General features: G+C 40.5%; 2 protein-coding genes and 1 non-coding gene across 3 annotated transcripts; 2 read left to right on the forward strand and 1 right to left on the reverse strand.

Annotated features, from left to right (window-relative positions):
- Positions 1-71,923: 71,923 nt before the first annotated feature.
- LOC126161816 (ubiquitin conjugation factor E4 B) lies at positions 71,924-360,899 on the forward strand. Its single transcript, XM_049917917.1, has 22 exons — positions 71,924-72,116; positions 72,332-72,491; positions 85,343-85,402; positions 99,263-99,450; positions 107,696-107,848; positions 122,287-122,583; positions 145,453-145,719; positions 154,463-154,624; positions 163,333-163,527; positions 176,117-176,305; positions 188,636-188,756; positions 189,687-189,832; positions 193,249-193,571; positions 208,938-209,173; positions 224,357-224,483; positions 224,588-224,672; positions 262,283-262,395; positions 280,557-280,702; positions 306,670-306,797; positions 335,340-335,514; positions 336,587-336,733; positions 354,425-360,899. Exons 1-22 carry the CDS (start codon positions 72,093-72,095, stop codon positions 354,481-354,483), a joined length of 3,501 nt encoding a protein of 1,166 aa, XP_049773874.1. The 5' UTR covers positions 71,924-72,092; the 3' UTR covers positions 354,484-360,899.
- Positions 147,548-147,619, reverse strand: Trnae-cuc (transfer RNA glutamic acid (anticodon CUC)). Its single transcript has one exon. It is a non-coding gene; the product is annotated as a tRNA-Glu (tRNA).
- A 142,606-nt stretch (positions 360,900-503,505) lies between the features above and the next one.
- Positions 503,506-567,904, forward strand: LOC126161818 (coiled-coil domain-containing protein 174). Its single transcript, XM_049917918.1, has 8 exons — positions 503,506-503,808; positions 510,888-511,081; positions 521,378-521,581; positions 537,988-538,247; positions 542,658-542,897; positions 549,796-549,915; positions 564,425-564,574; positions 565,976-567,904. Exons 1-8 carry the CDS (start codon positions 503,770-503,772, stop codon positions 566,413-566,415), a joined length of 1,647 nt encoding a protein of 548 aa, XP_049773875.1. The 5' UTR covers positions 503,506-503,769; the 3' UTR covers positions 566,416-567,904.
- The last annotated feature ends 8,812 nt before the right edge of the window (positions 567,905-576,716 follow it).

Below are 576,716 nucleotides of genomic sequence, written 5' to 3' on the forward strand. Positions count from 1 at the left end.
TCGCACTCGTTCGTAGAGCATACATCATTAGAACAATGATCAACGTATTTACTTTAAACCACATTCACGCATCATTCACACTGCTAAAAGCATATACAAAACTGTGCAAACATAAATAAACAAAAAAGCCTTCAAGACATAAATATAACAATTCACGAAAACATTCTCTTGACCTGTTTCTTGAATGTCTCTGTGCCCTACTGGACTCTAGTGGACGACAATTATAACTACGTACTCGACTGAATCCGCTTCAGACCATCTGTCACTGTGCGCGCATGAGTCATTCCTTCCATGCACAGGCTCTAGACAGTAGCGATACAAGATGCCACGCCTGAAGTTCACGAATCTCTTGTCGACCCCTGTTCATTGGCCTGGGTATTCTGACTTTGGTCTCTCAACATATTTTCATTGATGTCGCTTCTTGTTAACAATATCAGCTTATTCGCAAGAATTAGCAGCTTTCACTCAGTTAATACCAGGCAAAAATCCAGTCTGCATTTGGATCACACCTCCTTGAGTCTTGTGCACGTACTGTTGTCGCCTCAGTGTACGTGTGGATTTGACGTTCTTTACTAAATGTAAACACAGCGTTGCCCTGCAAACGGAGCATCAGTATGGATACACTCTACTACCGCCAGTGAGCGGTCTAGTTCTTTTTAGCAAGTCTATTTTGGTGCCTCCATTTTCTATAGTTATCTCAGGAATTCCAAAATCTTAGCAGTCATGCAAGCGATTGCAAATGTAAGCTGAAGAGTTACCTCATGAGTCACTCCTTCTATTCTGTCGAGGACTTCCTTTAAAAATTAAGCTGATTCTTGTGTTATATTGTTGGATACGTTCATATAAACCTACAGCTTGTTGTCCTTTTAGGATTCATAAACATTTTATTTATTATTACGTTTCTGTTGGAGTTTTATATACTGTCACTTCCATGACCATGGAGATTTACTCCTCAATTTGGTCTTATGGAAACAAAAATAAAATAAATGACGATGTCATGTCATCAGGCCACAATTGTCGCGATTGGTTTGGAGAACATTCTGGACTCTTAGAGTGAATGATTTGGCCACCAAGATCGCCCAACATGAATCACATGGAAAATTTGTAGGACATAATCGAGAGGTCAGTCCGTGCACTGCATCCTGCACCGGCAACACTTCCGCATTTACGGGCTACTATAGAGGCAGCAGGGCTCAATATTGGTGCAAGGGACTCCCATAGACTCGGTGAGTCCATGTCATATCGAGTTGCTAGACTACTCCGGCTAAAAGCAGGGCCGACACAATATTAGGAAGTATCCCGTAACTTTTGTCGCCTCAGTGTATGTGTGGATTTGAAATTCTTTACTAAATGTAAACACAGCGTTGCCCTGCAAATGGCGCATCAGTATGGAAACACTATACGTACTACCGCCAGTGAGCGGTCCAGTTATTTTTAGCAAGTCTATTCTCCAAATGTCTGTGCCCTTTCGTAAAGGGCGAGGAAATTGAAGCAGTGTTGGCGCCGCCTGCCTCACCGGGCACAAGGTTTATTGCAAAGCAGATCTGTGGGCCGCGCTTTGCATTACATGCACCACTAATTTTTCTCTTATTATTTCTAGATACACAGCGACGAAAAGAAAAGCAAGGAATTTCCTGTAACATTAAAAGTTCATCCCAGACCGGGACTCGAACCTGGGCAACCTTTCGTGGGCAACTATGACTCACCACACGCCGTCATAGCTTTCCTTCCGCCACTGTCTCATCTCCTACGTTGCAAGCGTCACGGGAGTTATCCCGCGTACCTTGCCGAGCTAGCGTTCCTGGAAGAAAGGATATTGCAGAAGAATTTGTGTGAAGTTTGGAAGGTAGGAGTTGAAGTAAAATCGGAAGTAGAGCGTGAGGGCGAGCTCTGAGCTGTTCTTGGATGTGTCAGTAGGTAGAGCACTCGTCCGAGAGAGGCAAAGATACCAGGTTCGAGTCCTGGTTCGGCACATAATTTCAACGTACCACGTAGATTCAAAACAGCGCCACTCCGCTGTAGAGTGAAAATCCATTTTGGGAAAGGAAGATTTACAGTTTACTGTGACATCGACAATGAGGTCTAAGAGCCTGTATTCACGATGACCGACGACGCCAGAACATCGTAGAACATGCATTCCGGAAAGCGAATAGGCATGTGTGAAGAATGTAGGACGCGTCTGTTGTATGCGACAGTCGACATTTTCCAACCACTTGTAATATCGTCTTTATAGCTTTTGAAATTAGTGGCTATGATTCCTTCTGCCGTCAACTCAAGTGGCAATGTTTTTTCATCGACATTACGTAGCAGTGATCGAAATTCATCGGCTCTGTCAAACGTATGAGTCAGACGACATAAGTACCCAAATACTATGTTGCTAGCGTACATAATTTTCCGATGTCAGCAAAATACCTGTGCCAACAACTACAGTTAGCGGCTTCCTCCCATCGACCCTTTGCTGTCTTTCAAGACAGTCGATACACTGAGGACAACCTTTGAGAGTTATAACACCAGCATTTATTCCACAGGATCGGGTCGGTTACATACCAGTGAAATGAGAAAGGATTTTTTTGCTCCAGGCAACTATCTCACCAACTTTAGAGTACTCAGCAGATTTCCTACTGTCGTAAGAACTGCGTACGTCAGTACAGAAATATCAGCTCTCCTATATGACGACATGGTCACATCTGCATGGCAAGTGGTTATCAGCTACGTGAAAATCAGACTGCTCCATAATTAGTACGCTAGTTAACAACTCAATACATTGCACTCTTTTAGCATATGTTCCACAAATAGCTTTAACAAGTGTTAAGTTTTAGTCGTCAAAGAAACACTTAACGGTCTTCAATGTAATCAATCAGTTGTCTTTCTGGATTTCGAAAGAAAAAAAATGCTAACAAGGCGGAGAGTTACCTTTTAATTTATAATTTACTTTCCGTACATAGACGTCGATGCCAAGAGACACAAGTTAGAAAACAAATAGATCTAAATGCGTTCTCTTTCGTGTTCACGTGGACATTTTTCTATGACTCGCTGTCGGAGTACAGACACAGTTCGGTTAAAAGGACAAACAGTGCATTTCGGAAGTAACTCCGGTGCAGTATATCAAGAGAAAATACATTTCGTACTCTATTGTACATCGTATCCTGGGAAGAACAATGATAGTGAATGCCAACATTCTAGTCTGAGGTTCGTTTCTTGTTTGCCTTGTTGTTGTGGTCTTCAGTCCAGAGTATGGTATGATGCAACTCTCGACGCTAGTCTACGCGAAGTCACTACATTTCTGTTCAGCTACTGAAGCCAAAATCATTTGAACCTGCCTCCTGCAGTCAAGCCTTTTTTCTAATTTTTACCTTCTTTTCCGGATAGATGATTCTTAATGCCTCAGGATGTGTCCTACAAACCGATGTGATGTCCAGTAAATTTATTTTCTCTCCATTTAGACTTAGTGCCTTCTCTTTTGTTACTCAAAAAACCCATCTACTATTTAGTATTCTCCTGTTGCATCACATTTAAAAAACTTAATGTTCTCTACTTGTTTATCGTCTGTAGTTCACTTCCGTACGACACTACACTCCAGAGAAACACTTTCAGAAAATACTACGTGACATTTTCATTTATATTCACGGTTAACAAATTCGTTGTTTTCAGAAATGCTTTTCTAAGCCCTTATATTACATCTCTACACTTCAGCTACCGTCACTTATTTAGCTACCCAAATAACAAAATTCATCTATTACTTTTAACGTCTAATTTGCTAATCTATTTACCTCAGCTTTTTTTCTTGAGTCATCAGTCTTCTGACTGGTTTGATGCGGCCCGTCACGAATTCCTCTCCTGTGCCAACCTCTTGATCTCAGATTAGTACTTGCACCTAAGTCCTCAATTATTTGCTGGATGTATTCCAATCTCTGTCTTCCTCTGCAGTTTTTACCCTCTACAGTTCCCTCTATGACCATGAAAATTACTCCCAGATCTCCTACCATCCTTCGCTTCTTCTTGTCAGTGTTTTCCATATACTCATTTCCTCGTTGACTCTGCGGATAACCTCTTCTTTGTATACCTTACCAGTCCACCTAATTTTCAACATTCTTCTGTAGCACAACTCAAATGCTTCGATTCTTTTCTGTTCCGGTTTTCCCACGGTTAATGTTTCACGACCATACAATGCTGTGCTCCAAACACAGATTCTCAAATATTTCTTCTTCAAATTAAGGCCTAGGTTTGATACTAGTGGACTTCTCTTGGTCAGGAATGACCTTTCTGTCAGTGCTAGTCGGCTTCCTATGTCCTCCTTGCTCCTTTCGTTATGGGTTATTTTGTTGCCTAGAGAGCAGAATTCCTTAACTTCATCTACTTCGTGATCACCAATCCTCATGTTAAGTTTCTCGCTGTTATCATTTCTGCTACTTCATATTGCTTTCGTCTTCTTCGATTTACTCTCAATCCATATTCTGTACTCACTGGACTGTTCATTCCGTTCAGTAAATCCTGTAATTCGTCTTCACCTTCACTGAGGACAGAAATGTCATTGGTGAATATTATCACTGATTAATTTTAATTTCACTCTTAAACCTTTCTTTTATTTCTGCCATTGCTTCTTCGATGTATATATTGAACAGTAGGAGCGAAAGACTACATCCCTGTCTTACACACTTTTTAATCCGAGCACTTCGTTCTTGGTTCCCCATCTTATTGTTCCCTCTCGACTCTTGTATATATTACGTATTAAACATTTTTCCCTACAGCTTATACCTATTTTTCGCAGAATGTCGAACATCTGTAAACGAAATTTAAAAAGACATTTTCAAAAATTGAAGCAGTGTAAACTTAACAGCGTTCTCTCATTCCATTTTACGAAATGCAGCTAATTATTACACATTCGTCTCATCTGTGCCATAAAATATGGTAACTGCAGATTCTGCAATGTATTTTTGTATATTTAACTGACAAAAATACTTATATGTGCACTTTTAAAATTTTTATTGATGAACTTTTCATTTAAACAAATCAGTAGCAAATTAATAGTCAGTAGCCACCCTGGGGATTAGCTTTTATCAATAAGAAGGCCCATCCCCGATTCTTTATTGAATTGAACTCCCATACATAGAACATATTTAAAAATCTAATTACTTTACAAACGAGTTGTTGTGTTAAATATTTGACTAAGCATTTAAAGCGAGAAAAAGCTTATAAAGATTTCAATTTATGTTCAAAATTTATTGTAAGTCGCTATTCCTCTCATTATCACACAATGAGTGAATGCAGTCTGCGTATGATAGAAAAGTCCGTGGGTGTACTGCCAGTCCATAGTGTCCAATGGACACAACATTTCGGCGATCAGACATGTCACCATCGTGAACACCTAACGATGGTGACATGTCTGCTAACCGAAATAGTTGGTCCATTGGACACTATGGACTGGCAGTACACCCACGGACTTTTTGATCAATAAATAAGCCGGCCGTTGTGGCCGAGCGGTTCTAGGCGCTTCAGTCCGTGAACCGCGCTGCTGCTACAGTCGCAGGTTCGAATCCTGCCTCGGGCATGGATGAGTGTGCTGTCCTTAGGTTAGTTAGGTTTAAGTAGTTCTAAGTCTAGGGGACTGATGACCTCAGATGTTAACTCCCATAGTGCTCAGAGCCATTTGATCAATAAATACACCAGGAGGAACTGAAGAATCAATAGTTTGCGGTAATATGTGCGCTCTAAATTACTGCTACTTATTACAGGTATGAAGAGACCAAACGTCTAAATGCAGACTCACCCCAACCCCCCTCCCCTCCCCAAGGACAGGATCAGTGTACCACATATGACTGCATCTAGAGTATATCTTATGTGAGAACGTTTTCTAGGAGTCCTGGAATTTGTATCTGAGGTGGGGTATGGGTACCAGCTTGGCATTTACCTAAAAAAACACTAAAAAACCACATCCAGGCTGGCCACCTCACCAGCTCCCATCGTTAGTCCACGTGAGGGATTCGTTCAGTGTCAAGCTCGCCTCCCCATATCAGAAGCGGCACTTAAACACAACAGCTGTATGGGCGTGTGCCGTGAGTCACACAGCTTGTAATTGTAATACTTGTCTTACTGTGTTAGATCCTTTAACTTAAGTTTATGTCTCTTAATGAACAGGTTCCAATGACCCACACAGACAACTTTGCATGTCAAAGCACTACTTCCGGAACGAATATGCCCAGTGGACTGTCACTGAGTGTCCGTGAGCCACCCAGTGTGTATGTGATTTTTACGCCGTTTCCCACATCCTACTACGTGAATACTGGGCTGGACCCAAGTCCCACCTCAGTTACACGATCTACAAACATTTAGAAAACTTTCACCCACTTTCACATGACCAACCTTACAGGTAGACAGTTGGAGTATATTCCATACTGGGAGGTAACAGGGTGACGACAGGAACACATCCGGCGACCTTTCAAATTAAACATGACGACCCTGCGCCAATTCTGGACAAATGAACAAGAAAAACAAGAGTGGGTAGATAATGACAGAATTTTAAAGTTTTAAATTCGGTTAGTAATTGTTTTAAATACTGAAAATCTAATTTTAGTTGCCACTGGAAGCTGTTACACAAGTAATCTGCAAATTGTACGATGCACAATGAACCAGATTAGTCATTTAGCAATACAGATGTATCGGATACTAATCACATTGACAATATGGTTTCCACAGTTCTGGGACTGAGCTACGGCATGTGCATTATGATATGACATCACTTTATTTTACTGTATTTTGATTATGGCCTAAATTTTATCTAGAGGACACATAACAATCTCACATCAAGATCACTTATAAGGACTTCTGATGTCAAGTTACACACCTGTGCCTGTTTTACTCAGGGTCATCCCTCACTCCCCTTGACCTGGAGAATCACCAGCATGTGTATATGGTCATTCAAAGTCACCCAGGGGATACCCTGCCCTAGCAATGCAACTTAGTCAATTGGATTAGTCATGTTCAAGGTCATGAAGTAGATTAATTTGAGACCAGTCATGTGTTCTCGTGTGATTGGCAGAAAAATCCCTGGACCAATGCGAGCACATTAAAACGGTGAAAACCTGGACCAATAAGATTTAAGCAGTCCCTTATCCCTCTTGATTTATAACTAGAAAACATAAGTGGATGGTTTTATTCTTGAACTGTGCACCATAGGGAGAGGATTAGGATGTGGCTATAAGTTAATAACAAATTACTTTTGTTCTAATTATGTTAAGTCAAATCACTCAAGATCTAGGATGTTGTTTTTGTTAATAACAAATCAAATTTAATGTTACACGATTTTTGTCATCCGAGGCACTAGCAGGGACCACACACAGGTGGATGTGTCGGCACTATTTTCCATTTTTTCATGTTTTTCTATACATTCCATATTTTTTTCAAATGTTTGTATTTTTCCGCAATGTAACCATTTTATACCTGTTTCTCCATTGTCTTTCTGTAAATATACAGAATAAATACACCCTTATTGCAACAAATTACATAACTACAAATGTGCTGTTGCAGAGACTTTAACTGTTAAACAAATAAACCCTTACTAAGTCACACCTACAGTACTAGTTTACGTGATGTCATAGTGTATGTGTTGAAATGAGCATATTGTTAGAAATAGTGACGTCACAGCATACTGCACAACATGTAGGCAAATTTGTGAGATCATGGAAAAATTCTGGGTTTACTGATTTCAAAGACATGTGCACATGTGCTGCTAAGTACTGCAGTAAGAACTGCTACTAGTCGAAAGCAATGCTTGAAACACAGGTAACCTGTTTTTGCCACTCATACAACCGAATAAACCCAAGCAAGCAGGTAATAAATACCTTTTTATTCAAATAAACAATATATGTACAATCCTCTTTATGCCAGGCGTGGCTGTCCTGGGCGTCAGCAGAGAAGATACTCGGATGAAAACATGCACTCAGGAATAGACATACAGACCACGATAATAAAGGCAAAGAAGTTATGACACACCAGTGGAAATATGTGGGTGACATAACAGATAAATGCCAAGAACTCTGATCCCATTCCCTCTTTCTCTCTGAACCAATCATAATCAAACTCCATCAACCATCCTGCTTTCAAAACTACCACTGATGTGGGGGCAGCTCCATTTTCAGCCAGACAGCACTCCAAAGTGGAATGAGGATACATAATAACAATTATGATATCTAAACAAATAAACCATGCAATATTATTAGTAAATGCGATGCTACTATAAGACCCATGTGTTAATTACAGGAAAAAAATCCGAGTATCCCCATCACCATTAACGTAATTTAAACCGATCCATAGAATTACAAAAACGCACGACAGCTAGAACAATGCAATAAAAAAACTATTGCTATAAAAGAATTATACATGCAGTAATAATAACTGACATCACATATCTATCCAAATTTTAGTAGTGGAAAGCCGATCCATTACTACAAACTTGCCACAAAACGATATTTATACGAATAAGTCTTGAAGCATTGTTAGTTTCTGATTGTACTACAAGACTCATAAATAACTATAGAAAAATATCGAGTAGGAGTATCTCAATACAGTGCTATTGTAGCGTCGCAAGTGTGTTTCGAGCGAACGTTTGTTTTAGGATAGCTAGCTGCATGTAACTTCGGGGGCTGATGTCTGCCGGCCTAATTGGGAGACACACGTGCATCTGTCACTACCTGCCGTGGGAAAGCTATCCAATGTCTCTTACTGGACGCGTACATTCACCAACTATAAGAATCTAAATAAATGATATTAAATATTATTCAATCATTTTCAAAATCGGTACACTACCTTTTGACATTCAGGAGAAGATTGTATCCAAATTTCAGCTTTATAACTATCATAGTTTCAGAGATGCAAAAAAGAATTGCTAAAAAAGTAAAAAAAAACTGACACTTAGGAAACTAAATCCAGTTAGGAAATATGATAGTTTATTCTTTGGTATTATCTAAAAACATAAACCGAACTCGCAGAATGCAGAATTAATTAATTGCGATTTTCATATTAAAACTTTAATTATTTTTCGTTTTCTTAATATAAAAATCAGACAAAATTATTATTGGTGTCTAAGATTGTTGTGGGAGTATATGTGAGTGAATGAGAGTTTGTACACGGGACATTCGCCAAATTTTAATGTCGCATTATATACCATCTTAAGTAACCTGCAAGAGTTACGCAAGCCTGTCACGGGAAATTGTTCATAGGGAATTTACCCACTTTGCTGATGATGTACGTCTAGGTGTGATTGCTATTGTAACAGAGCAGCCAGAAAGTCAGCTGGAGTATTATTCCAGATTTATTGCCTTTTCGTTTTCGTTTATTAAACATTACTTTAATATTTGTATGTCAGAATGACGTAAATGCGTCTGTATGTAAGGATTGGTGCATTCCACTTTTGGCGTCGGTATGATCATGAGCGAGCAGTCTGATTGGCAGCGAGTACGGTCAGCCAATCACAATTGAGACAGTCCCGGCTCATTATCTGCTAGTTATACTGGGAGTGAGTCCACAAGAAGGGAGTTTCTTTCCAGCTTTGGACGGGCACAGTCATGTTACTAGTGCGAGTCAGAATAATGTGTAAAATGAAGGAACATGAGTTCCTCGCGTTTGATACATGCCGAGATTGACGCTGATGTAGTTACGGACAGTTTTGTGAATTTTGGAAGTTTTAGAACTGTCTTGTTGGAATGATATTCACATGCGAAAATTTGGCCTTAGTAGTATTTGCATGGAATGTTTCAGTATTCAACCACTGAGCATTTTTGGAGAGCAATTTCGTTTTTTAAATCCATCAGAAGGACCGAATGTAATAACTCATGTTAGTGGTGGAATTAATGACTGTGGAAACGTTGCTTAACTCTGGTCGGATTTGGACAGATTTCTGGCTGCTGTGTGTGTGAAATGAATGTGTGAATTGTGAACTTGACAGAAGTAACCAATATTTTAAATGTGAAGTGAATAGTACCATTTATTTTGTTATAAGAACAAACAAACATTTTTGTGTGTAAATTTCGGACATTATTTTCTAGAAGCCAATCCATTATACTACCACCTGATAAATTTTTTATTGGCAGTTTTTCTACAGAACTTTATTTCATTACTAGAGTTGCACAGCCTCAGTAATGATAGATATTAGATTGTTTTTTTTTATCAACACTGCTCTTACATCATCTTGTAAGTGTCTGCATTGCCGAGTGAAGGGACATCGCGCAGACGCCGTTCTGAGGTAGGTGAATTATTAATTTACCGCCTGCACAGAGACACCGACAGATTTCTAACCCGCCACGCTGCACTATAAACAATTACCAAAGAACACCGTGAACTATTTCTGCAGTGCCTTATTTAACAGCAGATACCCACTTGTTAACTACTGAGGCTATATTATCCCTGCGTTATTAACAGGTGTCGACATAGTGTTAAAGAGCAGTGGCATTAGCAATCCAAACATTCTGTAATGGATTACACTAATCTACATACCAAGTGACACTGTTCACGTGACACCTGCTGCCATCCCGCAGTCAGTGCAAATGTCAATAGCACAGTGGCATGTGGAGGATGCCCAGGGAGGAAGTGCTAGTTCACGTTCAGAGACATTTCATCTCTCTAAGAAACGCAACACATCTGTACTTTGAAAACATAAAAGCCACGTAGCCAGGGAAGTAACACAAATGTGTACAACGCCCCTCTCATTGTATTCAGATACATGTGTGTCATTCACAGTTATGGTCGAATTCCTCATGTCACCTTGGAAGACATGCAAACATCAGAAATTAAGACACCACCCGATAGTACTGCCCACGCCTCAGATGGCAAGTCTTGCGATGGCCTCTGTGTGTGTGGACACCTGCCATGCTATAGTGTGATGTGATCATGATAGGAGCGATGTGCACAGTACACAATCTAAATATCTTTAGTTACATCTCGATCTAACTATCAAGACTAATAGCAGTAATAACATAATACTAATAGCAGCAGAGTTTTCCCATACAACAATAATTCTTAAGTCAATTGTACTAAGAAAAACGACTAACGTTCAGTAAATTGTGTCATGTTTACAGCCTGACCACTGTGGTGACCATTAAATGTACGTTTTGTTCAAACATGCAGTGGTAAACTACGTCACTGTATCACAATACAAGTCCATGCACTGCTTCCTACGAAGAATGAATACGAAAAACTAATAAAAAAGTTGTGGTCAACCCATGTGGTATATAAGGTTGCTGGCCGCACTTCATAGCAGTAAATCTTCCGTTACTTTCGGAAGTGGTGTAATCCACTCGTTACTAACTTAGTGAAAGACTTTCCCAAAACCAATAGCGTAACGCTAGACTTGTTACTGGTAGGTTCGATCAACAAGCGAATATTACGTGAACTCAAACTGGACAATGCTCCTTTCGTGAAAACATTATTGAGAACTGACATTCACAGCTGACTAAACATATTTAGCATAATATAAGAGAAAATAGGACTCATGCAGAGGCAAACAGGCAGTCGTTTTTATCCGTCGATCTATTCTTTGCTAGAATCACTAAGTGCCCTGACCAGAAATCATATGGTTGTTTGCAGAGTATATGTGTTCTAAAAATTTGGGGAGAGATGTTATGATCACATAATCAACTTACAAACAAACAGTGACCTAGAGATTGAAGCAGCATTAAATAACACAAATCGGCTAATATAACACTCAAGTTCAGTGATTAACGGTACTGAGACGGGAAGACTGTGCATAGGATCTTACTAAAGCTTTCTTTCGTTCTGTTCTAGGGTGGTAAATGTGACACTTAGTTTGGAAGATGTTCATAATCGTTGATTGTGATGATTTCCTCTTACAGCTCGTAGTCAACTAGGCTGGGATATTTTTTTTAGGAGAGATGCATTTAAGATAATGATATACTATACCTATGAAATGCAACCTGGTAAGAATGCACTCGAAAATTCAAGTCATTATCAAAACGTGATATGTAAATAATAAATATTACAGATTACACTGATAGTAACGGGCAATGATGGGTATTTTTATGACAACATATTGACATTAGCATAGCACCGTGGGGCTGTGACACTTCCACATTATGTGTTGTATCATCAGAGCAGAGCCTAATACACACATAAACCGAAAACATCACGAACCATACAATCGCATAATGCGAGTTTTGTCCATTGTGGCAATATATAATCAAGTTTTTTAAAGACTCATGATCACATGGCTAGCTTCTAACATACACACGGTGGTTTGTGAGGCTAGAGATATAGTTGTATGCATTAGTCTGTAATCTTGTAACTCAACCTCCGTCTTGTCCTTAAGCATCTTGAACTTTGCGCCCGCTTTCTCGACGAAGCATCTGAAAATCCGAATCAATTCCCGAAATATTGTATGCATATAATAAATAATATATATTAGATAGACCCAGATGAGTATATATCAGGCGTCATTTCCAGTTTGAAGTACATACTGTCAAGTGTATCTGATAGGTAACCTGAAACGGCAGATGCATATCCCTGCTCGTCTTCACAGTCTTTGGGCTTTAAACTCTACTGTAATAAAATGATCTTATATCATAAGGCAGCATGAATCAACCATTCTCTTTTGGAAGGAGATTCACTTATGACTGCAGGAACGTGTCAACACACTGGTAAAAAGTACTGGGCAAACAACGTCATCACAAAAAGACTTAGAATAGAAAATCCATTTCATGTAAAAAAAAACTGTGATGTGGAGGCATATATGTGTTATTACCCCAGCTATGCTGCACTGACGAGAGAGCTAATGAGAAAAACATTATGTCTCCCTCCGACTGACATACAGTAGATGTGGCACAGAACAGGATGAAACCACCAGTCACAAGACACACAAACCAATGCGGAGAATATGGACTTGGCCTAGATAAACAGTACCTCACCAGAATGCAGTCTGTATTAACTTTAATTAAATATTCCCACAAATAATGCCAGAAATTATTAAAATTCCAAATACTCGAAAATTTAAACAGGTAATAGTCTAAGTCTGTTCGACACATTGACTCCTTTAGGTGTCTACATATTTGCCAGCGAAACAGTCAGGTCTTTAGAGATGTATAGCTGTTCTTTGAATTCTAAGATTTCCTCTCATATTCTTAACAGCAGTAAAATACTTTTGGCAAGGAACTGTATCCTATACTGATTTTGAAATGTGATTTACTTACTATGAACAGACAGTCATGCACATGCACAACATCGAATACCACCGAGATATAGTCAACAATTGAACTATCAGCATTGCTGTTGTGTAATAATAGTGAAATAATTAAAAGTATAGACATACAGAGCACAGTTTTATAACCAATTATATAGGTCCTCATTATCTGTAATATGTATACTTTAATTATGTGGAAAATTGGAAATGTTGGTTTCGATCCCACGTCAATGCGTCTTAGTATTTGTACACGTGCAGGACAAACACTGGAATACGTTTTGGCATAGAAATATGATCAGAATGTCCACCAACAGCAAATATTTTAGCTGATGATCATTATTCATCCATTTACCATCAACCTTTGGGTAAAGACCATGATACCAACACTTCTACATGATTTCCTGATCATACGTTTTGAACTTGACTGGTTTTGCTATAGAATTACATTATTTTATTTGTACTGTGATGTGGATAGCCCAGGGTCAAGAGCCAGTGTGCTAATCCAGCAATGACAAGCAATGTGCATATGTAATGTTTGTATCCATAGTGTTACTCCAAATATCAAAACACAAATGTAGTTGTATGTTTTATTATAGCATCAGCCCCAATCCCTAAACGAAAATTCAAGATGCCATTCCAAAGTGAAAAACACAGACCAGATCGTCATATTGTATGGATGGCTTTGATATCGTTTTAAGTAAACCTAGGATCCATATGGCGAAGAGTTCTCGGGCTTCCAGCCGGGTGGCGGTGTCTTCAAAATGCGACGTTTCGACGAGTGACATACTCATCATCTTCTGGCGAAAATTGAGGTGAAAAAGGAATCAGCCTGTTCTGGGCTGCTGGAGAGAGGAAGGAGTTTTTGAACAATTTATTTAGCAACGGATTTCACCTAAGTTATTTATTACACTGATGCAAAACACTCTCCATGACGTGCTTGGAGTCACAATATACAGTTTACAGACCTGGAAACTTCTCGTAAATAATGCATTATGCTGATGTGCAGAGACCCAAACAACTCGTAAATTACAGAAATAATCCAGTACACACCATACAGACGTGCCAACTACTCATACACCATTAAAATAATGCATGCAAACACTTTCACAACGCTTAAACACCCGAAAATAGTACAGTGCACGAACACTCAATGCACATAAAAAACGCAACTTATCAGCGATATCATCCTAATTATATAATTAATCATAAAGATCGGTCCTAATTACACAACTATATGCATAGCGCTGCACAAGGATGGCTTAAAATCGCTATACTAACTATACCATACGACTCATGTTATCCTGCTGGGAAAAAGAATTTCGCAGTACCACTCCAAAATTACGCAAATATCCATCCTAATTACATACTTAATCACAAGGATCGGTCTTCGTTTCACAACTATATGCATATAGTAACAGGTCAGGTGTACCGGGACATCCTTTTGCACCAGTATGTCCGCCTTTTCAGGGGTGCAGTGGGTTCCACCTTCCTCCTTATGGATGATAACACACAGCCCCACCGAGCTGCCATCGTAAGGAGTACCTTGAAACAGAAGATATCAGGCGAATGGAGTGGCCTACCCGTTCTCCAGGCCTAACCCTCATCGAGGACGTCTGGGATGCTCTTGGTCGATGTATTGCTGCACATCTTTAAACCCCTAGGACACGTCAGGAGCTCCAACAGGCACTGGTGCAAGAATGGGAGGCTAAACCCCAGCAGCTGCTCGACCACCTGATCCAGAGTATGACAACCCGTCGTGCGGCCTGTGTACGCGTGCGTGGTGGTCATATGCCATATTGATGTCGGGGTTCATGCACAGGAAACAGTGGCGTATCGTAGCACATGTGTTTCGGGACGGTTTTCTCAACTTATCACCAATATCGTGGACTTACAAATCTGTGTCGTATCTGTTCCCTATGTGCCTATGCTATTAGCGCCAGTTTTGTGTAGTGTCACGTTGTGTGGCACCACATTCTGCAATTATCCTTAATTTATGAGCGTGAGTGTAGATGCCTATGGCTTTTAAGAACGCCAATAGCGACCTCCGGTGGAACTATGATACGGTGGGAAATTCAAACTGAAATTTGTCCGGATTTAAGTACGGCATCCTGCACACTCATCCGGGCCACTTTCATGTGCCCTATAGGGTACAAACTATAACACTTCATGCCGTGAGAACCTACCATAATGCCATTTACACGTCTGTCAGAGGTTGCAAAGCAAATATTTGGACATACAGCTTCTGTGCCTACGGAACAGGCAGATCCTGAGAAATTCACAGAAGAGTGTGCTCCGCAGACTCACAGTGGCTTTTGACAGCAAGCCAACCAATGCTTCAAAGGTGCCCTGCATAATCCACCCCGTAGACATTACAGAAGAATGTCTTGCGTCCTGCTACTGGTTATATAAAGGAGATGACAAAATTCCGACAAACCTTAGACCAAAGGGTAATAACTGAGGTTCAACTCCTGAACTGCAAAGTGGGGACGTGATAGAACGACTAGGACAACAGTCAAATGGGCCAAAGAGTCCATCAACTTTTCCCGTTCACTCGAGAATGTCTAGCTCTTGGTCACGTAAACCCTCCTCAGGGCATGGCAATTATCTAAATTGACACAGCCGTACCCATTTTACCTGTACAGGTTCGACAGAAAAGACAACGACATCTGTCAGTGTGGTCGTACAGAAACAACCGAACACATTATCACTAGCTGTGACGCCTGTAGAAGAATTTGGGAACCAAAAGAGACAAACCAGCCGATATACGAACTTTTAAGCAATTGCGAATGGTGGACAATAATATGACAGGGTACGACTGCTACAAAATCCCTATCATCACGCACAGCATCGCCACAGAAGCGTTAGTGTGAGAAACGAAGTTCCAGCGATTGCATCTAGTGTTGTGGAAAATGAGAATGCAGTGTTGCATTACAGAATGTATGTAACCAGGATCACAGAGCCACAAGAGGCAGAAACCACAGAACCACATCAGCCCTCCGTCGGAACAGAAACCAGTTGCACCTCGGCGACAGTGACGAAGATATAACCAACAGAAAGGAGGTGCATTAACACATGAAGTATAACACAGTACCGTAAACAGTCTCGACGCCTTATAAATCCGTTTCAAACACAGTTAACAGCAAAAAAAAGTGATTGTTATGGCAGAGACAAAACGGTTGTGTGTAATGATTTCATTACAGAGACTGTACTGATTTATACATAAATCCACTCGAATTTTTATAAGTGAACAGTATTCATTAAACTATTTCGCTCTGCACGTAGTCCTTTTATTTAGAATCTAAGGTAAAATGGCTCTTACAATAAAATATCATTTACCCAGCATTTTTCTTCCAAACTTTCATTTTTTCTGTTTTCAGCCAATACATTTGAATGTAGTCTCTCAACTAACATTGTTACTGATACATAACCGATTTAAGCGGCGCCTAGACGATCTATTATACTGACAGCATTTCCCAGTTGCACAATAATATTAACCTTATAGGAGGGAGATTTAGATGTTGCGTTTAATATTGAGAACATCACTAGCGATGGAAATATATTGTACTGTCTGGAGATATTGTACCGCCTGCAGTCAGTATTGGCAATACCCTTGACCGTTGTTGCGTCCTACCTTGCAGGGACGCTAAGTGAGGTTAGGTTTGTTGTTCCTGTGTGAAAAATAAGTTCAAAACAAGACGAAAGAATGCTATTATTATAGTGCATCGAAATGTCTAAATCACTGCCAGAACTGTGGGATGTTAGGGCAGATGAGTACAAAAACAGAAGTGATGAGAATGATGAATCGTATTATATGTTCCTCAGAAAATATACGGAACGGCCATGAACAAGGATATTTTTGAATAATTTAATTAATACTAAGTTATGAATAAAATATGTATAGATATTGAAAGGTCTCTGTTGGATTCCTTTCATGTTTAATTTCTTAAATCTGTTGCCATTTATGGAATAAATTCCTCTTCTAAATGTACTGTGGCGTTTCTGACTATCTGGGAGGAGACTGAGCAGTGGAACGTGTTACTTTTACACATAAACAAGAACGATCTGTAACACTACTACACTTTAAAGCACAGTTTATATGTAATTCTTATATGTAATTCATGTCACACAGCCTCATACGGAACCTACATCCGCTTTCTTTTATATACTGTATATGATAAGATACTGTCATCCCCCTTCCCTTTTGTGTGAGAGGATGAATGAGTATAAGTATTTCTAGTTGCATGCTTGAGGGTAGCAGACAAGGCTGTCTGCTAGAGAACAGTAGGACCAACGTCGGAACAGGTAGCTACGCTTCCTAAAAGCAAAGAGGTTTCTATCCTTAGTATGGTCCTGTCCGTCCGTTGTCATGTTGGTATAGGAAGCTGCCCCTCTGGCCACTTCCGTTGGTCTTGGAGAGCCGCTCTCAGGAAGCACGCTCGGCAGTAGGCAGTTGCTGTGTGGCCGTGGCGAGCGTCTGAAGTGGTAAGATCTCCGGCTAAGCGCGTGTCTGTTAAGTCCGTAGGACAATGGATTTCTTAAGTTCAGCCTAACTGAAAATTTATTCACCTTTATTTCAGGTTTAGCTCTAAAATATCTAATGCTATCTTAAAGTGCAGCGGAGTGTAATTCTCGTGTTAAATTCAGATTATTTTGCGGTAGTTGCTTTGTTACTACTTTGTGAGTAAAGTGGAACCACGTGTTGATCAGTAACTCTAACTAAGTTCATCAATCTTAAATCCGAATGTGCGTGAGATTATAACGTCTCGTCTTGAGAATATTTTTTTTAATATAGCAACTTTTCTTTATGCTTTTCTTTATGTTCAACCCACGTGGGGTGTACTTTGCGAGACCAGTACCACGTGCTTATATAACTGTTTGACCCATCAGGTTAATAGTAAGACGTTAGTAACCAGTTCAAGGTTTTTCTTTTGTCAATTGCTTTTCGATCTAATGTATTTTAATTATCAAAATTATTGTGGAGTTGTACGCTTTGTGTAAACCAAGTTGACCACGTGGAGCATGTGGTGTAATCATCAAAGTAGCCCTCAGCTATTCTTTTTGCGAAGACTTCACAAAGAGTTAATATGAATTTAGTATACCAGTGTGTGGTAATTACATGACGGACAGGATTGTGGTATGAACGTAATTTCTTTGGGTAAAAAAAAAAACTGAATCAGTTGGTTGTGGTTAATTTCTTCTTGCTTATGTTTCAATGTTCTTCGTGTGTTATTTTATGAATGGAGTGTTGTATGCAGTTTTCCAAATCTTGGCTCCATATTTTATGTGTTCCGTAAGATTACAATCTCACATTCTTTTCAATCGTAAATAAGGCACCAGCTCAGTTATAACTCACGTATAATATGCTGAAATTTCAATGAACAATCTTAAAATAAATTTCCAAATATAAACTGATTTCTTTTTTTTTATTTAAATTCTCCTTTTTATATATATATTTTACCGGTTTTGTATGACTATTAAAAGATTATCATTAAGGTTAGTCTGCTAAATATCTGATGAAACAATTGCCCAGTAATCCACGGTTAACGTCCCCAGACAGATCACGGCTTTTAACCAGCTTTTATTGTCTATTAGCACCGATCTCAGCATACCAAATTAGAGTTACAACATTACACTTCAGCATACAAAATTAAAGTTACAACGTTACAATATTTGTCTGTGTGTGTACATTACTTACCTGAATATAGTCCTTTAGTGCACGTATTATTGCATTTTGCATTGAACGCTACCATAACTGAGGGGCGGGGGGGAGGGGGCCGACAACTGCGAAGTGCCTATGTATGGGGACGCCACTGTATGGGAATATCCATTTCCAGCAATGTGTCAAATGTTGGACTTTCAACTTGCAAAAACTTATAGTAATCTTTTTTTTTTTTTGTTCAGCCTTAATTCTTTCAACAAGTTTTCAAGAATCATTTTTACGCCCTTTGAAACACTTTTTCATGACCTTTTTTTTCTGCTTGCAAAAGGTTGAGTAATCATCCAACAATCTTAATCACGATTTATTTCTCAATGTTATTGACAATAAAATTGACAGTATTATTGAGCAGTCAAGGGGGAGCGTCAGTAACATTGCACAATATTATTATTGACCGTCTGGGGACCACTTTACGAATATGCATACATTTATTTTCTTTTACCATAACTTAATTGTTGATACTGTTATTATTACACTACTGGCCATTAAAATTGCTACACCACGAAGATGACGTGCTACAGACGCGAAATTTAACCGACAGGAAGAAGATGCTGTGATATGCAAATGATTAGTTTTTCAGAGTATTCACACAAGGTTGGCGCCGGTGGTGACACCTACAACGTGCTGACATGAGGAAAGTTTCCAACCGATTTCTCATACACAAACAGCAGTTGACAGGTGTTGCCTGGTGAAACATTGTTGTGATTCCTCGTGTAAGGAGGAGAAATGCGTACCATCACGTTTCCGACTTTGATAAACGTCGGATTGTAGCCTATCGCGTTGCGGTTTATCGTATCGCGACATTGCTGCTCGCGTTGGTCGAGATCGGTGGATTCAGGAGTGTAATACGGAACGCCGTGCTGGATCCCAACGGCCTTGTATCACTAGCAGTCGAGACGACAGGCATCTTATCCGCATGGCTGGAACGGATCGTGCAGCCACGTCTCGATCTCTGAGTAAACAGATGGGGACGTTTGCAAGACAACAACCATCTGCACGAACAGCTCAACGACGTTTGCAGCTAATTTGTTGCCTCGGAGTCAATACGGCTTCAGAAAAGGCAAAGGGACCATGGATAACCTGTTTTTGCTTAATATGAATATCACGTCAGCCTTTCAAACGAAAGAGACAGTAGTGGCAGCTTTTCTTGACGTTAAGGGTGCATATGATCACGTACAAATACCGATACTCTTGGACAAGCTGGCAGGATTCGGAATTCCTTCACGGATGATCTACGGTATCAGTACCCTGATTACTCAAAGAACGATCTAAGTCCGTTTCAAAGGTACCATGATCGGACCTTTTTATGTCTCCCAGGGCTTGCCGCAAGGTGCAATTTTAAGTCCTCTCCTGTATACTCTATATACGCACGACCTAGAACGCATACTTACTCCCCCCACAAAAATCCTACAGTATGCTGATGATATATGTGTTTATTCTACTACTGCTTCATATCTTCAGGCCAAAACGGCATTAACCACAACCATCGCACACAACGAAGAGTGGCTCTCTATCAATGGGCTGGAGATCTCGGCTGAGAAATCAGCAATCGTTCCCTTCTCCAAGTCGACGTCAGCTCGCACTGAAGATCACATTACCTGTGGCAAGTACACCTTCCAAATAAAATCTCACGTTCGATTTCTGGGGATGATTTTTGACTCTCGGTTAAGCTGGGCGCCCCACATCCGATCCACCGTTACCAAGTGTGAAGAAGGTTTAAATGTAATCAGATCACTCACTCGTGTCTGGTGGGGAGCACACCAGAGTGTTTTACTCACCATGTACCGATGGATAATTCGATCTCGATTAGACTATGGCTGTCAATTCTACCACACTGCGTCGAAGACTCATCTCTCCAAATTAGATACTCTTCAATATAGAGCCATTCGTACCTGTCTTGGAGCCATGCGATCGACGCCCACCAACGCCCTTTTAATAGAAGCAGGGGAGATGCCCTTGAGCATTAGGCGCCAAATGTTATCGGACAAATTCTACATTCAAGGCATGGCCATTATGGACAGTTCCGTCTATCAAAGTAGAGACTGCATTTATCGACTGTGGATTGCATCCCACAGAAGGAATAAAGTGCCAGCCGTTTGTGCCAGCTTTGACACTTGGTCACCTGTCATACATTCTATACGGCGTTCAGCACATCTACCTGTTTTTGAATATGATCTTCAAACGCTCTGCTCTCAGATCCCAGTCCATTATTTAAGTACGACCTGGCTGGACAGTACTAATGTCAACGTTGGCTTCAATCGTCTCGTCCAAGCACAATGGCCGGGTTTTCTCTGTGTATATACTGATGGCTCCAAAATTCCGCAAGAAGACTGTACAGGATGCGCTTTTTTCTGCCCTCAGATCCACATCCGCAAAACCTTCAAACTGCCTACGAGCACTTCTATTTTTACGGCGGAGACAGTGGCAGTTTTGGAAGCACTTAAGTTTGTCTCTAGCAGTTCCTTCCCCAAGATATTGATAGTAACTGACTCGCAAAGCGTTCTTAAAAACATTCAGTACAGTCGATGGAACAAAACGACCAACAGTTATATCTTGGATGTGATATCTGAATATATTCGCAGCACACGCACGGGCCGGACGATCCATTTGTTGTGGGTACCTTCCCACTCTGGTATCGTCTATAATGATGAATTCGATGCATTAGCCAAACAAGCGGCAGCGTCAGGCACCGTCCTGGATCTGAAGCTTCCTTATACAGACTACTTACGTGCAGTCAAGGATCACGCAAGACAACAATGGCAGGAAATGTGGAACGTTTCTCAACAGACAAAAGGCGGTTATTACGCAGTGCTACAACCTCGGATTCCTTCACAGCCGTGGTTCATGAGGACACATCTGGACCGATCCACGGTTTCTACCATCATAAGACTCCGCTTCAATCATGCCTCTTTCCCACAGCATCTACATCGGATCAACGTTTACAGTTCACCAGCATGTGAGTGTGATCCTGAGTCGGAAGCTGATGTCAACCACATCTTATTTATGTGTCCCAAATTTGACCGTGAACGGTTGGTCTTTTTGAAGATATTGCTGAGTATGGGCTACCATCTTCCTCAATCAGCTTCTTCTCTTTTGTGTACTAAAGACGTTCGTCTATATAAAGTGATCGTTAACTTCATCAAGAGTACTGGTCACAATCTGTAGGTTTTAATGGTGTACGTCAATTATAAATATGTCTTGCTGATGAAGATATTTCAGAATTGGTATGAATTGTACGCCAAGACACTTTTAATTATTTTTCAATTCAATTCAATTTTTAAAACATTAAGTACAAAACTGTAACAGTTAAGCTTTTTATTCTTGTAAATATGCATTTCTGTATTTGTTTATTCAATTATGTGTACATTGTCATTGTGTTGCCGAAGGCTAAATTGAGTACACACTCAAAGGCGAAAAAAAAAAAAAAGACGTTTGCAGCAGCGTGGACTATCAGCTCGGAGACCATGGCTGCCGTTACCCTTGAAGATGCATCACAGACAAGAGCGCCTGCGAAGGTGTACTCAACGACGAACCTGGGTGCACGAAAGGCAAAACGTCATTTTTTCGGATGAATCCAGGTTCTGTTTACAGCATCATGATGATCGCATCCATGTTGGCGACATCGCGGTGAACGCACATTGGAAGCGTGTATTCGTCATCGCCATACTGGCGTATCACCTGGCGTGATGGAAGAGGTGTCATTGGTTACACGTCTCTGTCACCTCTTGTTCGCGTTGACGGCACTTTGAACAGTGGACGTTACATTTAAGATGTGTTACGACCTGTGGCTCTACCCTTCATCCGATCCCTTAGAAACCCTACATTTCAGCAGGATAATGCACGACCGCATGTTTCAGGTCCTGTACGGGCCTTTCTGGATACAGAAAATGTTCGACTTATGCCCCGGCCATTACATACTCCAGATCTCTCACCATTTGAAAACGTCTGGTCAATGGTGGCCGAGCAACTGGCTCTTCACAATACGCCAGTCACTACTCTTGATGAACTGTGGTATCGGGTTGAAGCTGCATGGGCAGCTGTACCTGTACACGCCATCCAAGCTCTGTTTGGCTCAATGCCCAGGCGTATCAAAGGCCGTTATTACGGCCAGAGATGGTTGTTCTTGGTACTGATTTGTCTGGATCTATGCACCCAAATTGCGGGAAAATGTAATATCATGTCAGTTCTAGTATAATTTATTTGTCCAATGAATACCTGTTTATCATCTGAATTTCTTCTTGGTGTAGCAATTTTAATGGCCAGTAGTGTATAATTACTATCACTATGGTGAGACATAATTTTACAATGAATCAAAACATGTTGCAAATTTAAAAAATTTAAAGACACCACCTATAATACAAACAGTTTTTCTGAAGGAAAAGTCCGCAGCTCGTGGTCGTGCGGTAGCGTTCTCGCTTTCCGCGCCCGGGTTCCCGGGTTCGATTCCCGGCGGGGTCATGGATTTTCTCTGCCTCGTGATGACTGGGTGTTGTGTGATGTCCTTAGGTTAGTTAGGTTGTAGTAGTTCTAAGTTCTAGGGGACTGATGACCATAGATGTTAAGTCCCATAGTGCTCAGAGCCATTTAAACAATTTTTTTCTAAAGGAAGCAATGAAGTAATCCGTTATTTGGGCAGGTTAGCCCATCATTAACAGAATTTTGCAGTGTGTGTGCCTCATGCAAGTAGTGTAGCGCCAGCAGTAGTGAGCTAGGACACCTGTTCTTTTTGCCTCCATGTCCAAAGCATACAAAATTATTAACGACTGCTTAATAGTTACGAACATCGCTATACTCAGCAGCTTCCTTCTCGCCCACTCAACCATTCTTTGGTAGACAAGCAGAATCACCTCTTCCGGATCTATCAGCGCTGTGTAATGAATAAAAAATACACTGAAGCGCCAATGAAACTGTAATAGACAGGCCTATTCAAATACAGATATATGTAAACAGGGAGAATAAGGCGCTGCGGTCGGCAACGCCTATGTATGACAACAAGTGTCTGGCGCTGTTGTTAGATCGGTTACTGTTTATCAAGATTTAAGTCAGTTTGAAAGTAGTTTTATAGTCGCCGCACGAGTGATGGGACACAGCATCTCCGAGGTGGCGATCAAGTGAGGATATTCCTGTACGACGATTTCACGAGTGTATTGTGAATATCAGGAATCCGTGAAACATCAAATCTCCGAGATGGCTACAGCCCGAAAAAGATCTTGCAAGACCGGGACCAACGACGACTGAAGAAAATCGTTCAACGTGACAGGAGTTCAACCCTTCCGCAAATTGCTGCAGATTTGAATACTGGACCATCAACAAGTGTCAGTGTGCGAACCATTCAATGAAACAGCATCGATATGGGCTTTCGGAGCCGAAGGCCCACTCGTGTATCCTTGATGACTTCATGACACAAAGCTTTATGCTTCGCCTGGGCCCGTTAACACCGCCATTGGACTGTTAATGACTAGAAACATGTTGCCTGGTCGGACGAGTCTCGTTTCAAATTTTATAGAGCGGATGCACTTGTAAAGGGTATGGAGAGAACCTCAGAAATCCATGGACCCTGCATGTCAGCAGGGGATTGTTCAAGTTAGTGGAGTCTCTGTAATACTGTGGGGCGTGTGCAGTTGGAGTAATATGGGACCCCTGTTACTTTTAGATATGACTCTGACAGTTAGCACGTACGTAAGCATCCTGCCTGATCACCTTCATCCATTCATGTCCATTGTACATTCCAACCGACTTGGGTAATTCCAGCAGGACAATGCGACACCCCACACGATTAAACACTTCGTCTGCCCACCAAATTCCCCAGACATGAACATTAATGAGTATATCTGGGATGCCTTGCAACGTGCAGTTCAGTAGAGATCTCCACCCCACCGTACTCTTACGGATTTATGGACAGCCCTGCAGGATGCATGGTGTCAAGTCCCTCCAGCACTAGTTCAGACATTAGTCGAATCCGTGCCACATCGTGTTGCGGCACTTCTGCGTGCTCGCTGGGGGCCTACACGATATTAGGCAGGTGTAGCTGTTTCTTTGGCTCTTCACTGTGATTATACTGTTTCAGCCAACGGCCTTGCCGCAGAGGTAACACCGGTTCCCGCCTGATCACCGAAGTTAAGCGCTGTCGGGCTTGGCTGCACTTGAATGGGTGACAGTCCGAGTCTGCCGGGCGCTGCACTCAGCCTTTGTGAGGCCAAGTGTGGGGCTACTGTATTAGATTCAGAGGTAGCGGTTCGGTCACGAAAACTGACAACGGCCCGCGAGACCGGTGTGCTGATCACACGGCACTCCATATCCGCATTCAGTGACGCCTGTCGGGCTGAGGATGATACAGCCGTTTGTCGGTAATGTTGGGCCTTCCGAGGCCTGTTCGAACGGCGTATATTGTTTTACCCCACGTAGTACACACCTCTGAAATCGCCACACAATGGTCACAGTAACAGTCAATTATTTCTTGAGAAATTGACTGAATATAGAAAAGATTATAATGCAGTTTGACAATTTGACTCCATATACTAAACGCGTTTTATTTCACTTCTGTTATGTACTGGTACTTTTTCAATCAATATCTACATCTACATCTACATTTATACTCCGCAAGCCACCCAACGGTGTGTGGCGGAGGGCACTTTACGTGCCACTGTCATTACCTCCCTTTCCTGTTCCAGTCGCGTATGGTTCGCTGGTTCGCGGGAAGGACGACTGTCTGAAAGCCTCTGTGCGCGCTCTAATCTCTCTAATTTTACATTCGTGATCTCCTCGGGAGGTATAAGTAGGGGGAAGCAATATATTCGATACCTCATCCAGAAACGCACCCTCTCGAAACCTGGCGAGCAAGCTACACCGCGATGCAGAGCGCCTCTCTTGCAGAGTCCGCCACTTGAGTTTGTTAAACATCTCCGTAACGCTATCACGGTTACCAAATAACCCTGTGACGAAACGCGCCGCTCTTCTTTGAATCTTCTCTATCTCCTCCGTCAACCCGATCTGGTACGGATCCCACACTGATGAGCAATACTCAAGTATAGGTCGAACGAGTGTTTTGTAAGCCACCTCCTTTGTTGATGGACTACCTTTTCTACGGACTCTCCCAATGAATCTCAGCCTGGTACCCGCCTTACCAACAATTAATTTTATATGATCATTCCACTTCAAATCGTTCCGCACGCATACTCCCAGATATTTTACAGAAGTAACTGCTACCAGTGTTTGTTCCGCTATCATATAATCATACAATAAAGGATCCTTCTTTCTATGTATTCTCAGTACATTACATTTGTCTATGTTAAGGGTCAGTTGCCATTCCCTGCACCAAATGCCTATCCGCTGCAGATCTTCATGCATTTCGCTACAATTTTCTAATGCTGCAACTTCTCTGTATACTACAGCATCATCCGCGAAAAGCCGCATGGAACTTCCGACACTATCTACTAGGTCATTTATATATATTGTGAAAAGCAATGGTCCCATAACACTCCCCTGTGGCACACCAGAGGTCACTTTAACGTCTGTAGACGTCTCTCCGTTGATAACAACATGCTGTGTTCTGTTTGCTAAAAACTCTTCAATCCAGCCACACAGCTGGTCTGATATTCCGTAGGCTCTTACTTTGTTTATCAGGCGACAGTGCGGAACTGTATCGAACGCCTTCCGGAAGTCAAGAAAAATAGCATCTACCTGGAAGCCTGTATCTAATATTTTCTGGGTCTCATGAACAAATAAAGCGAGTTGGGTCTCACACGATCGCTGTTTCCGGAATCCATGTTGATTCCTACATAGTAGATTCTGAGTTTCCAAAAATGACATGATACTCGAGCAAAAAACATGTTCTAAAATTCTACAACAGATCGACGTCAGAGATATAGGTCTATAGTTTTGCGCATCTGCTCGACGACCCTTCTTGAAGACTGGGACTACCTGTGCTCTTTTCCAATCATTTGGAACCTTCCGTTCCTCTAGAGACTTGCGGTACACGGCTGTTAGAAGGGGGGCAAGTTCTTTCGCGTACTTTGTGTAGAATCGAATTGGTATCCCGTCAGGTCCAGTGGACTTTCCTCTGTTGAGTGATTGCAGTTGCTTTTCTATTCCTTGGACACTTATTTCGATGTCAGCCATTTTTTCGTTTGTGCGAGGATTTAGAGAAGGAACTGCAGTGCGGTCTTCCTCTGTGAAACAGCTTTGGAAAAAGGTGTTTAGTATTTCAGCTTTACGCTTGTCATCCTCTGTTTCAATGCCATCATCATCCCGGAGTGTCTATATCAGTACTATATTCGTACTATATCAGTACTAATGCATCAAAAATTCTAGACTAAGTAAAAACTTTTGATGGAAGCTTTTCAATGATGAAAACTGAAAATGATCCGGATCTAACAACTTCATTTGCAGTTTAATTAGATGAAGATGCTATTCCTATAATGAAATGCAAGTATTACACAAATATTTTGAGGTGTTTTCAATTATTCATAAGGCCTTTCATTCAGTATTTCCATACTCTAGGAACATGGACTGCAACGATACCATGAACTGGCCAGCTTCCTCTGTTAGGGAGAGTTATTTTGCGACAGTGACAATTCTTACCGTGGGTGACTGTCTTTTTTTCATCGCTGTCTGAAGGTTCAACAGACTGATCAGTTTCGCCATTGTCCACAACTGCTCAGGATCATCAGCTTCACAATCACTTTGATCATCAAGTCACTCACAGAACTTCCACGATTGAGTTCCTCTAACAATCCTTCCCGTATAGCACCTTTCATTAGTAAAATGTCATTTCTACGTGCCACTCTCAAATAAATGTACTTCACACTCAGAGAAAGAACAGTTACACAATGTGTACTCAAGAGTCAATGGGACCTTTCATAAAATATTTCTCTCAGATTAATTAAACAACTATGTTTCACAACTTCGATCGTCCGTATCTGTTGTACATTTCTGTGATTAAGGCATCCCACAACGAAACAGAAATAAACGATAGATAAAAGTTTTTCAATGACCTTTTGTACACACAGAATTAAAGTTTGAGTATATGGTCCTTTCTGGATACATGTTAGTGACGACCGGCTCAAAAATAGTGAATTTCGGTTTTACCTCTATAATTTCGTAGTACTTCAGTTCCTTTGAGCTGACGGTGGTCCGCGCAACACATGTTGTATTTGTTTCCGTGTAGACTGGATTTAGCGATGGGAGGTGATCTTGCGCCATCCGCTATGGCCGAGAGGTTCTAGGCGCTTCAGTCCGGAATCGCGCTGCTGCTACGGTCGCAGGTTCGAAACCGGCCTCCGGCATGGATGTGTGTGATGTCTTTAGGTTAGTTAGGTTTAAGTCTAGCGGACTGATGGCCTCAAACGTTAAGTCCCATAGTGCTTAGAGCCATTTGAACCATTTTCCTGATCTTGCGTTCCGCCATGGTGCGATTCTTATACACCAACAATTCTTTCTTCATAGTTTCACAGAGGAATAAGTAAAAACCTTTTGCTTTGAACAACGTTGGCAATTATATTTTTCACATAAGCATTTTTATTACAAAGTACTTTCGTTTTTTCTCGGAACAACCAGCTCTCTCAACCTCTCATCACACACAGAAAAAGCTAATTAAAAAAATTGAATGTAGTTTACCTGTCAATTAGCATTTATTGTTTCTCAGATATCGTGTCCTTTGTCCTATTTTCTCTGCACAATTTACCCAATAAATATGTAGTAAAAATAAAAGGAAAAATATGAGTTTCTTCTTTCGTTACGTTGAGATACCTGCCCTCACTGGATACTGGCATCGATGACAATATGCAGGATGGAGAAAAACGTGTCACGAAATTTTAACCCTGGATAGCTGATACCAGTAGGAACCAAAATTACTAATGTTGTGTTGGTCGACAACTCACCATTTTTTAACTACGGAAACTTGGCGCCACGTGCTCTGTTTGACCGTGGGATTGCCCTGTCGCCGTTCGTCGGTTGACGAGCAGCGCTACGGTTGTCGGTTAATACATACAAACGTCCCTCACCCCGTCACAACCCCAACGTGATACGCACACTTATCGAATAGGTCTTGCTGTTTGTCTCCACCTCACGTCAGAGGCATTCAGACGTAAGCTTCGCTTCGGAGCACACACATGTCACCTGCGTCACAGTATTCGTTTGAAGAAGAACGAGATATGGTTTTGGTTTATGGACTAGCCGACGGTAAAGCGCATGAAGCTCGATGGTTGTATGAGGAACAGTACCCAGCAAGACGCCACCCACACCCGCAAACGTTTACAGCAATTCACCGGCGACTTGGCGAAACACGCTAGTTAGCGGGATATCATGGTGATGCTGGAAGACCTCGGACACGACGGGGCGCTGCATTTGAAGAGACTGTTCTCAAGCGCTTCGAGGAAGCATCTACGACGAGTACTCGAGTGGTTGGAAAAGACATGGGAGTCACTCATAGGTTAGTCTGGCAGGTTTTAAGGGATGACGGCCAGCATCCATTTAGTTTCCACCCTGTCCAAGACCTAAATCCTGTGGCAGACTATGAACACAGGCTAGGGTTTTGCAGATGGTTTCTGCGACATGTTGCACAAGATCCCAACTTCCCCACCATTTTGTTGTTTACCGACGAGTGCACCTTTCATCGGGATGGCCTTTACAACACTCAAAACGTTCATTACTGGGCAAGGAGAAATCCTCACGTCACGTACGTCCACGCTCACCAGGAACGATTTTCGCTCAACATTTGGGCAGGCATTGTGGGTGACCATCTGACTGGGACCTTCACTTTTGCAAGAAACTCTACTCGGCCTGCAGGACATACGGCTAGGCATGTGGTTGTAGCATGATGCGGCGCCCGCACATAACACTCGAGCTGTGCGCCGATATTTAAACGAACCCTTCGACGGCCGTGTAATTGGCAGAGGTGTTCGCAGGTCATGGCTCCCGTGATTACCAGACCTCACGCCACCGGACTGTTTCCTGTGGGATTCTTCAAGGTTCTAGTTCACCCACCCGGGCGTGAACCATATAGAAACGAAGAGGGACCGCATCAACATGCCGCTAATCGGATCAGGCAATGCCAAGAATCTTAGAAAGAGTTCGGCAAAACACCATTCGACGTTCCCAAGCTTGTGTCGCGTCAGAGGGCCGCCAGTTAGAGCACCTGATTTAAACAAACAATGTCCTAGCTACAAGAAAGGCCCTTTCAAGGACCTACACAACTTGTAAAAGACTTTCCGAACGCAAACTAACAGCTGTTGACATGTTTGTCCCCGGTACGTCTTACCATGAAACTACAATAGATGTGTGGGACCTCGGCGGTTCGCCCCCAGGACCCCGGAGTGGAAGGCTGGTGTACTACCACATAGCGTGTGGGGCGCCTTGTATACATCGCTATCTCCGGCGGGCAAAGCATTCGCGGTCATGCGTTGTCCAGAGCATCCGGCAAAAAGGCAATCCTGCGGCCAATCAAGTGCGTGGCGTCAAGTTCCGTAGTTTAAAAATTGTGCATTGTCGACCTACACAACATTACTAATTTTGGTTCCTACTGGCATTTTTCGCCACCCTGTATATTATGACATTTTAGGTATGTAAGTCACATGCAGTCCAACAATACGAAATCTCACTGCGCATGTAATATGATTCGAAAGTACAATCCTTTATTGCTAGACCAGAGGATGAGGTTGGTTGTTAGGGTTTTAACTTCTATAATATTTTTTGCTGGATGCGGGTTAGCCCTTATTGGCAATTAAAATTTAAATCTTAGTTACTTTACAATTTAATATTTCTACTGCTTCTAGTGATATATGATAATCTTGTGTTCGGTATCACATTTACAAATGAGTAATTCTGTAAATATGTAAACTGTCTTCCTTTTTTCTACTCTGTCTCTGTTATACGTAATTTAATGTCCATCCTTCATTAGTGAAAGTGTTAATGACTTTTCGTCCGTAGTAGGGGTGCACTGTTTGTTGACAGTGGAGTCGTATTGTTCGACTTTCCGTTCTGTATAGCCGTATTGTTTCGGTCAAACCGCCAAGACTACAGTTTTTCAGTGCGTCGGCTAACAGGAGTAAGCTCACACCTTGCATTGCTAGTCCGTCCGACTATACAGGGTGTTACAGAAAGGTACGGCCAAACTTTCAGGAAACATTCCTCACACACAAATAAAGAAAAGATGTTATGTGGACATGTATCCGGAAACGCTTAATTTCCATGTTAGAGCTCATTTTAGTTTCGTCCACCTACGCTCAATGGAGCACGTTATCATGATTTCATACGGGATACTCTACCTGTGCTGCTAGAAAATGTGCCTTTACAAGTGCGACACAACATGTGGTTCATGCACGATGGAGCTCCTGCACATTTCAGTCGAAATGTTCGTACGCTTCTCAACAACAGATTCGGTGACCGATGGATTGTTAGAGGCGGACCAATTCCATGACCTCCACGCTCTCCTGACCTCAACCCTCTTGACTTTCATTTATGGGGGCATTTGAAAGCTCTTGTCTACGCAACCCCGGTACCAAATGCAGAGACTCTTCGTGCTCGTATTGTGGACGGCTGTGATACAATACGCCATTCTACAGGGCTGCATCAGCGCATAAGGGATTCCATGCGACGGAGGGTGGATGCATGTATCCTCGCTAACGGAGGACATTTTGAACATTTCCTGTAACCAAGTGTTTGAAGTCACGCTGGTACGTTCTGTTGCTGTGTGTTTCCATTCCATGATCAATGTGATTTGAAGAGAAGTAATAAAATGAGTTCTAACATGGAAAGTAAGCGTTTCCGGACACATGTCCACATAACATATTTTCTTTCTTTGTGTGTGAGGAATGTTTCCTGAAAGTTTGGCCGTACCTTTTTGTAACACCCTGTATACCAGCAGTTGTCTGGTGTCCAATAAGCATTTCTTCCAATTGATACAAAGGGTCATCTGTGGTTGAAAGGCCCGAATAAGACACCGGAACTGCTCCACATAGCCAAAACCTGCATACGGTAGGTCCGCCACACGATTACCAGCAGTTTCCTGAAGTGTTAGTTCGCCCCTTCCTACCGGTTGTAGTCCCACTACCATCCAGAGCACACTTCATTGTACACACCTTGCAGGTCGAGTCACTGAGGTCTATGCTCCGTAATTTGATCCATTTAACACATTTTTAATACGAACACAGTAAATACACCTTACGAGTCATGTCACAAGTTAAATTTATTGTTCCAGCTTGCTCTGGAAGCATAATTAACGTTCCACATTTTCCGTACACCTTCACAGCATTTGCACATACGAATCCATTAAAATACAATTTTCGATGTGTGACGACTAATACACACTACTATGTGCACTTTGTATTACAAACATATTGAAACCAACATTTTTAAGGAAGGAGAGGTCTCCCAAGCGCCAGTCTTTATATTGCATAGTTTTAAGCGTGAAAGAAATTTGAATATTTAAAGTAATTCGAGGTTCTTTCCTATTTCAGGCAAATGGACACATCTCTCTCGGCCAGTTCTCCACTGCACATCACGATCTTCATCAGAATTATATCACATCTACACCTGTAACTATATTCAACAGCATCTAGGGCACCTACTTAGAAGCTGGGGTAGAACTGCATGTGTTAGAGTGCATATTTCAATAAATAATGTGATTATACTATTAAGAACAAATATTTTGTAAAAAGACTATGGAAAAAATAATACTGTGTCATTTAATCTTAAATTACTCTACGGTGTATTATGTACATTATGGACAAGCTTGATAATGAATCGTCACTGTGTCTTCCTTCTGCTTTGTCAAAGTGTCGTTGTTTCTATTTACAATGCCTCAATTTTGCTCTTCCTATATGTGCGCAGATGTTTATCCTTATTTGTTTATGCTGATGCAAGTGAATATTTGTGCTGAGTCAGTTTCAGCCTAATTATTCTTATTACTACAGATATTTATAGAGTTACACCATTGCTTATTTGGCAAATTGTCATAAAGCAAATTTGTAATTCATTTTCTACGGAATGTGTTTGACTATCCTACTACGTTGATATATTTATATACCAACAGCGTATAACATTTGAACTCACGTAATGTAACAGACAGTGCAAAACAAGAATATTTCTTATGTAATCCCTTTGATGTTCATAGATTATTATTCTACCACGGTGCTTTATATAAATATACAAATGATCGCATCTGTGTGAGGGAAACAGGATTGTGTGCTACAGTTTATTTTCTGTTCTAACATGTGAAACGAACGTTACCAAGCGATTTGTAACTTAATGCTATCGTGACCGATTGCGTCTATCATTCTTTTTTCGCTTCCTCATTACAATTTATTGTTACTATAGCGTACACAGTAACGAGTATTTACATATACTTCACTATTCCTCTTTCCATTCCTTCTCACACACATTCGCACGTCCACGCACAACTATTTCGAGTCAGTGGGGTTCTCTCAGTACCTACCGCCATACTTTCACCTATTTTCCTATAATTATCGGGACGTGCATCATTCCCTTAAACCCATTATTCTTAAATAAAATGAATAAATGCTTAGCTACTCGTAGGTTGATCAGCGTAACATGGATACTTCAAATATTTTTTAGCAGAGTAGCTTGCATCTACAGGTGGATCTATACTCCACAAGCCACCGTGAGGTGCATGACAGAGTGTACGCGCGTTTGTGCCAGTTCTTAGGGTTTCTTCCTGTTCCATTCGGGATGAAGCGTGGGAAGAATGATCGTTTGAATGCTTCTGTGCGTGAAGTAATTTTCTGATCTTATTGTCACGAACCCTATGTGAGCGATAAGTAGGGGATAGTAGTATATTGCTAAAGTAATCATTTAAAGCCGATTCTTGAAACTTTGTTTATAGACTTACCCGGGATAGATTACGTCTATCTGCAAGAGTCTTCGAGTTCAGCTCCTTCAGTATCTCTGCGACACTCTCTCACGGATTAAATAAACCTGTGACCATTCGTGCTGACCTTCTCTATATACGTTCAGTATCCCCTGGTGTTAGTCCTAAGTAGTACATGAGCAATTTTCTAGAAACAGTGGCACAAGTGATTTGTAGGTTGATAGCACTTCCCCAGTATTCTGTCAATAAGCCGAACTCTACCACCTGCTTTAGCCACGACTGAGCCTATATGATTGTTCCATTTCATATCCCTACAAATTGTTACACAAGCTATTTGTATGAGGTGGACGATTCCAGCAGTGACTCATTGATATTATAGACTTTGCATACTACATTTTTTCGCTTTGTGAAGTGCAAAATTTCACTTTTCTGAACACTTATAGGGAGCCGCCAGTCTTTGCACCACTTTGAAATCTTATCAACATCTGACAGAATATTTATGCAGCTTCTTTCAGATAATACTTCATTACAGATAACTGCATCATCTGCAAAAAGCCTAAGGTTGCTATTAATATTGCCTGCAAGGTCATCAGTATACAATATGAGCAGCAGTGGTCCCAACACACTTCCCTGGAGCGCACCCGAAGTTACTTATAGATCTGACGATGACTCTCTATCCGAGATAACACGTTGCGTCCTCCCTACCAAAAGTTCTCTATCCAGTCACAAATTTCACTTGATTTCCCATATGACCGTACTTCTGACAATAAGCTTGAGCGTGGTAGTGAGTCAAATCCTGTTCGGAAATCAAGAAATACAGCACGTACTTGGTTTCCTTGATCCAAAGCTTTCTGTCATGTGAAAAAAGTGCATTGCGTTTCATATGACCGATGTTTTCGAAATCCTTATTGGTTCCATTGAGGTGGTCATTCTGTTCTATATACCTCATTATGTCTGAGCTCTATCTATAGTCCTACGCTTTATTTTATATCTATTATGCAGTAATCTCGGTTTCTGTAGAAGTTTCTTTACATTGACTGTATACCATGGAGGTTCCCACTTATTATGAAGTGTTCTACTGGGTACATATCTTTCCAGTGCATAGTCAGCTATTCTTTTAAAGTTGAGCCAGAGTTCCTCTGCATGCTTCTGCCCTGTGCTGGAAGTTTCAAGTCCCTCACTGAGATACGGCACTACTGATTTTTTATGTAATTTATTGAACATATATATCTTTCTTTTTGTTTTAGTTGTCCTTTGTACTTTGGTCGTCATTGTTATCACAACGGCGCGATGGTCACTGATACCAGTTTCGATATGGACATCCTCAAAGAGGTCAGGTCTATTTGTTGCCATTAAATCCAATACATTTCCGTAATGAGTGGGGTTCCAAACTATCCGTTCTAGGTAGCTTTCAGAGAAGACATTAAATAATGTTTCACAGGCTGTCTTATCACACCCATCAAAAACAAAACTGTAACGTTCCCAGTTGATTGAAGGATGATTAACGTCTCCATCGATGGTTACAGTGTGATTGGGGAACTTACGTACAAGTGATATGAGGTCTTCTCTAAAGTTATTCGTTACATCAGGAGAAAAGTCCGGTGTACGATAGAAGGATCCAATAATCATTTTATGCCCACCCCTGATAGTGAGTCTTGCCCAAACCATCTCACATGCAGCTTCAGTTTCCATCTCAGTGGATCTGAGTTTCCTGTCTACTGTGACAAGTATACCACCTCCATTTTCCATTTGCCTATCCTTTCAATACACGCTTAAATTTACCCCAAAAATCTCGCTGTTATCAATTTCAAGTTTTACGAGCTTTCTGTACCTAGTATTACGTGAGCTTCACTGCTCTTCATGAGGGCTTCAAACTCTAACACTTTGTTGGGAATACTTCGGCAGTTTACATTAGGATTTTAATAGACTCACCTGTGGAAGTTATTTATTTCGATGTTACACTGATACTTCTGAGTTTTCTACACATATCGTTATGTGGATTTAATGGAGAGTCGCCTAATCGAAAAAACCCTTGCATGCACCCCACGCACAGTCATATACCTGAGCAGCAGCCTCAGATGTGTAGTGCACATCTCACCTACTTAAAAGGACCTTACATTTCGTCACCCTAAGGCACATGTCCAAGAAGCCGCAGCCTAGCTTGTCACAGATCTTTTGAAGTCTCTGGTTCAGCATTTGCGTTCGACTCAGAAGCAAAGGGCCACGATCAGTTCTGGGGTAAATGCTGCAAATTGTGACCTTCGTTGAAACCCCATGCGCAAAGATGATCTTCTCAACTTCTCTGCCAGTCGCTGGAATGACTCAAGAAAGACCTCGGAGCCCAGACGGCAGTCATCATTTGTTTCAAAGTGCGCCACAATCTGCAGTTGGTTGCACTTAGTTCCCCCAATGGCTCCTGGAACAGCCTCTTCAACATCTTGAATGAGGCCTCCAAGAATACACATTCAGTGTCCTTTCCTGTCCCTCGCTTCCATTTCCTTAAGGGGTACCATCATTCCCCGTCCATTTGAACTTTCCTTAACAAAACGTGTGACGTGAGTCCCATCAGCTCAGTTTCAGTTTCAGTGAAAGACAGCACCTTAAACTTATTGGTTATGCGGATCGGTACAGTACGCTGAGTCCTTCCTGATTCGTGACCGCCCTGTACAGGATGTCTGGATCTACCATTGACATGCCTCTCGCAGTCAAGTAGACGAGTAATGACAGATCCTGTACTTTCTACAGGGGAGACGGTATCCACAGGCGAGACTGTAGTTGAGGCACCTTTAGTACAGGTATCACTGGTACACAACTCTCAGCAGCTCTTGCAGCACACTAATTCGCTGCAACTGACAATTGTTTAACAGTAGTCAGGGCGATTTCTAGCTACTTACGAATGTCAACAATGTTTGAGAACAGCATTCCCAGTTGGGCTGCTCTTTGGCTGGTGCAGTGTACTGTAAGGCAGTGAACAAATACCTTTAAATTAAGCATCCTGATTATCTTTTGATCTGTTGAGCTAAAAAGGTGCTAGCGCCCTATAAAAATTGGAGCAAATGCACAAAACGAGATTTCTATTAGCACAGCACAAAAACCTTTGGCAAAAACCTCTAGCTTCCTAAAGCGTTTTGAGGTTGGTTACAGTTGTTAGGAAACTTCGAAAACGGAGTTAGTTTATAGTAATATACTTACTCCATTAAAACTTTGTTAATGAGTTCACACCTTGATCTTCATTTTGTAAGCTCCTACTACTCAGCATATAATATTCTTCGTGATTAGACCTACCCTTATTCATTAAATTAAACCACTTGTCTTACGTGATATTATACGTGTTCATAGTGGTCAGCAACCCCCTTCTTTATGCTAGTCACATCTCGCCATGGTACTTCTTGTTGTTACATTTTTTTACTATAAGGTGTTTTTACATATTTGTATAGAGTGTAGATTTAATTTGCTTGTAACACATCATATTTCGTGTAGAGCAGTTCTTTTGTAGTCAGTCACACCTTGTACTTAGTAAATTTAGTTAGTTCTTTAAGTATCTACATATTAAACTTCCTGGCAGATTAAAACTGTGTGCGCGCCAGGAAGTTTCATATCAGCGCACACTCCGCTGCAGAGTGAAAATCTCATTCTGGAAATATCTACATATTATTTATATACTTTTCCTTTTCTTCTCTCCCTATCTTTTCTTACTCCTAAGCTTAAATCTAATATTTACATCGGTTTTTTATAGTAGCATATAAATCTTTTCAAGTCGTTGTGTGGGTACTAGCCACGTGTTTTCCCAGTCTTAGGACATACCAAGAAGTAACATCCAGGGTGTGGAATGTTGATTATGACACACGGTTCGGCCATTTACGATTTAGTTTCTTATACTTGGTTGATTTAGGGTGTGCGCGTAAGATTACTTCCTGGCCTACCTGGAAGGTACGCTCGCACACACACACGCACACACACACACACACACACACACGCGCGTCCTAACCTTCTCTGGCCTACCTGGAAGGTACGCTCGCACACACACACACACACACACACACACGTCCTAACCTTCTCTTCCCAGCCGCGGCTTTTTCACTGAGAGTTAACAATGCTTGTTTGATCTTTTGTTCTAATGATAACTCATTGCGAGGAATACGTGGCAAATGATTCACCCACTCAGCCGTTTCAGATTTGTGGAACATTTGTTTTGTTCTTGTAAAATCAGTGGAAGTGTGTGGTAAATTACTAATAATTCCTTCGAAGTATTCCAAATATTCCATCCATTTAGTTTGCTTATTTGGGTTGTTTGCCCTGATAAAACTATTGAATTCTTTAAATACACATTCCACCCAGCTGGATTCAATCGTGAAACTAAGATATGTTTAATTTTCTGTTCCTTTACAAAATTTCCCCCTTGTTACTCGTAAAATTTGACGCATTACCTGTCATAATTGCTGCCGTTTTACCGATTCTGGGTAAATAATTACTCATAATGCATCTAATAATAGGGGCTGAAGTCACTGTTTTACTGTATACGTACGTAGGTACTTAGAAAAAACATCATACAGTGCAGGTACAAATTATACCCCACCCCTGGGCTTTGGAAATGGACCGGTTGAGTCCAGTGATACTGATTTTAGGTGTTTTGTAGGGGTGATTGAATGTAACTTTTTTTAGACAGGATCAGTTTGAATTTTTTGGTTTCTAGCATATGACGCAACATTTGGAAAATAGCAGTATAACATAATTTTGTTAGTACACCTTGAGACTCCATAATGATCCCAGCTACTGTGGGTATACATAATGAAGTTATCTACGTACACCTCTAGTAAACATAAGCATCACCTGGATGATTCTGGCATGTGATGATGAAAGAGTACACCTTGTTGTAATTTGTAATACTTACTTACATCTTCTTTATCATTTTCTCGACGTCTCTGAGACTAAGTTCTTGCAGGAAAACCTACCACCTTTCTATTCGTTTGCAAAATAGTCTGCATTTCAAGATAAATAACAGGGGCTGGTGGTCACAAAATGTTTCGTATGTTTCCTCCATAGGTAGTACTGGACTTTTCTGAATGCGAAAACCACTGCCAATGCTTCGAATTCGATCATTGAATGCGATCTCGCACATTCTGTAAGGATTTGACTCACAAAACCAATGAAAAGTATCACTAGTTTCTCTTTGACTTCTCTGATCTGAAAATGCGGAGGCGAAAACGCATTTTCTATTATATTGGGCGTGTTCTCCTCTATGTTTCCGACGTTAAATATTTCGTTCGAACTAACTTTGCTAGGGCCAGTTCTGAACGATTTTGCAGTACAGTAGCTTTGATGTCCGCCTCTACCTTACTAGGTAATGATTTTATTTCCTTTTTGTCCGTCAATTTTTCGATGTCGGTTACATAGGTTCGATGCTGCAGTATAAACTTTTCAGCGAGCATGGTGTCACTATCGAACACATCCGTGCGACTTTCAACTTCTCTGCGCCTTTGTAAATGCATTTTTGTTCTAGTTTTATGAATCCTACGTTGGGAAGTTCATTACACAGTATTTCTGGAACGTCTGAATAGCGTTTGCTGTCTGCGCGAAGTAGTCGTGTGCTGTTTTCAGACTGTTTTGCTTTTCGGTGAGCTTGTCTAATCTACACGTAGTTTTCTTTTGTTCATCAAGTAATCATGAAAACTTTTTGCCGAAATCTTTCGATATATCTTTAAAGTTTTGATTAAACTTGCTCGACGTAGTTGTAAAATTTTGATTGAGAGCGTTCTGTTTTAAAATTTGTACCATCTCATTCATGCCGCTTGGCTCGGGTGAAGTATTCTACCAGGATATTTAAGGTGTCCTTTTACCCGTAAACGTTTTATGTTCAGCCGACACCGGACTGTTGCAAATTTCAGTGTCAACTACACTGCCTCTTCCAAAACTAATAGGTAAAAAAGCTCTCCTTGTTGACAATTGTGCCAGCAGGTCATCTGTTCTCTGCATTGAAGTTGCTTCACTGCGTCAGTCGTTTCATTTTGTTCATTCATGTTAATTATTTCGTGTTCTTGGTTACTGAAAATATTTCCATTCGTTTCATGACTTTCTTTTGCTTCCATATTGTTGAATATACATTCTACGTACATCTTTAATTACGTTTATTATATTTTAAATTACTCTAAATTCAGTTTTCGTCGAAAGTTCTAGTGTGCTTATTACGCACAAGACGGCTTCTGTTAATTGAGCAGAAAGTAAATGGCGCATTCCTCATTTGCCTGTTAATTTTCGCATAAATGGTGCTACTAAAAATGTTTAAAAAATTGAAACTTCCAGAAGGAAGGAAGGCAAGGGTCTGTTGCTGCTAAATCTACTAGCTACAGAGCGCTAATGATTACCATAATACTTGGTCCCACCTTGGTCCCACCTTGTCTTCCACTGATGTTCTCATTTGCGTATTTATGTAAACCTTTTAAATTTTGGTTTTGTATTTCCTTTTACTGTTGCTTTGCAAATTTCGTTCTCGGCTTTTGTTGTTAATTTCTTGACGATCACGTATCATGCAACAAAGAAAATGTACATCATTATTATGTGAACCATGAAATCCCTTACAATAATATGAACAATAGTACTTGCAACATCCTGTACGCAGCGTCCCAGTGAGGTCGCCAGTCTAATAAATGAACAAATATACAGGGTGTATCAAAAAGAATCATCCGCTCTGGCACTCTATTTCTGAAACTAATAAAGATATTCAATGAATTTTGTTTTTTGATTCAAGGGAAACTCAAAAATTTTGTTTTCATACCTTTTCAAAGGTGTTCAATATGCCCCCCTTGAGATGCACAGCATCTGTCAATGTGGTATTTAAATTGTTCCCACACTGCAGCGAGCGTGTCGTGAGTTATAGTTTCCCCAGCTACTGTTACGTGATGTCTCAGTTCATTCACTGTTTAACATTTTAAAGAACATAGTTCTTATATAAGGAAAACAGCGATCTGTAACTATTATGAATACATTGGAAGCAGTCTTGATCGCTATCCATGACGTAATGCCGGAAACGGTGGGCGGGACTTCATGTATTTAATTAGCGGCTGGTGTTCTTCACAAACAAGAGGATTGCCATGCACCACCGCCTCCAGCAGACATTCATGGTATATCAGTGCTATTTACTGCTTTATGAATATATGATTTCGTCCTTTATATGTTCATATCAATTCCTGTTTATTGTAGGTCCGAAGATGATCTGATAAAAAGATCGAAACTGGCAAAAAAAAACAAAAAAAACCGTAAGGCTGAATCATTTGGTCCACTGCGACGGATCCATCTTTCAGTAATCCTTTGATTTACCAATACCCGCACTTCCAGGTGCCAGTGTGCCGGTGCCCCATACTGTTGGTAAATGAAGTCGAATCGCTCTCCAACTGTGAGAAAAGAAAGTTCTCAAGCATATTGAGATATGTGCTTCCTGTAACAGTATCCTCGGCAAAGAAAAATGGACAATACACGTTTTCCCGTGAAACTACACAAAACACACAAAATTTTGGAGAGTCCCTCTCACGTCGTACAATTTCATGTGGTTGTTCCGTATCCCATATTCTCACCTTATGACGGTTCACCTTTCCATTTAAACGGAATGTTGCCTCATCACTAAACGCTAAGCGTGGAAGAAAACTATCATCCTCCAAGAACAAAATTACAGAACTCTACAAGTTGTTGTTTGTCACCTTCACGAAGAGTTTGCAGTAGCTGAATTTTGTATGGTTTCAGGCGTAAATGTCGACGCAACACACGCCAGACGGACATCGGGGGCATGTTGAGCTGTCGAGCTGCACGGCGAACGGATTTCTGGGAACTCCTTGTGAAACGATGGTGAATGCGTTCGACGTCTGTGTCAGACACTCGCGGACGGCCCGGCGGTTGCATTTACACAAACATGTTTCTCGGAATTATTCATGCCATCGTCTAATGCTCTGTGCTGTAGGAAGATCCAGCCATACCTAGTACGGAAGTCACTCTGACCCGCACTGCGGAAAACGTAGAACACGAAACGCTTTCTGCTGTCCCGACACCAATTTTCCTAGAACTGCAGTGGGCGCACACTGGTGCTACCTAAAGCGAACCAAGTAAATCTCGAGAGTTTGCTCCTTCCAACAGTAACTTGTTCGCGCACATATCTCAAATAATATAATAGTTATGAATTTTTAAAAATTGGATGATTCTTTTTGATACACCCTGAATGATGTGTGATTATATTGTTTTAAGTTATCCCTCACAGAACCTGAAAAAAAAATTTGGATAAAAGTTTTACAGTGATCTTTTGTACACACGATGTTAACGTGTATGTATATCGCCGACGGGTTTGAAGACGATGAAGATCGGCTTTTGTGCCTGCATTTCGTAGTATTTCCTGAGAGCTAATTGTGGTCCGTCCAACACATCTTCTACATCTACATGGATATTCTGCAAATCACATGTTAAGTGCCTGGCAGAGGGTTCATCGAACCACCTTCATAATTTTCTATTATTCGGATCTCGTATAGCGCGCGGAAGAAATGAACACCTATATCGTTGCGTAAGAGCTCTGATTTCCCTTATTTTATCGCTCTGATCGTTCCTCCCTATGTAGGTCGGTGTCAACAAAATATATTCGCATTCGAAGGAGAAAGGTGGTGATTGGAATTTCGTGAGAAGATTCCGAAGCAATGAAAAACTCCTTTCTTTTAATGGTTTCCAGCCCAAATCCTGTATCATTTCTGTGACACTCTCTCCCATATTTCGCGATAATACAAAACGTACTGCCTTTCTTTGAACTTTTTCAATGTACTCCGTCAGTCCTATCTGGTAAGGATCCCACACCCCGCAGCATTATTCTAAAAGAGGACGGACAAGCGTAGTTTAGGCAGTCTCCTTAGTAGGTCTGTTACATTTTCTAAGTGTCCTGCCAATAAAACGCAGTCTTTGGTTTGCCTTCCCCACAAAGTTTTCTATGTGTTTCTTCCAATTTAAGTTGTTCGTAATTGTAATACCTAGGTATTTAGTTGAATTTACGCCTTTTAGATTAGACTGATTTATCGTGTAACCGAAATTCAACGGATTCCTTGTATTGTTTCTGTGTAGCCTAGATTCAATTACAGGACGTGACTTTGCATTCCGTCGTGTGGCGATTTTTGTACACCAATAATCTCCCTTCGTAGTTCCACAGAGAAATAAGTAAAATACTTTTGCTTTTATTTAACACATCAGCGTTTTTATTACAGACTGTTGTGTCCGCTCGGTTCAACCAGCTCTCTCAGCCTCTCATCATAGACAGAAGAAAGCAATTTAAAAAATTTGAGTGTAATCTACTTGTCAACTTTCATCTGCTATTTCGCAGATATTATGTCTTTGGTTCTCATTACTCCGTACAATTCATCACAGTCAGTACGTCGTAAAAATAAAACGAAAAAGCACTACTGTTTCTTCTTGCGTTATGTTGAGATATCACAGCTGGACCATTCATTAGAGCACATCTGACCCTGTGGGGATGTGCTCTGTTCCAGAACTGTGCTAGAAACTCTTTGCTCAGTTGTACGAAATCCTGGCAATACGTGCTGATTATCAGCCACCTTATGCTCATTTCAGACGTTACATCCAGACAGAACATGTTGATTTATTGACCGGGATTGCCTCAAACCAAGCACTAAAATTGTGGAGAAAATCTACTGGGAGGGTCCTGGAACTGATTCCGCTGAACTTCTCACAAGAGGGTGAAGGAATGTTTATAGGAGGTTTACTATGTGGAAGTGCAACATCTCCTCCGATCAAGAAGTTGTTGCTTTGAGGTTCCTGGAGCCACCGTCATTCTTTCTGTGGAAGTAAACGATCTCTCTTGGGAACTACTCCCAATCTCTGTGGCTGTACTGGAGTGGGGGGGGGGGGGCTACATTAGCTGCTTTCTCTTAAGTCGCTGGCCATAAACGTTCTAGGTAACAGACCGGTTCCAGCAGAGTGATAGCTTACTATGCCGCGATGGGCGCTCTCACCTTCCCCTGTATTGCCAACGTCATCGGCCTCACCTTCATTGGAAACGGATGTGAAAACTACCACCATAGGCGGAGCTGCAATAAGTTCAGCGACTCGCACTTAATTCATCAGTTATTTTCTCAGCACGCTATAATGGGCATCGATCTTTTAACTTACCCCTTTTCTTAAATCTTCCAGTTGTCCCTTTGTTCAGTCAATTCTATTTTCAGTAGAATGTACAGCTCTGTATGTCCTGACGTGGTCGTGCTTGCTTCCTCCAACTGATCACTCAGTAACTCTTAGTAGTGTTGTGCACATCTGCCTTTTCAGCAGTCAGGATTACCTGCTCGTCTACACCCATGAATCACTGCTCGACAATACTCAACCTTGTGTGAGTAATAGTTAAGCGTCTTTGTTATCTAGCAGCACCTTATCTGTGAGCTCTTTTTGTGTGTTCATCCACTGAGCCTGAACATCTAGATTGTTAGAGAATTCAACACTATGAGCGTGAAGGACTCTGGCGAATGAAGCTTTTATTGCTTGTAAGGCTTGCATTTGCAGGTCTAATTTTGCCTATAATATTGCACCTAACTCTATATCTAATCTGGTATCCAGAGGGCCTGACTTAGTATCCCCTGCATATAATTTTGCATTTAGCGCTGAGCCTCTGATTTGTTGCCTTGTGCATGCGTAGCAGCCATCAGCTAAGCAGACATGTTTACTTCACGTCTGTGGAACAACTAATTATCTTATTGTGGCTTGCAGCGACACCTGGCATTGTCGAGGACTGTGTGTAAATTCTAATGTCGTCACTGTGCTGCATCGTGCTGGCCACGATGTTGTCGACTGTAAAATCGTTGGTGGATACAGGCCTTGAACAAACGGCTGGCCGTTGTCGCCGAGCGGTTCTAGGCTCTTCAGTACGGAACCGCGATGCTGCTACTGTCGTAAGTTCGAATCCTGCCTCCGGCATGGATGTTTGTGATGTCCTTAGGTTAGTTAGGTTTAAGTAGTTCTAAGTCTAGGGGACTGATAACCTCAGATGCTAAGTCCCTTAGTGCTCAGAGCTATTTGAACCATTTTTTAACATTGAACAAACTACGCAGCACACTCTCCAAGTCGGTGGTGGGAGTTGCTGGGGTACCTTGATAAGCCAATGCTTAGAAAGATGAGGTGGTGTCGTGACTTGGGTCGTTATCCCACTGGTGGCGAGGGCAGCATTATCAGCTGTGTCGCTGGCCCAGTGGAATATGATGGTCCTGGAAGCGGAAGGATGGATGGTGTCTATCGTTTTGTGCTCCTTTTCGGACTCGACGACCACTTTCTTCTGTAATCTCTGTCATCTCCCGTGATGCAGCTGCAAATTTCGTAAGTTTGTGCATCCAAAATCTCTCTTGCTGTTATGTATCTATAGGAGTAGTCTATGAAGGGCAGACACGTTAGAGATAACCGGAACAAATGATACTATACTACACTCCTGGAAATGGAAAAAAGAACACATTGACACCGGTGTGTCAGACCCACCATACTTGCTCCGGACACTGCGAGAGGGCTGTACAAGCAATGATCACACGCACGGCACAGCGGACACACCAGGAACCGCGGTGTTGGCCGTCGAATGGCGCTAGCTGCGCAGCATTTGTGCACCGCCGCCGTCAGTGTCAGCCAGTTTGCCGTGGCATACGGAGCTCCATCGCAGTCTTTAACACTGGTAGCATGCCGCAACAGCGTGGACGTGAACCGTATGTGCAGTTGACGGACTTTGAGCGAGGGCGTATAGTGGGCATGTGGGAGGCCGGGTGGACGTACCGCCGAATTGCTCAACACGTGGGGCGTGAGGTCTCCACAGTACATCGATGTTGTCGCCAGTGGTCGGCGGAAGGTGCACGTGCCCGTCGACCTGGGACCGGACCGCAGCGACGCACGGATGCACGCCAAGACCGTAGGATCCTACTCAGTGCCGTAGGGGACCGCACCGCCACTTCCCAGCAAATTAGGGACACTGTTGCTCCTGGGGTATCGGCGAGGACCATTCGCAACCGTCTCCATGAAGCTGGGCTACGGTCCCGCACACCGTTAGGCCGTCTTCCGCTCACGCCCCAACATCGTGCAGCCCGCCTCCAGTGGTGCCGCGACAGGCGTGAATGGAGGGACGAATGGAGACGTGTCGTCTTCAGCGATGAGAGTCGCTTCTGCCTTGGTGCCAATGATGGTCGTATGCGTGTTTGGCGCCGTGCAGGTGAGCGCCACAATCAGGACTGCATACGACCGAGGCACACAGGGCCAACACCCGGCATCATGGTGTGGGGAGCGATCTCCTACACTGGCCGTACACCACTGGTGATCGTCGAGGGGACACTGAATAGTGCACGGTACATCCAAACCGTCATCGAACCCATCGTTCTACCATTCCTAGACCGGCAAGGGAACTTGCTGTTCCAACAGGACAATGCACGTCCGCATGTATCCCGTGCCACCCAACGTGCTCTAGAAGGTGTAAGTCAACTACCCTGGCCAGCAAGATCTCCGGATCTGTCCCCCATTGAGCATGTTTGGGACTGGATGAAGTGTCGTCTCACGCGGTCTGCATGTCCAGCACGAACGCTGGTCCAACTGAGGCACCAGGTGGAAATGGCATGGCAAGCCGTTCCACAGGACTACATCCAGCATCTCTACGATCGTCTCCATGGGAGAATAGCAGCCTGCATTGCTGCGAAAGGTGGATATACGCTGTACTAGTGCCGACATTGTGCATGCTCTGTTGCCTGTGTCTATGTGCCTGTGGTTCTGTCAGTGTGATCATGTGATGTATCTGACCCCAGGAATGTGTCAATAAAGTTTCCCCTTCCTGGGACAATGAATTCACGGTGTTCTTATTTCAATTTCCAGGAGTGTATTTATGGTGACTATCAGACCTGCTGCCTAAATGCAACTTCTTCCCCTGTCTCAAGATAAGTGATAGCTCACCTGTCTTTGTTTTCTATAGACGGATGTGATAAACTACTTTGCAGAAGTTACGTGATACCATAATAATCCAAATTAATTAAAAGGATATTATGGTTTACAAAGTCAGCCACTTTAGATAGTACCAGTAGCCTGTAATTTATTATCTGACATCAAAGAATTCAATGAATACCTCTCATAAGACATGTTGTTGTTGTGGTCTTCAGTCTAGAGACTGCTTTGATGCAGCTCTCCATGCTACTCTATCCTGTGTAAGCTTCTTCACCTCCCAGTACCTACTGCAACCTGCATCCTTCTGAATCTGCTTAGTATATTCATCTCTTGGTCTCCCTCAACGATTTTTACCCTCCACACTGCCCTCCAATACTAAATTGGTGATCCCTTGCTGCCTCAGAACATATCCTACCAACCGATCCCTTCTTCTATTCAAGTTGTGCCACAAATTTATCTTCTCCCCAATTATATTCAGTACCTCCTCATTAGCTATGTAGTCTACGCATCTAATCTTCAGAATTCTTCTGAAGCACTACATTTCGAAAGCTTCTATTCTCTTCTTGTCTAAACTATTTATTGTCCATGTTTCGCTTCCATACACATACTTTCAGAAACGACTTCCTGACACTTAAATCTATACTCAATGTTAACAAATTTCTCTTCCCCAGAAACGCTTTCCTTGCCATTGCCAGTCTACGTTTTATATCCTCTCTACTTCGACTATCGTCAGTTATTTTGCTCCCGAAATAGCAAAACTCATCTACTACTTTAAGTGTCTCACTTCCTAATCTAATTCCTTCAGCATCACCCGAATTAATTCAACTATATTCCATTATCCTCGTTTTGCTTTTTTTGATGTTCATCTTATATCCTCCTTTCAAGACACTATCCATTCCATTCAACTGCTCTTCCAAGTCCTTTGCGGTCTCTGGCAGAATTACAATGTCATCGGTGAACATTGAAGTTTTTATTTCTTCTCCATGTATTTTAATTCCTAGGCCGAATTTTTCTTTTGTTTCCTTCAATGTTTGCTCAATATACAGATTGAATAACATCAGGGATAGGCTATAACCCTGTCTCACTCCCTTCTCAACCACTGCTTCCCTTTCATGGCCCCTGACTCTTATAACTGCCATCTGATTTCTGTACAAATTGTAAATAGCCTTTCACTCCCTGTATTTTACCCCTGCCACCTTCAGAATTTGAAAGAGAGTATTCCAGTCAAAACTGTCAAAAGCTTTCTCTATGTCTACAAATGCTAGAAATGTAGGTTTGCCTTTCCTTAATCTTTCTTCTAAGATAAGTTGTAGATTCAATATTGCCTCACGTGTTCCAATATTTCTACGGAATCCAAAATGATCTTCGCCGAGGTCGTCTTCTACCAGTTTTTCCATTCGTCTGTAGAGAATTCTCATTAGTATTTTGCAGCTGTGACTTATTAAACTGAAGGTTCGGTAATTTTCACATCTGTCAACATGTGCTTCCTTTGTGATTGGAATTATTATATTCTTCTTGAAGTCTGAGGGTATTTCGTCTGTCTCATACATCTTGCTCACCAGATGGTAGAGTTTTGTCAGGGCTAGCTCTCCCAAGGCTGTCAGTAGCTCTAATGGAATGTTGTCTACTCCCGAGGCCTTGTTTTGACTTAGGTCATAAGAGATACAGCCTGTTTAATCCATACACATCTTGCAAACAGTAGCTGCAGATGAACAGGTGGATTCTGTCTTCCTCAATCTCCAAATGCTATTCAGCATTGCACCACATCATTGACTACTGAACACCATATTGAGCATCTTCGTGCATATTTTATTGGTTCAGTGAATGTTCGACTAAAAGAACTGAGTGGGTTATACTGTGTGGTGAATATTCTACAAAAACGAAACATCAGTAGTGCCCCCAGGTAGCGTATTATGATCTCTAATGTTCTCAATCTACATAAAAAATTTATCAGATAGCATCAGCAGCGCTTTAAGACTGGCCACTAACGGTGCTGTTGCCTACAGGAGCATTGATGGATAATCGTAAGGAAATGTAGAATAACTTGGACAAAGTTTTCACATGGAGCTCTTGTAATGAATGGCAACTCCCTTTAAATGTGGATAAATTCGAGATAGTGCTTACTACAAAGAGAAAGAACCCAACAGTATCTGATTACAAAATTAGTGGTGAACATCTTTAGCTTGGTACAATATAATACAAGTGTTTGAAGGTAGCATTAAAAGGCAAAATAAGATGGAACATCCATGCCAATTCTTTGTTACAGACTCAGATTTGTTGGAACTTTTCTGCAAAAATGTATACAATATGCTTGTGCGACTAGTTGTACAGTATTGTTCAGTGTTTAGAGTCCTTATCAAGTAGGCATGGCAATAGACATGGAACCAATTCAAAGATGTTCTTTTAAGTTCAAAACTAGTCGTTATAACCCATATTAAACTGCAACAGACATTTTTAGGGAACATAAAGGGAAGAAAGTTAATATAGTTCTGTGAAACCCTGTCGGTTAAATTTGGAAAACCTGTGTTTGAAGAAGACTGCGTGGCCATTCTGCTGCCACTATCTTGCATGGAGATAATGATAATAGGGTAAGAGAGATTGCGGAGTATACAGAGGTATATAGATAGCCATTTTTTTCTCTCTCCATACATAGATCAAATTGAACAAAATATCGATCATATTGGTATGAAGTACCTTCAACCATTTACTCTACAGTTACTTGCAAATTAAATATGTAGATTTAGAGTTTTCTCCTTATGAAAGTAGTGTTTTCGAAAGTTGTCTTATCAGGATGTGTTAGATAAAATGGCCCCAATAGAATGTGTCACAAATAATTGATCGTTTCAATATTCTGGTAGTTTGTATATTTGTCATAGCAAATTTTGCAAAAGTTTGCTTTTAAGAACCGTAATATCGACATTTATTTCCATGCAAAATCTCAAAAGTATTCTGTTTGAATGCATTAATATTTGTCATTCCCTTGTGCCACATTGGCGGCTCCATAGAAATATTAAACTATCATTCTTCGCTATTTTTCAGAATAATTTGTATGTGTGTTCATCACCAAAAAAAATAGACAAAATTTCGACTGCAAGATATTTGAGTCCTGCATCGTTACCATTTCCACTTTTTTGTTGTATTCTAGAGCGATCAGTTTCCACATTAATTTACTATAATAACAGTCTAACATAATGTATCCTTTTCGAATTGTTCACCCTTATTTTCTATTTCTTTTTTGGTTTTTGCATTTTACATTATATGATTATGACTTGCAGGTTAGGGCACTAAACGGCAAGGTTGTCAGCACCGTTGCTTGAGTTAAATACAGTCAACTGTGGTAAAAATCTAATAAAAAAATAATGGTAAATTGTAAACTCAAGTCACATTCACACACAAGAACTGCCAAGATAACCCTGCTATGGTGAGCATCTTAAAAGACCAGAATAACTAGATAAATTCAAGGACAAAATATGAGTAAAGGCTATGGTTGGGTGACTACTTAGAAATAAAGTTTGGCTGAGCAACTCTGTGACACATTACAATGTCACACCAAGTATTTTGAGAATAAGTCCAGACGTCATACAAAATCCAAAACACCAATCACACTCGCCTCAGTAGCAGATAAAATAGAGGGCAAACGCTGTCAAAGATTCAAATCTGTCCACAGGTCATTATACAAAATACTCTCAGTTGAAATGTTTCGAATCGACAGCTGTGTGCCACATCTGTGACTCACTGGGGGCTCATTGCGACATAAGAGGAAGCCATGTGTCAGTGCGCAATGTCCCACTCTAAGCAGTGAAAGAGCTTCTCCTTCAGCTCGTAGTGGTCAGAAGGAGGAAATTGGTGTTATACTGAATGCTTCACTGAGCACAGTTATTATTCCTCACTTCCAGCCACTGGGCCTCTCACAAAAACATATTCATCTTGGTCATATACATGATAACAGCCTGCAAGGGGACTGGACACTGAGCAGCCGCATCAGCGAGTTTGCATGAGAAGGTGAGCATCCTGCTTCTTGCAGATCTGCTGGATACATCTAACCAATATCAAGAATGGCTCTTTTGGAATACGAGCGTGTGAGGAATTTATTGACAGGTAGACATCTCATCAGTGCCAATGTCCTCAGCAGAGCAAACTATTCCACATAATAAACTGAAAACTGCTCTGGGAGCCCTATCCTGGGGACAATGACACGGGACACTATGGAGCAGCTGATAAAACCCCTCTGCTTGGACCCACCTGTGTAAACACTGATAAAATCGTGATAACCTCATTGCATTCAGTTTTAAAAATGTAGTCTGGGGCTCAGTTCTTCTGGTATGCACGTAATTCGAAAAGTAAAGTGGGCCTCTGTACTAGCCTGGGAGACCCCATAGTCCCCTTTTGCTAGATTAAAAGCAACACACACAGTTTTATCCAAAGAGCATTTAAAATTTATGCCAGCTGATCATCAAATTCAGTTGCTGAGTAGCCATTGCGAGATTCAAAGGGACACATGAAATGGAGAAATGGTCCAAAAACAAGGAACACTGTAATGGGATGACATACTGTGGACATAATACTGTTGATGTTAAAGAAGAATGACATTACACTTAAAACTCTCCCTCAATGGACAACGTGTCTACTAGTAAAATATAAAGCTTAAAAACTAGTAAATAAAACATAATAGAAATTTGAGAAAATCTAGGCTTCTAAAAAGTTAAAAAAATATGTATTGCTCCTTTAAGTTTAATATAAGAAGTAATGTTCTGACCCAAGCATTGTCTCATTGGGGGAATGCTATGTAAATAAAATTAAAGCAGAATACATCTAACAATGATAAAGTATGAAATTTAGGTACAAGTAAGCTACCTAGACAATGTAACTAAATGTCAAAACAACAACATCAAATTGTTGAGTCTAAGTCTTAATTAATTTACTCTGAAAAATTCACAGTATTGACACAACCATCAACGACACCTGGCTTCAGCTGACTGCCCATTTGGGTAACCACACTTCGTTCACAACCTGCCCCGTTGCACACTATGTGAGTTAGCATGCTATCATCAAACAACTGCAGGGCATAGACCTCATAAGATACAGTATGTTAATACATGAAACTAAGCTCATACACAATTATGTGAAAACATGAGATCAGATAAATAGGTAACTATTATTTACAATGTTAGGTTAATTAAAGATCAGTTGGTTTTCATATTTTACATAATAATTAATTATAACTTCACTAGGTGTTCTGAGGTGCGGATGTGGGATGTGCAGGACTGTAGAAGATGACGCCAAACAGAAGAGGCTTATACCCAACAATAATGAAAGTATGCTTCTCTAGAAAGGACAGCTGTTGTTAACTTCTTTTTTTAAAAAAAATTCTTAGCATCCCCCAAAGTGATGATGCTTGGATCTCTTAAATTTTGTAAGTCAGGTTTTACATTATAAGCATTGTTAAAAGACTATTAAATTTACGCTGCTGTAAGAAGCTTCTTTCACTGAAATTTCCTTTAGGGCCAGCTGAACAATCTCAGGTTAAAACCAAGAATAACTAACTCAGGAAAAGGCTATCGTCAGGTTAACTTGGAGCATGTGTTGTATGACACTATTTTTTTCTCCAGTTAGTTATTCACAGAATAGTGTTCCCATCCAGTTAAGTTGGCAACAGCTTAAGAGTTCACTGGGTATTTTCGTGTATGTTATTTCACAATTCTTTAGTTATCGTTTGCAGAGATAGCATGTCTGATGTGAGTGATAAACCTTTGAGATCGCAAAACTGTTTGGTTGAGGATATTCTCAGGTTGGTGGGTACTGTAGAGGAGTTCAAGAGTGCAGTAAAAAACGCGAAAACTTCTGCAGTGTCATTCAATGAAAACAGTTTTGCAAAACATTTAACTAAGTTTTAGGGTACTTGCATGTATAATAGTATAGCAATCTAACGTAAAATTAGTTAAAGGATTAGGTGTTTGTTGTTTGACGAGTAAGAGATCTTTCTAGATTCCCGACTAAAGTATGGGAAAAATATGCAGTAGTTTCCATCTGTAAACAATTTCACAGAGACCAACAGAACAGCTACAATGGGCATACTATGTTTTTTCTCCCCAAGAAATAAACACGTAAGTATTACGCTTAGAAAAGGTAACAGTGGCGCTCCATACTTGGAATGTAAGTTCCAAGTTGTGCACAATGAAATTCAGGATTTGATTAAATTTTCAAGGGAAGAACGCCACTGTCAAAGTAGGGACGCAATATAAAAGCAACTGTGAAATGCTGTCTGCTTTGTGAAACTGTTCGTTTCAGAGTCTCCAACTGTGACAACACAGACTTCATTGCGTTTAATTTGATTCACAATCCTGAGAGGTGATACTGGCTAACTTGCTGTTTTATTTATTTCGTAGAATGATTAATTCATTTCAGTAGCACAGGGTTTCTACAGAAAGTATTTTTGCTGAATTACTGAACATTGTGCATCAAATTTTGCAGGTGCTGGGAATATATAAATCTTGTTTCTATGACGTGATTATTAATAATTATATTGAGAATTTATATCAAGAATAAGTCGCCAATATTTACAATAAACAACCATAATCTACAATAAACAACTACAATAATAGAAATGTACCTATGGCATGCATCCAAATTCGAAGCTGTTATCGTACCTGACCCTAAATGTTTCAGGAACAGTAACTATTTCACACATACGTTTGGTTTTTACAATCATCTGTAGCAGCAATATGTAATCTGGGAGGGAAGGGGAAGTAACTTGGGGCATGACACCTTCACTGTGTTCTTTTTTTCTACAGTCAGTGTTGTATTCTGAATAAAAATACCTGCTCTCAAATGTGAAAGAAATAGCAGAGTTGTAGATGGTGCCGTTTCAAAAGTAGCAGACAAGAACCAGAGAATGGAAGAAGAACTGTATTGGTTATAAAAGAGCATAAAGTTCAAAATTAAGATTAGAAAATATAAATTAAACAAATGATTTCAAAATAAAAGTATATTATTCCACATACATGTGTATTTTATTTCCACTTAATTAACCTAGCCTGAGTAAGCACAAATAATTTATATGTTTATAGGAATAATTGTAAGTGGTGTACCATTTTTTTTTTTTTGCTCTGAAGCAGTCACTAAAAGACGGAAAGCTGTCGCAATATGAGATAAGAGCAAACAATATTTTCTGCTATAGATGTGGCTGAGTGAACTCTGGACACTAGCATACTATCAAACATTAAACAGTCATAATAAACCATCAATTTCAAAAAAACTGTACTTCACAGAAGTACAATATAAGATCTATCAATTTAAGTTACCTTCAGCTAGTTATAATCTGAAATAAAGGAGGACACTGAAAATAAATTGATATTCAAGGACAGATATAAATATAGCATTTTAGGTACTCTTTCCACATGCTACAACTACCTAGATTCAGTAACTAGCTTCCTATCCTACTCCTATAACATACATACATAGGTATTATTTTATGATATGTATGGATAGGCTTATGTGGATAAAACTGATAACTGAGAAACACAACAGCTATGTCCTGTAGCTGGGGAAGCATCACCATTAAAAAAAAAAACTAACTGTGGTGTCACCGCCAGACACCACACTTGCTAGGTGGTAGCTTTAAATTGGCCGCGGTCCATTAGTACATGTCGGACCCGTGTGTCGCCACTGTCAGTAATTGCAGACCGAGCGCCACCACACGGCAGGTCTAGAGAGACGTACTAGCACTCGTCCCCAGTTGTACGACGACTTTGCTAGCGACTACACTGATGAAGCCTTTCTCACATTTGCCGAGAGATAGTTAGAATAGCCTTCAGCTAAGTCAATGGCTACGACCTAGCAAGGCGCCATTAACCATTTCTATAGAGAGTCTCACTTGTATTATCAAGAATGCTGTATACAAATGATGGATTAAAGTTAAGTATAACCGCAGCTACGTACTTTTCTTTATAGCATTCATAACGTATCCTGTTTCAGACCTCACGCCCGTTTGCGTTAGATTATAGCGTGCATTTCAGCCTCCTCTATCTACAAGGTGTTGGCACATTTGCCAACACATCACTAACTTTCCTGTCAATCTTACTGTGTTAAACTTAGCTTGAGTAAGTGTAGATAGTTCACAGGCTTCAGCGAATAATGGTACGTGGGAGACAATGTTGTTGTTCTGAAGCATTTTGTTTTTTGGATAAAGCTGTCAGAAGTGATACTGGGTGGTAGCTGTTAGCATCAGACCTATACTCTTTTTTGTGGAATGATTTAACAATAGTATATTTCAGTCTAACTCGAAAAATGCCCTGCTTCATTGAGCTACTACATATGTGACTGCCACTCCTACTTACCTGTTGGGAACAAGCTTTTACTACTCTGTTGGTAATGCTATCAATTCCATCCATCAACTTCAGGAAACTACTTCTATGAGCTGACAAAACTTCCAGAAGTTGACTTGATGCGAATGTTTCCACATCAAAGAATTTGCAGAAGTAGGTTTTGCAGGCGATTTGCGAAAGTTTGCTTGCCAGTGGACACAGTGTGACTTGCTGCAAGTACTTGCCATATTTGTTAGTTGCTGGGAGTTTTTGTTGAACTTGCAGAAGTTTTGTTTCTGGTTCAGATACTAAAATGCCAGTGCCAGTATCGAAATGTGTGTGAGACTGCTAGAAAATGCAGTTGTTGATACAGAAGGTAGAGTACTTCTCTGTTTTGTGGGACACAATAAAGAAACAGAAGACATCCGAAAACGTTGCAGCAGACTTTGCTAAGCAAAATGAGATGTGTACTAAAACAAATGGAACTGATTCATTGGGATTTATGTTTCGCTCCCGCATGCCCAACAAAAAAGAGGACAATTTGGTAAGTGAAACAAATTTTACGTTTCACAAATAGCGTTTATTACTTTTATTACACACTTAATAAATGTGGGTGCTACGTGTAAAACTCAGGGAAAATTTAAAGATGTTAGTAGTCCCAATCTGCTTCCCTTCTGATGAAACAAAGCAACCTTTAAATTCATTTTGCATGTGCTTGGCTAATTTTGATCAGTTATGTATGTCTAAGGGTTCCAGTAGTACGTTTGTTTATGCCAAACTGTCTTTGCACCATTCTCCTTAAGTTTGTGAATCTAGAGCATCAAATGTGTAAAATTGGAATTGCTATTCTTCTCTGTCATTAAAAGTTGTGGAAAGTACAATTCGCTTTGACAATTTTCCTTTTTTTTTTTTTTTCTTTATTGAAGAACTGGAGTTCATAATATTCAAAAGCATATGCAGATAACTACAAAAAAGGTTTCAGAAACATTTCTTGCTTTAGAGAACCCATAATTAAACATTTGATTTTTCATTAGCTGACCTCTAAAAGGGTAAGGCTTGGCAAACACAGGCATCATCACCAACAATGACATGGTGTCTGAGGTGTTCTACTCAATAAACTTTGAGGAACTCGTAAATCTGAAGTATTATGCTCAAGACATTCTGACAGTTTATAATATCACTAAAAACTTCATCATCACATATGCCATCATTACTATCTACATCAAAGTATGGAACACTATAGTCACATCAAATTAGTGCTAATAGCACAATACTCTATGTGCTTTTATAATTAAAGTATATACTGGCTTTTTTCTCAGAAGCTTGTATTACTACAAGTTTTCCATCCAATGCAATTTAGAAAAGCCCATCTATTCTCAAAATCAATATCAATTTGTAACCACTCTTCCTCTGCCGAAGGTACATAAAATTTTACAAAACAACAATTATATCTGTAATTTACCCATATGAATAGTAAGATACCTACTACATTATAATATTTATTTCAGGTATGGGTATAAATGAAAGAAAACAAAAAACTGAATTTGACACAAGCAGGCCTACTATTTTGGATAGAAATTGTGTAAAAACAGAACCCACAAGGGCTACTTCCAAAAGAAAGAATGTTACACAGGAAAATTATGGTGTTATGTTGAAGGATCGTTAGACATTATGCAGAAGCCTGCAGAGGAATTTCAAGTGTTGGTTGAGTATTCTGTTCCCAAGGTCATACCATTGTCACAAGTAACTTGTAAAAAGAAACTACAACACATAATTTAACAAGCAATTTTGGAAGTTTTGGCAGTAGATGATGCTTGCAATAATGCTTGAAAATCTGACAACAAGAATTTCATTTCTACAATGTATATCACATCAGATGTAGTCGTCATTTTATCAGATCCCATTGAAGTGGATCATTTAGGAGGTAACTGTTTTGCAGCTGTTCTGTTCAAGTAAGTTATTTGAGTGAGCTTATGAAATATCAGAATACTGACTTTTAAATAATCTTTTTCCAAACCAATCTCACAGCAGTCAAGAACGAAGCGAGAATTCGTACACACAGGGACCCAAAAATATACATGAGTGAATTGAAAGAATCTCCTGACGATAAGTTAAATAAGTGTATATGTAGTTACTGAAAATAAATATTTCGTTTGTTTTGTATTTAAGCGTTTTATTCTCTCACCTGCTGCTAAAAATCGAAGGGTAATTAAAAAGCAATCTCTTGGTGAAACAGATTACTGCATTTTTGTAACCAGTTTTCTTATATTAGACTTATTCTACAATAGACAAGGGTTGTCCAGAGTCTGCTTATGATATTCTCAGAACGTTTTGTAAGCTGAACAGACTCATGATTTTGGTTCATTCAGTAATGTTTCTTGAAAACTTATAAAGTACTCCACTTCCTTTTTTCTTAAACTTTTGTCTGTCACATTTTTTCTTCAATAACAATAACGCAGCTGTTGTAAACTTCCACTTGCCTGTACCTCACATTTTCGTGGGTTCGTGAAATTAACTTGTCTATGCGACTTGCACAAGGAAACTTGTGTAAAAACCTCAGCAAGAGCCTGCAGAAGTTACTTGCAGAAGTTACCTGGTAGAGGAATGCACATTTGTGTAAGAATACTCAACAGAAAGTATATACAAATCTTCAGGGACTATTTGCAATTTGCTATGAAAACAAAGAAAAATAATAACGTTAAGACTAAGAAAATGCAACAGCACAAAGTCTACTAATATAACTTGTGAAAATCAGTGAACATGGCGAAAATTGATTTACTTCCTACGTAAGCAGACGGCGACACATTTCCCCTTCTTCCACGTCAACTTCAGTACCTTCCTACCGAGAAAACTTGACAGTGATGTCCCATTCCATGCCGTTTACGGTCTGTATTAAAGCTGCCCAACGACTTGTTGATGCTATCATTTGAAATGTATTGGGAATTATGTAAATTGAAGGTGGGGTGGGGAGAAAGGAAAGGAAAGGTAAGGAACTAATGATATCAGCTACATCGGGACTCTATGCGAAATCAGCGGCTACATGTGAAAATGTGTGCCAGACTGGGACTCCTGCTCACAGGCAGTTGGGCTAGCAAATGTTCCACCTGGACACAGTGCTTGACGTAAATGTGCGGACTACCTCGGCAAGTTCCCAGGCCAACTCACACTCCCAGTTAGCCCCACCTACCTGCAGTCTCAGTTGATGTTCTCCTTGCTCATTAATTTTATATTCCACCTGGAGGTCGAATGTAAATGTGCATCCACACTGAAGGATGTAGATTCATTGGCCATCAAGGTGAATCAGTTATATGATTGCATGGTGTCTGTTCTTTCGGAATTTCGGCGGCCAATGAATCCACAATCTTCAGTGTGGTTGCACATTTATGTTCGATCTCCAGCGGGAACCTAAAATTAATGAGTGTGCAGGACACGGACGGGGTCTGCGAACAGGTGGCGGTAGGTGGGATTATGGGTCGGTTGGGGAGCGTACCAAGATAGTCAGCACATTTGCGATAAAGACTGTCTCTGGATAGCGCAGTGGTTAACATGCCCAGTAAGCAGCAGATCTGGGTCCAAGCCCCAGTCTGGCTACGTTTTCAGTGGTTGCTGCTGATTCCACATAATCTTATGATACACCTGACATCATTAGTTCCTTCCCTTTCCTTTCCTTTCCACCCCTCCACCTTCAATTTATATAATATGTATCACAGCTCCGATTTTCACGTGGTGTCTGTTCTTTCAGACTTGTCTGAAAGAACTGCTCTGAAAACAATTTTTGTCTGACGATTGGTAAGGCACTAGCACCCCAAGCGACGAGAAAGTATCTATAAGATTAAAGTTTGTTTTCAATTATTTTTCTATTTAATTAACGAATATTATATTTTTATGTTCTAAGCCTTAGTAAATTATTGAAATACGTGAATGATCGTGAAATGCATGTAAAAACAGCCGAATCCTTCCGATTCAGTGACACAACTTACAACTTATTGATGAGGAAATAATTTCTAGTATGTGTATAGTTGCAATTTATTCTGCTGAAAACAAGAGAATATAATACATGTTCTCAAGCATGAAATATGTGTTTACATATTTCATGCTAGACAAGCATGTATTTCTTTTGTTGTCCATTCTTATTATGGCAGGGATTTTCCTTGACATTTAGAAATTTTGTGTTGAATTTAATAATTCACACATTCTTACACTTCACTCGACTTTATAATACATGAATATTTTTGTAAATGTAATTACTTTTTCTTTAAAAGAGACGGTATTTAAGATTCTTGCCATTTGCAGCTGTGATTTAGCAGCAATTGTTGGAATTGGTTCCTTTTGCGTTGGGAAACACTCTTATACTTTTGTTGTTTTATTATCGCATCTGTATAGTTTTTCCTTCAGCTGTAGTTGTATGGCTTATTTGATACATTTAAACAATTTAGGTATTGCAGTTTCCTATGTCCCACAATCACTGATTCCAATGGAAGTGTAGTGAAGAAAACTTCACGTTGTGAAGTAGATCACTATGTCTTTCAGTAAAAAGTCAGGTCATTGATCTTAATAAGAACATGACTTTCTTCTGCAAATATCTGTAGGTACAAGAAAATTCTAAATAAACTGTTCTGTAACGAGCAGTTCGCACCTCTCCAAGATCTTCAGGAAACCTAAAAAAGGACCAATGTGATGTCTTATTTTTGTTGTTGCTGCAATCTATCGCGCTACAGACGCTTCCGGTTTTAAAAACCATTCTACAGACATTTATAAACAATTACGATTCGTTTTCGCTTTCAAGGACCACACTGAACTCAACATTACAACAGCATAGCTTCCTTATCGCTGGGCAATCTCAGTGGACAACAAAAACGAGATGGAGTGTTGTGTTTGTTATGTTATTTATTTATCTTTTATTTATTTACACATCTAGTTCCGTAGGACCAAATTGAGGAGGCAGTACATGAAATTACAACATAAATGTCATGACAGACAAAACAAAATGTTTATGAACCCAAAAGAAGTCAAGCCATATGTTAAGGTAAATGCAATCAAAAATATAACTTAAAAATCACCTTAATTTTTGAAGGAACTCCTCAACAGAGTAGAAGGAGTGACCCATGAGGAAACTCTTCAGTTTCGATTTGAAAGCGTGTCGATTACTGCTTCTTGTGGTAGCTTATTGTAAACGGATGCAGCAGTATACTGCACACATTCCTGCACAAGAGTTAAGGAAGTGCGATCCAAATGCAGACTGGATTTCTGCCGAGTATTAACGAAGTGAAAGCTGCTAATTCTTGGGAAAAAGCTGACATTGTTAAAAAGAAGCAACAGTTCATAATATATGAGGGTTGGAACTTTAATAGTGGCAACTATTTATTTACAGCTCGTACAAAATAGATAAGTGTTTCAAAGTTTTACTGACCTTCAAAGTAGTCACCAGCATTGTGTATAACCAGTTGCCAGCGATGTGGAAGTCGTTGGATACTCTTAGCAGTGTCAGTTGTGTTGATAGTTCGAGCGGCGCGGTCTATTGCCCGACGAATTTGTAGCAGTTCTGATGTGAATGCCGCGAAGTGTTTCCTTTAGTTTAGAAGTCGAGTTGAACTTACGAGGGCTTAAGTCAGGGGAGTGCAGCAGGTAATATAGCACTTAGCAGCCCCATCAGCCAAACAAATCAGTGACAGGTTGCCCTGTAAGTGCTAGAGCATTTTCCTGCAAAATAATGGTCAGGTCTTGCAAAAAGTGCTATCACTTCTGTCTCTAAGCTGGTCGTAGGTTGTGTTCCAAAAATGAACAGCATAGAGACAGAAGTGATGACACTTTCTGCAGGACCTGACCATCATTTTGCAAGACAATGCTCAAGCACATACAGTGCAAGCTGTTACTGATTTGTTTGACTGATGGGGTTGCTAAGTGCTATACCACTTACTACACTCCACTGACTTAAGCCCTCGTAAGTTCAACTCGATTTCTAAACTGAAGGAAACACTTCACGCCATTAGCTTCAGAACTGTTACAAATTCGTTGGGTAATAAATAGACCGCACCGCTCTAATTGTTAACACAACTGGCACTGCTAAGAGTATCCTACGACTTCCACATCGCTGGCAACGGGTTATACACAATGCTAGTGAGTACTTTGAAGGTCAGTAAAAATTTGAAACACGTATCTATTCTGTACGATTTGTAATTAAATAGTTCCCAACCCTCATATAATATATTGAGAGGCCAGTGTCAAAATACCCAGACCATTGAACAGGGGTCGACAAGAGGTTCGCGAACTTACACCACTTACTGCCCGAACAACCCGTATCTGAGCCAAAAATATCCTTTTAGGATGGGAAGAGTTATCCCGAAATACACTCCTGGAAATTGAAATAAGAACACCGTGAATTCATTGTCCCAGGAAGGGGAAACTTTATTGACACATTCCTGGGGTCAGATTCATCACATGATCACACTGACAGAACCACAGGCACATATACACAGGCAACAGAGCATGCACAATGTCGGCACTAGTACAGTGTATATCCACCTTTCGCAGCAATGCAGGCTGCTATTCTCCCATGGAGACGATCGTAGAGATGCTGGATGTAGTCCTGTGGAACGGCTTGCCATGCCATTTCCACCTGGCGCCTCAGTTGGACCAGCGTTCGTGCTGGACGTGCAGACCGCGTGAGACGATGCTTCATCCAGTCCCAAACATGCTCAATGGGGGACAGATCCGGAGATCTTGCTGGCCAGGGTAGTTGACTTACACTTTCTAGAGCACGTTGGGTGGCACGGGATACATGCGGACGTGCATTGTCCTGTTGGAACAGCAAGTTCCCTTGCCGGTCTAGGAATGGTAGAACGATGGGTTCGATGACGGTTTGGATGTACCGTGCACTATTCAGTGTCCCCTCGACGATCACCAGTGGTGTACGGCCAGTGTAGGAGATCGCTCCCCACACCATGATGCCGGGTGTTGGCCCTGTGTGCCTCGGTCGTATGCAGTCCTGATTGTGGCGCTCACCTGCACGGCGCCAAACACGCATACGACCATCATTGGCACCAAGGCAGAAGCGACTCTCATCGCTGAAGACGACACGTCTCCATTCGTCCCTCCATTCACGCCTGTCACGACACCACTGGAGGCGGGCTGCACGATGTTGGGGCGTGAGCGGAAGACGGCGTAACGGTGTGCGGGACCGTAGCCCAGGTTCATGGAGACGGTTGCGAATGGTCCTCGCCGATACCCCAGGAGCAACAGTGTCCCTAATTTGCTGGGAAGTGGCGGTGCGGTCCCCTACGGCACTGCGTAGGATCCTATGGTCTTGGCGTGCATCCGTGCGTCGCTGCGGTCCGGTCCCAGGTCGACGGGCACGTGCGCATTCCGCCAACCACTGGCGACAACATCAATGTACTGTGGAGACCTCACGCCCCACGTGTTGAGCAATTCGGCGGTACGTCCACCCGGCCTCCCGCATGCCCACTATACGCCCTCGCTCAAAGTCCGTCAACTGCACATACGGTTCACGTCCACGCTGTCGCGGCATGCTACCAGTGTTAAAGACTGCGATGGAGCTCCGTATGCCACGGCAAACTGGCTAACACTGACGGCGGCGGTGCACAAATGCTGCGCAGCTAGCGCCATTCGACGGCCAACACCGCGGTTCCTGGTGTGTCCGCTGTGCCGTGCGAGTGATCATTGCTTGTACAGCCCTCTCGCAGTGTCCGGAGCAAGTATGGTGGGTCTGACACACCAGTGTCAATGTGTTCTTTTTTCCATTTCCAGGAGTGTATAATACCATATGGCATAAGCGAATGAAAATAAACAAAGTAGACTAATTTTCAAGTCGAGCGATCACTGACTTCAGATACCGGTCGAATAGTAAAAATGACAGCAGTAAGTCTATGAAGAAAATTGTTAGTCCGGTGATCTCTATACTATATAAAGAATGTATGAAGATCACTGTGTTAAGCCCGGTCCACAAGCAACGATCTGTCTGCACAGACATCGGCGCAGATGTCTGTACATGCAAAAGATCGCTGCAAATGTGGTGTGTACACACGACACAAACCCCAATCTACTACTCGCCCACCATCTGTCGGTGCAGAAAAGAAATATCAGTGGCAAATTTAATTAAGTTATTTTGAAATATAGAAATGGAGGAAGTTCTGTTGTGGTCAGTGTTCGCAACTTGTGTTGCAAAAAACATTCAGACCAACTGCAGGAAACAGAGAAAGCGGTCAAAATGGTGTAGACAGTGGCTGCTAAAGCGAAAGCAGTTTTCTCACGTAAATTTACTGCGAGATTGCGAAAGCCAAGCACATCAAAATACCATAACGTTGGCTGGTATGCTTGATCTACTCCTACATCAGATCTTCTAGATTTCTGAACTTTGGATAACTCTTTTCGGTAAACAGTTCGCAACGATTTTTTTTTTAATTCTGTTTGCCGAGGCGTCAACTGCTCGCAATTTTTCAATTAGAGCTGTCTTTTTGTCTCGGTCACTATATTCTTTACCTTTAATCTTCCACAAACATGGGTGGTTTCTATATATTTCAATGAATTCACTAACAAACTCTCGAGAACACTGACGAGTATGAGCCATTTTAATGCACACAAATACAAAACATTAGACTGAGCAAACAGCTGTTTCGCGCCAGATTTGCGGCGATCTCCTGTCCACACGCTCCAACTTGTCTGCGCAGATGTGGTTTGAACCCACAGATTTGAGAGGTTTCGCTCAAACCTCCAACTCCAACTTCCAGGTTTGCACACACCTCAGGTTGGTGCAAATCTTCTGTCCACACGCAACGATCTGTCTGTGCAGATGTGATGTGCGCAGACATTTACGCAGACAGATCGTTGTGTGTGGACAGGCCTTAAAGGCTTCGTGAGGGCGGTGCTAGCTGAGCTGATTGTGGTGGTGAAGACAATGAAGAGGCCTTTGTGTCAAGTACCGCCAATCTTGCTAGTCGCCTCTTCCGAATCTGTCACACAGAACCATGTCAAAGACCTCACTTGTATATTTACAAGCATATGTTGATAAAAAATTAAAACCAAACAAACAACTTTTATCAACGGACGAAAAATGCATTTGTAAATACTCAGATACAAAAGACAATGTCACACACTACTGAGCGTATCGTCTGTAAAACATAGAAGTATTAAGCGCATAACAACACAATGAATTGCGCGTTCGTACCTCTTCCTGGCTCAGCTCGCTCGGAAATACAGAAGCGTCCGATCTTACCCATCGGCTTTGACCCATGACGTCACAAATACCGCGGAAACGACTATAAACAATTCCAATATGGCGGATATAAAAACATCGCATACGTATTGTAAACACTGAAATACACAAGTTTCACAAAAAGCCTAATGACTGTAACGGGACAAGCGTGGGAAATTAGGGGTTTTTGGGTGCGGAGAAACTAAATATACAGAAATGTAGCCACCGACCGCCATTCAAAACCACGCAAAACAACGAAATAAATCAACATCACAAAACTGACCAAATACCAAAAAACACATTCCTATCCATAATCGGACACTTCCCTTAACCTATATAGCTCAACAGAACCTACCGATCACATCCCCCAATAGAAAACTAAGAAACGAAAGCTTCCCTTACACCTACATACATCGGCACTTATGCAGTTTAGCAGGTACGGAAAAAATTTTTCATTTTTTTTCAAAATTTGATCATCATGTGTCGTTATGCGGTGGGGGGAGTCTGCAGTGCCCCCCCATCCCCCCACAGGCTTCATTAGTGTCAAATCAATATTTTCGAATCATAGGCGGCCGCTGCCGCGGCCGCATTCCAAAAAAAAACTCCCAACCTAACCTCAAGTGGGCTACGCTACAGATCAATATGTTCATCAAATTGCTTCATATTACGTATACATGTTCATTAGTGTCAAATCAATATTTTCGAATCATAGGCGGCCGCTGCCGCGGCCGCATTCCAAAAAAAAACTCCCAACCTAACCTCGTATTCAGGGCTACGCTACAGATCAATGTGTAGGTCCCTTACGTCACGGGTCAAAGCCGACGCGTGAGATCGGATGTTTCCAACCTATACCCAATACACAAAACATACATAAATAACCAAAAAAAAAAACGGAACTTACCTCAAAAAAGTTCCAGCTCCACAAACTAGATTGGCCACCACAATCACACACAAATGCACACACGCACGCACGCACACACACACGCACACACACACATACAAAAACACACACACACACACACCAACGAAAAAATACTGAACTAAAATAAAAACCCAACCCACCCAAACGTCAACCCCCTCCCCCACAACTCCAAAATACAACACACAAACACTATACAACAAAATAAACCACCCACCCACCTACCCAGCCCACCCTAACTAACCACTTTCGGTCTATACATTTTACCCACAGCCCTTAAAAAAACCCGAAGAATGCAATAGCCCTCTGGGACACTCTTCCGCCAACAGTACTCATCTAAATGAGACTGAAGGTTGGAAGAGCGCCTCTTCCCCCTCCCAAGAACTGACTTAACCGCTCCCCACATCCCCTCAATTGTGTTAGTGCAAGCCCCAGTATCATAATTCTTAAACTCTAGACTGTGGTTCACTACTAAATGATTAAATCCCCTCTCACCCAACCCCCTATATGAAGAAAACGCATCTGAAACTACTGTGGACCCCGGCTCTACATACTCCTCAATTAACCCCACTAATTCAGGCTTCGACCTCCCCTCCACAACCCTAAAAACACATTCAGTACCCCCACCCCCCTGAACAACAGCCCCCCACACCCAAAGACCAGCCACAGACTTCTCCCTCCCATACTTCCTTTTACCAAACTGCGACTCATCCACCTCCACAACCACCCCATGCCCACCCAACTTACCCCTGTACTTAATAAATTCGGAACACACCTCACGACAAAAGGAATACCAGTCTAAAACAGTCCTCTCACTCACACCAGTCTCAAACGCGCAAAAACTCTGCCCGCAACTATAACAAAAATAATACGTAATAAGCACAATCTCACGCATGGCCAATCTAGACTTCTCGAACCAGGTACCACGCCTTACAGAACGCCATACGCCATCTTTCCGGCAACACCACATGTATCCGTCCCTGGTCCGAGAGTCCGGAACTTTAACCAATTTCATAGGTTCACGGCACACACCGCACTTCACGACCTCGGCAATTAAGCCAAATAGCTGAAGAAATTTAATCAGCTCTAAAGCTGTCTCCCCCATCATCGCCCTCAACCGAACACTGTTAAGGCGGTCTTTCATATCCATTCCTGAACAAAAAACCACAACCAAATACACTCAATAACAAACTCACCCGACGTACAGCAATGAGCATTAAATTAACCATTAACTCACTAATAGAAATTCCGCTTCAAATCCAACACCTGAGCAACAGAAAACTGACCCCACCACACGAAACAAACGAAACAAACGAAAACCATGAACACACCACCAGAGAGCACGACAAACAAAAACAAGACATCTACAAACACGCCACAATCGCAAATCAAACTCCGCGCCGTAATGACGTCACACACCACAACACGCTTACGTCACGGGTCAAAGCCGACGGGTAAGATCGGACGCTTCTGTTGACCCGCTCGCTCATTGTGTTGGATGTATAACGGTCAACTGTTTACGTTTACGACAAAACTGTAATACGAAAATAACGCTCCAGGTATAAAGATAAAAAACACCCGATTTTGTGAAAACAATGCATTCATCAAATCACTCTACCGTTTGAAGACCAAAGATACTTTGATGCGCTCACACACGTCATGACGTCACATACACAGCTGTTTGGTAGTCAGCGATTGTCTTACCTGGGTGCGTGAACTTGCAAAGGCAGCCATGACTAGCAGTATTCGAAGTGTTGCAACATCTCTGGATCCGTGGTGATACTAAAGCCCGGTCCACACGCAACGATCTGTCTGCGCAGACATCGGCGCAGATGTCTGTACATGCAAAAGATCGCTGCAAATGTGGTGTGTTCACACGACACAAACCCCAATCTACTACTCGCCCGCCATCTGTCGGTGTAGAAAAGAAATATCAGTGGCAAGCGACTGCGCTCCCCGTAAACGTCAAAAATTTAATTCAGTTATTTTGAAATGTAGAAATGGAGGAAGTTCTGTTGTGGTTGTGTTCGCAACTTGTGTTGCAAAAAACATTCAGACCAACCGCAGGAAACAGAGAAAGCGGTCAAAATGGTGTAGACAGTGGCTGCTAAAGCGAAAGCAGTTTTCTCACGTAAATTTACTGCGAGATTGCGAAAGCCAAGCACATCAAAATACCATAACGTTGGCTGGTATGCTTGATCTACTCCTACATCAGATCTTCTAGATTTCTGAACTTTGGATAACTCTTTTCGGTAAACAGTTCGCAACGATTTTTTTTTTAATTCTGTTTGCCGAGGCGTCAACTGCTCGCAATTTTTCAATTAGAGCTGTCTTTTTGTCTCGGTCACTATATTCTTTACCTTTAATCTTCCACAAACATGGGTGGTTTCTATATATTTCAATGAATTCACTAACAAACTCTCGAGAACACTGACGAGTATGAGCCATTTTAATGCACACAAATACAAAACATTAGACTGAGCAAACAGCTGTTTCGCGCCAGATTTGCGGCGATCTCCTGTCCACACGCTCCAACTTGTCTACGCAGATGTGGTTTGAACCCACAGATTTGAGAGGTTTCGCTCAAACCTCCAACTCCAACTTCCAGGTTTGCACACACCTCAGGTTGGTGCAAATCTTCTGTCCACACGCAACGATCTGTCTGTGCAGATGTGATGTGCGCAGACATTTACGCAGACAGATCGTTGTGTGTGGACAGGCCTTAAAGGCTTCGTGAGGGCGGTGCTAGCTGAGCTGATTGTGGTGGTGAAGACAATGAAGAGGCCTTTGTGTCAAGTACCGCCAATCTTGCTAGTCGCCTCTTCCGAATCTGTCACACAGAACCATGTCAAAGACCTCACTTGTATATTTACAAGCATATGTTGATAAAAAATTAAAACCAAACAAACAACTTTTATCAACGGACGAAAAATGCATTTGTAAATACTCAGATACAAAAGACAATGTCACACACTACTGAGCGTATCGTCTGTAAAACATAGAAGTATTAAGCGCATAACAACACAATGAATTGCGCGTTCGTACCTCTTCCTGGCTCAGCTCGCTCGGAAATACAGAAGCGTCCGATCTTACCCGTCGGCTTTGACCCATGACGTCACAAATACCGCGGAAACGACTATAAACAATTCCAATATGGCGGATATAAAAACATCGCATACGTATTGTAAACACTGAAATACACAAGTTTCACAAAAAGCCTAATGACTGTAACGGGACAAGCGTGGGAAATTAGGGGTTTTTGGGTGCGGAGAAACTAAATATACAGAAATGTAGCCACCGACCGCCATTCAAAACCACGCAAAACAACGAAATAAATCAACATCACAAAACTGACCAAATACCAAAAAACACATTCCTATCCATAATCGGACACTTCCCTTAACCTATATAGCTCAACAGAACCTACCGATCACATCCCCCAATAGAAAACTAAGAAACGAAAGCTTCCCTTACACCTACATACATCGGCACTTATGCAGTTTAGCAGGTACGGAAAAAATTTTTCATTTTTTTTCAAAATTTGATCATCATGTGTCGTTATGCGGTGGGGGGAGTCTGCAGTGCCCCCCCATCCCCCCACAGGCTTCATTAGTGTCAAATCAATATTTTCGAATCATAGGCGGCCGCTGCCGCGGCCGCATTCCAAAAAAAAACTCCCAACCTAACCTCAAGTGGGCTACGCTACAGATCAATATGTTCATCAAATTGCTTCATATTACGTATACATGTTCATTAGTGTCAAATCAATATTTTCGAATCATAGGCGGCCGCTGCCGCGGCCGCATTCCAAAAAAAAACTCCCAACCTAACCTCGTATTCAGGGCTACGCTACAGATCAATGTGTAGGTCCCTTACGTCACGGGTCAAAGCCGACGCGTGAGATCGGATGTTTCCAACCTATACCCAATACACAAAACATACATAAATAACCAAAAAAAAAAAAACGGAACTTACCTCAAAAAAGTTCCAGCTCCACAAACTAGATTGGCCACCACAATCACACACAAATGCACACACGCACGCACGCACACACACACGCACACACACACATACAAAAACACACACACACACACACCAACGAAAAAATACTGAACTAAAATAAAAACCCAACCCACCCAAACGTCAACCCCCTCCCCCACAACTCCAAAATACAACACACAAACACTATACAACAAAATAAACCACCCACCCACCTACCCAGCCCACCCTAACTAACCACTTTCGGTCTATACATTTTACCCACAGCCCTTAAAAAAACCCGAAGAATGCAATAGCCCTCTGGGACACTCTTCCGCCAACAGTACTCATCTAAATGAGACTGAAGGTTGGAAGAGCGCCTCTTCCCCCTCCCAAGAACTGACTTAACCGCTCCCCACATCCCCTCAATTGTGTTAGTGCAAGCCCCAGTATCATAATTCTTAAACTCTAGACTGTGGTTCACTACTAAATGATTAAATCCCCTCTCACCCAACCCCCTATATGAAGAAAACGCATCTGAAACTACTGTGGACCCCGGCTCTACATACTCCTCAATTAACCCCACTAATTCAGGCTTCGACCTCCCCTCCACAACCCTAAAAACACATTCAGTACCCCCACCCCCCTGAACAACAGCCCCCCACACCCAAAGACCAGCCACAGACTTCTCCCTCCCATACTTCCTTTTACCAAACTGCGACTCATCCACCTCCACAACCACCCCATGCCCACCCAACTTACCCCTGTACTTAATAAATTCGGAACACACCTCACGACAAAAGGAATACCAGTCTAAAACAGTCCTCTCACTCACACCAGTCTCAAACGCGCAAAAACTCTGCCCGCAACTATAACAAAAATAATACGTAATAAGCACAATCTCACGCATGGCCAATCTAGACTTCTCGAACCAGGTACCACGCCTTACAGAACGCCATACGCCATCTTTCCGGCAACACCACATGTATCCGTCCCTGGTCCGAGAGTCCGGAACTTTAACCAATTTCATAGGTTCACGGCACACACCGCACTTCACGACCTCGGCAATTAAGCCAAATAGCTGAAGAAATTTAATCAGCTCTAAAGCTGTCTCCCCCATCATCGCCCTCAACCGAACACTGTTAAGGCGGTCTTTCATATCCATTCCTGAACAAAAAACCACAACCAAATACACTCAATAACAAACTCACCCGACGTACAGCAATGAGCATTAAATTAACCATTAACTCACTAATAGAAATTCCGCTTCAAATCCAACACCTGAGCAACAGAAAACTGACCCCACCACACGAAACAAACGAAACAAACGAAAACCATGAACACACCACCAGAGAGCACGACAAACAAAAACAAGACATCTACAAACACGCCACAATCGCAAATCAAACTCCGCGCCGTAATGACGTCACACACCACAACACGCTTACGTCACGGGTCAAAGCCGACGGGTAAGATCGGACGCTTCTGTTGACCCGCTCGCTCATTGTGTTGGATGTATAACGGTCAACTGTTTACGTTTACGACAAAACTGTAATACGAAAATAACGCTCCAGGTATAAAGATAAAAAACACCCGATTTTGTGAAAACAATGCATTCATCAAATCACTCTACCGTTTGAAGACCAAAGATACTTTGATGCGCTCACACACGTCATGACGTCACATACACAGCTGTTTGGTAGTCAGCGATTGTCTTACCTGGGTGCGTGAACTTGCAAAGGCAGCCATGACTAACAGTATTCGAAGTGTTGCAACATCTCTGGATCCGTGGTGATACTAAAGCCCGGTCCACACGCAACGATCTGTCTGCGCAGACATCGGCGCAGATGTCTGTACATGCAAAAGATCGCTGCAAATGTGGTGTGTTCACACGACACAAACCCCAATCTACTACCTCTCAAATCTGTGGGTTCAAACCGCATCTGCGCAGACAAGTTGGAGCGTGTGGACAGGAGATCGCCGCAAACCTGGCCCGAAACAGCTGTTTGCTCAGTCTAGTGTTTGTATTTGTGCCCACAGGGCATTAAAATGGCTGTTACTCGTCAGTGTTCTCGAGAGTTTGTCAGTGAATTCATTGAAATATATAGAAACCACCCATGTTTGTGGAAGATTAAAAGTAAAGAATATAGTGACAGAGACAAAAAGACAGCACCATACAATGCTCTAATTGAAAAATTGCGAGCAGTTGACGCCTCGGCAAACAGAATTAAAAAAAAAAAAATGTTTGCGAACTGTTTACCGAAAAGAGTTATCCAAAGTTCAGAAATCTAGAAGATCTGAAGTAGGAGGAGATCAAGTACACCAGCCAACGTTATGGTATTTTGATCTGCTTGGCTTTCTTAAGGTTCGCCCTTCAAATCTCGCAGTAAATTTACGTGAGAAAACTGCTTTCGCTTTAGCAGCCACTGTCTACACCATTTTGACCGCTTTCTCTGTTTCCTGCGGTTGGTCTGAATGTTTTTTGCAACACAAGTTGCGAACACAACCACAACAGAACTTCCTCCATTTCTACATTTCAAAATAACTGAATTAAATTTTTGACGTTTACGGGGAGCGCAGTCGCTTGCCACTGATATTTCTTTTCTACACCGACAGATGGCGGGCGAGTAGTAGATTGGGGTTTGTGTCGTGTGAACACACCACATTTGCAGCGATCTTTTGCATGTACAGACATCTGCGCCGATGTCTGCGCAGACAGATCGTTGCGTGTGGACCGGGCTTTAGTATCACCACGGATCCAGAGATGTTGCAACACTTCGAATACTGCTAGTCATGGCTGCCTTTGCAAGTTCACGCACCCAGGTAAGACAATCGCTGACTACCAAACAGCTGTGTATGTGACGTCATGACGTGTGTGAGCGCATCAAAGTATCTTTGGTCTTCAAACGGTAGAGTGATTTGATGAATGCATTGTTTTCACAAAATCGGGTGTTTTTTATCTTTATACCTGGAGCGTTATTTTCGTATTACAGTTTTGTCGTAAACGTAAACAGTTGACCGTTATACATCCAACACAATGAGCGAGCTGAGCCAGGAAGAGGTACGAACGCGCAATTCATTGTGTTGTTATGCGCTTAATACTTCTATGTTTTACAGACGATACGCTCAGTAGTGTGTGACATTGTCTTTTGTATCTGAGTATTTACAAATGCATTTTTCGTCCGTTGATAAAAGTTGTTTGTTTGGTTTTAATTTTTTATCAACATATGCTTGTAAACATACAAGTGAGGTCTTTGACATGGTTCTGTGTGACAGATTCGGAAGAGGCGACTAGCAAGATTGGCGGTACTTGACACGAAGGCCTCTTCATCGTCTTCACCACCACAATCAGCTCAGCTAGCACCGCCCTCACCAAGCAAAGCAGTGCCGTCCACCCCTCCAACACCAGGCCCATCACAGAGTACAAGTGAACAAGGTTCTTATTACTATAATTACGTTTGGTTTCAGAATTTGTTGTTTACTCAACCGTTATGAAATATTTATACACTAGAGCATGTACAATAACAAATTACTAGCTATATTTATAATAGTCCTTGGCACACACTCAGTGACCCTCACCCAAGATATTTAGAACATGGTATTCACACACACATACTTGTGAGTCCTGTTATTTATTAGAGACAGACAGCATCATTTAAATGAACTTCTCTAAAGAAAACCAAATGACAGTGATAGTGTTTTCAAAGCATGAAAAAAAATGTAAAATTTTTTACAGCCCTGATTTCATAAAACAGTGTTGATTTTTACTTGTTTTAGTACATCTGACTATTATAGAGCATCTTTATGATTGGCTTAATGATCTGTTGATCTACAGTGTTAGTGCCACAACATTTTTTTACTTTCTGTCTTGTCATAGTAGTCAATTATTATATAGGCCCAGCTACCAATCAGTAACCTAGTGATAACAGGAAGTATAGGATTCATAGAGATGCACTTTAACAAATTCTTTGTATAAAACATAGTCACCAAATCGTCTGTTCCGTAAGAAATATAAAATTTAGCCCCTGTTGTATGCACTGAGTGGACAAAAGTGGGTAGACTCAATTCTTATGAGGGGCAAGTTTATTCAGTTTTATTTCAGTTTTCATGGTGTACATTGTTGTTGTTCCTTTTATTAATTTGGTAAAGCTTGTTTTCGTTACCTACCCTCAAAACCTCTCTTTGTTCCTTTATCTTCTTGTCAACAATTGTTGTAGGAACACTGGCACTTTGTCGTAATAAAAGTGGTAAAATGAAAGACATAAGGGAAGAACATACATTTTTGGCATGCAGATATTCTATTTTAAGTGATATTTGCCAGCAAAAGTCTAATAGAGAGAGGCTTTGCACAATGCCTATTAAACTTCAAAATTTTTAGTTTGTTAGTGTTGTATTCTAATGGTATTCCTGCATTCATAAAAAGTCACAATTATTAGCATTTCATTGCAAGATGTTGATGTTGCACTGTTAGCACGGCTCTTGTAGCAAGATGTCAAAAAAAAGATGAACACTTTGATGTACATCAAACATCTGATATAGTCACAACAATTAAATATATGCAGCCTAGTTTTCATTATAGATGTTCTTAAAGGCACATTTAGTCTGGTTCGACAGAAGCGTCCGATCTCACACGTCGGCTTTGACCCGTGGCGTAAGGGTGTTGTGGTGTGTGACATCATGACGGCGCGGAGTTTGGTTTGTGAGTGTGGCGTGTTTGTAGATGTCGTTGTATTGTGGTTTGTTGTGCCCTCTGGTGGTATGTTCAGGGTTTTCGTTTGTTTGGTGTATTGGGCTCAGTTTGCTGTTGCTCGGTGTCGAGTATTGTTCGTGTGTTTTTGAAGTGGAATTCGTTTCAGTGAGTTAACGATTTCGTGGTTGTGTTTTTGAAGTGGAATTTGTTTCAGTGAGTTAATGATTTTGTGGTTTTGTGTGAAGGTTAATGTAGTGATGATCGTTGTATGTCGTGTGGTATTGTTATTAAATTTAACCGGTTGTTGTTTTTTGTTCAGGAATGGATATGGCAGATAAGATTAATAGTTCCCGTTTGAGGGCTATGAAGGGGGACACCCCTTTAGTGCTGATTAAGTTTCTGCAGCTTTTTGGCGTAATTGCCGAGGTGGTCAAGTGCAGTATTTGTCATGCAGAAATGAAGTTGGCTAAATTTCTGGCCACTCGGACCAGGGACAGTTATATGGGGTGCTGTCAGAAAGACGACATATGCCGTTCCATATGGCATGGTAACTGGTTCGAGAAGTCTAGGGTGGGCATGTGCAAAATTGTACTTATTATTTTTGTTATAGATCCCCACAGAGTTTTTGCGTGCATGAGACTGGTGTGAGTGAGAGGAGTGTGCTTGATTGCTATTCTTTTTGTCGTGAAGTGTGTTCAGAATTATTAAGTACAGGGTAAGCTGGGGGGGGGGGGGGGGGCATGGGGTTGTTGTGGAGGTGGACGAGTCACAGTTTGGAAAAAGGAAGTATGGGAGGGGGAAGTCTGTGGCTGCTCTCTGGGTGGCGGAGGGGGGTTCCAAATGTGTTTTTAGGGTTGTGGAAGGGAGGTCCAAAGCTGAATTAATGTGGGTGGGTTGGGTTTTTCTTTTGGTTGAGTATTTTTTCGTTGGCTTGTGTGTGCGTGCACGCGTGCTTGTGGTGGCCAATATAGTTTGAGGGGCTGGAACTTTTTTGTGGTAAGTTTTTATTTTTCTTGTTTTTGGTGTATGTGTCTTGTGTTGGGGTCTAGGGAAGTGTTTCATTGAAATTTGTGGCTGTGAAGGTTGGTATTGGTATTGGGAGATGTTTTTGAGTTACATTCGTAAAGGGAAGTGTTCGATCCTAACTTATGGGATTGGGAGCTGCTGTTGAGCTATATAGGTCGAGGGAAGTGTTCGATCCCACTGTTTGGCGGAGTATGTTGGTTTTTGTAATGGGATATGGGATCGGGAGTTGCTGTTGTGCTAATATAGGTCAAGGGAAGTGTAAGATCCCAATTTATGGGATTGGGAGCTGCTGTAGATCTGTGTAGGTCAAGGGAAGTGTCGGTTCCTAATGTTTGGTGGTGTATGTTGGTATTTGTATTGGGAGATGGGATCGGGAGCTGCTGTTGAGCTATACAGGTGAAGGGAAGTGTTCGATCCCAATTTATGGGATCGGGAGCTGCTGTAGATCTATATAGGTCAAGGGAAGTGTCTGATTCCAGATGATATTGTGTTTTGGGGTATTTGGGGAGTTTTGTGATGTCGGTTTTTTGCGTGGTTTTGTATGTGGGTGGGTGTCTAAATTTGTATATATTTAGTTTGTCCCCACCCAAAAACCCCCAATTTCTCGTGCTTGTCCCGTTAGGGTCATTAGGCTTTTTGTGACATGTGTGTGTGTTTGTTTTTCGATGTATTTTCATCTTTATAATGTGTACGTAACGGCTTTATATGCACTGTATTGGAATTGCCATTTATGGTCGTTTCCGCCATATTTGTGACGTCATGGGTCAAAGCAGATGGGTAGGATCAGACGCTTCTGTATTACCAGTAAACAACATGATACCATACCAGTAGACACGTGATGTCATTAATGTGATATAAATACAGGGCTCAATACGTGACCAATGTATAATATCACTATCAGCATGAAAACTTTAGCAAAATAAAGAAACTTTAACAAAATAAAGACTGATACGCTATCAGGATCTCCATAGGAATGAGAGATTTTGAATAAGGGTTTTCGTGAAGAATGACTGTTATCACTTGCTGCATTGAGGGGCGGGGGAGAGGAGGAGAGAGAGAGAGAGAGAGACGGAAGGGAGGGAGGGAGGGGAGAATTTCAAATGTCAAAGCAATATGGCAATGTTGATACTTAACTACACTTACTGTCTCCACAAAGTGCTATATAGGTCTAGTATACAGCATTATGTAAACCACTATTCCCATGAATGGTTGCCTGTATAGTTCCAGTAAGTGACACAGTTTGTAAGGTCTTGCCCAAAAGAACTAAATGATATATGGTATATTGTAAACAAAATCCACGTATGTCATCTTAACAGGGACACAAAAACACCTCAGATGCCATCTTCTTAACATATGATATCACACTTCAAAGAATATATCTGTAGTTCCCTAGACATAACAGACATTGCTGTTAATAATCTGACAGTTTAGGTTACTTAACTTGAATGATCTGTTTGTGTTATTCAAAAGAACAAGCCAAGTCCATAATCAGCAGTAACAACACCACACTACACACACAGTTTATTTATCACAATGTTCTGATAAAAGTTAGATCTTGGGCTAGACTATAGATTAGTGTGCCGTCACAACCAAAATTCCAAAGAGGTCCAATATCAGGAGTGGTGATGTCAGCATTAACTGTTAGGTGTGGTAGGAATGCAAGAGGCATTGGCAGCTGATTTGAGTTAGCAGCAAGGGAATACATGTCACACATTTTGTTCCATAGTAATCCTAACCTATGTTGTACATTCAGCACCTCTTAATTTTGGCACTAAAACATGTCTCTTGTTTTCTCACCCTTCCCATTGGCTGGGTGAAGCTGACAGATTACCAAGTTCCAGACAGTACTGGGAAGTACTTATCAGCGACTTCATTATTACGTAATGTAACATTTCTAAATTTCATTGAAGTTTTAAGGACAGTACTGGGAAGAACTTATCAGTGACTTCATTATTACGTAATGTAACATTTCTAAATTTCATTGAAGTTTTAAGGCTGAAAATATTGAGTTTTTGGACAAAGTGCTTCTTCTGATTTAAGAAAAAACACTAATACACAGTGGATGCTTACATTGTCCTGCCGCTGCAGCATGACTACAGTGAGGGGCTGAGTCAAGTGACATGGGTGAGAGGATAAAGGAAACGAGGATAGGTGGGGTGCATGGAAAGAAAGGAGGGACTGGCAACAAATGAGTATGATAGAGTTGTGGCAGCAGTGAGCCTGCCCTATTGTAGACAGAGGGGTAGAACAACGAGAGAAAGTGTGGAGAGAAAAGTGTGAGAGATGAATGTGGGACAATGGCTGTGGAGATTGAAGCCAGGAGAACCATTAGACCAAAGGATGTGGGATCCTTGGCATCTATATTATTCAGAGAACCTGATATTGGCAGGGAGGGAAAACATGTGCTTAACCACACATTCTGCCACTGGGGTAGAGGGGGGTGGGGGTAGTAAACATTCCTCTTGGCTGTTCATTCACCTGGACAATGTTTTGGTGGGCATAACCAAATAACAGAATATGCCTACGTTAAAGAAGAGTTGATGCATAATATGACTGTTATCGTATATGACCTTCTCAGGTATACCCCTGCATGACTGGAATATAAGGTTTTGAGGGTTTTTAGGACTGGTCTTGTATATGGGTGTATCACAGAGATACCACCTACGTTGCAAGGAATTGGAAGTTGATGTAGCATTAAACATGGACCTGATTATTTTGTAGATTGGTCGTGTGTGTCATAACTACTGTGGAAAAGATTTTAAGAAGAATGTTCCTCATTCCAGTGCATGATGAAAGATAGCCTAAATTAAGTTGTTCCAGTCTAGGGTGATATTGTGTTCTACACTCGCCTTTCTTCCGCACACCAAATGGCAAATCATGCTGCTGAGTACAACATGCTCATTTCAGTGGCTGCTTCACAACCTGCACTGTGTGTGTCCCTCTCTGCACTAATACCAACTTCTCTGAATTACGCATAGGCAGATTTCGTTGCAACACATCTTTTTGTTCAGTGATAATCCTCATTGCAATCTCCCCTGATCCCAGGCCTGCATCAATCTCTACCCCATCCCTGTGCCTTCCAGTAAACTGCAATGACACTTTTCTTTCCTCATGCCTCCCTGTTTTCCTAAGTTATATGCTCCCCCTCCCTCCCCCCCTCCCCACTTTCCTTTCCCAAACAACCATAGATTTAGGTTTTCATATCACCTAAAGCAAATGGTGGGATGGGTCTTTTGGAGAGCATGCAGTGAATGTCCTTTCCCAGTGCCGGTATCCACTCCACCCAAGCTCACCTCTAACCCAGTCAGGTTGCAGTGATGGGACATTTGTGTGTGTGCTAGATCAGACACAAAGAATGACTTTGTTCAGAAGTTCAGTGCCATTTTCGGTCTCTCTTATGTGCCTCGCAGTTATTCAATGGCTTTACTGTATAATGAGTGGTTATTTGTAATTCAATCAGCAATATGCAAAGTTCTTGCAATTTTTAGTGTCATGTGAGTATATCAGGATGGGAGCTTGTGAAGTGGCTTGTCCAGCTCATAGACCTGGTTCCTGAGAATACAAGATGGGAATATTTTCAGATAACTGAATGGGAAATGGATGAGGAACTCTGATAAATTACTGAGAGTCAACGAGTATGTTGGTTAGGAAACTACTGTTGGGTCCCATGGGGCACTAAAATGCTGACTATGTTGTGCAATCCTGTGTGTACCCTATGCAGCTAACCGCCACGAGAAATCGTGTCCTGTTCCAGGGCAGAGTAACGCAGGTCCAGCATCCGAGGCAGACTAAATATCTCCAGCAGCATCAGCAGCACCACTTACAAAGTCTCACATGTCACATCTCCCACGCGGGCACACTCTGCCCTCGTGACTTCTGTTCCTTCCAGAAGCTTGTCGACAGACAGTCACATAGTCTCCTGCTTCCTAGCACCCCTGCTGATTTAGGTTACCTTTCTACCTGAATACATAGTGCAACATTACAACTCTGGCTACTGATTCTTTAGTATCTTACCCGACTCATTCGTGACAAATTTTACTAATTTATAAAGAGAATGGTGTTAACCCCTTAATCAACCACTTTTCTGAAGGAAAAATGTTCAAAAATTTTCAATTTTCTTTTTGGCAGTGTTATGTACACCTTTCTGAAATATATTTTGATGCATTTTGAAATTGTGGCTTATTTGTTGTACTTTTTGAAATATGTGACAAATGAGTTTGGGTGTAATATTAGCTACGTAGAGTATCTTGTGCTGTGAGAAACACTGCAGTTATTACTGCGCAAGTGTCCATCTATTTTATTTGCGTTATTTTTATTTATTGTTAATGGATTTTATACTGTGTGTTATTTCCTGAAGCAAGATGTAAAATAATAATAATAATAATAATATCAAAGACTTCACAAAAATAGTGTTTCATTCAGAACATGTTTCCCATCAGGAAGCAGACTTTACACTCCATGGCTGGATTTGAAATATTCTCAGTTGGTGGAATGGTTTACAGGAAATGTCATGCTGTGAGCCAAAATTGTTATGGCATTTGAGAGGGTGTTGACATTTTTCATTACAAATTTTTCCGTAAGGTTTATTGAGAACTTCATATGGGTCATGCTCCTCCTGATTGTAATCAGATTCCATACTGTCCCGGCCAGAACTTACTCTGCTATCCAAGTCAAAGCTGCACATTGTCGAACAGTAACTACTACAATTGTACCCAGTGCTTGCGGCAAACAACAGCCCAATAATGTTTCTATGATAATCACACATTTACATCGCTACTTTGACAAAGAAAGTTGTAGTACAGTTACCTCAGGTCCCTTAAGTTGATGCAGAACGATAACTCACTAAATTGCACAAAAATTAATGCAAATGACATACACACACCACATGTGGAAGAGAAGGAACTGCAGACAGAAAAACTGCAAGAAATTAAAGGAAGACGTGCGTACAGGTTAACACAGGATGTTGCTTTGCAGCAAAGCAGCCTGCCCGAGATAGTCGGTCAAGGGGTTAAATATGGTGAAAATGTTGCACTGGCAATGCTAAACCAATTTCATTACACAATGTGGACTGTATCCCATATTGTTATTGTGGCCATCCATAATGGGTATGGATTCACTTAATCTGACATTCAGCAGACTATAAACAGCAAGTGACTTAACTGTGGTATTATTTACATTATTTGTTTTACAAAACTTATTATTATTTGTTTGAATTTTTGCAGGCAGATACTATTTTTGGGCATTACAGTTTCGACATAAATAGTAGTAGTATAATACATCATCGTCATAATAACACTCATTATTCCAAGTATAAACTGTAATACAAGATTTTCTTTATATTTCTGAACTAACTTTCAGTTATCCACATGAGACAAATAAACTGAGCCTCCTTGATGCCTTCTAATTTCCCTACTCATGAATATGTGATGCAGACTAAAATGGTATCTAGATTAAAATTTAAAATCTTGTGTTTCCACAAAGATACGTTTAATGTGCAGAGTTCAGTGATGTACAGGATGGTATAGAAATGAGACATATCACAAGTACAAACTGATAGTCTTCAGCTCCCATCCCTTTTTTTAGTGTGAAGCCATAAACACTAAATGAAGGCATGCATAGTGGTTTGGTGGATTGTTTTCTAATAGTTAAATGGGTTTTCTTGTAGTTAATAGTATCAGCAAAAACAGTTTGCAGTATTTGTTCATAAAGTGGTATGTGACAGGGTCAGTTATGAATGCACAGTCAACATTGATCCCTTCCTACACCTGCTGTGATCACAGAAATTCAGCCTTGGTATTATGCAATGCCAATGCTGTCAGTTGCAACAGTTGCACAGGTCTTGGAGTGCTACAAAATGATAATAAGAATAGAAGGCAAAACATGTTAATTAGTTTACAAGACTAATTCAAACAATTTTGAATGGCTTATTGGATTTGCTGTTGTAGTTCTGTTGGGATGAAGACAGATTCCATTAGTCTAAAGACTACCAGATATTGGTCAGTAGTTAACACCTCCATGGTTAATGAGAATCAAGTCCACAAGGGCGTAACTGGTGTTGAGGTGAGTTGTATCTGCAATTCTTACTGTTGGTTCCATAATTTTGTAGTCAACTGTGAACACTGGTGTGTATATGGGAGTATCAGAGAAATTTGAACACAGTTGTGATTCTATGGCTGCCCATTCACTAACTTTCAACATTACATATGAGTAAATCACACACACACACACACACAAAAGGGAACTACAGTACGTAAATGTGGCAGGTCACATGGAGCCGATATGGACTGAAGACTTAACAGTGGTGGTGGTGGTGGTGTGTTATTGGAGCTGAATATTTGGTAACACTTTTCTGTACCATAGCTCAGATTCTAAGTTAGGCTGCAAAGTAATAACATCAATTGTAATATCAGAAGCAGATTAACTAGAATTACCGAATAGTTAAAGTAGTTACTCAGAAGACAGTCAGTATTCAGAAGTTATGTACACATCATAGGTAACAGTTGTATTGTCAGTTCCACTGGTCAAAGTACAATGCTTGTATAGTCATATTATTTTTATTGCTGTGTGATTAGAAATAAGCATAGGACAAGTCATGTCTTGGTAGAAAATGGTTGCAGTTACCATGATCACCACAGGTATTTTCTTGACATTTATATCTTTGAGGCAGACTGACATTACAAGCTTTGAAATACAGTATTCAGAATGAAATGTTGAAATTGACCCTACAAAGTTGTGCTAAGAAGTAACCCGTTTGTTTTTTGGGTGCTGTAAATCAGTTACAGACAGGCTCGTTTGAGTTCATGGGGTTATCAGTTTTTGAGGAGACTGTAGGTTAAGGTTGGGAAAAAAATTGTAGCTTTATTCTGCAGCAACAAAGACGTAAACCTCACTCCATTCATAAAGGTGCTGCACTGTTTCTGAGTAAAAATAAGATGATTTGACATTCAGGTTAATTCCAAGATTGCAATAGAAACAAATGAAGTGTGCTCCAGACATGTTCCTCATTGAAATGATTCATGTTCATTACAATTTTAAACATGCTTTTTTCCTAGCTCACAGACAGCCCCCATCAAGCCCAGTTATTTTTAACTTGGTGTGGTCTGATAATTCAAATTCATCCTGCTCCTGCCTTAGTTGTTCTGCAACGACTATGCAGCTTAAGCTTCAGCATTGTATAAGATGTTGTTTATGATATGACATTCACTTTTAGCAATTACTGTTTTATTCACTATTGCAGTTGCAGCATTTGTGGCATTTTGAAGCAGTAACAAAGCATAGTACAATGTGCTGAGGAAAATATTTTCTAATATGTGTTTCTCACCATGTTATATTCTGCTTAAAAGCATTAACAGCTGAAAGAGAATATGAAAACATTTAAAAAATTATAGCTATGGATACACACTACCGAAATTAATTCTGTAAGGTTTCTGGAGACTACTGGAAAATGTTATTAATTGTCTCTTCTAAGGAGATGGTAGATCATACATTAACATTAATCTTGTATATTACATATTGTTTCTGACATTTAATAGTATTGTTCTACGCAAGGCAATATTTATCCATCTCTGTGTCTCTCTTTACTTGGGTGTGAAAGTAATTAAGACATTGTACTGACATTCAGAAGGCAGGCTAAAACTCCCATCCAGACATCATGTATTAGGTGTTCTATGGTTTTTCCCTTAATTGCGCACATTTTGAAAGTGACAAGGCCAACACCCTTCCTGCCCTAGTCCAGGCTTGTTCTCTGTCTGTCTCTACTAAATGAGTCAGTAAGGTTTTAAATCCTAATTATATCTTTCCCCCCATCCGTGTGCTAAGTATCCTCTACCATCTGGTATACATTATTGTTCTTGTCTTCGCAGTTTTCTGCACTCTACTGCATCTTCCAACGTGAAGTTATATGTTGCTGGATTCTGTAACAGATGTCTTACTTATACGGGGGGAAGCATTATTACCACAAATCTCAAAATGTTCTTGATCAGTTTACTTGCCATTTTTACGTGATACTCTAATAAACATTTGGACGGATATAGACTGTACATTTTTGTACAATATAATTATGTATCTAATACATGAAGAGGAAATGTTGCAAAATATCTGGAAAAGATATTGGTGCATTCACTTCACATTTTGACACGATACTCTGTTGAACATTCAGATGGAAATGGACATAGAGAGGGGGGAGGAGGTTATGCATAGTGCAATAGGAGAAATAGCAGATGTACAGAAAGAAAGAGAGAGAGAGAGAGAGCGAGAAGAGGGGAGAATTTGGGATAGAGTGGAGGGGGCAAGGGCTTTAGGAAGTATGTGCAATTGCCATACATATTTAGCAACTTACTAACTTATCGGGATTAGTATTGCTCTAGCTCTTAATTTGTGTGCTCCTGATATCTGTAACTTCAGTATAAATGGTTTAATACGCTGGTTCTATACAAGCAACTACTGAAATGCAACAATAAAAGAAAATTGGAGTACATAAACAGTGAATAATGACACAACAGAGTAAGACTGGCAGTGAAGTATGCTATATATAGTAAACAATGAAAATAACCAATTTTTGATAATATTTCTGGAATCTCTAAATGCCTTTTTCCAATTAAATTTCACATGGTCCTGTTATGAATCCCATGCCACTTTCCTTGTTATTGATCTCATCCTTACCAAAGGCCAGCTACACACTTCTGTCCACATTAAACCTACTAAACAACAACAGTACATACATTTTGACAGTTGCCATCCTTTCCATGTCAAACATTCCCTCCCATACAGCCTCGGCATTTGGGGCAAACGTATTTTTTCGTGTGCAGACTGTTTACTGCAGTACACCACCATTCTCACCTCAGCCTTCACTGGATGTAATTACCCACCAGCCTAGTTCAAAAGCAGAGTTTCTGGGCCATCACATCCAATTCTAGTATTTCTGATCCATCCAAAAAACAGCTTAGGAGCTCACCACTTGTCACTGAATATTATCCTGGTCTTGAATGTATTAATCAGCTGCTTCAACAAGCCCATGACTTCCTAAAGCATACCCTGAAATTATCCATTCTGTCTGAAATTTTCCCCACCTTACCTTCAAAAGCTTTTCATCACCCTCCTAGGTCCGCATATCCTTGTCAGACCCTATGGTACTTCTGCACTCATCTCCCTACACTTTGGCTCCTACCCTTGTAACTCTATCCACTGCAGGACTTGCCCAATGCAACCTCCTACTGCCACTTGCACCAGGCCTGTAACTAGGAAGACACACATTATCAAAAGGAGAGCCACCTGTGGAACGATATGTTACGTAAATACTGTTTGGCCATTTACATTGGCCTGACTACCACCCAGTTATCCATTAGGATGAATAGGCATAGGCAGAGGGTGAATACTGGCAAACAGTATCTTGTCGCAGAGCATGCTCTACAGCATGCCTGTTGTGACTTTGGTGCCTGTTCCACCACACCTACAATGTGGAATCTTCCCCCAGATACCAGTTTCTCAGAACTCTGCAGGTGGGAACTAGCGCTACAACATGTCCTTGGTTCTCGCCACTTGGCCGTAATTTACGTTAATTCCTTCCGTCTCACCATTTCTCCACAGTAACTACTCCTTTCCTCACTCCATTTTAGTTTTCTATATCTTTCATTTTCTGACCTGTCTATTTTTTGCTGTCTTCCTTCCCACCTCTTTTACATACATTGCACTTAGCTTTTCACTCTTATCATCTCATGCACAATGTTTTAGCAGCAATTGCTGCCCTCCATATTACCTTGCCTTCCACCTTTAGGCTCTCAGGTTCCCAAATCTCATCTGGAGCAGTCCCCAACAATCAGTCTTTCCTTCTCATCCTGCCCGATAAGTCTCACCTGACCCAGTGTTCCGGGTGACTTTTCTGAACTCTACCCCTTTTCCTAAGCCTCTCCAATCCTTTTCCTGTATCTCTCTTCCTCCCTCTTCAGCTCTTCTGCTGGAAGAAGGGCCCATTGCCTCCGAAAGCTTGCATAAGTTAAACCTGTGTGTGTGTGTGTGTGTGTGTGTGTGTGTGTGTGTGTGTGTGTGTGTGTGTGTGTGTGTGTGTGTGTGTGTGTGTTTTCTCCTGCTACCAGTGAACAGCTATTTGTTAGCAGTATATAGTAAGGCGTAGGTTTTTATGCGACCAACAGCACAGACCAAAAGCAGCTGTGGGGCAGAAGTAAACAATGGGAAGGAGTGCTTCTTGTCTCACTCGTCAGAGGCATTCTTATAAACTGAATTTTCACATTCTGGAAACAGTCCCGTAGGCTGTGGCTAAGCCATGTCTCTGCAGTAGCCTTGCTTCCAGGAGTGCTAGCCCTGTAAGGTGTACAGGAGATCTGTGAAATGTGGAAAGTTAGAGATGAGATATTGGCAGAAGTAAAGCTGTGAGGGTGGGTCATAGGTTGTGGTTGGATAGATCAATCAGTAGAGGACATGCCCACAAAAGGCAAAGGTCCCAAGTTAAAGTTCCAGTCTGGCACAAAGTTTCAGTCTGTTGGGAAGTTTCAATAATTTTATATTTTGGATTTGTTGTTTGACATTTCTCATCTAATAAGTATTTTTGTAACTAGTTGCAGGTGTGAACCAAGGAGCTTCATGTTCATCACCATCAAAATCTGGTAGTGCAGAACGTAAGTAGCATAGACATTATCCGTTATGTTTTCATGTACTAACATGAACATCTAACAGTAGAAACATTCTTGTTCAGTTGGCACATGTAGTATTAGTTAGAAATGCAAATTCGCTGGGAAAGCATTGTTTTCAGCTATTTTATTTATTTATTTGTTTATTTATGTATTATGAAATATGTGTATGGGAATTACATCATCTGTCATGAATTACTCAAGGACTGAAACTACTTCTGTCTGTAAAAAAATATCTGGGTATTGCAGTATACTTATGGCCACCAATGTTTCTTGAAGGCTGCTTGGTCTCATTGATGAAAATGAATCTTTTGCAAAAATATGGATAACTCTTTAAGAGAGAATATGATCTCAATTATCTCTGTAAGTAATGATGCTAGGAAGTATGGATGAGAGCTGTCCTGTACTCCCAATACTGACAGACATAGTTTCCAGGAAGAACAGTTTATTTCAGTGCCCACCAAATAGTTGCTTGGTATTTGAGGTTGAATGAAAATATTAGTAGAGAATAAGACAGTGCAAAGGGTGACTACTACGGACCGGTTGGGGGAGCCCTTTTATTATATCCTAGTGAGGCTTAAGGGAACCAACCAGGGAGATACCAGTGCCAAGTCCTGGTGTTCGCACCATGTGGCTGTTAATATCCATGAGGCAACCACCAGGAAAAAAGATAATCTTCACTATCCACAACTTAATCTTAGTCTTGCACAGAAAGGAGCAAAGTATGCAGCCATATAAATATTTCACCACCTCCCTCGAGTGGTAAGTACTCTGGCAGATAATGAAAATTATGAAAACAAACTCCTTAGATAAATTTCTGAATAGTTTTTTTTAGTTATGGAGTTACATTTGTCAACTTTTTTTTTAATTTTATCCTAAGAACTTAGCTCTCAGTAAATCAGTTTATGGTGAGCAAATAATCATGAGCCCCTCACCAACCTGCATTGCAGCCTACAAACCTCTGCGCTAGGCTCGGATTTATAATGTGTTGTACAAATACTCACTGGTTGTAAATGATAACATAGACTTCAGACTTTTGGACTCTGTCCACATACAGGGTGTTACAAAAAGGTACAGCCAAACTTTCAGGAAACATTCCTCACACACAAATAAAGAAAAGATGTTATGTGGACATGTGTCCGGAAATGCTTAATTTCCACGTTAGAGCTCATTTTAGTTTCTTCCACCTACGCTCAATGGAGCACATTATCATGATTTCATATGGGATACTCTACCTGTGCTGCTAGAACATGTGCCTTTACAAGTACGACACAACATGTGGTTCATGCACGATGGAGCTCCTGCACATTTCAGTCGAAGTGTTCGCACACTTTTCAACAACAGATTCGGTGACCGATGGATTGGTAGAGGCGGACCAATTCCATGGCCTCCACGCTCTCCTGACCTCAACTGTCTTGACTTTCATTTATGGGGGCATTTGAAATCTCTTGTCTACACAACCCCGGTACCAAATGTAGAGACTCTTTGTGCTCGTATTGTGGACGGCTGTGATACAATACGCCATTCTCCAGGGCTGCGTCAGCGCATCAGGTATTCCATGCGACGGAGGGTGGATGCATGTATCCTCGCTAACGGAGGACATTTTGAACATTTCCTGTAACAAAGTGTTTTGAAGTCACGCTGGTATGTTCTGTTGCTGTGTGTTTCCATTCCATGATTAATGTGATTTGAAGAGAAGTAATAAAATGAGCTCTAACATGGAAAGTAAGCATTTCCGGACACATATCCACATAACATATTTTCTTTCTTTGTGTGTGAGGAATGTTTCCTGAAAGTTTGGCCGTACCTTTTTGTAACACCCTGTGTAACCAGCATGTGAGCTGATTATGTTGATCCTAGGCTCTCAGATCTAGCTTGAAACTGGTGTGAACGTAGCTATGTTGTCTGCCAATAATCATTTTTGTAGCCAAACTTTTTGGCTCTGGCAGGCTAGCATGTTGTGGGTAGGTTTTTTGGAGGCCCTACTGCAACCTGTGACATCCTGGGACATCAGAATTTGAGCCCGAGCTGAAGAATTAGGAGTAATTGACAGTTGGAACACAGTCAATGCCTATGCTGTGAGTCGTATCATATCCATCTACTTCTGCATCAGCACTGTACTACACAAAGTTTGGCTCTATCAATAACATCGATCTTAGGAATCCAGTTGCATCCACTACGTCTGATTTTGAACCAGTAGATTATAGAACATTGAGTTCTCCAAGTAAGTTAGAAAAGTTGAAAGTTAGGTTAATGAGAAGGATATTGTAGGCTTTATTGAAGAAAAGAAAATACATTAACAGAGGGAATATTTGATAGAATGAAAATATTTGTTTTAAAAATAAATAAAAATTATTCTGTGGAAATCATTAAAATTTACACCCCAGCATGTTTACACTCTAAAGTAGAGGTAGGAGACATCGATGGATAGTTTTGCATATTAAGAATCCCAGTATGAGATATTGCTGTAGATTTTAATACAAGTGTAGCACAAAAACTAAAGAACAGTTCTTCAATGGTAAACTTTTGTGTGAAACCAGAAATTATAGTCACATGTTAGTAGAATTTACTGAAAAGTAGAAAATATGTTTTCCTGGAGGGGGAAAATGACTTTGAAAGGACTGAAAGAAATTAAAAAACATTATTGACTAAATTTCACCAAACAAAAAGATATGATACAAGGTGTGATAATCTTAAACCACTTTCAGCTTTTAATAGACAGTTAACTCATAAAAATGTTGATTAAGAGAATTTATTTAAAAACTGCTAGGTGTACAACATCCAGTTAACGTACAGGGGACAATAAAGTAACAAATGTCAAAAGAAGTTGGACATCTGAAGAAGGAAACTAATAATAATAATAATAATAATAATAATAATAATAATAATAATAATAATTACAACTGGATACAAATCACAAGTATACACAACATTTATTACCAGATATCCAGAATTAAAATTTTTAACAGAACGACGACTAGCTGATCAGATCCGTGTAATAATCAAAAATAACAGGATACCCCAGTGAGAATTAGAAAACATCAAACAACAAGTACAACAAATACTGGAACAAAATAATGTGCAATCAGAAGAAGAAGAAAATACAGTAATGGACTCAAACATCCCAGAGCAAACAAACAAAGAACAACACACATCAATTAAACAATCAGAGGAAAATGAAATCTTAAGACAGCCACCAGAACAAGCACAAATAGAACACGAAGTGACACACATGTTAGATATAGAAGAAAAATTTCACCTGACATATATAGAATACAAAGACACAAATACAGACATTAGAACATTCTTGCATAGACCACCAAATAACCCACAAGTTGAAACAACAACAACTATCAGCACATTCATACACAACAAAATAAATGAAAATACAACTGTGGCAGAGTTACAACTACTGATTTATATAGGAGCACTCACTACACTAAATATACACACTAGGCAGAGATCAGAACCAACCAACACACAGAAGAAACCCACAAAACCAGCATGGCAACACAGGCTACAGATCAGAATAGAAAAAGACATCGGACAGCTAACACAATTTATAAGAAATGAAATATCAGACAAAAAACGAAAAAGGTTAGGTAAAATCTCACAACAAGAAGCAATAGAGCAATTAGATGAAAAGTAACAGAAACTACAAGCATTGGCCAAACGTCTTAGAAGATACAAAAAAAGTGAAAATAGAAGGAAACAAAACCAAACATTCAACACAAACCAAAAGAAATTTTACCAGACAATAGATAACACACACATTAAAATAGACAATCCATCAAACATAACAGACATGGAACACTTCTGGAGCAACATATGGTCAAACCCGGTACAACATAACGGACATGCACGGTGGATACAAGCAGAAACAGACACATACAAGATGATGCCACAAATGCCTGAAGTGATAATTTTGCAACATGAAGTCACCCGAGCAATTAATTCTACTCACAATTGGAAAGCCCCTGTAAAAGATAAAATGCAAATTTCTGGCTAAAGAAGTTCACCTCAACACATTCACATCTAACTAAATTATTTAACATATATTTAAAAACAAAGATGATGTGACTTACCAAATGAAAGTGCTGGCAGGTCGACAGACACACAAACAAACACAAACATACACACAAAATCCAAGCTTTCGCAACCAACGGTTGCCTCGTCAGGAAAGAGGGAAGGAGAAGGAAAGACAAAAGGATATGGGTTTTAAGGGAGAGGGTAAGGAGTCATTCCAATCCCGGGAGCGGAAAGACTTACCTTAGGGGGAAAAAAGGACAGGTATACACTCGCACACACACACATATCCATCCACACCTACACAGACACAAGCAGACATTTGTAAAGGCAAAGAGTTTGGCCCAAACTCTTTGCCTTTACAAATGTCTGCTTGTGTCTGTGTAGGTGTGGATGGATATGTGTGTGTGTGCGAGTGTATACCTGTCCTTTTTTCCCCCTAAGGTAAGTCTTTCCGCTCCCGGGATTGGAATGACTCCTTACCCTCTCCCTTAAAACCCATATCCTTTTGTCTTTCCTTCTCCTTCCCTCTTTCCTGACGAGGCAACCGTTGGTTGCGAAAGCTTGGATTTTGTGTGTATGTTTGTGTTTGTTTGTGTGTCTGTCGACCTGCCAGCACTTTCATTTGGTAAGTCACATCATCTTTGTTTTTAAATATATTTTTCCTTCGTGGAATGTTTCCTTCTATTATAACCATATCATAAATTATTTAACAGTTACATTGCAGACCCATACACAGCCCCTGATACACGTACACAAGGAATAACTTGTCTGAAACCTAAAGATCAAGCAGACACAGCAAACCCAGCAAAATATCGCCCCATTACATGCCTACCAACAATATACAAAATATTAACTTCAGTCATTACACAGAAATTAATGACACATACATTTAGTAGGACACACTGGCTGCAGGGCAATGGAATGAGGAGTAGCAAAAAATTTCTGTTGTTTAACGCACGGAAATGACGTCAATTGTTAAGCAAAGAATTGCATACCATGTGTGCAATGGGGGGGAGCCCAGTCACCAAAAGATTATGTTACATACACTCCTGGAAATGGAAAAAAGAACACATTGACACCGGTGTGTCAGACCCACCATACTTGCTCCGGACACTGCGAGAGGGCTGTACAAGCAATGATCACACGCACGGCACAGCGGACACACCAGGAACCGCGGTGTTGGCCGTCGAATGGCGCTAGCTGCGCAGCATTTGTGCACCGCCGCCGTCAGTGTCAGCCAGTTTGCCGTGGCATACGGAGCTCCATCGCAGTCTTTAACACTGGTAGCATGCCGCGACAGCGTGGACGTGAACCGTATGTGCAGTTGACGGACTTTGAGCGAGGGCGTATAGTGGGCATGCGGGAGGCCGGGTGGACGTACCGCCGAATTGCTCAACACGTGGGGCGTGAGGTCTCCACAGTACATCGATGTTGTCGCCAGTGGTCGGCGGAAGGTGCACGTGCCCGTCGACCTGGGACCGGACCGCAGCGACGCACGGATGCACGCCAAGACCGTAGGATCCTACGCAGTGCCGTAGGGGACCGCACCGCCACTTCCCAGCAAATTAGGGACACTGTTGCTCCTGGGGTATCGGCGAGGACCATTCGCAACCGTCTCCATGAAGCTGGGCTACGGTCCCGCACACCGTTAGGCCGTCTTCCGCTCACGCCCCAACGTCGTGCAGCCCGCCTCCAGTGGTGTCGCGACAGGCGTGAATAGAGGGACGAATGGAGACGTGTCGTCTTCAGCGATGAGAGTCGCTTCTGCCTTGGTGCCAATGATGGTCGTATGCGTGTTTGGCGCCGTGCAGGTGAGCGCCACAATCAGGACTGCATACGACCGAGGCACACAGGGCCAACACCCGGCATCATGGTGTGGGGAGCGATCTCCTACACTGGCCGTACACTACTGGTGATCGTCGAGGGGACACTGAATAGTGCACGGTACATCCAAACCGTCATCGAACCCATCGTTCTACCATTCCTAGACCGGCAAGGGAACTTGCTGTTCCAACAGGACAATGCACGTCCGCATGTATCCCGTGCCACCCAACGTGCTCTAGAAGGTGTAAGTCAACTACCCTGGCCAGCAAGATCTCCGGATCTGTCCCCCATTGAGCATGTTTGGGACTGGATGAAGCGTCGTCTCACGCGGTCTGCACGTCCAGCACGAACGCTGGTCCAACTGAGGCGCCAGGTGGAAATGGCATGGCAAGCCGTTCCACAGGACTACATCCAGCATCTCTACGATCGTCTCCATGGGAGAATAGCAGCCTGCATTGCTGCGAAAGGTGGATATACACTGTACTAGTGCCGACATTGTGCATGCTCTGTTGCCTGCGTCTATGTGCCTGTGGTTCTGTCAGTGTGATCATGTGATGTATCTGACCCCAGGAATGTGTCAATAAAGTTTCCCCTTCCTGGGACAATGAATTCACGGTGTTCTTATTTCAATTTCCAGGAGTGTATATTACTGGAGGCAGATAAGCCATTTCACGTACTTTGGGGTAGATATTCTTGGACCTTTTGCACAAACACCAACAGGAAACAAGTATGTTTTGACAATAATCACATTTTGTTTCTGTGATAGCGATACAAAAGCAGGAGGCCAAAACAGTAGCACTTTCAATGCTAAACCAGTGAATACTTAAGTTCAGAATGCCTGAGACAATAATAACTGACCAAGGGACAAACTTTGTGTCCAATTTAATGAAGCAGTGTCGCACATTAAGAAACTTCTGACTAGTGTGTTACACCCACAGGCAAATGGTTGATGTTAGGCTACTATGTTAACTAACAGCATAATAATGGGGGCGGTCTATTTGCATACATTATGGCTGCACACAATTCAAAAAAATCATAAGAGCACAGATTTGTCTCCGTAGAAGGTTGTTTCTGGACAGAAGGTGCCTTCTCCTTTTTGTAAGCCTCCCCCAAGAAGTGATATTTCAGCTGTGAAAAATTTCTCTAAATGGTTAAAAAGTATTTGGTGACAGGTGAAGAAGATGAGCACCAAAGCTTTGGAACGACAAAACAGGATACTTAATAAGAAACCAGTGTTATCTGAGCATTAATTAGGTCAGTGGGTTATGACGACAATCCCGTATGTGTACCAAAAGGAAAAATTACGAAGTTTGTGACATGTTATCAGGGCCCCTTTCAGGCTACAGAAATGATGTGTGTTAACATTAAGCTACAATTCCAAATGAGCCCCATGATAGTCCATACCAGTTGGATTTGTCCTTTTAAGGGAACCATAGAGATGTTGCCCATAACATTGGCAGCGTCTTCCAGGGAGGGGTGGGGAGAATCTGGGGAAAAGGGTAAAAAGAGAAGACTAGTTAGGAGAAGCGAGACAATTCTTTAGTTATCTTGACACTTCACTATGCACTTGGGCCATGGGTGGGAATAATAAAGTATCAAGACAATGGCAAGATAACCATGGACTTTTGTATTTTGTTTTCTTACTACTTATTCTCTTCATGTATGTATATTTTGTGGTTATATTTATATTTTAGGAAAGGTGGAAGTGTAGAGGATGTTATTTTTTTGAAGGAGTCTCACAAGTGCACACTCGGAAAGATTTGGTGCAAGTTCTATGTTGAAGGAATTTTGGGTGAAACTGTACTCACAACCTCAGTGCTGGGATTGACAGGAAAAATGCCAATATAAGTATTACAATAAATTAATTATTTTTTAAAAAGAGTACATGTTTAATTGATGAGAAAGTAGTTGTCCATTCTGATCAGGCTTGAACAGCAGGTAGATTGTAGAGTGTGTATTTCTGTACATGTTAGTTACAGATCATTAGCTTCACAGGGAAAGATTTTGCAAACTCAGTTTACTTATGTACGATAAATTGTGAAATCAGACAGCTCCAGCCCTAGGAACTCGCGATGGAATATCTGAAACAAGTCTGGTCAGAAAAAAAGTGTGTTTTTTCAAAGAATGGGTTTACACTGGATGTATTCTGTAGCATTTCAAACAGTCTTTATCGTTACTTGGTACCAGCAAGGTCGACAGAGTGGCACACTGCTTGTAGAACTACATGGTCGGGGGATGTTAATCAATGGGGCCAATGTGTTATATTTGGACCAGTCTTCTGATTACCTGCCACCATGACAGGAACCACTGCCCTGAATATAACCCACGCGTTGATCCATGTACCCCCTTGAGATTTTACTACCGGAAATCTAGTCTTCCACAATGACACATTAGACCTTACCCTGCTCACCTCCCTAGATCGAATGTTGGCTACACAGCATGACCACATGTCAATGGACACCTGTTTGAGCATGTAAAAAAGTATCACAGTGAACAGCACCAGTGGCTATCCCATCACTACCAACCTTCAACCTACTGGTTCAATTAAGTCACAGCAGTACCAATTAGAAGCACTATGACTAGGGGCAATGTGCACCATGAACAAAGACTTCTGTGTAGAGATAAGTGCTATTGAAGTTGGACAAATGTGATACCATGAGTGGAGGAACAAATACAAAGTGTAAGTAAACTAGTCTTTTTATTCCAGTAAAATTCAAGGGCAAATTTTTTTCATGACAGGGAGGGGTGTAAAGGGATAAAGCTATAAAATGAGACTTGGAAACAGAACAAGAGCATTGTGAGGAAACCAGGGCACTGCCACATTGGTTGCAGCCAGCGAGGGGCGGACTGCATGGTCAGTGACTTTGCAATGCTTTTGTCACAACAGACGGCACTTGTCACTGACGCATGAAGCAGCCTGCAAGAGTATTGCAACCCAGTTGCGAGAGCTGGCAGTCACTGACACATTGCAGATAGTTTGGTGCAAAACACTAACTGATGTGGACAGCAGAAGTCAACATGGAGAAGCCGGATTTAAGGACTCACAAATCAGGCAGTCAGTATCGAACAAGAGGCCACTATTGTGACATAAAGTCTGTGCAGCCTCATCCAGGTCATGAACTTCTGTCTGCCACCTAACCTCTGGAAGCTAGGAGCAGGTCCACACTTGGCTGCCATCCCAGGAGAACGATGGAAGGTTCCAGCCATCTCTGCCCTTGCCAGGGTGCCAACAGAAGATCACTAAGCCCTGAGCTCAGAAGTGTGACACAGTCCAAAGTTCCTGTAGCCGCCGCTTCCAGCCACACTCACAATGGACAGGAAGCATTGGAACCTTGCGATGCAGCAGCAACAGCACAGCAGTGAAGTGTGCAGTCAGCAGCCTGAGCCCATCACCTCTGGGAAGAACACAGTCATGTTCTCCACAGTGCCCTCTGATGATTGTAATCAAGCCTTAATAAAGAAATCATTGTAACGATCAGTGGTCTTCCTTCAGCTGCACAACATCCTTCATCAGCAAGGAATCAAGGCTTACTCTAAAATATCAGAGCTGTCCTGTTATATTCCCATTGTACCATTTATCAGCACTTCTACCTGTTCCATTTACATATGGAGTGTAGGAGGAATTGTTGTTTAAATGCCTCTGTGTGTGTCATAAGTACTCTAATGTTGTCTTTGCAATCCCTACAAAAGCGACATGAAGGAGGTTGTAGTATGTCGGTAGGTTACTCAGTTGTAGCTGGTTACTGAAGCTTGGGAAGTAGGCTTTCACAGGGTTGTTGCATCGATATTCAAGCAACTGCCACTGTGATGTTCTCCCATGGGTCAAACAAACTTTTATCATTCATGCTGCCCTTTGTTGTATAGGTTCAATATTCCATGTTAGTCCATTTGGTATAGGTCCCACAAACTTTTGTTTTAGGTTGGGTCGCACCATTGTTTTGTAAGCAGTTTCCTTTGTAGCCTAATTGCATTTTCTTACTGTTCTACCAATGAACTGAAGTCTGCCTCCTGCTTTACCTGTGACTGAGCTTAGGATATTGTTCCATTTCATACTTCTGCAGATTGTTACACCCATATATTCATTTATATGAGTTGATTAATTCCAGTTGGCTCTGATAATGTAGTCGTGGGATATTACTTTTTTTTTTTTCATTTAGTGAACTGTACAATTTTATGTTTCTGAACATTTCAAGCAAGTTGACAATCTTTGCACCACTTTAAGTATACAGGGTACTTTTCCAGCTCAATATTGTGTAAAAATCAACACCCTTTTCTTTTAGGCACTGTTTATAATGTGTGTGTTTTACAGATTTTTTGTTGATATCAGGTAATGCAATACACTTTCTAAACAAATTAAAAGTATTTTGAATATTTTTGAATGTGCTTAGGGTTATTAAAAAATTACAAAGAAATTGATGCATTTTTTTTTCCAAATGCTTCCTCTCAATTGGGTACCATTTAATCGAATGTTACACATTTGAAGGAGACCTAATTTTTACCACATATGCATGACATGAGGGCTGAGATACTAATTCCACCTATTATGTATATTACAAGGATAAAAAAATATGACATCTTACATTTTAATTTTTATAATTTTTTCCTAATAAAATGTTATTTTTTTCTATAATTTAGTTGATTCTGCAATGAAGCTTAGGTCTACTACATAAATATGGACTATTGCAAGTTACAGGAAAAAAATTAGAGTAATGCTTTGTAAACTTTAGGAAATATTTGTACCTGAATTCTGAAAAATACAACTTGTGGTAAATTGTGAATGAAGGTATGAGTCCAATTAAACTGTGCCTCAGAACATTCCTAAAGTATAGTCTTCATCCTGCAGCATTTCTTCATCTTTAAGGTTCCTCTTGCCATTCCTTTTAGCACTTCTTGCTTCTTTGGCGGCTTGAAGAGCAAATCTTTCGGCTTCATACACCTGTTGTCTGTCACACCCAAGCAATTGATCTTACATATTAGAGCCACATTTCATACCTAAATTTCTCAGGACTTCCAACCTTCCTATCACTCCATCATTGAAACATATCACTGCATCTAGTACACCAACTTTTAATGTATTTAGTATTACAAAAACATTCTTGGGTAATTTTTCCCATATGCAATGGCTGAAACTTTCATTTGTTTTCTGAGTACCCCAATGAAGACATTTACTAAGCAAAACAGGGTCACTCAGGTGTCTAAAAATTGGTTTTATTTAATTCATAATAGCATCAAGAATATATTGCTTATGATGGTATATTTGACCACTTTCTTTTGCTTTTTGGTAACCACATCTAGAATCTGTTCCTTTAGGGAAAAGTCTGTGAACAGGGTGGTCATCTGTGGACAATGTATGAAAGTAGGTGGCCCTTACAGCTTTTCTCATTGCTGTAACATCATTCAGAGGTGCAATTTGTCTAATGGCAAGTCCGTAATAACTCTGAAGAAGGTCTATTTCAGTTTCTGTCAATCTGCTTCGGCCAGACGGAGATTTTCCATCAGATTGCAACTTTCCTTTCATTTCTCTTCGTAGCTTCCTCAATCTAGCACCCATCCTCTTTTGCACATGTCCACAACACTCCAGTTTTGTTACCAAGGTATCACCATAAACATTGAACTCATTAATTTTATTGAAAGCTTCAGTGTCCCCCATCGCATAGGTACTTCTTATATCTTATGTTATAAATGGGCACTGACCTCTGAAATATTTATATTAAAAATTAAGAAATTCTTCTAGCTGTATTTAAGGTGTCGATTTTATTTTGGCAGCCTTAAATACAGCTGGAGGAATTTATTCATTTTTAATATAAATTTATACCAGCTTACGTCCCACTGTCCTCCATTTCAAGTATGGATGTACGAAGATCTGAAATATTTTGAGCTCCGTCACACTCCATACCTCCACTGTAACCATCATAATTCGTAGAACACTGATGTTCAATATATCCTTCAGTGTTACCATGGCAGGTGTGGCAGTACACTCAATGTCAACAATTTTTTCATTCTCCAGAGAAGTAGCACTTACACCACCATTCAAGGAACGATATCCTCGACATTGCCATGTCCCATCAAGTGCAACAGCAATGTCCCTGGTTCCATTAATATTTACAGTTTCCTCTACTGCATGTTTTATAGATGCTTTAGACACAACCACCAAGGCACCTAAAATTATTTTTATGTACTTTCTGAACCTACTGGAAGGAGGAGGAAGGTCCATCAAACCACAAAATGTTTGAGCAGCATTTTTTCCTTCTCCTATTGCATGCATTGCATAAACCAACTTCAATTTCACATCATATGAATTATGCACATGATTGAAGTCATTTTCGAGGTAGATTTAGTGCAGAATCTACACACAACAACTAATTTTGACACTAAACCCTCTCTGCTACTTTGTTGTTCAGTTATTTCCAGACAGCCTACACCATCACATTGTTTACATTTCACCACTGCCGTTATCAAAGAAGATAAGATGCCCACATCAACAACAACAAATCCACTACAATCAGCCTCATTGTTAACACAAAAATTTGAATCACCAGAAGGCATACCATGTGGGAGTTTCTTCTATGAAGAACTGATACATAGGTTACCTTCAACAGTGTGGCTTGCTTTGTTTGTGAACTGGTTACCACGTAATTTCCTTTTATTGAATTTCTTGATGGGTGGCATAGTTTGTATTTATTGCACACTAAAGGATATGTACGTCCACAAATATGTGTAGCACTTGGGCTACAAACATTCAGCAACACGTGAACAAACTGCTTCAGTGAAACAAAAGTAAATACTAGCAAAGATAATCATTTACAGACACTAGAAACCTGTACTGTTTCCAACATATACAATGTATCGTATGTATAATTGCTAAAAACAGAAAGTTCACAGTTCTTTTTTAAATAAAACTGGTTTCTGTAACAGAAATAAAGGGGTCGTAGTGCCATACATGACCATAACTCGAAAATTTGGTATGTATAGGTCATTTTTCATTTGAAACCCTATGATGTATATATAAATGTAATCAGGAAAGACTATAGAATTTAATAAAGTCATAAAAAAGTTCAATTTTTCCACCATTTATAAGAACCCTGTATCCTTAAAATCTTATCAGTTGATGCTTGCCAACTGTAACCATGTACATTCGTTGCCTGGTTTCTGTAAGTGTAACATGTGTCACTAATTTTGTGCATGATGCTTGCATGAGAGCATTATGGTAGACATATGCATTTACATGTGATTTGCACTTGATAATGACACTTCTACCAAAACTGCCCTATTTGTGGAAAATGCAATTTTTAACAGTCATGTGAAATGTGTCTCTTCAGTGGATAAAATTACTCAGGAATGTCAGTGAGATGGTATTAGATGGCTCAAAGGGAATTTTATAATAGAAAAAATTGTAAACAATAAATAGAAACTTATGATGTGAAGATATGCCATTTTTCAGTTAAGATAGCAATACCACAAAACTAAAAACTGAGAGAAACCTGCACAAACTTTTCAAGAGTTCTTCAAATATATCTGTACTCTCTAAAGTTCACTGAGAAACACACATAGTTATTAATGAAAAACATGGCATTGTGGAGGTAAAGTCAGACGAAGCACCCAAAGTCACTCAATGTATGATGAAAGTAACAGTGCCTAGAGATGACTCAGTGGTTAAATTGGACAAAAATTAATACAAAAGAAACGTGAAAAACTTTTTACAGAATGTGTGCCAAGCAGTAACTCTATTGTACCTTTTGTTTCTCAGGTTTTTCATTTATTGTTATTGATTCTAATAATTACATATGTACTATCATAAAACAAAACTTCTGTGAAGAGTTTCCCATTGCTGGAAATATTCAAAAGGGATTGTTCTTGACACACACACACACAATTTATGTAACAAAGATAGACTGCTGATCGCAAGAGTGATTTGCTTGTGTTTAAATATGTTGGTAAAATATTTTATTTGAGATCTTCAATTGTACGTAATAATGCCTCTACTTTTCTTTACAGCAAAGACACCACCAGTTCTAACTACACAGAAAAGTGATTCTCAGAGCACTGACACATCTTCCCAGATGGAGGTTGACGAAATGCTACCATGTGAAAAAAGTGCTTCTACTTCACAGATGGATGTAGACTCTGGCATTGAGAACATGGAGGTAGAAGATTCACGTGAAGGCACAGGCCTGAGGCACCGGGTAAGATAACAGATACTTGAAGTTGTTTATTGCATTCATCTTACAATGTCAGAAAATTCCAGCACTTTATCCACAAAGTTTTTTTGTCCTAACCATTTACTTACTGTGCATGGACTCCTCTGAAATACTCTCCTCCACCATTGATACACCGCTTCCACTTCTGGAATCAAAAGCAGTCTCTGGCTGGATCGCGCGAAGCGCCCTCTGTGAATTTTCTTCTCTCTCATCCAGCGTTGCAAATCTTCATCCTTTCAAAGGAGTTTTCAACTTTGGATATAAAAAAAAGGTCTGCAGGGGTCATGTCTACATCTACATCTGTATGTACATGTACACCTATACTTTGCAAACCACCATGAGGTGCATGGCAGAGGGCACACCCCTTTGTACCAGTTATTGGGGTTTCTTCCTGTTCCGTTCATGTATGGCAAGCAGGAAGAATGATTATGTGAGTGCCTCTGTGCCTGTAGTAATTATTATATTCACAATCCCTATGTGAGCGATACATAGGGGATTGTAGTATATCCCTAGAGTAATTATTTAAAGCCAGTTCTTGAAACTTTGATAATAGACTTTCTTAGGATAGTTTAAGTCTGTCTTCAAGACCTTGCCACTTCAGTTCCTTCAGTATCTCTGTGACACTCTTCCACAGATTAAACAAATCTGTGACCTACATGCTGCCCTTCTCTGTATACCTTCATATCTCCTGTTAGTCCTATCTGGTATGGCACCCACACACTTGTGCAATATTCTAGGATGGGTTGCACTTGTGATTTGTTAGCAGTCCCTTTTCTAGACTGATTGCACTTCCCTGATTGGGGAACAACAAACCGAAGCCTCCCATCTGCTTTTCCCATGGGGTCTGGAGAGTACGGAGGGTGAGACCACAAACTGATTTGGATTTTAGTTCATTAGTCACGCACTAACAGGGATGAATGTGTGGGCATGTTATCGTGATGCAAGAGCCATGAATTGTCTCGCCACATTTCAGGCAATATCCTTCTCACATTTTCTCGCAGGCATCACAACGCATCCTGATAGTACCACCGATTAACAGCTTGTCCCTGTGGCACAAATTCGTGAGGAACTAATCCTTCAACGTCGGAGAAACCCATCAGAGTGGCTTTGACATTTGACCTGACCTGACAAGATGTTTTTGGTGTTGGAGAACATTTCCCGACCCATTGTAAATATTGAACCTTGGTCTCAACATCATAACTGTAGACCCATGTCTCATCACCAGTTATGATTGTCTAAAGGAACATTTCATTCTTATTTGTGTGATCCAAAACTCTTCACAGATTGTGAGGCGAATGTCTTTCTGGCCTTGATTCGTGAGCCATGGGATGACCTTGTGGCAACATGATTCATTCTGAGATGCTGTGTCAGGATTAAATGACATGATCCAACTGAAATGTTTCATTCTTCTGCAATCTTTCAGAGAGTCAATCTTGGATTGGCATGCACAGTTTCATTGATGTTGCTGACATTGGCGTCGTCAGTAGACATTGAAGGGTTTTCTGAATGATGGTCATCCTTAACTTCCATCCGGCCATTTTTCAACCGTGTGAACCATTTTTAACACCGAGTACAGCTTAAGCACTGATCTTTGTAGGCTTCCTGCATAATTAGGTATGTCTCTGTAAAGGTTTCCTTGAGTTTCATGAAAATTTAATACTGATGCATTGCTCCTCCACCTCTGTCGTCTCGAAATTTGCAAAATGTGCAACACAACATTCTACTCAATATAGCACTTACAGCACTGAACAATAAATAACAGACATACAACGGTGAAGCTTCCGCCAGTTACATATTAAACACAGGCATGTGCATGGATGCTAACCACATTTCGTTCCAACACACTATTGGTGTAAAATTATGAATGTTCTGGAATTTTTTGAACAGACGTCGGAGAACAGTATCTTATGACTGTGTTAAATCTAATTAACTAGATGTGCTAAGTAGTGGAAAAACTTAAGATTACCACTTGATCTGCACAGAATGTCTTAAATACTTTTACAAATTGTGGCAAAGATCTCTCATGCCGAAATATGGAAACAATCCAGTATAAATGTTAAAAAAAATAACAAATTGTCAGTTTCAAATATTAATGAACAAACCATTTTACAAAATTTCTGTTCAGAAACTCATTTTAATTGTGCGTGTCCTCGTAATATTTGTGGATATATGAAAATTTTGCCATGGTATACCAGGGATTGGTAACATCATAGTGGTAGGTTTGAAACTGCAGTCTACAATTATCCCTTCGTCCTGTAATACACCTTCCACTAACAGAAGAATTCACAGTCTAATGCTTGAAATATGTGCATCGTACCAAGTAGGATGTGAAGTATCTGTGTTTCTGCGTTAGGGCAAGTTCAAAATGTGGCTGCCAGTGATTCAGATTTCACACAGTCTGAACCAAGTATCGAGAAGGAAGTCAGTACCCATAAATCAGAAAAGATGAGAAAATAAATTTTTTCTTCCAACTTCAGTGAACCTACCCTGAAATGTTTTGCACAGAACATGGACTTTTTAATGAGTGATCTGAAGCCTTCTGAAAGACAGTCGTATGATTGAGGTAAAAATAAACCATTCAACTTTATCCAAAGACATAATGGAGTGGGACTGTGTAAGTCCAGACACCAGACATGTGCTAAACTTTTCTCCTGTGGATGTTGCTTTCTTTCAGCATGCAGGTTTTTCCAAAATTAGTACTATTAGCATTTGATATGTAGGATGCACAAAACCAGAGTTCTTATTCTTCAAATTTGTGACAAAGGCGTCTAACATTTCTTTCTAAAATAGTTTTCTCAATATAAATTTTTTATTCAGTTTGAGATGAAAATAGACATGAATGCAGACCCATTACACTTCATTAGAGAGGAACTGCATATGCCACCTGAAGATATCAATATTGCCAAATCATCTCTTACACAAATCATAAAAATCACCAGGTCACCGAAAAGAAGTAAATGTTGTGGAAGTGATCATGTTACAACCTAAGCACTAAAGTTTTGCACTGATTTAGAAGTGCCTCACCTGCACGCCCCACCCTCTTGATGCTTGACATCCGAATTGATCACGCACTGGGATGTAGATAAATTAACAAAAAGTCTCAGTTCTGCTTACTGCACCCTTTCATTCTGTTGACCTGCAGAGTGCATTGCTAGCATGCCTTGGCACAATACTGTTGTATGGCATAATCTTCTGGTGCAAGGCAGCTAATGTCACATAAGTATTTATTCTAAAGAAGAGTTCCCATACATATCCTCCCTAGTGGTATTTGTGATTATCAGCAAGGGCCAGTTCAGGATGAACCATGCAGTTCATAACTTCAATACTGGATGATGATGATGATGATGATGATGATGATGAGGTTCCATACTCTGAGGAGCGTAGGGAACGATGTGGGAGACCCGCACCACCGACTAGGCAAGGTCGTAGCGTAGGTGGTTGGCCATTGCCTTCCTCCAACTGTAATGGGGATGAATGATGATAATGATGACAGCACAACAACACCCAATCATCTCGAGGCAGGGAAAATCCCTGACCCCGCCGGGAATCGAACCTGGGACCCCGTGCACAGGAAGCGAGAACGCTACCGCAAGACGACGAGCTGCAGACACAATACTGGAAGTGAAAGGAATTTCCACACAGTGTGCATCCCTATCCAGGATTCAGAATAGATATCTACACTGTTGACTCAAAACATTATGACTACTGCCCACTGTGAGATGTAATGCCACTTGGTGGTAGTGCAGGCACGTGACACAGTAAGGAAAGAACGTAAGCAGAGAAGAAACGTGAGGAATCATTCATTATTATTGTTGTGGTGTCCACTCCAGAAACTGGTTTGATGCAGCTCTCCATGCTACTCTATCCTGTGCAAGCCTCTTCATCTCCGAATAACTACTGCAACCTACATCCTTCTGCATCTGCTCAGTGTATTCATCTCTTGGTCTCCCTCTATTATTTTCACCCTCCAATACTAAATTGGTGATCCCTTGATGCCTCAGAACATGTCCTACCAACTGATCCCATCCTGTAGGCAAGTTGTGCCACAAATTCCTCTTCTCGCCAATTCTATTCAGTACATCCCCATTAGCTATGTGATCTACCCATCTAATCTTCAGCATTCGTCTCTAGCACCAAAGAAGCTGCTATTCTCTTCTTGTCTAAAATATTTATCGTCCATGTTTCACTTCCATACATGGCTACACTCCATACAAATACTTTCAGAAAAGACTTGCTGACACTTGAATCTATACTCTGTGTTAACAAATTTCTCTTCTTCAGAAGCGTTTTCCTTGCCATAGCCAGTTTCCATCTTATATCCTCTCTACTTCAACCATCATCAGTTATTTTGCTCCCCAAGTAGCAAAACTCGTCTAATCTAGTTCCCTCAGCATCAGCTGATTTAATTTGACTGCATTCCATTATCCTCGTTTTGCTTTTGTTGATGTTCATCTTATACGAGGCGTGTTTTTTAAGTAAGTACCGTTTTGAAATTAAAAAAAGATGTGCTAAGATATATCAATAATTTTATTTTTACATGAAAGTGTGTACCTTAATCTACAGACTGACGCCATTAAAGTCTGATTCTTCCTTGTTTACGTTGTGTACTGAGTGTTTAAAATGCCTCAGATAATCGTGAGTCCTGCCGACTTTGAAGTACTCGCTGGTATAAGATTTCTTAGTGCTAAAGGCCTAAAAGCGATCGATATTCATTATGAGATCTGTGCAGTTTATGGAGAAAACATTATAAGTGATGTAATTGGTTCACTCTGAGACACCTGGACACTTCCTGTGTTGAGAGCCCTTTCTGGTACAAAGTAACAATGGGGACGCAATTGAACTATGGTATTGACAGTCTAGGCATGGTTTAACTACAGACAACACGAACCGTGTACCTCCTTCCTGGCGGAATGACTGGAAGTAATCAGCTGTTGGACCTCCTCCATATAACAGGTGCTGCTCATGCATGGTTGTTTACATCTTCGGGCAGATTTAGTGACACCTCTAAACTGTCAAAGGGACTGTGCCTGCGATATAATATCCACAATCAATGTCTATCTTCAGGAGTTGTGGGAACCGGGGTGAGGCAAAACTTTTTTTGATGTGTTTATAATCTACCTGAAACCTTTAAGTGTCTCCAGGCCTCTTCCACATATGCAACCTTCTTTCATGATTCAAACCAAATGGTAGCTGTGATTAAGTTATGCTCTGTGCACAACTCTACCACACAACTTCCTCTTTCATTCCTTACCTCCAGACCATATTCACGTACTACTTTTCTCCAGTTGAGTTCCAGTCCCCCATGACTATTAAATTTGTGGTAGGTGTGGGCCTCATGTCTATCTTGGCTATAATAATGCATTCACAATGCTGTTTATGGCAGCTTATCTGCATTCCTATGTTTCTATTCATTATTAAACCTACTCCTGCATTACCCCTATTTGATTTTGTGTTTATAACCCTGTACACCTTACCAGAAGTTCTGTTCCTTTTGCCACCGGACTTACTGATTCCCGCTATATGTAGCTTTAACCTATCCATTTCCCGTTTTAAATTTTCTAACCTACCTACCCAATTAAGGGATCTGACATTCCATGCTCCCATCTGTAGAACACCAGTTTTCTTTCTCCTGATAATGACGTCCTCTGGTGTAGTTCCCGCCTGGAGATCTGAATGGGGCACTGTTTTACCTCCGGAATATTTTACTCAAGAGGACACCATTATCATTTAACCTTACAGTGAAGCTGCATGCCCTCGGGAAAAATTACAGCTTTAGTTTTTACTTGCTTTCAGCCGTTTGCAGTACCAGCACAACAAAGCTGTTTTGTTTAATGTTACAAGGTCAGATCAGTCAATTATCCAGACTGTTGCCCCTGCAACTACTGAAAAGGCTGCTGCCCCTCTTCAGGTTTGTCTGGCCTCTCAACAGATACCCCTCTATTGCTCTATGGTACAGCTATCCATATTTCTGAGGCACGCAAGCCTCTCCACTAACAGCGAGATCCATGGTTCATGAGAGAAGGCTTTACAAAATCCAAAGTGCTATGGTGAAGCTAGTGAGCTATAAGTGTGCTACTCTCATGAGCATTTCTGCAGAGCGCTTGAAGGACAGTGAAATCACCAGTAGGCAGTCAGATGTTCGACATCCTTGCCTGATCACAGAGCCCACTCTGTAAAGCAGGATGGGCAACAGGCTGTGGCAGATCTGACTACAGAATACAACGCTGGTGCAGGCACAAGTCGTGTGGAGCACTTCACTCGGCACAAATTGTTGAATATGGGTGTCTGCAAAAGACAAGCCTCCATTTGTTCCCAAGTTGACCTTAAGACATCATCAATTATGGTTGCATTTGGTACAGGATCATTGAGGTTATACTGTGAATCAGTGGAAAAGTGACACCTGATCAAGTGATTCACATTTCTTGTTACACGGTATTGATGTCACAGGACAGATACGCCATCATGCAGTTGAACGGCTGCTCAGAATGTGCAGCATGCAACAAGCCATGGATGGAGGACAATGGGGACAGTATTATGCAGTGGGGGACATTCTCATAGGCTTCCATAAGACATATGATAGTAGTCTAAGGCACCATGACAGGTGTGGACGAAGTGAATATTAATTGCAGACCTATTTCTATCCCTTTACGTTTGATGTGTTCCCTGAAGGTGATGGCATTTTCCATCAGGATAAGTTAAGATAAGTGTCCATGTTGCAAAACTATAATTGTGGTATCGTGTTTGGGAAACATGGCAGTCGACTCACAGTGGTGCCTTGGCCACCTGATTCGCCTGATGTGTGCCTGATGAAACATACTGTTACATCATCTGGCCCAGCAACCCACCAGCCCGTAATTTACAAAATTGCATGACCTGTGCTTATTTTCTGTCTGGTACCATGCACCTCTGGAAACTTATTAAGATGTTGTTGAATCCATGCAATTGATTATCTGGTGTATTGCATTCAAAGGTGGCCCAACACACTATCAAGCAAGTGGTCATAATGTTTTGGCTCATCAGTTATGTGCTGGGGCAAAAGTCTATTACAGGATACCAGCAGACAAAAGACATGAAATTGAAAATCTTCAGGCATACAAAAACAAAGTAAAAGAATACCCTCATTATCCATTCCTTCTACAATTTGTCAGAATATTTGGACTCAGTGATTTAAATTCTACCTAATTCTAATGTTTATGTTAAATGTGTTTTGACAATGCCCTTACATAACCAGCAGAGCGTTATGAGTAAAGTTACATAAATGATTTATTGGCAGTATTTGATAAAAACAACATCAGAGTACTGTAGGATGGAGTTCAGTGGATGTTTTTAATGTAACTGTTCCTCTCCTGGTGTAGTTGGTTCTGCCTGTCAGTGTCTTGTATAAATTTAATGCCGTCTTAACAAAAACTACAAAAACACACACACACACGCGCACACACACACACACACACACACACACACACACACACACACACACAGTTTTATTGTAATCAGTTGCCAGTATCCATTTAGAGTAACCGCATTTTGCAGCACGCATAGCAGCTGTATGAATTGAAACTGTGTCAGTTTGGTGTGATAGGGCTGAGGAAATATTTAGAGCCATGTTAAGAGCAGTGCTTTATGCATCTTGTTGGGAATGCATGGTGGGAAATTTTCACAGTAAATGATACGACTGAATCCACAGATATTATGAGGTGTTAAGATATGGATAATTTGGAGCCAAGGAAAATACTGTCTTTCTATTCTCTTCCAGCATTTGCAAACATTTATAATCTTATGGTAAGACACATTGTCTTTCTACTAAATCACACCCTCTACAAGGACAGTCACCTTTAAGCACAAGTGACACATGGACTCTGAGGATGAATTCGCACTGGTTAAGAGTGGCCGGCCGGAGTGGCCGAGCGGTTCTAGGCGCTACATTCTGGAACCGCGCGACCGCTACGGTCACAGATTAGAATCCTGCCTTGGGCATGGATGTGTGTGATGTCCTTAGGTCAGTTAGGTTTAAGTAGTTCTAAGTTCTAGGGGACTGATGACCTCAGAGGTTAAGTCCCATAGTGCTCAGAGCCATTTGTTTTGGTTGAGAGTGTAAATGTCAAATGTCCTAATTTGAACTGTGGTCTGGCATGTAGTTACAAACTGTCAGGAAATTTGTATCACATTGTGTTTGTATAATTCTGAGATCTACATGTTATTCAGTTTTCTTTTCTTTTGGTTTATATTCCAGACATCTAGCTCCTGTAATGACATAACAGATGATCAAGTTCATGCTACTGTGTCAAGAGTATTGTGTGTATCATGGAAGGAGAAGACTGACAAGGCCATTTATCTTCCTGAAACAGCAGCTGCCATTGAAGAGGTTGACAATATCAATGTCCAGGTTAGCTGAATTGCAGTTGTCAATGCTTCTCAGTAATTGTGTTACTTTTAATTGGGGACAGTTATGTTGTGCTGTAATAAATTGGCACTTATTCAGTTTTTATTTGTTTATTTCCAATTGTTGATATTTGCTACCTAGCAAGATTGTATCTCCTTTCAACTGTACCATAACTGTTAATCATTAACACCAAGTGACGTCACAGTGAAGGAACGTCACAGTGAAGGAAGTTTCAAGCAATCTTGTGTGTTATGATGTGCTTTGAGGGCTAACAGTTTTGTACTTCAAGGAAATTTCTAGAGTGATTGGAGAAGACTGTCCACATGACATTACTTAAGCAGCTCTTCTGTAGGGTTCTGAAGGAGTAACAAGTCTGAGTCATAGTCTTCATTCAGGTCAATCTTCTTCATTGCTCACAAGAAAGAATATGGAACACTCAATGGAAGACAGGTGGGTTGTGTAATGTAAGATTAAAGAAAGCCTCCTTTCTCTCAACAGTTGCAGTTAACAATTTTCTATAATTGATAGAAACAATACAGCTGGAAGCCAGTAGGTCAGCAGTTCCACTTTTGTGTATAAAACTGAAATTGGTCCTGCCGATATTTCAGAACTGTTTAAGTGTTGTTTGATGACCACATACTTCGAGCGGAATGAACAGTTTTATGAGCAAACAGATGGCATGGCTATGGGAAGCCCCCCTAAGTCACGTAATTTCAAACATCTTTATGGAGAAATTCAAAGAACAGGCCTTAGGTACTGCCAGCAAAAAACCAAATGTATGGTTCCGATATGTGGATGACACGTTTGTGCTGCGGAGACATGGCAGGGAGGAACTATGCCGGTTCCATGAACATCTGAATAGTATAAACTCGAGAATTCAGTTTACAATGGAGGAGGAGGTAGATGGTGGCAAATTACATTTCCTCGATGTGCTTGTTTTTAGAAACGAAAATGGTAGTTTCGGCCACTCAGTATACCGCAAATCCACGCACACGGACCGTTATTTGCACCGGGATTTGAACTACCACCCACAACAGAAGCGGTCTGTTATCGAGACGTTAGCGGACAGAGCTAGAAATATTTGTGAACCTGAGTTGCTTGACACTGAGATGGAACATATCCGCAATGCACTAATGAAGAACTGATATTCATCCGCCGAAATAAAACGTGCATTGAGGCAGCCATGCAGAAATCATAGTGACGTACAGGCTACTGCAAAATCTAAGGCTTTCCTGCCGTTTGTTAAAAATGTAATGGAAAGAATAGGGAGGATCTTGACGAAGCGGAATATTACTGTAATTTACAAGCCCACCAGGAAGATACAGGAATACCTTAAGCCTGCCAAGGACGCTCGCAAACCGTTGGAAAAAGCTGGAGTGTATAGGATCCGATGCAGCTGTGGAGATGTTTATGTGGGTACCACTAAAAGAACTGTTTCTAAACGTTTGGAAGAGCACAAGGGCAATTGTAGAAGAGGAGAAATGGAACGATCAGCTGTTGCGGAGCATGCTTTCCAGCCAGGGAACCACAATATTCGTTTCGAGGAGACGCAAGTACTAGCGGCCACAAGCGGATATTACGAAAGGCTCTACAGGGAGGCAATCTAAATCGCTAAACACCCTAATAATTTCAATCAAAAGGAGGAGGGCGTGAAATTAAACGGTATATGGATGCCGGTGTTAAAGAAGATGTGTACCGCCCGTCCACTACTGGGTGATGGCAACGGCAATCAACGGCGACGGACAGCAGCCAATTGCACTGAACGTTTTCAAAACACGTGACATCACACCGCGGCACAGGAGCATGCAGACACGGAATTTAGCGGCAGTCAGTAGCGAGCCAGTGGGTGTGTTGGACCTTCCATTGAGCTACGGACCCCCTTGAAGATGTCTCCCGCAGTCGGAGTCGAAATGTTGAGAATTGACACAGAATTCATCAACCAACCACGACATAACAGCCCGGATAATTATAATGGACACTGAGAAAAAGCATTTTGTTCTTTCATTGAGACAACTCCTCAGTAAATTGCTCAGAAACTTTTACTGACCAGTTAACTGCAGTGAGCACCCTCTCCATTCTTCTGATCTCACCTCAGTTGAATTTGTCATGTTCCAACTAAAGTAGAATCACTTGAATGAATGGTTATTTTTCTGGAAATGTAGGGCTCCTGCAGTTATGCAAGATGATGTGCTCGGCTCTGAAAGTAAATAATTTGGAAGTAAATAATTTGATTTTTGATTTAAGCGAAAGGGAAGGGGTGTTAAGTACAAGACATTATTTCAGTAAATAGAACTGCATTGTGGAACTAACGTAGTTTCCTTTGCATTATTAAAATGTAACAAATACTCTTAACAAGAAAAAGAAAAAAAGAAACCACACATACACACTCCATGAAGGAGTTATGAAAACTGGTCACAAATTGATATTTATACAGGTATAAACTGAAAACTGTGAGCTTTTCCAGCCGATGGATGAATGTGTGATGCAGTAACACAGTTTCCCCGCACAGCTAGCAAGGGTAATGAACAAGGGACATGTTGATACTAAGGCATAAAGTCTTTGCGATTTTTCAATGTGTGCACTTAGCTGGACAGTAACTGTGCCTTGCAGAAAGGCCCGTGAACAATGTACGCGGATTTCAGCACATGAGGGAGGATGTGTCCAAGACAGGACATATAGCTGGGTTCAAAGAAGGCAGTTGGAGTAATTGGCAAACCACTTAACATTTGAATTAGAGTTATGCCACTATTTGATGATGCTGGCAGGAATGGGAGAACCCTGGCTGAACACAGCATCAAGAAGAAAACTGTCCAACTAGCAAGATGACAGAACGAGAGACACTCACAAGGAGAGGTCCCTAGAGGTGGTGTCAGCTTCTTGATATCACCTACCGTATTTACTCGAATCTAAGCCACACTTTTTTCCAGTTTTCGTAATCCAAAAAACCGTCTGCGGCTTAGAATCGAGTGCAAAGTAAGCGGAAGTTCTGAAAAATGTTGGTAGGTGCCGCCACTACTAACTTCTGCCACCGAATATATGTAGCGCTACACTGGCATGCTTTGCAGGCACACAGATAAATACTGGCGCCAAAACCTCTGCGTCAGTAAACAAATTTAAGAAAAGGTGGAAGACGAGCTTTTTTCTCCGCCCCGAGTTTCGACCACTGCTTTTTCATACATTATCCAACGAAGTAAATACAAATTGTGTGTTGTTCATCTTCGAACGTAGCAGCATTTCAATGTACTACAAAAATCCAACTGGCAAAACTGTTTGGGATGTTTGTCAATTTGGCCAACTCTACATTCTGAATTTTTTCCTACCTGTGAGAAGAGATGGTTGCTAATAGGAACTTTTATGAATTGTGAATCACATGTAGTATTCTCTTCACCATAAGAATTAATAAAGTACGAAACTAGAGTGAGACAACAGCAAACGCGGAAGAATATACATATCATGTCATGTTTATATTTGTATTATTCTTATGCCTAATAGTGATACAGTCAGAAATGAAGCATGGCACTTGACTAGATTTTTAAATCTAAGATGACTCTAATTTCTGTGCAGAATGTAATGTACTAAAGAGGCGTCCAAAGATTTTCAAACGGAGAAAAATTTTCGCTAAACTCTCGTTCAGAACATCTTCTATCATCCACAGTCTATTATTTGGTTCTTGTTGATCATTATCAAAGAAAGCAGCAGTTTAACAACAAATAGCAGTCTCTTGCCATTGTTTTGCTAATGAGACGATTTTTTTTTTTTTTTTTTTAGTAGTAAGCGGCGGTAGCGTGCACAAAAGCAAGCCATGCTGCGAGCGCCGACAGGCTGTAAACACCAGTTATCAGAATGCGACAAACAATGCATGACACAGTACAATAATGCATTTTCAGCTTAGAGTGACGTAAACACCTATAACAAAGAGAACGGCACTTACCAGATCAAAGAAAAATAAGCAATCAATTCAAACCAGACGAAGCACATGAAAAAGGAAGGGTACCCGTATAAATACGGATGGAGCGTCTGACGCATAGCAATGGCTACCTGGTAAAGCTCAACTGCTAAGCTTACGACTCGAAGCAAACTACTGTACCTGTATCGTCATTCATTCGACCTAAACTGTGTCTCATATTACAATGGACCAACTGTGTTTCGATTTGGAGGTGCGGCCTAAAACATTTTTCTCCCCTTGAATTTCGAGTCTCAAATTTCAGGTGCGGCTTAGATTCGGGAAAATTATTTTCTAGATTTCGAGTCCCATTTTTCAGGTGCGGCTTAGAATCAAGTGCGGCTTAGATTCGAGTAAATACGGTATATGGGACGTATGTTACGGTCCCAGGTGTCACACCCTGCTGCCATTCACCCTGGTGGCCCTCATATGCGAGCGGGACAAAAAAAGTCAGAATTTCATAAGGTGGTCTACAGATTTAAAAAAGAAACATTAAACAGATTGCTTGCATGGTGTAATGATCATAGTACAAGCCTCATACATAAGAGTTTGTGATTTCGATTCTCACCAAGTTCTTTGAACTGTTTTTATTTTTGAATTTTTATCAAAATGACTTTGATCATTTTTTTTCCAGTTAATTGGTTTTAGTGTGACTTTAAATTATTTTCCTTTGTGTCATTATTTTGATCACCATATTAACTTTTTCAGTTGCTCTCATTTTTTCTTCCTGTAATTCTTTTCCTCTTCGAATCTTTTTGTGTGTGCTTTTAATTCTTTCCATTTATCAACATTGATTTAATTTCTTCTCTTTTGTTGTCCTGTATTTTCGTCCATGTTATTGCATTTGTTATTTCTGTTCCTCATTGTGGTTGAGTTTTGGTTTTACTTATAATCCCTTCTTCCGTACTGAGCGAGGTGGCACAGTGGTTAGCCCACTGGACTTGCATTTGGGAGGACAACATAGATTTTCCGTAATTTCTATAAATTGCTTTAGGCAAATGCCGGCATGGTTCCTTTGAAAGTGTGTGGGGGAAGGAAATCACCCGTGCCCTTTAAGAGGAATCATCCCTTCCCTAATCCTATGGGACCAGTGTTTGGTCCCCCAAATCAACTAACCAACCTTCTTTTATATAAATCTTTATTTGCATTATTTTGTCTGTAGTGCAGTAAGTCTTTTATGTTTTAAATGTTTGTATGACAATTACCATTCAGGAAAAAGTACATCTTGTAATGAAAATTACATTTTTGACACCATTGCACTGTCAATATAAATAGACTATTTCATCTTGTTTGTTAATCGATAGATTGAGATGTTCAATTGATTAAATACACTCCTGGAAATGGAAAAAAGAACACATTGACACCGGTGTGTCAGACCCACCATACTTGCTCCGGACACTGCGAGAGGACTGTACAAGCAATGATCACACGCACGGCACAGCGGACACACCAGGAACCGCGGTGTTGGCCGTCGAATGGCGCTAGCTGCGCAGCATTTGTGCACCGCCGCCGTCAGTGTCAGCCAGTTTGCTGTGGCATACGGAGCTCCATCGCAGTCTTTAACACTGGTAGAATGCCACGACAGCGTGGACGTGAACCGTATGTGCAGTTGACGGACTTTGAGCGAGGGCGTATAGTGGGCAAGCGGGAGGCCGGGTTACCGCCGAATTGCTCAACACGTGGGGCGTGAGGTCTCCACAGTACATCGATGTTGTCGCCAGTGGTCGGCGGAAGGTGCACGTGCCCGTCGACCTGGGACCGGACCGCAGCGACGCACGGATGCACGCCAAGACCGTAGGATCCTACGCAGTGCCGTAGGGGACCGCACCGCCACTTCCCAGCAAATTAGGGACACTGTTGCTCCTGGGGTATCGGCGAGGACCATTCGCAACCGTCTCCATGAAGCTGGGCTACGGACCCGCACACCGTTAGGCCGTCTTCCGCTCACGCCCCAACATCGTGCAGCCCGCCTCCAGTGGTGTCGCGACAGACGTGAATGGAGGGACGAATGGAGACGTGTCGTCTTCAGCGATGAGAGTCGCTTCTGCCTTGGTGCCAATGATGGTCGTATGCGTGTTTGGCGCCGTGCAGGTGAGCGCCACAATCAGGACTGCATACGACCGAGGCACACAGGGCCAACACCCGGCATCATGGTGTGGGGAGCGATCTCCTACGCTGGCCGTACACCACTGGTGATCGTCGAGGGGACACTGAATAGTGCACGGTACATCCAAACCGTCATCGAACCCATCGTTCTACCATTCCTAGACCGGCAAGGGAACTTGCTGTTCCAACAGGACAATGCACGTCCGCATGTATCCCGTGCCACCCAACGTGCTCTAGAAGGTGTAAGTCAACTACCCTGGCCAGCTAGATCTCCGGATCTGTCCCCCATTGAGCATGTTTGGGACTGGATGAAGCGTCGTCTCACGCGGTCTGCACGTCCAGCACGAACGCTGGTCCAACTGAGGCGCCAGGTGGAAATGGCATGGCAAGCCGTTCCACAGGACTACATCCAGCATCTCTACGATCGTCTCCATGGGAGAATAGCAGCCTGCATTGCTGCGAAAGGTGGATATACACTGTACTAGTGCCGACATTGTGCATGCTCTGTTGCCTGTGTCTATGTGCCTGTTGTTCTGTCAGTGTGATCATGTGATGTATCTGACCCCAGGGATGTGTCAATAAAGTTTCCCCTTCCTGGGACAATGAATTCACGGTGTTCTTATTTTAATTTCCAGGTGTGTATTATAATAGATAAGTAAAAATAATTAAATTCCTGTGCACAAAGATTCCAATTAGGAAAAAGAATGGTGGGAAGAAAAATGAGACCAGTTGACAAAGTTAATACAGTGACTGAAATGATGTGACAAAGGAATATAAATTAAAATAATGATGAAAGTCACTTCGATAAAGATTTAAAAATATGACATTTCAGAGCACTTGATGAGAATCAGACCTACATCATCTTGCATATGAAGTTTGCACTACAAACATTGTGCTATGCAACCAGGCTGAATAACATTTCCTTTTTAAGCCTTTGAACTCGATACAGTTAGGGTGTTCAGTATTGATGCTCAACACTTTGATTTTCATGTACATCGACAGTTATCAGCTTTCAAGTGTCACTGCAGCGATGTATCGACAGTCAATAACTCTGCTAGTGTGCTTTTCATTTGTTGACAATATGCTTTGTAATACTTGTTTACATTTTGTTATTTCTTCGGGCACTGTTGTCTTTTTGCAGTATTGTTAATTAATATTGTTTCTATGCTATTTTTCTCTAAGTTAATGTTTTCTGTTTCTGTATTTCATTTTCTTACATGATTTATTTTGTCAAATGTGTCCAACAATGAAATTTGTGAGTGCTTTTTGAAATATGAGTGGTACAGAGTATTTCATTGAAAGCAGTTCAGAAAATGATAGTGATGTTCTTGCTGATATATTGACTGAAAGTGTAAACAGAATGGAAAATACGCACTACACTGAAGTGATTGCACCTGAAACACAACAACCACTACCGCATCCACTTCACAAGGTGCCTAGACCAAAGCGAATGCCACCAATGAGATCTTCTGCAATTGAATATTTCAGTTTATTTTTCACTGCAGCATTACTTCAATAATTATCACTGAAACTAATTGCTCAACTAAGCTATGTATATATAAACGTGCTGCTACTTTGTCCAGCCCATATAAAAAATGGAAGAATGTCACAATAGCTGAGGTAAGATGTTTTGTAGCAGTCATACTGAATATGAGACCCGCCAAACAGCTACATTGTTTCCATACTGGAGAACAAAACCAGCTAAGGAATTTTCATGGTTTGGAAAAATGTATTATGCTCCAAAACACGTTAGGTGATACACAACTGTGTGCATCAAGGAGACTGTAATTTACTATCTGATTATTACATTCATCATCTCTGTAAAAAATAATAAAAGTTTCATTGTTCTTTTGTCATTTTACTCAGAAATATGTATAGATTATAGGTTTTATGGACATTAGTTAGCATTCTTTAAATTAAGTGTAGTGTTAATTGTACAGAAGCAAAATCAAATTTATATAATTTTTAAAGTACTTTTTATTTTGCCCCCCCCCCCCACCGCCCTCCGCCCCCTCCCTCCTCCACCGCCCTACCCCCCTCCCTGTCGGACGTTGGAGTCATCCCTTGAGTATGGGTATGTGTGCTGTCCCTAGCGCAAGTTAGTTTAAGTTAGATTAAGTAGTGCATAAGCCTAGGGACCAATGACCTCAGCAGTTTGGTCCCATAGGAACTTACCACCATGGTACAACATAATAAACTACATACTTCCATGGGTAAACTGTATCTTTTATATTGTTAAATTGAATGCAGTATGATGTATGGCAATTTAAATAGAACACTGAATGACAATATAAAAACTTGACAGTTTTAGTGTCCACTGCTCGCGTGTTAACACTGTAGACCATCACATGAAACTCCATAAATTTTTCCTGGGTTGCTCATAATCGACAGTCCACCAGGATGAATGGTTTCAATGTGTGATACCTAGAATCTTAACGTTCATCACTGTATAGATAGTTTTCAAAAGCCGATTCCATTGCTGCGTACCTCTCCTTGTCAGAGCCCTGGATTCATCATTGTTATAGATCTTACATGCCACTATTGCTTCAGTGACCACTAATAGGCAGCTCACGGAAAGGGTGCTGAATTTGAGGCGCTCCTTGTGCCGACTACTGTTGACGTCTCCAGTGCTGTTGGCCACATTCGGCCTGGAATCACATTGATTGAAGCACAATTGTATTCAGTGGTGAGTTCCTCTTCAAACTGAGCCCCGATGACCAGTGAAGAAGTATCTGGAGACGTCCTGGACAACTGTGGGATACCAGTCTGGATGCTGCCCTCCAAAAGCCCGACTGTCAGGAGTAATAGTGTGGGGTGTCATTTCATTTCATAGCAGGACCTCTTCGGTCATCATCTGTCACACCCTTACAGCACAGTGACAAGTCAATGATATTCAATGTACAATTTTGTTGTCATCCATGGAAAGCTATTCTAGACTTACATTTCAGCAGGATAATGCTTGCCTGCTCACAGCGAGACTTTTTATTTCTTGTCTTTGGTTGCCAAACCATACCTTGGCCAGTAGTGTCACTGGGTCTCTCCCCATTTGAGAATGTTTGGAGCCTTATGGGCAGGGCCCTTGAACCAGCTCAGGATTTTGATGATCTAACGCGCCAGGTAGACAGAATTTGGCATTATGTCCCTCAGGACATCGAACAACTCTCATCAGTCAATGCCAAACTGAATAACTGCTTGCATTAATGGCCAAAGGTGGACTAATGCATTCACATTATTGACTTGTTTAATTTGTGATGGCCTTTCTCTGGAATAAATCATCCAGTTTTTCTGAAATTGTAGTGGTTTGTTTGTCTGTATATGTACATCACATCTACCATCCCATTTGGATAATGTCTGTGTTGTAGACCATTCTTCTTCTTCTTCTTCTTCTACTTCTTCATTGTCGTCTTCTTTTTAGTGTGTACAAAGGGTCAGAATTTGTTGTTCGCCCTTCCTGGTCCTTAATTCGGTTATAGTTGAATTTATGTGAGTGCTTTTGTTAATCAGTTCTGATGCCTTGTGAAACAACTTGTTGCATGGACATTGTGATAAATGTAGATTGTAGCATAGTAATGTAAGTGACTGGATTAGAAACATTAAATATTTGTTGTAGTTTAGCAATTACATTTACCTGAATATAAGATGACCTAAAGAAAAATTGCTTCATGAGAAAATTTATTTTTAAAATATTCTAACAGATCAACACCATTTATTGATTGTCTATATCTTGATGACAGAAGGAGGAATAAAATAACAAAAAGAAATGGTTTACATTAATGTTCATCTTCACTTTCTTTTTGCTTACTGTATAAGCAAGTCATCTATGTTATCTTTATCTTTAATAATAATAATAATAATAATAATAATAATAATAATCATCCTATAAGCACAGCTGTTTGGTTGTCACAAATATTTGGCTGTTTCCACAAATATGGTTAGATTTCCAAGGTTTTTGTTATAGTGGGACCTGAGGACACAGCTGGAATACATAGCGAATTTCACATCTATATTTGTCTCCTACTTACATACATATTGTCTGCTCATTGCTCTTTCATTGCATGGGTAGTAACAACAGCTGTCCTCTCCCCCCCCCCCCCCCCCCTTTTTCATTCCCATCATACTTCAAGGTGAGTGTTGGCAGCATTGCTGCATGAAACACTTAAGGATGCCAGTATCCCCTATTTAGACCTTCAACGTCTCCAGCATAAATTTATACTTTTGTGGAGTATGTTTGGCAGCACAATGAAATTACCTGCACACTCACGACTCCTCTCCCCATATTTGACCCATTTCTCAGCCAAGCTGGTGATGCTGTTTCCACTCCAACCCTTCCAAATTCTTCAAAATAAATCTGCTTGTAGCCTCAATTGCAAAAGTATTCCCTGTAAATTCAAGATGACCCCCATATTAATCTATTATGCAAAATAGAGATGTTGATCTCAGTAGCAATAGTTTAATCTGTGAATGTTCTATGACCTTGTATTTTTGTATCACACATTTTGAGAAGATAACCAGCTCTTATAATTGGATAAATACAGTATTTCATTTAAATTATTTAAGTACTTATAATGGTGATTAGAAAGGGATCTGTCGAAGAAAAGGTTTAGAGAAGTTCTGAAAATTTTAGTCTTTATAGTTTTTGGTGTGCTGATTATAAATGTCACTGTTACCATCTCAAGTGTTCACAAAAATGGAAAAAAAATGCATGAAAAGACACACAATGCAGCTTTTTTTTCCAACCTGAAAACACTGCTGCAGTTTTCAAGCTGCATTACTTGTCAGTATTAAATTGAGTAGGGCTAAATTAACTTACAGTTTTGATTCCATAATTTTCTTTGTCCATTTTACTTGTCCATTATGTCTTTTTGGAGCAAGTGCACACCTAATCAGCTTGTTTGCTGTTCTTTTTGCATTCTCATTCACTCCATTTGCTGTCATCCATTTATCTAATTGTTTCTCAGCCTGTGTATTCCTAGCATCACGCTAGTCCCATTTGTTTGACTCTCTCTCTCTTCCCCCATCATCGTCCTCTACTGGCCATACCTCATTTTCATGAGGCTTCATTTTTAATCTTGTTCTCACGCTGCATTTGAAGAGTGTTATTTGTTTCAATACACTGGAGCATGATAGACAGTAGTGCATTGGGTTCTGAAAGTGTAATGACAGAAGCAAAACAGGAAGACCTATAAACATATTGTAAAGCAAGATGGGGAAGGTGAACATCACAAGGGGAAAACATAGCTTACAGATAATATCAGAAAAAATGTATCAGTGAAAATTTTATTGCAGCCCATGTTAAGAGAGTTAACAAGGCAGCCGTCCACAGCTCGTGGTCTAGTGGCTAGCGTTGCTACCTCTGGATCATGGAGTCCCGGGTTCGATTCCTGGCTGGGATGGGGATTTTCTCTGCCTGGGAACTGGGTGTTTGTATTGTCATCGTCGTCATCATCATCATCATCATCATCATCATCATTATCATTCATGACAATTGCTGGATTGGATTTCGTAAAAAAATTGGGCTGTGTAAAAACTGGGACTTTGTATGGACGCTGATGACCGTGCAGTTGAGTGCCCCCCAAACCAGTCGTCGTCGTCGTCGTCATCGTCAACAACAACGACAACAACAACAACAACAAGGCAGTCACATCCAACAGTTATTTTCATCTGTACGTTTCTCTGCAATCAAAATAATATTTTTGTGTGGATTGTTATACTGCGGCAGTTCGTGAATGAATGATGAAAGGTGATTTCCCAAGGCTAAATAAAATTCTGTGTACAGTGTTAGGACTTTTAAGTTCTGGGAATGTACTAAAACCACAAATTATAAGTTAGACAAACCATAATGTGACATGTACAAGCTATTTTAGATTTAATATCAGCAGATAGGCAGTGTTATTTTTCCTGCATAAGGAAGCTTTATACTTCATCATATAGTGAAGAAAGGAAAGAACTGGCCCTTCCAGGAATGTATAAGGTACGTACACAGATATTTTTCTCTCTCAAAAACAAGAATGAGCAAGTGTGAATTTTCTGTGCACAAACTGCTGGATAAGATTAAAGGTGTCTTCCACGTAGAGGGGGGGGGGGGGGAAGGAAAGCTCTGCTCTTTATAATATAAGGAAGCAGCATACTAGTAATGACGTATCCAAATAAATTGCTATTTATTTTCTTCAACAGAACAAGCGTCAGTATCATATCAGATTCTCCATAACAACAGAAATTCTCTTCAGTTAAGTTTTCAATCTTTCATTAATACATAATACTGGTCATTACACTGTCATCTGAAAGGACACATTTTGCCCTTCCCTTGACATTGTTGTGTTGGAAAAAAACATGGGATCATTGACAAATGGGAGAAAAATTCGACCGCTGTTTTACACAGTAATATGAGTGACGTAATGTCAAATTAATTTCTTTCATAATTGCAGGAAGGTTTATAACTGTAAATTCACAAGAAGTATGAATCCTGAAAGTTAAGTCATGTATTGGGATTTTGCTCACTTTACAGGAAAGGTTTGTATTCTGAAACTTGTACTGTCATAAGTATACCTGTGACTGCTCATATGCAACACTTCTCTCAATTTGTTTTCAGGAAGCAGATTTTAATATTCAATTTCTTGTTGTTTGTATCACTCCAGAAAATGTAATTGTTCCATATCAAAATATTCATTGAGCAAAGACATACTGCCAGCACAATTCATGGGAACTTGCGGAACTGGTCAGCTAAAATGTTTTGAATGGAATTGCTTGCTGTGGAATGGGTCCACAGCCTTTATGCACTTAGTAAGAATAATTGTCACTGCTTGTGTCTCTCAAAAATTATTTTATTCTTTTATTTAGTATGATTGTAATTTTGAGTACTACTCATCTTCAGGCAGAAATCTCAAATGCAAATATACATTTAGGCACTGCCACTATTTAAAACTCCATCAAATTTGGTATTCAACTGTCAAGCAGGGCCATAAAAGTGTGGAAAATTATGTTACTGTTGTGGTTTTTGCCTGGTTTTATGTTTGTGTATAGTATGACCTGAACACCATTTGTACTCATTTGGAATGACTGCCATATTTATGCCTGTGTGTATATTTGCATGTGAGATTTCTGTCTTAAGGTGGGTGATACTCAGAATTGCAATCACATTAAATAAAAAAAATAAAATCGTGTTTTATGGCCATAAGTGGAAACAACTATGTTTGAATGAAATGAATAATGATGTAGGTATAGTTGCAATTAAGGTGTAAGATCTTTGTAATATTTAATTTCTTCGTAATCTATTAGTCATTCCATGTTTGACTTCTTTTGGCTCTATATTGAAAGTGAAAACCTAGTGAGTGTTCCATGGTGGAAGTAATTTTTTGGAGGAAGTCAGCCAAGATACTTCTTGTGAAGTAACCTTTGCAGGTTTAGTAACTACAACAAATACTTCATTTGCTTTTGTATGCTATGGAAAATACTGGAGGATTACGTCATGAGGCTAATGTGGTAATATTTGATCAGCCATTTTATCTGAAGACAGTATATACCCTAGCAAGTTGACACTGAAATCCTGATGGATACCATCTCATAATGTCTTTTCATGGTAGTAATGGGGTTCACAGTATAAGAACCTGGCGTGAAGAAATGGTTCAGCATCATCTATGCCTTTTGTAGGCGAGCATAGGGTGTTGAGAGAGAGGACTCTGTACTTCTCAGACTTTCCACAATAAAAACTACTTTCATTTAAGTATTTAACTACAACAATGTATTTAATCTTGTCTATAATATAATGTTGCAGGCACAATTTAGACAACATGTATATTTTATCCCTGCAAATCGTTCTAGTTCCTCATTATCTTTCAACACTTTTTAATATTTATTTTCATTAGTGGATAAAGAATTCAGTAAACCAATTATATGAACAGCCCACTAAGAAAGAAAGAAGACTATTTTATTGTGTAAATAACAGAACTGATAAAAATTTGAAATATTGGGCAAGTGATGGACCACCAGTTACTGTAATTTCCATAAACGCTTACTCCAAGATGCTGCAGTAGACAAGAAAATTCATTAGGTTCATAATTGTAGATAATTTAATTTTGTGTCATCCAGCATGGAATTATATTACTTGGGAAGAGCCCATTTTCAAGTTATGAACAAAAACTCTGATTTTTAAGGATATATTCTGTTATATTTATGGGGAATATCCGAGGAGACAAAGTTGAAATTCATAATCAGCACCCTTAAAAACACAGCGAAGCAAATTTTCAGAACTACTCCAAAATACTCTAGGTAAAAATCACCATTTGTTTAGTGTATGTTTTCATTGTATCAGCTGCAACAGATACAAGTCCCTCTCTGTTTGTGTGAGGAGCTGTTTGTTAATTTTTGTAAGACAAAAAAAATTGAATATTTACAGGACTTAGTAAACCAGTGCATAATGGAAGTGTTAGTGATAGTGTGCCAGCGTGGTGAGGATCCAGAAAGTGAAGTGTCAGGACTATCAACAACAGAAGGAGACCGTGATGGTGACTTGGCAAGTCCTGCTCCTCACACAGCATCCAGCAGTGACAGCCCATATCCTCCTTCCTCACCATTACAACAGCAGGAACGTTCATCACCAGCTCTTCCACTGACTGATCCCCAGGAACGTGCCCTACGTTATCTCACCAATTGCTACACAAGAGTAGCCACAGAGGAAAGGAATCATCCAAAGGTAAGTCTTTGAGCCTGAATCTGCATCTGTCATTCTCATTGTATACATAGTAATTTAATTGGTGCCTCAAATAGTGGATGTTCATTATTTTAAATATCTCATTAGATTGGTATTTATCTTTCATAACTTACTCCTAGTGGAGGTGTTCATGTAAGAGCCTTTCCCAAGTAAAAATTAATTTATTGGTGCATATTTTGATTTGTAATTACTTATAACACCTTGTTGAGATACAACATTCTTCTTCAACTTTGTAAATGGGCTAATGACTTCTCCTAAGTCTGATCCAGATTCATCTCCTACGGAACTTTTGTTCAAAAAAAAAAAAAAATAGTGTTGTTAGTGTTGTCTCCCCCCCCCCCCCCCCAAAAAAGTGAAGTGGTTTAGGTGTAACCTCTTTTTTTTTCAATAGCCTCCAACCGCTTTTCATCCACAGTGAGGAATACTGTGTTAAATACTCACTGTTCTTGTATGGTGTATAATCTTCACTCTTAATCCATACTTACTTCCATAATGTGTCACAAAACAGTTTTCAGAATCGGCAGAAAAGGCAGTCTTTGTTAGGTTTTCACTTTAAAGAAAGTTAAGTGTTGATTTTAAATGACACATTTTCAACCAGTCGGTGTTAGTTTCTTGAGGATAATAAGAAACGTGTCAGTACAAGTTCCAGTGAAATGTAATTTTGCCTATACTGAATGTGATTTCAGGCTGTATATTAGAGATGGGCAAACTCATTCTTCCTTGAGAACTAGTTCACTGCTGATTGTTCTTTTTTGGGAATCATTCACTTTTACTCGTTCACCGTTCGTTTGTGCTTGGTATACGGTTCTTATGAAAAACTGAAAACTAGTTGTGTAGGTGACTGACGGATGGAGGGCACCAAGAGGAGGCACTTGCCTCACCCACGGAGTACAGAGTTTTTATTCATTACAGAATTCTCACACACTTGTAGAAGTAATTTTCATGATCCTGCAGAACCACTCGTTTAGCCAACTGTAGCGTTATGTGGCCGATCGCAGGGAGATAATATATATGGTGGCGCATGGAAAACCGGCCCCGAGTACAGACTGCTCACCAATTACACAAGATTTGTTGCCCGTTACGAGCAGATACAACAAACAGATAATCATGTAATAATTAGGCAGAGAAGAAATAACAAATAAGCTAATGCAAGCAACAATGGCAAAACAATAGATGACGATTGTTGGGGGACAATGGGCAGTCTAGTACTCGGGGCCGATTTTTCGTGTGCCACCCTGTACCACTAAAATAATATTGTAGAAGTTATCACATTCTCTTTACAAAATATGAGAGCAGACACTCGATTATGGAGCGCAGGTTTCATTCGGTTGTAAGTCAGCCTGCTTTCCATACATGCTGTTTTACCTTGGATCAAAGAAAGATGGAAAATAGCTGCTTGTCTGTGCCGTACCGACTTCCTTCACTGCCTTCTTCGAAATATTGTTGTGGAGTTGCGTATGAGGCGTTTCACCGCTGTCGTGGAACCAAATTCCCCGTCACAGCTTTCTGAACGTAATCAACAATAGCTAAAGGTAGCGCTTCCTAGAGCTATGTTTTGTTTAACAGAATGCCATGTGCATTGCACTATGCCTTAAAAATTTTTTTCTACTTTATCACTTTCGAGAAAGATTAGTCAAAGGTTCTTTATGACTGGTTCATTTTTGTTTATAACCAATAGTATTCTCATTTCTGATAGTTTCATACTTCAGATTCTTCGTTTTCAGTATCAGTTTGACGTTACTTGATAAAAATGTGTTTTCTAAATAGTTTGCTGTTTTATTTCCCAACTTACTGGTCATTTTCTTGAATACATGTTAAATGCCATCGTAAAATGATATAATGTTAGATCGTCAACTTGAGAAATGTGTCATTTCCAGAATGAAAATAACAACACCGAAAGGTTTACTTCAAAGAAGGTAATCGTGAATCACGCCTGTCTTATAAGTATCAAAGTAGCCTACCCATAATAAATACGAATATTGAATCGATATCCATCATTTCGCGGAGAGTTCCGGTGGCATGACACATCTCAAAAGCGATCAGTTAATTTATATAAAAAAATGGCTATTTTAGAGCCTTGCCCCCCTCCTTGGAAAAATTTCTGCTGACACTCACAACTAGAAGTATTATACCTTTCCTTTTCGAGGGAAGATTGTAGCAAGTGCAACGTCTTTGTTTTCTGTTCAATTATGTAAAATAATTCACATTCACAAGGGAATTACTCACTTTAAATAACTAGCCAGTAATGAGTCGTCTATCAAACCAACATTAATAGTTTTCTTTTGCAATTTGCTGGTGTCTACATCACATTGTCTGCACATCAAACTGCCTCTCCATTTGAAAAGACATTTCTTTCTGAGCCAAAATGAACCCCAACCCACTTATCTTCCCCAAGCTTCAAAGTTAGTTTTTCATATTTATTTTAGTTTTTCCATACATTACAAATTAGACAATAGTGATGACAAAAAGTATAATTATCCTTAAAATAAGGTACGAGATTAGTTAATGACTAATTTCACGTGTAATTGGCTTTTCTGCGGTAAAGTCCATGTGCTCGACAGAACCTGCATTCATCCAGGTAACTCATGATATGTTCGGTACACAGTGGTGCTTGTCAGAAATATATAAGCTGTGCTCGTAGGATCCTGCCTAACCACACTCTCAGAAAAAAACAACAAAAATTTTTTTACAAACGATATTATATGTGAAGGCGTAGCTTCTTTATTGTTTTGTTTTTTGTAACTGTACTGTTTGTATATAAATTTAAGCCATTAATGTTTTGTATTTGTGTGATTGTGCTACTTAAAGTGATGTTGCTATTGGCTGACTACATCATTTGTCCTGTGATCGGAATATCTGCTATCATTGGTTGGCAAGATCACATGGCACGAGCTACAATTGGCTGACAAAAGTACATTGCAGTCTCGATTTCAGTGCTTCAGAAGCTACCATACTGTATTTGGAATCCATATTTATACATTCATAATACAAAAATATGCAATATACATGTTCCCAGGCATAGAAAGATCTTCCGAAAATGTGTTGTCTTTTGTTGGGTTTTGTTTCCTAAAGTGTGCCAGGAAGTTTTAGGCCAGTGTATAAAACCTCTGACATTCAGAGGATTGATCAGTTTTATAGCCACAAGGGAAAGTATGTTGTCTCTTAACATGGAAAAAAAATTGTTTTCTCACGGGGATACTGTATTTTCACCTGGGGAAAAGGTTTATTTTTAAATGGAAAATCTGGAGAAGCTTTTCTTTTTTAAGTTGTTATTTAGTTCGCCCACCCCTCCACCCTCTCTTGTCCGCGTGTACACCCTGGAAAAAGTGAAGCTGCAAAAAAAGTAAGAATGAGTCAGAAATAATTGCATCTTTTCAGCTTTTAACTAAGCTGAACAAAAATCATTTAGAGTTTGAAATATTATCCTTTGTGACTGAACTTTAGATATTACTTACGATGTAGATCCAAAAAAATTGCTTTGTTTTATTTGTTTCTAGGAATTGAATATAAACTGAGAAAATATCAGAAACAGAAGTAATTTGAACTGAAATGATTGAAATTATTGATGCATTTGCATATATTATGTGTGGAAGCCTTTCTCCTCAGTTGGAATTGTTCATTCATACCTACATCATTTGGTTCCCCTCAAGAATTTACTTAGCTTGAAGGTAACTGTTCTGTACACAAAATGGTGTACACTCATTGGAGTCTGTAAAAATGGCAGAGGAAACTTATGTTTTTATTGTGTCATCCACTTCTGTTGTTTTTTGTTTAATCAAATTACTGTTTTGTCTTGGTCCTGTCCTAAAAATTCAGAATCTTCATCAGAAATGTTCTGAGCTACCTCAGCAAAGTAGTACTGATACTTAAGATTCCATCTCTTCAATAGCTTCACCACTTGACAATCAATGAAAGCTATTTTATGGAAATTCAAGAAGCTGTACAACAGATGCAATGTCAAGGCATTCTCTTGAATACCAGGATATATCAGGAAGCAGTGAAATGTTTCTTCCAGGAAACAAGGACACTGCCTGACAATAAAGAAAAAAAAAGCACTCGGGAGGAGGAAGCAAAATAAATCTTCACAGGTTGAGGGAGTATGTGATGCTACTTCAGTGATTACAAAATTGAGCCAAATTTACAAAGGATTTTACAGTATGAGCCCACTTATTTAGTATGACTGCACCTTCTGTGGTCTGGATGCATGAACTGATTTTGTTGGGAAGGGTGTTACTAAGCCATTATATCCTTTCCTGAGGCGAGATGGCCCACAACTGTTGTATTTGGTGCAGGATGTCCTGGCTACAGGCACTGGGACAGAGCTGAGATCCCAGTCGGTCCCCCACATGTTCGAGGGCAGGTCTGGGTGGCCATAGGAGTACCTTACTATAACACAGACAGTTGATAGAGAGACTCATGCCATGTTTGGACAATCATTAGCCTGATGAAAAATGACATGACAATACTGTCGTGAGAGGTAACTCATAAGCATGCAGGATGTCTGTGACATACCATTTTGCTGTCACTATTCTCTCAATTGCTACCATTCGTGACCAGGAGTCATACATAATGGTTTACCAAATCATGTTGCAGTAACACAGAGTCTATGTCTATCCAAGATACTGAAAGAATGGAACCTCTCCTGAGGTTGCCACCATAACTGCCAATGATGGTCATCTAGTGTGACGCAGAACCGCAATTCATCACTGAACATAAAGTCAGGCCATTCATCAGCAGTCCCTGCTTTCTAGTCACGGTATCACTCCAAATACAGCTGTTAGTGGTGTGTTAATGTCAGGTTGTGCTTGGGATAGTAATTCCCTAGTCTGTCTGCTGCTAGCCTCCCAGCTATTGGTGTAGAATGACACATAAAGGTGCAGTGAGTCCATAACTTGTTCTTGGTTGGCAGACACAGAGGTGGAGGGCTCACAGTGTTCTTGGTGCACAACACATCGATCCTCTGTTGTGGTGGTCAGGCACAGCCGAACAGAATCTTGGTATGAGTATGCCTGCTCTCATGTCCCCATGCAGTTGAATATTGGCCCACTGCCACAGCAGACTGCCTCACAAATCTGGATATGGCGTGACTTAACCAGTTGGCCAATTGGAGACCTACAATGACATCTCCATCAAACTCTTGTTAGGTCTCACAGTGATCCCTCGACATCTGGCGATGTTCGTGCCCCTTACGGTATATGCGCTGTGTGGGTGTATCGAGTTACATTAACATTTGACCAAGTCTTATGAGTGCTTCACTTTTTGTGCCAGGAGACAAAGAACAGACATCGTGATGTGGTGTAGCATCATTTAGCATGCTGTTGTATTTCTGTCGGTGGTTGAAAGTTGCAAACAACAAGCTGTGGACAGTCACATTAACAATCTGAGCACGGTATACCTCTTGCCAATCACAATTATGCAAGAAAGTGAGAGTTATCAGGCTAAGAATAGGACATCGTCCATAAACACACGGCTTCCTTTTCCAGTGATATCAGTCAATATATGGAACTTTTGGAGTACCATTTTAAGCACAACATATTTTAACGAAGTGTATTTTATTTGCTGACAAGTAGACATCTCTCTTCTTATCTGGTGATCTAGCCTCTATTTTAAGTGACAGTGAGACTTACTTTAACATTTTGTGTAGTGTCAGGCTTCTCACTAAAAGGTTTGGAGGTAATTTTAATGAAGTCTTGGAGTGTCTGGCTGATTCCCTGGTTTTTCTAGTAATGAGGCAACTACACACATGTGAGGGGGAAAAATTTAGTACTTGGTAAGCATATACTAGTTTCATTGGGTATTGTTATACACAAGGACTATTTTAGTTTCCTTAAAAAGGACAAAACACACACACACACACACACAAAGTACTACTACTACTACTACTACTACTACTACTATTCTGCATTGTAATATATTGATGCCATTCTACATTCAATGTAGGCTTACTTCTTAAATATAAATTTTGTACAAGCTTGATTGACCTACCAGTATCTACATATCCAATGGAATCGCGTTAGTATGTCTCTCATTACCATGTTTTCCCATGTAATAGTAATACAGTTTTGGAAGTCTCAGTCCTAGCTGCTTTAAACACAGGTTAAAACGATTCATTTATACATTCTCCCTGCCCTATTAGTGTTTTCAAATTTGGTCATATCAGTAGTGTTTACCCACTGCAGCTTTTGTTGCTGGGAGTTCTGGTAGTGGTGGGAGTAGGTCATCTGCAGCTGTGGGATGAGAAAACATGCAGAAACAGTGCTTTTCAGTGCCAGCATCTTTGCACATCATACATATCATTTTCTATGGTAGAAATGAAGCTCAGAAATAGTTTTTATAGGTTGGCATTAACCCTGAAGACTTCAGACTTTTACCGACAAGCATCAGTTGGAGGCAGGGATGAAGTTGTAATCGCCAAACAATAAAGTGAATATTTATTAGTGTTTAACTCTGCAGCTGGTGTCCTTTGTTTTTGTTTGGCATTTGACTGACACAGTTTGTGGTGTTTTCTTTTCTTTTCTTTTTTTTCTTTCTCTCTCTTCTTTTTTTTCCCACCAAATAATGTACTGATACGTCAGGACAAAAAGATGGACAAAAAGACAGTGAGTAAGTTAACATACAAAGAAAAGTGGAACTTTATTCAGAAACTGGACAAAAATTCACACATGAAGTTTATTTATATTGCATGAAAACTTAAAATTAACTGTATGAACGTCAAGTAAGATGGTGAACAAACAAAAAATAATTGAAGCAGCATGTTTGGTTGGGAAAAGGAAATGGCAGTCATAAACTAGGGTGTGACTATCAGTCTCCAGATGTGGAAAACGTGCCATTGAAGTGGATGTAATAAGCTTGTGCTTTGAATATTGCAATTAATGATACTGTGGTTCAGGTTAAAACAATATATTTGGCACTAAAGAAGGGCTCACAGATTTCAAAATATCCAATGGTTAGATCAAAAGGTTCAAGAACTGAAAAAATTTTGTGTATAATTGTGTTAGAGGTGAAACTGAAAGTGTAAACATTGAAACTGTTACTCACAGAAAAATTTGCATCAATCATAAAAAGGGACAGTCCCAATGCTATTTTTAATACAGATGAAATAGGCTTATTTTTTTCACATTCCACATGATAAAATTTTCAAGTTCATAAGAGAAATGGCATGGAGGGAATTTAGTAGAGGCTAACTGTCCTTATTTTGTTGTAATGAAAATGGAACAGAAAAGTTGGTGCCACTAATAATGGGAAAGCAGAAGAATGTGTGAACATTTTCATGTAAATGTATTTCTTAAGTTGAAAGCATTGGTAACAACAATTATATTCAAATAGTTATTGCATGCCAGGGATGGAAGTTTGGGTGTTAGAAAAAGCAAAACCATCCTTTTTATTGAGCAGGCTGCAGTGCAACCCCTAGATACACCGTATCTACATAATATAAACATAGTGTTTTTTTCCTCCCAGTTGTACAAGCCACCTTCAGCCATTCGGCTATGGCATTATAAAATGTGTGAAACAGAAATACAAGAGATTCTTGTAAAGAAGAGGCTGGTCTATCTTCAAAATTGAATTGGAAAGGGGGTGAGCTTTGACACCAAGTATTTTGTAAGAAGTGCCTAGGATTCAATGAAAGAAAACACAATCTCAGACTGCTTCAAGAAGGCTGGCTTGCATTGGATATGTACAGAAGACATCACTATAAAAAATGAAGGAACTGGAGCTGAACAGTGGCAGCAAATTGGCAAATAAAGGGGCAAGTAGAAAACACCTGCTGCATTAGCTTTGATGTGTATTTTGAAGTTAATGAAGATGTTGCTGCCTCTCAGGCCATGACAGTTGATGAAGTCTTGCAGGAACAGATGACAGAAATAAGAAAGAGATGAAGATGGGATGAACCAAAACCTTAGTATTTTCACATGGATATCAGTTGGTTTTTGCCTTCCACTATCTGCCTACTACTTCAGATTTCATCTTATTTTCCCATACCTCATGCGTTTCAAACTTTTTGTGATTCCCCCCCCCCCCCCCCCAATCTGTGTTTGGATGTATTCTTGCATATTTTTTCAGACATATTTCTACATTTTTAAGCGTTTTTATCCTCCACCGTCAATCCTTGCAGAAAAATTGCCTTATCCCTAGCCAGAACCCAATCCCACATACTCTTCCTGTGTGTTGTGTGGCTCATGCAACCCCCCAAATGGCCTTACCATCAAATTACCCATCTCTGGCTGCAACCACTCTTTCTAAAATGACCTACATCTGTTCAGATTTTGCCATTCCTTAATGCTCACCAACGTAGTCCTACAAACCCATGTCAGTCAGGCTCAAAACTCCTTGCAGTATTTTCTCTCCATCCACAAAATTCAATTCTTCTCCTATGCAGTCCCAAAGTCCTGGATCCCATATTACACATTGAAACTCTTGCCCTCCAGGAACTAGAGCGACATGCACAATGCCATCTCAAAAAAACTCTTCTTCCTGTTCACTTCTTACTCCTGCCTTGGACTACCAACATCCACCACCTCTACAACAACTTCCAAACCTCCCCACTTCCCCTCATAGCTGACAAACCCTGCCTTCCATATGTACTACATTTACCCCACCTTCAAAAACTTCCTCCCACCACCATACAGAATCCAAAACATAAGTAGACCCAAAACACAGTCATGAACCTTTCCTCCAAAAGCCTTAGCCCCATAGAAGCACCAGCCCTATGAAAAGGCCTCACCTTTTGCCCCACTCCCAAATTCCACCAAGTGGGACTTCTTAAAGACTTTATCTCCTTCTCCTGGTCCCTACAGTTGAAACACTTTCTTGCTGCCAACCCTACCAATCAGACTCAATCAAAGACTAGTATTGAACCATGCCAGACACAGTACAGTCCTCCATCCAAACTGATCCACCCCCACTGCAATTTTAACTTTTCGGAATTTCTTAACATCAAACCTTGCATGACAGTCATTCCCCCAAATCCCTGAACATGCAAGGTAGACCGAGCGAGGTGGCGCAGTGGTTAGCACACTGGACTCGCACTCGGAAGGACGACAGTTCAAACCCCCATCTGGCCATCCTGATTTAGGTTTTCCGTGATTTCTCTGAATGACTCCAAGCAAATGCTGGGATGGTTCCTTTGAAAGGGTATGGTCAACTTCCTTCCCCACCCTTCACTAATCTGATGGGACCAATGACCATGCTGTTTGGTTCCCTCCCCCAAACCGACAAACCAACCATGCAAGGTAGCCTTATATCCGCTGAAAGAACCGCAATCTACCACCTAAAAACTGATTCTGATCTTATAGTCCTACCTGCTGACAAAGGCTCCACCACTGTGGTTTTGAACCACAAGGATTACCTGGCAGGAGGACTCCAGCAGCTGTCAGAGTCATCCACCTACAATCCCTGCCATGGTGACCCCATTCCAGTAATCCAGTAGCATCTCCTCACCCCTACCACTCCACACACTCCTACCTTCTACATGCTTCCTAATGTCCATAAGCGCAACCGCCTGTGACACCCCATTGTGGCCAGTTACTATGCTCCCACTGAGAGAATCTCAGGTCTCGTAGACCAACATCTCAGGCTATTATCTGCAACCTACACTTGTATATAAACTATACCAACAATTTCCTCCACCAAATCTCCACTGTTTCTGTTCCTTTACCACATGGTGCTCTGCTTGTCACTGTTGATGCCACTGCCATTTACAGTAACATCCCTAATGTGCATGGCCTTTCCGCTATTGAACACTATCTTTCCCAATGCTTGAAGGATATCAAACCTACAACATCCTTTCTTCCTGGTCACTATAACCAACTATATCCTCAAAACAATTATTTCTCCTTTGAAGGCATCTCATACAAACAAGTCCGGCGTATGGCTATAGACAACTGCGTGCGACCATCCCATGCCAACCTATTCATGGGACATCTAGAGGAATCTTTCCTAACCCCTCATCTGGTTCAGATTCGTTGATGATGTCTTGGTGATATGGATCAAGGATGAGGACATCCTATCCACATTTCTCAAGAACATCAGCACCTTCTCCCCCATTTGCCTCACTTGGACCTTTTCAACCCAACAAGCCCTGTTCCTCAATGTTGACCACCTCCTCAAAAATGGGTACATCAGTACCTCCATTCATATCAAACCTACCAATTACCAACAATACCTCCACTTTGACAGTTGTGACCCATTCCATACCAAGAAGTCCCTTCCATACTGCCTAGCCACTTTTGGCCATAATATCTATAGGGATGAGCAGACCCTCTGGAAATATACCAAAGGTCTTGCTGAGACCTTCACAAACTGTAATTACTGTCAAACCTTGTACCAAAACAAATCTCCTGTGCCATATCTCTCCACCCACCCACCACTCCCAGCCCATGGGGCTCTTTTGCAGGTTCATGCATGGCTACCACAAGGGCCTTTCCACTTCCGTGCCCCATGTCTATCCTTTTGCTAATCTTTTTCCCCTCCCTTGGGGAACAAGTCTGGAATGTTGTTGGAGATGTGTTCTGCATATTCAGTAGCCGATATCAGAACATTCTCTCCACTATCTATCGTTCCTTCTTTCATTTTCCGTTCCCCTTCTCCTACCCTTCCTCCACTTCAGCATTTGAGGTTCCCCTTTTTCTTCTTCCTCTCGGTGTGCTCCTGAAGGCCAGCCCACATGTCTGACATGTAACGGGTGATTGGGTAACATGTAATTTGCAGCCCCGGGTTGAGAGGAAGTGTTCACACATACCCTCTGGTAAAGGCCAGGCCCAGGGAGGAGTGATTGCCTGAGCTTCTACCTTTTTAAATTGCTGATCAGTCCCTCTGTCAAATGTTCGGGAGATGTGACCTGATTGTGTAAACAATCACCTAAGGTGGATGTGCCCGCTTCTGAAGGGTGGCCACCAGTTGGAAGGAGTGCGCCATCGGAGATGCTGGCAGTCATAGGGGATTTTCTTGCACTGAGTCGACGTCTGCTAAACGTAACGGAATGAGGCTAACTATTCAAAGACCCTCCCAGCTGCACCACGGTTCCTCATAGTTTCACATACTGAAGATGGTCAGTCATTTTCTACAGTAAATCTGTCCATTATTCAGAAAGGTGTTGATGCAATTACTGGCTCTGTGAAATTTTCCTCTCATTTATGAAATGGCACTTTGCTTCTGGAGACTACTTCTGATTCTTGAGCATAACAATTGCTTGCAGATTCACTCCTCCATGGCTATCCTGTTCATGTCGAGGCCCATCGAACTCTGAATTCTTCTCATGGTGTTATTTACACTAGGCTGCTAGATGGTCTGACTGAGGTAGAAATCCAAACATACCTCTCCGATCAGGGTGTGTTGCAGTCCATCCGGTGATGACAAAAATAGATGCATCCTTAGTGCCCCACGAACTCTTTTTCTCACTTTTGATAGAGTCACAGATAAAAGCAGGCTATGAAGTTATCACAGTATGACCATACATACTGAACTTGATGTGGTGCTACCAGTGTCAACGTTACAACCACACTCGAGAGTCCTGTCAACACCAGGCCAAATGTGTAACCTGTGGTAGGGATGCTGATGAGAGCAATTGTCCACCTCCTTCTCCGCAGTGCTTCAACTGCAGTGGTGACCATGCCGTCTCCTCCCACAATTGTCCTGTGTATCTCAATGAGTGGGCTTTCCAGGCGATCTGGGTGAAGGAAAAAGTGCCTCACTCAGTCACTCGCAAGTTGTTGGATAGTTGGAAATCCTGCATTCTACCAACTGGCACCCACAGTACTGTTCTTGTCACATCTTGCTCCACGAGGGACATGGCCACACAGACATGTAACCTCAAATTGAGCACCACGGTTGTGAAATAACCCAGCATCATGGTAACGTCCCCATCTCCCCTCCTCCAGCTGTGCAACCAGCCACAAACTTTCATCTCATGGGGTGAAGTCACCTGCTACACAGCTGGATTCCTGGAAAGGAGAGAAAGCATACTCCTGTGAAAACTTCCCACATCCCTCCAGCCAACAAACATCTGAGGCTTCCTTTGCCACCCAGAAAGGCTCCAAGAAGTCAAACAAAAAGAAACAGTCTTCTCCTTCACCAATTCAGAGATCCTCTTTGATGATGTTGACCACGTGATACCCTCGCCTGGCCGACCTTTGTTTCGCCAGTACACACCACCAACCGTTTTTCTGCCCTGGACTCTGCCGACTGACAGAGGGAGAATGTCGATGTCTCTGTAGACCTCATGAAGCAGGATCCTCCTGCCTCTGTGCCCTGAAGTAGCAAGTCTTCGAAGGTTGGCACTTGGCATCTGCCGATATGACATCCCTTCATTTTTTCCTTGTCATGACTCTCCTCCAGTGGAATGTTCGCAGCCTTTGGTTCAACAAAGCAGACTTACGGCTACTCTTAGAATCGCAGTTCCGCTTTTACTCTGCCTCCAGGAAGCAAAATTGCATCTTCCTGACCTCTTTGAGCTTTCGCATTTCTTCCCAGTCCGCTTCGTCCTTCCCCCAAGAACGGCATTCTATCTCATGGAGAAATCATGCTGCTTATCTGGGATGATGATCATAGTGAACCATCTCCCTGATGAACGGCTCCAAGTTGTTGCTGTCCACATTTTCCTTCCTCACTTGACCTTTTCCCTTTATACCGTTTACATCCCTCCATCATTCAGAATAACCAGGGCATATTTCCTCCAGCTTATTGGGCAACTCCCTCACACCTTTCTGCTGCTCAGTGGCTTTAATGCAAAGCATCCCCTTTGGGGCTCACCCAGAACCGGTCAGAGAGGTGCCCTTTTGGTTGACCTTCTCAATCACCTTAACCTCACCTGCCTTAACACGGGAGCACCCATGTTCCTTTCAGACTCCACTCACACCTATTGTCATTTGTACCTTTCCTTCTGCACTGCCCAGCTTGCCCATCATCTTGAGTGGTCCGTTCTCTCCGACACATACTCTGGAGACTGTTTCCTGTGTGCCGTCCAATTGTTGACTTCTATCCCAACTACGTGCGCACCAAAATGGCAGCTTTCTAAGGCTGACTGGAAGCTTTACCCCTCCCTGGTGACCTTCAATGAACAACACTTACAGTTGTTGTGACCATGTATAATATCTTACAAACATTATCCTTACCATCGCAAAAGTTCCGTTCCTTCTACTTTCACGTTACTGCACTGTATCCCAGTCCCTTGGTCAACTGAGCCATGCTGAGACACCGTTCACCCATGGAGACATGCTCTCCATGTTTTTAACTGTCATCGTAAGATGACAATTTGCATTCATTATAAACGGCTGCATGCACAGTGTCATTGCGTTCTTCAGAATAGCAAAAAAGCTAGCTGGATTTCATTTACTAGTTCTTTTAAGAGTTCCACTACCTGTTCTGTTTTGAGGGCCATTTTCTGATGGTTCTCTGGGACCAAGGTCCATTCTCCAATTTCCAGCCTGACAGTAGCAGATGATGTCATAGTGGACCCTATTGCTATCTCCAACACCTTGGTCTGCCATTTTGCAGAGATTTCATTCTCCTCCCACTTCCACCCTGCCTTCTTCCATCGGGAACAAGCGGAGGTGGCTTGGGCAATACCCTTCTCTTCTCAGAATAGTTAGTGCTAAAATGCCCCCTTTAATATGAGGGAGCTAGATCATGCTTCACTTCATGCCAATTCTCTGCCCCAGGGCCAGACAGTGTTCACATTCAGATGTTGCAGCACCTTACTCTTGCAGGCAAGCAATTTCTCCTTCAACTGTACAATGGCATCTGGGCAGAGGGCATGTTTCGCAGACACTGGTGTGAAGCCACTGTCATACCTACACCCAAGCCCAGTAAGGAATAAAACCTTCCTTCTAGTTATTGCCCTCTCTCACCAGCTGTGTTTGCAAGATGATGGAATGTGTGATTCATGCCCGGCTGGCATGGTGGCTTGAGTCTCACAATTTACTAACCACTGCACAGTGTGGATATCGAGCATGCTGTTCTACAATTGACCATCTCGTCACTTTTCCACCCGTGTCATGAATGGTTTCCTGCTGAAATACCAGACTGTAGTTGTGTTTGTCGATTTGGAGAAAGCCTTCAACACCAGTGGGAGGACTTGTATCGTCCATAGTCTTTGCACGTAGAGCTTCCTTAGCCGCATGTCCCATTTCATTCAGAAATTTTTACAAGGCCGAGTTTTCACAGTATATGTGAGTTCTGCCTTGTCAGACACCTTTATCCAGGAAAACGGTGTGTCTCAGAGTTCCGTCCTGAGTGTTGTCCTCTTTGCTATCACCATTAACCCTATAATGGCTTGCCTCCCGCCGGGCATCTTCGGCTCCCTTTTCATTGACAGTTTTGCCGTCTATTGCAGTTCTCTATGGACCTGCCTCATTGAGCGATGTCTTCAGCGATGTCTTTACTTGTTGAGCACTGACAATGGGTTTCATTTTTCCATTGGCAAAACCGTTTGTATGAATTTGTGGCAGCATGATTGGTTTCTTCCACCATCTTTAAATCTTGGGCCTGTTGCTCTTCCTTTTGTTGAAACTATGAAATTCCTGGGGCTCATGCTCAGTAGGAAACTTTGATGGTCCTCCCATATGTCTTACCTGGCGGCCCATTGTATGCGGTCCCTAAATGTCCTACTAGTCCTGAGTGGTGCTTACTGGGGAGCAGATCAAACCATCTTTCTCCATTTGTACCGGTCCCTTGTCCATTCGAAATTAGACTACAGGTGTTTCATTAATGCGTCTGTGTGTCCATCCCTCTTACGCCACCTCATGGCATCCGTTTGGCCACTGGCACCTTGTACTCTAGCCCGGTTGAGAGCCTATATGCAGAAACTGCCAAACTACCACTGCTGCCGTGACGTTCTCCTCAGCAGATACACGTGCCATTTGTCTGCCATGCATGGCCACCCATCCTATGCCTCCTTCTTTGATGACTCCTTTGACTGCTAGTATGGGGCACGTCCTTCTTCTCTGTTACCTCCTGGAGTTTGCTTTTGGCTCTTGCTCCAGCAGCTTAACTTCATGCTACCAGCCACTTTCCTGATGGATGTGAACCCTTCACCACCTTGGCTTCGTGCGGTGGCCCTTGTTCACCTTGGACTTCATTCCCTCTATCACCTTCAGTTTCAGTTTGGCAATAGTACCTTCGTGTAAACTGATGGCTTTTGAACTGACCGTGGTGTCAGGTGTGCCTTTGTCATTGGCACTGGTGTTTTTTGCTATCGGCCTGCAGAACGCTGACCAGTATTTACAGCAGAGCTCTTTGCCGTGTATCAGGCCATGCAATACATCCAGCGACACAGGCTTTTCAATTACGTCATCTGTCCCGACTCTGTCAGTGCCCTTCAAAGCTGTGTGTGCTGGAGCCAGTGTGATGTTTATGTGGGTGCCTGGTCTCATTGGTCTGACAGTAAACGAGGACACTGACATTGCTGCCAAGGCTGCAGTCCTTGTACCTCAGCCTACTAGTTCTTACATTTCCTTCGATGATCTCTGTGTTGCTGTCTGTCAGCAGGTGCTGTCACTTTGGCATCCCCACTGGTCCTCCCTTCATGGGAACAAGCTCCAGGTTATTAAGCCTCTCCCAGTGGCTTGGACGACCTCCTCTTAGCCCTCTCGCCATGAGGAGATCATTTTAGCTAGGTTGCATATTGGGAACTGTCTTTTTAGCCATCACCATTTGTTAAATGGTGCTTCCCCACCACTTTGTGATCATTGCCCTCAACCGTTGATGGTCTGCCATTTCTTTACAGAATGCCCTTTTTTTTAACCACTTACATTCTCATTTGTGTTTGCCATCTGAGTTACTGGCTGTTTTAGCGAACAGCTCATGGGTTGTTGACTGCGTTTCAGTTTTTATCCATCATAGCAATATGGTGAAGGACATCTAATCTTTAGTTCAGGACCTCTGTTTCTCTATAGCGTATTTTATAGACCTTCCTCCAAGTTTTTAGCTGTGTTCTCTTCCGTAGATTGGGATTAACATGTAGTCATTTTTAACTCCTATCTTTGTTTTTGTGTTCTACAGTTTTGACATGGGCACATATGACTAGTTGTTTTTGTGCCCCCCCCCCCCACCCCCCCACCCCCACCCTACCCCACTCCACCCCGAAATCCCACTGTTCAGCCACAAAAGAGCATTTCCTTCGTGACTCTTACCACTCAGGACTGGAGCAACTGAGTCACATTCTCTGCCAGGTTTTTGACAACCTCTAGTCGTGCCCTTAAATGATGAATAGCCTACCCACTATTCTCACCTCCTCCCATAGTGGTATTCGGCCACCCACCAAAACCGAATCTACAGAAAAGCCATGTCTATCCCTACACAAGCCCTACTCCCAACCCTTGCCTCATGGTTCATATTCCTGTAATTGACATAGATGCAAGACCTATTCCATACATCCTCCCACCACCACCACCACCACCACCACCTACTCCAGTCCAGTCACAAGCATCACCTATCCCATCAAAGTCAGGGCTACCTGTGGAACCAGTCATGTGATCTACAAGCTATGCTGCAACTACTGTGCTGCATTCTACAAGAGCTTGACGACCAGCAAACTGCCTGTCCACATGAATGGCCACCGACAAACAGTGGCCAAGAAACAGCAGGACCACCCAGTTGCTGCACAAGTTGTCCAACACAACATTCTTTATCATACCTAAGGAAGAAGGGCTGTCATTCTGTTGAATATTAGATAACACAGAAATCTGGGGAAATGGATTATCAGCTAAGGGGGGAAAAGCACAAAATGTGTGACCATTATGGCTGGAAATCAAGTGTTAATATAGGAATGATTCACTGGCAATGAGCAACTGCAATCAGTGAAAATCTTGGCATACCTGTGTTTGCCACTCCCAAAAGTGTGTTGCTTGTAGTATACCAGTTTCTCTTTATCAGTTTTAAAACAATTTATCGTACTTTATCTTAGGAGACACTAGTCGCTGCTGCTGCTGCTGCTGCTGCTGCTGTTGCTGTTGTTGTCTTCAGTCCAGAAACTGGTTTGATGCAGCTCTCCATGCTACTCTATCCTGCGCAAGCCTCTTCATCTCCAAGTAACTACTGCAATCTACACATCCTTCTGAATCTGCTTAATGTATTCATTCCTTGGTCTCCCTCTATGATTTTTACCATCCATGCTTCCCTCCAGTACTACACTGATGATCCCTTGATGTGTCAGATCATGTCCTACCAACCGATTCCTTCTGCTAGTCAGATTGTGCCACAAATTATTCTTCTCCCCAATTCTGTTCAGTACATCCTCATTAGTTACGTGATACCCATCTAATCTTCAGAATTCTTCTGTAACACCACATTTCAAAAGCTTCTATTCTCTTCTTGTGTACACTGTTTATCGTCCATGTTTCACTTACATGCATGGCTACACTCCATATAAATACTTTCAGAAAAGACTACCTGACACTTAAATCTATTCTCAGTGTTAACAAATTTCTCCTATTCAGAAACACTTTCCTTGCCATCATAGCCAGTTTACATTTTATATCCTCTCTACTTCAACAATCATCAGTTATTTTACTCCCCAATTAGCAAAACTCATCTATTACTTCAAGTGTCTCATTTCCTAATATAATTCCCTCATCATCGTCTGATTTAATTCGACTACATTTAATTAGCCTCATTTTGCTTTTGTTAATGTTCCTCTTATATCCACCTTTCAAGACACTGTCCATTCCGTTCAATTCTTCTTGTCTGACAGAATTACAATGTCATCGGCGAACCTAAATTTTTTTATTTCTTCTCCATGGATTTTAATTCCTACTCCAAATTTTCCTTTCTTTCCTGCACTACTTATTCGATATACAGATTGTATAACGTCAGGGATAGGCTACAGCCGTGTCCCACTCCCTTCTCAATCGCTACTTCCCTTTCTTGCCCTTCAACTCTTGTAACTGCCATCTGGTTTCTGTACAAATTGTAAACAGCCTTTCGCTTCCTGTATTTGACGCCTACCACCTTCAGAATTTGGAAGAGAGTATTCCAGTCAACATTGTCAAGAGCTTTCTGTAAGGCTGCAAATGCTAGAAACATAGGTTTGTCTTTCCTTAATCTATCTTCTAAGATAAGTCATAGGGTCAGTATTGCTTCACGTGTTTCAGCATTTATACAGAATCCAAACTGGTCTTCCCCGAGGCCAGCTTCTACCAGTTTTTGCAGTCATCTGTAAATAATTTGTGTTAGTATTTTGCATGCGTGGCTTATTAAACTGTTAGTTCTGTAATTTTCACACCTGTCAACACCTGATTTCTTTGGTTTGGGATTCTCATATTCTTCTTGAAGTCTGAGGGTATTTCACCTGTTTCATATACCTTGCTCACCAGGTGGTAAAGTTCTGTCAGGGCTGGCTCTCCCAATGCTATCAGTAGTTCTAATGGAATATTTTCTACTCCTGGGGCCTTGTTTCGACTTAGGTCTTTCTGTGCTCTGACGAACTCTTCACGCAGTATCATATCTCCCATTTCATCTTCATCTATGTCTGTTTCCATTTCCATAATATTGCCCTCAAGTACATTGCCCTTGTATATAGACCCTCCTTATACTCCTTCCTCCTTTCTGCTTTCCCTTCTTTGCTTAGAACTGGTTTTCCATCTGAGCTCTTGAAATTCATACAAGTGGCTCCCTTTTCTCCAAAGGTCTCTCTAATTTTCCTGTAGGGAGTATCGGTCTTACCCCTAGTGATACATGCCTCTACATCCTTACATTTGTCCTCTAGCCATTGCTGCTTAGCCATTTTGCACTTCATGTCCATCTCATTTTTGAGACATTTGTATTCCTTTTTGCCTGTTTCATTTACTGCATTTTTATATTTTCTCATTTCATCAATTAAATTCAATATCTCTTCCGTTACCCAAAGATTTCTACTAGCCCTTGTCTTTTTACCTACTTGATCCTCTGCTGCCTTAACTATTTCATCTCCCAAAGCTACCCATTCTTCTTCTACTGTATTTCTTTCCCCCTTTCTTGTCAATAGTTCCCTATTGCTCTCTCTGGAACTCTCTAGAACCTCTGGTTCTTTCAGTTCATCCAAGTCCCACATACTTAAATTCACATCTTTTTGCAGTTTCTTCCATTTTAATCTACAGTTCATAACCAATCAGTTGTAGTCAGTCCACATCTGCCCCTGGAAATGTCTTACAATTTAAAACCTTGTTCTTAAATATCTGTCTTTCCATTATATAATCTATCTGAAACATTCCAGTGTCTTTAGGCCTCTTCCACATATACAACCTTCTTTCATGATTCTTAAACCAAATGTTAGCTGTGATTAAGTTACGCTCTGTGCAAAATTCTACCAGATGCCTTCCTCTTTCATTCCTGACCCCCAGTCCATATTCATCTACTACTTTTCCTTTTCTTCCTTTTCCTACAGTTGAGTTCCAGTCCCCCATGAAAATTTTCATCTCCCTTCACTATCTGAATAATTTCTTTTATCGCATCTTACATTTCTTCAATGTGGTGCTAGTTGGCATATAAACTTGTACTACTGCGGTAGGTATGGGCCTCGTGTCTATCTTGGCTACAATAATGCATTCACTATGCTGTTCATAGCATCTTATCCATGTTCCTATGTTTTTATTCATTATTAAACCTACTCCTGCATTACCATTATTTGATTTTGTATTTATAAACCTGTATTCACCTGACCACAAGTTCTGTTCCTCCTGCCACCGAACTTCACTAATTCCCGCTATATGTAGCTTTAACTTATCCATTTCCCTTTTCAAATTTTCTAACCTATCTACCCAATTAAGGGATCTGACATTCCATGCTCCGATCCATAGAACGCCAGTTTTCTTTCTCCTGATAATGATGTCCTCCCGAGTAGTTGCCGCCTGGAGATCCGAATGGGGCACTATTTTACCTCCGGAATATTTTACTCAAGAGGACACCATCATCATTTAACCGTACAGTAAAGGTGCAGGCCTTCAGGAAAAATTACGGCTTTAGGCTTCTCCTTGCTTTCAGCTGTTCACAGTACCAGCACAAGAAGGCCGTTTGGGTTGATGTTACAAGGCCAGATCAGTCAATCATCCAGACATCCCTGCAATGAAAAGGCTGCTGCCCCTCTTCAGGTTTCTCTGGCCTCTCAACGGATACCCCTCTGTTGTGGTTGCACCTATGGTAGGGCTATCTGTATTGCTGAGGCATGCAAGCCTCCCCACCAACAGTGAGGTCCATGGTTCGTGGGGGGAGACACTAGCTATGAATTTTAGTTTAGCTGTCAGTTTCTTGAAACTGATACAAATTGAAGTGATGGGGAGAGGGAGAGGGGGGGGGGGGGGGGGGAGAGAGAGAGATTGCATTGTTCATGCATGATTTTTGTTGTATTGATTCTTTTTAAGGGAACAGATATTAAACTATTGTTTTTTGTGCTTGGCTTGTGAAGTCTTAAATACCCAAAATTCAGTTTCAGCTGAATTATAACTAGGCATTCATGTAGCATTACACCATAATGCATTCTATATTATAGTTATAAATATCATCATCAAGTAACCATTGCACTCTAGAATATTTTATCAGGAGAAGAAAATAGTTTTGTTTGTTAGTCAATCAAATACAGATTACAGATAATGTAATCCCTCTCGTATTCATGAAGTATATGCCGTATTGGTAACTTATGACAGGCTAAAACTGTGTGGTGGGGCATGAATATGGACATTTGCTGCATATGGCACAGGCTGGAGTATGGACAGGGGGGAGTTGTGGGTGCTTAAGAGGTGATGGAAAGAAATTAAACTAAACAAAAAAGTGTGGCCGGCCAGGGTGGCCGAGCAGTTCTAGGCACTACAGTCTGGAACTGTGCAACCACTACGGTCGCAGGTTCGAATCCTGTCTCGGGCATGGATGTGTGTGATGTCGTTAGGTTAGTTAAGTTTAAGTAGTTCTAAGTTCTAGGGGACTGATGACCTCAGAAGTTAAGTCCCATAGTGCTCAGAGCCATTTGAACAAAAAAGTGTGTGTTTATTGCAATGATACAATTAACATTCACACTCTTCAGGAAACATAGAATTATACCAAGAGCATCTAAAAGCAATGGGGTGGTTAGCAAGACAGTTATTTGAACTGGTTACAGACTAAAATCTTACGGAACAATGAAGGAAATGATAAAAAGCTTTAAACTTGTAGGGTCCTATTGCCCATGTTGAAACTGACAACCATGTTTGTATGCTGCTTCTCATGGGTAGTAATGTTACAATTTAGACACCCCCTCCTATACACTTTGTGGTACAATTCAGATCTTCATCGTGTCATTGACGCCTCTCTACTCCATCAAAATTTCACATAATATCTCTCACACCCAAAACCTTCAGATACTCAGATGTGCACCAAACATTGTGTGTTAATAGAGTATAAACCAAAACACTGATTTAGTTCGTGCTATGTGTTGTCATCCAGTAAAGATGTGTAAACGATAATTAAAAGTAACACCAGAACCACGAAGTGTAGGCAAACCGTATCTGTGAGGTCAAAATGTGAAGATCTCGGATAGATGAGTTGGTAGAGCGTCAGATCATTGTACTAAAGGTCACGAGTTCGAAACCTAATGATGGTGATTTTTTTTTTTTCTTTTTTTCTTCAGATTATGCCTGAAATTGTTAAATGGGATACCATTTTTCATTTTTCTGGCATGTGAAAGGATGTTTCAGAGTTTGTAACAATGTTCTTTTGGCAGTCTGCTTTCACTTCATTAGTTGAAAGTAGCAAACCTATACAGTACATTTGTATAGATAGGTGTGGTGTTACCTATGCAAATGTACGCTATAGGTTTGCTACTATCAACTAACAAGGATAAGGCAGACTGCCAAAAGAACATTGCTACAAACTTTGAAACATCCTTTTACACAACAGAAAAATGTTCTTCCATGTAACAATTTTACATGTAATCTGTTCAAAAAAATTCACCAGCAGTGGGCTTCAAGCTTAGGACCTTTAGGAAGACAATCTGACTTTGTACCAACTCACCTACCAGAGATCTGCACACTCAGAGCTCATAGATACGGTTTGGCTATACTCCGCAGTTCAGATGTTACTTTTAATAGCTGTTTACGCATCTTCTACTGGATGACAGCAAACAGCACAAACTAAATCAGTGTTTTGGTTGATACTTTATTGGCACACAACGTTTGGAACCGATCTGAGTGTTTGAATCTGGAGGTTTGGGTGTCAGCTCTAATTTCTTTCACAAACAATAAGCCTGAAGTTATGTTAAACATAGACTCTTCTTCTGATCTCCCTTCTTCACATGAGGCCTCACAGTCATAAAGTGCAGCACTACATCAGTTCCACCAAGGATATCAGTCACATAGCGTCATTAAGTTTGGAACGGAAGCAAGAGAAACAGTGACATAGCTGAAGCTTTGAATCGGTTCATGAGGCATTCTCAGATGGCTTATTCAGATGGAAATTGACAGTAAAATACAGTGTATGTGTTCCAGCCCCCGTCTGGCACACAGTTTTAACCAGCTACAGGTGTTTATTTACATTTAAGTATATTTTAATGACAGTAGAAATGACAGCTCGTGAGAGTATAGTGGTTTTGTACAGAGTATTCAGTTGAATTTGTGAAGCTTATCCAAGATCATTGGTGTTCTGATAAAAAATAAGACTGTGAAAGAAGCAAATTCTGTACAGTAGTTCATGATAAATACTAAAGATAATGCTGTGCCAGAACATCTCTCAGTTAAAAAATCATTGATTACAATATTAATTATTTGTCGAAGTCCTCATGAGGAGTTGCTTTTAAATATAGTCATTACATCAAGGCCCTGTTCCTGTTGGAAATTTTTAAAGGACATTGTACACTGTGTGTGATAGAATGTTGCTGAACTAATTTTGTTTTGTTTTTGTTTGACAATATTTCAGAGATGCAGTTCACCACCATTGAGTGAAGTTCTGTCAGATCTACGAGCACAACTTGTGCAGTTTGCTGCATTAGTCTTGCAGGGCTCTTTAGACAACTGGCCTGAGGAGAGGCCCACAAGTGCCACCTCTGGGTCAGTGGGAGGTCTGGGAGTGTCAGAATCCCTTCTTTTGTCACCTATACTCTCACAGACACTGCCTCGAGGATTCCTGCCTGAACTTGTATCCCGAACTTATACATCACCAGGCCCAGGAGATGCCTTCTCAAAGGTAGGCTGTGTCAGTATTGTACTACTTTGTGTTTACTTGCGCAGTAGTAAGTCCTTCAGTTAACTGTTCTTCTGTCTTACTGTGTAGGGACCATGACCTTTTCTCCCATTATTCCAAGTCACAAGGTAAATAGACACTTGAATAAGTGACATAATTTATTAACATTGTTGAAATAGTGATTCTTATATTATTTGTTGGTTAGTGATTTGTTGCATGAAATTAAAAGAAAAAAAAAACTATTACTTCTTCCTTTCCACTCTTCCAAGTTTGATAACTAAAAATGAGTGAGGTGAATGTAATAAGGCTGATAGTAAACATTAGTGTTGCAGAATACACTGATAGCTTTACTTAATCAGTTTATTATGTTCATAATCTTGTTAGATGTCAGAAATTGTGTTTGAATGTTGCATTTTATTAATGTTTCCTGCATTTGTAATACAATGTTAAACCATATATGCTTCATGTGTCAGGTTTTGAATATATGTCGTGACTTCAGAAAGTGCTGACAGCACTCAATAGGGTGAGTGGTCATGGTGACAAGCCAGTGGCAGGTCTGCAGCACTGTGGCACCATGTCCCACAAGGAGACTCAGTGCAGGCAGCAGCTGGCTCAACACAGTCTCAAACTCATGGCTGCATCTGGCAGTGCCCATTCGCTTCATCATCTGGCATAGAGCTGGTGTCTTGATGGTGCTGCTGGACATCAAATGAATCTGCTTCAAAATTTCATATCTGTTTCTACATCAAAGATGTGGCACCTTTGTTGCATTGCTATCCAGTTCTTGGTCAGGTAGCTCACATCCAGGGTGTTGTCATGCTCTCATGACATTTCCCTACCCGCATTGGTTCTTACTGCTAAGCGGTGCAAGTTCCCACTTAATATGGCTAGCTCATCCCATAAACCTTCTGCTTATGTGTTATTCTAATTCACAGGTTGCCACACTGCACTTATTGGTACATAGTTGCTACTGCAACATTTCATGGCTGCTTTCTTACAATATCTTACTGATGTCACTAAAAACTGAGTAGCGAGACTACACTGCCCATCTTCACAGGGAAGACCCGGCCCCTCAGGTCTTGATCAGGACTGGTTTTCCACCATGACTACTTCCACCTTTGAGCAATATAATAAGTGCACACCAATAGACTGGCAATTCTTAACACTATACACTTACTACACTAAACTTTAGGACTGTGTTCCATCTTCCTCAAACCGTACAAATTTATTCTCCATCTCTCTCTTGGGGGATCCAGTCCACTAGAACCTGGACTACCCATGGATCAGGTTCCTCAATGGCTCTTAATCTCAGGCAAATAAAATCCATGCAGAGCAAAATCAGAGTCACAATGACACTATGAATCGTGACACTCAAGGTCACGTTTAATCAATGTATACTAGCTCAGTACTGTTCCATGTACTGCATTAGTTGCTTTGCAGTGATCCACCCCTCATGGGCGGATATCGTCCGTCTTACTGAATGGAATAAACTTGGTTCCCAGGTTTTGTTTAGGAAGTTAATGTTTTGTTTAGGCAACATCTCTAAGGGCTTGTCCAGCCAATATAGCTTGGCTGTATTACATTTAAAAGAGTAACTCCCATTGTTGTAGCCAGGAAATGAAATGTTGGTGCTGTAATATCACACATGGTTCCGTTAACTAACAACCAACGGCCTCTTAAATCAAAGCACTTGCTCCCATGAGCTTACCTTTTTCTTAGCAACTTGCAACCACTATTATGTCGTACACTCCATACACCTGATGTAATATTGCTTTCTGGAAGTATGGCTAAGTCGGGCCAAGTCGCATAAGAGGAGCAACAAAATGCGCTTTTCCGGTACCGGGAATCGAACCCGGGCCTCCTGGGTGAGAGCCAGGTATCCTAGCCACTAGACCACACCGGACAATGGCACAAGGGCTCCTCCAGCGAACACAGCAAACTATACGCACGCTACTTAACGACAGCTGTAAAAATAGACGCTCCCACTTTGTATACTTCCATACTTTCTTTCAGCATGGCGCATGTGCTTTCACCCATGTGGATTTTGCAGGTAGGACATATGATGACCATCCCACTTTGGCATTGCTATAATTTCACAGGGTGTATACGACCTGGGACAACCGGGAGATCTGGGAAAAACCCGGGAATTTTTTCATCTGGGAAAAACCTGGGAATTTTTCATTGTTTTGGTTTTCAGTTAAATTTTTGTGATTTTGACTGGTAAGAACCAATACTCTAACAAAGGATATTACTGTATCCCACTACTGCAGAATAATGCTGCAGCAACAAAACATGAACGAGAGAAAAAAATGAAAATAAAACTTAAGTTGCAAAGGAAATGGGCCATATACAACAACAAAACAGTTCTCATACAAGCGTCTGCCAACAGCAATGTGTGTCAAAGGCTTTAGGAAGTCTATGCAATTCTTTATAACAAATTGCCTCCGATGAGTGTGACGTGACAGCTTTAAATTAGATTCGTTTGAGCTGTTGCGGGCGGGCTCTTGAACATGCGCAGTTGAGTCGCACATGAGTAATACGTTCTCTCGTGTCTGGTTACAGAAGTGTGGTTGGGCGCCACTACTTAATATTGCCCCAGTTCGGAAATACAGTAAATCTGGGGCTGACGCACAGAGCAGTCTGAGTTGAGGTGGGAAGTCTCCACGTGACCTGTGTTTACTTTCAGTGATTTTGTTGTTTCCTCTTTGTTTATTGCTCTCACGTTAAATGATAACAAAACTGATTTTTGTGGCCGGCAGCTATCAAATCAATTAAAATATGTTTGCATAATTACGGAAGGCTAAAATGTGTCATTAGTTTCAGATTTTATCTCCACCTTTCTGACAGTCAAGCATTAATCGCCTTACAGAACAATGAAGTTATTTTTGCCGGTTTGCTAAAGAGATTTGGCTGAAAATTAATCTTTTCTGCTGAGGCAGTCAATTTATTTCAAACGAAGTGTTTAATTTCACACTATTGGCTAGTTTCAACTGTTCGCTGCATTTCAAGTGCACGTATGGCATTATGCCATAATAAAAAACCAGGCATTAGATAATACAGTACTGGTGCTCCAAGAGACTATACATACGAATGTGCATTTTTAGCCGAATTATGCATTTTAGTATGGTTCACGAAATTCTGACGCCCTTGAAGTATCGTCTGAAGTCTTGTTTCTTTTATGACATATTTTCTTATTTGTGTGTTCGTGCTACTGAAGAGTGATCTTGCTATTGGCTTACTACATCACGTGTCCTATGCTACCATCAGCTGGCGAGATCACGTGACATGAGCTATGACTGTCTTACAAAAGCGCATCACAATCTCGATTTCAATGTTCTGGAAAGTAACATGCGGTGTTTAGTGGAATTAAAATTTATACCTTCGTAATACGAAAATATGCATTGTACATGTTGCTGCACATCAAAGGTCTTTCAAAAAAAAATTTTTCCCTCTCTGAGTTTCGTTTTCTAAAGTGCTGAGTTCTGTTTTCTAAAGTGCCGGGAAATTCTACTTCGGTATATAAAACCACAAACATTCAAAGGATTGATGGGTTTTACTGTGCCGAGGAAGAGTTATACTGTCATTTAATATGGAAAGAACTGTGTTTTCACCTGGGATAAAGTGTATTTTTAACCGGGAAATACGGGAAAAATCACCATTACCCTCGCTGACACGTGCAACCATACACTATCCATTTTTACATCCACAATTGTGCAATGGTAGTAGGAAGACAGGTTCTGGCTGATGGGCTCTGCTACTAGTTGTTGTTATGATGATAATTATCTCTGCACCTTTCTCAGCCCCTTCAGATATTGCTCAGGTGACAATAAGACCGGACTCAGTTGCCCATGGAGTGACTGATGAACAGCATACTGCAATTCAACAACTCCAGATACTATCTTACTGAAGCCCTTTATACTTTGCATCCCTATTTCAACTGTTTCTAAATCCCAGTTGAGAGTGCTAACTGATGTCTTGGCAAAATCCATTATCTTTCCTAGTGAGCTATCGAAGCATGCGTGTGTTGTTCAGCATGCTACTTTCCAAACCCCCAGTCCATGTGGAATGCCACTCAACAGCCGCTCTGTTCCCTTCTGCCAATTTTCTTGTGGCCTCTGACACCTTGATCAGCTCACTTAACTTTGCATCCACTGTCCCAAATGTCGTTTGCATCCACTGTCCCCAACATGATCTTGAGTATCCTGCCTCCAACATCTGTCAATTCCCTTTTTATCCTTCATGACTCATGCGGCACTACTTCTACTACTTCCTGCATCTGTTCCTTTAGTTGCACATATGCCACAAACATTTTCTTGGGTTCTTCAGATACTTCCCTCAATACGCCATTACTACTTGCTAATTGCTGCAAACCTAAAAAGACCTATTCCAGCCTCCTTATCTCATTCTGTTGTTCCTATACATTGAATACCAAACTTAATAACCGTTTGTGTCTAGATAATACCACATACTGCTGCCTGGAAAACAAAACTCCTCCATCCAGGTGATTATTTTGCTGCACTCCCACTCTGCTCCAGCTGAAGAGATAAACCACTGCCAAAAAGCATTCTTCTTCCCTTACCTTTTCTGAACTGCACTCTGAGGACAGCGACTGTTGTCACCTCGCCTCTCTCCAGAAGCCTGCTATCTCTATCTGGTTTGTAGAGTACTTTGCACTCGAATTAGCTGAGGTTTAATGCCAAACTCCTCAGTCTACTGGATGGGTCCTTCAAACTCAATAACCACTTCAAAGCAGCATGATCAGTCACTACTCTAACTTTCTTCCCATACAGGTAACACCAGAATTATGTTACTGTGTACACCAGGCTAAGCATCTCTCTCTTTGTGGTAGAATATTTCTTCTCAAGTTCATTCAATTATCTCGAAGCAAAAGCAATAGGATACTGCTCTCCATTGACCTCCTGGCTCAGAACGAACTCGAGTGCACAGTTTGACACGTCAGATGATAACACAAATTTCTTCTGAAGATCTGGAGACACTGACACTGAACTCAATGTAAGAAACACTTTAACTCGATAAATGATTTATGACACTCCTCAGATGACACAAATTTAATATCTTCCTTTACTATTTGTGCAAGCAGCCTTGGTCTATTTGCAAAACACCTCGCAAGCTTTCAATAATAATTTCCAAGACCCAGTAAAGACTGTAACTCTTTGTTCATTCCTGGTACTGGAAAAATCCTGCACTGCCTGTATCAATCTCGTATCATTCCTCACACCAACCTCACTAATTACATGACCTAAGTAATTTGTTTCTTCTAACATGAAGTGACTTTTTCAGTAATCATTGTTAGATGAGATACTTGCACCTGCTGAATGCTTTCCTCAGTCTTTGCCTATTGTGGTGTCACCGCCAGACACCACACTTGCTAGCTGGTAGCCTTTAAATCGGCCGCGGTCCATTAGTATATGTCGGACCCGCGTGTCGCCACTGTCAGTGATTGCAGACCGAGCGCCACCACACGGCAGGTCTAAAGAGACGTCCTAGCACTCGCCCCAGTTGTACAGCCGACTTTGCTAGTGAAGCTACTCTGACAAATACGCTCTCATTTGCCGAGACGATAGTTAGCATAGCCTTCAGCTACGTCATTTGCTACGACCTAGCAAGGCGCCATTACCAGTTTATATTGAGATTGTAATTATGTATCATCAAGAGTGATGTTCTCCAATTATGGATTAAAGTTAAGTATTCCAGAAGCTATGTACTATTTTTGGCTACTATAATTCCTTGTCATTTTCCAGACCTCACACCAGCCTGCGTGAACTTAAACGCGTGCCTTTTGGCTTCCTCCAAACTCCGTGAATTGGCTCCTGCCAATTCACAACACCTATGTTCCTGAAAATCTCTTGAAAAGACGATTATGTCATCTAGGTACACTAAACAGTGATGAATCTTCAGTATTTCAACACTCTATCCAACAAATGCTGGAATGTAGCTGGCACATTCTTTAAACCAAATGGCATAGATTTGTACTGTTAATTTCACCAAGTTACTGAAAATGCAATCTTTGCTCTATCCTGTGGATATTGCTGGTACCCACTCTTCAAGTCTATCATCAAGAGATACCGGCAAATGCTCCATATTATCAGTTGTTTTCATGATGTTTGGAATGTGGTAAGCATCTGTCGAATTCTTACTGTTCGAGTGGTGGTAGTCGCAGTAGAATCGATATTTCCTCAATCTGTCTGAAGACTTTTGCAGTATAATTACAATTCCTGCAATACTCTCTCCTTCTTCTATGACACTGGTCAACTGTTAATTGATAAACTCCTCCAAAATTGGCTGCAGAGACAATGGTATTCTGTACAGCCTCCAGTACACTGATGATTCATTCCCCATCAGAATCCTGTGTTGGGTTAAGGGTACTGCAGGCAAGAGCCCTTTTGGCAAGAACGAGACTTGAATCTCTAGCAACAGTTCTTCCACCTGTTTCCTCTCTGTTCCCCTTACAAGCCTCACTTTCTCACGCAATGTAATCTTAATGGAATCCTGTGCTCTTCTATAGCCCTCTGTGGAACAATATTTCTCTTCCACAGTTTCTAACATTGCCACTAATGTTTCCTTTAACAGCTTAAACCTCCTCGACACCAAAATTATCCACATTGCCTCCATCCCTTTCCTGTACGTGTACAATACTTCGTCTCACTAAACAACTTGCTGCTTCTAATACTTCACTATCCTCCAGCAGTTCCAGTATGCACAGCACATCAACTGGTAAGTAGGCATCACATTCTCTCACAGCAACATCCCAAGTACCACTCAACACACAATCAAGCATTAAGCCTTAATGTCATTGTTCACAGCTTAACTGGATTACCTTGTACAACAGATACTCCTCATGACAGATCAGCATTGATGACAGCTTCTCCAAGTCAGAATGTCCTCGCACTAAGTTCCACCTCAAATCATCAAAGATCAGTTATGACGTGATATTGATGCAGAAAGTCTAACCCTAGGATTGTCCTGGTTCCTCACTTACACGAGACACCACTTCCACACACAACATAAACTTGGTTGTCTCTAATTAAAAATACCCCGTTACCAGCCCCAGTGGCCATACATCATTATCCCTTATCCCATGCAAATTATAATGTGGTGGGTCAAATTGCTTCTTACCCACTAAATCTCTCGAGGCCACCGACACATGCGCCCTTGTGTCCTACAAAAATGTATACTTCTTATCATGTATGACACCGATTGTGGCACATTCTGCCCCCTGCATTTGTACTTACTGCTTTCTCTTCTACTGGAACACCTTTCAGCAGATCTGGGGCTCTTATATCTCACAGAGCATAAAGTCAGTAATTCAAAGGAATAGAAATGAAAAACGGCCTCACACCTGTGGCATCCTTTCTGTAGTGCTTTATCACTGTTGCAAGCATTAGCATGTTAACTGCAAGAATGCTTGATTACATTAATTACTGCTAGTCTTGAAGCACAATTTCTTCGACGGAACAACAGTCATATGGAAATTTAATCTACTTGCTCTTATGTTCGCAAACAAACTGGCCATCCAGTAAGGTTTTCTGACCAAACCATTCTATTCTGTCCTTATCCAAACTCTTGAGATCTCCTTCAGTTTCATAGCCACTTGATTGTTTCCAAGAATGAGTACTTCACCAAATTTCTCAATGACTGCAACTGCTATAAATACTGCGGCTAAGGGCCAATTTCTCCTTTCACAACGAGTTTCATCCATCATGAATGATTATAGTCATTTGATTGGTTACCTCGTGGCCATCATGTACCCTCCTCCTTCCAATCTGATTATTTTTGAGAGGTAGCTTATGAAAGCTCTCATAATAGTCTGGTGCTGGTGAAATCTAGTTCATTCTCTCTCCTATTTTGGGAAGCCATCCTGCTTCTCTTCTGTAAATTCCGTCAAAGTATCAGAAAAGTGTTTACTCTCAAGATATGCAAATGTGCTTCAGTCACAAAAAGGCTGTATTAATTTGTAGAACAGCCAACAATACTGTTTTGATGGCTGATAGAGCTGCACCTATCAGTACTCAAGTTATAAAAATCAAGTTGTGGGGGATTTCTCTGTCTCAAGCTCTTGATTTTAAAAGTTCCTCTGTGTTTGGGGTTAAGTTGTACTTGAAGCACATAGTTATCAGCCCAGTCATATAGTCCAAAGTCCTCTTTGGAACATCTTGTGTAATACCATCTGGTGTCTTGTGAATTTTAATCACTGCGGTGTATGACTGTTAGTTAAATCATTGGCAGTATTCATAGCAGCCAGAACTGGAAGGTTGATTGTAGATTTTGTTTCAGATTATTGTACTCATTTTACTTATTATAATGTCCTTTCAACTTCTTATATACAGTCATCATGCTCTCCATGAGTCCATTTCATAATAATATTGCCATTCCATATTCCTCTTACTCTTTAAATGCTTCTGTATCATAGCCAGGAATATGGAGCGTATATTTCAAAACCTTCAACAGAGAAAATAATGAGAGTCATTGTTTGTATGTCATCCACTTTATACATACAAAAAAGAAATTGCAAGAAACATTAAAATAAAATGCTAATAAATTACACCAAACTGCAACAGGTTTTTGAACAGAATTTTTCTTAAAAGAGAAACCTGTAGTTGGAAAATCATATCATGTAACTACATGTAGTTAGCCTTTCTAGCCTGTGTTTGTAATTACGTGTTCCAGACGGACATTTGGCAGTTTTTGTACTATGTGATAAAATATTGTCTCTTTCATGACACAGATATTTGGATCCATTCTTCAAGGGCTTTTCATAACAATGAAAGCCTCTTCAATAGTTGGAAATGGGCACAGGCAACCAATCCAGGCCTTGAGTGATTTATTGGAAATAAGATGTGGTCCATCTGGAAATGTGCGCCCAATATGCAGATTACTCACACAACAGGTGAGTATTTAAAATACTATAAAACAGAAGATTTATCAAATGATTCCTGGGAAAAAGTTTTCATTTAATATTGTCTGGGGTTATTTGTGCTTTTTTTATTTTATTTTTTTACTTGAATATGTTTTTTATGTTACATAATTAAATGCCAAACACACTAGCAGATCTAAATTATGAAAAGCAGGACTTGTTCAGTTAAAAAGAATTCTACTCACGATTGGCAGAAACTGTGACATGAAACATTACACATATTTTAACCAAGATAAGAGTATGTTGACATGTTACTTTTGCAAGTCTTTTCTTCTGTTGATTTGTTTCTCAGGTTTTGTGAGGAAAACGGTAGATCAGAAAACTGCATAGTCCTCTCACTATTTTATTCATAATAAGGATTCTGGCATGTTAGGAAATTTAATTTTTGAACAAAGTAATTCGAAGTGTCTATAATAATGATAGGTAATGTGTGGATTTTATGGCAGTTGGCCAGTATATGTACAAGAAATGCAGTGTAAGATCTTGATAAATCCAAAAGAACAAATTGTACATACCATAAAATTTGAAAATGACTGTCCATCAAATCAACCACTATGGGAGTCTGCACTTACCTTGTCTTCTACAGTATTATAATCAATATCTTGTTGTCAGTTGTACTGTATTGTATTGATCCTGTCATCTATAAAGCATATTATGCATAAGACAAGGAACAAGTCAGTTTATAAGTATTCATTTGTTACATATTTATATAGCACTTTTTACTTGAGTAAAAGCAGTGATGCTACACTGAAGTCCCAAAGAAACTGGTATATGTATGCATATTCAAATACAGAAATATATAAACAGGCAGAATACAGCACTGCGCTCGGCAACACCTACATAGGACAACAAGTGTCTGGTGCAGTTTTTAGATTGGTTACTGCTGATACAGTGGCATATTATCAAGATTTAAGTGAGTTTGAACATGTTGTTATACTCAGAACACGAGCAATGGGACACAGCATCTCTGAGGTAGTGATGAAGTGGGGATTTTTCTCTTACAACCATTTCACAAGTTTACTGTGAATATCAGGAATCAGGTAAAACATCAAATCTTCGACATCGCTGCAGCCAGAAAAAGGTCATGCAAGAATGGGACCAGTGATGACAGAAGAGAATCGTTCAATGTGACAGAAGTTCAGTCCTTCCTCAAATTGCTACAGATTTCAGTGCTGGACACATCAGCAAGTGTCAAGTGTGTGCACCATTCAATGAAACATCATTGAAATGGGCCTTTGGAGCCAAAGCCCCACTCATGTACCCTTGATGACTGCACAGCACAAAGCTTTACGCCTCGCCTCGGCCCCTTCAACACTGACATTGGACTGTTGATGACTGGAAACATGTTGTCTGGTCAGACATGTCTCACTTCAAATTGAATATAGTGGATGGATGTGTTTGGTTATGGAGACCACCTCATAATCCATGGAAACTGCATGTCAGCAGGGGACTGTTCAAGCTGGTGGAGGCTCTTTAATGGTGTGGAGCATGTGCAGTTGTAGTGTTAGGAGAGCCCTCATATATCTAAATATGACTGTGGCAGGTGACTTGTATGTAAGCATCCTGTCTGATCACCTGCATCCATTCATGTCCATTGTGCATTCTGACAGACTTGGGCAATTCCAGCAGGAAAATGCGACACACCACACATTCAGCATTGCTACATAGTAGCTCCAGGAAAACTCTTCTAAGTTTAAACAATTCCACTAGCCACCAAACTCCCCAGACATGAACATTATTGAGCATATGTGGGATGCCTTGCAACATTCTGTTCAGAAGAGATCTCCACTCCCTTGTACTTTTATGAATTTATGGACAGCCCTGCAGGATTCATGGTGCCAATTCCCTCCAGCACTACTTCAGACATTTGTTGAATCCATGCCATGTTGTGTTGCCAGCAGCACTTCTGCCAGCTCATGGGGGCTCTAGACGATATTAGGCAAGTGTTCATGTGTCTTTGGCTCTTCAGTGTATAAATATGACTTTAAACATTTTCCGAAGGATTTGACATCGGCAATTGTTTTTTATGTTTTCAGGAAGTCTATTAAAAGCTGGCAAAGAAATGCTTTAATTTGGGTAATATGTAAATTTTTGTTTTGTGTAGCACTGCGATCATGAGTGTCGCACTTCTTTTGCAGTCTGCAGTCCTTACCTATCACATTTATTTCAAAGAATATAAGGGTTTCCGTAATGTAGATACATGGCAAAGAAGGAATACCGGAGATGTTGAATAAAAGTTTACGAGTCTCTAGGTTTGCATCCAAACATTACTCTAATGTCCCTTTTTGCAGATTAAAAGTCCTGATACCTGCTTTAGAGTTTCCCCAGAAAGTGACTGCATATTTAAGGGGAGAATGGAAGTAGGCGTATTATGCATTTGTTACTGTTTTCTCACTACAGCAGGATTTTAGTGAGCAAAGGAGGTAACATGTCTTGCTAAATTTTACATTAAGACAGTCAATATTTTTATTCCATATTACATTGCTTTGCAGTCATAGTCCTACGTCCATCATGTTATCAACTGGTTCATTTGATGGAGACAAATGGGATAAACTTATGCTTTCTTGGAGCATTGTGGAATTCTATTGTAATAGATTTTTAACTTTTTTTTTACAAGGTGATTATTCTGTGCCCTGCACTGTTTTCTGATTGCTGTAATTCTTCCTTACTTTCCCCTGTTAGTAAAATTGTGGTATCATCTGAAAATATGACTGTTTTACGTGCATCCATGTTTAAGATTAGATCGTTTATGCACAGAAGAAACAGAAGAGGTCACATTACTGATTCTTGGATTACACCATGTTTCGGTGATTTATGGTCTGACAAATGTTCAGAGGTAGTTTTCGGGTTGACATTTCTGTACTTGATGCCCACTGCTTGCTTACAATTGCACAGAAGAAACTGAATGAGTTGCTGGATAGATTTCAAATATCATGTTTTTCAAGCTTTGACAGCGGAGTCTTATGATCCACAGAGTCAAATGCTTTCAGTAGGATTCCTGTTTCTTGTCCATGAGCCTTCATATGAAGTTGATTACACTCACAAATGGCAGTTGTTGATCTCTTATTTCTGAATATGTGTTCATTACGTAGGATACTGTTTTTATGTATAAATTCCATAAGTTCACCATACATAAATTTTTATGATATTTTTTAAATGCAAGAAGAAATTGTAGTCGGTCTGTAGTTGTTGACATTATCTCCCTCACCTTTTATGTACTGGAATATAGTGTAGGGACTGATGACTTCAGCAGCTTGGTCCCTTAGTAATTCACACATACACTGGAACAGCCTTAGATGTGTTCAGTATCTCATTTAAAGTGCTCGCCTGAAGTGAGCGGTCACATGAGTGTGGAAGTATTTCAGTTAGGTTTGGTTCGGTTCTCTCTTCTTTAAGATCATTGCAGGGATACCATCAATGCCTGCAGAGTTGGAAATTTTAAGTCCTTTTATTGCTTTTGCTACTTCATGTTGTGAGATGGAGCTGAGTACATTGACCGTCTATGTTCACTTATTTTAGATTAATTGTTTTGGGTGTTCTTATTTGAGGTTGATTTTATCATGTCAAAGTTGTTAAATATGATGGCTACTTTTAAGGGGTTTGTTACTTTTTGAGTTTCTTGTAATAGAGTGATATTTCTGCATGATGCTCTGTTGTCAACAGATTCTTTTTTTTTATAACACTCCACATAGCATTTGCTTTATTAGCTAAATTATAAATAAATTCATCATTGTGCATTATTTTTGCTGCAGTTATTACTTTTCTGTGTATTTTTATAATATACATGTAATTCAGGTGAAAAATTTTCCGTGTTAAATATTATTCAAAGTAGTCTCTTTTACAGTTTTTTGTGGAAGTGCAGTTTGAAAGAAATGGGTTAGTGTGTCAATGAAGGTGTTGAAATTCCATGATGGAATAATGAAAATATTATGAAAAGGATAGTTGCTACTCACCATATAGCTGAGATGCTGAGTCGCAGACAGGCACAACAAAATGACTGTCAGCAAGTAAGCTTTCGGTCAAAAAGGCTTTGAGTCAGAATAGACTACACACACACACACACACACACGCATGCACACATGCACACCATCACAGTCTCTGGCTGTGTGTGTGTGTATGTATGTGTGTGTGTGTGTGTGTGTGTGTGTGTGTGTGTGTGTGTGTGTGTATTTCCAGTGAGGGCGTTTCTGGCCGAAAGCTTATTTGTTGACAGGCTTTTTGTTGTACCTGTCTGTAACTCATTATCTCTGCTGTATTGTGGGCAACAACTATCTTTTTCATAATGTTAATTTTCATTTTATCATTAATTTTGTAAACTAGTGACCATTTTTCTTTGTTTAGCAAGCTGTTGAAATATTTCATGTTCTCCTGCCTATAGCTTCTATGTGTGATTGCTAAGGACGTTAACAATACTGCCTTTCATTTTCAAGCTTCATTTTTAATGAAGCACTGTGTAAACTCCCCTTGACTAGCAACTGATCTAAAGGTATTTCACAAGTGTCTGTTATACAGGCAGCTGCATTTCCTTCAGCCATTAAACTGTAAGTTGTAACAAGCTACTAAAGGGCCTCTCTGCTTCTACTGTTTTGAGGAAATCAATGTTTATGTCACCACAGATTATCAAATCACAATCCATTTTATTTAAACACTGGAAACTCCAGGTAGAAATATCAACGATGTAGGAAAAGATGGGTTACTACTTACCGTGAAGAAGACACGTTAAGTTGCAGACAGGTGCTATTAAGAGACTTACACAAAGCTGTCAGCCACACCCTTCATGAGCAAAAGCGAAACAGAGAAACGCACACCATTCTTACACCCGAAAAAGCACACGTCTCACTCACACATGACCACCAACTCCGGCAGTCCAGACCAGCTTACTTTGTTTAGCAATGACTCTAATTTATTTAAGAAAAGTTCAAAATTTCCAGCTTGTGATCAGTAAACAGTATGAATAACGAGGTTGACCTTAATAATTTTTATAGCTGCAATTTCATGATGCTTTTGATATTCTTTCCACTTATGGCAAGCAGGATCTATATTTTTTCTGTACATTGCTACTGCACTTTAGTAGGAGGACAAAGTGAATTCATTTATTTTTGTATGTTGAATTAATTCGGGGTTAAGCCAGTGCTAGGAAATGAATAATACTGAGGTATCCTTTAGTCCACCTGTAATCAATCTCATTAAGCAAGGATTGTACATTTTCATGAAAAATTTTTAGATTGAGTTTATTTATGATTGATAGTTCAAGATCCCATTTTTTTCAAGTGGAAGCAGTGATGTTAATGAACCCTCAGAAATTTAAATACTAATACTATCTTCAAATATGCATTGCTGAACAACTGAAGAAATCATTAAAAGAGAATGGCATTTATACAACAAATCACCAACAACAGTGCAAACTAGCAATAATGTTTCAGGGTAGTGTCATCAAATCGCTGGCATACTATCAGTATTTCCTAAATGTATCAGTAGAACATATGTACATTGAAACATCAAACTAAAGAGTCTTCTTCATTTTGGGAACACTACTTGTCATGTCGCTTAAATGTAAATGTGTATTGTGTTAATTCTTAATGTCAAAGTATCAGAATGGCCAGTTACTGCATAATTAGCTCTTAAACTCCTTGACAGATTAAAACGTATGTTCTAGACCATTACTTGAACTTGTCCTATAACCTTCATTGGACAGTACTTGTGACAAACTGAGTTTTCAGGGACTTTCCCATAACACTACTTGTAGCTTTCATGCTCTGGACCTCTGCCCTACATTTCAAGCTCTGCAGGTGTCATTTAGCCATTAGTGGGTAAGCCGGTCTCCATCATATTCTTGCTCAGGTCTGATATACCAACAAGGTATTTGAGATACTCTGTGGGGAATATAAATTAGAAGAGAATAACTGGCAGCTTGAATCATTTAGGTGCATGAATAGGCATACATGGAGAGCTCACTGGAACAGAGCACTGTCCACAAAAGAAAAGGGCAGGTTTAGCTTAGCCCCATTCTGACCAGGTGTTTTACTCTGTTGGGAAGTGTCATAAGTCTTCACTTCAGAGTGAAAGATTCATTCTGGAATTGTACACTTTGCACATACTGATTGCCCACTTCTACTTGGACCCCTGTGCATTGCATTTCACCTGACTACATGTTGATCCTGAATGTTTACCCTCATTGAAAACATTAGCTACATAACACTGTAACATTATTACACATGATAACAGTAAGTAACTATTGTGAATATAGCCTTGATCTGTGTGCAATGCTGTGCTTTGTTGTTGTTGTTGTTGTTGTTGTGGTCTTCAGTCCTGACACTGGTTTGATGCACCTCTCCATGCTACCCGATCCTGTGCAAGCTTCTTCATCTCCCAGTACTTACTGCAACCCACATCCTTCTGAATCTGCTTAGTGTATTCATCTCTTGGTCTCCCTCTACCATTTTTACCCTCCACGCTGCCCTCCAATGCTAAATTTGTGATCCCTTGATGCCTCAGAACATGTCCTACTAACCGGTCTCTTCTTTTGTTGTGCCACATACTCTTCTTCTCCCCAATTCTATTCAATACTTCATCATTAGTTATGTGATCTACCCATCTAATCTTCAGCATTTTTCTGTAGCACCACATTTCGAAAGCTTCTATTCTCTTCTTGTCCAAACTATTTATCGTCCATGTTTCACTTCCATACATGGCTACACTCCATACAAATACTTTCAGAAACAACTTCCTGACACTTAAATCTATACTCAATGTTAACAAATTTCTCTTCTTCAGAAACGCTTTCCTTGCCATTGCCAGTATACGTTTTATATCTTCTCTACTTCGACCATCATCAGTTATTTTGCTTGCCAAATAGCAAAACTCCTTTACTACTTTAAGCGTCTCATTTCCTAATCTAATTCCCTCAGCATCACCCGACTTAATTTGACTACATTCCATTATCCTCGTTTTGCTTTTGTTGATGTTCATCTTATATCCTCTTTTCAAGACACGGTCCATTCCGTTCAGCTGCTCTTCCAAGTCCTTTGCTGTCTCTGATAGAATTACAATGTCATCGGCGAACCTCGAAGTTTTTATTTCTTCTCCATGGATTTTAATACCTACTCCGAATTTTTCTTTTGTTTCCTTTACTGCTTGCTCAATATGCAGATTGAATAACATCGGGGAGAGGCTACAACCCTGTCTCACTCCCTTCCCAACCACTGCTTCCCTTTCATGCCCCTCGACTCTTATAACAGCCATCTGGTTTCTGTACAAATTGTAAATAGCCTTTCGCTCCCTGTATTTTACATCTGCCACCTTTAGAATTTGAAAGAGAGTATTCCAGTCAACATTATCAAAAGCTTTCTCTAAGTCTACAAATGCTATAAATGTAGGTTTGCCTTTCCTTAATATGTCTTCTAAGATAAGTTGTAAGGTCAGTATTGCTGTGCTTGGTGATTGATATTATTATTTACTGAAATGAGTGAAGAGGCTGTACCTGGTCCTTCTAGTGACTCGCCATGACCTTTTGTGTCACTTCCGCATTGCATTAATCCAACACATGTTTGTTTGTTTTATAAACTATACACTGGCTTCTCTAGGAGGAAAATGTGTGGCTTGTCTCAGCAGCCAATGTCCTATTGAGCCAAGTGGAAGCTTCCGCACCCAGCGTCCTCTGCTCAGGGGCCAAGTAAAAGTGTGTGTAATAATCTGTACTGTAATAATCTTGCCATAGAGTGACAAAAGTGGGATAAGAATCTTTAGTGTGCAACAAAGAAAAAAGTTCATCCAATTCCAGAATTTTAGTCCGAAAAAATAATTTAAATGGGTTGTAAGAATAACACATTGGCATCCTAATAAAAAAAAGGGAGTTTTTTAAGTATGTATATAGATCAGTTCAAGATATATTGTGCACTGACAGTTAGTGTTTGAATATTTTATCTGAATGTTATAGGAAAGATCGTGTAGAATTTGAATACTTTTGGATAAAAGGAGACCACTCACCAAAATGCAGGAGTGTTGAGATGTTGACGGGCACACACAAAAGAAAGAAAACTTGCTAGCTTTCACAGTTATCCTGTAACAATGACATTAAAAACTCTCTCTCTCTCTCTCTCTCTCTCTCTCTCTCTCTCTCTCTCTCTCTCTCACACACACACACACACACACACACACACACACACATACACACACACACACACTCTTATGCTGCCCTTATATGATACCAACTCGATTACCGGCATATCATACGATCAGTAGCGTGTGTGTGTGTGTGTGTGTGTGTTTGTGTGTGTGTGTGTGTGTGAGAGAGAGAGAGAGAGGAACATGAGACAAAATACAGACATTTAAATAGAGTGAGTTATCTGCTAATAGCTAAAGACTGTCAGTGCAGAGGGAGTCAAGACAACAAAAATCAAGTCTGTAATAAATACTGTTGTAGAGAGACAGTATCATAACCCATACAAATTTTCTGGTGGAATTGTTAGGGATAAGTACAATGTGTTGTTAAAATGCATGCTTGCTTACTATAGGTGAACTTATAGTGAATAAAGAGAACACATTACCCAAAATGAATTCTTGCTTCAGTTTTTGAATTCAGTCATTGTTATGCATCAAATTCTTTCATAAATAACATCAGTGTGACCCCACTCTTTTGACTTTGATGCTAAATAATTGCAATATGTCAATCTTCTTTTCAGGTTCAGTTCCTGCCTGACTTGGTTACTCCAGCTGTTGGAAGAGAATTGTCTCGAACATCTTATTTGGGACCGTTCCTGTCAGTGTCAGTCTTTGCAGAAGATGAACCAAAAGTTGCTGAAAAATTCTTTTCTGGAAACACAGCTGCTGACAAATCACTGAACCACACACTACAAATAGAATTGGAAAATACAAGAGTAAGAAAAAAGTTATTATAATTAAGAAACTTCCTGGCAGATTAAAACTGTGTGCCCGACCGAGACTCGAACTCGGGACCTTTGCCTTTCGCGGGCAAGTGCTCTACCGAAGCACGACTCACGCCCGGTACTCACAGCTTTACTTCTGCCAGTACCTCGTCTCCTACCTTCCAAACTTTACAGAAGCTCTCCTGCGAACCTTGCAGAACTAGCACTCCTGAAAGAAAGGATATTGCGGAGACATGGCTTAGCCACAGCCTGGGGGATGTTTCCAGAATGAGATTTTCACTCTGCAGCGGAGTGTGCGCTGATATGAAACTTCCTGGCAGATTAAAACTGTGTGCCCGACCGAGACTCGAACTCGGGACCTTTGCCTTTCGCGGGCAAGTGCTCTACCAACTGAGCTACCGAAGCACGACTCACGCCCGGTACTCACAGCTTTACTTCTGCCAGTACCTCGTCTCCTACCTTCCAAACTTTACAGAAGCTCTCCTGCGAACCTTGCAGAACTAGCACTCCTGAAAGAAAGGATATTGCGGAGACATGGCTTAGCCACAGCCTGGGGGATGTTTCCAGAATGAGATTTTCACTCTGCAGCGGAGTGTGCGCTGATATGAAACTTCCTGGCAGATTAAAACTGTGTGCCCGACCGAGACTCGAACTCGGGACCTTTGCCTTTCGCGGGCAAGTGCTCTACCAACTGAGCTACCGAAGCACGACTCACGCCCGGTACTCACAGCTTTACTTCTGCCAGTACCTCGTCTCCTACCTTCCAAACTTTACAGAAGCTCTCCTGCGAACCTTGCAGAACTAGCACTCCTGAAAGAAAGGATATTGCGGAGACATGGCTTAGCCACAGCCTGGGGGATGTTTCCAGAATGAGATTTTCACTCTGCAGCGGAGTGTGCGCTGATATGAAACTTCCTGGCAGATTAAAACTGTGTGCCCGACCGAGACTCGAACTCGGGACCTTTGCCTTTCGCGGGCAAGTGCTCTACCCGCGAAAGGCAAAGGTCCCGAGTTCGAGTCTCGGTCGGGCACACAGTTTTAATCTGCCAGGAAGTTTCATATCAGCGCACACTCCGCTGCAGAGTGAAAATCTCATTCTGGAAACATCTTATTATAATTACTTGTGACTGGCATAAATTTTTCAGATTTAACATTCATTGAAACTGTCCTTCTAAACAGTAGTTATGTTGTGACAGACATTACAAAGATATTCCTGAAAACTGATAAATTGGAATTTGTGTTCTTGTTGCCACATGCTGTCTTACGCAGATCAAAGTTAGTGTCCAGTCCCTAGCAAATGAGACAGAAACTGAAATTGAGAGTAGCAAAACAAAAGCTGAAATGCTTAACTCAATGATCCTTTAGAAAGGAAAACACAGGAGAATTACCCCAATTTAATCCTTATACCACTGAAAAGTTGAATGAAATCAGTATTAGTGTCAGTGTTGTAGAGAAACAGCTGAAATCATTAAATATGAACAAAGCTCCAGGACCCAATGGAAAACCTATCAGATTCTGTATTGAATTTACGGCTGAGTTAGTCCCTCTTCTGTCTAAAATCTGTCATAGATCTCTGGAACAAAAAACAGTGCCTACTTCGTGGGAAAAAGCTCAGGGCACACCCGTCTACAAGAACGGTAGTAGAAGGATCCTCAAAACCAATCCTTGACATCGATTTGTAGTAGAATCTTAAAACATATTCTGAGCTCAAACATAATGAACTATAGTAGAGTGTCTGTAGTTTGACACATATGGGAGTGGGATATGTCCACTGGGGGCCGAACTGCACAGTAAACCTGGGTTCGGTGTGCGGCGGCGGTTTGGTGAGTGGACTGCTGTAGCCTGTTGTGGGGGTTGTGAACCACTGAGGACTACGGTGGGGACGAAGCCTCTCTGTCATTTCTGTGTCCCCAGTTCGGTATAATGCAATAATTATGACACTGATTCACATTATTACTGTTATTAATAATATGCTATGTGCATTTGCTATCTATTTATTTACAGGATGGAAACTTCATCATCCACAGCAACGACAATAAGCTATCATGTAACTCTTAACATAGATAAAATAGCATGGCCCTTCGGCGATGGAGAATTTGTAAAAGAATGTTTTGTTGCTGCCACAACAATTTTGTGCCCAGCAAGTCTTCCTGTTTTTGAAACTGTTCCTCTTTCAAGGAGAACAGTTTGCAGGAGTACTGAAGAAATAGCACACGATGTGGAAGCTCAGTTGAGAAACAAGATCAAAGATTTGGTTTTCTTTTCATTAGCATTGGACTAAAGCACCGATGTATGTGATGTTGCTCAACTTGCAGTTTTTTTGCGAGGAGTAGATTCTCAGTTTAATGTGATTGAGAAACGCCTCAATTTAGTTCCAATTTATTACCCAACCCCAACAATGTCTGACGAGATACATTTGTGTGTATAACATATAATAGAGAAATACGAGCTATGTTGGGAAGAACTTTCATTGATTGCAACAGATGGGACTAATGCAATGATTCGTCATAAGTCTGGTGTTGTGCATACGAAAAAAATTGAAAGCCGCCGGCGTCCAGCAGTAATTACCAGCAATACATTGTATTCTTCACCGTGTTACTTTGCTAGCAAAATGTGCCAAACTAGTTGATGTCATGGACAGGGTTATAAAAACAATTACCATTCTCAGATTGCACGGTTTGGAACACAGACGATTCAAATTGTTCCTGGCAGATCTCAAGTGTGAATGCGGTGATGTTCCATATTTTCGTGAGGTATGCTGGTTGAGTCGAGCTATTGTTTTAGAAAGATTTTTTAATTTACGTAAAGATGTAGCATTATTCGTGGATGTGAAAGGAAATCTGGTAAAAGAATTGGACCACCCTCGGTGGATTTTAAACCTTGCATTTTTAGCTGACGTAACTAAGCATCTGAATAGCTTGAATGTAGCTTTGCAAGGTAGAAATAAGGTAACTAGTGAAGTGGTTGACACTATTTTGGCAAGAGAAAACTGCTTTTGTGGGCAAAGCAACTGTCAGAAATATTGTGCGTACATTTACTGTGCGTTGCACTAGTTGTTAATGAAAATAATTTGGAACAGGAGAGGCTCAAAGAACATTTTTATGGGTTTGTAATGGTGCTGCAGTCTCTCGTAGGCATTTTTGATACTAGATTTGAGGATTTAAATCAACTGTAATGCGATGTCAACCTTTTTGTGACTCCTTTTGCAGTTAACGTTGAAAACGTGCCTTATGAAATTCAGTTGGAACTCATTGACTTTCAATACAATCGTGTACTGAAGGAGAAGTTTTGCACTGCAGGAACCTTGGAAAGCTTCTACAAATATTTCCCATGTGAACAGTTCCCATTGTTATTTAAAATAGCTGCTCATGTGTGTAGTTCTTTTGGAACAACATACTTATGCGAAAGTGTTTTCTCCCTAATGAAACTGACAAAATCGAACCTTAGTAGTAGTCGTACTGATGTTCATCTGGCTGACCCCTTGCCGTGAAGCATGTTGGGACCAGTAATTTCACACCAAATATCAAGATGCTAGTTGAAAATCATTGTAAAAACATCCAGGATGATGTAATTTAATGCCTATGTCCTATTCATACGTAGTACCCTCCTCTGTACTATACACATCTGTGTAAATGTAACGTAATACTTACAATACAAATTTGTTTGTTTCTTAATCCTTTACATCTGTATCATATTTGTGAAAATAGAACATGTTATAATGATTCGAAACTGTGTTTCATCTAGGCACAGAGTTCATGGACGCCACATGCGCGTGAAACGACCTCAGATGTATGTGTGTTCCACCTCCACTACGTACATTAGCTTGCTCACACTCAGCTTTGTGCATGAAGCGCTCTCACAGCGACATGGTTGCCCCCCGTGAAGTGTGCATACCCAAGCGGCCAGCCATGTCACACAGCTCTGCTACCTGCACTACGTGCCCTCATAGCTGCTCAGCGTTGCCCTTGCGGGTCACGGTGCGCGCGGGCAGCTATCAGCCCACCCCTGCAGTAGATTCTTTTTTTTGGTAATGAACATTAACAGTCTGCATAATATTATGATCCATAGGTTGTAGCAAAGGAGCTACATTTGGAGGGAGAAACATCACTTTTATCAAACCATCTTTGGGTTTAAGTTCTTCTTCATTTGGACGTCCGGGGCAATTATCTAACACCAACAAAGCTTTCTGAGACAAATTTTGCTTCTTGAGGAACTTTTTGACCAATGGCACATGGCACGCACTCCTTGTGAAACCATTCACTGAACAATTCCCGGGTCATCCAACCTTTTTTTGGTGTTTATATTTGAGTTGCAGATGTCTTGCATTTTTGAATGCCCTAGGATTTTTTGATTTTCTTATGACAAGCAGCTCAAGTTGGTGTGTTCCCTCAGTTTATCATGATTTTTTAAATGTCAAAAATGGTAGCATGCCTAACACCATAAAATGAAGTTAAATCATTAATTTTTTTCTCTTTTGTTTAATTTTATAATAATTTTGGATTTTTCAACTAAAGTCAATGTCTTGTGTTTCCGTTTTTAACTACCTGCTTGAGACATATCGTAGGAAATACTCACTAACACCATCACAGTAAAGTTGAAGAAGGTACTAATGCGATTGCAACAGTTGGTGGCTGACTGTGTATTGTTTACTAAACTGTTCACTTGAAGTGGCTCGCCTATCCACATCACGTGATCTCGACTCATTGTGTTGGACCTCTATACGTGTCAGACTGGTGAATAGACTACCGTATCTCAAACGGAATGACCTCCTACATGCCAACCAGCAGGGATTCCGAAAACATCAGTCACGTGAAATCCAACTCGCACTTTTCTCACATGACATGCTGGAGGTTTTGGATCAAGGTAGGCAGGTAGAGACAGTACTTCTTGATTTCCGAAAAGCCTACACTTATTGTCAAAAGTGCTATCATATCGGGTATCAAGTGAAATTTGTGACTGAATTGAAAACTGTTTGTTTGGGAGGATGCAGCATGTTACCTTGGATGGAGAGTCATCATCTAGGAGTAACTTCGGGTATCCCCCAAGGAAGTGTGTTAAGACCCTTGCTGTTCATGTTGTGTCTGATCTTGCAGACTATATTAATAGTAACTTCAGACTTTTTTGCAGATGATGCAGTTATCTATGGTGATGTACCATCTGAAAGAAGCTGCATAAATTTTCAATCAGATCTTGATAAGATTTCAAAGTGGTGCAAAGATAGGCAACTTTCTTTAAATCTTTAGAAATTTAAAGTTGTGCATTTAACAAAATGAAAAAAAAATTTGCATCCTATTACTATTGTATCAGAGAGTCACATTTGGAGTTGGCCAACTTGTGCAAATACCTGGATGTAACACTTTGTAGGGATATGAAATGGAATGATCACATAGGCTTAGTTGTGGGTAAAGCAGGTGCTAGACTGTGGTTTATTGGTTGAATACCGGGCAAGTGCAATCAATCTACAAAGGAGATTGCTTACAAATCACTTCTATGAGACATTCTAGAACATTGCTCAAGTGTGTGTGTCCCATACCAGATAGGATTGACAGGGGATATTGGATGTATGCAGAGGAGGGTAGCACAAATTGTCACAGGTTTGTTTGATCCATGTGAGAGTGTCTCAAAGATATTCAAGAAACTGAACTGGTAAACTTGTAAAGATAGGCGTAAACTATCCCAAGAAATTCTAGTAACTAACTTTCAAGAATCGGCTTTAAATGATCACTCTAGGAATATACTACAATCCCCTTCATATTGCTCATGTAGGGATTACGAGGATAACATTAGAATAATTAAAGCACACACAGAAGCATTCAATCACTTTTCCCAGACTCCAAGTGTGGAGCAGCCCTATAACTGGTATAATGGGATGTATCCTCTGTCATGCCCTTAATGGTGGTTTGCAGAGTATAGCTGTAGATTTGTCACGTACTAGACTGAATAGAATTGTGAATAATCAGTGCTGTTTACTGATTGTGTCCATTCATGAGAGAGAGAGAGAGAGAGAGAGAGAGAGAGAATGTGAAACAATGGAAAACTGTTTATAAAATTTCATCATTTATTCCCATTTCATGGTGTTAGAGGAACCACCAAGTTGTTCCTTTTGCATGTCAACATTATTACATTATTATTGAATTTGCTCTCTCTTCTACACCTTTTATCCTTCACAGAGTAACTCGTTATCATTACATAATTTTTTCATGACTGAGCAACATATTGAATCACCAGAGTTTTAGTTTTTCATTTAGCGATTGCGAGATTCAAATACTTATCCGCCTTTCTCAGAGTGTGTGTAGATTTTTTATAATTATCTAAAGCCTTTCCCATTGCGTGTTTGGATTTTTTATAGAAATCTAAAGCCTTTCCTAGTGTGTGTGTGTGTAGATTTGTGATAGTTATCTAAAATACTTTAGGTATGCGGTCTGTTCAAAAAATCGCGGAATATTCGTAATTTTGCAGCAGAGTGTGTTGGAACAAAATGTGGTTGGTGTCCCTACACATGTCGGTGTTTAATGTGTAACCGCCGGAAGTTTCATTGTTGTGCATCTGTTAGTTATTGTTCAATGCTGTATGGGGTAGACTGTTGTATCGTACAGTTTGCAAATTTTGAGATGGCAGAGTTACAGCAACACGTCTGCATTAAATTTTGCATGAAACTCAAGAAAACCTTTACAGAGACACACCAAATGATGCAGGAAGCATATGGTGATGAGTGCTTGTACCAAATTCAGTACCACAAATGGTTCACATGATTTAAAAATGGCCAGACGAAAGTTAGAAATGACCCTTGTCCAGAACGACCTTCGTCGTCTACTGGTGATGCTCATGTCAGGGCAACGAAATTGTGCATGCCAATCAGATAGTGACTATCTGAGAGATTGCAGAAGAACGTAACATGTCAATTAGATCATGTCATCTAATCCTGACACAGCATCCTGGAATGCATCGTGTTGCCGCCAAGTTCATTCCATGGTTGGAGTCAAGGCCAGAAAGACATTCACCTTACAGTCTGTGAAGAGCTTTTTTATCATGTAAATGAGAATGAGATGTTACTAAAGAGAATCACAACTAGTGATGAGACGTGAGTCTACCCTTGTGATCTTGAGACCAAGATCCTGTCTTCACAATAGGATGGAAAAGGTTCTCAAAGACCAAAAAAAGCTTGTCAGTTCAAATGTCAGACATACTGATAGTTTCCTTTGACTTCGAAGGCTTAGTTCAGCATGAATTTGTGTCACAGGAAGAAACCATTAATCGATGGTACTATCAGCACATGTTGTGATGCCCGCAAGTAAATGTGAGACAGAAACGGCCTGGAATGTGGCGAGGCAATTCATGGCTCTTGAATCATGATAACGCACCCATACATTCATTCCTATTGGTGCATGACTATTGCACAAAAACCAAATTGGTGTGCTACCTCATCCTCTGTACTTTCCAGACCGGACCCCTGTGGACTTCTTTTTGTTTCCAAAGTTGAAAACTTTCTTGAATGGACAAAGATTTGCAAAAATAGACGAGATAGAAGAAAATTTGCAGACAGCGTATAATGTATTAGGGACATTACAAGCGCTTCGTGCGATCCAGCAAGATGGTTTCCATAAGTGGAAACTGCATTGGGGGGGTGTATCAATTGTGGAGGAGAATATTCAGAAGGAGTCCATGCGGAGCCAGTAGAAGGCAAGTGCTGAAAAATTGTTTGGACAAAGTTCCGGAATTGTTTGAACAATCTAGTAAATGAATGAGTGAATTATTGTTAGAACCCTCAACCACATTAATTTCTCTAGCCTGTTAGATCTTAGTGATCACACTGTCTGCAATGGCTTTCCTGCGTATCTCTTTATTCTTCATTCCAACATTGTTTCTATGTAAAACTTTTTGGCTAATGAATAGGCAAACCAATGTGCCAGATATGTATTTTCCTATTTACTTTGCTGCAACTCCAGTTTTTCAATTTGTTTGAGAGTTGACGACATTGACGGCATTCACTGCTTCAAATCTACTATCAGAATGTCTTCTTTCATTTAGATTTTTCATTTGTTTGGCTTTTACTATATCATTGGTGTAGCAGAATTTTTGTGCCTTCATTACTAACATGTCAAAGACGCAAGGTAAGTAGAAGAAGAACTAATACTGAGGATTGTGGTAGCCCTTTTTTATACAAAGATTAACTGAATGACTATGGTGAGTGTAGAGAGTTGATTTATTAAACAATGGGAAGTCCAGTTTGGGGTATCGCCAGTATTATGAAAAGGATAGATCGCTACTCACCATAAAGATGACACATTAATTTGCATACAGCCACAACGAAAGGACTATTACACACTTAGCTTTTGGCCAAAACCGTCTTCAGGAAAGAAAAGAAAACACACACACATTCAGACAAGCAGGCATGCCTCATGCACAACTTCCTGTGAGAATGTATGTGTGTTTTCCTTTCTTTTCCAAAAAAAGGCTTTAGCTGGAAGCTAAGTGTCTAATTGTTTTTTGGTTGAAACTGCCTGGAACTCACCATGTCATTGTTATGGTGAGTAGCCATCTATCCTTTTCATAATATCGATTTATTATCATGTTCTTCACGAGCCTGCTAAGCTTTGAAGAAGGAATCATTTTTGTTAGCTGCAGCATGGGTCCATATAGCCATACACTGTCATAAGCAGCAGTAGAGTCCATGAACACAACTCCTGATTTCAGACCTGTTTGGAATACTGATCCAACATTTGATGCCAAAGTTAGACTTGTTTGCAGTAACTGCGGTTAGTTCTAATGTCAACTTGTTCAAGAGGAATAACATTGTTCTCGAGCAGTATGGTGGTAAGTGTTGGATCTTTACTGGGTTTCCTTGGGTTTAGTAAGGTACTATTTTAAACTCACTGGGCATCATCCCATTCTTAGAATACCTTCATCGAAATGATCAAACAAGTCTCTATTGGGGTATCCCAGGTTTTATAAATTCAGGAAAAATTATCCAGTTTGGCTGCCATCCTCATTTTCAATTAAATTGCAGCCTGTTTCATTGTTCTTTAGTAAAGGCAGCAAACAAATTAGGGTTTTCAATAAGAGTGCCTATTCTCAGTTTTTCTTAGACAGTTTTTGTACATCCTTGATCAGCTGGGATTTATTTTGGGCATTGTTCTATCTGCTTTGCTACTTGCGATGGGGTTATTTATGGATGGCTGTTCAGGATAGAGGTTGCAGCTCCAAGGCTCTCATTGGGGACTATCCTTTTGTACTTGAACGGATGCAGTTTAGCTGCTCTAATGGTTTGCATGTTAGTTAACTATAGCAGTTGGTAGCCTTAGGGATGATTTCCCATTCTCTAATATTCGTGATAAAGATTCTCTGTCTCAGCACTTCAGCACAGGAACCCACAAAGTATGCTAGGATTTGCAACTACCCTCAAGAAACATCAGTAGTTTTCTATATAGGATTGAACCCAGCATAGGTGTGAGTCAACCTTTGTTTTTGTTTCAGAAGTTCAAGCATGCTTTCTGGACTGTTCTAGTTACTGGCAGCTGAAATCCAATATTTACAGTGGTTGAGCAGTGTTGGCTGTGTGGGTAGTTTGGTGGCACTTTCCCTAAATTTGGTGACACTTTTCCTAAACTAAACATTGCAATCTGATAATATTATTCACCATATAGTGGAGATGCTGCATTGCAGATAGGCACAACAAAAAGACTCTCACAATTAAAGCTTTCGACCATTAAGGCCTTCGTCAACGACACACACACACACACACACACACACACACACACTCTCTCTCTCTCTCTCTCTCTCTCTCTCTCTCTTTCTCTCAACCCCCACACAAGTCTGGAGTCAGGCAACTGAAAACCACACTCATTGTTGCCTGAGACTGCAGTTGTGTGTGTGAGTTGTGTTTGCATGAGTGTGTGTGCGTTTGTGTATGTGTATTGATTGTTGATGAAGGCTTTAATGGTCAAATCTCATAATATTGTTACATTCCATCCAGGATTTTCCATTGTTTGACATTGTAATCTGAGTTGTTTCTATGATAATTATGCATAGTTCAGGATCTGTATCACTTTTCTGGGGAACAGAGTGGGAAGTTTTTTCTCCTTGCATTGGACCCTAAATGAAGGCCCATATTTTCCATACATTTCATCATCATCAGAATATCCCCAGCTGACAGTGACTGTTAAAATCTCCTGGGCACACAGCAGGATTGTTAAAGGCTGGAATAGAAGGTGTAGGCCACATAAACTAGGTGATTAATAGATGGAAGTGTTGTATCTCAAAGACTTTTATTTAAACAGTGGAAAATCCAGGTTGCAATACCAACAATATGGAAAGGATAGATTGCTACCGACCATAAAGATGACGTGTTTACTTGCAGATGGGCACTTGTTGATCTTCATGGCCATTGGAGCTTTAGGTCCAATACAGTCTCTGTAGATTTTTTGATGGACTGCTCTTGCAGTCCATTGCGTGGTTAGGTTATCTGCCCTTGCCCCCCCCCCCCTCTTTATTATGATCTTTATTTGGTTTCCTGACTTTTTGTAAGTCACCTAATCTTAAATAAATAGTTATCAACCCACTATTTGTCCCTCCCACAATGCGCTACCGCCTTAAAATGACAGGAAGTATGAAAAACAAAATACTCTTAACGCTGTAGAGTTTACAGAATTTTCTGCAGTGTCTTTTTAAGAGTGTATCATTTTCTAACTGTCCACTGTTGATTTCAAATAATCTCCATCATTTACAAGAATGCATATGAACAATTTCCATGCACCTTTTATCACATTGCTTGTGCATGGTCTGGCAAATTTAGATACTGTAACCCATGCTGTATTACAGTGGGGCCTTTTGCTTTATGTGCTTCAGTCAACATAGGCAGTGGTGGTTTAGCATTATGAGCTCTGTAATAATTTGTAATTGAAATGGTGTTCCAGTTTGTGATATTACTGCTTTTCTCTAAATGTACCATTTCATTTTCTTCTTCTTCTTCTTCTTCTTCTGACAAAACTGAATTTGGCCTTAAGCGTGTTACATCCTCACCACCCATTTCATTATTATGTATATTATTTCAGATAATGTACACTCCTGGAAATTGAAATAAGAACACCGTGAATTCATTGTCCCAGGAAGGGGAAACTTTATTGACACATTCCTGGGGTCAGATACATCACATGATCACACTGACAGAACCACAGGCACATAGACACAGGCAACAGAGCATGCACAATGTCGGCACTAGTACAGTGTATATCCACCTTTCGCAGCAATGCAGGCTGCTATTCTCCCATGGAGACGATCGTAGAGATGCTGGATGTAGTCCTGTGGAACGGCTTGCCATGCCATTTCCACCTGGCGCCTCAGTTGGACCAGCGTTCGTGCTGGACGTGCAGACTGCGTGAGACGACGCTTCATCCAGTCCCAAACATGCTCAATGGGGGACAGATCCGGAGATCTTGCTGGCCAGGGTAGTTGACTTACACCTTCTAGAGCACGTTGGGTGGCACGGGATACATGCGGACGTGCATTGTCCTGTTGGAACAGCAAGTTCCCTTGCCGGTCTAGGAATGGTAGAACGATGGGTTCGATGACGGTTTGGATGTACCGTGCACTATTCAGTGTCCCCTCGACGATCACCAGTGGTGTACGGCCAGTATAGGAGATCGCTCCCCACACCATGATGCCGGGTGTTGGCCCTGTGTGCCTCGGTCGTATGCAGTCCTGATTGTGGCGCTCACCTGCACGGCGCCAAACACGCATACGACCGTCATTGGCACCAAGGCAGAAGCGACTCTCATCGCTGAAGACGACACGTCTCCATTCGTCCCTCCATTCACGCCTGTCGCGACACCACTGGAGGCGGGCTGCACGATGTTGGGGCGTGAGCGGAAGACGGCCTAACGGTGTGCGGGACCGTAGCCCAGCTTCATGGAGACGGTTGCGAATGGTCCTCGCCGATACCCCAGGAGCAACAGTGTCCCTAATTTGCTGGGAAGTGGCGGTGCGGTCCCCTACGGCACTGCGTAGGATCCTACGGTCTTGGCGTGCATCCGTGCGTCGCTGCGGTCCGGTCCCAGGTCGACGGGCACGTGCACCTTCCGCCGACTACTGGCGACAACATCGATGTACTGTGGAGACCTCACGCCCCACGTGTTGAGCAATTCGGCGGTACGTCCACCCGGCCTCCCGCATGCCCACTATACGCCCTCGCTCAAAGTCCGTCAACTGCACATACGGTTCACGTCCACGCTGTCGCGGGATGCTACCAGTGTTAAAGACTGCGATGGAGCTCCGTATGCCACGGCAAACTGGCTGACACTGACGGCGGCGGTGCACAAATGCTGCGCAGCTAGCGCCATTCGACGGCCAACACCGCGGTTCCTGGTGTGTCCGCTGTGCCGTGCGTGTGATCATTGCTTGTACAGCCCTCTCGCAGTGTCCGGAGCAAGTATGGTGGGTCTGACACACCGGTGTCAATGTGTTCTTTTTTCCATTTCCAGGAGTGTAATAGCAATCGTATCAAATGTTATGTCTGCCTTTCTTTTTGTAACATTATTTACCATTTTCAGTTTGAAAATATAACCATTATTTTTTTTGATTACAGGTCATATTGCATAAGGTATTCCATGATATACTTGTAAACAACAGTTCTCGTGAACCTACACTGTCATATATATCAACCTTGTTGCGGACCAATGAGAAAAGAGCTCAGATACACGCAGATGAACGCATGCTTGCTGGAGATGGTTTCATGCTCAACCTACTTTCTGTTTTGCAGATGCTTGCTCTAAAGGTGAGATTGACACCATAAAATTACCATATATTTCCCTCTCATTATTACGGTACCTCAAATAGCTAATGTTTGTATATCAACATATAATTAATAGTACTGTTGTCTCTATAATGTAACAGTGCAAACTGATTTTTTTTCTTCAGAGCAGTACTATAAAACATCATTACTCATTTGGCAGCTTTTTACAGTTGTAAGGAATTTCTGCTGAACATATATGAAGCAGAATATTTCACCAGTTGTATTACGGTAGCTGTACAGATTATTAGCAAAGCTGACTAAAATTATTAACATCATGCCACTTACTGTAAAGATGACATGTTAAGTTTGCGGACAGGCACAATTAAAAGACACTTACACATAAGGTTTCAGCCACAGCCTTTCTCAGCAAAAGGAGTAGAAACACACACCATGCATGCATTCACACAAGCAGGTACATCCTACGCACATGACAGCCAACTCTGGCAACTGAGACCAGAATGCTAGCCACCGCAGGCTGCTTACACCACATAGACCATATTAGCAATATGGCAATGTACACACATCATACTGGATTTTAAATTTTACTTCATTGGTTTCTATACAGTTGGTGTCTACTGGACCTTATAATATGTTCTACAGGATGTTATCTGTCCTGGCTCATTCAGCAGTCATGCTGTGCGCATTTCGACTAGCATCTTTTGGTGTACTCAATTTTATTATGGTTACCCACCATTGGGGTTTGACTCTTGATGTGGATGATTTCCTGAAACCAGGACTCTGTAATTGCCCATTTACATTACGGAAATATAATCATTATAAACCTGAAGATGCATCTAAACTGACATCAAACTGGTAGCTGCAAATAAAGCACCTTCATACAGCTATGCTGCTTTTGGAAACACTTTATTATTATTGACTTTTTAATTGTTATAATTAGGATATTTATTGAGTGGTGAGTAGTGTTATTGTTATTCAGAATACCTAATGAATGGTAAGGTGAAGGATAAACATGAATGCATGTTTTGATCAATGTTTATGAATTGATAAAATGAAATCATAATATCAACAACTTCGTTGATGGGAAACCTGTCAAATTGAGTGGACATTAGGTAGAGCATTAAACCAATACACTAGATGCGGCACATGCACACACAGAGCCACCAGCACTGTAGTCTTCCACCACTGTCACCTGATTGGTGTGAGCAGTGATCTTTGCTCAGGAGGATGATGTGGAAATGAAAAGGGTGTGGTGTACAGTGAGAGGGGGTAAAGAATGATCATACTGCAACTAGATGGTGTGGCTGACCTTATTCAACCAAAGGTTTCTTTGTCATCGTGCCCACATTTGCACAGCAACATGGCATGTTTCATGGTGGCTGCAGGGAGTGGTAGAATCAGTAGAAGTCAACTTAGATTCAGTCAGTGCTAAACTTAGTTAGTAAACAATATTGTTTGTGGTAGCATTTTATAGCAATGTTGTTCAATTTGTCACAATACAATTTCATTATTTACTGAAAAATATACGAAAATGATAATTACTTTCTTGTGTAACTTTGGCGTTCGTAGAAATTATGCGTTGTTGTTTCTTCCATATGCTGCTCATCCTTTGATACTAGTCTGTGTGCAAGGCAGGGATCGTGTGCCTCTATCCCCAAGCAGCCTTCATGTTACGTGCTATGTAAATCCACCGGGGGCCGAATTGCACAATGACCCTGAAAGAGTGGTTCGGTGTGGGGCGGCGGAGGGGTGCAGTGGAATGCCGTAGTCGGCGTGGGGTTGTGGACCACTGCGGCTGTGGCAGGGACGGAGCCTCTCGGTTATTTCTAGGCCCCTGGTTAACATACAATACAATACAAGTGTTTCTTGGAAAACGGGAAGAAGTGCAGTGCATACATGGCACCCCATCCAGGTTCAATGAGAGGAGGACCTTGTGTAATATTTTCTAAAAATTTTTCTGCAGTGCAGCTGTTGAAGGAGAAGTCTGCATCATTTTGGCCTCATCATAGTCTTCAGCTGTTTGAAACAATAAGGAAATAAGCTTTACAAATAACATGGGCCACAGAATTGGCAGAATTTTAATTACCTATATCTTCAAAACTTTCTAAATCGGTATTCAAGTCAGTATCATCCAACTCACTATTTGAGCCGGTATCATCAGGCAATTCATCTAGAATACTCAGAATTTCACTCTCTTCTAAATCCTCCATTATAAATGTAAAAAATGAATTAAATTCTATCAAACACACTCTCCCAACAAACACTACACCTCCATATTGGTTGAAATAAGCACAAACAGGTTGAAAGAAAGAAAGAAGGAATATTAAGGTTTAAGGTCATGTCAACACGAGGTTATTGGAGATGAAGAACAAGTTTGGGTTGTGGCAAGGATGGAGAAGGAAATTAGCCATACCCTTTCAACGGAAGCATCCCAGTAATTTCCCAGAATGGTTTAGGGAAATCACAGAAAACCTAAACTTAATGGCTGAACACAGACGTGAATCATTATCCTTTTAAAAATGGATCTAGTGTGCTGACCACTGTGCCCCCTTGCTTGATAAAACAGGTTGAAGTGTTACTGACCTGTTTGATGACTTATTAGTCTTGTGGAATTTTAACAATCCAATCCTCTTCAGATGATTATTAGGTGATTTACATTGTTAATCATGATGAAACACAAATTTCATTTTTCATTCATTCACATTTATTGTTATTAAACTCACGATGATCTGCTTCTTTTGTGTTGTATTAGTATAGATGCTCAGCACAGATCAATAAGCTACACAGATTATGAGTGGTTTCACAAAATTCACAAGTGGCAAAAAATGAGCAACATGATGATCATGTATTGAATGATGGGTGATGACTGACTGAAAATTGCATGATGTAAACTGAACATATTGTGTGAACCGGTTGAGTGCTTGCCCACAACTAACTTACATAAATGTTAACATATCGGATGCTTGCCCCTGATTGGCTGAGGCATTATGCATGACCCCTACATAAAGATGCACATAGTGCTGAAATGACGAAATATTAAAACACTAAGCTGTTACATTTTACATGTGAACACAAAAGGCTGAAGAAAGCAAAATATACATTAATAAAATAGCTAGTGAAGTTATCTTAATTAACTGTAAGTGGTATAATCAGAAAATGGCAAATTGATACGCGCTATTTTATGATGTGAAAGTTTTTCTGTATATTTGCTTTTTACAAGGTTGTCAAGAATTTTCCAGAAAGTTAATTTTTTGTAATTTGAATAGTTAATAAAATATGTTGTTCTAGGAAAGTATACAATTTTGGAAACAGCAAATTCGTTGCTAGTACACTGTAACACTGGGGTTGTGGAATAAACATGTGTTCAGATTCACACCTTCTGGAATATGAAACTTTTGACTACAAATAACTTTTGAAAAGTCTGGTTTTCCGAAAAAAGTAAAGAATTTGTTTAAAAGAGAAAAGTGCGGTGCTTCTAATAAGGTATGTCAATCTTGAAATAAACAATTCTAAGGGGGTTCGAATTATGAGGTACACTTGCTTTACCGGAATACTAAATTTAGAATATTTCTTTAAATATATCTGTATAAACTACACACACTATTGGCATCAACAGTCTGATAATTATCTGGTGAATAATAAAGTTTTGTCAAATATGGCATGACTATTAATTTAGCAATTTCAAGAACATATTGTATTGCATTACATGTGTAATAGGTAACAGAAAAAAATATGTAAAGAGTAGAATTGTAGCGAGTGAAACCATTCCACTTTGCTGTGTCTGAAGGTGAATGATATTTTTTTTAAGAGATTAGCCAAATAGTTCACTTACTTACCAGAAGAGGGCAGAACATTGCAATAAATGTCCCTGTGCCATTACTGCCTTAAATGCTGAGCTCTGTGAATTTATTTTATTTTATTCTATTTATTTTATTTTATTTTTTACTGCTTGAATTTTGACTTCACAATGGTACGTGTTCTAACTTGAAATTTGCTGGCAGATTAATTAAAATTGGAAACTGTCCCTTAAACTAAGCAGTATACATCCTTCCAGTAGGTATGCAGGAGAACTTCGATGAAGGTTGGAAGACAGGATGTGATATACTAGTGGAGGTAGAGCTGTGAGGGTCATGAGTTGTGTTTGGATAGCTCAGTCAGTAGTGCACTTCTCTGCAAAGTGCAAAGTTCCTGGGTTGAAATCCCCCATATGTACACACAGTTTTTTAATTTGCCAACAAATTTCCGAGCCGCACACACCACTGCATAGTACAAATTTATACTGGCATCTTGTATTACATTTTTATAATGTTTGCTATATCTTAATTTATTTTTATATTCTTGAATACAGTGAACAATATTATGAAAAAATAGATTGCTACTCACTGTAAAGATGACCCATTGAGTTGCAGACAGGCACAATGACAAGACTGTTACACATTATAAATTTTGACCAAGGCCTTCTTCAGAAAAGAAAACACACACACACGCGCACACACACACACACACACACACACGTATTCGCACAAACGTGAATGCCTCATGCACACGACCCAAACCACTGGCAGCTCGGACTGGAGTGTGCCACCTGAATAACAACAGGGAGTGGTGCAGAAAGGGGGCAGGGATAGCAAGGTCACACCCCACCTCCCGATACTGTGACTGGCAGTCTTGTAAAGAGTCTATATAGTCCCTGCATGCCCTGCCAGACAGCTCTCCTCTCTCCCCACCTGCCCTGCTATTCCTCCCCCTTCTCCACTCCAGATGGCTATTCATGTGATAGTCGCATTGTAGCCGGAGCTGCCAATGGTAGCAGTGATGTGTGCTTATTGTTGATATTCCAACTTGGAGTTTCCATTTTTTGAATACATCTAAGTTATTTATGTAGTTATTTTTTATTTTATTTACACGTCAAGTTCCGTAGGACCAAATTGAGAAGCAAATCTCCAATATTCATGGAACGTGTCAGTACATGAAATTACAACATAAAAGTAATAACAGCTAAAAATAAAATGATTATGAACCTGAAAAAGGCAAGCAATAAGTTTAAGTAAACACAATCAGTAATACAATAAGAATCAGCTTTATTTTTCAAGGAACTCATTGACAGAATAGAAGGAATGACCCATGAGGAATCTCTTCAGTTTCAATTTGAAAGCACGTGGATTACTGCTAAGATTTTCGAATTATTGTGGTAGCTTTTTGAAAATGGGTGCAGCAGTATACTGCACACCTTCCTGCACAAGAGTTAAAGAAGTCTGATCCAAATGCAGGTCTGATTTCTCCCAAGTATTAACTGAATGAAAGCTGCTTATTCTTGAGAATAAGCTAATATTGCTAACAAGAATTGACAGTAAAGAATAAATATATTTAGAGGCCAATGTCAGAATATCCAGACTAGTGAACAGTGGTCGGCAAGTGGTTCACGAACTTACACCACTTATTGCCCAAACCGACCGTTTCTGAGCCAAAAATATCCTTTTAGAATGCAAAGAGTTACCCCAAAATATAACACCATATGACATAAGCGAATGAAAATAAGCAAAGTAGGCTAATTTTCATGTCAAATGATCACTTACTTCTGATACCGTTCGAATAGTAAAAATGGCAGCATTAAGTCTTCGAACAAAATCCTGAACGAGGGCTTTCCACGACAGCTAACTCTTATCTGAACACCTAGAAATTTGAACTGTTCACTTTCATTAAGCATATGCCCATTCTGTGAAATTAAAATGTCAGGTTTTGTTGAATTGTGTGTTAGGAACTGTAAAAACTGAGTCTTACTGTGTTTTAGCATTAGTTTATTTTCTGCATGCCATGAACTTCTTTCATGAACTACACTATTTGAAAATGAGCAAGTGTTGTATACAACAGCCTTTACTACCAAGCTAGTGTCATCAGCAAACAGAAATATTTTAGAGTTAGCCGTAAAACTAGAGGGCATATCATTTATATAACTAAGGATTTTAGGAGTGGCCCCAACACTGATTCCTGGGGCACCTCCCCCCCCCCCCCCAAACCTCCCATTTGACCATACCCTCCTCAGACCCCACATCACAGCCATTCTCAATACTGTGGAGAATGACCTTTAGCTGTTTGCTCTTGAAGTAAGAGGTGAACCAGTTGTGAGCTACTTCCTGTATTCCGACTTCTAGCTTCTGGAGCAATATTTTGTGATCAACACTATCAAATGCCTTAGTTAAATAAAAAAAAAATGCCTAGCATTCAAAACCTTTTGTTTAACCCATCCAGTACCTCACAGAGAAAAGAGAATCTAGCATTTTCAGTTGTTAAAGCCAAACTGTACATTTGATAACAAATTGTGTGATATAAAATGATCAATTATCCTTACATACACAGCCTTTTCGATACCTTTAGCAAACACTGATGGCATAGAATTAGGTTTAAAATTGTCTACATTATCCCATCCTCTCTTTTTATAAAGCGGCTTTACTACTGAGTACTTTAATCATTCGGGGAAACTGACCATTCCTAAAGGAAAAATTACAAATATGGCTAAATACAGAGCTAACGTGTGCAGCACAGTACTTTAATATTCTGCTAGGCACTCCGTCGTATCCATGAGAGTCCTTAGTCTTCGGTGATTTAGTTATTGACTCAATCTCCCCCTTGTCTGTATCACAGAGGAGTATTTCAGACATCAATCTCAGAAAGGCATTCTCTGTAGAAACTAAATTTTTGTTTAATTCACTAGCAGTGTTGAGAAAATGATTGTTTAATACTGTACATATATCGGATTTATCAGTAACAGAAATATTTTTACTATGAACTGACTTTATATTGTTGACCTTGTGCTGCTGACCAGACACTTCCATCACAACTTGTCATGTGGTTTTAATTTTATCCTGTGAATTAGCTATTATATTTGCATACCACATACTCTTTGCCATCCTAATAACATTTTTAGGCACCTTGCAGTACTGTTGATTTCGACTACTTCTAACATTGTGAAATAATTCCCCTCTTTGTTCTACGTGATACCCTTATCCCACTAGTCAGCCACCCAGGCTGCCTTTTACTGCTGGTACCCCATTTAGAACATTATAATGGAAAGCAACTGTCAAAGAGCATGAGAAATGTGTTAAGGAAAGCATTATATTTGTTATCTATGTTATTGGCACTATAAACATCCGGCCACTCTTGTTCCTTGATGAGGTTTAAAAAACTCTCTATTGCTGTTGGATTAACTTGCCTACCTAGTTTGTAATTAGATGTGACATTTGTTTGAGTACAAAAGCCTTTTAGTATTAAAATTTATGCATCATGGTCTGAAAGGCCATTCACCCTTTTACCAACAAAATGCCCATCTAGTAATGAAGAATGAATGAAAATATATTGTCTATGGCTGTGCTACTCTTCCCCTGCACCCTAGTTGGAAAAAAACACAATCTGCAATAGATCATATGAATTTAGGAGATCTGCCAACATCATTTTTCTTGCACAATGATATACAGAATTAATATTGAAGTCACCAAATATAATTAATATATACTTATATGGATATCCATATAAGTATATAGTTCTGGCTTTACCGGCCATGACCTTCTTCTTCTGTGCGGATGCACACGTATTCCCCGTACTCTTACGGGACTTGGAAGAATGTCTTCCACGAGTAATGAGTGTGTTGGGGTGGGACACTATGAATGTGGTGTGTGGACATACAAGGTGAGAATGTGAGTATCGCGGGGCGAGATAGTCCCTGAAGTCGCACTATCATATGTGCCCTCGGTGGCTCAGATGGATAGAGCTTCTGCCATGTAAGCAGGAGATGACGGGTTCGAGTCCCGGTCAGGGCACACATTTTCACTTGTCCCCGTTGATCTATATCAACGTCCGTGCGCAGCTGACAGTATTAATATAATTTTAATAAAGATAATTAATTTCTGGTACTTCCTATAAAGTGAATCAAGAACCCTCTCTAGCTTGAGCAGAAATGCTCTGAAGTCAGAGTTAGGGGACCTATAAACAACAAAAATTAGAAGTTTAGTTTCCCTAAATTCAACTGCCCCTGCACAACATTCAAATATCTGTTCAGTGCAGTGCCATGATACGTCCGTGGACTTAAATGGAACATGGGTTTTTACGTACATGGTCACTCCCCCACTCCGCAAGGAACTCCTTGAAAAACAGCCAGCTAATGTGTATCCTGGTAAAGGAAGCCTCTGAATTGTCAAATTATTTAAGTGGTGCTCCGACATACCAATAATTTCAGAGTCAACATCTATAAGCAGTTCATTAACTTTATCTCTAATACCACTCATATTCTGATGAATTATGCTAATTCCTTCTCTACTTGGAAACGTGACTTCCTCTGAAGGTGAGTTCGTAGTTAGAGGGACTTCCTTTAAACAGGTATACCAAGGTGTATACACCCTGGGACAACCGGGAAATCTGGGAAAAACCCAGGAATTTTTTCATCCGAGAGAAAACCGGGAATTTCTTAGAATTCCGGGAATTTTTCATTGTTTCAGTTTTCAGTTCAATTTCTGTAATTTTGACTGGTAAGAAATGATACTCTGACAAAGAATTTTACTGTATCCCACCACTGCAGAACAATACTGCTGCCATAAAATGTAAACGAGATAAAAATATTAAAATAAAAGGAAATGCGCCATTTACAACAACAAAACACAGTGCACACACAAGAGTCTGCCAACAACGAAATGTGTCAAAGGCTATAGGATGAAGACTATGCAATTCTTCATAACAACAAACTGCTTCCAACGACCGTGACGTCACAGCTGTTCATATCAAGTTAGTTTGAAGAGTTGCTAGTGGGCTCTTGCGTGTGTGCTGTTGAGTCACGTGTGAGCAGTACCCTCTACCGCTTCTGCCTACCTGAAGTGTGACTGTTACGAGTGTTAGCTGTATCAGCAGTACCAACAAGCAGCCATATGCTGCCTGGAAAAATTTTTCTGGCGCGCCCAAGCTGCTAGATTCGCACATGCACAGAGCAGTTTGAGTTGTAGTGGGGAGGAGAAATAGTCTCCTTTTAGTGATTTTGCTATTTACTCTTTATTTACAGCTCTCATGTTAAATGAAAACAAAATATAATTCTATGACCGGGAGCTATCAAGTGAATTAAAATAATTCGCATAATTAAGGAAGTCGAAAGTATGTTATTAGTTTCCTGATTTTATTTTATTTCCACGTTTTTGGCAGTCAAGCATTAATCACATTGCAGAACAATGAAGTTATTTTTGTCGATCTGCTAAAGAAATTTGCCTTTTATTAGTTTTTTTCGTAGAGGCAGTAAATTTATTTGAAACAAAGTGTTTCATTCCACACCATTGGCTAGTTTAAACTTTTTGCTAATTTCAAATGCACATTTTCATCTTCCAGCACGTATGGTATTATGCCGTAATAAATAACCAAACATGAGACAATACAGTACTGGTACTCCAAGAAAATTGTCCGCAGCTCGTGGTCTCGCGGTCGCACTCTCTCTTCCTGAGCACGGGGTCCCGAGTTCGATTCTCGGCGGGTCAAGGATTTTCACCTGCTGCAAGATGACTGGGTGTTTGTGTTGTCCTCATCATTTCATCATCATTCATAAAAGTGGCGAGTTTGGACTGAGCAAAGGTTGGGAATTTGTACAGGTGCTGGTAACCGTGCTGTTGAGTGCCATAAACCAATCATCATCATCATCATCATCATCATCATCATCATCATCATAATCCAAGAAAATTTGCATCGCGGGAACTTTATATCAGGTTGGGGCTTACATCTTTGTAAATCTGGACACGCTTTAAGCCAAATTATGAATTTTAGTATTATTTACAAAATTCCAATGTTTTCGGAGTATCGTGTGATGTCCTGTTTCGCTTACGACGTAATTTACGATCTCTCAATGCTATGCAAGATCCGTAAATGCTATATACATGCGGGCTTCCTACGTCATCGTAGTTGCACATGGGCAACACCTGTTTTCTGGTGTTGTCTGATAATTGGTGAAACGAATTCTAACAGGTCGCGGGAAAATATTGCGAATGATGGTTTGAAAAGCATTTCTTTCAAAGTAAATTTAATTTTGTGCAAGGTGAATTATGTTACGTACGAGAATGTCCTTTGAATATCTTATATCGCAGAACACTTGACTCCCGTTTAAAGCTTAAACACTTTAAAGACCAGACGTTTACGTCATTGTTTAAAATTTTACTGGCACATTTGCGTGATGTATCTTAAAGCATAACACATGCAAAGAAGACAAATACTATACGTAAAAGCTTAGCTTTTCTTGTAGCTACACTATGTACATTAATTTAAACCATTAATTTTTCCTATTTGTGTGCTAACGCTTCATAACAGTGATGTTGCTATTGGCTGACTACATCACGTCCCCTGTCCTCTGAAGATCTGCTGTCATCAGCTGGTGAGATCACGTGATATGAGCTATGACTGGCTTACAAAAGCATCGCAATCTCGATTTCACTAAAGTGCTGTGATTGGTGGAACTTGAATTTATACTTTCGTAATACAAAAATAGGCAGCGTACGTGTTGCTGCATACAGAAGCTTGTCCAAAAATGCGCGTGTGTTTTTTGTGTGTGTGTGTGTGTGTGTGTGTGTGTGTGTGTGTGTGTGTGTGTTCGTTTTCTAAAGTGTCCGAAAGTTCTACACCAGTCTGTCAAACCTAAACCATTCAAAGATAGATAAGTTTTACAGTTCCGAGGGAAAGTTTACTGTCACTTAAACTGGGAAAATGTGTATTTTCACCCAGGAGAAAGTGTACTTTTAACCGGGAAAAATCCGGGATTTTTTTTCCTTGTCCCCATATACACCCTATATACCGATCAGCTGATGTCAGTCTAAAAATGGTGCATCTCTAACACCAATTATTACAGGAATTTTTCCATGAGTGATTCCACCTCCACCCACCGCACTGTCACCTATAAACTTTGCCAGCTTCCCCTTCCGACGCCTATTGAGGTGCAGGCCATGCCTAGTGAAACCTGATTTACTGATAGACTCAGCTGGCAAGACTGAAATGTGACCCAGACCCTCTGCCAGCAGTGCTTTCTCCAGCCCCACAGTAAAGCACCTAACAGCCGCATTAAGATGAGGCCGATCATGACGCTGAAACAGTTGCATGAAATGTACATTAGTGCCACCAGTTTGAGCAGCTATCTTTACCAGATCATCAGCTACATCATATTCCCCATCCCTATCAAGACTATTACTTGCTTCACCCACTATCTCTACCTGATCCTCCTTCGTAAAATTCATACATAACTCTCCTATGCTGTCAGTCACCTGAGCCAACCCTGCACTAGCATTCACGGTGCTGGTGACCTGGTACTCACTCCATAACACTTCCTGCAGCTGCTAACCCACACCTCTACTGTGCGAGCTATCTGGCAGCAGAACCTACTTCTTTCTGTTTGACTTTGTAACTGACCTAGGCCTCATAACTGCTGAGGACTTCTGCATGTTTCCTACACCTACAGCTACAGTTACAAGGGGCTCCTCTCCACTCAACCCTGACAGTTGCTGAAATCTATTGCATATACATAAAGTATAACTGTCTGAATACCTCCTCCTCCTAGCTGCCTTCTTGCCAACCATCAGTTTCCATTCTCCAGCACCCTTCATCCCCCTCAACCTATCTAGTTCTTCCTGTGCGTGTTGTAACTGCAGCTGAAGGGCACAGGTCTTATGCTCCTGCTCCTCTATCAACTTATTTCTATTAGAGATTCTGCATTCCAATGAGAGGATCTCACTAGGATATCCACTGGCTTCCCCATTGCATTCCCCCCCCCCCCCCCCCCAATGAAAATACTTTGAACAAATCTCATACCGTAACCGATTACTCACAAATCTACGACAGAGCCCACACTTCTCACTCATGGTAAAATTTTACAGTTACTGAAAGAAAACTATACACCTATGTTACCTAAGTTCAGTAACACCGGTGGAAGTATTTATAGAACTAGCAATAGCGTTCTCGAAATTCTCTCTCTACTAATAAAAGCAACTACTTTTATTAATACTACTAAACCACACCTAATACCAATACCAACAAAACTTCACAAAATTATTTTTTAAAACCAAAAATTCAAGTGGTCACTGGAACACTCAATGAAGTTAAAACAGGTTTTAGGGTCACCATCCTTTATGAAGAGGAAAATATTGTAAATTGATAAATGATGCTGTTCTGGTGCTACAGGTGTGATGGATGTTTTCTAACTCACCAGCAGAGAAAAACTTATTTAGTTATAAAAACTGTGTTGATAATAGGAGCTCATCTGTCACTCTGAGTGGATTTAGTTTGATAACACTCTTGTTTAATCATCGATCTTCAGCTTCATTATTTGTTGTTTTTTTTCTGTTGTTACAGATTAAAATGGACAAGGTAGATGTCTTCTACCCATTCCACCCATCAAGTCTAATTGATGTTAAAAATGAAACAAGGTTAAAATTTACATCTCAGGAGGCAACAAGTTGGCTGGATGATCTCAGTGGGTATAAATGTATTGTTTTCCATTTCCTTACTTTTGAAACAAAGAATTAACGAAGATAATCCAGATCTGTAAGTTTCTGTTGGCGCAATAGGCATATCATTCTTAATGAAGATACAACATAAACATTTTTCTTGCTACATCTTAAGGAACAAAGTTGTTATTTGTAACTTAATGGTTTTCTGGTTATATTTTATATGAAAATATGCAAACTATTTATCTTTGTCATTTATGTATTATATACGCACATTAACTTTATAGGAACCAAGTACAGCAAGTGGTAAACTTTGATTTATTGGTAGAATACTGGGGAAGTGCAGTCAATCTACTAAGGAGATTGTTCACAGATTGCTCATGCAACTGATTCTAGAATACTGCTGAAGTGTGTGGGACCTGTACCAAATAGAGCTAACAGGGGATATCAAATGTATACAGAGGAGGACAGCACGAATGTTCATAGGTTTGTTTAATCCTTGGGAGATCCTGAAGGAACTGAACTGGAAGACTCTTGAACATGGATGTAAACTATCCCAGGAAAGTTTGTTAACAAAGTTTCAAGAACCAGCTTTAAATGATTACTCTAGAAGTGCATTACAACCCTCTACATATTGCTTACGTAGGGATCATGAGGATACGATTAGAATAATTGCTTCACACACACAGAGGCAGTCAAACTGTGGTCTTCGCGTGCTCCATACATGAATAGAACAGGGAGTCACCCTAATAACTGGCACAATGGAACATACCCTCTGCCATGCACCTCACGGTGGTTTACAGAGTATAGATGAAGATGTAGAAACAGATATATTGTATTCTACCATTAAAATTTAATATGAAAGCAAAACACTTCAGAGCTTATTGTGTAAAATTAAGATTGATAAATGATCAAACAGTGAAAATTGTGTCTTTAAACTGCTTACACTTTTCCAGACCGATCACTGACTCATAAATGGCGAGAACCAAAGTTTCCAACACAGTGCTGGTTTCTGACCCTCCACTGTCATCACTTGGCCCTGCTTCCAACATGCCACAAGTATCAGCGCCGCATTAGAGCTCTTCGTGATCTGCAGAAACTGGTAACTGTATATTTCCTATTAAGGTTGTGAGATTCATCTCTTCTTATCACAGTCATAAAACCAACCATTGAAATTGAGTATGGCATGCAAAAGGCAGTTATCTTTCTTATAAAACAATTTTACAATTAGATGTGTGAATTCCGCGTGTTTCTTCTGTATAATTTTGTGCAGCAGCCATTTGTGTTTGTAGTAGAGTTATTAGTGAGTACATGTCCAGTGGCTCTCATTTTCAGGCTTGAATTGTGTTTTATCACTTGCAAAAGTGGAATTTCTATTATAAGGGATAAAAATAGCATAAAATGTGATGGCACACTTGACCTTGTTGGAATTTGAAGACTTAATCGTGGACTATGCCTGAACGTACTATCTCTGTCAATCATGCTAGAACACTTGTTAGTAAGAGGCAATATAATCCACTTAAATTCCTCCCACCCCTTCCCCAAGAAGGGTGCCACCTATAACGGTAGCAATGTTTGACTAGCTCATTACCATGGTATCTCTTGCCAGCAAGGAAAAACAACAAGTGCAGAAAATATGGCAATGAGTGTGAAACTGGAGCTGTGGGGGAGCAGGGAAAATGTTTCTCAACTAAAATATGAAATGAGTTGCTCCATTGCATCTGCTGTGTGTAGAAAGTTCATTGTTGATAAAAAAAAGGAACATGTTTCAAAGTGCCATGCCACTCTCAGGCATGCATCTGGATTGACTGATCGTTACACAACAAATTTTCAATGGCCAATGTGTCGTCATCTGGTAACCTGATGATTATGGCACGTTATGCAATCATTCATTCAACAATGATCAATCAATCCGGCTACATGCCTGAGAGACTCTCAAGCAGCATATTCACTGGGAAAACCTACAAACAAATTGAAATGATAATTACATCGACACCCTAGCTGCAAACAGGAGTTGATATACATAATTGGGGACATGTTGAAAATGTGTGCCCCGACCGGGACTCGAACCTGGGATCTCCTGCTTACATTGCGGATGCTCTATCCATCTGAGCCACCGAGGGCACAGAGGGTAGCGTACCTGCAGGGAGTTATCCCTTGCACGCTCCCCGTGAGACCCACATTCCCAACACGTCCACACCACTACTTTTGTAGTGCGCCTAATAAATCTTTGTCCATCAAACTCATTACTCGTGGAAGATTAATCTACTAAGTCCCGTACAAGTTGGGGCATAGCATTTGCTAGGTCAGTGTCCAGGTAGCCATATTTTAACTATATATGGAGGTGGTATCTGTTCCCAAAATAACAGATACCACACGCTACAAGAATCCGTTCGCTATCTTGTTTGAAGTAGCTTGCCTGTATTTCTGTTTTCTTATTCATTATTAGATCCGTTAGCTGAAGTTTTATCATGTGTTAAGTTTGATTCACAGATTTGAGTCAAAATTAAGGATCTGCTCTGAAGTACACGCAGCACTTCATGATACAGATAATCTCAATCTGATTGCTGCTGCAATATCAGGTGCAGTAACTGCAGCATCCCTAACAAAAATTATGAAACTCTTGAGATGGGTATTGCTGCAGTTAGCACTTTAAAAAAGAATGTGTCTGAATATGAGAAAAATACGTAAGTTTTGGCTACCTGCTTATATAGGCTGCACATGAGAAATTGGACATTGAAGTAATCAAGGTGGACATTGACAGGAGCCATCGTGGGGGATGAAGATTATCAGGTGTTACGAAACCTCGTCCAGTAATTTTCAAGTTGTCTCTTACCGTACTTTAGACACAAAAAAATTAACAAGGCCAGGGCTCACAATGAGAGAAGATCTTACACAGAAACATCTAAGGATTTTGAGTAGGGCCATATCGCATTTCGGCTTTCAGAATGTGTGGACTCAGGGTAACAGAGTAATTATCAAGACCACAGCCGGAAAGAAGGCAGTTACAAACATGACATAACTAACTAACATGAAGTGAAAGTACCTGAGCCAAAGTGAAAACTTAACATCTCTCTCTTTGGTTTGCTATTAATCTAGTGTAAAATCCCTTGTACTCAAAATACTATCTTGAAATTGTATAAACCCTGTAACTATCTTTGTACATGTGCCTTCACATGCTGTTCTTGTAATTGTAACTCTATAATTTCTCTCTGTACTAGATCCTCCACGTATATTCTTCTATTGCCCTTAACTGTGGTATTACTGAACTTTATTTACTGTTAACACTAAACATTTGCCTAGATTTCTCTAACTTGTATGTAATGGTAGCACTGTAATTATTATTATTTTCCTAGTTACTTTAGTAACTCAACTTCTTGGTTTAAACAGCTAGGAACAAAACTGCAAACCATGCTATTTTAGTAATTTCTTATTTGATAGATAGCTTTCTGCATTAATCTTGTAGTTATTACTACTGGTTTTCTCTGCTGGCAACATCAACCTTGTAAACCATTCACTTCTCTCCTCCTATCCTGAATTGTAGGTAAGACAATTTGTTTTGACCATAGTCTTAACAAGAAAAGAAATTTAAAACTCTTCTTGACCCTTATATTCATTTTATTTATAGTGAAGAGTTAAACGTATTCAGATTGGCGTTTTTGTAGCCGTTATCACCAGTGTCCACATTTTTCATTGTGACCCATTAGATCTTTTAGTCATGCTACCTCTCACAAGATGGCATGAGCATGCATACTACTGCATATTGCCTCAGAGGTGTGAAATGCAAGTGAATCGTTTCCATAATTTATACCTGAGTCTGCTTGTGACTGACTTGTAAAGCAAAATATAGCAAAAGATCATTGCTACATTACACACTCTGCCATAAAATGTCATGCATGTGGTCCAACACAAAAGAACTAAAATCGTTGCTACATTACACTGTCTGCCATAAAATATCATGCATGTGGGCTGACAAAAGAAATGGAACTGGGGCTGCATATACGTGTTCTTACCAAATATTCACACTCAATGATGGTTGCCTTCACTGTAGGATGCAGTTGAGTTCAGAAAATCTGCATTCATTTTTTTCATGAACTATGTAAAATTACAGCCTTTTGTTGACATAATAGCTCGTGACAAATAGTTCCTTAGCAATGCAGGTAGTCTCATTTCTTTTGTGCTGGAGAAATACATTGTCCCAGATAACCTTTAATGATTATTTATCGAGGTGCTGTACAGATGTTAGGCTGGCCGAAAATTAGGAAGTTTGATGTTGTACTTCTCTACAAATTTATACTTAAGCGATTTCTTTTGCAAAGCTGTTCTCATCTTTGCTCTCTAGCTCAAACATTAGTAGATTTTACATTGCTTGTGACGCAAAACCAGTGATTTCTCTTTAGAGGAGAAAAAAATTGTCTTTTGAAATGTACTGTAAAGGGAAGCAGTTGTTATGGTTTTACTGTTTGTTTCTCAGACATGTAACAGAATTTTTACGTATGGCTGTTCATGTTTGTCCAGGTGGATGAGATGCAAGCGACAGAGCCCCAGTGGCGTGATTTGGGAACAGCTGCACGCAACAAAGAATTGCTGCGTCGGTGGAAGCAGCAGGTGAAGAAGTTGACACGAAGCAAAGCATGTTCAGATACTGGACTACTGGACGAATCACTTGTGCGTCGCTCATTAGTATTCTACTCATCTGTGGCAGAGCTACTGTTGAGTGCATTGACTGACCCAGCTGCTCCACCAGGGCAGCTGCTGCCCAGTAGTGCACCAGCTGTTTTTTCTGCTCTGCCTGAGTGGTATGTCGAGGATGTTGCTGAGTACCTGCTGTTTGCACTCCAGTTAGTATGCATTTATCTGCTGCAACCTTTCTTATTTGTTTTCTTTATCATTATGCAGTTTGTTTTTGATTGTTATTTTGGTGTATGCCATGACATGAAAACTGCTGACCATCATACAATTTCTAATGTTTTATAGTTTGCAGATACTTTATTCTTAGGAGTCTTTAGGAAGCTGTATTCTACTATCAGTTGTTCTGTACCGTCACTAACTATAACTTCAGCCACTACTTTCCCTCTTTGTGTATGTAAAATGTAGTAAGGTGTTCCACAGTTTTCAATATGATGAAATAATCAGCAACCAGTTGCATAAAAGACATTTAATTTGTTAACCAGCTTAGGACACTTAGTGCCCTTTTTCAGAATATTGTATGCATCACAGTAACCTATTGAAACTGTTAAGAAATTAAATTTCTTTTATGCAACTGGTTGATGATTATTTTTTTGTATACAACTACAGTTGCTGAGAATGGATAAAATACTAAACAGTTTTGGGTCCACACTAAATTGTGGTTCCCTCTGTAATTGAGTCAATAAGTTAGTTCACAGTTTGGAGAAAAGAAAGAGCATACCACCTCCAATAGGATCATGTTCGTAATTGACACATGTAGAAATAAATTCAGGCATGCACCAGAGAAGTGTAGTGACTCTTGCTGTTCACTTTGTATATTAATAACATGCCAAACAAACCTCAGACTTCTTGCAGACGATACAGTTATTTCTAATGAGCTACTACCTGAAAAAGGCCACATAGGTATCCAGTCACTTCTTGATAAAACTTCAAAGAAGTCCAGAGACTGACAATTTGCTTTAGTTAGTAAGTTACTTGTTCCATGTATGTGTAGCTGCATAGTGGCCTTTTTTTTCCACTCAAGAATTCCTCTGTGGTATGAAGTTATTATGGAGAACTCCATGCCAAAGTTGTATTCATTAAAGGGTAATGCAGATCATTTTTCTTTTCAGTGTTGTACTGATGAATATATATGTTACTCTCAAATATAAAGCCCTTATAACTGGCACAATGGGAAGTACCACTGCTATTCATTTCATAGTGGTATCCATATTATGGATATGGATGTAGATGCCTTGTAAAATGCTGTGATGTTGAGACCTATATTTATATTGAGGACAGCTTTACTTTTTACCATTATAATGTCGTCTTAATTGTTACTAACCATGTAGTTAGTGAACTTCAAGTATCTATTACTTGTCAGAATTTTTGTCACAGAATCTTATAATATTTAAGGTCATGTTTGCAGTTTCAGTTTTCAGCAGGGCATGTACTTAACATTTAAGTTCATATTACTGTTGTGCAAATGCTCTTCTGCCAGTTTTACGCAGTGATCAGGTATCCGAGTGGGAGCCAGGTACTGTAGCTACATGTGACAAGTGGCAAGTGACAGGCTGGAAAATATGACCATGATATCGCAGCCATGATAATATAAGCTTGGATTAGTTTCCATTCTTGTTTATGCATGCACATGTGTAGGTGCCTAGCCAAATCATGCTCAGCATGATGTCTAATTACACTTCTGCATTGGAAAAAATTAATCAAACTTTCAGTCTCATGACAGAACTTTCATACAAGTGTTGGGGAGAATATGTTGGGTAGTATTCTTATAATCTGGTCATAAAATTAACTACAGAGCGAGCAGTGTACTGACCACGTGCTCCTCAATATCGGCCTCGAGTGATGCCTATTGGCTGAGTATGACATGGTGGTTGGTCAGTACTGTTGTTCTTCCAAGCCTGTTCAGACAGATTTTAGTTTATAGTGTCCTTGTAAGAACATTTAAGGGTTCACAGTATACATTTGCTAATTGAAAGCTTTGGTGCTCAAAGATTGTTTGGTTCAAAAGATCTACATTAGATGTACACCTTCCCTTCCCCAGCAGCCCAAGTTTCTTTTCCTATTATATGAACAATTACAGAGCTCATCTGGACCTAGTACTAATGTTAACAAGTAAAGAAAAGAATTCAGATATAGTCATCAATTACAAATACAGTTTTTATTTTTAATACCATCTTACTCGACAGATCATGAACTTTTTCTTTTGCAAGTAATGTGAGTAAGTATTAACTTTGGAAAATCCAGGATGGAATTACAACAATATTATGAAAAAGATAGAGGAGATGCTGAGTTTCAGATATGCACAACAAAAAGACTACTATACAATTAAGCTTTTTTGGCCAAAAGAGGCCCTCTTTTCTGAAGTTGAAAGCACACACATGTTGACACAAACTCAACTCGCACACACATTACCACCATCTCTGGCCGTTGAGGCTTTACTGCATACACCACCACCTCCAGCAGAGAGAATCAATCTGTGGGTGGTGGTGGTGGTAAGGAAGAGGCTGAGGCGGGGAGAAGGAGGGATAGCAGAATAGAAGTGGGGCAGGTGTATTGCTACTTGTGGGAGTGTACATGGATGTCGTGGGGATAAGATAGGGCTCCTAGATGCAGCTGCAAGCATTGGGGGGGGGGGGGGGGGGCAGAAAAAGAGGCAAGTGAGGGGGAGAAAATACTTGTGGGTATACTGTTGGAATAGAATGATGCAAAGTCCTGGATTGGGAGCAGGGAAGGAGATATAGGTAGATGAAGGCCAGGGACTAGTGAAGGTTGAGGACAGAGGATTACGTAGGATATATTACAAGGTGGGAATTTAAGGAAATGGGACCTGGATAAACTGACTAAACCAGAGGTTGTACAGAGTTTCAGGGGGAGCATAAGTGAACAATTGACAGGAATAGGGGAAAGAAATACAATAGAAGACAAATGGGTAGCTCTGAGGGATGAAGTAGTGAAGGCAACAGAGGATCAAGTTGGTAAAAAGACGAGGGCTGGTAGAAATCCTTGGGTAACAGAAGAAATATTGAATTTAATTGATGAAAGGAGAAAATATAAAAATGTAGTAAATGAAGCAGGCAAAAAGGAATACAAACGTCTCAAAAATGAGATCGACAGGAAGTCCAAAATGGCTAAGCAGGCATGGCTACAGGACAAATGTAAGGCTGTAGAGGCATATCTCACGAGGGGTAAGATAGATACTGCCTACAGGAAAATTAAAGAGACCTTTGGAGAAAAGAGAACAACTTGCATGAATATCAAGAGCTCAGACGGAAACCTAGTTCTAAGCAAAGAAGGGAAAGCAGAAAGGTGGAAGGAGTATATAGAGGCTCTATACAAGGGCGATGTTCTTGAGGACAATATTATGGAAATGGAAGAGGATGTAGATGAAGATGAAATGGGAAATACGATACTGCGTGAAGAGTTTGACAGAGCACTTTAGACCTGAGTCGAAACAAGGCCCCAGGAGTAGACAACATTCCATTAGAACTACTGACGGCCTTGGGAGAGCCAGTCCTGACAAAAATCTACCATCTGGTGAGCAAGATGTAAGAGACAGGCGAAATACCCTCAGACTTCAAGAAGAATATAATAATTCCAATCCCAAAGAAAGCAGCTGTTGACAGATATGAAAATTACCGAACTATCAGTTTAATAAGTCACAGCTGCAAAATTCTAACGCGAATTATTTACAGACGAATGGAAAAAGTGGTAGATGCTGACCTCGGGGAAGATCAGTTTGGATCCTGTAGAAATGTTGAAACACGTGAGGCAATACTGACCTTACGACTTATCTTAGGAGGAGGATTAAGGAAAGGCGAACCTACATTTCTAGCATTTGTAGACTTAGAGAAAGCTTTTGTAAATGTTGACTGGAATACTCTCCTTCAAATTCTAAAGGTGGCAGACGTAAAATACAGGGAGCGAAAGGCTATTTACAATTTGTACAGAAACCAGATGGCAGTTATTAGAGTCAAGGGGCATGAAAGGGAAGCAGTGGTTGGGAAGGGAGTGAGACAGGGTCGTAGCCTCTCCCCGATGTTATTCAATCTGTATATTGAGAAAGCAGTAAAGGAAACAAAAGAAAAATTTGGAGTAGGTATTAAAATCCAGAGAGAAGAAATAAAAACCTTGAGGTTCGCCGATGACATTGTAATTTTGTCAGAGACAGCAAAGAACTTGGAAGAGCAGTTGAACGGAATGGACAGTGTTTTGAAAGGAGGATATAAGATGAACATCAACAAAAGCAAAACGAGGATAATGGAATGTAGTCGAATTAAGTCGGGTGATGCTGAGGGAATTAGATTAGAAAATGAGACACTTAAAGTAGGAAAGGAGTTTTGCTATTTGGGGAGCAAAATAACTGGTGATGGTCGAAGCAGAGAAGATATAAAATGTAGACTGGCAATGGCAAGGAAAGCGTTTCTGAAGAAGAGAAATTTGTTAACATCGAGTATAGATTTAAGTGTCAGGAAATCGTTTCTGAAAGTATTTGTGTGGAGTGTAGCCATGTATGGAAGTGAAACATGGACAATAAATAGTTTGGACAAGAAGAGAATAGAAGCTTTTGAAATGTGGTGCTACAGTAGAATGTTGAAGAGTAGGTGGGTAGATCACGTAACTAATGAGGAGGTATTGAATAGGATTGGGGAGAAGAGAAGTTTGTGGCACAACTTGACTAGAAGAAGAGATCGGTTGGTAGGACATGTCCTGAGGCATCAAGGGATCGCAAATTTAGCGTTGGAGGGCAGTTTGGAGGGTAAAAATCGTAGGGGGAGATCAAGAGATGAATACACTAAGCAGATTCAGAAGGATGTAGGTTGCAGTAGGTACTGGGAGATGAAGGAGCTTGCACAGGATAGATTAGCATGGAGAGCTGCATCAAACCAGTCTCAGGACTGAAGACCACAACAACAACAACAACAACAACATATTACTAGGGCAGTTCCACCTGAGCAATTCAGAAAATCTGATGGTGCAAGAAAGATTGAAATGGAGCAGGCTGTAAAGCAGTCATTGAAGTGATCCATGTTGTGTTGGGCAGCATGATCAGCAATTGGGTGTTTCAGCTGTCTCCTGGCCAGTTTTTCAGTGGCCATTCATGTGGACAGGCAGCTTGTTAATTGCCATGTCCACACAGATAGCAGCACAGTGGTTGCAACTTAGTTCGTACATCACATGACTGCTTTCATAGGTAGCTGTGCTTTCGATGGGATTGGAGATGCCTGTGGCCTAACTGAAGTAGGTGGCAGTGGGAGGACATATGGGACAGGACTGGCTTCTAGGTCTGCTGCAGGCGTATGAGCCATGAGGCAAGGGGTGGAGTAGTGATGGATAAGGATATTGCATAGGTTTGATGGATGACAGGACAGCACTGTGGAAGGGATGGGGAGAATAGTAGGTGGGATATTCATCATTCTATGGCACAACAAGTGGTAGTTGAAACCTTGAAGGAGATTATGATCCGGTTGCCATATTCTTGGCTGGACTGAGTCTTGAGGGGAGTTCTCATTTGTGGCCAGACACTGTGTATGTGGGATGTGATACGTGACTGGAGAGACAAGGCGTAGGAGATCTATTTCTGTGCAAGATTGGGCAGGTAATTTTTATCTTTGGAGGTCTCAGTGATATCCTTGGTATATTTGGAGAGGGTCTGTTCATCACTGCAAATGCAATGGCCACAGATGGCTAGGCTGTATGGAAGGAATATCTTTGTATGGAATAGATGGCAGCTGTTGAAATGGAGTTATTGCTTTTAGTATGTAGATTTTATTTGGATAGAGACATCCTTGAGGTGGGGGATCAACATCAAGGAAGGTGAATTGTTGGACTGAGGGAGATCAACTGAAGCTTCGGGAGAAGGTGTTGAGGTTCTGGAGGTATATGTGTTGAGTGTCCTCACCCCCAGTCCAGATCATGAAATTGTCATCAATGAATCTGAATCCAATGTTAGGTTTGGGATTCTGGTTGGTTAGAAAGGAGGCCCCCTAGATGCTCCATGAATAGGTTGACATAGGATGGTGCCATGCAGGTGCCAATTTCATGTGTTCCTTCAAAGGAGAATTAATTTTGGATAAGGATATAGTTGGTCATGGTGACCAGGAAAGACGTTGTCAATTTGGAGACAGTCGGATATTGGGAATGAGAAGTAAAGGAACAGGAACTGTAGAGTATAGGTGGAGGAAATGGTTGATTTCTTTTATACAAGAGGGTAGGTTATGGGTAGTAGGCTGATGGTGTTGGTCCACAAGAGCAAAGATTCTCTCAGTGGGGACACGGTAACGGGCCACAATGGGACATTGTGGGTGGTTGAGTTAATTGACATGTAGAAGGTCAGGGTGCAGTAAGTGTTAGAGGTGAGGAGATAGATAGACTCATGGGTATGGTTCTAGGATGGGCCTATGGATTTGAGGAGAGACTGGAGATCCTGTTGGCTCTCTGGAATGAAGTCATTTTGGCAGGGTTTGTAGGTGGACAAATCTGATAGCTGGCACAGACCCTCCACTAATACCCTTCCCTGCTCCCACTCCAGCACTATACAGTCTTCAGTTCCATCAATGTTCCCACTAGCCTTTTTTCTCATACTCCTTTTCTGCTCCTCTCCCCCCTCTAACCTCTGGACTGCACACCTACAATCCTACCCTGTCTCACCTTGTCCTTGCACACTCCCACAAACAGCACTACACCTGCAACCATGCCTATTCTGTTATCCCTTCCCCTTCTCACCATAGCCTCCTCCTTACACCCACAACCCCCAGATTGCTTCTCCCGTTAGGGGCAGTTGCTGCACACGGTCCGGCCTCGGTTGCCAAAGAGGGTGGCCGTGTGTGTGTGTGTGTGTGTGCGCGCGCGTGCGTGCGTGCGTGCGTGCGTGCGTGCGTGTGGGCGCGCGCGCCCTTGCGCACGTGAGGCATTTTGGCCAAAAGCTTTAATGTACAGCAGTCTTTTTTTTATTGTGCCTGTCTACTACACAATGTCTTCTCTATATGGTGAGTAGCAATCTTTTCATTTCATAGTACTGAATGTTAATTTTGTTTGCTAATTATCAGATCATTAACTCAATCAGTTGCACAAAAGTAATTGCTTTAACAGCAGCTCTGTTGTTAATTTCATAATGCTTTATTGAAGATGATTTCATTTGAAATTCTCAATAATAAGACTCATATTTTGCAGTACGTACTACTCAAAAGGAAACTACAAATTGAGAATTCATGTAAAAAGCAAGTACAGTAAGATCCTTTTTTTTAACTTATCTTGGACCCAAATGTTATTTATATTGAGAGTCAGTAGCCAGTCCCTAGACTAAGCGTCAATAGTCTGCAGGTCTTCCTGCACCATAATACAGTTTTCTGGCATTGCAAATTTTCTGTTCATGACAGCAACATCTTCAAATTGCTTCATGGAGCTTCCAAAATTATCGACCTGATTATTTACTTATACTGTGAACTAGTCATGGTAAGAGCTGAATGAAAAACAATCGATTCATTCAGTTGTAAAAAAAAAAATGATTCATTTGCTTGTAGTTTTACATATTTATCGGATTATTACAAATTTATTTTTTTCAAGTGAAGGCAGTCTGTGGGAGTAACTGAATGAAAACATTTAACAACGTTATAGCTTTGCGTATTGACTGTATTATTTATGCTTTCCTTTCAAGTGGAAACAGACAGTAGTTTTTCTGTCAGTTGAACCATATATTAATTCTTTAAGCTGAAACCACTCTTTACTGTTTTAGTTGACTGAGCTATCTAATCATCATTCTGAGTAAAGCTGGCCTGCAGTACTTTCATCAGTTAAACTAAAGCATTGCCACATTATGCTAGCAGAGGATAGCCCTATCCCCAGTGATAAGTGAAGACGTACTTCACGGGGTATGCCAAAGTTAAAATAAGCATTATACATTTTCATTTAATTATTTATTGAAGTGACCAATTTTTTCTTTCCATCATTTAAAACTGATTCGTATATTGTTGTGGATTTAGTTGTTCCTGATGCCATTAAAGCATAACTAATTATGCTCATGTATCGCTGGGGTAAGCCTGCCTCACTTAAATTGCCGAGCCCAGACAAAAACTTTGAAAACCCTTGACGTCTGAGTCAAATCAGATTATTTTCCTGAACACACACAGTCTGTAGATGATAAGATGGCTGATGCCCATGGTGTTCTGCCAGAAGCAGGGTTTTGAGAGGGGGAATGTGTCCTCACTTGCATTTCAGTGCCGACAACACCAGCATGTGTGTGCCTCCTACTGATCAGCAGATATGAACTATATACAAGATAGTGACGAGGATTTGTGAAAGTGCATTATAGAGGTGTACATGTTTAGAAGTAGTATTCATTTGCAGTAATGAATATGAACATAAATTAAGTCATTTTTAACATAGCTCAATGAGTAGAAGGCCAATACAATGTAAAATGTTCAGTTATGTTGTGGGCAGTGCAGCATCACAGTGCATGTGATCCCTGATTGTTGGCTGCTTCTCATTGTCTCAATAAAGAAGTATGGAAAAATATAGGGTGTTCCAAAATTAACTTTACAACTTTGATCGCATACGTTTGAGAAATGGGAAGAGGCAGAAACGTGCATTTTGCGGCATGATGTTCATACACACCTAAGGTTGTAGTAGCTGCTTAACAGAGTTCAGTGTGTTAAGGTGATCATATTTTCGAGACCAAATTTGGGACATATTAAAAATGTCTGGTATTGCAAGTTTGTTATAAGAAGTACTTTAATATATATTTTATGAGTACTTTATAAGATAGAGTGTGAGAAGACATACAGTTTTTAATAGTGCTTTAAATTTTCTTCAGTTTGTCTGTATTCTTCAACAGTACTTGAAAATATTTAACTCAGATTTCTGTAGTCACTAACATTGCTTTTGAGTTTCTGCAACAAACTTTGTCTAGTCACTGCTCCATACATTACTTATATGTGAAAATGCTCTTATAATTAGCAGTAGACTGATACAGGTAAAATGAACATCTGATTTGGGATACATATTTCATAATTGTTAAATCTGGAGCAAATTGGTGTCCAAAATTACTTTTGAAAAAAATTCGAGACAGAACTAGAAAAATAATGATTGCCAGAAAAGGAGGGGTGGGAGGAGGGGGAGGGGGGTCAGATGGCCACCTTAAATATGTGCACCATCTATAGCATACAAGATACTAATCAGTATCCTAGTAACATGACTGGCCTAGTGTGTCCACATTAGCATGTGCTGTTGCCACTCTGAGCAGTTCTATAAAAGCAAAGTGACATTCATCACAGTTCCTGCAGGTCCCGAACAAATAAAATAAAAAAAAAGTAATGGAGTTCCACATATATAAAATCCGGTGTGTACCAACCATTCCACGCACTGTCAACTGCTGAGGGGTGGCCACTTAGATTAGATTAGATTTACTTTCATTCCAATTGATCCGTAGTGAGGAGGTCCTCCAGGATGTGGAACATGTCAGAAAAACAACAATACATGACAAATATTTACAACTAAAACAAATAAGCTAATGTACCATTCGACAGGTCCCAAGTGGAATGATCGTCATTTTTTAATGAACACTAAGAGTCATTTTACAAATACTAATGCACTGAATTTAAAATAAAGTTTTAAAATAAAAAAGTTAGTAACTAACATGGGAAAATAAAAAAAAAAAAAACAGCTTCACGTGTGTGTGAACAGTATGCCACAAACTGCACTTTTCTACCTTTTCTCTTTCTGAAATATATATGATCAGAGTTGTAAAGATCATTTTGGAACATTTTCTATATGCATAGGAAAGCATCTAGATGCACTTGCCTGTGGGTTTTTATTAGACTAAAACGAAGAAACTACCTACAGGTTGGTCCTCATTTAATGGATTTTAACTAAGCTTTTTTACAGTCTATTTATTTCCAATCAGTTGAATTTCCCCTGTCACAAACAAAGCTTCGGGTTTACCCTCAACAGTTGTATAAAAATCCCTCAGTATTCCTCTGGACTCCTCAGAACTTCTGAGACTTTTCATTAGATCTTTCAGTAACACTTTGCTTTCAGATTTATTGAAGACTTACTGCATCACTATTTTACTGTCATTTTCGCTACATTCAGATGTTGTTTGTCTACCGTGTTTTGACCTTCATTTAAATCTGTGATGAATGTCACTTTGCTTTTATAGAAATTTTCTAACACATAAATTGAACCACAGGGGATCTTTCCCATTCCTCATATCCTAGCTCGACACATGATTGCCTATTGAGATACTGTGTGAACTATTACCTGTCACACTTGCCAAGCAAAAATATTCTCTCACCTTTCTTAACATTCATTGTAGCCCCTATAGCCAATGATGCCATAACAGCCTTACTGTCAAGGATTCTCTCCTCTGTGGAAACTAAATCATAAATCATAAAATCCAGCTTGTTAGTTAGTAGGAGGTATGAGTGCAATTCATTTATTGGTTCTGTAACTAACTGCTCATGGTATTTTCGGAAAAGACATTTAGAATAAACTCACATGAACCTCCATTTCAGTACCTGCTATAGTCTGGTGGCTCACCCGTTCTGCGGATGAAATGTTGCAATTTCCTCCTATTACAATTGTATAATCAGGAAATTTACCCACAACATCCTATAGATTTTCTCTGAAGCATTGTGACACTGTAGCTCCATACTCAGGTACCTCATAAAAGTATCTGATCAATTTGTGTGACCTACATTTTAATGATTACTTGCACCCAGGTAACTTCTCATTCTGAATCTGTGATAATCAGTTAGGTAGTATCTAGTTGTTTATGCCAGTAAATACAAACCACCAGCAGTGTCCAACCTATCTTTATGTCATGTATTCCAGTGATAATCAAAAAAATTTCTGCTATTCACTCCTAGTTCCGGATGGTTTTCTGTTCCTACTGTATAGGAACCCAGTCAGCAGATGTCATTTGCACTGACATAAGTCATAATTTCTCATTGGTTGCACCTTGTGCATTCAGTAGCTGCCTGTGTAGCCACCTCTGCATCTTTGATGAGACCCCCACCCCCCAGCAAATGTACTCTGTGCACTCTTGGCTTCCTTCCCTGTGTGTTAGCTATTTGTCTGCAGGGCTCCTTTATCAGGCTAATGTTAGGGCTTTCAGTGGCCATTATAGCTAATATGTGTTCCTGGCTGGACTTTGCAGGAAAACCAGCCACAGAACCAACAGACAAAGCACAAGTGTTGCGTCTGCTGTGCTCTCAACAGTGGGCAGTGCGTCATATCTGTTGACAAGGTGTAAGGATAAGTCAAACTGGTCATATCATGTGGATTAGAAGCTGCAGTGTCCTCAGAGGCCTTTGGGGAGAAGAGAAGCAGCTGTATGAATATCAAGAGCTCAGATGGAGAACCAGACCCACGCAAAGAAGGGAAAGTTGGAAGGAGTACATAGAGGATCTGTACAAGGGAGATGAACTTGATGGTACTATTATAGAACGGGAAGTAGACATAGATGAAGATGAGATTGGAGATATGATACTGTGAGAAAAATTTGACAGAGCTCTGAAAGATCTATGTCGAAACAAGGCTGCGGGAGTAGATGATATTGTGTCAGAACTACTGACAGCCTTGGCAGAGCCATCCGTGACCAAACTCTTCTGTCTGGAGTGTGAGATGAGACAGGGAAAATACCCTCAGAGCTTAAGAAGATTGTAATAATTCCAACCTCAAAGAAGGTAGTTCCTGACAGGTGTGAAAATTACTGAAGTATCAGTTTGATAAGCCATAGTTGCAAAACACTGACATGAATTCTTAACAGAAGAATAGTTGAAGATAGGTTAAGGAAAGGCAAACCTACATTTATAGCATTTGTAGGCTTAGAGAAAGCTTTTGACAATCTTGACTGGAATACTCTCTTTCAAATGCTAAAGGTGGCAGCGGTAAAATACAAGGAGCGAAAGACTATTTACAAATTATACAGAAACCAGATAGCAGATATGAGAGTCGAGGGGCATGAAAGGGAAGCAGTGGTGGAGAAGGAAGCGAGACAGGGTTGTAGCCTATCCCCGGTGTTATTCAGTCTCCATATTGAACAAGCAGTAAAGGAAACCAAAGAAAAATTTGGTGTAGGCATTAAAGTTCAGGGCAAAGAAATAAAAACTTTGAGGTTTGCCAATGACATTGTAATTCTGTCAGAGACAGCAAAGGACTTTGAAGAGCAGTTGAATGGAAGAGACATTGTCTTGTAAGGAGGGTGTAGGCTGAACATCAACAAAAGCAAAACAAGGATAATGAAACATAATCAAATTAAATCCGGTGATGCTAAGGGGATTAGTTTAAGAAATGAGACACGTAAAGTAATAGCTGAGTTTTCCTATTTGGGCAGCAAAATAACTGATGATAGATGTAGTAGAGACTGGAAATGGCAAGAAAAAAAATTTCTGAAGATAAGAAATTTGTTCACATTGAGTAAACACTGAAGAGCAAAAAAAACTGGTACACCTGCCTCATATTGTTAGGGCCCCCACGAGCACGCAGAAGTGCCACAGCATGACATGGCACAGACTCGACTATTGTCTGAAGTAGCGCTTGAGGGTACTAACATCACGAATCCTGCAGAGCTTTCCATAAATCCGTAAGAATACGAGGGGGTGGAGATCTCTTCCGATCAGCAAGTTACAAGGCATCTCGGATATGCTCAATAACGTTCATGTCTGGTTCATGTTTGATGGTCAGTCGAAGTTTTTAAACTCAAGAGTGTTCCTGGAGCCACTCTGTAGTAATTCTGGATGTGGGGGGTGTCACATTGTCGTGCTGGAACTGCCGAAGTCCATCAGAATGCACAGTGGACATGACTGGACGCTGGTGATCAGACAGGATGCTGCCAGAGTCATGTCTGGACATATATCAGGACTCTCATATCACTCAATCTGCACATGTACCACACCATTACAGAGCCTACACCAACTTGAACAGTCCCCTGCTGACATACAGGATCCATGGATCCCCGTACACGTCTATCTGCTCAATACAATTTGAAACGAGACTCATCTGACCAGCAACATGTTTCCACTCATCAACAGTCCAATGTCGGTGTTGAAGGCCCAGGCGAGATGTAAAGCTTTGTGTCGTGCAATTTTCAAGGGTACACGAGTTAGCCTTCATCTCTGAAAGCTGATGTCGATGATAGTTCGTTGAATGGTTTGCACGCTGTCACTTGTTGATGGCCCAGCATTGAAATTTGCGGAAGGGTTGCACTTCTGTCAAATTTAACGATTCTCTTCAGTTGTCATTGGTCCCGTTCTTGCAGGATCTTTTCCTGGCCGCAGCGATGTCTGACATTTGATGTTTTACTGGAGTTCTGATATTCTGGTACATTCGTGAAATGGTCATACGGGAAAAATCTCTACTTCATCGCTATCTTGTAGATGCTGTGTCCTATTGCTCATGCGTCAACTATAACACCACATTCAGACTCACTTAAATTTAGATAACCTGTCATTTTAGGAGCAGTAACTGATCTAACAACTGTGCCAGACACTTGTTGCCTTATGTGGGCACTGCCAACCACAGCACCGTATTCTGTCTGTTTATGTATCTCTGAATTTGAATACACATGCCTATACCAGTGTCTTTGGTGCTTCAGTGTAGATTGAAGAGTCAGGAAGTCCTTTCTGAAAGTATTTGTCTGGATCATAGCCATGTATGGAAGTGAAACATGAACGATAAACTTTTTGGACAAAAAGAGAGTAGCAGCTTTCGAAATGTGATTCTACAGAATAATGTTAAAGATAGATGGGTAGACTATGTAACTAATGAGGAGGTACTGAATAGAATTGAGGAAACAAGAAAATTGTGGCACAACTTGACCTCTGAGACATCAAGGGATCACCAGTTTAGTATTGGAGTGTAGTGCGGGGAGTAAAAATCTTAGAGTGACCAAGAGATGAATACAGTAAGCAAATTCAGAAGGATGGAGGCTGCAGCTGTTATTCAGAGATGATGAAGCTCACACAGAATAGAGTAGCTTGCAGAGATGCATCAACAAGAAGTTAGGAGGGACTCCAGACACACTACCAGTACCATTGCTTTCACCAGTGGTGCCCTATGTATGCTGCAGCCTGTATGTGTTGATTGCACCAACTCAGCTTTTAGCTCCTTCCAAGCTGTGATCTGTTCCCACACACAGTAAGCCTTAATTCACATCCATTTTCAATTATGCAGAATTTTAATATAACCACATACAGAATCTCCTAAGTAATCAGTTTGAGAGTAACAGAAAAACTGTTAGAGGCTGAAACAACAGATCAGCTATGTAACAGTTTCACTTCAGTTGAAGGCTACACCACTGAAATTAAAATTATAGAAGAATAAAAAAAGGAAAAGAAAATGGACATAGGTGTCTTGTAGATGGTGATAATATTGTTACACAAACAAAATCAAAAATATAAGCTGCTGTATAAGCATTGACAATGACACTAACACAACTGCACTACACACAGGTAGGCAATAAAATACTTAATGACTGATAAATCCTTTGAATACTAGAAAATAAACAAGATGTGGAAGTTCCACCTTAGATGTATGACTTGGATAAAAAAGACAATTATTTACCTGTGTAAGTGTTTGTTGGGATATCATTTTTAGTTGTGCTAATTCTAAATGTTGATGTATAATAAATTTAATAAATATAATTAAATTCCATGTTAATATTTTCATATATTGGGACAGGTATTATTCTGTTCTCTGAATTTGTAGAAAGGAAAATAATTATAAATTACTTTCTAACAATTTGCCACCTAGCATTAGAACTGCTTAAAAAAACATCTTTGGAGTGTAGTTGAGTCTTTAAAAACTGTTTGCATACACAAACTAAATGCTTCTGCTCATAAGCCTCAAACTCCCTACTGTTAATTATACAATAGGTGCCATATATACATTACTAATTTCAAACCATGTGTTTGGAGTTTACCATTTGCTCTTCAACACTAGCTTGTGTTGGGAGTGATTCATGAAATCTTTACTCATGTTTAATATGACGTTACCCCAATAACACTGTTGAATTAGCATTCGAAATGTGTTAGTCAAAAGTTCAAAATTTATTGACGTAGCTAACAAGCTTTGATATCATCAGTTGTAATTTTTAAAATAATCATTCATCTCAACCATACCTCTTTAATTTATATTGTAATTGTTCAGTAATTAGTTGACAATTCAAGACTTTCTTCTGGGTTAGCTCAACATTTAACAGATACAAAATGCCATTAAAGATTGTTTTTAATAGTTTGGATTGGATTTGGTTCAGAAATGATCACGCACACACACACACACACACACACACACACACACACACACACACACACACCCTTTTACTTTTGGAAAACACTTGTGTTGCCTCATATTTTTTCCCTTCCATATCTCAGTATACTTTGTATGAGGATCATTTTGTAATGACTGGGAAATCAATTGCAAATATTTTCATCACAAAAGAAAACTACTTTTATGAATTAGAGCTAGAGCTTTGCATTTTTTCACTTTAATTGATACAAATGAAAATGATTTTATTATTCCAGATTTATGCCAGGTGTCGTTGCTGACTGCATGGAAAATAACCTAATCTCATGGTTGTTGGTAGCTGTGTGTTGCCCACAATTTATCAGGAATCCTTATCTAATAGCCAAAATTATTGAAGTTCTGTTCGTGATAAATCCTAATGTGCAGTCAAGAACTGAAACTCTGCATGATCGTGTCATGGCACATCCTATTTCACAAGTGCACCTGCCATCTTGTCTAATGAAATTTTACACAGGTAACAAAGCTAAATATTCTCTCTCTCTCTCTCTCTCTCTCTCTCTCTCTGATTGCTTCCCTGAAATTATAAATTTTTAAGTAGTGTTCTGATGCATAACTTGTGTGTTGTGATGTATGTACGACAGCTCGGACAACTTCACCATCAACTCATTATTATACCTGAGCCATACTTCCTTTTTTTCCATAGAATCAGTTGTAGTTTTCCTCAATAATGGCACACTGTTCCTGTCAATGTGAGTGCCAGATTGTCAGTTTCTCTGCACAGTTGTGTACTGTGATTGTGCAAGAGTGAGGCTTCATGTTGCTCACTTTTCAGTAATGACTAAACTAATTTTTTGTTCATTGTAGGAATGAAAATAGAGATAAATAGTATTGATCATATAATTCTTCAGGCTTTTCCAGTTTTATGTTGACATGTTGAATAATCATGTTTTCTGTCAGCTGTTTGCGTTGTTCTCGCAAAATATATCAGTGGCTTGACTCGCTGTCTTCTTCAGGTGCCCTCTAAGACTGACAGTGAGTCAAGCCATCAAAATATTGTACAAGAACAAAGCAAGCAACCAGCAGGAGACCCTATTATTCAACATGTCAGTACTGATAATATTTAACCCTACAATTTCAGAAAAAGCACATGGGATGTAGGGACTCATAAGATATTTGTTTTATGTATGGTGAAAATACCTTAGCAAAATAGGTATCCTAGAAGTGATTTGCTTAATTCTCATCGGGAGATTTTGAGACTTGGTCCTCTCTACATTTCTGTCTGGGATCATTTAAAATGTTATTGATGGTCTGATCAGTGTAATTAATGTGACAAAAATAGGAAGAAAACTTGCTAGCTTTTAGGGTGCATTCTACCCTATCCCATTTAGCTGTTATAAAATATTTTGTGCTTACAATGATGCATGCGTCAATGCATTGTTCAGATACAGGTAGAGCAAGTTGTTTTCAAATATATGTGAGAGGGGAAAGTAACTGCACTAGCAATATTTATGTTGCACTGGTGTCTGAATTTATTTTCTTATAAGGTGAACAGTTTGGGTGATTTGGACAAGTTAGAAAAATTGGTTTACCTGATATAGTGAATATAATCTCTGGGTATTCTGAATGACTTTGAGAATTTAACAGTTAATTGACTGAAGTAGATATATTAAACAACTTTGTTGGAAATTAAATAATTTAGGAATAAAGGAGACCACTCACCGACACACCTGTGTCCCTACATTGTGCTAGCTGGGCCCACAGTGCTGGGATTGCGTTTTGACAGTCTTGCCCCCCCCCCCTCCCCCCCTCTTCTCTATTCAAACCTCCGTGTCATCTTAATCATGTGCCACACTTCCTCAGCTTTGGTGCCCTTGTGTCATGTGTCTAGCCTAGGCATCTGCCACCCCTTCAACCCACTTTCCTAGCCAGCATACTTGTTGCCTGCCTCTCTCTATCTCTCTAACGTAACACAACCCCCACTGCACACTAGTTCACCTCCCAAAATGCAATCCTGGCATTGTGTATCCAGCCAGCATAACATAGTGGCACAGGTTGTGTGTGTGTGTGTGTGTGTGTGTGTGTGTGTGTGTGTGTGTGTGTGTGTGAGAGAGAGAGAGAGAGAGAGAGAGAGAGAGTGTTTCAGCTCATTAAAGGATTTATTCTAAAAACTAGAAAGTGTTCTTCTTCCTTTGTGTGTACCTGTTCACACTTCTGCTATTTGGTGAGTGGTGTTCTTCACTCCTAAATTATTTAATTTCTGCCAGAACTTTCCTTACATATTTGTTAGAAATTACACAGTGAGGTTCTGCTTTGGAGAACAATTAGTTTGGAGTCATCCCAAAAGGAAGGTGAAGCATGCCCATTTTGAAATGCTGGTCATCATTCATAACAAAATATATTAATATTATGTTACAATGATGGCAATTTGAAGCATTTTCCAACAGATTTTTGTCAAACACAGTGGAGCACAGCACAGCACAGCACAGTACAACACATTAACAGTGATACCAGTGTGGTTTCCAAGGGAGGCAGAAGAGGCAAGACCCTGTAAGTTACAAAATTGTAGCTTATGGGAAACTGCTGTCTGATCTCCATTGTGTTGGGGTCTTGGTTATGATAGCTGCAAAATCTACCACCAGTACACTTAGAAAATATAACTCCTATAGATTTTTTAACTTTGTGTTCCTAATATTTATTATTTCAACAGGCAGAATGTCATTTTGAGAAATATTTTGTGTGGAATGTCACGGTCATTGTTACAGCACAATTAGTGTGTAATCAAAAGCAATGCCAATCAGCCCATATACAGGGTGTTTGTTTTAACGTGAGCAACTAAGTAATGTACGAAAATAATGTTCTGTGTGAAAAGGTAATATTAATAAAGGGAACATATGTCGGCACTACGACTGACCACCTCCTAACCAACCCTCCTGCGTGTGCAAAGTCAACCTTGTATTTTAAAATGGGAACGCCCCTTATGTATTGCATGTTCAGATTCTACGCCAGAAAAATGCGTACAATTTACCCAAATCATTGTTTCCCATTTGTAGTAGTCAGCCCTGTAATTGACAGATATCAATTGTGCCTATTTTTGCAGTTGAGAACCAATGCATTTGCTTCTATGTTTAATTTACAATGTGAATGTAAACCTTTGTGCTCTAATGGCTGATATTGATGTTTAAACATTACTTGAGTATTGCAAATGTGATTGTGCACTACAAGTAATATGACTAGACATTAACATTTTTGCGAATAAGATACACGTATCATAATGTAGTTTTCTGTTGCATATGGGGTTGATTGTGGTGAGTCCTCAGACCATTGGAATGCTTGACTTCGATGACTGCCCTCAAACGCTACTATCAGTGTGTGTTTTTCCGTCCAACTGCCATAACTCTTGCTTTTGCCGCTATGCGGCTACTGGCAGAATACAAACCACAACCCTCATACTAAGATAAAATGTCCATGGAGGGATTGTGACAGGCACACCTGCCATTGATGCTCGCTGAAATCTAGCACCCCAATGGTGCGAGGGAAGGAAACTCACCAAAAACAAGCATCCCGATGGGAACGGACAACTATCACATCCATGTCATCGTTCCTGGATCACAGTTTCTAACCAAACATTGAAACAGTGGACCATATTGTACAATCAAATTTGCAACACTAAAATTGATGTTGAACATAAATATCAATTGTTACAACACAACGGTTTACATTTACATGTAAATGAATTGTAGAATCAGATGTGTTGACTTTTTATCGCAAAAACAGGCACACTTAATATTTTCAATTACAGTGTCATCTATCACTAATGTAAACAATGGTTTGAGTAAACCATACATATTTTTTTGTGTATAATCTGAATATACAGTAAAAATTAGTGGGGGGGGATCCATTTGAAAATATAAGGTTGACACTGCCCACCAAGAGGCGTGGGCAGGAGGGATGGACAGTTGTAGCATAGACCTATATCCCCTTTATTAATATTAACTTTTAACCTAGAACATTTTTTCTACATAACTCATTGTTTTCAAGGTACTTAGTTGTCTCAAGTTAAAAAAAACACACCCATATAAAGAAATTCATCAAGGAAGTAAAGGAAAAAGTTCAACTTAAGAATAAGAACAACATAGTAGGCTTAAAGCTGGCAGCGACCCATTGTTACCTGCCATACTTTTTTGTTACTGTTTTTGATATTTTCATTACTTGCATTTCTGTACATTACTCTAATGATTATTTTGAAAAATTTAATGGAATGATTTGCGAAGACACAAATTCCAAAGGGAAGTATTCGTCAACTGGGAACACTTCGACAAAAGAAGCCCATGTAGCGTTTTAACAAAACATGGAAATTTGTTCACAGTTTGAAAGTTCCATAACAAATAACTATCTTAAAAAAAGTTTGTTACAAATGTCTGCTTGTGTCTGTGTATATGCGGATGGATATGTGTGTGTGTGCGAGTGTATACCTGTCCTTTTTTCCCCCTAAGGTAAGGCTTTCCGCTCCCGGGATTGGAATGACTCCTTACCCTCTCCCTTAAAACCCAAGTCCTTTTGTCTTTCCCTCTCCTTCCCTCTTTCCTGATGAGGCAACCGTTGGTTGCGAAAGCTTGAATTTTGTGTGTATGTTTGTGTGTCTATCGACCTGCCAGTGCTTTTGTTTGGTAAGTCTCATCATCTTTCTTTTTAGATATATTTTTCCCACGTGGAATGTTTCCCTCTATTATATTCAAATCATCGATGTATATAGAAATCTATATTCAATTGTTCATTAGTCTTTTTACGATCAACACAGACACTAAAGAGCACAGAATTTTCTTGTTCTTCTCTGCCCGTACACGGAAACTCTGTGGACTGTACATCAGGTACTTGTCTGCTGCTGTTCGGTTGCTGGGTCCAGCTTTTTCTCGTAACTGTTTTTTGACCTGCACATACAAATAGGCGATGCACATTAGGGCATATTCCTTTCTCCCCCTCACCTCTAAAATATTTTGGTGGAAGGTAGAGTGGTTCTAGAATTTACTCCGAAATTCTCGAAGCACTGCAAGAGCTGATGGCACATCGAGAGTGATTCCCTGATTTGAGTGGTACTAATGTACTTGGCACACAGCCCAGTCCACTGGCTGTAATGGAACTGGCTCACTATGGGTAGTGTGTCTGCCTATATAGCCACAGATGGCAGGATACACAGCAACTATTTGCAGCACATGATCTGGTGGTAGGAAATAATTCTGCACTACTAGTGACCTTTTTTGGACACTACTAGTGCAATTTGCTGGTGTGGCACTGGTGCTGTGACCACCGCCTGTTGGCTTTGCAGTGAAAGGTGACCTTCCTGGCAGTAGAAGCAATCTTCCGCTGTCAAAGCTCCTGCTGGTAGAAGATGAGCCATAACTAATGCTGTGCAATGGTCTTGCTGGTAGCTGGCTGTGCTGACATTCCTTAGCATCACAGCACAAAAAAGATAGCAAAAATAAAGCCAGGGTTTTAAATTTCATATTTAATCAATTGTCCACGCAGGAGAATTTGTACAAACATGCCGTCGTTTGACCACCTTGCAGACTCCCCCATATGTAGGACATAGTAATAAGCATTGCTGATGTAGAAAAGCAGCTGAAACTGTTGAAAGCAAATAAACTGCCAGGTCTTGATGGCTCCCCAATTTGGTTTTCAAAGAGTACTTTACAGTATTGGCCTCTTAGAGCTTGCATTTATTGCGAATCTCTCACCCAACACAAAGTCCCAAGTGACTGGCAAAAAGTACTAGTGACTCTTGTACATAAGAAAGAAAGGATCTGCTAAACTATAGGCCAATATCTATAACATCAAATCCTTGAACATATTCTCAGTTCGAATATAATAAATTTCCATGCGAGGGAAAAAGTTCCACCCATAAATCAGCGTGTTTTTAGAAAGCTTTGCTTGTGCAGAACTCTGTTTGCTCTTTTCTCACACGAGATCAAAGCATTTGACGCAGTGTCACACTGCCAACTGTTAACAAAGGTACAAGCATACCAGAATAGGTTCCCAAGTATGTGAGTGGCTCGGAGACTTCTTAAGTAACAGAACCCAATATGTGCCCTCAGTGGCAAGTGTTCATCAGAGATGATGGTATTGTCAGGGGGACATGGTAAGCAGCAGTCTGTTGCGGCTTTTTGCTGTTGATGCTGTATGGAAAGGTGTCATTGTTGAGTGACTGTAGGAGGATACAAGATGACATAGACAAAATTTCTACTTGTGTGATGAATGGCAGCTAGCCCTAATTGTGGAAAAATGTGAGTTAATGCAATGAATAGGAAAAACAAACCTATAATATTCAAGTACAGCATTAGCATTGTGCTACTTAACACAGTAATGTTGATTAAATATCTCAGCATAATGTTGCAGAGCAATTAAAATAGAATGACCCTGTAAGGATTGTAGTAGGGGAGGTGAATGGATGACTTTGGTTTATTGGGAGAATTTTAGTAAAGTGTGATTCATCTGTAAAGGGGACCACATGGAGGACACTTGCGACTTATTGTTGAATACTGCTTGAATGTTTGGGATCTGCACCAGGTTAGATTAAAGGAAGATGACAAAGCAGTTAAGATGGGTGCTGCTAGATTTGTTACCAGTAGGTTCAAACAATACACAAGTATTACGGAGATCCTTTGGGAACTCAGATGGCAATCACTGGATGGAAGGCGATATTCTTTTTGAAGAGCATTATTGAGAAAATTCAGTGAACTGGCATTTGAGGCTAAGTGCAGAAGGATTCTACTGCTGCCATTTTGCATAAGGACCTTGAAGGTAAGATATGAGAGATTAGGGCTCATACAGAGGCATATAGGTAGTCACTTTTCTCTCTTTTTATTTGTGAATGGAACAGGAAAGGAAATTACTATTATTGGTACAGGGTATCCTCAGCCACACTCCATACGGTTGCTTGCGGAGCATGTATGTAGGTGGAGATGAAAGACTGTTCCGTAGGTAGTACTTCAAGATTTTCAAAACAATGGTAATTTTTTTTTTTTTTTAATTTGCTTGTGTCATTGCTTGCAAGGAAATGAAACTTATTTCTCCGCCTCGTGATGACTGGGTGTTGTGTGATGTCCGTAGGTTAGTTAGGTTTAAGTAGTTCTAAGTTCTAGGGGACTGATGACCATAGATGATAAGTCCCATAGTGCTCAGAGCCATTAGAACCAAATGAAACTTATTAAAAGTGTTTAAGACAGAAAACTTGTTTTAAATTCAGTAATAACATAAAATGTCCCATTGAAAATTCACCATGATAATATTTTTTCCAGTATCTCTTAATAATTCTGCAAAGGAATTGACTTTGTGAAGTACACGAGTGACTTCCATGAAGTTATGAAAAGTCCACGGATAACAGATATGTGGAGAACTTCAGTCCCTACAAAACCTATGTGGATGGAGGTGTGGGGCTACTTACATAAGTTGTACAGTAGTGTCAGTAGTGTGAGTGGAAGGAATGTGAATTGAATCAGCCTTTCCATAATTTTCTAGTTAAAGTAGTGAACTGAACTTTGCTATCTGACAAAATAAACTTTTAAACAATGGCTTTGGATGAGATTGATATTAAAAAAAAATATTTACTGAAGCCATATTTATTAGTACAGGAGGTGAAATAGCAAGTTCCAGAAAGGTAATCTCACTGTAAATGTGAAGAAAGCACTGTTGGTGAATTGTATTCAGGTTCAAAAGGGTAAATGAAAGGAACATCATTACCAACTTTAAAACTTCAAGCTTATGAACCGGAAAGTCCCAATCTTGAAGGTAATCCAATAGTTATAGTGCGTAATGGGGAATATGTTGGAGAAACTGAAAATATTTTTGAAAAAATCTCGTTCGTCATATTAACAGGGATCCAATTCAAAAAACTTGTTCCTGAACTCAAGATGATGATAGCACAAAGCACATTTTTCTCCAGACAAGAAGAGAAAAATCAACACTCCACCGTCGAATCACTCCGCCCTCAGGCATAAGCCCAGATAAAATTTTATAAAACAGATACGTTTATTTGTCCTATGAGTTTTATTAATGGAGCTCCAGTTTGCAACATTATCTCAAAAAGTTCAATAAGAAATTGAAAATCACTTATAATTTTCTGATAAAACATTAAAAAAAAGACAGCTATTGATTTGATCATGAAATCAAAGATTTTGAAGTACAAATAATTGTACTGACAATTGAAGAGCCCTAAAAAACACTCAGCATGCACTTGCAATTACTTGATACTGCTCAAGTTAAAAAGGCAAAAATTACCTCTAGACATGATGTGGCCAAGGAGCACTGTCTAACCGCGATTTTGGCTGAAATTGCAGTTGATGTGTAAGAAAAAATGGATTTACGTTAAAATCCAAAAATTATGTAAACTTTTTAGAATTATATGGTTTTTAAAAAATTGTAACAACTTCTTTCAGAACTTTAAGAGTTGCTGACCTTATCATGCAATGAAAAATGTAAAGAAGCATATTTTACTGGATGAATCTGAAAAAGAAATTCACAATACCGGAAAATATAGGATGGTATATGATACTTGTAGGAGAATAGATTAGTGATAAGTAAAACCATGATTCTGTTTTAACGTTGTGGGTCAAATATAACCAATAGAATTATGTAGTGTTTCCACAAATCAAATCTTATGATTGGCCTTCAGTTAAATAATGTGGTTAATATATCAATGAAAGTAATCAGGTTTTGAAAATACAATGTAGTAGTTCAATCCCGTCTCCGACCATCCTGATTTAGGTTTTCCGTGATTTCCCTAAATCGTTTCAGACAAATGCTGGGATGGTTCCTTTGAAAGGGTACGGCCGATTTCCTTCCCAATCCTTCCCTAACCCAAGCTTGCGCTCCGTCTCTAATGACCTCATTGTCGACGGGACGTTAAACACTACCCGCCACCACCTACAATGTAGTAGGACAGATAAAAAGTCTACTCACCAAGTGGAACCAAGAGAAAACACATCCGAGGTTTAATCAAAAAGTAAGCAGATTTTTTTGATTTCATGGGCTTTACATACCCAGTTCTCAAAAAATTTTTAGCTTCTTGCTGGTACATATGTTCCTAATGTATGTTTGCACTTTCAGCTGTTTTTATTATTTATTTTGTTGTTGACAGTTGAAAAAGTTACACACGATTTCAATGCTCGGTGAATTTTGCTGACAGAAAAGATGAAGTGAAGAATTTGCATTAAATTTTGCATGAAAACTGGAATGAAGTGCAGCACCACATTCGAAATGCTGACTGTGGCTTTTGGCGCATCTGCTGTAAGAAAAAGGGTTGAGAAGACGTTGAAGGTGATGACTGTGCTGGACATCGTAGCACATCGATTACTGATGACAGTTTGGAAGAAGTAAAGAAAATGGTTCTGGAAAATCACTGAATTAGAGAGGTTACTGGCGATGTCGGCGTATCCTGTGGCTCATACCAAGCAATTTTTTCTGGTGTTTTGGGCATGAAACATGTAACAGCAAAGTTCGTTTCGTAATTGTTGAATTTTGACCAAAAATGATGTTGCTTAGACATCAATCAGGAGTTGCTGGATGAAACTGACAGTGATCCAGAACTTCTAAAGAAGGTTATAACAGGTGCGTATTGGTATGAAGTTGAAATCAAGACCCAAATATCCCAATGGAAACTGCCTGAAGAGCCAACACTGAAACATATTTGACTAGTTCGATCACATTTGAAGGTTCTTCTCATTGTTTTCTTTTGCTACAGTGAGATAGTGTATAATGAGTTCCTGCCTTATGGTTGTAAGGTCAATAAGAAATACTACATGGAAGTTATGCACCATTTGCATGAAGCAATCTGAAGAAAACGACCAGAATTGTGGCAAAATCATTCATGGAATTTGCATCGCAATAATGCTCCTGCTCACACATCGATGTTTGTTCATTATTTTTGGCAGAAAACAAAACAGTTATGTTGACTCAGCCACCATATTCAACGGACATGGCACCCTGTGACTTCGTTCTGTTCCCGAGGCTGAAGAGAACTATGAAAGGACATGATTTTTCCACCATTGATGAGATAAAAACAGAATCACTAATGGAGCTGAGCACCATAACTAAAAGTGAGTTCCAGAAGTGCTTCCAGGTTTGGAAAAAGCGCTGGCACAAGTGTATATTATCTGAGGGGGACTACTTTGAAGGGTACTAAGTTGATATTGATGAATGAATAAAGATTCTTTAAGAAAAATAAAAATTCTCATTACTTTTGGATCACACCTCATATAAAGGTACTGAAATTTGCAAGCCTTTGGAACTGGTGGCTTCTTCTTCTGGCAGAAGGGTTGAAGAGGAAGATGGGTGAAGGAAGAGGACTGATGATGTTTAGGAAATAGGGAGAGTTCAGAAAAGTTGCCCAGATAAGAGGAGACTTACCAAACAGGATGAGAAGGAAAAGAAGGAAAGTATTTCCTTGCCCCTCCAGGGCCTGAGTGTGGCTTGGCTGCACATTGTCACATGCCCACCTAGTGTTTCTCTTTGTGGGTGCAAAACGAAATCTCAGTGGCCGATTTTGAAGCAGCTTTTTACTTTGCACAATATTTACTGACACAGCATTTCACCTCCAATCCTATATTAAATTAACTGATGGGTGTTCATCAGCAACGAGATGATTCCTTAAATCCCCTCTGTTGCTTCTAAACATTAAACCAGCTTATCGGTAAATGTGTGTGAGAAAACTCTCAATCTTGTGATACAGTTAAAAAAAGATAATTTTGTTAAAGATACTCCAACAAATTACCAAATTCTTGCAATCTGTATGATGATGAAATGGCATATATTTATAACTTTTTATTGACACGCATGGAAGTATTACATCTCATGGCAGAACAGTTCTCATATTGTCTTTTTCTCATCAGCTACACCTTTCCCATGGCAAAGTGTCTCTTCAGCTTTTGTCTTATTTGGCAGATATGTTCTTAAAAATCAAATGTTTAGATACTTCAGGGACGAATCACAAACTCTTGTACTTTGCAAGACTGTATCAAATTGTTTATTAAAAACCTCTTTAAATTCCAGTCAAATTGAGTACTTTGACACCGTTCATGATTTCCTAATATAAGTTCATATTACTTTGGGAGACAGTGTCAAGAACATAACGAAAATTTGAAGTATCTTGGAAGACCTTTCAAAGATTATTTCCTTGCTCTGCCTACACACCATGTTCTATAAATAAGATCTATTACCCCATTCTGGGTGCTCAAAATATTTAAGCAAAAATTTAAATTATATGTGTTTGTAAATGCTTCTCTTCATGTATGAGCATTTACCTCATTCTCCACTACATTCTCAGCATAGTGTCACTGTAACTTGTACACCCATGTCCCCAGTGCTTGTACACCCATGTCCCCAGCAACCTCAACATTGAACCATTGTCAACTTCATAACCTTGGTAGTCTCTTGAAATACTTTGAGAAACTGAATTAATTTGTCAGGTATCTGGTAATTTCAGTTCCCAAATAAGTGTATTAACGTCAGCAATTCATGCTACTGCAGCAACTATTCATTATCAAGGGTGTGACATGGGATAGTGCAAAGGTAATGGTTGTTGCGTGGAAGGCGACAATATTTTCCAAGTGTCTTTTGACAGTTATGCCCTAATCAGTAACAAACACAACCCTTTACTCGTGCATTGTAAATATCCCTGACTTGTTCACATTAGTTTCAGTTTGCTCTCGTATATCTGTATCACTTTTCTCCATATCAGTTGGGAACTCTGCAACAAACAGGACACAGTATTTCCACATCAGCTCTCACGAGACTGAATGCGTAGTCAAATAATCCGTTTTTTAGTGTATGCATTTGTTGACCTGTCAGTTGTACATACACAAGCACAATCTTCCATGTCATGCAACCCTTGAGGTACCATAGCCACATCGTATTCATCTGCCATTTTTTGTACCCTGCAAGAAATTGTTGATGCGTCAGGAAGCATGTCTCTTGCACTTGTAGTGGATTACTGCACTCTTATTACTAGCATTATGTATGCAACATCCTGAAAGCCTCAGTGTTGCTGAACAGCTTAGATCTTTTGTACACTGATCGAGGTAATGGATTTTGCTGTTATCGGAAAGTTGCTCCTATTGTTGATCTGACTATTAGGACAAGCTTTGAAGGTATTAAAGTTTTGCAACAGGGTACTGATACAGCCATCACAGAAGCCATATGAGGGTATACTGAAAAGTTATGCCTCAAAATTGTTTATGTAAAAACACAGATTTTTAAATAAAGCAAATGTTATTAACATTCTGCATTTTTATCTTTCATTTCTACATATTTATTTCTCAACATTCAGCCTGAGGACAAACACATTTCCTCAAATGGGAGACCAGTTTGACACCGTTGCTGTTGTTGTGGTCTTCAGTCCTGAGACTGAATGTGGAAAAATGTAAGTTAATGCAGATAAGTAGCAAGAACAAACCTGTAATGTTCAGATGTAGTATTACTAGTGTCCAGCTTGACACAGTCAAGTCATTTAAATATCTGGGGGTAATGTTGCAAACTGAGTGAGGTGGAACGAGCATATGAAAACTGTGGTAGGGTAGACAAATGGTTTACTTCGGTTTGTTGTGAGAATTTTAGGAAAGAGTGGTTCACCTGTAAAGGAGACCGCATATTGGACACTGAGTACTGCTCAAGTGTTTTGGAACTGTACCAGGAAGGAAGACATCTAAGCAACTCGGAGGAGGGCTGCTAGATTTGTTACTGCTAGGATCAACAAAATGGGAATCCCTGGAGGGAAGGCAGCGTTCTTTTCGGGGAACACTATCAAGAAAATTCAGCAAACCGGCATTTCAAGCTGACTGCCGAATGATTCTACTGCTTCTAACGTACATTGTGCATAAGGACCACGAAGATAAGATACAAGAAATTAGGGCTCATACGGAGGCAGACAGTCAGTTATTTTTCCCTCTCACTATTTGCTAATGGAACAGGAGGGGACATGATAAGTACTGGTACAGGATACCCTCCGCCACACACCTAATGGTCACTTGTAGAGCATCGATGTAGATGTAGATATTTGACGCAACCACAGTTTGAAACACCCACCACCTAAAACCGCCATGTTAAAAATTTCTGCCTTATACCAACTTTTGTACTTGAGCTAACAAGAAAACATGGGTGTTTCTTTGTTCTAAGATGCTAGGTCCCACAGCTGAGTACTACGTTGCATTACAGGATGTGTGTCTTGTACAGATCGGTCAACCACTCGCAGATGGCATGTCACCAGAGCATCGAGTGTACTGACACATCATTACATTTGTGCACTTTTTTTTTAAAAACATGTTCTTATACACATTACTTTCCAAACTAGGCTTAGTCAGGTGATGTGCAGTACAAGTAACTGAACATTTGTTATATTTTCAGTATTTATATGCAGAACATATTTTGAAATAGCTTTATTTCTGATAAAATATTTCATCTGGGCACAATTTACTATGAAACAGCGTCTATTGGGTAATTTCATGTTTTTGTTTTCTGAGGCAGAATTAGCATCTGTATTTGCATCTATCACAAAATCTGAATTTTTCAGTTCCCAGCGTATCGTCAGGGGGATTGCTTTTAAATATTCTGGAGGAAACTGTGGCAGTAAATGCAATACTGGTAATGTTTTGAATGTACAAAGAGGATTCAGTCAGAATACACCATTGCTGAAGAAGGTTTAGAAGGCCTCAAGATGCAATCTGGACAGTTTGCTGTCACTGTCACCCCATTCCTTCTTGGCAGCATACAGTGTTTATAGCAGCAAGCTACCAAGTACTGTACTTGTACAGTTATTCAAGATACACCCTGGTTTTAACTCTTATGTTTCACATAAGACATTTTTACTTTAGCCCCCCCCCCCCCCTCTCTCTCTCTCTCTCTCTCTCTCTCTCTCTCTCTCTCTCTCTGTAAACTCAGCATGTATCACCTCAGTGAGGAGTTGAAGCTGACAAAGAACATATTTCATCAGACAGAATTATTGATTCAACAATAATGCTACATTTTGCAACAACACCCAATAAATTTCTGTCTTTTTCAACTTAAGCTCTGATATTAACAATGATTGTCGTGTTAAAAACTTGCAGTGAGTAAAATGACCAAGACCAAGAATTATGCACAAATAATTGCTGAAAAATCTACTTTATCCTCTTCTCTTAGCTGAAGGTGTGTTTCACTTATTGTATGTACTCAGGTTATAACACACAGTGAACAAAGTATAACAACAAAAACAATCAATTATTGATAATATAATGTAAATGGGTAGATAAAAAATTTACTAACCAAGCAGTGGCACGGGAACACACACACAAAAGGATTTAACTTCTACAAGCTTTTGGAGCCAGTGGCTCCTCCTCCTGACAGAAGAGTTGAAGGAGGAGGAGGAGGGGTGAAGGAAAAGGACTGAAGAGATTTAGGGAAAGGGGTATAGTTCAGAAAACTCACCCGAATCCTGGGTCAGGGGAGAGTTATCAGACGGGATGAGAAGGAAAAACTCCTTTCTTTCTCATCCCATCCAAAAGCTTATAGAAGTTAAATCGTTTTGTATGTATGTGTTCCCCTGCCACCACATAGTGAGCAGATTTTTTGTATTACACAATAAACAAATGTTGACACACCTATGCACTTCAGGAATCACTCTCATCATTTCTCTAACATGAAATGTGTCAGTCATAAAATAAAATCATTTAGACAAAAGACCTCATCTTACTGTAAAATTTCCCATTTATTTCAATACTATCACACTACCACTTGACATCAGAGTGCCATCTTCTCAATCACCACTGCTTCCAACTGCAGCCACTTGTTGGTTTGTCCAGTGAACACTAAATACAGAAGAAGGGAAGGAAACTTGACCTATGTGAAGGACCTGAAATAGCATTTCATCAGGACAAACCTAATAACACGCTTAGTATATTAACAGGCGATAGGCACAATGAATTCCTTAACTTTTAAAAAGTCATTATAAACATGCCACATTTATGTGAAAATTCACAGAAAACTAATGTAAATATACATTTCACCATAAGCACATGTTGTTATTTTTGGAATTGTGAGGGACAATTGATAACTTATTGCATTCGTGTGACATTCCACACTTAGTGTTTACTTAACAAACTGTTGGGTTAGATATCATCATATGTGACAAGAAGTGAACATGGTCAGAGTCACCATGAAAGTTGTGCAGTGATGAGATGGAACTGAGGGACACAAGTTGGAAATTTTAATCTAAGAGAAGGACCTTTAATCCAAATAATTTTATTTTATGATGGCTACTTTGCATGTTGAAGAACTTATGATTAATTATTTAAACACAAAAATAAATATGTAGCTTTGTGTTAATTTTGCTTTATTGTTTCTTATGTGGTGAATAAATATAGTGGTTAATTTAACAATCACTACTTCAGATTCATAAAAATAATGTTATTGCTCGATCAATTTGAAGTTACCCTGTGAGTAAGCTGTAAGTAATGATTCCAGACTCATAGAATTATTCTGTGTGCCACTCGATGTAGGGGAATTTATTCATCTGTAGTCAGTTTGTGATGATAATTTTCATATGCTACATTGAAACTGTTTTCTGTTAATTTGTGTATTTGTGTATGTTATTCAACTTTTAGTTTTCCCATTGCAAAGGAAAATCATTTTTCCTGTGTGCTGGATATTTGTCCTGATTTATTTTTGTGTATTTCAGATGTTGAAACTACTGGTTCCAGTTCAGAATTTTATGACAAATTCACAATACGCTATCATATAAGTGTAATCTTAAAGGGAATGTGGGATAACCCTCTACATCGCCAAGCAATTATTAATGAGTCAAGGTTTGTGGCATTTTCATCTTTTGCTGTTGTCATTTACTGAATTCATATAATTATGTAACATAGTGCACTTAAATTTTTTTTAATAAAGAACATAACTGTTTCAGATCTGGAAAACAGTTTGTAAAATTTGTTAACATGTTGATGAATGACACAACATTTCTGTTGGATGAAAGCTTAGAATCGCTTAAGGTATGAGACTTCAATGTCAAGTATTTTGTTTGTATTCTAATTATATTCTAATTCCTCACTCATGTTATATTGTTGTTGCCACACTTTAAATAATCGTTTCCTAGTTTCATAATGTACAGAAAGTTCTGGTTGAGAATTACAAATTATTTAGGAATAAAGGAAACGACTCACTGAAAGGCAGAAGTGCTGCATCGTTAGTAGGTATACAAACAAAAGGTACAGAGTTTTGCGAGCTTTCAGAATGAACTTCCTTTTTCAAGTTTGTAGGAAAAAACATACGACACACACACACACACACACACACACACACACACACACACCTGTCTGCCTACATTGTGCTCAGTCAACTGCCAGCTCTTTACCACAGTGAGTGTACTGGGGTGATGTGGGGCTGTGCAGGGTAGGGTGGCCTGAGGGATGGAGAGAGGCAAGGAGGGAGTCGGGGGGGGGGGGGGGAGTCAAGTAGCTTATGGAAGAGGGGGGAGCCATCTGTGGGCTACCTAGGGATGCAGATAGATGACGCAGGTGGCAGATGCCTGGCACTCAATTTCACAGGCTAGGGCACAAGATAACAGCACAAAACTAACTGACACGATTTGGGTGGGGGTGCTGGGACGGAGGGTGGTGTAACATACACATTATATTGGGTGGGGGGACTTACGTTTAAGCCAGGGAGGCTATGGGAGAGAAGGATGTTCTGTAAGAATAGCTCTCATTTGTGCAGCTCAGAAAAGCTGGTGGTGATGGTGGTAGTGGTGGTGGGGAGGATCCAGATGTCAAGGATTGTGAAACAGACAGTGAAATCTCACATGTTGTGCTGTGCTGCATGTTGTGCCACTGGGTGGTCCACCTTGTTTTTGGCAACAGTTTGGTGATGGCCATTCGTTCTAGTTGACAGATGGTTGGTTGTCATACCAATGTAAAATGCTGTGCAGTGGTTGCAGCAGAGCTGGTATATAATATGGCTGCTTTCACAGGTGGCTGACCCATCCAGCGCCACCTACTCCAGTCCTGTCACAGGCGTTTCTTACCTATCAGGGGCTGGGCCACCAGTGAAAGCAGCAATGTTATTTATCATTGTTGCAGCAATCATTGCACAGCGTTTTATATTGGTATGTCAACATCCTGGCTGTCAGCTAGAATGAATGGCCACTGCCTAACTGTTGCCAAAAACAAGGTGGACCACCCAGTGGCACAACATCCAGCAGAGCATAACAAACTCCCTCCATGCCTCTCTACATCCCCGCCCCACCCCACCCTGCACCCCCACCCCAGTTCACTCACCATGGGAAGAAAAGAGTTGGCAGTTGACTGAACACAATATAGGGTGACAGGTGTGTGTGTGTATGTTTTTCCTACAAGCTTGAAAATGGAAGTTCATTCCGAAAGCTATCAAAGCTCTGAACCTTTTGTTTGTGTACCTATTCAACGATGTAGTGCTTCTGCCTTTCAGTGAGTCATCTCCTGTATTCCTAAATAACTGGTTTCCTAGTATCTGCTAAGAAGGAAAGCATGTAATTTTGCTGCAGTAGTGACTGGCTTTCTGTTCTGTGTTAACACAAACTGGTGTTGCTAATGGTCCAGTATTGTGCAATTTTATGTATGTACTGTGGTATTTCCGTAGAAGCAGCAGGAGTCGCATTCATTGATTTGCCACAAGCTGCAATTGCTTCGCCATGGGGGGTAGCCGCGTGGTCCAGAGTGCCTCGCCACGGGCCACGCGGCTCCCCCTGTCGGAGGTTTGAGTCCTCCCTCGGGCATGAGTGTATGTGTTGTCCGTAGAGTAAGTTAGATTAAGTAGTGCGTAAGCTTAGGGACCGATGACCTCAGCAGTTTGGTCCCATAAGACCTTACCACAAATTTCCAAATTTGCATTTGCTTCGTTAGAATTTGTAATGTTTCATGAGGTCATTAATAGTTTCAGTTTTGAACATGATTTGTCAGTAGCTGCACGAGTTTCTTCAACAGTGTATGTAAAGTGTGGTTGCCATGTAACAGCAGTGGTCTTTAGTATCCTCTCTAGCATGATACTCGCACCGTGGCTTAGTCTGACACTGATTTTGGGTCCATGCATTAGTAGCATTGTAGTACTGATGAAAATTGTGCATCTACTGAGCATCATACATAATGAAGATACAGATCTTATAGTTGTTTCTGTACTTAAAATATTAACAAAACGACAGGAAGCAGTGTAATCACATCATTGCGTCCTGCTCGGATTAATCTTGCAACTTTCAAACATTTGTCGCAGCGACTATAAACAGAATTCTTCTTGCATAAGTTTACATCAACATTATATACAGTATAGTTCAAGCTGGCCATACAGTTTGTGCTATGATCATAGGATAGATTGCTTCCTACTATGTGGTTAACTGTAGTATTGCATACCACTATGCCTATACTATTTATTGTGTTACATTTGATGCTATTACTGTTGTGGCTTTGCTAGGTTCAGTGTGTTGCATAGTTTTTGGTTTATTTGTGATCAGTTTTCGTTTGTCATAACTGATGTGATACATGATGGAGTTGACAACCCATGTCACAACTATGAATAAAAATTTCATTCCTCCTCTTAAATAATTGTAACAAGTGATTTCTCCTCACAGTCTTTCAGACACAAAAGGGATGTTTACTACAAATGCATCATATACTTCATTTTCCCAGACCAAACTGTGTAAAATTTTTGAGCACCAAAATAGGTTATCCTTATATATATTGACCTGCTGGACACAAATCTGGCCTTGGTTTTTACACAGCACCCGCAGTTTTTGTGTAAGTTGTATAGTTTTTATCTAACTGTATTTGGTTTTGTGTTGCTTAAGCAATATGATTTCATTTGTAGATGCTAATTTATCAACACAAAGAACATGAAATGTTAATAAAACAGGTTTTCATACATACCTAAATTATTTTTGAGCATTTTCTGCCCCTATTATGTGTGGTGCTACTATCGTACAGTAGTGTCCAAGAGTAGTCAGCTGTAATACTTCTTGCACATTGCTCCTGATGGCCTTGTTCCATTATAAATATGGTCTGATAAAATCTTTCTCCATGTTCATCAGAGACTTGTCCAAGAACACCAACAGGAAAAGAATCCATGTTTTAGTGAAGAATGCGCAGTTTTAGTGACATTTTATAACCGAGATTACGGTAAGACTCTAGTAGTTTGTTGGCTAACACATCACTGTTGTTTGCTCTCTTGTTTCCAAAGAAATTGGAACACAGTTTTTGAAAGTCCAGTTCAGGAGGGCTCACAACTATGACAAAATCAGGATCATGAATAAGCTGTCTAATTTGAGGGCAGCAAACACACCTGCTTTCACCTTGGCTTCACTCAGTGAAGGGAACTTCTGATGTAAGTATCCCAATTACTTTGAAGACAGCACAGATTTTTGCCACTTGTGACTGTTATATTGAATCTTACTTAACAAAAGTTCCATACTGCCATATGTTTCCTACAAAATAATGACATAAGCTGTGGGAACAGGATGATATATATTGATGTTGTGAAGGAGTACTGCTTTGAGGGTAGTTTTGGAGCCACCAACAAATAGTCACTATTCTGCTGATATATGTTTCATTTCCATAGCGTTAAACAGACCATTCATATCATTGCAGTTATGGAATGAGTCTTCCTTGTCAAAGAATGATGCTAAGGCAACCTGACGATATTGAAAGAAACACACCATAGCATCTTTGTATAGTAAATTCCACTGTTTCAAATGTGAACCCAAAAGTTAGATCCACAGCTCGTGGTCCTGTGGCTAGCATTACTACCTCTAGATCACAGGGTCCCAGGTACAACTCCTGGCTGGCTCGGGTATTTTATCTGTCTGGGGACTGGGTGTTTTTGTTGTCCTTATCATTCCATCATCATTCAAGAAAGTGGCTAGACTTGACGGTGTACAGATTGGGAATGTGACAGGCGCTGATGACCACGCCGTTGAGCGCCCCATAAACCAATCATCATCATCAAAAGTTAAACTTTGTGCCTTTGAAAGATTCAGCTTCCAAACAAGATCATTTTGTGTCAGGAGATGTGGCATCGTTTCTTCATAATCGAAATTAAATTTGACATTCTTCGCCTCTGTACTAGAATTGACGTAGGTTTCAACTTCCAATGATGTCCACAGCTCGTGGTCTAGTGACTAGAGTTGCTACCTCTGGATCACGGGAACCCAGATTCGATTCCCGGCCAGGTTGGGGATTATCTCTGCAAGGGAACTGGGTGCTTGTGTTGTCTTCAGAATTTCATCATCATTCGTGAAAAGTGGCATGACTGGACTGTGGAAAGATTGAAAATTTGTATGGGCACTTATAATCATGCAGTTGAGTGCTCCACAAACTAAATATTATCATCAAATTCCAATGAGTGTGTGTTGGGAGGAACAGGGACAGTTAAGGAAGAAGTGTATGGTACAGATTGGACAGTGAGTTGAATGGATACTTGATCATGTTTCTAGCCCTGCCCTTCATCCTTGCTGTTTTAACCATGTGGAAATAGAAATTATCTACGAGACTGGTTGGTTCTCACCATATCATTGGAATAGCAAAAGGCATTGCAACTTTACCTTTTATCTTCACTCAATCATAAAGACGAGATGAACAGTTCACACAGACAGTATGCGGTGCCCATTTTCGGTCCTGATCACCCGAAATAAAGATCATACAATTTCTTAACCACGGATGTCACATGTTGTTTGCTTGATTTAATAGTACACTCAACAAAGATGAAGCAAAAGTTATTTGGGTGATTTTAAGATACCCATGGCATTGTAAAGACACTGACACAAATGCACCACTAAAACAAAATGAAACACAGCACAGGGTATATTTAGCTTGCATTACTCACACTCATGAATGCACAGCCAAACAAAGAATGCATTTCCTCATGACTGATAACAATGTGGTGTTCAGGAGCGACAGACAGTAAGTCACACATTGTTGCCATGTTATAAAAGATTAATAATAGGAAAGCTTTCTGACAGTTACATCTTGAGGGTAGCCTTAATAGGTTGCATTTCTTAAGCAATCTACCGATTTTCTTTTTATAAACATATTTTTGAAACTGTGAATGCTACAACAAATAACATATTCGTGCTTTGGGGGTGAAAATACATAAGAAACAACCATTTCCATTCTTGAAAATTTGTTGTTGTTGACTACGAACCTAGTGTGTGGACATACAAGGTGAGAATGTGGGTCTCGCGGGAGGCGTGCGCGCGATAGTCCCTGCAGTCACGCTATCCTCTGTGCCCAGCATCTGCCATGTAAGCAGGAGATCCCGGGTTCGAGTCCCAGTCGGGGCACACATTTTCACCTGTCCCCGTTGGTATATATCAATGCCCGTTTGCAGTTGAAGGTATTAATATAATTCTAATTTTGGTGTAGTGTAACATCAATGAATATTCAATCATTAGGAATACCTCATGTCATCTGTTTAAAAGCCCTCTTTTCATTTTGTAACAGGGAAAATGCAAAATTCCATTCTATTTGTGTTACATGTTTATTAAAAGCTGTGTTGTTATTCTTGTAGTGTTATTCAGTTGCAAACAATCTCATACATTGTCGATCAGAACCCCATGTACAAACTTCCAGAGATTGTTCAGATACCTTTAGAGAATTTTGGTATAAGGGACTCACATTCTCTGGCAGCTCATTACAGAGCCACTGCATTTCATTTCATTTTGTTTCTTGCCCCCAGTATCATTGTGTCTGTACTGCACTGAAAATAGTGCACAACAATGTAAATGTCAACAGTATGCCCAGTGTGCATTGTTTTCTTTCACTCATGGTACCTGCTGTTGACGAAAGTAGTGCCACAGCCCGCCCCTGCCCCCAACCTTGTTGCCCTCAAATTTGCATTCAGCACTGCTTGTTTGTGTCCTAATTTTGGTTATTGACACTATTAGTTATGTGTTAATTGTGATACACTGCAGCACTATGGATAGGTTTACTGATGAAGAGTGCACCTTTTGTATGGGTTCACTGAATGCAGTGGAAGAGTGGCTTGATGATGCTATGCTGAGCTGTTTCCGCAGAGGCAGCAACGATGTCACAATATTTATCCATCTGTACATAGCCACCTGCGAGATAATGGATCCTTCCATGTTTAATGGAAGTTATTGGTGTGTGATATGCTAGAACCACCAATATCGAAGAGAATGTGTTAAACACCATTGATGACAGTCCTGTCTCTAGTAGTCGGTGTGTTGCGTGAGCTCTGATCACAAGCCAATCAACTGTTCTGAGAGTCTTACATGAACAACAATTGCACCCATGACCACCACAGCAGATGCAGTCATTGCAGCTGGTGGATTTCCTATTTTGGGTGAAATTTGTGAATTGGTTCCTACAGCAATGTACAGAAAACCCCAGTATGCATGCAGTATGCATGTAGTTTACAGGCATGGCCACATTTACAGAAGTTGACATTTCCAGCAGTAAGAATAGCCATGTAAGGAGCAACGAAGTTTGCTGGGAATGTATGGGCTGGTATTGTCAGTTATTTTCTGATTGTCCCTTACCCACTTCTATGTACACTGAACAGTCATGTACAAAACATTCATTCAACATCCTCTCTCACAGTTCTTAGAAGATCTGCCACTGAGAATTTGTCAGCTTATGTGGTTTTAAAATGACAGGTCACCAACACAGGGTTGTTGCATTACTCAGTGTTTTGTTTTTTGGTTATTGCATATTACTGGCTTAAGAAGGTATTTTCATAGAAGAAAGGACGATTGCAATAACAAATCGAACAAATCATAGTTACATTATTAGTCGGTAATAAGCAGCTGAAGACCATGGGTCCCTGTACCTAAATACTCAGAAGGTATCCTGTGAAACTTTGACAGTGGAGTTCTGGGTTACCCTGTATTTTGTCTGTGGGCTGAGAAATAGTAGCAGAATTCATGCTCAGTATTTGTGCTGCCAAAAGTGATCCAAATTATCGTTATTGTATTTTAACTCAGGTATAAGTTTACAATCAAACAAATGAACAAAAGGCTTAACTAAATACCAGATATCACATTTATTGAATGAAGTATAAGTTTAAGTATACCTGATGACACTATATATACAGGAAATAATTATCCCCTGGAATACAGACACTACAGGTAGTATGATATGAAAACAATTCTACTTTTTCCACCCTTGAAGCTTTTGTATTCTCTTCTGCTTTCAAAACCATTGAATTTCTTCACCTGTTACCCTGGCAAGAGATCCTCGCAGGGTGCTACCATCCGAAGCCAGGTGGACCCAGGTTTTTTTTTCAACAAGGTTATTACAATAGTGTTCCCAGAGAAGAGGTATAGGAAACTTTGGAGAGAAAGGGAGCTGGGAAGCAAGCCACTGGAATTGTTCAAGCAATATAAGACAGAAGCTTCAAGTGTGTCCAGACACTAGTGGGAATAACTGATTGGTTTAGGAATGCTATTGATTTGAGGCAAGGAATTGTGGTGTCACCATTATTTTTTATAATTGTGTTGGATGAAATTGTGAAAGAGGCAAAAGAAGCTTAGAGAGGAAGGGAGGTGAAGTTATTGCTATTTACCAATGAAATTCTGGTTTGGAGAACCGACAGTAAGGCTGTAAAAGAAGAAATAGACATTTTAAATGAAAAGAATTAAGAAATTTTGTGCTAACCAGAGGAGACAGAGAATGCAAGGGACAAATTAATATTAATGGACAGGATATGGAAATTGTGGATTAACTTTAAATATCTAGGGAGTGACATAGTGGAGGATGCAAGAATGGAGGTAAAAGTTAGCAAAGGGGTACAACAGAGTAATGCCTTTTACCAGTGTGTGAGGGTACAAGATGTACTTAACACTCATCCTGACATATGCATCAGAAACCTGGACAGTGACAAAAAGAGAGGGAAGTAGAATCCGAGGTAATGAAATGAAATTCCTAAGAAGTATGTTACAGAAAATGGGAAGAAACATAGTGTTAAATGAAGATGTTAGGGAAGAATTTGGAATAGAAAAACTGAGCGAGAGAGTTGAGGAAAACAGGCTAAAATGGTTGGAACATCTAAAGAGAATGGAAGATAGAAGACTAACAAAACAAATGATTGAGAACAAGAGTGAGGCCCAGAGCAGAGTCAGTTAACACTAGTTTAAGAAGAAGGAATCTGGACTGGAACGGGAAGTGTAGAAGTATCATAAATGTCCCAATCCAGCCTGATGCTGGATAAAGGGGAGCAGAAGAAGATGATGACGTCTCACACAGCCACACTGTTTCCTTCCTGTAAGTGGCAGGAACTCAGGAAAATACTATAGACAAACAAATTTCAGTGCTTTTTCTGGACATCTGGCTTTTAAAGATCATAAACTGTAATTAACAAAAGGAGAAAGTATAAAAATGCAGCAAATGAACCAGACAAAAGAGAACACAGACATCTGAAATACGCGATTGTGGAAACTGGCAAAGCTGGAATGGTTAGACAATAAATGCAAGGCTGTAGAAGCATGTATGCCTATTGGAAAGATAATGCGGAGTATAGGTAAATTAGAGAGAGGTTTGGAGAAGAGGGCAGCAGCTGAATGAATAGTAAGAGCTCAGATTGCAACCTTTACTAAGCAGAGAAGGGAAGGCTCATAGACAGAAGGAATACATAAAAGGGTATGCATAGAGAAACAAACTTAAAGACAGTGTTATGGGAAGAGAAGAGGGAATAAATGGGAGAGATGATATTGAGAGAAGAATTTGACAGAACTCTGAAAGACATAAATCAAAAAGATTTCCCTGGAGTAGATGACTTTCCCTAAAAATTACTGAGAACCTTGGGAGAGCCAACAATGACAAAACTATTCTGCCTTGTATGCAGCATATGTGAGACAGGTTCAATATCTCATTTCAAGAAGAATCTTATAAATCATATTCCAAAGAGGGCAGGTGCTGACAGATGTGAGTATTACTGAAACAATTTAGTAAGTCATGGTTGCAAAATACTGACAAATTATGTACAAAAGAATGATAAGATTAGAATAATTACTGCTTGCATAGTGGCATTCAAACAGTCATTTTTCCCATGTTCCATATGTGAATGGAACAGGAAGACACGCAATAACTGGTACAATGGGAATTACACTCTGCCATGCACCTCATGATGGTTTGCAGAGTATATATGTAGATGTAGATAAAATGCCCAATGCCAACATTGAGGAAGATCAGTTTGGTTTGCTGAGAAATGTAGGACCTCGCAAGAGCATACTAACCATATGACTTATCTTAAAAGATAGTTTGAAGAAATTCAAATTACATTTACAGTACTTATAGATATAGAGAGAGCTTTTGACATTATTAACTGAAATACACTCTTTGAAATTCTGAAGAAAGTTGGGATAAAATACAGTGAGTGCAAATATTATCTACAACTTGCATGGAACCCAGTGTGCAGTCATAAGTCAAAGGGTGTGAAAGGTAAGCAGTTATTGAGAAAAGATGAAGACAGTGGTGTAGCTTCTCCCCGATGTTGTTGAATGTGTGCATTGAACAAGAAATAAAAGAATCAAGAACAATTTTGGAAGGTGAATTAAAGTTTTGAGAGAAGAGATAAAAAATTTGCAGTTTTGCTGGTGACATTGTAATCCTCTCTGAGATGACAAGCATCATGTAAGAGCAGTAACAGAATGTAGTCAAATGAAGCAGATGAGGAAAAGAGCCACTATAAGTAATCAGTGAGTTTCACTGTTTGGCAACAAGATAACTGACAATAGCCAAAGTAGAGAGGATATAAAATGCAGACTGTCAATAGCAAGAAAAGCAGTCCAGAGAAAGAGAAGTTTGTTAACACTGAATATAAATTTAAGTGTTAGGAATTCACTTGTGATGGTGTTTGTATAGAGTACAGCCTTATGTGAAGAGTAATGTGAACTACAAAAGACAAGAAGGGAATATAACCTTTTAAAATGTGGTGCTATATAAGAATGTTGAAAATTAAATGTGTAGATTAAATAATTAATTGTGAGGTACTTAATTCAGGTGGTGAAAAAGAAATTTGTGGCCTAATTTGACTGGAAGAAGGGGTCGATTGGTAAGATATACAGTGGGGCATCAATGAAACATTTTGTAATGAAAGGGAATGTGGGGGTTAAAAATCGCAGATGGAGACTAACACATTTATGCAGCAAGCAGCATCAAATGGCTGTCGATTACAGTAGTTATGCGGAGATAAAGGTGCTTGCACAGGATAGACTAGAATATAGAGCTGGATCAAACCAGTGTTTGGACTGAAGACCACAATAACACTGCAAAATATCCTTGTACTTTGTGATGGTCGATGTTGTTAGTCTTTATATGTAATTTAAATATTTGCAATAGAGAATGTTTGAATACCACAATGCTGTTTCCAAAAGGTGAATAAAATATTTTCGTAATATTTCCTGTTGTGACAATAGTATGACATAGTAGTGAATAACTGCTTGTAGATATGTACTTCTCTTCTACTACTTGTGTCATTTCGCTGTTATATATTGAAGTGAGCAGTGTCTTATCTCACTAGAATGCCACAGCAGCATCTTCCTTATTCAAAGTCTTGTTCATTATTCCTCTTGGCATGGATTTCCTTATCAGTGTGACAGTGTTATAAAAGTCTGTTCTTTTAGCTGGCAAAAGTATAATGTGTTCCTTTCAAATCTCCCATATTTCAGAGGCCCAGGAAAAAAGTGCAGTAGATATGATAATGAAATTGCACCATGTACTAGAGCATGTCAGAGAATTTATTTAATAATTATCAGTTCATCTCTGCATGTGAACCATTCGTAGCACAAAGAGTATTGAGTCTATATTCAATTTCTTACCATGTTCTTCGTGACATGACTCTGTCATTGTTGCATTCGCATCAGTGATAGAACATCTTAATGTAGGAATACGTCCACTTTGGTCCTATACACGCCATCCTTTATGGATCCCCACAAGAAGAAATTGAGCGGTATAATGTCAGGGGGACATGGTGGTCAGACAATGAGTCTTCCTCATCCAGTCCAGAAATTGGGAAATTTCGAATTCAGGAACGTAAAACAGTTGTTAATCAGTGCAGTAGAGCTCCATGTTGTTGGGTTGCAAGTCTTGTATCTGACAGTGTACAAACTGCTCCAACATGCCCAGATACAGTGGCCCATTCACCGTCATTTCTCCAAAGAAGAATGGTCCATCTATCCTGTCACACATTGGCCCACATGAGATGTTCAGTTTAAGGCTATCACAGACATGCTCTGTAATAGCATACAGATTTTGTGAGGCCCAAATCCAAGCATTATTCTGATTAACCATGCTTGGTTCATGAAAGACTGCATCATCTGAGAATACACATTATTGCAGGAAGCTGGTGTTCATGATATTGCACTGTAGCATATCTGTAGCAAATTGTTGTCGGCATTGTTTGTCATTCAGCATCAGATGTAGCAGAATTTGCACTTTGTAAACAATGAAGACTCTGGTGTACTACATGATACAGTGTTCCTTGGAATACATTACATTGCCTAGATGCCTGCTGAATTGACTTACATGGGCTTCTGAGAAACACTTGTCTAACGTCCTCTACTGTCTCCTCTGAAACTCTACGACGTGCACTGCCAGATTGTCCAGTCACCAGAAACTTACAGTACCATTCCTTAATTGTTTTTGCATCAGATGAATTACATCTGTACAACCTATGATAATTTCTTTCCACTGTAACAGGCAATTTTATTGCTGCTAACCACACTACTGCTTGCGTGCTCTGCAGTGAAGTTGTCATTTTCACTTCATGCAATCGTGCTGCACTCTGGTGACAATTGTTGGCATATCTGGTGCAAAAATATAAATTCTTTGAGATGCTATGTATCATTTGGTGTAATTTCATTATCATATCTACTATAGATTTTTTTCCTTGGGTCGTTGAAATATGGGAAGTTTGAAAGAGACATCATGTATTTGTTGGCTATGAAGTTGTTTAAAAATGATCAGTTGTTAAGCAGTGTCTGTTGTTCAGAAAGTCTTGATCAGCATAATTACAATCTGTAAATACTTACAAACATCTTTACACTCTCAACTAAACTTTGTGCCTTTTTTGGCATATGTTATGGTAGGTATTGTATGTCTATTTCTGAATTCACAGAACATGAAAGATGTCATTCAAAATTCCAATCTTTTCAGTGTCATAAATTTCACCAACACAATTCTTCCTTACAGTCTATAAAGTAGCATCCATTTTTTTTCTGCGGCAAATGAAGTAAGGGCCTAATTTCATTTAATCTAGGGTGGGATAATTGTCTAGATCATTCATTTTACTGTTGTAGAAGAAGAATATCTCCAGCTGCCTGAATTGAAGTAAGGACATTGCCTTTGTGAAGAATGGAACAGAAATTATTTATTTGCATGACCAGTATAAGTGCAGATCAGATACCTTCATTGTGCTTTGCCAAACTGCAGGTGATATAACAATACATATGTTTTCACTTGTTTTTGGCAGGTACTGATCTGATTTGCAGCTGCAGTGATTTGCATATCTTCTAGTTTTTTCATCTAAGTGTGAAACTTGTAACAAATCTGTCGATCTCTTGAAGCCAGAGCTAAAAATCTCCTAAAGAGAAAAAGAACTATGAGAAGTCACTTCCTGACAGAGAAATCTGCTTACTTTGCCTTTTTTTTCCCCATCTCCAAATGTAGCTCTGTAACAGTCCATACTCTTCAAGTAGTTACAGTGGTAAAAAAATCATAAAAGTGAAGTAATGCACAAGAGAAATAGCTACTGGCATTTTTGTCAGTTACTGCAGTGTCTTCTGATAAAAGTAATGTCACTCATCAATACATAGAAAGACGAAGTGGTGGAATACCTACTCCCATCCAGCATTGTGTGAACTTATAGTTCAGGGTTAATTACTTTGTTTGATTATAAGCACAGTAAAAAACTGCACTGAAGATAATTGTGGTGTAATAATTTGCCATCACATGTACCAACACATGTTCTCTCAACATAAATCATATGTACAATTACTTTGAATTACGTTTCTTGTGGTTTATCCAAAATAATTTCAGGGTGTATACGGCCCAGGAATTCCGGGAAAAACCCGGGAATTTTTTCATCCGGGACAAATCCGGGAAAAACCCGGGAATTTTTTAGAATTCCGGGATTTTTTGTTGTTTTAGATTTCAGTTAAAGTTTTGTAGGTGTGACGTGTAAGATCTGATACGCTGACAAAGAACTTTAGTCCACTACTGCTGAATAATATTGCAGCAATGAAACACAAATCAGAGAATAACACCAAAATAAAAGTTTAGTTGCATAGAAAATGGGTAATTTACACAATGCACAGACCAGCTTGCTGACACCGTTAAGTGTCAAAGGCTTTAGGTTGAAGATTATGCAGTACGTCCGTAACAACTAACGTGCATTCGATGTGTTTGACGTCACAATTGTTTACATTTCTAACAGATCACCAGAAAATATTACGAATAGTGGCTTGAGATGCGTTACTTTCAAAGGAAATTTCCACGCAAGATGATTTATGTTACGTGTGAGAATGTGCAGTGAATTTCTTAAATCACAGGGCATTATAACTCTCATTCAAAACGTAACACTTTGAGGATCAGCCATTTGAAAAATGTCGGGCCGAGAAGATAAGTCATTTATGCCACTATTTAAAATTTTACCGGCACATTTGTATTTGATATGACTTAACGTGTAACACATGCTAAAAAAAGACCGAGCTTCAAGTTAGTTTTCATATTTAATGTTGTTTTTACATAGATAAAAAATTATGCGATCGGTGGCAAAAAGTGTAATTGACCTTCAAAAAAATGTGCATAATGTGTTACTGGGTAATGTCACAAGTCTCTTCATGCCAGAACACCTCGACTTTTCTACGCAACTGATAATCATTTTGGCACGATTTTAACTGCCAAATTAGAGCCTGTTAGTAGGCCTACAGACTTCCTATTATTGTAGGACTGATATCAGTGGATGCCAATAGACGATGCAATTCTCGTTCGTACATACACATCTGCTTACGAGTTAACCGCTGTAGAAACGCACTTTGCCGAGTTGAGCAAGCTCGGCCCACGTTCGTAACGCACGCGCCGCGGCCTGTCTTTCTCGTAGGCCTCGTGCTCTGAATAACTGCCGTCAATCGCTAGCGAGATCACGTGACATGAACTATGACTGGCTGACAAAAGTGCATCGCTCAACGCAATCTCTATTTTAGAGGTTCGGAAGCTACCGTGCTGTAATTTGTGGAATTTGTGTATATACTTTAGCAATACGAAAATAAACTCTATGCATATTGTCTCGCATCAAACAACTTACCAAACGCATTGTTTTTCCTGAATTTCATTTCCTAAAGTGCTGGGACGTCCTCCGCCGGTATAAGACCTTTACGATTCAAAGGACTGATAGGTTTTACAGCTCCGAGGGAAAGTATACTGTTGCTTAACACGGATGTATTTTCATCCGCTTTATACGTAATTTATTTCATCCGGGAGAAATTGTGTTTTTAACCGAGAAATCCACGTAGACACCCTGAATTTCACATGAATACAAGGTAGCCAAGATCACTTTCTTCTAGCACTTTCGTCAAAACAGAGCACCAAATTCTGATGGTTGTTGTACAGGTTTCTGTTGTATTATCTGTTGCCTTTTTTGATGGATTCGAAATACACTAACGTCTGGAGTGTTAATTGTTTTACTTGATCTTGCTGATGGGGACTGAAGGAGGTTACTTTGGACTTGTTTTGTAAGTGTAGTCATTCAGCTTCAGAAGTAAGTTTCTATAGTTCTAGAAATCAGCTTTAATAAGAATAGAAACATTTTGGGACTCAAATGATATGATGGGCTTTCATAAAGCTTTAATTATCACCTCAAAAAAATTAAGCTGCTACCGTGAAACTTTGTGATTGCATCAGTCTTCTCTGGATATTTTTCCTTCAAATGGCAGAGACCTCAGTTGTAGAAGGCAGCATTTTGGCTGTTGAGGAAATGTTACACCCTGAAAGCCACCTCGTCATCATTTGGAAAATCCTGTTTTATTAGTGCTGGATCCATGCTTTCACTGCTTGCTTTGCACATTTATATTGGGGTCATCTGCATTGGCCTCATGCACTTGAACATAGCCTCTTCCACCTCGGCTTGACAGGCCTCTTAGATGGGTGTGAGCAGTTATGGAACCCAGTGGGCAGTCTTTTTTGCATGTTCAAAAATGACCTGAAAGATGTATAAAACCGACCTCTGATTAATTTTCGCTTTTCTGGTGTCACAACAGTAGTGATGCCAGCACTGAGCACCAGTGTCTCTACTTCTCTTGTGATTTCTGGTTCTTTAGAGAAAGATGCTGTGCCACTTTGTCAGTTGTGTTTCAGATTAGTGTCACCACAATGTGTCATACAGTGGTGTGTTACACTTTCGCCATGTCAATAAGGATCCTAGCAGCATTGTTCACCTCCAAATGCAGAAAACAAATTACTGAACAATGCTCCACTTGCACGACAGTGAGCCGGATCGCAAGCTAATGGACACCCCCCACTTAAATGTACTTAACTTAGTATTGCATATCATCTTGCAGACTTAAGCGTTGGAGTCCTGTAGCAACATCTACCTGCCTTTCATTTACAAAAAGCATGAGCACTTTATATGCTCTTTCCATCATAAAAGCAAAGCAAGGAAAAAACTTGCTTTCTTTAGGGAAAGATTTTAATCAGTGGACCAATCAATATAGACTTATCTTTTGACAGAAAACACCACTTACTTTGAAGTATGGTTGCTTCCGAAGACAATACAAAGAACAAAGCACTTCCCCAATTACAACTCTGCCTGACATCAAAGCAGAGCTAGCCAAATCTTTGTTCTGCCGTGCAGATCTTACATATTATTCCTTGATTCACAAAATCTCACCAAATGTTTGAGCACTTTAAAATAGAACATTATTTATCACAGCTTAGAGGCCTCGGTGATTTTAGTACTACAGTCAGGAAGATACTAACACAAAGAGTGAATGTGTCAGAAAGTTACATGTAATGTTAGGTAAGTTGCAAAGCTGCACAACCAATTGTAACACTAAGGCATGGTGTTACATCATCTGCTGGAATGCTTTGCAGAATCTGAAATTGCCCTTTGTGTAATACAGCATGATGGAGAAGAGAAGTATCCGATAGCTTCTCCAGAGTTCTTGTAGCAATTAGCTCCGCAATGTTTATCTCAGCTGTGTTGTTTTTGTCAAGCACTCAAAGAGGCCTCCACTGAGTGCCCAGTCATAACATGCTCTCCGTGAAAACAAGAAGGCACCTCTGTTCAGTAAGGAGCAACTACTACACTGAAGCACCAACGAAACTGGTATAGGCATGCATATTCAAATACAGAGATATGTAAATAGGCAGAATACTTTGCTGCAGTCAGCAATGCCTATATAAGACAAGTGTGGTGCAGTTGTCAGATCGGTTACTGCTGCTACAATAACAGGTTATCAAGATTTAAGTGAGTTTGGACGTGGTGTTACAGTAGGCATACAAGTGATGGAACACAGCATCTCTGAGGTTGCGATGAAGTGGGGATTATCCCATATGACCATTTCACGAGTGTACCGTGGATATCAGGAATCTGGTAAAACTTCAAATCTCCGACATTGCTGCGACTGGAAAAAGGTCCTGCAAGAACGGGACCAACAACAACTGAAAAGAATCGTTTAACATGACAGAAGTCAACCCTTCCGCAAATTGCTGCAGATTTCAATTCAGTACAGGCTTTCGGAGCTGAAGGCCCAGTCATGTTCCCTTAACGACTGCGTGACACAAAGCTTTATGCCTCACCTGGGCCCATCAACACCGACATTGGACTGTTGATGACTGGAAACATGTTGCCTGGTCAGACCAGTCCCATTTCTAATTGTATCGAGTGGTTGGGTGTGTACAACTGTGGACACAACCTCATGAATCTATGGACCCTGCTTGTCAACAGCGGACTGTTAAAGCTGGTGTAGGCCCTGTAATTGTGTGGGACGTGTGCAGTTGGAGTGATCTGGTAACACTACTTCAGACATAATCAGGTCCATGCCATGTCATGTTGCGGCACTTCTGCATGCTCGCGAGGGCAGATAATAGGTACGTGTACCAGTTTCTTTGGCTCTTCAGCGAATTTTGGCTAGATCTTTTTCTCTAACTACCTAGGTAGCTTAATGAAGTTAATTCACACACCTTACCAGGCCTCCTCTTCTCCAACTCTAAGAAGAGCACATGACCATTTGTAAGATATAAAAGAGCTTCCATCTATTTTCTGTCCCCCGCCCCCTCATCCTTCACTCTAGTAAACAGAAGTTCCCATCATTGCAGGGAAGGATGTCCTTGTACAGAGAAACTGCATAGTACCGTATTTACTCAACTCTAAGCTGCACTCGAATCTAAGCCACACCTGGAAAATGAGATTCAAAATCAAGGGAAAAAAATTTTCCCGAATCTAAGCCGCACCTGAAATTTGAGACTCGAAATTCAAGGGGGGGAGAGAAGTTTTAGAACACACCTCCAAATTGAAACAAAGGTGGTCCATTGTAATATGAGACACAATTTAGGTAGAATGGATGAAGATACAGCTACAGTAGTTTGGTTCGAGTCTTAAGCTTAGCAGTTAAGCTTTACCAGGTAGCCATTGCTATGTGTCAGGCTCTCCATCCATATTTATACGGGTACCCTTCCTTTTTCACGTTCTTCGTCTGGTTTGAATCGATCGCTTATTTTGCTTTGATCTGATAAGTACCGTTATCTTTGTAATGTTGTATGTGTTTTACATCACTCTAAGCTGAAAATGCATTGTTGTACTGCGTCATGCATTGTTTGTCGAATTCTGATAATGAGTGTTTATGACCTGTTGCCGATCGCGGCATGGCTTGCTTTTGTGCGCACTACCGCCGCTTACAATGAGGAAAAAAAAAAAATATAGAGAGAGAGAAAGAGAGAGGAATTGTCTCATTAGCAAAAAGTGGCAAGAGACTGCTATTTGTTGTTACTTACACTGCTGCTTTCTTTAATAATGATCAACAAGAAGCAAATAATAGACTGCATATGATAGAAGATGTTCTGAATGAGAGTTTAGCAAAAATTTTTCTCCGTTTGAAAATCTTTGCATACGCCTCTTTAGTACATTACATTGTGCACAGAAATTAGTCATCTTAGATTTAAAAATCTAGTCAGTTGCCGTGTTTCATTTCTGACTGTATCACTATTCAGCATAAGAATAATACGAATGTAAATATGACATGATATTTATGTTCTTCCACGTTCTGTCTCTCTCTAGTTTCGTAGTTTATTAGGCAGACAGGATTTAAATGAGATAGCAGCAAACATGAAAGAATACATGGCATGATGTTTACATTCGTATTATTCTTATGGTGAAGAGAATACTACATGGGATTCATGATTCATAAAAGTTCCTATTAGCAACCATCTCTTGTCACAGGTAGGAAAAAATTCAGAACGTAGAGTTGGCCATATTGGCATACATCCCAAACTGTTTTGCCAGTCGGATTTTCATAGTAGATTTTTAGTGATGACTTCAAATGCAGTGTGTGTTGTTGTTGTTGTTGTTGTTGTTGTTGTTGTTGTTTTAAGTCCGTAGACTGGTTTGATGCAACTGTCCACACTTTTCTTTCCTGTGCAATGCAGAGTAGCAACACTTATTTTATAAGAATGAAAATAACTTAGAAATTAAATTCTGAAATTTAAAACAAAATTTTATTAGGTTTGTAATACCACTTATACAAAATGTTTAAAATATCAGTCATGATTTTGAATCACCATCACTCGATTCTTTGTTGCTAATTTCTTCGTACAGATCATTGTCCTCCGTACCATCTAGTGCATTGGATATCTAACATGTTTTAAATGCTTGTTACACAGTCTAATTTGGAACACACTTCCATGCATCATAAATCCATTGGCAAACTTGCTCGTTTTACGCGTCCTGTTGGTGTCAGTTGTCTGTCGCATTTCGAAAGCTACTCTTTGTACATGTGTTTAAGCTTGCCCTTAAATGGTTTATTTAAAAACAGACGTCAAGTGGTTGCAGAATTGACATCATCCTGCCTGGAATTATTGCCAAGTCTGTGTTGCTTTCGTCTAATTGTCAAATTTTTGCTCTCTAGCAATTCAATGTGCCTTAATTTTTAAAATTTCGGCATTCACAGGCAGGAATTTCTGACGCTGTTCATTAAAAAAATCATTTAAAACCACTTCTAGTGCATGACATCGCCCACACTTTATCCCACTAAATGCTTTCCTGCTACTTGAACATTCAAATAATTTGTCTCTCTGCAGTCGCCATCGCCTGACGTTGCTCTCATCAATCACATAACGCAGACCTGCAGCACGATTAGAACTTTGTTCCACAAAAGAGATAACTCCCCTCTTGAATTTGGCACTGTAGTTAAAGGGCTTCATTATGGTTCACTAATACCAACAAGCACTTCACAATATTCCACAAAGCAATAGGTGCCACTAAATGAAATCTTGATGTGCCCCAGTGTATCAACTCATGCAACAATCCTAAAACCTTGTGCATTGTTGGTATTTCTGTATAAAGAAATTTATTTTTGTTGCTATGTATATTTGAAAGGCTGCTACATTTGAAGATGAACAATATGGAATTTCTATTTACTTCATTGGATAATGTATGAAAATGCAGTGGTCTAAACTCGGGGCGGAGAAAAAAGCTTGTTTTCTACCATCTTTTACACACACACACACACACACACACACACACACACACACTGATGCAGAGGTTTTGGTGCCAGTATTTATCTTTGTGCCTGTAAAGCATGCCTGTGTAGCGCTACGCTCACTTTGCACTCGATTCTAAGCTGCAGGTTGTTTTTTGGATTACAAAAATCGGAAAATAAGTAAATACGGTAAGCTCAGAAATCAGCACCAGTATTATTCCAGTGTCGCATTGTAGCTTCCCCATGCTGAACCCGACCACCAGGGGCCTCATCAGATACTCCTATTCCAGCGAGACTGTGTCAGAAAGCCAGCCATTTTGGCTGTCACTGCTTTTGGGCATACTAAATCGTCAGCTTCATACTTTGAGCTCATGAAATCAATTACATACAAACATAGTATTCAGTAAAGATTTCTTACCACATCGTCTCTATATGTGGTGCAGATATTTCAATATGTACCAGGGCTGCAGATGTTCCTAAGAGAAAAAAAAGTAACTTTATTTTTCTAATGTAGAGAATCTGAAAACAGTATGCTGGTTGATATTTTATTTTGGTGTATAAACTTATTTTAGCTTTATTGCCTTCATCAGTACATATCCTGATGTCGTAGATGGACATATGTCAACTTCGAGTAAACCAATATTGCTGCCTGTAGTTGTTGGTTGTAATATTATTTTTTCAGCAATGTTTTAAAGCTGCTCAATAATTTGTTGTTGCATGTATATTACAATACTTATTTTTCTGAGGTAATAAGTATGAAACTTTGAATGCCCATCATAAACTTGATATGTTTGTTCATTATACCAAATGAACCTTTGCATCAAACTGAAACTGATAATTTCTTAACATTTACGCATAAAATAAATAAAGTATTAATTTTTGTGCTTACAATGCAGTTGGTCCAAAAGGTTCAGTTCCTAAATTATCTTAATCAAAACTGTTCTATTAAAACATTTCCAAAAGGAATGGCTCCCAGTAGGAATTTACCTATAAATGCTTATGAGTAAGAAGTACATAAAAACCTTAGTGTTGTGTATAGAAATATCAGTCTAAAATGTATAATGTTTCTCTGTGAAGACATGGAAAGTGACAGATCTATGTACCTTTATCCATTTATTGATTTTATCTTTAAGATTATCTATGCAGTTATCAGTATGTGGTGTTGCAGTTGTTTCTGTAGTGGGAAACAGTTTGGTATTTGTGGTAATATAGGTTTCCATAGCTTTTGCTCGTTTACTGGTATGTGGTCACCTCATCAGTTTGGTTGATAGACCAACATTGCAATCACTGTTGCAAGTGCCCTTCATCAGGAGAGAGAAAATATGAGTTGACCTTTTTATCATGTTGTTTATATATGCACCCTGATGAATGGCCTTTGCAACAGTGGTCAAAATGTAAAGACTGTTGCTTTATTCTTTAAGTTAAATGAACTTTCCTTTGAGTGGATGGTATATTGTGGAGCATGGTTCAGAGCTTGCTCAGTTGTGTAGATAATGTTTGGTGTGGGTAAAAATTTTGAAATAAGTTAGTAGGAATATTGCGATTAAACTCATCACCGACTGCAGGCTCTCTTTAGTACTGCACTGGCAGTAGTAATAATGCTACAAAAAATTTAATGCATAAACCAGTGTAGACATTTATTTGTATCTTCAGTTTCAGTCCATAAGTCTCAGTATAATGATTGAATAATCAAGTTGCAGTTTCCTTGCCCAAGTTTACACACACAACTAACTTCTACCATGGATCGATACAAAGTTCTCGATATTTCATTCCTTCATAAGATAATGATATGTAAAAGAATCTGGCAGCAAGGAGAACAATATGCATTGAGTACAAAAGATCACTACTGCACAGACATAGGAACTCTGTGAATGGAAAACTGGTATGATATACTCTATAGCTCTCCAATGGGAGGACAACCTTTTAGTTACAGAATGTTGCTGTGCTACCATTCATTATTCAAAATCCCTCAGCAGAAGGCAAAAAGAAACTATTATTCTATTCAATTTGTGTTTGATTATGCCTGAGATCATGTTGTAATCATGGGTTATTTGCATAAACATAATGTTTCTTACATACACATAATCAGACTTGTTTTTGTTCAGACACAGAGTTCAATGAATAAAGTTTCTGCGTGTTCAGTACTTTTAGTTGATGCCAAGAACTTCTTGTTAATATCTAGAAAATGCTGGCATTTATACTGATATTTGTTTCACATTTTACCATTGTCTTCGTGAAACAAAGCATGTCATATAGTTTGATGTTAAAAGATTATTTTTTGTTAAGATATATTTGTTGTTGTGAACAGCTCAATTAAACTCATTTTTGTTCCATGTTATATGCTTTTACATTTACTATATCCTCTCTCTACATCCAGTTACATTTCTCAAGGTTGGATGTCTTTACTCCCTGGAATCTTGCAACTTGCTTCCCCCATTTGGACACATCTTAAGGGAAAACCAAGGTAAAACCCCAAGTGAAACCTACAACCTGAGTTGCATAACTGCCACTATGATTTCCACTTAAATTTGGTTTCAAAATAGTAAACAGGAAAATAATTAAATATTGTCATGTGAAGTGCTGAACACATTATCAAAAACCATTGCAATTCATTTTGCTTGCATATCAACACACATTGCAAATGCATTGTGTTTCATGAACCTGAGAAACTTGATGATGACGTAAGTGTTGGTTTCCTGCATAATATGAGCATAAGCCGTATGCATATTGTTCGTTTTGGTTGGATATGAGTGGAGAATTAGGACAGTTTTAGTACATACTTTGTAGAAAAAATAACATCATTTGTATTATTCTCCTGCTCTTAAAGACAATAGTAGCCCTGGTGTGGCATTGGAATGGTGTCAGCAATATTAGTGGTGTGTTGCCAAAGAATGAGGCAGGTGAGTATCACTCAGTGGTGTGAGATGAGGTACTCGGCAAACACCCTCAGAACGTTGATATGCAACCAAACCTGTTCGGAATGTCGCCACCCAGCAGATGAAAACAGAGGACATGAAACATTTACATGCAATAATGAAAAAAAAATTAATTTACCGCTGCCTGTAAGGAAATAGATTAATACACAACATAGGTGATAATGAGCGTTACTGTTCAGTTGACTGTAACTGTTATCATTGTAAATTTTGGGTGAGCAGTCTGTTACAAGTGTACATTGCAACATTTAATACATGTTCAATCCTCATCAAATAAATTTTTAAATACAATCACATGTTTTGCAGTTCATTTTCAAAATCTGTAATTGAACAAGCCCATATAGCACAGTTGCCTCAACAACCCAGAAGCACATAATTACATTGTCGCAAGCAGTGCAGCCATATACAGCATCAGCTCTTTAGCTATTTGTAGGCTTCTCACTCGGTGCATTCTCAGACCATCTACATATTGTTCATGGGTCGCCTATAATCGCACATGTTGATACTGTGTGTTCACATCAACCCATACGTCATCTTGAATGTGTGGATCTCTTCAAAAAGGGATCATGGTTTATGGATCATTGTTCCAACCTGTCATCACAGCAGCAAATGTAACTGCATGTCCAATCAGTGAAGTCTGTCAGACCTATGACTTTAAAACAATACATTGTAGTTTGACTACCCCAGACCACACAAGTGTTCAGTTGGCCAATGAAACACAACTTTAATTGCTATTGTAAAGAATTAGTGTAATTATCTTTCTGCAACCTGTTGCTGGTTCACATCCTTGCCTCACTCCAGAAGTTACAAGCACAATACTTTGAATGAAATTACAAGGCAGAAAGCAGTAGAACATTTGTACTTGTCCCCATGACTCGCTCAATTCGTACAAAGGTCATGAGTTTTACAGAATAATACCACCCTTGTATGAAAATCATCCACAAAAAACACAACAAATAAAGAACAGATCAGCCTAACTTGAATAAAAATTTGCATAATAACCTATTCAAAATTCAGGTAGATCGTTCCTATTAAATGTTCCTCTGTCTATATGTTTATAAATCTACAAGGTGAGAGTAGGTCCCTAAATTTATTTTCTCCATCATTTCAACAACATTTACTTAATTCAGCTATTCTCAGAAAAAATCATACTTAATCATCTAGTAATATACTTATTATAATCCCAAAACAAACATTGGTTACATAAATCTACACACAGAGTACAAAATATACTACCCTATATTGCTTCACACAGAAGTCTCTTATTCTTTAATTACTTACACGTGAATATATACATGCAGATTAATACATCTGAAAAAGAAACCTTCATTAGATACAATTAAAGTGAGCTACTACTTGTTGCTGTTGTGGTCTTCAGTCCAGATACTGGTTTGATTCAGCTCTCCATGCTACTCTATCCTGTTCAAGTGTCTTCATCTCCCAGTACCTAATGCAACCTACATCCTTCTGAATCTGCTTAGCGTATTCATCTCTTGGTTTCCCTCTACAATTTTTACCCTCCCTGCTGCCCTATAGTATTAAATTGGTGATCCCTTGATGCCTCAGAACATGTCCTACCAACCGATCCCTTCTTCTAGTCGAATTTTGCCACAAATTCCTCTTCCCCCAATTCTATTCAGTACCTCCTCATTAGTAACATGATCTAGCCATCTAATCTTCAGCATTCTTCTGCAACACCACACTTTGAAAGCTTACATTTTCTTGTTGTCCATGGCTACACTCCAAGCAAATACTTTCAGAAAATACTTCCCGACACTTAAATCTATACTCGATGTTAACAGATTTCTCTTCTTCAGAAACGCATTCCATGCCATCGTCAGTCCACATTTTATATCCTATCTACTTCGACCATCATCAGTTATTTTGTTCCCCAAATAGCTAACCTCATTTACTACTTTTAAGTGTCTCATTTACTAATCTAATTCCCTCAGCATCACCTGATTTACATTCCATTATCCTCATTTTATTTTGTTGATGTTCATCTTATATCCTTCTTTCAAGACACTGTCCATTCCGTTCAGGTGTTCTTCCAGGTCATTGGCTGTCTCTGACAGAATTACAATGTCATTGGCAAACCTCAAAGTTTTTATTTTTTCTCCGTGAATTTTAATTCCTACTCCAAATTTTTCATTTGTTTCCTTTACTGCTTGCTCAGTATACTGATTAAATAACATCGGGGATAGGCTACAACCTTGTCTCACTCCCTTCTCAATCACTGCTTCCCTTTCTTGCCCTTCGACTCTTGTAACTGCCATCTGGTTTCTGTACAAATTGCAAACAGCCTTTTGCTTCCTGTATTTGACCTCTACCACCTTCAGAATTTGAAACAGAGTATTCCAGTCAATATTGTCAAAAGCTTTCTGTAAGTGTACAACTGCTAGAAACATTGATTTGTCTTTCCGTAATCTATCTTCTGAGATAAGTCATATGGTCATTATTGCTTCACGTGTTTCAACATTTCTACGTAATCCAAACAGGTCTTCCCTGAGGCTGAGTTCTACCTGTTTTTCCATTCATCTGTAAAGAATTTGTGTTAGTGTTTTGCAGGTGTGACTTATTAACTGATAGTTCTGTAATTTTCATACCTGTCAATACCTGCTTTCTTTGGAATTGGAATTATTATATTCATCTTGAAGTCTGAGGGTATTTCACCTGTGTCATACACCTTGCTCACTAGATGGTAAAGTTTTGTCAGGGTTGGCTCTCCCAATGCTACCAGTAGTTCTAATGGAATATTGTCTACTCGGGCGCCCTTGTTTTGACTTAGGTCTTTCAGTGCTCTGTCGAACTCTTCATGCAGTATCACATCTCCATTTCATCTTCATCTACGTCCGCTTCCATTTCCATAATATTGCCCTCAAGTACAGTGCCCTTTTGTAGACCCTCTATATACTCCTTCCACCTTTCTGCTTTCCCTTCTTTGCTTAGAACTGGTTTTCCATCTGAACTCTTGATATTCGTACAAGTGGTTCTTTTTTCTCCAGAGATCTCTAATTTTCCTGTAGGCAGTATCTGTCTTACCCCTAGTCATATGCTTCTATATCCCTACATATGTCATCTAGCCTTTGCTGCTTAGCCCCTTTGCACTTCATGTCGATCTCATTTTTGAGACGTTTGTACTCCTTTTTGCCTGCTTCATTTACTACATTTTTATGTTTTCTCCTTTCATCAATTAAATTCAATATCTCTTCTGTTAGCCAAGGATTTCTGCTAGCCCTTGTCTTTTCACATACTTCATCCTCTGCTACCTTCACTATTTCATCTGTCAAAGCTACCCATTCTTCTTCTATTGTATTTCTTTCCCCCTTTCTTGTCAATCATTCCCTATTGCTGTCTCTGAAACTCTCTACAACCTCTGGTTCTTTCAGTTTATCCAGGTCCCACCTCCTTAAATTCACACCCTTTTGCAGTTTCTTCAGTTTTAATCTACAGTTCATAACCAATAGATTGTGGTAAGAGTCCACATCTGCCCTGGAAATATCTTACAATTTAAAACCTGGTTCCTGAATCTCTGTCTTACCATCATATAATCTATCTGAAACCTTCCATTGTCTCCAGGCCTCTTCCACGTGTACAACCTTCCTTCATGATTCTTAAACAAAGTATTAGTTATGATTAAGTTATGCTCCGTACAAAATTCTACCAGGCAGCTTCCTCTTTCATTCCTTCTCGCATTCCATATTCACCTGCTACTTTTCCTTCTTTTCCTTTTCCTACTATTGAACTCCAGTTCTGCATGACTATTAAATTATCATCTCCCTTCACTATCTGAATAATTTCTTCTATCTCATAATACATTTCTTCAATATCTTCATCTGCAGAGCTACTTGGAATATAAACTTGTAGTACTGTGGTAGGCGTGAGCTTCGTGTCTGTCTTGGTGACAATAATGTGTTGACTATGCTGTTCATTGTAGCTTACTTGCACTTCTATCTTTTTATAAATTAAGCCTACCTGCACTCCTATGTTTTTATTAATTATTAAACCTACTTCTGCATTACCCTGATTTGATTTTGTATTTATAACTTTGTATTCACCTGACCAGAAGTCTTATTCCTCCTGCCACCGAACTTCACTAATTCCCACTATATCTAACCTTAACCTATCCATTTCCCTTTTTAAATTTTCTAACCTACCTGCCTGATTAAGGGATCTGACATTCCACACTCTGATCTGTAGAACGCCAGTCTTGTTTCTCCTGATAAAGACGTCCTCCTGAGTAGTACTGCATATTACAAAATTGCTACCTTCCTCACATATATTTAGAATGCAGTAATATTTCTGCTTGTTAAGGAATAGTTTTTAGGTCTAATCCTTTGACTGTTAGGATAGGCTAACAAATAATTTCCAAAATGTGGTATGCTTATTTATACAAACGGGCTTACGTATAACAGTTGCCACTTCTTGCTTCCTTTCTTTAACAGCGAAGATCAAGGATGACGGCTTAGTAACACTCTGCTCTGTAACTCTGGAATTTCAAACTTCTGAATCTTTTTAATCTTGCTGTCATAATACTACTTCTGTTCATCTTCCAGTGAAAGGTCTTCACTATCAAAGTGATTAATGCTTCTTTTATTTTTTTTTCTTGCCTTCTAATTTCCTGGCCGCCAGCTGATATTCTCGTCCACAGAAAGGAGTATGAATTGTGACAATAGGTTCTGGGTGGAGGGGGAGGGGGTGAGGCATGCAGCATTAAGATGGCATGAGTAACCTCTTATAACTTTGATCTCTCTCCAAAAACTTGTGCGTCCTGCTGTAATAGAGTAACCAATTCAAGTTCGCTCCTTAGCCGAGTGGTCAGTGCGGCAGAATGCCGTGCGAGGGACCTGGGTTCGACTCCCGGTGGGGTCAAAGATTTTCTATGCTTTGGGACTGAGTATTGTGTTGTCTTCATCATCTCATCCTCATGGACACCAAGTCTCCAATGTAGTATCAGCTGAAAATACTGGCAGCAGGTGACCAGTCTATCCAAAGGGAAGCCCTAGTGACACACACATTTCATTTCAGTTCATTAAGTAATTCGAGCCACTGGGATTTTGTCAAAGCATTTGATTCAGAGGTCTTAGACTTTATTTGTTCCTTTATTGATGGAATGCTTGTTGTTATAGTTGACTATCGTCTAAATGTATTGTTATCCATATTCATCCAATTGATAGTGAATCCTCGACGGTACTTGCCACGGACTCCCTCTTCGCTTAATAGATTCACTGAAACTTGGATACCTTCAACAGTAAGACGGCTCTTGTCTGAAGAAAAGTCGCCTATTTCATCCTTTTCTCTCAATAGGTCAAGTCCTACTATGCAATCCATAACAAGATTCTTTACAGCTACAAAGATGCTTGTAGTGGCTACGTTTCCTAGTTTCACATTAAGTTGTCTCTGCAGCTTTGCCTGCATTGACCTGTTCCCAACTGCTCCAGTGATTTGGCTGTTAGTTAAAAGAAAAATAGACACCTGCACTTCCTTCAGTATTCTTTCGAGTAAAGCAGTCGAAATTGCACGACAGTCGAGCCTGTGTCCAAGACCATTAAAATTTTCGTACCTTAATTTCTGCTCTATGGCAGACGGTGGCAAAGCCGAGTTACAGATCTGGCAAGAATTAACGTCTCGTGATAATTCTTCCCAGTATTATCTCCATCATCGTACCTCAGCATCTTGATTAATCCAACACAGCTCCTGTCTCTCTTTAAACTGTCATTTTGAGGCAGTGTGTGGCTACTTCTAGTCTTCTGGGTATTAGTGGGTAACACGATTATTGTCATCGACTACATCTGTGATTATTGGGGTTTTGCTCTGGCAATCAGTATTATCTTGTTGTGATGCTTGGTTACCTGGCCACTGATTGTCGCCGTCGGAAAACTGGCAGCCTGGATGGTACTGTTGCTCCTGCCGCATATTGCTGTATCTGTTACGGTTGACGGTGTTATTTCCGTAGTTATTATGTCCGTAGTTACTTCCACTGTGGTTATTTGGTAGGTTTTGTGACATATCATTTCTTGCTCCATTATAATATCCTGTTCCACTGATCCTTGATTATGTCATGCACCTGATGAAACCAACTGGCTAATGACCTGTGGTGTTCTTGATTTTTGCGTGATCATATAGTGCATCATTCGAATTTAGGACAGACGTAACTTGCAGATTCCATTTCGCTGTGTGTATCAATTTTTCATGTATTTATATTGGTAAATTCGCCTATAAAATTCACAATACATCCTGATGCGATATTGTTTCATCCCAGTATTGAGTATTGTTCATATACTTCTCAAAATATTTGTGCAGGCAACCTTGTCTGAAGCGGAAAGGTTTGGGATTGAATACTTCCTTCCTTAATATTTATTAAGTTTCACTGGACCACTATTATACTAAAAATGCGCATTCAAATTCTTTGTAGGTTGTGTGATTCAATGGCCTCTACAGCCCAGAGGACTTTTTCTCCATAAATGTATGATCTGACATAGTCTGTCTTTTCAATTTCACTCCAAGAATGTAGTTGTGCACCTCTAAAAGCTTGTATGAAAACGACTAGGTGTGTGCTTTCTTTGTCTGGTAGAAACACTTAAAACTGCCTATGCCAACTTTCCCTCCATCAATATAGTGTCTTAGTCAGTCATCGTCGCTCCCCCCCTCCGTACATAGCATACTGGAACTGAGAAGTTTGCTTCTAATTTTAACCTTTTATTTTGTGGATTCCCTGACAACAGAGTACGTACTTGCATCCACTCAGAATCATTCATTATAGATTGGTCTTCCTGCATTGCTTTCTTCGCTTCAGCAAGCTCCGTACTCATAGATTCAACATGCTTACTAATGTCAGCTCACCACTGCAAGAAATTGTCTCCCAATTGGACTTAAATCTCATGAATTCTGTGTGGGAAGTCTTAATCTACATTATCCTTTTTGAATGATGCCATCTCAGGTGATGCCTGAAACTCTTGTTCTATTCTTTTAACTATATGCACATCCTTCGCAGATATCCACATACCTATTTCAGCAGCAAATTGATCTCTTAGTAGAACAAACTGCTCACTAATCTTTTTCTCTTGTTCCAGATATGGGTTGGTAACACATTCTGACAACTTTTTTTATGGTTTCTGAAAGCGTTTCCTGATTTTGTTTTATGTCAGCTTCATTGTTAGTGAAACATCTGATCACTTTGGGTAAATGTTGATGAGCTTTTCTCAGTCAAATATGTCATTGATTAAAGTTGTATCTTGGTCAACTAAATCTTTTTTTGTTGACATTATTTCCTGCTTCTCTGTGAGTACCCTTCTAGGGTGCTCGCCACCCTTTGGTGGATTCACGCTTGGCTACGACGGGGCCCCAGCCGTTGCAACATTTTTTCCCATCCATGCTGCATGTCTATCCTCTTGCTATTCTTTTTCCTCTCCCTTGGGGGGACACGTTTAGAGTATTATTGGGAATGTTCTGCATTCTGTCGCTGACTTACGAACAGGTTCACCTTTGTTTTTCGCTCCCGTTTCCTTTCTTTGTTTCCCTTTTCCTCTCGTTCCTCTGCTTCGACATTTGAGGATCCTCTTTTTTTCTCTTTCCTCCCTGTGCATTCCTGAAGGCCGGTCCATGCATCTGACGCATATCAGGTGACTGGATACAGTGTAATTCCCAGCCCCGGCCGACAGGCAGGGTTAACACGTACCCCCTGATACAGGCCAGGCCTAGGGAGCGGTGATTGCATTAACTGTAACCTTACCAAATTGCCGACTGATCCCTATGTCGGGTGTTGGGGAGGTGTGAACAATCACCTAAGGTGGTTCTGCCTCCTTGTGAAGGGGGCCCCAGTTGGAAGGAGCATGCCATCAGAGACGCTGACAATTGTGGGGGATTACCTCATGATGAGTCAATCATCTTCCCACTCAACGTCTACAAAACGTAAACGTAATGAGGCTAATGATTCAAAGATACTTCCCTCTGCGCCATGGTTCCTTGTGGTTTCACGTACTGAAGACAGTCAGTCCTTCACCACGGTGTATCCGTTTATTATTCAGAAAGGTGATGATGCAATTGCTGGCCCTGTGAAATCCTGCTCTCGTTTACAGAATGGCACTTTGCTTTTGGAGACCACTTCTTATGCTCAAGCACAACTGGTGCTTGCTGCCTCGCTTCTCCACGGTTACCCTGTTTGTGTCAGGGCCCATAGGACCTTGAATTCTTCCTGTGGTGTAATTTACACCAGGCAGCTCGACAGTCTAACAGAGGCCGAAATCCAATCTTACCTCTCTAATCAGGGTGTCACTGCCATCCATCGTGTAATGAAAAAGGTTGATTCCTCCTTAGTGCCTACCCGCACTCTCTTTCTCACCTTTGATAGAGTGGTGCTTCTGTCCAAGCTCAAAGCAGGCTATGAAATTATCGGTCTGGCCGTACATTCCGAACCCGATGCGCTGCTACCAGTGTCATCATTTCAACCTCACTAGAACATCTCGTTGACACCCTGCCAAGTGTATCACCTGTGGTAGGGATGCGCATGAGGGCCATTGTCAACCTCCTCCTCCCTGCTGTATCAACTACAATGGCGGCCATGCCGCCTTCTCTCGGGATTGTCCTGTGTATCTTCATCAGCAGGCTGTTCAAGAGATCCAAGTAAAGGAAAAGGTGCCTTACCCAGTGGCTCGCAAGTTACTGTCTAATCACAAACCCTACATTCTCCTATCTGGTACCTATAGTTCTGTTCTTATTACCCCTCGCTCCGTGAAGGACGTGGCCACGCAGACATGCAACCTCACATTCAGATCTGAGGTTGTGAAATTGCCCAGTGTCAAGGTAACATCGCCATCCCCTCGTCCAGGTGTGCAACGAGCCGTAAACTCTCGCCTCAAGGGGCAAAGCTGCCAGCTACAGAACCGGTAGGCCGGAAAGGACAGGAGGAGTACTCCCGTGAAGACTTCCTCCATCCCTCCAGCCAACCAACACCCAAGTCTCCCTCTAACTGGAAGGGCTTGAAGAAGTGCACCAAAGGCAACCGGTCTTTTCCTTCGCCAACTCGAAGGTCCTCTTTGACGGTGTCACCTCTGTATCGCCGGTGCGCACCACCAACCATTTTTCAGTGTTGGACTCCAGAGACTGGCTGCACAAGCACACCAGTGGTTCTGTGGACCCCCATGGAGCACGATCCTCCTGCTTCTGTGCCCTGTAATAGCGACTCTATGTTTGGCTTTCATTCAGCAGCTGCCGAGTTGACACCCCTATATCCTCCTCATGACTGTCCTCCAATGGAACATTTGCAGCCTTCAGTCCCACAAAGAGGATTTATGGCTGCTTTTAGCTGCCTTCAGGAAATGAAATTGCGTCCTCACGATCGCTTTGAGCTTTCACATTACTTACTGATTTGTTTAGACCTTCCTCCTGAGGTCGGCATTCCATCTCACAGGGGCGTCATGCTGATCATACGGGATGACATCCATAGTCACACCATCTCCCTGACAACCCATCTTCAAGCTGTTGCAGTTCGCCTTTTCCTTCTCCGCCTGACTTTTTCCCTCTGTGCCAGTTACATCCTTCCGTCATTCAATGTCACCAGCACAGAATTCATTCAGCTTATTGTGCAGCTACCTCCCCCATTTTTGCTACTCTGTGATTTTAATGTGCATCCCTTTGGGGTTCTCCCAGGATCTGTCAGAAAGGTGCCCTCTTGGCTTATGTTCTTAACCCACTTAACCTCTTCTGCCTTAACACTGGAGCACCCACTTTCCTTTCCGACTCCTCGCACACTTATACCCATTTGGACCTATCCTTCTGCACTGCTCAGCTTTGCCATCGTCTTGAGAGGTCCATTCTTTCTGAAACCTACTCGAGTGACCATTTCCCGTGTGCTCTTCATTTGCTGACTCCTACCCCATCCGCATGCATGCCCAAATGGCAGCATACTAAGGCTGACTGGCAGCTTTACTCTTCCCTGGTGACCTTTGAAGAACAAGAGTTCCCCTGTTGTGATGACCAGGTGGACTATCTCACCAATGTTATCCTTGCTGCTGCAGAACATTCCATTCCTCGCACTTCTTCTTTACCATGTCGTGTCCTCACCACTTGGTGGACTGAGGAATGCCGTGATGCAATTTGCGCACAGAGACGTGCTCTTCACATTTTTAACCATTATCCTAAGGTGGCAAACTGCATTCCTTATAAACAGTTGCGTGCAAAGTGTTGTCACATTCTTTGGGTTAGAAAACACGCTAGCTGGATTTCATTCGCTAGTTCTCTTAACAGTTCCACCCCTTCCTCTGTCATGTGGGCCAACCTCCGACAGCTATCTGGGACCAAGATACATTCCCCATTTCCACCTCACAGTAGCTGCTGATGTTATCGTGGACCCTATTGCTATCTCCAACACCTTGGGCCACCATTATGTGGAAGTTTCGAGCTCTTCCCACTATCACCCTGCTTCCTCCATCAGAAACAAGTGGAGGCGGCTCAGGCGACACCCTTCTCTTCTCCGAATCGTGAGTGCAACAATGCTGCCTTTACTACGAGGAAGCTCTATCGTGCTCTCGGTTCATCCGGATCCTCCGCACCAGGTCTGAACGCCATCCACATTCATATGTTGCAGGATCTTTCTCTTGCGGGCAAGCACTTTCTGCTTAACACGTACAACAGCATCTCGGCAGAGGGCACATGTCCCAGACGTTGGTGTGAAGCCACCGTCATACCCATACCTAAGCCCAGTAAGGACAAAAACCTTCCTTCTAGCTACCATCCCATCTCTCTTACCAGCTGCATTTGCAAGGTGATGGAACGTATGATTCATTCCCAGCTGGTATAGTGGCTCGAGTCTCACAATTTACTGGCAAATGCACAGTGTGGATTTCGAGCACAGCGTTCTGCAGTTGACCATTTCGTTACTTTGTCCACCCATGTCATGAATGGTTTTCTGTGGAAATCCCAGACTGTAGCCGTGTTTTTCAATTTAGAGAAGGCCTATGACACCTGCTGGAGAACTGGTATCCTCCATACTCTTTACATGTGGAGCTTCCGTGGCCGCCTGCCCTGTTTACTTCAGGCGTTTTTAAAAGATTGAGTTTTCAGGATGCTTGTAGATTCTGCCTTGTCGGACATCTTTATCCAGGAAAATGGTATGCCTCAGGGTTCCATCCTGATATCGTCCTCTTTGCTATCCCCATTAACCCTATCATGGCCTGTTTCCCACCAGGCATTCCCGGTTCCCTTTTTGTTGATGATTTTGCCATTTATTGCAGTTCTCCATGGACCTCTCTCATTGAGCAGTGCCTTCAGCAATGTCTTGATCGTCTTTACTCCTGGAGCATCGACAATGGCTTTCGCTTTTCCACTGATGAAGCCATCTGTATGAATTTCTGGCGACATAAGTGGTTTCTCCCACCATCTTTACATCTTAGGCCTGTTGCCCTTCCGTTCATTGAAACTACAAAATTCCTGGGGCTCATGTTCGATAGGAAACTCTCATGGTCCTTCCATGTTTCTTACCTGGCAGCCTGATGTACGTCGTTCCTCAGTGTCCTACCTTCGAACCACACTCCTCCGTTTGTACCGGTCCCTTGTCCATTCGAAACTCGACTATGAGCGCTTGTTTATGGGTCTGCATGCCCATCGCTCCTACATATGTCAACACAATCCATCAACGTGGTATCCGTTTGGCCATGGGCGCATTTTACACTAGCCCGGTTGAGAGTCTGTTTGCTGAAGCTGCTGATCCTACCACTGTCCTACACCATGACTTTCTCCTCATCAGATATAAGTGCCGTTTGTCAGCCATGCATGCCCACCAATCCTATGCCTCCTTGTTTGATGATTCCTTTGATCATCAGTATGGGGCTCGTCCTTCTTCTCTGTTACCTCTTGGAGTCCACTCTTGGCACTTGCTACGGCAGCTTAACTTCACACTACCTGCACCTTTCCTGATGGGTGTGAACCCTTCACCACCTTTGCTTCGTGAAGCAGCCCATGTTAACCTTGGCCTTCATTCACTTCCTAAGGACACTACTCCCACCTCAGTCTATCTCCTTCAGTTTCACGACCTTCGCATGGAACTTCGCAATAGTACCTTTGTATACACTGATGGCTCTCAGACTGACCGTGGGGTTGGGTGTGCCTTTGTCATTGGCACCCGTGTCTTTCAATATCGGCTCCTGGTACACTCCTCAGTATTTACAGCTGAGCTCTTTGCCTTATCTCAGGCCACGGAGCACATATGGCGACATAGCCTTTTCAATTCTCTCTCCTGCTCAGACTCACTCAGTGCCCTTCAAAGTCTATGTGTGCTGTACACTGCCCATCCCTTAGTGCAGTGAGTCTAGGGAAACTGTCAACTGCTCACTCTTGGTGGAGCCAGCGTGATGTGTCTGTTGGTTCCTGGTCATGTTGATCTGCCAGAAAACAAGGCTGCTGCCAAAGCTGCAGTCCTAGTACCTCAGCCTGTGAGTACCTATGTTCCCTCTGATGATATCTGTGCTGCCGTCTGTCAGGAGGTGGTGTTCCTTTGGCATCGTCAATGGTCCTCCCTACATGGCCATAATCTCCAGCTTATTAAGCGTCTCCCAGTGGCTTGGACGACCTCCTCTCGGCCCAACCACCAGGAGGAGGTTATTTTAACTTGGCTGCGTATTGGGCACTGCCTTTTTAGCCATTGTCATTTGCTAAGTGGTGTTACCCCACCACTTTGTACACCTTGCGCCGAAGTTTTAACTGTCTGCCACTTCCTGAGGGAATGTCCATTTTTTAACCTTTTACGTTCCCGTTTGGGTTTGTCGTCTAAGTTATCAGCCATTTTAGCAAATGAAGTGCGGGCTGTTGACTGTGTTTTTCTTTTTAACTGCCAATGCATTATGGCAATGGCCATTTAATTTTTAGTTTTGGACCTCCATTTCTGTATGGTGTCTCTTTTAGCCCTTTTTCCATGTGCCTGTTTTCAGCTGTCGTCAATTCTGTCAATTGGGACTGACATATAGCCATTTTTTAACTCCTTTCTGTCTTTGTGTTCTATAGTTTTGACTTGGCCGCATATGACCCCAGTTGTTTTTGCGCCCTGAAGCCTAACAAAACCAATCTTTGAATACACCTAACTCATTGAAAACTGTGGCTAAAGTTCCACCCATTTTGTCGATCTTATGAAATAATTCTGTTAAGGGATCAGCATTTGCAGAATGAGATATTCACTCTGCAGTGGAGTGTGCACTGATGTGAAACTTCCTGGCAGACTGTGCCGGACTGAGACTCGAACTCGGGACCTTTGCCTTTCACGGGCAAGTGCTCTTCCGACTGAGCTACCCAAACATGACTCACGACCCGTCCTCACAGAGGTGCTGGCAGAATTGAATATCTGAGGATGGGTCGTGAGTCGTGCTTGGGTATCTCAGTCGTTAGAGCACTTGCCCACAAAAGGCAAAGGTCCCGAGTTCGAGTCTCGGTCCAGCACACAGTTTTAATCTGCCAGGAAGTTTTAGATCAGCATTTGGTTTGTCTTAAGTGGCAGGCTCAATATTTTTGACAATCTGCTGAACATTACTTTCGTCTGTATTCTCCATTCTTACTTGGTGTTTCATGTTTACCATAACCCACAAGGTTGTAGAAAAAAATCAAAACCTCCACCAATAACAATTAAAACAACAGTGGCAGTCTTCAAATACCACTTATTTTAGTTAAATGTTATAACAATTAAGATGCAATCTCGTAATTGAGGGAAAACAATGTAGTAGCGCTTATCTATATACCAAATTATCATTGCAGATCTTTGCTGAAAAAGTTTTAAACACCTCTAAACTACTAAAGTATGGAAACTGGTAATTCTACAAAAGAATTCTAAGTGTTTTAAGCATCCTTTGTACAAGCAGAGCGTGAAAGGGAACAAACAAAAATATACAACACTTGCCCATATTTAGCAGTATAGCCCTCGTTCATCAGTCCACACCTGGCTAATTACTTTCCTAGTCCTCTCGTCATTGCACACGCCATTAAACATAAAAACATATGAACATAAGATATTTATAATAGATTTTACATGAGAATACATAGAAAATTTTTACAATAACTATACTACTAACTAATACTTTAAAACATCCTGGAACTTAGTTGCCAGTAAAGAACATTACTTTTAAAAATTTTTAGAACATTATTCCAGGAAAACAGCGATCTGTTAACATTTTAAATTATTTAGTAAACACAGTTGTGGTTGCATATAAGTTGGTAATTGTTGTTTTTAAATGACCAGTTTCAATCTTGTAAAGAGATCAGATGTACATTCTCGGCCTCTCCATACTGGCGTGGAGAGCACTGCACACCAGCATGGATGTGCCTACTTCATGCCAGTGATTCCTGTTATCATCAAGGTTTCTAGATCTGATGATGATCTCTTGACAAGCTCGAAACTGGTCATCTAAGAATAAAAATTACCAACTTATACATGGCAACTGTGTTTACTAAATACTTTAGAATATTACTTTATTCTTTGAGTTAAAGGAACTCTCCTATGAATGGCTGGTGGCATGGATAAAAATTTCAAAGCAGTTAGTATGAATACTGTGATTAAACACATCACCAACTGTAGGCTCTATAATGCCATACCATTAACTGCAACAAAAATTTAATCCATAAACCAGTATTATAGTTCATAAATCTTGATATAATGTTCGAATAATTAAGATGGTAATCATCTTGCCCAAGTTTACACACACATCTAATTTCTACCGTAGATTGATACAGGATCCTTCATATTTCATTCCTTCATAATATAATGGATAACAAACAAAAAGCAGGCAGCAGAGAGAACGACACGTATTGAGTGCAAAAGTCACTACTGCACAGACAATAGGAAGTCTGGTGAACAGAAAACTCATTAAGTCACAACACAACACGATATGCTATGAATGTTGATCTGTAAAACAATATGACAAAGCAGTTACTTATTTGGAAATGTTTAATTGAAATTTGATCTTTCCTTGTAAAGTCATGTTGATATGAAAAACTATTCTGAGAGAGTGTGCTGTTTCAGCGCATTCATGAGGTGCAGGAGCTAATGAGCCAAGCAGAAGCATGGAGCCAGGTACCACATGACCAGCAACAGGCGAGACAGAGGCAGCTGTCAGCCGATGAAAGGCAGTGCAGGTATTGTATCCTCCTTGTGCTTCATTATCTACTGTTTTGCTTTCCACTGGAAATGCAAGTTAGTGGAGCTTGTCTGAACCACCTTGGTGTGATGCTGCTTTTGTACGGTTTGGCTCTGGACCAGATAAACTTCAACAAGAAGAACTTCACAGAGGAATTTTAAAAGTAGATCTGAATACGAGAATTTTGAAAGTAGACCTGATTACAATAAGACTGAAACAAAGTGTAACTGATACATCAGAAAGTAAATGTGAAAGAAGTCTTCCGTGGCACTGGTAAATATAGAACTTGGGTAGTCATTCAGGAGAGAGTTGCACTGACAGATGATTGTGATTGATGCAGCACCTCCCATTACACATGACATGGTTTGCATCTGATTGCTTCTGTTAATAGCCTGCTTGTATGGCTAGTCACCTGATGCATCCAGATTGTCATAGGAGTAATCAACCTGTCTCAGTGTTTTCCAGTGTATTCCCAATACGATTTTTTGAAATTAATTTATCTGAAAAACCATTGTTTGTATAATCTTCAATATTATGATTGGTGAAAATTAAAAAATAAATACTCTGTCATTACACAATATATTTTCAAAGTATAACATGATAATGGTAAATTGTAAGCTCTAGTTCTGTGATAGAAAATGTTAACCTGTATTGCAGGGAGAGGTGGGCTACAGAGTGGTGTGGCAACATTTTTTGTGGGAAAGCTGGACAGGAGCAGAAATGATCAACAAACAAGTTAACACAGTAAACAGAAGATTTAGTTAAAATGTATTTCTCCAAGTGTATGAAGACTCAGTACAAATAATGCAGCAAGAAATAGAGTTCAGCTCTAAAGCACGAATGATGGCGTGGGAGATGCGACTAGGAACATCTGTGTAGTGTCATACAATGAAGTGACTCCAAGTGTGAGTGGGGTGCCTGGCTGCCACCAACCACCCTATATTGTGGCAGCAGAGGGTGCTCGTTGTACAGAGAGCCACTGGAGGCATGGCTCAGTATGTGTGCCTCATTGGGTCTGCCAAATCCCATATGTTTTGCTTGTCTGCGTGGAGTGGACATCGCCTGCCATGGCAGGTGCAGCAACTGAAACCAGGTGTGATAGCACTGTCCATCTAACAACTCCACCAGTGATGGTCCATTGCATGGCTGGGAGTGGTAGGAAAATAAGAAGAGCAGCAGAGCTTGATCCCATGGGTAGGAGGCAAAAGGGTTTGTTCATCTGTTGCTCAAATGTTCATAGAAAGTGTTGAGCATCGCCATTGGGTTGTGGGTGAATGGTGCACTCAAGATGTGGTTGATGCCAGAGGCCATGAAAAACTGTTCAAACTCGGCATCAAGAAATTGAGGTCTTATCTCAGTCACAATCACTTCAGGCAATCCCATGAAGCAAAAGATTTGACAACAAGGCCTGGATTGTGGAATGAGATGGTAGAGTGCATAGGAACCGCAAAGAAAAATTTGCTGAAAGTATCACAAATAGCCAATGTATATTCCAGTAAGGGCCTGTGAAATCCAATAGCAAACATTTCCCAGGTGCTTGAAGTTTGAGCCATTCGAAGAACTGCTGAGGCAGGGCTGACTAATGTTCAACACAAGCTTGGCACTGAGAAGTCAGCTGTTTAATTTGTGCATCCAGACCATGCCAAGTGCAATGACGTCACACCAACTGCTTGATACAAATGACACACCAGTGACCTTGATGTAGCAAACAAAGCATAGGCTGTAGAACCTGCAGAACCACAAAATGTGACTGTTCATTATCAGAATGAAGCAAAAAGATGCCTTGGTGAAATGGCTCTGAGCACTATGGGACTTATCATCTATGGTCATCAGTCCCCTAGAACTTAGAACTACATAAACCTAACTAACCTAAGGACATCAAAAAACACCCAGTCATCACGAGGCAGAGAAAATCCCTGACCCCGCCGGGAATCGAACCCGGGTACCCGGGTGCCTTGGTGAACTGCAAGGGCATGTCAGCGGGCAGAACCTTTGCGAAACACAGAGGTACAAATCTGTCTGGCTGAATGCGACCATCCAGTGTGGGTGTAGTGCAACAAACTCTGCAAATCAGCATCTGCAGCTGTTGCTTGGGCAATTTTCTGGTGTTTAAGTGAAAGATTTGCAAACCATCTCTCTCTCTCATGCAACACTGTAACAACAAGAACCAGAGGACTCATCGAATGTTGAATATGGATCAACAGGGAAGCGAGAAAGAACCATCTGTGTTGGCATGCTTAGCAGTGGGCTGATACGCACTTTCACATTGGTAATATCACAAAAGAAGAGGCCAGCATTGCAGCTTCAGCACTGTGAGAGTTGGGACTGATTGAGAATGGCTAAACAAAGATTTTAGAGGCTTATGGTCAGTCACCAAATAAAATTTTCTCCCAAAACTATATTGGTAAAAATTAGTGACACCATAGAAAATGTCGAGAGCCTCCTTTTCAATGTGCAGATAATTACATTGAGCTTTCTTCAGCAACTTTGAAGCAAAGGCAACCAGTCGGTCAACAGCATCAAATTCATTCAGCAGAAGTGTATTGATGCTGTAAGAGGAAGCAGCTATAGCTGAGACCACGGGTTTGGTTGGATCAAAAGAAACAAGGCATCAGTCACTAAGCAAAGCAACTTCTGGAAGGCAGACCGATACTCTTGCAACCAAACTAAGGGAACGTTCTTCCTCCGAAAGCAATGCAAGGGACCCACAATTTGAGTGCCGTTATGAATACATCGGATGTAATAGATGAGTTTCCCTAACACAGACTGCAATTCCCACACATTGTGTGGGGGTGGAAGGTCTCAATACCAAGCAAATGTTATTGCAATGGGTGAACACCCTGGCTATTAATAACATATCTAAGTACTCAAGTTCAGACTGAAAAAACCCACACTTGTCTCTGATATACACACCTGGAAATTTAAATAAGAACACCGTGAATTCATTGTCCCAGGAAGGGGAAACTTTATTGACACATTCCTGGGGTCAGATACATCACATGATCACACTGACAGAACCACAGGCACATAGACACAGGCAACAGAGCATGCACAATGTCGGCACTAGTACAGTGTATATCCACCTTTCGCAGCAATGCAGGCTGCTATTCTCCCATGGAGACGATTGTAGAGATGCTGGATGTAGTCCTGTGGAACGGCTTGCCATGCCATTTCCACCTGGCGCCTCAGTTGGACCAGCGTTCGTGCTGGACGTGCAGACCGCGTGAGACGACGCTTCATCCAGTCCCAAACATGCTCAATGGGGGACAGATCCGGAGATCTTGCTGGCCAGGGTAGTTGACTTACTCCTTCTAGAGCACGTTGGATGGCACGGGATACATGCGGACGTGCATTGTCCTGTTGGAACAGCAAGTTCCCTTGCCGGTCTAGGAATGGTAGAACGATGGGTTCGATGACGGTTTGGATGTACCGTGCACTATTCAGTGTCCCCTCGACGATCACCAGTGGTGTACGGCCAGTGTAGGAGATCGCTCCCCACACCATGATGCCGGGTGTTGGCCCTGTGTGCCTCGGTCGTATGCAGTCCTGATTGTGGCGCTCTCCTGCACGGCGCCAAACACGCATACGACCATCATTGGCACCAAGGCAGAAGCGACTCTCATCGCTGAAGACGACACGTCTCCATTCGTCCCTCCATTCACGCCTGTCGCGACACCACTGGAGGCGGGCTGCACGATGTTGGGGCGTGAGCGGAAGACGGCCTAACGGTGTGCGGGACCGTAGCCCAGCTTCATGGAGACGGTTGCGAATGGTCCTCGCCGATACCCCAGGAGCAACAGTGTCCCTAATTTGCTGGGAAGTGGCGGTGGGGTCCCCTACGGCACTGCGTAGGATCCTACGGTCTTGGCGTGCATCCGTGCGTCGCTGCGGTCCGGTCCCAGGTCGAATGGCACGTGCACCTTCCGCCGACCACTGGCGACAACATCGATGTACTGTGGAGACCTCACGCCCCATGTGTTGAGCAATTCGGCGGTACGTCCACCCGGCCTCCCGCATGCCCACTATACGCCCTCGCTCAAAGTCCGTCAACTGCACATACGGTTCACGTCCACGCTGTCGCGGCATGCTACCAGTGTTAAAGACTGCGATGGAGCTCCGTATGCCACAGCAAACTGGCTGACACTGACGGCGGCGGTGCACAAATGCTGCGCAGCTAGCGCCATTCGACGGCCAACACCACGGGTCCTGGTGTGTCCGCTGTGCCGTGCGTGTGATCATTGCTTGTACAGCCCTCTCGCAGTGTCCGGAGCAAGTATGGTGGGTCTGACACACCGGTGTCATTGTGTTCTTTTTTCCATTTCCAGGAGTGTATTTGAGACCAGCTGCAGACAACACTTGAAACAGAGTGTGGAGATTGATTATATATTCTTCAGTAATGTGACGTGAGATGACAATGCTATCTAAATAATTTGAACGAAAAGGAACTTTTGCAGTCAGCTGCTCCATAAAGCACTGAAGTATGGCAGGTGCGGAAGCGCTGCCAAACGGCAATCTCAAAAATTTGAAGAGACCCACATGAGCATTAATGATGATGATCTCTTATGATGGCTCACGCAAAGAGATTTGCAAGTGAGCGTCTCGCAAATCAGTATTGTAAAAGTGATACTGACATCCAAATTATCCATCAGTTCTTCCAGGCATGGCAAGAGATAACAGTCAATGACTGTTTGAGGATTCACAGTTTCCTTAAAATCAGTGCCCAGCTGGAGTCTTCTGGACAGCTTCTTCAGTACAACAAGAGGGGACACCCACTGACGCAGTAATGGGTGCAATGACCCCATTGTCTTGCAAAGCAGTAAATCCTGAGCTACCTGTTCTTGAAGTGCCTGAGGGAAAGGACGACTAAAAATAAAAGTTGCTTCACATGAGGGGCAGACTGGCAGTCTATTACAGCGAGGACACAATTTCAAACTTTGTGCTGGATGCAATGTGTTTATGTGAGTGCTGTGGCTGTGGCCAGCTGGGCTGCTGTTTGCAAGCTGGTTGCAAGACCTTTGTGTTGTGGCTGCCTACAGAATAGACAGGTGCAACTTCAAAACTGTCTGCTGCACTTTCACAGGAATCCTGACAGTCTAGAATCTGCAGAATCTATTGCAAGGCAGGGCCCAGGTATTTAAGAACCTGTTCCTGAATCTCAGAGTCAGGTACATTGTGCATGATGGCATCATGAACCACTGCATGACTGTAATATTTGTCACAGCCACATTTGAATCTTCATTGTCCAAGGTCTTCCAGTTCAGTTACTCACTGACAATATGTCTGTTCTTGTTGCTTACACAACCTAAAGAATTTGTAAGGCACAGCTGACACTTGAAACCTGCCTTCATAGTACTTTGTAAGTGCCTGCAATAGGTCCTCATATTGTACTAGCTCAGAGTGAGATGTGGGAAACAACTTGGTGAATTTGTCGCACAGGCTATAAATAGCCACTCCCGCCGGGGCCAAGAAATGAGAATGTTTGTCAGTACCTTGTGTGTGATCTGCTGCAATGTGCATGTTGAACTGTGAGTTAAGCAATGCTCAAATACAAACAGTAAAAAGCAAAAATAGCAGAGAGGGGATGCAAAAGCAGCAACCGTGAAACCTAGAACATAAAGAGCAGAAGCAAGGTAAATACTGGATACACAAAAAATAAGCAACTGGGGAAAAAAGAAATATGACAGAACAGGATTAAGTCAATTTGAAGACTGCACCATGAAGGAACAACCGCTTGTTGCCAGTTGTGTTGTCTACAACTTTCTACACAACAGTAAGGAGAGGTGGGCTACAGAGTAGCGTGGCAACTGTCATCATAGAAAAGCTGAACAGGAGCAGAAATGGTTAGTGGTATTTCTCTAAGCATACTATGATTCTTTACAAATAATGTAACAAGAAATAAAGTCAAGCCCTCAGTGTCAACAAGGAAAAGACTGCCTAAACTAAAGCACAAACAATGGTGTCAGAGCCACAACTAGGGAGCATCTGCGCAGCATCACATAATGAAGTGACTCTAAGTGTGACTGGGGTGTGTGGCTGTCGCTGACATATATTGCGGTAGCAGAGGGTGCTTGTGGCATAGAGCCACTGGAGGTGTGACTCGCAGGTGTGCTCCATTGGGTCCACTGGATCTTAAATGACAACTCGGACACCCATGGTGTAGTATTGATACATGATACTGCGTAACCCTTTTCAGCTCCCTAAGCTCAATGCATCTTTCACTATGGGAGGATTGAGTTTTTCGAAGAGGCAAAAAAAAAAAAAAAATGCACGAAAAATATAATGGAGAGCCATAGGTATCAAGGTCTTGGGGTCAGCTAAAAGGCTGTGTATGCAGTGAGAGCAGTCAGTGGTGTGTTTGTAGTCAATCATGATAAGATGTGAATAAATAGAGTAACATTCGTTTTGGAATTAACTTGGGCTCTAAGTAATTACTCTCTTCCTTGTTTTTTACCTTTTAATTGTGTTTTATTACTGTATCAAATTGACATTAATAATGGTAAAGTTGTATGTGTAAGAATAAATAACTGATTAAATAATTTTCTATCAGATTGCACTGATTGAGAACAACTTAGTTGCTGATGTCCGGATATTAATTACACTATATGATTCAAATATCTTGACACCTATTAGTGGACATTGATTTGGGATGTGTTACCCTTCATCTGTATGACTGCTTGAACTCTTTCTGTAAGACATCTGAATGCTTCAGTCAGGTATCTGAACATCTATGGAGAGATGGCAGCTTATTCTTACCCTAGAGCCGATACCAGCAACCTTCTAACCCATCCCAAAGGAGTTCTATTTGTTTCAAGTCAGAATTATGGGCCTGTCCATTTCAGGAATCTGATTGTCCCCAAACCATTGCCTCATAAGTGCTGCTTTATGATAGGGTACATTGTCATGCTGATATAAGTAATTGCCGTCTCCAAGCTTTTTCTCTACTGTACATGGTACACAGTGCTGTAAAATGTCATCAAATCTTTCCCCATTTGGCATTATCTTAAGTGCAATAATGGACCCACACCTTAACCATTGAAAACAGACCTATGCATGATGGCAGGTAACATTCTCCAGGTATTTGTTGAACCCAAACCCTTCCATAAGATTGCCACAGGGTATGGCATGATTCATCACTCCAAATCACTAGTTTCTGGTCACCTACTGTCCAGTGGAGTTGCTCATTACACCTCAAGTGTGGCTTATGGGGAGCTGCTCAACCATTGTACCACATTTGTTTTAACTCCCTGTGCGTGGCCATTGTGCTAGCTGGACTGCTGGTACCACTTTGGAGCTCAGATGATTCATTCTGCGGATTTCATATGATTTTTTACAACCATCCCTCCACAATGCTAGACAGTTGCCGTCCATCAGTACATGAGTTCTGCCTGGCCATGGTTTGGCTGTGGTTGTTTCTTATCTTTTCCACACATCAACAATAGTCGACTTGGGCAACTTTAGAAGGATTGAAATGTCCCTGATACATTTGTTACTCGGATGATGTCCAGTGACTAGTCCATGTTCGTAGCCATTGAGCTCTCCTGGGCAGCCCATTCTGCTGGTACTGCTTTCTACCGACAACACACTACTTCCACTTCCTTTTATACTGATGTGTCAGCCTCTCGTACATCTAGTGACCAATTCCACAATACATACGGATGTCTGGATACTTTTGATCAGATAGTGCCCCTCCCACAGTAACTTCCCATCAAGGACTGAAAGATATATTGTAACAGTGATTGCTAATTTATTTTTAACCCCAATTAACTTCAATAATTTTGATTCAAAAGTTTGTCTAACCATGATAGTTAACTGCTAAGAACAAAAATGCTGACTAGTTTGTTTCAGATCATAGAAGAAAAGTATCACTTAGCGTTAAAAATAACTAGAACGTGGTGTTTCCTTCAGTCTGTTGTTAGAAAAACTGGACAAGTGTGAGTAAAATATGCACTCTGTAGGTTCCACACAAATTTAATTATATATACATACACACACACACACACACACACACACACACACACACACCAAACGAGAAAGCGCTGGTAGATAGACACAATAAAAAACACACAAACACACACAAATTTCAAGCTTTCGCAACCCAAGGTTGCTTCATCATTAAAGAGGGAAGGAGAGGGAAAGACGAAAGGATGTGGGTTTTAAGGGAGAGGGTAAGGAGTCATTCCAATCCCAGGAGCGGAAAGATTTACCTTTGGGGGTAAAAAGGACAGGTATACACACTCGCGTGCGCACGCACGCACACACACACACACACACACACACACACACACACACACACACACACACACACACACATTCTCTCTGTCTATATATGTGTGGATGGATATGTGCTGGTTAATGTTACAAGGCCAGATCTGTCAATTACCCAGACTGTTGCCCCCTCAACTACTGAAAAGACTGCTGCTCATCTTCAGGAACCTCACATTTTGTCTGGCCTCTCAACAGATACCCCTTCATTGTGGTTCTATCTATGGTACAGCTACCTGTATTGCATGCAGAGGCGTGCAAGCCCCCCCCCCCCCCCCCCAACCCTCATGTGCAACCATATTCAGTAATTAGTTCCTCAAAGTGGCAATAAATTTTACACCCATCAATAAACAACAAAGCCAGGTGCATTATATTTACTTTTGTAAATGTTGAATGCACCACCGTCAGACATTAGTTTCAAAAACATAAACCCTAAAGAGGTTACAAAATTCATCAGGTCGCAGAAGAGTAGTAATGCTGCTGGCTACACTGATGGTTTTTAGCAGTTAAAATTCCATGCTGAGTTGATAGGGCTATCTTTAAATTGCCTTCTTAATCACTCACTGGCATAGAACATATTCCCTGTCATACTCAGTCATTGGTAAAACCAGAGATACACAATGCATCTTTAGTTACAAACCCGTTTCATTCCTTCCAGTCATTTTTAATTTTTCAGAAAGTGGCTATTATGATAATTTCTTTTTTGTGTCTGTGATTTGAATTATTTTTTTTGTGGTGTGGATTATCATCCCACAGCCATAGCCATCTGGATGGGCAGCCACCTCATGGCCTGTGCACCTGCCAAAGTTTTACTTCAGGGCCTTATCCCATAGATAGCTTGTCTTCATCTCGATTATAGAACGCTGTCTACACCTCCACTTTAAAGCTAATGTGCACTACCATTGTGCTTGTTACCAAAGATCTTCCACTGTCACAATAGCGAACTATGCCTGCTACCACACAATCACAGGGCGGAAGAGGAACGAATAACTAGATAGGACTTTGTGAGATACTCTTTGTCTCGATCCTCTGTGGAGCCCTGCCTGGTATGGAAAGACTCTGCCAGCAGTTCCATTACCACTAGTATTAGCCCTCTACTTCATTGGAACACACAGACCCCTCTCGCCCACAAGGACAGTATTTCATAAGTCGGTGTCTCCTGAATGGATAGATAGAGTACTGATTCATTTTTCCAGACAAAACTTTTTATATGCCTCTCAGTTCGGCGTTTGTAAAAAGTTGTCTGCAATGGAAGTTATACAAGAATAATTGACGTATGGGTATACTCTGTGTGCTTTCCAAAGTCTTTGAATCAAAATTTTTTCTTGACAAAATAAAATGTGCTGGCATTAATGACATTAGCCTTCGATGGATTTAGTCTTACTTTCACAATAAAAAGCAGTGGGTCTCACTGTGCAACTGCATCACTGGACTGAAAGTAATTTCATAAGGTAGGAACTGAAAGAGTACTGCATCTGCTATGCTTGTACTCTTTGGTTACCGTGCACTAGCCAACCAGTCTGACATTTTGAGACCTTCAATACATTATGCGCCTTTTTTCAGTGGCGGGAGCATTGCTGAGTCACACTGGCATTGATCCAGTACATATGGAGCAGGCATACATGTAGGTAGGTGTCTGGAGTTAGAGGTGTTGGTTGGATTGTTAAGATGGGGCTCTGTGGCATTAAAAGTTGTTAACTGAATTGAAGGAGTCGAGCAATTATTAGTTAACAATCATGTATGTAAAGGTTAAGCAGAAGAAGCATGTGTTTCTTATGTAAGTGGAACTGAAGTTATTGATTGAAATTATACGAAGTAATGACCTACTGGAGACTGTAGTAAAAGTTGAAACAGTATTGATGAAAGAATCAAGCTCATGTAAATGATAACTTCTCGAATAACAGAGTCCAATCACTGGACAACTAAATAAACACTAATATGTGTTAAATTTCAAAATGGAGAGTTAATAGAACGTATTGGATAGGGGGGTTCCATTGAAGTTCAATACCTGGTCAGCAGTTGTAGGTAGATTACGTAAATTTCCTTTGATTGGCTTTAAAGGGCAGTTCAAAAACTATATGTTTGTTGATGATGCATGCATACTAATTGAGGGTCCCAAGGGGTTAACCTCACAGGGCACAGTTCAGCCAATCACCAAACAGATCTTCAACTAGCTCTTAGCTAGCATTTTAAGTCTTACTCTCACAAAGACACTTACTATGTAATTTCAAACAAGCAAAGATGATCTGCTTGAACCAGAAGTAGACTTTAATAGTAATAACACTAAATAAAATTTTGTATATAAAATTCTCTGGGACACAGCTGGATACCATGTTAACTTACATTAGCACGTAGATAAACGTATCAAGACGACAAATTCATCATGTTTTGCTTTTAGAAATGTCTCATTGTGTTTTCAAACAATGGAAACTCCAGGTGGGAATATCAGGAATGTAGGAAAAGACACATTAATACTTACCTTAAAGAAGACACATGAAGTTGCGAACAGGCACAATTAAAAGACACCTACATAAAGCTTTCAGCCATGACCTTCATCAGCAAAAGAGAAACACCCACTGTTCATACACACAAGCAAGCATACCTCGTGTACACATGACCGACAACTCCAGCACATCAGGCCGAAATGCTGGAGTAGGCGGTCATGTTTGCATGTGGTATGCTAGCTTGCATGTATTAATGGTGTGTGTTGCTCTTACGGTGATGAAGGCTGTGGCTGAAAGCTTTATGAAGTGTCTTTTAATTATGTCTGTCTGCAACGTAATGTGTCTTCTTTATGATAAGTAGCAGTTGTCTTTTCCTACATTGTTCATTATGATTTCATGTTGACTTTGCCTTCTCATTTAGGATGCAGAGTGGAGTTTTGTACTCTGATCCTAAAGAATTCAGGAAGCAGGAAATTGATAAAACATACCAGTTCACAAAGAAATTAGAAACCAGTGTCATTAGCTACTCTTACAAATCATCAGACTACATAAAATTCAAGGATTGGAAGTTATTGTTACCTACTTGGCAAGTAGCAGAGTTCATTGTAAAACAGGATTTTGCAGTTGCAAGTGCAGTGTTTAGGTTAGAGGTCTCGGGAAAACACAAGATGGGCTTCAGTCACAAAGGGTGCATGTCGAACTCAGGAAGAATGTAGTTACAGTAACCATCCGTATAACAATTGTAAATTGTTGTAGCTGTGTTGGGAAAGTACAAGAGCTCCAAGCGCGAATAGAAAGCACTGATACTCAAATTGTTATAGACACTAAAAGCTGGCTAAAGCCGGATATAAGCACAGCCAAAATTTTAGCGAAGAACCGAACGGTGTTCCGAAAGGATAGGCTAAACATGGTTGGTGGTGGCTTGTTTGTTGCTGTTAGGAGTAGTTTATCTTGTTGTGAAATTGAAGTGGATGCGCCCTGTGAGTTAGTATGGACAGAGGTCATTGTTGTCAACTGGAATAAAATAATAATTGGATTCTTTTACCAACCCTCCATTTCAGATCATACGTTTGCTGAAAGGTTCAAAGAAAACTTGAGTGATTTCAAACCCGTACCCGACCCCTATGATTATAGTTTGTGGTGACTTTAATTTGCCCTTGATATGTTGGTGAAAATACATGTTTAATTCCGAAGGTATGCATGAAACATCATCCGAAATTGTGCTAAACACATTCCTGAAAATTATTTCGAGCAGTTAGTTCATGAGACCATGCAAATAGTAAATGGTTGTGAAAACACACTTGACCTCTTAGCAACAAATAATAATGAGTTAATAATGAGCATCAAAACCGATACAGGGATGAATGAACACAGTGTTTTCATAGCGGGATTGAATGTTGTAACCCTCAAATCCTCAAAAAATAAACAAAAAATATACCTATTCAAAAAAGCAGATAAAAATTCACTTGACACCTTCCTGAGAGATAATCTCCACTTCTTCCAAATTAATAATATAAGTGTGGACCAGATGTGGCTTGGGTTCAAAGAAATAATATCGGCAGCAATTGAGAGATTTATACCAAATAAATTAACAAACAATGGAGCTGATCCTCCTTGGGACACAGAACAGGTCAGAACATTGTTCCAGAAACAACGAAACAAACATGCAAAATTTAAACAGATGCAAAATCCCCAAGATTGGCAATCTTTTACAGAAGCTCTAAATTTAGCACGGACGTCAATGTGAGATGCTTATAACAGTTTCCACAATGAAACTTTGTCTCAAAACCTGGTAGAAAATCCAAAGAGATTCTGGTCATATGTGAAGTATGTTAGCGGCAAGAAACAATCAATGCCTTCTTTGCGCGATAGCAATGGAGATACTATTGAAGACAGTGCTTTCAAAGCAGAGTTACTAAACACAGTCTTCTGAAATGCCTTCGCAAAAGAAGACAAAGTAAATATTCCAGAATTCGAATCAAGAACAGCTGCCAACATGAGTAACGTAAAAGCAAATACCCTCGGAGTAGTGAAGCAACTTAAATCACTTAGTAAAAGCAAGTCTTCTAGTCCATACTGTATACCAATTAGGTTCCTTTCAGAGTATGCCGATTCATTAGCTCCATACTTAACAATTATATACAACCGTTCACTCGACAAAAGATCCATACCCAAAGATTGGAAAGTCGCACAGTTCACACCAATATTCAAGAAAGATAGTAGGAGTAATCCACTTAATTACAGGCCCATATCGTTAATGTTGCTATGCAGCAGGATTTTGGAACATATATTGTGTTCGAACATTATGAATTACCTCGAAGAAAATGGTCTATTAACACACAGTCAACATGGGTTTAGAAAACATCTTTCTTGTGAAACACAACTAGCTCTTTATTCCCATGAAGTGTTGAGTGCTATTGACAAGGTATTTCAGATCGATTCCGTATTTCTGGATTTCCGGAAGGCTTTTGACACTGTACCACATAAGCAGCTTGTAGTGCAATTACGTGCTTATGGAATATCGTATCAGTTATGTGACTGGATTTGTGATTTCCTGTCAGAGAGGTCACAGTTCGTAGTAATTGAAGGAAAGTCATCGAGTAAAAAAGAAGTGATTTCTGGCGTTCCCCAACGTAGTGTTGTAGTCCCTTTGCTGTTCCTTATCTATATAAACGATTTGGGAGATAATCTGAGCAGCCATCTTAGGTTGTTTGCAGATGACGCTGTCATTTATCGACTAATAAAGCCATCAAAGGATCAAAAAAAATGGCAAAATGATTTAGAAAAGATATCTGAATGGTGCAAAAATTGGCAGTTGACCATAAATAGCGAAAAGTGTGAGGTCATCCACATGAGTGCTAAAAGCTTAAACTTCAGTTACACGATAAATCAGTCAAATCTAAAGCCCATACATTCAACTAAATACCTACGTATTACGATTACGAACAACTTAAATTGGAATAAACACATAGAAAATGTTAGGGGGGAGCTAATCAAAGACTGTTTTATTGGCAGGACACTTAGAAAATGTAGCAGATCTAGTAAGGAGACTGCATGCACTATGCTTGTCCGTCCTCTTTTAGAATACTGCTGTGCGGGGTGGGATCCTTACCAGATAGGACTGATGGAGTACATCAAAAAAGTTCAAAGTAGGGCAGCACATTTTGTATTATTGCGAAATATGGGAGATTGTGTCACTGAAATGATACAGGAATGATACAGGAAAGTTCAAAGTAGGGCAGCACATTTTGTATTGTTGCGAAATATGGGAGATTGTGTCACTGAAATGATATAGGATTTGGGCTGGACATCGTTAAAGGAAAGGCATTTTTCGTTGGGACGAAATCTTCTCACAAAACTCCAGTCACCAACTTTCTTCTCTGAATGTCAATATTTTGTTGACACCAACCAACATTGGGAGAAACGATCACCACGATAAAATAAGGGAATTGAGAGCTCGTACGGAATGATGTAGGTGTTTGTTCTTTCCATGTGCTATACGAGATTGGAATAATAGAGAATTGAGAAGGTGGTTCGATGAACCCTCTGCCAAGCACTTAAATGTGATTTTCAGAGTATCGATGTAGGTGTAAATATTATGGTACTAGTAGAGGATAAATAATAGCTATTTAATATAAATGAGGAAGCAGCAGCTTTCTCAGAGTAGTGGCTGTCCTTATAATGTACAGATGGTGCAAGCACAAGTAGTACTGAGTAGTGTAGTGTTAATTTATTGTTAATACAGTGTACAGATGAATGTTTCTGCAAGTTTGTAATTTTTTATGTATACCAGACTTGGTCCATATCCCTGAAGGATCTATGGAACACAATGAATTAATAAGGCAGTTGATGACAGTGAGTTAATTTAAAGGAAAAGAAATAATAGTAACAATGTCTTGTGATGCTTTTGGTAAACTAAACATGGTTTTCAAAACTTAAGTGCCCTGTATGTTTGAGAAGGAAAGTTTACAGTTAGTAAGCAGACTTGTGGCAGTGTGTCATGTAGTTCCATTATACCATCTAAATCTGAGGCTTGCTGGGTGAGTAACAGAGAGGCATTTTAGATATTACTAAGAGAGATGGGAAAACAACTAAATGGAGCTGAGAGTAAAATAGAATGGAAAATGTCATTATAACTAATTGAAAATGAAATGTGTGTTGTTAGGACATATCAGGTGAATTGATAGTCAGTGGATTAATGAAGTGCTATGTTGGATTCCAAAGGATAAGTAAAAACAACCTTATGGAAAGTGGGTAGATGACATGTGGGGAGAGACATTGATGTGAATAACTGAAGCTCATATAATGCATGGAGAAGTTTGGCAGGGCCATCAGGCAGCAGTGGATGTCAATTTATGACTGTTGATGATATACACATTTAATGTGGTACTAGTAAGTCCTGGATAAAGTAAAAATTATGTGAGTGTAAAGGTAACCTCTAGAACTATAACTGAGGCATTGAGCAGTTGATAGGCACATAAGGAAGACCAGAAATGTTCCTGAGAATGTTGCTGAGCTATCAGTGTCCTCCGTCAGAGCTAAGTAACTGAATAAAACATATGCGCACGCACACGTGCGCGCACACGCATGCACGCGCGCGCGCACACACACACACACACACACACACACACACACACACACACACACACACACCCTCACTGATAAATATGGGCTACCTCCTGCTTCCAACATTTATATTTACAGCCCTTCCTGGTAGGTTAAAACTGTGTAATGGACTGGATGTGAACTCTGAATTGAGCCAGTTGGGTGTAACTCTCTTACCAGCAGAGATAACTAGGCTCGACTTTTGGCATGGCCCTCAAGCTTCAAAAGTGCCAGTACTGCTCTGTACTCTCCAAACTTCAGTGAAGTTCTCCCACATACTATTTTGGACTAGCAGTCCTGGAAGGAAGGTTAACACAGAGATATGGCTTAGCTATAGCTGAGGTGTTGCCTTCACTATGAATCTTTCTCTCTACCATGGTTTGTTTAATCTGTCAGAAAGTTTCAGTACAGTGTGCGCTCCTCTGGAAGATTCACTCCAGAAAAAATCCCTAGGCTGTGGCTAAACCAGACCACCACAACATACTCTCTTCCAGGAGTAGTAGTTGAGGAAGATATGTAGGAGAGCTTCTGTGAAGTTCTCAAAGTAGAGGAGAGGCACTGCTACAACTGAAGCAGTGGTGGCAAAAGGTTGTAGGTCATGCCTAAAATCTCATTTGGTAAAAGCATTGGCCATGAAAGACAGTTTTCCACAAGGTTGAGACCCTAAAACAGTGTGCCCCCCCCCACACACACACACACACACACACACACACACACACACACACCCGCACTCACACACAAAAGCTGCTGCAGGGTGAAAGGTCCATTCTGGATTTAGATTTTTGAGAAGACTTGCTATGTAGCATGTAGAATAACAGTAAAATTTCTTATCTGCATAGAAAAATTGTCTGACTCTTAGTAAAACATTACATGTTAACACTAATATTTCTTCCTAAATATGAATAACTCTTCTGTATTCAGTTGTAAATGAATTGTATTTAAGTTCTTATCTGTAAAAGAACAGAAAGTTTAAATGCGAACATTTTTAGGTTTTTTAGGTTTTCTAAATTTTGGAAAAGCAACCTAAATTTTAATTCAGTTTTATTTGGAATATTTTTTGTGTTTGTTGTTCCACATTTTTCTAATGTACAGTTCTTTTAACAGTCATTTTTTGTTATTGGTTATTGTTGTTCCATGTTTAGTGTATGGTTTTCGGTACAGTGTTAACGTGCCACTTTAGCACAGCAAGCCATACTACAAATTACGTGTTCCGGAGAGATCTTCAGTCACCGAAAATGCATATTTTTGTAATACACAAGAATAAATACAAAAAATCACTGAGTATGCCGTGTTAGTTTCGCAAACGCTTACATCGACATGGCAGCTGCTTGGTTTGCTTCTGTCAGCCAGTCACTGCATGGAATATGTGAATCACAGGATGATTCAATACTTGTACAGATTGCAAGACTATTATGAATTATAATTAATCACAGCTCATTATTCTACAAGGTCCCATGCCTTCACTTCTGTGACACTGCGCTAAAGGAAATACGACTACAATTCTTCTCACATCATTGTACCAAATATTAAAAGCTAAATGTGTTGAACAAAGTAAACAGCATAAGTTTATTTTTTTCTGTTACTGCTACTTGGTTCAGAACTCGTACATGATGGTCAAAAAAATATCTGACTTCGTGCTATGTGGATTTCCACAAGTAATTCAGAGACAGACACACTTCTCTCAAATTTTGGCTTCTCTGAGCATATAGTGACTAAATGGCCTTCCTTCTCTGGTGAAGTATGTATTGAGTGGGTGATTATCAATTCACAACAGCTTGAGAGACAAGGAATCATTGTTGAAATAGACAAGGCAAAATTTGGGGAAAGGAAACGTGTCAGAGGTTGTAAAATCACTGGACAGTGGCTGTTCATTGGAATTCAGTGATGATCTGTGAAAGTCTTATTCCTGCCAGTGTAAGCATGGAATAAGGCCATCTTGATAAGAATATTGTCAACTACTGGAAATCATATGACACCGTAGTTATTGGAGGTTTTCAGCACTTAAGAGGCAGCCATTGAGCAAACTTCATGGATATGATAGATCGTGCTATTCACTCACAGAATTGGAAATAATATGATAAAAAATAACCGCACAATTTGGCAGAAGGACCAATGATTATGTGTGTTAATTAACTGAGCACATGTTCCACAGAGCTTTTTACACGAAAGAATTATTACATTAAGTTTTATGTTGAGGGAGATAAATTTTTCCTGCCTGGGGAAACTGTGATGGAATAGTTTCTTCTTACAGTGTTGAAGGCATGACTGGAAGCTACATTTCCATGCCTGTGTGTACCATTTTTGGTGCAAAAATGTTGGAGATCCCAGTGCCTTTACATCCCTAACCATGTTAAGGCATAGCTTTGCTTTGTGCTATAGATTGTATATTAATTTAAAACATTTATCATTCATATTTTACCCATGCTGGATGTTTTCTTTCTTTTTTCCTCTTTAAAAAAAAAATCTGAACTTTGATGAATTTTATGTGTGTTCAGTCCGCAGTATTTGTGTCTTCATGCGTGAAATAGTGCTGTTTCTCGTCCCATGTCCTGTGTTGTGATTGACAGAAGCAAACTGAAGAGCCCCCGTATTGATTTAAGTATTTGCGAAGCTAACATGCCATATTTGGTAGTCTTCATATTTGTACTTGCATTTTATGAATATATGCATTTTCAGTTATAAAGATCTCTCAAAATGCATCATTTTAGTACAGTTGTTGTGCACACATCTCAAAATGGGACATTGGCACATTAACTCAGTAACTGGTTTCCTTATGGTAATGAAAATTTCCATTTCTGTCAGCAGTAAACTTTGCCTGTAGTTTGCATATATATGTAATGTTTCACAGGTCTTACTTGACTTTGGCCAAAGAGACAGTGGATATGTTCCATTATTTGACAGTTGCCATCAAGGAGCCATTCTTAAGGCCAGAGCTGGTTGACCGCTTGGCAGCCATGTTAAATTTTAACCTGCAACAGTTGTGTGGTCCTAAGTGTAAGTATCTAATTTTTAAATAAACTGTTTCACATTCAGGAAAATAATACTATGTGTATGTCTTAGAAAAAGGTGATAAAAATTATTGATTGTAAGTAGAAAAGTGGCTATGGGAGTGCATTTGTCTCCTCTCTAAAAAGTTCTCACTGAAATGGTTGTATCACATCATTTGATTTTTTCTTTTTTTTCCATAGGGTGTTACAGTTATACATCTTGTGGCTGTTTGAATGTGAAAACTTTTTACTGCATTTCAAGTAGGATAATAGTAATTAACTCATTACATTATGGTGATATAATGAGTTATGACCAGAACAAATTTCCAGGTGGGGGGGCGGGGGGGGGGGGGGGACCTTCATGGGTGCCACTGTCTTCCAGAAACGGTGGGGTTAACATAAAGATAATAAATGTAAATGATTAATGGAAAATCTCATATAAAGATGTGAAACAAATACTAACAAAGAGATAGAGGGGTGGCCAGTACTTACCTCAGCTCAGTACAGCCGATAGATACACATAAAACAGAACCAAAAATTTACGTTCCTAGCTTTCGGAACAAATTTTCCTTCATCGGGGAGGAGAGAGGGGAAAGAAAGGGAAGAAGGGAAAGGAGATTCAGTTACTCACAACCCAGGTTATGAAGCAACAGGGAAAGGAAAATAGGGAGGGTAGCAAGGATGGAGGCATGGTTGTCAGAGGGAAGCCAAAGATATTCTACTATAAGTACTGTGCCAGCTTCAAACCAAAGAGGATGCATACAGAAGTAAAGAGGTATATAGTATAAACACAACTATGTAGAATGAAAAGATGCGTGAATGGCTAAAGAGGAAAGGGAAAGAGGAGAAGACTGAAGAGTGAATGAGGGTGAGGTTGTTTAACGTAGGTTCAGTCCAGGGGGATGGCAGGATGAAAGGATGTGTTGGAGTGCAAGTTCCCATCTCCGCAGTTCAGGGGGACTGGTGTTGGGTGGGAGAAGCCAAATGGCACATACGGTGTAGCAGGTTCCTAGGTCCCTAAAATTATGCTGGAGGGCATGCTCCGCTACTGGGTATTGGGCATCTCCTAGGCGGACAGTTCGTCTGTGTCCGTTCATGCGCTCAGCCAGTTTAGTTGTTGTCATGCCGATGTAAAAGGCTGTGCAGTGCAGGCATGTCAGTTGATAAATGACATGTGTAGTTTGACACGTGGCCCTGCCTTGAATTGTGTATGTTTTACCAGTAGCGGGGCTGGAGTAGGTGGTTGTGGGGGGGATGCATGGGGCAGGTTTTGCAGCGGAGTCGGTTACAGGGGTAGGAACCGCTGGGTAGAGAAGGTAGTCTGGGAATATTGTAGGGTTTAACAAGGATGATACGGAGGTTAGGGGGGCGACGAAAGGCAACTCTGGGTGGTGTGGGGAGAATTTTGTCAAGGGATGATCTCATTTCAGGGGTTGACTTGAGAAAGTCATATCCCTGGCGGAGTAATTTGTTGATGTTTTCGAGGCCAGGATAATATTGGGTGACAAGGGGGATGCTTCTGAGTGGTCTGGGGGTAGGAACATTGTTGTTGGACGGGGAGGAATGTATTGCTCGGGAAATCTGTTTGTGGACAAGGTCTGCAGGATAGTTGCGGGAGAGGAAAGCACTGGTCAGGTTATTGGTGTAATTGTGGAGGGATTCGTCACTGGAGCAGATACGTTTGCCACGAATACCTAGGCTGTAGGGAAGGGAGCGTTTGATGTGGAAAGGATGGCAGCTATCAAAGTGAAGGTACTGTTGTTTGTTTGTGGGTTTGATATGGACAGAAGTGTGGATGTGAGCTTCAACAAGATGAAGGTCAACATCCAGGAAGGTGGCTTGGGTTTTGGAGAAGGACCAGGTGAAATAAAGATTCGAAAAGGGGTTGAGGTTATGGAGGAAATTAAGGAGTGTTTCTTCACCATGAGTCCAGACCACAAAGATGTCATCTATAAACCTATACCAGGCCAGAGGAAGCAGCTGTTGGGTCTTCAGGAAAGCCTCCTCCATGCGACCCATGAAGAGGTTGGCATAGGACGGAGCCATCCTGGTTCCCATGGCCGTTCCCCTGATTTGTTTGTAGGTCTGGCCTTCAAAAGTGAAGTAATTATGGGTGAGGATGAAGTTGGTAAGTGTGATAAGGAACGAGGTTTTTGGAAGATCTTCGGGTGGGTGTTGGGAGAGGTAGTGCTCAAGGGCAGAGAGACCATGGGTATGTGGGATGTTTGTGTAAAAGGATGTAGCATCTATGGTGACAAGAAAGGTTTCAGGTGGGAGAGGAGTGGGAATGGATTTGAGGCGTTCTAGGAAGTCGTTTGTGTCTTTGATGTAGGATGGGAGTCTGCGGGTGATACGTTGGAGGTGCTGGTCTACCAGAGCTGAGATACGTTCGGTTGGGGCTTTGAAGCCTGCTACAATGGGATGGCCAGGATGGTTCTCTTTGTGGATTTTGGGTAATAGGTAGAAGGTAGGGGTACGTGGCTCAGGTGGAGTGAGTAAGTCTATGGAAACCGTTGTGAGGCCTTGTGAGGGACCTTGGATTTTTAGGATTTTTTGCAGCTCAGTCTGGATGGAGGAAATGGGATCCTGGGTAACAGGTTTGTAGGTTGAGGTGTCGGAGAGTTGACGCAGTCCTTCTGCCACATACTCCACACGGTCAAGTACGACAGTTGTGGAGCCTTTATCCGCCGGGAGGATGACAATAGAGCAAAGCCCCAACCAAACGTATCTCAACTTGGGTAGACCAGCACCTCCAACGTATCACCCGCAGACTCCCATCCTACATCAAAGACACAAACGACTTCATAGAACGCCTCAAATCCATTCCCACTCCTCTCCCACCTGAAACCTTTCTTGTCACCATAGATGCTACATCCCTTTACACAAACATCCCACATACCCATGGTCTCTCTGCCCTTGAGCACTACCTCTCCCAACGCCCACCCGAAGATCTTCCAAAAACCTCATTCCTTATCACACTTACCAACTTCATCCTCACCCATAATTACTTCACTTTTGAAGGCCAGACCTACAAACAAATCAGGGGAACGGCCATGGGAACCAGGATGGCTCCGTCCTATGCCAACCTCTTCATGGGTCGCATGGAGGAGGTTTTCCTGAAGACCCAACAGCTGCTTCCCCTGGCCTGGTATAGGTTTATAGATGACATCTTTGTGGTCTGGACTCATGGTGAAGAAACACTCCTTAATTTTCTCCATAACCTCAACCCCTCCTCGAATCTGAATTTCACCTGGTCCTTCTCCAAAACCCAAGCCACCTTCCTGGATGTTGACCTTCATCTTGTTGAAGCTCACATCCACACCTCTGTCCATATCAAACCCACAAACAAACAACAGTACCTTCACTTTGATAGCTGCCATCCTTTCCACATCAAACGCTCCCTTCCCTACAGCCTAGGTATTCGTGGCAAACGTATCTGCTCCAGTGACGAATCCCTCAACAATTACACCAATAACCTGACCAGTGCTTTCCTCTCCCGCAACTATCCTGCAGACCTTGTCCACAAACAGATTTCCCGAGCAATACATTCCTCCCCGTCCAACAACAATGTTCCTACCCCCAGACCACACAGAAGCATCCCCCTTGTCACCTAATATTATCCTGTCCTCGAAAACATCAACAAATTACTCCGCCAGGGATATGACTTTCTCAAGTCAACCCCTGAAATGAGATCATCCCTTGACAAAATTCTCCCCACACCACCCAGAGTTGCCTTTCGTCGCCCCCCTAACCTCCGTATCATCCTTGTTAAACCCTACAATATTCCCAGACTACCTTCTCTACCCAGCGGTTCCTATCCCTGTAACTGACCCCGCTGTAAAACCTGCCCCATGCATCCCCCCCACAACCACCTACTCCAGCCCCGCTACTGGTAAAACATACACAATTCAAGGCAGGGCCACGTGTCAAACTACGCATGTCATTTATCAACTGACATGCCTGCACTGCACAGCCTTTTACATCGGCATGACAACAACTAAACTGGTTGAGCGCATGAACGGACACAGACGAACTGTCCGCCTAGGAGATGCTCAATACCCAGTAGCGGAGCATGCCCTCCAGCATAATTCTAGGGACCTAGGAACCTGCTACACCGTATGTGCCGTTTGGCTTCTCCCACCCAACACCAGTCCCTCTGAACTGCGGAGATGGGAACTTGCACTCCAACACATCCTTTCATCCCGTCATCCCCCTGGACGGAACCTACGTTAAACAACCTCACTCCCATTTACTCTTCAGTCTTCTCCTCTTTCCCTTTCCTCTTTAGCCATTCACGCATCTTTCATCCTACATAGTTGTGTTTATCTTTATACTATATACCTCTTTACTTCTGTATGCATCCTCTTTGGTTTGAAGCTGGCACAGTACTTACAGTAGAATATCTTTGGCTTCCCTCTGACAACCATGCCTCCATCCTTGCTACCCTCCCTATTTTCCTTTCCCTGTTGCTTCATAACCTGGGTTGTGAGTAACTGAATCTCCTTTCCCTTCTTCCCTTTCTTTCCCCTCTCTCCTCCCTGATGAAGGAACATTTGTTCCGAAAGCTAGGAACGTAAATTTTCGGTTCTGTTTTATGTGTATCTATCGGCTGTACTGAGATGAGGTAAGTACTGGCCAGCCCCTCTATCTCTTTGTTAGTATTTGTTTCAGATAATAAATGTAGTATATTTCAGAACTTTTATGTAGCGTACACATATATTCTCGCAAGAATCGATAACCTAGACCAGGGTTTGCCACAGATACACTTTACAAAAATAACCCTTCATTAATTTTCACTAATGTATTCAAGTAGTACTAAAACTTTTAATATTGTTGTTATTGTTGCTGCTGCAGCAGCAGAATTAGTAGTAGTGGTGGTTGTTGTTGCTGTCATAGTTAAGTGAATGTTTTGACATTATATATCATCCCTATATATAAAAGGCAATGTCCTGACTGCTTGACCTACGCACTGACTCATCACCACCCAGCCCAAACAACTAAGGATAGAAACTTGAAATTTACGAAAGTGTTGATCTTTTACTGTAGGCATCATTTAAGAAGGAATTTTTCAGTACTCCATCCCTAAGTGGGCGAAACAGGGGACAAATGCAATTTTGAAGCTGCATCTATGAAAATTGTTATTTGGTTTCTTAGTCAGAAATAAAATTGTATGTGTTTCAGCATTTTTTGAAATTCAGCCACTAAGATCATAAAATAAGGGGTGAAATTTTTTTTTGAAAATAAATCATTATTAAAGAACTACGGAAAAATTTTTAAACCCACATCTATGAAAACAGAATTTGACTTCTCAGTTAGAAATTAAAAAATACATGTTTCAGTGTTTTTTTTAATGTCTAAGAGAATGAAATAGGGGATGAAAAGTTTTATGACATTATTTCATTGTGAAACCATTTTCAGCACTAAATACACTCCTGGAAATGGAAAAAAGAACACATTGACACCGGTGTGTCAGACCCACCATACTTGCTCCGGACACTGCGAGAGGGCTGTACAAGCAATGATCACACGCACGACACAGCGGACACACCAGGAACCGCGGTGTTGGCCGTCGGATGGCGCTAGCTGCGCAGCATTTGTGCACCGCCGCCGTCAGTGTCAGCCAGTTTGCCGTGGCATACGGAGCTCCATCGCAGTCTTTAACACTGGTAGCATGCCGCGACACGTGGACGTGAACCGTATGTGCTGTTGAAGGACTTTGAGCGAGGGCGTATAGTGGGCATGCGGGAGGCCGGGTGGACGTACTGCCGAATTGCTCAACACGTGGGGCGTGAGGTCTCCACAGTACATCGATGTTGTCACCAGTGGTCGGCGGAAGGTTCACGTGCCCGTCGACCTGGGACCGGACCGCAGCGACGCACGGATGCACGCCAAGACCTTAGGATCCTACGCAGTGCCGTAGGGGACCCCACCGCCACTTCCCAGCAAATTAGGCACACTGTTGCTCCTGGGGTATCGGCGAGGACCATTCCAACCGTCTCCATGAAGCTGGGCTACGGTCCCGCACACCGTTAGGCCGTCTTCCGCTCACGCCCCAACATCGTGCAGCCCGCCTCCAGTGGTGTCGCGACAGGCGTGAATGGAGGGACGAATGGAGACGTGTCGACTTCAGCGATGAGAGCCGCTTCTGCCTTGGTGCCAATGATGGTCGTATGCGTGTTTGGCGCCGTGCAGGTGAGCGCCACAATCAGGACTGCATACGACCGAGGCACACAGGGCCAACACCCGGCATCATGGTGTGGGGAGCGATCTCCTACACTGGCCGTACACCACTGGTGATCGTCGAGGGGACACTGAATAGTGCACGGTACATCCAAACCGTCATCGAACCCATTGTTCTACCATTCCTAGACCGGCAAGGGAACTTGCTGTTCCAACAGGACAATGCACGTCCGCATGTATCCCGTGCCACCCAACGTGCTCTAGAAGGTGTAAGTCAACTACCCTGGCCAGCAAGATCTCCGGATCTGTCCCCCATTGAGCATGTTTGGGACTGGATGAAGCGTCGTCTCACGCGGTCTGCACGTCCAGCACGAACGCTGGTCCAACTGAGGCGCCAGGTGGAAATGGCATGGCAAGCCGTTCCACAGGACTACATCCAGCATCTCTACGATAGTCTCCATGGGAGAAAAGCAGCCTGCATTGCTGCGAAAGGTGGATATACACTGTACTAGTGCCGACATTGTGCATGCTCTGTTGCCTGTGTCTATGTGCCTGTGGTTCTGTCAGTGTGATCATGTGATGTATCTGACCCCAGGAATGTGTCAATAAAGTTTCCCCTTCCTGGGACAATGAATTCACGGTGTTCTTATTTAAATTTCCAGGAGTGTATATGAAAATTTGTATTTGGATTCTCTGTTAGAAATTTAAAAAAAATACACATTTCACTATTTTTGGAAATGCAATCCCTAAGGGGGTGGGGGGAGGCCAAAAATTTTTAAGGAAATATTTTGTTATAGAAAAAATAGTTTTAAAAGCTAAATCTTCGAAATTTTGCGTTTCACTTCTCGGCTAGGTATAAGGAAATGTGTTATGGGATGGTAGTTTCTGTGGCAATATCACCACAAGAACACAAAAGATATGATTAACAAAAACTTTAGACTCCAGCTATCGGAAACACTTTTTGGTCAGAAGTACATTCAGGAAAGACCCTGCTTCTGCAGCCTCAATCAGTGTGAAAAGCTTAGGTCTTGCAGTTTGTGAACAACACAAAAATCCAAATAAAGGAAAACAAAAAAATCTATGCAGACCATACAGTCTATGTGAGCAAAGCAGCAGGCACTAAGCTAGTCTGACAATAACTATAGTTTAACACACATGCAAAAGCTACATCATGCTGTTTTTTTCTTTCATGACATGGCACCATCTGAAAGATTTGTGTTGAATCCGGAAACCATGCTCGTGACTAGTAGCCATTTTATCCATCTCATTGTTGTATTCTACCCTATTCATGGCTTGTTATTTCATCCATAATGTACATGTGTTTTTCCCCCCGAAGCTTAATAAGTCATACATGCAATTTGTGTTAGGTGAAGATCTTACTGTTTGTGTTTAGTGCCACTTTTTTCGTATTGAATCATACCTTCAGGAGATGGACTCAACTTCAGAACACTCTAAACAGTAAAAACATGGAATGGTAACTAGAAACCAAACAAAAATGCTGCTTGCTATTGCAGGTCAGTTTAATGTCCTCTTGGAGTTCTACCTGTTGGTGCAATATGTACACATGGTCAACTGCTGCCAAAGTGTTACTCTTCCCTTAGTAAATTACCCACTGTAAAGAACTTCCACCAGTGGGTCCATAACTAGTCATAGTGATTAACAAACAAACCATGGAGTCAAGATGTTTACATTTATGATAATGGTGATTATAAATATATTTGAACTATAGGTGTTTATTTTATTACAAGATCCTAACTTCTTTAAAATGTTGATTGCTATGATGATCTACGGTGGACTAACAAAGAACAACAATGACTACAAGTCTCTGCTATACTCGGCAAGATACTGGTAACATCAGCCACTATCATTAAGCTAATATTCATTTGAGTGTTGTATTCTTGAAGATGAATTAACAAATAGGACACTAAAAATTGATCATTTTTGTCCAGGAACTTTCAAATATCTGTGCCCGTTTTTCTGCACTGGCTGTGTATATATGCTTACAATGCATTTTAAAGCTGTCCAGTACAAGGTTTGATTACTAAAGTTCTTACTCCAAGAGACAAGCTTGTCTGTCATCTGAACCCAGCACCTGGCATAACAGGTGAATGACAAGTGTGGAAAATACTTACAGTTTGATTGTACTCTGCTCAAAAGTGAATTGACTAAGGCTCTTACCTTAAATCAGTATAGCACAGCCAAAAATACTTACTTCTTGCAGATACATAAGAAAATAATAATCTTCTGATGTCATCCATCATACAATATCTGGGCTTCTGTACCTGTTACAATCTGTGCTCAGTACTAGACCATGGAGACATTTAGTTACTGCAGTCATGATTAAATTTCATACTCACTATATATTTATAAAACTCGACTGATTTGACAGACTCCGTACTTATTTAAAAAATTCTTTCTCTTTTCTCTCCATTTTCTTATTCCTCTGCATGTGTCATTTATAAGGACAAATCAAATAGAAAAGACAGTTTTTTAAAAAAGAAACTTTTATTCAGAAAACAACATTGCAAGTGACATCATTTCTCTACAGATGTCCCTGTATCTCTATGCAGTTAGTCTATCTCATGAAAAATTTTGTAATTCCAACCTGGAAAAATCTTTATGGCATTGTGCAATGTCCCGCTTGCATTGCATCCTCTTCGTCTTCATCCAACAAAAATTGTGATTCACTAAGGTGCTCCTTCATTTGACAGAGTATGTGAAAACTGCTTGGAGTTAAGTCAGGACTGCACAGTAGGTGCTCCAGCAGCTCAGAACTGAAATATTGGTTGCACCGGATTGTTCCACCAGCCATGTAAGAGCAGGCATTATCATGAAGCAGGATCACACCCTTTGGAACCTTCCCTCTCCTCTTTGTTTTGATTTTGGAGTACAGATCTCACAGTAGCTGTTGCTGTTCACTGTTCGACCTTTAGGAATGTGATGAATCATCAGTGGATGTTTCAGATCACAAAATAGCATTATCAGCAATTTTCTTGCATAAGTCTGGACTTTGAGCTATTTTGCTATAGGCAAAATTAAACGTTTGCACACTACACTCCGCCACTTCTCATCAATTTTTACTGTGCAACTGAGAAATTCTAATTCCTCTTCAGAATGCCTTAAACATGATTTTTATATTTCCAAATGTTCCTGTTCTTGTTTGTGTCAGTCTGTTGGTTGACATGGTACCCAACAAGCATAAACTGTCCAATTGTGGAGGGGTTCATGGATAATTGCAGATGAGGAACTGTGGTGCAGTATTGTTATTTCTGGAACAAGTATCATCACAAGTCATTCCCTCAGCTGTCTAGATTTTCCTGTCAATTTTTGAAATGGATGGGCTACCCAAATGCTTTTTATTGCCGACAGATGTATGTCCACATTTAAGCCTTTGACTGCTATGGATGAGTTAACTTGTCATATTCTATCATGCCCCAGGTGCTGCGGACGGGTTTAAGCTATGCCTCTGGGATTTCCTGAAGTGCTATTGATATGTTTACACATCCTATTCTGCCGGCCCTCTCACTGCTGCAGACGAGTTTTAGTGTACATGCATGCTCTAGGCATATTGATATGTAGAGCTGCATTTCCGCATCGTTCTTTCAGAGCTTTTCAGAGTTTCAGCTCGAAAGTTCAAACATGTGTCTGTAGCTGCAGCTGTGGTTCTTCATTTCAGATTTTGTCTTCACTTTGCGTGTTTTGTCAGTATCGGATATGCATTTTTTCTTTTCTACAAGAGAAAATGTCACATTGTCACGGTTTCACAGATAGAGATCCTGGAGATACCCAGAGCACAGTGAGTGTGAATTCCCCGAGGTCAGTGGCAGTGATGAGTCTCCAATAGAATCTCAGATTAGTAATTCTCAAGAGACTAAAGAGAAACTTGATAAACATTAGGGTGACTTTGCACCTTCGATTAGGACAGTTTATAAGTGGTTTCAAAATTTTCGGAATGGCTGTATGGGCACAAGTGATGCTGAATATTCCGGATGCCCTGTGGAGGTTACGACTCCAGAAACCATTGATAAAATCCATGATATAGTGATGGATGACAGAAGAGTTAAGGTCTGTGAGATTGCTAGTGCTGTGGGCATCTCGAATGAACTGGTACATAATATTTTGCATGAACACTTGGACATGAGAAAGCTATCCGCAAGATGGGTTCCGCGATTGCTCACGCTTGACCAAAAACAGAATTGTGTGAAGTGTTGCAGGGATGGTTTGCAGCTGTTGAGGAAGAATCCGCTGGACTATAAGCGTCATTTTGTCACTGTGGATGCAACACGGATATATTACTATACTCCTGACACCAAAGAACAATTTAAACAATGGGTTACCAAGGGAGAATCTGCAGCAAAAAAGGTGAAGACTATTCCTTCGGCCGGAAAGTTTATGGCGACTGCCTTTTGGGATTCGCAAAGGATAATCCTCATCAACTATCTGGAAAAGGGTCAAACTATTACAGGTGCATATTATTCATCGTTATTGGACCGTTTGAAAACCGAGATGCAAGAAAAACGCCGGCGATTGGACTGCAAAAAAATACTTTTCCATCACGACAATGCACCAGCACACACCTCAGCAGTTGTGGTCAAAAAATTAATGGAAATATGATTCCAACTCGTTTCACATCCCCCTATTCTCGAGACTTGGCTCCCTCGGACTACTATTTGTTCCCCAATTTGAAGAAATGGCTGGCAATCATGCAGTTTGGCAAGACATGACTGACCCTGCTTTACAGTGTTATGAAATTATTCCAGTGCGATGGAAACAATTATATTCGAGTACACTGATGATTATTTTGCTGCTAAACTTGCCCAAGGATGTAAAAGAGGATTGAAAAGTTTCCTCACTTCTGAGCATCCTCAAAATGAAGTAGTGTGCTAACAAACAGATTTGTTGCTTCAGATGATTCTATATCTGTTTTGTACATGAGGTAATTACACAGCATACACTGCGCCAGTAAAACAAAAATTGTATTCATTTATCCGCCTACAATAGGCTAAAATTATTACCGTCTGATGTAGACAGTTACATTCGGGTATCATGATTTTGACCATCAAAGTTCTCTTGAGGCATATAAAAGGATTTAAAATACATACTGCATATTGTAAAAAGAATTCAATGCCTTAAAGGTTCCAAGTTTTTAAATGTCTCTTCAGATGAAGTAGTGTGCTGGCAATAGCTGGACATGATTTCTTCATTTGCAGCAACAAACGTTCCATACTTGCAGTAAATACAAAGTTATTAAAAAAAAATCTGTCAGTTAATAAAAACTTGTACAGATTCATCTCTTTACAGTGTTATAAAATTATTCAAATTTAAAGGATAGATTTTGTATTCAGAGACATTGATATTTGTCCTTGACTTTTGCCTTAAAACGATTAATTTTATTTAAGTATTCGAAACATATTCTGATACATCAAAAGTGTGTTTCATTAAGCATGTCCTTTCACTTGTGAATCATTTGTGAATGATTTATTGTGCTAGCATGTTCAAAGAGCACAGACAAATTGGAGGGAGTAAATATACAGGTTCTAAAGTGTTTGCCACACAAGCTATGTCCAAAACATTCATCACAGGGCTGGAGACTGGCGCAAGTAATTCAACAGGCAGGATGTGATCATGGATGAAAGAATCCCAGCACAGACAGATGGCTTAGACAGTAACGACACAGCACTCAGCATGCATTGCATCAAGCGTGTCAGTATTAGTGAAAGGATTAAAGCAATTTATCCATCCAGAACTCTTTTTGTTCACTAAGCCAATTATCATTGTACTGCAGTTGCCTTCTGTGAAGATTTCCTCTGATTTAGTCACTTGAGAGCACAGAAAAATTATCTGCCCCATATCTTCCTTGGTGATTACAGAAATGATTTGGACTAACACAGCTAATGCACAGTAACAACAGTGAGATTAAGGCCTGTCATTTTTGAGACAGTACTGTCAACCTGTAGACCAGAAAAAAAATCTTTACTTATTGATGTGCTCTCGTATATTTGTTTCTTTTAACAAGTTATCTTCACCCCTATCTCTATTTATTTCATGCAGGAGTGCTGATGACCTCACCATTTAGCACTTTAAAACCATAACCACATCACATCAAGTGAATGTCCCATTGAATTGAAAACAATTGTCTGGAGATTTTTAAAACTTTTGTTTTATCAAAATGAAAATCAATTTTACTGACTGAAAATCCACCACTATTCTATTTGTACAGAACCACTCATTTGTAATTCCTTTTCAAAAAATTTGCCTTAAACCAGGGCCTGGTAAAATTCTATAAGGTGTTCCCTACATCTGATGATGGCACACAAGGGGTCATGTTTGCTAGCCATCAGAGCCACACAGCTGGTCAAATGTGTCCTATGTCTCCCTGTGCACCATTTCGGCCAATGTCATTCAAACAATGAAACAAACATCATGAGTGCAACCGAGAAGTCTGTGAAAGAAGCAGTGGCAAAACTGAATTATTCCATCCCGCAATGAGTGTTTATTTATGATTTAATTTGTAAGTGCGCACAGAGTCTGCCTGTATTGTCTGGAGGAGATTGTTTGAACAGAAGTTTCCAGGCATTTAAATTCAAAGTCATGAGGCAGAATACTAATGAGTAATGAAATTTTGTGAAATGGCAAGTGTCCATGACAAGAAGCATTAATGATAACATACCGTGCTCACATAACCTCATCTTGATGTCATTGCATACCACCTGGAAATTTGCCTAAAAAGTCTCTTAGACATATTTCACTGCAAACACAATTTTCTTGCACGACTGCACAAAGAGGTGCTAAGTTACTTAGGCTGAGGCCATAAAAAATAACAGTAGTGCAAGAACTTAAACCTGTTGATCCTGCACACACGGTTAGGTTTTGCGAATGGGTTTTACAACAAGTGCATGGCAGTGAAATGGATCCTTACATCATTATGTTTTCACACAAAGCTTGGTTTCACTTACAAGAGTATGTTAATTACAAAAACTGTTGACTTTTAAGTACTGATGGACTATTCTGCGTCATGAGGAATCCCTTCATGATCACAGAATAGGAGTGGTGCACAGTGAGTGGTGACAGAATAATAGGTTCAATATATTTTTATGACACAGTTAACAGTGAAACAAATGTGCAAAACATTTTGCAACTTTTTTTTAATACATTGAGTGAAAAAGAACAAAGCTTCATATTTTTTTCAACAGGATTTGGCAAGAGCTCATACAGCCAAGGATTCTTCCCACACAAGTCATGATGTTTTCCATGACAGAGTTGTTAGCAACATTACGTGGCTCGTTTGAAGTCCTGATTTAACCCCTTGCAATTTCTATTTGTGAGGAGCAGTAAATGATAAAGGGTATGCAACAGATCTCTACACATTACAGGTACTCAAGGTTAATACCTGTGAGTCAGTTAATTCGATTTCTTAAAGAGAATTACATTGTTTGATGAATAACTTCTTGAGTAAATACCATAAATTCTTGGGAAACAATGGCATACAGTTCCAGCGTCTCCTTGCATGAGTGCAAAATGTACTTGCATATAGTTTAAATTTGGTAGCACAGTCATAGATGGATGACACCGCACCTGATTCACTGGGCAACGGAGCACTCGTTGCCCGCCATCTGCTGTGGCTTGTACGTGTGGTCATGAGGTAAATGGTATATCCTGTATTGCAGCAGTCATTGATGGGTTTACACTGCCCATTTGAAAGCTACATATATTTCATTAGCTTATCTCTTGTCTCCAGCTCTGTACTTCGTTTTACACTTATTATGCACAAGTCTCTGTTTTTACTGTGGCTGTTAGAGGATTTCACCATTCATGAATTGTGTACTAGGTACATATCTGCCCACTGCATGATCAACTATTCTTTTAAATGGAGCTGTAGTTCCTCTACAGTCTCCTGCCCAGAAGTAAAAGTTTTGAGCTCCTCTTTGAAATGCGACATGACTGCCTCTTTATGTAACTTGCTAAATATGTCTATCTTCTTACTTGTTTTAGCTACCCTTTCTACTTGCGTCAATGTTTTAGTAATCATTGTTGTTACTCTGCCACAACGTCACCGATACCAGTTTCAATACAGGCACCCAAAAAGATGTCAATCTATTTGTTGCCAGTAGATCTAATTTATTTTCATGAGTGGGCTCTTGAACTATTTTTATGATTTGGGAACGTACATACTAGCGAACTGGGGTTTTCTCTAAAGAGTTCAGTTACATCAGGGGGTGGGAGAAATAGAGCAGTCCAATTACAAATTTATGCCCACCCTTGACATTGGGGGTTGCCTGAACTACGTATGCAGCATCAATTTATCTTGGTGGATACTCTACCTCCACTTTGCAGTAGCATATCCCTTCAATATACCCTTTGATTTACCCAAAAAATATCACTACTGTCAATTTCAGTTTTTAGCCAGTGTTCTGTGCCTAGTGTTGTATGAGCTCTGTCACATTTAGGAGTACTTCAAACTGTGACATTTGGTTGTGAATGATTCAGCAGTTGACCACTAGAATTTTAATACTCTCGCCCATGGGAGGCATTTCTTTGGCACTACATTGATACTTTGGGGTCTCCTACAGCTATCATTTTCTGTAATGAATGGAAAGTTGCCTCCACACACAGACAGCTGTACCTGAGTAGCAGTGTCTGATGTGTAGTACACCCGATACATTTAGGGAGTGCTATAATTGAAGGGATAGGCAGAACAAAGCATTAACATACAAGACTGTATTTTGAGATATTGTATGTATTTGTTTTGTTAAATTCAAAGACAAGAGCATAAATAAAATAACAGAACAATCTATATAGAGACAAAAAATTCCAAGAAGTCACAGCCTAACTCATTACAGAACCTTTCAAGTCTCTGTTTCCAGCCCTCTACTTGGCTCATAACTAGAGGACCCCAATCAGTTCTAGAACCAGTGCTGTAGATTGTGAGCTTCATTGAAACTCTGTGAGCAAGGTTGGTCTACTCAAACCTTTCTGCCAATCTCTGACATGATTCAAGTAAGATCTTGGAATACAAACAACAGGCATCATTTGTTCCAATCTGTACGACAATCCGCATTTGGCTGCATCTCATTTGTACAGTGACTGCCAGAACAGCCTGTCCCACAAGGCTGAGGCCCCAAGCATACACACAGAGTGCGTAAGGTATTACTTCTCATTCCATGCTGACATTTTCCCCAAGGAGCATTGTTATACACTGTATACTTTGAACTGCTGACAGTGAACACATTCCTATATTTTTGTACCTACCTCCGCTGACATCAGGCACAGCCATTTTCCCAAGAGCTAAAATGTGTGTCACTAGGTTTCAGTTCCGGTGGAACACAATTTGTAGCACTAATGATTATAATAATGAATGAATCTTTCACTCTTCAGCGGAGAGTTCAAAAAGTAAAAGTGCGGCTATAAGTGTACGTTGGGAGTCATGCCCAGATAGCTCAGTCATTAAGAGCATTACCTGCAAAAGGCAAGGTTCTGTGTTTGAGACGTGGTCCAGTGCTTAGCTTTAATCTGCCAGGAAGTTTCAATTTTCATTTTTCCATAATTGAATTTTTAACAATCTGGCAGGAATCCCACTGAGCCCTGAAGCCTATTTTAATTTTATCAGTATTGATTGTTCTCGACTCCTCTCACACTGATATCTTTTTCGTTCTTCTTGTAGTGGTGCAAGAAATACACTGGGACAATACACAGATAACTTCCTTAGTAAAGGAACATTGGGCATTGAAGTTCACCATTTCTGTGTTTGCTTTGCTTTACTCGATTTCAGTTCATATGTGGTTCACAAGCGTCTGGACATGAACTTTGATGCTACTGGTAAGATTCTGTTAAGGTTGTCATTTGCAGCTGTGCTGTACACCCCATGAACAAAAATCCTATGACCAATAATTGAAAAAATTTTGTAGTTAGACATGACTGTCTTAAGGAGCGCGACTAAATGTAAGTTTTTTCAAATTTATTTGACTTCAGTACAGTAGTCAAGCCATAGTCCCAGTAAATTTCAGAATGTTTACATGACTAGTTTCGATGAAGCTCAGTCAACATTATAAAATGTTATAAGTTTGCTATTAATTATGAATACCTGAAATATAAGTAACATCTAACCAGACACCTTTTTCGTAGGAAAAGTCCCAAGGGCTTGCCGATCACAGCAGTCTTTTATGTGCGTGTTCTGCTGCCACTTAGTGGATGGGTTTTTTGTCTGTCCAATTACATAACAGAATCACATCTTGTGATACGCAAAGGTTGTGTGTCTTTCAGCATATGTGAGACTGTACAATGTCATTTACATTTACCTTGTATAATGATCCAATATGATCTAAGGTATTTACGGCTTATTGTTCTTCAGTGTATATTATCCCATTTATTGTCATCTGCATATTTTTTGCATAAATGATCTAATGTATAACCTAGACCTAGGGCTACATTTCCTAATCCAGACCTTCCACATCTGGTCACAAAACTTGTTGTTTTTTCTATGTTTGCTGTACCATATTTAGTCATCTATGAGTCCTTTGTATGAATGATATACTGTTGTGTTTGTTTTTATTCTCTGAATATTATACACCCTAAATATTTGTTTTCAAAATTTAGTTTGACTCAAATTCATGTAACTTACATTTACAATGTTCTTAGGTGGTTTATAAGCTACCATTATTATTGCTCTAATCATTGACAATATTGTTCATCTCTATCCTTGTTCCTAAATGTCACCCGTACCCAGCATCGGCAAAGAGGCAGCATCAATGTGTTTGTCAGTCATATGGTAACGACAGCTGTATATGTGTCATCCAAGCAAACAGTTGTTTCTTGGACACAGTGCTATTGAGTGCTGTGCTCAAGATTACAAGCATGCATTCTTATTTTTAAGACATTGAGGTGAGATTATAACAACATTTTTTGTTACTTTATTGACATTTTACAGTTAGATTAATAGTGATGTTCGTTGTATTTTGCAGATGTGGAGATTTTTGCTTGTCAGGATCGTTATGCAAGTAGTTGGACAATGCTGATTCTAATCCAACAAATATGACATTAAGATATTAATGTTCTTCACAGCAGACAATTGCAATGATGTTGCTTCTTTGGCATTACTTCATAATGAGATTTCATTTAATACAGTAAATTCACAATATCATTTCCTATGACAAAGGTGTTGTGGTTAGATGTTACTTTTCAGGTTCCCATAATTAACAGCAGACTTACTTCACACTAGTTACATTTGATGATGGTGACCGGCTTCACTGAAACTAGTCCTAGTATATATATGAATATAATAGAGGGAAACATTCCACATGGGAAAAATATATCTAAAAAGAAAGATGATGAGACTTACCAAACAAAAGCGCTGGCAGATCGATAGACACACAAACAAACACAAACATACACACAAAATTCTAGCTTTCGCAACCAACGGTTGCCTCGTCAGGAAAGAGGGAAGGAGAGGGAAAGACAAAAGGATTTGGGTTTTAAGGGAGAGAGTAAGGAGTCATTCCAACCCCGGGAGTGGAAAGACTTACCTTAGGGGGAAAAAAGGACAGGTATACACTCGCGCACACACACACATATCCATCCGCATATACACAGACACAAGCAGACATTTGTAAAGGCAAAGAGTTTGGGCAGAGATGTCAGTCGGGGCAGAAGTACAAAGGCAAAGATGATGTTGAAAGACAGGTGAGGTATGAGCGGCGGCAAATTGAAATTAGAAATTAGCGGAGATTGAGGCCTGGCGGATAGCGAGAAGAGAGGATATGCTGAAGGGCAAGTTCCCATCTCCGGAGTTCTGACAAGTTGGTGTTAGTGGGAAGTATCCAGATAACCCGGACGGTGTAACACTGTGCCAAGATGCGCTGGCCGTGCACCAAGGCATGTTTAGCCACAGGGTGATCCTCATTACCAACAAACACTGTCTGCCTGTGTCCACTCATGCGAATGGACAGTTTGTTGCTGGTCATTCCCACATAGAACGCTTCACAGTGTAGGCAGGTCAGTTGGTAAATCACGTGGGTGCTTTCACACGTGGCTCTGCCTTTGATCGTGTACACCTTCCGGGTTACAGGACTGGAATAGGTGGTGGTGGGAGGGTGCATGGGACAGGTTTTACACCGGGGGCGGTTACAGGGGTAGGAGCCAGAGGGTAGGGAAGGTGGTTTGGGGATTTCATAGGGATGAACTAAGAGGTTACGAAGGTTAGGTGGACGGCGGAAAGACACTCTTGGTGGAGTGGGGAGGATTTCATGAAGGATGGATCTCATTTCAGGGCAGGATTTGAGGAAGTCGTATCCCTGCTGGAGAGCCACATTCAGAATCTGATCCAGTCCCGGAAAGTATCCTGTCACAAGTGGGGCACTTTTGGGGTTCTTCTGTGGAAGGTTCCGGATTTGAGGAGATGAGGAAGTGGCTCTGGTTATTTGCTTCTGTACCAGGTCGGGAGGGTAGTTACGGGATGCAAAAGCTGTTTTCAGGTTGTTGGTGTAATGGTTCAAGGATTCCGGGCTGGAGCAGATTTGTTTGCCACGAAGACTTAGGCTGAAGGGAAGGGACCGTTTGATGTGGAATGGGTGGCAGCTGTCATAATGGAGGTATATATATATATATATATATATATATATATATATATATATATATATATATAAGAAAGATGATGAGACTTACCAAACAAAAGCGCTGGCAGGTTGATAGACACACAGAAAAACACAAAAATACACACAAAATTCAAGCTTTCGCAACAAACTGTTGCCTCATCAGGAAAGAGGGAAGGAGAGGGAAAGACGAAAGGATGTGGGTTTTAAGGGAGAGGGTAAGGAGTCATTCCAGTCCCGGGAGCGGAAAGACTTACCTTCAAAATATATATATATATATATATATATATATATATATATATATATTTAAAAAGAAAGATGATGAGACTTACCAAACAAAAGCGCTGGCAGGTCGATAGACACACAGACAAACACAAACATACACACAAAATCTAGCTTTCGCAACCAATGGTTGCCTCGTCAGGAAAGAGGGAAGGAGAGGGAAAGACAAAAGGATTTGGGTTTTAAGGGAGAGGGTAAGGAGTCATTCCAATCCCGGGAGCGGAAAGACTTACCTTAGGGGGAAAAAAGGAGGGAAAAAAGGACAGGTATACACTCGCACACACACACATATCCATCCTCATATACACAGACACAAGCAGACAAATGTCTGTGTATATGAGGATGGATATGTGTGTGTGTGCGAGTGTATACCTGTCCTGTGTGTGCGAGTGTATACCTGTCCTTTTTTCCCTCCTTTTTTCCCCCTAAGGTAAGTCTTTCCGCTCCCGGGATTGGAATGACTCCTTACCCTCTCCCTTAAAACCCAAATCCTTTTGTCTTTCCCTCTCCTTCCCTCTTTCCTGACGAGGCAACCATTGGTTGCGAAAGCTAGATTTTGTGTGTATGTTTGTGTTTGTCTGTGTGTCTATCGACCTGCCAGCGCTTTTGTTTGGTAAGTCTCATCATCTTTCTTTTTAAATATATTTTTCCCACGTGGAACGTTTCCCTCTATTATATTCATATCATTAATTTGAACCCAACAATCACGTTTGTTATTGTTATTGTCACTGTTACATTTCGTAGTCTTTTCTGTCATCTTATTTCCTCCTTCTGTTGAAAAATGTCTGCTTGTGTCTGTGTATATGAGGATGGATATGTGTGTGTGTGCGAGTGTATACCTGTCCTTTTTTCCCTCCTTTTTTCCCCCTAAGGTAAGTCTTTCCGCTCCCGGGATTGGAATGACTCCTTACCCTCTCCCTTAAAACCCAAATCCTTTTGTCTTTCCCTCTCCTTCCCTCTTTCCTGACGAGGCAACCATTGGTTGCGAAAGCTAGATTTTGTGTGTATGTTTGTGTTTGTCTGTGTGTCTATCGACCTGCCAGCGCTTTTGTTTGGTAAGTCTCATCATCTTTCTTTTTAAATATATTTTTCCCACGTGGAACGTTTCCCTCTATTATATTCATATCATTAATTTGAACCCAACAATCACGTTTGTTATTGTTATTGTCACTGTTACATTTCGTAGTCTTTTCTGTCATCTTATTTCCTCCTTCTGTTGAAAAATGTCTGCTTGTGTCTGTGTATATGAGGATGGATATGTGTGTGTGTGCGAGTGTATACCTGTCCTTTTTTCCCTCCTTTTTTCCCCCTAAGGTAAGTCTTTCCGCTCCCGGGATTGGAATGACTCCTTACCCTCTCCCTTAAAACCCAAATCCTTTTGTCTTTCCCTCTCCTTCCCTCTTTCCTGACGAGGCAACCATTGGTTGCGAAAGCTAGATTTTGTGTGTATGTTTGTGTTTGTCTGTGTGTCTATCGACCTGCCAGCGCTTTTGTTTGGTAAGTCTCATCATCTTTCTTTTTAAATATATTTTTCCCACGTGGAACGTTTCCCTCTATTATATATATATATATATATATATATATAATGTCTGCTTGTGTCTGTGTATGTGCGGATGGATATGTGTGTGTGTGTGCGTGAGTGAATACCTGTCCTTTTTTCCCCCTAAGGTAAGTCTTTCCGCTCCCGGGATTGGAATGACTCCTTACCCTCTCCCTTAAAACCCACATCCTTTCGTCTTTCCCTCTCCTTCCCTCTTTCCTGACGAAGCAACCGTAAAAAATATATATATATATATATATATATATATATATAATAGAAGGAAACATTCCACGTAGGAAAAATATACCTAAAAACAAAGATGATGTGACTTACCAAATGAAAGTGCTGGCAGGTCGACAGACACACAAACATACACACAAAATTCAAGCTTTCGCAACAAACTGTTGCCTCATCAGGAAAGAGGGAAGGAGAGGGAAAGACGAAGGGATGTGGGTTTTAAGGGAGAGGGTAAGGAGTCATTCCAGTCCCAGGAGCGGAAGACTTACCTTAGGGGGAAAAAAGGGACGGGTATACACTCGCGCACACACACACATATCCATCCACACATATACAGACACCAGTCTGTGTGTATATATATATATATATATATATATATATATATATATATATATATATATATATATATATATAAAGAAAGATGATGAGACTTACCAAACAAAAGCACTGGCAGGTTGATAGACACACAAACAAACACGAACATACACACAAAATTCTAGCTTTCGCAACAAACGGTTGCTTCGTCAGGAAACAGGGAAGGAGAGGGAAAGACGAAAGGATGTGGGTTTTAAGGGAGAGGGTAAGGAGTCTTTCCAATCCCGGGAGCTGAAAGACTTACCTTAGGGGGAAAAAAGGAAAAAAGGACAGGTATACACTCGCGCACACACACACACATATCTACCCGCATATACACAGACACAAGCCGACATTTGTAAAGGCAAAGAGTTTGGGCAGAGATGTCAGTTGAGGCAGAAGTACAGAGGCAAAGATGATGTTGAAAGACAGGTGAGGTATGAGCGGCGGCAAACTGAAATTAGAAATTAGCGGAGATTGAGGCCTGGCGGATAGCGAGAAGAGAGCATATGCTGAAGGGCAAGTTCCCATCTCCGGAGTTCTGACAAGTTGGTGTTAGTGGGAAGTATCCAGATAACCCGGACGGTGTAACACTGTGCCAAGATGTGCTGGCCGTGCACCAAGGCATGTTTAGCCACAGGGTGATCCTCATTACCAACAAACACTGTCTGAAACTTCCTGGCACATTAAAACTGTGTGACCGACCGAGACTCGAACTCGGGACCTTTGCCTTTCGCGGGCAAGTGCTCTTCCAACTGAGCTACCGAAGCACGGCTCACGCCCGGTACTCACAGCTTTACTTCTGCCAGTACCTCGTCTCCTACCTTCCAAACTTTACAGAAGCTCTCCTGCGAACCTTGCAGAACTAGCACTCCTGAAAGAAAGGATATTGCGGAGACATGGCTTAGCCACAGTCTGGGGGATGTTTCCAGAATGAGATTTTCACTCTGCAGCAGTGTGTGCACTGATATGAAACTTCCTGGCAGATTAAAACTGTGTGCCCGACCGAGACTCGAACTCGGGACCTTTGCCTTTCGCGGGCAACTGCTCTACCAACTGAGCTACAGAAGCACGACTCACGCCCAGTACTCACAGCTTTACTTCTGCCAGTACCTCGCGAGTTCGAGTCTCGGTCGGGCACACAGTTTTAATCTGCCAGGAAGTTTCATATAGGCGCACACTCCGCTGCAGAGTGAAAATCTCATTCTGGAAACATCCCCCAGGCTGTGGCTAAGCCATGTCTCCGCAATACCCTTTCTTTCAGGAGTGCTAGTTCTGCAAGGTTCGCAGGAGAGCTTCTGTAAAGTTTGGAAGGTAGGAGACGAGGTACTGGCAGAAGTAAAGCTGTGAGTACCGGACGTGAGTCGTGCTTCGGTAGCTCAGTTGGTAGAGCACTTGCCCGCGAAAGGCAAAGGTCTCGAGTCTCGGTCGGGCACACAGTTTTAATCTGCCAGGAAGTTTCAGACAGTGTTTGTTGGTAATGAGGATCACCCTGTGGCTAAACATGCCTTGGTGCACGGCCAGCACATCTTGGCACAGTGTTACACCGTCCGGGTTATCTGGATACTTCCCACTAACACCAACTTGTCAGAACTCCGGAGATGGGAACTTGCCCTTCAGCATATGCTCTCTTCTCGCTATCCGCCAGGCCTCAATCTCCGCTAATTTCTAATTTCAGTTTGCCGCCGCTCATACCTCACCTGTCTTTCAACATCATCTTTGCCTCTGTACTCCCGCCTCAACTGACATCTCTGCCCAAACTCTTTGCCTTTACAAATGTCTGCTTGTGTCTGTGTATATGCGGATGGATATGTGTGTGCGTGCGAGTGTATACCTGTGCTTTTTTCCTTTTTTCCCCCTAAGGTAAGTCTTTCAGCTCCCGGGATTGGAAAGACTCCTTACCCTCTCCCTTAAAACCCACATCCTTTCGTCTTTCCCTCTCCTTCCCTGTTTCCTGACGAAGCAACTGTTTGTTGCGAAAGCTAGAATTTTGTGTGTATATTCGTGTATGTTTGTGTGTGTATCGACCGGCCAGCGCTTTTGTTTGGTAAGTCTCATCATCTTTCTTTTTAGATATATTTTTCCCACGTGGAATGTTTCCCTCTATATATATATATATATATATATATATATATATATATATATATATATATATATATATATATATATATATATATATATGAGAGAGAGAGTCTGGAAAACTGCACAGCTTGCATACATCTAAACCTGAAGAGTAACAGAAATGACCCACAAAAATACTGTCCATTCTCTTTTATGTCCTTTTGTTGTAAAACCATAGGACATATCCTTAACTTTAACATAATGAGGTTTCTCAAAGGAATTATCTCATCCATGCCAACCAGCATAGATTCCGAAAACATTGGTCATGCTAAACCCAACTGTTCTTTTTCTCAGGTGACACACCAACATTTATTAACAAAACTGTGATTATGTTATTAAACTGCACCTGATTGTGTTGTGACTCTTGTGGTCATTGCAGACAATGTTAATGGAAGCCTCAGACTTTTTGCGGGGGTTGCAGTTATCTGTAATGAAGTACTGTCTTAAAAAGGTGCAGACATATTCAGTCAGAATATGAGAAGTAATGATATACTTCTTTTGTAGCCAACATGCTGGAAAAGTTCAAGAAGTTACACCGTTTGATCAGGCTATAGATTCACTCCTTAGGCAATCACCTTGATTTTTTCCCCCAGTTAATTTGGGTGATGTCAGTGAGGATAAAGTGAACATTTACTGAAAAATATCAAAGTGACACACAGACTGTATCAGGGCCACTGGAAATAAGCAATATTGTTAGAGATTGCTGTTGGTCACTTTACCCAAATGTACAGCAGGATATTGATTGGAGAAGAAGATACATTAGTTGCTTTAAGGAGAAGAGCAAAGTATAGTCCAATGGACACACACTTGCTATGTAATAAAGAGATGTTTTTTGTTTATACTGCAATAAAACCTTTGCTCATATTGAAAAATTTGTGCTAATTTTCTAGTTTGTTTCAAAGTCACATTGTAACATAATATTAAAATAACTATAATAGATAAGATCCCTGTAAATCAGACAAGGAAGTAGAAATAATGAATCTTACGGTAAAAATGTTATCTCATAAGAAAAACCATACCGGTATCAATATATCACACTGTTTGGAAAAATACTGACTATCCTGTAATAGACTGTTTCATAGCTTTTGATAATAAACATAATATTTCTTCGTAAAACTGATGACTGCTAAGGTATCAATATTAGGATGTACTTGATAAAAGCTCAAAAGGTGTTTGTAACTGTGATATGATTCATATCAAATGCTGAATTCACTTACTCAAGTTACAGTTTTTAACATTCAGCATCATTTTGCTTTACTATGGAATTGCCAGTTCTTAATGGAATTAAAACATATATAAAGACTGTACTCAACAACGTGCCCTAGAGACAAAGTGAAAACTGATAGAGAATTATTTTTGTAATTTGCCAGTCTTTCACACATCATTTCATGTTGTAATACAAGTGATTGGTCCTCTCATACATTGCTGCAACAATGCATTACCCTCATTGTGAAAAATACTATGAATATAGTAGTATGCTGTAGGAGTAAAAGACATGACTCACCAAATAGCAGAAGGTTCAGTCATCAGCAGGCACACACAAAGAAAATAGAAAGCTTAGACTAGCTTTCAGAATAAATTCTTTGTCAAGTTAGAACACACATGCGTGTTTTGTGCATGTACTCTACCTTGACAACAAAAGCTAGCAAGTTTTCTTTCTCCTCTGCATGTGCCTGTTGACAACTCAATGCTTCTGCTTTTCATTGAGTGGTCTTCTTTACTCCTAAGTTACTTACATTTTACCAGAACTTTCCTAGATATAAATATACTATGGAAAATTTTACTCTTTCATCATAAACCCAGCACTTTCCACTGGTAAGTCTTCCAGATAGTCATAGGGTTTGTGTGGTACCTCCCCCCCCCCCCCCCCCCCCCCCCCCCCCCTCTCCTGAGACGGCCACAGTTCAGAAATGTAACACATTGTTAAGTTCTTCATGGTCACTCTCTTCCTTTTGTTTACATAATGCTGTTGGATGACATTTTGTTTTGCTTCTGTTGTTGTTATAGTAAATTAATTATCTGCTGTTGTATAAAGATAAAGACCTTTCTGAGTGTGTATCACATGAATTGTTTGATTATTTAGTTATGGTAATGGAAAGCCATTGCAGAATGTAAATATTGAAATCTAAAATATTTAAATACTTAATATTTCAAATTGTGTTAGTTATATGAATATAATTCCATGAAGCTTGATTTGAGAAGAAGATACATTAGATACTTTGTTTAAAAACTGCAATTAAATTATAGCTTATGCCTAATATATGTCAGCAGAGAGGAAAGAAACAATATCGTCATAGTATGCCACAGCTCCAACCCCCTGTCCCCCCCCCCCCCCCCTCCGTCCCTCTGCACACCATTAATTTATCATGAGCTTGTTATGACAACGTCTTCCTCCCCATACCTATAATTCTCAGGGATTTTTTGCCCCAAGTTTGAGTAGCCACCTTGTTCTTCCGTTTCTCAAAAGGATTAGTCTGAAAGCTAGCAGAGTTTACAGTTTTGTTTGTAGATGATTCAATGCCTCTACTATTTGGACTGTTGTTAATTAGTTTGATTACTTGGTTGAGTTTTATTAATCACAGGAACTATGTTCTTAATAAAGTCATCAAAATATCATCTGCACAGTACTAGTGAAATAGGATTGTCATTTATTGTATGATGTTCTCTTCATTACAGGCAAGAATTTGAAAGTTCGCAACCCAGAGAAGTATGGCTGGGAGCCGCGTTGGCTTCTTAGTCAATTAATTGATATATATCTCCATCTCAATTGCGACAGTTTTGCTGCTGCTTTAGCTGGTGATGAGGTAAAGTGTCTTTTTTTTTGTTTTTTGACATAGCATTACATAAAAGGAGCACACTCATAATTAGTAATGTGGTACAGTATATAAGTGACAATTTTAATTCATAAAAGTTAACACATTTGAGACTGGCCAGTTTTTTCCTTTCTCTAAAATTGACTTAGTCTATTTATTCATGAAGATATTACTATAAAATGTTAGAAAAATCAGATATGCAACTTTCTTTGCTGAGTAATAAAGAAAACTTGCACGACACATTTGTACATAATTTTCCTCAGTGTGTTATGTTTTGAAACACTCAGTCACAGCCAGGACATTTCTTTGCAACACACTTTTTCTTTCTGGCTCTATCTTACATTGGCAGACACTCTGCACACAAGTGCCCAATTTTTTCTAATTGGTTGCATTTTTTTGGCAAAATGTCTTCCACTAGATCTGCTAAGGCCAAAACTTGGAGAAGAAACAATTTCTTTAGATTAGTTGACTTGTGCCACAAAACAATCCCCTAGTTGTACAAGAAACTTGGAGAGAGTACATTTTGTTGTTTCATCATTGTTTTGTGTCCCCTGATAAAGCATGAAGCATGGATGCAGCAGTGATCTCTATTGCAACCTAATGAATGAACAATTTCTTTCACCATTTGAATCATTGGGTTTTTTTTTTTTTTTTAATCATTAGTAAGTGATTATTTAGTCTGATTTATTCTTTCCTGCTTCGAATGCTATGCTCCAAAACAACATTGAGTTGACAAACTACTATTTGCGAAATAGTGTAGCATTTCAAGAACATCAGAACGTCTTTTATGTCCTACATTTGAGACAGAGCGGATGTTCCCTTCTTGCAAAAACCGCTTGTACATTTTGGATTCTTTGCTTGACAACCATGTATTTTAAATGATATTTTCTGTCAGTCGTGAAAGTGCCTACTACCTTCATATTGCAATCCTGTTCATAATAAAGTACAACAGATGACACTCAATAGCAATACTTGTACATTATAACAGTCACTTCCTACCCAGAATTAATGTTTCCCTGCTGTTATTAACTTTGTTCATTACTCTCTTCAAATTTTCTATGTTCATTATGTTGACACATTCCCACCATTTACACATCATGAAACAACACTCATAGAGGACGGGAAAAACCATTGTAGTTGACAAAATAAAATGGTGCTGTTTCTTGAGCCCTAGACCCCCTAGTCCTGAATCAGTAGAAGTGATTAAAAGTTGTAAAAACTAATTTTGCTGCTAGTGCTTTGTCTTCTGCCTCTGCTAACGAATTACTGTATTCTGTTGAGCGTTCTGAGGTTGAATTATTTGTGTTAAGTGAAAATAAATTGTTTTTTGCCACTGTTTTAATACGGAAAGGGACAAGAAAAAGTAAACCTCTTCAAAAAAGATGAGGTTCATTGGAAATTGTATAAGATTTGTACAGAGTTTAGGATACCTGTGTTCATGCTGAATATGGTTATTGAAAACAAAAACAGAATCTAGGAAAGTGCAAATAAAAGTGGCCCAAATTCCAAAGGAAAAAATATGCTAGTTACTCCAAATATGAGGAACCAGGAACATCTGCAAAGATCTGGTTCAAGAGATCACATGCACATGATATGCCACTGAAGGGCACAATGTTACGTGAAAATGGTCTAAAGGTGGCCATGTGCTTCATAATGAGAATTTCTCCACAAATAATGGCTGGACTGATGGATGTAAGAAGTGATGTAATGTGTTTTAAGAAACTGTATGTGGTTAAGGAAATAGATAATGTACAGAAACTGTTAGTGAATGCCTGAGTAGTAGATTAAAAGAACATACACAGCCTCAATAATGTAAGGACAACATCAATATTGATAAAATCAGTCTTTTTGTCAGTATCCTTCCAGATAAGATACTTGCCTTTAAGGGTGAAAACTGCCATGGAAGGAAACACAGTGTTCACCCCTACAGTAATGTAAGTTACCAGTGCTGAAAGACTTCAAGAGATTGAGGCCATTGTGATTGGTAAATCAAAGAAACCAAGGTTTTAAAAATGTGGAAGCATTACCCACCAACTTCAATGCCAATTACAAAGTACGGATGATTTCAGAGCTTTTAAAAAAATCATTTGTCCAGCCTTCATGCAAAAGTGGAAACTTATGACGTGAAGATTCTCCTCTTTGTAGGTTGTTGCCCCACAGTCCTAAAAATGTCAATTTACAAAATGTACAGTTGAGTTATTGCCAACAACCTGCACAAACAAATTGCAGCCCTTCAAATGGATCATGATTCATTCTATCAAGACATTTTAGAGAGAAATCATTGTACACATAGTATTAATTTAATAGAGACTGGAAAGAAATTGGACTTTTGTAAAGTATCGCTGCTTGACACACTGTGTTGTGTAACAGAGGCCACGACAGAGGTTATTTAGCTCATCTTCCACTACTTCCAAACAGATGAATGAAATACCTGGCTTCTTTGCCTCTTTCCCTGCAAGTACCTCCCTCCTACATAAATATCCCGCCTAAGCACCACAAGGTACAAACAGTTTTATGCCGTACTTACCTGTTTGATATTCATATACTAGCAAAAATGAATTTGTCCTTGAGAACCACACATATCTGCATCAACTGCAAATATCTTCAGTCAACAAGTGATGGAGAAGACTCAGAATTCAAATGATTGAACATTCTGGCGAATTTTGAAAAGTCGGTTGTGGTTATGCTGGATACACAGAATGTATTTGTTAGTGTTATTGAAGTGCAGTGTTAAAATTTCTTTGAACTTTTCGTTGTTCATAATGGTTGCAGGAACTATGAAAGATTTATCCTTTTGACCAGTAGTCAGTGATTTTTGGCATTTTCACAAGATACATATGAATAATTATGAAGAAGAATGAATAAATATTCTCAGCTTTTGTCATAGTGAACTTCCACAAATACTATTCGCTTTTCTGAATCCTTTGTCTTCTTTGTATGACTATTATTGGCCCTACAAAACAATTAGGCTCAGTTTCTATATAATTTTCAAAAATTATTTCCACTGGTGCTCATTATCAGAAACATTACATTGGTGCAGAATGAAGTATTGCCTTCACACAGCAATTTCCAGTAAAGGGTGTACAGGAGCAGGGTAATTAGCTTGATGCCATGCAAATCTCTAAACTGCTCTCTTGGGTCTCTTAAGCAGTAACACCAGTGAAGTTGATTGTTCAGGAGATTCTTCAGAGTCATTTTTCTCATCTACAATCAAATTATTATAAATTTTACAACTATAATTATCTTATATATGGTACTTCAGCCAATACATCCTTGCAAAACTTACACTACAATACTTCTAGGTGTATGAACCCCAGGACAACCAGCAAAAATGCTGGAATTTTTTTATCCAGAAGAAATTCAAGGAAACCTGGAAATCATTTAGAATTCTGGGAATTTTTCATTGTTGCAGTTTTCAGTTAAATTTTTGTTATTTTGACTGGTAAGAACTGATACTCTAGCAAAGAATTTTACATACGTCTGCTACTGCAGAATACTACTGCAGCAGTAAAATATAAACGGGAGAATAATGCCGAAATACAACTTCAGTTTCAAACAAAATGTGGCATTTACTACAGTAAGGCACAGTGCACACACAAATGTCTGCCGACAGCAAAATGCGTCAAAGACTATGTAATACTTCGTAACAACAAACTGTTTTCAATGTGTCCTTTTCGTGGGACTTGCTTCAGTGAGCATGATGTCGCAGTTGTTTGCATTTGTAGTAGGTCATGGGAAAACTTTGCAACTGTTGGTTACTTTCAAAGTAAATTTCCTTTTATGTGGGATGAATTATGTTACATGTGAGAATGTGGGATGAATTTCATAAATCATGGGGTGTTAGACTCTCATTCAAAGCCTAATTCTGAAGACGAGCCACTGTTAAAAATTTTGAGCTCAGAAGGCCCGCCATTTATGCCATTATTTAAAATTTTACAAGCACATTTTAAATAGTAACACACACTAAAAAAGACCAAGTTTCAAGGTTAGTTTTTCATATTTATTTTAGTTCTTTCATAGATTACAAACTGTGTAGTAAAGATGGCAAAAAGTATAATTCTTCTTTTTAAAAAAATGTGAAATGAGTTTTTGAGCACTTACACATATAATTGACTTTTCTATAGAAATGTCGGAAGTGTTCAATGGAACATGTATTCAGCCTGCCTACGAAACATTTGCACAGCAGTGAAATTTATTATCATGCTTGTTAGAAATATTCACCTGCTGCAATTTAAGCTGTGTCCTTAGGACCCTGCCTAACCATACCATTGGAAAGAACAGCAAAAAATTTTTGACAGCTGATATATGTGAAAGCTTAGCTTTTCTCGCAGCTGTGCTGTATGTATGTTAATTTAAACCACTAATTTTTTTCCTTTTTGTATGTTCATGCTGCTTAACAATGATATTGCTATTGGCTGATTACATCTGCTGTCCTATGCTCTGAATATCTGCTGTCATTGGCTGGCAAGATCACATTACATGATCTAAGATTGGCTGACAAAAGCGCATCACAATCTCAATTTCAGTGCTTCAGAAGCTACTGTGCTGTATTTGGTGGAATTCCTGATCATACTTTCATAATATGAAAATATGCAGTGTAAGTGCTGCTGCGTATGAAGACCTTTCCAAAATGCGTTGTTTTTTTCTGCATTTTGTTTCCTAAAGTGCTGGAAGTTCTATGCCAGTGTATAAAATCTTCACCATTGAAATGATTGATAACTTTTACGGCATCAAGGGAAAGTATAATGTCAGTTAACACGGGGTATAGTGTGTTTTCACCCAGGAAAAAGTTTATTTTAAACAGGGAAATCCGAGAAAAACGAGTGAATTTCTTTTTCTTGCCTGCATATACACCCTGTTCTTGCCACTGTTACTCAATCAAGCATTCAGCAGTATAGAAATTTGAATCCATACTAGAATCCTCCTCCTCTCCTTTTGAATCAGAATCATTGAGTACTTCTTCTTGGGCATTGAAAACATCACTATCATTGATATCCCCCCCCCCCCCCCCCCCCCACCTCCCCCCATGGGGCCCACAGTACCTATTGCCTATTGTGGGTTCATGTTTGGCATGCACGGGGCCCCCGAACTATTGCAGTCTCCTTCCTTTTTCCAGACTGCATTACTGTCCCTGTCCCTGTTCCTCTCCTTCCTTGTCCTTGCTCCTTTCTCCCTGCCCCCACCTTTCCCTCTTGGTGTACTTCTTTATATCGACCTGACTATCCTCCTAGCTTTGTTTTGGTATGTGCTATTGTTTAGTTTGCTTTTTCCATCTCCTTTTTGGCATTTTTGGTCCCCCTGGGGTTTGACCTCCATTTTCAGCGTTTTCCGTTCAATGTGAACCATTTGGGGATGAACTCCCAACCTAGTTTCCATGGTGCAGGTTCCTTTCCCCCTCCCCTCCCTTTTCCCCTTGCACTCTGGCCCCCTTCCTGCTGGGTCACCAGCATGGTAGCCAGTCCATGTGGTGAGACTGTTAAGTACCTACTTGGCTGAGCCCCCTGACAACACGTGGATCACACTGCTAGTACTTGAGCTGTTAACACCTCATGTATGCCAAGGAGTCGATGCTCATCACTTTGGGGCATCAGAACTTCCGACAATGGCCGTCGTGCCAAATGGCCCTTGCTGTGGCTGGTTGGCACCCACGGGGCGAGCCCCTGGTCGGAGTGGATGGTACTAGGGTGGACGCCTTGCACATGAAACAACAAAAGCTTCAACATCCTGGCCATTCTGTGGCCGTGTCTAAGAGTGATAGAAGACATGACACTCCTCTTTCTGATCCTTCAGCCTTTACCTCTTTGGCCCCCCCTGGGAAGAGGGTCAAGCTCGCCGGCTTGGGTTGAAATCTTTCCTTCGGTACCTGGTTTGTAGCAGGACAGATAGCAAAAGTTTTGCCATGACCAAGCCTTTGTTTTTCAGGGAGATGATTGAAGATAAGTATGGCGAAGAGGAATCCATGAGTAAAATGCGGTCTGGTTCTTTGCTCATAAAGGCACCTTCAGCTGCCTAGTCTGAAGCCCTGCGTGTTTGTGACCATCTCGGTAACATCCCAGTCTCCGCTGCACCACACCAATCTTTGAACTCGGTACAGGGCATCATTTTCTACCGGGATCTTCTTCTCCAAACTGACGAAGCGCTCCATGCAAACCTCGAGTGGTGAGGAGTCTAATTTATCCGCCTTGTACAGTAAGGCCCTAAAAACAATCGCACCGAGACAGGCACCTTTATCTTGGCCTTCGAGGTGGTACCCTCCCAGAGAAGGTAAAGATGATGGTGTATCAGTGTGATGTAAAACGTTACATTCCACCACCAGTGAGATACTTTAAATGCTTACGGTTTGGACACATCTTCCTGCTGCACCAATGAACCCCTCTGCGGTGACTGTGGGCACCCACTCCACGAATGGAGTGCCTGTGCTCCCCCACCAGTATGCGTAAATTGTAATGCACAGCATCCTCCACGTTCGCCAGCATGCCCAGTGTATGTGAAAGAACACGGACTCAAGAGTAAAAGACCTTAGCTTGACTTACCTACACCGAGGCTTGTCTAAAGTATGACTGGCTCATTCCATGCCTATAACTTCTACTTTTGCTTCAGTTACGTCCATTCCCCCTCCTACTCCCTCCTCTTCCCAGCCCTGCCCCATTCGCCCCACACCTTCTGCCTCACCCACTCTCTCCCAGACCCCCTCCCTCTCCCCCTCTCCACCACTGTCCATACCCACCCCTTCGGGTGCTGCTCCCCCTCCCTCACCGAAGAAGTGCTCCCCTTCTTCGGCAGCCACCAGTACTGGAGCTCCCTCCTGGGACTACTCTTCCCGGCACCCCCCTGAAAGGCGATCTGCAGCTTCACATCGACCGCACGATCCGCGGCCATTGGGCACCAAGATTGCCAGGTGTAATTCCATGCCCGACCTCACTGCAGTCTACCCATCTCTTCCTTCACAAGAGAAGAAGAAGAAACACAAGAACAAGGGCAAGGCCCGTCTGGTACCCCCTGAGGCGTCGCCTTTCCCTCCTCCAGCCAATGAACCAACAGAGTCTGACTCCATCTATATGGGCATTACCCAATCCTTATCGGTGACGGATGGCGACTCGGCGACGTGACTGGCTGTGGTCTGTTCGCTACCCATTTGGTCTCCAGCTTGAGAATCTTCCAGTGGATTTGTACTGGCTATTTGCATCACCTCCCGGAGTTGCAGCCTCTTCTTTCATCCTACTCAGCTGCTTTCATTGCTCTCCAGGAGACCCATTTTGTTGATTTTTTACTCACCCACCCTTCGTGGGTTCCACGCTTTCTGTTGAAACCGAACTGGCCCCTTGCGGGCTTCTGGTGGTGTTTGCACCTTGGTCTGCAAGGACATTGTTAGTAAATGGGTTCCTCTTCATACCACTCTCGAAGCAATTGCTGTCAGTGTTCATTTGGCCACTCCACTCACAATCTCTAATCTCTACCTCCCGTCTGACAGGCTGCCCACGTTCCTTGCCCTAACCACCCTTCTTCAACAACTCCCTTCCTGCTTCTAGGGAACTTTAATACCCACAACCCTCTTTGGGATAGTCACATGACTACTGCCCTGGGCAGGACAGTTGAAGCTGTTCTGGCAGTGCTTGACTTCTGTCTCCTAAACACCACCGCTCCCACACACGGCACCTTCTCTGCCACTGACCTCTCCATCTGCAGTCCCAGCCTTCTTCCCTCCATTCAGTGGGGTGTCCACGATGAATTGTGTGACAGCGATCATTACCCGATTGTTTTGACCTTCCTTCAGTATATCTCACTCCGTCACCCTCCCAGGTGGGCCTTCTCCAAAGCTGATTGGGGTGCCTTCTTCTCTGCCGCCATACCCCCTGTACTACCACACAGTAGTATTGATGAGTCTGCACAGATTTTGACTGCTGCCATTCTTTCCACAGCTGTTTCGGCCATCCCTTCTTCCTCAGGGTCCCCCTGTTGGAAGATGGTCCCTTGGTGTACTTCAGAAATTGCTGTGTCCATAAAAGACTGCCACCATGCTCTTCAATGCTTCAAGCGCCACTCTTCTACTGCTGTCCTTCTGGTCTTTAAACGATTCCATGCCTGGGCCCTTTACCTAATCAAATTTCAGAAACGAATTTGCTAGGAACGATATGTGGCTGCTATTGGACTGCACACGCTCTCTTCACAAGTCTGGGTGAAACTTAGGCGAAGTTTTGACCATCGTCCTTCCACTGGTGCTGCAGGAATTTCTGTGCATGGTGTTGTTCTTACTCATCCGGACTTTGTCACAGAGCATTTCACTCAACACTTTGCACAAGCCTCTGCATCGACTCAGTATCCACCCACGTTCCTCCTCCTGAAAGAGCACTCAGAACGACTGCCTTTGACTTTCGGTTCTCGCTGCTTGGAGCCTTATAATGCCCTATTTATTGAGTGGGAATTCACCAACGCCCTTGCCCTTTGTTCTGACATGGCTCCTGAACCGGATTGGATACATAACCAAATGCTCCGACACTTACCAGTGGCTGCAACCGTTGTATGCTGACCCTTTTCAACCATCTGTGGAGTGAGGGGGTATTTCCTACCCAGTGGCAGGAAAGCATTGTTATTCTGGTGTTGAAGCCTGGGAAGCCACCTCTTCAGTTGGATAGCTACCATCCCATTAGCCTTACCAACACCCTCTGCAAGCTCCTTGAATGCGTGGTGAGTTGGCGGCTGTTTTAGATCCGTGAATCCTGCGACCTTTTGTCATCGACTCCATGTGGTTTTCACTGTGGCCACTCTGTGGTGGATAACTTGATCCACCTGGAGTCTGCTATCCGGTCGGCTTTTGTCCATCGGCAACACCTCATTGCAGTCTTCTTTGACCTGCATAAAGCCTACGACACCACTTGGCTCTACCACATCCTCGCCACCCTTTTCGAATGGGGCCTTCGTGGTGCTCTGCCCGTTTTTATCCGTAACTTTCTTTCTTGTTGCTCTTTCCGGGTTCAAGTTGGTTCCTCCTACAGTACTTCCCATCGGCAATAAAATGTTGTTCCACAGTGTTCCGTGCTGAGCGTCCCTCTCTTTCTAATCGCCATTAATGGACTGGTGGCAGCTGCTGGACTGACAGTGTCCCCCTCTTTGTATGCTGATGATTTTTGTATGTACGTCACTTCCTCCTTCATGGGCACTGCAGAATGCCGTCTACAGGGGGCAATTTACCATGCGCAATCTTGGGCTCTCTCCCATGGCTTTCAGTTTTCGGTGGCCAAGTCATGTGTTTCTGCCATCACCGTACAGTTCATCCCCATCCAGACCTGTTCCTCGATGGACAATCCCTCAAGGTGGTGGACACCCATCACGTCTTGGGTCTGGTCTTCGATGCCTGGTTGCCATGGCTCCCTCATCTTCGCCAGCTGAAGAGGACATGCTGGTTACCTCTCAGTGTTCTTAGATGTCTGTGCAATACCACCTGGGGTGCAGACCACTCTATTCCCCTGAGATTGTACAAAGTGCTGGTCCAGTCTCGTTTAGACTACGGGAGTCCTGTCTATGGTTCTGAGTCACTTTCAACATTGCAGATACTAGACCCCATCCACCATTGTGCGGTACAACTGGTGACTGGTGCCTTCCGAACTAGCCCCGTGATTAGCCTTCTTGTAGAGGCGGGGATTCCACTGCTGCGAGTTTTGCGCCAGCAACAGTTGATATCTTACGCGCTTTACATTCGCTGCACCTCAAAGCACCCTAATTATGGTCTCCTTTATCCAGACACGGAGATCAATCTACCACGGCGATGGCCACGATGTGGGCTTACCATGGCTGCTCGCATTCAGTCGTTCTTTTCTGAGCTCCAGCACTTCCCTTTACCACCTTTTTTTCTCTGCTCACGCATGTACCCCTCTGTGGTGCATCTCTCGGCCACAGCTCTGTCTTAATCTCTCCATCAATTCAAAGGATTCTACCCCTCCAGAGGCCACCAATTCTGCTGTCTCCTCAGTTCATTCCAGGGTTCAGAAGTGATTTATACTGATGGCTCCGTGGTTGCTGATCACACTGGTTATGCGTACACCTATGCGAGCCACACGAAACTTAATTCCTTACCAGATGGCTGTAGTGTTTTTACTGCAGAATTAGTAGCCATCTTGCGCGCACTGGACCATGTCCGCTTCTGCTCAGGACTGTCCTTCACTATCTGTAGTGACCCCTTGAGCAGTTTTCAATGTGGATGCACAGTGGTTTTCAGCTGGACCCCAGGCCATGTTGGGATCACTGGCAGTGAACTTGCCGATTGACTGGCTAAATTGGCTACTAACGGGCCGCCGTCTCTTGCTATTGGCGTTTCGGAAATAGACCTTCGCTCGGCATTACGTCGTGAGGTTTTGGGACTTTGGAATCCAGAATGGCACACTCTTTCATCACCAAACTAGCTCAGGGCAATAAAGGCTTCTACAGCTATGTGGCAGTCCTCCTTACGGGTCTCTCGTAAAGCCTCTGTCGTCCTTTGCCAACTTCGTATCGGCCATACTTGGCTGACTCACAGTTATCTCCTCCATTGTGAGAACCCCCCTCTCTGTCATTGTGGATCAATGTTGACTGTGGTTCACCTTATAATGTATTAATGTAAGGAAAGAATAGATGCTGAATGATGAATGAATGCAGCTTGCCGCTAACTTTGTGAAATGTCTTGTCTGTACAGGCGTGTATCTGTTGCCTTTAAGATCCCTTCACTTTCACACATAAATCTATACAGTAAAGTAAGGGCCTCCCGTTTTGTCTTTAGGCTGATCCGTGATAATACAGGCGAAAAGTTAGACTAATGGAGGATTATTAGTATTTTCTCTAATTTCATTCGCTCTCTCTCTCTCTCTCTCTCTCTCTCTCTCTCTCTCTCTCCTTTATCTATGTACAGTTTTAAATATGATATTTCATTACGTAAAATCAGCCCAATAGAATCTCTGGTGGAGCCCTTCGTCTTGGTATTCAGCAGCTGGCTTGCTGTAAAAGATCTTTACATTTATTATTATTGTTAAGCGCTGCATTCAGTTGGGAAAATCAATTGTTTGAACAATTCGTTCCTTTTACGAAAGATTTCGAATTCCAGATGTGTACGAAGCCTTTTTGGACGATTTAACAAAGACTCGGTGATTGCAGGTTCTCTTCGACACAGCTGAAACTTCCCCACTAATTACAGGGCCAACGCGATCATCAATGATTCAGACAAAGAACTCATTTGTTCATTCACTCCAGAATAAAAGGGATCACAAACCTTATTTATGAAGGAAATTGTATATTCAATCCATCTCCATTACATGTCCAGATTTCTGTTGGTTCCAAATCTTAATTATTTTCATTACAGTTTCTTTCTCTTCAAATAACCCGCTAGTGGCACAAATGTTAATAGCTCGCTTTAGCGAGAAGAAAAGCAAATATTTATCTCTCGGAAAACACCTCAATCCTTTAACAGATACTTCCTAAGCTGTCCTAGTTACCAGTCTAACAACCATGGAGAATACATATATGTATCTCTGTTATTCCAAAGAATAAACGTACTAAAAAATACTTTGGCGTCGACGAACTGTTGGCGCATATATTACTAGAAATCAGATCAGATACTTTTCCAGAGTAAATAAATGTGGATGGTTTGATTGACAATGATTAATTGGTGCGTGGTAGAGGGTAATTTTCCGTGGGGAGATTACAATGCCCCTCGCAGCGAGCGAAGTTTGTGAGCTTAATTTTGATTTACCGAACACACTTCGCGAGCTATCTATTAGTGTGGATAACCCGGAAGTGATGATTGTCAGTCCTCCGACTGAAAAAAAAACTTTAAGACAGACGAAGAAAAGAAATATTGAAAACAGAAGAAATGAAGAGACAGGTACCGCGGCTGTATTGCTTTTACGTGCATCAAGGTGTTATGTCTGCTGTGCACAACCAAGGAAGATGATCTTTCATAAAACTGTTATCAGGGTCTACCCATTCGGGAACTTTCTTAAATAGGGAAACCTTGGAAAACCTCTTAAGCCTATACCCCCAGCCTACGGTACATAGAAGATAGGAAAGCCTACAGAAGAAAAAAAATAATTTTGAAATAGATCTCTAAAGGAAAGATAGGGATCGATTTATAATGATTTGGAGAAGAGTGATTTGTGCCTCTAGCAAAAAAACATTTTACAATAAATAACGTGAGTTTTCGTTTTACAATCTTGTTCCTAGGACAATATCTTGCAATGCTGAGACTCCCCCGGATCTTGCATGTCCCCGTTGCGGTGGTGAAACTCCCCCGGATCTTGCATGTCCCCGACGTCCACATTTGTAGTCGGTCTTCTACGCGGCCCACAATGGGAAGAGTAGAAGGGACAGGGATACTCGAATTCACATGCAACATTCATTCCAAAAGAATTAGCAATGACCGAAAGGGAAACTCTTCCTGTAAAAGAACTGGTTAGGTTGCACCGTCCAAGATTCTCCTTTTTGAAAACAAAATCCTTATGGCTTCATGCATCCTTTCTCTTACGATGTACTGCCAGGAATTTAGCCATTGACGTAAGTTTTCCATTTAGCCATTGACTAATGCTGTTGCCAAAAACATCATCATATTTACTTTAGTTTGAATATTCTTTTGGACTTTGCATCACCACTTGTGCTTATAAGTCCAAAAATTCTGACACATTTTCTGTTAATGATTTATTCTTCGTAATTTAAAGGATTCATGCAACTTACAGTAGATTTTGGATTCAAATCATCGAATAATGGAAAGTGTGGTTCATTTTATACAAAGACATAATCCATCATTTCCTTGAAAAGTCATATGATTTATCTATACTCAAAAAATTTTTATCCTAAATACATATATTTCTCCGCTTGATTACTGTAATGTAAAAGTTATTAGCATTGAGGAATGCGGATTCACTTCTTTCATTTATTCTCTGATTCATCCGGCGTTCATACATGCACATATATGGAAATGGATTTTTCAAACAAAATTCCAAAACGAACAAGACCCATTAAATAACTACTAATTCTATGAATATTACTTTCTTTTAACATTCAACAATAAATCAAGAACTCTTAACTTCTAATTATAACACTTTTTTTTTTTAAAGTTCAACATCAATCAGTTTACCCTCGCGTTTGATGCGAGTCTCTTACAAAGCATATCTGTGTTGTCTATATCGATTCTAACTCTCGCGCCGACGTCAACTGTTTTGCGCGGGAAATTATCTTTGCGGCGTTAACCGTCACTCATGATTCACTGCCTAAACGCATCCCTTCACACGTTTATACATCTAAGCGTGCACTTGAAATTATATATGAACATTCACTAGAAACCTCTTTTGATTATGCAGCGTCATTTGCGGGAAACATTTCTTTCTTCTTGAAGGTCATTCTGATCCTTTATAAATCTTGATGACATTAGCAATGCTAACGTTCCTTGTTCACCCAAACACAGGTGAAGCCTATCTCCACTATCTTCTTTGCAGCACTCGATAGTAATAGTTAGTCACTATTTCTATAATCTGTGTCACTGATTAATTATTTCAGTTTAAAGTTTTCTAACACTACACACACACAGTTTATTGTTATGTTTTTATGAGCGTTCATCTCTGTCACTCGCAACACCATTCCTCCCTATCTTCTAATCTTCATTAAATTTTTTCAAGTCGTTATGGGAAAATAACCCTTTAATTTTGTTCGATCCCGGGTATGCTAACAGATAAGCCCCAGGATCCGGAATTTGTAGAATAATGTATGGGCCAGTATATAATAACTTCCATTTCTTTATACTCTTCTTTATTAAGGATGATTTGGTATGTCTTTTGACTAGTACCTTCTCTCCGACATGGTATGTCTGTACCCTCTTGATTAATTTGTCATATTGTTGTTTTCTCTGATCAACCTTTTTCGTCATATTTATGATGGCTTGTCTTATTTTTTCTTCCCAAGGCATCTCAGTTTCCTGAGTTTTGGGCATATGTTCAGTCCAGAAGTTTTCCTCTTTTGCTTCGAACATCAATTCATGAGGTGTATATCCAGTGGAGGAGTGGGGCAAGTTGTTGTATATCTGCTCAAACTCTTCCACATAATTTGCCCACGCAGTCTGCTTATTATGGCAATACGTCCTCATAAATCGATTTAACTCTCTAAAAATTCTCTCAACCAAATTGCCTTGTGGGTGGTAAAATGATGTTAGTATGTGTTTCACACCGACTTGAGACAAAGCCTGTTTCCATCGGAGTCCCGTGAATATCTTAGCATTGTCTGTTATGATCGCTTTAGGTGTACCAACATGTGGAAGATAATCCCTTGTGAATCTTAATACAATTACTTTGGCTGTAGCCGCCTTTATCGGGTATAGCTTTACGTATTTTGTACACACATTGAGAAATGCCAACACATGTCTAACACCACCTCTTGAAGTAGGTAACGGTCCACACAGATCGCACGAAATTAATTCTTTTGGTTCTTGGACTAATATAGAGCATAATGGGTGCTTACTCCCTTTTGAATCCGGCTTTGTTTTTTGACAGATTATGCATTTCTTCAAGACCTCATGCACTCTGCACTTTATGTTGGGAAAATAACAGTACCCACTTATCTTGTCTGCACATTTTGTCGCACCGAAATGTCCCCAGGTTAAATGGGTGAACCATACGAGTTTCTCTATTTGCGCCTCAGGTATACAAACACACCAACGGACTTTGTTTGGCCTTCCACAGCGGAAAAATAATACGCCATTTACCAGCTTGTAATAATTTGCCATCTGATCCGAAGGTTGCTGTTGTAACCTTTGAATGACACTTCCCCATTGAGCATCTCTTTTCTGTAACTGTGCCATATGTGCACACAAATTGACGTAGTACGTCTTAAATGGATTTTCCTGCAGCAGCAATACAGGGAATTCTGAGTTATTATTTACTTCAATCTCTTTAGTCAAACCCTGTGGTGACCTTGATAGAGCGTCAGCAATAATGTTTTGCTGTCCTGAGACATGCACGATATTAAACTGGTATTGTTGCAGAGCGAGAGTCCATCTAGCCAGTCTGGGGTGTAACAGTTTACACGTTTGTAAAAACGTTAATGATTGATGATCACAATATACGATAGTCTTTGACCCATATAGATAATTATGAAATTTTTTAAATCCCCAGACGACCGCAAGAGCCTCTAATTCTGTCGTCGTGTAAGTTCGTTCACGGTTGGACAAAACACGACTAGCAAATGCAATAGGACAGAAGGTAAGTTGTCCATTTATCTTGCGTACTTGGAAAAGGCACGCTCCAATACCCACATTCGACGAATCTGTTGACAAGTAAATTTCTTCTTGCATGTCCGGATGGTACAAAAGCGGTGCATTTACTAATTGCTTCTTTATCTCTTCGAATGCTTCTTGACACTCTAATGTCCAGAGCCAGGGCACATCCTTCTTCAGCAGACTATTTAGAGCTGCTGCGTTCATGGCCTGATTTGTTATGAATCTTCGAAAAAATGAGGCAAGACCCATAAACCCTTTTAATTGCCTCCTATTTCTGGGTGTTGGAAACTTACTAATCGCAATTAGCTTCTCCTTGGTTGGTAAAATTCCCTTTGCGTCAATTATATGCCCAGGAACTTAATTCTGTTTACTGCAAAATGGGATTTCTGTAGGTTAGCAGTGATTCCCGTGGTTTTGAACACGTCCAACACTCGGTTCAGTAAGGTAATATGCTCCTCCCAAGTCTTCGATGCAATAAGCAAATCATCAACAAACACTGTTATCCTGCTTCTGAGTTCTGGGCCTAGTGCATAATCTAGAGCTGCTATAAAGATTCCCGCACTAATGTTGAGTCCGAAAGGAACTACAGTAAATTGGTAACTTCTTCCAGAATAAATGAAAGCCGTATATTTCCTTGATGACTCATCCAGCTTGACTTGCCAATAAGAGCTCCGCAAATCAATGCTCGTCAAATATTGGACATCCTGGAACCGTTGTATAAGTTCGTCTATGTTTTCCGGATGTGTTCTCACTGGAATTATGATTTTATTTATTTCTCTGGCGTCGAGTACCAGTCTAACAGTCCCATTTGCTTTTGGCACGAGTAACAATGGGGAGCAGTATGGGCTTGTAGAGGGTTCGATCAAACCCCATTTCAACATGCGATCTATTTCTTTTTGAACTTGAGCCTTTAACCTCCAGAGAACAGGATAGAAAGTTCTACAATACATTTCGTGCGGCTTAACGTAGAGATGGCATATGTATCCCTTAATAACTCCTGGCCTTTCATCAAACACGTTTTCATACGTTAATAATAATTCATTGAGCTGCTTCTTCTGATCTTCAATAATGCAGTCGGATTCATTTAACTTTTCAAACACTAATTGACCGAAATCTTCTTTGACTTGGAACTCATTAATTACGTGCTCTTTCGAATTTTGTGCCGTCCTGATTACTTGCACACTGATCCCACTATTATATTTTCTCGTAAGGCTTTCTTTTTTCAACAACTCCAACTCAATTTCTTGTTTATTAACATTCAACCAAATTTTTCCTGTTTTAAAATCTATTCTGCATCCGTATTGACGTAGGCTGTCGACTCTGATAATGCAATCTACCACCAAATTTTTCACAACAAGGAATGTGCTTAATATTGCTACATTTCAGACTTCTACACTAAGTAGTGACTGCACCTTTACATTAGCCGATCGAGCCCCAATGGCGCCTATTATTCTGCAGTTTTGAACTGGAAAAATTGGTACTCGTCTTATATTTCTGATCTTGTTGAATAGAGCCTCCGAAATAACATTTGTGGTTGCAGCTGTGTCTAAAACCGCCACTATAGGTACAGTCTCCAAAATGACTTGCACTTCGGCTACTGCCACCTGTTCCTTATCCTCATCTTGTGGTTCTAAGTCCTCGGTCAGTTCATCTGCCACTAATCGTCCATCATTATACGTTAGCATGGGTACACATATCCTGTTGCCCCTCAACCAATTGTTGACCGCTCCTCCGGGGCACGAGTGGTTCCTTACAAGTTTGTTGGATTTTGATTTGTCTGTTGGTTGACATCATCCGTCACTTCGGTAATTACCGGTTGATTCGCAGATGTCCGTCCCCACTGATGTTGGTTATTTGAATTCATTCCCCCCGGTTGATTCCACTTTCTATTATTGTTATTATTCCAGGCTTGGGGTCTGAAATTCCTTTCGTTCTCCCACACGGGATTGTATCTTTTCCCATTCCTGTTGTTCCTTGGATAGCCCCTCGCAAAACTATTGCTGGGATTACTATTGAGATTTTGAGGGGTTTCTCCATTATTTAACGATCTCTGTTCATTCCCTTGCCTACCGTTTGGTGGAGGTTCTATCTCCCTATATTGGAATCTGTTATTACGGGCTTTCTGGTTGTTCTCTTCGATAATATCTATATGGTCTAACATCGTGAAGAAAGGCTCCAAGTCTTTATCATTGCCGTAAATCAATTGATTCCGGATGCTAGTTGGTAGTCTTGCCTTAAGTATGTTTATTATGTCTGGCAAGGGCATAGGTCTGTCCCAGTATCTTGTTTTATTTATATATTTTTCGAAATACTTCCTAAGGCTTCCTTTTGAAACGGAGAAAGGCTCTGGGTAGAGCACCTCCTGCCTTAGGCGTTCCTGTACCCCTTCTGACCAGAACTTTGCTAAAAACGCCTTCTCAAAATCGTCATATGTCGAGCAAACAGAAGTCATGTCCGAGGCCCAGATCATCCCCGAACCTTGTATATATCCTGTCACAAAACTGATCTTCTGCCACTCCGACCAATTTCTGGGTAGCACTCCTCTGAAACTTCGAATAAAAACAATTGGATGGACCCCCCTTTTGTCCGGGTTAAAAATCTGGAATTGCCGATGCTTTATCATTTTTTCTTCGGCATGGCAAAGGCTTTCGTAATCTCCGTTAGATAAGAATTCACGCGAACAACTAGCTCGTGGCAATTTAATGTTTGAGTTACTTACACAAGTCGGTATCGTGTGCGAATGTGCAGTAACTAGCTCTATAGTCGCTGCCAACTTCTGCTGCTGGCCTGTATTCATTTGTTCTGAGCTTTGTTGTGAAGCGCGCATCGACTCTTCTATCGTTTGTTTCCAATGCTCCAAATCAACCCCTAACTGCTGTTGCACCTCCCCAAGTCCTTTCGCAAACAGATTCTCTTCCTGTCTGCCAGATAAACTCTAGAATGCTGCCTTAACATTTTGCTCAACGTTTTCACACATTAGCCTTTTGTTTTCTAATGTGATTTCGGATAATTTACCCGTTAATACGTTAATTTGGTGGTCTATAACGTCTTGACGCTCTGTCAGATGTTCAACACTTTCCTTTAGGTTAGTCTGCGTACGTGCCAATTTAGGAAGTTGCGCAATTGCACATGACATGGCGTCTTGCTTTTGTACTAATTGCGGAACCATTTCCACCTGTTCCCGTACAGTATCTATCTTAAGAGCCACATACTCCTTCATTTCTACACGTACGCGGTGAGTAGATACCTCACATTGAGCTTTCACCAATTCTATTTGTGCCATTAATTTTCGTTCCGTCTCTTCGGCCTGATCTTTGAGTTCCTTGGTCTTCGCCTCTATCCGCTGCTCTAATTCGGAAAAACTGTCTTGTAACTGCTGCTTAATCTCAGTTTTCAGATTTTCCTGCCCTTCCGTAACTGAGGCTAATTTCGCATTCAAATCATTTTGCCCTTCAGTAACTGAGGCTAATTTCGCGTTAATGTCGGTTTTCAAATTTTCCTGCCCTTCAGTAACTGAGGCTAATTTTGTATTCATATTATTCATGCTCTCGGTTATCATCTGCATCTGTCTCATGATAATTACCAATGGATCTAATCCATGTTGCGTACTTGCTGTTACATGTCCCTCCGTGTCTACAGGGCATTCTATTGTGCTATCTGTAGCAATCGGTTCTACAACACTTCTTACTACATCATTATTATCAGTGCTAACAGCTGAAGGCTGTTGCGTGCTGCTATGCTCTGCTTGACTCATCCTAAACATTGCCCTAGTTAAAACCATATAAATGTTCTACTGTCAATATATATATATATCTCCCTTCTACTATCACTATATGTACCTCCGTTCACACAAGAGTACTTCTGTGGCTACTTTCTTACTGTACTTATACAAATCAATGCAACTGGGGCAGGTCACTCAAACTACATTTAGCATGAACACAGTTAATCAATGTTCAAATATCCAATAATACTAAACAGAAAAGCGTATACTTCATCTATACTAGCAAGCTTTAATAATAAAATTATAGATCTGGCCTTTTCTCTGCGCCCAGCGTGCTGTTCTTATTTGTAGATCCACTTAAGTTGCCTGCGAGTATTTCCTCTCTTTTCCAAGCGTCAGTTAAGTTAGCTCGTCATAGTTCACATGAAACAGAGAACAAAATTATTTTAGCAACGTCCAAAAACGTGTCCTGTCACGGATTGGCCATTATAATGTATTAATGTAAGGAAAGAATAGATGCTGAATGATGAATGAATGCAGCTTGCCACTAACTTTGTGAAATGTCTTGTCTGTATAGACGTGTATCTGTTGCCTTTAAGATCCCTTCACTTTCACACATAAATCTATACAGTAAAGTAAGGGCCTCCCGTTTTGTCTTTAGGCTGATCCGTGATAATACAGGCGAAAAGTTAGACTAATGGAGGATTATTAGTATTTTCTCTAATTTCATTCGCTCTCTCTCTCTCTCTCTCTCTCTCTCTCTCTCTCTCTCTCTCTCTCTCTCTCTCTCTCCTTTATCTATGTACAGTTTTAAATATGATATTTCATTACGTAAAATCAACCCAATAGAATCTCTGGTGGAGCCCTTCGTCTTGGTATTCAGCGGCTGGCTTGCTGTAAAAGATCTTTACATTTATTATTATTGTTAAGCGCTGCATTCAGTTGGGAAAATCAATTGTTTGAACAATTCGTTCCTTTTACGAAAGATTTCGAATTCCAGATGTGTACGAAGCCTTTTTGGACGATTTAACAAAGACTCGGTGATTGCAGGTTCTCTTCGACACAGCTGAAACTTCCCCACTAATTACAGGGCCAACGCGATCATCAATGATTCAGACAAAGAACTCATTTGTTCATTCACTCCAGAATAAAAGGGGTCACAAACCTTATTTATGAAGGAAATTGTATATTCAATCCATCTCCATTACATGTCCAGATTTCTGTTGGTTCCAAATCTTAATTATTTTCCATTACAGTTTCTTTCTCTTCAAATAACCCGCTAGTGGCACAAATGTTAATAGCTCGCTTTAGCGAGAAGAAAAGCAAATATTTATCTCTCGGAAAACACCTCAATCCTTTAACAGATACTTCCTAAGCTGTCCTAGTTACCAGTCTAACAACCATGGAGAATACATATATGTATCTCTGTTATTCCAAAGAATAAACGTACTAAAAAATACTTTGGCGTCGACGAACTGTTGACGCATATATTACTAGAAATCAGATCAGATACTTTTCCAGAGTAAATAAATGTGGATGGTTTGATTGACAATGATTAATTGGTGCGTGGTAGAGGGTAATTTTCCGTGGGGAGATTACAACCTCTTACTGAACTGTCCTGACTTTTAGCTTTCCTGATTCGCTGCCCCTGATGTTAGCTGACAGCGCCTCAGCGGCTGATCTAGTTTTAAGATTTCTTCATGATGGGGATTTTTATTGCTTTAATTAAGGTTGGGACCTTCAACCTTATCGGTGGGTGGAAGGAATGGCAGGCCGTCTTGCTCCCCCCTTCGCTCCAATTCGACTGGCTTCAACTGGGCTTGGTGGTTCATCCCCGCCCTCTGCCTTTCCACTCCTTTCTTTATGGGGTCTGTTTTATCTTGAGTGTTTATCTTGTCTACCTGTGCTTCTTCCTTCATGCCCCTGTCATTAGTCACTTTCTTTCCCTCCTCTCTTCTTCCGCCTTCTTCCATCCTTCTCTGTCTATTATTTGTAATTTTATGTCTCTTGTAGTTCCCTCTTATAATGTGAGGTTTTATCAGTTTTAGTTATTCCAAGGTCGGAGGGATTGATGACCGCATAGTTTGGTCCATTTCTCCATTCCAACCAACCAACGATTGAATTTTTCCAGCTCAGACTTTCTGCAGGCCATGAAAAGTGAACCTGATAACGCACAAATAGCCAATAGCGTAGGACCTAGAGCAGGGTAGCAGTAAACGAAGCAGTCTTTGGTACAACAAATAGTTCAGAATCCAGTAACTAGGTAGCAACACAATACAGACATTGTGCCTTATGTGTTTGAGTTAATTCCCAACAGAGAGCATGAAATGGTGTGTCAGGTATAAATTTTTATGCTCATAGTGAAGCACTCTCAGTTGCTGTCTATTCTGATAAACTGCTGCCACCCATGTCCTGTCTGGGTGTTGTCCACAACATATTTGTTAATAACCAGTTTTGATAATTATCACCAACTTCACTTATAAACACTACTGTACACTTACTGCAGCAGTAATACACCAGAAATTCGTGCACAACCATGCAGGATCAAGTGATAGAGTTATGATTATGGCTTCATCTGTAGTAGTATCATATGTTAGAACAGTCTTCTATATTGGTAGAGAAAATAGGGCTTTATTTTCATTCATTCAGTTCATAGGTCCTCCATAACAGCCTTCTCCGTTACACCTTTCTCAGTGGGGCTTGGAAGATGGCATCTACACAAACTCAGGTTTATGGGAGGTATGTACAGAAGCATTAAAGCTTTTCCCATGATGTTGAGCATGCTGTGATTACATGACAGCATCAGAAACAAGAAATTTGTTTCTCTTCTTTTCTTGGACTTTTGTAATTTTTCACAGGGAATACTTTCCAAACTCACTCGTATGCAGAATGTAAGTCATCATCTAGAAGACAATACCTCTTTGTCAAAGTTAGTGGTTTAAAACATATTTCAAATCATATAGAAGGTGGAGTTAAAAAATAATTATGATCTTGAATTATGAGAAACTACCAGGTGCTTCCTGTATGGTCCAAAATCCTTTCTCCCATATCCCTTGCAGAGTAACATATCTTCCAGGACTTTCCATACGTTGTCTGGTTTATGTCAAAGACCAAGTAGTAAATAAAGTTTCCTTCACACAAGCAGATGGATGTTAATAGTGGATTCTCATGATAGATACCTGTACTACAGTGGTTCCCAACGAGGGAATAATAACCCCCTGAGGAATAAAATGTAATAATTCTTAGAAGTAAAATGTAATAATTCTGAAGGCTAAAATCAAAAGGATGCAGTTGTGTTTCAGTCCCAAAACAAAATTATTTTTAAAACCTTAGTATATTATCACTATTCCTTAAGATTGTACTGCTGATTACATAAGTTACCAATAATTACATTTTTCAAATACTAGCACCAACTCATGACAATGTTGTGGGGGTTATAACTTGATCTTCCTCATGTAGTCCACCAACTACACACCGATTTGGTACCATGCATCTATAACAGTAAAATTGAGCACATACATCAGAAAAGCTTAAATATATCATGAAATTGCATTCTCCGAATTGTAGTAGTTCCCACAACGGAACAGAAATTGCTTCATTATTTAATTCACTACAATAAACAAACTAATTCACAGCACAACAGTAACTGTGTAATGGCTACTACACTGCTGTAGGCCTGACACTGTATTATTATTATTATTATTATTATTATTATTATTATTATTATTATTATTATTATTAGTAAAGTAAGAAGCCCAGCAATGAAGTGATTTACAAATCATAGGCGTTAAGTACAGGATGTTTCAAAATGAGTATATGGATTTTAAGGCTTTGTATCATTTATTACATTCAACTTACGATTATAAATAATACATCAAATAAAAGAGCAAATCAAATAGTTTCCTTATAAGTGTTCAATCTGAGCACCATTTGTCACCCATCAAGTTGATAGGCGAGTTCTTCTGAAGCCTTGATCAGCGTGTCTTAAGTAACTGTGATGTGTCTAAAGTCAAGATGATCAGCTGGTAGCGGAGGACTGTCACTTGATCCTTTATGAACCCACAAACGTAAAAATCACATAATGTCAAATTGTGTATGAACATGGAGGGCACACAAAACAAGCTCTCTCATCCGACTTCTGGAACACGGTCCAGTATTCAAGCACAATCACTTACTGAGTTATGCCAGTGAGGCAGTGCACCATCTTGCTGCAAAACACAGTTCTGTGGTTCATCTTCTTCCCATTGAAGAAAGAGCCACAGTTCTAGCCCTTCAAGCTAAGAAACACCAGTTACAGTTGCTTCACTGAAAAATGAAGGCCAATAACTTCCATAGGAATATGGCACAAAGAAAAATTCAATTTGCCTTGCAACTGTGCCATCTCATAGGAATTCGCTTACCCTCCAGATGCACACATTATTTTCAGTCACATTTCCAGGTATGGGACATGTCGATTCATCACTGAAGACGACAGGACCATCCTCACGCAGCAACATTTCCTTTGCACAGTTGGCATATAAGCCGTAGTCTGTAGGCTTTAGAGCTTGGAATTGCTAATTCACGACTAGCCTTCCAAACTGGTTTATTGGTGCGACACATGAAACACAAAACAAATAAAACTTTTTGAGTTGCTCTTTCATTTGATCTATTATTTACAATTATAAGTTGAATGTTATAAATGCTACAAAGTTTTAAGACCCGTATATTCCTGTATATCCTGTATAGTGCACACATTTTAATTTGGTTGCTATGAATTATGGTTCAGGTGTGGGTGAACCAAGTGTTGCTAGGGTGCTGAGGAAGCATGTTTTGTAATGGGGTGCCTGCCCTCACTATTGACAGTTAGCTTTCTTTTCTGTGAACTAGTTTTAGGTAACACTTGCAATGGTCTGAGAATTGTTTCATCCTTCTACAAAAAAAAAAATAAATAAATAAATAAAATAAAATAAAAATAAACCTTACCAGTTGTCGCACTGAGTCATTAGATCACATTTTAAGAATACACCAACAAAAACTAAATATCATCTACCTTTCAATATTTTGAAAATGAAATTGTTCAAAAAAATTCTTTTTCTTTATAAAGTTTGATTAGGTGGGGATGATAGTAGAGGGAAGGTTCGGGGTACTAGTTAATATCTGACTGCCCTCAGGGATAATTGTCTCAGAAAGGCTGGGAGCCAGTCCTCTACCATATGCTGTCTTCAGTTGCAAGCCACTCATTAGACAATAATGCATGTTTATCTAAAAACATCAAGTTTGGTATTAAACGATAACAAGCCAAGAGATACAGTGTGATGGGTATGGCCCTGTAATCAAACAATAATTATGTAAATAGTAGATAAAACTGATACAACTTGTGATCAGTGTTATACCTTAGAGCTAATCATCATCGCAGAGCAGCACAATTTCAGTTGACAAAATATGACGTAGATTGTTCTGATGTTCGGTTTAACAACAATTGGAGGTGGTATAATCAGCGAGGAGTAGTAGCACGAGCATCTGGTTGCACTTTAGGACATCAGGGAAGAAAATAACTGCATGTGCAGAACTATATATAGCAGAATGCTCAACCTCAGTGTCACCAACTTGTAAGATCTGTTCAAGAGAGTGACGAAACTTTTTTTCCGCCCAAGGCATGCATCTGCTGTAGCATCATGGCTAAGGTGGTGGCACTGTATCTGCCTGGAACTCAGTCCGCCACACACCAGCAACTGTTGACATTGTTGATAGTTAATTTAATTTTCAAGCTTTTTATGTGGAAGATATGAGTTATGGCAATATCGTGATTTTTGGAAGCAAGGCTGTAACAAGAAATTTCACTTGAAATGGGGAAAATGTTTTCGGAAACCTTTAAACTTTTGATTAGGGAAATGATATTGTATTAACAGTGGTTCTCTTATTTCAGAAGTGCTCGGTAATCAGTTGAAGATGAGACTTGATGGTGCCATAAAATTTTAACCAAGAAACTTGAACAGACATTGAGTTGTAGTGTTGTTTGTTCATTGTTTGATATTGATTGAAGAGAGGAAGTAACATGAAGTGAAAATTTGCAAGGAACTGCTTGAATAAGCTGACAATGACAAAACTTCTGGGCAGTGGACCATAGGATCACCATGGTGCTGCTGCTTTTCTTTTCCCCTCTCCCGTATTTGCTTTTTAATGTGTTTGGAATGTAGCATTTCAAATTTTTCATGATTACAAGCCATATTACTCCAAAAACTTCAAAGTCATGTACTTTTAGAAATGCGTCATACTGCTTTAGGAAGTTGATGTCTGAACACAGACCTTCAAATCATATGAGTACGAAAAAAACCAAAGGAAACCAGTTTGTAAAATCCCATTATAAAATATGTCAGTACTGTGGCTGAATACATCGTGGGTATTCTGAGGGAAGCTTGAAATCACTTTTCATTCATTCATAACCATATCGTGTTGTGTAAATCACATGATGAAAGAGAGCCTTCAGGGACACGGAGTGTTGTGACCTTTCAGCACTTTTTCAGGGTCATATTAAAAATATCATTAAAAATCGATGCATGGCTCACCCACAATTTTCAGTTGTAATTACAAAATGATGTTCAGTTACACATAGCACATCTGTAGAAACACCTTTAGATGTTTCAATTGCCTTTGGTGGTACAAAAAGCTCACCTTTCTTATGTAACAAGCTTCTTATCGAAATTTCTCCGTGAAAAATTTCAGATGTGTTATGACTATGACTTTTTGAGCTGTACAGGTTGCCATTTATTGTTTCTGTATTGATTGTTGCAACTATTTCTGTATTTATTTGGCACTTCAGTCTTTCGGAAAAATCTATCCTAAATAAATATTGAAAATCACATGGCTTGGGCAGACAGTGCTTCTGGAAATCAGTTATGCAAGTAACTCTTTAACAAAAACATTCAAATGTAGACCACACCAGATTTGTAGTGAGCATGTTGGAGGCAGTTCATGTGTCGCAGTGTAACCTACCAATCTGGTTCATATGCCTCTTAAATCTTGTAGAATTTCTTCTTTACCTTTCTTCTTCTTCTTCTTCTTCTTCTACTTCTTCTCATTAATGATGATTAGGAATGTTGAACAGTTGCAAAATGATTGTACACAATCAATTTGAGATTAACTTTCATTTCATTCATGTTTCTTATTCATAAATACTTTAAATGACCAAATTACCAGTGTGTTAGTAATGAATACTTTAATTTAATGACACAGGTCAGTAAGCTGCCTATATAAGCTATTATTAGCCCAGTGAATATTAACGTGTGGCACCGTAATTAAACATTTATTTTGGATAAAATTGCATGTATGAGCATTGGAACTTTAATAGTGGCAACTATTTACATACAACTTATACAATATAGATGCATGTTCCAAAGTTTTCTGTCCTTCAAAGTAGTCACCGACAGTGTGTATAACCCATTGCGAGCTAAGTGAAAGTTGTAGAATGCCCTTAGCTGTGCCAATTGTGTTGATAGTTTGACTGGATTGGTCTGTTACCCAATGAATCTCTCTAACAATTCTGAAACAGATGCCGTGAAGTGCTTTCTTCAGTATAGAACTCAAGTTGAAGTGACAAGGGCTTAAGTCCAGGGATTTTGGTTGGTAGTACAGCACTTCTGACCCCATAGATTGAATAAATCAGTCACACCTTGCACCATATGTGCCCAAGCATTGTCTGCAAAGTGAAGGGTGGCTCCTGCAGAAAGAGTTGGCACTTCTTTCTCTAAGCTGTTCATTTTTGGAACACAGCCTGTGAAAAGCTTAAACAAAAAAAGCAATGATACTATCTGCAGCACCAACTTGTCATTTTGCAGGTCAGTGGTCAGTCACATGTAGTGCAGGTTGTCTCTGATTTGTATGAATGGTAAGGCTAGAAAGTGCTGTACCACCTGCCACACTACTGAAACTGAAGCCCTTGTTACTTCAACTTGATTCTGAAATTGAAGGAAACACTTCATGGCATTCATATCAAAACTGTTACAGAAATTTGTTGAGCAATAGACCACTCTACTCGAACTATCAACGTAACTGTCACTGTTAGGGGTACCCTACGACTTCCACATTGATGGCAGTGGGTTATACACATTGTTGGTGACTACTTCAAAGGACATTAAGACTTTGTGACACATATCTATACTGTACAAGTTCAAGATAAATAGTTGCCACTATTAAAGTACCAACTGTCGTATTTACTCTTGGACACAAAACTGACAGACACACAACATTACATCATAGTGTCTGACTTGCATAAAGTATTGTGTAATGATTACGTGAACGTAGATCATGCACTCGTTGATGATTAGTTACAGACTCTCTGAGGCTTTGTGCATGACACATATTTGTTCAAATGTGTATTAACCCTTTCAGACCTGATTTTTTTCTGGAGGTAGGTAAATTTTTCTTTATGTGGTAATGCTCTTAGGTGATTTTTTAAAATAATTTTAGATACAAAATTTATGCGAATATAGTCACTCATTTTAAAAATATGCTTTGTACTCTTGTCTGCACTTTAAGCACTAAAATAACTAATTATGAAATATTGTCAATTGTAGTAAATAAAATGATCATTTAATAGTCACCATGCAAAATAATAACAACAATATTCAATTGTACAGTGGAATATAGGGAACCAATGACATCAGTGCATTCTGATTAAATTTTCAGGCAAAGGGAAATATTTGCGTGAAAGGGGAGAGAGAGAGGGGGGGGGGAGGTCATCATTCTTAAAACAAACAAACAATATGCAGGCATAATAAAATATTAAGGTTTCACATAATAAAATAATTCCATCCAATATACTATTATCATCAGCAATCGGTAAACTATACTGTAAATAATAAAGTTCAGTAAGATACAGCGTGAATAAGAAACTAGTTACTTTATGCATATGCACAACTAATGAACAGAGACCAGAAAATTAATAATAATAATGGTATCATGTGTGGTATAATAAGATGAAGTCTAATTGCACCTTTCTCTGTTACAAAACCTATGCGTGATCATCGCATTCTGAATCTCTGCATTCACACATTCAACAGAACACTTGGCCAAGTCTTATCCTGTAACACAAAGAGTAATGCAGTTGTCAAAATAGTGTGAGAAGCATTTGCACTATTGCACCTAATGTTATCCTCAGTTACTTAGTTGAAGTTACAGTCTAAATCTCTACCAGCTCCTCTAATAATCACTACATGATCTTTAATAAGATATTTCCCAGAGAGTCATAATCAAAGTTGACAAGACAAGATAACTGCTTTAATCATTCTGTCATAAAAAATAGATTGTTGGAATCAAGATTTAATATATTTCCAAATCTGATTACTACCTAGGCAAAAATGGTAAAATAGGTATTGACAACAAAAATTTAATTTAATCATACTGTAGCATACAGGCAAGTGGTTCCTCACATTATGCATATAAATTAGTTGTTTTATGGTAATAGAAATTCTATTAAAATAGAATGCGGATTTTGAGGGTAGACCTTGCTAACACTGGTTTGAAGACAATCCAGAGTTTCATTTTTGGCAGATCTTAAATTTCCATCAGTTTAAGCCACATATTTCATTTATCTGTTTATTGATTGCAGCGGTCCTTCAAGAAAGAACTGTTTGAAGATGCAGCAGCACGAATGGAAAGACGTTCCATTAAAACACCAACTGAGATTGAACAATTCAGAAACTTAGCTGAGAAAGCACATGACATTTCAGTACAGAATTTGAAGAAAGAAGTTGATTACAGTGATGCACCTGATGAATTTCGGGGTAATTTTAATTTCATTAAACTAGCAAAACAAATAAGCATGTAAATAAAATAACTCTTGACACAGAGATATAAAATGTAGCAGTAATACTCAGTACTTTGAGTGAAAGGAGAGAGCAGCACAATGCACATATTTCTTTAGTCTCTGAAGAAAGTAGAAAGTGTGCAAAAAAGTTAAAGATTCATCCTTCTGACCATAGCCATTAACCAAATTCTGATACAGGAATTGATGTAAAATATGGCTACTTCATCTATCTTCTGTAGCTTTTGATTTATTTGCAAAGTTTCATACATTTATTTATTTAATACAGTTATATGCTAGTAAATAAGCTTTTGATTTATTTGCAAAGATTCATATATTTATTTTTTTAATAGAGTTATATGCTACTAAATCAGTATCAGTGGATCACACTCTATATTACACAATGCAGTGGCTTATCAGGAAGTTGATAATATAATGAATTTGGTTGTTCATCTCTAACCAGAATTTTATTGTTTATTAACATAGTCACGGATTATTATAATTTAAACTTTGTATGTTAGTTTTTGTCGTACTCAAATAAGATATTCTAACTACACACCTGACCAAAAATGAATTTCCGTGAACATAAAAGCTGTTGAAATGAAGTACACTTAAAAACTTTGCAGGACATATATGTCATAGATGAGCGTTAGTTGTCACACCCAAATTTATAGCACCAGTGCACACATTTCATTTCTAATAAGAGAGAAGAGTTGTTATGCCATGTGTAATGTTGCAGTCTTTTGATAGGTAGCCTTAAGTGTAGTATAAACTTCCTCTCATCAACTGGTTGTGTACATCAAATTTTGTTGTTTCTCTTTCTCTTGATCTCTTACTTTGTATTGCTTCATCATCTTTGAACTAAATGCCTGAAATGTTATTGAAGATGAACTTTTTTGAACTGAACATGTAGGAAATCTATTGTGATCTACTTTTCTAACCTACCGTTCGTGTACATAAGTAATTTCATTTGTGTAGTTACTGTACAAAGCCTTTTAATGCATTTACCATTTAATGTTTGAGAGCTGTATGTGGCTCATTGTATGCTTCAGATCCATTGATGGATACATTGATGGAAGATCCCGTACTGCTTCCATCAGGGAAAGTTATGGATCGTGCTGTTATAGTGCGTCACCTTCTCAATTCATCTACAGATCCTTTCAGTCGGCAACCACTCTCAGAGGACATGTTGGAACCAGGTAAGTTACGTCATCTTTGCCACTAGGAACTGATTATTGATATGTGTTTCCTCTCTTTATATTCTTTTTCCTCTTGATAGAGATGAATACACTTAGCAGATTCAGGAGGATGGAGGATGCAGTAAGTACTGGGAGATGACGAAGCTTGCACAGGATAGGGTAGCATGGAGAGCTGCATCAAACCAGTCTCAGGACTGAAGACCACAACAACAACATGAACTAAAATGAGAAATAGAAAGAATGGTATTGCAAATTTAGTAACATTTGAGTATCAGATTATTATCATAACTTACATCAAAAAAAGGGAAATGTCCCCAAAGTTAAACTTCAGTCAAATAAAGATATAAAACAAAACTTCTGTTTATCTGTTGGCAGGGGACATAATCATAAAAAGACATAAATTACAACTTTTGTAACTTTTGTATGCCTCGGTCAAAAGAGAGACAAAGGATGAAGGAACTGGGCTTAAAACAAGCGATAAAAGTTACCCTGGACTGTCAGCCAAGGAAACCCAAAAAGGCAGCATGAAAGAGAAATCAGAAAGGAAATTTTAACAAGGTTTTGAGCTGAAATCTCAGACTGTTAACCGACTATAATGGAAAAAAACAAAGAAGAATGTAGAAGCAAATAGAGTAGGACCAGTTTACTTGTGCACAAGTTCTTTCGCTGCTGAACTATCCTTTTCAATGTCTGACTGAGACTATAAAAAATACGTCCTTCCTCCCCACTTTAATACATTCTTTTATTTTGTGTGTGAAGGTAAATGGAGTGAGTTCATAATTGTTTTAATGTAAATCTAGTACATTTTAAGTACTTTCAATAATGTGCACTCTGTTTCCTTGCTTTATTAAATATTTAAAATTCCCTGAAAGATAAGATATAATAAAAACCAGAATAATTATTTTAATTTAACATTTTACTAAGCAATTCCCCCATACATTACTTAACAGTTGAATAATCTTCCTCATCCCCTACACCCAACACTTGAGTCCTGCTCTTTCCCCAAAGTGAAATTCAAAGATCTTATTAAAATCTGTGTAATTAAAAACTCAGCCACAGTCACCTAATATTTTGATACACGTGAACCAACTCTTAACAAATCATGCAGGGAAAGGCAGTGGTTAAAGCATTGAGTTCACATTCACTACACAGTAGTAGTGTACACCTAACGTCCAATTGACATTAACTGTCTCCAACAAATGATGCGGGGAATGCCACTGGTTAATGTGTTGGATTCATATTCAGTTCACAGTAGTGAACTAGTTATCCAACTCTTGTTTCCTTGAACCACATATGAAAAATGCCAGAGTGTTTATTTCTAAAAGGTCACAACCTATTTCCTTCCACATCGCTTCCCTACCCAAAGTTTCGCACCATCTCTAATGATGTCATTGTAAATGGGACGTTCAAGTATAATCTTAATTTCTTTCTACCACTTCTGAATAGAACCAACAATACTGTGACCAATATTTGCTTCTTTTGGGCTGTTATGTATCATCTGGAACACAGCAGTCAGCCAGTTATAGTTTGGAAGTGCATAATTTGTGTAACTGTCATAAAAGAATGTAATCATAATGGAATCTACTCTCATCTGTTCTTGGCTGTCAGTTACAACCTTTCTATGCTGTGTGACAGGAATGTTCCATTCTCAAAAATTGAGAATAGTAATTGCCAAAACTTGAGACATTTGACAGTTCAAAATCTTTAACCCCAGAAAACACTTTTAATGAATTCTACATCTACATCTACATCCATACTCCGCAAGCCACCTGATGGTGTGTGGAGGAGGGTACCGTGAGTATGTCTATCGGTTCTCCCTTCTATTCCAGTCTCGTATTGTTCATGGAAAGAAAGATTATCAGTATGCCTCTGTGTGGGCTCTAATCTCTCTGATTTTATCCTCATGGTCTCTTCACGAGATATACGTAGGAGGGAGCAATATACTGCTTGACTCCTCCATGAAGGTATGTTCTCGAAACTTCAACAAAAGCCCGTACCGAGCTACTGAGCATCTCTCCTGCAGAGTCTTCCACTGGAGTTTATCTATCATCTTTTGCGATTACTAAATGATCCTGTAATGAAGCGTGCTGCTCTCCGTTGGATCTTATCTATCTCTTCTAACAACCCTATCTGGTACGGATCCCACACTGGTGAGCAGTATTCAAACAGTGGGCGAACAAGTGTACTGTAACGTACTTCCTTTGTTTTCAGATTGCATTTCATTAGGATTCTTCCAATGAATCTGTCTGGCATCTGCTTTACCGATGATCAACTTTATATGATCATTCCATTTTAAATCACTCCTAATGCCTACTCCCATATAATTTATGGAATTAACTGCTTCCAGTTACTGACCTGCTATATTGTAGCTAAATAAGGCATCTTTCTTTCTGTGTATTCGCAGCACATTACACTTGTCTACATTGAGATTCAATTGCCATTCCCTGCACCATGCATCAATTCACTGCAGATCCTCCTGCATTTCAGTACAATTTTCCATTGTTAAAACCTCTCGATATACCACGGCATCATCCGCAAAAAGCCGCAGTGAACTGCCGATGTTATCCACAAGGTCATTTATGTATATTGTGAATAACAACAGTCCTATGACACTCCCCTGCGGCACACCTGAAATCACTTTCTTCTTCTTCTTCCCCCCCCCCCCCCCCCCCCCTCCGTCCCACACACACACACACACACACACACACACACACACACACACACACACACACACACTTATAATATTTTGTTTTCATTATCTCTCATTTGAAGGAACAGTAAGGCCATATGCCATCTGGCCTGAATATCACTTAAAACTTTTACAGATCGACTGCAGTAATATGCTACTGCTTTGTCAAGTCAGGCCATGTAATTATTGGACCCTTACGTATCCTTACTTTTGGAAGCGTGAGCAGTACTTGGTTTTAATTTAAATTCCTCAAACTCAAGAAAACTATTTTTTTCTTCAGTAATATAGTGTGTGAAACAACATGCATTAAAATTAGTTTTGATTTGCTTGAGCATAAAGGATGTCCTTTCCACTTGTCTGTAGGTGATATAAATTTTGTGGCAACATTTAACAATTAACTAGTCTCACATTTTAGAAAATCATTTACAACTGTGAACATTCTTCTGATGTTGATCTCTCTATGGATGTACTGTACTGTTACAGTGTGGTTACAAACTACGACAAAATTAATATCTCTCTCTCTCTCTCTCTCTCTCTCTCTGTGTGTGTGTGTGTGTGTGTGTGTGTGTGTGAGAGAGAGAGAGAGAGAGAGAGAGAGAGAGAGAGAGAGAGAGAGAGAGAGAGTGTACTCATCAGTCACAAACTAAGCACAATTTTTCGTTTAAGAGGGGTAATCATAATGTTTTAATTGTTGCCTCGAAAAAGTAAAGTTATACAATTAAATTCTTAGTTTTTGCAGATACATGTCTGCGTCAAGCTACATATTGAAATCTCCTTGCCTTAGTGCCATAGCATACCACCACAGACTCCAAAATAAATACTTGCAGCTCGTTGATAAAGTGGAGTATTGTGCAATAATTCATATTCTGCATTTGAAGATCAACAACACTGTAGCAGTCAATGCTGAGTTGGTGCACAAGTACAAGTATGAATGATAATGAAACAAGTGACACACAATTTTCTATGAAGAACTGGAAATCTCAATAGGAGGCACTCGTGCTGGTTTCACAACCATGATGATGGAGGAAAAAGCCAAAATAAGTCGTGGATCAGTTTTCATTACGTAGCACGACATTATGAACACTCCAAATGTCAGCACTACCCATCGGTGTCAGTGACTGCTCACATGCTTTCAAAAAGTCTGCCAAATGGAGATAGTAGTGGAAATGTTGCAGCTGTGTCATGCTTCTTTGGTCATTTAATACTACGGGTGAATGCTGGGTATATTGGTGACACTGAGACAAAGTAGCAAAGCAAGCATCGGAAACATGTGGATCCACCATTGCTGAAGCTTCATGGCAAGCTGTCTGACATAGTTACACATGCTGTTTCATTGGGTTATCAAATTTTGCCCCCTGTCCATCTCTCCCCCATTCTTGTGCAATGGCAACCAGTCCTCCTCTTTTCTTCAGGTGAAGAACAAAATGCATAGTAGGGATTTCAAGAATGATGTTGAAGTGAGTTTTGAGGTGAAACATTCCCCAGACAGCAAAAATGCTTGCTTCTCCGATCATGCACTGCTCCTCACAGTATGGCCTCAGCAGCTGGAGACTGTGGTCACGTGCGTGCGTACGCGCGTGTGTGTGTGTGTGTGTGTGTGTGTGTGTGTGTGTGTGTGTTTTGCCTAATCCTGACAAAGGCCTTTTTGGCCGAAAGCTTACTTGCTTGATAGTCTTTTTGTTGTGCATACCTGCAACTCAATGTCTCTGCTATGTAGTGAGTAGCTATCTATCCTCTCGTAAAACTGTCAGAATCTTGTCTCAGTTTTGTTCAGCTGCCGAGTACAATGTTACTTCACTAAGTGCCAAGGAAAGAGCAGCAAAACATTTTAAAAAGTTTGTGTTGCAGGTTAGGAAATGGGAGCATGTCTTGTCACACCACCACCCCTCACCTGTCAGTACATTGTCATGATTGACTTCTTGAAAAGGTGTGCTCTTATTACACAATGTTAATTAATTACTTACGTACGGAGTTTGAAGCTGAGGGCGAAATATTAGCATGCAAGAAGTCTCTTGGCCATGGAAATGCATCTTGTTACACATTAGTTTTGATCCAAAACTGTGTGAACTGTGCTTTGAAATAGATCTGTGCTCCATTTTCTACTATTCATACTACTAGGGCACCCTGAAAAATAATGCCTCTGAATTTTGATCTGAAAACTCGTACAGCTTTTTGAATGAAACAAACGTTATTAACATTCTACATCTTTATTCTTCATGTCTGCATATTTATTTTGCGACGTAGTCACCCTGGCAACAACACATTTCTCCCAAGTAAAGAAACCAGTTCATGTTGACCGTAACTGTGGAATGTTTGACCTTGTTGGCAGAGCCACACCTCATCTCCATTTGCGCCGCTTTATTACTATCAAACTGAAGTCCTCCTAGGCTGTTATTAAGATGGAGCAGCCACTCCAAAAGGCATTTTAGAGCTGCTGCCAGCATATGTTTAGGCCGCTCCTAACGTGGAGAACAGACACTATTTGTAACCGCCCCTCTGGAGTACAGAGCTACGGGAAGTAAGATACGAAGACAGTTGTTCTGCTTTTCCAATGTTGGGACTTGTAAAATCCTCCTCCACTTCCCAATTGTTGTCTGTCTTCACCTGTTACCCTGGTGAGGGACCCTTACAGGGTACTACCATCTGGAGCCAGATGGACCAAGATATTTTAACGAGGTTGTTACTCCTCCCCCTCCTCCTGCCTTGCCACTTGCAAGGTGAGGCCCTGGGCATGGGACTGGCACTGGCGGAGTTTGAAATGGTACTTCAAAACCAGCCTCGGAAAAGGTTAGGGCATTCCCTGCAAGCAACGCCCAGTTGGGGTACTGGGGAAACTGTGAGAAATGGGCGACTAGGCACCAATACAATGAAGGTGCGTATCATTAATGTGACGACCCTTACTGGGAAGGTGGAAGAGTTGATAGACTTCATGGAAAAGGAGAACTTAGAACTGATGGGACTTAGTGAAGTTAGATGGAAGGGAAGAGGAAGGAGGAAAATGAGGAAGGGCTACACACACTACTGGAGTGGTGCACAAGAAGCCAAAAATGGAGTAGGTATCACAGTAAAATCAAACCTAGAGGAATATGTGTGGAAGCAGTAGAATACACAGGTGATAGGGTGATGAGGATTCGGCTGAGGACAAGGAATGTAGTGAAGGACTTCATCCAAGTATATGCATCACAAACAGGAAATAAAGAAAACACAGAGGATTTTCTAGAGCTGTTACAGAAGACAATTACAGATGTGGAAGCAATAGTGATGGGTGACCTAAATGCACAAGTAGGCAAAGAAAGAATAGAGAAGGAGGAGATAATTGGCCCATATGGATATGGGAGGAAAAATGAGGAAGGAGAGAAACTGGTTGATTTCTGTGAAAGAAACGGTCTGATTGTGGGCAATACATGGTTCCGTAAAAAAAATAGCCAAAAGATCACGAGATGTGGATGGGGTGATAGACGGACGAAGACGGTCATTGGCTACTTTCTGCTGGAAAAGAAAAATCGGAGACAGCTGACGGATGTAACTGCACTCCCGGGAGAGGCTTTAGATGGAGACCACCGAGTGGTGGTGGTAAAGATGAGATTTGATGAATTGAAAGACATAAAGAAAGAAAGGGAAAGGCAAATAAAAATGTGGAAACAAAAGGATGGCTTAGTACAAGAAAAGTTTAAGGAGTTACTTAAATGTAAAATCCCTAACACCGTGTATGGCCATGTGGAAGAGGAATGGGGTAAGTTCAAAGAAGCGTTTGTAAGCTCTGCTGAGAAGACCTGTGGCAGTGTGTCCGGAAGGGTAAAGGAAAAGGAGACACCATGGTGGAATGAGAGGGTGAAGGAGGCAATAAAAGAAAAGAAGAAAGCCTGGCATGAATGGAACAGAGACGGAACAGCTGAAAGTAAAAGGAAATACCAGGATAGTAAAAATAAGTGTAAGAAAATGGTAGTAGAAGAAAAGAGGAAAAGCTCAGAGAAATTGACCCGAGAGTTGGAAAGAGATTTTACTAGTGGTAAGAGGTTGATACATGGAATTACAAAGAGTATGAGGAAGAAAAAAACATACACAAAGCTAGTGAAAGGGGAAAGCAGACAGCTATTAATGCAACCAGAGGAGATAAGGAAAAGATGGAAAGAGTGCTTTGATAAATTACTAAATGTGAAGAACGGCAGTGGAAAGGGAATAGAAGTACGGCAGAGGTCTGGAAGAAGAGGAGGATATAATGATGTTAGAAGTGGAACTAGCTCTGAGAAAAATGAAAACAGGAAAGGCACCTGGGATAGATGAAATTACTGTGGAGATGATAAAGGCAGCTGGACCAGTTAGTCTACAGTGGCTATACAGACTAATAAGATGCATTTGGACCCGAAAATGTGTACCTGAAGAACGGGGAAAGGGAATAATAATCCCAGTTTTCAAGAAGGGTGACAGGAAAGTGTGTGACAACTATCAAGGGATTACATTTATATCCCAAGTAGCAAAAATAATGGAGAGGATACTGGAAAGAAGAGTGAGACAGGAAGTGGAAGGGCAGTTAGAAGAGGAGCACTATGGCTTTCATCATGGTAGATCAACAGTAGACCTAATCTTTAGTATGAGACAGTTGATGGAAAGACATTGGGAGTATGGGAAAGATCTGGTGATGATATTTCTCGACTTAGTGAAAGTATATGACAGTGTTCCCAGGAGAAAGGTATGGGCCACCTTGAAGAGAAAGGGAGTTGGAAAGCAAACACTTGAAGTCATCCAGGCAATGTATGAAAAAAGCTCTAGTTGTGTGCAGACACCAGTTGGAAGATCTGTATGGTTTAAGAATGTTAAGGGACTAAGACAAGGAAGTGTGATGTCACCACTACTATTTATAATGGTGACAGTCGAAATAGTCAAAGAGACAATAGAAGCCCATAGAGGAAGGAGGATGAAGCTGTTACTGTTTGCTGATGATATTGTAGTGTGGGGAACAAGCAGTAAGCCCCCCAGGGGGGCTCACAGTGCTTTCGTGAGTATGTGCATGGCAAGCACAGGGCCCTGAGCTATTCCAGTGTTACTTCTTTCCCAGGTTGCATTTCCTTTGCCTTCCTCTCCTTTCCTGTCCTTGCTCTTTCCCTTCCACCCTCTCCTCTCCCTCTCTTGATGTCCTCCTTTATGTTGGCCACGCAATCCTCCTGGTTATGTTAGCTTTGCGATTTGGTTTTGTTGAGTCATTACCTCATCCTTTCAGCATTCTCTGGTCCCCCTCTGGTGTTTGTCCTCCATTACTAAATTTCTGATCCGTAGTGTGAGCCATTTGGGGAAGAGCACCTTACCTAGTGTCTCCGGCGTGTGCCCTCCTAGTTCCTTCCATCTTTTCCTTCAAGTCGTTGTCTGATGCTAGGGTGCATAGCCAGTCCGTGTAGTGGAGTCACCATGTACCCTTTTGGTTGAGCCCCCTGGAAACACAGGGATCACACTTCTGATACCTGAGCTGTGATCTCCTCATGTAAGCCTAGGAGTGGTTGTCATCCTGGAGCATCGGAACTCCCGCCAATGGTCGCCATGCCAGATGGCCCCTGCTGGGCTGGGTGGTGCCCATGGGGAGAGCCCCTGATCGGAGTGGGTGGTATCAGGGCAGCCACCATGCAAATGAAACGCATTCAGGTCCAGAATTCTTGTCTTCTATGGCCATCTCTTTGAATGGAAATGATTCTTTTAGTGCTGCTTCTTCTGCCCCTCCCTTCCGTGGCTACCCCCTAGGAGGGGGGTCAGGCTCGTCAGCTCAGGGCGAAACCTTTCCCCCGCTATCTGGTTTGCACCAGGACTGATGGGAATACTTTTACCAATACCAAAGCTTTATTTTTTGTGGAACACATTGAATACAAGTTTGGCGAAATGGACTCTCTGAGCAAGATGTTGATCAAAACTGCATCAGCTGCGCCGGCTGAAGTGGCCGAGCGGTTCTAGGCGCTTCAGTCTGGAACCACGCGTCCGCTATGGTCGCAGGTTTGAATCCTGCCTCGGGCATGGATGTGTGTGATGTCCTTAGGTTAGGTAGGTTTAATTAGTTCTAAGTTCTAGGGGATTGATGACCTCAGAAGTTAAGTCCCATAGTGCTCAGAGCCATTTGAACCATTGTTTGCATCAGCTGCCCAGTCTGCGGCCCTTTGTGCCTGTGACCATCTTGGCACAATTCCTGTGTCCATTACCCCCCACTAGTCTTTGAATATGGTTCAAGGTGTAATTTTTCACACGGACCTCATCCTTCAACCTGATGAAGAACTTAGTGACAATCTAGGACGGCGGGGTGTTCACTTTGATACTAGTGCCTTTATCCTGGCCTTTGAAGGGGATACCCTCCCTGAGAAGGTCAAGATTGTGGTTTATCGATGTGATGTCAAGCCATACATCCCACCACCTATGAGATGTTTTAAGTGCTTGCGTTTTGGACACGTCTTCCCAGTATAAGTCCCTTGATCATCTAACCTACACTGAAGCTCATAAGAAGTATGCACGTCTTCATCCTGTGTCAATGACATGTAGCTATGCTTTAGTTACATCTTCACCCCTTCCTCCCCCTTCCTTGCCCCAGTCCTGAACCCCTCCCCTGCGGTTCCCACACTCTCCCCTCTTGGCGCCGCTCCACCTCCCCAGCCGGAGAAGTGCTCCCACGTCTGCTGGTTAAGGGCGCCCCTCCCAGGACCCCCCTTCCCAGCACCTTCCCGGCCAAAGGTCTGCCGCCACACGATGACCATGAGAACCACGGTCTGTGGGCCCCCATGTCGCCCACTCTCTTTTTGTTCCAGATCTTGTTGCAACTGGCTCCTTTTTGCAGCACAGCCTTCCTCAATCTCAAACAGAAAAGAAGAAGAAACATAAGTCCCAGGACAAGGAGACTTTGGTGTCACCACTGGTCCCATCCCTGGCTCTGACCTGCTGTTCACGGATGTCGCCCCCTCCTTGTCGGTGACAGCTGGTGACCCGGTGACATGACTGGCTTTAGCCTGTTCACCCTACATTTCAATCATCATTCTACAGGAATCTCATTTTACTGATGATCACTCACCGACCATCCATGGGTTCCGTGCTTTCTTTCGAATCGGGTCAGCTCCCTGCGGACATCTGGTGACATGTACGTTGGTCCGTACGGAAATTGCTAGCATGTGGTTCCTCTTCAAACTACATTGGAAGTGGTTCCTGTTAGGGTCCACCTGGACTCTGGGGGTCACAGTTTGGAATCTTTATCTCCCTACTGTCAGGACTCTTACACCTGCTGCCTTAACTGCCCTTCATCAGCAACTTCCTCCCTCTCGGGGATTTTAATGCTCATCATCCCTTGTGGGGCAGTGCATTTCCATCTAGTCAGGGTCTACTCATAGACCAGTTTCTTGCAGACCACGACTTGTGCCTATGGCTCCACTACCCATTTCAGTTCTGGTCGTGGTACCTTTTCTGCCATTGATCTTTCTCTGCCATTGATCTTTCTCTTTCTTCTCCCTCCCTCCTCCCTTCCATACACCTTTGCAGTAGTGACCACTTCGCGTTGATTCTCTTGCTACCTTCCCGCTCCCCAATGGACATGTTACCTCATTGGTCTTTCCAATGCGCCGATTGGCCTCTATATTCTGCACAGGTTGTTTTTTTCCCCTCTTTGTTGGGCTGTATTGATGATGTCCTATGTGGTGTGTCTGATGCAATTGTTCATGCTGCTAGCCTTGCTATCCCATGCTCATCTGGACCATTTTGCCGCCGGCAAGTCCCGTGGTGGAGTATAACCATTGCCATTGCCATCCGTGATCGCCGTCGAGCTTTGCAACACCTTAAGAGATACCCATCCGTTGCCAAACTTATTACTTTTTAATGCCTTCGTGCCGAAGCCTGTTACTTAATCAAATGGAGCAAACGGGTGTGTTGGGAATGCTTTGTTTCTTCCCTCAGTTCTACTGGCTCTGTGTCACTCTCTCCAAGGTTGCCATCGGCAGTCTACCATCTCGGGCCTTGCCCTCCCGGATGGATTTTCACAGACCAGTTGCTTCTCGTGGGACATCTTGCGACCCATTTTGCAACAGCATCAGCATCAGCAGCAATCTCCTATTCGGCTGCTTTCCTTCACCAGAAACAGTGGACCGAAGCTTCCAACTCATGTTTTACCCCTTGTCAGTCAGAATCTTACAACGAACCTTTGACTGAATGGGAAGTTCTTTCCGCACATTCTTCTTCTCATGATACAGCCCCTGGCCCGGACTCCATTCATAACCAATTGCTTCAACATCTCAGTCCTCCACGATGACAACATCTTCTCCGGGTGCTTAACCGTATTTGGCTCCAGGGTGACTTCCCTTCTCAGTGGAAGGATAGCATCCGTCCTTAAGCCAGGTAAGAAACACCTGTTTGTCGAAAGATATAGGCCAATTAGTCTGACAAATGTTGTTTGCAAGTTACTTGAATGGATGGTAGCCTGTTGGCTCAATTGGGTCCTTGGATCTCGGGATCTTTTGTCCCCTTACAAATGTGGCTTCTGAGAGGGACGGTCTCCAATCGATTATTTACTTTGCTTGGAATCCGCAGTTCAGCAGGCTTTTTCCCAGTGCCGCCATTTGGTTTTGGTATTTTTCAACCTTCGCAAGGCCTATGACGGGTTGGTGCCATCATATCATACTTACACTTCATGGGTGGCGTCTTCAAGGCCCACTCCAGATTTTTATCCGCCAGTTCCTGTTCCATCAGGGTTCGGGTTGGTACTGTTCTTAGTTCCCCACGGACCCAGGAGAATGGCATCCCACAAGGTTCTGTATTGAGCGTACTTCTTTTCCTCATTGTTATAGATGGGCTTGTGTCCTCTGTCGGTCCTTTGGCCACTCCTGCTCTGTATGTGGATGATTTCTGCATTTGGGTTAGTTCCTCTTCGATGGCCTCTGTAGAGCGGCAGCTCCAGGGTGCTATACAGCATGCCTCTGCATGGACCCTCTCACACGCGTTTCAATTCTCTCCTTTAAAATCACGCGTGGTCCACTTCTGTCGCCGCACTACAGTCCATCCCGATCCGGAACTCTATCTTGATGCACAACAATTACCTGTGGTCCCAAGGTTTCATTTCCTGGGTCTTCTTTTTGACAACAAGCTCACTTGGCTGCCACATATCAGACTTCTGAAGGTAGGATCCACTCTTCTCCGCCTTTATTGGGCTTTAGTGCTGTCTCACTTGGACTATGGTTGTCAAGTTTATGGTTCGGCTGCTCCTTCCACACTGCGCCTCCTGGATCTGGTTCAGCATCGTCGTATCCATTTGGTCACCAGTGCCTTCCCTACTAGCCCTGTTGATAGTCTCCTGGCTGAAGCTGGGTCCCCCCCCCCCCCCCTTTTCTGTTTGGCAGTCCCAGCTTCTGGTTTCTTGTGCAATTGCTGTCCGTTCCTCTCCCACTCATCCTTCGTATTCTATCCTGTACCCAGACGAAGGATGTCGCCCACCTGATTCCCGCTCTCGGGAGGTCCAAAATATTCCATTCCCTCAATGGTGTTCCGTTGTTTTTTCCACCAAATTTTGTGGGAGTTTCGGGATGCTGTTGTTTTTTACACCGATGGCTCTAAATCTGCTGATCATGTGGGATATGCCTTCACGTCCTCTGTTGGCATGGAAAATTATTTCCTGCCAACTGCATGTGGGGTGTTTACTGCGTAATTGATGGCAATTTTCCAAGCCCTTACCTTTATTAAACAGTCCAAGCTCAACAGCGTCTTGTTATGTATGGACTCAAGGAGTGGCCTTCAGGCTATTGACCGGTGTTTTTCCCACCATCCCTTGGTCTCGGGCATCCACTACCGTCTTGCTGATCTTCACCATGCTGCTTGTTCCGTTGACTTCCTTTGGGTCCCTGGCCATGTGGGTATCCCAGGTAATGAGCTTGCTGATTGTTTGGCTGGGGGAGCAGTCACTTAACCCCCCCACCCTTTCTCTGTAACCCCTCCTGCGGCAGATTTACGGCTTCATATCAAATCCCACTTCGCACAATCATGGGCAAACTCTTGGGAGGCTACCTCCCCGTCTAATAAACTTCGTGCGGTTAATGTGACACCTGTTCCATGGCGTTCTTCCTTCCGCCTGTCCCGAAAGGACTCGACCACCCTGTGTCTTCTCTGCATCAGCCATACCAGGCTTACCCATGGTTTTCCTTTCCGTAGTGAGCCACCCTTACTTTGTGGTTGTGGAGCCTTCCAGTCAGTAGCCCACATTTTGGTGGAATGCCCCCTTCTTTTGGTTCTGCGTACTAAGTACAGACTTCCCCGCACTTTACCTTTGATATTGGCAGACGATTCCTGGATGGTTGAACTGGTTCTCAGTTTCCTCCATGAAAGTGGTTTTTATTTTCAGTTCTAAGATTTTTAATTTCCCTCTGGAGTAGGGGCAGGGCGGTGAGGGTTGGGGTGTCTCCCACTGTAAGCTGTGTTTGGGGATTCCTGACTCCCCTCCCTAGCCAAGATCTTCTTTTCTCTCCCTTTTACTGTGTTTTTATCTCTCTTTAGATTTGATTAGTCTCCTTTTTACAGTACGCATTTTTACATTCTAGCGGTTGAACACTTTTGAATAGCTGGTGGTCTTGCCTGTACTGCATCAGAGATACGATATTTCCTGCCTCTAGCGTAGCCTTGGGGTTGCCCACTTGCTGACTTCCCTCCTTTTGGCTTCACCATCGACAACACAACTGCACTTTTACGTTTTTTAGCCTTTTACCTTTTATGGTTATGACTCTTCGGAGATGTAACTCCATCCAAATGGACCACCTTTGAAACAAGGGACTGATGACCTTGCTGTTTGGTTCCTTCAACCACAAACACCCAACCAGCAAGCAGTAAGGAGGTACAAAAACAAATAGACATCCTAAATGATAAGGTTGAGAAATATGGAATGAAATTTAGTGTGGAGAAAAGCAAGACCATGTTGGTAACCAGAGGGGATAGAGAGGGTAAGGGACAAATTCATATTAAGGGATGGGATCTTGAAGTAGTCGACAACTTTAAATATTTGGGAAGTGTATTAATGTGGAATGCTCGTTTGGAGACAGAAAATAGCAGAAGAATACAACAGAGTAGCACATTTTACCAGTATGTGAGGGGCTTGGTTTGGGGAAGGGAAGTGCCAATGAGGTTTAAGCTGGTGCTGTACAAGACTTACTTCACACTCATACTAATTTACGGCTCAGAGACTTGGACTAAGACTAGAAGAGAGGAGAGTAGGATACAATCCAGTGAAATGATGTGTCTGAGAAGTATGCTAGGGAAGATGAGGAGAGACAGGGTGAAAAATGAAGATGTTAGGAAGGAAACTGGAGTGGAGTAGTTGACTGAGAAAATTGAAAAGAATAGATTAAAATGGTTTGGGCATGTGAAGAGGATGAGGGAGGGGAGAATACCAAGAAGAATGATGGAGTTCAAGATTGAGGGCAAGAGGCCAAGAGGAAGACCGAGTACAAGATGGGTGGATACAATAAAGATGAGTTAAGGCGGAGAAACCGGCTATGGAACCAAATAGTGGAAGAAGAATGGTGGAAAGACAGCGTAAAGTGACGAAGTACCATTGATACCCCAACTTGACCAGATGTTGGATAAGAGGGGAAACGAAGATGATGATGATGATGATGATGATGATGATGATGATGATGAAAATGATTATGATGAAGTCCCCCTGGCATTCTTTAATTTTTGGGAACAGATGACAATCGTATGGGACTAAGTAGGGATTGTGTGAAGGATGGTTGATGAAAGTGAACCCAAGGTGTCGGATTGTTGCAGATGTCACAGTACTCGTATGTGGTCTGGCATAGTCATGCCGAAGGAGAGAGTCCTCTGTGTGTGGATGAACTTTTCGAATTGGAAACTCCATCACAGCATGCTATTTCTCATGCACCAACATAGTTACGTTACATGTCACCATGTTACACATTACAATCGGAGCCCTCTCATGGCAGAGATGTGAAGTTAAGAACTCAAATACCAATCTGCCAAAGCAATTTAATGCAGCTTCCAAAAATTCTCTAAAACATCAACTTTGAAGTTTTCCAAGCGTTTTTAGTACCCTACTGAAAGGTAAATTTTTTGATGGGCACTGTGTCTCAGTGGTACAGTACTCACTTGCCATGTGAGTGGCTTGGATTCGGTTCCTGGTGGATGCAAATTTTAAAAAAAGTGTTCTTGTTTTATGAGTGTTTCCATGAAGAGTAAAATACATAAAGATGGGAAAATAGGTATTGCTTGAGATATAATGGCTGGATCACTAGCTTGAGTCACATATCTCTCTCTCTCTCTCTCTCTCTCTCTCTCTCTCTCTCTCTCTCTCTCTCTCTCCTCTCTCTCTGCCCCTCCCTCCCTTCCCCCCCCCCTCCCTCTCTCCCTCTCCTCTCTCTCTACCCCTCCCTCCCTTCCCCACCCCCTCCCTCTCTCCCTTCCCCCCCCCTCCCACCCTCCCCCATCGCCTGCAATTCAATTTGAATACCTACATAATTTAAATATAAAATTGATCAAATACAGGATGCCCCATGAGGAATCGAAGCAAATCTCTTCTGCTGCTAGCTCTTTGCTTTGCATATTTTGAGAAGTGTTAGTATGGTATAAAACAATGCGCACTTGTTCATCTTCACTACTTTGAAACACATCTTTACTGAACAAGTGCTCATAACTCTTAAGATATGCATTTCAGAGCCCATGTTTATTAGACTTTTTTGCTTTGAATGATTGTTCCTGTCATATCCCTGAATATTGACCATTTGTTTAGGAACACCATATGTATGCTAATTAATATGTATGTAATGGCCATTTATATGAAAAAATGTATGCATTTTCGTTTCTAATTACACTACCGGCCATTAAAATTGCTACACCACGAAGATGACGTGCTAAAGATGCGAAATTTAACGGACAGGAAGAAGATGCTGTGATATGCAAATGATTAGCTTTTCAGAGCATTCATACAAGGTTGGCGACATCTACAACGTGCTAACATGAGAAAAGTTTCCAACCGATTTCTCATACACAAACAGCAGTTGACCGGTGTTGCCTGGGGAAACGTTGTTGTGATGCCTTCTGTAAGGAGGAGAAATGCGTACCACCACGTTTCCGACTTTGATAAAGGTCAGATTGTAGCCAACCGCGATTGCGGTTTAACGTATCATGACATTGCTGCTCTCGTTGGTCGAGATCCAATGACTGTTAGCAGAATATGGAATCGGTGGGTTCAGGAGGGTAATACGGAACGGCGTGCTGGATCCTAACGGCCTCGTATCACTAGCAGTCGAGATGACAGGCATCTTGTCCGCATGGCTGTAACGGATCGTGCAACCACGTCTCGATCCCTGAGTCAACAGATGGGGATGTTTGCAAGACAACAATCATCTGCACGAACAGTTCGACAACATTTGCAGCAGCATGGACTATCAGCTCAGAAAACATGGCTGCGGTTACCCTTGACACTGCATCACAGACAGGAGTGCCTGCGATGGTGTACTCAACGACGAACCTGGGTGCACGAATGGCAAAACGTCATTTTTTCAGATGAATCCAGGTTCTGTTTACAGCATCGTGATGGTCGCATCCGTGTTTGCCGACATCGCGGTGAATGCACATTGGAAGTGTGTATTCGTCATTGCCATACTGGCGTATCACCCGGCATGATGGTATGGGGTGCATTGGTGTCACGTCTTGGTCACCTCTTGTTCGCATTGATGGCACTTTGAACAGTGGACGTTACATTTCAGATATGTTATGACCCGTGGCTCTACCCTTCATTCGATCCCTGCGAAACCCTACATTTCAGCAGGATAACGCATGACCGCGTGTTGCAGGTCCCATACGGGCATTTCTGGATACAGAAAATGTTCGACTGCTGCCCTGGCCAGCACATTCTCCAGATCTCTCACCAATTGAAAACGTCTGGTCAATGGTGGCTGAGCAACTGGCTCGTCACAATACACCAGTCACTACTCTTGATGAACTGTGGTATCGTCTTGAAGCTGCATGGGCAGCTGTACCTGTACACACTATCCAAGCTCTGTTTGACTCAATGCCCATGCGTATCAAGGCTGTTATTATGGCCAGAGGTGGTTGTTCTGGGTACTCATTTCTCAGGATCTATGCACCCAAATTGCATGAAAATATAATCACATGTCAGTTATAGTATAATATATTTGTCCCGTGAATACCCGTTTATCATCTGCATTTCTTCTTGGTGTAGCAATTTTAATGGCCAGTAGTGTACATAGAACAGATAAAAACATAGTTCTCACTCCAGGTAGAAATTCAAAATTAACCATTAAATAAAAAAAAAATAAAAAAAATATTGTGTAGATTAAAAACCATTCATCTTGATGTATTTTAATGTTCATGAAAATGCTCGTAAAACTTGCACCTTTGTTTAAAACTTTACCGTGGTCGGGAATCGATTCAGGTTACACACTTGGCAGGTGCACATTACACCCCAGAGCTAACTTTAGGGTATTAAGGACACTCGGAAATCATGAATGTTGAGTTTCTCAAGAATGTTTTAGAGTTGCATCGACATTCTGTGGGTGACTGATATTTGAGTTCTGAACTTCATGTACCATGAATAAATAAAATACAAAAATCCAATTACTGTGTGGTCTTCTCGTTAGTGTTTTGCAAAATTGTAACTGTGGTAAATGCAGAATGGGGATAAAAATCAAATAAAGAATTGAGTTAAGATAAAAGCAACATGTTGCAATATGGTAGTTTTGAAAATAGACAGATGGAAGGCAATGTGGACACTTATTAAAGGCACATTAATTGGGAGTAGGACATACAGTATGGACCATAATTTCATTTACTTGACTGGCAGAAAGGAAGTGATCAAGCAAGTTTTCAATAACTCCGTGTACTCCTGCTTGTTTGTCATATCCATTCATATGAATATAAGAATTATATAAGTTTTTTTAATTGTAAGCAGCTGTAAGAAATAAGGTAGTGAATTTTGATGTGTATTGTTGATTTAGAGTTTTGTTCTAAAAACAGTTTTGTTTTTCCTAAAGCTGCTGAACTGCGGGAAAGAATAGCATCGTGGAAACGTGAGAAAAAGAAATCTGCATAATGTGAAAATCTTGAAGTAAGTCTGTGGTGTATTGTCAGCAAACTTCAAGACTCAGTGTTTTAAGAAGCCTGGGAAGGTTTGTTTTTTACTACACCAAAGTTAAGCATTGTGTTTTACTGACTTCACATATAAAATGTGATTTGTTACACATGTGACGATTTCATGGATATGAACATGTTTTCAGTGTCTGTCCTGAAATACTACCTTTCTCCAGCTGATTTACACTTTTCCTTCAATTTTTTATTAGAATGTATATACATTTTAATTATTCTCATTTTTTGTACAAAGTTAGAACCATGTTTATTGCCTTTACATCTAAGAATACTTCACCAGATCACTAAAGAGCACATAAAATGATTTACGTTGGTGGGAAAAAATATTAATACTTCACAATACATGAATTTCATATTGTGAACTCATCACACTATCAGAGGTGTAACTTAAGCAGAAATTGTCTTTTGAGCTTCAGTTACCCAGAGCAGAAATGCTATTTTTACAAATTTAGCCATATTGTGTGAGGATATACTGTATTTTCAAAATTTCTGATTATCCAGTAGTTGTTTGTTGAGTCTCTGTCATCACAGAAAGTATATATTTTAGTATGCGAACTTCAGCCATGAAGTAATTAATGATTTTGGTCCAGTGTTTTTGTTTGTGGAAAGTCAAACAGTTTTTATTTTATTTTTTGAAGTATGCAGTTGCTCACTGTTCTTAATAAAAACATTTTTGTCTTTTTTGTGACCGGAAGTATATAACCACAATTTGTGCTAGCCAGAACAACTGCATGTGTGTGTGTGTGTGTGTGTGTGTGTGTGTGTGTGTGTGTGAGAGAGAGAGAGAGAGAGAGAGAGAGAAACTTGTATATATACATACAAAAGTAAGTTACTAACTTAAGATATTTATCAGGAATAACAACAAAAAGGAAAAGGTTCACAGTGAAAGGAGAGATATGTTTAGAATTATAGCTTACCTCTCATTGGCCTTTTGTCATAAGTTATGGAATATAATTTTGATGTAGTAATTGTATAAGCTGTTGTTATTATTTGTTTTATATCTTTAAGTGTCTTGAAAATAATAAATTCTACAAGAGACTTTAGTTGTTAGGGAGTAGATGTTTCTGGAAAGCAGTTTTTCTTTACTTTAGTATAATGTAACAAAAGCAAGCAAATTTTATTGCTTGTAGTGTAATGGGTGCAATGCTCTTGGTTACATTGAAATGCTTCGGTTTTTTATTTCTTGCTTTTTTTTCTTGTTAAAAATGACTGAAAATGTACCAGTCATTTTTGAATTGATTTGCTGTAAGAAAGAGTTTAATAGAAGTATTTTCTTCCCTTAAGCCTGTGATATATTATGGTAATGTGAAGTTGTAATGTTTGAGCACAGGCGGTAGCAGAAGCTGATTATTTGATTTTAAATGTAACTTTGATCTCATTAACAAATGTTCCTTAAAGTTTTAAAGTTGAAATAAGAGGGCTGAATTAGAAATGTGTAAGATTGAGTGCAAACAATATTTCTGCCACTATATTTTTCTCCATGTCACTGTATAGATTCCAAAAATCAACATTGTGCAGAAACAATTTTGATTTTGGAAAAAAAGTTATTGTCCATGAAAAAATTATTGTCCGTGAATAAAATTGTTGTGACATTCATGGCCAGTTGTTGACTTACCGCTTTTTGCCTTGATCTCAGGTTCTTCAGCCGCTAGTGTTTGTTTAATGACGGCTGGAGAACTGAAGACAGAAACCAACTGGCAAATGTTCATACAGTATATGGTAGTCTCTGAATGGTGTCTGAGTGCACACGAGGGAAAAAGAGACATTATGACATGAATCTAAAAACAAAAACCTTGTAATTGAAATTAGTTAATATAAAGATGCAGATGTGAAGTTGCACATGCCTTCCCATTTGTCACTGTATTACGATATCATGATTGTGTAGGTGGCTGTTTCATTACCACACTCTTCAATGTTACTGCTTTGTAAGCATTTCATTTTATAGGAAAGTAATCAGAAATCCTCACTGCCATTCTTAAACGCTATATTTTTTATATAACTCTTTATTATCTGTTATATATTGTGTAATCATTAAGCATACAGAAAGCAAGAGCCTCACAGATTTAGAATTATAGTCATTCTTTATATCATTTACTAATAATATGATACTATACCTCTATCACTTACTTCACATAATTGCTATAGTGTGCCTCATGATATGGAAAGGCACTTCTGCACTTCTGTGCAGAGAGAGAGAGAGAGAGAGAGAGAGAGAGAACTTTGAAAGTGATGAGGTTTGCTTGTGTGTGGTGATAGAGAGGAAGCCAAAACTTTCCGTGTTGCCCAGTTTTGTAACAACGAATAAAATTGTGTCACCACTGAAATAAAGCCATATTGCAGTCTTAATGAGAGCATTTATTGCCACCCAGCTCTGTTCACAACATACCTTGGGAGGGAGACCAAATGTCATTGGCTGCCAGGAATTTGTAAAGAGATATGCACAGAATTCTTCAAAACAGAATTGCATTTCAATGTGAAGCACACTATAGCCTCTGCCATAATTCTAATATCTTCAGCATGGATCATTTTGTACTCACATTTCTGTTATAAAAATTCGTGTGTAATGTAATGTTTAGAGCCATAAGAAGCTAATTTCTGTTTTATGTGTCGAAGAATGACAAGAGAAGCAGTTCAGGCCAATTTTTATCTTTGTCATACATTGCCAAACAGAAATTATAAATTGGCAGAAGATATATCGTAATTTATTTTATAAACTATCCGGTGAAAACTGAAGATATTCGGCAAAATTAAGCAGACAGACAGTGTTCAACAACAGATGAATGGCAAAATATACTTTCATTTTCATGTGTACGTGTTGTCATCGACTTTGTGCTTTTTTGTGATTGTTGTCACTATTGAAGACCAAAAGAGAATATTTTGTGATGTTTTCAAGTTCGTTGAGGTACTGGATGAAATATATAACTAAATACATCTCTGAAACAGCAAGCAGTTTCTTGGAATTACTCGTGTTCCTCTTTATGAATATTACATGTTGCAGAGATTGCATTAGTCTGTTTTTGTTGAAATACAATTTGATTTAAGTGCCTGTAGACAATTGCTAATTTCTGTTGTAATGAAATTCTGTAATGTAAGTGACAAACACTGATAAATTGCTGATAATCTTCCATCCATTAAAATGTAAGTCAAGTTTTTGTCTAAACATATTGATTTCTTATATGGGAATATTTTGAACTTTTTATGCTAGATACTGCCTTGTTAATGTACAAATCCTGGGAATTGTCTTTCAACTATGAACTTTTTATTTATTAATACTGGAGGTTTCTCATGCTTGTATAAGGAAGAATTATCCTTTGGTAATAGGTAATAAATGACAGTGTGAATGTCTTTTGATTTACAGCCACAGTGAATCAAACTTAACTTTGTTCTCTCTGCTAGGTTGTCTGTCATACTTATTTACTTTATGTGTTGAATAAATAAGACTTGAGGTTTCATAGATAATTGTATTCCATAATTTTTCTCCTCATTAGATGGGTTGTTAGAATTTAATGTAGTAAATTTATATCCCTTTTTTTTTTAAAATGAGGCATCTCTGTTATGTGAACTACCTGATCCACCACTTGCTATATAGATGAAGCTACATATTCCATCATTAACTTATTAAGTCGAGTTGGCAATGGCTTTAGATTTAAAGACCTCCAATTCTTTTCTTGAAGCTCAAAAAAGTAGTGGTAATGGCACACCTACTCCACATTGCTGCATTGCTGTAAGTTTGCAGGAAGATTCTGTATGTAATTCAGTTACATATACCCTCTTCCACATTATGTGTTATTTACAGTGTGATTTTGAATTTGTTTTGTGGCTATTGTTTCTTCATACCATCTGTATGTTTGCAAATAGCCACTCAAATTTTTTGCTTCAGTTAACAGTCATTGTTTATGAACAACGTATGTTGCATTTTGTGCCTGCCAGCCACTATCAGTCGTGTATTTTTCAACTGTAACAACATATCTTAACAATGTTATCAGAATTATTTATTCTGGTGTGCAAAATAAAATATCAAGAGAAGTTGTGCAGAGAAATGAAGATTTGAAATCATTTGGTATTTAGCTGTTGGTGGAATGATGAAATGTTTTCTTGGGATAATGCATGTGTCGGATAAATGTCCAGGAAAAATTTACCATATGACTTTTCAAATACAAATTGTGTTGTAATGTGCATATAACAGAAAGTCTGCCCCTTAATAATCTTCAGGAGGCAAGATTTCAGTACTGTCGATATACACATTTGACACACACACACACACACACACACACACAACTTAGTGTGAGAATCTGCCAATGTGTACAAACACAGAAATTTGTCTACAGTTGTGAGACTTCAAATGCCCAGATTTAATATTTTTATTTTGTTTATTATTTCACTACTGAGATGTTTGCCATGTATCAGGATGTTATTTTTCTACTGTAATTCAGTTTGTAGTGGAGAACAAGTGTAATTTGCTTATATTTTTAATCCACTTGTGTTTTCTAACCTTGTTATGGAACTTTGGTATTAGGTGTGCCTGTCCACTCATGACAAATGAGCAGCCACAATTTTATTTGAAAATACCCCATTCAAATACTCCATTTTTAATATTTTAGTACCACTGCAGTGAGGATCAAAATCTATGACTGTATTTGAATTGAAATAGAATGTGTTATGTAGGATAAAAAGTAAATAATTTTAGCTAGCTAAGAAATGTTTGATGTATGGATATACTGCCGGGAAAGCCTTCCAAACAGTTTTTTATTATTAGTTGGTAATGCTACTGATAAAGAATGATTCTACTTCTTTACCTCTGTGGTTTTTATATTCCATTGTAGTGTTGTGATTATCAGCAACAGTTTTTCTGTTTTCCTGAATGAAAATTGAGCAGCCACAATTTGATCTCCTTCCTTTCAAATACTCCATCTGTAATGTTTTAGTATTGCTGCAGCGAAGACCGAAGTGTATAACTGTATTTGAAGTCACATTTCATTTTATTTTCACCAGGAGAATAGAATAAAATAGTGAACATTAAGCAATAATCTTGACACGAGAGTCGACTGTTTGTGTCTACTTTCCTTTCTGTTCTTATTTTCAGCTAAAAGTATAATGACCTCATCCCAATTTTGTATACCAAGTTAGGTTTCATGGTAGATCTTCCAACCCAAACAAGCGATGGACATTATTTTTCAAGTGAAATATTTGTTTCAAGTATTAAATTCTTTATTTTTCCCATATGTCAGATTTTATGTCTGTAATGTTTTAATTGAAAACATTATCATAGATCTACGTCCATTCACATGTTTAACCAAACTGTTGTGTGTTCATGAATGTATTAGTAGTAACATCTTACAAATGTTGATGAAAATACTTATGAGGACAACCCTCAGGTACTGAAATGATAGCTACACTCAGTGTTAAAAAGAAAGACAGTATTGTTAGTTTATTTAATGTATACAATTAATTTTTGCATTTTGGATGTATCATGAAAACTGTTCTGCACTTGCAATAGTCAGCGAAATATAATGTGTGTGTTAAAAGTAAAATTTATAAATTTGTAATTTTTTACAGGTGTGTGATGCAAAATAACAGAAAATTTAATGACAAACTTGTTACACAATTGTCATTCCAATCTATGATGATTCATGTTGCAAGGTGCTAGTAATTATAATATTTAAACAAAAACTGTGGTTTTTGGATTGTTTAATACAATGATAAAACTACCATTTTATAAGTGCTGTAAGAAAACCTATTGACAGGAGTGGCACAACCAACAGGCATTATAAACTAAGTTTATTTGTGAGTGTGTGTTAAAACATTTTGCTGTTAGCAAGCACCATGTTGTAGAAAGATCTTTGTATTCAGTTGGGAACAGAAAATATAAATCAGTGACAACTTGTAATCTGTTAATACAAAAAGGTGTGTGCAAAATCATTTTGATACAAAATAAAAGCCACTGAAAAAAACCAACAACAACAGTTAAGTTTCACTATTTTATTGGGGCTATACATTAATAACGCAGTGTTACAAATGTATGAGGTATATTTTCTAACAGTGACAGAATATTTGCACTGCAGGAGTTAGTGTCGGAAACTGATATATCATATTTTTGCACGTGTGTGTGTGTGTGTGTGTGTGTGTGTGTGTGTGTGTGTGTGTGTGTGTGTGTGTGTCAGCCATTGTTAATACCTGTTGTACAGATTTGTGAGCTTAATATATATTTCAGTTGTGCTCTACAGTCACAGTGTCTGGTGAATTGCATTCTTAAAGCATGTGAAGAGATCAAAAGTGTATGTTTTTGACTGTTGATAACACTTTGTTTAAAGTGTCAATAAAACAATAAACTGTGAAATAATAAAAGGATTTTTATTTCATAGACTTTTTAATTCATGGGATGATCTTGCAACAAAATCAAAATAAATTTTAGCATGGCAAGGTAAGTACTGAAACCAACTTTTTAACTGTCACACAGCTGTATGTGTTAACACTTTGAATCAAACAGTGGAAAATCCAGGATGGAATGTAACAATATTATGAGAAGGAAAGTTGCTACTCACCATATAGCAGAGATGCTGAGTTGCAGATGGCACAACAATAAGATTTTCATACTTAAAACTTTCGGCCAATGGCCTTTGTCAACAATAGACACATATACGCGCACACACACACTTGTGCAAACGCAACTCACGCACACAACTGTAGTCTCAGGCAACTAAAACCACACTGTGAGCAGCAGCACCAGTGCATGATGGGAGTGGTGACTGGGTGGGGGAAAGGAGGAGGCTGGGGCAGGGAGGGGGGGGATAGTATGGTGGGGCTGGCGGACAGTGAAGTGGGGCGTTGGGGAGGGGAAGTAGCGGTAAAGGAGAGAAATAAATTTTAAAAAAACTGAGTATGATGGTGGAATGACAGTTGTGTAGTGCCAGAATGGGAGCAGGGAAGGGGCTGGATGGGTGAGGACAGCAACTAAGGGTGAGGCCAGGAGGGTTATGGGAACATAGGATGTATTGCAGGGAAAGTTCCCACCTGCACAGTTCAGAAAAGCTGGTGTTGTTGGGAAGGATCCGTACAGCACAGGCTGTGAAGCAGTCATTGAAATGAAGGATATCATGTTTGGCAGCATGTTCAGCAACCGGGTGGTCCACTTGTTTCTTGACCACAGTTTGTCGGTGGCCATCCATGCAGACAGACAGCTTGTTGGTTGTCATGCCTACATAGAATGCAGCACAGTGGTTGCAGCTTAGCGTGAAGACCACATGAATGGTTTCATAGATAGCCCTACCTAATCTCGCGTGCCTTATGTTTTGAGTCTCCCACCACCTCCCACAGCCCCACCGTTCGGCCACAGAGGAGCATTCCCCCATAACTCAGTACCACCCAGGACTGGAGCAACTGAATTACATTCTCCATCTGGGTTTCGATTACCTCTCATGCCCTGAAATGAGAAATGTCCTGCCCGCTATCCTTCCCACCCCTCCCACAGTGGTATTCTGCCGTCCACCGAACCTACACAATATACCCGTCCATCCTTACACAACCCCTCCTCCCAATCCCTTACCTCATGGCTGCTATCCCTGTAATAGACCTAGATGCAAGACCTGTCCCATACATTCTCCCACCACCACCTATTCCAGTTGGGTCACTAACATCACCTATCACATCAAAGACAGGGCTACCTGTGAAAATCAGTCGTGGTCTACAAAATAAGCTGCAACCACTGTGCTGCATTCTATGTAGGCATGACAACCAACAAGCTGTCTGTCCGCATGATCCCACGCCCGGGTTCCCGGGTTCGATTCCCGGCGGGGTCAGGGATTTTCTCTGCCTCGTGATGACTGGGTGTTGTGTGCTGTCCTTAGGTTAGTTAGGTTTAAGTAGTTCTAAGTTCTAGGGGACTGATGACCATACATGGAAGTCCCATAGTGCTCAGAGCCATTTTTGTCCACATGAATGCCCCCCGACAAACTGTGGCCAAGAAACAAGTGGACCACCCTGTTGCTGAACACACTGCCAAACATGTTATCCTTCATTTCAATGACTACTTCACAGCCTGTGGCATATGGATCCTTCCCACCAACACCAGCTTTTCTAAATTGTGCAGGTGGGAAATTTCCCTGCAATACATCCTATGTTCCTGTACCCACCTGGCCTCAACCTTCCAGCCCATTCCCTGCTCCCATTCCAGCACTACACAACTGTCATTCCACCACTATACCCAGTCTTTTTTTTTTATTGTATTTTTTTATTTATTTCTCTCCTTCACCGCTACTTCCCCCCGCCCCTCCCCACCTCTCCCCTGCCCACAACCCAACCTGCAGCACTTGTCTCTCCCATCCTTACCATGCTATCCCTCCCCCTCCCCACCCCAGCCTCTTCCTTTTCGTCACCCAGTCGCCACTCCCATCATGCACAGGTGCTGCTGCTCGCAGTATGGTTTCAGTTGCCTGAGACTGCAGTCGTGTCAGTGAGTTGAGTTTGTGTGTGTGTATTGTTGACAAAGGCCACTGGCCCAAAGCTTTAAGTGTGAAAATCTTTTTGTTGTGCCTATCTACGACTCAGCATTTCCGGTATATGGTGAGTAGCAGCTTTCCTTCTCATAATATTATTAACACTTTGAAATGTGCACAACATTATCCACAGCAGTCTATCTGAAAATATCTATAAATATTTACAGTTTGGTCTTCTTGCATGAGATGTGACACCTTCTTCTATTCTAGGTGTATATGAACCTAATTTTTGGTGGTAGTCATAAAATTAATCACTTTTTCAAACTTGACATTTCAGTAATTATTTATGTACGCAACTATTTCTTGGTTTTACACACAGAAAAATAGGTCTCATAAGAAGAGAAATTAATTTGAACTATGAGTTAAACACCTACTGCTCCAAAAGATACTTTTAAATTACACAAATAAAGGCGATGCAGATGCTTTTCAGAAGCAGGACTCACTAGCTCTGTTGGTAGTTAACATAATCTGTTGGATAACTGAAGTTATCAGATCTGGGGATAATCATTACAGAGGATCCAAGCCACAAACCGATCATACTTCAGTCTGAGTCGGCTTTTTAAATCACACAATCGCTCAAGGAAAATTCCTGCTGTACAAAACAATGATCCAACCCATAGGGCTGTATGGTTGTGAAACTTGGAATGTCTGGAAAAAAATACTTCTATAAACTTCATATTTTCATCGAAAAAGTGTTATGGAAGATCCACGGCCTGGTACAAGGCGAGATCACTGGAGAATGGAGGATCTGGCATAATTGTGAGCTTACAAAATACCAAACATTCTAGGCCTGATGAGAAGCAAGTGGCTATTATGGACAGGGCATGTCACTTGGCCGAATAAACACCGATGACCTTTGAAATCCATGGATTTTACTCCCTGTTGAAGAAGACCGCTAGAAAGACTAAAGAAACGATGGAGAGATGGAATCCTTGAGGACTTGCTGCTAGACTTTGCCACTGTTTCTATGTTTCGATACAGTGTATCGATACCTGGAACTGTTTCAGTGTTTCGGAACGGCTATGGATCACTGTTTCGAAACAGTGGTGTTTCATTCCGCCCCTGTCTCGGATCTCGAGCCAGACACAGAAACTGTATCGTTGTTTCAAAATAAGACTGTTTCAGTCCACCTGTGCCTGGAACGGACTAATTGTATCGAAACAGTGATGTTTCATTCCGTTCTGTTTCGGACGAGATTCGGGCTCGGCACAGGTACTGAAACACAACATACCACTTCGTGAAACACTTTCAAGAGTGTCGAAATCTTTTGACAAGCAATAGCATGAAGCTTAAGATATCCGAAAATAAAGCTTCGTTTCTAGCTGACTGTCCTATTCCGAAATGGCGTAACATCTGCTTTATAAACACTAACCAAACAATAAAACAACGCCTACTATTCACATTCAAAATAATAAATATGTGAAAATCATTGAGTTAAATTACACTTTTTTTATAACATACGCTTCTCTGTTTATGTACAGTAATCATATTAAGAAACGCAAGTAAAACTACAACATTTTAAATAAAAAAAGGCATAGAGTGACATTTATTAGACATGTACATAAATTTGATGTAGGTATAATTGCAAGCAATCTGTTTGACATATCACTGATAGTGTAATGGTGAACGGGAAGCATCGTAAATTTATAGTAACGTTTCGAAACACACAATTTTTTTTTTTTTTCCTGTTAGATTTTGTTATTTATTCGAATTATTTGGCGTTATTTGTGGGTCTATAGTCACTGTGTCTATTATCCACAATGATTCCCTTTGTGTGCATGGAAATTAGCAGGATGGGTATATTAGCCATACTAATGGAATGTGGGAATCCCAGTGGCATATCTGTTGTTTCTGCAGTTTGCTCCCACCTCCAGTTCCGTTCGTGGTGGTTCTTCTGTCTTCAGCTAAGGCTTTCCTCAGCCAATTGAAAAGTATGAAAGTCACATGACACAAAAGCAGCGCATTTGCTGCAGGAAATACGAAACTGCCAAGACGCCTAAGTGATAGTTTCATACTTTCTGCGATATTATTAGCGCTCTTGCACCTCATTTGTGTTTATATGGACATACTTATACAGTAGACATTCAATATGATAAAATGTGTAGGTTCATTAGATTCCAAAACACAAACTGTTTCACTGTTTCGAAACACCGTATCGAAACATTACATTGTACTGTTTCATTTGTTTCGAAACATTTACGTGTTTCAGTTTGCCCATCTCTACTTGCTGCAGATCAACAGAGCGCCTGGTAGTCTTTTGCAGTCCTCTGGGCCTGACTGTGTATTTTTATAGCAGAGTCCTACTTGTCTTAATTTCCTCTGTTGATGCAGGAGTGGGTATCAGCTTGCCTCACTGCAGTTCATTCCAAATACCTATCCATCACTCACGAAGGAACACGAGTTTAACACTTCAATTAAGGACATAATGTACATTTGGAGTATTGTTTCACCTTCAATGTGTATTATGAGTTTCAAAGCAACATCGATCTTGACGAGCTTTTGCATACAGATATATTGCAACTAACTGTGGCAACTTCAGACTCTCGACATAGACTGCATTGATGGGACACACCATCAGACTACAAATATGATTCAGCAATCATAATATCACACAGTATTTTAGAATATATGTATAATTAAACTTAAAATTATACTTTCACAAAGTACCTGGTACAGAAATATGCTTTACAAAGAATGGAAATGTGCTTTTCATAAACAAAATCACCTTTAAATGTCGTTCATAAACAGTTAATTCCAAAAAACATCCATTTACTGTTTAATTACAGAATTAATTTCGAAGCTAACTGTTATACTGAAACTTAGTCTAGTAACAGATGTTATGTAACTGTTGTCCCAAAGATAAATAATTTGGGAATACTATTTCAGGAACTGACGTCAAATAATTTTCTTAAATTTTCTGTGAGATGATTTATATAAAATAATGATAATTTGAAATCCAGCAGAGGACCTTTTTAAACATAGTCAATTACAAACTTACGTTCAAATGAAATTATATATGACAGCATAAACAGTAATTTTCAAAATACATATTCTATATGTGACGTGTATCAGGATGTGCCTCAGTCCTGGCATCTCTCTCTTCATTATAATGTTTCCTTGTCTGCTACACAACAACCTGAACTTCTAATCTCTATTCATTGTGAAAATTATAAAGTCATATATTTCTGTGACATGAGTCCACTTTCAAACAACCTGTTACTGATTGTATAGTAGACGCATTTAAATTCATCAGTTTGTATGTTGCTTCAGATTGCACAAGGGTTTTTGTTGAATAGGACTGTTCCATACACCAAACCAAATGACAAACAGAATTTTTAACAGTTTAATTTAATATACTACTTTTTCTTCTTCACAAAATATGAACATTACCGAAAGTACAAATACGAATAAACAATTCTGTCAAATAGTCTCTTAGCAGCAACTCTCAGCTCTCTCAGCAGATTTGTTCGCACAATCTAAATGTCTTCTAAACGATCATAGTGCCACAAAGTATTGTTAAGAGTTCTCAGTTAATTATACTTGTAACTCAAAGGTACAAGTGCACAAAATTTTGAATTTGTTTTACAAATGGCTCAGCAAAGTTTATTACAAAAACAATCCAGTATAAAGATGCAGAAAATTAGTGCAGTTAACATCTTTCTTATGAGACGTAAAGTACATTACGATTATGTAGATGAAAATCACTAACATGTTTCCAAAGTGTGTGAACATGCTGTGTGCTACAACAGTTGTTTTCAGAATATGTAATTAAATATGCTTTTGAACATGAATAAGTTCATGTTTTTTAACATAGACGAAATTTTAGAATAAAATTAACATGTTTCTCAACCCTAGTTAGGTTTTGTACTTCATTACAATCTCAGATATTGAATAACAAAGTATTGCCAGTACATACATGAAATTATAATGTTGAAACAATGGAAACTCCAGGTAGGAATGTCAACAGTGTAGATTGCTACTTACCATAAAGAAGACATGTCAAGTTACAGGCACAATTAAAATACACTCACATAGAGCTTTTGGCCACAGCCTTCATCAGTAAACAAACACACGAACACGAACAACCATCAGCTCCAGCATCTGGGACTGAAATGCAACATCACGTGGGATGCGAGCAGCAATCTGGAGGGGGTTGGGAAACGAACAAAAAAGGAGAGGAGCATGGAAAGACAGGCGGATGCATTGGCAGAGGTCTGCAAATAAACAGGGTGGGAGACGTGAAGGGGGAGGAGATGATAGAACAGAGGAAGTTGAAACTGTTGGGTGGAGGGCTTGGGGACAGCATGTTACTGTAGGTTGAGGCAAGCCGTATTAAACAAAGAAGGGAGTAGTGGGAGGAATATATACAGAGGCTACACAAGGGAAATGAACTTGTTGTTGTTGTTGTCTTCAGTCCTGAGACTGGTTTGATGCAGCTCTCCATGCTACTCTATCCTGTGCAAGCTTCTTCATCTCCCAGTACCTACTGCAACCTACATCCTTCTGAATCTGCTTAGTGTATTCATCTCTTGGTCTCCCCTTGCGATTTTTACCCTCCACACTGCCTTCCAATACTAAATTGGTGATCCCTTGATGCCTCAGAACATGTCCTACCAACCGATCCCTTCTTCTGGTCAAGTTGTGCCACAAACTTCTCTTCTCCCCAATCCTATTCAATACTTCCTCATTAGTTATGTGATCTACCCATCTAATCTTCAGCATTCTTCTGTAGCACCACATTTCAAAAGCTTCTATTCTCTTCTTGTCCAAACTATTTACTGTCCATGTTTCACTTCCATACATGGCTACACTCCATACAAATACTTTCAGAAATGACTTCCTGACACTTAAATCTATACTCGATGTTAACAAATTTCTCTTCTTTAGAAATGAACTTAAAGACAACATTATAGAAAGGGAAGAATAAACAGATGAAGGTGGGATGGCAGATAAAATACTGTAGGAAGAATTTGACAGAGTACTGAAAAACCTAAGTCAAAACAAGGCACTTGGAGTAGATGAAACTGCATCAAAATTATTGAGATCTTGGAAGAATATTCAATGTAAAAGATAGTTGAGACCAGCAAAATACCATCAGACTTGGTAAGATGAATGTAGAAATTTCAAATAACAAAGGTGTGAATAGTACAAAGCCATCAGTTTAATAAGTAAGTCACACTTTCAGAATACTGCCAGTAATTGTTAAAAAAATTACTTGGGAGGCCGGTAGAGACAGCCTTGAGAAAAGTCAGTATGGATTCGGGGGAAATGTAAGAATGTGGTGAATCAATATGACCCTAAAACTTATCTTAGTAGATAGACTGAAGAAAGGCAAACCTACATTTATAGCATTTGTAGATGTTGTTGTTGTTGTGGTCTTCAGTCCTGAGACTGGTTTGATGCAGCTCTCCATGCTACTCTATCCTGTGCAAGCTTCTTCATCTCCCAGTAACTACTGCAACCTACATCCTTCTGAATCTGCTTAGTGTATTCATCTCTTGGTCTCCCTCTACGATTTTTACCCTCCACACTGCCCTCCAATACTAAATTTGTGATCCCTTGATGCCTCAGAACATGTCCTACCAACCAATCCCTTCTTCTAGTCAACTTGTGCCACAAATTTCTCCCCAATCCTATTCAATACCACCTCATTAGTTATGTGATGTACCCATCTAATCTTCAGCATTCTTCTGTAGCACCACATTTCAAAAGCTTCTATTCTCTTCTTGTCCAAACAATTTATCATCCATGTTTCGCTTCCATACATGGCTACACTCCATACAAATACTTTCAGAAACAACTTCCTGACACTTAAATCTATACTCAATGTTAACAAATTTCTCTTCTTCAGAAATGCTTTCCTTGCCATTGCCAGTCTACATTTTATATCCTCTCTACTTCGACCATCATCAGTTATTTGCTCCCCAAATAGCAAAACTCCTTTACTACTTTAAGCGTCTCATTTCCTAATCTAATTCCCTCAGTATCATCCGACTTAATTCGACTACATTCCATTATCCTCGTTATGCTTTTGTTGATGTTCATCTTATATCCTCCTTTCAAGACACTATCCATTCCGTTCAACTGCTCTTCCAAATCCTTTGCTGTCTCTGACAGAATTACAATGTCATCGGCGAACCTTAAAGTTTTTATTTCTTCTCCATAGATTTTAATACCTACTCCGAATTTTTCTTTTGTTTCCTTCACTGCTTGCTCAATATACAGATTGAATAACATCGGGGAGAGGCTACAACCCTGTCTCACTCTCTTCCCGACCACTGCTTCTCTTTCATGTCCCTCGACTCATAACTGCCATCTGGTTTCTGTACAAATTGTAAATAGCCTTTTGCTCCCTGTATTTTACGTCTGCCACCTTCAGAATTTGAAAGAGAGTATTCCAGTCAACATTGTCAAAAGCTTTCTCTAAGTCTACAAATGCTAGAAACATAGGTTTGCCTTTCCTTAATCTTTCTTCTAAGATAAGGCGTAAGGTCAGTATTGCCTCACGTGTTCCAACATTTCTACGGAACCCAAACTGATCTTCCCTGAGGTCGGCTTCTACCAGTTTTTCCATTCGTCTGTAAAGAATACGCGTTAGTATTTTGCAGGCGTGGCTTATTAAACTGATAGTTCGGTAGTTTCCACATCTGTCAACACCTGCTTTCTTTGGGATTGGAATTATTATATTCTTCTTGAAGTCTGAGGGTATTTCGCCTGTCTCATACATCTTGCTCACCAGATGGTAGAGTTTTGTCAGGACTGGCTCTCCCAAGGCCGCCAGTAGTTCCAATGGAATGTTGTCTACTCCAGGGGCCTTGTTTCGACACAGGTCTTTCAGTGCTCTGTCAAACTCTTCACGCAGTATCGTATCTCACATTTCATCTTCATCTACATCCTCTTCCATTTCCATAATATTGTCCTCAAGTACATCGCCCTTGTATAGGCCCTCTGTATACTCCTTCCACCTTTCTGCTTTCCCTTCTTTGCTTAGAACTGGGTTTCCATCTGAGCTCTTGATATTCATACAATTCATGATATTCATTTGCACTTCCTGTCGATCTCATTTTTGAGACGTTTGTATTCTTTTTTGCCTGCTTCATTTACTGCATTTTTGTATTTTCTCCTTTCATCAATTAAATTCATTATCTCTTCTGTTACCCAAGGATTTCTGCAGCCCTCGTCTTTTTACCTACTTGATCCTCTGCTGCCTTCACTACTTCATCCCTCAAAGCTACCCATTCTTCTTCTGCTGTATTTATTTCCCCCATTCCTGTCAATTGTTCCCTTATGCTCTCCTTGAAACTCTGTACAACCTCTGGTTCTTTCAGTTTATCTGGATCCCATCTCCTTAAATTCCCACCTTTTTGCAGTTTCTTCAGTTTTAATCTACAGTTCATAACCAATAGATTGTGGTCAGAGTCCACATCTGCCCCTGGAAATGTCTTACAACTTAAAACCTGGTTCCTAAATCTTTGTTTTACCATTATATAATCTATCTGAAACCTGTCAGTATCTCCAGGCTTCTTCCTTGTATACAACCTCCTTTTATGATTCTTGAACCAAGTGTTAGCTATGATTAAGTTGTGCTCTGTGCAAAATTCTACCAGACGGCTTCCTCTTTCATTTCTTCCCCCCAATCCATATTCATCTACTATGTTTCCTTCTCCCCCTTTTCTTATTACTGAATTCCAGTCACCCATGACTACTAAATTTTCATCTCCCTTCACTATCTGAATAATTTCTTTTATTTCATCATATATTTCTTCAATTTCTTCATCATCCGCAGAGCTAGTTGGCATATAAACTTGTACTACTGTGGTAGGCGTGGGCTTCGTGTCTATCTTGGCCACAATAATGCGTTCACTATGCTGTTTGTAGTAGCCTATCCGCACTCCTATTTTTTTATTCATTATTAAACCTACTCCTGCATTACCCCTATTTAATATTGTATTTATAACCCTGTATTCGCTTGACCAAAAGTATCGTTCCTCCTGCCACCGAACTTCACTAATTCCCACTATATCTAGCTTTAACGTATCCATTTCCCTTTTTAAATTTTCTAACCTACCTGCCCGATTAAGGGATCTGACATTCCATGCTCCAATCCGTAGAACGCCAGTTTTCTTTCTCCTGATAACGACGTCCTTCTGAGTAATCCCCACCCGGAGATCCGAATGGGGGACTATTTTACCTCCGGAATATTTTACCCAAGAGGACACCATCATCATTAAACCATACAGTAAAGCTGCATGCCCTCGGGAAAAATTACGGCCATAGTTTCCCCTTGCTTTCAGCCGTTCGCAGTACCAGCACAGCAAGGCTGTTTTGGTTAGTGTTACAGGGCCAGATCAGTCAATCATCCAGACACAATTGTAGATATAGAGGCAGATTTTGACAATGTTGACTGGAAAACACTCTTTGAAATTCCGAAGGTAACAGGGATGAAATACAGAGAGCCGAAGGTTATCCACAACTTGTACAAAAACCAGACTGCAGTTGCAATATTTGAATGACATTAAAGAGTAACAATATTTGAGTAGGGAGGGATACAGTGTTGTAGCCTATCCTGATGTTATTCAGTCTGTTCACTGAAAAAGCAAAAAGAAAACCAAAGATAAATTTGGAAACAGATTTAAAGTTCATTAGCTCAAACTTGAGGCTTTCTGGTGACATTCACATTCTGTGATAGATGTTCATATACAGGCAGCAGTTGTAAGTTGCCAAATCTTATTAAAAGAAAAAATTCCTTTTATTACTGAAATCAAACTCACTCATAAATATAGTTTTTTTTGTCGTATTTGTGACATAAGGATTACATTAAAAAATCATTTTAGTATGACTGAACACTTCTCGTCTGAGATTAAGAACAGGGAAATATTTCTGCTGATTATTCATTGCGCATCACCACAGTTCCCATTGTGCAGATAACTTACTCAATTCACTTAAGACATTCTCACATTTTACTATTTCACAGATCTCCATTAGTCATTCAGTACAGTTTCACAGATCTTGTGGACCATCTTTTGAGTTGTGACCTCCTCTACACATCCCATATATTCACCATCATCATTTATGTATGAATAAGAATAAGAATCTTTATTAGCCGTTCAGTATTTTCTTATACAATGGGCTTCGTCAGTAAGTTCAATTACAGTATAAAGATGGTTATATTATCATAATAATGTATATATAAATCATATGAAATTTAGTGTAGTACAATAGCACACATTTGGAATTTTATATATTATTAATTTTACAATAAAAAGGAAAACATTATACAGATTTATATTAAGAAGGGAGTATTCATGTAGATGACACTATGTCATTATCATATACATGTTGATAACACTATGTCATTATCCTAAGCTATTGATACAAATTGAGGTCCTACTACAGGCAGAGGTACCTTTCTCTATGTTAAAACAGCAGATCTGCCATATTACAATCTTTAAATTCATCAACTGAGTAAAATGCTTTACCTTTGAGCCATTGACCCAATGTTGTCTTAAATTTACTTTTAGATACTGTTTGTACAATTTTAGGGAGCATGTTAAACAGTTCGAGGCCTACATATTTATAACTATTGTGTATGAATGTAATAGAGGGAAACATTCCACGTGGGAAAAATATATTTAACAAGAAAGATGATGAGACTTACCAAACAAAAGCGCTGGCAGGTCGATAGACACACAAACATACACACAAAATTCTAGCTTTCGCAACCAACGGCTGCCTCGTCAGGAAAGAGGGAAGGAGAGGGAAAGACAAAAGGATATAGGTTTTAAGGGAGAGGGTAAGGAGTCATTCCAATCCCGGGAGCGGAAAGACTTACCTTAGGGGGAAAAAAGGACAGGTATACACTCGCACACACACACATATATCCATGCTTGTGTCTGTGTATATGCGGATGGATATGTGTGTGTGTGTGCGAGTGTATACCTGTCCTTTTTTCCCCCTAAGGTAAGTCTTTCCGCTCCCGGGATTGGAATGACTCCTTACCCTCTCCCTTAAAACCCATATCTTTCCCTCTCCTTCCCTCTTTCGTGACGAGGCAGCCGTTGGTTGCGAAAGCTAGAATTTTGTGTGTATGTTTGTGTTTGTTTGTGTGTCTATCGACCTCCCAGCGCTTTTGTTTGGTAAATCTCATCATCTTTCTTGTTAAATATATAACTATTGTGTATCTTAGACAGTCTAGAGTATGGCAGATCAATTGTGTGGTTTTGTCTTGTATTGTGGGTGTGGACAGATTACCTAAGGGGATATTGAGCTATGTTTTCTTTTACGTGTAGTAAGCAATAATAGATGTACAAACAAGGAACTGTCATGATGTTAAGTTTTTTGAAATTTTCCCTGCATGTATCCCTAGGAGATAAACCCACTATACATCGAAGAGCTTTTTTTTTTTTTTTTTTTTTTTTTTGCCATCTGAAAATTGATATTGAATTGGGAGAATTTCTCCAGAGCAGAATACCATATGAAAGATGGGGGTGGATATAAGCAAAATATGAATGCAGCAGTAAGTTTTGGCTGACATTACTCCTAAGCTTATAAAGTAGGAACATAGCACGTACAGGTTTAGAACAGGCGTATGTGATATGTTTATCCCAGCTAAGTTTCTGGTCAATCATCATTCCTAGCAGTTTAACGGACTTATTTTCTTTGTTTGATACCTTTAAATTAAAGAATATTTCCTCAGTTTTTGTTTCATTTATGAATAGGTAGTTTGCACTAAACCAATGAACCGATTTTTCAAATATTATATTATTTTTTTCTCGTACAGATTCAAGAGTCTTGTCCTGAATTGATAAAAGTTGTATCGTCTGCATAGAGGACTGTTTTACAGGGTAAATACTGTGGCATATCGTTAACATACACTACAAACAGGAAGGGCCCAAGTATGGAGCCCTGTGGCACACCTCTTTTTATTGTTTGTGGGTTTGACAGCAGCCCATTTACACTAACAAATTGTACTCTGTTGCTTCAGTAGGATTCTAATAATTTCAGGGTGTCCTCTTCCATTCCGTAGTGTCTTAATTTCATGATCAAAGTACTATGAGATACAGTGTCAAATGCTTTACTCAGGTCTAGGAGAGTAGCACAGGAGATTAATTTATTTTCAAAGCCATCATATATATCACTAACAATATTTTCAACTGCGGATAGTTTAGACTTGATCCATACTGTGAGTTACTTAACAAATTATTCCTCTCAAAATAGTGATTCATTTGTTGGTGAACACAGTCTTTGATTATTTTAGATATTATTGGGATTAGTGAGATAGGACGATAGTTGCTTGGATTTGATTTATCTCCTTTCTTAAATATGGGAATAGTTACTGCTATTTTCAAACAGTCGGGGAAAATCCCTTGCTGTAATATACGGTTAATGAGAGTGGTTAGAGGGGGCAGAAGATCACTTGATATCTTCTTTATGACAAAGTTTGACAGACCATAGAAGTCCTCTGCTCTGGAACTACTTAGTTTGCCTATTGCTTTGCTAACATCATTTTCAGTTACTGTTGCCCAGCAGAATTTATGGACCACATACTTATTTGAACCTAAAAGAGTTTTAGCATCAAGCATGGCATTGAGGGGAGACAAATCTTGTTGTAAACCGAAGTTAACAAAGTGTGAGTTTAAGATATCTGGGGCTATGGGTATAGCTAGTTGAGTTGTTTGTCTATTTATTTCACTTTTAATTACTTCCCAGGCAGCTTTACAGCTGTTTCTGGATTTAAGAATATAGTTATCATTCGCCCTACGTTTTGCTCAGTTGACCAGTATGAAATTCAGTGATCCAGTCATAAATACCTTGTAATGAGGAAAAGTTAGCAAAATACCTTTCCAGAAGGTCGATTGGTTGGTATTTGTTTCTCTCGTGTGTTCTTTGAATCTTCTTTATGCACATCAAAAATGAAAAACATGAAGTTGACAACATTGAAAAAACACTTCAATTCCTGCACAAAATCCCAAGAGATCTAATCACGAATATTTTGGAGGACTTCGAAATATACGTACACACTACGATATACTAAATGAACAAACCAGTTTCAAGCACATACAGTTTGTAAACTATTTAATACAACATTAACCCATTGTCTTAATCAAGTGTGCCAAGTGGTCAAAAAACTAAGGAAAACTGACAGTTCCAAGAAATCTTGAACTTCCCAACAACGTGATAAAATTAAAGGTAGATAAGAAGTATTTATATATTCTTTTTAGAGACACCAAACTGCAGTTCTTCCAATCTAAATACAAATCCAGTAGAAAAACCTACAGGGAAGCACTTAAGACATTAAAAGCACAGATGTATGCAGAACAGATGAGGCAATCCAGCAATATTAGGAAAGCAGCAGGGAGTATAGCAAACAAGGAAAGCAGGAGAAGTGACAATGTAGTCTGCAATAACATCATAATAGGCAATGAAAAATTGTTGAGTGGTCCGAAGGAAGTATGAGATTCATAGACAAATTTACTAAGATGAGTAGGAAGGATTTGATTGATCCACCACAGGTGCTAAATCCCAGTAATGTCAGTAATTCATTTTTCCTGAGGTGTGTTACAGAACTGCAAATCGTGAAAACCATTTCTAACTTAAAAGCAAATACATCCAATTGCTAGGATAACATCTCAGCCTAATTTCTGAGAGACTGCAATAATGAATTAATAAAGCCACTACAACATTTAACAAACAGTTCTTTCAGTCAGGGATCGTTTCCTGACTTCTTAAAAGTTACTGAAATAAGACTGGTGCATAAAAAGGAAATAATTACCAATGTGTGAAATTGTAGGCTTATTTCATTGACATCAAGTATCAGTAAGTTGTTGGAAATGCTACTTCTTGACCAACTTGAGTTACTTTTCTGTAAGTGTAATCTACTTAAAAGCTCTCAGTATGGTTTCAGGAAGGGCAGGTCTACAATAAGGTCTGTAGCTACATTCTTTCAAGTGGTATTGGATAAACCTAATGATTGTAACAACTTATTGGCACCTTTTTGGACCTATCCAAGGCCTTTGACTCTGTAAATCATCCCAATCTTCTATATAACTTAGAAACTTATGGAGTCAGAGGAACAGCATTACATTTCTTAAGATCCTACCTTGCTGTCTGGAGCTTGTCGTCTCGCGGTAGTGTTCTCGCTTCCTGAGCACTGGGTCCCGGGTTCGATTCCCGGCAGGGTCAGGGATTTTCACCTGCCCCAAGATGACTGGGTGTTGTTGTGTTGTCTTCATCATCATCATTCATCCCTATTACGGTTGGAGGAAAGCAACAGCAAACCACCTCCATTAGGACCTTCCCTAGTACAACGGTGCGGGGCTCTCACATAATTCCCCTGCGCTCTGTCAAGAAACATGGGACTTCATTTCCATTTCCTACCTTGCTGACAGGAGACAATGTGTTACTCTGTATCATACAACTCGGGGACGTACACAAACAGTAAAATCATCTTATAAAATTCTTAACTGTGGAGTCCCTCAGGGAAGCCGTATAAGGCCTTTTTTGTTTATTATGTACATCAATGATATAATAATGCTACAAAATTCAAACCTAGTAAATTATGCTAATGATACATCCTTCATAAGCGAAGGCTGTACAAAACAGGATTGCAAAATAATACACAGAACATTAGCCTCGTCACAAAATATCTCACCAAAAACAAATTGGCACTAAATAAGGACAAGACAATTCTGATGGAGTTTCTGCTAAATTATAAATCCAGACAAGTGGATGCTGAGCCAGAGTTATCAGTTGAAACAACTGATAAACATAAATTCCTGGGTATTATGGTAGATGAACATTTTACATGGAAGAAGCACAGCAGCTATACGTGTAAAAAAAAATCTCCTGTAATATCTACCTGCTAAAATGTGTTTCTAGTGTAATAACACCACCTGTCTTAAGACAAATCTATTTTGGAATCATACCCTCCCACCTAAAATATGGTATCAAGATTTGGGGTGGGACACCAATGGTGTACATGGATAGGGCTTTCAGAGCCCAGAAAAGAGCAATCAGGATAATAGCTAATATTAGTCAATGTCAATCCTACAGAGAATACTTCATTATGTATAACATACTAACAGTGTATTCATTGTATGTTCTCAGGACTATACTGCACATTACTGTATGTAAAAGAAAATATGGGACATATAATAATCAACAGTGAAATCCATAACTGTAATACAAGAAAAAGAGAGGATTACCACATAGAATTTAGTAATAAAAGAGCAACAGTTCATAGTCCATTTTCTGCTGTAAGACATTATTTATAATAGACTGTCAAATAATATAAAAGTTCTAAATGGAAAGATATTAAAGACAAAATTAAAACAACTGTTGTTAAATGTTTGTACTCCATCAAGGATTTTTAATGTCTTGTGTATAATTTATCTTTATTTCTAAACACTTACTAGTGTTCATACGTTGATAAACAGACTATGTCTATGACTGTAAAAGATATTGTGGGCAGAGGAAACATTTATTATTATTATTATTATTCATTATTTAAAATTTTACTGAAATTCTGTATGGGGTAACAGATAACAAAAGCACCATAGATTACAAACACAGCAATAACAGTTCCATAGATACACAATCCATAACAACGTAAATATCTTTGAGTAAACAATGAGCTGTCATAAGTGCAATGTCAAATTATTGAAGAACTCTAAAATGTTACTGACAAAAGCTTTACATCCAGCAAGTACATATAGCAGTAATAATTTACTCAAAGCTGACATATGTTCATTTAAAACATCAGCATGCGAGTATAACTTCCAATGTAAAAAAACTTTATAAATTATATATTAAGTAAATTATACATAAATACAATTGTTTGCAGATATGCAGATAGCTGAAAGAATCTTATATACTAAGAGAAAATGTCAAGCAACATACTGTCTACCAATTCTCCATGTAATATTTCCTTTTGGGTGGAGGCCATGCAGTGAATGCTCATCAGTGGATATTTTGTGAAGCATATTTGTCCAAATTGCTTTTCTCATCTCACTGACATATTTGCTGTTTCTCCTGATGGGTAGACCATAACATTCTGTAAGGTTTTCTGTTTCTGATTTGGTGAGTCCGTCTTATCCACCAGTTGCTTTACCATCAGAGAGTTGGTTTTTACTGTCAGGTTCTTGCATAGTTTCCTTAGTCTTGGCCCCATTCTCTTCTCCACATGTCCTATACATTCAGTTTTTCTAAATTTCAGTTTCGCCATATGGTTTAGCAGCCACAATAGTGAGTACTACTGAATCCTTTAGACTCACCATTGCCAAAATAGTGAGTGTATTGCACACCAGGTCTAGCTATTGACCTACTAAAAATATAGAGTGCCTCTTTGATTTCCATACCACCACTGAAACCTTCAAAGTTTTCATCATATTTGTGTTCATTTGCCTTATTGGCACAATCTTAGCAGTGTTTTGTCAGACATTCGTAGTCCAGCACCTTGCCTGTATCTACAGAGGTAGTTGTGACAACTCTGTTCAGTGATATATGGCCTCTCTCATCCAGTGAAGCAGTAATATCAGTGGATTCTCATATATCTTCAGTTTCTTTTGCTGCCCTCTGCATAAATGCTTCAGTGACTTTTGTTAGGGCATTATGCAAATGTTTTTAATAACTCTCAAATTTTGACACGAAGCAGTGAGCAATCCACCATGGCACAGAATATGTGGCTTGCTTTTCTTCCCTTTCCAAAACACCTCATGGTAGAAGCAAGGCGAATAATCACTTCACTATATTCTGTGAATGTTGCAGGAGATTTCATTGAACTCTCATTACTTCAACACTTGACATTCTGCTACAATTTTACTGCCTAGGCCCCTTCTCATACTTATGTCCTCACTAAACATAAGGAAGTTTTTGCTATTACACTATTTACATTTAGCAACAGCTAAAAGCAATTCTGAAAAGTTGAACTTATCAAGTAAAATATAAATGTTATTTTCATCATTTACAACACCGAAATCTTGTTCTTTTCTGCAAGATGTTTCAACTTGTGTTTTGAAGCACTGCCTGGTGAACTTTTAAGCCTGACCTCACTTCGCTGCAACAGACAATTTCTTCATTTTTATGATTTTCAATAACATGCTTGTGTTGTTTACCATAAAAATTACTACTTCAATTAAACTTCTTTGTTTTTGGCATTTCACAATGTAAAATGGTTGAAGAACACAGTCACAACAACAACAAGATTACGATACAAACACACGTGAAAAACATAAGTAAACTCAATTAATCCACTTGTATCAACTGAAAGATTGATTGCATTAAATATCTGCTCATAGTACAGTTGATATGTTTTTTGAGGCTATTGCACAAACGAGTTGGTATGGAAATAGCAGTGCCAAAATTAAATAACAAGACATTGTAGGCAAGGTTTTGTGTTTAACTGTTGTGTGACAGCTAGTCACTTATGCGCCACATCTACTTTAGAAAGGCATTCAAACACAAAAAGATGAGATATTTTACATAAAGTATATAATTTGTAGAATCAGGAAGAACCACAGAATTTTATTAAAGAAAATTCCTTTTTTTTGGGCCCACGTGACATCCAGATGCCCTTAATATTAATGGAAGTCTCAGAGCCAAAAGCGCATCAGCCTTTTGTTGTATTTTCCCCTTAGCTAAATTGCTAATTCCAGGAATAACGACATTAAGTGGAAAAAGCTTTAGAGTAAACCTCATTTAACACTCTGACTGCCATTTGGCCATCGGCAGCAATAGCAGGACCACATGCCTCGCACCTTGGGGCTGTCAGCAGCCACTGCAGACCTCCAAGCCTTACCATGTGGCTGGCCTGGTGTACCACGTGGCTGGCCTGGTGGCAGTCAGCATCTTAAAGTTGCAACTACATTTAACTGTGTTCCAGAATACCCATTTACCCTGTACATGTCTTATCAAGCTTTTTCCATGCTTAGACTCTGTTCCCAGGACAATGTTTTTCTGTAAGTGATCATAAAATGACTTCTCATTCAATGTAATCATTGACTACATGTTCACATCAGGAACTGCAGTTCATTCTACTTCCTCAAATTCAGTACTATGAATATGTTGATTTCCTTCGACTCTTCTCACAGGAGAAATTATCTGTACTTCGAACACCAGTACCCCAAAAAATAGGTTAATCCATAACTACATTACCCATGTCTGCTGAATTAGATGAGTACAGTCCATCAGTGTAAATTTGTACAACTTTTTCCATTTTTTTTGAAAGTGCTGGACACAAAATGAGTTACACATCGCAACAGACATTGTAACATTTTACATCTAAAGTAACTGAGTGCTTGGGAAAGCAAAAATATATGCTAACTATGCTGGATCCGAGTAAAATTTCTGTTTCAATGCTGGTACAAAGTTACACTGTCATTTAGAGTAATTTTAGACCACTCTCAAAATGTGTGGTATTTTTGCTATATCTAATGCTCTGGGTAAGTTTAGATCATGCCAAAAAGAAATTGGGTATTTATAAGAAGTAACAGTGTTAACTCAGTATTGCAGATTTACTTTGAAATGTCAGTATATTTGTGTAGACCTGGCATTGTTCAACTTAAATCATTGTCACCAGAACCTCTCTTCAAAGCTTATGCAATTTAAAGGATAATCACAAGCTTGAGTGCTTGTAACAAGATGCAGAGACAACTGAAATACTAACTAGAAACTACAAAGGTAATAAAACTGGTATTTTTAGTACAAAATAATCCAAGTAGGTGGAGCAGCAGCTGTTTGAAACAAAAGTAGTATGTGGTACAGAGATACCCTGATTGATAAAAAGTTAACCTGATTGACTGTAATATAGCTTGAGACATTGTTATACTGCCAACCGTAAAATAGGTAGGCTAATCACCAACCCAAAGGTGGTTCGAATACCACAGTGCTTTTCTCACAGGTGGTTCTATTGGAAATGGTTTGCCATTGCCTTCCTCTGATCTGTGAACTGACTTATTCACGCAATATAGGGGGACCAACCATTTAACGTGGACTGCAAACCATAGTGACTCAACATTTTTCACCTTAACAAAGGTGAAAGTGGTGATAAATGACAAATTAAAATCCAGAGATCGAACCCAGAATCTCTAAAAATCAATATAAAATATATGAAGATGAGGACAGGTAATCGAAAATCACTCACTTGCAGGTATATGGGGCATGCATGGGATATAGGCCCACTTTGAAGTTTGCATAAGGTCATTAGGTTTTGAGTTTGCACTGTTTTTCTACTTTTATTACACACACACACACACACACACCATTATGTTACAATGATGTCCTACAGAAAATTGCCCGCTCTTTCAAGAATGGGCACTGATAACCGCGCAGTTGAGCACCCCACAAACCAAACATCATCGTCGTCATCTTTCAAGGAAAAGTGTAATAATAACTGTTAATACATTTATTCTACTGTGAGACAAGATGGTCAATGCTTTCACGGAGAAATGTTTTGCGGTTGTCTACAGAATCATAATTGTACTGAGGTGCAATGTGTCATTTGTTGAATGAAATGTTACACGTCCCTGATCTTCATTTGCCAATGAAGGATGTTCATGGGTTAAGGTACTTAGTAAGTAGGAGGCAAAAACTTCCCAAAAGTGGAAGGTTTTTGATAGTCTGCGCAGATCGGAGTTGTACTGATTCTGTGCTATCAGCATTGAGGTGTGCAGGCTGGTGCTCCTACTTGCTGGGTGGCGTTGTTTGTTCCATGGGGCCGCAAATGAAGGGCGTGGAGTGCACGTGACCTCTATGACATCAAAGAAGTCAACCCAAAAACAGTGATTGATATTCCAGTTTTATTGTAACAAAATGTTCAGAGTTTCTTGTGAGATGCACTCATGAGAACATCTAGCCAGAATTTTACACCTATGTAGCCAATCAATTAGAAGTAGTTAGAATTTTATGTTATATGAAATACACTGAATTCAGCTTCTGTGGGTGTGTTGCTCCATTAGACAGAAGAAAAAGTCTCTTTCAGCTTCATCAGTGCTGTGGATCAAAGTCCACCAGGGAGAAGCTGGTTCAAGGTTCAAGGGCAATGCGTAGCAGGGCCCTTGGAGCATTGAAATTGCACAGTGACACAGAGAATGTAACAGAACTGGAAGAATCCAATGAAATAAGAGAGATGCACTTCAACTACTGGAACTGTTTGAATGGTGTGTTCCTATCACCTCCAGTGGAAAAGTAAGCCACAAAACATTCCAGTACCCAGGCATACAACTCCTCATATGAAGCAATTCGATGGTGACAAATGACTGTCATCAGGCCTCCAAATAATTGGAAATCATGTGGGAAGACATCAAGACATTATGGAGGGTCTGTAAGGGCTTCCTAGCAAAACTTCTGCAGCTTACTCGAAACAAACTAGGCCATGCATGGGTAGGCATTATCCTGCAACAGAATGATCCCATCCGTCAGTAATATTGGCATTTGGACTTGATGGCATGCTTCAATTTTTTCTGTGTGTCCATATACCACAGTGCATTAATTGTGGTCGTACATGGACACTTTGAAAAAATTGAAACATTTTATCAAGTTAAAGCACCCACAAATGCTGACAGACGGCATCATTCTGTTGCAGAATAATGCCCACCCATACATTGCCAAGGTTGTTTCGACCACACTGCAGAAATCAAACTGGGAAGCCTCCAGACATCCTCCATACACTCCTGATCTCTCCCCATGTGATTATCATACTTTTGGAGCCCTGAAGGAAGAAATCTGTGGCTCTTAGTTTGCTTCAGATGAAGAGCTGCTCTCCTGGGTTCAGTCATTGTTCTGCAATCAACTGCAAACATTTTTCCGTGAAGTCACTGACCATCTTGTCTCACAGTGGGATAAATGTGTTAAGAGTTATGGGGATTACTTATGAAATAATAAAAATTTCACTTACTTTTTTTTTCATCCATCTCGTTTTCATTTGACTGCCCCTTATATAAATAACCTTCAGGTAGAAGCCTGTACATGTCTTTTTTCTTAAACTGTGCAAGTTGGACTTACATCCTTATGCTCAAAGAAGTCTTATGCCATCTTGATCTCATTAAACCCCAAATGCTGCAGTGTTTGATGTATCCGTAAACTTGTTAAAAATATAATGGAGTTTTCCTATGCTCCTTGGTGGAGCATTTCATATTCAAGGAAGAAATTTCCATACAGTGGTTGTTTTACAGCTATTTATTTGTGTTACTAGCTATCTTTTCAGCATACAAAGCCATCCTTATACAAAGTTTGTGAGGTTCACATAAACATAATGCCTGATTGGGAATATAAAACAAGAAGCTCACTGTAATATTTTTTCGTCCAACTATAAATGAATCTACAACAGTGATAAGCACATACCTATACTTCACTGAGCCACAGAAGTAGTTTGATTGACCCTTATAATAAAACTGCTTTGTAACAAGTTTCTGAGGAATAAGATACTGTTTCCTTGAAGAAGGGACTTATCTCATTTACACTGAAGATGTGTCCAGAATCTTAAATTCAAACTTTTTAGGTGAAATAAGTTTTCATTAACCAAAAGCTACCATTTACTGGAAACTAAATTGTAGTTTAGCATGAACTCAACAGGCTTTTACTTTTAAGATGTATGTCAAATCATTAATTATTTGTACTGTATAGAAGAGAACATCCACAATTAGGAAGAAACTGTTTTATTAAAAAATGGAGGCTAAATAAAACACTATACATAATGTTTTATAAAAAAAATCAATAAAATTAGTTTGTTCTTTCCTCCAATATAATTCAGTGGCAGATGTTGTCACTCCAGTTGCTTGATGTCACAATAACTGATGAAAAATAACAGTATGAAGTCTTTGCATATGTACAGAAAAACAAGTTGCAAGTGAATCCATTGCTATCTCTACCTTAATTTATTTCAGCTTGTTCCTTCACGATAAAATCACACATCTCACTCACATCCATCTGGAGTTAGAAATTCGTCATCATAAGAAACAGCTCACTGGGTAAACATCTTTAATAACTTTTTGTTCTTCTTTACAGAATTAGCGAAACAACTCAATGCAGTCTGTTGAGTCACATCATAGTGTGTAGAAATTAAAATATTCAATTTCATTACTGTGTGTCTCTCAAGGGATGAGTTCAGCCCTGCACAACAGCAATTTTGTATTTTGCTTTCACAGATTGAATAATGCACCGGCCTAGAGGTGTAGGTGATTTGTGCAGCTATGGAATCAGGAAAAGTGCAACATTAACATTTCTGTTTAATAAGGTTGCCTTAAATGTGAGTAATAAGAGCAGTCTTCTCATCTTCTGCTAAGCAATTTTCCAAAAGTTTCTGCTACCATTGAGGCATTGCTATTGAGGTTCAAGTATACTCTATGATACTGTTTAAGTCCATTCATGTTCTTAGAATGCCTGACTTTACACCTTATTGGCAGTAACTCTTTATTTCCGTCAACATTATCACATAGCAGTGCTGTCATCTTTGGTAAGATGGCAGCTACATGCTAAATGAAAATTAATTCTTGTGAAATAAATCACCATCAATCATGGAAGAGTGAGTACTGAAGTTTGTCTTGTTAGAGGAGAAAAACAAACAGTAATTAGGTTACATTGTTTGAATTGTTACAAAAGAATCAGCAGTTGTAGCCATAGAAGACTTATATCCTTGCTTCACTCATTGCATCACCACTGTGGGTGGTGGGGTGTCCAGCAAAGGACGGAATATTATTTGCACTGATAAAAATAGTGACAGTGCTCCTGTGGTAAGTGCTGTGCATTGTTTTAACAGATAAGTAATTCTGTAGTTGAAGATGACTCACTGCAAAAACAGTCACTCAGAAATAAGGTTTAGATTTGACAGAATCCATGCAACTCCTAGTAACAGTTATTATGTTGGTGTTTGTGAACATATGATAGAAAGTAAATGCCTACAGAACAGGTACTATTTCCGACAGCTTCAAATGTAGCAACACAACCATGAAAAAAACTTTCACAGAACTTATATAAACCCACAGGTAAAGGTGCCATATGTAGTGTACTTAGAAAGCAAAAAAGCTGATGCAGGAAGTATACATCCTACCGTGTTAAGAAAAACTATCCAAATTTGTGAGCACGTTGTCATTATCTCACAGGTGGTAGAAAAAGATTAAAAATTGAAGCCAACTCTCTAACAGCTGCAAATTACTCATTACAGTCAGAAGCAAAATCTGAGCAACATTTTAGACATATATCCCAAATTATATGGTGTTGAAGCAAGAAGTAATTCAAGATATCTGTACACAACTTTCTTAAGCCGAAGCTATGGAAGCAATAACATACCATGTTCATATTATCAAAGTAATATGAATGATGAAACGCATCACCCAAATCAACATATGTCTTGTTATAAATTTGCTGAGATGCTTTCTGACTTCACATTCTCATATCCTGCTGCAGCATGTGTACATTCATAGAATGCACTGGGAATTTACTCCATTCTATCTAAGAAAAATGTTCATGAAATTGTGGCCCAAAACAATTGGCATTTTAAAGAGGGGTGAGAATTATCTACGCAGTACAATATATTCTCAAGCTGTTCGGTCTTTTCCTGTGCCTATAAATATTAATGTACATCACACTCAACAACATGAACATGGAGACATGAGAAAGAAGTTGGATCCTCTCTCTCTCTCTCTCTCTCTCTCTCGCTTCCCCTCTCCCTCCCTTCCTCCCTTCCCTGTACAAAGTGCTGCACCAGAAACAAAAAGGATTATAGAGGCACCCACAGTCAGTCAGTGCAATATATGAGACAAGTGTTAGTAAACTGCTAATCCCCTCACTGATGTGCAGAATTAGACGCAGGAAATACATGATGCCCAACAAACAAAGGCATCATGGCGGCTACAAAGGAGTTGGTGGAAGAAAGCACTACTCCACAAGAGTGTATTTTGACTAATTGCATGATATATGTCTGATTCATTACAAAGAGGGAAACACAAATACAACCAGACAAAACAGTTTACGTAGAAGACAGTTCTTTCTAACAGTACATGTGGAATTACTTGTTACCAACATATTGTGAATTCAAATATAAAGCAGATGAAATGATCAGATTAATCTTATAAAACTGAAGGTTACCACTCTCTTTCATGAACCACTATAATTATCTACATAAACTGTTAATTGATCCAAGAGGAAGTTTCGGAAATGCAATTCCAGATAACATTTGCTGTCCAACATTAGAGCCACAGAATGAACCTGTTCAAGGTTTCACTGATATTCAACTGAGAAACTGTGCAATTTACCACATAGTTGGATGTGTTGTTGTTGTTATGGTCTTCAGTCCTGAGACTGGTTTGATGCAGCTCTCCATGCTACTCTATCCTGTGCAAGCTTCTTCGTCTCCCAGTATTTACTGCAACCTACATCCTTCTGGATCTGCTTGGTGTATTTATTTCCCTCTACGATTTTTACCCTCCACGCTGCCCTCCAATGATAAATATGTGATCCCCTGATGCCTCAGAACATGTCCTACCAACCGGTCCCTTCTTCTTGTCAATTCTCTATTCTGCTGCCTTAAAGATAAGACATCAGTTTTGTCACTCTTCTGTTAATTGCGAATAATCACCAAAATTTGACATATTATGAGTTTATATTTATTACACATATCTGCCTGTGTCCATAATTATTGCATAATCGTGAATCGCATTCAACGTTTCAGCTATTTATTTCCACTGTGAAGCATAAGTTCAGTGCTGTGATGACTACACGCCATCTGCACACTATCAGATGATTAATTACTCCATTTACTTTAGAATCTGCAGTCTGATTTACTTTAAATACAAAGTCTGAGTTTTCTAGTGGTGCACTGCAACATATCTCATCCTACTGCAGTGCAATTTCACGCAGTTGTACATCACCCAACTTATTGCTATCCAACATGGACAATAATATGCACAGATTCAGCTACAGTGGGAATCTTGTTAAAAATATATCTCATTTTAAACTTACTCAGAGTCATTTCCTCTTTTACTGCGGTTCTTGTCATTGAAAAACTAAGGTCCATTTCCTCACAAAAAAGTAGCTCATGAGAAAAGGTTTTTATTGACAGTTTACTACATATTTACTTTACTTTTTCACATAATCGCTGTACACTCCCATACCCTTTCTGTAACACTGTACCAGCTTCTTTAACCCCTCTGCACAGAAGTCTGCAGCCTGGGAATTGAATCAGGTTGTTATGCCAGTCTTGAGTTACTCATCTTTTGGAAATTGCTGTCCATCCAGCCATTTTTTCAAATGTAAGAAGAGGAAATAGTCACTTGGTGCAGGGTCAGGATTGTGCAAAGGGTGCCCAAAAAGTTCCCAACAAAAATCTTGAATCTTCTCTTCGGTTTTGGCAGCAGTGTGAGGGCATGTATTGTCATGAAGGGGGATTATGACAGACAGTTTCCCACAGCATCAAATTTAGATCACACATCTCTGGTAGCATTTCACAGTATACGTCAGCTGTAACTGTTGGCCTGTGTTCCATGAAATAAACCGAAAAGACATCATTTTCATCCCAAAATATGGAAGGCATAATTTTTTGATTCAAGAACAGAGACTGCTTAAACATTTTTCATTTGGATGAACTTCAATGGTACCACTGCATTGACTGTTGTTTTGATTCTGCATTGGTGTATGATATCCATGTCTTGTTGCCCATAACAGTGTGGGTAAACAAATCATCTCTATCTTATCTACAACACTCCAAAACTTTCATGCACTACACGTTCTTTGCTCTTTATGATGGTCAGTAAGTAATTTTGCAACCCAGCTCGCACACATTCTGTGATATCCAAGATGTTCAGTGACAATCCTGTAAAATGAGATTTGAGTAACATTTTGGAATTCATTAGTCAGACCACTAATTATCAATTGCCAATCACTTCAAAGTTTTTGGTTCATTTGTTCACTTGCTGTGTAGTATCCAGCGCTATTTTTAATGTAAATTTATGTAATTTTAGCTCAGTAAATTAATCACTGGCAAACAAAAGCTACTACTGTAAATGTTATACAGCTGATGAGAGACTGTTGCCCAGCATCACTCTCTAGTGATGTGACACTATTTTTCATTCTGTATTCATCCTTCTGGTCTGAGTCTTCATACAAGCTGGATGCAGAATATTAAGCTACAAATAGATGCTGAAGTATCAACCCAGGAATGAGTCATTCATGTATCATTATGACATATGAGAAGATTAATTACATAAGGTAAAATCTCATTGCATTGAACATTCATCTATAGTAGAATACCATTGTTCACTTATTCTTACTAATCACTTTTATATGTTTAAGAGTCATTGTAAGTAGTATTTATAGAACAGCTTCCCCAATGGATGCAAGTAAAGGCAACTACTCAACATTAAATCCTGAGCTTTTTGGGGTCACAGCCCAAGAAGTCTGGCCACCAGGTACCTTGTGCTGCCACTGGATGTCACACTCAGTGAGTCATTGAGAGAGTAAGTAACCAGAGTACGAATATTTTCATTTTGCAGAATAGCTGGATTGTTGCTAAAGGAAGATCCTGCAAATACATTGCTAGAGATACAAGTTGTTCTTGCTACTGTCATTTAGTCATATTATTATATTTATTATTATAATTATTACAGAGTGTTTTAAAAAGGACTTTACAACTTTGAAAATTCATTTAAATTAATTAATAGTACCTACAGAGGTGATTACAGTATCAGTTTGTAGGGAAATACATCAAGTTTTATCTTGCGTAGTTCACTAGTGCTGAATCACACTGTAAAGAGTGCTAGTGGCAGTTGTGTTAAGGATGGCTGCCTTCACTGGACCCGAGTGTGCTAGCTGTGCATTTTGGTTTGAAGAATCGATTGTTGGTAACAACAATTCAGTCTAATTTCCATACCAAGAATACTAAAGATCCTCCAGGTAAGCCTACAATTTATGAGTGGCCTAAATGTTTTGTAGAAACAGGTGCTCAGTAAAACATGGGAAATAATCTTTCCTGATGAGTCGACATCAACTAAGTGGCAAGGTTATCACACATAACTGTAGGATTTGGGGCAGTGAAAATCCACATCAAACTTTGCAACATGTTCGTGATAGCCGTAAATTGAATGTTTTTGTGCACTGAGCAAAAACTAAGTGTACAGCCCCTTGAGAACCATCAACAGGATAGTGTATGTGGGATACATTACAACAATTCTTGATACCACAGATTGATGAGGATGACCAAGAATGAAATGATTGCTTCATGCAAGATGGTGCACCACCCCATTGCCTGGCTGATGTTTGGGATTTTCTCAGTGACTGCTTTGTAGGTTAATGGATTGGCCATGATGCGCCAATTGTATGGCCCCCACGTTCCCCAGACCTGACACCACTCAATTTTTTTTTTTAAATTGGGGATTCATCAAGGATATTGTGTTTGTACCTCCTGTGCCAGCTTCTCTACCTGAACTTAGAGCAAGAATTTATGCCGCCACTGAGAAAGTTACACCTGTAATGCTAAAGTACCTGCAATGCTAAAGTGAGTATGGGAAGAAATTGACTTATGGGATGTGTGCAGGCAAGATAACCAATGGAAGCCACATACAACATCTTTAGTTTAAGGCAGAAAAACTTGATGTGTTTCCCTACAAAATAACACTAAACCCAGCTCTATATCTCCTTTCAATAAATTTATATGAATTTTTAAAGTTATAAAGTCCTTTTAGAAACACCCTATATTATTGTTATCCATATTATTGTACTTATATTTCCGGTTCACAGGTTGCTAATACCAATTATTATGAATGATGGCTCCCCAACAATGTTATAGCCCCTGGCAGAAGGAAATCTTTATTAGCACCAACACCAGTGTTTGATTTGTGACACTACACACCAGTAGGCGGTACCGGTAAATCTGACGAGGAAAAATCTGAAGCACATGTTTTAAGATGTGGTATTATAGAACATTTGCTGCAGTTGAAGGGATGTAAAGCAAATGTTGTAATCACACTTTTAAAATTCTCAAGCTGTAATATTAGAAAAGCAAATTAGGAATGTTATTGAGAAACTATAATACAAGAAATAAATTAAAATTTCATTATTCGCAAGGAAACTGATGGGTATGGAAACCTTGAGAAATGTTTCTCGCTTACAGTTTGCTGTTGATCTTTGTCTGTATTCAACAGCTTTTCCTGTTGAAAGAGCATAAAAATGTATGGATCATGCCACATAAAACCATAGAATTTTGCTGAGTGAGACTGGCCTGAAATAACATTGGTAGTTACTTTTATGCGAAGCAGAGTTTCACATTTTGCATGTAGTATGACGCTTGGTGGAACAAATATCCCATTCAGGTGCAAAACTGAGTTTCTAGGTATGCGAACTGACTTAGGATCAACGTGCAAACATCACATAAATGATATTTGCCCTAAGATACGAGGGTGGATCAAATATAAACGGGATTTTATTTTTTATTTAAATTCATTTATTGAAAAACTCAAGGCAATTATAATTTATTTTTCCACATAGTCTCCTGCTTTGGAAATTCATTTGTCCCCGTGTATGGGCAGCTTTTTGATGCCCTCATCATAAAAAGAACTGGGTCATGTCACCAGCCAGCTGTGCATGAAGTCTTCCACACTCTCAACATCTTCAAATCGTCACCCTCCTAGAGCTTGATTAAGCGGTCCGCATAAATAGAAATCGCAGGGCAATAAGTCCGGGTTGTAAGGAGAATTATCAAGTGTAGTTCAGTGCATTTTCTGTAGCTTGGAAACAGTTAGAGCTGCAGTATAGGGTCGTGCATTGTCGTAGAGGAGGATGACCTGTCGAATCGATTGGTCTCTTCTTTTGCGGTGATATGCAACTCTCGCCTAGTTCAACAATTCACAGTAGTAAGCAGCATTGATTGTTCATCACTTGTGCAAAAAATCAATCAGCAAAATGCCTTACTGATCGAAAAAAAACAGTTGAAAAAACCTTGCCAGCTGACAGTTGAGACTTGGCTTTCACTGGTGCTGCCTCCCCTTTCCTCCGCCACTCCTTACTGGCTTGTTTGGATTCTGAAGTGTAGTGGTGAACCCATGTTTTTATGCAGGTGATAATCCAACTAAAAAATGCATCACCTTCTTCTACAAACCTTGCTGTAAGCCTCTGACAGACTTCCAAACATCTGAACTTCAGATTTTCGTTCAAAAGTTTAGGGACCCATCTGGAACACACTTTATGGAACTGTAAGTCTTTTGTGATGATTGATAGACAGCTCCCATAACTGATTCCAACTTTTTGTGCAATTTCTGATACTCTTGCCTGTCAATCATCGTCAATAATGTCTTTAACCATGCGAATGTTTTTGTCTGTACTACTGGTCCGGATGGCGATTGTGTTGCTGAGTTTCCACACGTTCTTGTCCTTCCTTGAACTTTTTATGCCAGGCAAACACACAAGTCCTTGATAATGTTTTATCACTGAACTGTGCAGTCAATATTTGGCAAATTTCCACTGCTGTAACTCCTTCACAAGCAAGAAATTTGATAACTATGCGTTGCTAAATGGAGGGGTGCACCTGTTGTTCAGACATCGTGAGCATTACTGACGAAACAGCAGGAAATATCTAACAGCACGCTCTCCTCACTTCTAATGGTCTTGCCTAAGCATATCAGAAGCGTGGGGCCAGTCCTACCAGCTGTTGATGTTCAGGAACAAAAATCCAATTTATATTTGATCCCCCCTCGTAGAAACAAAGATAAATGCACTGAGATGTGTGGCCAGACATGGTGGGAGCTCACATGAAAACAGGAACTCTCCTCACTCTCCAGTGAGGTGAATCTTGGATTATGGATGCATGTCATGCCATGATGGGGCATGAAATTTGATATCTGAACTGGACACACTTTAGTATCATTTTATTTGAGCATACACTGGAAACATGCTATCCACACCTATGAGTGCTCTCCTTGTTGAGGCAGAGGATCCACCACTGAGTAGCAAAAGGGAAAAACTTGCAAATAAGTTTGTTCTGAAGCAAATCTCACAAACGGGACACCCATTAATCAGCAGATTCACAAAATGTTGGCCAGACACTGAAAAATGCATCTATTTTACTGGAAATAGAAGAAAGAGACTGATTATGAAATATCTTCAGTGGTGGACCTTGTACAAAAATGAAATACAGAATCGTACTAGAATTCTTAACGCCATTTAGCTACTGATATGATATGAAAATATGCTAATCATTGATATCATACAGTGTAAAGATTAAAAAAACTTTAAAGACTGGCATCAAAGTTTTGTTCCATATCATATTCTTGGATTCAATGAAGATCATCAACGGTGACATAGTAGGATGCATGGTATACAGCCCTGCACAAAATTATCAAGCGCTATATTCCCTATCTAAGGAGGGAACAATCTACTGCAATTAGGGAAGCAGTAGAAAATGGAAGATCCTGCAGGTGATTAACCGATTATGTAGTGTAGTGTCCCTTTTTCAATATTCACCATTATCGAGGTGAAACATAAATAAAAATGACTGTATGTCACTCAAAATGAATTGCAAACATCGATTTATCTGCGAAAGGTAATAATACTAACTGTAAAAATATACAATATGGATCGATAGATGCAGAAAAGACATTGTTTTTAGTGTATGAGATTATAATGAGTAAGTAATTAAAAGAAGTATTATCGTCTCTGTGAGAGTGTAAAGCACTGTGCAATGTTCATTCTTCTGTCTAGTCTGTTTTGTTCTGTTCGTTCTGGTGTTAGCTGGAATAGGGTACGCAAGCTATTGTGCTGCGCTAGCATTTGTTTCTGTCGTAACGTAATTGCAAATATTTAATGGTGTAAACTGTGTCCTAGTAAGAATATATTAGTATAAAGTGATCTCCGTGTGTTATTTCAAGAACCTACGCCACATTTATCTTATGAAAAGAATATTTGATGAAAATTATTTAGCATGTTTCCAGCTGCTGCGGAGCGAGTAAGAGTGATCTCTGATTGTTAACAATTAGCCGCCATTACGCGGTACATTTAAAAAAAATTTCACAGCACAATGTCTGATAGCCGGAGCGGAAGAAATTATGTAAAAATATTCAGTGAGATTAATTGAAGTAATCCAGCGAAATAATTTTATTAAAACTTGTCTATTTTCTATGATAGTGAACTGGAGCTGAATAATACTACACTATTGCATTTACAGTAATTTGTACGGAGCCTGGCGCTCGATAAAACCAGATATAACACGTAATTGGCAACCTACGAAATTCATTATTTTGCTTATTATATCTCTTTTGTATTTTTTTGAAAGCTGAAAGTAAAAACTAACTAAACTAACAATCAGTAACAGATCACGATGAATCAAAGGACAAACAAATTTACTAGGAGAGTGTTTCCTCTAAATAAATAGTTACATTATTTTTTTAAGAGATATAATAAATAGCGCCCTGTTACGTGGGGCCCGAAGAGATAAAATATTTTTTTTGGCGTTTGTATGTATGTAATTGTTAACATGTATTGTATGTATTCTAATGTCTAGCAAATTCCATTTCATGTATAAACTTGAACGAGGAAAGCGGAGAAGAACTGTATAGACCCTGAGAGGACGAGATAGCAAAAAGAAAAGAAAAGAAAAAAGAAATCAAGGTAAGGACCACTATGCATAAAAGCTTGCTACATAGGCCCGTATCATCATAGATGGTACATGGTGTACAGTGGTGTAGATATTAATATTGTGTGATTTTGGAAACAATAAGCAGTTTGACTTGTGAACTTAGTCCGCATTTGTAGTTTGGAACAATTTTTGTAGTTAGCCCAGTGAGAGTCATTATGGGAAAAGTTGGACGTGTGTTAGATTTACAACCAGATAATGTGTCCAATGTTACAAATAATGTGCAATTATTGAGCGATATGGATAGTGACACTGACTTACTAAATATTAATAGTGATCGGGGGGGGGGGGGGAGAAAATGTAAACAATGTAGTTTCCGGTGATATGCCAGGAAGTAGCCAGCAGACGAAAACAGTAAAACCGATAGGTACTACTAGTAGGGCTAGTGATAATTTTCCAATGATTAGAACAACTACCACTCCGGTATGCTCACCAATACCGGATCCATTTGCTGAATTTTTACGGAAATTAGAGAAAAAGAACGAACAGCTAGTCAATCAGATAAGGGAACGAAACGAAGAAAGAGAGAGATTGAGGGAAGAGAGGAAACAACAGCTAGTCAATCATATAAGGGAACAAAATGAAGAAAGAGAAAAGGTCTTAATAGAAAGTATAGGTACAATGTTCGAAAAAATACATTCAGAAATGACAGAAATAAAGAAAGCCCAAGCCGAACTGCCGAACATTGTAAGCAACATAGCACAAGATGTGCAAACGCTTCAGACGGCACGCGTAGTCATCTGGGACGAAGTAGAACAGCTTGCGAACCGAATGGACAATTTAGAAATGACACAAAAAGAAACCATAGAAACGCATTTAAATGATCAAGCCCAGAAAGTAGAAAAAGAGTTTCATGACTGGCTCACTGAAAAAGAAAGCCAGATCACAGACGTGTAGAAAGCAAAATACAGTCTGCTCTGCAAAAAGTAACTAACGGAGCAGCTGTATGTAAACAACCCACAGTAGACACGCTACCACTCGCAGGTGAAAAAAGTGAAGCGAGATACAAATTGCCAGTACCGCTGTGGCAGCAAGAAATGACACATTGTATTACTGAACTCGAGCGTGCACATTTGCAAAGGCTTATTAACGACTGTGGCACGCCTGTTAGGAACGTGTACGGTAATGAGAACATTACGTACAGTTCATACGAACAAAGAAGCGATTCGGAAAGAGAAAACACACAATTTACAGGAAGCATTCCTCTTCATAACCCCGTGGGGGCAGCTTCTACTTCCACAAGCAATAACATTGATGAAAGCTTAATAAAACACAGACAATTCCAGGTATTTAACGCGGAAAAGAAGACAGTGCATCCGGTAATCTTCATAAAAGGATTCCGAAATGTATTACCGAGTGCCTGGAATGAACGCCAAAAAATTCAGTTCATAATCGCACATATACAAGGCGACGCTGCCTTATGGGCAAATGAACTCATAGAAAATTGCCATAGCCTGGCACAATTTGAAAAATCTTTTCTAGACAGATACTGGTCTAAGGCTATTCAAGAACGCCTGAGGACTGAAGTATACAGCCCGCAAATGTACAATCACAGACAGGGTACACTCCGTAAATATTTTGAAAAATATATCAACAAAACTAGATATTGGGATGACCCCATATCAGCCCGTGATGTGATCAGAATCTTAAAATTACGATTGCCCGGGTATATACGAGACAAATTAATAAATGTACCCGAAAATGACCTGGAACGGTACTTGTCTGTGCTGGACGAAATCGATCTCTCCCAGGAAGAAAATAGGATAAATAAAGACCGGGAGAACAGTAATGGTTCACCACGCAAGTGTAAAAATGGCAACAACAATTCCAATTTTGGAAGCCACGGAAATGGAAAGGAAGATCAATCCGCAGAACAAAACAGGAAGAACGGAAACGGTCAACCATCTTACAATCAAAAACGTAGGTGGGAAGATAGAGGACATCCCGGCTACAGTAACAGTAATAATAATTACAATAACGAACGTCGAAATGAAGGTCAATGGCCACAACAAAGCAGTAGTGCCAACAACCGCACTTACCCGGTGCAGTGGATACGAACTTCTATGCCACCACCACCGCCTCCTAATGGTAACCAGTACCAGTGTGACAATAGGAATTCTATGCAGAATACTAATGCAATACCACAAACATGGACAGACTCGAATAGCAGCGTAAGGATAGTAGAAATGCCTACTGTCGGAAACCACCATAGCGCAAGACCGTCAAACGAACAACGGTCACAATAAGCTCCCAATTGATGGTCGGCGGAAAAACAGGGGGCACACCTATAAACAATACACAAGATAATATGTTATTACTGAGGTACTAAGATGGAAACAGTACACAACATGATTTAGTTATGGAATCAAACCAATGTAACAAAAAAGAAATAACTGAAGTACAAACCATCATAAAAGCTAGAATTAATGAATTGCTAGTAGAAATATACATAGATACGGGTGCCACTACTAATGTTATGAGCTATGATCTATTCAAAACCTTGAGCCAAAACCGCAACTTACCGACATTTCCTGTACAAAATTGCTGTGTCGTTGGAGCCATGGGAGCACAAGCACGAAACGTTCAGTATCAGGTGCTGGTAGATTTATGCCTAGGGGAAGATAACGTAAAATGTATCTTTCTCGTAGTCAAAGGATTGAGAGTAACCTGCATCCTGGGGGGAGGTTTCGAGAAGAAAGCAAAAATTGATTTCTGCAGCGGGAAGATCTCCCTACTGAATGAAAATAAGCAGATTGTACTGGATTTAACACGAACAGTAAGTACACCAGGTAAAGATTGCCCGAGCGTACGAGTAAAAAGCGAAGAGATGCCCATATTTCAACTAAGCAGCAATTTAAGGGGCCAGGGAGAATATTATTCGGACACAGCTCACAACGAAACGCTTCGATGGACCGAAACCCTTAACAACAAAGCACAAGAATCATGTTATCTAACTGAATCCCAACGAAAAAGTCGATATGACAAGTCAATAAAACGGACAGTCCCATATCAGATCAACGACTTAGTGTTGATAAGAAACTATCCTAAGTCGTCACTCATAACAAAGAAGAACAAGAAATGGCAAATGCTGTATAATGGACCTTTTAAAATTATACAAATACCGCACGGTTGTAGCTACCCTATAGCTGATGTGATGAGCGGGAAGATCAAAGGATTGTATCCCTATAAGGACTTAAAGAAATTTGTGGTACCTGACAATAGGACATGAATGGTTTACCGTATTTTTGTGTAATATGTAGATTTTGCACAGACTTCAATATATAATTTTGTGTGGTTGTAAGAATTTGATGTTTTGTTTGTGCTTAGTATGTAAGATGTTTTGTCTTTATTTCAAGGAATGATTTACACATCAGCCTTCAAAAATGAATAAAAAGAAGCTAAAGGACCACCAGTCCAATGATAGTATTTGTTTAGAAACATAATCAGTAAGTGTAAGATGTTTTTCAGTGGTTATTAGAGTTAGTAACTAATAATTTTATTGCCGGCCGCGGTAGTCTAGCGGTTCTGGGCGCGCAGTCCGGAACCGCGCGACTGCTACGGTCGCAGGTTCGAATCCTGCCTCGGGCATGGATGTGTGTAATGTCCTTAGGTTAGTTAGGTTTAAGTAGTTCTAAGTTCTAGGGGACTGATGACCACAGTAGTTAAGTCCCATAGTGCTCAGAGCCATTTGAACCATATAAATTTTATTATGCTGTGTGATAAATGTTTATTTAAAGAATGCACTAAATATTCTAATCTGTCACATGAAAAATGAACAGAAAGGTGTATGCAAAAGACTGTGCACATACACTGTGATATCTGTGATGCTGTGCTTTGATCGTAAAAGAGAAAGTATAAGCATCTAGCCACAATATTTGAGATTAAATGAGAGCTCCTCTTTAGAGCCTGTTTTTGACAGTTGCAAACCTTTTATAGGATACGCGATTACGCTAACAGCTTATGGAGCAAGCACATGCGCAGCGGTCCTAATCCCCAAATGAATATACTCTATGACAAATTTATTAATGCTCAAATATAAAAGTATTGCAAGTCAGGCCAGAATCCGTTGCATGTATGATGTAACACTTAATTGTATGCAATAACAGAACAAAAGTGCTTTTGATCTGTGAAATTTCATTGTAACATATTGTGTAAACGGACAGACATCTGTGTCGCTATGTGATATAAAAAAAACAGTAATCATGTAATACAATTGTATCAAAGTCATGCTGTAAGCAATACTAACAGGAACTATAATAGTGTGTTGGTATTCGCGGAGGAAGTGTGAACTTTGAGAACTGTATTAGTGATCAACTTGGACAGTGAACACTTATGTGCTGTACAACTGAAAAAACGCGAGGCACAAACATTAACAAAACATATCTGTGTGCAGTGACCGAAAACACAAAACTGTGATCAGTGTGTGTTCGAAACTGTACAGACAACATTTTTAGTTTGGACGCTACGTCACGGACCACGTAGTAGGACGTTCCTGCAACGGCAACTACGGTGGAACGCTGCCAAACAAAAATTGTGAAACATAAATATTCCATACGAAGTGATGACAACAGGGATGTGCAGTGCTTACTTCAGCATCATATCTCCTGCATCATTCAGCTCCAGTACGTGCAAACGAACACGAAAATACCAAGTAACTGAGCCTGTGCCTCGATGATGCAATAATGTTGACTAATCAATTCTTACCCACAGCCATAACATCTTACAATATCCGTTCTATAACATATGTGCATTTGTTTCATGATTTGCACGAGTCAACATCCTCTCCCGTGCTGAAAACTTTAACGAGCGGTGCGCAACAATGCAGACGCACCACGCAGCCAAAATAACGTCGATCCGTACTCCACATCCTGACCGCCGGCTACGGGCAAGAAAGAAGACAACAGTTTCCAGCCGACGCTCCATGGCAACGGTCACGAGGCATCGCGGTAGCGACATACAGCGCCAACCACACCACACGACGAGAAATGCGCCGACAAAAATGTAAAGAAAAACAATATTACAAACACAATATAAAAAATTTGATGAACACTTTCATATAAAAACTATATGTTTGTTTCTTTTTTCAGAAAATTTTATATTTGATGTAAATACTTGTAATACCAAAACATGTAGAACCAACTTATGTAAGTAACACAAAGCGTTAAATCTATCAGCTCTGCCGAGGTTTTTCTGGGGTTTTCCTGCGGGCCTCGTCCAAATGGAAGAGCTTGTTATATTGTAACTGTCCCCAGCCATGTTATGTAAAAAGACTCAAAACGAATGTGTACCCATGACCTAATACACGGTAAAGTGAACTGAAAGTGACCAACGAACGAAATAAAAGTGACACTCGTGGTCTTCAAGGACCAAACATTAAGTAGTGTGTTCCTTGTAGCCCAGGGGGCCGTATAGTGTCCCTTTTTCAATATTCACCATTATCGAGGTGAAACATAAATAAAAATGACTGTATGTCACTCAAAATGAATTGCAAACATCGATTTATCTGCGAAAGGTAATAATACTAACTGTAAAAATATACAATATGGATCGATAGATGCAGAAAAGACATTGTTTTTAGTGTATGAGATTATAATGTGTAAGTAATTAAAAGAAGTATTATCGTCTCTGTAAGAGTGTAAAGCACTGTGCAATGTTCATTCTTCTGTCTAGTCTGTTTTGTTCTGTTCGTTCTGGTGTTAGCTGGAATAAGGTACGCAAGCTATTGTGCTGCGCTAGCATTTGTTTCTGTCGTAACGTAATTGCAAATATTTAATGGTGTAAACTGTGTCCTAGTAAGAATATATTAGTATAAAGTGATCTCCGTGTGTTATTTCAAGAACCTACGCCACATTTATCTTATGAAAAGAATATTTGATGAAAATTATTTAGCATGTTTCCAGCTGCTGCGGAGCGAGTAAGAGTGATCTCTGATTGTTAACAATTAGCCGCCATTACGCGGTACATTTAAAAAAAATTTTCACAGCACAATGTCTGATAGCCGGAGCGGAAGAAATTATGTAAAAACATTCAGTGAGATTAATTGAAGTAATCCAGCGAAATAATTTTATTAAAACTTGTCTATTTTCTATGATAGTGAACTGGAGCTGAGTAATACTACACTATTGCATTTGCAGTAATTTGTAGGGAGCCTGGCGCTCGATAAAACCAGATATAATACGTAATTGGCAACCTACGAAATTCATTATTTTGCTTATTATATCTCTTTTGTATTTTTTTGAAGGCTAAAAGTAAAAACTAACAATCAGTAACAGATCACGATAAATCAAAGGACAAACAAATTTACTAGGGGAGTGTTTCCTCTAAATAAATAGTTACATTATTTTTTTAAAGAAATATAATAGTAGGTGTACTAAAGAGCATCGAAAAAGCCGAAATGGAACAAAAGTGTGTCACCTGTAAATATAGACATTATTAAAGAAGTCACTAAAACTAAGTGAGCAGGAATAGTAACTAAGTTATCGTGGGTTCCAGGGTACAGTGGCATCGTTCAGAATGAAATAGCAGACAGCTTAGAGAAGCAAGTAATGAACTTAGCTTAATCAATGAAAAAGCAAGAAATGACAGTGGGACACAACAGGATTCAACCAAGATTTCAAAAAGAGTCAGTTACAGGTGGCTGCAACCTAAAATAGCATTATTTCCCCGGGTACTGATTGGAATAGAAGCAGAAAATTCATAATGATGATTATGCACTTGTCCTTAAACCATAGCAAATTGACAACCAGCCTGATACGAACAAGGTTGAAGTAATTGCTATTATGCGAATGGTCCGATTAATAAGGCGATATGAACCACCTGCTACTCTCACATACCAAATGCAAGACTACAAAAATCTTTTGTCCATGCATTGTTTAATGCAAAGGTTCCTCTTCTAACATCAGCTGCAGTGTTTCTGTCAACTCAAAACAGTAAACTGTTATTAAATGTTACATTCAACCACGTAAGTATGTGTGATATAACTGTGTATGTGTGTTGCGGGAGGAATGTTTGATATTCAGGAACGTGGCAGGAACACTCATTTGAAGGGAAAAAAGCTTCATATGGACACACAACTTATCCTGATTGGTTCCCAATATAGAAGGCATTTAATGTCCATTTGTTTCTAGGCTAGTGATGGGCATCCTTAATTGTTTAATTGGTCATGGTAGTACAAGTAACTGGCCACCAAGACTGTCAGATCTTACACCATTAGACTTTTGTTTATGTTGCTGGATGAAATCTGAGTTGTACAAGGAATATGCAAACTGAACTGTTGGTCACATTGTGAACACTGCTGCTCTCATTATGGAACATGAAGAACCACTCAGACACACATTAGAAGTTCTCCCAAGAGTTCACGAAGGCATTGAAGTTGATGGTAGAATATTCGAATGTTTATTGTGAACTATACAGCAGGTGAAATGTGTTGCGTATGATAATGCATAGAGATGAATATTTTTAAAAAAAATTGTATTTTTCAACTGATATATTGTAAAATGCCTGTTGTAATGTTTACTTATTGTTTTATATTTTTACCTGATCCGTACTGCCCACAAGTGTGTGTTCCAGCTTACATGGTATGTGTTTTAAAACAGTTCCATTACATTGCATTAAATTTTGACATTAAGTATTTGATAAGTAATTATTATCATATTCTTTAGCTTCTTGTAACTCTGAATTATAAAGTTTGCAATGTAAATTTATTTGCCTACTTCATAAATCACTATCAGTGTGGAACTGATGTGCAATTGGAAAATGTTACTGCTGATACAGATACTAAAGTGGGCAGTAGATGAAAAAGGCTGATTATACCTGCTATAGATATACTATGTACATAATGTGTGAATAGTTTGTATCATGTCACTACTAAGTAGGCTTCTGTGGTCGGTGTCAAGATGATTAAAATTCTCGGGGGCATGCAAAATACTAAAAATATAAACAAATGGACCGCATCCTTCATCAGGGCTTTGGTTACCTATCATCATGCCCAGAAATGAGGGACACACTAACTGAGATCTTTCTCACCCCTCCCAGTGTGGTGTTCTATCACCCATCCAACTTTCGCAGCATCCTAGTCCATCCCTGTACCAATCCCAATCCCAACTCTTTGCCACAGGTATCATATCCCAGTGGAAGACCAGTTGAAAGACCTGCCCGATCCACCCATCCAGCACTTCCTGTGTTCTGTCACAGGCTAATCCTATCCCATCAGAGGTCAGGCCACTTGCAAAAGCAGCCATGTCATGTACCAGCCCTGCAGCAATAATTACACAGCTTTTTATGTTGATATGACTACAAACCAGCTATCCACCAGGATAAACAGCCACTGCCAAACTGTGGCCAAGAACAAAGTCAACCACCATGTGACATATCATGCAGCTGAACATAACGTGCTTGATGTTAATGGCTGTTTCACTGTCTGAGCAATATGGATCCTCCCCCCCCCCCCCCCACCACCAGTTTTTCTGAACTGAACTTACAACACATTCTATGCTCCCAAAATTATTCCAGCCTCAACCTACAATAACCTGCTGTCCACACACCCTCTACCCAACAGTTCCCACCTTCTCTGTCCTATCACCTCCTCACGATTCTTGTTCCTTCACCCTCCTTGTTACCACCCTTTGCAATGCACCAGCCCGTATTTTCTCTTCCCCGCTCCTCTCCTTTTTCAATTTCTCATTCCCTTCCCCCCTCTCCAGTCCCTGCCTACAGCCTCCCAATGCTGAGCATGTTGGTAGTCTAGTCCCTGCAGTCTCTGACAGACAGCTCTCTTTTCTCCATCCACCTGTACATGTCTATTTATTACCCTTCCCTGCCCCTCCATACAGCTGCTTCCATTTGGCGTGACAGTTGCATTGTGGTCCGAGCTGCCAAAGATGACGGTCGTGTGTGTGTGAGGTGTGCTTACTTGTGTGAACGAAAGTGTGTGTGTTGCCTTTCCGAAGAAGGCTTTGGCCAAACGCTACTGTGTAAGTGTCTTTTCATTGTGCTTGCCTGCAATTTGATGTGTCATCTTTATGGTGAATAGCATCTTTATGGTGAGCAGCAATCTATCTTTTCCTCATATTGTTGACATTTCAACATGAAGTTTCCATTGTTGGAAAATATAAACTATTAAACCAATATTTTAGCTATATTGCAATGACCTTCCACAGGGCAAGACTGGTCTCACAGGAGGGAATATACCCCTATTTATTACAAACAATCAGTGTCAGTATGTCATATTTAAGGAACTTATTGGTACCAGAATATAGTAGGCTAGGCATGGTGAGAGAGACAATAGGCTGGAGCTATTCATGGACTATCCAGTTTGTCGATGATTAGTGACAGTCTGCAAATCATAGGCTGTCATGTCTGTGAAGCTTCTGGCCTCGAGCCACTCATGGCCCATCAGACTAGAATAGCTGGCAGCCAGGATGCATGAAGTCTGTAACCATTCTCTGTATTAATGTTGTCAGGCTGCTTAATAATTTCAGTTGCCTCTGCTACTTTGCATCGACAAATCCACAACTCTCACCAGTACACAGGCTTCAGTTGCATGTAGCATTCATGTTCTGCTACTTGTTTGCTGACCGGGCTCTGTTACCTAGGTAGGCAGCTATGTACTCACAACATAGCTCATACACTCATGCAGTATTAAAGTTGTTCAATGCACTCTTGGTGGAACCTATCATCTCGTGGGTCACGTGGCTGCTGCAAAAAATCAGTTTGAAACCTCACCAGCAGAGAATGTTGCCTAGCTGTACCCTGTTGCTCTTCATATACGATAGGTGCACTAGTGGAAGCTTTCCTTCCTTTCCTTCTTCTCTTGTTTCATTTCAGTTGTCCTTGGTTATCTTTCATATAATGCTGTCATCATACCTGTTGATACAAAATGGGTGGTGCAGCTCACTCAGTTCTTCTTTGGTATTATTATCACTTACCTGATAGACAGTGGCAGTATGTGTATGCAGAACAGAATACTTCTCAACTGGGTGATGGAGGCTCTCCTTGTGTAGGCACTGATATATGTGGATTGGCATGCAGGACACTTTGTGTCCCGGTCTAACACTGATGCTTCTATATATCTTCTTGTCCAAAAATGGTAATGCACCATTGTTTTTGGTTTCATGCATTAATTACATATTCTTATGCAAGTTATTTTTTAAATGCTGAAGGATGCTGCCCAACTCCACTTTGCCAAGTGGCCAGATAACGAATACGTCATCTATATATCATGATCAACAATGGGGGTGTAATGGTGCAGATGCTAGGGCCATTTACTCAAAAGCTTCCATGAAGATGTCCACAGCATCTGGAAAAATAAGTGAGACCATTGTCACCTAATCTAGCTACCAGTGAAGTATGGTGATGAAAAGCACAAGTGCAACAATTAACAGATATCAGGTGGGATCTGCTCCTGTAGGATGTTAATCATGTCAGTTGGCTGTAACTGCTTTTTCTTAAACAGGTGTACAAAGTTGGGAAAATCCTTCACATAACAGCCTGTTTGCCCCAAAGGTGGTGCAATTGAGATGCCAGATGTTTTGCTACATAACAGATAGACTATAGGCCTCAGTGGATAACCCTTTTTATGGGGTTTAGGTACTCCATAAATTTTAGGCGGTACAGAAACTTTGGTGATGAATCTCCTGGCTGTATCAGGATCATTTCTTGAGTCCTTTACAAGGGCCATCATATTCTTGATTATCCTTGCCATCAGATTACTCCTTAGTTCTCTGTAAATTGAAGCCCTCAGCAGCTCATCCATTTTCTTTTCATATTCAGTTACAATCACAGTTATGCCCACAAAAATTCCTACAGAGAAGATCTTTCAATCTGTGGAGGCATCACTTCAACAGGTACCCCTAGACAAATTGGGAGAGATAATGTAGCAAGCCATTACAATCCTACAAGAAACAAAGCCACCCACACATAATATTACATGTGAAGAAAGAGAGGCCATAAAAGATATCAGGAATAACAGGGATATTGTGGTCTCACACATGAACAAATGGAGCACTACACTTGTGATGAAAACCACTGAATAAAAAAAATGGATGAGCTGCTGAATTACCCCTTTATTAAGGACTGAGGAGTAATCCAATGGTGAGAATAATCAAGAATATGAAGATCCTCATAGAAGACACAAGAAATGATCCTGATACAACAAAGAGACTCATCACTAAGGTTCCTGTACCTTCTAGAATATACAGAGGACCTAAACTCCAAAACAAGACTTATCCGCTGTGGCCTACAGTGAACACAACTGACACACCTACCTATTACATAGCAAAACATATGGCATCTAAATTGTGCCACCTTGTGGAGCAAACAAACTGTCATGTGAAGGATTCTTCACACTATGTACTGCTGATTAAGGAACAGCAGATACAGTCGACTAACATTTTGGTTAGATTTTGCATCAAATCTCTCTCCACTAACACACCAAACAATGGAAAATCTGTTGTGTCTAGACAAGACAGTCTAGACACAGGGTGAGGTTACCGAAAGGGCACGCGTCAACTCACACCGACTGGCGTGAAGTCTGGAACAGGATAAGTAATGAATGCTAATAAGAAAAGTACGTATCTAAGTTAATACTTATCTTTATTCCATCATTGTGGTACATCGCTATTGACGATACAAATTAGACTTTAATTACAAGCACTGTAAGGCTAATGGTGCCTTGCTAGGTCGTAGCCATGGACTTAGCTGAAGGCTATTCTAACTGTCTCTCGGCAACTGAGAGAAAGGCTTCGTCAGTGTAGTCGCTAGCAAAGTCGTCGTACAACTGGGGCGAGTGCTAGTCCGCCTCTCTAGACCTGCCATGTGGTGGCGCTAGGTCTGCAATTACTGACAGTGGCGACACGCGGGTCCGACATGTACTAATGGACCGCGGCCGATTTAAAGCTACCACCTAGCAAGTGTGGTGTCTGGCGGTGACACCACATTCCTCCCCCGCAAATCGGCGAACGGTCGTGTTATAAGGCTTCCGCCCGCCGTGGGGAGGGCCCCATGTTGACGTATGCGATGAGGTAGGGAGCCTAACAACAGGCGAGGCTGTGCCACCCGCACCCGGCCATTCGGTTCGAGGGAGCTAGGAAACACCTGAAAACCTACTCCAGGGTGCACGTCAACATGCGGTGGATGCGCCCGTAAAGAGACAGGAGGGGCCGAAGGGTCGACCTCCATTGCGTCGGGGTATCCGACGCGCGACGACGCCATGTTGTCCGGAGCGGGCAAGAGATCCATGGCGGAGGACAGCTGGTCACGGGAAGCGATCGGCGGCGCGTGACCCAGGGAGGCGGTTGGCGGCTGCAGCGAAGCGTCCACTGCGGGCGGCGGCAGCGGCGGCGGCGGCGCGACGCCATGGGGCAAAATGGAAGGCATCGTCGGTAACACCTGGGGATGAGGCGAGCCAGTAGATGGATCCCCAGGGCGCTGACCGGACGGCACCGTCGCTGAAAGCAGACGGGGAGCGGCAGAACCCGTGCGACGACAGAGGCGCAGCTGATTGAGATGCCGACGCACCTCACCAGCGGCCCCCAAAACCAAATACATCGCACGGCCGAGGCAGCGAAGTATGCGCCCTGTGAGCCAACGCCGTGAACCGCGATAGTTGCGATAGAATACAACGTCGCCTGGAGCAAAAGCAGGAGTCTGCCGCTGCACATGAACCTGATGCGGCGGATGCAGCAAAGACATCAAGGTTCGATGAGGACGACCGTGAAGCAACTCAGCCGGCGAGCGACCATCTCGGGGCTGAGAGCGATACGAAGACAAAAAGAGCAACAACGCGTCCTCCCGAGAATGCGACTCTTTCAATTTCAACATCTGGGACTTGAAAGTCCGGACCAAACGTTCAACGGCACCGTTTGACTGAGGCGAAAACGGCGCGGATGTCAGATGTTGAATACCAGTGGCCTTGCAGAATGACTGAAATTCTGCGGACATGAATTGTGGGCCATTGTCGGAAACAATAGTCTGTGGAAGACCTTCAATGCAAAAGATAGCAGACAACGCTTGGATGGTGGCAGATGACGTCGTGGAAGACATCCGGATAACAAAAGGAAAATTACTGAAGGAATCGACAACAACCAACCATCGAGCATTCCAGAAGGGACCAGCAAAATCTATGTGTAAGCGTTGCCAAGGGGAAGTGGCTTTTGGCCAAGCAAAGAATTTCCGCAGCGGTGCGGATTGTTGTTCGGCACACGCCATGCAAGAAGAGCACATATTCGTAATCGCAGCATCGATTCCGAACCAAGTACAGTGCTGACGAGCAAGTTGTTTCGTACGCACTATACCCCAATGTCCTTGGTGGAGAAGCTTTAAGACAGAGGACTGTAACGAACGTGGGACCACGACCCTAGACTGATCATTATCAGAACGCAATCAACAAAACACCACGTCGTACAAAAAGTCTCTCCTTGTGAGCAAAAAATCGGCGAACCAACGGATCCTCGATCCGTGACTTTGACAAGGGCCATTGCGTAGCAACAAAACGCAAAACGGTAGGAAGGACAGGGTCAGCAGCTGTGGCTGTAGCTACATGACGAAAATCAATCGGAAACGATTCGACCACGTCATCAGTTTCCGCATCAATGAACATGCAAGCAAGTTCGGAAGAATCGAATGCTTTATCCTCAGCAACAGGCAAACGAGACAATGCATCGGCGTTTCCGTGCTTAGCAGTGGACCGATACAAGATATCATAGCGGTACTGCGAGAGGAATATAGACCAGCGAATGAATTTCTGCACTGTACGCGGAGGTACAGGCTTGGTCGGATGAAAAAGCGATGTCAAAGGTTTGTGGTCCGTGATGATGGTAAAGTGACGACCATACAAGAAATCATGAAACTTAGTAACACCAAACACGAGAGCCAAAGCTTCTTTATCTGGGAATAATTTCTTTGCGCCGACGACAGCAATTTGGACGCAAAGGCTATAGGGCGATCATGCGAACCATCTTTGTGCGCAGGCACAGCACCGATCCCGAAATCCGATGCATCTACCATCAACAAAAGGGGTTTCTGGGGATCGAATGGCGTAAGGCAAGTATTTGAAAGCAACGCCGATTTCAATTGGCGAAAGGCGCGTTCGCAGTCCGTCGACCAGACGAACGGAACACCTTTACGGCGTAAGCGATGAAGCGGAGCTGAAATGGAAGAGGCAGTCGGAATATTCCGATGATAATAGTTAATTTTTCCCAACACACTCTGTAGCTGCGTCAAAGTCTGCGGCGAAGGCCAGTCCTGTATGGCACGGAGGTGCTCTGGACTCGGATGTATGCCTTGGGCATTAAGGACATGTCCCAGATATGGCAAGTCACGAGCAAAAAACACACATTTGTCCTTCCTCAAGCGAAGACCATTTTGTCACAAGACCTGAAATAATGTTCATAGGTTCTGTAAATGTTCTTCTGCTGTCTTTCCGGAGATCACTATATCGTCCAGATAGTTTGCTGCAGTAGGGACCGACTCACAAATAGTTGGTAAATATTGCTGAAACACTGCAGGGGCAGATGCACACCCGAATGGCAGTCTTTTGAATCGGTACAATCCAAGATGCGTGTTAACCACCAATACGCACTGGGATTCTTCGTCCACCGGTATTTGCAAGTACGCATCTGCGAGGTACAACTTTGAAAAATATTTTCCCGGGCACAGTTTGTCAAAAAGATCTTCCGGGCGGGGCAAAGGAAAAGTAGCAGTCACTAGTTGTGGATTCACTGTTGCCTTGAAGTCCACGCAAAGTCTCAATTTTCCGGAAGGTTTTTGCAAAATTACTAATGGTGAGGCCCAGAGAGAAGCCTACACACGTTCAATTACACCTTGGGATTCTAAATCGTGTAATGTTCTTGCGACCTCATCACGCAATGCGTGGGGAACATCGCGCGTTCTGAAAAATTTCGGTTGCGCGTTTACTTTTAGTTCCAAATGTGCTTCATAGTTCTTAGCGCAACCAAGGCCCGGTGCAAAAATGTCGGCAAATTCCTCACATAGACGAGAAACACTGGCTGAAGGCACAGTCTGGTTCACTGATAGGACCTGATTTACGATAGACAAGTTAAACAATTGAAATAAATCTAAACCAAACAAGATCACTGCAGAAGAAGAACGAAGAACGTAAAATGACACAAGTTTTGTTTGTCCCTTGTATGTTGCAAGAAGGCTGCACTGTCCTAACACAGGGATATGCTGTCCTGAATAACTAGTGAGCTGAACATTTGTGGCACGCAACGGCGGGGCGCCCAGTTATTTGTACGTAGCATGATTGAGCAATGAAACTGCAGCTCCGGTATCGAGCTGGAACGGTATCACTTGTCCGGCAAAGTCCAAATCTACAAAAAGTTTATTGTCCTGCTGACGACAAGAGCGACTGTTTTGTGCAACTTGAACAGACACTGGTACAGAATCACTTGCGACGTGACGGGAATGCCGTCGACGTCGACGCACACTTTTTGTGGGACAAACACAGTCACTGTTAGAGAGAGGAACACTGGGCGGAGTGGCATTAACTACATGAATGTCCATTGGCGAAGGTTCCCGAGCCTGAGTGTCCTTGGTTCGATTCCGGCACGAAGCAAAGGGCCTGGAATGGTAGGTAGTGTCTGATCTAAGCTTTTTCTGGCAAACACTTTGAACATGTCCTTTCTTATTACAGAAAAAGCAAATAGCTTGGCGTGACGGGCAAGTCTCACGCGAATGTCGAGTTGCACACCACGGGCATGATTTCAGCACTGCATTTGCTTGCTTTCGCGGGACACGTAGCGTTGCGGACGTGCGCGAAGGCTGTTTACAGTTCCTTGCAGCGCGCCTGGCGGGCCGGTTAATGCGACACACAGCTGGCGAAGTTGCAAATGATTCCTGAGCAAAGTCAAGTGTGTCTTGCCTATCCAATATGTCTATCACTTGTTGAAGGGAGGGATTGACTAGTTTCAATATCTGTTCCCTTATGCGAACATCAGAAACGTTCTGTGCTATTGCATCATGCACCATAGTATCTGAATAAGGGAGTCCACAGTCACATTGAAAAGCACAATCCCTAGTAAGGCCTTGCAAAGTTGCACCCACTCCCGATTAGTTTGACCGGCCGTACGTTTTGTACGAAAGAACGTATACCTTTTTGCAACTACATTAACTGTTTCTTTGAAATAGGCATCTAAAGCCGACAAAATTTCTTCGTATGACAGAGTTGCTACGTCGCGTCGGGGAAACAATTTCACTATCACACGGTAGGTGGACACACCTATACACGAAAGCAAAAACGGCTGCTGCTCATTACCTTGAATTCTGTAGGCGGCGAGATGTAATCCAAATTGGCGTGACCACTCCGTCCAGCTTTCGTCGTCGGGACGAAATTGACGGAACGGGGGTGCAACTGCGTGTTGTGGCTGCGGTAGCGATGAAGCGGCGGCGGCCGCATCGTTTTGCAGCGCACGTTGACCCTGGACGAGCTGTCCAAGGGCATCCAATAACGCCTGCGTCTGCTGATTCTGCAAGCGATAAAATTCGGACAGTACATCTGGAGATTGTGGCGAAGCCATGACACAAGCAAATTAATACAAACTCTATTGGCTCGTCGCGAACTTTTGTTGTGTCTAGACAAGACAGTCTAGACACAGGGTGAGGTTACCGAAAGGGCACGCGTCAACTCACACCGACTGGCGTGAAGTCTGGAACAGGATAAGTAATGAATGCTAATAAGAAAAGTACGTATCTAAGTTAATACTTATCTTTATTCCATCATTGTGGTACATCGCTATTGACGATACAAATTAGACTTTAATTACAAGCACTGTAAGGCTAATGGTGCCTTGCTAGGTCGTAGCCATGGACTTAGCTGAAGGCTATTCTAACTGTCTCTCGGCAACTGAGAGAAAGGCTTCGTCAGTGTAGTCGCTAGCAAAGTCGTCGTACAACTGGGGCGAGTGCTAGTCCGCCTCTCTAGACCTGCCATGTGGTGGCGCTAGGTCTGCAATTACTGACAGTGGCGACACGCGGGTCCGACATGTACTAATGGACCGCGGCCGATTTAAAGCTACCACCTAGCAAGTGTGGTGTCTGGCGGTGACACCACAAAATCCATGTCTGCAACAATGAAATTAAAAGGAAAGTTACTACTAACCATCTAGCGGAGATGATGAGTTGCAGATAGACACAACAAAAAGACTGTCAGAAAGTGAGCTTTTGGCCAACAAGGCCATCATCGAAAATAGAGAACACACACAGCAGGGTAAGGGTGGGGGACAGTGAAGTGGTGCATGTGGCAGTTTACAGGGATGAGATAGAGAGAGGGTAGAGCAGTTAGGTGCACTCTGGAGATTAGAAAGAGGGAGGAAGATGTAGGAGGGGGGGCAGAGGAAAAGAAGAGAAATAAAAAGACTAAAGCTGCATTGGTGGAATAGAGAGGTGTGTACTGCTGGAATGGGAACAGGGAAGGGGCTAGATGGGTAAGAACATTGACTAATGAAGGCTGAGGCGAGGCGGATTACGGGAACATAGGATATATTGCACACACAGTTCCCACCTGCGCAATTCGGAAAAGCTGGCGTTAGTGGGAAGGATCCATATGGCACTGGCTATAAAGCAGCCACTGAAATAAAGAACATCATGTTGGGTAGCATGCTGGTGGTCCAGCTGGTTCTTAGCCACAGTTCGTTGGTTGCTTTTCATGTGGACAGACAGATTGTTGGTTGTCATGCACACATACATTGCAGCACAGTGATTGCAGTTGGGCTTGTAGATCACATGACTGGTTTCACAGGTAGCCCTGCCACTGATAGGGTAGGTGATGTTTTTGACCAGATTGGAGTAGGTGGTAGGAGGATGTATGGGACAGATCTTGCACATAGGCCTCATGCAAGGAACTGAGCTATGAGCCAAGGGGTTGGGAGCGGGGGTTGTGTAGAGATGGATGAGGATATTGTGTTGGTTTGGTGGGCAATGGAACATTCCACGATTTCTACCACAAATCTTGCCTCAACATCATTTCCCCAAATCCCTCAAAATGCGAACTAAACTTACATCTGCAGAAAGAACCACAATGCACCATCTAAAAACTAATCCCAACCTTATAATCCTACCTTCTGACAAAGGTTCCACCACTGTTGTTTTGAACCACAAGGATTACCTGGCAGAAGGACTCTAACAGCTGTCAGATATATCCACCTACATACCCTCCCACGTTGATTGTATTCCAGAAATCTAGCAGGATATCCATTCTCTCCTCAAACCCTCTGGCCCATCCCAGAGCCTCTCCCCAGATTCTATCTCTCTCCTCGCCCCTACCAGTCCGCGCACTCCAACCTTCTATATACTTCCTAAAGTGCATAAACCCAACCATCCAGGATACCCCGTTATGGCCAGTTACTGTGCTGCCACTGAGAGAATCTCTGCTCTCATAGACCAACACCTTCAGCCTATTACCCGCAACCTACCCTGCTATATAAAAGTTATCAACCATTTCCTCCACTGACTCTCCACAGTTCCTGTTCCATCACCACATGATGACCTGCTCATCACTATTGATGCCACCTTCCTTTACACTAACATCTCTGATGCCCATGGCCTTACTGCTATTGAACACTACCTTTCCCAACAGACCAACAAACTCCTTCCTAGTCGCTATGACCAACCATATCCTCACCCACAATTAGTTCTCCTTTGAAGACATTACCAACAGACAAATCCAGGGTATGTCTATGGGCATCTCCTTGGCACTGTTCTATGCCAACCTATTCAAGGGCTATCTAAAGGAATCTTTCCTAAACACCAATAATCCCAAACCCCTCACCTGGTTCAGCTTCATTGACAACATCTTCGCAATCTAGATAGATGGTGATGACACCCTATCCACATTTGTTCAGAACCTCAACAACTTCTCCCCCATTCACTTCATCTGGCCCTACTCAACCCAATGAGTCACCTTCCTCGATGTTGACCTCTCCTCAAAGATGGCTACATCACACTTCAGTCCATATCAAACCTACCAACCACTATCAATATCTCCACTTCGACAGCTGCCACCCATTCCATACCAAGAACTCTCTTGCATACAGCCTAGCCACCCATGGTCATTGCATTTGTAGTGACAAGCAGACCCTCTCAGAGTATACTGAGGGTTTCACTGAGACCTTCACAGACCTTAATTACCCTCCCCCATGTGCCTTATCCTTCCAGTCACCCACCACCTCCCAAAATCCACCTCCCTCTGGCCACAGAGGAACATTCTCCTCATGACTCAGTAGCATCTAGGACTGGAGCAACTGAATTACATTCTCTGCCAGGGTTTCTGCTACCTGTTGTCATACCCCGAAATGAGAAATGTCCTACCAACTATCCGTCCCACTCCTCCCACAGTAGTATTCCGCCACCCAATTAACCTACATAATACCCTCGTCCATTCCTATACAACTGCTGCTCCCAGCCCCTTGCGTCATGGCTCATATCCCTGTAGTAGATCTAGAAGCAATATCCGTTCCACACATCCTCCCACCACCACCTACTCCAGTCTGATCACAAATGTCACCTATCCCATCAAAGGCAGAGCTACCTGTGAAACCAGTCATGTGATCTAAACCTGAAACATTAAACCTCTGTGAGGGCATGACAACCAACAACCTGTATGTCTGCATGAATGGCCACCTATGAACTGTAGCCAAGAAACAACTGGACTACCAGCATACTGCCCAACATAACTTCCTTCATTCCAATGGCTGCTTCATAGCTTGTACCATCTGGAACCTTCCCACCAACTCCAGCTTTTCCAAATTGTGCAGGTTGAAACTCACCCTGCAATATATTCTGTGTTCTCGTAGCCCACCTGGCCTCAACCTTTGTTAGTTATTGTCTTTAGCCATCTAGCCCCTACTCTATTCCCATTCCAGCAGCCTTCTATTCCACAAATGCACCTTCAATCTTGTTCTCTTCCCCTTTTTCACACCTAGCTGCCCTACTCTCTCCACACCTCATTGCAATATGCTCCCACAAGCAGCACTTTATCATCCCTAACTGATACCCTGCTTTCTCTCCCCCTCCCTGTGCCAGCCTCCTCCTTAACCTCACCTCCTGGTTGCCTCTTTCATCATGCTTTGCTGCTCGCAGTCTGGCTTCAGCTACTGGAGACTGTGGTCATGCATGAGTCAGTGCATTCTTGTGATTTTGTGTGTGTGTGTGTGTGTGTGTGTGTGTGTTTGTGTGTGTGTTCTCTATTTTTGACAAAGGCCTTGTTTGCCAAAAGCTCACTTTCAAACAGTCCTTTTGTTGTGCCTATCTGTGACTCAGCATCTCCACTATGTGGTGAGTAGCAATTATAATTTTCACTAACATACCGATAGAGGAGACAATTCGCATCCTGCAATAGTAGATCCCACTTGACATCTGTGATTTGATATGCTTATGCTTGTCACCAACGTTCTTCACTCGGTGGAAAAAATATTATAGGCAATTAGATGGAGTGGCAGTGGGCTCCCCCCTCTACCCAGTCACTGCAGACATGTTCATGGAAGCTTCTGAGCAAATAGTCCTAGGTTCTGCACTGTTATGCCCTCATTGTTAGCCACGCTATGTAGCCCACACTTTCATTATCTGGCCACACAGGGAAGCAGAGTTGGGAAACTTCCTTTAGCACTTAAGCAGCCTGCATAAGAATATACATTTCACATGTGAAACTGGGAACAACAGTGCATTGCTATTTTTGAATGTGGATGTATATAGAACCACCAAGGTCAAACTTGGACACAAAGTGTTCTGTAAGCCAGTCAACACAGCTCAGTATCTGCATGCAGACAGCCACAATCAACCAGTTCAGAAGTATTCTGTTCTGTATACACATACTGCCTATGTCCAGCAGGTAACTGATACAAATAGTTTCAAAGAAGAATTTAGGGAGCTACGCCACACCTGTCACACCAATGGGTGTGATAACAACATCCAAGGCCAGCCAGAATTAAACAAGAGAAGAAGGTAGGGAAGAGAAGTTTCCGCTAGTGCACTTATAGTATGTGAAGCGAAGGGGGAGAGGGGTGGGGGGCGGAGGGATCTGTTAATGGCTACAAAACCAATTATTTCCCGCAGCAGTCATAGGTTGCATGACATGAGAGATTGTACCAAGAGTGTAGTGAACAACCCTGCTATTGCAGGATTACATGATGTATTTAGCAAATGCAGAACTGCTTGCATAGGTGAGAGAGGGAGGCCAGTCAGTACACGAGTAGCAGAACATGGACACTATGTGCCGTTAGCACACCATAATGAATTGGCAATAGTTGAACACGACTGTGACTGTTCAAAAATGGTTCAAATGGCTCTGAGCACTATGGGACTCAACTGCTGTGGTCATAAGTCCCCTAGAACTTAGAACTACTTAAACCTAACTAACCTAAGGACATCACACACATCCATGCCCGAGGCAGGATTCGAACCTGCGACCGTAGCGGTCGTGCGGTTCCAGACTGTAGCACCTTTAACCGCTCGGCCACTCCGGCCGGCAACTGTGACTGTGGAAACTCTATCTTGTTCTGGGAAACCCATGACTTGGCGAAAGATTCATGGACCAAGCAGCAAAATCTGAGAGGCGACAGAAATTATTAAGCAGCCTGACAGCATTAATAGAGAGAATGGCTACAAATGCTGGTCTCCTGGCTGCCAGCTATCTTAGTCCAATTGGCTGTGAGTGGTTATGAAGGAGAAGCCTCACCAGGAACAGACGCGACAGCCTAAACAAACAGCTGTAGAGGGGCTGTCAGCATAGGTATTTCACCCACATCAGGAGGAACATGCCCACCAGAAGCAATAAATAAAAAGGTGAAGGTTAAAAAAATCGAAGTAGCAGGTAAGGAACCAGCGACTTTCGATATTTTAACTCTACACCAGTTTCAATTGTGCCACGATGAACACATACAACTTGTAACTGTTTTCTTTGACTTACATCTCCTGCAGCCTGAAATGCCATTATTATTATTTTTATAATGTACTATTCTGCCTAGTGGCAGGTCCATGTATTCATATGGAGAATTTCTGATGTTAGTGTTCCCTGTCTTCAGCTTCTTCCTTTAGTCTGCTGTATCTTCTTCCGTCTTTCATGTCATCCAAATGTTGAATTATTCTTCTTCCCTGTCCTGTAGCTAGTTCTTTTGATCTTCCCTTTGGTGATGTCATTCCTGATCCCGTCGTGTGTATTTCACCAATCCACTAGGCCTTCCTGTAAAGATCCAATTGGCCTTCCTCGGAAGAATTGTATTCACAATGGTTTTGTATTGTATTCATAATAGCTTTTTGCCATATCTATCGCTGCCATCTTGGATCCGCCATCTTGAATAAATTTGGCAATAATGCAGAGTAGGGCCACACTGCCCTTGTCCCACTATTAATGTGCATCCAGGATACGGTAGCCATCTTTCCGCTTGCCGCCTTGTTAGTTGTCATCAGCAGTTACCTTTGTTTTTCATAGAATGTCGATGCCACTACTGTGTAATTATTTAATATAATAAACAATCTGTTTATGTTGCATTTACATTTTTATTTGGGGAGCACATAGCTCACTTCAATTTACAGATTTATGCTGTTGATTGAACAAATAGTTATATAATAGGATTACTGCAATTTACCACCTTATGATTCTATGTTAGGGCATTTCAGGATAGCGATTCCATTGCGTAATTTACAGTTAACATGGAGTCTGGGTAGGTCCATTGCTCTGATAGGTTTCACAATCTCATACGCTGCAGAATGTTGTATAATTTGGTGAACCCTGCTTGGGCTTCTTTCCTTTGGAGATTCTGTGGGCAGACTAACTATTTCTCTTACAATATATCACGTAGTTAGTAAGTAGATCAAGGGTACAGTTCATTTTGTTGTATCTATTTTGCGACCAACTGGAGCAACCTTTATTAGATCCGTGCTAGTATCAGATTAGTCTTAATTGGTTGGCGCCTAATTTTCATTTACTTGTGTCTCCTATGTATATTGTTTCCGTGGGTTCTGCACCTCGTCTCTATTTCGTTTTGCGGCGTTTTTACCGGCGTTGTGGTTTGGAAGGATATTTTGATCGTCCTCTTGTTTTATGGTTATCTAGTAGCTTTAAGGTTATCTGTTGCTCGGCAAATTTGTTGTGTCATGCAGCAAATTTTGTAATCGTGTATATTAATATTCAGTGTGTATGATCACACGTAGTAAGGCTTGGGGATAGAAAGCTTTAGAAGAAGTTAACAGAACAGGGAATATGGAGTACAGTAAGACAGACATGAAGCGCATAAGAGCAGTCCTGCATGCAGAGGCATGCGTGAGCATGGAGGATTTAGCTATGAGTGAAAGGTCACACTAGGTAGACGTGGGTAGAGAAGGCACTGAGCAAGCTCAAGGGGATATCGAAAGAAGAGGAGCAAATGTGAAGGGACTTGGACGATAAATGTAATGTTATGTGTATATATTTCGGTTTCGTTGCTTAAATTTTTGGGGGGACCGTAGATTTTTTGAGCCTCAATTATGTAAATAATGATGATTAAATGATGAGGTCCCCAGTAATTTTAAAAGGGATCAGAGCAATGAGTACTCCTTTCCTATATGATATATTTTGTCTTATTAAACAGTGGCGTGTAGGGGAAAGAAGTGTAAAGGAGGCCAGTTTGGGAAAAGTGGCCACTGCTTATTTGATATCTGCAGCAGTGCTGCTTCCAACAGAGAAGTGGCCAAACTAGGTCTAATCAACATTATTACTGTTGTCGGTGACGTTGACAGAGGAAGCTTGCTCCATCATCTTTATGTGAAAATGTTTAGGTTTTTTGATGGTTTGATGCAAGTTAAATCACTCATGTTACTTTAGCTGCTTCACTTTTATTCGCCCATTGTCGAATGTCGTTCAATTGAGACTGCAATCGTAACATTTAACTGTAAGTACAGTGATCAAATACATATGTAGCTGGTATCCTAAGACGATTCTGTATGGGGGTACGTGGCGCACGGCGGCGGTGCCCTATGGCAAGAATGAAAAGGCCTGTTGGGATGCAGGAATGTAGCTGGCTTAGCTGTGTCGTCCTCTAAACGGCTGAATAGCGAAATATAACTCACTATGAGTTGGGCAGTCTTCGTGATATCGTGTGTTCACGGTGGAAGTATAAGAAGATTCAATATGTATGTGTCTTTGTGCTAGACCATTATTTCTTCCCATGTAAGTTGTCTGATCGACTGCTTCTGCACATTTCCCATATTGGAGAGAACATCGACAGTGGTGTGCGCTGTGTGCATCTAGCAAGTGAAAGACGGGTGGAAGACACGTTTGCTGGTTCTCTAAACGTGAAAAACACCTTAGTTGACTTTGTAAATTATAGGGATGACTATATCACTGACATCGGGATTCACGAGTGTATATATATATATATATATATATATATATATATATATATATATATATATATATATATATATATATATATATATATATTTCGAGTTTTCACGTAATGATCTTTGCAGATGGGATAGTTTTCTAGCCACTCAGTGGTTTACAGCACGCTCCACCTGGCTAAAGTTTCAGGTTTCTAGAGAAATAATTTCCAGACTATATCTCTGGAATTATACTGTGCAAGAGATACTGCTATGAGAGTGATATTGCTAAGTGGTTGATATTGAGAAGTATCACGTAAATGGTATAATAGTCTGGCAAACCATGTGGTAATACATATGTTCTTATAATCACAGAGTGTGGAGATTGGTGTAGTAACCAAGCAAGCAAGCAGGTCGGAACCAGAAACCGTGATGCCTTTGTGCTGTGGGGAACCGACCCAGCCTTTATACAATAGTCTTTGCGGTATATGTACGAGTGTCTCGTAGTTGCTAGTTATATGCAGGATGCAAAAGTGATGATTTTGTAATGCGCAGGATACGAATTGCGTGTTTACTTCATCCATACAGTATGTGGTGATATACAGATAGTTTGGAGATCGGTTCCAGGCTGGAATATTCAGGCTTACGTCGTCAGTGGAGAGCAGGGTAATCGAGAAAGTGTCTTCCCATATTTGACGATCTGTAGACCACTCTTGCAAGGTTTATTAACTGTCAGTGCAACGAGCCGATCTGTACAAAATAGTTTTGCCGCTGAAAGTCTCGAATGCAGAAAAAGAAAAATGCGGACAGTACTCCCACACTGGCAGCATCAGTACTTTGGTGGGTAAATTCAGTAAGAGCCAATCAGAATGCTCCATTCAATCACAAGACATATTTTGTTCTGGGACATAGGAGCCTCTACGGACTGGTTCTACCAAGATGGGGGCGAGGTATCTGCGGCAGGATGTTGTCCCTCAACCGCCATTGCGGCATTGGGACATCTCTAGCAGTTTCCAGCCGTTCTTCTCTTCTGCAGGACAGTGCTACGATTTCTATTTCCATAATTGTTCTGATTTTCCCGTCTGTGCTTAAACAATGTTCTCTTTCCAAACAACAAGAATGCTTTTATGATTAACAGTGTTTTTCCAACCATGCACATACATGATGAAGGATTTTAGCAGTGAGAACATTTACTGTTTCTGAGATGTATGTTGAAAGCATGACGACACGATTTCCAGGAAGGGTAGCACAATATGCTTCGTTAGGACCATCAGGAAGAATGCATTTGGTGTTATTCTGAGCTATTTTCGTGAACAGGTCCTGGTAGGGTGAGAATTTCCATGCAGACAAGCTGAAACATCACGAAAGCTCCTACACCAACAACAAAAGCGACCATACGCTATTTCTAAGACATTTTACGTTTTCCGAGAGGTAGACTGGGCTCTTATTTACATAGACATGTGACATCAGTATAACACTGACAGACTATTAGCTGTGGCTGCGTGGGTGAGCTGCTATGGAAACGTCTCTCGCTCGGCGCTGCAGCTGCAGGTAAACACGTGAACTTTTAGACGTATCTCTCATGTCCCATTAGGATCACTAGGGTCAGTGCATCCTGTACTATTCTGGGAAGCAGTGCAAAAGATTTCTGCAGGGCATTCAGAGGGAGACTTGGCTGTTATTTACATAGACATGAGACGTCAGTATGACACCTGAAGAATTCTATGTGTATACCCGAAAATAGATGCAACTTTCACCTGCTGTCTGCAGGCAGCAGCGGTGTGAGAGTGGGGGCTCGCTCTCATTCGTGTGTCTGGCGGTGACTCGCGTCGCTTGCCTTGCAAAGTGCATGTGTGGTGTCAGTGGGAGCGGGCAGGGGACCTCTGATACGTCGCGGTCGAATCTCTGAACGATAGTTCGAAAGCAGTTTTTATGTGCAACGAGTGTTTGCGCACTGCATTATTTTCGGCTGTTTAAGAGTTGTGAGCGTGTTGGCAGAGCGTTATACAGCATTATTTAGCCAGTTTATGCGTAGTGAGCATGTCTGTTGCATTATCGTGTGAACATGTCTGTGGGCTGTGCAATGCGTAATTTAGACAGTTTGTAATTTGAGCGCGTGTTTGCACAGCATTTTACGAGCGTTATTTTGAGAATTTACGAGTTGTTTGAGTGTCTGTAGACTGTGCAGAGCATTATTCCGGTCATTTAGTGTAGTTTGTAGGTCTGTGGGGTGTGCAATGCATTATTTAGACAGTTTACAATTAGTAAGCGTGTCTGCAGAGCGTTTACATGCACTATTTTGGTGATCTACGAGTAGTCTGCAGATCTGTAGGGTGTGCAATACATAATTTCGAAAGAGCGTTATACATGTATTATTTTGACAATTTACATCAGTGTACTCCATTGTTTCGGTGGTTTACAAGTAGTTTGCAGGTCTGTAGGCTATTTACTGTGATCCCAAGCACTCCAGGACGAGTGTTTTGATCTTCAGAGGAAGATTGCACTGTAGTTCCTTCTCTAGATTGTCGCACAGATGACAAAATGGTAGATATCGAAATAGACGACAGAGGGATAGAGAAACAATTAAAATCGCTCAAAAGAGGAAAGGCCTCTGGACCTGATGGGATACCAGTTCAATTTTACACAGAGTACGCGAAGGAACTTGCCCCCCTTCTTGCAGCGGTGTACCGTAGGTCTCTAGAAGAGCGTAGCGTTCCAAAGGATTGGAAAAGGGCACAGGTCATCCCCGTTTTCAAGAAGGGACGTCGAACAGATGTGCAGAACTATAGACCTATATCTCTAACGTCGATCAGTTGTAGGATTTTGGAACACGTATTGTGTTCGAGTATAATGACTTTTCTGGAGACTAGAAATCTACTCTGTAGGAATCAGCATGGGTTTCGAAAAAGACGGTCATGTGAAACCCAGCTCGCGCTATTCGTCCACGAGACTCAGAGGGCCATAGACACGGGTTCACAGGTAGATGCCGTGTTTCTTGACTTCCGCAAGGCGTTCGATACAGTTCCCCACAGTCGTTTATTGAACAAAGTAAGAGCATATGGACTATCAGACCAATTGTGTGATTGGATTGAGGAGTTCGTAGATAACAGGACGCAGCATGTTATTCTCAATGGAGAGAAGTCTTCCGAAGTAAGAGTAATTTCAGGTGTGCCGCAGGGGAGTGTCATAGGACCGTTGCTATTCACAATATACATAAATGACCTGGTGGATGACATCGGAAGTTCACTGAGGCTTTTTGCAGATGATGCTGTGGTGTATCGAGAGGTTGTAACAATGGAAAATTGTACTGAAATGCAGGAGGATCTGCAGCGAATTGACGCATGGTGCAGGGAATGGCAACTGAATCTCAATGTAGACAAGTGTAATGTGCTGCGAATACACAGAAAGAAGGATCCCTTATCATTTAGCTACAAAATAGCAGGTCAGCAACTGGAAGCAGTTAATTCCATAAATTATCTGGGAGTACGCATTAGGAGTGATTTAAAATGGAATGATCATATAATGTTGATTGTCGGTAAAGCAGATGCCAGACTGAGATTCATTGGAAGAATCCTAAGGAAATGCAATCCGAAAACAAAGGGAGTAGGTTACAGTACGCTTGTTCGCCCACTGCTTGAATACTGCTCAGCAGTGTGGGATCCGTACCAGATAGGGTTGATACAAGACATAGAGAAGATCCAACGGAGAGCAGCGCGCTTCGTTACAGGATCATTTAGTAATCGCGAAAGCGTTACGGAGATGATAGATAAGCTCCAGTGGAAGACTCTGCAGGAGAGACGCTCAGTAGCTCGGTACGGGCTTTTGTCAAAGTTTCGAGAACATACCTTCACCGAAGAGTCAAGCAGTATATTGCTCCCTCCTACGTATATCTCGCGAAGAGACCATGAGGATAAAATCAGAGAGATTAGAGCCCACACAGAGGCATACCGACAATCCTTCTTTCCACGAACAATACGAGACTGGAATAGAAGGGAGAACCGATAGAGGTACTGAAGGTGCCCTCCGCCGCGCACCGTCAGGTGGCTTGCGGAGTATGGATGTAGATGTAGATGTAGATGTAGATACTTGAGTATTGCTCATCAATGTGGGATCCGTACCAGATCGGGTTGACGGAGGAGATAGAGAAGATCCAAAGAAGAGCGGCGCGTTTCGTCACAGAGTTATTTGGTAACCGTGATAGCGTTACAGAGATGTTTAACAAACTCAAGTGGCAGACTGTGCAAGAGAGGCGCTCTGCATCGCGGTGTATCTTGCTGCCCAGGTTTCGAGAGGGTGCGTTTTTGGATGAGGTATCGAATATATTGCTTCCCCCTACTTATACCTCCCGAGGAGATCACGAATGTAAAATTAGAGAGATTAGAGCGCGCACGGAGGCTTTCAGACAGTCGATCTTCCCGCGAACCATACGCGACTGTAACAGGAAAGGGAGGTAATGACAGTGGCACGTAAAGTGCCCTCCGCCACACATCGTTGGGTGGCTTGCGGAGTATAAATGTAGATGTAGATGTAGATCTGTGCAATAAATAAACCTCGTGAAATTCGTCCGTAAATAAATTGTTCCAAAATAAATAAAGTATACTCCTTCCTCTCTCCAGCAGCTGGACACAGACTTTGTCCTTTTCCCACACTTTTTTCCCAGACCGCCATAGGACGACAGTGCCCTGTGGTGGCAGTACTAGGTACTAGATCAGTTGGACTCCAGACCTCATGGTAATCACACTGGATGGAGCTACTGTCTATGACAACTCAAACTGTCTAAATAAACACTGAATGCAAAATAAAGGTCCTTTGCAGTAGCCGAGCACAGGCTGAGTCGTTTTTCCCACCAATTCCAAGGAAGAGGTGGCGGTCAGATGACTTAGGTTAGTGGAAGTATCCCAAGTGACCTTTCTTCCCACCATTTTCTTAGGTTAGTGGAGGTAGTTCAAGTGACCTTATTCCCACCAAAATTTGAACTTCCTGCCATTTTCTTTGGGTGGGAGGGGGTTAGGTTAGTGGATGCAACGCAATTGACCTATGGTCCCTCCAAAATTTGAAATTCCTACCATAATACCATTGTGACGTTGCCACATCTGTCGCCGCCTTCTTGGATCTGCCATTTTGAATAAATTTGGCAACAATGTAGAGTGGAGTGATGTCACCCTTGTCCCCCTACTCATGGTGAGCTGGTCCAAATGCAAGCAGTGTAACGTCTGAGAATGCAGAACACGCCTGAACGTTAATATAGAAAGACTTTTGAGTAGGAAATTTACGTTCATATCTCTGCCTGCTTTCGAACATTGGTTCAAGACCTGAGAGTGTGGAGTCAAACCTAGAGAGCCAAATTTTGGGTGGCCTGTGTAGAACACAGATAAGTCACTGTCAATTGAAAGTTTTAATTTCAATAAAAATGTTTTCTCACTGTGTGTTAGTGAATATACATGCGCCCACACGGCCTCCTTGTCAGTCATATCTACCATGTCTCAAAAAAACCTAGCCATCAAAACGTGCAGAGCTGGAAGGTACACTGCCTCAAGTATCTCTTTGATGGAGATATGACGTGAAAGCTAAGGTCCTGAAATAAGCATTGGAACTGAGTCAAGTGGGCTGGTAAGGAATGAACGTTTGCTTGAGTTGTTACTCTGAGCCATTGCGGGTCACTTCTGCCATAAAGTTGCCAGTAGGAAGTGCCTCTGTTCCGGAGACAGACATTGTTCGACGCCTTACAGATTAAGAGGGGGTTTGGAGATTGACAAAGCAGTTAGGTAGAGAGTCAGAGAAAGAGGGAACAGGTCGATATTTTCTAGAGTCAGAGAAAGAGGGAACCAGTCGATATTTTCTACACTTTTTAGTCTTGCGTTCTGGTAGTTCCGTTACATTTGCAGGGATTACTAATTTATTATCATTCACAGAAATTCTTAACACTACTGACAGCAAGTAAACATAAACTGATACTTGTCACTGCCTATTTTTTTCTGTACACTGAGGTCATGGGATAGCGATTTTCACATACACAGATGCGCTAGTACTGCGTACACAAGGTATAAAAGGGTGACACACTCGCGGAGCTGTCATTTGTACTCAGGTGATTCAAGTGAATAGGTTTCCGAAGTGATTGTGGCCACACAACGGAAATCAACAGACTTTGAACGTGAAATGCTTCTTGGAACTACATGCATGGGATATCCGATTTCGAAAATCGTTAGGCAGTTCATTATTCCGAGATTCCCAGTGTCAAGAGTGTGCTCGGGATACCAAATTTCAGGCATTACCTTTCACCGGTGGGAATTTAAGGAGATGGGACCTGGATAAACTGACTAAACCAGAGGTTATACAGAGTTTCAGAGAGAGCATAAGGGAACAATTGACAGGAATGGGGGAAAGAAATACAGTAGAAGAAGAATGGGTAGCTTTGAGAGATGAAGTAGTGAAGGCATCAGAGGACCAGTAGGTAAAAAGACGAGGGCTAGTAGAAATCCTTGGGTAACAGAGGAAATACTGAATTTAGCTGATGAAAGGAGAAAATATAAAAATGCAGTAAATGAAGCAGGCAAAAAGGAATACAAACGTCTCAAAAACAAGATCGACAGGAAGTGCAAAATGGCTAAGCAGGGATGGCTAGAGGACAAATGTAAGGGTGTAGAGGGTTATCTCACTAGGGGTAAGATAGACACTGCCTACAGGAAGATTAAAGAGACCTTTGGAGAACAGAGAACCACTTGTATGAATATCAAGAGCTCAGATGGAAACCCAGTTCTAAGCAAAGAAGGGAAAGCAGAAAGGTGGAGGGAGTATATAGAGGGCGTATACAAGGGCAATGTACTTGAGGACAATATTATGGAAGTGGAAGAGGATGTAGATGAAGATGAAATGGGAGATACGATACTGCGTGAAGAGTTTGACAGAGCACTGAAAGACCTGAGTCGAAACAAGGCTACGGGAGTAGACAACATTCCATTAGAACTACTGACGGCCTTGGGAGAGCCAGTCCTGACAAAACTCTACCATCTGGTGAGCAAGATGTATGAGACAGGCGAAATACCCTCAGACTTCAAGAAGAATATAATAATTCCGATCCCAAAGAAAGCAGGTGGTGACAGATGTGAAAATTACCGAACAATCAGTTTACTAAGTCACGGATGCAAAATACTAACGCGTATTTTCTAGAGACGAATGGAACAACTGGTAGAAGCCGACCTCGGGGAAGATCAGTTTGGATTCCGTAGAAATGTTGGAACACGTGAGGCAATACTGACCCTATGACTTATCTTAGAAGCTAGATTAAGGAAAGACAAACCTACGTTTCTAGCATTTGTAGACTTAGAGAAAGCTTTTGACAATGTTGACTGGAATACTCTCTTCCAAATTCTGAAGGTGGCAGGGGTAAAGTACAGGGAGCGAAAGGCTATTTACAATTTGTACAGAAACCAGATGGCAGTTATAAGAATCGAGGGGCTTGAAAGGGAAGCAGTGGTTGGGAAGGCAGTGAGACAGGGCTGTAGCCTATCCCCGATGTTATTCAATCTGTATATTGAGAAAGCAGTGAAGGAAACAAAAGAAAAATTCGGAGTAGGTATTAAAATCCATGGAGAAGAAATAAAAACTTTGAGGTTCGCCGATGACATTGTAATTCTGTCAGAGACAGTTAAGGACTTGGAAGAGCAGTTGAACGGAATGGACAGTGTCATGAAAGGAGGGTATAAGATGAACATCAAAAATGCAAAACCAGGATAATGGAATGTAGTCGAATTAAGGCGGGTGATGCTGAGGAAATTAGATTAGGAAATGAGACACTTAAAGTAGTAAAGGAGTTTTGCTGTTTGGGGAGCATAATAACTGATGATGGTCGAAGTAGAGAGGATATCAAATGTAGACTGGCAATTGCAAGGAAAGCGTTTCTGAAGAAGAGAAATTTGTTAACATCGAGTATAGATTTAAGTGTCAGGAAGTCATTTCTGAGAGTATTTGTATGGAGCGTAGCCATGTATGGAAGTGAAACATGGACGATAACTAGCTTGGACACGAAGAGAATAGAAGCTTTCGAAATGTGGTGCTACAGAATAATGCTGAAGATTAGATGGGTAGATCATAAAACTAATGAGGAGGTATTGAATAGGATTGGAGAGAAGAGAAGTTTGTGGGACAACTTAACTAGAAGAAGGGATCGGTTGGTTGGACATGTTCTAAGACATCAAGGGATCACCAATTTAGTATTGGAGGGCAGCGTGGAGGCTAAAAATCGTAGAGGGAGACCAAGAAATGAATACACTAAACAGATTCAGAAGGATGTAGGTTGCAGTAGGTACTGGGAGATGAAGAAGCTTGCACAGGTTAGAGTAGCATGGAGAGCTGCATCAAAACAGTCTCAGGACTGAAGACCACAACAACAGCCTTTCACCTCACACAAGGTAGTGGCTGATGGCCTTCACTTAACCACCGAGTGAATGTGTTTGTGTAGAGATGTCAGTGCTAACAGACAAGCAGTACTGCACGAAATCGCAGAAATCAACGTGAGACCTACGACGAACTTTTCCGTTAGGACGGTGTGGCGAAATTTGGCATTAATGGGCTATGGCAGCAGACAACCGAAGCGAGTACCTTTGCTAACAGCACGACCACGCCTGCAGTGCCTGTCCTGGGCTCGTGACCATATCAGTTGGACGCAGGATGACTGGATAACTATGGCCTAGTCAGATGAGTCCTGATTTCAGTTGGTAACAGTTGGTAGTAGATTTCGAGTGTGGCTCAGACCTTATGAAGTGATGGACTCAAGTTGTTACCAAGGGACTGTGCAAGCTGCTGATGGCTTCATAATGGTGTGGGCTGTGTTTACATACAACGGACAGGGTCCTCTTGTCCAACTGAACCACCTCAGACCATCTGCAGCCATTCATGGACTTCTTGTTTCCAAACAACAATGGAATTTTTATCAGTGACAATGTGCCGTGTCACCAGGCCACAATTGTTGGCGATTGTTTTAAAGAACTATTAATTAAATTTTCCCTAGACGTTGATTGAAGCAGAAGAAATGATTTAAAATTGTACCACGGCCAGGACTCGAACATGGGTCTTCTTGCTTATAATACTAGGCAGAAAGGCTAACCATTACACCACCACAGCACTACAGTCAACACTGCTGCACAAAGAGCCAAGTTCAAATCCCAGCCATGGCACACATTTTAATTCATTTCTTCTGCTTCCATCATTATCGTTGATAAAGATGAGGCGTAAATGTCTTGGGGAAAATTTAATTATAAGATCTATAAGATGACCTATGGTACAGGACGTCCCCATTACGTCCAATGCTGGGGTGCTATTCCAATGCCGGAGAGCGCTGGTAATAACGACAAATTTATGCGAAAAATAAGCTGTGACATGAATTGAAGTTTGTGTTGGGGAGGGCACTCAACTTGGGTAGCTCGTTCTGCAATGTTGATCATAGTGCTGTGGTTATGTGATGGTCAGCATTTCTATCTAGTATTATAGCAAGAGTCTGCCACTTGTGGTCTCACAGTAGCATTTTCACTTCCCGAGCATGGGGTCCCGGGATCGATTCCTGGCGAGGTCAGGGATTTTCACCTGCCCCGAGATGACTGGGTGTTGTTGTGTCGTCTTCATCATCATCATTCATCCCCATTATGGTCGGAGGAAGGCAACGGCAAAGCACCTCCATTAGGACCTTGACTAGAACGGTGGTGGGTTCCCCTACACTCTGTCAAGAAGCATGGGACTTCATTTCCATTTCAATTATAGCAAGAAGACCCAGGTTCGAGTTCCAGCTGTGGCACAAATTTTAATTCATTTCTTCTGCTTCTGTCATTATCGTAGTTTTGAAGAACATTCTGGACAATTCGAAAGAATGACTTTGCCACCTAGGTCGCCCAATATGTATCCAATTGAGCTTTTATGGAACATAATCAAGAGGTCAGTCTGTACACAAAATCCTACCCCGACAGCACTTTGGCAATTATGGATGGCTTTAGAGGCAGTATGACTCAGTATTTCCGCAGGGTACTTCCAATCTACATCTACATCCATACTCTGCAACCCACCGGACGGTGTGTGGCGGAGGGTACCTTGAGTATCTCTATCGGTTCTCTCTTCTATTCCAGTGTCGTATTGTTCGTGGAAAGAAGGATTGTCGGTATGCCTCTGTGTGGGCTCTAATCTCTCTGATTTTATCCTCATGGTCTCTTCGAGAGTTATACATAGGAGGGAGCAATATACTGTTTGACTCCTCGGTGAAGGTATGTTCTCGAAACTTCAACAAAAGCCCGTACCGAGCTACTGAGCGTCTCTCCTGCAGAGTCTTCCACTGGAGTTTATCTATCATCTCCGTAACGCTTTCGCGATTACTAAATGATCCTGTAACGAAGCGCGCTGCTCTCCGTTGGATCTTCTCTATCTCTTCTATCAACCCTATCTGGTACGGATCCCACACTGCTGAGCAGTATTCAAGCAGTGGGTGAACTAGCGTACTGTAACCTACTTCCTTTGCTATCGGATTGCATTTCCTCAGGATTCTTCCAATGAATCTCAGTCTGGCATCTGCTTTACTGACGATCAACTTCATATGATCATTCCATTTAAAATCACTCCTAATGCGTACTCCCAGATAATATATGGAATTAACTGCTTCCAGTTGCTGACCTGCTATATTGTAGCTAAATGATAAGGGATCCTTCTTTCTATGTATTCGCAGCACATTACACTTGTCTACATTGAGATTCAGTTGCCATTCCCTGCACCATGCGTCAATTCGCTGCAGATCCTCCTGCATTTCAGTACAATTTTCCATTGTTACAACCTCTCGATATACCACAGCATCATCCGCAAAAAGCCTCAGTGAACTTCCGATGTCATCCACAAGGTCATTTATGTATATTGTGAATAGCAACGGTCCTACGACACTCCCCTGCGGCACACCTGAAATCACTCTTACTTCGGAAGACTTCTCTCCATTGATAATGACATGCTGCGTCCTGTTATCTAGGAACTCTTCAATACAATCACAGAATTGGTCTGATAGTCCATATGATCTTACTTTGTTCATTAAACGACTGTGGGGAACTGTATCGAACGCCTTGCGGAAGTCAAGAAATGCGGCATCTACCTGTGAACCCGTGTCTATGGCCCTCTGAGTCTCGTGGACGAATAGCGCGAGCTGGGTTTCACACGACCGTCTTTTTCGAAACCCATGCTGATTCCTACCGAGTAGATTTCTAGTCTGCAGAAAAGTCATTATACTCGAACATAATGCGTGTTCCAAAATTCTACAATTGATCGTCGTTAGAGATATAGGTGTATAGTTCTGCACATCTGTTTGACGTCCCTTCTTGAAAACGGGGATGACCTGTGCCATTTTCCAATCCTTTGGAACGCTACGCTCTTCTAGAGACCTACGGTACACCGCTGCAAGAAGGGGGGCAAGTTCCTTCACGTATTCTGTGTGAAATCGGACTGGTATCCCATCAGGTCCAGAGGCCTTTCCTCTTTTGAGCGATTTTAATTGTTTCTCTATCCCTCTGTCGTCTATTTCGATATCTACCATTTTGTCATCTGTGCGACAATCTAGAGAAGGAACAACAGTGCAGTCTTCCTCTGTGAAACAGCTTTGGAAAAAGACATTTAGTATTTCGGCCTTTAGTCTGTCATCCTCTGTTTCAGTACCATTTTGGTCACAGAGTGTCTGGACATTTTGTTTTGATCCACCTCCCGCCTTGACATAAGACCAAAATTTCTTAGGATTTTCTGCCAAGTCAGTACATAGAACTTTACTTTCGAATTCACTGAACGCCTCTCGCATAGCCCTCCTCACACTACATTTCGCTTCAAGTAATTTTTGTTTGTCTGCCGGGCTTTGGCTATGTTTATGTTTGCTGTGAAGTTCCCTTTGCTTCCGCAGCAGTTTTCTAACTCGGTTGTTGTACCACGGTCGCTCTTTTCCATCTCTTACGATCTTGCTTGGCACATACTCATCTAACGCATATTGTACGATGGTTTTGAACGTTGTCCACTGATCCTCAACACTATCTGTTCTTGAGACAAAACTTTTATGTTGAGCCGTCAGTTACTCTGAAATCTTCTTTTTGTCACTTTTGCTAAACAGAAAAATCTTCCTACCTTTTTTAATATTTCTATTTACGGCTGAAATCATAGATGCAGTAACCGCTTTATGATCGCTGATTTCCTGTTCTGGGTGAACTGTTTCAAATAGTTCTGGTCTGTTTGTCACCAGAAGGTCTAATATGTTATCGCCACGAGTCGGTTCTCTGTTTAACTGCTCAAGGTAGTTTTCAGATAAAGCACTTTAAAAAGTTTCACTGGATTCTTTGTCCCTGCCACCCGTTATGAACGTTTGAGTCTCCCAGTCTATATACGGCAAATTAAAATCTCCACACAGAACTATAACATGGTGGGGAAATCTACTCGAAATATTTTCCAAATTATCCTTCAGGTGCTCAGCCACAACAGCTGCTGAGCCAGGGGGCCTATAGAGACATCCAATTACCATGTCTGAGGCTGCTTTAACCGTGACCTTCACCCAAATTATTTCACATTTCGGATCTCTGTCAATTTCCTTCGATACCATTGCACTTCTTATCGCTATAAACACGCCTCCCCCTTCACTGTCCAGCCTGTCTCTGAGGTATACATTCCAATCTGAGTTTAGAATTTCATCACTGTTTACATCTGGTTTCAGCCAATGATTTGTTGAGTCCTTGCCACGTCGAGGTGCTGCGCTATTCTGAACAAAAGAGGTCCGACGCGATTTTAGGAGATATCCCAAGACTTTTATCACCTCAGTGTAAAACATATATCTAACCTGAACTTAATTCTAACACATCAAATTATACTAACTATAAGGCGATGTATTCAGATCATGTATATGCTGTTTTCACTGTTACTGTGGTGCGGTATCTAACACTTCTGCCCCTACTTCACCACACAGTTTCACACGCTAGTGTTGGCATGGAGACCAAAAAACACGGGGGAAGATGAATCTGGTTCTCCACCTCGAGTTCTGACAATATTTGTAGGGATGGATGGCTACTTTTGCTCGCTGCGTCACTGCGATGGCGTCGCCTTCTTCCTCGTTACGCTAGGCGCAAATGGAGACGCGCATAGCATGTGTGGCGCGGCGCAGCGCAGCGCGCATTTTTGAAACTTCACAGTTTCATATGGGACCGCGCAAGTCGGGACGAGACGAGACTGGCACGAGACACGCACCTGCGCCAGGTCGCGGCGTTGTGGTTGTGGCATAGTTTCTCGCGCCGCGCGCCACGCGAGTACTGCTAGCGGGGAGCGGGAAGGTAGTCCCGCAAGTGCTCACTTCGCCATGGGCATATGTCAATTGAAGTACTGCCCATCCGAAAAATACGGCCTTACTGTACACTGAATTTTATTTTCAGTAAGTAGTGTTTCGTTTTTCGCCGTTTAAGCACTCCATCTCTTTTCGTTAGTTCATAATAGTTTCCAGTTACATATACAGGGTTATTACAAATGATTGAAGCGATTTCACAGCTCTACAATAACTTTATTATTTGAGATATTTTCACAATGCTTTGCACACACATACAAAAACTCAAAAAGTTTTTTTAGGCATTGACAAACGTTCGATATGTGCCCCTTTAGTGATTCGGCAGACATCAAGCCGATAATCAAGTTCCTCCCACACTCGGCGCAGCATGTCCCCATCAATGAGTTCGAAAGCATCGTTGATGCGAGCTCGCAGTTCTGGCACGTTTCTTGGTAGAGGAGGTTTAAACACTGAATCTTTCACATAACCCCACAGAAAGAAATCGCATGGGGTTAAGTCGGGAGAGCGTGGAGGCCATGACATGAATTGCTGATCATGATCTCCACCACGACCGATCCATCGGTTTTCCAATCTCCTGTTTAAGAAATGCCGAACATCATGATGGAAGTGCGGTGGAGCACCATCCTGTTGAAAGATGAAGTCGGCGCTGTCGGTCTCCAGTTGTGGCATGAGCTAATTTTCCAGCATGTCCAGATACAAGTGTTCAACCGTTTCTTCGCTCACTGCAGGCCGACCCGTTGATTTCCCCTTACAGAGGCATCCAGAAGCTTTAAACTGCGCATACAATCGCCGAATGGAGTTAGCAGTTGGTGGATCTTTGTTGAACTTCGCCCTGAAGTGTTGTTGCACTGTTATGACTGACTGATGTGAGTGCATTTCAAGCACGACATACGCTTTCTCGGCTCCTGTCGCCATTTTGTCTCACTGCGCTCTCGAGCGCTCTGGCGGCAGAAACCTGAAGTGCGGCTTCAGCTGAACAAAACTTTATGAGTTTTTCTACGTATCTGTAGTGTGTCGTGACCATATGTCAATGAATGGAGCTACAGTGAATTTATGAAATCGCTTCAATCATTTGTAATAGCCCTGTACCTGTGCAGTCCGTTTGTTTTGTTTATTCCATTGTCAAGAACAATGCACAGTTAAATAACTGGTGTGCCATTAGCCATTGAGATTATATCTTATGCCTACACAGAATCTGCTTCAGATCGTAACAAGGGGCATCGTGAGGGTAGTGAATAAGGAAGTAAGGAATATTATAAAATCACATGACCTAGAAGCAAAATAGGAAAATAAAACAAGACTATCTACTTTGCTGCCTGTTATGCTGATGTACCTCTGCGATCTGTTGCATAAAGTCGAAAAGGCGTAATTTCCATACATATGTGCTTCTGTGCTTTTGGTGAAAAGCGTCCAATATATGAAGTACATGAGTTTCACTGTCGATACTTGGATGTGGATGTAATAAGAGACGTTATACTACGTACATGTGGATATCACATTTCCACTGCAAGCTAGAAACAGTCGAAAAGCAGTCACAAATAACAATGTCCTAATTGGCTCACCACGACGAGAAAAAGTATTTCAGTGGTTGTATGTACACATTGTCAGCATTAATAAACTAATTAAACAACAAGCTACATAAATGAAAAAAATGGTCGATATTATTACGAAAGTATGAGTATCCTGAAAGAGTGTGGTGATTAGATATATTTAATTTGTTGAAATGTATTGTTGACAAAAGCAGATCTACTTTCATCACAATGTTTTTCGAACGATGTGAACTCCCAATCACAAGGCAAACATGGCTAGCTTCCGCAGTCATGTCAAAATGGTCAAATGGCTCTGATCACTATGGGACTTAACATCTGAGGTCATCAGTCCCCTAGAACTTAGAACTACTTAAACCTAACTAACCTAAGGACATCACACAAATCCATGCCCGAGGCAGAATTCGAACCTGCAACCGTAGCGGTCACGCGGTTCCAGACTGATGAGCCTAGAACCGCTCGGCCACCGCGGCCGGCCGCATTCCTGTCGCGCGCGTTATTTTCAGCTGTTGACAATACATTGTTTTGTGCAACAGATCAATTGTTTATTTTTCTCAAAAACAACTATTTTATTTGCGAATCACACATTGTCAGTTTGGCAAGCCGTAGGTGAGTAACCAGCAACCTGCATGTGCCTATCACTCCACCTGAAGGGAAAGCTCGTCATTATTTTAATACTGCTCAGATCAAGAGAAGGAATAAAATCCTTTGGTAAGTTTCCATTCCAGTGGTTCAGTGTTAAAAATACGATGGGTTACGGGGATTCAACCAAAATTCAACAGAATTGGCAATTTATTTTTGTGTGAATTGTTAACCTTTTCGCATTCGAAGAAGTATCACAATTTATGAGTAATGGCCACGTTTCTTTTGTTGACAGGTTTAATTGTATTTCCTTTGCGAAAAGACTGTAATTTGCTCAAACTCATCTCATAGCGGCTATTGCGACAGAATTCTGAAACAGAGTGCCTCATTAAACAAGTAATTGGCAATCAGAAAGCTCAATAGCTTACGAAAAACCTCATAGTGTCTGTTTGCAGTAACATAAGTGAAGAAATTTCATGTTTATTTAATACTAGGAAACACTTGTTTTACTAGCTGTCTATAACTCTTAAAAAATTACAATCACTGGAGTGACAAAAATAGAAAAAGTAATGTAACTACTGATATATCGCTATACATAAGAAAGTTCCGTGTGTTTTCGAATTGGCAAAGTACTCTCCTCCTTGTGTGCTATCATTCGCCAAAATGTCGTTTCGATGTCTCGAGCGGTTTAGGAGATTTGAGGGCTGTTGTGAATATATCATTCCGGCGGGCGTGAGATCGGGAGTGAACGCGCTACGTAGGATCCATTTCTTCGAGATCGGAGGCAGACAGAGACCTCCTTTCTAATCTAAAGAGAACTTCATCATGTTAGCTAAATTTCCTACGCAGCAACGTATGATGTAAAACGCACCAAACGCAAAATCATAGCGACCCCTAGACCATTAGCGAGATGATGGGCATTTCGCCACGAACCTGATATATAACGCTACAAGCGAGGTAAAAATAAAATATTTTTACTGAATAGTTTCTGTTAAATCGTTTGAGAAAGATTACAGTGTGCGCACGCTTCGTTTCTGTCAGCGCAGAGCGTCGCCATCCGCCGCGTGCAAAGTGCAAAGGGCAACAAAAAAAGTTTTGCACAGTCGTCTCTAATTTTTTTTCTTTTTTTTCTTTCTTTTTTTTTTGTTGCCAGAGGAGAATGAAATTTTTTGTGTACATACTTGGAACGTTTTGTTATAAGTTGGTATATAAAAGTATTTTCTTTTATTTACAGGTGAGCCATAATGGACCGTGAAGTAGTTGTCAGGTTGCGACAACGGTCGGTGATGGAGTTCCTCTTCAAGACCGGCGATGACTCTGCCACATCGTTTCAGGGAGTTGGTCCCTGTTTATGGGGATGACACAGTGGATCGCAGCAGTATCCAGCGGTGGTTGCAGAGGTTTAAAGAGGTGATTTCTCTCTACTGGACAATCCATGATGTGGTAGACCATCGACGGCAGTGTCATTCTCATTGACTTTTTGGAACCTGGCTCCACAATTAACTGGGACCATCATTGGACAAGCTGCGAGGTGCCATCAAGACCTACAGACCACAGCTTCAGGGTCAGCTCATCAGACTACACCATGACAATGCCAAACCCTATGCAGCCCTTATGACGCAGGAACAAATCAGGAAAATGAGTTGGAAAATTGTGTCACGACCTCCCTACAGTCTGGACTGGGCTCCGTCTGATTTTTACCTCCTTAGTCGTCTGAAGGCCCACCTGCGCGGTAAAACATTTGATAATGGGAAAGACCTTATTTGCTATGTCAAGCGATGGTGTAAAAGTCAGTCCCCAGAATTTTACCCAAGTGGATTTACAACATGGAAAGTACGTTGGACCAGATACGTCAACCTGATGGGGGCTACACTGAGTAGGCTCAATGCATAGCTAAATGTTCCAAGTATGTTCACAAAAAATTTCGTTCTCCTCTTGCAAAAAATAAAAACATTGGAGACGACTGCGTAAAACTTTTCGAACGCTCTTTTTATGTGTAGGCGCCTCAATATGCGTTGGACCCGCGCGACACGTCCGAAACGTGCGCGTCGCGCTGTAGCTCGTGTCACGACACGCGTGCTGCACGCATCTCAATTTGCGCTTAGCCTTACAGTCACTGTCCACCTCGATCCCTATTACGCAGCTCTCTTTTTCAACTGTGGGCTAATTTCGCAGATCTCAGATTTTTGGCCTCACAGTGGTGCCTTTGGACCCCAACTGCCTTACCATCCAATAAAGTTTATTTCCAACTTAGACCAATGTTCTTTTGTTAGATTACTTTTTCTGTATACTTTCGGAATACCTTTACTCATGATTGGGAAAACGTTGAAGGCTTATTGCTATTACGCACCACAAAATGTTCAAATGTCTGTGAAATCTTAAGGGACTAAACTGCTAAGGTCATCAGTCTCTAAGCTTACATACTACTTAACCTAAATTATCCTACGGAAAAACACACACAGCCATGCCCAAGGTTACCCAGCACAGCTTACTCCCACTAATGACTACCATTCTCGATTCCATCTATCTTTTTTAGGTCAGTTACGTTTCCGTCCTGTTTTGATAAATTGAATATCACTTTTCTTCGATTGGGTTTGATTCGTTTACTTAATCACTAGACCGCTACATCTTGTTCTTCGCCTTTCCTGGCATTCCCTGCTGCTCAGTCTTTGCTTCACATCGACAACCTAACGAAGCACATTCAAAAACTTAAGACTATTCTGGTGCCTGATGCGGCTCAGTCCCACTCAAAAAAATCTGCCGCTCTATGCTGCTCAGTCACTGTGTCCTTAGGGTGCCGTACAATATTTACAGAGTAATCAATTGTTTGTGACACAAGCACTCATCTCCTTGAAACAATAACCTCTCGTTAGTGCATATTCTACATTCCGTACTGTTACATTAGTTGCAAGCTGCGTTTCCTTTGTAATAAGGCCTCTTGTAAGCTTTTTAACTTAAGCTATTAAAACGCTGTTCATCCATAAGTATCTTGGAGTGTTGCTTCGAATATCTGGTTTATCCAGAATTGTATGTCATTTCTACTTCAGCTCCAATTTGCTCATTTCCCTACAGTTTAAAGCTTTATTCACGTTGATATAACTTTGGTACTTCTCTCACACTACCTTCATACCATTCTGTATCTACCATTAATTCACATATCCTCTTGGTATTTTAATAATTTCCCTATCAATCACTTTTGGAAATTTCTCTGGTGCATATGTACATACCACAAAGAAGAGGTGAAGAGAATAGAACGAGGAAAGGAAGAATTGTTGTGTAAAGCTCAGGTGCACACAGTTGCCCAACTCTGAAGCTTCCCAAAGCAAGAGAAATCACCCACAATTATCATTACGATAATGCCTGATTTGAATGAAAAGTCTAATGAGTAGGGTCCACACAGAATACGGTGGCCTATGTGCTGTGACCAGTTTTCGTCCACAGTGCTGGATGAGTTCATTCGTTTGTTAGGAAGAGGAGGCCAACATCTGTTCGCCGCCGTTCGGCCAACCGGAGGTCACAGAATCGAGGCGTACGCCTTGCAGTCTTTCTCAAACGATTTTACAGAAACTATTCGGTAAAACAATTCCAATTTTGCGCTATAAATAGCTTTATATGTGAACTTCACGATGATGTATCCATCATTTCGTTAATAGTCGTCGTTATTGTGATATTTGTATGGAGGTAAGATAGTGAGCGAAATTTGAAAAAGTTTACAATGGAAAATAGGAATCGCTATGATTTTGTTTGGTGCATATTACATAATATGTTGCTGCAAATGAAATTTAGCTAACATATTGAATTTTTCTTTAGAAATTTGTAGATATCTCTATCTGTCACCAATCTCAAGAAAACTGGTCTTACGTCGCACACTCATTTGCGATCGTGAGTGGAAGTGATGAAGCCAGAGTGAAATATCCACAACATTCCTCATATTCCATGAAGGTTTTGAGGTACTGAAAAAAGATTTTGGCAAATGATAATACTCAAAGAGGAGAGTATTTTTCCGTATGGTTGTTATGTAAAATTTCATTATCTCCCGTGTTATTTCACTAAATACAGACTTCTGCAATTAAATAATGTAATTTTTAAGGGCTATCGATAGCTGATGAAACGAGAAATGCTATGGGTTTTGGAACTACAAGTGATGACATAGCACATTTATTTTTGTACCGAGGATATGCTTTGTCATAAGCTACTGATCTTGTTTTTCCTAAGCTCCCTATTTAATAAACTTAATAAACCATTGTTTCAGAATTCTCTCGCAGTAGCGTCTGCACAACATGTTAGTGAGGTGACACTGTGTAAACTTTGCTGTGTTTTAGCAAAAGAAGCAAATTTTAACGTGGCAACAAGAGAAATGTGTAGTAGGTTTTACTCAAATTCGTCACTCACCTCGCTTTCCTGAAAGTTGCAAGTTGTTAACAAGCCAGGTGAAAATAAATCGCTCTTTTGCTGCATTTTCAGTGGAATTCTTTTTAGACACTAATCAAAGCACTGGTTATAGATCTTTTGAATGACCACCAAGCAAGTGTGGGTATGGAGGCGCTCTACTTAATACTTACAAAAAACATGACTGTAGACTTCAGTTTAAAACAGCACTCCCCCTCCAGCACTCGGCATTTCCCCTACAGCGCCTGCCCATAACCCCCACTACTACAGTTCTCCCAACGTGTGCCCTATCAACTGTGCATCTATCAGCCACCTTATTCTGCGTGGACTCTACTTGGGCGTCAGGCTGATAAGCCACTAGCCATCTCAGCCTCTCTTACCTGCTGTCTTCACTTTCAGGCATAGCATTTGCTGTGTGCATGATGGGGCAAACATACCCCACCTCCAGCAGCTTGACATAACCACATGCAGTGCAATAAGTTTAACGAAGTAGACACTTACATAAGAGCTTCTAGTGAAGCGGTTCCCATCCTTCCTGAAACTAGTACCTGTGAATGAGACCAAATAAAGTTCGGCACCTAATTAAAAGTTATACTATAAAAAAATTAACACTCCTATTTTTAAAGTGACAAAGCATTTATACACAGTCCAGTCAGATTAATGCGATGACCACCTATGTTCGACGTCAACGTCCAATAACTACTCACAGACATCAGATAGCAGCACTATCAGCAGAGGGTATGTAAAGTTCCCAGGGAGATGTGAGAAATGGTGCAGTCGTTGTAATGTGGAAATGGAGCGATTTATCTAACTTCCAAAAGGGCACGATTATTGGCTTTTGGAACAAGAGTGGAAACATTTACGAAATGACTAATTTTGTAAACTGTTGGCATGACGCCATGGTTAAAGTATACTGTGCATGGCAAAATGGCCCTATCGAAAAACGGTACCAGGGCAACTGTGTTGCACCAAGGGCTTTAGGTAACAGGGGTGAATGACAGCTGTGGGGATGTGTACAGGCGAATAGACGTCCAACTACTGACCAGATGACTACCCAGATGAATCAATAGACTACCAACAGAAACTCCTCAACGACCATTTAGCAAACGTTGCTGCATATGGGCCTCCATAGCAGGCCCCTGTTTCTTGCACCCATGCTGACTGCTGTCCATCAGCAACGAAGACTGGAATTTGCACGCCAGTACCGCAAATGGACGTTCTCTGTTTGGCGACAGGTGGCCTTTCAGATGAATCACGTTTTTGCTCCATGGGACAAATGGATATTGGCGCGTACAGCCTTGCAACAACAGTCGGAAAGCTCCAGGCCAGAGGAGGAAGTGCTATGGTTTCAGGAATGTTTTCGTGGCAATCCCTGAGTGATCTCATTATTCTGAAAGGCACAATGAATTAACACAAGTATGTATCTATCCTTGCGTGCCATATTCAACCCTGCGTGCAATTTAGTTTTTCCTTGACACAATGGCCTCTACCAGCAGGACAATGCAACATGTCACACGCTCACAGTGTACGTGAGGGGTTCGAAGAGCACCAGGATGAGTTTACCATATTCTGCACACCATCAGAGTCCCCGCACGTAAACTCAGTCGAGAGTCTGTGGGACCACCTCGATTGGGTCATGTTCGCACGATGGCTCCTCAACCAAGAAACCTAGCACAGCTCGCCATGGCAGTGAAGTCAGTACCTCTCCAAATCGCTGTTGTCGCCTTCCAGAGCCCCACTAACTCTCTTCCTACACGTCTCTCACTGCCAGACTTTGCTTTTGACAGGTGGTCACATTAACGTGGCTGGACTGTGTAATACTTCATTAACGTCCAAACAATTGAAACTAACTCGTTTTCTACGTTTTCAGTCAACCAAAATACATGGTCAGTGGGGTGTTTGGTTCTACTTATTTCTAACAATCCTTTTATATATTTGGTTTGGCGTCCGATACTGCACACCGAACATCTTGTATCAACTTCATTCATTCTTTATTTTTGTTTTCAGTGCTACTGTAATAGAAAGTCTACTTTCACACCTATAAGTTGGGCTGAATGGAATTGGTGTCCCCAGGAGTTCTTCCAATAACAAATGGTTCAAATGGCTCTGAGCACTATGGGACTTAACTTTCATGGTCATCAGTTCCCTAGAACTTAGAACTACTTAAACCTAACTAACCTAAGGACAGCACACAACACCCAGCCATCACGAGGCAGAGAAAATCCCTGACCCCGCCGGGAATCGAACCCGGGAACCCGGGCGTGAGAAGCGAGAACGCTACCGCACGACCACGAGATGCGGGCTTCCAATAACAGTAGCTACTAAACACAGAGCGATCGCTAAAACAACGCCAACACTGTTGTACGAAAATACAGCGTGGTTCGTTTGCAAGGTCCAAGAAACTGTACTTTTGCTCGAATTTTGCTACCTGGAAACTAATCTTAGAACCCATGTCAATCTTTCAAATCTGGAAAAACAGTTGTTATTAGAATTTGTTGCTTTGCTGACAACAAGTGATTACTACCACTGGATGAACAGCAAAAGCAAAAAATGGAAGAGTAAAGCTGACCTTGAGTGCTGTTGGTAAACTAAAAAAATTTCCAAATGAAAGTTTTAATATGTGTGTAAAGGAATGTTAACGAGCAGTTTGCATGAACAGTTTTGATTCATGACAGTGGCATGTGATCTTTTACAACGAAGCTGATTCAAAATTTGAGTTTGGCCCATCGGCTAATGGAGAAATGTGTATTACAAATGACTAGTAGAGTTAGGCAGGCAAAAATTTTAAAAAAGTGGATTAGGGAACATAGTAGAATGGGAGACGTAACTATGATAGTGATGAAAAAAATGTAACTCAGCTGGACTAATACCAGGATTATGGCTGGTAAGTGACCAAAGGAAGTTGTTTTCTGGATTCCAAGAAATAAGAAAAGACTGAGAATGGAAAATTAGGCACCGATGAGCCAAAACATTATATCACCTGTTTAATAGCGTGTTGTTTCACTTTTCGAACACAGCAGAGATTCTGCTTGGTATGGATTTTACAAGTCCTTGAAAGGATTCCAGGAGTATGTGACGCTAAATGTCTCCCCACAGCTCAAGCATTTCCCACAAATTACGTGATGGTAGTTTACAGGCACGACGCTGGCGCCCGATATGTGTTCCAATAGGTATAGATCAGGCACATTTGCTCTCCAAGAAAATGGTTCAAATGGCTCTGAGCACTATGGGAGTTAACTGCTGAGGTCATCAGTCCCCTAGAACTTAGAACTACCTAAACCTCACTAAACTAAGGACATCACACACATCCATGTTCGAGGCAGGATTCGAACCTGCGACCGTAGCGGTCGCGCGGTTCCAGACTGTAGCGCCTAGAACTGCTCAGCCACACTGGCCGGCACTCTCTAAGACATCAATGTGGGTTCATAATGATGCCCCTCAAACAACTGTAGCACGATTCTGATCTTGCAACAAGTACAGTTATCCTGGTGGAAGATGTCATTGACACATGGGGAGCTACGGTCGCAGGTTCGAATCCTGCCTCGGGCATGGATGTGCGTGATGTCCTTAGGTTAGTTAGGTTTAAGTAGTTCTAAGTTCTAGAGGACTGATGACCTCAGATGTTAAGTCCCATAGTGCTCAGAGCCATTTGAACCATTTTGAACCACATAGGGAGACATCAAGCATGAAGTGATGCAGGTGGTCCGCAATAATGTTCACATTGTTCACTGCTGTCTTGATGCCTTCGATTACCACCACAGATCCCCTGGAAGCCCAACTCAATGTACCCCATAACACAATTCTGCCCTCACCGGCTTGCATCTGTGCAGCCATTCGCCTGTATGACGGCTTGTAAGAACCCAACCATCGACGTGATGTAACAAGAAATGAGATTCATCCGACAAGTGACACGTTTCTATTGAGCCACGGTGAAAACTCAGTGATGCCGGTCCCACTGCAATCATAACTGGCGGTGTCGTTGGCCAATACGGGAACACGTAGGTGACGCGTAATGTGTAGTTCCTTGTTCAACAATGGCCGTTGAACGGTGAGCTCCGAAATACTTGTGCCTGCACCAGCACTGTACTCTGTCGTCAGATCTGCCACAGACGAATGCCTGTCCTGGAAGACACAATGGGGGATCCTCCGACCTCTGCGTTTTGTGACGAGACGTGGTCGCCCAGTACCATACGGCCTACTCGATATTTCACCACTCCTCAACCTCTTACCATAGATGCTCACGACAGTAGTACGCCAACAGGCGCCCACCTTCGCCGTTTCGGAGATTCTCGTTTCCAGCCGCAGCGCCACAACAATGTGCCCTTTGTCAAAACCGCTTACATGAGTTGGTTTCCTCGTTTTCAGCCCGTATCCTCGCTGGAATGACTGCCCATTCGTCTCTCTTCCGCTTACATTCTTTCCTTACAGCGTCACGTGCTCGCAACACCATCAGGAGGCATTGAGCCTCGCAGTGATCATAACGTTTTGGCTCATCAGTATATAAGGTAGGCAGACGACACTACAAGATATGCGGCAGCGACAATGACTTGTATCACTGAAGATTGCGATGCATGAAAGTACCTAGGGGAAGCTTTTATCCCACACTCGATATAGAATGGCTCATGATGATGTTGATGTGTTATATGTTAGGGCCTACCGATAATTTGATAATAGAGATTATTTTTAGCAGAGTGGTCATAAATTTTCATCTAACCCATTTCGTTTTTACACCTCAGAAATTTTTATTTTAATTTCCCCAAGCTTGGGAACCACTGCTCTAGTGGACGTGGACCCCGATCCTAACGCACCTACAACTGTGCCCATTGCTGTTTTGGGCGTACAAATGCGAGCGAAAACTAGTTTCTCAAACGCTACCATCACGTGGATGCGCGAACCTGTGTCTGCTAGGTCGCCAAGAATTTTTATCGTGTTTGCTTCTTATGCACTCTACTTTTTAACGAACACTGACAACAACGTTTGACCTCTGCTGCTGTTATTATTGATATCAAGTGGTAGCGGCTTTCACACACAGCCACGTGCTTACATAGTAGCTTCTGCGAGGATTCACCGCTTTCTACAGAGGCGAGCTGCTGGCAGAAAAAGGAAAGCGCCTGTACTTGCGTGGGGCCGTCTCTGTCTCAAGGGTGCATCGTTTTTCCATGTTTCAGACGCTCATGTAAACACCGGTCTGCGATCAGCTTTCCAATCTCACACTTAGCATTCTGTCTTCATCTACATCTACATGATTACTCTACAATTCACACTTAAGTGCCTGGCAGAAGGTTCATCGAACCATTTTCATACTGCTTCTCTACCATTCCACTCTCGAAAGGCGCGTGGGAAAAAGGAACACCTAAATCTTTCCGTCCGAGCTTTTATTTCTCTTATTTTATTATGATGATCATTTCTCCCTACGTAGGTGGGTCCCAACAAAATATTTACGCATTCGGAAGAGAAAGTTGGTGATTGAAATTTCGTAAATAGATCTCGCCGCAAAGAAAACCGCCTTTTTTTCAGTGACTGCCACCCCAACTCGCGCATCATATCAGTGACACTCTCACCTCTATAGAGTGATAACACTAAACGAGCTGCCCTTCTTCGCACTTTTTCGATGTCCTCCGTCAATCCTATCTGGTAAGGACCTCATACGGCGCAGCAATATTCCAGCAGAGGACGGACAAGTGTAATGTAGGCTGTCTCTTTAGTGGGTTTGTCACATCTTCTAAGTGTTCTGCTAACAAAGCCCAGTCTTCGTTTCGCCTTCCCCACAATATTACCTATGTGGTCTTTCCAGTTTAAGTTGCACGCAATACTAATTCCTAGGTTTTTAGTCGAATTGACAGCTCTTAGATTTGTGCGAATTATCGTATACCCAAAATTTATCGGATTTCTTTTAGTACCCATGTGGATGACCTCGCACTTTTGTTTGTTTAGTGCTAATTGCTACTTTTCGCACTATACAGAAATTCTCTCTATATCATTTTGTAATTGGAATTGATCGTCTGATGATTTCACTAGACGGTAAATTACAGCGTCATCTGCAAACAATCTAAGGGGGCTGCTCAGATTGTCACCTAGATCATTTATATAATCAGGAACAGCAGAGGGCCTATGACACTACCTTGTGGAATGCCATATGTCTCTTCTGTTCCACTCGATGATTTACCGTCTATCACTACGAACTGTGACCTCTCTGAGAGGAAATCACGAATCCAATCACACAATTGAAACGATACTCCATATACATGCAATTTGATTAATAGTGGCTTGTGAGGGACGGTATCAATAGCCTTCTGGAAATATAGGAATATGGAATCGATCTCAGATCCCTTGTCGACAGCGCTCATTACTTCATGGGAATAAAGAGCTAGCTGTGTTGCACAAGAACGATATTTTCTGAATCCGTGTTGGTTATGTATCAATAAGTCATTTTCTTCAAGGTGATTCATAATGTTCGAGTGCAGTATATGCTCCAAACTCCTACTGCAAATTGAGGTCAGTGATATGGGTCTGTAAGTCAATGGGTTACTCCTTCTTGAATATTGGTGTGACCTGTGCTGCTTTCCAGTCTTTAGGAACAGACCTTTCGTCAAGTGAGCGGTTGTATATGATTGCTAAGAAAGGCGCTATTGTGTCTGCGTTTTTCTGGTCAAATATTGTAAGAAGAGAAGTGTTTCCGCAAACGCTTCGAAGGTAAGAGGGAACGCTATGGCAAACGCCTTATTTGCGGCTTCGCTGTGTAGGGAACGGCATTAAAAGACGAAATGGTTTCTTCGTCACCCTTTTGAGAATGAAGTTAGCAGTCGTAATGCCGCAAGGATTTAAAGACAATGCAAATAATTTTGTGCCAAAAGAAGCAGCTGCTGTTCCCTTTGATGATCAGTCTGATGGACACGGGAATGTCGGTTACCCATGTGAGACAGCGTTCTCAGCACCTGACGGAGTTTGAAATGTGTTGTAACCGCGAGGGAAAGCGCGCCGGCCCCACGGAGCGGCCCGCGAACAACAACACAAACGAGAGAGGATGGACACGACAACGAAGGACAACCAAGCGAGACCTTACGAACAACAAGCAAGAAAGAACGGAGTCACAAGAGAACCACACAAATCAACCACGTCCACTCGTACACGGAACAAAGTAGCGTAAATACGCTGTCTGAGGCTAGATATCGATAGACGCACGCAACGATTAGACTGACTGGCGGAGCTTTTTTTTTTCTTTATTGTTATTTAAACACCTTACATAAGGTGGGCTGGCAGCAGCATACTACGCTGCTCTTCAGCCACAAGTTTGACAATGAAAATACAAAGGAGACACATAAGATACTGAACAAAGTGGGGGGCAAAAAAGAGTAGACACGGAAACAAATAACACGAAGCCGTTCACACTCGACGAAAACACACTAAAAACTGTCGGCACTGCGCACAAACATTGGAGACGTAGACGGTACAGGTGAACGAAGGAGCGTGACGGCGAAGAACACTAAACCACAAACACGATGGCACACACACGAGAAACTGATAGCGATGATCTCCGGTGCGCAAATGTCCACTTAACGTATGTGAGTGCAGGGACCTGTCGAGAGGGGAAGAAGGGGGGGGGGGGAAGAGGGGAGGGCAGAGATACCAATGGCAGAGGAGATGGTAGGAGGAATGAAGGTATGGGAGTAGGGGAAGCCCGGGGGAGGAGTGGGGAGAAAGGGAGGAGGGAGGGAAGGGGGAGAGAAGGGAGAGACGGTACCCATATGAACAAAGACAGGAAGAGGGAGGGAGGATCAAAGTTAGTAGGAGGGGTAGATGGAGGGGAGGAGGGTATCATCAGGGAGGGGGAGCTGACGGAAGCTACCTTGGGAGAGGGTATGGAGAGTGGGGAGATGGAGAGCAGGTGGGATGTGGAAATACAGGCGCGGCAGCGGACGGGGCGGGAGAGGATGGGAGAGACCAGCGGGTGAGGAGAATCGAGTTTACAGGAGGTGTAGAGGATCCGTATCCATTCGAGGAAAAGGAGGAGGTGGGGGAACGGAAGAAGGTCGTGCAGGATCCGCATGGGGAAGGGGAGACATATGCGATAGGCGAGGCGAAGAGCGTGGTGTTCTGGGATCGGAAGGGATTTGTAAAAGGTAGGGGGAGCGGAGATCCAGGCAGGGTGGGCGTAGCAGAGGATGGGCGGATGAGGGACTTACTGGTGGAGCGAGAGGCAGGCGCTTAAATACGTGATCGGGGGCGCCGCTATTGGCCGCTGGGACCACGTGTTCCACTGTGACGCCTTCACATTAAACGTGGGCCAGGAGGTGCGCGCCTCCATGGCTTACTCTAGGGGTCTTCGACGTCCATGCCGTCTAGCGCGGATTCAAAACCCACGGCGCACGGTACCAGAAAATGGGCATCATTGTGCGTCTCCACTTGATCGACTCGTCGAACATTGCAATATCCAGATTTGTGGGGCATTCGCATGTGAGAGCAACCCTATATTGTTCTGCATGGGAACGTGAGGGTTGGCGTACTCGTCGTCAAGGCTTCAACCGACCACGTGATAAGGTAGGATCGCTCTGTTGTGCACCAGGCACATCATAAGCCCTTAAAGCCTGCACTCTCCATCCTGAGAATAAGTAATGGACTCCCTGCAACATTTGGTTGGTGCCTACCAACATCTAGATTCTGGAATTCCGTCCCAGATGTGGGCTGTCATTAACATCACAACACAAATGGCTGCGTCTGTGGTGGTGCCGTGACTGCTGACAATGGCACCCATTGTGTTCAGTGATTAATCACGTTTCCGCATTACCCCAAATTACTGTCGTCGGTCCCATTCTTCCGATGTTTTGGACAGGCACAGCGGAGTTTTACTGGCATCATTGTGTGGGGGTTGGTACTCGGACGACACAGTGGTATGTCACAGACAATCTCGCATGCTACCTCTCATGCGGGAGTATCACTGTGTCACTATTTAACAGGAAAATGCTCGTCCACAGGTGGCATGGATCTCTATGAACTGTCTGTGTGATGACATATTCCCGTCACCAGCAAGAACCCCAGGTCTGTTTCCAGTAGAACATAGGTGGGACCAGTGCATGCAGCCAAGCCAGAGGGAGTGCAACGAGATACCAATGAGTGAGCTCATAGTGCCAAGTTCCACTTTCATACGCCAACAGTTAACGCTCTATCAGAATCAGTTTCTTACTGAGAGCTTCTGGTCAGCCTTTCACAATGAGTTCACACCAACTCTCCTCAGTCTACCTCATACTGATAGCGGCTAAATGTAATCATGCTACAGCAATTGTTTTTAAATAATGATACAGGACACGTATTCTAAATTTTTTTTTTTTTATTTCGAAGAAGAATGTATTTCAGTGAAGTACATGCTTTTGCAACAGGATATACTCATACAAGTACCATCGTATGTGACTGCGGTCATGATGGATGCGGATCCATAGTCCAGTTCCAGATGGTTTCACAATTTGTTACTGGTTCCCGTTCTCACCCTCACCCCCCCACCTTTTCCATCTCCCCCACACTACCACCAGGCATATAACTTCTTCCCGACACCCAGAACTTTACGTGCCGCAGACGCTTAGTATTTTAATAACATTAACAACAGTAAAATACATAAATATATATGATGTATTGCTAATTATAGTAATAATAATGTGTTAAAATCTGTGCTTAGTGCATAGCTTCAACATAACTCCCAAGGTATTTACATGATATGTAATAGAATGTAGACTACGGTTATACGAGAATGTAATTGGAGGGAATGCCATGTTTTCCGTTTGTTTCTGACTACTAAGGGAAAGTTTGTCTTTTCATAATTTTCTTACATCATAAAGTGTCTTTCCTTTTCTGTGTTGCCTTACTCAGCTTCGTGGCGTTTACTGATACCAGGCATACTGGTAACCATACGAAAAGTGTAGGGCTTCTTGTTGGCAGTAGGTGTTGTCAAGTAGTGAATCAGTGCCTATTCGTGTTTAGAATGTTTCCTGCAGCCGATGTGGCAGTATGCCCATACACGTTGGCTGGAAACTGATAAATTATCCTGTGTTAAACATAATTAGTAATTTTCTAGATTTCCAAGACACTTAATATTTATGCTACTTAACGCTTCAAAATTTGTCTGAGGAAGTGGGAAATTAATATACGCAAAATAAATAAATAAATAAACAAATGTTTTAAGCAAACTAAGGGCAAGAGGGGGGGCGGTTGGTCCCTTGGATTCGTGCCTGGTTTGTGTTCCCGCAGTTAGCACCATTAACAATATGAATTTGAATAAGTAAAGATAGGAACGCGAAAAGATCCTTCATTAAGAGGCAGAAGGAAACAAAGGACCGGCTTATTATAGTTCGTGAACTGCTTGTACTAAGTTTAACGTTCATCGGAATATTTAAGCGATAAACCTTTGTAATGATAAAATGCTGGAATTATTTGATGTTACGCCGTCATTGATTAGGCCATGTTCTGCGTCCTCGCAATCTGGAGAATGCTTGGAACATAGGTCTGATTCACAGTCGTCGTTAAATAATTACGTAAAGCAATAGTTGCTTTTACAGCTTTATCAAAACGGCCTACCTCTAAATTTACAGTGGTGTGAAAAATCCTACAGCGTACTGCCAAAATTCCAATAACATTCTCAATGATGCGATCAGCTCTGCCTAATCGGTAATTGAAGATGTTTTTCCTCTAAACAGCTCAAGTCACAATGCCTGAATGTTTTTAGCACGCCTGTCCTCAAAGCGTCGTCCTCTAGGAATAGATATGGCAGTTTTCGTGAACTGTTTGCGAGTTTTATCTCCCTTGGAATGCTCAGCGACTTGCTGTGTAGCCTAATTAAAAGTAAAAAAACTCTGATTTCTAAAGACCACCTCCATCCGATATTTTGTCATTTGTGGCAAAATAGAACAGAATAAATCTATAACTAACGTTCCGCTGCTGTAAGTAGAACAGTTCTGTATGTTTGTAGTCAAACTAGAATGAACCATTTCTAGTTAGAGGAAATATCTCTAAGCGCTTTGGGCCAATACGGTCAACACAGTATGGAAAATTCCCAAAATTATATCCAGATATACAGAGGAGTCGTTTATCTCCTGAAAAGAAGCGATACCCACACTTAAGAAATTCGACACGTTAATACTTATATTTCACATAACATTAATTTTAATTTGACACAAGTAAATATAAAATTTAAATGCCCCGTTGGATAAAGAATCTCCGTACCCATTAGTGCCAATTTGTTCTTTTTGCATAGGCCTACATATTGTTCCTGTAATAGGATAAATATTCCCAACAAAATTTTATGTGTGTGGCATTATTTAGCGTATTTGTAAATGTACTGAAACTTGGTCTGAATGTGTTGCTGAGTCCGATAACACGATAAATAAAAATTGGGAATTCGATTCATATCTGACCTATGTTCCACAGATATTATTTCCTGTAGCTCACTGATGCACAGATTTTGTTTCCTCCGACCAACTGACGAAATGTCATTCTTAGTTCTGTGGTGTATCAAGCCAGCCGAGTTACTAATACGATACATTTTGTAGGAGGAAAGGCAAAACCTACTGTAATCAGGGACTGGACAAGTAAGTGATCTGGTCTTCAGTGTTACGCTAAAGAAATTTAAATTTTGTTCCTAGGAATTTACTTGTGTCTTGTTCTAGTCACATTTGATGTTAGCACGTCCTACAGTACACAATTTACGGTAGTTTCATTGTGGCAATCTTTCCGGGAATTTTCACAAAAGTGGTGTGTCACAGTATGGCAAAAAGAAAATCTTATTACCTGGATCTTACGGTCAGAGATATTTCGTCAAACGTTATGGGAAGAATTCTTGACAGAGAACTGAAGCGTCAACTTAGACTACAGTCGCACAAGCCTCCATTTCTACCTATCGTTTCCGCTATCCCTTGCCTTTATGCACCATACGTTGACGCTACTAGATCCAGAGTAGCATTTGGAAGAAGAGCTCTGCCTAAACTATTAAAAGAGTTGCACCATCCTGATAAACTTCTTGTGCGGCAAGCTCTCAACTCCCTCTCAGATTTGGTATACGATCCTGAGAAAGCCTATGAATCTGTGAAACTAAACGTCATAGCAAGAGTTCAAGACCTTCTTACAAGTGAAGACGTTTACGTACGAGACCGGTGCTGCGCTATATTAGTGACAATCGCTGACCAAGCAATTGGAAAAGAGGCAATAATTAAAAATGACAAGGCACTGGAAAATATCTTGAAGTTAATGGGTGACGAAGAACTTGGTGTTCGTTACAAGGCGTCTTTAGCATTTGAAATTACAACTAGCTATTGGGTTGTTACAGATATGTCAATTAAGAAATGGGTTCTCCCAATAATTTTACATCGTTTGGATGTGGAAGAAGATCCTGATGTAGTAAAGATTCATCTACGAACTCTTCTTTCAATCTTACAACGAGGTGTCAATAAAGAAGCGGTAGAGCTGGGAGCTATGAAAATACTTCTTAGATATATTGATTATCTCAGAGACGAGGTCCGCCACTATGCCATTGCGTGTCTTGCGTCTCTGGTATCAGAACATACAGGTTTGGAATTATCAATTGACACAGGTCTCGTTCTTCAACTGAAGGAAAGATTATTTGACCACTCAGTGGAAGTAAGATCAAAGACTGCCGCTTGTGTTTCCTTCATAGCTGTTCCACCAGATCCGAAGATACAAGTCTCAGAGCTTGGTATTACCGATGAACTTCTCTCTTTAGCTGCAAATCATCCCAACGAAGAATTGCAAATTAATGCTGTTAAAGTACTGACAAATATTGCTGAGACACCTACGGGAAGAATCTATTTAAGTGGTAAACTACAGATTATAGAAAACATCACCACAGGTGATTCTGAGAAACTAGAAAGGCATATTGACACACTTGTAAAAGTTATAAAGTGGAAACCATGATTACAGAACTTATGTATATCATTTTTCTCCAAAAATTCCATAATGTGCAACACTCGGTAATACAAATAAAATATTTTTATTGAATACAATCTTGTGATCGAAAATAAAGTCACTGAAGTGAAAAATTGACACCAAAATATCGGTGGTTCGTATTATTGTGTTTGTTTCTGTTCTGCATTTCACTGTTTTTTCTCTGGTCGTCACTTTATTCGATACACACATTAGATTCCAAATTTGAGCTAGTAATATAAAGGCTAAACTTAAACGTTCACCAAACAAAGACCTTTTTGGGGATGGAGATCTAAGTAAGTTTTGACAATGATACCAGGAGGCACTGTTCTTGAAAAAAGAACAATGCTTTAGCGTAATCATTGTAAACCTAAATCATGACAGCTGAGCAAGGCACTGCATTAGGCAGCGCCCCGAAAAAACTCTTATAATTGTGCCTTTCTACTCGCTACAATAGAACCCATTCACTCATACGCTTCAGCCTAAATAACAGCGAGAGAGAAAGTAAAAAAACGCAGAGGGATATGATGGCTTTAAATAAAAACCTCGTCTGCCATTCACAATATTTTCACTTTCTTAGTCTTTCCTCAAATTTTCTACAAAACATTTATACACAGTTTATAGGCCTAAAGAATGCGACCACTCTCATATGCACAGTAGTTTACTGTACGAGTAAAGCCAACAATATAAACTGATTATAAATGTTATATATCGTTCTGATTTAATTTATCTTTTCCCTTATGAGAGCTGCAAATCTGCCCACGGGTAGAATAAATAAGTACATTTTTGAATGCGAGAGCTGTGACCAAGTTTTGTAAATTGTCTTGACCTGTGAAATAAATTGTAGCACACACATAGGTAAAAAAAAATTAATTCGTGAATATCACAATGAAGCGCATCGTTAGGTACGTAGGTTGGATCAAGGTATACATTAAAAGAGAAAAGTAGTACCAGTAGTCAGAAATTAACACAGTACACAATGTTAACAATTCTCTATAATTACGCTGCTACGTACTATATGTCGTTACGTAGTCTACAAGAGTACGCAAAGAAATTAAAAAGAAAATTACTTTTTTTTAAACTACTGCTGGTTACGATAAATAACTGCTGTTTACTTAGTGCTTAGTAGTTAAATCCCTACAGGGATAATAGTCAACGAATACCCTTTACACACGTCATCTGAAGAAAAAGCTTCTGTTTGCATTGGTAACTGTTACTTGTCCTGCTGCTAGGACTTCGCAGTGCTTGACTACAGATGACGTAGAGGATGAAAGGTTGGATGTCTTTTTAACTCTCTTCATTTTCTGTATCCGGACCAAATTAACCATCTTCACAGAGAGTGTACAATAAATCGAAATTAAGGTTATAAAATAACACTATTCAAGTATAATTATACCACGTGTTTTATCAGTAGGAGCTACAATATTAGCAGTGTATCGATTCAAACATAAACGTACGAAATTTCGGAAATTGTAGATGTATTATTAAGTAGCTGAGACATTAAGCATGCCATTCGTCCCAAATTAAGGCTCAAATCATAGTCTAGTAATTTTTCATTATATCTGTTTCTAATTTAGAAAATCACCTGCCTTTTTGCGGTATAGTTGATTGAGCAAGTCTTAAGGCAAAATTATCCGTCATTTCTCGCCCGTTGTGAGAGAACGGGCTAAGAGAATTTTTTTCGCATAGTACTTTCATAGAGACGGTGGTTCTGCTACGCAGTATACCAAGCTTAATCTGTGCATTCCTGTGGTCGCCCTAAACCATTTACAATATTTGATATGGTCAGTTATCAGAGAGCCATGAATAATGTTAGCAACCGACAGTAGGCAATCTTATCATGGTTTCACTCCAGAGAAACTGATTTATCAGACATGTTTTTTGTTTCCGAGATATTCTACAACCCATTATATTATTAGCCCTCTGCCTGTGAGTTGTTTAGTGTTTTCCCGAATACCTCTGATAACAGCTGGTCTCTGTTCTATGCAAACTCAGATAGTACGCCATGAGACACATTAGCACCCGTGATTAGGAACAGCTGTTGTGAATTAAGAAGAAGATGTTAATCATGCACCTCTCTTCCTTTGAGCACTGTTTGCTGTTTTGGCATTCAGATTTTGAGACCAAGTTTGCAGCGCAGTTAGGTGGAACATTTTTGGAATTAATTTGCTGTACTCCTGATACCTTATAATAATCACTACTTTGTAATCCAAGCTCAATCAACAGACTGGAAGCGGTAATCAGTAAAAGTTGTAGCCATATTCAATCTTATCAGGACAAAATATCAATCTGGTTCAAACTAAAGCTAAACCGTGTACTTCACGAAACCTAGAAATGTAGTACTAGCCTTGGACTGCAGGATTTTTACTGCGAGTGGTAATAATGTATTGGCATATGAAGTTCAATGATCAGCTAAACCCAGCTGCAAACAGAGCAAAAGACAAGAACGCACCCTGGACCTGTGTTTGAGGGAGAGGGAGCTAACGGGGGTTGTCAGATATACCGGTTTAGGTGTTGTTGATCCACCGTTCCTGCTGAAAATACAGCTCCGAATTAAAACCTGTCGGGATATCTGAATATTACGATTCTATCAAAAGGGACAATATTAATCAAAATATTATCTGCTAGTCACGAGAGTGTTTAAATTAAGAAGCAGTCTTGTAAAAGTTAAAAATTGGCTTTTTTGTCTTAAACATGCACTCAACATCTATTAATCGAAGTTACTCGCATTCAGTAACAAATTAGAAGTCGCTCATAACAACAAATTGTTGTTACTGTGCAGAGTAGTTTTATGTTTACGTGGTATCCTAGTCGTCTCCAAGTCAATAAATGACGATCATGTCAAAACATTCGAATGAGAAATGGCAAATTACATGGAGCGTGCTGTGGACTACATTCCCAAACATTTAGAGTTTAAACAAGACGGGTAGAAACTATTCAAAATAGTTTCGTTGGCAAAGAAACAATGCTTAATTTCAGATTTCTCAGAGGTAGCATCTCGAGACGACGTTTATATCGACGAAGATTAGACCTTGGCACAATGTGCGCGGTGAAACATCTTTCTCAAGGAAGAAGAGGAGACCTTTTTTAAGCCGAATACTGAAGAAAAACTGATGTTGGTACATCCCTTTCACGACTAGCCCCTAATATTGCTACTTAGACGCAGACGATTAGCCTGTGATCAGTGACTTCGATGCCACACAGTTTGCTGAGCGCTTCCATTTCACTGAGAAGAACAAGGTGGGATTAGCACATCCTAGTGCTAATCTCGTGAGCAAGCATTTAGACTATCTCCTACCTGTCCCATGTTGCAGTTCTCTCTAATGATGTCCGTTGCTGTTGTTGGCTCTATCATGCTGTAAAATATAAAACTAATTAAGAGTGCTTTTTGATGGGTAGCTGCGGGTAGCTGCCGTTAGTTAATGAAAAATCAGAGACATCACGACGTGCTCAGTGCAAGTAAACATTGTGAACTACACAGTTGCTACAACCTTTCTGATGTTAATAAAGGTACCTAACTTCAAAAATGAAAAACAACTCCTTGCAAGCACTGAGGTTTCTCGTGTATTGTGCCGAAGTGCTGACTGACCTACTTGGTACACAACAAAAGTCTACTTCAGAATGTCGTTGTATATTGTACCTCCCAGTACGTTCTCAGATAACTCTGTCACCGTCATTTGTTTAGCAAAACTAAAAGTTCACAAATACAAATACTTTATTCACATTTAAGTGTATTTACATGCAATCGGTGTCGTCAAAGTTAAATAATAATAATAATAATAAACAACTTTGGCAAATACAAGACAGACAACTTGGAACTTAGAAGCTAAAGCTGTGTGAACGCAAAATTACTTTCTTTTGTAAAGAAACATTTTATTTTGTAATACTTTCTTGAAAAAACTTTCCTGTTACTAAAGTGCATTAATTCAGATTTACTACTAGTTATAAATTTACAGTTCAGTTTTGGTACTTTCAGAATTAATATAATCTTAATTTCACTATTACTTCATTATTCTCACAAGGTTTTGATGCTGATTACAGTTTACTGTTAAATTGTCATTTTATTCATTACTAAGGCTGGAAGGTGTATTGTTATTTGTAAGCAATGTAACAACAGAGTATTAGTGACGGTTATTGGATTATTTCAAAGATATGAATTTCAGTTTCCAGAATATTGGAGATTATGATGATGCTAATGACTATTTGTTTCGCCACCTGTTTGTATTCTAGTGGTTGTTTCTTCTTGTGGCAACATACGCTATAAATGGCAAATTAGTAACAATCTGTTCTCTTTATACTGTCAAAGGTTGTTACAGAAATTCACAATGGCTCAAAAAATTACTCCTTCATGTACTGAATGAACACTGATTTGTTGTGTGCAAAGTTATGGATAACGTTAAATGCCATTAAATGGGACTGCTGTAATGATCACTAACCATACTTCAAAGTGAGAAAATGTTGTCCTCTCTTTCATTTAAAATTCTCATGGTGGTTTGAGTCAATGATTTAAACCATGGTCCAGTGTACATTTTAATTACCCAAAAGACTCTGTCATGTGAACAAATTATCTCAACTCTGAAGTCTGCAAAATATTCACCACAACAAAGTATTCTAAAATATAAGTACTGTATCCCCTTATGCTGGTTAACTCTAATGATGATGGGATATAAATGCAGAACAGATTGCTGAATTTAACTAGAACAATTTTCATTAAAATACAAGCGGATCCACATGTAATTCGTAACAATACAAACAAAATGGACTTTGCGTGTGTCTGTGTGTGAAGGTGGTTTACTCAAACTACACAATCATAAAACGGCCGACTATCGTAAACTGTTATCTAACTAGTGTTTGGATCAGTGACTGGCTGTAGAGGCAGCATGGCTCAATATTTCTGAAGGGGACTGCCAACGATATGTTGAGTCCATGACACGTCGAATTGCTGCGCTGCGCCAGGCAGGAGGTCCCACAAGATATACCATGACTTTTGTCAGCTCAGTGTAGTATAGAAAACACGTTTGTTGTCAAATACATTCAACTAAGATGTGAGTTCTAACTCAATAGTAACATTCAGACCAGCAATGACCACTTCCATGTACTTATCACTCCAAGCTCAAATGTGTTTATGTGCGCGATGTCTGCCCCGATAGTTGAATGGTCAGGGTAAAGGAGTGCCCGATTCCCGGCTGGTGTCGGATATTTTCTCTGCTAGTGACAGGGTGTTGTGTTGCCTTCATTATCATTTCATCCCCATCCGGCGCGTCGAATGTAATAAGACCTGCACCAAGGCGGCCGGACCTGCTCCGTAAGGGGCATCCCGGCCAATGAGGCCAAACGCTCATTTCCATTCACATGTGCGCGATACGGCGCACCCGAAATGGTGTATTATACACGTTAAAAAACTTGGCATTGCTTCTTCTGTTTTTTGGAGATGAAACATTATCTCCTATTTATATATTACCAAACAATAGAATATCAGAAACCTAATTTTATCAGATGGATATACCATAGCTATTCTAAATAAAGAGAGAGAAAGATACCCAGAAATGGAAGAAGAAACGTACAAGTCAGATCACGCATAATACTGTCACCAAAAAGAATGCACAGTCTTCCACTTATTGGTTCATGGCCATGCACGCATATTCTACCAAATACATTTAAATGGAAACATATCAAAATACCACATTAAATTACGTTAAATTTTTCGTCTTAGTATCTAACCCCCCCCCCCTCCCCATTTCTTAAATTATTACTTATTATGCAGTGCAAAAATCTCTGACCCTATTCCCACCATTGTTTGCCTGTTTCAGGACCACCACTGATTAAGTCATTTGGCTGTGGCCATTCAATTTCAGAATCTTCACGTCCATACTCGCTGTTGTTGTCATTACAGAAAAATTCTCCTGGATTCCTCTTCCGTTATTTCCTTTCCTATGGTGCCTGTAAGTTCCTGTGACTGTCTTGTATTTCTAGTATTTTAATTCTCTCTACCAACTCCTGACATTGTCCTTTTGTTGCTTTTCTCGGTCCTTTCGCATCCGACCTTGACCTCGCTTGTGATTTCCCCGCTACTTTCACTTCTAGTATCATCTTCCTGGTAATCTCCACCATGCCTCCGACTTCCGAACTATTTATTATTACCTCACGGAACGTCCTATGCAGCTCCTCATCTATGACCCCTTTTTTATCTATCACTTCCTTCGTGTTTTTCCTATTTTGTTCTGTCTTTTCGTTGATGTCTCATTACGGTTTTCCATCCTTTTGTTTATATCGCTCATAAACTCGATTGTTTTAGTATGATAATTGTTTTCGTCGCTATTACCGTTTGTTGAGTCATCACAAAAACTTTTTGGCGCTACGCTTACCCTCTCTTGGTTCAGAATTTCTGCTGGCCCTTAATCTGTTGCTTCGCTTCGCCATCGTTCCAGCAACCAGTCGCCTGCTTTTGTGTTGTTAGATCAGCAGCATTCTTGGTGTACAACACATTCTTACGAATCTGATCTTCCATCTGGCATCGATCCAATTTTCCGGCTTTTACATTCTCTTTGTCGTTTTGGCAATCGACTGAGTCCTTCTGTGCATTACTAGCTTGTTCGAGCCAATGTTCTGGTTGTCATTGGATTTCCCGTTACTTTCACGGCTCACGTGACTGGCGTAGCCTGATACCGTCCCTTTTTAGCTCTCATCGAGAGTCCTTCCTGCCGATTGTATCCTGCGGCTGTTGTTCCACGCACCACCTTTGTCCAGTAATGATAATGCACAGCACATTTGCGCGTTTCGCATACGGCAAAGCTAGTCACCAAGATGGCGAATTCTGTGGCAGAAACACACAATCCCCAGTTCAATTACAAATTATGCTAAATACGTCAAAAGAGATTCGTCTTGCTTGATATTCAGTGACATTATGGGATTCATTTTTGCTTAGAGTTGTGGCTAGTTCATCTGTTAAAAATTACGTCTATACAACATTTTTATTTAGTTGTGAATCGTTAAAAGCCAAACTATTAACGCAGCAATTCTCCTATTTATTTCACGTCCGTGTGATAAGTAACGGCACCACCACACATGCAGTGCTGAACCAATAAATTAGTCACATAGCTTCATTACTCTTCCAAACGTTTTGCGATAAGGTAAAATTTCCTTACTGTCCTTCATCTGCCGTCCAAATCGACCGTAACTTCTAGACCTATTTCGCTCTCTCTGTTTAATTACTCCTCCTTAAGCAAAGCCATGCGCAACTTTCACAATCCTGGGCGGAATGTCCACATTGGTAGCTCAATGTACAAACTACATTCTTCACTTTATGTATGTGGTGTTGCTGTTTCTGACATGAGGCACAATTTCGATCCCGCAGCCATTATGAATCAATCAAGAAACAAATGAATTGAAACTTCCTGGCAGATTAAAACTGTGTGCCCGACCGAGACTCGAACTCGGGACCTTTGCCTTTCGCGGGCAAGTGCTCTACCATCTGAGCTACCGAAGCACGACTCACGCCCGGTCCTCACAGCTTTACTTCTGCCAGTATCTCGTCTCCTACCTTCCAAACTTTACAGAAGCTCTCCTGCGAACCTTGCATAACTAGAACTCCTGGAAGAAAGGATACTGCGGAGACATGGCTTAGCCACAGCCTGGGGGATGTTTCCAGAATGAGATTTTCACTCTACAGCGGAGTGTGCGCTGATACGAAACTTCCTGGCAGATTAAAACTGTTTGCCCGACCGAGACTCGAACTCGGGACCTTCTGTAAAGTTTGGAAGGTAGGAGACGAGATACTGGCAGAAGTAAAGCTGTGAGGACCGGGCGTGAGTCGTGCTTCGGTAGCTCAGATGGTAGAGCACTTGCCCGCGAAAGGCAAAGGTCCCGAGTTCGAGTCTCGGTCAGGCACACAGTTTTAATCTGCCAAGAAGTTTCATATCAGCACACACTCCGCTGCAGAGTGAAAATCTCATTCTGGCCACAAATGAATTAATGACATGAGCTGTAAGTGGGCACTGATTTAAATCAATGGGAAAGTTAAAAATTTGTGCCAGACTACGATTTAAACCCAGGTCTCCTACTTACCAGGCAGATGTGCTATCCGGACTGAGTGGTCATCGCAACTGCACGGACTGCCCTAACACACCTTCTCAACTTACCCACACGCTACAGATTTAGTGCCCCTTGGCCGTTATCCTCATTACTCGCGGCGTTAGTCGATTCCCGTAAGAGTTTGTTAGAGCGTGGTGTGCATCTGCACTGAAGTAATCAAGTTGTAAAATGGCTCTGAGCACTATGGGACTTAACATCTATGGTCATCAGTCCCCTAGAACTTAGAACTACTTAAACCTAACTAACCTACGGACAGCACACAACACCCAGCCATCACGAGACAGAGAAAATCCCTGACCCCGCCGGGAATCGAACCCGGGAACCCGGGCGTGGGAAGCGAGATCAAGTTGTAGCCGTCGCCTTAGTTATATATATTGTACCGAGCGAGGTGGCGCAGTGGTTAGCACACTGAACTCGCATTCTGGAGGACGACGGTTCAAACCAGAGTCTGGCCGTCCAGATTTAGGTTTTCAGTTATTTCCCTAAATCACTTCAGGTAAATGCTGCGATGGTTCCTTTGAAAGGGCATGGCCAATTTCCTTCCCCATCCATCCCTAATCCGAGCTTGTGCTCCGTCTCTAATGACATCGCTGTCGTCGGGAAGTTAAACACTGATCTCCTCCTCCATAAATGTTGTCAGCCCACCTGCCTAGTAACCAGGAGACCCGGATTTGAATCCTGGTCCGGCACAATTATTCAATTCTCCCCAGTGATTTAAATCAATGCCCAGCGGCAGTTTATGTCAGTAATTCCCTCGTGTCTTGACTGATTCCTCGCATTACTGCTAGGTACACTATGACCAGCGAGATTACTCTACGTGCATTTCGTTTGTTGATAAGTTTTCTACTCTACTTGAATTTCCCTTGAAATGCCTCGAATGTCGTAACTCATTTTTTTGCACCAATGTGACCCTATAAATGGAGTATTGAGCCTTATCGAGGAACACATAGTGTCACAGACTTCTAAGGCTTCGTAAGCCATGCAGATACCTGTACTGCGAAATGATGAAGGTAGTATTCTGACTTTCAGCTCCCCAGAATATTAATCAGAAATGCACCATAAAGCCCATTCGCTGTTAGAGGAATTTTACTTAGTAATATCTCAACAAATAATTCCAAAATATAAATTCTGGATCCCATCATGCTTGTTAATTCTAATGATGATAGGATATAAATGCAGAACCGGTGGCTGATTTTAATTAGAACACTTATTCCATAAAATTTTCATTAAAAAACGAGCAGCTCCACATGTAATTCCTGATAATACAGACAAAATGGACTTTAACTGCGTGTGCCTGTGTGTGAAATTGGTTTAGTCAAAACTGTACAATCATAAAACGGCCGACTATCAAAGACCGTTACCTAACGACTATTTGGATCAGTGACTGAACACATTAAGATACACACTCTCTCTCACGGTGTAGCGCCAGAGCTGGAACAACGCCCCTGCTCGTTGGTGTGCGGGAACTTCCCACACTAACAAATTAGCCCAGAGCTGCGTCACTTCACCGCAGTACGGTTCCTATAAGATGCTGTTACTGGTGCGCTGGAGAAACTGCTCCGTCTTCGCTGTTGGAGTGCCACCAGACCCAGTGAAACACGGCCGAGTGCAGTATATTCACTCGCACGACAGATTTGCGTGCCAGGTTTCAAATAAGGATTCACAGTCACACCCTCAGATTGTATATTATATGTGTCGTATAGCACAACACCAGTAGTGGCTTTCACACTCACTACCGATTACACGTGTAATGTAGAAAGTGCGGTGTTTCCACGGGAATCAAATCAATAGTATCAAAATAACAGTAATCGCCCTGTAAATACATTGCGACCTTGGGTACCGCACGGAAGCACTTGTCTCAAACTTGCCACCTCCAGTACTTACAACCACATCTCCGCCACACGCGTACTTCACAACCGCTTCTCCTTTCACCGACCCACTGACTGCTACTGACCTAAAAATCTCTCAAAAAATGGTTCAAATGGCTCTGAGCACTATGGGGCTTAACATCTGAGGTCATCAGTCCCCTAGAACTTAGAACTACTTAAACCTAACTAACCTAAGGACATCATACACATCCATGCCCGAGGCAGGATTCGAACCTGTGACCGTAGCGGTCGCGCGGTTCCAGACTGAAGCGCCTAGAACCGCTCGGCCATAACGGCCGGCTGGAAGGACAGAAGGGACGAGGAAAAATAAGGAATGATAAAATTACGGAATGTCATAGGAGGTAGGAGAAGCAATTGTCGAATGGATTACAGTATCTGTGGGGACTTTCCGCATAAACGGTTACAACGAGACGCAAATAAGACCTCCTTACAGCTGATAAGAGAAGGGAAGACAAACAAGAGGAATAAGGAGGGAAATATGTGGTGTACCTGCCGGATGTGGGACTGCCGATAGCAAAGATTGCGAGAAAAATGGAGTAACACCAAATAAAGGTCGTTTTCCACACAATGCTTAATATTAAGGACATGCTTGGTTCGACAAAAGAACAGCTAGGGCTGCAGACGTTGGGTGTTTACAGAACAGAATGCGAAGACGGGTGCAATACGTCGGACAGACACAGCGCTGCAACTCCCAGTTCTGTACAGGACACATCAATAATACTCGACTGCCGACAGACAACTCTGCCGTGGGAGAGCATGATGTAAACGAGGCCCATGCCTTCGATTCTGAACAAACGAAGAGAGAACCTATGCAGTGCCAATGAGGTTGATTGTCAAAAAGGTGACAGAAATACATCTGTACAACAGTCTAATAAAATGGGAAAGCAAATTTCATCTGAATACAGCGTGGGATTCCGCAATTGCGAAAATACGATAGGAACACTCCTTTCTGAAGGTGGCGTCTTACGTGGACAGAATGGACAGACTCTGGGACTCGACGCCATATTCCCCCACCAACGGCCGCACCAGGTTCCCCCACGGCGGGCGCGGCACCCTCTACAGGTCATTTAAGTACTGGTGCCGCAAGTAGGTGCGAATAATGTGGGTTGTTCGAGGTGTGAGGCTGGCGAATACTTTCACCAGCAACAATTCACGCGTCTAAATTCACACCTGCACAGTCTCTCGCTACGATTATTACTGAGGTAGTCAAAACTGATTGATACACTCCTGGAAATGGAAAAAAGAACACATTGACACCGGTGTGTCAGACCCACCATACTTGCTCCGGACACTGCGAGAGGGCTGTACAAGCAATGATCACACGCACGGCACAGCGGACACACCAGGAACCGCGGTGTTGGCCGTCGAATGGCGCTAGGTGCGCAGCATTTGTGCACCGCCGCCGTCAGTGTCAGCCAGTTTGCCGTGGCATACGGAGCTCCATCGCAGTCTTTAACACTGGTAGCATGCCGCGACAGCGTGGACGTGAACCGTATGTGCAGTTGACGGACTTTGAGCGAGGGCGTATAGTGGGCATGCGGGAGGCCGGGTGGACGTACCGCCGAATTGCTCAACACGTGGGGCGTGAGGTCTCCACAGTACATCGATGTTGTCGCCAGTGGTCGGCGGAAGGTGCACGTGCCCGTCGACCTGGGACCGGACCGCAGCGACGCACGGATGCACGCCAAGACTGTAGGATCCTACGCAGTGCCGTAGGGGACCGCACCGCCACTTCCCAGCAAATTAGGGACACTGTTGCTCCTGGGGTATCGGCGAGGACCATTCGCAACCGTCTCCATGAAGCTGGGCTACGGTCCCGCACACCGTTAGGCCGTCTTTCGCTCACGCCCCAACATCGTGCAGCTCGCCTCCAGTGGTGTCGCGACAGGCGTGAATGGAGGGACGAATGGAGACGTGTCGTCTTCAGCGATGAGAGTCGCTTCTGCCTTGGTGCCAATGATGGTCGTATGCGTGTTTGGCGCCGTGCAGGTGAGCGCCACAATCAGGACTGCATACGACCGAGGCACACAGGGCCAACACCCGGCATCATGGTGTGGGGAGCGATCTCCTACACTGGCCGTACACCACTGGTGATCATCGAGGGGACACTGAATAGTGCACGGTACATCCAAACCGTCATCGAACCCATCGTTCTACCATTCCTAGACCGGCAAGGGAACTTGCTGTTCCAACAGGACAATGCACGTCCGCATGTATCCCGTGCCACCCAACGTGCTCTAGAAGGTGTAAGTCAACTACCCTGGCCAGCAAGATCTCCGGATCTGTCCCCCATTGAGCATGTTTGGGACTGGATGAAGCGTCGTCTCACGCGGTCTGCACGTCCAGCACGAACGCTGGTCCAACTGAGGCGCCAGGTGGAAATGGCATGGCAAGCCGTTCCACAGGACTACATCCAGCATCTCTACGATCGTCTCCATGGGAGAATAGCAGCCTGCATTGCTGCGAAAGGTGGATATACACTGTACTAGTGCCGACATTGTGCATGCTCTGTTGCCTGTGTCTATGTGCCTGTGGTTCTGTCAGTGTGATCATGTGATGTATCTGACCCCAGGAATGTGTCAATGAAGTTTCCCCTTCATGGGACAATGAATTCACAGTTTTCTTATTTCAATTTCCAGGAGTGTATGTTAACTCTCCTTTGAACACAGTCATATTTACCTCTTATTTCTTGAAGAAAAGGAAACGTTGCCCATCGTCGTGATAAAGAATACCATATAATGTTGTTGTTGTTCTGGTCTTCAGTCCTGAGACTGGTTTGATGCAGCTCTCCATGCTACTCTATCCTGTGCAAGCGTCCTCATCTCCCAGTACCTACCGCATCCTACACAGTTACAAATAATGTCGCCGTTATATGCGAAGATTGCAGGCTGCGATGCAACCAGGTATCATTTTCAGGATGATTTACTTAGAAAAGAAAGGAACTGCCTCCATTTTCAGTAGATGTGTTGTAGAAAATCTTTTACGCAAATACACATAGCTGTCCAACACGACACGCAGCACGTCCACCCAGAACCACAGACAGGATGAGACGGATAGTTGAAGGCTGAAAAATTTGATACCGGCTTAAGGAGACGTTAGAATATAGAAATATGTTCATCTTTCCTATCTCTTTTTGGCGCGGGCATGTTTATATTGCATCTTTGCCCCCCACAGTGTTGCAATATTTATTAAGAGACATGCTTCATGCATAAACCAAAATAAGGTCCGTCACAAGGTGCGTGATTGACCTGCTTACAGAAGCGGTCCAGCGGCTATATACGAGGTGCGACAATAAAGTAATGAGACTGATGTGAAAAAAAATGTTGCTTACTGTTTTAGTCAAGTTTAGTGTTGTCTCCTTCAAAGTAGTTTCCTTCTTATTGCACACACTTTTTCCAGCGCTTCTGCCATTGATGGTAACATTTCTGGAACTCATCTTCTGTAATATCCTCCAAGACCCTCGTCATAGCTTTTTGGACATATTGTGTTGTTTGAAAATAGTGTCCCCTGACCGCCGTTTTGACTCCTGGAAATAGAAAAAAGTGGTGAATAAGATGGCTGTGGTAGTACTGAAATTTGTTTTGAGGTTAAAAATTGCAGTTGTGGTGTCAGATTTTTGGGGACCATTTTTGCACAAATCTTTCTCATACCAAGATCTTCAGTTATTATTAGACGAACCGTTTCATGATTAATGGTCAGTTCTTCTGCAATCATTTTCACGGATGATCTTCGATCAGATCATACGAGTTCACGCACCCTGACCAAGTTGACATCCATCCTTCAGGCTGATGGTTGTCCACTGCAGTCATCATCTTCAACGTTCGTTCTGCCTTCACTAAACATTTTATGCCAACAAAAAACTTGAACTCTTCACATAAACTCCTCTCAAAAAGCCTTCTGAAGCTTGCCGTAAGTTGTCGTCGCGTTTTCACCCAGTTTAACAAAAACAAATGGCATACCGTTGTGCTAGATTATGCGGTTCCATTTCCGTGACGAGAGACACAAACACTTGTTAACTTATTATAGCAGAACTCACGACAGAGCAGCTGCATCGATGTGCCGCATGAACTAGGAGCAGCTTATAGACCAAGGTCAATGATATTGTGCCTACACAAGCCTGCAGGGTTGCCACATCTTGCAAAGAAAATCAGTCTCATACCTTTATTGTCGCACCTCGTAGATGCCTGAAGATGATAGGTACGAAAGTCATTGAAATATTGTGATGAGCCAATGGTACTGCTCTGCGGATCAGCCAAGAAGGTTTTATCATTCGAGAGGTGATGCCGTTATGTGGGCCAATGATGTAACTGAAGATTGTAATGATTTACAGAAGATCAAGGTTTTTGGAAATTTATCGAGAGTTGCTAGACGAATTCTGGAGTGTGAACGAGTATCAACCAGATCACAGCACAATGAAAGGGTTCTGCAAATGCTGGTGGAAATGAATTACATATCTGAACTTGGACAGGGCAACAGAAGTCTGCTGTGTGGATAGAATATATGTCACTATTCTACATTCAGAGTATGTTGGTTGCAGCACCGTGCAGTAATTATGAGAAATATGTATGGTTCCTCGAAAGAGTCGAACACTTGCATGGTCATTATTACGGGCAGCAGAATGTACAGCAGTAACAACAGGGTGGAAGGCCAGTGTGTGTTACGTAGTAGGGGTCATGTGCAATATACACATAACAGCTGACAGAGTGGCAGTCATTGTGATGACAACGATGAATACGACAATAAATATACTACAAATAGCCCATTCAGCGAGATAGTACATCGGTACAGGACTGGCCAGAGACAATGAGATCCGAGATCCCAATTTTAAGCAGGGGGGTGGCAGATAATATTCGTGGATTGAATATAATTGAACTGCAGAGAGCAGACCCCTACACTGCACCTTAGTGGCACACAGGGGCGTTTGGTGGGAGAAATAGTTTCACTGACTAGAGGGTCCAAGCAGTGGCCGGAGTGCTCCAATGACCTAGGTTGCAATGGGGAGACCGGCAGTAGCCTTGAAGATTGGGGATCTTGCACACCTGCAGCGCTGAGCATGAGAGTAGAGGACGGGAGGGGTGGGAGGGGGGGGGGGGGGGGCGGGACCGTCCCAATAGTGGTTCAAGCCGTCACGATATTCTAGATGATTTTCAGGCCTCTGATACCTTTGGAATTGTGTGACTGTTTGAGGCACAGGAACTGACTGGAAGAGTAACAGGAAAGAATAAACAGTTCATTAACCTGGCAAGTGTGCAAACTTCGGGCTCCATAACAGTATTTAAAGAATGTAAGGGTACAGCACTTATGAACTGCAACCAAGAGAATTCAAACAATCAAGCACAGTAGAAAGAGTGCACCTGGAGGGGGCAACATTATCTAAAAATTACTATTCGTTGAGGATTCTGAATATGACCTGCTCTCGAGGTTGGATAACGATCATGCTATTAGACTCCCAGGCCGAGTGGGGTGCAGCCCAGTGTCTTTGTATGCTGCTGCGCCATCGCAGAATGCTTAGAGAGTTTAAAGGACAGCGTGTAGAAAAGAGTAAAGGCTGGAAATTCGCTAGCTAAATTGAGTTTGCTAGAGTAGCCGTAATTAAAGAGTTGTTTTATGAAGAAGTTCCACCACACATTCCATTTGATGTTAATCCTATTGTAAAAATATTAGTAGGTGTTTTGATGAGCGAGTTATTGGTTGACAGTGGTTAAGATTATTGTGATTTTACAAGATTACTTTACGTTTTTACGAAGAAAAACAGACATGGCAGTAGCGCCGATCACCAATGTTAAAATTTTTGGTGCTACAGTGAAGTGTCCAAAGCAATCTGGCCTGAAGTCACACTATCTGTGCAATTTAACGATGTTACAACAGAGAATACATTTTTGATTATTCCATAGCTGTGTGTTAGTGATGTAAAATCTGATTTCTGTTATACAAAAATGTATGTCAGAGGAAAGGCAATAGTGGTATCGTTTTTGCAGCAAAAGGTGCCAGTTATGCGAATCTTGGAACTTCAGAATAGGCCCAAACTAATTGCAAAAAAGTAGTACAAAGTGTAAATTTATATGGTCTTGCAGTTCAAAGAGACGTAGAAAGAGGACGTAGATCCTCTAGAAAAGGAACCAGGATAAGATGAACTGGAAGTAGAAGAATGGATGTCAGTGGAGTAGGCTATTGTTTTTCTTTGACTTATCAGCCTTCTGACTGATTTGATGCGGCCCATCATGAATGCCTCTCCTGTGCCAACCTCTTCATCTCGGAGCAGCACTTGCAACCTACATCTTCACTTATATGCTGGATATGTTCCAATCTCTGTCTTCCTCTATAATTTTTGCCCTCTACAGCTCCCTCTAGTACAATGGAAGTTATTCCCTGATGTCTTAACTGATGTCCTCTCATCCTGTCCCTTCTTCTTGTCGGTGTTTTCCATATATTCCTATTCCTCACCGGTTCTGCAGAGAACTTCCTCGTTCCTTACCTTACCAGTCCACCTAATTTTCAACATTCTTCTGCAGCACCACATTTCAAACGCTTCAAGATTCTCGTTTTCCAGTTTTCTCACAGTCTGTGTTTCGCCACCATACAGTGCTATGCTCCAAATGTTCCTCATATTAAGGCCTATGTTTGATACTAGTGGACTCCTCTTCGCCAGGAAGACCGTTTTTGCCAGTGCTAGTCTGATGTTTATGTCCTGCTTTCTCTATCCATCATGAGTTATTTCGCTGCCTAGGTAACAGAATTCCTTACTTCCTCTGCTTCGTGATCATCAATCCTGATGTTTAGTTTCTCACTGTTCTAATTTCTGCTGCTTCTCATTACTTTTGCATTTCTTCGATTTACTCTCAAATACATATTTTGTAAAGTCCACGCAGAATAAGGTGGCCGGTAGATGTGGAGTTGGTAGGGCATACATATGGCGAGCGGTAGTGGTGAGGTTACAAACTGAAGTCTACACTCATGTTTTTTGTAAATGTTAAGTAGAGCTTCTTCACACCCACACTTTCATAGTGATCATTCAAAAATCTGTCACCTCTGCTTTCGTCAGTATCTAAAAAGAATTCCACTGAAAATAGTAGTAGTAGTAGTAACTTTATTCATTCGTAGATCTCTTTTTACAAGGATATAGGACATGTCAAAGTATTTGCAAATTTAGATCAATTTAAAACAAGCTAATTTGTATAGACATATATTTACAGAATTCTAGTTAGGGACAATCAATAGATTTACTCCTGGTATACAATACTTTTTTTACAAATAACTTATTAAATAATTTAATGCCACATTGTTCGCTCATATCTTACTATCAGTCACTGCACACACTATACGCACATTGTTTCATTACACTTCACTCACTACACACACACACACACACACACACACACACAAACACACACACACGCATCTCTGGGCCATTTTCTGTACCGCAAGATCTCATTTGCTATCCTAAAAAACAGAGTCAGCATTCCTCCATAATGAATGAGATGTTGAGCTCAGAAAGAGAAAGAGGTGTTAGTATTGTGCCACGCATAGCTTGGGGGTAAGTATTTCTAGCAAGGAAGAAAAAGAAGGAAAAAACATTTATCAAACCCCTACTCTGTTTTAGCTACGTAATCCTTCAATGTAAAACATGTATTGCATAACAGGTACTTTTTAGCTGCCTTTTTAAATAAGTGTATTTTTGCAGTTTCCTTAATCTCTTTTGGTAATTTAATGTACAGTTTTATTCCTTGGTAGAAAATGGTGTTTTGAGTTTTATGTTTATTTTTTCTTGGTAAATGTAAGTTGAGTCTATCTCTTGTTGCATGGTCTGGAAAGAGCTGTTTGTGCAGTAATTACCAATGTTATTTTTGATGTGTACAACTGATTTGTAAATGTATTCACATGGAACAGTCAAAATTCCCAGTGTTCTGAACAGATCTTTACAATGAGTTCGACTAGTATTTTTGGTTATTATTCTTGTGGCTCTTTTCTGTAGTTTGAAAATTGTGTTCATATTTTGTGCATTTGTCCCCCAAAAAAGAATGCCATAACTAAGAATTGAGTGTACATATGAATAATATGTAACTAAAAGACGCTGCATGTTACACATTGATGATAGGATTCTAAGGGCATAACATGCTGATGACATTCTGTTTGCAAGTACCTTTGTGTGTTCACACCACTTCAACTGAGAATCAACATTCATTCCTAGAAATTCTGCATTTGTTACACATTCTGTAGAGGTACCACCTACATTTAATTTAACATTGTCATTTTTCCTCTTCAAACTGAAATTCATGGCATCAGTTTTCTTTATGTTCAGTGGTACTTTATTACTTATTGACCAATCATAAACTTCCTTGAGAGTTTCATTTGCTTTCTCGGCAAGGAGTTCTCTTGTTTTCTCAGTGACTGTAATATTGCTGTCATCAGTCAAGAGGATTTTTTCACCATGAGTAACACTACTGGGAAAGTCATTGATGTATATCAGGAACAGTATTGGTCCTAATATGCTACCTTGCAGAACCTCTATATTAATTTATTTTGGTTCTGATAAGTTTTTTACTAAATGTTTAGATCTATTTGAAGTATTTGTAACCTATCTGTTAGGTATCATCGAAACCAGTCGTTAGCTACCCCACTTATTCCTAATGATTCTAATTTATTTAATAGAATCTCGTGATCGACTGTATCAAACGCCTTAGAAAGATCCAAAAATATGCCTGTGACACACTCATCTTTATCAAGAGCATCAAGTACAACTTTAGTGAATTCTACTATGGCTGACTCTGTAGTTTTGCCACTTCGGAAACCAAACTGTGATTCGCTTAAAAGATTATATTTATTCAGGTAATTCATTATTCTGTCTTTCATAATTGCTTCTATTATTTTTGAGAATGCGGGCAGCGGGGAAATTGGCCGGTAATTTTCTGTCTTCTGCCTTACTTTTCTTAACCAAAGGTACAGCTCTTGCCTGTTTTAACTGCTCTGTAAATGTGCCTGATGTGAAGGATTCATTTATTATATTTGTTAAGGGGCATTGTATAATCCCTATGCATTGTTTCAGTACACACACTGGTACTTCATCTAAGCCTACTGAATTTTTATTTTTTAGTCTTTGGGTTGTTTTACTGATTTCATTTTCTGTGGTTGGAAGTAACATCATTGTATTTAGTGCATTGCAACAAAAGCAGCGATTTATTTTCGCCGGACTTGTTAACAACTTGTAACTTTCAGAAAAGCGACATAAGTGTTGAATTTTGAGTAAAACCTATAAATTTCTCTTGTTGCCATGTTAAAAACTTGCTTCTTTTGCTAGAACGCAACAAAGTTAACACAGAGTCACCTCACGCAACTGCGAGAGAATTCTGAAACTGTGGTTTATTGAGTTTAGTAAGTAAGGAGGAAAAACAAGGTCAGTAGCTTATGAAAAAGCACAGTACAAAAGTAATTGTGCAATGTCTTCAATTGTGGCTCTAAAATTCACAGCATTTCTCATTTGACCAGCTACCGATAGTCCTTAAAAATTACATTATTTCTTCAAAAACTCTGTAGTTAGTGGAGTAATACGGTAGATAACGAAGTTTCACATAATAACCATATGGCAAAATGCTCTCCTCTTTGTATGCTATCATTTGTAAAAATCATATTGCAATATCTCAAACCGTTTATGGAGTGTGAGGAACATTGTGCATATTTCACGATGGCTTAATCGCTGCCACTCGCGATTGTAAATGAGTGTGGTACTACATCAGATCAGGTTGTTTGTGTAAAAGCAAATCTGCAGGCCGTTCACGAGTGTCTGACGCAGACATCGAACGCATCCACCATAGCTTCACACGCAGTCCTCAGAAAGCGGTCTGCCGTGCAGCTCGACAGCTCAGCATGCCCTCGATGGCTGTCTGACGTGTGCTTCGTCGTTGTTTACACATGAAACCATACAAAATTCAGCTAATGCAAGCTCTTCGTGAAGGTGACAAACAACAAGTGTGGAGTTCTGTAATTTCGTTCTTGGCGAGGTGGCGGACGACAGTTTTCTTCCACGTTTAGTGTTTAGTGACGATTCAACATTCCATTTAAATGGAAAGGTGAACCGTCGTAATGTGAGAATATGGGATACAGAACAACCACATGAAGTTGTACAACATGCGAGAGACTCTCCAAAATGTAATGTGTTTTGCGCAGTTTCACGGGAAAAGATGTATGGTCCATTTTTCTTTGCCAAGAACACTGTTATAGGGAGCATATATCTACTCTGTTTATGTGCCTCTGTTACCAGCAACAAAGAATGAACTGAGACATCGCATAACAGCAGCTGTGGAAGCTGTAACTCAAGACATGCTCGCTGCAGTGTGGAAACAATTTGAATACCTCACGGACGTATGCGGTGCATCTCAAGTGGGCGTATTTAAATGTATGAAAAAAGCTTTTTGAGTTTCCCGTTCATCAAAAAGCAAAATTCATTGTATATCTTTATTAGTTTCAGGAATATAGACGTGCCAAATCAGATGTTTCTTTTTGATACCCCCTGTATATTGGACACGTTTTAACTTGATTCTTTTTAAATGAGCATACAGGATGAGGTTCCCAGGTATCACTGCAGAGAAGAGTGGTCCAGAGAAAGCATGTTTTGTAACATGGACTGTTAGCTTTCTATTCTCTGGAGGAGTTATAGGTAACCTCTCGATGCAATCGGAAATGGTTCATTGTTCTTTAAAAAAAAAGTTGTTAGAAAGAAGCAATTCCAGTTGTCTCATTGACTCATTAGTTTGTGGTTTAACAAAATACCTACAAAAAGTGAATATCATTTATCTTTCGACGTTATAAAAATAAAAGAGTTCAAAGAAAATTAATGTTTATTCTGAAGTTTAGTTAGGGAATAATGTTAATGGATGGGTGGCAAGGGAGGGGGGAGGGTAATAGCTAATATCTGATCAGCGACAATTGTCTCAAAGACGTTGGGAACCACCAGTCTATAAATATGGGTTTTCTGACTGGTCTGTTCGAACAGAAACGAAATTTACCAGAGAGGGAAGTCACATGATCTGTAAAACATATTTTTTTTTAGTTTAGAGTAAGGTGTTACTTGTGGGAAACGGTATTACTATTAATTCTGTGATATTTCTCAGTTGTCAAACAAGTGTTCAGCTCCAGAATGTTCAATCAATTATTGTTCCAGTGGTGGTAAAAGCGATATCATGATATTCTAGTTCCCGCCAGATATGGTCACACACGCCATGAATTGTTGAAAGTAATTCCAAGAAAAGACTGGTTACTTTCCAAGAGATTTGCAATCCATGCTAAGTATTCTTGGGAAGAATATACAGGATGAATCAACTAAAACTTGTACCGCAAATATTGTGAAAATTGAAAATGCTATTCATGTGTGGTTTTCAGAGAATGGATTGGTAGACAAGTCGCTCGTACTATTAGCCAATAAACAGATTGTAATAATGCTTAGAAAGTGTATTTTTCGTGCAAACATACACTTTTTCAAATGGAGCTATGCCCATTGACATTAGCAAACTAAAAGTGCTGTAAATTAGAATATCAGTGGTGTTTGCTGCTGGATTGCAGTGCGACTCGTTTACGAGACATCGTATTTTGAAAAGTTTCCACAGCAACATTTGTTTTTGCCATTCAGCCTGCTTGTTTGCTAGGTACAGTGGTTTTACGTCAGCTTACAGTGTGCTTTTGCGTGCACTGCAACTTGCTAGTCAGTTAGTGCGTGGCAGTCCAAGCAGTAGATAGTGAGTGAACAATTATTTATCAATGTCTTCAACCAGTTACGTGAAAGTGGTAGTGTAACACCCAAACTACTTAACAGATGGAAACAAGTGACGACAGAAGAAGGGGAAATTAATGTTCTTGCTGCTTCTGCAGTTGACCTGCACTGTAGCTTCTCTGCAATTGCTCGAAAAAGTGGTATGAGTCAGGCAAATGTGCTACGCATTCTCTATCGACATAGGTTCCATCCCCCCCACATCTCTCTCCATCAAGAGCTGCAGGGAAACAACTATGAGAAATATGTACATGGGCTTTAAGGCAGAATACTCCATATGTATCGTGACTTGTTTAGCGAAGAAGCTACATTTATCAATCATCCCCAGGTGAACAACCAAAACATGCTCTAATGTTATCCCCATTAGCTTCTTCACGTGGAACGTCAGCGCCCATCGAGTGTAAACGTGTGGTGTGGAATAGTGAACCACCTGCTCACAGGCGCCCGCATCTCGTGGTCGTGCGGTAGCGTTCTCGCTTCCCACGCGCGGTTTCCCGGGTTCGATTCCCGGCGGGGTCAGGGATTTTCTCTGCCTCGTGATGGCTGGGTGTTGTGTGCTGTCCTTAGGTTAGTTAGGTTTAAGTAGTTCTAAGTTCTAGGGGACTGATGACCGTAGCAGTTAAGTCCCATAGTGCTCAGAGCCATTTTTTTGCTCACAGGCACATGTTTCATAGACGAAGCACTGAACGTGCACAAGTATTGTAGCCTCCTAACAGACCATCTTCCATGGATGCTAGAAGAAGTTCCTCTGCAGACTTGGAGGGACCTGTGGTACCAACATGACGGCTGTCGAGCTCATAGTGCACTAAGTACTACACCATGTCTTCACGAATTGTTTCCAAATCGTTAGAGTGGATGCAAAGGACCTGTATCTTGGCCGGCACATTCCCCAGTTTTGATGACTGTAGTCCCTTTCTAAAAAGATATACCAACTACACCTGACGATACGCAGTGACGTATTACTGCCGGGCGTTCAGACATCACTGCTCAAATGCTAGCACATGTGCAGCAGTTATTCTGTACCAGACTGGAAGCGTGTACTGCCACTACCGGTTGTCATTTTGAACACAACCTGCGATGGCCAGTTGTCTCGTTACTGGTCAGATCCACTAACATAGGTAGTGTATGCATTTGTGTTGTTCTTTAGTGAGTGCTACCATGGGTATTGTACAAGTGTCCATGTAGGAACTTTTCAAAATACGATGTCTCGTAAACGACTCCCTCTAGAGTCCTGCAACAAACACCACTGGCATTGTAATTTAACCTACTTTAGTTTGTTACTGTCGATAGGCATTGTTCCATTTAAAAAGTGTATGTGTGCACAAAAAATACTCTTTTTAAGTATTGTTACAATCTGTTTATTGCCTAACAGTACGAGACCATGACTACCAATCTATTCTGTGAAAACCACACAGCAAGAGCACTTTTCATTTCTACAACATTTGCTGTGCTAGGTTTAGGTGATTCACCCTGTATAATAAACTGTGATGTGTCTAAAGACAAGTATGCCAGGAAACGTACAGAAATACCAACAAGCACGCAATATCAAGAATGTTCGCCAATATACTTCATTATTCAAGCAAACGGTCTACATCTGATTCTAGAAGGGATTGAAATGGAAGAAGACTGAAGCGAGATGCAGATACTCGTAAGAGAAATGAAGAGGGTCTTATGGAAGATGTAGTAGTAGTAGTATGGTATTCTGCCTTACAGCATGTCATTTGTCATGGGTTAAGCCTCTTCCACTTTTGTCTGTCCATAGGCAGTCTTTTCATTGTTGAATATTTGTCTCCTTAGATATTGTCCAGCATTTGATATCTTCTTTTTCCTCTTCCCCTTTTTCCCTCCGCCATTCATTCTATTCCTTCCTTCAATAAACAGTCCCTCCTCAAACAATGTCCAATCCAGTTCCGTTTTATCATTCTGATGACTTTCAGCATGTTTCCTTCATCTCCAACGCTTCTTAATACTTCTTCATTCCTTACTCGGTCTTCCCATTTCACTTTTTCCATTCTTCTCCATATCCACATCTCTAGTGCCTCCAATCTTCTTTCATCTTCCTTCCTCAATGTCCAGATCTCCGCACCATATAGTGCAACGCTCCAGATGTAACATTTGGCAAGTGTTTTCCTCAGATCTCTGTTTAGTGGTCCACAAAGTAATTTCTGTTTCCTCTTGAATCTTTCTTTTGCCATTGCAATTCTTTTTCTAATTTCTGTTGAGTAATACATATCATTCATTATTACACTTCCCAAGTAATTGAAGTTACTGACTTGACCTATTTCCTCTCCCCCTATTTTCATACGGCATTCAGTTTTTCAACTGATCGGCTGTTTACTATTTCTATAAGAAGTTTTCATCCTACAGTTGGTGCTCCAGCCATGTACAAAATTTTAAAACTATTTCTTAATATTGGAATAGTTCAGTGCGGCATATACTGCGCTTCTGCATGCATCATATCCAAAGCGAATACAAAAACTTATTGCTTCCTTAAACATCTGAGTAGGAAATTATTAACTTTCATTTTCTTAAGACTGTATCAACCAGACTGCGTGAAGAGGGAAGAATATGTATTTTGCAGTTGGGTAAGATTAATATTAATCCAAAATTTCAGCTCAAGGGAGATTTAACTGGTGTTACTAAGGATTCATAAGAACTTAAACTACTACAGTTCTGGTTTTTCTAGTGGCATCTGCATTTGGCAGCGTGAAGGGAACCGTTTCTGTGCATCCGGTAAAAATATGTATGGGAAGGAATGATATGAAAAAATACCAGCAGTTTTACAGCTTACAATGTGTTGTGAACTCAAAGTCGTATCTATAATTTGCAATGTCAGTGCTGTAAATGAAAATTTGTTCTTGAAACTGACACAATACTGGAGCGCCATAACTGTCTTGTGGGCAAAGTTGTGGGAGTATGGTGGTAAAACATTGCAGCGGCCACTGCCATCTGGCAAGTGCAAGTGTTAGCACTCAAATTATAGCAACAGGGCTGTTTATTCACTGCTAGATAGGCCAGGTCTGACTCTGCAAAACTTGCCAGCACAGCGGTAACATACAGTTCTTGTTGTACAGCCAAGGGGATCCCTACATCGTCGGGCTTCAGTGGTGTTGTTAAGAAAGCGGATAGAAGCGGTGCATTGGTATAGCTGGCGTGCTCTTATCCAGTGTAAATAGCTGCCATTTTGTAGCACATTCATTCACAGCCCAGCAGTATTACTAGGACGTGGAGGCCGTGCCTGACGTGAGGAGTACATGGAGCTCCTAGCAGCATTCACAATTCCAGGACCCCAACGCTGTATCTGCTTGCTGCAGAAGCTGACCTTCTAGACTTGGTCCCACAGTGCAGCACGTCTGTCCCTGGCCCACTCCATCAGCGAGCCAGACTCCTGGCGAGAGGGGCAGCGGGGAAAGTCCCAGGAACGGCAGCCGCATTCCGCCACCAGCGCTCCTGACACCGTAGCCTTGTGGCGTGACTCACATCCTGGGTCGTGTGCTGCACACTAGGTACTGGTGTAGGAAATCCTGGCCCAGCCAGTTGGCTTTGCACTAGCTGTCACCTCGCTGACCACGCTGTCTTCATCGTGTGCTGAGAGGGGCATGATCGCTGCTCTGTGTTGGCAGAGTGCAAGTGTCTGAGTGAAATAAAGTGTTTATTTTGACAGTAGTGTTTCTCTGGGCTGCCTCAGGTCAGTAACCTTGCCGCAGCCCTCCACCTCTTGTCACCTGCACTGAAGCCACCCCACGACCCATGGGGTTGATTACAATACTCTTAAAGTAATTATTACTTCAATTTTTCTTTTAATAGTAATTACAGCGTGATACATGTCATATACAACACTGTGCATCTGTTGAAGAAGTGAAGAAATAACTGGACAAACCTAGCCAATGCAGAGAAGATTGTAAGGACAAGAGGCACGGACACAGCCAAGTACTAAATCTAGGATATTCGAAACTGTCTCCAACTGCTGTAGTCGTTGACCTGCTGACACAGTAAGAGTAAGAGATGTTTCCATGCTGCCAGACTACTGCATGTCAATGGCCTTGAACACTGTGCAGTCTTCAGGAAGTTTCTCTGTTTCGACCCACTACTGTGTGACAACTACTGGGCCTTGGTCACTGACCCTTGCTCGAGACATTGCTGTGTGACACATAAACGGTTTCTTCCACGTAGTCTGATCCAGACAGCTGCATTGAAACTCCCAGGGACAGCCTATCATTATCAAATAGGTGGATAGTAGTATGAGATCCACCCCATGCTAGTTAGCGCCATACCGATGATCCTGCCATCACCATAGCCACCAGGCCTATAATCTCTGTCCTCTGCATGACCACCAGAGCGCTTGGGCAGTTCAGCGCTTCGCCAGCTTAAGGGACTGTGTCACTGGGATCCAGCTACTCCCGCATCTGCCAAGGTTCTGGAGAAAGACACAATCCATCGTGATCATTGTCACAGAAGCTAATCCTGGGGCATCCAGCTAAAGGCCAGTAACGTGCAGCCCACACCTTGCACTACTGCTGACTAGCTTGGGCTGCAATGCCAACACAGCAAGAGATTTGTGTCGGTGTGTTTGCCATGCTTGTCATGGATCAATACAAACAGCATCAAAGACTGGTGAGAATAAACATAATTTAAGTGCTTCTAGTATCCACAAACTGCCTTCTTCTGCTGCATCCACATCCATCTGTGGTGGAGAACCATTGCCCACTCCAAGCCACCCTAAATACTACGTTATATTTAGTGACATAAGGACTCTGAAGATGAAGCTGGATAACACTTGGAATAGAGCAGCCAGTTCCATGATTCTGCAGGCAGGGCATTCTGTGCACTTAAATGAGTAAGTGCTGATTTTAGCCTTTTTGGCTGTATGATTGTTTTGTCTTTTCTTTTTCTTCATTGTTACTTTGGGTGTATTGCTTACTTGTAGTGGTAGTAAGTAAACAACAAGTCTAAGCATTTTCTAGCTCAGGATGCGATTCAGCTGACACAAGCAGAAATAGGGAAACTAATAAAAGAAAGAGGTGAACCGTCACATTTGTTGTGGGATGTTGATGGTCGAAGCCGGGGCTCCAGATGGCAGAGCTGAAACTCGGACCCACCATGCTGTATTTTGTCGGGAGGCTGAGCACGTTCAATAGCATCAAGGGCCGTGCAGAATGATACAGCGGTATTCGGAAGTATTCCTTTATTCACATAATTTACAGTACTACGATGGGTGCAGCGTAGTGTCGGCGTGCCGCCCGCAGCTTTGTCCCGCGAGTCCAGCCGGCTCAGCAGCTCCTGGGATGCCGACGCCGCTACTCTGCCATCAAGGCCGCTCAGCTGGAAGTCGGCTGTGCTCTGCCTGTTCGCCGCCCACCAAGGCATAGCTGCCTGTGATTCTGGACACTGCTACAGTGCCTGGTCCTCGCCGCCCTCCACCCCGTTTGGCCTGTTCTGTCTGACCATGGGACGAAGGTGGTTGTATTGGTCACCCGTGGCCTTTGGGCCGCCGCTACTCCCAGGACAGGCCCAGACTCGAACTCGCAGCCTCCTGGATGTGGTGCCACAACTTGCTGCTAGTGTGCTTGCCGGATGGCAACACCCGCCACCATCTCCGGCACTGCGGCAACATTGCCACGCCTCCCGCAGCGTACGCCTCGCCTGGACCCCGGTACACCAGGTGGGAAGCGAACGTGGCCTGTCCTGGACCCGCTGCAGACTGTTGTCACTGCCCTCCTTCAGGCAGATCGTGCAATCTCCAAGTACCAGGCTGCCGTTCCATCCTGCCCCGATGTTGTGTCCCAGAGGCGGAATACAGCCCAAACAAGTACATAGAAACAAAGTACAGATTTACACAGAATATTTACAACATCGCTGCCAGACTGGCCCCTATAAGCGTAGACCAGCACAGGTCCGACCCGACTCTCGAATGACCTAGCACACCCCTCAAGCTAAAAGTGCCTGACTATTTATACTGCTTTTCCCCTCGCTTCTGACGTATTGTCAGAGAGAGACAGAAACTATGGCATGGGTAAATCCCCATACATCAGCCACTTACACATCGCCACTCCCAGCTCTGGCCTACTGCCTCGCCTCATACATCGCAATAACTTAAAGCAGCGCTGCAGTTCCCTGCCTCGCTGTTGCTCCACTCCAAATACTTCGTACGTGCAGCTCTGCACCATGTTTACTCTGCCTGGCCTACTGCATGCTGACTGTTACTACACACTGCCAGTGGCCCCAGACTTCATCGCCCAACCGCGCCTTTACTGAATTTTAACAAAATTCCCCTTTCCTACGACTAAGACTAGTACTAGCGCAGCACATCCTATTGTGCCAGTCCTTGATACTAACATCACTTCACTAGTAACACTATTTTCCGATTATTCAGAGGAAAATGGCATTATGTCTTTTGATAACATGGATGCAGCTGCCCTGTAAGGGAAATCGGCATAATGAGCAATTATTGAATGTAGCTAGATTGAAATTAGTGGGGAAAGCTAGGGCTTAAGGGAGCTTTGCCACCAGGAATGTCACATAGGGTACGCAAAAATCGATAGACACTGCTGCAGCACTATCTGAAATTGATATTGTCACCAAATAACGAAAAAGAGAATGACATTTAATATAGATGTAAAGTGTTTTAAATTTGCTTGCCCAGATCATATAAAAATAACTGTAGAGAGCAAAAATGTTAACCATGTAAATGGTTGGGACACCCCCCGTGGAACTGCACATGCGCAGTTTCACGTAAACAGGGAAGGTGGTCACCGGGTAAACCTCACGTCCCTCTGTGAAATGGAGCAGGAGGCCATGTGCCAACAGTACAATATTCCCAGTGAAATTTAGCACAGGTCACCTCTGCGCAGAATCAGTGGCAGACTTTTTGTGACCAACTACATCAAAGGAAGGCTGTGCAAATTCTTATTAGATACAGGGTCTCAAGTATCAGTGGCAAGTAAGAATACACTTGGTGAAGTAGAACTGAATTCACCACGCTGGAGGTTAAAGCGGCGTAGGTGTGGGGAAAGTTAAACCACTTAGTTCGGCAATGCTGAAGCTCCAAGTGGGGAGAAGTTATACTTGATTTTGATTTCGTGGTTGTGCATCACACCCGAGTTGACTTAGGACAGTGTATAGTAGAACCAGAGAGAACATACTTTCATCTCGATTTCACCGCTGGGAAAGTAACACTGTCGCAAGGATCACCTCTAGACCAGGGGCAGCCACCTGAACTGCATACAAGGTCCCTTAAAGTCAACTTGTGGGATACCGGTCTGAAAGGAACTGGAAAATTAATCTGGTTAGACATAGGAGCTGATCCACTGGTTAATTATTTTTGTATGGTTAGGCCTCTGCTTGAGAATGAAGAGTTACGTAAAGCACAATGTTGTACATAGTGCAGTTTGTCCAGTATATGAGAAATTGATGGCAACAGAGTTGTGCTGTCAACAATGAAGCTAATGAGATTTAAATGCCCAGTTTATAGGCATTACAACTGAGCGAATCCAATTCTACAGTAGTACACTGGCCAGGTATATCGTACAGAAACCAGAGTGACATAGCCCTAAAATGCTGTCATAGAATGCACCAGTATAGACACAGAAGAATGGCAGGAAACATAAGGTGCTGATCCAGGTTGTCAGCAATTTGCAAGGCAATGGCAGTTCAGCACAGAAGACAGGATGCTACACAGAAAGACTAGATGCGGTTTACACATAGTGGTTCAAATGGCTCTGAGCACTATGGGACTTAACATCTGAGGTCATCAGTCCCCTAGAACTTAGAACTACTTAAACCTAACCAACCTAAGGACATCACACACATCCACGCCCGAGGCAGGATTCGAACCTGCGACCGTAGCGGTCGCGAGGTTCCAGACTGAAGCGCCTAGAACCGCTCGGCCACACCAGCCGGCTTTACACATAGTGATACCAGCAAAAATATGAAGCCAGGTGTTGAGGCAGACTCATGATTCAGTTTCCGGTAGATAACTGGCCTTCGAGCTACAGAAAACAGAGCTGCACAAAATTACTGGTGGATTATATACAAAGAAGATGTCGACTGTTATGTCATAAACAGTGTCAGAGAGCAGAATTCAGTCGTCAAAAAATTACATTGCAGATTACCAGAGGTAGATAAACCATTTCAGTTGATTAGCATGGGCATAGTCTAACCTTTTTCTCAAACAGTAGCAGGAAACTATCATGTGCTATAGATAACTAATCATTATTTGTGTTTCGTGTCCATGACATCCATAGCTAACCAGCAGGCAGAAACAGTAGCACAAGCGATGGTTAATCAATAGATATTAAAGTTTGGAACACTTGAGACACTGACAACATGCCAAGGAACGAATTTTATGTCAGATTTAATAAAGCAGTAATGTTGATTACTCTGCATTAAGAAACTCAAGACTAGCGCATTACACCCACGGGTAAATTGATGTAGTGAAAGAGACCACCAGACAATTAGGAAAATGTTGAGTTACTGCATTATCAGTCATCGCAATGGCTGGGAGGTCCCACTCCGTTATGTATTAATGATGTATAACTCTAAAACCCATGAGAGTCGATCCTAATATGATATCATTTTCGGTCAAAAGATAGTGTCTTCTTTTGAGTTACGTAAACCCTCTCCAGGGAAAGATATATCATCAGATCTAAATGTCTTGAAAAGATTAAATATTTGGTGCCATATTAAAAAGATGAACACTAAGGCCTTGGAATGCTAAGAAAATATCTGTAATAAAAAAAAGCAACATTACAAAAATTCCTGTGTACCGAAGGGAAAGACTGAAAAGTTCATTATGCTTAATCAAGGACCCTATCAAGTAATAGAAATGAAGCCAGCACTTGATAATGTTAAATTACAACTGCAAACACACTCCACGGTAGTGCACGTAATCCGTTTTTGCCCATATAAAAGAACCCAGAGATGCTACCTCTCTTTCCAACAGCACTTTCAGACAGGGGAAGGGGAGTACCTGGAAAAAAGGAAAAAGAGAGGTAAAATCAGGCAAGAGAAACAGGACACTCCTACATTATTCCGATACATCGTTATACACTTAGGCCACAAATGGGAATGATAATTTAACAATGGGAGGTTCTCTTCCTTTAGGGTATGGTCTGATTCAAATCCAGGATGAGAGATAGCAGTTCCAGCGCCAAGCGTCGAGCTGAGGACAAAGGGGAAAAAGAACATGGGAAGCCTGATACAATAAATCTGCTGAGCTTTTGTGGGATGCCAGAAGCCCTCAAGGTACGTTCTCTAAGACGCGGCATATTGTTCACACAACAGCAAGTCTTAACAACTAAATTCAGCTGTTAGAAAATATTTTGGCGAACTGCAACTGATGAAAAACCAGAAAAGGTTCAACAATCAGAAAGAGAATGTCAGTTGTCACAGTCAGCTTTTACATGGTTACCGAAGCAACTATGCCAAACTGTGGAGTTGGTCCCATGGTCAGACGGCTGACACGTAGGACTTATACAAGATGAATAAAGCAGTGTTCTAAGACAACAATCAACCAGGGAACAGTTGACATACATACACACCAAACAGCTCGCCACTCTTGAGAAGCACATAGTAAATAGTACTAAACACCTACACTCCTTCGTTACAACACTTTATGTGCCACATTTGGGCATAGTCAGATATCACTAATTATGACTCGGGCATACTCAGGGACCGTCTGGGTAACATAGACAGCCAGTTGACGAAAGCCAAGCTTCTTTGTATCCTGGCTGATAGCTTACCGATGTACATATGGAAACAACTGAACTACAGGAAGCAATGTTATACACAGTCCAGGTTTGCATAACACTGATGCTACTACTCCCAGATCAGTTCCTAGAATACTTACATGAGATAAAAGCAGAAATATCTGCACCACCAGGTTTAATAACAGAGCTGCGGAAAGAATTTTTATTACTGTACTAGCATATGGCCACTGTCACTAATACACAAGACGGTACTCAGCTGAAAATTCAGATACAAATACACTACCTTCAAAGGCGGCACTTTTGAATGTTACGCCCTCCATATTTACCCAGTAGCGTGGGGAGCCCTAAAAAAGTGTGTTTGAGAGTACAGGAAAAGCTAATAGCGACGTTGGACAGACAGTGCCATGCCCTGTTCTCCACAAAGGAATTACCGTTCAGCCAGATCAGGCCCATCACCATCTGCCCTACAGAATGGGTACACACTGCCTTGCGTCGTGGGAGTTCACCCTATTCCATAATCAGATATCTGTGATGGAATGTCCCAAGCACGTGACACAGATAAAATTGAATTCTTTCAAACCATAGGATTACGTTTGTCATACTCCGTGGCAAACTCAGAGGACATCACTTTTACTAGTTCTGAACAAGAACATTGAGATGTGGCAGTGGTATGACTGTCCACTGTCCTCTCTCAATGTGCTCCTCGTCCATGACTGCGTAAATTGACGTAATTAAAGAAGAATTGAGCAAGTATAAGTCTATCTGGCTGAAAGAGAATTTTCTTAGAATAATGTTGGTGAAAACCGGAACATGAAGCAATAAACGGCTCACAAGATATTTACATTTTAATTCAGCTGACTAGTTTCAATTTACGAGTGCTCCATGCGAGCGGGTTCCGCAGACGACGCGGAATGGGGCGGTGTTGGCCGAGAGCCGCAAGTCAGCAGGGCGCGGGAGAAGCCACAGCTACTAGTGTAACTTTCGAAGACTGACAGATGGGTACGAAATGTGCCCTAAACCAAGAATACTGTATAGTTTGCAGCAGCAGACACCTCTTATTTCTGAACGGTTGGATGAGTCCAGAGTAACATAAAAAGTCGCAGAAAAAGTAGGGCCTCGTAATGTTGTGCACTGCAATAGTTAGAAGAGAGATATATTCTGGCAGACATTCTGCGAGAGTCTCACTTTGAGATATCGATGGGAAGTATTATAATATTTAAAAAAATCCACGTTTGTTAAAGGTAGTAATGCGGCGTCATTTTCACCCTGTAAGGGCAGCAGAGAGGAGGTCGCGGCATTGTGCGAGGGGAACACGGCTGGGGTCTGAACCGAGCGGATGTATCAAGCAGGGGCTCCGCAGTTACAGCAAAATAAGCTTCGGCTTTGCGCATAGTCATAAATAATCCAGACACGTAGGTAGTGAATTTGTTTGCTAATTATAAGGGTTTTTGGCTTTGTCAAATATCCAGAGACTTAGGTGAAGTCAAGACAACAGGCTCTGCTAACGAAATACTACGCCTTCCACATCGCTGGCAACGGGTTCTACACAACGCTGGTGACTACTTTGAAGTACAGTAACAGGTGCAAACATATAACTCTTTTGTATCGGTTGTGAATAAATAGTTGCCACTATTTAAGTTCCAACCCTCGTATGTTGCAGCCGTCGTACAAACAGGAATCCGGAATGAGAGATATTATTATGAGGAAGTAAATGTAACAGCATGAGCGGCAGCCACAGCCAAGTACCGAATCTACACTACTGGCCATTAAAATTGCTACACCAAGAAGAAATGCAGATGATAAAGGGGTATTCATTGGACAAATATATTATAGTAGAACTGACATATGATTACATTTTCACGCAATCTGGGTGCATAGATCCTGAAAAATCAGTACTCAGAACAACCACCTCTGGCCGTGATAACGGCCTTGATATGCCTGGGCATTGAGTCAGGCAGAGCTTGGATGACGTGTACAGGTACAGCTGCCCATGCAGCTTCAACACGATACCACAGTTCATCAAGAGTAGTGACTGGCGTATTGTGACGAGCCAGTTGCTCGGCCACCATTGGCCAGACGTTTTCAGTTGGTGAGAGATCTGAAGAATGTGCTGGCCACGGCAGCAGTCGAACCTTTTCTGTATCCAGAAAGGCCCTTACAGGATCTACAACATGCGGTCGTGCATTATCCTGCTGAAATGTAGGGTTTCGCAGGAATCGCATGAAGGGTAGAGCCACGGGTCGTAACACATCTGAAATGTAACGTCCACTGTTCAAAGTGCCGTCAATGAGAACAAGAGGTGACAGAGACGTGTAACCATGCCTTCACGCCGGGTGATACGCCAGTAACGCGATGACGAATACACGCTTCCAATGTGCGTTCACCGCGATGTCGCTAAACCCGGATGCACCCATCATGATGCTGTAGACTGAACCTGGATTCATCCGAAAAAATGCCATTCGTGCACCCAGGTTCGTCGTTGAGAACGCCATCGCAGGCGCTCCTGTCTGTGATGCAGCGTCAAGTATAACCGTCGCCGTGGTCTCTGAGCTGATAGTCCATGCTGCTGCAAACGTCAACGGATTGTTAGTGCAGATGGTTGTTGTCTTGCAAACGTCCCCATCTCTTGACTCAGGGATCGAGACGTGGCTGCACGATCCGTTACAGCCATGCGGATAAGATGCCTGACATCTCGACTGCTAGTGATACGAGGCCGTTGGGATCCAGCACGGCCTTCCGTATTACCCTCCTAAACCCACCGATTCCATATTCTGCTAAGTCATTGGATCTCGACCAAAGCGAGCAGCAATGTCGCGATGCGATAAACCGCAGTCGCGATAAGCTACAATCCGACCTTTATCAAAGCCGGAAACGTGATGGTACGCATTTCTCCTCCTTACACGAGGCATCACAACAACGTTTCACCAGGCAACGCTGGTCAACTGCTGTTTGTGTATGAGAAATCGGTTGGAAACTTTCCCCATGTCAGCACGTTGTAAGTGTCGCCACCGGCGCCAAGCTTGTGTGAATGCTCTGAACAGCTAATCATTCGCATATCACAGCATCTTCTTCCTGTCGGTTAAATTTCGCGTCTGTAGCACGTCATCTTCGTGGTGTAGCAATTTTAATGGCCAGTAGTTTAGGACATTTACAACTGTCCCCGCTAGCCGCAGTTGTCGTCCTGCTGCTGCAGCAAGAGTGAGGCGCTTCTGTGGCACTGGAGTACTGCGAGTCAACGGCCTGGGACACTCATCAACCTTCGGGAATTTTCTGCAGTTTGACGAACTATCACGTGACGACCATCGGCCATCCGTCACTGGCCGTTGTTCGAGACATTTCCGTGTACCACAGAAACGCTTCAGCCCAAGACAGCTGCATTTAAACTGGACAGTCATCTCATCGTCGTTGAACAGCTGGGCATGGCCAGTCGTGTGACACCCAGCCTGTACCAGTCAGCAATGTTCCGAATATGCTCCTGTCACCACCGTCGTCGAGGCTCAAACTTTTCTCTGTCACCTGACCACGCGGGTGCTTGGGCAGCTCACGACTCTACTGGCTTCAGGAGACTACAATGCTGGGAACCAGCCATCCCCACTTCTACCGAGGTTCAAACGGAGGACTCCTTTAACCTGGAGCGATACGCAGTCTACTGTTTCTGTGATGACAGCAGCGGACGTGGGGTGTACCAGCCAAGGGCCGATGAAGTGAGACTTCCATGCCGCATCAGAAGCAGTGACAGCACAAGGCCTGTGCTACTGCTGACAAGATCGGTCTGGGAAGTCTGCAAACTGGGAACCTTATGTTGGCGGATTTGCTGCGCTCACTGTGGATCAGGACTAGGAGGATTGAAGACTGATGAGTGTAAATAAACAGCAATAAGTGGTTTCTTGTTTCCACAAGCTGCCTTCTTATGGATCAAGACTGTCAGTTGGATGTAGGATTTCTTTATTTCCGAAAAGTATTTTACTCAGTACCAAACCTACGAAGTACGATCATATGTGGTATCAAGCGAAATTAGTGACTGGATTGAGAATTTTTTGGTTGTGAGGACACAGCATGTCATCCTGAATGGAGAATCATCAACATATGTATAAGTAACATCTGGTTTGCCCCAGCAAAGAATCCTGGGAGCCTTTCCATTCATGTTGATGACCGTGAAAACGATATTAATCGTAACGTCAGACTTTTTGCAGATGATGCAGTTATCTGTAATGAAGTAGGACTACAATCTGAAAGAAGCTGCACAAATATTCAGTCAGGTATTGTTTAAGATTCCAAAAGCGTGTAAATATTAGCAGCTTTCTGTAAATTTTCAAAAATACAAAACAGAACACTTCACAAAACCTGAACACGTAGTGGACTTAGACACAGGTAAAGCACGTAGCAAACTTCGTTTTATTGCTGGAATTCTGGGAAAATGCAAACAACTCGAAAAGAAAGTCGCTTGCAAATCGCTCATGGAACCCAATCTAGAATATTGCTCAAGTGTGCGGAACCCGAATCAAACAAGACTAACAGGAAATTTGGAATCTCTTGTAGGCCTTTTCCGCCAGTGTGTCATTAACTAACATTGAACTACGTGCATTCGTACAAGGGTTATAGAGAAGATAATGGAATCCCTGTGTTTTTCAGTAGTACGAAGGGTGTCAACTTTGCATCGTACTTCTGGACAACAGAGGCACTGCAATATTGTATTTATCCTCTGAAAACGTGCAAGCAACTTTTTGTTAAAAAGAAATTTCTCCCCTGTACTGAAATATATATATATATATAATGGAAAGGGGCCGGCACAATGAGCGCGCGAAATGCGCGGGGCGGCAACTCAGTGCTGGACGTTGGACGAGGCGAGAGGCGGAAGGGGAGCGAAATTTTGTCAGAACTCGGTAGTCATTTTGTGTTTATGTGGCCGCAGGGTATGAAAGCCATTTTTGTCAGTTCTCTTTATTTTTAGAAGAACCATTGTAGCCACTGTTGCGATCTTCACGACTGAAAAACACAGAATTCATTTTGGAAGTTGTCCAAGGGAGTCAAGACCGATCAGAATCACTATTATTGCTTTCCGTAACCGTGGAAAAAGAAGCACGTCACAATTTGTTGTAACTTGGGATTATACAATTTACATCGATGTAATAGGTGAGTGATTTTCATGTACAGTACGGTTAGCATTGTGCATGCGCTTTGCTCGTTTAAGTTAATATTTTTCTCCTCCAAGGTTGCAGAAAAGAACATTTGTTTTCTTATAATCTACTACTTGAAAAATTGGCAGGGCGGCAGATAAGCAGGACTTGTTCCAATACCTAGAATGACAATAAAGAGAATAAAAGTGAAGTGATACGGCGATCAACACTAGGTTGTTACCCTTTATTGAGTAATCAGACACGAAAGAAGTAATCGACGATAAGGACGACGTACGTCAAATGGTCGTTCTTCCTAAGAAGTGACCGCGGTGCGGAATGTTAATGCTTGTCTATTTACCTTCTATTGCGTTCATAATTTCAGAATTATAAAGCACAAAGTTATGAAAAAAGAAAAAAAAAAACGTCATCCTATGTGCTTGCGGTCGCGAGCTGTCCTCTCTTTATCTCTGTAGTTGCTACTACGAATCGCATAGTCCATAGTCTGCTACACGCTAGATCTAAAACAGCGAGATCAGAAGAAAGTGACTAAAATTTACGAAACTGAGTCTTATTGACGCATGAAGGCAGACATTCGCAGCGGGCTACCATTTGTTGTAACGCATGATTCGCTGGTTTGAATGAGCAGCTTGTTTTTTAAAAAAAAATTCGTAAGGAACGGTAGGAAAGACTATGTTTCATAGGACGGACAAAAGCGCAACTAGAGAGAAAGTTTATTTTAATGTAGTAATATGAGATATCTTAGTTTTCTAAAATCAAATTTTATTTCATGTACAGTCTATCAAGAATGAAGCTTGTTGGAGTGACAACTTCAAGCGGTTATTCCTTCTTAAGTATTTGATTGGGAAACACGTAATTTTGTATATTTATAGAAATTATTAACAAGTGTGACATTGTTTCCCAATTGCTAAATACGTATCGGAATCGTATATACATCCTAAATTCCTTGCCACCCCTTTCTCTGCCTATCTTCTCATCCTACCCCCAGCCCCCTCTCTTTCCGTATATTTCCTCCTTCACCCATCTCCCTGTGTATAAACTTCTCCCCCTCTCTCTGTCCAACTTCTACTACCCCGTCTCGGTGTCCATTTCGTCAGAAACTTCAGTAGAGTATCGTCTAAAAATCTGAAGTAAATCCACCAGGATCTTTCCAAGATTTTTGGTAACAACGTTTCCCCTTTATACATTTCATATGTATTGCGTATTTCCATAACTGTCGAACTGATTGTTTTGTTGTGAAAACGTGTGACAGCAGCATTGTCAAACTGAACACATTTTTTAATTTTCTTTTTCATACCAAAAATTTATTACCGTCCACAATTACGAATACATGAAAAAAGAACCTAACCTGTCAAGCCGTTCTCAAGTGACGATTTTTCACAGATGATTTTAATTTACTACTTTTCCGATGTATTTTCCAAAAATTTTCTTTCATGCAAAGGTTATGTTGACAACTACGAACACAATCAAGATAAAAATCAACCAAATCTGTCGAGTCGTTCTTAATTGACGGTATTTCATACATGTGGCAATTGATGTTAATTTCCGCCTTTTCCGTTGGATTTTCCAAAAATAATCTTTCCTTGTCCTAACAAGAACGAAAACAACAACAATTATTTCTGAAAACTGCCAGAAACAGAATCTGTATGAAATTCTGAAGGCCTAGTAAGTAACTGGAAAGAAAATTCTATGTGTTCTCAGGTGATGATCTTTCATACATGCGCCAACTGATTTTTATTTATATAGATAGAAGAAAGATTAGGCTGAATGATTCAGCCTTGCCAATTGTAAATTATCTCTTAGGTTCGGCTATTTCCAGTCAACCAAGAGTATAACTTGTTAGAGAGCTGATATTTCTTTTACAGTATTTGATTGAAAAACATGGATCCTTACGTGTGTGCATGTATTTTTTTCAACAAAAAATATGATAAAATCAGACTGAACAACCTATTTGTTTGAGCAGAATTTTAAATTTAAATTTTGTATCAACAAGCTATTTGTTTTCTTGACTGTACTTCAACTCGGTCCTTGTATAAATATTCACTTGTTACGTCATTAATAATTTACGATGTGATGTTCTGTAATACTCTGATGTGATTTATTAATGTATGAGTTCAAGGAATTTTAATCCATAAGAAATTATTTCTGAAAACTGCCAGATACCGAATCTGTATGAAATTCTGAAGGCCTAGTAAGTAATTGGAAAGAAAATTCTATGTGTTCGACGAAACGTGAAATAATGTCAAAGAATTGCAGGACAAGGAAAGGATTCCTCACCTCCACGAGATCAATGCCGAAATCATTCCTTTACTTCGATCAGAGCCGCTTCCTTCCCACTTTTCTTTAATTTTTTAGTTTAAGAAATAGACAAAGCAGAGACGAGGAAAGCCAAATGAAGATAAATATTAAAAAAAAACACCTATGCTAGTTTCACGTAATCGTTCTTTACAGGCCGGATAGAGACATGTTGGATGGGAGAAAAGGATTGTCTGGCAGTGAATATAGGAAAAGACGGGTGCTTACGTAAGAAGACGATAAGAAGCAAAAGGATGGACTACAGCAGGGGCGGGCAGGAATCCTGCACGTGTGCGGTGCACATGCACGTGTGCAGTTAACAGGTGTTCTGCGTGCACACAGGGGCAAGCTGGCCACCCGCTTACCTCGCCTCCCCACCATACCGTCTACTCGCTCCTTCCTCTGTAATGTGTTTTGTTTCCTGGCCTGTTTTATTGAATGAAGGAATAAGGTTAGTAGGAGTGCTTGAAAGTAATCGTGGTTTGAAAGAGTACCTATTACCTACGATACGTTTTATTTAATTATCACAGGTGGAGTTTACAATACGTTTAATGTCTGCAACAAAATTTCTACATACAGACAAACGCAAACAGTTACGTAAATTTTCATTACTGATGTTTGCTCTTAACCGAGACTTTCATAACATAAAAAAATCTCTCACAAACGTATGTCGAGCGAAACACTGACATTATCTTCATGACTTCACGATGGAGGCGAGGAAAGTCTTGCTGTGAAAAGTCGTGATAAAAATCTATTACACGTCTTGCCAAAAGGAACTTGTCTCTCAGACGAGAGTTACGCTGTAGATCTATTAATTCCATTTGCAAACTGGGATGAATATCATCTACAGAAACAGCAGATTGTCTCGAGAACTATTCAAAACCTTGGGATAAGTAAGATATATCCCCAAATCGCTTGAGAAATTCCTTTTTTATTGCACCAAGAACGGCAACATACTGAAATTTATTATACAGTAATGGCGTTCAATATTAAACTTCCGCTGACCAGCCAGAATACTGTCACATATTATACATTTCCAATTTTCGCGTTTTTGCACAGAGAAAAAAATGATTCTCCCATTCCTTTTTAAAAGATAGCAAATCTCCACGTCTCCGTTTCCTTGATTCACTCTGCATTTTCCGGTTCTTGAAATACAACGTTCACTACGTAGTGGTCGCTTCGCTTCAACGTCCGCATCTTAGCCTGGTACTGCACTGCCGCGACCTGCTGGCTGTCGCCACTGCCCCTGTCGACGCCTGCACGCGAGCAGCACACGTGCAGCGCTGTGTGCTCATGAGCCGCGTGCAGCGTTTGCCCGCCCCTGGACTACAGCTATATTTCATGCGAAAGAGAGAACGACCTAGCAGCGTCGAGGGTGGAAAGACGGATGCGGGCCACACACCGAAGAAACTAGTAGAACTACCGAAGCTACGTCTTCATCTTCAGGATATCACCACAGAGTTGACGAGACCATCCCTGTGACCACCGAAGATAGCTGCAATACTGACAGTGGGCCAGTCACAAGAGATTCAACAGGCTTCCATTCGACTGAAGACCTTATTTTTGAGGGAAGCTCCGAGAACGACACATGAGGCAGAACTGAAATTACGCGACCCGACTCGGAAAAGTACCGGAGGGTCATCAGCTTGAACTTGAAGACACCCTTGACTCAGATCCCGGATGATAGCCGGAATTTACTAACGATTGACTTTGGTCATGTGAGGTCCTTTCGAGAGCAATTAGGAAGTTGCAGAATGTCCTAAAAACGAGGGCAACCGGCGCTTCAACCCCATGTATACATCTATTCTTTGAAGAATGTAGAAAAAGCAGGTGGACATTGGTTGGTGTACTCAAACAGCAAGGATGCTGTCTTCTGCGTTTGTTGAAAACTTGAAAAGAACGCTATAAGCGACTGGCGGCACTGTGTGTCTTATCTCGAAGCCATGGTAAGTCTTCCGAGCATTTGAATTCGCACAAAAAGTGGATCATGTTCTGTGAAGGTCTGAAAAATCTACGTCTACATCAACACAGATACTGCACAAGCCAACATACTGTGCGTGGCAGAGGGTACGCTGTTCTGTTACTAGTCATTTCCTTTCCTGTTCCACTCGCAAATACGTCGAGGAAGAAACGACTGTCTATATGCCTCCGTATGAGCCTAATTTCTCGAATCTTATCTTCGTGCTCCATACACGCAATGTATGTTGGCGGCAGTCTGCTTCAAATGCCGGTTCTCTAAATTTTCTCAACAGTGTTACTCGAAAAGAACGTCATGTTCCCTCCACGGATTCCCATTTGAGTTCCTGAAGCATCTCTGTAACACTTAATGCTGTTGTTCGAACCTACCGGTAACAAATCTAGCAGACCGCCTGTGAATAGCTTCGATGTCTTCCTTCGATTCGACCTGGTATGGATCCCAAACAGTCGAGCAGTACTCAAGAATAGGTCGCACAGCTCCTACATGCGGTTTCCTTTACAGGTGAACCACTCTTTCCTAAAAATCTCCCAATAGACCGAAGTCGACATTCGTTCGACTGTGTCAAGCAGGACACTGCTAACACTGTTTCCGAACATTATAGGTTTGTCCTTCCTACTCATCCACACTAATGTACATTTTTCTACATTTAGGGCAAGCTGCCATTCGTCACACAACTTAGAAATTTCGTCTAAGTCGTCTGGTATCTTCCTACAGTCATTCAACTTCGATAGCTTACCGTACACCACAGCATCATCAGCAAACAGTCGCAGATTTCTGCCCACCCTGTCCGCCAAATCATTTATGTACATAGAGAACAATAGCAATTCTATCACACTTCCCTGGGGCACTCCTGAGGATACCTTTGTCTCCGATGAACATTCACCGTCGAGAACAACATACTGCGTTCTGTTACTTAAAAAGTCTTCGAGTCACTCACAGATCTGTGAATTTGTTCCATACGCTCATAACTAACTTAACAGCAATGGGGCACCGTGTCAAATGCTTTCCGGAAATCTAGAAATATGGAATCTGCCTGTTAACCTCCGTCCATAGTTCGCAATATATCAAGCGAGAAAATAGCAAGCTGAGTTTCGAATGAGCGATGCTTGCTAAAACCATGCTGATTCGTGGACATAAGCTTCTCAGTCTCAAGAAAGTTTATTATATTCGAACTGAGAATATGTTCAAGGAGTCTGCAGGAAACCGAAGTTAGAGATATTGCTCTGTAATTTTGCGGGTCTTCTTTAACCCTTCTTATATACTGGAGTTACCTGCGCTTTTCTCCAGTCGCTTGCGACTTTGTGTTGGGCGAGAGATTCACGATAAATGCAAGCTAGGTAAGGGGACAATGCCTTAGAGTACTCTTTGTAAAACCGAACTGGGATTTCATCCGGACCTGATGATTTATTTGCTTTCATGACCTGTCAACGCCCGTCGTGAAAGGCTACTGAATACTAAAAGCGAACATTGGACAAACGATCATTAGCGTTTAATAGCTATAATAAATTTGCAGGGCCAGCAAATGACTACCTTAGAGATCAAGTACAGATACAATCTCCTGGCGTGACAACGCAAACTTCTCGAAACTCGTTGAGTTATTCGGAAAGTTCGACGCTGTGATGACGGAGCATCTGCACACAACAAAGCAAGGGGAGAGCAGTGATAATCAATATCTGGGAAAAGACACACAGAAAGAAATAATTCGCCTTACTGGGTTATCTACAACCAAGAACATCTTATTAATGATGAAATCTGCGAAGTATTACAGCATCATTCTGGATTGCACTCCAGGCATTTCAAAAGTTGAGCAGATGACAGTTCGGTGCGCTTCATCCAGGAGACGCGACTCGAAGGGCTATACGATGTCTGACTTCACAAGCATTTCCTGCGTTTTCTTCCAGTGCCCGATTCTTCAAGTTCCACATTGACGCAGGCGTTCTTGGAAGATAAAAAATAATCCATTGTGTAATATGAGAGGTCAAGGGTACGACAATGGGGTGAACATGCAGGGAAAGCATTCTGGTCTCCAGAAAGGAATATTAGAATTGAACAAAAGTGCATTTTGTTTTACAATTTAGCAGTCAATTACTGATCCTTGTTGCAAACGTCTCTTTTATGTCTTCCCAGTATGCTGTTTCCACATTTTCGACACTGAAGAGCTTGTACGATTTCTTCTCGTCCTCTGTTGTGCGTTCGGATGTCTTGAAGATGTACCTGCCTAGCCTGACGCTGACCCCTCTGGGCGATACTAGGTGGAAAAGGCACATCGAAGCATTTACTCCCCCGACGTTTCAAATGGGAGGAGTTTATGACGCGCTTGTTCACATATCAGAGGAATTCGATGGCATGACCGATCACGGGCCATGGCACTTGCCAATTAAATAAAAAATTACACCTTTCTTACTTCCTAGGTAATCTGGTACGACGTACTGCTTCATATGAGTGTAGTCAGTAAGCTCCTCCAAAGCATTGACATAAATGTTTCTGAGGCCATGGAAATGCCAGAAAGTACGAAAGCATATTTTGAGAATTGCAGAACAGAAGGAAAGTTTATGTCTTCCCTGACGGATTGCAAAGAATTGGCGACAGAATTAGGGCTAGAAGATCTAAAGTTATCGCGTATAAATGTTTCCCAGCTACAAAGGAAGAATCTAAGACACCTTAAATATGAAGAAAGGGTTGAGACAATAGAGGATCCAACGAAACGTTTCAAGATTGAATTCTGCTATTATCTTTTAGATATAGTCACCACATCTCTAGACGAGAGGTTCACTCAGCTGAAGTCCCACTGCGATACTTTGAATCTTGTCCACGACATCGGAAAGCTGAGGAATGCACCAACTGATAGCCTTGACAAAATGTGTAAAAAACTCATAGCGGTTTTGCAAGACAATGAGGCAAACGACGTCGGTGCCCTAGAGTTGAGGGAAGAACTTAAAAGTGCTTTCAACGTTGATGAAATTCGGAATAGATCAAACAGAGACTTTGAAGTTTATAGGAAGACATAATTTTTGCTCCAATGTTAACACTGCTCTAAGAATTCTGCTAACACTCTCGGTGACAGCTGCGAGCTGAGAGAGAAGTTTCACAAAGCTAAATTTGATTTAAAAAAACTCGTTTAAACAGTATCTACAGACCACGAGCTTGTAGAGGAATTAAATTAGGCGGATCGTGTGAAAAAGTTTGCGCAAGCGAAAGCCAGGAAGATTCGGTTTGTCTAGGTTTATTTTTTTTTATTTATTTTTTAATGTTCGTTTCTGACCGTGTTGTTTTATTTTATTCAACGCAAAATAAATTGTTAGTGTACACTTTATTGTTCAAAGCAAATTAAAATGTAAATTTTAAATCGCATTGTAATTATATTTTGTTTTTCGCATAATACATTATCGGTACGCGACCGCAGAAAAATGTTCATTTACTGTAACCGTAAATTCACATGGTTTATTAAATTATTTTTTAACTGCTAGATTTGTTTAAATCATATGACTAACTTTTGAAGTTGAATTTCCACACATACCAAAAAACTGACAGATTTTAACATTACACAAACTTTTTTAAAAAGACGGATTTCTGTAATTTTTCAGCTTGCACGGGATGGTGGTTAGGCTTCCGCCGGACGTGTAATGGGATGTACGAGTTCAGGTTGTACACACATTATTCATGGTCATCATTCCATTATACAGCTGATGGTTGTCCATATTCGCAAGTGCGAATACATTTCGTGTGTAGGGGTGTAAAGCGTTTTTGATAAATCTTCAAGGTACCTTTGCCTCGAAAAGACATACTGCCATAACAAGGAAGTTGTTTTTGAAAAAAAACTAAATATAACCAACTCAATATGACGTCATGTTGAGTGCATGCTCGGGTTACTGAACACATCATTTTGATGTATCACTTCAGAGTGAGCACTGAGTGTATGTAACACATCCCATATGGCGTGGCGGTGAAACTTGTATAGGGACTTCCGATAACACAACCTTGGTGTGTTGCTAGGCCATTTGGAGCGCTGCAAGTTTTTCAGTCCATCATCTCCGTTTCTTATTGTGTGATTTAAAGTCTTCCATATTTGTTTTAGTTTCAGTCAAAACAGAAGCTGTTTTCATACTGTTGGTTCCTGATTACGTCTTCCTATGTGTATTGCACTCTTTGAATTGAATTGTGAATATGTTGCTCATATTATGCTTAATTTTTGCACGAATCTTTAATACTGGGTGGAGTAAATGATTCTATACTTGTTTCTGTTGCATGTAAAACATATGCTGATTTCATCGCATAGTGTTCTGTGAATATTTGTTCCTGCCTACGACCCTGTGTGTGAACAGCTCGATTTAAGTATGTTACAAGTATATTGCTCGTATTTTACTTTATATTAATTTAAATCTCTTTTTCGTACTTTCTGGTATTTAATGGAGAGCTCCATGTCAGCAGTTTTTGACAGAAATGGTATTCAACATATTACATTTTGTCACGGAATGAGTGTGTAATTCTGCTTTAAAAGGTGTTGTTCCTTGCCACTGAGTGGCATGCACTTCACAGTAATTTGCAAAGTACGTACATTACATTGGTATAGATGTAGATGAGTTTGCTTTTTGGCATTAGCGGGTAAACAATCTTCCTTGCAAATGCTAAAAATGCAACAGTAGTTACACAAATGTGTTCATACAGTATTAACAGACAGCACACTTTAGCAGACATCGATGTGCTACAATCACAAACCCTCCAACGAAAATTTCAATTCTCAATAAATGCAAGAAAGTACGAAAAACTGACGTGAACACAAATAAAGTGTAATAAAGCAATATGTTAACAATGCATTTAAATCGACTAGTCCCCACACAGATTTGTTAAATATACATGAGTACACAGAACACCATGTGACGAAACCGGCTTCTGATTTGTAAGGAATCATTTATCCTACCCAGTATTACAGATGTGATCAAAAATTAATCACCGTGCTATTCAAAGGGTGTATTACTCACAAGAAGTCGTAATCAGGCACACAATGTTATGAAATTAGGTTCAGTGTTAAGTCATTTAAGATGATTTTTATGTTTTTACCTGTTCTAAAGCATAATTATTTCCATTTTATAGTGGGAACTTTGTTGAGGCAGCGAGATTGGGTTTCACAAATAAATAATTTGAGAGTGAAAAGGCGACTACTATGTCATTTACAAAATTTTACATGACTGTGAACATATACAGGGTGTTACAAAAAGGTACGGCCAAACTTTCAGGAAACATTCCTCACACACAAAGAAAGAAAATATGTTATGTGGACATGTGTCCGGAAACGCTTACTTTCCATGTTAGAGCTCATTTTATTACTTCTCTTCAAATCACATTAATCATGGAATGGAAACACACAGCAACAGAATGTACCAGCGTGACTTCAAACACTTTGTTACAGGAAATGTTCAAAATGTCCTTCGTTAGCGAGGATACATGCATCCACCCTCCATCACATGGAATCCCTGATGCGCTGATGCAGCCCTGCAGAATGGCGTATTGTATCACAGCTGTCCACAATACGAGCACGAAGAGTCTCTACATTTGGTACCGGGGTTGCGTAGACAAGAGCTTTCAAATGCCGCCATAAATGAAAGTCAAGAGAGTTGAGGTCAGGAGAGCGTGGAGGCCACGGAATTGGTCTGCCTCTACCAATCCATCGGTCACCGAATCTTTTGTTGAGAAGCGTACGAACACTTCGACTGAAATGTGCAGGAGCTCCATCATGCATGAGCCACATGTTGTGTCGTACTAGTAAAGGCACATGTTCTAGCAGCACAGGTAGAGTATCCCGTATGAAATCATGATAACGTGCTCCATTGAGCGTAGGTGGAAGAACATGGGGCCCAATCAAGACATCACCAACAATTCCTGCCCAAACGTTCACAGAAAATCTGTGTTGATGACGTGATTGCACAATTGCGTGCGGATTCTCGTCAGCCCACACGTGTTGATTGTGAAAATTTACAATTTGATCACGTTGGAATGAAGCCTCATCCGTAAAGAGAACATTTCCACTGAAATGAGGATTGCCGCATTGTTGGATGAACCATTCACAGAAGTGTACCCGTGGAGGCCAGTCAGCTGCTGACAGTGCCTGCACACTCTGTACATGGTACGGAAACAACTGGTTCTCCCGTAGCACTCTCCATACAATGACATGGTCAACGTTACCTTGTACAGCAGCAACTTCTCTGACGCTGACACTAGGGTTATCGTCAACTGCATGAAGAATTGCCTCGTCCATTGCAGGTGTCCTCGTCTTCTAGGTCTTCCCAAGTCGCGAGTCATAGGCTGGAATGTTCCGTGCTCCCTAAGACGCCGATCAATTGCTTCGAACGTCTTCCTGTCGGGACACCTTCGTTCTGGAAATCTGTCTCGATACAAACGTACCGCGCCACGGCTATTGCCCCGTGCTAATCCATACATCAAATGGGAATCTGCCAACTCCGCATTTGTAAACATTGCACTGGCTGCAAAACCACGTTTGTGATGAACACTAACCTGTTGATGCTACGTACTGATGTGCTTGATGCTAGTACTGTAGAGCAATGAGTCGCATGTCAACACAAGCACTGAAGTGAACATTACCTTCCTTCAATTGGGCCAACTGGCGGTGAATCGAGGAAGTACAGCACATACTGACGAAACTAAGCGTTTCCGGACACATGTCCACGTAACATCTTTTCTTTATTTTTGTTTGAGGAATGTTTCCTGAAAGTTTGGCCGTACCTTTTTGTAACGCCCTGTGTTACTTTACAAGGTCACAAAAAGGTTTCTAAGCAGACACTTTGCCACCAGTCCATGGAGGCCCAGCCATAGAGTATAAATGAAAAATATTGTCATATAATACTCTTTAGGTCAGTTCCAATTGGTCATTATATCAGATCAGAACATTTCACAATGCATTTCAAATAGTGCCATTCAAACAGGCCATCAATGGACTATTGTCTCATATCAAGGTTTCTTGGGAAGAAAATTTTGATGGTGTCGTCATCTCCAGCCACTTTAATGTGACCACCTCTTAAAGGCCAGAATAACCTTCTTATGCAGCTTGGACTGCTGTGAGATGTGCAGTAAAAGAGTTAGTATGGTTTTGGGAGGCACCAACAGCAATGTCGAGCCATGCTGACTCCAGTGCTATGGCAAGCTGCGCTAGATTTCTCGGTTGAGGACCCGTGGTGTGAATAGCTTGATCATGGTGGTCCCACAGATTCTCAGTTAGGATAAAATCCAGGGATTTTGGTGGCCAGAGGAGTGTGGTAAACTCATCCTGGTGTGCTCTGAACTACACATGTACACTGTGACCTATGTGACACCTTCCATTGTCCTGTTTGTAGATGCCATCGTGCCAAGGATGTTGGACATAGCCCTCAAAGATAGATGCATGCTTGTGTTGGTCCATTGTGCTTTCAAGAATGACGAGATCACATAGGGAATCCCAAAATAAGACTCCCCAGACTATAATGCTCCTTCCTTGTTTGCTTTCAGAAGTTTCACACCGCACATTCCAGCAGCTATCGTTCCTATGGAGGATAATGCTTGATTCATCTGAAAAGCTTTTCTTGCTTACTGACAGCAGTCAGAATGGGTGCATGAACATGAACAACACGCACACGAATTCCTGAGGGAGCACTTGAACCTGCAGCGGGAGGGGCTGCGAAATCTGTGCCATGGTGCCTCTAACTGCATGGCCACTCCGCATGGTGTGTACTTTAACCATGATGCACATGAACAGTGCACAATCTTAGCTGTTTCGAAAATACTTCCATCCTTCCGCATTATGACAATGATTGCACTCTTCCCATATCCCAGAAACATACTTTATATATCTTTCTATTGCTAGTGCTGACACCGGTAATCAATGAGTGGTTATTGAATGTTGATGTTGAACACAGGCAGTACTTACATTAATGTGACTGGACTGTTTAGTAGTGGAGACTGTAGTAGTGGACACAGTCATTTTAGATTGTGGTAGCAGATTTAATGGTTTTGTGTCTTCTTCCTCTTTATTTTATTGTTATGTTTTGTTTTTTGGTAAATTGCAAATGTCACATGATGACTTGGATATTTTACCATTGAGTGTTCTTCCTCAAGCGAGGTCAGATATGTGAAAGCAAAAACTGTTTAGGTTTTACAGTAACAGAGCAGAGCTGACACCCACACTGTATATAAATAAGAACATACGTTGATGAGGCAGTTTTCATTAAAAAAACATTTTAAATGAAAAATTCAGTTCTATTCATTCCCTTATAAATATTATTTGATGTGTTTGTATGCAAATAGTTTTCGCCTCTCAGAGCTTTACCATACAAAATTCATGATGAACATATGTAATGAAGTTTGCTTTGTCCACTAATAAACTTTATCATTGTTAGTTCCTCAGTTCTGCTAATATGATCTGATTTTTTGTATCAGCATGGTAGCTCATAACCTCATTTGTACTGTTCCATACTAGGCTAAGCTACTTATCTGTTCCATCCAAAAGAACAGAAACTGCACATTAATAAAATTAATTCACCTTGGTGGGCAATGAATCCACAACTTTCAGAACAGATGCATAATATCGTTCTTCCTCCAAGCTGGAATCTAAAATTAGCAAGCATGGAGAACATGGATGGAGACTGCAGATAGATGGCACTCAATAGGAATGTGAGATGGCAAGGGAGCATCATGCCGAGATAGTCCATGCATTTGCAATAAACACTGTGTCCAGATGACACAAGATTAAAACAATTGTCTTGTAAGCAGGGGACTCTGGGTTCGAGTCCCAGTCTGGCACACATTTTCACTCATCACCACCAATTCGACACAAAATCCTGATGCAGCTGATATCATCAGTTCCTGCTCTTTCCTTTCCTTTCTCCCCCTCCACCTTCAATTTACATGCTGGCTTGTATTTCACAAAGCAAAAATATGGATTTTTTAGCCTTGTTTTCCCCACATTCAATGTTTACTGTCAGTCCACTATGAGCGCAATGGTCGTTCTCCATTTCCATATAGGTGTGTCCACACTATGCTTCTGTTCAACTTTGCACATATGCTTATACAAGAATGGAAAGAATATGAGCTATAGCAATATACCCACTGCAATGTCTGGGATCCAACCAAGCGACCAATGAAAAATCAGAATTGGAACACTAATCAAAAGCACTATGCTTCATCCTTGTGCAGGTTTATATTAGTAAATATCGTTTTTGATGTATTGAAGTTTTATCACAAGTCCGTCAACCCTGGTGCAATTCCTTATAATTAAACGTCAGTTAATGATGTATTGGTAGTAAAAGTCTTCAGGAGAAGCAAAGATGAATAATAGTAATATTGCCTACTTGACGTACAGTACATAGCGTTGCTGTGTGGTTAGAGACGCCAAATTAAGGAGCTGAAGGATGTTAGTTCATGTTGTGTTGACGTAAATATTTTTTTCATCGTCAACTTTGTAACAGATTCTCATATCAGAAGTCACATTTGTATTCGCCCTTATGCGAAGCTAACATACCAAATTTGGTGGTTTTCGTATTTATACCTGCGCATTATGAAAACACGAAGTTTTAGTGATACACTACAATAATATCTCTTTAAAATCGCGTAATTTTTAACACCATTTGTTTTGCTAACTAGAGACATTTTAGTGATAGTTTTGCATTTCAGTAACTCCTGTATATGAGATGTCTGCAGTGTTATATGCGAAGCATTCCAAGGATTTTGTTGAAGTACACGTAAGGAAGATAATGGTAATAAAATATCATGAATGAATTGTGAAATATACAGTAAATATGACCTGTCACGTAGATTATAAGGTATCTGGTCCCTTATATGATGTATTAAGATGTGAATAAGCTGCCTTTTTTCATAGAATACTCTTCAGTTGACTAATGTGACTGTGTTTATCGGAGGGGGACGAAGCCTCGTACGAAGTTTTAAAAAAATGGCTCTGAGCACTATGGGACTTAACTTCTAAGGTCATCAGTCCCCTAGAACTTAGAACTACTTAAACCTAACTAACCTAAGGACATCACACACATCCATGCCCGAGGCAGGATTCGAACCTGCGACCGTAGCGGTCACGCGGTTCCAGACTGTAGCGCCTTTAACCACGAAGTTTTATTTCCTCTTTAATATTGCTTTACAGTGTGTTGACCACATGCCCCTCAACATCTATATCCAGTGACGGCTATCGGCTGAGGGTGACTCTGCGGTCGGTCGGTACCATTGGGCCTTCCAAGGCCTCTTCGGGCGAAGTTTTTTTTTTTGGTAATATTGCTTATATTGGTATTATTATTCTAGATTACGTTGAATATATTGCGCAGGATCGTTTTAACTGGCCTAGATAAAAGGGATGGCTTACACTGCGGTGTATAATTCGTCGTCGTTGGTCACAAGCTGCAGAAATTTATGTAAAACAATGCAGTGTTGGCTGGAAAAGCTCTATCAACCAGCGATATTGTTTAACTTTACTGTGCGTAATGTATTGAATGTCATATTAGGCATAATATTTCAGCCACTTAACACTGATTATGCAAGCTGAGTTTGAATTTACTCTGAGCGCTACTTTCTATGCACCGAAATATTTTACATCCTTAAAAATCAATAGTAAAGTTCACGTAATATGTCTGTGCTCAGATCGACAGTTTGGTACTATGTCGACCAAAAGTGACCTTAATCAATTTTTAGAGATGTAGAATTTACGACTCTTTATCACTGATTACTTTGTAAGGAATTCCGTTTTTTATCACTTTTGAACTCACTGGGCTTAAAGAAATCACTGGTTCAGCGCACTGTTCTTCACAGACACCCACACATAAAAAATTCAAATGGCTCTGAGCACTATGGGATTCAACTGCTGAGGTCATTAGTCCCCTAGAACTTAGAACTAGTTAAACCTAACTAACCTAAGGAAATCACAAACATCCATGCCCGAGGCAGAATTCGAACCTGCGACCGTAGCGGTCTTGCGGTTCCAGACTGCAGCGCCTTTAACCGCACGGCCACTTTGGCCGGCCCGCACATAAAAACTAAGAAAAATTCAGTTTCGTAAAACATGAGATATGTGTAACAAAATATTTTTCAAAAACAGTCCAGTAATAAGAAAGGACTTCAGTATCTTCTATGAACTTTGTTTTCACGTTAATTCTCAGTATCATCTTACAATCTAAAGGTTTGAGACGCTCGGAAAAAAAAGCACACACACATTTTCATGTAAGTAACTCTTGACTTTGTCACTCACGAAAAACTTCCACAATACCAGATATCTTTCTCTTTTTTTTTTTAACGATATAACCGGTCGTTTTTATTTTCTCGCACAACAGAGCTATCTCACGAATGTTGTACATGTTAACAGTTTGAGCCTCAATTCATCCTAATTCATCAACAATGAATACAAAAGTCCAAGACACTGCTGGAGCAATGTTCTCACCGGTGACAACCGCGACTCTATCTGCTGAAGCGACCCGCACCGCGAGACTCTGCTTCGGGGCGAACACCTTTTGTAAATCCTCCACGGATCACGTGGAACAAACAGGCAAACAAAAAGAACAAATTTTAAGTAAATGCATTTAAGAAACATTTATTCACACTATTGAGTGAGTCAGCAGTTTTCTGCATGTCATTCTTTCTTTTTTTTAATCCTTCGGCATTTTTGTGTGTATCTCTTGGATCACAGAAGTACGTATGATATCTATATCTTTTATGAGCAACATTACATGCTTTTCAGCCCATTCCATCGCTCGCGCTACACTTGTCAGCTGCAACAAAAGTAGGCAAGATAGCAGGTATAGTCTTGCTGTACCGCTAGCGCCGCAGCCGAAAGAAGGTAAACTTCCATAAATGTTTCCATGGAGGTAATCTGTTCTTACCTCCATGAATGTTTCGCTCAGAAATGCTACTCTCTGGCGAAATTATCTCTTTGGCGTCGACTTCGTCGAGTTGCGAGAGAGTGTATCTTTGGCGTGATTGTTGTATGTAAACAAAAACAAACGTGTGTTGTGTGTGTCAGGCTTTACAGGATCTCAGAACACTAGTGTTATATGTAATTTTCTACAGAAATACAACGATGTAGTTCATCGTATTGCAAAATCTTACCTCGAAAGTTACAAACTGGTGTAATGATTGGAACATGTATTTGTCAGAAGATAGTGTCTTGTGAACGCTTGAATAGTGATTGTCTCTTTGCCTTGAAAGTGACGTAGAGGTAGCTTCTTGCGATGGATGGAAGCAGGAAAATTGAGGTGAAACAGTCAGCTGTAAGTATAAAATTTCGATATTGATATTTATGCATAAATCACATCTTACGCAAAAGAATGTCAAACGATAAATTATTGTTCATGTGGTTGGTTTTTAAATAATGAGATCGAGGAAAAATTACTGTGTGACATATCTCATTGTCATTGGGTATTAGCATTTAGATCTCACGTTGAAACCTATGAAAGAGCATTGGCACCATCATACAAAACGGTTGGCAGAGATCTCCTGCCTGGAAGTGGACAACGCTTCAAGAAGCCGTTATAATTTATTTACTTCCTGGTATTGACGCCTGCCCTGGTGCCTAGATACAGGACGCGCCACATTCATTATTAATATTTTTAGTTGGTTGTTCATATTTTGTTTAACAAGATGAGGATACTATCAATCTGTGTTGTGTTAACGTGTTAGTGAACTACAGCTATTTGTTTTATGATGTTATTACTACTTTTCAGGCATTGCAGGTAAGCTACAGCAACCTTTCCCTAAGATAGGTGCGAAAACCTAAATGAATTATGTGTGTTCATTCATATCATTCTGTTCCAGTCACACATTGTACTCCATGGATCCCATGGGCAGTGGCCCCAAGGACTTGGAAAGAAGTCAAATATATACATTTAGTTTAATTTAAGTGCAGTGGAGTGAGGTCAAGCGAATTTTGTGATGCCAGTGGTTTTGGTTTTTACATTTCTTTATTTTATTGATTGCTGATAATTTTGTGCCCTTGATTTTTGAGTTAGTATTTGTGTTGGAATGTGTTGTTAATTTATAGTTTCATGTTTAGTTTGCCCCCTCCAAAAACACCCTGCTTCCCACGCTCCTCCTGTTAGTTACATTTTGTTGCTGGAGTTAAATATTTTGTGTGTTATTTATATTTGTGTGTGGTTGTATTGAGCTGATGGAGGTAGGGAGGGTAAAGGAAATGATGTAAAGATGGGGTAGTGGGAAAGAGGTGGGTCTTTGGACAGGTGACTCCGTTACGACACTATGAGATGAAAGAAGCACAGAGGGAAGAGCAAAAAGAAATATAGAAAGAGGGAGAAGGCGGGGTGGGAGAAAGGAGAGGAAAGTGGAGATTGTGCAATGTCGCCTTCATGTCTTGATAATTTTGACATTTTATTACTTCAGATACTTAGTTAATGTTAGTAATTTATTCACCCAAGAATAATTTTACAATGATATAAGTTTTGTTGACTTAAGACATAACGACGTGAGCTACATATTCAGACATGTGAGTATTTAAATTTGTTTAATAAGAATAAGACTGATGGTCAGCTACGGTCTTTATGAAGGAACCATCCTGAAATTTGGTTGAAATCATACAGGAGAACATAAATGAGGATAGCTGGACAGTAGGCTACAGGAGCTTCCAGCCTGCCAAATCCGAGACCAGTCAGGCATTCCATGAGTAATGGAGCCTATGAGTGAAATATGAAACTCTATTGCTCCAGACTGCACTGTGTAAAGTACATTTTGGCAGAAATTGTTTATAATGAAAAAAATGTTGTGGCAGGTGGGAAAATTTATACCAGATAAGTAATGTAAAACATAACCCCTAAGGCATAACATATAGAATTATTTAAGTGAAGAAAATGGAGGACAATGCAAGATCAAAATAGTATCATCATGTCTGAAATCAGAGGAGGCAAAGTGAATATTTGAAAAAGGACAGAGAAAGAAACAAAACAACAAGAATTAAAGAAAAACAGACTCTGTTAAAGAACAAGTAAACTTTGAAAAGGGAAAGGGAGAAAGAAAGGCTAGGAAAACATAAAAGTTCACTTGAAAGACTACCTCACCTGATTTATGCTTAGGATCCTGTAAGTATCCTCAGAGCCTGAGGAAGGCTGTGAAAATGATAGAATCAATTACCAATAAGTCCTACAAAAAAGAGAGTAATTCTGAAAAAAGTATTCCATAATCACGTGCCAGAATTAGCAAATAAACTGTTTTCAGAACCAGTTGTCAAAGAAATTGAACATGAGAAGCCCAGGATCACTGAAGAAATAAAGCAGATGATTTGTGATATTTATCTTAAAAATAATATTGGTGTACAGTCATCAGGAAAACAAGATAAAGTCTGTAATGAACTTTGAAACAGGGAAATGTGGGTTTCGCCAGAAGATGTAGGCTATGGTATATGCTGGTAACTGTTAAAGAGGCATATGGCATCTTTAAACAAGAATTAGGAATTGGCATGAAGAGGTCTCTCCTTTAGCAGCTTCGTTCCAAGTATGCACTGCCTGTTTCAGATACTCCATGTAATGTGTGAGTTTTCCGATATCACGCTAACTTTATTTATCTGCTAGAGGCTGTAAATATTGTGTGCATAAATTTTCCTAGTTGGGGAAGACTTGCTTCCTCTTGGTTGTTGTGACATGGAGAAAGAGTCCTGTTTGTTAGGAGGACATTGTGGTAATTTTGATAACATCTCGGATCTTTATCAGTTTCTCCCTGAAGATGTTGACACAACTCAGTCTGTGCAATGGAAGTAGTGAAAGGGGGGAAATAAACAGCCAGTAATTTCAAAAGAAAGTGGTCCTGTGCATGAAATGATTTCTGAAATTTAAGATCAGTTTCCAGTATTCAAGAAACACTTTAAAAAATCCAAGCTGCAGAATTCAAGAAGATAAAGCTGAATACCAGTGCAACAGAATGTTTTCTTCAGATAGATTTTGCAGAAAAATGCTTGTTGTTTTCCCAGGATGAAATACAATCAGCACATCGATGTTACAAACAAGTGATTATCTTCACTGCGCGTCTTCAGACTGATGTAGGAGTACAATCTTTTGCAATAATTAGTGAATTATATTGCACATGACAAGTATGTGCTCTCGACCTTCTTGCACAATACAATACATGAGCTGAAAGAAAAACTGCATGAACTAAAAATAGTCTTTGTCTCCTCTGATGAAGCAGTGTAAAAATAAATTTATCATGAGCTTATTATGTTATTCAAAGCAAGACTTTCGTGCATAGCTCCACTGGTCCTTTTCTCCAACATTCCATCAAAAGGAGAAGTTCATGGGAGTGTTAAAAGAAAGGTTTGGACATGTATAAAGTCTCGTCTGTACACAGTGTCTAATCCACAGGAATTCCTTGACTGTGCAAAAGAAGAAATAAAAGATATCTCAGTTCTTTTGACTAATACAGAATAAGTACTTGAAAATGATCAGATTCCATGTAAGCAGTGGCTGACAATGTCAGATGTGTCCAGAATTAAGTCCAGCAACCTTTTCAGACTGTCTAACATGCATCATTTAGTGATTGCAGAAACAATTGTGCAGTACACAGAAATAGATGAAATCAAAAAAGAGACAAAGAATACATGAAATTTACTCTGTAGATGAGTGAGATGAATTAGGCTGTGATATTCCTGAGCTTCAAAAGAGCAGTGACGTTAATGACTTTGTGCAAGTTTTTTCAGACTGTGAACCTTGGAAATTGATTACTGTGACATATTAAGGAAAAAAATATCCTGATAAAGTGATTAGAATGATTACTGCAAATAAATTTGACATGTGAGTGATGGTAGAGGCATGTGCACCAGTCCTTTGCAAGTGGCCTCAGCCTATGGATTGTATATCTTATAACAAAGGTGAATTGTGGAAAGTTATTTTTTCTCCTGTTCAACATCTACATGTATACTCTGCAAACCACTGTGAAGTGCATGGCAGTGGGTATACCCCCGTGTACCAGTTATTAGGGTTTCTTCCCATTCCATCCACGTGAGTGTGGGAAGAATGATTCTCTCTCTCTCTCTCTCTCTCTCTCTCTCTCTCTCTCTCTCTCTGTGTGTGTGTTGTGTGTGTGGGGGGGGGGGGGGGGGGGAGCGTAGGCATGCCATAATTAATCTAATCTTGTCCTCACAGTACCTTATATCTGATAAGTAGGGGTTGTAGTACATTCTCAGAATTATCATTTAAAGCTAGTTCTTGAAAGTTTGTAAGTAGAGTCTGCCGGTTCTGTTTCTTCAGCATCTCTGTGACAATCTCCCACAGGTCAAACATATATGTGACCATTTGTGCTTCTCTTCTCTGTATACATTCAGTATCCCCTATTAATCCTATTTGGTACAGGTCATACACACTTGAGCAGTATTCAGAATGGTCACAAGAGTAATTTGTACACAATCTCCTTTGCATACTGATTGCATTTTACCAATATTCTACCAATAAACTGAAATCTACCACCTACTTTGCTCACAACCAAGCCTCTGTGGTCATTCCATTTCATATCCCTCCAAAGTGTTACACCCATTTATTTGTAGAACTTGGCTGATTCCACCTGTGATTGATTGATGTAATATAGGATACTATTGTCTTTTCATTTTGTGAAGTGCACAATTTTACCTTTCTGAACATTTAAAACAAGTTGCCAATCTTTGCACCACTGTAAAATATTGTCAAGATCTAACTGAATATATATGCAGCTTCTTTCAGACAGTACTCCACTATAGAGAACTGCGTCATCAGCAAAAATTCTGAGGTTATTATTAATATTGTCCACAAGGTCATTAATATACTACATGAACAACAAGGGCCCCAATGCACTTCCATGGTGCATACCTAAAGTTACTCCTGTGTAGAGTTGCTCCTGGTGAGCAGGGCTAGGGGCAAATGGCAGGAGCTGTCCACTCTGGCTGAAGGCTGGAATGCAAGATCACACATGTGACTCCTCTCCCACAAACCCTATTGGTCAACATGGTAGTGTGGTCAGCAAGGTGCTGAAGGCATCCTGTGTCAGCAGTTTGTAATGGAAAGAACTGCTTGTATCCCGAAGGATAGGCATGGCATCAGTGGCATTATACTGGGGCATTACTAGTGGAAAAATGTGATTCCTCCCTGGATCGGGGAGACTGGCAGCTGCTGACTATATGACAGATGTAAGGTTGATGTTGGTGGTGCCACAGAAGTTCCTGGGCAGATGTCATGGGACACTTCATGGAACTGTGGCAGATGGAGATCATCCCACAGATCCAGGATGGGTAGCATCTGAGCTCGTGGGCTCACATCACAGTACCCTCCTGGAAAGGAGAGGCCTTGGCAAAGACGTGCAGCGGCAGCGGATGCGAAATGTCCAAGAGGGTGAAGTGATGGGAGACCATGTAGCCATTCCAATGGGCTGCAGCCTTGAATTGTGGTGGCTCTTCGTACTAGGACACTACAGTGTGCATTGGGTGTGGTGTTGGAAATCATTTCCTTGCAGGTAGCGGCTGCAACACAATCTTCTACTTCTTCGAATCAATTGGCTGAGAGGTTGAAACGCAAGTCTGTTACTGGCAGTTGTCTGAAAGAACACTTGTGCTAGTCCTTTTTTCATTTTAGTAATTAAAAACCCAAAAGTATGATAAGACATTATCCCAATAACATTGTCCAGCTACCCCAACAAAGTTTACTGGCTGTGTGACTTTGTTGTATGTAAAACTGCAATTTCCCTAGGAAGAGCTTATGATGGTATCCATAATTCCACAACTTTGTCTTGGCTGCCTGCAAAGCTGACAGAAACACCTGTCTCCAAAAGTAACTTCACAGAGTTTTTTACAGCATTTTCTGAGGTTTTGTCCTGAGAAGCCTGTACTTCTGTAGATTTATCACACACTTACCACTCTTCCATAATTACGACTGCTAAAGTGTAACTCTTACAAGTGTTCATTTGTGCTGCACCTGTGGCATGTTGCATGCCAATGGGAGAAGTGCTATGTGTAAAAAATGCGCACTCTTGTGTAATTACAAAATCATTCAAGCTTCAGTTTTTGTGCATCTCATGTCCTGAGTTTTCACAACTTTTGTAAAAAGATGATCTAGTCACACTACAAGAGTTTGTTTGCAACGATAGACACACATGCGCACATGCACGAACACACACACACACACACACACACACACACACACACACACTGTGTCATAAGTCCAAATTCCAAGCAAAGTCCAGTCCAGTCCATACCAACACTCTGTCTGCCATGGTGTCCACCTGAATAACACTGTAGCCAAAGCAATTAGGTTCTCCATGCTCACTCTACTGTTCACATCAGCACACACACGAAAGAGGAACAGACTGGTCCTGTGCTGACTTATATGCCAGGATCAGTCAGAGGATATGCCCGTAGATCAGTGCCATCTGAATAGCGGCACCACAATGGTTGATAGTAATGTTGAACCAGTTACTTACTTTCCATGGTAACAACATGTGATGATGCCACAGTGCTGAAAATTGGAGGCATTTGAGTAACAGGTTCAAAATAACATCACTGCTTTCACAATGGAGAAACCTTTCTGGTGTTGAATTTCTATCTCCTTTCATTTCTGTCACCTTCTCCCTTTGCAGGTATTGTATTCAAAGGACTGTAGATGCTGCACACAACACTGTACATATACTTTGTTTTTGTCTTAGTATGAATGAATGCTTCTGCTGTGTTTAAAGGTCTTGCTTTATTTGTGATTGTTTTTGGTGCTATAATGCACCATCTTCAGCCCCCTGAGTACAGTAAACACATTTTTGTCATGTTTGTACAGAATACAGTAAATCTAACTCATTGTAGGGCCAAAATCAATAGCAGATAAAGCAACTCCTTTAGGTGCAGCTGAAGGATTCATTCATGCTCATATGAAAACATAGTAATAACTGGCATCCCCTGGTCTGCCTGAAGGTGAATATACAAATACTGTAAATATGCTGTCACTCCCTGTACACGGCTAACTCATATGGGTTCATCAATTGCTGCATCTAATGAGGTGTTCATGTTGATGGGTAGTGGCCAATATTCAAAACTTGTGCTGAAGAGTCTAGACACTTAAAACTTTAAAAATTTATATATGAACTTGGTGTATGTTTAGTGTTTAAGAAAGTTTGTTGTAATGAATACAGTTGTTGTGTAGATGAGTCATTAATTTTTAGTGGTTTTTTTTTTTCAAATCTAAATAGCAAACTGACAATCCTTTTTCAATCTTTTTCTTTTTCCTCCAGGATATGCTCTATGTACAATAACAGCAAAGTTGTTTCAACAGTCATTCAGACAGTTATGTTCTTCCATAGTTTTTAAAGAAAAATGTTTTATATGTATGTTTTTAATTTCTTGCAGTTGAGCAGCCTGAAATCGGAGCTCATAAGAAAGAAAGAAGAATGCTTACTAACAAAAGCAGAACAAGTACACGTCCCAAGAAAGAAACTGAAGTCATTGAACAAACCACAAAAAAGTGATGAGACTGTTTCAGAAAAATCATTTATCAAAGATGTTGAAGAAACTGATGATACAGAGCTGCTAATAAAATCTCGGTACTTTTGAATATTTTATGCCACATAAAACTTTTAAATTTTCATAATGCATTTTCCATCCACATCTCTCTTCTTTTATTTTTTGAGAATATTTGTCTCGTATCATGTAATTTTTTTGTAGCAATTATGTGCAAGGAGGACTGTTAAAGTCACATTGGCGCATAGTTGTCAGCACTTGTGTTCATTGTTGTGATGGCATCTGATTTGTTTTTCCCCTCAATAAGCGAATTAGGTACCGGCCATGTAATGCTTTCTTAATTATTGCAATGATTTATGGTACTGAATGGATAAAATCAGTTTTGAAGGCTCCATCAAATATCATGAAGTTATGAAGCTATAGCTATTAAAGAATTTTTGTGGAAACAATAGTTTAAGAAAATATACTTTAAAAGAAAAAGAAATGTGTTGGTAATTGTGAAATATTGGAGCCACAAAACGATTATTTGACAGGAAAAGCATTAGAGACAGAGATCTCATTTGTATGGAATATCAATGATTTATCCTTCTACCTCTTTATTTTGCACCATTATAATAAATTTGTTTCACTTTTATAAACGAGATATTAGTTTTGATTCTGCCTTGAGAAATTCATTATAGAATCAGCATTAAGAGTACTTTATCAGCAGGCAAATTTGTATTGATCCCCAGTTATGAGATTAAGGAGCACTCTGGCATTGTATGACTTGTGACTGCTTCGAGCAAACCTCTGCTGAAGTATAGCACAGTTCTCAAGTAAATGAGGTACAGCATGCTGACTCTTGCCTGTATCTTGCCACATGAAGTTTAGCTAAGTAGACAGTAACAGGGATCTCAGGAAACAAACAGCAATAAGTTGCGGAACTTTAGAATCTGAATAGAAAAGTTATCTGGGTTTGATACTTCTTTTAGTAGTTCCAATGTACACTTGACTGCATGTGCAAGGCATTTTATATTGTACGTGGTCCAATCACATTAATGCGACCACCACCGATGTTAGATGTCGACTTGCAATAACTTCTCACAGACAGTAGGTGGCAGCACTTGCAGTGGAGGGTATATAAAGCATGTTGGGGGATGCAGGAAACAGTGCAGTTGTTGTCATAGTGTGGAAATGCAGCAAATTATCTGATGTCCAAATGGACATGATCATTTTCTTTTGGGTCAAGGGTGGAAGCATACTTTCAAGTAATTCAGAAACGACTGTTTGTAAACTGTTCACGTGCCACTGTGGTTGAAATTTACCGTGCATGGAAAAATGGTGCTATCCAAAACCGGTGCCAAGGCAACTGTGGTGCACTACAGGCCGTGGAAGACAGGGACAGACAGTGGCTATGGAGATGTGTGCAGATGTGCAACCGATGAACAACTGACTGCTAAGATAACGCTTGGGATTACCAACAGCATGTGTTCAACAACCATTCAGCGAACATTGCTACATATTTGTCTATGCAGCAGGCTTCTGGTTCAGACACCCATTCTGACTGCTGTTCATCAACAATGAAGGCTAGAATTTGTGTCAGTACCGCAGACGGACATCCACTGAGTCGCGACAAGTGACCTTTTCAGGTGAATCACGTTTTAGAGTCCACCGAACAGCTGGGCCTTGCTGTGTACAATGTGAAACATCGTAAAGCAAACACCCTGCAACAATTGAAGGAGCATTATGAGCTGAGGAATGTTTTCGTGAGATTCCCTGGGTGTTCTCGTCATTCTGGAAGGCACAATCGATCAACCCAAGTAATACTTGCCTCTGTGTTTGGGTACCACACCACATCCACCTCTACATGCAGTTTGTTTTTCTACAAGCAGGAAAATGCAACATGACATACAGCTTGCAATGTACGTATGGGGTTTGAAGAACATGGGGGGGATGAGTTTTCCACACTCCCGTGGCCACCAAACTTCCCAGATTAAAACCCAGTGGAGAATCTGTGGGACCACGGTGATCTGCTATTCATACTGTGGATCCTCAACCTAGAAACCTAATGCAGCTGGTCACAGTGCTGGAGTTGACATGGATCCACTTCCCTGTTGCTATCTTCCAGAACCTCATTGACTCTCTTCTTGCACGTCTCACAGTGGTCTGTGCTGCAAAAAATGGTTATTCAGGCATTTGACAGGTAACCCACATTAATGTGACTAGATAGTGTATATGAAGTGATCCTGATAACACGCATAGATTGCCAGTACAAAATCATGCACTGGTGCAAAGGACTACCATTGATTTGATTTCAATTTTTATTTCATCCCAGTTAATTGCATCACGCACAGAATGTATACTTGCGAAGTAGGGTGAGACAGTAGGTCACGTGATGTTTTAATTTGCAGCGTATGTATTACAATTTACAACAATAATTTTAAGTATGGTGCTTATCGGTATTATGTACATTTTTATGTAGGTGTTAATGTCATAGTCTGGAACTGCACGACCACTGCGGTTGCAGGTTCGAATCCTGCCTCGGGCATGGGTGTGTGTGATGTCCTTAGTGTTGTGGTTGGCAGGAGAGCCAACACCGTGTTACTAGAGGAGGCCGAAAGGCACGCGTTTTAGCTCACGCAGGATGGCGTGAGGTCTGGAACAGGACAAGGAAATTAGAATTTAGAAAAACGGACGTAGCTGGTGGAATACTTAACTTTAATCCATTAATGATGAACGTCGGTTTTGACGGTACATGATTCACAATATCAATAGTAACTGATAATGGCACCTTGCTAGGTCGTAGCAAATGACATAGCTGAAGGCTATGCTAAACTATCGTCTCGCAAATGAGAACGTAAGTAGGCAGTGAACCATCGCTAGCAAAGTCAGCTATACAACTGGGGCGAGTGCTAGGAAGTCTCTCTAGACCTGCCGTGTGGCAGCCTTCGGTCTGCAATCACTGATAGTGGCGACACGCGGGTCCGACGTATACTAACGGACCGCGGCCGATTTAAAGGCTACCACCTTGCAAGTGTGGTGTCGGGCGGTGACACCACATGTAGGTTAGTTAGGTTTAAGTAGTTCTAAGTTCTAGGGGACTGATGACCTCAGAAGTTAAGTCCCATAGTGCTCAGAGCCATTTGAACCATTTTGTTAATGTCATATGCTTATTTGTCATGTGCTTATTTGTTGAATCACTTTTATATGGGTAACTTCAGAGCATATAACTTTTTAATTCATCTAGTTATATTATCATCTAGATCGTAAAATTTTGTGTTAGTAAATAGTTCTTGGGCAGCTTTTGTAGTTGTCTTCTCAACTACTCAGTAGACAGTTTATTAGTTGAACACGTGAGTATTGAAGAATGTATGTGTGATATCTTTCTTTTGTGGTCTTCTTGTGCCATAAGAAAGAACAGTATCTTTTATTAATGAAACTATTGTTTTTTTTCTGTGTTCTGTCAATTTTTATTTAATTTTAGAAGAGATCTCTGGATGATCCATATTTCATATTTATTTATTCTGAATGAATACCATCTGTTTTCAGTGCATTTTTGTATTACTGCTACTGATGTTTCCCGTACTGTAAGTAAAAAGTAGTTCAGTAACTACATAATATTCTGTCCTGTGTGTTATCGTTTCACATTTGGTTGCTTTTTAAACACCAGCAAATTGTAATATATGTGACTAGCCTCTTTTTGTAAGAAATTACTCTATGAATGGTGTACCATTTATATTGGTTTCAAGTTTATTGTAGTCACAGTAAAAGACTAAAGTTCTGAAAAGTAATATGCAATCAGTAAATCTTGAACTGAAACATGCAATTCTTCTCCACTAACTCAAAACTAATATTACCACTGTCTCCTCTTATTGGAGCTGTAGTAGCTTTTACATCCTTCTCCATCTTACTCATGTTTTCCTTATTTCTTGTCTATGTCTTTCTTCTGACAAATTAATTTTTGAAAATTCAAAAAATAATTTGTTTTTTAATTTTTGTATTCATCAGTCCCTTTTGACTTAAATAAATTTTGGTATTAACTAAACATGGTGTCTGTAAAACGTTTCGTACATAAACTTATCAAAAAGGTGATTATTATTATTATTATTATTATTATTATTATTATTATTATTATTATTTGGTGCAGTAACACTATTTAAATTAAATTACAAAAAGCTTGAAGACTGCCAATGACAACTATGTAGGGTACAAAACCATATATTTTGAAGTTGCTTTTCCAGTTACGAGGGTCATTCAATAATTAAAGAGAGAAATTGGTCTGGAGAAAAAAAGAGTTTATTTTTACAGAATAGTATTTTATCTACTTTTCAACATAATCCCCTTGAACATTTATGCACTTCTTCCAATGGTCTACAAGCTTTTTTATTTTGGCTGCAAAGAACTCTTTACCTTTATGTTTGAACCAATTCCCCACAAACTTTTTCCCGTCCTCTTTGTTCTGGAATTTCTTCCCACATAATGCCTCCTTCAGTGCACCAAACTAATGGAAATCACTAGGTGCTAAATCAGGACTGCAAGGGGGATGAGGCAGTACTTCCCAGCCCATTTTGTCGATGGTTTCATGGGTTAGTTGAGCAATATGAGGACATACATTGTCTTGCTAGAGAATCACACCTCTCCTTTGAGATCCACGACATCTCTCTCTCATGGCTGACTTCACTGTGGACTTCACTGTGTTTAAAAGCACATCCAAGTAGTATTGGCTGTTCATTGTATGCTGCTCTTTGAGATAATCACAAAAAACTTGACCTTCAGCATCCCAAAACACCGTCAAAATGGCTTTTCCTGCTGATGCTTGGGTTTTGAATTTTTTCTTGACAGGTGAGTTGGTGTGCTTCCACTCCATGCTCTGTCGTTTTGATTCTGGCTCATAATAGTGAACCAAAGTTTCATCACAAGTTAAAATTTTGCTGACGAAGTGCTCACCTTCTCTTTTATAACTAGACTTTATCTTCAGGAGAATTGTAGTACTGCCAACTGATAGACACACTATCCTAGCTTCTGGAACTTCTAGTTCCTTCCTCAAGGAGGAGAGAGGGGTAGTTTGGGAGTTAAAAGGGAGGGGCAGCTCACACAGACTCCATGGGTCCAACTGTTTTGAGGATGAAGGGAGACACTCAAATAATCAGTTTACTTTCCAGCAAGGAAAAATCAGTGTAGATTCATAAGTAAGTCAGTTGACAAGTTTAGCAGATCATTAGACAAGAACAGTAAAGTGCAGGAAACATCTGTGATGTGACAATGGCATTAAGTTCAATAAAACACGTCTACCGCTTACACCTCCATTTAAATATGTACTCCTCAAGCCACTATACCATGAATGGAGGGTGGCACTTCATGCCAGTATTATTGTTTTTCTGTCCTACTCCATTCATATATTGAGCAAGCAAAAAATGATATCTGAATGCCTACCGTATTTACTCAAATCTAAGCCACACATGAAAAATGAGACTCGAAATCAAGGGAAAAAAAAATCTCGAATCTAAGCCGCACCTGAAATTTGAGACTTGAAATTCAAGGGGAGAGAAAAGTTTTAGGCCGCACCTCCAAATCAAAACAAAGTAGGTCCATTGTAATATGAGACACAATTTAGGTCGAATGAATGATGATGCAGCTACAGTAGTTTGGTTCGAGTCGTAAGCTTAGCAGTTAAGCTTTACCAGGTAGCCATTACTATGCGTCAGGTGCTCCGTCCGTATTTATACGGGTACCCTACCTTTCTCCTGTGCTTCGTCTGGTTTGAATTGATTGCTTATTTTTCTTTGATCTGATAAGTGCCGTTCTTTTTGTTATAGGTGTTTACGTCACTCTAAGCTGAAAATGCATTATTGTACTGTGTCATGCATTGTTTGTCACATTCTGATAATGAGTGTTTACGGCCTGTCGCCGCTCGCGGCATGGCTTGCTTCTGTGCACACTACCACCACTTACAATTAAAAAAAGAAAAGAGAGAGAGAAATCGTCTCATTAGCAAAACAATGGCAAGAGACTGCTATTTGTTGTTACTTACACTGCTGCTTTCTTTGATAATGATCAACAAGAGCTAAGTAATAGACTGCGTATGATAGAAAATGTTCTGAACAAGAGTTTAGCAAAAATTTTTCTCTGTTTGAAAATCTTTGCAGACGCCTCTTTAGTACATTACATTCTGCACAGAAATTAGAGTCATCTTAGATTTAAAAATCTAGTCAATTGCCGTGCTTCATTTCTGACTGTATCACTATTAGGCATAAGAATAATACAGATATAAACATGACATGATATGTATATTCTTCCGCGTTTGCTGTTGTCTCACTCTATTTTCATAGTTTATTAGGCAGACAGGATTTAAATGAGATAGCAGCAAACATGAAATAATACATGGCAAAATGTTTATATTCGTATTATTCTTATGGTGAAGAGAATACTGCATGTGATCCCAGTCAGTCTTGCCAGTCGGATTTTCGTAGTACACTGAAATGCTGCTACATTCGAAGATGAACAATACGGAATTTTTATTTACTTCGTTGGATAATGTATGAAAATGCAGTGGTCGAAACTCGGGGCAGAGAAAAAAGCTCGTCTTCTATCTTTTTTTTATTTATTTTAATTCGTTTACTGACGCAGAGGTTTTGGCGCCAGTATTTATCATTGTGCCTGCAAAACATGCCTGTATAGCGCTACGTATATTCGACGGCAGAAGTTAGTTGTGGCGGCACCTACCAACATTTTTCAGAACTTCCGCTTACTTTACACTCGATTCCAAGCCGCAGGCGGTTTTTTGGATTACAAAAACCGGAAAAAAAGTGCGGCTTAGATTCTAGTAAATACGGTATGTACATGTTCTGATTTCTTGTTCTTGTGGTCCCCGTGTCAGATGGTGGAAACATGATGGCTGCACTTTTCTTCTCTGAAGGCAGTTTCTTTAAATTTACCCACCAGCAATTCTCTGAAAAATATGGTCTCTTTCTCCCAAGGACACCCATACTCCCCTTAGCGTTTGTGTTACACTTTCTTGTGGCTGTACCGATCTGACATGATCCTAGCAGTATGTGTCTGAAACTGTGTGATATGTGTTGTCATGTCTACTTGATAAGGACTCCAAACACTGGAACAACACTATAAAACTGCTCACACTAGTGTTGTACATGCAGTTTCCTTTACAGATGTACAACACTGTCAGAGAACCCTTCCAACAAATCTGCCTTCCGTTCTCATGCTTTAATACTGATTTTACACAATTTCCCCTTTTAATATAAATTTTTATTATTACTTTTACAGAATGACATGCTCTATATGGTCTCTAACCTTGTAACTGAATACTGTCAGTGTTTTTATCATTATTGTAGCCAACATCTTGCTTTTATCCGCATTTAAAGTGAGCTGCCAATCATCCCACCAAGTGGAAATTGTGATAACGTATTTCTGCATTTCCTTACAATTATCCAACAACAACATTTTTCTGTAGTGAACAACTTTGTGAGCAAGCATTCATTGCTGCTCTCCACATTTCCTTATGATCTTCCAACAACAGTGCTGTTCTGTAGACAACAGCATCATCAGTGCACGTGCTGCTGATCCTATCTGATAATTTGTTTACGGATGCCAGAAACATTAGAGGTCCTTGGGAAACAGCCAGTGTTGCTTTTATTCCTGTAGAACATTCACCATCCCTTATAATGTATTGTGTTCTGTTAGACAAATATTCATTGTGGCAGTCACGTATCTGTGATCGTACTGTGTATGATCATATGTTGGCTAGTAGTTACGATGTGGTACAGTGTCAAATGCCTCTCATAAATCTGTCTGTACTCTTGCATCTGTTGCTTGCAAGATGTTGTATATGAATGAAGGAAACTGTATTTTGCGTTAACGGTGTTTCCTTAATCTTTGCTGATTCTCTGAGAGAAATTTGTCGTAATGTTTGAGCTTAGAATTTGTTGTAGGATCTTGCAACAGATGGACATCAGTGATATTGGTTTGTGATCATTTATCCTTTTTGTAAACAGGAGTGACCTGCGTTCTTTCCCAGTCACACAGAACTAATCATTGCAAAACAGATTATTGATAAATGCAAGCTACAAAAGGAGCTATTTCTGTGGAATTTTCAATGTAAAGTCTAACTGGAATTCTGTCAGGGCCTGATATCATGTTCGCTTAAGGGGCTCCGGAACGCCCTATACTTGCAATGTTAAAATAACGCTTATAAATTACATCTTTCCTCACAAAGTATTTGAGGTAGGAAGTTGAACTTTTTACAGATTATTTATTGGAATATGAGCTACAACTTAACACAGGGATTTTACAAAATTTTAGTTCAGTTATTAAAGATGATTTTTTTTCAATTGTAATGAAAATTCACAACATTTTTTTGCAATTTTTTATTTATATATTCAAAAATATACAGTTTTTTGGAAAAAGGCTGTGTTAAATTATGCAGAAGGTACTGTGTAACATTTACTGAAAGTTTGAAACAAATATGTTTGGAAGATCCTTAGAAAACATGTAATTAGTATGAGAAAATAAAAGTTTTGGGAATCGAGCGACAAAGATTGGATTAACTTTTTAGTGCATTCCAGGTCCATAGGATGGATTATCTTCATCCTCTGCAAACTCCTCCTCCAGCTTCCTCTTGTTCCTCCTTCTGTTTACTCTTGCTTGTATTTCTAGACTCTTTACAGCCCTGTCTGCAGCCCGAAGGCGTTCCTTGTCTAAAGCAAGCATCGCTCGTACCATGTTAGAACCTATCTTCATTGCCATGTTTCTAAATACCTTGCACCTTACAATGTTGCCATCATTGAAAGTCGCAACAGCATCATACACACCAAAGTGAAGTGTTTCTATTCCAACAAATACAGTCTTGGGGATTCTCAACCATATAACACTATTTACACTTTCATTGGGGTTTTGAGTTTTTCCGTGAATACACTTTTTCAACAGTTCAGGTGCTGCTAAGTCTCTGAAAATAGGTTTTATCACCTCCATTATTGCATGAGGCAGACTATGCTTATGAGTGTACACTTCACCAGTTAGCAATCCTTTGTTATATTTACACCAAGTGTCTTCTTCTTTGGGACACAAGCTATGTTGGGGATTTTCATCGGTTGAAGAAGTATGAAAAAAAAGAGCCCAAACAGCCTTCTTCATTTCGTCGACACTTTGTGTATTTCTAATAACTTTACTTTTACTCATTATTATACTTCAACAAAACAGAGACTCAAGAAACAGAATTAATTAGGAATATTTTCGAGATAACGACAGAGTAAATAAACATGAAACAATCGACAATCACACCAGTGATATATATATTGACAGCAGTTTAACAGCGCCACAGTGGGTCACGCCCATGTAGAACACATTTTAAAAAAATTTAAAAATAGTTGTAGTCTTCGGAATTGAATAAATTATATATCTATTAAAAGGTAATAGTCTGCAGATTCAGAAAACGCAAAAAAGTAAAAATTGAACTTTTCATGATTTTGAGCCTTTCCGGAGCCCCTTAAGGTAGTCTTAATGATTTTTAGTACATGGGCAGATAATATCGATATCACTCATTTGTGAATCTGTGTGGTGATCAAACATTTCCTCTTCAAACACAGCAAGGGGAGTGAAAATTTACAGCAGGCTAAAAGATGGCAATGTTCTGAATTTAAAACCAAGTCCACTCGAAAAAAAAGTTACATGATTCTCTGCTACAGAAAAATTACTGTTCAGTGAAGGGGATCATGAAACATAAACTGATGATATTTAGCAAGATGTAATTCATCATTATCCATATGTAAACTTTGCTCTTCATTTTCAGTAATAACTGTATTTTTAAATACTTCTGAGTTTCATTGGGTATATAATTTTATATCAGTGAATTCATTTGTAATGTGTCTCCTACACCCTAATCACATGATTAATAAATGTATATTATGAGACTGATAAATTACAGTTCATGTTTGTGTCTGATTGGCTGAGAAGAAATCTGTTAAATGTCATGGGTAAGCAAATGGATAACTTCTATAAACACTGGCTTTAATACATGCAGGTGTTAATACCAATAACTCTTATTTTTAAGGCGTGGCAATCAGACGTTGGTATCACACAAAAATCCAATACACTGCTGTGTATGATTGTCAAAATAGAAAAGTAGTAATTTCCCTTATCTCAGAGCTCTCAAACTTCACTGCCAAAGCAATTACTTAATTGAGTAAATTTTATCAAGCCATTAATAAATAATTGATTCAAGCTTATTTAGTTGCTTGCTATTTCTATAGTAATTTCTTATGTGAAGTTAACTTTGTTGTTATTCTTATAACAAGTTAATAATACTAAAATGTAAACGTATTGGTGCATTGCTTGTTATAATTTCTTGAAACTACAAAAACTATTTGTCTGTTGTTTTTTCCTTGCAGGAAATGCTTAGAGAATAAAGCTAGGTTATATGATGAAAAATTGAGATCGGCAGGAAGAAATGCAGGCGAGGATGACAGTGAGTCTCTTGTCAATTTCCAGCAGAAAAATGTTGAGGAGAGTGGAGAGAGAACTGATGAAATACCATCAGACATGAACAGTGAACCAGATGACTTATGTAATGAATATGGCGATGATAGTGACTGGTATGTTGCCATTGAGGATCATTTGGTTTGTGGTCTTACCTTATACTAAATGAAATACACAGTTTAAATGTCCAATTATGTTTCATTCACTATGTAAATTTCAGACACTTTGAGGTTATTGGTGTGTAAGCACACACTTATGTGTGAAATGCATTTAACACAATGTTTATAAATTCCCTTTTTGTGTTTCCTTTCAAAAATTTCATTTGTTTGACAATATTACACTGTCAAAGCATCACATTTTATTCTTTTTTTTTATATGTACTGAAATTATCTGCTGGATTTTCATTGCATTATAAATTGATATAAATTTATCCTTTATTTCCATGTGAATATATTTATCTTCCTGCATGTGGTACAACTATGACAGTGTGATATTTGAACCAAAAAAATGTATGTAGAGTGATAACGATAATAGTAGTAAGCTCAAACAGTAATGGTAATGAGCACCAAAATGCTTCCAAATCTCTTTTTCCTTTACACTGCCTCTGGAGTGTATGATAACATAGTGTTGCATATAATATGGTATTATACACAATGGTGTAAATAAAAGTAGTCCAGAGAACAGAGTTCCAGGTTACAAAGAAATACAGCAGAAGAAAGGAATTACAGTACTAACGTGACTATAGCAAATGTTGAAAGTGACCAGTATTCATCTCCTGGCACTTTTGGGCCGTGGTCAGCAAGTTGCTGAAGGCAGATCGAAGTTAGACTGCTGGAATTACTGCAGTCTCATCCGAAATGTTCTGCTGCAGTTCTTGGAGACTGTGAAGGTTGTTGTGATACACCTTAGACCTGAGGGATCCCCACACAAAGTAATCGCAGATCTGAATGGTCTGCTAGCCTCTGCTAACAACTCTGTCGGGCATGAAGATTGTGTAAATGTGCTCCAGTGTTTGAGTGGCAGTGTGGACAATTGCTCCATTCTGTTGGAAATAACTGTAGGTCTTTTCCTCCTCCATTAATGTTGCCACAAATGGTTTGAAGATGAAATGTTGGCAATGTAATGTGCTGAAGTCAGCGTCTGAAAGAAGATGGAACCAATAACGAGACGTGCAGGCACAGCACACTAAACCCCAACCTTTTGATCGTGCAATGGTGTTTCGTAGAAGTTATGCAGATTCTCCGCTGCACGTAGCCAGTGATTCTGTGAGTTGACATAACCTCTCAAATTAAACCAGGCCTCATCAGGCGTAAAGAACAGATCCTTTTCCAAGCCATTCATTGATATCTCAGTGAATAGCCACTCACAAAGCTGGAGGCATTGAGGAGCATCTGCTGGTTTTTAACGAATGAAGAATAGACGCTCTGTAGGGATGCGTGTGCAAGTCTAGGTGGAGTATTTGTCTGCACGATTGACGTGAACTGCCGGTCTTGTGCAACAGGCATCAGGTTGATTTGGTAGGACTCTGAAACATTTTATGGTGAACTGCAGACACACTTTTTATGGTTTCAGAATGTTTTTCAACTTGTTCAAAACAGATCCTGTTTGGTGGCATTTTTGGACTAAGTGTTGTATAGCACTCTTTGGTGGCACTTTCACACTATTAAAACTTCTCAGCAAAGAAATGACCACACCATTTCCATGACTTTGTTGTCACATAACTGGCCACAACGAACACCCGCTGCTCCACTTTGAGTACCATCATCCCCTTTGCACTGTTCCACTCACACTTGCACAGTTGCACTACACTCTGAACTGGTGTGGATCACCTGGCGGGTGTAAATGTGTGCACACCGTGGGGTGTGGTTAAGTGCATGCATTCATGGCCAATTGTACCCATCGTCTGGGCTACTTTATTTGTACCACCCCGTATAATGTTAATGAGATACATATTTACAACCTGAATAATATTTATTCACTAAATTTTTCACAAGGAGGTTTTTTATTTGTACCTCTCTTGTAACTCGTTCCATTAAGTCAGTACAAGTTCTCTGTAAATTGCTTTTTGTAAATTTGTGAAATAAGTTTGAATGCTCACTGCTCTTGTACTTCTTCAGAGATATCAATAAGGGTTTAATTTACCTTTCTTCACCGCATAATATGCTTAGGTTCCTGGCAATCAGATGACAATACAGTGTGTTATATACTGTGTTTGTTGCCTAACAGCATGAGAAAGATGCCCTCTAGCACCCATTGTTAGAAGCAGGGCCTCACCATGCTAAGCTGCACTACTGCCTCAAGATGCTACCAAGACCATATTTGAAGTGACTGCTCACGTTTTGGCAAAATTCAACATCTCAATGGACATACAAGATACCTCAGTGAAGGAGAACCCTCGTGGAATTGCAAACACCAAGTGTACATTACCATACCAGATACAGACTGATTCTGTGGACCACAATAACAGTAAAAGTCCAATTAAATTGTTGTATTACTTCAGTTCTTACACAGGTTACTCATGGAGATAGTAAAATTAGTAGGAAAGCCGCTAGTCTGAAAAAAAAAAACTGCTGTTTCCTTAATCATATGTATTAACTGCCACTTATTTTACTTCTTGCTGTTTAATATTTACATTACTCTATTAGTAATTGTTAAATAAGAATAGTTGTCTGCATCCTGTAATAATAGAAGGCCCTTTACAGTAGACCTTTTTACTGATTGTGTTGTTAATAACAGTCATCAGTCTTTGACTCAAGAAAACTGCGTGATGTGTAGAAGGTATGACTGATAAGATGTTATTTTAATTTTCTTTTGAATTTTGAGGGATATCCAGTTTCTTGCTTTTGTGAATATTGTTTTTGTGTTTTGTATTCTGACTGTATAAATCATCTGAAACTGAGGTGTAGCTGCAAATACCATTAAGGAATAGGGATAGACAGATCTCCTAAGTGGCTATGAAAGGTTAGAAGAGAGAGTGTAATTGTATGGTCACATTTAGTATTACATCCTCCTTTATCAACTGGTGGATGTGGCACATGGATTTGCATCAAGCAGGAAAAGGACTGAAATCTCTTTTGGGCATACAGCATAGATTTTCCTTTGTTCTTGTAAATCTCTAAGGTAAATTCCAGAATTTTTTCTCTAAAAAGGGTGCAACTGCCTTCCTGCTATCGTGTCCAGAGTCACCGCATGTTTCATTTATAATGATCCTTTGGTGGGAGAATTTAAACCCTGACCTTCCTTCCTTCCATCCATCTCATTTACTGGTGCCATTAAGGAGTTTTGTCTCAGTACTGGGGTGCATGTTGATGCCTGTGTTGACTTAATCGAGTTGGGTGCACTTGACAGTATTTTGGGTACCAAAATTAAGAGGCAGTACTCTATATGTAAATTACATGAAGGCCTACACCTTCTCCTGTTTCTTTTTAAAATGTTGTACAGGTGTGATGCACTGTATCTTACACATTGAAAATACCCAACAAACAAAACATTAGTAACAAATACACTGTTATTACACATCTGTGCTTTGAAAAAGTGACACATTTTGGAATTTAATATTCTTGTTTGGTGAAGAGAGATCTCTGAATCTTGCATGCTTAAAACAGTTGGCAATTGTCTTTTGAGTGACATTTTCCCACATTTCTGATATCTTTAAAATTGCTATAAGAAAGCTGAAAACTGATTCTTCACCTCCTTTGATTTTTTGAAACATATTCATCACTGTATGTTTTCTGTACTGCAGTTTCAATAGTTTTATAAACCTCTGGTCTATAGGTTGTAGAACTGAAGTGATGTTTGGAGGTAAAAACACAAGCTTGATGCACTGTAGATTGTCGACTACTAGGTGAGCTGGGAAGTTATCGACCAGGAGGATAATTTTTCATTTCTTTGATTTCATCTGAGTCCCAGTTGTGCAAGCAGTTCTCAAAAATATCGGATGTCATCCTAGATTTTGCGTTGTTTTCATAAATCACAGGTAGGGAGTGGATGTTTTTAAAACATCTAGATCATCCCGATTTTCTGATCACCAAAAGCTTTTCTTTACATGATCCTGTCCAGGGTATAAACGCTCCGGGACAACCGGGATATCTGGGAAAAACTTAGGAATCTTTTCATCCGGGAAAAACACGAGGGTGTTTTAGAATTCCAGGAATTTGTCTTTGTTTTAGTTTTCAGTTAAATTTTTGTAATTTTGACTGGTAAGAACTGGTTCTCTAACAAAGAATTTTACTTTAGCCTGCTACTGCAATATAATGCTGCAGCAATAAAACATAAACGAGGAAAAAATAAATAAAACGTAACTTGCAATGGAAATGTGCCATTTACAGCAACAAAACACAGTACACATACAGGCATCTGCCAACAGCAAAATGTATCAAAGGCTTTAGGACGAAGACTATGCAATATTTTGTAACAAGAAACTACTTCCGATGAGCGTGACATCACAACGCTTGTATTGGGTTCATTTGAGTAGTTTGCCAGCGGGCTTATACGCATATGCAGTTGAGTTGCGTATGAACAGTATCTTATCCCACTTCTGGCTACTTGAAGTGCAGCTGTTAGTTGTATCCAAGGTAACTAGACACGAGGTGTATCAGCAGTAGCAACAAGCAGACAGATGCTACCCGGAAACATTTTTGTAGCGCGCCCAAGCTGCCAGATTCACATATGCACAGAGAAGTCCGATTTGTAGTGAGATGGGGATAGTCTCACAGGAACCGTATTTACCTTTAGTGATTTCACTGTTTCCTCTTGATTTACAGCTCTCAAGTAAAATGAAAACAAAACGGATTTCTGTGGCCGGTAGCTATAAAGCAAATTAAATTACATTCACATAATTATGGAAGGCTAAAATGTGGTATTAGTTTAAGTTTTCTGATTTTATTTTATTTCCATGTTTTTGGCAGTCAGGCATTAATTGCCTTGCAGAACACTGAAGTTATTTTTGTTGATTGGATAAAAAAAAATTTGGCTTTAATTAATCTTTTCCACGGAGAGAGTCAATTTAGTGGAAACACTATTGGCTATTGTCAAATGTTGTGCAGTATTTAAAGTGCACATTATTATCTTTTGGGACGTATGGCATTATGCCATAATAAAGAATTAAACATGAGATAATAAGGTACTGGTACTCCAAGAAAATTTGCATCCCAAAAATCACACTGAAAAGTTTAAACTTTTGGCCTATGTCTTTGTGAATCTGGACATACGGATGTGCTCTTCAAGTCAAATTATGCATTTTATTATGGTTTATGAAATTCCGATGCTCATGGAGTATTCTCTGATGTCCTGTTTTGTTTATGGCGTAATGTAAGGTCTCTTAATGCTGTATAAGTACAAATATATGGACTATCTACGTCATCGTAGCTGCCCAGGCACAGTAACACCGTTTTCTGGCGCTCTCGGACGACAACTGAAATGAATTATTGTAGGTCGCAGGAAAATATTGTGACTGGTGGTTTGAAAAGCATTACTTTCGAAATACATTTCATTTTACGTAATACGAGTTGTTATGTGTGCAAAAATGCTTTGACTTTCTTAAGTCACAGAACGTTTGATTCTAATTTAAAGCTTAACACTTTGAGAGCCAGCCACATAGAAAAATTTTGAGCCCAGAAGACCAGACATTTACGTCATTACTTAAAATTTTACTGGCACATTAGTGTGATGTATCAAAGTGTAACACATGCAAAAAAGACAAATATTATATGCAAATACTTAGCTTCTCTTGTAGCTACACTATGTGTATTAATTGATACCATTAACTTTTCGTATTTGTGTGTCCGCGCTACTTAATAGTGATATTGCTATAGGCTGACTAAATCACGTGTCCTATGCTCTGAATCACTACATTTACATGCGACACGTATTCTGAAAGATGAAACTGAATTTCAGGAACCATTTTTCGCTGTCGTGTTTACATGTTAAGGTCTGAAGTGGATTTGCTAGCCCAGTTAACTACGGCGCCTGGAAAACAGCATATATACTTTATGATTTAGTCAGCACAATCACTATTTCTCTTCAATTAGACAAGGTATAAACAGCTTCAGTTTAATATTTCTACTTATACTTCACTGTACAAAAACCACTCTGTCAATATTAGCTGATATTTTTAAAAACAAGAGGAAACCTGACAGCCCAAGCACGTTTCAGTAGTGGCTGCATTTACATGCAAGCGAAAATCGATTGTGGAGTTCGAAAACCGACAACCAGAAGCTGATTTCCAGAATCGATTTTGAAGTGTTTACATGACCATCCAGAAGTGGTATTGGGAGATCGGTTTACAAAATCTAGTTTTGGGTGCCCCATGTAAACGCGATGAATATCTGCTGCCATTGGCTGGTTAGATCACATGACATGAGCTATGATTGACTTACAAAAGCACATTGCAATCTCAATTTCAATGCTTCGGAAACTAACATCCTGTGTTTGCTGGAATTCGATTATATACATTCGTAATTTGACTTCTCTATTGTCAACCTTATCTGCTTGTTCCATTTTGTGTTGCTTTCCAGTGTTATGTTTAGATATTTAATTGACATTTCTGTGTCAAGCAGAACACCATAAATAATGTATTTCAATATTATATGATTTTTTTTCCTATTCATCGGTATCAGTTTAAATTTTTTCCACATATAGAGCAAGCTGCCATTCATTACTCCAAATAGAATTGTGTCCAAGTGATCCTGTATCCTCTAACAATCAATTAAAGACAATGCTATCTAATGCACCACAGCATCATCATCATAATCATCAAACAATCACAAGATTCCTGCTCATTCTATCTGTCAGATCATTTATGTATACAGAGAACAGGAGCAGTACTGTCGCATTTCCCATGGGCACTTCAAATGACACCCTACCCTCTGATGAACACTTGCCATTGAGAAAAACATACTGGCATCCTTTATTTAAGAAGTCTTTCAGCCACTCCCATATGTGGGATCTATTACCTATGCTGTGACTTTCATTATCAGTCTGCAGGGGGGCACTGTGTCAAATCAAGGAATATAGAATCTACCTGGTGTCCTTTGTCAATGGTCCGCAGGGTATCATGAGAAAAGGGCAAGCAGTGTTCTACACAAACAATCTTTGCCAATTAGTGAGCAGAAGCTTTTCTGTCTCAAGTAAATGTGAGAACATGTATCTTCTCGGACAACATACTATTAATTATGTACAATTTTACTTTAAAGCTTTTCTCACTTGTAGGTTTACCACCATTGTCACAGCCACTTCTTTTAAAAATCTTTTGGTAATGTTATTCAGAAGATCAAAGTGTGTCTGTTAATAGGCACCTGTCATTATTGTTACCTCATAAATTAAGATGAAGAAAATTGTGGCAGAACTTAAAAAATTATCAAATATGTGATCATTTGTGAAATAAATTGTGGGTGTTGTGTGTAGAATATTTACAGGAGAAGCAAACTGAATAAATAAATAAAAAGTAGACTAATAATGAAATTGTTATAACCTTTAATCACCAATAATTGCGTGGATATTCAAACACACTCGCTTAAAAACAATAGCTGGTTACATGATAACAACTCAGTATCTCTTATTCGACTGCCGTGCTGTGACATGCGGCCGGCGCCGTTCGTAGCTAGGTGGCGCTCCCGCACTCAGCCGAGTTGCAGAGCGCCTCTATCGCCGTTTGCGCGTACTGTCGTGGCGGCACTGTTAAATGTTGTGGCACTGTCACAACACTTTTCCCCCCTTGGATAAAAAAACACTCACTTCCTTGGAGACATGGACAGTGCGGAGACATCCATGGTCTCTTGTGAGGCCCCGAGAAGATCCCGCGGAGAGACCCGAGAGTATGGTCGAAAATGTCCAGGACGGAAGCTCGTGCGTGGAACGTGCCTCCTGGACGAGATGATGGGTGAAAACTCCGGAGCAGCATCCATAGGTGTCGTGGACCTGGGGGTGTGCTCCAGCGAGATGGGTCCTGGAGAAGGCGGCGTCGCAACTGGGGCCGGTTCCGGCGTACTCGGAAACGGTAACGACGGCGGCTGCATTGACACATATGGTAGATCGGCAGCAGCAACAGGACTGGCTTCTCCGGCTGGTGGAGGCGAAGGAAGGGGTGGTGGCACTGGCGTGGCCACCATTCATGGGCGCATCTGGTCGTAATGGCGAACAACCATGCCATTGTCCGTACGTATTTCACAAAGCCGGCGGCCGCTAATAGCCTTGACCACCCCTGGGATCCATTGAGGGCGAGATCCATACCCTCATGCCCACACGTTGGCGCCCACCGAGTATTTTCCCACACTAGGGGGGACAGCACAAGGCCTGACAGGGTGAAGCAGGTGCAGTAGAGTGCGCGGTTGGCGGCCATGCAAGAGTTCAGCAGGGCTGCGATCACCCAGAGGCATGAAGCGATAAGAACTTAGAAATTGCAGCAGAGCATCATCTGTGGAAAAATCACTAAGGAATTTTTTCATCTGGCTTTTGAAAGTGCGGACAAGGTGCTCGACCTCCCCATTCGATTGCGGATGGAAGGGCGGTGCTGTAACATGATGAATCCCTTGTCCAGTACAAAAATCACGGAAGGCCTGCTAAGAGAACTGAGGGCCACTGTCCGTGACGATTGTGGATGGAAGACCTTCTAGCGCAAAGATTTTGGACAAAGCCAGCATCGTCGCAGCAGTGGTGGGCGACGGACATCGAACAACAAACGGAAACTTTGAGAAGGCGTCAATCCACAGTAGCCAATAAGTACCGAGGAAGGGGCCGGCAAAGTCTGCGTGCAGCCGTTCCCATGGCTGCGCCGGATCAGGCCACGGAGAGGGCATTGTACGAGGTGCAGCCAGTTCTTGAGCACACTGACCACACGCAGCAACCATGTGGGTGATGTCCAAATCAATACCGGGCCAATAAACGTGTCTGCGGGCCAGGGACTTAGTCCGAGAAATACCCCAATGGCCTTCATGCAACAGTTTGAGAACATCTTTGTGAAGAGAGGCTGGCACCACGACCCGTGGAGATGCGCCATCCGTGGCCAGAAGAACAACACCATCACGAACAGACAGACGAAGGTGCAAGGCATGGTAGTTGCGAAGGGGATCCGATGCCCGGCCCTGGGTCCTGTCCAGCCAACCCCGTTGAACAAAACCGATGACCTGACGTAGGACCGGGTCCCGCGCAGTAGCTGACGCGACCTGCGAACCTGTAAGTGGAAAACCCTCGACCGCATGACGTTCTTCCTCATCAATGTGGAAACAGAGTAGTTCATCACGATCGAAAACTGGGGCGGGGCCCATCGGCAATCGCGACAATGCGTCAGCGTTGGCGTGCTGGGCCGTGGGGCAATAGTGAATCTCATAGTGAAAACGAGACAAGTATAAGGCCCAACGTTGCAGGCGGTGAGCTGCCTTATCCGAAAGCGACGCCGATGGGCTGAACAGAGAGACCAGTGGCTTGTGGTCGGTGATGAGGTGAAACTTAGAACCAAACAAAAAAACACTGAACTTTTTTAGAGCATAAATGATAGTGAGCGCCTCCTTTTCGATTTGAGAGTAACGCCGTTGCGCATCGTTGAGGGTCTTGGAAGCATAGGCGATGGGTCGTTCCAACCCATCCTCATACCGATAGGCGAGAACAGCCCCTAGGCCATACTGTGACTTGTCAGTCACGAGAACCAAGTGCTGACCCGGACGGAATGTGGCAAGACAAGGCGCTGACTGCAAATGAGCCTTCAGGCGGACAAAAGCCTGCTCACACTCGTCGGACCAACAGAAAGGGGCGTTTTTTTGTAACAGCTGATGCACAGGATGAGCTACCGCCGCAGCGGATGGAATGAATTTGTGATAATAAGCAATCTTGCCTAGAAACGCCTGAAGTTCTTTGACCGTAGACGGCCGGGGTAGAGCGTTAATGGCCGCAACGTGCTGACGTAGAGGACATATACCCTCACGGGACAAGTGGAAACCAAGATACACAATGGAGGGTTGAAAGAACTGTGACTTGTCCAGATTGCACCTCAACCCAGCCGAATGCAAAATCCGAAACAGTGAACGCAAATTGCGAAGGTGCTCCTCAGTGGAGGCCCCCGTGAAAACAATGTCATCCAGATAGTTTATGCAGCTGGGAACGGAAGCCGTGAGCTGTTCCAAAAACCGCTGAAAAATGGCCGGCGCGCTAGCGACGCCAAATGGTAACCGCTGGTACTGATACAACCCACAAGGAGTGTTGATGACGAGAAATTCCTTGGAAGAAGCATCCAACGGCAACTGATGGTACGCCTCCGATAAGTCAAGTTTGGAAAAGAACTGGCCCTCAGCAAACTTGGTAAATAACTCCTCAGGACGGGAAAGAGGATAAGTGTCAATGAGGCTCTGAGCGTTGACAGTGGCTTTAAAATCACCACACAATCGCAGACTCCCGTTTGGTTTAGAAACCACCACGATTGGCGATGCCCATTCGCTGGAGGTAACAGGAAGGAGAATCCCTGAAGCTGTTAACCTGTCTATCTCAGCCTTGACAGGTGCACGCAACGCTACCGGAATAGGGCGTGCCTGGAAAAACTTAGGGTGAGCTGTAGGTTTAAGAGTAATGTGGGCTTCAAATTCCTTGGCATGACCCAGACCAGCAGAGAACACGGACGAAAATTCAGAACACAATCCATCCAGCTGTTGATACGGAATATGCTCAGATATGAGGTGCACATCATCATCAATGGAGAACCCAAACAACTGGAAAGCATCATAACCGAACAGGTTTTCAGTGTCCGCATGATCCACCACATAAAACGTGAGGGGCCTAACGACAGACTTGTAGGCAGTGGAAGCATCAAACTGGCCAATGATAGGAATTTTCTGTTTATTATAAATTCTCAGATTTCGCGTAACTGGAGACAAGGGAGGGGAGCCCAACTCCAAATACGTGCGAGAATTAATGAAAGTTACTGCAGAGCCAGTGTCCACTTGCATGCGAATGTCTTTATCCAGAACACGAACAGTAACAAACAACTTATTTGTTTGAGAAAGCACACAGTTAACATCCATGTCTGATGCCTCGTACTCGTCGACAGGAACTTTAGGGGACTGACACACAGAAGCAATGTGGCCTTTTTTCCTATATGAATTACACGTGGCCCAACGTTTTGGACACGCAGCCCTGTCATGCTGTACGAAACAACGTGGACAAGAAGGAAGTGCGGAATGAACCTGCTTCTGTGGTTGCTGTTGTCGCTGCGAGCGTTGCGGCCCAACGCGACGTTGTTTACGCGAGTGAACTGCCGCCACATCTTTGTTCTCCTGTGAAACAGGCAAATTGTCCGTGGCGAAAGTTGATTGTACAGCGCCTACATCACACCACGCGTCTATTTGCGCGCCAGCAGCATGAGACACTTCAATGGATTGAGCGATGCTTAGAACTTCCGACAACGACAGGTTTGGCAGTTGTAGGGCACGTTGCCAAACTTCTTTATCAGGAGCAAGCTGTAGAATAGCATCCCTAACCATTGAATCAGCATAAGACTCATGATGAGTGTTTGTGACAAACTGACGTTTCCTACTTAGACCGTGTAGTTCCGCCACCTAAGCCCGGTAAGATTGATGGGGCTGTTTACGACACCGGTAGAACGCCACGCGGGCGGCAACGACGTGGTGTTTTTTCAGTAATAGTTAGACAATAAGTCACACATTTCTTGGAAGGACAGAGAGGCAGGTTCCCGCAGAGGGGCTAACTGAGATAGCAGCTGATAGATCCGTGGGGAAATCCAAGATAGAAATAACGACTTACACATAGGAGCGTCGACAACGCCGAAAGCCAAGAAGTGTTGCCGCAAACGCTTCTCATAATCCTCCCAGTCTTCAGCGGCCTCGTCGTAAGGAGGGAATGGAGGCGGAGAAGAGGAAAGCAGACGATGAGTAAGCGACGTCGACAACGCCTGAATAGCAGCAGTCAACTGTGTTTGTTGTTCAATGAGCGCTTGCATAAGCTGTTCCATGTCTGCCCCGTCACGAACACACAAATCCACAACGCAGTGAAAATATCCGACCTCGTCACAAAAAGTGTTATAACCTTTAATCACCAATAATTGTGTGGATATTCAAACACACTCACTTAGAAACAATAGCTGGTTACATGATAACAACTCAGTATCTCTTATTCGACTGCCGTGCCGTGACATGCGGCCGGCGCCGTTCATAGCTAGGTGGCACTCCCGCACTCAGCCGAGTTGCGGAGCGCCTCTATCGCCGTTTGCGCGTACTGTCGTGGCAGCACTGTTAAATGTCGTGGCACTGTCACAACAGAAATGGTGTTCATTGTGGTAATATGAAGATCTTGAAAAATTCTTTAAGACAAAACATAAAATAATGTCTTCATTTTGTAATAGTTCTTGCTATTAAACTTTTTTCTGTGCTGAGTAATATCAGTCGTTTGTTTGAGTTTTAGTCCATACCTGTGATTTCCTTCTTTGATAGTCTGAAATTACTTTTTGTACCAACACACTAGTGTATAGGGAATTGTCATTGTGACATATGAACAAACATCAGTGGTTAGAGGCTATCCTTTTTCTCTTTTAGAACCCTACAACTTTTAATTTTTTTCTTACTTTGGTTGATTGCTTCACATAGTGACTTTTTGTACTCAAGACATCAGGAAGTAGTATATGATCATCCAGCATGTTTAATCTCATATAAATGTTATTTTTTTAAAGTTCCAGCTGCCCCTTAATGTCTGACTTCTTTTGATATCAGAGAATCCTTGTGTATCCATTCTGTTGACTACAGTTTCTGATTTGCATTGCTACAAACCTTCATTCAGTTGTGTTTAATGCAACCATAGAGAAGAATTTCAGTTTCCTCAGAGAAATACATGTTAATCATGCTCAACAAAATTTGATTGGATAAAAACTATTGATGTTGGAACTTATGCAGTAACAGTTTACAATGAACACTGTATAGACATTATTTAAAATTTTCAGGTTGCACCAGAATAATTTTATACAGGCCGGTCAAAAACAGTCGGAAAAAAGGTGTGGCAGAGTAGGTTGCACTGAGAAATAATAGTTAAGAAAAAAACTTAATACACCACTTCTGAGATTATCAGCCTTGACATTAGCCAATCAGGTTATTGCATATGCAAATTCAAGCAATCTGCCACAGACAATGTCGCCGGACATTGGATGTTAGTAAGGATGAAAAACCAAAGGATGAGCAGTCTCATGCATGTCATCTATGCTATGAGAACAGCTGACACTAGTTTATCTAGTGGGCTGCTTGAAAGGACAAGTGTCATAAGAGTCAAGGAGAGGGGAAGAAAAAATGAAAGAATTGAAAGATAAGAACAGTTATTAAGAATGCAACAGAAAATGAACTGTATTATAATAGCATCTCACATATATGTGGCTTATGTGCTGTTCAGCATACAACCTCCATGTGCTCCAGTGAAGATTCACTACTGAAACATGTTTTTATTGACACAGAGTATTAAGCTTCAACCAGAAAGGCATATTAATGGTGTGGCGGGCAAGTGAGGCTTCATCTGCCACCTAATACAAGGGCCGTTCAGAAAGTAACCTCCGGTTGATTTAAAAAAATACACCAAGTTAAATAAAAATATTTTAATATATACATCTTACAACTACATCTTTGCACTATTTTTCTACATAGTCTCCATAGCGATTGAGGCACTTATCGTATCTCTTCACAAGCTTTGAAATTCCTTCTGCATAAAAATCACCCGCTTGTGCCTGGAGCCAGCCTGTGATCGCATCTTTGAGCTCTTCGTCGTCATCAAACCGCTGTGACCCGAGCCATTTCTTCAAATGCATGAAGAGGTGATAATCACTTGGCGCCAGGTCTGGGCTGTAAGGTTGATGGTTGATAACGTCCCACTTGAAGGACTCAAGAAGGGCCGATGTTCTGCGAGCAGAGTGAGGACGGGCGTTATCGTGCAAAAAAACGATACCGGAAGTCAGCATACCACGGCGTTTGTTCTGTATAGCCCGTCGTAACTTTTTTATTGTTTCACAGTACACGTCTTGATTAATGGTCGTACCACGTTCCATGAATTCAACCAACAACACCCCTTTGGCATCCCAAAACACCGTTGCCATCAGTTTTCTGGCAGAAAAATCTTGCGAGGCTTTTCTTGGTTTGGTAGGCAAATTTGAATGTGCCCACATCTTTGATTGTTCTTTTGTCTCAGGGTTCACGTACTTAATCCAGGTTTCATCACCGGTCACAATTCTGTTTAACAATGGTTCTCCTTCGTCCTCATAATGTGACAGAAAGTCTAATGCAGAGGCCATTCTTTGAGTTTTGTGGTGGTCGGTAAGAATTTTGGGCACCCATCGTGCACAGAACTTACGGTAACCCAATCTTGCTGTCACTATCTCGTACAAGAGAGTCTTAGAAATCTGTGGAAAACCAGTAGACAACTCCGACATTGAGAAACGTCGATTTTCATGAACTTTTGCATCAACTGTCTGAACGAGTTCGTCAGTCACCAATGATGGTCTACCACTCCTCTCTTCATCATGAACGTTTTCTCGTCCACTTTTAAATAAACGTACCCATTCACGGACAACTCCTTCACTCATAACTCTTGGTCCGTACACGGCACAAAGCTCACGATGAATAGCTGCTGCAGAATATCCTATGGCTGTAAAAAACCTTATGACAGCACTTCACATTTGGCGGGGTTTTCTATTGCAGCACACATTTCAAACTGCCACAAAAACTAAACTAGCGCAGGTACGACGTTCACTCGACCACGGCTTGATGCCGACTGACCTGTTGAGTGTGTGAACGCACAGATGGCGTCGCTACTCCCCCCCACAACCCGCACTGTGGCTGATCGGAGGTTACTTTCTGAACCGCCCTCGTATTTTCACTGTTCAAAAGTTTGGGTGTGGTGAAAACAAGACGCGCGAGAAATTACAGTATGGATATTTGTGTGAATTTTCAAGGCAGGCAAAGAGTCTGTTATGGAAAAATGGGGTATCAAATTAACCCGCGTGAGATCTAGTTTTTCAACAAAAGACGCAAATACTTGAAAGAAATCATGGTAATTAAGTTTTTCTTAAATACCTTAATTAGATTTAAGTCATTAAACAAATAATTATTTTTAGAAACTAGACCTCATGCAGGTCAATTTGATACCTCATTTGTCCATTTCTCTTCATTTAGCTATGAAAATTTGGATGAAAATTTTCCTTCGAATCACTTATTAAGTTTTCCTATTTAGCTACTGTAAGTAGAATTCCTAACAAAATTTGTAAATTGTCATTTTTTGCATTTAATTAGGATTTTTACATTATTTTTTAATAATCTTAAATTGAACATTTACTATTTTTTCTGCCTTTGTACAGAGGAGCTGTTTTATGGGCTAACTATAATGTTTCCTTCTATGTTGTTGGCTCTGTGAGATTCTGTGTCTGTCAAACACTTCGCACTCAGTAAAAGTCAACAGTCTCCGAATGTATACTCCTTAGTTTTTCATTACAGTAATTAGCAACTCTACTAAAGGAGTAATCCAACAACTTGAGAATGAAAGCACGATTTAAACTTCTCTTATCATACAGTGACTTACTTGTACTGAATATGACATATTAGTCATCAAAATGAACATCATTACAAAAACATCAATGACATTGACATTACTGTTTGTCGGATGTTTGGGTCGCTGATATTATGTGGGGCAGCTAATGGTGTGGATGTCTCTTTGCTGCACTTGTAATGACATCAGGTGCAACTCATCTAAACTCAGCACTACACAAAGCCCAGAACGAGTACTTCACACAACAACAGAACATAACCTAAAGAAAAATGATTCCTAATAGAGATAACTTTAATTCCTGAGAAGATGATATTATCCCTCTTCCCACTAATGCAAAATTTGTCACATTTATTCATTTATGTGCTATTACAGTATGGGAGTTTCTGATCAGTCCACTAATTTTAATCAGAATTATTACTGCTAAAATCATGAAAATCTCATACTCTCTAAGCTCCATTTATCATAAAAATCTTTTTCATTTATTCTTCATGAAAAGAGGAAAAGAAAAAAATAGGAGCAGGAGAAAATCGAACTACTTCTTGTCAAGTGTTCTGTCTCTGCATAGGATACATGATTTTATTGTGCCAGAGAGAGACTGCAACAGACAAGTTTAACCTTGTAAATGTTGATGTGTTCTAGAGATACTGAATATTCAGTGATACTCTGAGAGTGCAGCCAGTTGCTCAGTTGTTGTTCACTGTCAAATGCAATATTTCATTTTGTACCCACTGGTCTTTTTCTGGTAAGTTGTCAAAGATTTTGTCATAATTCACCTAAAGATGTCTGGCTGTTGGCAAACAAAATATCATGCTTAACAGCAATTGTTGACTGACATCAATCTTGAATCATCATTGAAATTTAACTTTGTCATAAGAATAGTGCCTCCTTTAGTTCTTATTTTCCTCCATAGCCATGTTAACATCATCATTTTTGCCCATTTGTGAAAATATATGACTTTTAACACTTACAATTCATTGGAAAATCACTGACATTTGTATCTGATTTGTAGGGTGGAGTATATTGACTTCCTAGGGCGTACTCGAAAATGCTTGAAAGAAGATTTAGAGAGGATGAAGAAAATAGATAGTGAATTCCAGAGGACTTTGTCTAAGGAGCCCAGCCAAGATGTTCATCCTCCAGATGCGCTGCTAACAGACCAAATTAGTGAGCGGCCTGAATTTCTTCAGAAGCTTCATGAAGTGTGGGAAGAGCAAGAGAAACAGTTGAAAGAAAAACAGAACATCCACTACCAAGATGTCTTCTTTAATGGTGTGTATCTCTTTCAGATAGGATAGTAATAGTGATAAACAGGCATGTTATGAGGCCTGAGTTATGTACTGTATATCTTTATGTGAACATATTTTGAATTCATTAATTAAAACTTCTGGGCTGATTTGCCATGGTCCATATATAAAACTTCTTCTCCTTCCTGACGTTTCGTTGCCGGCTGCGGGCAACATCTTCTGAGGTGAGTCAGCGACTGGCTGCTAGGCGCTGGTGGTCCCACTTATATAGAGCGCTTAGATGGCGCTACCACTCGTCACGTGCTTTCGACTTTAAAACTATCTCTGGCTAGTGCCATCTCTCTCGATTACAGGTAATCGATTGTCACTTCGTTGGTACAAATTCGAACGCCATATCTTGTCTAGTTTTAATCCTTCTTCTTTTCTATTGAAATTATTTCCATGCTTGTAGATCTCTATAGCTTCTCTATACATGCGAGTATAATAATGTGAGGTCCTAGCTATCACGTTTGTCTCACTAAATTTTATTTCGTGATCACCGTCTTTGAAAACGTGTTCCGCTACAGCTGATTTCTCAATCTGTCCCAATCTACAGTTCCTTTTGTGTTCCGTTAGGCGGGTATTAACACTCCTTTTAGTTGTTCCAATATAAACCATGCCACAGCTACACGGAATTTTATACACACCTGGGGTAGCTAAGGGGTGTCATGCGTCTTTCACCGATCTTAAACTTTCACTAATTTTCTTGGTAGGTCGAAATATTGTCTCCACTTGAAACTTGGCCAAAACTTTACCAACTTTCATAACATCACGGACCATATTGGTAATGTTTTGCCCAAGTTTCAAGTGGAGACAATCTTTCGACCTACCAAGAAAATTAGTGAAAGTTTAAGATTGGTGAAAGACGCACGACACCCCTTAGCTACCCCAGGTGTGTATAAAATTCTGTGTAGCTGTGGCATGGTTTATATTGGAGCAACTAAAAGGAGTGTTAATACCCGCCTAACAGAACACAAAAGGGACTGTAGATTGGGAAAGATTGAGAAATCAGCTGTAGTGGAACACGTTTTCAAAGACGGTGATCACGAAATAAAATTTAGTGAAACAAATATGATAGCTAGGTCCTCACATTATTATACTCACTTGTATAGAAAAGCTATAGAGATCTACAAGCACGGAAATAATTTTAATAGAAAAGAAGAAGGATTAAAACTAGACAAGATATGGCGTTCGACTTTGTACCAACGAAGTGACAGTCGATTACCTGTAATCGAGAGAGATGACACTAGCCATAGATAGTTTTAAAGTCGAAAGCACGTGACAAGTGGTGGCGCCATCTAAGCGCTCTATATAAGTGGGACCACCAGCGCCTAGCAGCCAGTCGCTGACTCACCTCAGAAGATGTTGCCCGCAGCTGGCAACGAAACGTCAGGAAGGAGAAGAAGTTTTATATATGGACCACAGCAATTCAGCCCGGAAGTTTTAATTAATGAAGACACCGGCCGTGAAAGCTTACATGCTATAATATTTTGAATTATTTCTCTGAAAATTACCAGCAACCGTTTTCTGTAATCTCTTAAGGTAATGAATCATTCTGTCAATGCTAGCTGGATGTAAGTTAATTGATCAGTTATGTTCATAAATGCATTTGATATGGCATAAGTATAGCACGGAAATAATTTTAATAGAAGAGAAGAAGGATTAAAACTAGACAAGATATGGCGTTTGCCTTTGTACCAACGAAGTGACAATCGATTACCTGTAATCGAGAGAGATGACACTAGCCAGAGATAGTTTTGAAGTCGAAAGCACATGACGAGTGGTGGCGCCAGTCAACACTCAAAAACTGCTAATCATGTGCTGTACAGATGGACTGAATTGCTGAACACAGTTTGAAATACACCTGATGATGACATTGTAAATCTGTCAGAGACGGCAAAGGACTTGGAAGAGCAGTTGAACGGAATGGACAGTGTCTTGAAAGGAGGATGTAAGATGAACATCAACAAAAGCAAAACGAGGGTAATGGAATGTAGTCGAATTAAGTCGGGTGATGCTGAGGGAATTAGATTAGGAAATGAGACCCTTAAAGTAGCAAAGGAGTTTTGCTATTTGGGGAGCAAAATAACTGATGATGGTCGAAGTAGAGTGGATATAAAATGTAGACTGGCAATGGAAGGAAAGCGTTTCTGAAGAAGAGAGATTTGTTAACATCGAGTATAGATTTAAGTGTCAGGAAGTCATTTCTGAAAGTATTTGTATGGAGTGTAGTCATATATGGAAGTGAAATGTGGACGATAAATAGTTTGGACAAGAAGAGAATAGAAGCTTTTGAAATGTGGTGCTACAGAAGAATGCTGAAGATTAGATGGGTAGATCACATAACTAATGAGGAAGTATTGAATAGGATTGGGGAGAAGAGAAGTTTGTGGCACAACTTGACTAGAAGAAGGCATCGGTTGGTAGGACATGTTCTGAGGCATCAAGGGATCACCAATTTAGTATTGGAGGGCAGCGTGGAGGGTAAAAATCGTAGGGGGAGACCAAGAGATGAGTACACTAAGCAGATTCAGAAGGATGTAGGTTGCAGTAGGTACTGGGAGATGAAGGAGCCTGCACAGGATAGAGTAGCATGGAGAGCTGCATCAAATCAGTCTCAGGACTGAAGAACACAACAACAAGTATAGCTGTGATTGTGATTCCTCTACTGAAGCAGAGGCTGTACTCAGTGGCACACTGGACTCACATTCAGGACAGTGGTTCAGATCTCCATATGGTCATGCATTGTTTTATTTTCCATTGTTATCCTAAATTGTGCGAGATAAATGCCAGGGTTATTCCATTGAAAAGGACATGTCTTACCTGAATCTCCATCTTTCCGTTAATACGCAGCTCTCAGTCATAAATAAATTAAATATTTTATTTCAGAATATGAGTAAAAACTCAAATTCAAAAACTTGTGAAAATTATTTCACCTAGATCAGAGATACTCAATTCCTTTCTTACTCAACAGAATGTATGTTCATGAGTACAGTTAGATTTGTTTTTCAGATTTATTTTAATTACAAAAATTATTTTCCTTTTTATTGTAGTGGCTTTTTTTTGGCAATCCTTTCCTTCCAGATAACTTTTTCATTTATGTGTGATCTAACAAATCCTGAATGATTAAAACACCAGAATAAGATGCACACAACTCAATGTACTCTGCTCCACTTTTATTTTCTCTTCAGAGAAATATAGAACTGTCACTCTGTCAGTCAAATCTGACTTCTGCTTTGTACAATATATTTAATTCCTGTCTCACTATAAATACTTTTATTACAGTAGAATTTCATATTACACAGTCAGAGGCTTAGCCAGCATTAAACATATTATTGTCATCATGAACTGTTTCTTTCGGAAAACTTGTATCTTGAATAAGGAGCTGCCATCTTCTCATGGTCATTGGCTATCAGCTAAAAGGTTGCATTGTCCATCATGGCAAAGATTTACATCAAACACAAAAGACAATTCTCCGTAGTCATTATTCCCATGAACTTAACATAAAATAAATAAAACAACTTTACATCCATACATACAGTAAAACCTAATTATCATAAATACATTACAATATTAAAATGCAAAGAATCAAGGTCATTGGTCAGGTAGGAAAGACAACAATATCAGCAATACTAATTTGTGACCTTACAGTTGTGCATTATTTACATATATTTTCATAATTTGTAGAGGACTGTGAAAACCTCCACCACTGTAAAATTTATTCATTAACACATCCTGTTCTAATTTGGGCATGCCCACTGAATGTCCTGGTTCTTCACAATACCTCGTCCTTAAGATTTTTGTTGTTACTAGTCATTTTATGAGGAAAATTAATCACAGATAATGATAGATACCAGCGAACTATATACAGTCAACACTGAAAAACAACTAATCATGTGCTGTACAGATGGACTGAATTGCTGAATTGAAATACACCTGTTGGAGACTGCTTAATCTCATTGATATGATCAATTTATGTAATGTGCCAGTTATGTTTAATTTGCAACTCTAATTTTTCTTTCAGAATTATTATTTGACATTTTGATGATGCAAATGAACTAAAAGAAAATAAGTAATAAAACTCTATGAACCACTTAGTGTGGCCTCTGTGAGCAGTTTTCTTTATTTAGCCAGGCCAGTCAAAATGTTAAACAGTTCAACCAACTCTTTTTGACATGTGAGCAGTTTTTACCATAATGTTGATCACTGTCAGCTCAAACGCACACCTGCTTCCAGCAGCATATTCTGACAGTTGCATTCACTCGTGTTTTGTTACTAGCATAACTAACTGCTTTTCCATCACCATGTACATGCGTATTACAACAACATGTTGTACTGCTACACAATCTTCTGGAAAATGTGAGTAAATATTGAGTAACTCTACTCTCTTCTGCAGAGGCCAGAGCACACGGTGTTGGATACTACGCATTCTCAACTGACGAAAGGGCACGTGCGACACAGCAGGCAGCACTGGAGCGCCTGAGGCAAGAGACTAAGACACTGCAGCAAGTTGCCAAGCAGAAGGCCACACAAGCACTGACACAGAGTGCAGCACGTGTGGATGCTGCTAAGAAGAGGATGCTGAAGTTGCTGCAGGCTGCTGTTGGAGGAGAACAACAGAATGGTACAGCAGCAGGTAATTTGGAATATTTAACCCCCAAAAGGAGATTGAAACTGTATTTACTGTGGTGTTTTAGATTAATAATTGTCCAAATTCCTCTTTGTTTTGTGTGTGTGTTAAATGCATGCATATGCTGCACATCTTGATGTACAGTATACATTTTTTGCTGAGAATGGAATTAAAGTAAATGGTTTCTGCACCAGCACGTGTAATGAAGATTTTACTGCATTCATATTATTTTTCTCACAGATACAAATTACTGTGACAGAAATTTATACCACAAGGAAAGCTTCCCATTTTATTTTGATGTGCCAGGCCTAGTCATGTTCCTGTAACAGTTTACCAGGTTTTGCAAACTGCTTTCTTTCTCTTAGCTAAAAATCAGATCATTTCTTTCAACTCCATCTGCTTGCAAAGGTCACTTTTTTTCCTATTTTTTGTGCTAATATGATGACTTGGATAAGCCTGAAGCACTTACACATCACTGTCATTTTTTTGGCACAGTGTAAAAATTATGGAGATTGTATTTCAACTGCTTATGTGCGTTTCTTAATGCCACCACAGTTTTTTTAATCCTGAGCTAATTTTACTATTTGGTTCGTAACATAGCATTTCCTAGCTGTGCCAGTTGGCTCAGACAGTTGCTTTTGTGAAGACCAACACTGGATTCCAGAGGACAGGGCTATTCTCCAACCTGTAGCTCAGTGGTTCATAACCTCCATGTAATTGCCTCCTGATGCATAAAATGTTAATTTCTGATGGGTAAAAGCAAAATGGGTTAGATGAAGATTTAGTGGTCATTTTAAATTGTTAAAAATAATCTTTGTTATCAAAATTTCATTAGGCTCTAAAATGTAGTGCATCATCATCATGAGCTATTTTATATCTACTGCAGGATACAAGCCTCCCCTAGATAATTCCACGCATTGCGATCATTAGTGATACAAATCATTGTTGCGCCAGCATATCTGGTAGTGTCATCTGCCTACCATAAATAATTTTGTCTTCTCAGTCTTTTCTTATTTCTCGGAATCCAGAAAAGAACTTACTTTGGCCGCCTACCATCCATATTCCTGATCATTGTCCAGCCCACTTACACTTCCTTTCACCACTATCGTAGTTATGTCTCCCATTCTAATCTGTTCTGTAATCCATTTGTGCACTTTCCTATCTCTCCCAGTAATTTTCAACATGCATTTCTCCATTAGTTGAGGAACTGTACTCAAATTTTGAATGATCTTCACTTTGAAAGGTCATGTCTCACTGTCATGACTCAAAACCATTAATAAGAACTATTCATTAATGTTCAGTTTCATACACATTCATCATCATCATCACCATCACCATCATCTTGAACAGTTTCCAGCGCTAAATTGAGTCTGTAACATAAGCCCATAATCTTCCCATTACAGTTCAGTCCTCACCTCTTTTCTTCAACACACTCCTCCATATCTTTCAGATGTCTTCTTGGTAGTTATCGTTTCAGCTCCATTTCATTTATCTTCCTGGGAATCCTCTTGTTTTCTGTATAGTTAAGTGCCCATACCATCTTAGCTTTGATATTTCTATCCTACTCTACAAGGGTTCTTCTTTCAGTTTCCCTTACCCTTTCATTCTTCATCCTACCTCTTCTTGTTACTCCTATCCTACTTCTGAGGAACTTCATTTAACATTCATGCATTCATATACATTAAAAGCTTCATTTTGAAAATTTAATTAGTTTACCAACAACACTGAAGGTCAGCTTTACTATTATTTTTTTATATTTATTTTACTGTCTATCTGGTGATAGTAATCAATTGCCATCAGTAACAAAATCTAATAGTAACTGTTTTTCCAGATTTGGAAGACTAGCCTGGGTTCTAAGACCAGTTTCCATGGCTGAATGAATATTTTCAGTTAGGGAATGTTGATCCTTGCAGAGTCAACACACTATATTTTTGTAGAACAGAATTAGCATTGTTTTAGCACTCACTCTGTATGTAGCAGATATTATTATTGGAGGAACTCTTAAGAATGCCAATTTCATTCACCATGACTTACAGATGTAAAAGTATACTTTTGGTTACAATAGCACTGAAAATAAAAATAAAGAACTGAACAAACTTTGTACAAGATCTTTGATGTGCAGTGGAGGACACCAAACCAAAATATAAAAAAAAGGATGGTTATAAATTAGCAGAACCAAAAACCCCGTTGACTCACTGTACTTCGGTTTACTGAAAAACATAGAAAACATGTGAGTTTCAGTTCTTCAGACGTTAATGAAGTGTTATAATTTATTTGTCATTTTAAAAATAGGAGTGTTAATTTTTTTCCAGTTAATGTTTAATTAGTTACTGGATTTTGTTTGATCTCATTCAGGGGTAATGGTTTCACAAAGGTTGGGAACCATTGCTGTGGATAATGGTCTGGTTCCCCTTTACTCCTTCTAAATAGTGATGGGAGCTGACAGCATTGTTTTCAAAGGCAAGTGATTTCAACAGGATGGCCAATATTTCAGGAAATAAGGTTTAACAGCTGTAGCAGGAAGCAGCGGTTTTCTTAGCTCTGTTCGTGGAAGCAGGAGATGGCCAGTGGAAATATTTGTATTCTGTTCTTGGGTCTGACTGGCCTAAGTCCTGAATGTTGTTATAATTTCCTGGAGCAGTTTTGAAGCTCATGGAATCAGAAGTCCACTGGCAACCAATGTGGGGTTCATGAGATAGGTTTTGTTGAGGTTGTGTTGCGGAGTGTGTTTCTGAAGTTGGTAGTTAGCAATCACTAAACTTGTTTTCTCAGAGCAGCTGCTTGAGAGTCGCAAGTGTGTTCCCATGTACAGGCATGGGACACAACCAGTGTTGCTGTTTAGTGAGCGTGCACCTACTTTGTTGGAAGAGGCTGCATAGTGGAGTGTGAAGCCATTAGCCAACTGGAAACATCATTTAACAAATGTGGTGGCTTTGGTGAGGTTTATTAGAAGGTAACAAACTCCATTTCATTACATTAGAAATTTGAAGTATAGAGTTCTTGTGTGTGTATTCATCCTTTTGACTTTAGATTGTTACTGTGTTTTGTTTATGGGGCAAATTACTGATGATGAGAGAAAGGGAAAAAAAATCTGTTTGAGGTGCATGTTTTGAAGGTAGTTGGATTGCTACAGGGCAAGTATTAGTGGTATAAGAGTAATGAAAATTTTAACCCTGTCCGAAGAGATTTCGGGATTTTAGCCGGTCGTCATAAATATCACTCCACAATATTTCTACTGGACACCTGCCAGTGGTCTTCAATTGGGCCACTGAAGACTGATGAAGACATTCTCTGCTCCATTCTATGTAGTGTGCTGAGAGTATTTCACACATGTGTCAGAGTCACAGTGACAGAAGGACCACATCACCTGGCAAGAGGGCTCTTTTTGGTGGAACTGTGAAGATCGGCTGTATTCAGCATTGCCAATCGCCACAGCCATTAGAGTATTCTGACGTCTTCATCTGGAGAATATCTTGGAGATGACAGGATTCCAAGCATTATCCAGCTGGTAGCCACTGTCATGGTTCATTAGATTTTCCACGATGCATATTTGAACAGATTCTTTTACAATGGAGTTCTAAAAAATGTTGCTGTAGTGAAAATTAATGTTTTGTCATACTCCAGTGAATGTCCATTGGAGATACAAAGGACCGCAATTGCAGGCTTTCTCTGTTGCAAAAGGTGAGTGTAATGTTTATGTTCGGTGCAGCGTTCTTCCACTGTGCATGTTGTTTGTTCTGTATAGGACTGGCAAGGTATTTTGTAAATTCCACCATCCACAATAACAAATCATCCATTGCTGATCCCAGCAAGTCTGAAATCTTGGATGCGGGGCGGAAAATCACTTTCACCACCATCTAAGATTTCTAACCTGCTGGGATCAGTGGAGGATAATTTGTTATTAAGGATGGTGGAAATTTACAAAATACCTTGCCAGTGTGGTATAGCTTATATAGGATAAAGAACATACATAGTGGAAGAATGCTGCACAGAACATAAACGTTCCACTCACCTTTTGCAACCCAGAAAGTCTGTAATTGCAGAACATTGTACCTCCAATGGACGTTCAGTAACTATGACAAAACATTAATTTTGGCCACAACAACATCTTATTAGGACTCCATTATGAAAGAATCCATTGAAATAAACATTGTGAAAAATCTAATGAACTATGACAGTGGCTACCAGCTGGATAATGCGTGGAATTCCATCATCTCCAAGATTTTCTCCGGACAAAGATGCCAGAATACTCCAATCGCTGCGGTGAGCAACAGTACCAATGACAGCTGATCTTCGCAGGTCCACCAGCAAGGTGGTGTGGTTCATATGTCACCATGACTCTGATGCATGCATGGCAATATTCTCAGTGCACTGCGTAGGGCAGAGTGGAGAAAGTCATTGTCAGTCTTCAATGATTGCCTGAAGATGACTGGCAGGTGTCCAGTCGAAATATCATGGAGTCAAGTTTACGATGACCGGCTGAAATTCCTAAGCCTCTTCAAACATAAATTCACCAGGAATTTTTAAATTTTACAATTTTAACCTATCTCATCAGTTAAAGTGAGACTGACCACCCTTATTTAGGCTGATAGTATTTGTGTGGCAGTGCATAGAATTAAACTGGGTCCATCAGTTAATGTTCCCGATCAGATCGGTGGATAAGAACGTCACATATGTCTCACATGCTTCACATTGCTGAGGGGGTAAATTGATTGTGACCACAGATGAGAGCGTGGTTTTGCATGATGCCACAGAGTGGGAAGTAATGTTTCACTATGTAATACTGAAAATTTTTGGTGAAAACAGTTACATTGATGGTCCAGAAAATGTATGTGTTGCTTTGGATGTGATTTAAAATATATTCCAAGACCAAAAACCATAACTGGGAATTGTCAAATACTAACATTAATATACTGTGTCGCAGTTCCTCATACAACTGTTAGAAGTTTTATAATAGAAACAATTGTCTTTTAAAATTGTTAAAGGAATACAAATTCTTTGGCTCTGACAAAATAATTTTTGTTAACTAAAACAACTGCACAAAGTCAAGATGAAATAAATTTAGTGTATGTTTATTCATAAGTATGTTATGAGAATGGGAAACTGACTTCAGAAAGAGTATGTGTGTATCCCAAAAGCTTGAATATTATTTTCTTCTTCTTCAGCACAATTGTAAATGTAGTTGGTAAGCAGACCAAGCCATCCTTCTTATATTCACCAAGCCAACCTTTTTATATTCATTTTGAGGGTCAAATTAGAGTTTCTTGCTTTCTGTGCATTAAAATAAATGCATTAGGAGTATTTAGATGATTTATAATAAAATGAGTAGAGTATGTTTGTAGGAAAATATTGAAACGGAAAATGCAACACTCTTTTGCTGCAAAATATCCATACAAAACAGATCAGTGATTAAATTGCAGCATGTGCTTTTTGCACTATTTAGAACACCCACAAAATAACACGATGATTTTGATAAATTTTAGAAACTGGATACTTACTTAAAATGAATGCTTTGCCTCCCCTTCATGTCTGCAAAATAACACTGAATGAGCGCATAATCAGTTGAAATACAATCTCCATAATTTTCACATCTTGCCAAAAAGACAGTACCAACAGCGATGTGTAAGTGCTTCAGGCTTATCCAAGTCATCATATTAGCAGAAAAAATAGGAAAAAAATTACCTTTGTGAGCAGATGGAGGTGAAAGAAACCATTTTGCTGTGAAACACTATATCTTATTGTGTGTCGAAAGTGAAAGATATATTCTCCACTAGACGAATGCCAAGATGACTCCTGCTAATAGGTCATGGTCAGCACCTTCCTCCCCTTTTCTTACCCATGATTGAAACTTATAAAATGATTTAAATTCTTATACTGTATTATTATTATTGTTATTATTATTATTATCATCCTATCATTTCATAGTTCCATACTTTGTATTGTTTTATTTTCTTTCAGTAGGGTGTGTGTGTGTGTGTGTGTGTGTGTGTGTGTGTGTGTGTGTGTTTTGGAATATTACATGCATTGTGTTGCTGCCATATGTATCCAGTTGGATTAAATTAAATAAATAACAAATAGGAATCTGGACAGTGATGTGCCCATGCTTGAGCACCAATGGAATTCTGCAGAGTTAGTTTTCTGCTTGATACCACGTAAGAGTACATATTCTTTTGCTGTTATGCTGTGCTTGGTAATTCATATCTGAACATGCTAGATTATTTTTTACCACATCTAAACACACATTGTGAAGATTGTTGGTGGTATCTTTGCCCTTCTCAATTTAAACATATATGTAAAATATTTCCTGATTAGTTTTTTTTATGTTGGGTCAAACATAGTACAAATTGAGACATTCATTTTCTCTTTTGGGAGAAAAATGGGTGAAAAAAGAGCAGAAACCAGAAGGATGACTCATTTAGAACTTGCAGCTGTTTGATAAAGAGGATTACTGTAAACAGACTCCAACACCAGAATGTTTTGCATTCTGATATTTCTTTCTATCTTGAATTTAATCCTTCTCAGCCAACCTGGTGCCATTAACCATGGAACGTTAAGCACTAATCTTCCAACCATTCTTATTCTTTCCTTCCACTCTTCTATTCTCACAAACTCTCCCTGTTTTAATGTTCTCAAGGCTCTAGATCCATCTTTAAAGGTTTTATGCTTCTGCTTGAGATGCTGCTATCAATGAGTGTCCCTTTACATTGTTTTATTATTACTTAAACTTAATGACTATTGTGACACATACAAATCTGCTAGTAGTTGACAGCAATATTTAGAAAAAGCCTAATGTTTGGCTTCTGAGTTGAAGAGTGTAAAATTCCAAAGTGTCTGTTTAAATTTAAGAATATCTTTCTCATTTGTTGTACATTACATAACAAATATGGTTTTCACTTACAACCAGTGTCGGAGATAGCTTCATCCATCCTCACTCCTGTCCAGGCTGCAATGGAAGCTACTCAGAAGGATGTCTTAGCACGAAGAACAGAACAGTTAGAAAACAGGGAAAAGGAGGAGGAAACTGGTAAGCTATGTGTGCAGCATTCACGTTCATATTAGAATAAGTAAGAATTGTTTAATATTTTTGAATTCAAGTTATTGTGTTTCCTTCCATTTTTATGCTCTCTCATGTCAGTGCATTATGTCTCTCTTTACGTATTTCAAATATTTTGTGTGGTCAGATATTTGAGCCATTAATTTCCATGCATGTGTGAATATATTGGATTGTCAGTATACCTCCTTGATGAAAAACAGGAGTAGGCACACTTAAGAAATCCACTGGTCACAGAATTGTGAAAGTATTACTTTTCTCTGGCAGTTAGCAGCAAACCTGCATGTTATTACATACAGTCTTATGCTAATAAGAAAATAATGCCAACATGAAAATACAATCAAATATGAAAGACTTCTGGGAACAAACTGATTAAAAAAGGATTTGCTTCTCAAAAATCAATTTCTGTATTTTGTTGAAGGTTTATATTCATGAAAGGGACATTATGGGGCTACTCTGCCCTCTTAAGATATTCTACATACTTATAGGACTTGTAAGTCACTGCTCAAACATCAGTTTGCTAAAGCAGTACAGTACTATTCCCAAACAAATGAAAATAAAGGTGCCTTCGAAAATCTGAAGATTTTAGAGGACTTTTAAGTACAAAACATTTCAAGCATTTTAACAGAGTTGCAATTATAGCAGAGTCTGTGATGTCGAAGTCTTGTATAATCGCGAAGTTGGTAATTATATTTTCAGCAGTAGCAGCAAGTTTTTTCACCTTTATTTGAAATCTACATTTATCTTCAAATGTAAATTCAGTTAACAAATATTGAATCACTTAAAAAAACATCTTTTTTATTATTAATTACTAATTGCATAAAAAGGAGAGTTGTGTTGTGGTCTTCAGTCTAAAGACTGGTTTTATGCAGCTCTCTATACTAATTTGTCTGTGCAAACCTCTTCATGTCTGCATAATTACTGCAAGCAACATGTGTTTGAACCTTCTTACTGTATTCAAGTCATGGTCTCCATCTACAATTTTTACCTCCCACATTTCCTTCCATTATCAAACTGACAATTCCTTGATGCCTCAGAATATGTGCTATCAATCTTTCCTTTCTTTTAGTCAAGTTGTGCCACAAATTTCTTTTTTCCTCAGATTGTTTCAGTACCTTCTCATTAGGTATTTGATTCACCCCTTCAATTTTCAACATTCTTCTGTAGCACCACATAGCAAAAGCTTTTATTCCCATTTGTCTGAACTGTTTATCAGCCATGTTTCAGTTCCATACAAGGCTATGCTCAATGCAAATACCTCAAAAAACCCTTCCTAACATTTAAATTCATATTTGATATTAATGAATTTCCCATTTTCAGAAATGTTTCTTTTACTACTAGCAGTCTGGGCCTTATATCCTCTCTACTATTTTCTACTCATATAGTGATTTTCATCTACTACTTTAAGTATCTTGTTTCCTGATCTAATACCCCCAGTATTGCCTCATTTAATTCAACTAAATTCCATTGGCCTTGTTTTACATTTGTTGATATACCGGGTGATCAAAAAGTCAGTATAAATTTGAAAACTTAATAAACCATGGAATAATGTAAATAGAGAAGTAAAAACTGACACACATTCTTGGAATGACGTGGGGTTTTATTAGAACAAAAAAAAAATTTGCTAGACGAGTGAAACATCACTTGCGCGCTTCGTTTGGTGATGATCGTTTGCTCAGCCAGCACTTTCATCATGCTTGGCCTCCCAGGTCCCCAGACCTCAGTCCGTGCGATTATGTGCTTTGGGGTTACCTGAGGTCGCAAGTGTATCGTGATCGACCGACATCTCTAGGGATGTTCCGGACATGCTTTACAGTGCTGTTCACAACATTATTCCTCGACTACAGCTATTATTGAGGAATGATGGTGGATATTGAGCATTTCCTGTAAAGAACATCATCTTTGCTTTGTCTTACTTTGTTATGCTAATTATTGCTATTCTGATCAGATGAAGCGCCATCTGTCGGACATTTTGTGAACTTTTGTATTTTTTTGGTTCTAATAAAACCCCGTGTCATTCCAAGCATGTGTGTCAATTTGTACCTCTCTATCTACATTATTCCGTGATTTATTCAGTTTTCAAATTTATACCGAGTTTTTGATCACCCGGTATATAACCTTTTTTCAAGACACTAGACATTCATTCAACTGCTCTGAAACTCCATTCATTGCCATGTCTGACAGAATTACATGATCTTTGGCAATCTTACAGACCTTTTTTTTTATCAACTCACAGTATATTAAAATTTAGTACAAATATAGAAAATATTACATAGGAAATAAAATACTTTTCTATTTATAGGAACTGAACATTATATAGTCTTCACATTTAACAATAACACCCTTTGTGCTTCTGTATCAAATTTCAGTTTACTTTTCCAATTATTAGAAATTAAAAATAGAAAAGTGTTTTTTTTAAATGTGATTCAATATTTGTTAATTAACTTTTCCACTTGAAAATAAGTACAGAATTCACACACACACACACACACACACACACACACACACACACACACACACACACAAACAAGAATGAAACCAGCAACTTCACGATTATAAGAGTTTTACGCTATGCACTCAGATTACAGTGACCCTGTTAAAATGCTCAGAATGTCTTGTGTTGAGCAGTGCTCCAAAATCTTCTAATATTTGAAGGTGATTTTTTTGAGTTTGTTTGAGAATTGATTTGGGAAATTTATATTTGGGCACTGACCTAAAAGTCCTGTAATTATGAAGAACATCTAAGAGAGTAGAGCAGCCTGTAAGATTATATTAGACCTCTGCTAGGTAACTGCAGTATGTACTGCAAACTGTTTGTAGGTGGCCTGCAAACTGTATTAATTTGGCCATACAAATATGCAAATATTAGCCACATGAATGCAATATCACACTTCAGTGATAAATCTGACTGGATCAAGTCCACCAGTCGTAGTCATGAGTTAGGTCTTGCCTCTCCAGTCCAGCTGTCTCTCCTTTAGCAAGGAGTGTATGAAGTCACCTTAGGGGAGAGGAGCACACATTGAAAAATTCCCATCATATTTAGCTACTGTAGATGATAAAGATTGCTGTGGGTTTGATGAAGAAGAATGTTCCAAGGTTGCCAGACATCTGCACACATTCACCTCAGTGCTGGCACTCAGTAATTGGACACAAGGTTTCATTTTCTAAACTCTGCAGTTGTGTCTTTTTATTTAACCACAGGCCACATGTGATCTCACCTGAATGTGATAACAGGGGCAAATTATTTCCAATAGTATTGCAACATGAGCCCAGCAAGCATTTGCTGTCAGGGTTGCTTGTTGGGCAGAATAGCATGAAACTGTTGTAACTGGCACCACAACCAAACATGAATTGTGTATTTTGCAATATTCTGCATTCTTGCTGCAACATAAATGACATTTTGTATGCTTCTTGCTTAAGGTATGTGACTTAGTGTCATCTTGCATGGTTTCAGACTATTTTTTCCATTGTAATTCAACATTTCCTCTTTGATTGTTGCTAGTCACCATACTGGATAGTCTAAAGAAGGATTGGACCTATACCACGATGAATCCAAAAATGTAAACAAAATTAAGACACTAAACAGATTTCAGTTTGGCAAGTTGCGATGTGCACTTTTGCCTTTCCTTGAAAGAAAAACATTCTGATTCTGTGCCAGTCTATGAAATCAGCTTCATTCCTTTTTATTCATGTACTGATGCATACACAATGCATCAGTAAGTCTGACATATTTTCCAGCAGTTTGATCCTTTTGTTGGATGTATCTTACAGGTTTGCATGAAATGTGTTGTTCCACTGATCGAGGAAGTGTGATGTTTGACTAACCACTTAGTTCTTTGTACTGAAACTTGCTTTACCCATATTCAATTTGAAATGACATTGTTGAAAGGCAGTGAGTAAGAAAAAAGTACAGCAAATGATACTCCAGAGTTCAACTGGATAATATGTAGCTGAAAGCAAATAAAATAAATATGTTAAAAGTTGCATACAGCAGCTATGAAATATCTAATTTAATAAGATAGTCTAAATGTCAGCACTGATCGAGGCAGGGCAGTGAGTAATATGCCAGGCTCATATAAAGGGGATACAGCTTTCAAATCCCCGTCAGCTTTCAAATCCCCATCAGCTTTCAAATCCCCATCTGGTCATTCCTATTTTCATTTCCTGTAGTTGCTGTAAATCACTTAAAGGTAATGTTAAAATGACACAGGTTGTTTTCCACCCAATCTGTTTCCACTTTGTGCTTATGCCTCATCTTTAATGACATCATAATCAATGATTAGATGTTAAATAATAAGCTTCCTATCTGTGTACTGGTAGAAATGGTAGGGCATAAATTCAGAAACACTGAAAACTATTTGTACGTAACAAAAACATATTAATTATACATTGTCTAATTATTGACTTTCCTTCTTGTGGATTGTCCCTTTCACCATAAATAGTAAAAGTACCATGCATAGCTAAAAGATATGTAAGTTATATCAGTGCTTTATGTCTTACATAGAGGAGCACTTTCACTTCTTTTTGTCACTTTTGGTTACATATATGTACATTATTTTGAACGTTTCTCTAGTTTTCAGCCAGATGTCATGTCCAGGTGATATTTCACCAACTTGACTTGTTGTCACCATCTTTATAAAGCCTCCCTCCTGCTTTCAGTCTTAGGCTGGCAGTGACTGAGCTTGACTATGCTGACAACGTGTTGGGTGAAGTGTGTGGTTGGGAGACGAGCCACAATCCTCAGTCTCTGTGCTGCAGTTGCCAGGTTTGCAATGCTGAGTTAGCATATCCCTGTGGTGGTGTCTTAGCTGTTCCATTACTGTGATGTGAGCAGATCTTTCCACAGGCTGCTGTAGTGCTTTGAGCATAAGCATGCTCAAGACTGGTTCTGAAGCCTCGCTTGGTTGGATACCGTTATCCTAATTAAAAGTTCATCATATAGCTGGATCTCTTCAGGCATTGTTAAGGCATTGTCCCTGAACCATTGACAAGGCGCCTTCATAATTCATGATATGTCCTTTAGAGATGCTCTGTGCCAGCTGACTTTGTTGGTAGTTCTTTATTTATGTGACCCTTATGCTCCACACATTTTTCCTGTACCATTCACATAGTCTGGCCTGTGTACATTATCCCACACTGGCATGGAATGTGGTAGATTCCTCGTTTCCAGAATTGTAAGCTGTCCTTAACAGACCCCAACAAGGTTTCTGTCTTGGGTTATGAGTGAAACACGCACTTGAAATTATATTTCTGGAGCACTGCTCCATTTCACTGAAATGTTCCTGATGTAATTGATAGACTCCACAGCAACAGGTTTTTGTTCTTCATCTGCAAGTTGTGTCCTAGACATGCTGGAGCTGATAGTTGCTGTAACAGTAACAGCTCTTATGGGAAATTGTGCTACAACTCCTCTGCTAAACTATCTTGGTCAGAGATTTTGCAAGCCTTGTGCACTACTGAGCATAGGACACATTTTGGTTGTGAAAAAGTGTGACAGCTGGAAGCATGCAAGTGGACAAAGATTTTGGTGGCTGAGAAGTGCAGGGCTGGGATTTTAGCAGCAGATGGGACTGAACTGAATAGAATTTATTGAATAATTCATTTGCAACAGTAACGTTGGAAGCTACAGTGGAGATTCCATCATGGCTGCAGGACCATAGCTAGGAAGGTGACCTCAGCTGCTACCAGTCATCTAATAATGAACTACAACGCCTTCCTGTAGTTGAGATTGGTATAATAATGAGGGCCCACTTAAAACATTAGTACCCTTCAAATATGACAGACAACACAACAAGATTAGAGGCTTTGAATCAAAGATATTTTGAAAAGGCTTCACTTTTGAAATTCCATAAATCAGGATGTATATGACCCGGGACAACTGGGAGATCCGGGAAAAATGCGGGAATTTTTTCATCTGGGAGAAAACCGGGAAAAACTTGGGAATTTTTTAGAATTCCAGGAAGTTTTCATTGTTTTAGTTTTCAGTTAAATTTTTGTGATTCTGACTGGTAAGAACCAATACTCTAACAAAGGACACTACTGTATCCTGCTTGAGAGAAAAAAAAAAGTTGCAAAGTAAATGTGCAATATACAACAACAAAACGTAATGCTCTTACAAGCATGTGCCAACTGCAAAGTGTGTCAAAGGCTTTAGAAAGACTATACAATCCTTCCTAACAACAAATTGCCTCTGATGAGCGTGACGTGACAACTGTTTACATTAGATTCGTTTGAGTAGTTGCGGGCGGGCTCTTACGCGTGCGCAATTGAGTCACGTATGAGTGGTACTAGATTGTGGTAGTACCTTCTCCCACTTCTGGCTAAAGATGTGTGGCTGGGCACCATTATCTTATATTGTCCCATTTCGGAAATATCGTAGAACCGGGGCTGATGCACAGAGCAGTCTGAGTTGTAGTGAGAAGGTGAGTAGTCTCCATGTGACCTGTGTTTACGTTTAGTGATTTTGCTGTTTCCTCTTCATTTATTGCTCTCACATTAAATGAAAACAAAATAGACTTCTGTAGCCAGGAACTATCAAATGAATTAAAATATGTTATTAGTTTCAGGTTTTATTTCCACCTTTCTGACAGTCGAGCATTAATCGCATTGCAGAACGATGAAGTTATTTTTGTCAGTTTGCTAAAGAGATTTGGCTTTTTTTAATCTTTTGCACCGAGGCAGTCAATTTATTTGAAACGAAGTGTTTAATTTCAAACTGTTGGCCAGTTTCAACTGTTCGCTGCATTTCAAGTACATGTTTTCCATCTTCTAGCTCATATGGCATTATGCCATAATAAAGTACCAAACATGAGATAATACAGTACTGGCACACAAGAAAATTTACATCCGAGTCTGGATATACGAATGTGCACTTTAAGCCGAATTGTGCATTTTAGTACGGTCCAAGAAATTCCGATGCTCTTGAAGTATCCTCTGATGTCTTGTTTCTTTTATGACATAATGCAAGATCTTTTAATGTTTTAAATGTACGAACATGTGGGCTTCTTGCATCATCGTAGCTGTGCAAGCACAGTGACGCCTGTTATCTGGCACTCTGTGGCAACTGCTGAAACGAACCAATTTCTTACAGGTCACGGGAAAATATTGTGAATGGTGGTTTGAAAAGCGTTACTTTCAAAGTAAATTTCCTTTTATGCAAGATGAACTATGTGCGAGAATGTACGATGAATTTCTTAATCACAGAGGGTTTGACTTTCATTTAAAAATCAAGTCTTTGAGGACGGCCGTCTAGAAGAATTTCAAGCGCAGTAGATCAGACATTTACGTCGTTATTAAAAATTTTACTGGCACATTTGTGTGATGTATCTTAAAAGTGTAACACGCGCAAAAAAGATCAACATTATATGTGGAAGCTTAGCTTCTCTTGCAGCTTATTAATCTTAGAGACCAATATAATATGTGAAAGCTTTGTTTTTCTTGTAGCAACACCATGTATATTAATTTAAACCATTAACTTTTCTCATTTGTGTGCTCGCGCTACTTAAGAGTGATTTTGCTAATGGCTGACTACATCATGTGTCCTATGCTGTCATCAGCTGGCGAGATCATGTGACATGAGCTATGACTGGCTTACTAAAGCGCATAGCAATCTCAATTTCAGTGCTTCGGAAAGTAACATGCAGTGTTTATTGGAATTCGAATTTTACCTTTGTAACATGAAAATATGCAGCGTACTTGTTGCTGCACATCAAAGATCTTCTGTCACTTAACACAGAAAAAGTGTATTTGCAACTGGGAAATCTGGGAAAAATCTGGGAATTATTTTTCCTTGTCCATGTATACACCCTGTAAATGCAATATGAAAGTATTTACATAGTCTTTTAAAAAAGAACTCTCTGTAACTGACAGAGTCTCATTTAATTAAAAATGTAGAACTGACTCCAAATTCTGCCGTTCGTTGAAAAGTTAACTTTAATCACATAACAATGAAAATGCATTTTAAATGATCAGTATCAACACTTTACTTTTCTTTACCAAGTTTCCACCTTAAAATATCCAAAACAAGTGAGTTTCAACTACGTTCAATTTATTCTTGTCTACGAGAACTACCCTAGCATAACAATTTACACTACTTACACTACATTTAACAAACCATAACATTTTACACCGCGTATGAAAACTTATGTAACTCTGATCACTAATCACCACAGGACAACACAACACAGAGCTATGAGTGCACCACCTTAATGGTAGACTGTTAAGCGCTATGCTTTCTGCATGCAAAAACATCAGCCCACTAGTTATTTCTCATGCAGCAGAACATAAATACTTTACACACCTTAAGATAGATATATTTTGAAATAGGCCAGCTTAGCAGCACTAGATATGCATAGATACCATTGAAGTTAGATAACTAAGGAGCATTATGCACCACACCTAACTTATTATTAATTGTACTTTTAATTAACTCTCACTGGCAGTGAATATCAAAAGGCCATCCGATTGCTGCCTTATCACAAATTACCAAATCATCGGTTCTTTGCGCCCATTGAGTGTGGCAAACTGTCAATACATTTTCTTGTATATTTCACCAGGATACAAAAGATTGGAATAAAGCCGAAATAATCCTAATATGTAAGAAAGGTAATACTAAAGATATAAACTATTGCCCTATTAGCCTCCTGTCTATACTGTACAAGGTTTTTATTGGAATCCTGACTATCAGATAGAGCACTACACTCATCCTGGCCCAACCCATTAAATAAGCTGGGTCACGTGCAGTGTTTAGCGCAGTTGATTGTACCCTTACGCTGAGTGAAAGAATTAGTAGAACTAATGAGTAACATCTACCTCTTTGACTTGCCTTCATAATTTTTGAAAAGCCAATTGATTCAGTCACCCACCTGTGTTTGAGACCCTAACAGAACAAACAATAGAGTAGGTATATACTAAAATATTGTACAACATATACAAAACCTCCACAGTGTTTACGAATGTAGTTGATGAAACTAATAAATTTCCCATTGAAAAGGTTGCGAAACAAGGTGACTGTATCTCCAAAACTATTTTTAACAGTCTCTTAAAAAGCAATGTCTAAATTGGATTGGAAAACAAAGGGAATCCAAATTCTGCAAAAGAGATTAAATATCCTGAGGTTCACCACTGATGCTGTTCAGTTTGCAAATAGTATAGCAGAACTTTGTGAAATTGCATTAGCCTGCTCTGAACTTGGCCTAAAAATACAGTATAATAAAACTAAGATCATGATGAATGAATGGATACCAGAGGGAAGTATGCAACTGCAAAGGATCACGGAATATATCTGTCTGGATCAGCTGCTAAATGTGAAAGAAGATATAAAACCAGAAATATTTCAACATATTAATTTAGTCTGGAAACTGCACAGAGAAAGACAGGAAGAAAACAGTTGATATCAGACATAACAAAGTCAGTGACATAATGGAAAGAATGAATATCTTGAAAAGGCAGTGGGCTGGTCATGTCCCATGAAGAAAAGATGCCAGGTGGTCAAAACAAGTACTAGACTGGAGCCCAGTTTACCAAAAAAGACAGAGACTTAAGAAATACAACCAGATTGAATTAGCAATGTAAAGTTCAAGATCAACAGAAATGGAAGAAGCTGCAGGGATCCTATGTTGAACACAAACTCAGAAGCCACACCACAAAGTGTTCAAACTGGTTGATGATGAAGATGATAATGTGATGACATAAGGGTTGTAATACTTTCACAGGGTCAATCCTCCACTTTTAACTCACGTATGGTACCGGAAAAACAAGTCTGAGCAAGAATTGCAAATATGGTCTTGCTCAATCAACACACATGTATAAATGTGTAATTATAGGAGTGTAAAATGTCCCCATAGGACACTTACAGCTGTGAGCACATATAGGGAGAGAATTAATAGCACATGGCTTCCTATTAATACCAAGTCAGACAAACAGAATAACAGCAACACCATGTGACACTGCTTCAACAACTGACATGGGCCGCACTTCCATGCAAGTACGTGACGTCAGACACACACAACACTGACCTTGTTCCGTAGCTTTTGATGGTCCACATAACCCACCATAGGAAGCCCATAGTTAATTTGCAGCACTGCTGTCCAGTAGCTTCCACAAAATTTTGGTCCTGATTGCTGCACAAACAGTAGTACCTTTTTTCAGTATATTTTCCCTAACACTTGCCAAAACAGTGAAGTCAAGGAGTTCACAGTGACAACAGTGAACAAAATTCAGATGGAAGAGCACTCACAATTTCGCCAACCAGTGTGTGTGTGTGTGTGTCTACAAAAAGCTACCACGAACTGTGGTGATGACGCTGAATAGAAATAACAGCAGACCCAAGGTACAACACAAAACCAATCAACTCAGCATAAATGAAGCAACAGTCTTCATTTAACAACCAGGTATCCCACCTTTTGTAATATCCTCCTATCAAAACCGATAATTCAAACAAATCGTGTGGAAACCAAGGTGCAAGAACTGGAGCTGTACAATTTGGCCATGGACATCAAGTATTAACACTTTGCCCTATTATGTCCAAGCCACACCTCACTACACTACAGAGAAGCCTCACTTGCACCAAGTCACAGGGCCAATAGACGGCTCCTCACCTCAGCTGTGTGCCACACATCTGCCACAGAGGAAGCCCCCTTTGACAGCCTAGAAGCTAATTGCCAGTCAGCACCCCCAAGAGTTGCAGCTACCAAGCAGGCACGCGAATTAAAATCGCTAAGAGTGATGGATATCCAGCACACAAGTACAAACTTCTATGTGTTGTTTCACAGTAAATGCTGAGGAGTTGGTTATTTTCTTATGTCTCAGTCGTGAATATGACATTTGGTGTAGCGAGTTCCGATGTTGCTAACGGTCTTGTAGGTCATGTTGCCCATGCAGCCAGATTTTGAACATATCATCTACGTATTAGAAGAAATGTCAGGACTTGCAGACCGCTGGCTGTAGTGCTTCTTCTTCAAGCGCCTCCATCAATTTGTGGGCCACCACTGGTAATAGCAGACAGCCTTCAACACTCTGCTAGCTTGATTGTAGTAATTCCTATCAAGCAGAACATAAGTAGGACACGAGCACAAATTCAAAAAGTTTTGTTAATGATGGCTCAAAGTTTATCTATGAGGTTTAAGAGGTACCCTAATAAAGAGGGAAACCACATCAAAGCTCAACTTGATATTTTCTTGCCCTAGTCAGTTATTCTGAAGTGTATGAATGTGTGATGTCTATTCTTTTGGACATATCTGAAAGAACAGACACCATGCATTCATATAATGATGAACAATTGAGCTACCTTCTTCAGTGCAGATGCACAGGTATGTCCGACCTCCTGCGGGAATCTCAGAGTACCGAGTATGGAGGAAATGGACAGGGACTGTGGATAGGTGACGTTCGGTGGGAATGTGTGTCGGCTGTGAAGCATGCTGAGATAGTCTGTGGAGTTGGGGTAACACTGTGTCCCAAATGGCACAGTCGTTAATACACCTACCTAGTAAGCAGGAAATCCTATGTTTGAATCCCGGTCCAGCACACATTTTCACTCATCACCACTGATTCTAAGTAATATCCCAATGCATCTGACATCAGTTTTGCTTTCCCATTCCTTTCCTTCCCCCCCCCCCCCCCTCCCCCTCTCCACCTTCAATTTACATATAATATTCTGAAGTAGCTGGATGAATTGCACTGAATTCCATATTTGGTACCAGCATTTGCTTTAATGGGGCTGAATATTGCTGTCAGGTATTTTTCTTGTTCATATGTTTATTGTGCCAGTGTTACTTACAATAGCACAGGGTGAGGTTCCTTCTTTATGGATTTTAGGTAGTCTGTTAAATGTACATCTACATACATACTGCCAGTGCACCATCATATTCTGCAAGCTGCTGTATGGTGCATTGCGGAGGGTACCTTGTGTCACTACCGGTTCTCTAAATTTTTTTTCATTAGTGTTTTGTGAAATTCCTCCAGGAGTTCCCATTTGAGATCATGAACTATCTCCATAATACTCACTTATTGAGGGGACCTACCAGTAACAGATCTAGCAGCCTGTCTCCGAATTGCTTCAATGTCTTCCTTTAACCTGATATGGTTGGAATCCCATACAATTGAGCAATGCTCAAGAATGGTGCACCAGTGTTCTATACATAATATCCTTTACAGATAAACCACACTATCCTAAAACTCTCACAGTAAACCGAAGTTGACCATTCGCCCCCTCCTACTACTGTACTTATACCCTAATTCCATTTAATATCGCTCTGCAACATTACTCCTAGACATTTAATTGATGTGACCATGTCAAGAAGCACCCTGGGAATACTGTATTCAGGTATTATGACATTGTTGATCCTGATAATCTGCATTAATTTACATTTTTCTACATTTAAAGCAAGCTGCCATTCATCACACGCATGTCTAGGAGGCACAACTGCTTGTGGACCAAGTCTTTTTACCATCTTATCTTGGAAAGTCTTGTGCAGAAGGTTGTTGGCCTTCTTCTTCAATTTGCATCTACTGTAGGTATTACACTCTAATTGGCCATACATTTTCTGCTTATATACTTGAAGCAGTAGCGGGAGTGTAGAATTTCCTTTATCTGCTGGGAGGATTTATGTCTTTCAGAATCTTGGTGAAGGCATTTAAGAATTTTTCTTTCTTCTCTAGAGAACATTGCCTTCGGGGGAATGGGCCTTACAAGTGTATACATGTTTCTTGCTGTATTTCCTTCACTGCATCTCATTGGAGGGAAAGATCAACTTGTTCCAGCACTAATAAAATTTGCCTTTTGTTGTGTTGCCAGATTCACTGCAAAATTTAGTCCCTTTCCTATTACAGTTAATTTAACATTGTCAATTTTTTTCTCTCTCTACAGTTGATAACAGTTATCAATGTTCTTTACATGTTGGTTTAGTCACAAGACATTCATATTTTGTGGCTATCTGCATGTTGCCAGTTGCTGTGGTATGTTAGCTTGAGATCAACAGACTGGATCTATAGTCTTCCACACATGAAGAGAGAGTTGTTGATTCCATCTGCAGGTGAAACAGGCCAACACATTCTGGGATTGCATCCTGAAATAATCTGAAGAGACCCAGCTACGTAATAAACTTATAAATGACAGTGGTTTCCAAATAAGTAAGGCTTGGTATCCAGTCTTGACTGTGGCCAAAGTGCAATGGCACTCTGTGGAAAGATTCATTTGGACTCAGCTATTGAACATCTAAGACCACACTACATAGACACACATCCTATTCATCAGCAATGTTCTGACCCTGATGGTGGCAGCATAGAGACTGATGACCACAACTCATGTCCCGACTGCACCTTTTCCCTGCCACCTCACCAACAGAGCCACTGCCTGGCAGTCCTACTACCCTGTGACTGACAGCAAGAGGGTGGGGATACAATGACCCAATGGAAAATAGTTATCAAGATCTCCCAAGGATGATAACAGGTCTACTTGCTAAAGTATCACACCAACTTGATGATGACTACAGGCTGAATATACGAGAAGGATTCAGAATTATGATGCTTGGGGAAAATTTAAAATCAGACATATTTATATTATCATTCATTTTAATATACTGCTTTTCACTACATATGTTTTGCATTTTTCAGTTCTGTTTTCTTTTTCTCTCTAGAGATGTGAAATCAACTTGAATGGTTACTTTCTGAAAGATTGAAACAGCATTATAGACCATGACTGAAACCTATAGGTTGTTTTTTCATGTGCAACTTGCACAAGTCTCAAAAGCTGACACGTAGTTGCAGTCTACAAGTACAAATTCCCCCACCTTTTCTATTTCCACACAGGCTCTTAGGACTATGGCGCCTTGAACAGAAGGGCCCAGTCACAGCTCAAACTTGATTCCGGAATGATTTTGTTAATAATTCCTTCTCAGTTGCTGTAGCCATCTGATATTGGATATAGGGTAGTTGGAGATAATTTTATGGTGAAATCTGTAGACAGTGTGAAAATTGCTGGTAAGACTTAGACACAATTTAAATATCTCAACAATAGATGTTTAGATTTAATTCACAACACCAAACACTTAGCTTACTCTGCCAGTATGTTGAAAACCATAGTGATAGACAAGTAAAAGGTGTAAAATTACAAAAACATCACACATTCATAAATATTATGTCATGTTTAGTTCATTAAGGCAATATTATGTGTAATCAAAAGTAATGAAGAATGGCTAGCCACATGTACCCTGCCCCCACGTCACAGAGGTGTGTACTGCAGAAATGATAAGAATAGGCAAAAATTATATGAGCTTGATTTCTATTTACTATGAAGCACACACTGAGGAATGTTTTCCATTTCTGTTTATTAAATGTGACTTACTAATAGTGTACTAATAAATGCCTTCCTCTCCATTATACCAGAATATCTGAGAAGATTAACTGACAGTAATAAATGACTTACAGATCTATAACATCCTTTTGGAAACATTATGATTCACAGCACTTTCCTTTGTTGTTTCAGAAGGTGCTGTCATAGGACCAACATATGTGAGGACCAAGCAACAGGAGGAGGAGAAGGAGGGGGAGGAGGATGATTTGATACGGAGGTCTCATATCCGTCCCTGGGATGAAGGAAAAGAGGGTATTGCTTCTAAATATCATAACGGATTTGGTAAGTAATTAATGTCTTTATTATGAGTAAGGGATTGTGGATATTTTAAGTTAGGTAAGGTGACTGAAATATGAATAGTTTGAGGGCCAATGTACTTATTGCATGTATTGTATAATACAGGCACTTTATCTGTGGCTGTGCATTTTTACTGACAATTCAGTATTGGTCATACCAGTACAAAATACTGTACCAGACCTACAGGTCAGTTGGTAATTCATGATCGTCTCAAACTGGTCACTCTTCCTGTGGTTACATAAGATTTTCCAGTGCTATAGCTGAAGAATTTGTGTCATCAGGGCACGTACAGTAAATTTTACAAATGGACTGTTTGTGTAGGTGAGAATCATAGGGTAAGGAGGGAGACATAGTTGGGAAATCATGGGACTGTGCCATATGTTTAATACAGAGCTTGAATGCCTGATCAAAGATTATTTTGAGAGACATGTAAATTATCCTTGGTATTATTGACCTCATTTGAGGGCTTGACTTGAGAAAGCCACATCTTTGTAATATCATCTGATGAAAATACTAACATTAGAAACATTAGCTTATCAATCTTGAATTCCTCTAGAAACATAAGTAGCCCAAACTTACTGCAGAAAAAAAACTCTGAAATTTGTATTGAACTGCAGACTCACTTGAGAACTGAGAATACACTAAGCTTCATGTTGCTTTCTGCATTTATATAGAAAACAATGTGACACTTTTAACAACATACTGGAAATTGCTGTACAGTTGGCTTTTCTGTCTGGACATCTCTAAGTACCCGGTCTTGATCAGGGCCACAGTATATACCAGAGACAACATTTTTTGACAGTCGTAGGAATGGGGATTATGAAAATATGTTTCCAAACTTGTACTGTTCTCCGTTTCTTGATCTCGCTTTTCAGATATCACATCGTTTTATAAGATGTTCCACAAGAAGGAGCATCCTGTATCTTATTATGCTTTCTTTACATGTTAATTTATGATTCAGAATAAGGCAGTCCTACTTTTATACACTTGACTTATGAAGTCGATGTGCATCTTTCTTGATTGTACAAATCGACCCATGAAAAAGAATTGTGACTCCCAAAACCTTTCAGTTAAACAACCATTCATGCTGATATCACAGATGTTTCTGGATTCTGTGTGTGCATCAGATTTAATTGTAAATTTCTGTTCAATAGTAAGATAATGGCAGTTCAATGTAATTGCAGAAATGAAGTGGAAAACTTCCGCTCCCTTCCCCTCCAAGTTTTGTTGTTGTTCTTGTGAACCACCTTTCACCTCATGTTTAAACATGTCTGACAATTTGCATTTGTAGTAAGTTGTTTCCTAGAAAGAAAATGTTGTTTGTGGTAAAATTGTAGTAAGCATTATTTCCTTCATGCTGCTTTTATAATTGTATTACTCTTTCAGTGCGATCTGCAGAAAAGGACGTTATGTCACAAGAAAAGTGGATAGAAAAGAAGAGGGAGGAACGACAGCAGGAATTTTCTCCACTACAAGAGCCAGACAAGCCAGGTGTGAATCTTGTTGAGGAATCACTTCCAGCTGCATCAAAAAATACTCTGTTCTTCTCCTCAAGGAAAAAAGTGTTCTCAAATCCAACTCCTTCTCATAACAAATTAATCAACAAATTTCAGAACAGTGATGCTGCTGAAGTAGGTTCTCATGCTGTTTCATATGCTCCCCCCATAAGTGAAACTGGAAATCATCCTACATTAAATACAGATCCATATGCTGGTATGTCTCCGGCTGAAATTTCTGAAGCAGTGGAAGCAGGTCTGAAATACCTCAGGCAGAAAGCAGAGGAGAAACAAACAAAGCCAGAGAAGGGTCTTATGAGCATTGTTTAAATATGAAAGCTGTCTGGCTATTAATCACTGATTACATTTTTCATTGATAAAAACATTCTTGATAAGTTATTGCCTGGTACAAGTCATATTTTCCTAGAAAATGGCACCATTGTCCAAACACATATTCAGGTCCCATCATTGATGTAAAGTATTGTGTTGTTAGATCTTTTTAAGTACAGAAGTAGATGGAAGCTGTGAGCCTTAGATTCTTGCTGTGTGACAAATGGTTGAACATTTGCATGGAATTTTCCAAGGAGCCTCTATGATGACTTCCATGTGTGCCCAAGTGCTATCAGGAAACAGGATGATTCCACTTCTCATTATCTCCTTCCTTTTATTTTGTAAGGCCCATCAAAGGCATTGCCAAGTTTGACAGCAAACTTCAGTTTATACACTGCCTTGCCTGTCAGGAAACAAAAGATTGTATGCTTGTCTTTGTTGAAATTGACTTTTTGGGTTTATTAGCATTCATGGAAAACATGTATTTCTACCATTGCATTGTTTGTTGACTAATTTGAAACCTTTATGTTATTGCTTAACACAACTTGACCAAGAAATGTATTCATTTTACTTAATACTGTTAGAAGAAGTCAGATGAGGGGCCCATTTATTGCTCATTCTCTTTATCAAATAAAATTCTAGTTGCCTGGCGCAAACACAGTTTCTTCTTTTCTCATGGTAGTGTCAGAGGTGCATGAATAAATGTCTGACATCAAAAAGGAATATACACAGTTCACACAGTGTGAGTTGTTGATTTGTATACTCAGCTTCCTTTATTCTTCACAAAAGCTCCTTTGAGACCACAGACATTTTACTTTTCCCATGGTTATCATCCATATTTCCTTTGACTCTCATGAACTGTCAGCACAGATTCAAAACAGTATGTCAGTACATAATATTTCTGTGAACATACATAATTGAAGACATGTACAGAAAAACGGGCTAACCTTCAAATGTAAAAGCTTAGAGATAAGTGTTGCCATCCATTGCTGGGTATGGGAACTATCAAAATTGACATTGGTCTCTCTCCTAAGTGATATCAAGGGTTGAGACCAATGTCAATTTTCATAGTTCTCATGCCTAGCAACAGATGGCAGCACTTATCTCTAAGTTTTTACATTTGAGGGCTAGTGTATTTTTCTGTGCATGTATTCAGTTTATCTATGAAGATTCACACAAGACTTACTACTTTATGCAAAGAAATCATGTCCAGTTCACACTTCACATGTTCAGCCTTAAGTGTTACCATTGAGGATTTCTTTTGGGCCAGTAAACTATGTATCTGTACTTTACAACAACCTTCACACACTTTACTTTACAACAGCCTTCATGCACTGATATTCTGAAGTCATGGATGAGATGTAGTGGTGCTGTGACCAGATGACAGACACAGCTTTCTGTATATAATGTAGATTTGTACAGTGTTAATGAAAGAAAAAAAATTTTGTTTCTTACAGAAAATTGCATGTAAAAAAAAAATAAAAAAATAAAAAACTGAAAATGGTGCTTTTTCCTTAAGTTCCTCCAGTGGCTCCTTGAACAGCACACATGTGTTGTGTGTGTGTGTGTGTGTGTGTGTGTGTGTGTGAGCGTGCCTGACAGTTCTCAGCCTTAAGTGAAGATAATCAGCCTTATATCAGTTGGAACCGATTGCCTTTCAAGCCCATTGAATGTTATATTCATCAAGTGTAATAACTGGCAAATGAGCAGAACAATAATAACCAGAGATGTTTGATTTACTTTTGTGATACAATTATAACTGTCCCAACCTCAGTAGAGTCTGTAAAATCCATAAATTGGAGTGGTAGTGAGGTCATAAACAGAAACTTTACATATAGTAACATGCAAAAGTCATATTTATTATTGAATAAATTTAAAAAAAAATCAAGCATGAGAAACATCTAAATATGATTTAAATATGAACCACGGACATTGTCCTTGGTGAGGAGTCTTGTGTGCCTCAGCGATACAGATAGCCATACCATAGGTGCAACTACAGTGGAGGGGTGTATGTTGAGAGGCCAGACAAATGTGTGGTTCCTGAAGAGGGGCAGCAGCCTTTCAGTAGTAGCAGGGGCAACAGTCGGGATGATGGACTCATCTGGCCTTGTAACACTAACCAAAACGTCCTTGCTGTGCTGGTACTGCAAACAGCTGAAAGCAAGGGGAAACTACAGCCGTAATTTTTCCCAAGGGCATGCAGCTTTACTGTATGGTCCTCTTGGGTAAAATATTCCGGAAGTAAAATAGTCCCCCATTCGGATCTCCGGGGACTACTCAAGAGGACGTCGTTATCAGGAGAAAGAAAACTGGCGTTCTACGGATCGGAGTGTGGAATGTCAGTTCCCTTAATCAAGCAGGTAGGTTAGAAAATTTAAAAAAGTAAATGGATAGGTTAAAGTTAGATATAGTGGGAATTAGTGAAGTTCGGTGGCAGGAGGAACAAGACTTCTGGTCAGGTGAATACAGGGTTATAAATACAAAATCAAATAGGGGTAATGCAGGAGTAGGTTTAATAATGAATAAAAAAAAATAGGAGTGCGGGTAAGCTACTACCTGCAGCACAGTGAGCGCATTATTGTGGCCAAGGTAGACATGAAGCCCACACCTACTACAGTAGTACAAGTTTATATGCCAACTAGCTCTGCAGATGATGAAGAAATTGATGAAATGTATGATGAGATAAAAGAAATTATTCAGATAGTGAAGGGAGACGAAAATTTAATAGTTATGGGTGACTGGAATTCGAGATTAGGAAAAGGGAGAGAAGGAAACATAGTGGGTGAATATGGATTGGGGGAGAGAAATGAAAGAGGAAGCCGTCTGGTACAATTTTGCACAGAGCATAACTTAATCATAGCTAACACTTGGTTCAAGAATCATAAAAGAAGGTTGTATACATGGAAGAATCCTGGAGATACTAGAAGGTATCAGATAGATTATATAATGGTAAGACAGAGATTTAGGAACCAGGTTATAATTGTAAGACATTTCCAGGGGCAGATGTAGACTCTGACCACAATCTATTGGTTATGAACTGTAGATTAAAACTCAAGAAACTGCAAAAAGTTGGGAATTTAAGGAGATGAGACCTGAATAAACTGACTAAACCAGAGGTTGTACAGAGTTTCAGGGAGAGCATAAGGGAACAATTGACAAGAATGGGGGAAAGAAATACAGTAGAAGAAGAATGGGTAACTCTGAGGGATGAAGTAGTGAAGGCAGCAGAGGATCAAGTAGGTAAAAAGATGAGGGCTAGTAGATATCCTTGGGTAACAGAAGATATATTGAATTAAATTGATGAAAGGAGAAAATATAAAAATGCAGTAAATGAAGCAGGCAAAAAGGAATACAAACACATCAAAAATGAGATCGACAGGAAGTGCAAAATGGCTAAGCAGGGATGGCTAGAGGACAAATATAACGATGTAGAGGCATATCTCACTAGGGGTAAGATAGATACTGCCTACAAGAAAATCAGAGAGACCTTTGGAGAAAAGAGAATCACTTGTATGACTATAAAGAGCTCAGATGGAATACCAGTTCTAAGCGAAGAAGGGAAGGCAGAAAGGTGGAAGGAGCATATAGAGGGTCTATACAAAGGCGATTTACTTGAAGACAATATAATGGAAATGGAAGAGGATGTAGATGAAGATGAAATGGGAGATGTGATACTGCGTGAAGAGTTTGACAGAGCACTGAAAGACCTAAGTCGAAACAAGGCACCCAGGTGTACTCAGCATTCCATTAGGACTGCTGACAGCCTTGGGAGAGCCAGCCCCTGAGAAAACTCTACCATCTGGTGAGCAAGTATGAGAGAGGCAAAATACCCTCAGACTTCTAGAAGAATATAATAATTCCAATCCCAAAGAAAGCAGGGGTTGACAGATGTGAAAATTACCGAACAATCTGTTTATTAAATCACGGTTGCAAAATACTAACGTGAATTCTTTACAGGTGAATGGAAAAACTGGTAGAAGCCAACCTCGAGGAAGATCAGTCTGGATTTCATAGAAACACTGGAACACGTGAGGCAATACTGATCCTACAACTTATCTTAGAAGATAGATTAAGGAAAGGCAAACCTACATTTCTAGCATTTGTAGACTTAGAGAAAGCTTTTGACAATGTTGACTGAAATACTCTCTTTCAAATTCTGAAGGTGGCAGGGGTAAAATACAGGGAGCGAAAGGTTATTTACAATTTGTACAGAAACCAGATGGCAGTTATAATAGTTGAGGGGCATGAAAGGGAAGCAGTGGTTGAGAAGGGAGTGAGACAGAGTTGTAGCCTATCCCCGATGTTATTCAATTTGTATATTGAGCAAGCAGTAAAGGAAACAAAAGAAAAATTCGGAGTAGGAATTAAAATCCATGGAGAAGAAATAAAAACTTTGCAGTTCACCGATGACATTGTAATTCTGTCAGAGACAGCAAAGGACCTGGAAGAGCAGTTGAACAGAATGGACAGTGTCTCGAAAGGAGGATATAAGATGAACATCAATAAAAGCAAAACGAGGATAATGGAATGAAGTCAAATTAAATCAGGAGATGCTGAGGGAATTAGATTAGGAAATGAGACACTTAAAGTAGTAAATGAGTTTTGTTATTTGGGGAGCAAAATAACTGATGATGGTCGAAGTAGAGAGGATATTGAATGTAGACTGGCAATGGCAAGGAAAGCATTTCTGAAGAAGAGAAATTTGTTAACATCGAGTATAGATTTCAATGTCAGGAAGTCTTTTCTCAAAGTATTTGTATGGAGTGTAGCCATGTATTGAAGTGACACACGGATGATAAATGGTTTGGACAAGAAGAGAATAGAAGATTTCTAAATGTGGTGCTAGAGAAGAACGCTGAAGATTAGATGGGTAGATCACATGACTAATGACAAGGTATTGAATAGAATTGGGGAGAAGAGAAATTTGTGGCACAACTTGACTAGAAGAAAGGATCGGTTGGTAGGACGTGTTCTGAGGCATCAAGGGATCACCAATTTAGTATTGGAGGGCAGTGTGGAGGGTAAAAATCTTAAAGGGAGACCAAGAGATGAATACACTAAGCAGATTCAGAAGGATGTAGGTTGAAGTAGGTACTGGGAGATGAAGAAGCTTGCACAGGATAGAGTAGCACGGAGAGCTGCATCAAACCAGTCTCTGGACTGAAGACCATAACAACAACAACAACATGATTGATGGAAAAACCAACAACAAGATAATCTCAGAAGCTGTATAAAATAGTAAAAGGGACAAACCTTAAACCAATGAACTAGGAGTTTCTTCATTGGGGATTGAAGGTTTTATATCGATAGAAAATGTTTAAGGTTCTGAATTTTGTGTGTGTGTTTGTGTTTGTTTGTGTGTCTATCGACCTGCCAGCGCTTTTGTTTGGTAAGTCTCAAAATCTTTGTTTTTAGAAAATGTTTAAAAGTGTGATATGGGCAACCGGTGGAAAGACTATGGTATAATCTGACATTCAGGACAATAAACAGTATAGTTGGAGTCTGACAAGTCATATAAAGACCTCCTTCAGATATACAAAACACACACACGCACAACACACACACACACATGACTACTGTCTCTGGCCGCTGAGTCTGGACTGCTGACAGCAACTGCGCGTGATGAGAACAGCAGTCTTTCATGGTGTTGGGGTTAAGGAGGTGGTATGGGGTGTGGAGGGGGAGGGCTAGCTGGGTAATGTTGGAGAAGATGAAGTGCTGCTTCTTGTAGCATGCAGGAATGTGGTGGGTATAGGGTAGGGTTGCTAGCTGCAGTCGGGAGGTTTGGGAGGACAGGGAAGGGGGAGGGGGATGATATGCAGGTGAGACCTTTCCCTGCAATATCCTACATTTCTGTAACTTTCCTTGACCTCAACCTTCACTAGTTCCTTTTCTTCACCTGCCTATCCCCTTCCCTACCCCCACAGCAGCACTACACAACCCATTCCACTAATATACATACTAGTCCGTTACCCCTTTCCTACTTCTCTCCTTTTCCTCTCAACTTCCCTCTCCACCCCCCACCCAACCTAAACTCCTGATTGCCTCTAGTCCTACCTTATCCCCACAACATCCCTGCACTGTTGTACAAGTAGTGCTTCACTTTCTCCAACCCCACTCTGCTATCCCTCCTCCTTACCCTATGCTGTCTCCTTATCCCTACCACCCACACCAGATTGCTGCTCGCATCTGACACAGTTGCTCTCTGCTGTCCAGCCTCAGCAAGCAGATACAGTGGTCCTGTGTGCATATTTTCTTCTTTGGAAGAAGGCCTTTTGGCGAAAAGCTAATATGTCTAGCAGCCTCTTTTTTGTGCTTGTCTATGACTCAGCATCTCCTTTATAATCTGAGTAGCACTCTATCCTTTTTGTAATATTGTTATTCCATCGTGGACTTCCTATTGTCTGGAAATCTAAACTAATACAGACAGTGTGAAGGCAATATTTTCTTACCTAGGAAATTATCAGTCTTCAACTGGAGTTCTGTTAGTCCCACTGGATGTTTCCAGGCATCAATCAATATAGTTAAACATTTATCTGATGATGTCACTAGCTGCTGCACGGAGTGATACATCAGCTTGGCACCAGGTCACATGGGTAAACAACAGTGGCATGTTTAATGGTTTTTGTGGACTTTCTCAGCCTCACTTGCCTCACTTGTCTCACTGATGCTCTCTGGTGGAGTTATTTACAATGACCTTTTAATACTTAGCTATTTCCTTCTTACTGATTTGGACCCTGTTATCCCTGGCCATCGACATTTGGCACATTGACAGACATGCATTTTCCTAGTGTGGTGAAGTATCCATTCTCCCTTTGACCACATACTGTGCACACTGTGAGAGCGCATATCCTCTGTTCCTGTAACCTCCTGACCTAAATCTTTGCTAGTTCCTATCTCTCACTTACCTGTCCATTTCTCTGCTCCCACTGTAGTACCTCCCCCCCCTTCCCCCCTCTTCCCACCACAGCTTCCAACACTGCGCATAACAGCCTTATCCTGTTCCTATGAAGTCCCTCCACTCTCCGCCAGGCAGTATTAGCATCTTCACCCACCCATACTCTGCTATCCCTTCTGTTCCTTGACTCATGCCACCTCCTTACCCCCACCACGCATCCCTGATTGCTGCTCTGTCAGGTGCAGTCACAGTCAGGCTCTAGTGCCCTGAGACAGTGGCCATCCGTGTTTTAGTTGTGGTTGTGGAATTGTATGTGTGTTTTCGATGACAGAAAAAGAACTTTGTCCGAAAGCTTTGATATTTTAGCAGTCTTTTTCATTGTACTGTCTGTGACAACACCTACTCTGTATGGTGAGTAACAATCTATTCTTTCCATATTGTTTTTATTACATCTTGGATTTTCCATTGTTTTATTAGCATAATCAATAACATAAAAGAAGAATTTGCCTAACTTTTTCCAGAAACTCACTGAGAGAACAGAAGGAGTGAGCCATGAGGAAGTTCTTGAGTTTAGATTTGAAAATGCTAGGATTACTACTAAGGTTTTCTAATTCTTGTGATAGCTTATTCAAAGTGGATGCAGCAGAGAACTGTACACCATTCTGCACAAGACTCAAGGGGCTGCGTTCCAAATGCATATTGAATTTGTATCTATAGTAACTGAGTGAACCTGCCAGTTCTTGGGAATAAGCTCAGATTTTTAACAAGAAACTGCGCTAAAGAACATATATATTGAGAGACCTATGTCAGAATTCGCAGACTCTTGAACAGAAGTTTGCAAACTTATACTACATCTTGCTCGAATTGCTCATTTCTGAGCCAGAAATACCTTTTGTGTACGGGAAGACTTACACCAGAATATAATGCTGGATGCCATAAGCAAATTAAAAAAAAAGAAAGAACTAATTTTGATGTAGGACTATCGCTTATTGAAGATATTGTTCTAATGGTAAATATAGCAGCACTCAGTTTTTGAACAAGATCCTGAACAAGGGTTATCCGTGACAGCTGTCTGAACATATAGGAATTTTCATTGTTCATACTTGCTAATCATATGCTCTTTCTTTGCACTCAGAATGTCAGTTTTAGTGGAACTGTGTTACAGAAGCTGTAAAAACTGGGTCTTATTGTGATTTAGAATCAATTCATTTTCCAGAAGCCATGAATTTATGTCTTGAACTGCACTATTTGATACTTTGCATATTTTGCACTCAACATCCTGCACTACCTAGCTAGTGTCATCAGCAAACAGAATTGTCATATTAGAATAAGAAACAGTGGTGGTCCCAGTGTTGACCCCTGTGGCATCCCCCACTTAACCATGCCCAGTCAGACTCCATGTAATAGCTGTTCTCATTACTGTGAAGAATGGTATTTCACTGTCTGGTTTTAAAGTATGAGAGAGACGAACTGTGAGCCAGTCCTTTTAATCCATAATGGACCAAGTTCTGCAGTAATGCTTTAAGATCAACACAATCAAATGCCTTAGTTAAATCAAAGAAGATGCCTGGTGATAGTAACTTTTTGTTTAATCCATCCAGTGCCTCACAGAGAAAAGAGAATACAGAGTTTTCAGTTGTTAAACTACTTCAGAAACCAAACCCACCAAATTATGTGGACTGAAATAACCAATTACCCTTACACATATGGCCATTTCAGTAACTTTAGGAAACACTGATGGAATAGAAATAGGTCTAAAATTGTGTACGTTATCTCTTTTTTACTTTTGTATAAAGTGGTTTCACTCTTGTGTACTATAATTTTTCAGGAAACTGATGATTCCTAAAGGAAAAATTCAAATGTGGCAAATTACTCAGCTAATGAATGTAGTGCAGTGCTTTAGTATCCTGCTAGATACCCTGCCATATCCATGAGAGTCCTTATTCTTCAGCAGTTTTATTACTGATTCAGCCTTCCTCTCAGAATGTCAGTTTGCCATTTGCTAAGAGAGTTATATGATTCCCTATAGAAACTAAATTTTTATTTAATGCACATGCTATATTCAGAAATTGATTGCTAAATACTGTACGTATATCTGAGTTATCAGTAACAAAAATATGTTTACTATGAATTGACTTTATATCCTCAACATGGTGAAGTTGCCCTGACAGTCCATTCACAACTGACAACATTGTTTTAATTTTATCATGAGAACCACATGCCATATGCTTTTTGCCTTTCTAATGACATTTTTAAGTACCTTGCAGTACTATTTGCAATGGGCTACTGCAGCTCAATTGTGACTGTTTTTAATGTTTTGATATAATTCCCACTTTTTCTACATTACATCTTTATCCCCTTCGACAGTCACCAAGATTCCCTGTTGGTTGTACTACTCTATTTTAGTCTACCTAATGGAAAGCAACTTTCAAAGAGAATGAGAAATATGTCTAACGCTTTCTTGGACAACAAGAGACAGTGTGGTTTTGGGTTGCATGACTCACCCACTTCTTCCAGTTGACTTTTCACATTGTGTGTGCAGCCGATCCTCTTCTTTGGGTTATCAGCTACACTGCTCTCACTGTTTAATTCATCTCCAAAGACTGTATCAGGTCAAGGGGAATATTATTAACCAGCTCTATATCCTTGAAATAAATTATGTACTCATAGGCTCTTGTGAGTTCAACAACAATATATATTCGACTCTCGTCCCAAAGTTACAATTATTCTGTACAAACTCCAGCAAGCCAACTGGTTCCAAGATAAATGTCAGTATCTACTAAACATTCATACAGTTACATATGTTCTGTCCCATGCAGAGCCAGGACATAAAGTAAAAGTCTCTACACAACACACGCTTCATTTGTCTCTGTAACAATCCTCATGACACAGCACACCATGGAACATTACCCAAATACTCTTTGACTTTTTGATAAAACTTCTAGGGCACTGTTTGTAACCACTTGTCAGGGCCACTCATCTGACACGGCTCCTGGCTCCTCGTGACAGCTGTCCTTCTTGCACACACAGACGTGTGGTGCAATAAAAAGGCTCTCTCACCCTTGTCATTAAAATATCGGGTGTTTGAGATGGTGGAGAGCCAAGTGTTTCTAGAATTTACTCCAAATTCTTGAAGCACTAAATATGTTGAGGAAAGCATTATATTCTTCACCTATGTTATCAGCACTATAAACATCCTGCCACTCTTGTTCTTTGATAAATTTGAAAAAAAAAGTCTCTGCTGTCACTGGATTAACACTTCCAAGTGATTTATAGTTATATTAATGTGTGTGCATGAATTCCATTTAGAGTTAAAATTTGTGTATCCGAAAGGCCATTTATCCTTTTACTAATGGCATAACTATATTTGTGGCAGCCCCAAAGATTTGATTCCACCTTGTGG

Source organism: Schistocerca cancellata, chromosome 2 (genome assembly GCF_023864275.1).
Source record: "Schistocerca cancellata isolate TAMUIC-IGC-003103 chromosome 2, iqSchCanc2.1, whole genome shotgun sequence".
In the NCBI taxonomy this organism is placed as follows: domain Eukaryota; kingdom Metazoa; phylum Arthropoda; class Insecta; order Orthoptera; family Acrididae; genus Schistocerca; species Schistocerca cancellata.

Excerpts from the sequence above, each read along its gene's own strand:
- LOC126161816 (XM_049917917.1), top strand. The coding sequence starts at position 72,093 with ATGAGCGAGCTGAGCCAGGAAGAG. Across the intron at positions 107,849-122,286 it reads TTGACAATATCAATGTCCAG|GACTTAGTAAACCAGTGCAT; the intron begins GTTAGCTGAATT and ends GAATATTTACAG. Across the intron at positions 154,625-163,332 it reads GCAGATTACTCACACAACAG|GTTCAGTTCCTGCCTGACTT; the intron begins GTGAGTATTTAA and ends TCTTCTTTTCAG.
- LOC126161818 (XM_049917918.1), top strand. The coding sequence starts at position 503,770 with ATGGATGGAAGCAGGAAAATTGAGGTGAAACAGTCAGCT. Across the intron at positions 503,809-510,887 it reads TTGAGGTGAAACAGTCAGCT|TTGAGCAGCCTGAAATCGGA; the intron begins GTAAGTATAAAA and ends AATTTCTTGCAG. Across the intron at positions 521,582-537,987 it reads TATGGCGATGATAGTGACTG|GGTGGAGTATATTGACTTCC; the intron begins GTATGTTGCCAT and ends TCTGATTTGTAG.